This window comes from Podarcis cretensis, assembly GCF_951804945.1.
Source record: "Podarcis cretensis genome assembly, chromosome: 9".
Lineage (NCBI taxonomy): Eukaryota > Metazoa > Chordata > Lepidosauria > Squamata > Lacertidae > Podarcis > Podarcis cretensis.
The window spans coordinates 36,047,308-36,624,023 of NC_137178.1; the positions used below are offsets into that span (position 1 = coordinate 36,047,308).

At 42.5% G+C, this 576,716-nt stretch overlaps 10 protein-coding genes and 5 long non-coding RNA genes across 24 annotated transcripts in view; 7 read left to right on the forward strand and 8 right to left on the reverse strand.

The window, feature by feature from the left end:
* The first annotated feature begins 37,815 nt into the window (after positions 1-37,815).
* On the forward strand, positions 37,816-323,138 carry LOC307223524. The gene is made up of 2 exons (XR_013842124.1): positions 37,816-37,867; positions 320,218-323,138. It is a non-coding gene; the product is annotated as an uncharacterized lncRNA (long non-coding RNA).
* On the reverse strand, positions 74,107-127,450 carry SLC7A11 (solute carrier family 7 member 11). The gene is made up of 12 exons (XM_079989502.1): positions 126,644-127,450; positions 123,450-123,576; positions 119,525-119,640; positions 110,698-110,823; positions 107,581-107,680; positions 106,957-107,001; positions 83,076-83,199; positions 82,803-82,906; positions 81,881-81,977; positions 79,884-80,033; positions 78,076-78,253; positions 74,107-74,611 (listed from the first exon to the last, which is right to left on the reverse strand). The coding sequence occupies exons 1-12, from the start codon at positions 126,918-126,920 to the stop codon at positions 74,544-74,546; spliced, it is 1,512 nt and encodes a 503-aa protein (XP_079845628.1). The 5' UTR covers positions 126,921-127,450; the 3' UTR covers positions 74,107-74,543.
* LOC307223853 lies at positions 158,359-198,118 on the forward strand. Of its 2 annotated transcripts, XR_013842302.1 has the most exons (9): positions 158,359-158,520; positions 163,470-163,543; positions 164,050-164,247; positions 188,631-188,709; positions 191,557-191,731; positions 192,529-192,659; positions 194,465-194,570; positions 195,533-195,742; positions 197,930-198,118. It is a non-coding gene; the product is annotated as an uncharacterized lncRNA (long non-coding RNA). The 2 variants fall into 2 exon arrangements; XR_013842303.1 differs by lacking the exons at positions 163,470-163,543; positions 197,930-198,118 and having other exon boundaries at positions 195,533-196,358.
* Positions 293,502-308,352, forward strand: NOCT (nocturnin). Of its 3 annotated transcripts, none has more exons than XM_079990116.1 (3): positions 293,502-293,986; positions 305,978-306,247; positions 306,977-308,352. In XM_079990116.1, exons 1-3 carry the CDS (start codon positions 293,767-293,769, stop codon positions 307,810-307,812), a joined length of 1,326 nt encoding a protein of 441 aa, XP_079846242.1. In that variant the 5' UTR covers positions 293,502-293,766; the 3' UTR covers positions 307,813-308,352. The 3 variants fall into 3 exon arrangements, with proteins under 3 accessions (XP_079846242.1, XP_079846244.1, XP_079846243.1); XM_079990118.1 differs by lacking the exon at positions 293,502-293,986 and adding an exon at positions 294,096-294,218; XM_079990117.1 differs by lacking the exon at positions 293,502-293,986 and adding an exon at positions 302,664-302,843.
* ELF2 (E74 like ETS transcription factor 2) lies at positions 311,434-355,768 on the reverse strand. Of its 2 annotated transcripts, XM_079989498.1 has the most exons (9): positions 355,473-355,768; positions 338,268-338,499; positions 337,303-337,468; positions 319,469-319,582; positions 318,191-318,364; positions 317,349-317,438; positions 314,682-314,874; positions 313,874-314,212; positions 311,434-313,151 (listed from the first exon to the last, which is right to left on the reverse strand). In XM_079989498.1, exons 2-9 carry the CDS (start codon positions 338,340-338,342, stop codon positions 312,524-312,526), a joined length of 1,779 nt encoding a protein of 592 aa, XP_079845624.1. In that variant the 5' UTR covers positions 338,343-338,499; positions 355,473-355,768; the 3' UTR covers positions 311,434-312,523. The 2 variants fall into 2 exon arrangements, with proteins under 2 accessions (XP_079845624.1, XP_079845625.1); XM_079989499.1 differs by lacking the exons at positions 337,303-337,468; positions 338,268-338,499; positions 355,473-355,768 and adding an exon at positions 328,052-328,197.
* Positions 355,769-368,820: 13,052 nt separating this feature from the next.
* Positions 368,821-381,755, reverse strand: MGARP (mitochondria localized glutamic acid rich protein). Its single transcript, XM_079989405.1, has 4 exons — positions 381,343-381,755; positions 379,200-379,303; positions 375,495-375,600; positions 368,821-371,383 (listed from the first exon to the last, which is right to left on the reverse strand). The coding sequence occupies exons 1-4, from the start codon at positions 381,419-381,421 to the stop codon at positions 371,142-371,144; spliced, it is 531 nt and encodes a 176-aa protein (XP_079845531.1). The 5' UTR covers positions 381,422-381,755; the 3' UTR covers positions 368,821-371,141.
* Positions 379,215-381,020, forward strand: LOC307223450. Its single transcript, XR_013842091.1, has 2 exons — positions 379,215-379,329; positions 380,939-381,020. It is a non-coding gene; the product is annotated as an uncharacterized lncRNA (long non-coding RNA).
* A 3,092-nt stretch (positions 381,756-384,847) lies between the features above and the next one.
* On the reverse strand, positions 384,848-393,318 carry NDUFC1 (NADH:ubiquinone oxidoreductase subunit C1). Of its 2 annotated transcripts, none has more exons than XM_079989519.1 (5): positions 393,166-393,318; positions 390,076-390,313; positions 387,537-387,640; positions 386,619-386,703; positions 384,848-385,062 (listed from the first exon to the last, which is right to left on the reverse strand). In XM_079989519.1, the coding sequence occupies exons 1-4, from the start codon at positions 393,301-393,303 to the stop codon at positions 386,638-386,640; spliced, it is 546 nt and encodes a 181-aa protein (XP_079845645.1). In that variant the 5' UTR covers positions 393,304-393,318; the 3' UTR covers positions 384,848-385,062; positions 386,619-386,637. The 2 variants fall into 2 exon arrangements, with proteins under 2 accessions (XP_079845645.1, XP_079845646.1); XM_079989520.1 differs by having other exon boundaries at positions 390,076-390,170; positions 393,166-393,269.
* A 141-nt stretch (positions 393,319-393,459) lies between these two features.
* On the forward strand, positions 393,460-426,664 carry NAA15 (N-alpha-acetyltransferase 15, NatA auxiliary subunit). Its single transcript, XM_079989489.1, has 20 exons — positions 393,460-393,725; positions 401,853-401,937; positions 404,155-404,259; positions 404,752-404,909; positions 406,324-406,458; positions 406,955-407,108; positions 408,572-408,691; positions 410,988-411,083; positions 411,896-412,002; positions 413,391-413,463; positions 414,193-414,362; positions 415,553-415,705; positions 416,399-416,527; positions 417,331-417,544; positions 418,458-418,651; positions 419,699-419,807; positions 421,032-421,130; positions 422,578-422,721; positions 424,849-424,946; positions 425,247-426,664. Exons 1-20 carry the CDS (start codon positions 393,672-393,674, stop codon positions 425,445-425,447), a joined length of 2,598 nt encoding a protein of 865 aa, XP_079845615.1. The 5' UTR covers positions 393,460-393,671; the 3' UTR covers positions 425,448-426,664.
* A 2,253-nt stretch (positions 426,665-428,917) lies between these two features.
* RAB33B (RAB33B, member RAS oncogene family) lies at positions 428,918-434,785 on the forward strand. Its single transcript, XM_079989526.1, has 2 exons — positions 428,918-429,368; positions 430,868-434,785. Exons 1-2 carry the CDS (start codon positions 429,126-429,128, stop codon positions 431,306-431,308), a joined length of 684 nt encoding a protein of 227 aa, XP_079845652.1. The 5' UTR covers positions 428,918-429,125; the 3' UTR covers positions 431,309-434,785.
* Positions 434,786-435,380: 595 nt separating this feature from the next.
* LOC307223506 (uncharacterized protein) lies at positions 435,381-446,183 on the reverse strand. Of its 2 annotated transcripts, none has more exons than XM_079989514.1 (7): positions 446,050-446,183; positions 442,324-442,575; positions 440,112-440,171; positions 438,164-438,301; positions 437,443-437,589; positions 436,444-436,504; positions 435,381-435,671 (listed from the first exon to the last, which is right to left on the reverse strand). In XM_079989514.1, the coding sequence occupies exons 2-7, from the start codon at positions 442,486-442,488 to the stop codon at positions 435,568-435,570; spliced, it is 675 nt and encodes a 224-aa protein (XP_079845640.1). In that variant the 5' UTR covers positions 442,489-442,575; positions 446,050-446,183; the 3' UTR covers positions 435,381-435,567. The 2 variants fall into 2 exon arrangements, with proteins under 2 accessions (XP_079845640.1, XP_079845639.1); XM_079989513.1 differs by lacking the exon at positions 446,050-446,183 and adding an exon at positions 445,113-445,266.
* A 520-nt stretch (positions 446,184-446,703) lies between these two features.
* LOC307223516 lies at positions 446,704-449,705 on the reverse strand. Its single transcript, XR_013842115.1, has 2 exons — positions 449,566-449,705; positions 446,704-449,495 (listed from the first exon to the last, which is right to left on the reverse strand). It is a non-coding gene; the product is annotated as an uncharacterized lncRNA (long non-coding RNA).
* Positions 449,706-457,333: 7,628 nt separating this feature from the next.
* On the reverse strand, positions 457,334-473,613 carry SETD7 (SET domain containing 7, histone lysine methyltransferase). The gene is made up of 8 exons (XM_079989505.1): positions 473,293-473,613; positions 466,091-466,220; positions 464,485-464,686; positions 462,757-462,946; positions 461,858-461,939; positions 461,015-461,132; positions 460,033-460,190; positions 457,334-458,904 (listed from the first exon to the last, which is right to left on the reverse strand). The coding sequence occupies exons 1-8, from the start codon at positions 473,330-473,332 to the stop codon at positions 458,724-458,726; spliced, it is 1,101 nt and encodes a 366-aa protein (XP_079845631.1). The 5' UTR covers positions 473,333-473,613; the 3' UTR covers positions 457,334-458,723.
* An 89-nt stretch (positions 473,614-473,702) lies between these two features.
* Positions 473,703-514,610, forward strand: LOC307223517. Of its 2 annotated transcripts, none has more exons than XR_013842116.1 (5): positions 473,703-473,997; positions 506,007-506,135; positions 506,953-507,034; positions 511,617-511,667; positions 514,474-514,610. It is a non-coding gene; the product is annotated as an uncharacterized lncRNA (long non-coding RNA). The 2 variants fall into 2 exon arrangements; XR_013842117.1 differs by lacking the exon at positions 473,703-473,997 and adding an exon at positions 474,068-474,320.
* Positions 511,699-576,716, reverse strand: part of MAML3 (mastermind like transcriptional coactivator 3) — a 271,946-nt gene continuing 206,928 nt past the window's right edge. For all 3 annotated transcript variants that reach the window (XM_079989475.1, XM_079989476.1, XM_079989477.1), the window contains 3 exons: positions 522,028-522,264; positions 517,944-518,043; positions 511,699-515,881 (listed from right to left, as the gene is read on the reverse strand). In XM_079989475.1, the coding sequence (XP_079845601.1) occupies positions 514,890-515,881; positions 517,944-518,043; positions 522,028-522,264 (1,329 nt within the window). In that variant the 3' untranslated portion in view covers positions 511,699-514,889. The remainder of the gene's footprint in view (positions 515,882-517,943; positions 518,044-522,027; positions 522,265-576,716) is intronic.

Consider the following 576,716-nt stretch of genomic DNA (forward strand, 5'->3'; position numbering starts at 1 on the left):
TTGCGCTACATATTCACAAAGGATGCTGAATGCTGAATGGCGAATTATACTCCTCAATATTGGGCTACATAGCCTTAAGCCATCTTCTGGAATTCAATTGGAAAGAACAACAGAGCAAGCAGGAATGTTTGGGGTGAGCCCCAGTCCCTCAGTGATTCTGTGAGGAGAAGAAGAAGAAGAGTTTGGATTTGATATCCCGCCTTTCACTCCCTTTAAGGAGTCTCAAAGCGGCTAACATTCTCCTTTCCCTTCCTCCCCCACAACAAACACTCTGTGAGGTGAGTGAGGCTGAGAGACTTCAAAGAAGTGTGACTGGCCCAAGGTCACCCAGCAGCTGCATGTGGAGGAGCGGAGATGCGAACCCGGTTCCCCAGATTACGAGACTACCGCTCTTAACCACTACACCACACTGGCATTCATCATACTCATAGGAAGATGAGTGCCTTGTAGGTGCCTTGTAGCCATCCTTTGAAATTCACATTTCTCCAAAATTTGTGATGCAGTTCCCCAGCCATGTAATGTATACAGAAATCCATATACTGCAGTAAAATGCCCCTTAAAAAGCATACGTTAGTGAAAATAACATAAAAATGCATTATTTCAGGGGAAATTGCTTGACAAAAAATATGTGTGTGTTTGGCAAAATTGTGTACAAACTAGGAGAAAAATAAATTAAAATGCTGACTAATTTTCTTGACGCCATTCAAAAAAATTGCAGAATGATGTGCAAATGTGGACAACTGGATATAATAAGGGAAAAACAAGAAAGCGAGGAAACTGAAATTAACCATCCCTATTGGCTAAGGAGTGTACTCAGCACATACAAGCATCATTTGGGGGTCAAAGTTCACCCAAGTGTTTGTACTTGACTTTTCATGTGTTCACAATGAACACCTGAAGAGGGCTTTAATGTCCAAAGTATGATTTTGGTGGTTGACTAAAAAGACAAATGAATTGTCTTCATTAGGTAGACGTCCACATGAAGGGGCAGGGGAGATGGAGATGGAGAGTTGCTCTCCTTTGCAGTGTAGTTGGGAGGCAAGGTGAGGTCAGACTTTGGAGCATTAGAAGCAATGTCTGCTTCATCTTCCACTTTCATCCGTTGGACTGTTACACATTTTCTATCAAGCACAGAACAGAAACATTATTTTTTTTTAACAATGGGGCCACAAATAAAGTGGCACTAACAGCACTTGTTAGAATGAAAGCAATCATCAGGAATGAGATTGGGGAACGCAAAAACTGAAGCACCACTAAATCACAAGAAAGAACTGCAGTTAAGCAGAATTACTATCCCTATAAATCACCAGTCATTGTCATTAAGTATCATTTGTCTTAGATCAGTTCCCCAGGAGGCATCCTGATTAAGCTGATTTCCTGAGTAAGCACATCTCAGCTAAGTGCTGTGCACTACACAGTTTGGGGAATTGAATTAGCTTCACTATTTTAAGACATAACTATCAGTTATATGTGGTGACTGAGTGAGCATGGGATGTGGAGTAGAAAATGCAACCCAAAGGTTTGGGGGTAGAATGAGACAGAAGGTGAGAAACTGTTATTGCTTTTGAAAAAGTCTGTTCAGAGGAACATTTACACTAGTGATGGGGAACCTATGGTTCTCCAGATATTGCTGGGCTACAATTCCAGTCATCCCCAACCAGCATGCTCAAGGGTTAGAGATGATGTAGTCCAGGCATCCCCAGACTCGGCCCTCCATCTGTTTTGGGACTACAACTCCTATCATCCCTAGCTAACAGGACCAGTGGTCAGGGATGATGGGAATTGTAGTCCCAAAATATCTGGAGGGCCAAGTTTGGGGATGCCTGATTGTAGTCCAACAACAGCTAGAGATCCACAAATTCACAACCCTGATTTACATGAATTCATCATATTCTAGATTAGCCAGCAAAGAGGAACATGATGGTTCATTGGCTGTGTTGAAATTGTTGGGTGAGGAGAGACTAATGAGAGTTAACCACTAAGACTGCAACTCTCTGCACATGGAAATGAGTCCCATAGAACACAGTATGCCTTACTTCCAAGTAAATATGCTTTGGATTGCACAACATTTCTGATGGGCCTCAGCTAGGATATCTGTTCTTCTAAAATATTATATATATATATCACAGGATTCAGTACTTGTTCCTATATTAAACATCAGGTGCTTAATAGTTAAGAGAACAGTTTATCCACTTGTTATCTGTGCTGCTCAAAAATGGGCAGGTGGATTAATAGACCTTTTATATCATTCTTTAGTGATATTTTTAGGACGTTGTAACCTGCCTGGAAATTTTCTTGGAGATACAAAGCGGTATATAAATTACCTAAACAATGACTGAATATTGCGTAGCTCACACTTTTCCTAAAAATGCATTAGTGGAGAAATGAAAGGCTAAGTGGTAGTATATTATGAGATATCTATAGATATCTCCAGGTGCACAGAAGGAGAACTTACATTTAAAAAAATGTCAATTGAGCAAAATGAAAGATTTGCAGTAAGTATTTATAACCCTGCTGGGACCCAAACCTAGAAGACTCAAGTTGCAGCTGCAAATGCCTCATTCTAATGCAGCCCTGCCATAATATATGTGATCACTCCAAACTGTTTGGAAGATTGCAATCTCAGGCAGAATCCTGCAGCACACCAGCTGGAAGTTAACAAACAGAGCCTCCATTCAATCTTTCTCCCCTGCCAAATGAGTTTCTCCCCATCTGGGAGCAAAGCCAAAGCATGCTCTGATTTCATGAATTATACTACTAGCATTGGCTGCAATCCTATATTATTTTTATGACCCACACTGAAAATCGGTGAAAGCCACCACAAGTAAGAGCTGATTCATGTGATCGGCAAAAGTGCTGAGAGTTTTCTGTGTGATCTGTTGCTGCAGCTATCGCATGATATGTGGCAGCTTCTATGTCTGCCTGTGCCATCACTGATCATTCTTTCCCATTATATCTCAACCTCGCCTTATGAATTAGAGGATCAGCTTATAAGAATTCTCAAGCACTGCAGCTTATCATGTGAAAAGATGGAAGCCCTGCCATGTTAATGATCATTTGAATTTACTCTGGCAGTCTGGTTCTGTTTTTCAGTATCTCTGCAGTGCTGGGGCAGAAAGAGAGGTTTGAACTACACCAGCATACTGTTCAGGTAAATGGGCTGTGTCTGTGCTATAGGAAAGGGATTGTCTATACTGTGTTTGGCACAATTGTGAATTCTGCTTGCTTTCCCCTCCACACGTGTCCCAGAACAGACCTTTCATGTCACTCCTGCCTAAAGCTGCCTGGTGCAGGGATAGAGCAAGCATCCCATTGCATTCGTGTTGTAAACTCAAGGGGGCTTCTAGACTGTATTTTCAGGTGGGATTCAATCACATGCCTGCAAATTCAGGTTGCACAATTAAAGTTGGTCTGAAAGTGTTGTGCTACAAACCCACTCCTCCCCTCCCAAAAACCCCCAGCCTTTTTGTAATAAGAAATTTGGGGAAGGGATGTAGCTCCGTGGTAGAGCATCTGCCTTGTATGTATCTTGGGTTCAATTCCGACTAGCATCTCCAGGTGGTGTTGAGAGAGATCGCTGCCTGAAACCCTGGAGAGCTGCTGCCAGTCAGTGTAGACAATACTAAGCTAGCTGGACCAAAGTTCTGACTCAGGATAAAACAGCTTCCTATGTTGCTATATAAGCAAAGTGATGGGGAATTACCTGTGAAGGATGGGATAACACATGCAATGCTGTATAATCTCCCCACAGACAAATCAGAATGAATATTCAGTAAATATCCAATGTCATCTGCTACCCATTCCCTGCAAACTTTGTGGAAGCAAATGAGGATGAATGCTTTATAAAAAGGTCACCAGAAGCAACCTCAGGATTAAATGCTACACTGTGATATTATGGGCTGGACTTTAAGGTCTACTGCCATTGTGCATTTATTTATAGTACAGTCATACCTCGGGCTGCGAACGCTGAAGGTTGCACGTTTTTGGGTTGTGAACCACGCCAAACCCAGAAGTACCGGAATGGGTTACTTCCAAGTTTCTGCACTCGTGCATGTGCAGAAGCACAAAATGACATCATGCGCATACACAGAAGCGCCGAATTGCATCACGCGCAGACGCAGCGCTGTGGGTTACGAACATGTCTCCCGCATGGATCATGTTCGCAACCCGAGGTATGACTGTATTTATTTGTGGCCATTTCATCAACACAGGGAAAGCACAGGTTTAACAGCCTTCACTGTGCCATTATTTTCACAGAAGACAGTGGAGAAATGGTGCTTGTTAGAAGGTATAGAAAGCCAAATGCTGTGGGCAGTGATGGGTGCAGACCAGCTTGTTATAGGCTGGGAGTCAGCAGGCACAGATTTTTCTTGAAGTCAAGCAGGATAGTGTATATGTGGGTCCACACAAGCACATCATCTCTGGGATTCAGAAATCTGGTCACTGATGGTTATTCTTGGCCACATCAGGCTTCCAAGGCTGAGCCCACCCAAATCCCTCAACTGGATTTGGATGAGCTCAGCACTTCCACCTCTATTGATGCCCAAATGACCACTTGTCTGAGGTTAAAGGTTAACAATAAACATAAAGTGAACTGTTGATCAACACTGGCTGAGCCGAAAGCACCATTCTTTCGGTCTGGCAAGCAGGAACACTCGCTTGGCACCATCCTGTTTCCTTCAGACAATGATACAATATACTTCAGAAATGTAAATGTGTAGTGTCATAATGAAGAATCACATAGCTTTGGATGTGTCAAGGATTATGACAGCAATTTAAGCTTGAGTATCTCCTCAGAAAATTGCAGAATCCCAAATGCATGCCAAAACTCAACACTGGAAATGCATGCAATTTCTGTCTTTTGTGATGTTTCCCACAAAGAGATTTTCAGAGGGGTTAGCTACACTTGTCTGTTTCAGCAGAAACAGCCAGAGCTGAATGCACAACACATACCCAAAGCACATTTAAAGCACATTACTTCTCTTAAAGAATCCTAGCAAGTAAGAAAATAGGAAATAAACTAAATAAGATATATCCGGGATATATAATCTGTGTGACCACTAAAAGCACCCCCTTTTCTTTTAATCTCATCAAGTTCAATAAAGCTGCACACTTTCTTCCACAAGAGCATTTCCTAATATGTATCTGATTATCTGCACCTGTCTAAATCTGTCACTCATCTGTCCAAAGGCAAACCTTTAAGCTATGCAAACAAGTGCAAGGCAGATGTTCAATTTTAGTCTCCCTTTTGCTTTGTTTAGTTTTAATTCTCCAAATTCCAGCTCTAACAACTTATTACAGTGCAAAGAATTCTGTGTTTACTTGTTCGCTTGCAGGTTTACATTCAAATTACAAATTAATTTTGAGGGAGAAATTGTGTCTCCAGTTTAATACCTACATAAATATACAGTGAGATACCTATTTGCCCTCCCAACCTTCATAATTCTACACACAATCCAGACACTAGTTATGCTTTAGCATTCATGTATGCCTTTCCATTTATATTTAGGCAGACTAAAGAAATGTTTTCCAGATTTAGGCTTGCAATTACAAAATAGGTAGGAATATTTGTGTGTGTGTGTTAGCATACCCTCCAACATGTATCCGATGAAAATAGGGACCTCTTATTCAATAATAATAATAATAATTTTATTATTTATACTCCACTCATCTGACTGGATTTCCCCAGCCACTCTGTGTGGCTTCCAACACCTATAAAAACATAATAAAACACTAAACACTAAAAACTTCCCAATACAAGGCTACCTTCAGATGTCTTCTAAAGGTTGTCTAGCTACTTACAGTATCTCCTTTGCTCGGTGGTTGCATAACTCCATATCCTCCAACATTTCTCCAATGAAAATAGGGGCATCCTAAGGAGAAGTGGGACATTCCGGGATCAAATCAAAAACCGGGACAGCTTCTGTAAATCAGTGACTGTCCCTGGAAAATAGGGACACTTGGAGGGTCTGTGTTAGTGTTATAACCACCACACACACAAAAAGACCACAGGAAAAATAGCATCCTGATTGGATGCTGGAAAATTCATGTCTTATGCTACCATCAATTTGTATAGTAATTTTTGCATCCGTTCACTGCAAACCTCATTAAGTCATCCATGCTTTTATATTTTCACTTTCCCTTTCACAATATCTTCACTAGAGCAGTAAAGGGATTAAATTAGCTACTCTCTTGCCTTTAGAAGAGATATTCCACATGATTTCTTGAACTCTAAATAATACAATGGTTAAAGACTTAGGTTTTGGCTATCTGCCATGGACTGGCTTGATGCACAGGAGTGGTGGGAGGCACCAGTTGCGGAACCCCCAAGGGGAAAAGGCTCAGAGCCAGAGGATCGGTGGTGGGACGACAATGTGTGGTCAGAGGGAGAAGAGGGCGTAGACTCAGAGGAGGAGGTGTCAGAAGCGGAAGAGGCAACAGGGTTTAGTGAGCAGGAAGAGGCTGTGGCAGAGGGCAGTCCAGAATCAGAAGCAAAATAAGTCAGGGGGTATCCCCTGACAACTATGACCAGCTCACTTCCCTTCTGGTTTCCCATGACCAGTAGAGGTATGAAGAGGGTGGAGCAGAGACAGACATATCAACAGAGTCTCAAATTGCTTGTGAAAAACCTGGGTGAGGAAGAGGCTTAGGGAACTGTGGGAAGGCGGGGACCTTCAGTCCTCCCAACTGCCTCATTGGGGAAAGATCTACCAGGAAGAGTTGCTATGATCACTAGGCTTTTCCTCCTGGGCTGTTTGTTTCTTTGCAATAAAGGGTTAACTTCACTGACACCGTGTAAGTTATTACTGACCTGCCCCTGGCACCTGTCCCTGACATGACCATTATTTCAAGGAGCAAATCAATATACGTTATTGAAGCCAGTAATATTCCATTTCCTGGGAGCAGCCCAGATGCAGATCACATTCTTATGGAGAAGAGATCCTTTGTTAACTTTGCAAAACTGATACGATAGTGTTTGGGAGGTTGTGCATGTAGACAAAGTAAGACAACAGAGTAGTTAGAGGAGACATTGCTAGAGATACATTTTATGATAAAGACTCTCCTCCCTGAAAGAGAGGGGAGTGGTTGTGGGCGGGAGCCCGAGCACTGCCCAGCAGGGGGCATTTGCCCCCTGCCTCCAGCTCACCTGGCTGGCGCTCACGCCCCCCCCCCCTGTGGCCATCCAACCAGGTGCCACGGAGGGGGCGTGTTCAGCAGCCTTTTGCTGCATCGCCAGCCTTTCCCTGGCCTCATTCCTCGTCGTCCCGTTGCGAGTCAACTCATCAGGATCTCCTCTTCCGCGTGCCCAGCTGAGCAACCACGTGGAGCCTGTACTTTGAAGAGGACTTTTAAAAGGGAGGTTTTGCCGTGTTGTTGCTGTTGTCCAAGCTAACCCCTTGCCTGTACCTTGTTTTTCCCTACTGATTTCCCATCATTCTACCTTATTTTCTCATTTAGATTTCTAAAGCCTTTTCTCATTGTTTCCGTCTGCTGAGCTTATTTAGTTCCAGAAATTCTACGTTACCCTTTAAGACTTTACTTCTAGTGTTCTCTGCCTTCTGTCTGCCTAAAGTCCTCCTTTTGTTTTGGGTGCATGTTGCGGGGTTAGCGACTTTGTTTTTGCCACAGTGCAGTTTTCTTCACTGCCTGGTTACTTTCCTTTTATTTGTATTATTTTGCTGTCTTGCCTCAGCACACGTGCGCTTGCAGCTTCATCCGCATACCTACTATCCTCTTTGCCTCAACACATAGCATCGAGGCTAGCTCTGCTCCTTATTTTGCCATTGCTGCACCATTTATAGTTGTTAAAGTGGTTTGTCTGTGGTTGTGAAGAACGTTGCTAATCCTCTCCCAGTTTCTCCAGCTGCATTTCTGCCGCTCCTCCCCTTTTGCCTGCCGTCTCTGTGCGTTTAAACCCAGCCTCTCTTTGCCTTTTAAATAGTATTTTGTTGACGGGCTTTGCCAGGCAAAGCTGCTTCTGCCCCATGTGGTTTACTTAACTAAAAAATCATGTTGTTGCCCCATTTTGCTTCTTTATTGCTTTAACTGTAATCCTTCCCTTTTGTTTGTCCTTAAGACGGTCGCTGTGTGTATTCTGCTGGTGCCTGTGTGTTTGCTTTGAGTGTCTGCTGGCAGGAGGGTCGATCTTAACTCATCCTCCTCTACTGGTCTATTGTGTTTTGGAACACGTGGTTTCACCTCTCTGCCTTAACGGTCTTTATGCTGCGCTCCCCCCCCCCCTCTACCACTCCCCCCCCCTTCCACGCGTCCACAATTTCAGGGGGCGGCTGCTCCTTCCAAGCCTCCTTGCAGACTACTGTTATTGCCCCCATTTTCCTGCTTTATTGTGTTAGCTTTATTCCTCCCCTGTGCTCCGAGCTCCCCCCCTCTACCTCCCCCACCCGCTTGGTTTTAAAGTGGGTATTTTATTTCCGTGTCTGCCTGGGTGTTTCACTCGGTTAGTTTTAATCCAAAGTGTCCTTCCTCCCCCTCGGCTGGCCAGCCCTGTGCATTGAAAACAACAGACCCTGCTTTAGCAGTTTTAAATAGTATCGAGTAGAGAGAAGGGAGAGGTTTCTTTTAATTTTGGATTGTATATTTGGCAGGGCTTCCTCCTGCAGATCTATTTCCGCTCCTTTGAGTTATTTCAGTTAAGAAGCCCCTTTTCTGTTTTTTCTTTGCCTTTAGCTTCCTTGTGGCTTTGATTTTCCAATCAACCCCCCCCCCCCGCTTCTTCCTCGCTGGGGGTAAAGGGAGTTGGGGAATTTGATTTTGTCTTCCTCTCACGGTGCTGCTATAGAAACGCTGTTTGAAGCTCAGCAGCTAACGAGCGGTGCTTGGGGGCTTTGTTATTCAGCATACACAGTTGTAAGAGGGCCATTATTGCTGTGAGACATTTCATGCAGCTGCTTTCTTAGTGTTATCTTTTGTTCTAGCAGCCGAAGCACCGCTATTGTTGTCAGGTTGCCTGGCAACCGATCAACAGGCAGTTTCCTGTTGTCATGGCTAGGTGAAGCTAGCAGTTGGGGGGAAGCACTCAGCCATTGTTTATTGCTGATATGGCTAGTGAAATTTAGCAGCTTCAGTGGAAGTTTTGCCTCCTGTTTTCCTTGGGTTAACTACCATAGGGGAGAGGCTTCTCTTATTTGGCTGTGACCCACTTTACTTCTGCATTGATTACTCAGCATCCCAATCACATTGGGCCTGACTAATAGCATCATTTAAAATTGGCATCATTTAAATTATAGCATCACTAGTTGTTATAAATATCCACAGCAATAGTTAATTTTATCCAGTGAACATTATTATTTCAGCGTGGAAAGCGGTTTGTATCGGTAGCATATATTAGCATTACCAGTGGTATTCAATACTATTAGCACCATCGTCAATTGCTGAGTTTGGATATAAATATCGACAGTGATAATTAATTGATCGATAGTAATCAGCATTCAATCTTATTGGTACTTAGGTTAATTTGGAATTCATTGGACATCATTGGAGGCTATACTGACAAATTAACACATAATATACATATACTTAGATTGTAAGATACGTAAAATACATAGATGAATAATTTGTATAAAGATAATAAATTTTATATATATATATGTGTGTGTGTGTGTGTGTGTGTGTGTATATATATATATATAGAATAAGTGGAATGGCATCACATACCAAGATTAAATTGATTAATTAATTAAATAAATCTAAAGATAAATATATAAATAGACAAATAAAATTAAAATAAAAAATAATAATATTTATAATAAATAATTGACATATATTTCGGAACCCTCAGTTGCTTAGATCATCGTGACAATAATGCCAAGGTTGCAGGTTCGTTCCTGTATGGAACAACTGCATACTCCTGCATTGCAAGGGGTTGGACTAAATGACCCATGGGGCCTCACACAATTCTAGAGAGCCTGGATAGCTCAATTGGTTAGAGAATGGGGCTGATAATGCCAAGGTTGGTGGTTTGTTCCCTGTATGGAACAACTGCATATTCCTGCATTGCAAGGGGTCGGACAAAATGACCCTCGGGGTCCCACACAATTCTAGAGAGCCTGGATAGCTCAACTGGTCAAGCATAGTGCTGATAATGCCCTGTATGGGACCCCTGCATATTGAATGAGATATTATAATATGAAGTAGGAAGCATCTTTATATATATATATAGTAATAAATAACACACGCACGTCGCACATACTAATTGGATAAACAATTGAACATTTAACCAAATACTTGGAAAAATCATTATTTATTATAAGTAAATCAATCGTTAAGTAGTACATTCGTTTCAGAATCTATAACATGTGCCTATAACAACAGCTTGTAAACAGTTTCAGGTGTTTGTGGCAGTAACTTTAGCGCGCTATCCATGGCTCCTAAGAGGAAGTGCTCTGCGGCGGAATCAGCTCACACCTCAGGTTGCATGGGTGCCACATGGACGGGATAATAACCCCAAACCTACGTCACACTACCTAAATGCCTTTAGATCATTCATTGATGATTATGAGCAGCTTTTTTCCAATCAATCCCCTAACCCCATGCCCTCCATTGCTACCCCTGATATGATATCAGATACCCAGGTGGTCCCGGAGATCCCGCCTCTCACCCAGGTTGATGACCTTCCAGGTACCTCTGCCGACCTCTTCAACGATTCTCAGTTCTCAGGTGCAGGCCCAAGCTCTTGGACAGTAACTGCAGCAGTGCAAACTGGGTCTCGGGCTCACTCGGCATCATCTGGTCCTCAGAACTGCATTGGGTCCCCTTGCGAGGAGGCCGCCGGCCTGTGTCAATAACCCTGTTGTGTCCAGTTCTTCCAGTCCTTCGCCGAATAAGCAGCCCTGGGTCCAGCTTCCAGAATTGGGCACCTCGTCAGCCGGTGAGGAGGAACAGCAGCTGGAGGGGGAACTTCAGACAGCTGAGGGGGACAAACCGTCAGGCTAAAGATGCACCAAGAAGAAGCACGTGTGTAAGAAGAGCAAGTTGGAAACGGGCAACACGGAAGAAGAGTCAGAACAGCCTATGTGCCTTATGGGGAGCCGCCACCGTTAGCTATGATAAAAGTTCTGAAGGAAGGCTTCCAGGATCCCGCTAACACGCTGGGATCAATTTGAAAAGGGCATCTGGTCGGTGGCGGTCATCCCGTATGTTGAGAAGAAGCCATTAGATTCTCATCGCATGGGTAAGCCGGACTTAAGAACAGAGCCAAAGCGCAAGGTGTGTTGGAAATTCAATAAGGGGTCATGCCAAGGCAGTCTGGTAAGTATCCACACAAATGCGAGAGGTGTGCAGGGGTACACCCAGCCGCAGCGTGTTACAAAGAGAAGCAGCCCTTTCGGGGAGGTCGGGGGTTCCACCATTCTAGCTCCAGAGGAGCCCCCGCAGCAGGGAACAGATGATAGGGACCCTCCGGGTCTAGCATTTTCACTGATCCAGCTCCCTCCTCTCCGCAACCTCTTGTCTAGCTATCCAGACGGAAGCGCAGCATCCTTTTGTTGGAAGGGTTTTGTCAGAGGGTTTCAGAATACCAGTAACTGACTCTTTAATTGCAAAGGATTTCCCCTAACCAGATGTCAGTAAGGGAAAGGCTTGAGGTTGCAGAAAAAGAAAATAACTAAGGAAGTAGCCGCAGGGAGGGTGGCTGGTCCATTCGTACACCCCCCTATCCCAAACCTGCATATCTCGCCCCTTGGTATTATACCCAAAAAGACCCATGGTGAGTTTAGATTAATCCACAACCTTTCTTACCCTAAGGGTCTCGCTCTCAGATGTCTCGCTTCCGGTTGCTAGCAGCTGGAGCTCATGGGCTTCAGGTCAGGGATATTGGGGCTTTTGCCTAGCGTGCCACCCACCACGGATGACATTCTGCAATACCTTTACCATCTTGACGATTTGGGACGGGACCCCAAAACTTTAAAGATACACGTAGTCACCATCAGCTTCTTTGCTAAAGCCATGTTTTCCTCTGACCCGTGCAGTGACTTCCTGATCCGCAGAGCTATTGAGGTTTGGGGCAGGCTACAACCCCCCTAGAGCCGTAAGCCAATTTCTTACGGGCTGCTATCTCAGATACGCACAAAGCTTAGGTCAATCTGCTGGGCCAAGTTCGAGGCCCGCCTCTTTTCCGCAGCATATGCGATCGCCTTCTTTGGCGCCTTGAGGGTTGGCGAAGTGGTAGCCGAGGTTAACGCAAGTGGGAGGAAGTGCAGTTGACCGAAGCTAGCATGACTGTGCTCATACGTCAATCCAAAACGGACCAGGCAGGTAGGGGTTCCCTTGTAAAACTTACAGCTTCAGCGCAGCGGGGCCCATGCCCGGTCAAAGACACTAGATGGTACCTTTACCTCAGACTGCCCAGTCCTGGCCCGCTCCTGGTTCACGAGGATGGGTCACCTTTGTTGAGACACCAATTCACAAGGGCACTCCGCAAAGTTATTGATGCCTGTGGTTTATCTTCCCAGGATTATGCGGCACACTCATTCAGGATTGGCGCCGCCACAACAGCTGCACGCTTGGGCCTGCCAGCGGATAAGATTAAGGAAATGGGCCGGTGGAATCCGACGCTTATAAAGGTTACATTCGTTAGAATGCGCCCTGCTCCTTTACCTCTACTTATCCGTAATTATTTTTTCTTTTTCTTTTTCTTTTTCTTCTCTTTCCTTTATTCTCAGCCGTTCTCAGAAGTGTCTGGATTTGTGGCCATGGTATAGTCCATTGGCCCACGTACGGTCAGTTAGCTGTGGCCTCACCCCTAACCTCGGATTGCCACCTGGAGTGCGAGTTTCCTGGTTTTTGAGATGAGGCATTGCTTATGCCATTGCTGAGAGGGAGAGTTGCCGCGTTTGGCCCTCCTGACAGCCACCTGGAGTGCGAGTTTCCTGGTTTTCGAGATGAGGCATTGCTTATGCCATTGCTGAGAGGGAGAGTAGCCACGTTTGGCCCTCCTGACAGCCACCTGGAGTGCGAGTTTCCTGGTCTTCGTGATGAGGCATTGCTTATGCCATTGCTGAGAGGGAGAGTTGCCGCGTTTGGCCCTCCTGGAGTGCGAGTTTCCTGGTTTCCGTGACGAGGCATTGCTTATGCCATTGCTGAGAGGGAGAGTTGCCACGTTTGGCCCTCCTGACAGCCACCTGGAGTGCGAGTTTCCTGGTCTTCGTGACGAGGCATTGCTTATGCCATTGCTGAGAGGGAGAGTTGCCGTGTTTGGCCCTCCTGACAGCCACCTGGAGTGCGAGTTTCCTGGTTTTCGTGACGAGGCATTGCTTATGCCATTGCTGAGAGGGAGAGTTGCCACGTTTGGCCCTCCTGACACCCACCTGGAGTGCGAGTTTCCTGGTTTTCGTGATGAGGCATTGCTTATGCCATTGCTGAGAGGGAGAGTTGCCACGTTTGGCCCTCCTGACACCCACCTGGAGTGCGAGTTTCCTGGTTTTCATGACGAGGCATTGCTTATGCCATTGCTGAGAGGGAGAGTTGCCACGTTTGGCCCTCCTGGAGTGCGAGTTTCCTGGTTTCCGTGACGAGGCATTGCTTATGCCATTGCTGAGAGGGAGAGTTGCCACGTTTGGCCCTCCTGACAGCCACCTGGAGTGCGAGTTTCCTGGTCTTCGTGACGAGGCATTGCTTATGCCATTGCTGAGAGGGAGAGTTGCCGCGTTTGGCCCTCCTGGAGTGCGAGTTTCCTGGTTTCCGTGACGAGGCATTGCTTATGCCATTGCTGAGAGGGAGAGTTGCCACGTTTGGCCCTCCTGACAGCCACCTGGAGTGCGAGTTTCCTGGTCTTCATGACGAGGCATTGCTTATGCCATTGCTGAGAGGGAGAGTTGCCGTGTTTGGCCCTCCTGACAGCCACCTGGAGTGCGAGTTTCCTGGTTTTCGTGACGAGGCATTGCTTATGCCATTGCTGAGAGGGAGAGTTGCCACGTTTGGCCCTCCTGACACCCACCTGGAGTGCGAGTTTCCTGGTTTTCGTGATGAGGCATTGCTTATGCCATTGCTGAGAGGGAGAGTTGCCACGTTTGGCCCTCCTGACACCCACCTGGAGTGCGAGTTTCCTGGTTTTCATGACGAGGCATTGCTTATGCCATTGCTGAGAGGGAGAGTTGCCACGTTTGGCCCTCCTGGAGTGCGAGTTTCCTGGTTTCCGTGACGAGGCATTGCTTATGCCATTGCTGAGAGGGAGAGTTGCCACGTTTGGCCCTCCTGACAGCCACCTGGAGTGCGAGTTTCCTGGTTTTCGTGACGAGGCATTGCTTATGCCATTGCTGAGAGGGAGAGTTGCCACGTTTGGCCCTCCTGACACCCACCTGGAGTGCAAGTTTCCTGGTTTTCATGACGCGGCATTGCTTATGCCATTGCTGAGAGGGAGAGTTGCCACGTTTGGCCCTCCTGGAGTGCGAGTTTCCTGGTTTTCGTGACGAGGCATTGCTTATGCCATTGCTGAGAGGGAGAGTTGCCACGTTTGGCCTTCCTGGAGTGCGAGTTTCCTGGTTTTCGTGATGAGGCATTGCTTATGCCATTGCTGAGAGGGAGAGTTGCCGCGTTTGGCCCTCCTGACATTCTTATCCTTCAATTAGGGGGAAATGACCTTGTTAGCAGAAGAAGTGTGGACTTGTCGTGGCACATAAAGAGAGATTTGGATGAGGTGGCTGCCTTGTGTCCCAGAACAACGGTGTTCTGGTCCTCCTTCCTGAAGAGAATTGTGTGACGCAGTGTGCAGAACTGTATGGCCATTGAAAAACCCAGGAAACTCTTAAATCGTGCATTAGCCCGTTGGGTGCACTTTTGTATGGCCGAGTCATTTATCATGACCGTATCCGGATTGGCGACCAAGCTTTATACCGGAATGATGGTGTCCACCTATCGGATCTGGGGAACGACATTTGGTTAGCTAGTGTCAGCAAAAGCATCTGGGATTGGTTACAGCTTTGAAGGTATTGGCGGCGGGCTTTTCGGCTCGGGTGGCGGATATGCATTGGAATAATGTGTTGTGGTGTGTCGAAGTGCTAGGTGTGGCCATCGCCTATGCCTTCAATGTTTAGGGGTATTCCGTTAAAGGAATCTGGCGGTCGTGTATTCTGTCCGATGCCTGCTTGGCGGGAGGCCATGGCATGACCCTCGGTGACAGCAGGAGGTGAGCCTATAGTTGGATCAGCATCAACAGGCTCCACCTACTAGTGAATAAACCCACTTGTTTCGATCCAATGCCTAAGCCAATACCTTTTCATTGCTGTAATCAATAAAGTTGTGGCCTTTTCTAGCCCATTAACCTTATATCACGTGTCCTTGTGTCTTCATTTCACTTCGCGGGGTCGGGTCCTCGAACCACAACCAGTCTCCCTTCATTTCTTTCATTAATTCCTCACCAGAAGAGCATAGACTAACTTCTGTTCACTTTTCTTTTGCGGGGGGGGGGGAGGAAAGAGGAATGTCATTCTGAACTTTATCTTGATATTCTGAATTTTCCTTACTTAGATATCATGTCACTGACTCTTTCCAAGGTTTAAAGACGTTTCCAAGTCTGCTTTTCTAATCAAGCCTATATGTTTTGTATTTTTAAATATATATTTTCAACACCCTTCTCCATGCAGTAGAATCCCTATGAACTCTTCTCAGAATTATTATTTTTAAGTACATTGATAGTCCTGCACACTACACATCATTTAATGTAATGTGTAGTTTGACTCTACTTAAACCTGCTATTGACTCTATCAGTTGTGATGGGAAGCTTAATAAGAACAGGAAACAGCTGTATGGGGAAAGGATCGTTCAAGGAGTTTACTTAGCATAGGCTCTCTAAGTATCATTCCCTGCATAAAAGTAGTCGTGGAAAAAAGGGAGGGAGAAGACCATTGAGAAGCTAATTTAAAATGGTTAAGGAGTATATAGCTAATGGAAAATCTTAGGAAAGCGAAAGGAAATTGCACACCTGTGAAATTCTGTGTGCCATAATGAATTGCTTAAAGGAAATCTATAACAACAGACTTTAAAACTAGTTCTACCATTGAATAGGATGCCACATTTAAAATTGTATTGAAATGATACATTGTCTGGACCAATGTTTATTAAAATAAAAGAATCCTAGAAAGGGTAGACAAGTGCTTGTTTTGAATGGAAACAGTTTTGCAAGAACCTTTCTCAACATGGTGCTTGGAATTGATTCAGCTTCTAGTTACCAGCCATAGCCAGAGACAGGCCAGTCCATGCATGCACACCTTAGGCTGAACACATGGATGGGGGCATGGCCATTGACCAATAATTATAATTTCACTCTCCCCAGATGGAAGATAGAGATGGGGGATGAGTGTGTGTGGAAACTAACCTACTGAACAAATATAGAAGTTACTTCTGTTGCTCCAATCACTTTTGCTTCGGGCTCTGCCCACAACTAGCATGCAGTCCCCAGAAGGTTGTCCAAAAAGGAATGCAGCTCTCAGGTTGAAAAGGGTTCCCCATTCTTGGTGACATATACAGGCAGCTCCTGTTTGGAGATCCACATAGGGCCCTACAAATGCTTTCATGCTGGGGCCCATCCATCCCTTGGTCTGGCCCAACTTGTTGCAACAATATTTTAATCGATACCAGCCCAATGCAATTGGGACAGAACAATCAATAAGCACACAGAGATCTCCAACAAAGCTTTAAAAAACCCTTTCCATTATTTGTTTTGCTTCTCTCTGCTGCACAGTTTGATGCTTACTGCATGTTTCCCTCTCTGATCAGTTTGCAATTACTTCACACACTGGTGAAATGAAGAACCTTTCCATTCCCCACCCCCACCCCCAAGACTATGTTAACTAATGAATTGCAGTTCACCTTCTAAGGTGGGATTGCTGCTCGGTCTTTGGACTCACTGCATTTTGTATGTCACTTTTTAAAGTGCTCCTTTATCCTCCAGCAAAATGTTTGATTTATGACATGAGATACACTAGAACCTTCTAAGTTTTATTCCCAGATGCTTCATGAAAAATAAAGACAAAGCGAGCGTCTATATGAAATGACATGCAATGTCAACATGCTATTAGTTTAGACGAGAGATGTACTCTCATGTGATTAGAACAGTAAAGGGCTACAACAGACTTAAAGCTGATGGATAATTCACAGGGAAAAATGGGGTGGAGAGAGATACTCTTTGTTGTATAGTAATGCATCCTTTTACTTGATGCTGGGTAACATGCTATCCCAATTAAATATCTGGGTAATCTTCTGACTCCATCTTAGTTTCAATAACTGATTTATTGCAACTAACCAGACAGTGGTCAGAAAGCTCAAGAGTAATTTCAGTGATCAGCTGACAAGTTGAGATTGAAGTGCAATGGCAGACTAACATTTTACAGACAGAAGGATTGTATGTGGTGCCTTATGGACAGAAACATCCATGGAAAGTATGTTGCAGCTTTCATCTGACATAGGGCAAAATGTGATAGCATTTGTCATTTGTAACTTACAGTGAGATGAAACCCAAAATAAAAACAGATTACCTTTGACTGCCAACAACACATCTTAGGTTTCCATGAAAGGCTAATGTCACACCACTTCCCACAGCTGGGTCGTCACTTGTCGCTTTAAGGTGATACCCCACATCCTGCACATCAGTCAGTGCCAAGCAGCAGCATATAGATTCATTTTACCCTCTTGAGAGCTGACACAGACTTTGCAGCGCAGACTGATACACCATCCCCTTTCAAATTGATTGGAGTGAGGCTGCAACAAAGTACCTGGAAGGGCAAAAATTAGGACAAGAGAACAGCCCACACACAAGCAGGCTACTTCATTTAATTGCTACTCATACAAGTAAGCCTACAACTCTTGCTAAGTACCAATTTTTATTGTCAAGAAAATGGTGACTCACATCCTATTCTTTAAGGACTTGTTTAGCAATAGGCAGATTCAGAGAGTATCTGCAAGAAAGTTTTTTTTCTTTTTTAACCAGAGAAAAAGAGAATTGAATAAATATTTTAAATACCCACAGGTAGTTTACGAACACTGTGAGTTAATGACTGCTCAGAACACAGAAGATGGAGAGAAAAAGCTATAGGCAAAGCCTGCCCTTCACTGCTTGCAAAACTCCAATTCAAAAAAATAAAAAATATTCGCAGAATGCTCCAATTATTCTACTAGAAGTTGACTGTAAATTATATATAGCTCTGTTATTTTAACTGCTGAAATAGTTGCTCTTAAACTTTTCATTGACTATTGGTGAGTATAATTTGACAGGATGGTACTAATTGTGGAATGTTGTGTTTGTTTTTATTTAGTTATTTACACTTTTATGTCACCCTTCCTCCATGGAGCTCAGAGCCACGTGCTTTCATTTAATCTTTAATTGAATCCACTTTTATTTAATCTTTGCAACATACTTTTGAGGTTGGTCAGAGGGGGCAGGGTCATGTCTGAGTGGAAATTTGAAGTTAATCCTCAGTCCTAGTCCAATATTGACCACTCCATCACACTGACTCTTACACAGGAGTAAGGACCCTCCAGCCTGTGGGTCTAAAAGGGCCTGACACAGGTCCCAGTTCAGCCTATAATCACACCTGCACTGGGTGTTATATGTGACATCAGGTGTGAGGCAGGTAAGGACAGGGCTCCAAAGCTTAATGTGAACTCCCAATTGTTCCTTTGCAAGCAGGGCTCGCTGACAGTACTGATCAGTTGATTGGCACCAACAGTGAGCCCCAGCGGGGTCAGCTGCATTAAGGAGGTCCCCACTGGGACCTCCCTAAGCAGCTGAGGCGGCTTGCTGTCAGCACCAGTCAGGCATTGTTAGTGAGCCCCACTAAGATTTGTTGCCCTAGGGAGTTCCCCACTGAGATCTCCCTTGCTCAGCCAAAAGGGCTGTCTGTCAACAGTGATCAGCCACTTTCAGCTAGCCACTTTGAAGGTGTGCTTTCACTGACAATGCACTTTGTCCATTTGTAACTTGGATTCAAACTGTGCCTGCAAATAGTCATTTTTCCTCTACAGACAATAGCTTGAAATTCAAACTATGGTGTTTTTACATGCTGCTGTTCATCAGGTTGAATGACAGATTTCACCACATTGCTGAGAACCATTTTCTTTGGCAGTGTGCAATGAAACAGGAACATCTATGCCCTCCCTAAGTTTCAAATTCAGATTTCAAGTATTCACAACCTAGCAGCTTTCCTGGGTGAATTAAGCCTGGAAAGGGAAGCAGGAGGTACCTTAGGTAGGAATACCCACTCTGCAGCCAATGTGGGACTCTTCAGCAGCCAGAAGAACACTGGCTGATGGCTGGCTGTCACAGAGTAAGCCAGTCAATAAATCACGCAGTTCAAGCTGGAGTTAACTCTTCATTAGTGAAACATGATCTTCACTTGGCTGAGATTCATGTCTAATATGCACAGCTGCTAGTGCCCTGTAGGTACTACTCCATGGAAGTCCCTGCCTCTCCACAGCCATCTATGTCTCCTCCTCTCCAGGACTTTTTGCAAGCAATCTGAGACTGCCTACAAGCAGCCTGTCTTTGCTCCTCCTGTTTCATACCTCTCCTGGTTCTGGGAATCGGTGGGGAAGGGGAGCTTGTTGCAGTGGCAGGGGGAGACACCCATGACTCTTCATTAGCCTGACTAATCTCTTCCTCTTGGCCTCCCTCCTTCCATTCACCTTCTTCAGCTTCTGCCTCTGATTCTTGACTTCTCCCTGCAACAGAATCTAGCAACTCACTGAACACTGTTACCCCTTCAGTGTCTGACACCTCCTCTTCCCAGTCTTTTTCCTCTTCTCCCTGTGACCTGTCATTGCTGTTCCACCACCACTTCCCAGGCTCTGAACCTTCTTCTATTTGTGGTTGCCCAGCTGGTTCCTCCCATCTTTCCTCTGTGTCCAACCAATTCATGGCCCTTCTTTATTGGTTAGCTGTTAGCTAATCATCTATTACCATTTGATGCGTAGGGCCACTGACAACATCTGTCTTACCTCCCAATAGCCATGACAGAAGCAGGCATTTTCCTCATGCAATTAAATTCAGATGAGGGAAGATCTAGATATGTTAGTTATATATATGCATTGTGCCTCAGAGGACAACTATCCGAAGCAGGAAGCCTGCTGTACTTATGTAGGCATAATGAGTGAATTTTAGATCCTTGGTCTCCCTTATTGAGCATTGAAAAGAAGGCATGAATAGGGCCACAGTAGGCGTTTCAGTGCACTGCTCTGGTTTCTTAGTCGGCTTAGTCCTGCTGGCCACATGACCCAGAAAAACTGTCTGCGGACAAACGCCAGCTCCCTCGGCCTGTAAAGCGAGATGAGCACCGCAACCCCAGAGTCATCTGCGACTGGACTTAACTGTCAGGGGTCCTTTACCTTTTCCTTTTAGGGGTATTCAGCATGGTGCCCTTCAGGTCTACAACTTCCACCAGCCCTGGACATTGCTACCACGTTGGATTGCTTTGAAAGGAGTTTAATTTGGTGGATAAGACTAATAATGGGTGTTGGCCATATAAGACCTCCATTATCAGATGTGATATGTCTCTAAATACCAGTTACTGGGAAGCATGAGTGGGGAGAGCACTGTTTCAGTCATGTCCTGCTTGTGGGCTTCCCATTGGCATCTGGCTGGCCACTGAGAGAACAGGGTGCTAGATAAGATGAGCCTTTGATAAAGCAGGCGTCAACTCTCTTACTTCCTTATTGGCCCTGCTGGGTGTGGCTGATGGGAGCTGAAGGCTAACATCTGAAGGACACAGTGTTCTCTACTCCTGGGTTCGAGTACTCATAAGCAGATAGTGTACAGAGTCCTAATTTTTCTCATCCTCCCTAAGCTGCTGTTTGGAACCAGGGCAAACTCCTACTGCACTAGAATGGGATGGATAGGCCTCCTCAACAACTAGAAGCATTTTGAGCTAAAGCTAATCCTATATATTGCTGAACGCCAAGACCACATCAATAAATATTATTGAGTAAGGCATATTTTGCCCTTGGAGAGCTGCATAGGTGTACATTTGGACGTCCAAACTTGCAAATAGAAAATGAGCAAACACAATCTAAACAATGTGGATAATTCACATCAGAAACAGCCCTTAGCCAAAGTGGTTTTGCTCTAATTCAAATGCAGAGCTTTCAAAAAGAATTAAATCAGTGACACTTGATAGCCACGTCTGCCTACAGGGCAGACAGCCTGCTAAGGTGTGCACATGCATTATTCCCCTTTCAGATAGTTGGAGATTGGTTTATTTAAATGTATTTATTCTCAAACTTCTTTTGGCTAAATGAAAAAGATCCAGGCAAAAGTCAAGGGACTGTTCCCATCTGCTCTGAGCTGTCTGGCCTCAGCTCTTCTGGCCAAAATTAACACATTCCTGCCTGGCACTCGGCACTTGCTTGAGATTCCTCAGCCATCCTGCAGAGATTTCCATTCATCATTTAACTAATCTAAAGGGCACTGCAGCACATAATTGAAATGCTGCTTACCCTGTAGGCATTCAGCCGCCATTCTGTCTTTTTAATTCTCATCCAGGCTTTAGAAAACCCCAAAGAGTTTGGGTGGCTGATGCTTAAGGGTCAAACTAAACACAATGGCAGCAAACCTATTAGTGTACAGCCAGTTCTGCCCCAGTCATGTGGGATTCTAGATGCAAGTGGAAGAGCTGATTTGTAAAGCAAAACAGGCAAAAGGCAGTGGTACCCACCTTGCTATCCATCATTTCCTCCCTCCCTATCCACCAAGCAGCTACTTCCCAGATATGTTCATTCTCAGCAGGGTTTGGCTGAGGAGAAAAGGGCTAGGAGTGGAGGACAACATAGAATCATAGAATCATAGAAGAGTTGGAAGAGACCACAAGGGCCATCGAGTCCAACCCCCTGCCAAGCAGGAAACACCATCAGAGCACTCCTGACATATGGTTGTCAAGCCTCTGCTTAAAGACCTCCAAAGAAGGAGACTCCACCACACTCCTTGGCAGCAAATTCCACTGTCGAACAGCTCTTACTGTCAGGAAGTTCTTCCTAATGTTTAGGTGGAAACTTCTTTCTTGTAGTTTGGAACCATTGCTCCGTGTCCGCTTCTCTGGAGCAGCAGAAAACAACCTTTCTCCCTCCTCTATGTGACATCCTTTTATATATTTGAACATGGCTATCATATCACCCCTTAACCTCCTCTTCTCCAGGCTAAACATGCCCAGCTCCCTTAGCCGTTCCTCATAAGGCATTGTTTCCAGGCCCTTGACCATTTTGGTTGCCCTCCTCTGGACTCGTTCCAGTTTGTCAGTGTCCTTCTTGAACTGTGGTGCCCAGAACTGGACACAGTACTCCAGGTGAGGTCTGACCAGAACAGAATACAGTGGCACTATTACTTCCCTTGATCTAGATGCTATACTCCTATTGATGCAGCCCAACAAGAGCTATGTGAACATTTATCCTGGTTTCTTTGTTCTTGTTTACATTTCTCAATCAATTCATAAGAAAAAATGCATTTCCAAAGTATCAAAGAGGAGAGAAGGTTTGGTTAAATTCTCATGGACAGGGTGTAGGATTTTTTATGAACTTAAGTCATTTTTGAGGTGGCCAAGGGGTACTTGTGAGTCTTCTTTCTCTGCAAAACATCGCACCAATGTACTGCACTCTGCAGCCTTCCTGGGTGCCCACACTTTAAAGTCAGGGGGAGACATCATGAGGCAACTCTTCCCATGGGCCTTTTATCAGGAAATGCAGGCAGCCAAAGAAACTGCAGTGTGCTGAAGAAATGTTTACCAAAAGAAAAACTGCATGCACCACCCTTGGTGAGTGAGCGTGAAACCAACTGCCGACATTCTAAAATGCCCTGAGAATGTGGCAGAAAATCTGAGGTCTCATTTGCAGAAAAAAGCCTTTGAGAATTTGGGGGACAGATTTCAGCACAGTGCAAGGGAATAATAGACTGTTGACAGGTAAGCTAGGAGATTTGATACACACACCTATCCTTGCAGACCTTTAATGATAAAATCAATTATGTGATTTGGGTAGCTCTTTTTTTTAACATTTTTATATTGATTTTCCCTTTTAACATTTATCATCATCTATAAATTATAATTATTTTACAAATAGGGTTCTCAGAATCACAGAACTTCCCTCCACCCCTCCATGGTTTCCCCAGATATTCTTTTTAAACTGCATCGTATCATATTTTTCATATTTTCTTGAAACTCAATTTTTATCATAGTTCTTGCTTCACTGCCAGTGTTTTCAAAATCCTGCCAATGTTTTCAGTTGTTTACAGTGTTCTTTCAAGTAACTTAAAAAAAATTCCCATTCTTTGTTAAATTTATTGTCCTCTTGATCTGATTTTCCCAGTCATTTTCACCAATTTAGCATAGTCCATCATCTTTATTTGCCCTTCTTCTTTCATAGGTAGTTTGTCCTCCTTCCATCTTTGGGCAAGTAGCATCCACACAGCTGTTGTAGCACACATATATAGTCTCTTCTGATCCTTAGGTATTTCTGGACTTAAAATATCTAGTAAGAAACTTCAGAGTTTTTTTACAAAGGTAATTTAAACATATTTTTCAACTCATTGTAAATCATTTTCCAATATACCTCTTTTTTTTTTTTTTTTTTTGCATGTCCACCACAAGTGGTAAAATGTGCCTTCTTTCTCTTTACACTTCCAGCACGTATCCATAGCAGTTCTATACATTTTTGCTAGTTTAGTAAGAGTTAGATACCAGCGATACATCATTTTTATATAATTCTCTTTCAACATACAATATGCTGTAAATTTTAAATCTTCCCTCTATAATTTTTCCCATCATGCCCATTGTATCATTACTGTGATTTGGTTTATACACCTAGTTTGGGCTCCTAAAATAAATAAGAAAGAGCACAGAAGGTCCCCTCCTCCTTCTCCTCCCTGCAGCCTCCTATGCACTTCAAAAGCCTCTCCAGTGGGTTGGGGGTTCTCCATCCTGAACAATGTGGAATGCGACACAGCCCACCCCACATTGCCCAGGGAGGATAAACTCTCCAGTGAGGGATGCAGGTGCAGTAAACTTATCCAAACCACAGACTGTCATGGACTGTTTTAGCTCTAAAATACACATCTCTCACACATGCCATGTGCACCTGCTGAGAAAAACCTCAAGCATTTCACAATAAAGCAGCAGTCAGCTCTTTTGTGATCCTATTGCAAGCCAGAGAAAACATCACATCTGTTTGCCTTGATACTCTTGTCTGTCTGGAACTTCTGATTTGTCTAGTCTTGGGTGTCTGGCTTTAATAAATCTGTTCTAATACTCACCTAATGAAGGAAGTTATGTTCACAGACCCATTCTGCAATCTGCATGCATGCAGAGGGTATCTAGGAGCTGAACAGCACTAAGCTGAAGCATTCAGTTTGCATCACTTGAGGAGTTGTGAGCAAATTGCATAACATAACATGCAACACCTACAAATTCCAATAGCTAAGAAAGCTTTCAGATACCTAGGTGTTCTGATTACTCATAATTTAAATAAGTTATATCAGTTGAATTATAACAAAGTATGGAAAACAATAAACACAGATATGCAGCGCTGGGGGGGAATGAAACTTTCTATACTGGACTGACTGGCCACAACCAAAATGATTATTGTTCCAAAGTTGTTATTTTTATTCCAAACCCTACCAGTGTGGATCCCACCAGTCCACATGTCCAAATGGGAAATAAAAATCAATAAATTCATTTGCTAAACAGATAGAACACACATTAAAAAAATTCCCTCAGTACCCAACTGTTGGAAGATGGGGACTTCTATTATAATGTGTGTCAGCTTAGCAATATGACAGACCCAAAATGTCTGATAATGAAGTAATCCAATGGAATTAGCAGAGAATGTGGAAATAGACAATATCTTTATAAAAGTAATACCTCTTTTTAAAAATAAACTGCCATATTTTTCGCTCTATAAGATGCACCCAACCATAAGACGCACCTAGTTTTAGAGGAAGAGAACAAGAAAAAAAATATTCTCTCCCTCTCTGCGCAGCGACTTTTCAGCAAATGGTTGTCAAGCCTCTGCTTAAAGACCTCCAAAGAAGGAGACTCCACCACACTCCTTGGCAGCAAATTCCACTGTCGAACAGCTCTTACTGTCAGGAAGTTCTTCCTAATGTTTAGGTGGAATCTTCTTTCTTGTAGTTTGGAGCCATTGCTCCGTGTCCGCTTCTCTGGAGCAGCAGAAAACAACCTTTCTCCCTCCTCTATGTGACATCCTTTTATATATTTGAACATGGCTATCATATCACCCCTTAACCTCCTCTTCTCCAGGCTAAACATGCCCAGCTCTCTTAGCCGTTCCTCATAAGCCATCATTTCCAGGCCTTTGACCATTTTGGTTGCCCTCCTCTGGACACGTTCCAGTTTGTCTTGAACTGTGGTGCCCAGAACTGGACACAGTACTCCAGGTGAGGTCTGACCAGAGCCAAAGCGTCTGAAGACGCTTCGCACGGCTATCCCAGAAGTCAGAACAACAAGAGGGATCGCTGCTTTTGTCTCCTCAGTAAAGGTAAAGGTAAAGGTACCCCTGCCCGTACGGGCCAGTCTTGACAGACTCTGGGGTTGTGCACCCATCTCACTTAAGAGGCCAGGGGCCAGCGCTGTCCGGAGACACTTCCGGGTCACGTGGCCAGCGTGACATCGCTGCTCTGGCGAGCCAGAGCCGCACACGGAAACGCCGTTTACCTTCCCGCTGGCAAGCGGTCCCTATTTATCTACTTGCACCCGGAGGTGCTTTCGAACTGCTAGGTTGGCAGGTGCTGGGACCGAGCAGCGGGAGCGCACCCCGCCGCAGGGATTCGAACCGCCAACCTTTCGATCGGCAAGCCCTAGGCTCTGAGGCTTTAACCCACAGCGCCACCTGCGTCCACTCTCTGTCTCCTCAGAGAGAGAGTCAAAAACAAAAGCTATACACAACTGAAGTTTCCAGCAAACTGTGCTGGGATGTAAACAGACATGTGACACATAACAATCCCATGTCTGCTCCTTAAGGTGGAATGGAATTTTCCAACATTTTCATGGAATGTTAGAGGTCTTAAAGAGCTTGGCTGGTGATGATTTTAGCCATTTTTATTTCTCAGTTTGATTTGGATATGTACCAGAAGATCATATTGATTTCGAGTCTGAAAGTTTTAAAAATACCAGAGTGAATGCAAGAAAGAACCATTATTAAGGACCCTTTCTGCTCTTATTGCTTCCAGCCTCCAAAACATATTCTGATGTGCAATGTACAAATTCCTAATGTGATTGGTACTCATTATTATATAGGTGTCTATTCTACCAGAAAGAAATTGCAGGTTATGTATCTTACTCTGATAGACGCACCCAATATTCCTACAGGGAAGCATGTTCAACTGCACTCTGGTCCACAATGGCCCCAGTTAATGACATATGCCTGAAGAACTATGAGGAACCCTGGCCACAAATATTGCAGACATACTGTTTCAATAGAGCAGCATTTTCTCCAAGCATGTGTCTGGGTTTATCCACACTTCTACTTGTCCTGTATTTAGACCATAGGTCTAAGTGATTTTCCACTTGACCCACACTTTCTAGGCATGGGTCCATTCCTCTTGCTCTTCTTCTTTTCCAGGGAAACCGCACCCTTTAACTTTAAATCAGAACAAATATCAATCCATGGCAAACCCCATTGCCATTTGGTCTAATTGAGCACTAAAGAGCAGTTTTACCTGGAGGAGAAAGTATGGATAAGCCCTCAGCCAGATAATGCTCTAATATGGGTCAGCACAGTGCAGTGTTCTGCAACACATAGCTACTTGCAGTCTTATACATATCATTATGGCTCCTCCAGACAACTAATTTAGTGAGTGTTCATCTTGGTTTCCTTGCACAAAGCTTTCACAGAGGTTAGATTATATCCAATCTTTATTGAGCAAATGTTCTGAATTGTTTCCAGGACAGTTATAAGACAAAGATCATTCATCCTCCATTAATTCTGATTTGTTTGTGAAGTGTTTATACATCATTCACCACCCCACCCTTTTCAATACATTTTTCCATCACTTTTCAAACTGCAAAAGTTCTATTCTTTTTTAAAGCAGACTTGTGGCACTAGAGAAGCAAGCACTGTAATCCACAAACCTAAATTTTCAGTATGTTTGAATCCTTCCTGTAAAATAGTGACAGTTCGGAGGTACCCTCAATATTTATCCCAATTAAAATAATATTGTTTAGGTGGAATTGAAATGGCTGCAGATGTTGCTTCCGTGCATCTGCTGTGACATTTGAGACCCACCACCACCATTCTGTCCCTGAAGAATAGTTTTCCATGCAGGAATTTGGTCAGGTTCCAAGTGTACAATCAGAATCACATTTGCATGTACACAAAAACGTAAGTAGAGCCCTGCTGGATCTGATCAAAGTTCCATCTGGTCCAGCATTCTGCTCCCACAGTGGTCAAACAGAAGCCTACAGGGTGACCAAGTGAGACATTGGCTCTCCCACTAATGTTCCCTACTAGCTAATTTGCTGCCTCTCATCCTATTGTTAAGAATCAAAGCATTATTGAACCTTTTCAGGGTAGGTGGGATATAGCTACACATAGCCCTTTAATTAGCACCTTCAAGAGAAAACCTTGTATAGAATCAAAACTTGAAGTTTCTCATATTTTGAAGAGGTTACCTAATGCCCCTGCAACTCCAAACCCAAATGATGATGGACTGTTTGAAATGTTGCCACATGAAAGAAAGTGTAAGAGTAATATTCAATACCTTACTGTACCTTTCACTGCTTATTATTTAATTTGAACTTCTGAAACAGTCAGTATGTGGATAATTCATTAGCTTTACTGGTAAAATACTATGAGTGGTTCAGAAGCGATTTGCCTCTCCTTTCCTTTTAGTTCATGGGATGGCATTGCTGTGACTGAAAAAAACAAAGAAATGAAGGAAGCTCTGCTAGCAGGAAAATGTTTCTGACATGCATAGCAGCACCTCACTGCAAAACGTCACATTTTCAGCCATTTCACAAATTATATGTGAAAATGTGTTAAAATTAAGGACTTGAAGGGGATAAGAATACCTTTGTGTTTACTGTCTAGCTGTAATCTTTATTTTATCTTTAGATGAAAAAGCGGGGGGTGGAATGACAGCTCAGGAAAAGAAGAAAATGTTGGCAATAGGAAGCCCATGCTGCAGATAGTTACTATGGGAATATTGGAAGTTGCCTTTTCCATGTCAGACCATTGGCCCAACTAGCTCAATATTATCTATACCAGAAGGACAACATAGTGCCTTCCAGATGTTTCTGAACTCCAGCCGTCATCATCCCTGGCCATTGGCCATGCTGGCTGGCACTTATGGGAGTTTTAGTTCAATAATGTCTGGAGGGCGCCATGTTGACTTACCCTGGTCTACACTGATTGGCAATGGTTCTTCAGGCTTTCAGACATGGGGCTCTGCCAGTCGTACCTGGAGATTTCAGGGACTGAACCAAGGACTTTCTTCATGGAAAGCAAAAGCACTCCACCACTAAACTGTCACACTTCCCCAGTTCTCTGCCACAAAATGTAGTGGTGGCACAAACTTAAATGGTTTAAAAGAGCATTAGACAAATTCATGGAGGACAATGCTATTAATGGTTACTAGTCATGATGGCTATGTGCTGCCTCTGAGTACCAGCCAAGGAGGATGAGGAGAAGAAGAAGAATTGCCCTCATGTTGCGGTTTTGGGTCTCCCAGAGCCATCTAGTTAGCCACTGTGAGAAACAGGATGCAGGACCAGAGAGCTTTTTAGTTTCACCCAACAGGCCTCTTCTAACGTATCTGGCCACCATGATAACTGCTGACATATTACTATCAAGGCACATAAAAGGTAAAGGTAAAGGTACCCCTGCCCGTACGGGCCAGTCTTGACAGACTCTGGGGTTGTGCACCCATCTCACTTAAGAGGCCAGGGGCCAGCGCTGTCCGGAGACACTTCCGGGTCACATGGCCAGCGTGACATCGCTGCTCTGGCGAGCCAGAGCCGCACACGGAAACGCCGTTTACCTTCCCGCTGGTAAGCGGTCCCTATTTATCTACTTGCACCCGGAGGTGCTTTCGAACTGCTAGGTTGGCAGACGCTGGGACCGAGCAGCGGGAGCGCACCCCGCCGCAGGGATTCGAACCGCCGACCTTTCGATCGGCAAGCCCTAGGCGCTGAGGCTTTAACCCACAGCGCCACCTGCGTCCCTTTATCAAGGCACATGGACAGCCATTACTCCAACTGTTGACCGGATACCTCTCTGCAGGACCTTGCCAACCCTCTTTGTAGCATGACTCAGACTAAATAGATCTGCTTCACAACTTAGTGTTACTGTAGTCCATTGCATGGCTGAGGATGCCAAAGGTTGGCTGGTTCAGGGTTATTTTTATAATTAGCCAAGCAGGCTGTTTAGCAGGTCAAGCCTCTCATAAGCTGCCCCTGATCTCCCCAGGTATCAGGAATGATGTGACATATCCTACTTCTCTCTTCCTAATGTCTTCTACACATTCACAGCACTTGGGGGAAAAGGGGCAGTTCTCACCTCACACTGAGCCACCACTGTACAGGAATGCATTTATATATCAGTAAAACAGCACACAAAGGAATCCACTTCAATGCAAATTATATGTACATAGTCACATCAAGATTATTTTGCAGTGTTTTATCAATGTGCATTGATAAACACAGAGAGGGAGGAAGATACAAATGAATTGAAGAAGTAGAAACCCATGGCAAAGTACACTTCTTCCAATTCTGGAATTATTTTTAGAATTTCCTGTGAAGTACAAATGAAAGAAGCAGACAAAAGTTGAAGAAATGCTTCATTTTTAGGTGTTGTTAGTACTTATTTTCAATCTAGTGCAATTTAAGAACAAATTTCACCATTGATTTAAGAGATAATGTAAACAACACAATGATCAGTGTACCAACCCCATCACCAAAAGGGGAAAAAATGTGCCAGGAGCAGGGATTTGCCCAGTGAAATCAAGATGTGATTATTATTCTCTTTCACCTGTACTTTGTTCTGTGCCTTTGTTTTGGCAAGGAATGTAAACACAGGCCAAGACAAAGAAGTAGGAGTGTAGATCCACACTCATTGGCTTGTTGTTTTAAAAGTATAACCGATTGTGGAATGTGGTAATTAAGATAAATAATCTAACAATAGCACAGCTTGTGTGCTGGCCTTTGTAATTTCAGGAAACACTATTGTTGTCTTTAAAAGACCCTGTAATAACTGAACACACCTTCTGTAATAAATTGTTGTTGTTTCTGTACCGGTTTGTTACACCCTTCCTACAGAGAAGGCAACAGAGGCCAGCACAAACATCCATTCAAGATTCCAATCTATAGAATGGAGACATCCTGCGATGCTCTTGCTATACCATGAAGCAGCAATTATATAGTTGAATGCCACCCACATACTTTTATTTTATTTATAAGAATATTTATAAACTGCCCATACATTTTAAAAAAATCTACAATAAAAGCTTTAAAAGTATAAAATCACTTATACCCGCATCACAGCTAACTGAGTTACAGTTGGATATGTTATCTACTCTATGTTGTACATCTGTATTTTATAAATATTTCTAATAAAATATAGCTTTGATAAATAAGGAAGAAAAATTCACATCTTATAGTGATAGAGTGCATGTTTTGTATGCAAACAGCCCTAGGCTCCATCCCAGATTTTCCAGCTCTCTAGTGTTATTGCTTTAAGGTGTTTGTTTGTTTTTTCTTGCAATCAAGCAGTATATAAATGTGCTGAGAAGACCGAAGGAAAATGGTCATGTAGCTAAACTCTCAATGGGTGCAGTTAAAGTGAATTCTGTAACTTTAAAAAAATTCCTTCCAGTAGCACCTTAGAGACCAGCTAAGTTTGTTATTGGTATGAGCTTTCGTGTGGTATCTGAAGAAGTGGGCATGCACACAAAAGCTCATACCAATAACAAACTTAGTTGGTCTCTAAGGTGCTACTGGAAGGAATTTTTTTATTTTGTTTCGACTACGGTAGACCAACACAGCTACCTACCTGTAACCTGTCACTTTAGAACAACAAATCCACTAAAATAAAATAAAAAGGACTTTGTGTCGTTTGGAAAGTGTCAGGGAAATGCAGTGACAAGTGTTTGGTGGATGAATAACTAATGAGAAGCCATCTAAACACCCCGTAAGTAAATCAGGAAAAATGCAGAACAAATGCGCCATCATCCAGCTGCTCATTAGTGGTCAGATATAATCTAATGTCTGCATAAGTTTGGTGCAGGCAAATCAGCATGAATGTTCAATAATCAGGTCATCTGGAGGAGCCAAATAAGAGTGAGTTTTTGAGGCTGAAAAGCAGGGTACAAAGTGAAGGGGAGGGATTACAGTGAGAATAATGGGCAAAGACATAAACTATATCCAGCTGTTTAATTACTGCACTTCTTGCCCAGCCATAGTTCTACGAAAAGCCATGTTTGCTTTCTTTCCTGCCCTATCCAACTCTGTGGCAAGACTGCTCCCGATCAAAGACACACACACACACACAAATTGAATGGGGAAGTAGGGATTCTGTCTCACCTAGCAACAGTGTGCTCCTCCAGTATGGCATTAATGTTTCATACTCCACTATGCTAAAAGCTTACTGAATTGACACATGAGCCTTTGCTAACAGTTCAGCAGCAGTAAGCAGTTTATATATATTATATTGTGCCATTTCCATAACCTCTGTATTATATTAATGAATAAACATAAATAAGTCAGGCCAAGAGAAAGGAAATCGTAATCACATCAAACAAAATATAGATATGTCTCCATTATAAGAGAAGTTAAATTATTATTTGCACTTAACTGTCAGGGGTTACCTTTACCTTTAAGCTATAGAACAATTATGGGCTAAAACAGCAGAAAGTAAATGGAATATGGATTGAAATCAGGGATGTGGAACCTCAGACAAAGGCGGCCTTCCATGCTTCTATATCCTGCACCTAGAACTCTCCCTAGGACCCCCTCCCTCTGGCTGGCCTTTATGGAGAGAAGTGGCACACCACAAGTAATATGTTAGCTCTCCTACACACATGTTGGAAAGTTTGGTGAGTTGCCCCATTTCCTGTTTTTGCTTATCAGGAGGGGGAGGGAAATATATTTTTAATTACTATTTCTGTTGCCTGAGATTGACCAAGGCATATTCTGTATGAGATGTGTTGTGGTTGTGCTATCACCTTGTCCAAAATGCGTTCCAAGAGCAGTGATGGAACACCAAAGTGAAGCTTTCATTTCCCTATCATAGCCAATAAAAACTGCTGAAATCAGGAGTCAGTCTGTAGCCCTATGTGGTATGTTATTTTGGATGAGTTGCATGCTGAATGATGGAAGTGGTCCAATCAATGATGATGCTTTTGAATCTCTGTATCCTGACCAGTAGCTGCTGATGACACTTCAGGGGTCGGGCCTCTCCTACTGTTCTGCTCCTTGGATCAAACTCAGGTTAGGGAATGAGGAGTTGCTGTGAAGTGGCCAGTGGAGAGTTACTGGGCAGGAAAGGGAAGCTAGGTCGAATTGGCTAAGGATTAACTATTTCAGAAATAATATGTGAAAGGAAGTTCAGAGACAAGGGGATTCTGAAGTCTGGGTTAAAGGAAATTGAGGCATTGATGAGGGTTTCTGGAGAAATTAAGTAATCATAGCTGTCTGTGCAAACAGAGCTGCAGAGGTGACAATAAACGGTGAAGCAGACATAGGAAATGTAACATTTCCACGGCATTCCAGACAGAACAGCTGTTTTAATACTTGTCTCATAACGTAAGTAAGTTGAAGGCTGCTGCATTGACCTTGACTTGTCTTGGGAATGCATGTGAATATAGCACAGAAGCAAGCTGCCTATGTCCTGATGATGTTTAGTTTAAGAACTAACTTTTCACTTGGGAACAAATTGCATTTTGTAGTCGATTATGAATATTCATAGTAAGCTTAATTGGGGCACAATTCAACCAAACTTAAGCACTGTTAAGTTCCATATATTTCAGTGGCATTTGGTTAAAGTTGGCATTGAAGTAATATTTTGAAAAGTGTGATCTTACGTCACTCCTGCTGAAATGAAAAAACAAACAAACAAACCTAGGACTGGTGGAGGTATTCTGCAGGTTAAACCCATCACTTTAATTGTGTCTAGAAGATGCAGATATTGGAGCCCTGCCATAATGTGCTCTTCCAATTTCATTCCAATTAAGAAGTGCACCAGCTGACGTTTCTAGCCAGTCTGAAGCATCCAGTATTAAAAAGCAGTTCCACATAGAGTTTATTGCAATGATCTAACCTGCAGGTAATGAAGGGATAGAGGATATTTCCAAGATCTATATCTTTCAGAAACGACATGTCTTGGCACTAGTGAGAGACCATATTGACCCAATTCTGCACCCTAGGATTCCAAGTACAGTACAGTGTTGAATTAAATAATAATCTAGACCACTAATCCTGAGTGATAAGAGAGGGCTGAACCCCATCTATGGCATAGATTCTATACGAATTGTGTCACCCCACTACCTTTCAAAGTAGCTACTAAAGGAACCCAGGGTAGCAAACATCATAAAATTAAAATGATACAACTTTGAATAAAATGAAAGCATATTTAAATCATTTTTTAAAAAAACTAAAAATCACCTAAAACACCTACCGCATCTGAAAACATTTAAAAGCAATCACATGCCCTTGTGGACTGGCTGAATGCATAAAAGCGGTGGGAAGCACTGGCTGTGGAGCCGCCTAGGGAACCCCTTAGAAACATATTACTTCATTTAAGCAACATCTAACACCCAACCTTGCCAAGTGTGCTAGGCAGCATTTGTGTGCTTACAACATTAATGTATCAACCACCCAACACATCCAAACACCTAGAGTACGAAGGGATACATGCATGAAATATGGTACTCTGTGTTCCTGATCCATGGCTGGCCCTGCTATTGAGCAGTATGAGGTAGTCCACTTCACCCAACAGATTTTGGGGGTCCATGGGTGAGCAGCAAATGCGCAACTATTTATTAGTATATTTTATCACTACAGACATGAAGCACCATTTGGGTTTTTTTTCCCTTATGTCCAAAATGTTGTGGGGCATTTCTGTCCCATTGTGTACATGGATATCTGCTTCAACAGGGGAATGTTTGGAAAGCTGATCTAATACTTGAAAGTGTGAAGTGCATAAGGTTGTACAGGGCAAGCTATAGCTAAGAGGAATGCTCACCACCTGCAAGTAAATCATCAGCAGGCACCATTTCCTTCATATTTTACTATAAGGATCAATGGTCTTTTGAAATGAGCCCTCTCTGTTATTGATGTGAATGAAAGCTGTTGTCCTGGTGCACATTTTCCTCATGAGTAGTCTTTTAACAGCCAAAGTTTTCCTCAGTGTGACCTTGACAGAGCATAGTATTCATGCTCAGTCCGTCTACAACATCTCTGTACAAATTGCCCACAAAAATTGCCAATTAGCAGTAGCTGTTGCAGTCATTTTAATGCATGCTTTTGTGCACCAGCTACTGAAATGAGCCTCCCCAAATGCATTTCGTGTTGACCACAAAGAACAACCATTGCATACTAACACCCCTTAAATATGCAGAGCTGGGGGGACTGAAGAGGAGGGCAACAGACAACTCTGTTGCATTAGCCATGGAAAATCTACCAGACATTCCAGTCTGAAGCATAACAACACACGCAACACATTTCATATTAAACTAGTGTCAAACAAAAAGTATATTTTTCCATTGAAGAAATGTTGGTGTGAGGGGTGGGAATGGAAGCAGCTGAATCAGTATGCCATAGTTTGGGTGTTCTTGCAGAGGCAGATTTAGGAGAGCGCAACCAGTACAGTGGTTCTGGGAATGGAGCCTCAGGGTATCACAGGAGATGCTGCAAAAATGCCCATGAGAGGTGGGGGATGTGTTGGCATAGGGCAGGTATGCTGGCTCGCCCTCACAATTGAGGCATCCAGTGCTGCATGACATGCTCATATCACATGTGTGACATGCCACACAATGTGCTGACTTGTCGCGTGCATACTGTGCTGCTTGCGCACATGATGTGAGCATGTTGTATTATGTGCCCGAATCACGTGAGTATGTTGTGCAGCATTCATGCGCAGTGTGCACACGTTGCCATGGGACATTGAGGGGGCCCAGCCTCCTCCTTGAAAATTTCAGAGGGGCCCAAGGCCCCTCGAACCTCCCCTCGCACCAGATAGCGCCCCTAGCATGTGACAGAAGGACTTGAACATCCAGCATTTTCCAAGCAAGCACCACAAGTAGAATTAACAAAGAGCACAGAACAGACAAGAACAAGGAGATCCATCACTTCACCATCCCTCTCCCAAAGCCCTGTGGCTGGAGAACTTGGGTAAAGGCATCCCCACTGATTAGAAGCTAGTTCTGTTAGTCACAAACAAGCTGTCCTTCACCCCTTTCTTCACCTTGGCATTTTCCTTATATGATAAACTTGGGGGGAAATGTTTCAATTTTTTTCAGACACACTGTCTGCTGTATTATTATTTTTTTGCTTAGTATCCAGATCTCCAAAGCATCTTGAATTGCTTCAGAGGCTTTAGTCCTGGGCAGTTTGGAAAGATCCCACTTTGGCTCAGAGAAGCTCCAAAACGTTCCACTTCAATTCAGGCTTCATCTGAATCCACTGTACACCCCTAGCACATTAATATGATATTGTAACTCAATCAAACACATGCTTTTTAATTTTCTGGTTTGTCAACCCTCTGTTGATTGCATATTATACAGTTGTGCATTTCAAGTTTCACAGAATAGCAACAGCATGTATCCATCACGATCACAATGTCAGGCATGGCGGAGCACCTGGCGCCACAGCATTGCGAAAGCAAAGCAGTTGCAAATCTAGTTAATCCTTTGGATGGAATACCACCAAAAGTAACATGTAAGATGCAGATGAATTTATTTTTTAAAGGGGAAGGGGGGGCACTGAATGCCTAATACTTCTTACTGGAGAAAGCCAAGGATTATGCAGTACATAAGGACAACAACGGAGAGCGCAACTGTACAAACTTAAAATTGTGGAAGTCTTACTCAGTGTGATTCATAAGGAAATGGTAGGGGTGTCTGTCTCACCAAAATCAACAAACCTAATTGTCCATTGTATTATGGTTATTGTTGTGAAGTAATAAGGAATGTAGGGATGCGGGTGGCACTGTGGGTTAAACCACAGAGCCTAGGACTTGCCGATCAGAAGGTCGGCAGTTCGAATCCCCGCGACGGGGTGAGCTCCCATTGTTCAGTCCTGCTCCTACCAACCTAGCAGTTCGAAAGCACATCAAAGTGTAAGTAGATAAATAGGTACCACTCTGGCGGGAAGGTAAACGGTGTTTCCATGCGCTGCTCTGGTTTGCCAGAAGCAGCTTAGTCATGCTGGCCACATGACCCGGGAGCTGTATGCCGGCTCCCTCGGCCAATAAAGCGAGATGAGTGCCACAACCCCAGAGTCGGTCACGACTGAACCTAATGATCAGGGGTCCCTTTACCTTTTTAATAAGGAATGTACATGAAGAGTAAGAATTTCTGTGTCTCTGCCAACCAGCCACCATGCACTTAGCCTTCCAGCCATACACCATTGGCTCTCTTTAAAATCTCACACAACCAGGGCTTTTTTCAGCTGAAATTCACCAGAATTCAGTTCTGGCAACTCACAGGTGGGCATCATTGCCATGATAAGAGAGCAAGAGAGGTGTTCATGGTGAGTTCCAGCACCTCTTTTTCAAGAAAAATAGTACTGCCCACAACCCACTTTTAAAGTAGAGTACTAAACTATAGTCACTACCATATTAAACCCTTCTTGGTCATAAATACTATTACATGTTGTTCCACATCAACTAGATTGGCTAGACATTTTTATCACACCTGGAGGACAGAGTAAGTGGTCTTTGGTAGCAGAAAAGACCCCCGGAACACATCTGTAACTATTTTAAAGTTTGGTGGGAGTAGACACAGTACCGTATGCTACCTAGGTGCTATTAGATTAAAATTTGATCCCAGCATCTGATGAGTTGCATTACTTCATTAATACCATAATGAGGTAACTGCTTTGTCTTATTTTCAATCTGGTTCATGTTTCAGTGCTATAACCAGTGAAGGCTATAATGTGGTGCTGGTATTTTGTAAGATAGATTTCTTTGAACAGAGAGATAAAAAAATAAGCAAGTTAACACAAAATACAGTTCTAAATTCTGCTTGGATCAAAGTACATAAAGGTCATTCACCCAACGTGCCTGAGTTCTACGGCAGTCTTCCCCCCACTGCTTAGGTGTCTGCAAGCTGAAGAGAACAATCTTTGAATAGGGCAAGCACAACATCATCTCATGCAGTACTTCTTCGTAGTGTCACAAGAGGCAGCCAGGCAGGCAGCTTGAGAGAACAAACACTCAAGAAGATCTCAGATTTGGCAAGAAGACAATAACTGGAGAACAGTTGCAGTAACGTGTGTAGGAAGTGAGCCAAGAAGAAAGCTTGCAAATAAGAAGAGAAGGTTCCCAGGACAGTAAATACACACACACATTGTGAATTTGGAGGTGAGGAGATTGCTTTACAAATCTTTCTTCTTGGGCTGGTGCAAAGCTGTTTTCTTTTGTGTGGTTAAACTATGAAATTTGCTACCATAAGATGTGATGGATGCTTTAAAAAGGGATTAGACTAATTTGTGGAGGATAGAGCTGCGAATGGCTACTAGTTGTGATGGCTATGTGCTACTGCCAATGTAAAAGGCAGTATATTTCTGAATATCAGTTGCTAGGAATCAGAAGTAGAAGACGTAGAACTGCACCCAGGTCTTGCTTGTGGGCTTCCCATTGCTAGCTGGTTGGTCACTGTGAGAACAGAGTCTTGGACTAGACAGACCTTTGCTCTGATCCAGCAGGTGTGGGGTAGGTAAACATGTAGCTGGGATAAACGAGAGTTTGCAGGCATCACTATTCAGTGATTAATGTTACTTGCAAAGTCCTGTGCTGGGCAAGCATAGAAGATGATATGATCACATAATTCACACATTATAATTGCAGCTGGTGCATCAACAGCACTATGTCCTGTACACACTGGCGGAGGAAGAGGGGGGCAGGGAGCGCACCACCCCCAGCAATGTCATCCCGGTGGTGTTCCATCACGGCTGGCCCTCCTCCGCCTGCTCTGGGCCCCCTGCCCCTGCAGGCAGTGCACCCCACCCCCAGAACGCATGCCACGCCATGCCCCCAGGACATGTGCCAGCCCCACCCCCGTCTGCACTCTGCCACTGCCTGGGCAGGGATAATTTGGCCACTTTGATTTATATGTTGGTAACCTGTGTGGAACCCTTGGTCTACCTGGCAGCAAGTCAGTATGCCAAGTCCCCAGTCCAGGGTCAAGCCACAAGGCCAAAGGTCAAACTGAAGGACAGTCCCACTGAGATCCTGGAGAATCCAGGCTAAGATCTATTAACATGGACAGTTGAGCAGACACAACACAGCAGGTCTGCTTCCCTTTTGTACTTTGCATACTGATTGCAGCACCAGGGCTTGATGAGGCATGTGACCTTCACCTGCTCCAAACCTACTCCAGCTGAGGAATCACACCACTCTTCCCAGAGCTAGCAAGCCCCACCTGGCCAGTTAAGGAGCTGGACTGTAGGCCCTTGCCTGCCTCAGTCTCTTGGAGTACCTTGCCTGTTGTTCCCTATGCTTCAAAGCCCACCGTGTTTGTGGAGACAGGGGTCCCTCTGGCTCTGGTGGTGGGCTCTGCTACTCTGGTTCCTGTGCACCAACCCTCATCCCCTTGTCAACCTGTGAGTCCTTCCTATACCAACCTCCACTTACCCATCCCCATCTTGCCCTGGTGTGTCCCCTCACCGGGATCCTCTTTCTCCTTCCCATTGTCCTGCCAGTTCATGACATAACCTGACATCTGGACTATTGTAATGTGGTCTGTGTGGGACCTCCCTTGCAGTTGGTACAGAAGCTGAAACTGGTACAGCTTGTTACAGCCCAAGTGGTGTTCCTTATCAAGCACATATCACACCAGTGCTGAGGGATCTGCACTAGCCACTGAGCCAGTTTTAAGGTGTCACTAAGTTCTAAGTAACTCTGGACCAAACTACAGTGGTACCTCGGGTTACATATGCTTCAGGTTAGAGACGCTTCAGGTTACAGACTCCGCTAACCCAGAAATAGCACCTCGACTTAAGAACTTTGCTTCAGGATGAGAACAGAAATCGTGCTCCGGCGGCGCGGCAGCAGTGGGAGCCCCATTAGCTAAAGTGGCGCTTCAGGTTAAGAACAGTTTCAGGTTAAGAACGGACCTCCGGAACGAATTAAGTACTTAACCCGAGGTACTACTGTACTTGAAAGGCTGTCTTCCCCTCCAGTGCCCAGTTAGGGGGTTATGATCAGCAGATGAAACCCATTCACTTTTCCACAGCCCAATGATTATCAGCTTGTGGTGACATAGATGTGGCCTTTTCACTGGTGGCACCATTGCTGTGGATTAACCTCCCTGATAATATATGAGAGGCCCATTAGTACTGGCATACCGCTGGCTCCTGAAAGAACACCTGTCAAGTTTCCTTGAACAACTTCTGATCTTATTGTTTTAACTGTTTCCCAATTGTTTTAATTGCCATGCTTTTTAACTGGCTTGTTTTAGTGTATATTTTAATTAAGGATGTTTTCTACTCTGGTGGAATTTTTATTGTGTATTTTAATTATGTGTCAATTTTATGATGGATTTTATAGTTGTAAACTGCTTAGAAGCCACTTTGGCATATAAGCATTATATGAATTAGATAATAACACTTTAAGCCCACCCCCAGCAAAACGTGCAGCAGTGGTCCCTGTTAGAACATAATCCAGTACAGCTGAATTATTTCTAAACTAGAGTCTAGAAGTCAGGCTTCCCCATATGCATCTGGTTGGTCTCTGTGAGAATAGGATACTGGATTACATGGACCCCTGGCTGATCCAGCAGGCTCTTCTTAGGAGAATTCATCCAGTCTTTCTCTTCCCTGAAATACTCTGCTAATCAGGGCTAATCTCTCACCCAGGAGTGACAGTGCCTGGGTTAGACTTTCTAGGCCAACACATTACTGGGGCTGTCAGACATGTTTGCAACATCTTTCCTAAACTGCAAAGAGAAGGGTGGTAAATAGGATTTAAAACAGATGTAGCATAAACAAAAAGGTAAGAACAATTGTATCTGGCATTTTCCTATAGAGATGCAAAATTCAGAATCCCTAAGCCATCAGTGTTTAGACACAAAGGTGTTTACATCAAAATAGCCACCAGGCAGATTCTCACTACAACTACATAAGCCACACTTAGTTTATTTTAAAGAGCTGCTCAATGAGATAACATCATAAGAGATAAACATCTACAGGAGTTTTTGTGAAGATCCCAGGAGGGACAGCAGTCATACAATGTTAATGTAGTACTCTTTATTACAAAACATGCAGTGCAGAACAGGACATACCTTCTTAAGTGGCAGACACTGAAGAAAAAAAATCTTTCCAACTTTCACTTGTTTATTTGCTTGGTATAGAAATGGCACCTTTAAATTCTGCAAAATGTTAAAGGATGGTGTAACATGTGGCAGGGAAAGAGTCTGAAGAGGGGTACAAATGCTGCTGTTCCCCCCCCCCCCTATAAAGTTTGTTCTAAGGGATGAAATGAAGTACTCTTGAAATGCAGTGCCATTTAGATATGTATGGTAAAACAAAATACTTTGGTGGAGGGGAGGAAATCACAAAAAAATCTAGACAAAGAAATGTGGATGGTTATAGCAGTTTCAGACCAAGTGATATATAACAGCCTTAAAGACCAGGAGGGGAGATTTCAATTTAACATTGGGAGAAACTTCTTCATGGTAAGAACAGTTCAACAATGGAACCAACTATCCAAAGGTGTGCTAACAGTCTTCGTTGGCTATCTCCATCAGTGGTGGAACTTGGGGTCTCCAATTTCAGCGGCATCCTGTGCAATGCCAAAATTCAGCACCCATCCCTGCCTCTCACGCTCCATTCTAAATCACAGTTGTGGTGTTCCCTGTAGCACCACTGAGGCTCCACACCCAGTGCAACTAAACCAGCCATGCCCCCCCCCAAAAAAATCTGCCTCTGCCTTGGTGCAGAAGTAGATCAGCCATCTCTTGGAGATGCTGTAGCTCTGGATTGCCTCTACCAAGTGGACACTTGGATTAGATGAGCTGCAAGTCCCTGTTCACGTCCATGTTTCTATGATGCTACGATTTATTTGCAGCTGAGTTAGCAGAGAGAGGGTTCTCATCCCCAAGGCAGCATCTTTGATTAGCTGGATCGTGCTTTTCTGGTGTGAACAATGTCTACCTAATGAGCTATTGTTACATCCTAATCAGTGCTGGCACTAAATTTTGGCGCGTTTGGAAAAAGATGTCCTCAGTTGGCCCCTCCTTGAGTCAGACCAGCAGCCCTAAAGGAAAGGACAATGTGCTGTCACCCGCTGTCTTTCGTCCTGTCACTACTCACTTGCTTAGAGAGGATAGGTAGGCAGATAACAATAGCAAATGTGAAGCGCAGCAAGGCCAGGGAGGTCCATAGTGAGCCCCTTGTTGGTGGCTAGGCCTAGGCCGATGTCCAAGGAAACTGAGTCTTCTGTACCCGTTACTTGACTTACTCGGCTAGAGAACTGCTGTGTGAGATTCAAGTATGAATTTCAAAGGATGGCTATGTTTCAGTTCTTGGATTGTTTCAGAAGGTACAAACTTGGCAAGTTCACCTTTTAATAAAAATGGAATTTAATTTCTTTCCCACTCTCCCACCCCCAGCAACACCTGCTAACTTCACAAGCCACTAAACTAAGGAAGTATCCATTTTACATGACATTATCTCCTAAAAGCCCTGTAACTGCTTATTTGTCTCCCATCCTTCATAAATGATGTATTATAAGGTCTTTTGCCACATTTGAGATGGAAACACATTTTATAGGGCGAATCCTTCACACCTTCTGACTCCATTAGACCCTGCATTTGTTGGTCAAATGCAAGCAGATTTGTTCTTTTCCAACTGTGTGTTTGTGCACAGATTTGCCATTAACTCCTTCCTTTAGTCAGTACTATTTTTCTAGAAAAAGAGGTGCTGGAACTCACTATGAATGCACCCCTTGTTCTCTTTTAATGGCAATAGTGCTCACCTGAGAGGTCCTGGAACTCAGTTCCAGCTGAAAAAAAGCCCTGCCTTTAGTGAATATCATGCCACATGTCCAGCACATGACACAAAATTCATAGTGCTAGGGGGTTGTTCCATTTGTGGCGTGAGAGCCCACACACAAAGAATTTACTTCATTTCTATCTGGAAATCTGCTGGAGTGAAACAGCGTCTGCCTGAAAAGGTTTCCACAGCAGAAGGAGCACTTGAAATCATGTGTTAAAAGGAGAAAATAAGTTGTTAGTGTACTTTATCTTTCACCAAACATAAACAGGCTGTTTGACCCTGTGGGAGAGCCATGGAGATAGGAAATGCTATCTGAAAGAGGCCTATTTCAAGCCTACTTCCCACGACATGAATCTCCCTGCCACTGGATGTCCAGTGTCAGAAATGACTTGTGCTGTCCTGCTCTGTGGGAAATATGTGGGAAGACAATTTGCTTCCATGTACCTATATTTAGTATCAAGTTATAGATTCCATTCATGTCAGTTGGGCATAGGGATGCTTAACTTTCTGTTGATTATATTCCAAGAATATAATCTGCTGGAATGAAATAGTGTGGGTGTAATAGCTGCAGTGGCAAAAAGAAAACAAAGGAGGAAAAATCATCTCCTCCTATTTCTGATAACTTGCTTTGTTGCTGCTGCAACTGGTGGGGCACACTGTGCGCTTCTGTGCCACAAGAAGGGCAGAAATTGAGGCACCATTTGAATGCATTCACTATGCTCCTTTGAATGTAAATGCTGCGAACAACATTCATCCACCTGCTTCTTCCAGTTGTGACATCCCTGCAAGGAAAGAAAGGGTTTGCTGACATAGTCTGTGCTACAGTTGACAGACATTGTTGAATCCCATAGATAGATGATAGACAGACAGACAGACAGATAGACAGACAGATAGCTATAGATTAGATAGAGAACAATTTCTCAAAAACGCTGTATAAAGAGGAGGATCAAACTTAGAAGGCAATAGTAACTGGGTTATACCACAATTGCAAAAAGATGTTTCCTCACATCATCAAACAATATTTAAAACAATTTTAATCCAGAAAAAAACAAGTATCAAATGCCAGAAAAATCATTGGGTTAGGAACTTTGTCCGTCCAGTTTGGGTCAATGACTGACATTCCAAGCACCTGAAGTAGAACCTGCCTTTACATTATACAGTGTTGGGTAAGGCAGGTCAGTCCACTGAGCAGAGGTTCAGCTGTCCACAAAATGTTAGCAACAAAATAACTAGTTTCACGGGGGGGGGGTGGGCAGGAATATTTTTTAAGCCGAGAACATCCAGCAGTTAATTGCTCACATAAGAAGAATAAACTGGTGGTGGTGTAATTGATTTTTTATGGAAATAAACAGGTGGCAGATTTACTGTGGTTGTGGGATAGCAGGGGGGTGAAATGTTGCAGTCATATTAACCTGTTTAATTTAATACTTTTTATACTCTCTCTCTCTCTCTTTCTCTCTCTCTCTCTCTCTCTCTCTCTCACACACACACACACACACACACACTTTGTGTCACTAGCTTGGTGAACTGTGTGCCAAATCTAAATCACTACAATTGTATGTCAATGTGCTGAATGGGAATAAGGCCTTGTGCCAGGTTCTATCTAGTTGCCATGTTTATTAATTAAGCAGCAGGAAGTTTGAGAAACAAAGTTTGGGTCCAGCAAGAGAGGCACAGAGCATCATGTTAGATGCAGGAGGGAACTGGCATCCTTCCCTGCAAAGGCAGATTCTGTTCATGGAGCAGGTCTCAAAATCTCACAGCCCTGCTACTTACCAAGTACAGTAGTTTTGCATTATGCTCCCCCATAGTGGAGAAGCATTGCCACTGCAGTGAAAATAGTTTGGACTGCACTCTTCAACAGCCTGTCAGAGGTTTTAAAAGATAGGTAGCCTTCTAGCCATGAAACAGTAAGAATTTTACCTTATGTATGCAGTTCATTTGCCTCCAGCTGCTGGGAGGGGGGTGTATAATGTGAGATAGGGTGGCTAATTTAGCTGTTTTCATGCATTATTAGAGTGAAGTCGAAGGGCTGTAGGCTCATGCTTCTGGCCCCAGTGCCTATTTTGCTCTACTCCTCCCATCTCTTCCTTCAACTACTGAATCCCGCCCAGGACAAACTTCTTAAAACACAAACTTAGAGTTCATAGAATACAACAATAACCTCCAACAGTTGCCAATATTCCAGGGACTACATTGCATTGCTTGTCTTTAATGCCAGCTTAATGTCACTGTGTATAACTGTGAGTTGGCACAGCAGTTCATTCTACATCATTGCTTGTGGCCCATTCTATTCTAGCCATTTCTATGCTAGAACTTCTGAGCCATTTCCTTCTGAGCTATGTGTTTCAACCAAAAGCAAAAACCAGAAAGCCAGACTCCTCAGAGACACCATTGCCAGCTGTGCCCCACTCATTTCCTCTAGCAACACAATTGCTGGTCATTTATCTAAAATGGTATACAATGGTTTTGCTGCTTCCTTCTTCCAACTCTGTGGCCCTTCTCTCTTAATGACCCATTTTTCACATTTGTCTTTTGGTATGTTTCGGACAATTTGTTGATATGCCAACAAAGGTCCGTATAGTAAAAGCTATGGTTTTCCTAGTAGTGATGTATGGAAGTGAGACCTGGACCATAAAGAAGGCTGATCGCCGAAGAATTGATGCTTTTGAATTATGGGGCTGGAGGAGACTCTTGAGAGTCCCATGGACTGCAAGAAGATCAAACCTCTCCATTCTGAAGGAAATCAGCCCTGAGTGCTCACTGGAAGGAAAGATCGCGAAGCTGAGGCTCCACTACTTTGGCCACCTCATGAGAAGAGAAGACTCCCTGGAAAAGACCCTGATGTTGGGAAAGATGGAGGGCACAAGGAGAAGGGAACGACAGAGGACAAGATGGTTGGACAGTATTCTAGAAGCTACCAGCATGAGTTTGACCAAACTGCAGGAGGCAGTGGAAGACAGGAGTGCCTGGCGTGCTCTGGTCTATGGGGTCACAAAGAGTTGGACACGACTAAATAACTAAACAACAATGTTTCGGACCTTGGATCCTAAGTCAAACGGGAAGGAGTGATGAAAATCTGAAGACAGCACTAGTTTGGGACTCTTTTTTCGATTTTAAGAAAGGACTTTCCTGTAATAGTTCTTGTTCACCTGTGTCATATTGAGGAATATATATAATCTCTGTAATTTCAGTATGGTCTTCACACTTGTTATTTGTTGTATACAGCAGTGCCACTCAGCTGGTGTTAAGACTTCTGAAAGCAGAACAGAAAGGAAAGAATTTTTTGGCACACACATGAATCTCACCCCACACACTGAATCTGTTCCAGAAGGTTGAGGGACACCTCATAGCTGGTTTAAGGGGAGTGGAGACTGCAGAGGAAGGGAAAACTTCTGTAAATGGCTTCCCTTGCCATTCTACTGAAAGAAGCAGGATACAGTACAAACCTTAATTTCTGCTGTTTTCTTCTCAATGTCAGTGAGCTTCAACTCTCATTAACTGGAATCCCCATAATATATGTCATCCTATAAAGAAATCATTCTCCTGTATTTGCAATTCATAATATATCTTCCATTGGCCAAATGGAACAGTTCCTGAGTAGAGTTGTGGTGTCTTGATGCAATGTTGGCATTACAACAGGAATGAATTATTTAATCTCATTAGAACAAGTGTGCACGGACTTTAGTATATAAAACCTAGAAAGTCTACTATCCATTTATTACATTCCAACGAGGCAGGAAAACAGAAGGCTAACTGAGCCTCTCATGTCAACGCAGAAATAACTGTTTGGGTGGATTTGGTTTGGTCATGACTGTGATGTGTATATGCATATATTTAAAGAATTTATAACCCCACACACATTAGCCAAAAAGATTTCCAGATTGGCTTACACAGGATGTGTAGTAAGATAGTCCTTGCCCTTGGGATATCTCATGAAATAACTATCTCGTGCAATAGCTTTCTAAACAGGAGAGGTACTTTGTAAAGTCTATTAAGGTCGATGCCCTCTCAACTTTCTTGGCAAAGAACCTTGGGCGAGATTGTAGAAATCTTTGAGGTTACAGCTGTACCAATGATGCCACCTTGTGGTCAACAGTATCATAAAAATGTGGAACAGAGGAGATCAAAATGTCAGTATCTTTCATTTTAAAGAGAGAGAGAAAATGTGCAGATTTTGAACCAGACTTTAGCAGAAGACAAAGAAACACACAAAAATAAAAGGCAAACCATAAATATGTAGAAAACTTTAATATATATACTTTTCTTCTGAGAGTATGCAAAAACGTCAATTTAAAATGAGCTTGTGATTAGTCAAGATGCCATATTTATACTACTGACTGAAATAAAACTATTGTTCCTCTTATTGCAACAATAAAGTATTAAATATTTTTAAAGTTTTGTCTAAATAAATTGTCAACAGTCAATGTAGGACACAATCTCCTGGTGGACTTCAATTCCAGAAAGAACCCCTATTGGGAAATAAATAAATAAATGGAAATGCTTAGAAAAACTATTTGGGAAGGGGGAAAACAAAAAGGTGCTGCTGCTACCAACTGTGTGTGTGAACAAAAAAACCCCTGTAATATTCAACCTGATACTAAATATGCTTACTTGGAATTAAACCCAACTAAGTTCAGTGGGGCAGATGCCTGTGTTGCTGTGTATAAGGGGGCAGTTTCCATCTAACAAAATAATAAGCCAAATGCAAATACAAATACAGTCTTAAGTAACACATTACTAGGCAAATTTGTATAAACTGACATTCAAATTTTATTTGCTCTTTGTAAAATCATTAGAGTGGGCCTAGCTGTCTGATAGTCCCATCCTTGTTCTCTTTTTTCTTTTATACCATCTCAGCTGGGCACTATTTATTTTTGCCTATTCAACGACCTGTGCTTTTATGCCAAAAGCCATTTTTCCGTAATCAAAACCAGATTAATCCAAACTATCTCAAGGTGGTGCTTCATTCTGAGCGCGCCTCCTCCAAATCCTATAGTTAACTGACACTATACATGCTAACAGGGAAACAAGTGCAGTGCTATTTTTCTAGAAAAAGAGGTGCTGAAACTCACCATAAACACCTCCCTACCTGAGAGGTGAAGGAACTGAGTTCTGGTGAGTTCCAGCTGAAAAAAAGCCATGGGGGAAACAATTGTACAGATGACCTCACTCCATCTCTCCCCCAGTTGTACAAATTACCTATCCCACCCCCACCCCCCCAAAAAAAGTAATTCGAGGACAAATCCACCAAATATGGAGCAGTCACCTTTGGGTTGTGAATATTTCTAACATTTATCACAAACATTATTACACAATTTTTAAAAAACCAATCAGGAGTCACATGTAAACAAAGCAGCATTTTAGAGTTGTTTTCTATTTTCTATTTTGTCTATTTTCTATTTTTATTTTTTCAGAGAGACAGTCAGGGACTTTTGCAGACACTTGCAAGTTTCCTATAGAGGTCTGCTTGACCACTCTGTGGGGAAAGATATTGGACCAGCAAGGCCTTGGGTCTGATCCAGCAATGCTCTTATATATTTTTTGTTCTTATAATTTGTAACTTGAGAGAGAGAGAGAGAACATTTAGACTTCTTCGTTCTCTTTTCTTTATTACATTTATATACCAGCTTTTCTCCAAGGAGCTCAGTTTAGGCATTACGGATGAGGTGGCCCCAATAATCACTTGCACCACTGCCATATTCCCATGACATTGGCAAAGCCTGTCTAAAGTTTAACAGCACAGCACCAATTCCAAGTCGAAAGTGCATCTCATTCATTCACGCGGCAGTCATTCATCTTGTCCTTCGCCTATCCCTTTTCTGATCTTGTGTTGTTCTAGACATAACACAGTGGAAGTAGATTGGACTATATTTCATGCACATATATGACTGGCACTAAGGGACATTCCATCTGTTTTTTGCTCTCTCCTTCGCTTACTGATAAAAGAGGAAGGACAGATTGTTGATGAGCTCTTTGAAGCAAAGGCCTCTTTCCTACAATTAAAGTCTATAAATTATTCCTTTAGACAATATGCATGTATCTCTTGCATCAGTTCACAAGTATTTCTAGTAAGCTAGAATTAGCGATATACTATGCAATGTTAAAACACGGTTTAAAACACAGAGTTATAGCTGGATGCCTTTAAGAAAACAAAAACAACCTAAATGCATTGAATGAGAGCCTCTCAACGATTATATGTCCTTCCATTATATGGGTTTTAAATCTGTGTATACATCCCTTGTTGTGTCATTCAGATATATTTACCATATAAACTGTGTATGAGGAATGCTAAAGGTTAAATTGTTGCTGACAGAGCGATAAAGGAATAATAGAATGTGATCGATGTGCACAAGCCATAATGCTATAATGGAGGCCAGGGGCACAAGACGAGCACTGATACATCCACAGACACATAGATCACAAATATGTTTCTACTTATTTTCTGCAGTGCTTAATACCAATGGCATTCTGCTAGTCTTAGGCAAATGGCACAGAAGAGGACACATTTCTGGGGCATTGCCTGTAAATCTGAAATGAATGCAAAACTAGGATAAGGCTCAAAGTTGGCATTATGTATTTCTAGGTCATTGTGAGAGGGAGGTTCAGTACATGAACTTCAGATCCATCATTCTGACCCTTAGCATTCCTTGCTGCATCATAAAACATTTAAATTGTACTTTCCCCATCCAATTCTTGTGTTAGTGTAGCTGTCAGCAGAGGCAAAAACACAGAGGCAGCAGTCCTCTATGAAAGAGTCCACTATGAAAGATAAGACTCCTTATTCCTAGCACCTTGAATTCAAATATATTTTAGCAGCCTTCATGCGTGAATCTTATAGAAGAGGGATCATTATGCTGTGCTGTATTGTGCTGTGTTGTGATTGAATTATATATCGCCCTATACCCAGAGGTCTCAGGGCAGTTCACAAAAAATATCACAATATATAAAATAAAAATAAAAACAATAACCCAATCATACCCTCCAAAAAAGAGCCACATTTTAAAAGGGTATAGGATGTTGATCAGATCAACCAAATGCCTGGTTAAAAACGAACATTTTAGCCGGGTGCCTAAAGGTGTATAATGAAGGCGCCAGGCGAACTTCCCTGGGGAGAGCTTTCCACAGATGGGGAGCCACTGCGGAAAAGGCCCGTTCTCGTGTTGCCACCCTCTGGACCTCTCAAGGAGGGAGCACATGAAGGAGGGCCTCAGAAGATGATCTCAGGGTCTGAGATATTGCGGTTGTGAGCCATTTAAGGCTTTATAGGTCAAAACCAGCACTTTGAATTGAGCCTGGAAACTAATTGGTAGCCAGTGTAGTTGGACCAGGATCGATGTAATATGCTCAAACCGCCATGCTCCGGTGAGCAACCTGGCCACTGAATTCTGAACCACCTGAAATTTCTAAAGTGTCTTCAGAGGCAGCCCTACTTATAATGCATTGCAGTAACCTAACCTTGAGGTTACCGGTGCATAGACAATATTACTAGGAGTGGGGCCACCAGGCATCCATGCATTGGCATGAACCAGGAACCACACACATGTCTTTGAGCAGAGTTAGAAGTGTGCCTAATACCTGATGGAGGGATAGCAGTGTCTCCCCGCATCTCGGCCCAGTAAAGTCTCTTTCACACTGATAATGAAATTCACATAATTGTGTTTGTCAATCACTGTTCCATTTTTGCTCTTGGTGCTGCTTTGCTTTTTTCCTCTTTGGTATTCTGTGTCCATCTTCCTCGCTACCTTTAGGACACGCAGTACGGTGCTGCAATCAATAGGGACTACTTAGCAAGTAGTAGCACTGCAAGCCAGCTTTTGTGCTGTACCTCTACATATGCCTCATTCCTTCTTTCTTCTCATTTAAGCTGCTACAGAACAAACAGCACACATCTCTAGTCGATCTACCACTGGGGAATTATGAGACAGTCTGATCAGCCTTCTGTTATTTGCCTTTTGCAGAGAGGCGTTTTATCATATGTTTCTCTTCTTTAAGAAACAGCCACATTCAAAAGGCGAAGGGATATAGCATAATGGCTTGTGGTGTGTGAGCTGGCAGGTACTTTGTTCTAACTCCATGTCAGCTACACATCCTTTGGTCACTTCTAGATGACCTGAGTGCTCACTGGAAGGACAGATCCTGAAGCTGAGGCTCCAATCCTTTGGCCATCTCGTGAGAAGAGAAGACTCCCTGGAAAAGACCCTGATGTTGCGAAAGATGGAGGGCCCAAGGAGAAAGGGACGACAGAGGACGAGATGTTTGGACAGTGTTCTCGAAGCTACCAGCATGAGTTTGACCAAACTGCAGGAGGCAGTGGAAGACAGGAGTGCCTGGCATGCTCTGGTCCATGGGGTCACGAAGAGTCAGACATGACTAAACAACAACAAATGGCAATTGCTGTGTCCCAGAGGACTCCTGATTGACTACCTGTAAACAATCAGGGAGAGGGAGAGGGTTAATAGAGGAGTGTTCAGTCCTGATGCCCTACCTAGACTTGTACAATAGGGGATGCTTTTTTAAAAAATAATGGTCCTCCATCCCCAAGAGACCAGGGTGGAACCTACTTAACACACAGTGGTTTGCTGATTGAGTTCAAGCATGTGGAGGTTTGCAGCTAATAGGAAATAGGAGACAGAAACTGAGACTGGACCCTAGAGAGAGTGAGTGAGTAATCATATTTGGCTCTGGTCCTGCAGGGGGTTGTGGGAGAGTACAGTCCCATTTGCTCAAGATGAAAAAACATCCATACCTTTGAGTCAGTGTGGTGTAGTGGTTAAGAGTGGTAGACTCATAATCTGGTGAACCGGGTTTGCGTCTCCGCTCCTCCACATGCAGCTGCCTTGGGCTAGTCACACTTCTTTGAAGTCTCTCAGCCCCACTCACCTCACAGAGTGTTTGTTGTGGGGGAGGAAGGGAAAGGAGAATGTTAGTCTCTTTGAGACTCCTTTGGGTAGTGATAAAGCGGGATATCAAATCCAAACTCTTCTTCAGTATATGAAATATTGCATTTCATGTTTTTGGTGCAACAGATCAATCAACATATGTAGCTAAAATTTAAATCACTACCTAATCTTATGTATGCCTACTACTGCAATATGTAGACCAGGGTAGCCAACATGGCACCCTTCAGATGTAGTGGTGGCCAATGCCACTTGGGAATGGTAAGGTGGAAAGTTGGGAGGCCAACAGAAGGTGGAGTCAGAGGTGATGTCAGGCAGAGCCAGCAAATTCTAACTTTGTCTCCATCCTCCTCCCAGCTGAGTTCTACAAAAGCAAAGCAGAGACTAAGGAGGAAGAAACAGATGGTTAAGGCCAACCCCTAAACTAGTTGCAGTTAAGAAGAAAGGTGGAAGGGGGGTTGGCTGAGCAGAGACTGAGCTTAGTTGGACAGTACTTTGCCCGACTATACCAGCCTCCATTGTCATCAATAATTTTGAATGACAACTCCTATCATTCTGGCTGAGGCAGATGAGAGTTCTCGTCCCAAATGCCTGGAGGACATGATGTTGGAGATGGATAGAAATAACAACACTGACCTATTTTATAGGTCCATTATAAATAATTCTAAAATTTTTATATTATATTTTATAAACACACACCCCTGGAGCTTTTCAAGTGTTCTATGCAAACAGTGGCCATTATTAGTGTAGCTTTCAGGAACCTGGTAAAGTAGTCTTTGCTCATTGGGGGAGCACCTAATTAATTAAAGACCTTCAGAAGGCTGTGCCCTCAGTGTGTCATCTTCTGAATTGTACGGCCTGGTGGCAGTAACTCATTCTTGCTACCAGTGTCCCGGTGATGTTAGATTGCCAGACAGCCCTCAATGAGCAATGAATCATCCTTTCCTGTGAGCCCTCTGTCTCAAGTCATGTATCCCATGACAGACAGGTTGCCTGCAGGGGTGAGAAACATGAAACCAAGTTTGTAAGCCATCACTTTTGCAACCTTTGCAGGTGTACAGGAAAAAGGCATGGAGGCATGAAGAATCTAGATAAGGCTAGTCTTGTACTTTAGGAGCATCTGACAGGTAGAAAGTTAAATCTTTTAAGTTTCTGTTTACTGCTCCTGTCGTCAAAACAACAGAAAGGTAAACGGCTACAAGGATGTTTAAGGTCAGGTTATTAAGGCATTCGTTCTTCTATGGAATACATATTAAATGCATTTAGATGTATAGGGCAGGATTCACCTAACAAGTCCCACCAGTCAAAATCCTGCATGGGGACTTACGGTTGCATAATGGGGCTTTGCACCCTTTCTTCCCCACCCCACCAAAATTAACTCTGGGAGGTCAGGAGAACTCCCAGGACAGCACACAGGGGGAGGATGGGGAAATCATTTCATCTGCCAAGCTGAAATGCTTGCACACATCATAGCATAATATTGAATTCCACCTGCCAGGGAACTACCATCAGCTCAGAGGCAAGAGGTGGAAGGGCAGCTGTGTTACAGGGAGCCTCCAAAGATCTTGCGAAGTAGTTCTTCCTCTGGCGAGGAGGGAAGCCACACCTCCAGTGGGGAGGGGGTGCAAGAATCAGAAGATGCTAGGAAAAGCCTCAACACTGAGCCTGAGAAAAGGGGGGGGCAAGTCCCCCTTTGCCAGTGCCCCCTTTGCCAGTGCCCATTCTGCGCAGTAGTCTTCGGCACAGAGAGGGGAGGAGAAAGTTGGGGGTCACCCGGTTGTTATGCTGGGGAAGGTATAAGGACCACCCACTCCCAGATTCTGCTAGCGACTAAGCAGACATGGACTTGCGATGCTCTGCACTGTAAATAGTTTGTACAGATAATAAAGCCTAAAAAAGACAGGTTGGAGTCTTGCCTGTTTGCTCTCAAGAAACCATATCAACACCTGACACCACCCATTCATCTCAACGACTTTGATGCAGGCATGTTGCTTTTAAAGCCATGTCACTTTTTCTGGGAGAGGGGAGTGTATTGATCAATGCATAAGATTGTTCTGCTGATTAGTAATATCAAAAAAAAAAAACACATCAGTACATCATCATGAACTGGGAAGATGATGGGGAGGAGGAAGAGGATCCTGGCGAAGGATGTAGTCAGGACTGAGACACACCAGGGCAAGCAGGGGATGGAGAGAGAAGTACTCACAGGGTGACAGAGGATGGCAAGGGGATGGAGGTCAGTGCACAGGAACCAGACCAGCAGGATCCATCAGCAGAGCCAGAGGACCCCACCTCAACCCTGTCTCCACAAACACAGCAGGCTCTGAGGCATGGACAACAGCAGGTGGGGAGCTCTAGGAGGCTGAGGCAGACAGGGGCCCACAGCTCAGCTCCCTAGCTGGCCTGGTGGGACTCTCTAGCTCTGAGATGAGTTGTGTGATTCCTCACATGCCTCATCAAGCCCAGATGCTGCAATTAGTATGCAGAGTACAAAAGGGAAGCAGAGCTGTGGTGCGCTGTGTGCTCGCTCATCTGCCCATGTTGGTAGCTCCAGGACCTCTATGGGACAGGGCTTTGGGTTTGACTCTTGACTGTGTTCTGACTGCCGGACTTGGCTACTTGTATTGACCCTGGACTGTGTTTTCTGACCTTTGGACTTTGGACTTTGCTTATGTGGCTTGCCTCCAAACTTTGGACTTGACATAGTGACTTGATGCCAGGTAGGTCAGGGGTTCAGGATACAGGCTGAACATATTGTCCATTTATATGAACCAAGTCTATGGGCCCCGGCAGATGTCCCTTTTATTATGCATTCATGATGAATTATGGTCAGGTTGCTATTGGGACAGTTATATGTGATCTTGCTTTTAGCACTACTTGTACCTGCAAATGTTTGGGGGTAGTTGCACCTCTTCACTTTCAACCAGTGCATGTCCTGTGATTTCCTGCTGAAATGTCCCATTGTTTTATACCACAATTATTCTGGGGGGTTTTTATTACAAAAAGAAATCATATATAAAGTGCACATTTAAAACAGCAAAATTAACAAGAGAATAAAATATCCTGCCAATGGTGGTTCAGAGGAAACACAGCCCAGAATAACTAAGGAGATAGTACAAGAATACTTGGCTAGTTTAGATGTATTCAAGTCTCCAGGGCCAGATGAACTGCATCCAAGAGTATTAAAAGAACTGGCAGATGTGATCTCAGAACCACTGGCAGTCATCTTTGAGAATTCCTGGAGAACAGGCGAAGTCCCGGCAGACTGGAGGAGGGCAAATATTGTCCCTATTTTCAAAAAGGGGAAAAGAGAGGACCCAAATAATTACCGCCCAGTCAGTCTGACATCAATACCAGGGAAGATTCTGGAGCAGATCATTAAGCAAACAGTCTGTGAGCACCTAGAAAGGAATGCTGTGATCACCAATAGTCAGCATGGATTTCTGAAAAATAAGTCATGTCAGACTAACCTGATCTCATTTTTTGACAGAATTACAAGCCTGGTAGATGAAGGGAACGCAGTGGATGTAGCCTACCTTGATTTCAGCAAGGCATTTGACAAGGTGCCCCATGATATTCTTGTAAAGAAGCTGGTAAAATGCGGTCTTGACTATGCTACCACTCAGTGGATTTGTAACTGGCTGACTGACCGAACCCAAAGGGTGCTCATCAATGGTTCCTCTTCATCCTGGAGAAGAGTGACTAGTGGGGTGCCACAGGGTTCTGTCTTGGGCCCGGTCTTATTCAACATCTTTATCAACGACTTGGATGATGGACTCAAGGGCATCCTGATCAAATTTGCAGATGACACCAAACTGGGAGGGGTGGCTAACACCCCAGAGGATCACACTTCAAAACGACCTTGACAGATTAGAGAACTGGGCCAAAACAAACAAGATCAATTTTAACAGGGAGAAATGTAAAGTATTGCACTTGGGCAAAAAAAATGAGAGGCACAAATACAAGATGGGTGACACCTGGCTTGAGAGCAGTACATGTGAAAAGGATCTAGGAGTCTTGGTTGACCACAAACTTGACATGAGCTAACAGTGTGACGCGGCAGCTAAAAAAGCCAATGCAATTCTGGGCTGCATCAATAGGAGTATAGCATCTAGATCAAGGGAAGTAATAGTGCCACTGTATTCTGCTCTGGTCAGACCTCACCTGGAGTACTGTGTCCAGTTCTGGGCACCACAGTTCAAGGAGGACACTGACAAACTGGAACGTGTCCAGAGGAGGGCAACCAAAATGGTCAAAGGCCTGGAAACAATGCCTTATGAGGAACGGCTAAGGGAGCTGGGCATGTTTAGCCTGGAGAAGAGGAGGTTAAGGGGTGATATGATAGCCATGTTCAAATATATAAAAGGATGTCACATAGAGGAGGGAGAAAGGTTGTTTTCTGCTGCTCCAGAGAAGCGGACATGGAGCAATGGATCCAAACTACAAGAAAGAAGATTCCACCTAAACATTAGGAAGAACTTCCTGACAGTAAGAGCTGTTCAAGAGTGGAATTTGCTGCCAAGGAGTGTGGTGGAGTCTCCTTCTTTGGAGGTCTTTAAGCAGAGGCTTGACAACCATATGTCAGGAGTGCTCTGATGGTGTTTCCTGCTTGGCAGGGGGTTGGACTCGATGGCCCTTGTGGTCTCTTCCAACTCTAATGATTCTATGGCAGGCAGCAGTTGTGGAAGCTCAGGCTCGATGATCTGGGTCTGCGCTTCCAATTCTATGATTCTATGGCGGGCAGCAGTTGTGGAAGCTCAGGCTCGATCTGGGTCTGCGCTAAGAGACAGCCAAGGTGGTCACTGGTCTCTTCAGCAGCCTCAGCTTTTGTAGTTGGAGTCAATCAGGACCATGCCCTGCCAGGCCAAGTGGGGAAAGGCCTGCAAGGCAGGGAGCAGGTCTTCTGGGACTCGCAGCCACTATTTTGGGGTAAGTGATTCATAAATGAAATAAGTACAATAAAATAAATATAGGCCAATGGGTTAACCGTCTGTCAGAGTTTAACTTTAAAATTGTTGCAGGGGTCTGGCTGGAGGAAACAAAAGGCTAGGCATAACATTGTCTGAGTCAGTTATTGGTTAGGGTCAAGGAGCCTTGGGAAGAGAGTGTGGGGGAAGACCCAGGGGAGAAGACATACGGAAGGAAAAAGAAAGGAGTCAGAGGAAGCAACAGAAAGGCAGCAAGCAGTGGCTATCCAGAGGAAAAGAAGGCAGCAGAAGAAACACAAGAGAGCTGAAATTACCATGCAGAATCTGAGAATGCAAGTTCCAGGGAGAGAGAAAATTCTGAAGCAAGCATTCAACAAAACAAAAGCTGTGCCCATCAGCCTTGAGCAGCTGAGCTCAAGAAGCGCTGGTGTCTCCAGGGATCTGCGACTGATGGAGCCTCTTCTGTGCTGCATCTTCACCAGTGTGACCCTGACCAGAAGGAAAGCTTCAGGCTTAAACATCTGAGCAAGTTAGGATAAGGGAAACTGGCTAATAGTATAGGTTACAAAATTGACATATCTCAGGTAAAAGACATTTCCTTAATGTTTCAGCAACATCTTGAGCATATAGGAAGCAAGCACTGAACAAAATCTACTTTTAATATACAACCTGTTAAGTAATATGAATCTTATGTTGTACATAAATTTCAAATTATTAAATAATATTAGATTTGGTTCACTTTAAATAAATCTTCCTGTCTTTCTCAGGCCTGAAATCTCACAAGGGTACCTGTATTTAAAAAATAAATAAAATCAGAAATAGTTGGTAGTAGTGGACATTAAGGAATAAGCTAAGACAGTGCATTCATCACATAGGTAAAAAAGAGTAAAGGACCCCTAGATGGCGAAAGGCAAAGGGAATCCTACACAAAAGGGTGATAGGAGAAGTAGGAATCTTCCACAGGCCTAGGGTTGGCCCTCAACTATCTATGTGCAGCCTTTGCATATAGAAATGTACACATTCATGGTTCTCTTCCCATCATTGGGAGCCTTGCTTTTCCCACATTCTCCATTGTGTACAATGCACAGACAGCCCTCTGTGTATACAGTTATACACAGGCACCACACACACATTCAGCCTGCTCCTATTTCCATGCACATGTATTTGACTTGGACATGTCATGAGTGGAGCACTGGGCTATCAGTTCATAAGGGTGGCTGCTGAATACTCTCACTGTATTCTGCTCACAAAGGGTGCTCTGAGGTCTTAGCACACATAGCCCAGAGTAGATCATTAAGCCAGGTATATGGTTCATACTCCAGACCCCTTTGTCATGGAGCAATATCACATCAAAATGAATGAGATTGGTCACAAATGGTGTGCGCCATTCTACATTATAGTATTTGAAGTCCCAGTTCTGATTTTCAGCGCATAATTTTCTGGCTGAAAACACACAGAACAACTAAATAGGACATCTGTGTTACAGATAGATTTTTAAACCTTTGGGATACTTTTCTGTCCTCAAAGTACAGGTTTGAAGAACACATCAGAGAGAACATGCCGTTATAAAACTAGACAGAGAGATAAGCCACATGTAGTGACAGTAGGAGAGGTGATCTCTTACCAGAATGTCTAATAAAAAGGGAAAAATCAATTGAAAGAGGTGTACCAGACACATATTCCCAACATAGGAAGAAATTATAGATTTAAAGTGATTATCTCCATCAGCCTGTGCTCTGTGAGAAAGGTACAATTTTCAGGCACGGTGGCCTTCATGCTTCACTCTTCTCATTATTCCTGGAAGCAGTGCACTTGGTGGAGCAAGGTAATAGACCTTCATCATAGCTTTTAACCCCAAGAGCTCACCCTCAGCCTATGACAAAGTAGCAGACAGGTTAGCTTTTGCACTGTGACAAGTTTCCTCAGAAATGTAGCACATACAGTGGTACCTCTGGTTAAGAACTTAATTCGTTCTGGAGGTCTGTTCTTAACCTGAAACTGTTCTTAACCTGAGGTACCACTTTAGCTAATGGGGCCTCCCGCTGCCGCCGTGCCGCTACCACATGATTTCTATTCTTATCCTGAAGTAAAGTTCTTAACCCGAGATACTACTTCCGGGTTAGCGGAGTCTGTATCCGGAAGCGTTTGTAACTCGAAGCATTGGTAACCCAAGGTACCACTATATAATTGTTGGAGGTGGAGAGAAATACATTATGCCAAAGGCTAACATAGCACTGAAAGACCAAACTAGAGTTGAGGCAGGAGAGAATCATTGCTCAGGATTTACTTGACTTCTTACTCCAAAGCAGCCAGCTGGGCCTGCTAATTTTTTATGCTATTCCCACGTATACACACACACACACACACACACACACACACACTGAAGCTGATATTTGGGTATCATACCCTTGTTCTAATATGCCAACCTATAAGATTCTATATGGACCGTGTGTCTCTTCCCCCACCCTACCCTCAGCAAATAGGAACTATTCAGATACGGGAAATTATGCAGTTGGAAAGTGTTAACTCGTCTCCAGGCACTGCTTCTCCAGTCCCATAACCAACCCTATATGTTGCTTTGAAGTAGGAAAAAACAAGCATGAGAGAGACTGTTCACATTATCTCCCAGATGATGTTTAATTGAGCCTTAAGAATATGAGGCAGATGATCCTCTGCCTCAAATCTAACTTCAGCTCTGAACAGGGGCAGGCAAGCCCCTATTCTTAGCCTCAGGGTGTTAATTGCAAGATATTTTTTTAACCCACATAATAGCAGCTGTTATTGCAGTTCCAGGCATGGAGAGCTATCTTCCAATACAAACAGCAGTTTCAGGGGTGGGGCGATATTTTTATTGGATTCACAGAAGAGGAAAGTGTTAAACTGTTCCCACAACCCATCCCCTTAGGTCCTGATGTTGTTGTTATTGGGTGTGGGGGAGGCTGCTATTAACATTTTTTTAAAAAGTTTATTACATCCATGCAATCCACATCATACCTAGTTTACACCATCTGCAGTTCAGGATTGTTGTGATGGGTAATGTGTATGAAACTCTTTGAACGCACGCAATTCTGCTTTTGAGCAAAACAGCAGTTTCACAGGAAGTAGGGTATTTTCATTAGGAATGTGGTGGGAATTAGCATCCCCCCCCCATTCAACCAGTAAGTTAAACAGCCATCACTACTGCTCAGGACAATCACCAGCTCATCCTCCTCCCCGAGCTCAGCAGCGGTAGCACTGGTAGGGGAAAATAGGGACATTCCAGGATCAAATCAGAAGCTGGGAGCACTTTCATAATTCTGGGACTATCCCTGGAAAATTGGGACAATTGGAAGCTATGTCACTTTGGACAGGAATCAGCTGGGCTATGGAGTTCATGACTGGGCACTCCATAGCACAACCAATCCTACTGAGTCTTGCTATCACCACTGATCAGCTGATTGGCACTGACAGCAGTCCTTATTTGTTAAGGAACAATCAGGAGTTACCTTTAAAGCTCCCCATTGTTCCTTTATAGCTGCAAGTCTCCCTGCTCCACACCTGATCTCGCATATGATGTGTGGAGTAGGTGGGCGTAGTTTGGGGAGACAGCCTAATGCAGGGCCTGATTTGGTCCATGGGCCAGAAGTTCCCACCATTGTTTTAAAGCATCTTCCACACTTCTAGGTTGAGACATTTTTTCCTAGCCTGTGCATTCCTTTTAGTTTGCTAGAAAACTCGCCCTTAATTGAAATAGCATGATACATGAGCAATTAATGCTCTTAACCCCCAACAACCACCGAAAGGTCAATACAACATGACAACATAACTCCTGGTTTTAAAAACCAACATTAACCTTGACCCTGTGTGTGTTACTGCCTGCTGCTTAAAATTTATGGCAGCAAAATGAGGAGCAGTTCTTCTGCTGAATCAGCAAGATGTACTTGCAGTGTGGGCAGAAGAGTGCCTTGGCTATTTCTGAAGGAAGAGCATGTCATCTAAATTAATATAGTCGAATTGCCTCATAAGTCATCTCTACAGCTTCGTTGTGCAGTACTAGAGGGAAGACCAGAGTTCAATACAGTGCTCATTTTGCAGATGTAGTACCTATTCATCTAGCTTGGAGCTTCATATCATTTCATGCAGTCGAGCTATAATGAGAGTCAGATTAAGAGCCCTGCTTGAAGAGCACCCGAGGTAGGCCATTAAACCAGCCATAAAACTTGTGCAAACCCTTCCAGGAGCCTGCTTAATGCAGGTAGTGCCTTGGGCTGTAGAGAACCATGACAAACAAGCCCCAACCAGCCTTCCTAGGGAGAACGTCCAGAGTCCTGAACCTTTTACTAAAAGAAACATATTGGGCAATAAAATGAGTCATCTCCTCAGTAAACATCGCTGAGCTCCTAATTGGCATGGAAATCATTGTTCCAACCTTTATGCTTCAACTCTACCAAAAAAAGGGGGGGAGAAAGAAAGGCAGCATTCGCCCCCCAAAAGATGCTATCCAAGCATCTTGTCCACATTATTGTCTGCAACAAAAGAAACTAATCCCATAAATTTGGACCAGATGGTCCCAGGGACATCTCTTTTCATCCTGTCTCCACAGTGACATCCATCTCACAGCAAATGCTAGCAACTTTGCCTTTGAAGTACGTTCTAAAACTAACACAGCCAGTCTTGGAAAGCTCAGCTGAACCTGAGTTGGACTGGACCACACCAGCCTCTTCTCTAACTTTAAAGGCTCAGCAAGACAGCTAGACTAATGGCCTAGATATCACTCTGGGAACAAGAAGCAAAGAATACTTTGGCTCTATGCTCATTTCAATCAAGAGACAATGGCTTAGATCCTTAAATGTTAATTTAAGGAAGTTCACAGAAGGGAAATTTCCTGTCCCCTCCTCTCCCTCTGCAGCTACCTGTGCCTCACCTCCTAAATCCTATTTAAGGTCTACAGTTGTCCTGAACAGTGGCATACAAGGGATGGATGAATGTGTCACATTTGGTTTCTCCCTGTTTCTTATTTTCCGAGCCTTAGGTTCATTTCTCCACATTTCTGCTTCATTGTGTATGGGACTCTTGTAGTTTAAAAGGCTGAAAAATTGTCAGCCTTTTAGTGCAAATTTCTATTGATACAGTATGCAATTTCTATGCAATTTAGTTTGATGTGAACACATTTTTGCAAGCAATTTCCCCCAATAAGGTTCGCTTTCATTAATAGATGTATTTTAATCCACACTTTCCCATAACATGTCGGTAAAAATTATTTGGCTGGGGAAACCATGTCACAAAATCTGGAGACAAGCGGATTTTGAAGGTTAGCTTTTTCTGGTTTTCATATTGTATTGCAAAGTGCAAATCAGGTCAGTTCACATGAAAATCAGACTTCCTCTCCTATCCCTAACTGAGAGAGTGCAGAGTCACCCAAAATCAGGTGGAGGAATACCATCCGCAGCACGGAACCCCAGACAATGTCTCTGCACATTCAGAGTACCAGGAGAGAGTGGTCCATTAGGGTGAAAGGCATGCTACCCCACCCATCTCGGTCTCCTCTCAGCCAGCCCCCACCTGCTTGCCTTCTTACTTATAACTATTCCAGCATTGGCTGTCAGCTTCCTTCTCCTCAGTCCAGTGTGGCCCTTGCAGAACTCAGCAGGGAGGACAGTGGGGACAAAATTAGAATTAGTTGGCTCTGCCTGTCATTGGCTGTGGTTGCACAAGTCATTAGCTCTGGCACCGCCTACTTTGGTCTCTCAGCCTTATACCCCACCAGCCTTTACTGCAGAGCAGGAAGCTGCCTTACACTGATCCATCTAGCTCAATACTGCCTACACTGACTGGCAGTGGCAGCTCTCGAGAGCTCTCTCCCAGCCTTCATGGAGGTGCCAGGGATTGAATCTGGCACCTTCTGTGTGCAAAGCAGTTGCTCTAACCACTGAGCTGTGGCCCTTCCCCAGCAAAACTTATTTATTTGGTGACACCCAAAGTGGCCTGATAATTTCATAATGTGTGACTTACTATTTATTCTGAAGAAAAATGGTTAAGTTTCATTAGTCTGTCTATATGAAACCTAGAAATAAGGAGCCTAAGGTGCTATTCTTTGTGAATGAATATTTCTTCCACTGTAAGCTAAAAGTCTGTCTTTAAAAAAAAAAGCTTATGGCAGAGAACAGGAAAAGAAGCTATTTAACAAACAAATTAAAATGATACTGAGATTATCTGACATAAAGGACAAAAAAACAACAACCAAACCCCTGGAACCCATTCTCTGGATTTTTAAACATTATCAGCTAGTAAACATGGATATTTTGAAGCCTAAGAGGGAAATGAAGAAATATTACTAGGTTTCCTGACCCATATCAGGTGAACATGAATTGTTTGGAAAACCTATTAAATGTGGCACATAGTTATTTATAGCAAAACCAGCTCAAACAGAGTTGCAGTAATCAATTCTTACAATAACAGACTCATAAATCAAAAGAGCAGCAATGCCATGAAACAAATCAGGGCTACGTTTTGTTAATGAAGAGAATGGGGTTTCTACAAAATAGGATGTTAATGCAAAATCCATAATCGGGCTTTCCTCACACACCACTGCTACTGGAATGGGATCTATATGTCTCCTTAAAATGCAGCTCCCAAATGTGAAGCAATTATAATCGTCTCCACACTGAGATTTATTATTTTGAAAGTGTTGTCCATTGCTGCAGTGTGTTACTGCTTGCATTCCCAAAGAGATTGTGTGGGGTGTGGACACAACCGTCACTGCATGGATTCTGGTAAAATAAGCAAACATGGAATCTATCCTGATTGCTTTTATAACCTGGGTGATTAGATTTGTGTTAGTTTTCAGGATCAGACTTCCAAGCAAGCAAATACATGTAAATCACCCATAAAAGCAGGCTACACAAATGAGCCAGCTCTGTCCCCAGATAAGAAATCAGACCAAATCTATGCATAACGGACTGTGTGGATAATAAAGGTTGGTAACCTTTTTGGTCTTAACAATTGCAATTAACAGTCATAATTAACAATTTCTGGGGAAAATTTTGCTCAGGAATCAGAAAGCCTCTGCCAGCTATCTTTTTAAATCAATAATCTAGCAAGAAAAGGTTTTTAGGGCAGTTTTAGAATTACGTGCATTTTGAATGCATTTAGGTTGAAACATTTTCCATCTCTGCGTGGCATTTTCATCTACACCCTTCTCCATAGTGAAAAATGGACAAGAAGCATGAAAAAAAAAGTTACATGTCAAGTCTACTTCATATGAGCATACAGATGATGTGACCAGTATGCAAGAGATGCCATTGCAAAGTGCATAAAGGAATCCAAAATGGGCATTATTATTGGCAGTGGATGAGAACACAGATAAAATTCAGCCTCACTTACTTAAGAAAATACAAGTATGCTCCATGGGAAATTTTACATGTGGAAAACAATGTAAACTTCCTTAGTCATTGGAAACAGTTAATGGTTTCTGTGTAGCATAAGCATGTGTAGTAAACTGGGATAATAAGTAGCATGAAGGTCTACAAGATTTCACATAGTGATGCTGGCCCATTAGAAGTAGGATAACATTGACCAGAACCGACTAGGTTCCACCATTCTGTCTTAAAAAGCATTTCAACCTGAAAAGCATTTCTCCATCTTTCTCAAAAACAGTCTTTCCCCTCTCCTTTCCTTTCTTTTTATGTGTATCGTCTGCTCCGGTGAAGAGTTTTGATGAACTCAAAATCTTGCTAACTTCTTTGTGACCTTTTCCTTGGTACTGCAGGTCTAGTTTCACCCCAAGAGTTCAAGAACTCAAGTTCTACTAATTTTACCATTGGGTAGAATATCAGGCTACAGCCGCGGCATCTCAAAAACCACAGAAGGCGCTTAGGAGCAAATTCATTGATATTGGAGCTTTCACATGAAAGTTAGATGGTGCTGTTCACTGGCTGCCCTGCCATTATTCATTCCCTGCAGAGAGCAGCCTTCAGCCCAGAATTAGTGTACACAATGTTGTTTGTTGTACATTTACTTCACCAGAAAACCATTTTCTCTCTTCTACATAGTCTGCTCTCCTGGAGAAAGAAGTTTTATAGTACGTTGGAGGATTTTGTTTTATTTTTGAACGTGGGCAGTCCTGTTTCCAAAATATCCATATAATCTAGAAAAAGAGACACTTTAATGCAAAAACATATTTCAGCTTCCCTAATAACATTTCTCCTTTCCCTGCAGAAATTGTTTTTATTGATTCTGAATCTTTGTGAGCTTAGCATTCATAAAAGAGGCCAAACAGGTAGTCGGCAGGTACACAACTTAGGTACATAACATATTTAGTGCAGGTTGTACAAGGTAATAATAATTCCCAGGGTTGTCCCCCCACAGTGTGCCATAAGCCCTTTCTCATTCAATAGATATTGATCCAGTGATAGAGAATCTGAAATCATCCAAAGGCTGTTATGACAATGGCTCCCAGGCTGTCCTGAAGGCCCCTTCCCCCTTCCCCAATTGAAATAATGGCTGGGGGGGAACCATTCATAATTAAAAGGGCCTCTATTTGGTTTTATTAAATTTATATCCTTCCCTTCCTCACAAAGGAGCCCAAGGCAGCAAACACATCAGTAATAAAGCAATAATTAAAAACAACAATATCCAGAACAAAATAAAAACATACTAAAACCCTTTGAAAACAATTAAAAACAGTTAAAACAATTTTAAAGCATCTTCATGAAAACACTGTGTGTGATATGATATGTAAGCCCCATTCAGGTCTTCAGATGCAATTCACATACATAGGCAGAAAAACAGCAGAGTCCATCCTTCACACTACTTATATTGGTTGAACATCTGAACAGAGCCACCACACATACAGTTACTTGCATGTAGGGTTCTGCCCATGAAACACATGACCTATTTTGAGCATGGCTCTGTCCAACACATCAGCATTTCTATCAGCGACTGAGATGGGCAAGAGAAGCTTGACAATGGAACCAACTACCTAAAGGGGGATGAGCTCCCCCTCCTTAGACAGCCATCTGTTGGTGATGCTCTAGCTCTGGATTTTCGGCATCAAGCAGGGGAGGAGACTAGGCAGCCTGTCCAAATTTATGATTCTATGGCAGTGACAATCACTAAAAAGGTGGTGCCAGAATGCACAGTGCAGTCCTGGGAACCAGATAAAGGTAGCACTGAGCACAATTTTCCCACTGTGAAAAAGGAAAGGATTTCCCCTGTTTCATATGTAGGATGGGCTAAATTTTGCTAACCTCCTTCTCAAGGCAAAGAGCAGCTCTGGAGGAGTGATTTTCAACAGGACTCCTGCAGTGAAGGAAAGCGTGAAACTCCTAGTCCAGCAGTCTCCATAATTGTTGGCTTTCCCCAGTAGCTGTCATCTGCATTTTTAAAACTGTGGATGTGGAATACAAATGTGCATTTAGCGTCACATCTACTTGGGCTCACAGACGACAGGAAAGAGGGCGACTTTTTGCTCTCGGGCAATTACCCTTGCAAGGGCTTAGACCTGCCAAATTTCCAACAGAAGGTTCCTGTTTTGTAGGCAACTTAGAAAGCCATACAGCTAGACTCACCAAGAAATGGTGGCTCTATTGGACAAGTCAGGGTGTTGTCGAATGAAGTAGTTCCATTAGCACAGGGATTGTCATTTGCACAACAGAACTTCCTTTGCTCCTCTCTCTGTGCACCCCTGCACCTTCCCCACATCTTCTCCAGAGGGTTAGAGAAACCCTCAGAACAGATTTAGAGGGTGCAGGGGGGCGGGAAAAGTTCCAGCCAGAAGTCCTTGCAGAATGTTGGATATTTTTGCTAAAATATATTTGAGTTGAAGGTTGTACAGTTTGTAGTGTCCCTCCCCCTTTCCCTCCTCCATTCATTGGAACCATCATCTGAACTCTGAATGGGTATGAATGAGCAACAAATGGATATGTGACATTCAGAATGCTGGGCTCCTCCAGATGCCCTATTTACTAAGCATTCATCCTGATTTGCTTGCACAATGTTTATGGGGAGGTTAGATGATATCCAGTCTTTATTGAATAGCCTGTCATATTTGTTTGGTGAGGAGCTACACCACAATGAGTGCTCATCCTTATTTTCTTGCATGTCAAGGCCCCGAGCCTTCCCCCATTTGTTGAATAATGAAACACATGGACACTAGTATTTTAGGTTAATGGGCTAAAAAGGCCACAACTTTACTGGTTGCAGAATGTGAGTGGCATTGGCTTAGGCATAGGAATTGAACCAACTATATCTGATTCCTTCTGTGCCATGTAGGTAGTCTAGTAAGGGTCAACCACCAGCAGGGGGAGCCCTGTTGATGTACATCGGGGGTCGGCAACCTGTGGCCCATGGGCTGCAACTGGCCCACGGGGGCAGTTTAACCAGCCCACGAGACACCCCCGAATCGAGACACCTGCTTGGTGAGTCCCCGCATGCTGCGCTAAACCGGCGTGGCACGGAAACTCGCTTCCACGGTGCCAGAAATCACACATGCGCAGACACCGGAAATCACGCATGTGCAAACGATCCAGCCCACTGAGAAATCTGCACAGGACTTGACAGGCCCAGGCAGGTAAAACCTTGCCAACTTCAATGTACATCAACTGAGAGCACCTCCAGGGTCCCCAATGGGGTCATGGCATGGCCCTAGCCCATACCCAGGCTTTGGATAAGATCCACACCCCTGGATCCCTTTAACAGAATACCCTTAAAGAGGAGGGCCAGCTGATGACCGCAACCTCCCATCACTTACCCAACTGCAAAAAGTCTGCTTTTTTAAAGTGGATTCGTTATGCTTGGGAAACAGAACACTTTGATTGCAAAAACTTAAATTTCCCAATATGCATTAGTAACCCTTCTGCAAAATATTGACAAGGCACACTTATTCATAAATCTGGCATTCATTTCTGTACAAGAAATGAATGAAATAAATTGCCTCCATTTGTTCAGTTTTTAAAAATTTCTTATGAAATGAAACCCTGGTTTTCAGTTGAACACCCCCTGCCAAATTTAGGCTTCCTTGTAGAAAGACTTATAGGATTCTACACAGCTTCCTGGCAAGGCTCTTAATACAGGCCTGCAGCAGATTCATCTAAGGCCAAGGAAAAAAAGAGAGAGAAGAGTTTGTGTTGTGCTTATGGGGACAGTGCGCAGTAATTCACTATGCCTAAATACCACATAACAGTTCCTGGTGGCAACTGAATTTTAAAATATGAAGACTTTTTAATGGGCATTTTTATTTTTAGCAAAAATGCATTTCTGTATAACTTGTTTTAACTGTATACATGTATATACATATTTAACACATCAACAGTACAAGAGGAGCTCAATTAAAAGCTTTACAATTAGAAGATAAATATATTTCATTTTTTTTACATAATGTAAGTAGTGTACAACCAGAAACTGCTTTAGATGCATATATAGATTCTCACCCATCCTTGTCATACTTTTAGGGCTTTCCCACACTTTTTGGAGGTATGTAGAGCATTTGTTCAGGAATCTGGAATTGGCCTATCATGTTATTCTCTTCTGTACAATTAGAAGTAACAGCATCACCTTCAGCACTATCTCCAAATTCATACAAAAATCAAACAAATCACCCAAAAAAGACCAATTTCTGCTCCCATAACTCTTATTCCAGCCACTTTGTCAGGTGTGTGAGCGTTTGAATAGCTGCTGGATGTTTTGAGCAGGCATCACTGCTAGCCATCAAACAGCAATACAGTAAAACTTAATTGCATATTTATTACAGTTATATGTCCAGGAAATGGGTCTAATAAGGGTCAAAAAGAGTGCTTCATCCATCTGTGGATCAAGGAAATGATGCTATTCTACCCTTAGTTCAGGACAATTCCATGGCTATTTCATTACACTATTATATATTTACTTTAGACTGAAATTCATTTTGTTCCTGGTTTCCTACACCACATCAGAGCTGTCCCTGAGGGTTCCAGTCTTGCTTGCTTTTTAAAAGAGATGCCTGTACATGGTCCTATTTAAATTAAGATTCAAAGGGGGAAGGGAATGGGCTGAGATGGATTTCTCCAAAACTACAGGTGTATATCACCCATTTCCAATAGCAAACAGATCCAGGAGCACGTTAAAGGAACTGCAGAGCATCATGTTCGTAGGCCCTGTATGTGTCGCACACATTAACCATGCACTCCTGTTTGACAATGATTGCAGACCAACATGTTTCTGCTTGTAATGCAAAGTCCTTAATATCAAGACTACAACAGTTTAAAGATCTCCAAGTTACTCTTATTTAGCAGAGACCACTCAAAAGCAGCCTTCATGTGACAATTTAACCCATTGCTGTTAGCTTGCAGCATCCACCCCCACCTTCCAGTTCCTCGCGACATGCATCTTCTCCAACCCAGAACTGCTACACCAGCGATGTGGCTAATCTGCTTGGAGATTCTCTGCATGATGAGGAAATAGGAACAGGAACCCCACAGGATGTATCCAGTAATGAAAAGGCTTGTCAAGATTTCAAAGGAGAAATTGAAAAAGTGCAAACAAGGACAAGTCATCCGAACAGAAGCTCTCTGTTGTTAGAAAATATCTCTACTGCTTGAAGTACTATAGTGCCATTTTAAATTAGTGGATTAATCCTAGTTTGCTTTATTTCTCATAGGCACCAGCCCTATTCATATATTACTCGAGAGGGTGCTCATGCTTTGAAGCAAGAACTAAAATATGCTTCCAGGCACATCCTTGATGTTGCATCCCTGGGCTACTTCAACCTTCTAGTGTCTTCACATTGAATGTGGTTCACTCCAAAGATTGTCTGGGTGTTGAGTATGGCTGCATAAGTCTTTTGTTCATGTGAAGCTTCTGTGCATTAACAGCTACTTTTCATGACAACTGTGATGTGTGGATATCAAAGGATGGTTGATGCAGGAACCTTACATTGTGAGTAGCAGCACCACTCCTGCTTCAAGCTGTAAATGCTATGAGTAACATGTGAATAGGGGCAATATGTCTGCAAAACTTACATTCTCCTTACAGCATGTTTTCCAGCTACAGGACCAACCGGGAAATTTAGTCACTGCACTTCATTTTAGAAACACCGTATTTCATTGTGTTCAGTTTGCAACATTTATAAGCAGTTCTATTTTCACTACAGACTTTTTAGATTTGTTTGCTTGGTATATTGAAAAGAGAATGTTGAGTACTTTTCACTTATCTGCCTTTGCCTGAGAAGTTACCAATCAATACGCATCCACTGTTTTGATTTGAAATCATAATTAAGCTAGGCAAAATGTGCTGTTGCCAATAATCTACAGTGTATTTTGGATCTCATTATATAATATAAAGGAATGACAGCAGATAGTTTATTACCTGCTAAAATTTCATCTTTTTCCCCACTCCCTTCCAGCATCTCTCACTGGCTAAGCCAGTGACAGTGGGAAATTAAGGTGTTTTTTTAAACAACAACCTAAACGTCCCACTCCCAGTGTATCATTTTTAACTCAGAAATGAAAAGATGAAACTCATGCAAACATTTAATAGAGAACATTAACCGACTGTCAAGGAAATTCTTGACCACTGCCCAACTACTTCTTTAAAACTGAGGTGCCTATCTCAAATTCTCAATATTAAACAAAACAGTCTCCAGCAATATGTCTGTTTTTCTTCAGATGCATTGGATATAAATGTAAAAGGCAAGATCTTGATTAATTAAGATATTCAAGTTCCTCTTTAGAGATCAAGCATAATTTCTTCAAATAAAATTAGTTCCAAACTGGCTATTGTTACAAAACTGGTCAGCTTTCCCCATCGGACAGTGAATAAGTCTTGTTGAATTCAGTAGGATTTGCTTTTGAGTTCATGTGCCAAGTATTGCACTACAAATGCCTATTAATAATGGAATGTATATGTAGTAATTAATTATTCTGGCCAAAGTTTATCATTTTCTTCTTAGGTTTATGTGATCTTAATCAGCCTTTTTATATTAGCAGCAAGGCTTTGCACAGCTTTTTGTAAATAAAAGAAGATTCAGTTGCTGAATTCTTACCAATTCCTATTGGATTACACCTGTATAAACAAAGTCAGAGTATATTCTATTACTCACTGTTGGTGAAACACAAATGGAGTAATAGCAGATATTTGTAGCTTTGCTCCTGACCAACACCTGCTCACTGTATCAGGCAGCTTAAAATCAATAGGCAGATGGTAAATGGAGATGGATAGAACTTTACAGCATTCGTCCTTCCCGCACTTATTCATGTAAGCAAGTCTATCAGATTGAGCTCTAAGGTATTGTTATGAATCCCTCTTGCTGTACTGCTGCATGCTGGCATTTAATTAGGTCCGTACACATACTTGGGCTTTAACTAGATGTGGCTCTGCCACATGGTTGTAAAGCAGGGAGTGATGTAAAGCAGAGGAGTATCAAGTGGGTGAGGGGTGCCAAATCCTTGCCCTGCCTGCCACTTTAATCCCAACAACCCCACCAACTAGCCACATTTCTCCTGGCAAGGCCCTTGAGGCTGATAGTAAGTTCAGCTGAAAGAAACAGGCAGAGGAGACTGGGGTTAAATCTAGCAGTGGGTGGAGGAACTTCTCCCACCCACAGTGCTTCCCCTTTAGATCACCTCTTCCACACCCTGTGTTTTGGCTGTGGCACATCCCATATTGTAAGGTAGCCTTTGCCAACCCTCCAGGTGTTTCCGACTGCCAAATCCCATCAGCCCCATCCTTCATGGCTGTGCCAGATGGTGCTGATGAGAATTTCAGTAAGCCATCTGAATGGCACTGGGTTGTAAGACATGCGTGTGTTACCAATCTCCAGGACCCCAAATGTGAGGATTTGTTTTATGTGCAATGCTGTTTACTCTCTGGGCTTTGTACAGCTATACATTTCTTTGCAACCTACTCTTCTTGTTTTATCACACAGAGGGTACCTCATTAATATAGCTCCGTATTATTATGATTGTAAATATTCATGCAATGGAATTATTAATTAGAATAATAAGTCTCCTGTGTGCCTTTCTAAAAGTCACACTGTTACTTTACAAATTATTCACTCTGTACAGAATGTGCAATTGCACAATTAATGAAGAAGGCAATTTCTCTAAGGACACAGAGCTTGTGAGGGTGCCACTAATCCTATTAAAAAGTGATGTCTATAACAGTTTTTCTTAATGTTATGCTTCCAAATGCAAAAAAAAAACAAAAACAAGAAACTTTGGAATAGAAGAACTCAACTGAATACTGTCAGCATAAGTAACATCAGTTTGTATAGCTATTGCTTTCAAGTTAACCCTTGAGATTACTTATATGTGAAATAAATTGGAGAGGGAGGTTATTTTCTCTGAAACTAATGGCGAAGAAAGCATATTCTGTACTAGCTGGTCATTATAGGAACAATTGGTGCCTGTTTTTCTGATTTTCCTATTTCCTTCCTTTCATTTCCCTTGTATGTCAAATTTTTTGCCCTGGCAGGGGCATTATATGACCCATGAGAGCAGCAAAATACAATGTTGATGGGATAAAATCAGACCAAATCTTTATTGACAGCAGCAGGCAGGGCAAGTGTTGACATGGCATTGGGTACCAGGATCAGGTCAGCCCAGTGAAGGCTCTAACCTGATGGTGGGCGGGCGGGAAGCTCTCAAAGCGAACTGTCCCTGAGCTCCAGGGGAAGCAGCCTTATAAAGGCTTTCCCCTCCCCTCTTCAGCAAGGGCTCATGGGGCAGGTTTTTCCCATGAGCCTATCACACATAGAGGATACTGGGCAAAACCTTCCCCAGTAAGAGCAGAACACAGACACTGTAAAGAAATAATGTTTAAATAGGAAAAACTACTATGACACAAATAAACTAGAATGATTTCCCAACTATAGGGGCTTGAGGAGCAGCAGAAGTTTGAGAAACGGTGTCCTTTAAGTATACACACAAGCCAACTATTTAACTATAGTTCAAGTTAGGAATTATGTTAACAAAAGCAAGACTGTTTTTAATATCAGCAGAGTGGCTACCCAGATGCCAGTGGGAAGCCTACAGGCAGTGCATGATCACAACAGCACTCTCAATTTGTGTTTCACAGCAACTGGTATTAATAAATACATTGTCTCCAATACTGAAGGTAATATACAGACATATTGACTAGCAGTTATTGACAGCCTGATATTCCATGACTTTGTATAATCCCATTTTAAAGCCATCCATGTCAGTCACCATCACATCACGACAACTTTGGATTCCATATATGCTGTGTGAATAACTACTTCCTTCTTTCTCCTGTTGCCAGAAACCTATGGCTATAAGCAAGATTACCAATGCAGAATAGCAACTTACTTTGCAACAGAGGTTTTAGTGAGAGGTTAACCTCTACTCCAAACCAAAGGCAAACAACATATGATGTTCAAGATGAATATTTAAATATTAATATTTTTGCAATAGGAAGTTAGGAAATGTGAGTTTGGAGGAGCCTTTAGAAAAGTCCCCTATGCCCAGAGACTTTGCACCTGTCCATTGGGAGAGATAGGAAGCCCAGAACACTTGTTCTTTAAATGTCCCTTTTACGAAGAGGCACGCAGTAAGTTCATTGATCCCCTACTGGTGAGGCTCGCCGACCTCCCGCAAAAGCAAAAATTTGACCTTTTGCTGTTAGGCAAAGACCAGAAGAAGACCTAGATGGTCACCAGATTCTGTGTGCAAATCTGTAGACGCAGACCATCGCCCAACTCAAAATAGCCCGGCATAAAAATCCCCAAACCCGGTTCCATGAGTGACTCTGAGTCAACTCCCTGGGATAATTTATTGTTGCACAGTGTGTCTAAATTTATTGTTGTACATTGTTTTAATTGTCTGTTTTAACCATATTTGCACATCAGTTTCTAATACTGTGAGTGTCCTCTATTTCAGAGGCTTCTACTCTCCAGCCTCTTACAGTTGTTTTAACTGCGAGTCTTTTAGCTCTTACGCTCTTACAGTTGTTTTAACTGAATGTTTTTTATTTGTTTTTAGTTTTTATCTGTTTTAATTATCAGTTTTTTTATCCACTTAATATTCTATTCTCTGACTGCTGGTCTATGACTGTAATAAACTGATTAAAGAGTTTGGAGGAAGAATTTTCTTTGATTTCAGTTGATAACTTGGGACTAAAGTTTACAAGATATGGGGTGGGACCAAAGCTACACAAGAAAACACCAAGATTTGTGTGTGCAAAGTGAGTAGTGGGTTTGTGTGTGTGCTTCTTGTTCAAAGAAAAGTAAAACCATACAACATGTCACCAGCTACTCTTTAATTCTGCGCTGAGTTTCAAAAACAGTTGGCCATTTGGCTTTTGTCCATAGCAAACAGAATTCCAAAGCTGTCTGAGGCATACACCATTCATTACTTGGTTCTTAAGCTTCTGGGCATAATTCCCAAATTTCCAGACTGGAAATAACCAAAGTTTTGGTAGCTGTCATTTTTAAAAGAAACTGTTAAGACTGGGAAATAATCCATATGCCTAATGAAAGCATTTGTTCTTGAGATGCTTTATCACAAACACAGGGAAGATGCTAACCTCCCTTATGGTCCAACCCTATAAGCTTCTGTGCTTTTAAGTATGAGGCAGAAGGACAGCTGCATTGAAGCAACACAGGTTTTGCTGCTGGGCTTGTGGCATGAGATAGGGCATGGTGGGACTGAGGCTAGGATTGGAGACAATAAGCTCCATCTTCTTAAAGGCTTACCAGTCATCAATAAAGTGTTGCCAATAATTCAGCTGAATCAGCACAATCCAGTGTATCCAATATAATGTGTTTGTGCTGATTTGCAGCTGAGAAAGAGTACAGCACCCTGCCCAAGTGACCTCATGCTGCTGTGGCTGTGTCGGCACCATTCATTCAGAGAGTGCTTTTCTGTAAATACACTGCTAGGTTCATCTAAAGTAGGAGTAAGGAAAGTGGTGCCCTTCTGACAGGGCTGAACTCCAAATCCCACCCACCAAAGCAAACATGGTCAATGGTCAGGGATTATGAGAGCTGTAGCTCAACAACATATGGAAGGCATCACATTAGCTACCCCTGGTATAAAAGAACAGGAAGCCCATCCATATCAGCAAGAATTAAAAAGGTAAATAGAGTGTACATAGTTTTGAACTTGGTAGTGTTCTCAATGAAACAAAAACAGATATTAACAAGGGATGGAGTAATTTTGCACTCACATTTTTTTACTCCTTTCTTTCTTTAGATCCAATACACACAATACAGACATTATCTCTCTTGTTTTTTTAGCTGTCTTGAACATTTTTAAACAAATGTTCATTTACACTACAGTACAAATCATCAGTGTTAAAAACTGATCCCTTCCCTTGTATGATAAAGGGAATTTCAGATTACATTGACTCTATTCTCATAGGAGAGCATGCACTTTGTTCCACAAAGGTTCCATAGCTTCTCCTTTCAAGAATGTGGCCTGAGTCCACAGTACCAGATAACCACACATAAAAATATTGACACTATAAAACAGTTCCCTCCACAGTTCATTATTTCTCCATGTTGCCTAGGAAGGTGAACACACACACATTTCCTTGACTGATGAAGAAGCTGGTTGCTTGCCCTCTCTGCTACTTTCAGCTGCAGAAGATCATGATGTGGCATCCCCCTCTGATGGAACAACTTCCAAGATGATTTGCAATGTTAACGTTGTCTTGTCTATAAAGGACAAAAATAGAGGAGACTTTTTGAAAGGTTCTATGAAAGGCCATTTGTAAGATTAATCTTGCATGCAACAGAGGGTTGGATCTCTGGACTAACAGTGCAATCTTAACCATGTCTACTCAGAAGTTGAATCCTACTGAATTCAATAGGGTTTATTTCCAAAGAAATTGAGGTTAGGATTGCAGCCTAAATTAGATGAATTTAGGCTCCCATTGATTTGAATGGCACATTCGGATTAACTTGCTCCATTGATTTCAATGGGACCTAAAGTAAACTAACTTCAGTCCAGTTCTCACAGAGTGCTAAGCCAAACCTTAGTTTAGCATGAACATAAAAATTTGGAGGCTCCTGGAGAGCAGACTTAGGCCACTTTATTCGTCCTCCAGTACTACCGCAGCTGCTCTAGTAAAGGTAAAGGGTAAAGGGACTCCGACCATTAGGCCCAGTCGTGAATGACTCTGGGTTGTGGCGCTTATCTCACTTTACTGGCTAAGGGAGTCGGCGTACAGCTTCCGGGTCATGTGGCCAGCATGATTAAGCCGCTTCTGACAAACCAGAGCAGCACACGGAACCACCATTTACCTTCCCTCCGGAGCGGTACCTATTTATCTACTTGCACTTCGTGCTTTTGAACTGCTAGGTTGGCAGGAGCAGGGACCAAGCAACAGGAGCTCACCCTATCGCAGGGATTCAAACCGCCAACCTTCTGATCGGCAAGCCCAAGAGGCTCAGTGATTTAACTCACAGCACCACTACTATGAGCTAAACTATAGCTCACATGTTTTCCAGACCGAGGTTCACCAAGGTCTTTGGGTGCAACTCAGTGTAACATTATATTGTAACATTATATTAGCTTGTTAGAACACTGTTAAAGTGCAGTCAATCTTCCAGACACTGAGATAGAAAAGCATACAATTCATGTACAGTAGCTTAGACCCTCAAGGACATGAAGTCTAGACTGAGACACAAACTGAGCATCCATCCTGATATCCTTTGATAATCTCATCCAGTACCAAACTACATTTAACAAAGCATTGCATATTTAAGTAAACAATAACCATTATATTTCAATTAAAATTGATTACATAGTTTAACAACTACAGTGGTGTCTCGCAAGACGAAAAGAATCCGTTCTGCGATTCTCTTCGTCTAGCGGTTTTTTCGTCTTGCGAAGCAAGCCCATTGACGGCTTAGCGGATTAGCGCTATTAGTGGTTTAGCGGCTTTTAGCGGCTTTTAGCCGCTTATCCGCTTAGTGGATAAGCGGATAAGCGGCTTAGCGGCTTAGAAAAAGGGGGGGGAAGGGGGGGAAGTCGGAAAAACTCGCATGGCATTTCGTCTTGCGAAGCAAGCCCATAGGGAAATTCGTTTTGCGAAGCGCCTCCAAAACGGAAAACCCTTTCGTCTAGTGGGTTTTTCATCTTGCGAGGCATTCGTCTTGCGGGGCACCACTGTACAGTTCTCCAGGCATTAATCATACACGGTGAAATACACTAATATCTGTAAATATTATCTTAGCCAGGTTTGCAATGCATGTCTGTATCATTTACAGGTATTTGTATTTTCTCGTGCCAGAGAAAACAATAGGCTTCTTTTTAAGAGCTCAAAGAATCAGCTGCATTGCCACAGCAAGCAGAAATCAAGTCTCTCCAGTAACTGCCTGGAAGGGAATGTTTTCTTTTTGCTCGCATAAAATGGTTCAATACTGGCATCCTGTGGCCACAATGATTCATAAAAATATGATCCAAAAGCTTTGGAAATGTTGACTATCGAGTGAAAGATATTGCTTCCATTGCCTTATTCTCAGGCAGAGAAAAATAAACTGCTATAGACATCAGTTTTAATAGCAGGAAAGATTCCTACAGAATGTCATGTGCATTTTAATTTTATATTCCTTTTACTCATGGCACTGTTTTTAAGTGATCTAATTTTATCATGGTTAAGAAGACAGATCATTATTCTCAAATCTGCACTGTCGAGTCAAATTATTTCACAAATTCTAATGCTAATTTCACTGATAACTATTTTGCTGTGTTCTGCTGCTAAGCTACAAGTGGAATTACAGTGGTACCTCGGGTTACATACGCTTCAGGTTACATATGCTTCAGGTTACAGACTCCGCTAACCCAGAAATATTACCTCCGGTTAAGAACTTTGCTTCAGGATGAGAACAAAAATCTCGCAGCCGCCGCAGCGGGAGGCCCCATTAGCTAAAGTGGTGCTTCAGGTTAAGACCAGTTTCAGGTTAAGAACGGACCTCTGGAATGAATTAAGTACGTAACCAGGGGTACCACTGTATCTATCTTATAAGATTCTTGTTCTGCTTTTATGTAACTAGATAATTGAAAAAGATCCAGTACACCTTGAAGTAGTGCAGTAAATTGAGAAGTAGAAAAGTTCATTTTTCAAGTCAAGTCGTGAGAAGGCTGCCAGCTTCAGAAGAAACTCTGTTATACTAGCATATACACTTAAAACAAAAGCAAACTTTGTGTTTTCAGTATAGGGATGGCTAATTTGATTCTGGGTGAGAAAGAAAAACAGGCTAAGTGTGGATTTTTTACAGGTGAAAAGTGCCTTTGAGAAATGGTGGCTGACACTTGCCTTTTGCCTTGCTGGGAATCACAAGCAGGGAAAGTGCTACTGCATTCAGGTCTTTCTTGTGGGTTTCCCATAGGCATCAGGTTGGCCACTGTGAGAACAGGATGCTCCACTATGGGCCATTGGACTAATTCAGCAGGCTCTTCTTATGCTTAAGTAAAATTAATACTTATTTTTTGTGGTGCTATCTTTAGCACCTAGGTTTGGGTCATAAATCAGCCCTGAATTTGCACAAATTACTTGTGGTATTTAGTACTAATCATGGAAATATTGGCTGCTGTTGACATCTCCTAGTAGTTGATCAATACTGATCAGAGATTAATTGCATTTGCTTTACAGCTGAACAGCTCTCTTTAACATTGATCAAACACAACCAAAATTCAGATGTCAATACATGGGACAATGACAGAAACAAACTGGGTCAAAGTAGGCTATTGGGGGTGGGGGAATATGGTTCTCTCACTATATGTTCTTTTCCAAACAGATAGAGATAGTCCATGATAAGTGCCAGTAAGGTAAAATAAAAGTTCAGTATCATTTACTGCTTGACCAGAGAGCATGGCCCCATGGCTTTTGTTAGATATATCCTTACTTGGGGAATTTGAGGGGAGATTCAGTAATTTGAAACAGCTTTTGTTCAAAGAGTATTACTTCAAGTATTGAGTTCTATCGGTACAGAATAACTGCTTAATAAATTGGCATTTACATTAAAAATAATGAGGCAGATGCCTTACTGTGGCAATGAAACTAGTGGATACAATGCCTCCAAAAAAAATTAAAACTTGCAGTTTTCAGAGATACTGTAAGGTCTAACGCTGAATGTACAACAAAGGGAATGATTTCCTATTGGCGTTTACTCACCTAACAGCCGTCTAAACCACGTTGGCTTCTTGTCCCATATGATAAAGAGGTAGTAGGCAGGGACGCCAGTCAGTGTAATTGCAAAGCCAATGCCAGTATTGACAGGGTCAGCATAAAGTGATAGTGCAACCATGAAGAGGCAGGTGAAAGAAAACAGAGCAGGAATAAAGAGCGGCACCTGGAACACACACCAAAAGACGTTATTGCAATACCCTGACCTTGGCTATTGAATGACGCTGGTATTTAATGTTCCATGAAATATAAATCGGATAAGACACAGGGGCACACTGCAAGTCTCAGAGAAATACAGGTGTTCAGGACAGGCACTGCAAATACAAGTAGCTAAAGAGAGCATATTAAATGCACTTTTATGTAATAGGCATCCCAACAGCTGCTTAATTACCCACTCAGACAAACACTACATTGCTATGCACAGTCTTTAAATTGGAAGTCTTGTAAATGCATTTTCTAGTACCGAGTCCCTTTCTCAAGCTTCTATTGGAGTAGAAGGCAGGAGCAACTGCAGCAAAGATGGCGCCCTTTGTAATTGCTCATTAGAATCAATTTTACAATGAAGGAAGGTGCCTAGGTTACGGGCTGCCTTTTAAAACCATTAAGTACATATTGATTTTCTTTCCCAAGTACAATAAATAACCTGGCAAGAGACTGCCAAATTAAATATCATTTTGGACATGGGCATTGATGGCTGATAGCATTATGCAGCCATCATAAACTTGGGAAAATATGTGCTTCTGTCATCACAACTGATAACATAATCTGAGATGATTTTAAAAGCAAGAAAATGCTACAATATGAGTAACAGCTTCGGTTTCCAACAGCGATGCCTGTCACAACCACAAAAACCAATTAACAATAAAATCCGAGTAAACTGTCAAAAAATCCAAACCAAAATTTAATTGGGGCGGAGGGGGATAGCAAAAGCGAGGAACAACATAAAACTATCATCCATCAAATGCTCGGGGCAGTAAGGCAGTTTTAAGTTGGTGTTGGACTACAGGAGCTACCATTTGGCAAACTGAGGCAACTGCCTCAGGCAACGGATGTGGAAGGGTGGCAGACTGCAACTCCTACTGGCTTGTTGTTTGCCTCTGCTGGCCTGGCTGATGCAGCAACTGCCCAGCAAGGCTCTCTGACTCCACCTCCTCTGACTCTCATAGGAAGGACCAAGGCGATCTTTCCACAAAGCATTCTGGGTAGGGTGGCTGTGATATTACTAGTGCTGCCCCTGCAGTTTGCTGCAGCAGGGACAAATGATGTCTAGAATTAGAGGGGCAGTGGCAAAGGCAGTCTCACAGCCACACTTCCCAGAATGCTCCACTTTGAGGAAGCACCCTTTTGGACCTTCCTAGCGCAAGGCTGGGAGAGAGGAGGTGGGGCGCCTCGTTAGCGCTAGCAGTGCTGCTAGAGCAACAGGGAAATTAACGTTGCTGAGGAAATAAATGAGAGTGGGAGCAGCGCTGCTATTGCCATGAAAAGGAGGGGGAGTGAGGAACGCAGCAGCAGGTGTTGCAATCTTTGCACCCGCCCTGGTTAGTGCCAAATAAATATTTTTGTGAAGGAGTTGCTCAACAGTGGTACCACAGCTGACCTAGCCTTATTCCTAGTCGCCACCCACTGAAAAGACCCAGAAAAAGGCCTTAGAAATCGATCTCATAGAATGGGCAAGTTTGTATAGAAGTAAGTGTGTGACTACAAAATATATTTCCATTAAAATGCCCATGGGGAAGAGGAGGCACACATGGTATAAACATGGCATTTATGTAAAACAGTCATATTCCTGAGGTTACCTTGAAAGGACGAGGCATCTCAGGGCGCTTGTATCGGAGGTAAATCATCCCAGCAACTGCCAAGCCTATAAAAAGCCACCGGGCAAAACTGAGGAAGTTCAAGAGGCTGTAGAGATCACTGGAGAAGAGCATGATCATTGTTAGAGGGTGCTGCAAAATAAATTAAAAGGAGAAGTGTGCTTTATTGCCCAAACTGTTATTGCTGTATTTCCTTATATTAACATTGTGGTGCCCCCATAGCTCTTAGCACACTACATCAGGGGTGGGGAACTTCCAGCCCTTCTTGGCCTACTAGTGGTCCAATTTGACCCACAAAGCCTTTTTCCCAAAATCATGCCCACCTGCCTGTGGGAATATGGTCATTTGTCCATAAGAGCATGGGCAAAAGTTCATTATTGCAAGGATGATTTCATAGCAGAAAGCATTTCTTGGAGCATGATCAACGCGTGGAGAGCTCATGCCATCAAATGATTGGTCCACGTAACATAGCCTGATGGTCTACGTGGTCTAGTGCGATGGCCCTTATCTGCTGGCTGAGAACAAGTGGGATTCCTTGTATTTTGTATCTTTCTGACTTTACACAATAAAGGCTGTGCTCCAGCAGCTTCTAGAGAGAGCTGCGGCCAGACTTCTTCAACCGATCTTGGCGTGAGACTGATTATTTACGGATGGCGAGCGGGTTCTCGTCACCTGCCCATCAGCAAACCCAACTCATTATGCCAGCTGATGGATGGGAGGACAAAGTTAAATCCGGTGTTGGGTAGGTTACCAAAAAAATTGATTCAGTACAGTGGAAGCTTGGTTCTCAAACGCCTTGGTACTTGAACATTTCAGCTCCCAAACACTGAAAGCCCAGAAGTAAATGCTCCGGTTTTTGAACGTTTTTCGGAAGCCAAACGTCCAATGTGGCTGTCAGCTATTGTTTCCAGGGCGCCTGTGCCAATCGGAAGCTGCGCCTTGATTTTTGAATGTTTTGGAAGTCAAACGGACTTCCGGAATGGATTACATTTGAGAACCAAGATACCAATATATTTAAAAACAGTTAAAACAATTTACCTTAACAGGAATTGGGCGGGTACTGAAAAAAACATATCTCATATGTCAGTGGCTAAGGTAAAGAAGTGTGCCTTTAGCATTCGCTGAAAGCTATATAGTGATTTGTGGAGAGGGAATTCAACAACCTTGGGGCTGCCCCCGAGAATGCCCTTTCCTAGGCTACAAATTATGTGATTTAGAAAGCAGCATTGTTTCCATTGTTCCTGTTGTGAGGATGTTTCTGTGATAAAGATGACACAGATAATGGAAAATTCAGAATCACAACCATATGAATTGCACATGAATTGCATTGTAAAAATCCACATGTCATCTTACTTCAACAGGACCAGAGGAGATAAATATGTTTATTTGGGAATCGGTGTTATTGTTTCTAAAGAACTTGTATCCAAGCCAGCACACTAAGGAGTACAGCTTTGGATTCTCCAAAACAAAAATATGAAAAAAGCATAGAAATCAGAAAACAAACATTATTTTATAACCTGGAACCAGTGCCCTGAAGGCAGGTGGCAATACCAATCTATCTATTACTGTTTGCATTTTCTCTGCAAGATACCTGTAATGTGACTTCAGGGTCATACCAGACAGTACACTAGTGTGTAGCTTTTATGTAGAATTTTATTACTCTGCATCCCTATCTAGGAAGATTCATTCCATTGAGAGGAGCTTAGCTAATCACTCTCTTTCAACCTTTCAAATAAAACATAATGAGGTGTGATTTAGGCACCAGCCAGCGAGAGTTAAATGCAACTAACAGAGAGTCAAAAGGAGGAGTCTCTAGAATAGATCACCTCTGCAATTACTTTCCACCCCTCACATGCATCTAAAGTATGAGATAGAAATAAATAACTGAGATTCAATAAGTATTTAAATGGCATTTGAATCCTCCAGTGCAGATTCATGCCATGCAGCCTTGTACAGGGACATTTGTTTATAGGAATTACCAAAACAATGACAGCTGGTAAAGGAGTGTGCTTGCGAACATGAATCATGGACAGAATCTCAGGAAGGTGACCCTCGCGGGATGCGACGTAGAACATCCTGGTGGGAAAATAAATTTGGACAGCTTTTAAAGACACTCATTACCAAGATGAATGGAAGAAACTCACTAGAGGTGTAGAACACATTCAAATCCTCAGCAGTGCTGGGGGTTTTTTTACTATGCAAGACAAGCATCAGAAGTTCTGATGTAAAAGAAATTTAGAAGCCTGGGAAATCAGCATGAACATTTCTACCTTCAGTCAGTCTTCAAAAACAAGGGCCAGTTAGCATTGCTTCAGTTGAAGAAGAAGAAGAAGAGTTTGGATTTGATATCTCGCTTTATCACTACCTGAAGGAGTCTCAAAGCGGTTAACATTCTCCTTTCCCTTCCTCCCCCACAACAAACACTCTGTGAGGTGAGTGGGGCTGAGAGACTTCAGAGAAGTGCGACTGGCCCAAGGTCACCCAGCAGCTGCATGTGGAGGAGCGGAGACGCAAACCCGGTTCACCAGATTACAAGTCCACCACTCTTAACCACTACACCATACTGACTACTGAAAACTACAGTTTTCTTTTCTCTCCTTTGAGCTAAGCCACTATCACTGCAATATTACAGCAAATGGGGGGGGGGGGGTTCCAACAGAAATTGCTGTTTAAATTCCATTGAAATGAATGGGAAGTGTGCAGGATTATAGCTGTATTCTTGCCCTGCCTCTATTCATTTCACTGAATTGTATTCAGTGGTATTGAAGTAAAGGAGAGGAAAATTCACTGCAAATGAATGCCATTATTTAATGTTGATTTTCCCCCTTTGAAGTAATATTCCCAGTTTTTCATGCTAAATTCAAATTTTATGACTTTACCCTCACCCCACATTTGACTCACCTGGAAACAGCAAAGATCCCACCATTCATAGATCCGAAGCAAGAGAGTGCAACAAAAATTGGGACAGCCAAGGAAAAACTTCCCAGTAAACGTTCAGCAAAAGTCTGCCAAAAGAGAAGGAAAGACATATCAACTTAATTGGTAGAATTCCTCAATACCTTCTCCCATTCTTCAGCTTTAAGGAGTTCATCCAGTAAACTGTTTTCCATCATGATCAAGAAACTTATTCTGAAAATTTTACTCATTTGCATGATACATTCTACTATGACTTACCACTGCCACTGCTTGGGAAGCTAGCAGATCCTCGGGACTAATAGTTGTAAAATAGGCCACGTTGGTTAACACATAGCCAACTGTGACAATAACCATTGATGTGCAAATGGCAAGCGGCACATTTCTGAAAGACAGAAAGAAATTTACTGTTATCCATCTGCAGTCCAAAACTGAAGCAATCTGGTTGGCAAATATATTTGATGTATGTCACTGCACTTCCATTGTGACTGATGCTTTTATATACTGGAAAAATATTAAATACTTCAGGTCAAACAACATATTTCAAACACCGTAATATGAATAATCAGGACTGCATAAATTGCAAACAAGACACAAATTCTGCCTTGGCTTTATTCGTAAATACTATTATCTGCCTGCTGTTGCTTACTCTGTAGAAAAGACCATACTGTAAGGAATTCTAACTGGCCTAATTAGCCATGCCATTTTGTTAATATGCAAAGATATGGAAGTCAAAGTTTTTCCTCAATACCTTTTTCTCTACAGGTAGCATAAGATTTGTTTCTGAGTCAGTGGGACACAGATACTCGAAAGAATAATCCTCAAGCTGTAGCTTCACGTTTATTTATGAGATCAAAGGGACTGGACCTGGGAAGCCAGGAATCATATCTGAGCTCAGCTATGGGCCATTGGGTTGCCTTAGGCAAATCATTAGCAGCTTCAGTTCACCTTCTGAAAAATGTTAATACTTATCTCAAACAGTTGCCTCGATGATGAATGAGAGGATGGCTCTAAAGCACTTGACACATTTAAAGTGCTTTATATAGATTATTAATAACACTACTCTCTCCCGGCAACTCAGTTGTGAATATTACTGGTTGGATGTAAAGTACAACTCCAGTAAATTTCCAGCAAAAGATATGATTGGAAAAATCAGGCCCATGAGAAGTGTGTGTATAAGTGAGTAAGTGAGATCAATGTATTCTAGAAATTCCAAAACTGACAGTCACCACAGAATTAAATATAAACTATATAAGGGGAAAATCAAAGATTTGTTTGTAGTATTCAGCACAATCTCACAGGTGGACCTCATAAGATACCATGGATAGCACTGAACAGAAGTAGAAAGACACACAAACAAGATGGCTATGATATTTCACACCCAACAAGCAGGATGATCCTGAATGAACACAATATAAGCTTTTCTTTTCTTTTCTTTTCTTTTTTGAGGAGGCACAACAGTTCACTAGAATTCCAAAAGACAGAATTCAAAATGCCCTATGTTAATGGCTTTGTAAAGTCACGTTGCCATTTTGAGGACAGGCATTACAATACAAAAGGAAGGCATTACAATACAAAAGTCATGCAATAAAAGCTAATGATCTGTGCCCTCAACAACTAGTCTGCAAAATCTACTTGATCCATCCAGACTGGCGCTTCTCCCATCACCTCTCGAACCCATAAAACAAAGTTGCACAGGTGTGGGAGTGCTGTTTCTGCTCATCATTCACCCCTGCATCCCGCCTCAACTGAGTTGAGGCTGAGACATTCTGTGGGAGTGGAAGATGGCAACCACAGCAGCCTCCTGGCATGGCACTTCTTCCCTCTGTTTGTGCTTATGCCATGATAAAACCAATCTGCACACACTAGAATTGTCAGATTACACCAAGCATAGGCAAACTCGGCCCTCCAGATGTTTTGAGACTACAGCTTCCATCATCCCTAACTAACAGGACCAGTGGTCAGGGATGATGGGAATTGTAGTCTCAAAACATCTTGAGGGCCGAGTTTGCCTATGCCTGGATTATACCCTAGAAATTCTTCCTATGCTTTTAAAGCAGGGATGGGAAACATTTTTTGGTCAACCTTCCAGAGGCCACATACCAGTGCTGGTCAGGGCCACATGTATGCCATCTTGGGTTCCAAGATGGTGAGCCCTTGAGCAGCCTCCAAAGGAGTCCTTCAAATAACCCAGTCCCAAAGACATTTAAGGTAGGCATTATTACCCTGTCGGCAATCTCAAGCTCAGCCAGGCCACCTTTTCAGCTCCATATCTTGGACTCTCTGCTCACATTTACAGCACTTATCAACCTTTAGAGAAAAAGCTTGGCGAGACACCTCTAGTACACATCTTAACACCATCGTCTCTAAGAGTAAAAGTGGATTTATAAAGCAACTGGGGAGAAAGCACTCTCAGACCTGCATGTATTTGGCAGGCAGAGTCCAGGCTCATTATGCTGAGTAGCACTAACCCCTGCTGACAGACGGGTGGGGGTGGAGAGATAACGAGTCAGCAAGTGCCATTCATTACTCTCTGCTAAAAGACTGAGACTCTCTATGTCCCCAGAAGCCTTGAGCAGAATAAGAGGTTTCGTGACCTCTGAGGTATGAATGCTTTAATGTAAAAGTGGTACCTCGCCTGCCTTCTTTCACTCTCTCAATACGACCAAGTCCCTAAGGGGGTGCAATCCATTAGCATGTAACACCAGCCAGTGTTAGATGGTGGCGTACAGCAAAACAAAAACAAAAAACAAAAAAACTTTGACAAAAAGCAACTACTAATACTAATATGAAAGACCTGGTTTCCTGATTTCAGCAATGAGACGTTTTTATTTTCACCTTAAAAGTTATACTTCCCTTTCAATCACTGGGCAGTGCATTAGCCAACATCACAGCTCTGGTGCTAAAATACCATCTAGCACCTTTAAAAGACACCCTTTCTCTCACCAAGGTATTAAAATTGGCGAGGGTATGCTTTGTGTAATGACACAGTCATTTTAAACTAAAATTCCCAGCACCAATTACTGATTCATCAGTTAATTATTTGCTGTTAAATTCCTTTCCATGTCTCCAACAGCATTCATTGCAAGCAAGTAGCAAGTAGCCGTGTCTGTTATCTTCCACACACCCTGAACAGGTACATGGGCATACAACAGAACATTTTCTTGGGGTACAAACTAAAGTCCCCAAAAGGAAACACTGAAATAGAAAGCATTTAAAAGAAAAATTACAAATGCAAAATGTCTGGAGATGATGATGGAGGGAGGGAGAGGTATATATATACACACACATAAACATCATAGGATTAATAGGAATTCAGTCAATCTCACCATAGTGGGGGAATCAGAATTGTAAAGTAGGAAGGAACAATGAGGATCATCTATCCAACCCACTGAAATGCCCAACATGGGGCTTGAACCCATGACCCTGAATTTAAGAGTCTCATGCACTACCGACTGAGATCTCATTTAGGAAGACTGCAACCAGGTGTATGGACTGTCTGCTTAGTTTGACAGTTAGGTAATGCTGGCGGGCAATTGATGCTTCTTATGGGCCTTCAAACAGAACACTGTCTGCTGCAAAGCAGGAAGAAGAAGAAGAAGAAAGAGAGTTTGGATTTAATATCCCACTTTATCACTACCCGACAGTGGCGTAGCGTGGGGGGTGCAGGGAGGGAGGGTCGCACCGGGCGCAACATCTGGGGGTTAGGGTTAGGGGGCGCAAATCCATGGGTTAGGGGGCGCAAATCCACGGGTTAGGGGGTGCAAATTACTTGCCTTGCCCCGGGTGCTGACAACCCACGCTACGCCACTGCTACCTGAAGGAGTCTCAAAGTGGCTAACATTCTCCTTTCCCTTCCTCCCCCCACAACAAACACTCTGTGAGGTGAGTGGGGCTGAGAGACTTCAGAGAAGTGTGACTAGCCCAAGGTCACCCAGCAGCTGCATGTGGAGGAGTGGAGATGCAAACCCGGTTCACCAGATTACGAGACTACCGCTCTTAACCACTACACCACACTGGTTCTCTGTGACATGTGGCCACCCTATTGCTACCTTTCCGACAGCATTTAGCATACCCCAAGGGAAAGTCTTGCCTTTCCTTGTTAACATAAAGCAATGCCTCATAGCCATTAAGCAATGGGACTGTAGTTCCTGTTTTTAAATTAAGCAGGTTTGGGATGATTACCCAGTAAAAATTACTGAATCAATCTACCATGTCAAAATAAAAGAAATCCAAAATAAATTGGGACAGTATCAACTGAGCTTTGCAGTAATGGCCAGAAGTTAACGTCACAGCTGAGTAAACCTTAATCAGCAAGTGTCTTGTGCTCTTTCACATAGCTACAATGACAGCAAATGAAGTCAGAGCCATTATTCTGTACTTCCAGACCATTTACAACTTTAGTATGTCAAAAAAAATTACCACCAGAGGCATTTCAAGATGTTTCTGTATAATATTTTCCTACAGGAACTTACATAAAGGATCTCAAGTATCTTTATTTTAAAGAATGAGGCAAGCATTCCTATGCACTGTGTATGTATGTGCATGGAAAAAGAAAACAAAGCCTTCTCCTCCCCCCAAAATTTTGGGAAGAGCTGGTGGCAAAAAAAAAAAAAAATGTTCTTTGCCAGGCCAATAAGTATGATATAATCCCTTGCATAATATAATCCCCTTTCAATTTCCCTTGCAGAGATTTCAGGAAGCTTCATATGTGACACGCAGGACACTGGCACGTACCAGTGTCATGTGTCCATACAAAAATAAATTATGATGGGTAGACATAAATTATTATGGATAGTCAGTCACATTCTTTATATTTTCTTGAGCACTTCTGGGTAGTACTCAAAACCATCCTCAATCTGGTGTATACATGGCCTGTATGTATAAACTCGGAGCAGGGCCTTCTGTGTAGCTGCCCCTTTTCTGGGGAACAGCATGCCAGTTGCGATGTGGCAGCTGCCCACTATCTGCATTTCCAGAACCAATTGAGAATGTATGGAGATCTGGATGAAAACAGAGCATACACTGGCTCTCTTCAAAGCCTGCTGTTCTGCCCGCACACATAATTTCAATCCATCATTCTACACTGCTTATTTACAGAAAAAGTGAGATTGCTCTCTGTTAACCTAAACTCTTTCCTCCTGCATTCTTCAACTCAGAGCATGCATTATTATGAAAGAAGCTATTTCAGTAGCTTCCCACCCTTCTTCTTAAGTAGTGTCCTTCCCCTTCACCTTTTGCAACAGTGAATTATATGGAATATGATCACAAAGGACACAAGTGCCACCCTCCAGAATAATCTTGCACAAACAAGCTAGTTAGGAAGACAAGGACTGTGCTTTTTATTTTAAAGATATGTATTTACCAGTACTCCTGACCCTTATTGATGCATATTTGAAATGCTAATGCATGTATTTCCTGTAATTTTTATTACAGTGGCCTTAGGCTATAAGTGATGGTTACGTTGGTTATTATGAAAGTGTGAAAAGAAAAACATTTTGCTTTCCCTTCAGTCACTGTCAATACATTTCATTCCTAGAGTCAATTGGTTTTGAACGACAATGGATGTTTATGGCCTTGCAGCAGCTCATCCACTCTAAATTGAGGAAGCTGTGTAAAAAGCCGCTTCTCGCCCAACATGAACAAATACAGGGGAGAGGGAACAGGATTGCAGATTCTGTGCCAACTTCCAACTTCCATGAGTTCATTTGAATGTGTCAAGCTCAGGGGCAGAAAATGCCATCCTGCTCTCCATAGGCTCACTGAATGTGAACATGTCATATGAACAGATAGCAACACTCACAGGAGCCAACTCCTAGGGGCTGTGGGGGCCTTGCCCCCCAATACAATATTTGAGGAGGCTGGGGGGGGGCAAAGTTGATGGGCATTGCCATTCAAATGGTGTGCATGCATTGCATCATGTGATCGATTATGTGGGACGGGACTTACCTCCCCCCCAAAAAATTTTTATTCAAGTTGGTACCCCTGGCAACACTAGGACAGAAGAGGTGCAAATAAAACTTTGACCCCAAACCTCTATGGCAGGGATGGGGGAACCAGTACCCTACTCTATGGAGCAGTGGAGTAAGAAGTACATCACAGCAATCGTAGTAACTTGCATCTTGATAGTAAGATAGATCTTATTATCCATTATGTTCCTGGTTATACCTGGTCAGATCTGAGGAGGAGGCATTCCTGATCATATTACAGACTGGCAGGATGCCTTCTTATTGCATCTTGAATGTGGCCTCGGTAGTGGTACCCACTATCTGGAATAGCCTTCCATGTGCTGTTTGTGAGGCATAAACAGTCTCAGGTTTCAAATGCCTCTTCGTTCAGGCTTTCCCTGGCTCATAAGGTTCATCTCTCCTCTCCATTCTGATTTATTTCAATGTTTTGCTGATGGTTTTATTAAGAGATGTTCTGTTTTTGTTGATTTATTTCTTCATACTTTTGGTTGCAATACCAGCAACAACCAACATCATCGATGTTTAAAATGAGACTCCATGAAGGGGATGGGAGGAAGTCTCAAAATTCAGAGAATCTCTTTACACAGATATGTTTTTACTAGTTTGTGTTTTTTTTCAACTTTGTATTTGTAAAACCAATAAAAATGATATAAATAAAAAAAAACCTATCAACATGACCTTATTGTGTTTTATGTAAACCTCTTAGGGATTTTGCATATTGAGTGGTATACAAATATTATTAGTAAATAAATAAGACAAAGCAATTGAAGAATAAGAGGTGGAAATGGGACTAGAAATGCAATATTTTGTCTTTTCAACATACCAGAGGGCATTCCCATTGAAACACCATGACTAGGGACACAAGTATTTCTTTCAAATTATCCATACCCCATGGGCACAGACTTAAGTGCACTCAGTGATATTTTGCCTTCAGTGGCTTATGGTATGCACTGTGATGGAAAGCTGAAATAAATTCATATATAAAGGGGGACAATCTACATATAAAGGAGTAAGGGAATTTATTGTGGCAACTTTCCAAAATATTTTATTAAGGATGCATTAGAAATCCGTAACACTCAGACCATTAATCCAAACAGGATCAAGTGGTTCTAGCTTTTCTACACTGAACAGCCCCAAGACACATCTTCGAGCACAGATTTCCCAAGTCTTAAAAACAAATAAAAGTATGGTGGCACAATTACAAAAAGGATGAAGGAAGGAGTGAGAAATATTTTATTGCGCTAGATTCTCATGTGAATTTAGAATGATTAAATCTCCGAGCACCTGATTTATGAGCAAGAATTACAGTGCCCCCAGCCAAAATCATTTTAGTAGGGAGAGTGTTGGGGGTGAGAGAGAAAGCGAAGCTTACCGAAGTTTAATATCAAACTTACCGGCAGCATTATATGAACAGCGCTAGGCAATGAACTGGCATTCACTCTTGTGGACCTTAGAGGTAGAAATAAGGGCATTTGAACCAGGGAAAGAACAGATTGGGTCTCACAGCACTGGGAAGCTGAGCCAAGAGAGACTGTATGCCACACATCAATAACATCACAGCCAGGGGAAAGGGATGGGAAGCATAGCAAAGGGAGGATGATGGTATTTAGAAATAAACTAGCCTGTCAGATTTCAGTTTCCTGCCACTGTAATTATTGCAGCCTTTTGCCTGCAGATGAGCTTGTGACATAGACTGCTTTGCGGGTTGTGTTTATCGTGAAAATCTGCTTCAAATGTTTGTAGAGGACAAAACCCCAAACCTTTTCATTGCAATAGAAGAGGCTGGCTAGGCTGCTCAACCTGACAATTACTCTGATGGAGCTTCTGAAACTAGTAATGGGCATACAAAACATTTTGTTCAGATGTAGTACAGTGAGGAAAATGTTCCTAACAGTTCTCTCTCTCTTTAAAGCAGCCCTGTGTTTTAACAATAGATTTTGATGGCTCCAAAATACAATTCCTTGAGTTCATATAGGCAAAAACCAAAATAGAATCACCATTTTCCAGTTTGCTACATTACACTCCATCATCGCTGACAGAGCTGCCAAAAAAGATCACAAGGTGATTTTCTGCTGTATCCTGCCATGTGCATTGCAGTCCTTTACATGTCTACTCAATTAGAAGCCTCATTCATTTCAGTGAAACTCACAGTCAAGTGTACATAGGATTGCAGCATAATAGTCCAGCATGCACTGAAATAGTATCATTCAAAAATTAATGGAATATAACACAAGGATGCAAAACCCGCGACCTTCCCCATGTTGCTAGAATACAACTCCTACTACTGATCACTGGCCTTGCTAGCCAAGGCTAATGGGAGATGAAGTACAGCAGCATCTGCAGAGTCACAGGTTTGCCATTATTAACCAGTCAGGCTCATAGCCAAACTACATGTTGCATTTAGCATGTTTTTAAAAAAATTGTGCATAAGCTAATCCTTTTTATTTTGAAGAAAAGGCAGCTAAAGATGATCTAGCTTATCTGTGTGAAGAGAACAATGGAAGAGTTTTAAGAAGCAAGATGGAGAGGAAGATGGGAGGCAGAATCTGTGTGAACTGAAAATATAGGGGGCTCAGGCATTTCTCTTTGCAGAACTGATGTGGAACAGTGAGTTTACAGATGAGCAGGATGGAGAACAGGAGGACAACAATGGAGAGAATGGGGAGACAGTAATTTTTATTTGTAACATGAATATAGGGAACAGGAAGGCAGGGCTCCTATACCTTTAACAAGTGCATAGGAAAGGGCAATTTGATTCAGCAGGTGCAGACTTTCTCACTTGTGTGCCAAGCTACATCTGCCAAAAGGTTCATTTTCTATGCATCTATAGTTTAAAGTTCAAAGCACAAGTACTTAAATAAATAGGAAGGTCATCCTTTGCCCCTGAGCAGCCTACACTGGGACAGCTGCTTCAAGATCTACCAAATTAACACATTCATGAGAGCTATCAAATATGCCCATGATCAGTGCTTTCCCCCCCCCCAAAAAAAAAAAAATGTTTAGGGGTACTCTCATTTTGACTCAAGAAAATCACCATTTCATAGTTGAAATTGGGAAAAATAAATACAGTAAATGGACAAAAGTACAAAGATTCACAAAATGTTGAGGGGTATGCGTTCCCCTGCGTACCCCCAGAACAAAGCACTGCCCATGATTATAAAATATAAAGGATAGACTTTTACCACTGAATTCAATTCTATTTAAAAGCATTTTTTTAAAGGCTACAAAATGTCAATAGTATTTATTCCATGTATCTGGAAGGATGCATCATCTCTGCAGAAAGCAACATAATAATAAATAATAGTCTCCCAGAAAAGTCTTTATATCTATGACTCCTTCATTCCAAAGTAGGATTCTTCAGCGATCAGTCCTCCTCCTCCCCCCCCCGAATTCTTAATTCATATTCCTTCCTAACATAACTGTCCCAAAAGACCTAACATGATCATAAGCTTTCATCTAAAAGTGCTCTTAATTCAATTTAACAATTTATTCCAGAATTTCTGAACTTCCTTCATCTGAACTTCAGTGTTCTAAGTCTAGATCAATTCCCAACTAGAGATTCACAAACGATTGCACAGCTGAGTTCTCAGAATTACTAGGATTTTTTTTTTAAAAAAAAAAATTCTTCCAGGAGAGTTTCATAACAGCCAAGGTAAGAGCAATTTGTCTGCAATCGGCTCAGTATAGCTGACAGAGGAATTTAGCCTTCGCTGTTTCTGTGAGAGAGATCAGCATGGCCATGGGCTCTCAAGAGATAAAATATGAAGCCACCTGTCTTGCAATAGTTCAGTGCTGCTATATGAAACTCAACAAGCAACAAGTTCCCTTTTTAAAATGGGTATTCTAAAAATCCATACTATTCCCCCCCCCTTCAGTGCAAAATTTATAGCAGCAAGTCATCAGGCATTTCTGCTAGGGAAAATGAGGGATATGAAACACAAGAGCTTGTGTTGCATTTGACTGTTAGTGTGTGCATTTGACTGGTTCTTTGTGCAGTAATCATGCACTGGGAGTCAAGGAAGCAACCAGTTAGCTTAGGGGATGTTACTGGACTTCAGCAGCCTTAGCCAACATGGCTAACAGTCAAAGATGGTGGCAACTGTAGTTTGGCAACATCTGTAAAGCCACAGGTTCCTGGCCCAAGGTTCCTGGCCACCTACTAACAATGGAAAGGAGGTAAAACCAATCCCTGTCCTTGGGTAATATCCAATGTTAAACCATTGACTGCAACAAGTTCTCCACAATATTTCTGGGCAGCAATACTGCAGAACAGGATTTGCAGAAAAATCAGAAAAATTGGCTATGAGAAAGTTCTGTTAGCTAAATGTTGAACAAAGCTCTATTTTTAGTAGTCCTGTGTTGAATTTGAAGATTATCAAAGGGAAAATAAGCTATTCATTGTTAGTTTTTAAAATTAGTAATGATGCTTTTTGAAAGAGTGGCATCAAAGAAAGAAAACCAGCAAGTGTACATATCCCAGGCACTTGATAAGAGAGCCTCTGTAGTTTCCTGTTCTTCAGTTAAGCCCTTGAAGTGGGGAGCTAACCTTTCTCGTTGGTCTTTATCAGATCAGGTAGCATGGGCCACCAGGGTGACTGCTGAGGAATGGAGAAATGTTTCTATGAAATAAAAACACACACACTGCTCTCTTGGGCATTTCACAACAGCAGGTCAATATGAACTCCACACCCAATGAAATTCTTGGGGCAACAATACAGTAACTCCACACCTGCTGATATTCCCCAGCTGAGTCAGAAATACAGAAAACCTCTTTTGCAGGGGACTCAAATGCTCAAGAAACTGGAGAGCATTCAAGACATTTCACACATTTAAGCAGAAGTAAGACTAGCTCCAAAGTTTGCAATCACCAGGAAGATGCAGCCAATCACAACTTGAGGAATTGGTATGTATTGGGACAGGTCAAATCCACCGCTGCTGCAAAACAGGAATTCAGAATCTGGACCAATAAGTGAAGACAAAGAGCCACTGGCTTCAGTGAGTGGTCCTGTCAGCATTCTGGGATCTCATGACATTGCCTGCTGACATTGGCCTTGAATGTGAGGATACAATTCTTTCCTGGATTGCTGAAAGTCACAAGTATTGGTCAGACTCACCAAAAGGCGTGACGAGGAGTGTTTGCTTGCAAACAATAACTTGCCCATCAGGGGCAGAGGAAGGGGGGGTGCGGTAGGCGCTGGCCACCCCGGGTGTATCCACTGAGGTGGTGGTGACAAAATGCCAGGTAGCACTCACTGCGGGGCCTGAAGCGGCAGAGCTCTCCTGGGAGAGACGTGGTGGCTTGAGCAAGCGCAGGCTCCACGCTGCCCAAGCAGTCCACTCGCTGCCTCCTCCCCAGCTGTAGAGCAGCTGAGTGGGAGGAGGCAGGCAGACTCCGGAGCAGCCAGGCACCCGAGCAGCTTCTTCCGCCACTGTTGCCCATCTAGAAAGGGGCCATTTTTTCAATGTAAAACTTTGTGGATGTCCATGTGTTTGACTGTTACTTGGATTAATGAATGCTGCGTAACATGATCTTGTGTAACATGATCTTGCAGCCCTACTGTATACTATCAGCCTTTTTCCAAAACATTTTAATCTTGTAGGTACTTGTTATGACCAAAACAAATAGATCTTGACTGAAATGAATATTCATGCAGCCCAGAATTTTCATTAATCACTGACCGAAGATTGGCATGGTGACATCTGGACCCTTGGCAGGCATATCAACACATCCTTTGTCACAGATAAAGTGTAGAAAGGCAAACTATCTGCTAAAGAGAACCTGCACACCTGTAATTTTTGCATTAAAATACAGAGACAATTGCCGTTGAAGCTGGAAACAGGAGGTTAGAAAGTCATCTGATCTTAAAGTGCTTTGGGCTCTTTTCTCAGAAAAGCAATTCAAAAAAAAATCAGATAGGTTTTTCAAAAAGTACCCTCCAGTGACTGAGATTACTAAAGCCTTAAAGCTGTGGCTAGAAATAATCTCCATTTCCCATGATATGATATTACAGCAAATGACTCTCTTCACAGACAACAAAATCCAGAAATGGAAAGCTGAAATCAGGACAAGAGAAAAGGAAAACAACAGAAAGTGAAGGGGGAAACCTCTCTCTATCCCAAATATTATAGTCCCAACTACAATTACTGGCATACATCAGGTTTTCTCAAATTGTGACCCAATTTGAAACAGCCTGCCAGCCCATGCTGCATCAACCACCCAGGTGCCCACAAAATGCCTTCTTTTGCAGCCTCAGTCGGGTAGAAACAACTGATGGTTTCTCAAGCTTTTCTGAACTACCCTGTACGGTGAGGGGGCCATGCTCAACTCAGTGTGGCACAAGTTGTACAGGGCTCTTATAAACCATTTCTATAGCGCCCTTCACAAACGTATTGCCAAGACCCAGGGCAAAACAAGCAGGAGACAAGGTCACTAGTTCATGCAGACTGCAAGGATCAACTGTGCTTTGGACCCATATCTAATCCCTCTTTGGAACTGCCAAACAGATGTACCCTAAAGATTCTACACATTCTGGTCAAGCAGGCAAAGCAAAAACCTTTGACACCCCCTCCCACTATGCACACATACACACTACTACACACCCCACCCTATTTTTCTGTTTACTTGTTTTGTAATGCTAATTGCCCCCATCTAGCTTGCCCATCTGGTTTACGCAATCTGCTGTAATTACTGTTACTGCCATTGGCAGGAAGTTGTTGCCACTTCCATCTGTGCTTTATGTAGCATTAACTACCACTGGCTCCTTCTACTGCTGTTGCCCAAGTAGGACCCAAGGATTAAAACAAACAAACAAACAAACAAACAAACAAGTTCTTGATTAAAAAAAAATCAATAGTACAATGATCTTCTTTCTGTACATTTTGGTTAAAGCAACAGGGTTACATAGCAAAATGAAACACCTTCCTCATAGTTTCTCCATATTGTAAATGGAAATGAACGTAAGTACACAAATATTAAATACTATACCAGTCCTCCACAGCTCATGTTGTGCTAAGGCTGTGATCTTACACTGGTAGGGGTAAGCCCCACTAAATTTACTTCTGAGTAAACATATCTAGGATTGTGCTGTAAATGAAACTGTTTTGTAAGTTAAATTCAATTCAACAGTTCCATCACATGTTAGTCCCTATTTGTTTCATGCAGCCCCACCAAAGCAACAATCCTTCAGATACATTCTGTGGGTGCCAGCATGAGAACATGCATAGACTCTATGTATAGTATTGACAATGGGAATGGTATATAATCATGCAGGCAGAAATAATGGGTTAAAAATAAAAGACACTGCACTTTTATTCAACCATCTAAAAATCTTTTGTCAGAGCTGCCTCTAGGTCCCAGCTCACAGAGGACCAACGCTAGGCTGTCGTAATGTACAAAAGTCTTTATTGAAGTTCAATTTCCATTTCAAAGCCGCAGCGTTCAGCCCTACATCTTAAACCCTAGATCGGCGAAGTCCCGTCTGAGTCTCCTCCCCTCTGACACCAGTTTAAGATCCTAGCCCTGCTCCACCTTTTCCGCTGCTCTCTCCTCTTCTGGGTCCTCCTGCCCGCTGGGGCATTGCCCTTTCTGGACTCTTCCGACGCTGAGTCGCTTAGCTCCTCCCCCTGCCTCCTGCGGGCTTTAGGACCCGGTTCCCAATCCTCATTCTCTGCTGTCCCGTGCTCCTGTACATTTGAACTTGCCTCTCGCGCCAACCCAGTGACCTTTCTCCTAACCGTTACACTACTTTGGTCACTGCTTCCCTCTTCCGGGATACTGGCTGGATCTGACCTCCCCTCCGTTGTCCGACTTTCTGATGGAGGCGTGGTCAGCCCTGCCTCATCTTCTCTCCCTGGTGGGGAATGCACTGGCCCCGATCCTTGGGACTCTTCCCCCCCACTCTGCTCTGGTGGGGAAGCTGGTCCTGATTTCCAACTACTGCTCTGGGAGTCCCTGCTGCCCCCTTGCTCCTGGGGCGTTCCCCTTGGGAACCCCCTACCCCTGGCCACTGGCGCCCCCTTCTGTGAATCTTCCGATTCGCTGGAGAGGCTCATGGAATCCCTCGGTCCACTGTCCTCTTCTCCTACGCTCCCCTCGGATTCTTCCCCTTCGCTCTCCATCTCCTCTCTTCCCTGTGCCTCTGCTCCTGAGCCCCTGACATCTTTATGGACTGTTTAGTCCAAATGTTGCCTGTATTTTGGATCAGTTGGTCTACTCTAGATGTCAAAACAAAATAAAAAAAAATTTCCTTCCAGTAGCACCTTAAAGACCAACTAAGTTAGTTCTTGGTATGAGCTTTCGTGTGCATGCACACTTCTTCAGATACACATGCACACGAAAGCTCATACCAAGAACTAACTTAGTTGGTCTTTAAGGTGCTACTAGAAGGGAAAAAAAAATTATTTTGTTTTGACTATGGCAGACCAACACGGCTACCTATCTGTAACTACTCTAGATGTGTACATTAAATTACATTAAAGAATGTGAAATTCTGAAAAGTATTTTAAATTAACATTACTATAGTCACTTTTCAAACAAATTATCTCATCTCCTGTGGCCTTTTCAAAGGCCAGTTAAAGCTCAAATGCCAACTTGCAAAAAGAGTTTATTGGTAAATTATAAAATTCTAAAGATAAAGGACCGTAATGGAAATGCAAACAGATCATTAATATTGCTAGTGGTGGGCCACCAGCCAGATTTGCTGGTCAACAACATTCACTATGCTCCTTTTGGAAAGAAATGGGTTTTTTTTATTTCAGGAAATTAGTTTTATAAGACACACATTTGCTGAATTTCTATTTGCACAATTATACATGACTGTACTGTGATTAATAATGACCAGGTTATATAGGCAGAAAATGTACTTGCCAAGTTAATCTGCTTTGTTTATCATACTGGGCAGGTTCTCTTTCTGGGTTAATATATTACAAGTGCATGAAGAGCTGGCTGCTTCTGAAACTTCAGTCAAAGCCTCAATTTCTTATGGCTTAAAGAATATTAATATCTAATAAAAAGCAGAACTGTATTAAAACTATAGTCCTGTTTAGGCATTAAGAAGAAGGCAATATAAACACAGGAGAGGGTCAGCAGGGGCAGGCACATTAGCCCCAATTATGCAGGGTTCAAAAATACACAAGGAGCCTCCATGGATATAAAAGGTTTCCCATTTCAGACGGTGAAGCCAACGAGAACAGTGACAGGGGTAAAGCTCATATTCACTGCATTTAAAAGTTTGATTTGCCCTCTTCCTAATGCTTCAGGAGGACGTATGTGTGTGTGCATTGAATCCAGACTAAGTTAATCATATTTATGACACATTAAAATGAATGTGAAAATTTAGTTATACTGACTTAAGTCCCATCAATTTCAATCAGTGGAAATTAAGTGCTACTAGCTTAATAACCTATGCATATCCAGTCCTATGCATTCCGTTTTACCAGAGTTGGATTAGTCATCATGCTTGGTCTGATGTAGGTAAGATCCTCCGTTTAAACAGAATGCTCATCCCAACCCAGTCTTGGAAGACTACCACAGCTTATCCTGAACATGCAATGGACCCCACACTCCATATAGATGGACAGGGAGAAGAAAAGCTAAGATTTCATGCATCATAACTGCAACAGAGGCAAAACGGATGAATATTTTGTCCCTACAGGATGCCACATGACTACAGGCTAGGTTTGTGTGTGTATTCCAGCTTCCATTTGTTATGGAATGGTCCATGATAAAAGAGATCTATTTTTCACCCAACATTCTAGCAATTAAATTTTACTTATAGGACAGCTCCCTCCCCTACACCTGAGGGTAGCAGTCTAGCTTTGGAGGTACATGGCAGTCTATAAGTGACACACAGCTCTCTTGTTCAATATCTCACTGCCATTACTCCCCAGAATTTGACACCTGAGGCAGCTGCCTCACTCTGCCTAGTGGTATAGCCAGCTTTGTATGGGATAGGACATTTTCAGTGGTGGCACCTTGCCTGAGGAACATCCTACAAACAGAGATTCAAGTGGCCCTTCTAGAGTCCTTTAGATGGATAGCTAAGATATATTTGTTCCATCACTCTTTTATGGCCTTGTTAACTGTTTTATATTGGTTTCAATGTTCTTCAGTATTTTTTTGATGTTTTATTGTTCTAAGTTGTTTGGGGGGGCTCTTTTTGGAGCAAAAGTGTACTATAGAAATGTTTATAAAATAAATGCAATAAAATCTACACACATACAACAATATTGCACTTTCCAGTACAGTGCAAAAGAAATGGTGGTCTGGTTTGCACATAACACTAATCTATGGTTTATTAAGTCATGGCTTGGTGTTAAGAGTGAACCCAGCCCAGAGGTTTAGCTATGGGGCATGCTTACTGCTAACAAATCACAATCTGGAAACCAAGGAGTTCTATCCAGTGCAGCGCTAAGTTAAAGTAACTTTGACTGGGTTCACATGTTAACAACCAAGCTAAAGATAAAATAAAATAAGATTTGTAACCAAAGGTTTGTATTCAAACAACAAACACTGAGCCATATCCAGTATGTTCTGTCCATTAGTGCAAGACACCTTGTGCTAGCAGATGGCGCAGTTTAAAAGCTATGCATCAAAGGAATCCAGTGCAACAGTTGTGCGAGTGGAAGCTTGCTGTACAACAACAGATTGTGAAATCTGCTGTGCCACCATCTTTGGCCATGTGCTTGTGTATACTCTTACGCTGCACAATCTGGTGCACTGGTGCTTTTGTTTCCCTTGCAAAGCAATGTTCCGCCACTGCAACAAGTATACTGGTGTGTTTGTTGTTTGAATACAAACCTTTGGTTACAAACCTTATTTTATTTTATCTTTGGCTTGGTTGTTAACATGTGAACCCAGTCAAACCCCACCCCATATGTTCACCAAATTACAATGGCACAAAGCAAGAGCAGCTGGAAAACATAACCATATATTAGGACAACTTGTGATTTCTTAATCAAGCCATAGCTTAGTGGGAATCAGGCTATTTTTTTTACAGTCTAGATGTCTGACCTAAGGATTTGGAATAGTTCTATGTGTGCTGCACAGGTAATAGTCAACATCTAGTTAAGATTTATGTGTGAGTTACTTTTAAAATAAACAACCCAGCTAGTTACATTGACCCGGATATAAAAGCCTAAAAGTATTTCTAGACCATAAACCATATTGAATAAAAGTGAAAGGAAATACTGTCAGCCTTGCCCTTCAATTTTAAGGTACCTGGACACCTTTTAAATTTACATGAGCAAATGAGCTATAGAATAGCATTTGAGGGATTAATGTATGTCACTTTTGATTACCTCAAGATAAAATATTACAATATAATCCTACCATTTTTTACACCATTTACTTGGCATAGTGGCCTTAGAGGAATGAACAAATTGACTTTGAGCCAAATGTATTTTTTATGCATATGTGAAGCAGAACAACACACACACACACACACACACACACACACACAATTAAGCACAGGGTACTCAAACAATTCCTTAAAACAGGGCACTTTAGTCTCAATAAGAAGTTTAAAAAAACAAATATATATTTTGATGATAGCTCATGGGCAGCATGAATATTTAACACATTGTGCATGGAAATGCCCCTTACATTAAAGACACTAAGAGAAAAATATAGCTTGTTCCTTTCGTCTACCATTTACATATGTGATTTGAAAAGAAAAAATAATTTTGCTTATTAAGCAACAGCTTATAATTCATGTTAAATCCAGCTAAAGTTTCCTTCATATGCTCAATAGATAAGAGCAATATTTCCTTTTTGAAAAAATGATATTCCAAATGTTTGAATATATGGTTTCATCTATACCTGCTTAACTCCCTATTCAAATAATCAGGGCTCATAGTGTAATCCTATACATGTCTACTAAGAATTAAGTACCCTCAGATTCAATGGAGCTTTGATAGAGTTTGACTCTATAGAGAGGTACTTAACTTTGACGAAAATCTGAAAGGGGGATCCTGGTGCCCTCCAGCTGCTGCTGAACTTCCAATGCCCACAAGCCCCAACCAACATGGCTAAAGGTCAATGATTCCGGGACTTGCAGTCCAGCAACTTCTGGGATTCCACACTCCTAGACTAGATCATTGTGTTATTTCTTAGTTTGTGCATTCAGTGAAAAACAAAGAAAGTGAAAGGGTAGTATGGAAATGCACTCACTGAAAGATTCAATGAATGAGTTTTCCTCATGTGCAAAGTCTGAGCAATCAACGTTATCTGACACAGATAAGGAATTTTCCTCAAGTTGGTGATTGAGACTTTCTAGAAGTAATGTTTTGTTTTGTCTTGTCTCATCTGGACTCTTTAGCATGTGACTTGCATCACTTGTATGAGCCATCTAGGATAATTTGCACCGCAGGCACTTGTATGTAATGCATTTGTTTTCTTCTTGCGCCTTCCTGTGATCTTGCCTGTGGCAAGGGGAATGTTTAGTTTTTAAAGTTATGTGGTTTTGCTGCCAGCGCTACTTCCCACTATAGGTGAGTTGCCATCTCACTTTGACTCATCAGCTATAACTAAGTGAGGATACACACAGACCTTCATGTAGGAACCAATGCCTGAAGATGTAGTGAAACTACCTAACAAATTCCTCAGAAGCAGTCTCAGGAAATTGCAGAGAGGTGCAAACTTGAAGACAAGGAAAATTCACTTAAAGTTTGACCTGCATGCCATTAATTATGGTCTCCCTAATGTTCACAGTATCTATAAATATCCCCAAGCTACCAACAGTAGATAAACAGCTCGAAGCTGGATCCAAACCAGAAGATCCATTCTGCATTTCAAGGTTATCATTTATACAAGTGTGCCCCCAAATATGCATTCCTACAGGAGGAGGGCTAGCGATGTGTCATATCCACTGAAGAGAAGACCTGCAGAAGAAGCTCATGTCCACATTACTTTTAAAGCATGTTTATACCACCCCAGTTTAACAGCCATGGCCTTCCCCACAAAGAATTCTGCAAGATGTAGTTTACTCCCTCACAGAGTAACAATTTGCACCCTTAACAAACCACAATTTCCAGGATTATTTGGGGGAACCCATGTACTTTAAATGGGAGAAAAGGCAATATGTTAAATAAAGGAGTGCACAAAGCATATTGCTTCTCTCTTCTAGACCAGCCAGTCATGCATCACCCAAAAAGAGGATAAGAATTTGCACAAATTTCCCATATAGTCATCTATAAATATAGACACAAATTTTAAGGGAAATACAATACACCTCACCATAGTGTGGCAGACACTGGGTGATTTGTGTACCTGCTTGGAACGCAGGCCACAAGCTGCTAACTGTGGATGGGCTCCTGGGCTCCTGTTGTTATGGTTATTCATCTTTAAACTAGACTTGGACTGGACAGCCTTCAAAATAGAGAGTGCTGTCCTCCACAGTGCATGGCCACCCTACTGTCTTCTGCCAACCCCATTCTATTCCTTGGTACTTGAGAATGTTCCATGGCCGAGTGTGCATGTGTATCTAGAAATTAGGCACTATGGCAGAGTGCAGTTGATTCAAGGGCTCTAGATTTTGGCAAGTCAAAACATCCTGTGATGCTCTACCCCCCACTCAATGAAGTGATAACAAAGGGATCTCAGTATGAAATCATGCGAGATCATAGCACCCAAAATGGCTGCTGTGCTCTTGTGAGAGAAAACGGGATGGGACAGCCCTTTTTTTTCTGGGACACTTGTGGGGTATGCTCTCAGCCCTATATTCAAAAGAAGACTTCAAAACTTCACATCTCAAAATATGAATACACTTTCCAAAGGTGAACTGTTACCAGTTAGGCTCCAAAATAAATGATGTTTCTAAAACATTGAGCATCCAGCAGTTCCCATTCTGTCACTGTCCACCTTTCAAAAGAGCTCAGGGCATGTGAGCGAAGTTAGACCTATCAGGCTTGATATTTAAAGTATCGTGTGAGTTATTGATTTAACTAAGAATGATAGTACATCAGATTGCAGCATGCCAAAAAATTTAAAGGGCTGGAATTCACCAACATGTTGGAAGCACTGTGGCATTTGGGAAGCTGCTCACCTCTCATTTATCTATGTCGACATCACCTTCCTCAAGTCTGGAAATATCCTCAGTATTATGCTTCGTCTTTTCATTTCTCATTGACTCAAGATGTGTTGACTTTCAGCCATTAATTAATATAAATAGGAAGCAGACAGTGCATTAATTAAATATGACACTCAGATTATTTAAATCTGATATTAAAAACCCACAAAGATCATTCAGGCCATTCTGATATTCTGCTTTCCCAAAATGAGTGATTATATCAAGCCCTGGCAACTTGCTCCAAGTCTGCTGCATCTTGGCTCCAAAGGACAGAAGGAATAAATGAAGTGAGAAGAACACTGGAAAAGCCTAATAGACAAACTGACTAATCTCACACCCCAAGGTCATAGCAAAGCAATTCATTCTCTGTATTCCAACAGGCACTAGACATGATTTATCAATCTGAGAGTAGGCTTACAAACACTATACATCTCAATAATACATTCTTTGCACAGTGTAACTTTTTAAACAATGATTGATTACCTGGATGGACTCAAACTTATTTAACAAATGGAAACAGAACATTTGCAAACTTTCATGTTTAAACAAGGAATTGCTCTATGTACATTTTGCCATAAATTCTAGCAAGGATTTATGACAAAGGAATTTTTGAGAAACTGTTTCCGGCTTTAGCTTTGATAAATATTGAAGAATTTTTGCCCTTGGGTCTCTCCATTTTATTTATGTTTAGGCCCTTACTCTTTTATAGTGACAACACTGGAATTTTCACCTTAACGCTAAATAATTGCAGCACTTTCCTGAAATTTCATTTTTAAGGTTTCATGTCTCCCCTTAGTGTTACCTATTGTTTTAATTTTAAAATGCCCTAAAATGTGTACAAATAGATGTTTTTAAGCAGGTAGTTCATGTACTTCATTATGTGAATCAACAGCTTGCACCATTCATTACTGGATCATTGTTCTTCATTCACTTCATTCAATTATTTCATTATTGTATTCTTCATTAATTTATAATTAAAAGGCTGTAACTCAGTGGCAGAGCACATGCTTTGCATGAAAAAGGTCCCAGGTTCAGGCATCTCCAGGTAGGCTGAGAAAAACTCCTATCTAAAAATCCAGCAGAGCCGCACTGTCAGTCAGTGTTGAAAGTACTGAACTAGATGAACCGATAGTCTCACTCTGTATGTTCTGTAAGCAGCATCCTATGTTCCTATCCTGTGTAATTATCCTTTTTAGGGGTCATGGATTAGCCCAAGTCACATGAGAAACCAGGAAATAACAAACACCAATACACCCAAGTGGTATATTCCTTATGCAGCTTTCACAAATATCCTAAATCAAAGTGTAGTGATGTATTAAACCTCAAATACACCTGGATTTAATTTGTGAATTCCAAACTAGCCAATGTTTTCTACTCTTGTACAGCAAAATGTTTTGAAGAAATGAATGCCTAAAAGTTTACATTCCAGTTTATCCCATGCTTATTTTGGAGAGTTGACTGTAACAGACAAAATGACACAACAATCTACTACAAAGGTCAAAACAAAGTCAAATGTGATGAGTTATGCTATACTTTTTCCCATTAATGTCCCAGGAAATATATTTGCACCAATGTTTCCAGTTATGAACAGTGACTTCTAAGCTACAACGATGAGATCAGTTCCTAGAAATTTCCCTTAATAAGCAACAAAATTGGTATATAGTGCAATAGAGAAATCTCGTGATGGTTTCCACATCCCAATACTCCATATAACAAACTCAAAGGAACTGGTCCTTCCAATATGCTTGTTGCAGCGTAGGTAGGATGAAGGTCTAAAACATACATGAGGGAGGGGAATACAATATAATGCCATTGTCAATTAGGACAGCCTTGACAAGGTTAAGGTTTCCCAAAACACTAGTATTCTGATAAATGCAACACTGGTTATGGACAGCTGCCCAGTCATGAATTCCAAAGATGGACTTTTGCAACTCAGTATCTGCCACCCTCATCTCTTTTCATTGGATAAACAGAAAACACAACCTGTTTGTACGGGATTGTTTCAAGTGAAGCAAGCAAGGAAAAATTGAATATGGCAGGCTAAAGCAGTCGCAGATATAATTCTGCAAATGATTCCACATATCCCTGTACCAAATTACTGATTCAACATCTCCCCATGCCATGGAGATTTACTATTTTGAGGTGCAAATATCTGTGTTTGCCACATAGTTCTTTTCAGGCACTCTGTCACCCTAAATGTTGCAGAAGGTTAATTATCACTGTTTGAGCATGAACTGATTATAGGAATACCAGCTGCCAGTTATTCTACATGGTGAAGTGCACCTGGAAACATACAACTGTGACTGATTTTGAGGCAAACATTTACTTTGGCACGGCACGAGACAGAAGGATTCATTATATACTTCCTTGTTCCAGGCAGTAATTTGCATCTACAGCTCTTCACAAAATATTACAAATTACACATCTGGAAGAATTATAATCCTTTTTTATGGCAATAGCAACAGTTCCACAATGATGTTCTACAGAGAAGTCCTGTGTACAGTGTGAACTTCTGTGGGAGATTTAAATAAAACACCTACAGCAAAGCAAACAAGATAGTGATACAAAACTGCCTGTGGCTATGAGCCTCAAAACCTGCCTGTTCAAATAATTAAGCTCTGCATCTCCAGTTGTTCAGCATTAGAGGCCTCATCCAAAGATGAATGAAGCCAATAAAAAGACTAGCTCTGGTTTTTATTGGGTGTTGGTGCTGAGCTGTTCAATCATCAAGTGCCTTTCCTCCACTTGAGTCAGAGAAGCACTTCATTCCTCTGTGTTGCTGGAAAAATGCCTCAACTATTTGGGATGCAGATGTGCTGACAGAATCTTATACTGCATCTTCCCATTAGTGCATATAGAAACTAAATTTAAAGTACTAACCACTGCTTGATTTAATTGGTTCTGTGTCAGGACTCTAACGAAGCCAACACTTCTGATTTACTACAAAGGCTTCTGTTTGTATCACAAGTAGTAACTGGAGGGAGTCTGCTCATGGTTACTTCAATAATCCTGATTATTTTTTTTCAACATTCTAACTTCATATGGAGAATACTTCCCCGAATGCAGAATTAAACACATTGTCTTCCACTTTATTTTCCATTAATAGCATTCATCTGAATATTTTACAGTACCCCAATGGCTTTCTAACAAGAGAGAAGCAATGCATATGTGCAGCAACACTCTGTCAAATTCTAGCTAGTCTACATTTTTTCTAGGTATTATCCATTTTGGATGAAATAGCCAGATAAATGTGATAGCATGGGGCTCACATAGCACCTAATGCAGGTTGAGCACACTGATAGCACAATGATATAGCCTACCTACACAGAATGAAGGGCGACAGCATCACCCTTGCATCAAAGAGCTGCCAGCATATCAGGACAGCAGATAACTGTATATTCAGAAACATAACAAGGCCATATAGGGGGAAAATATGCAACCCTACACATCAGAGTTGGAGAACTTTTATTACCCTGAGACCCACATTTCCTCAAGGGTAAACTTCTGGGGCCAGAGTCACATTCACATAACATCCACACAAATCCATTTAGTAAAGGTAAAGGTAAAAGGCCCCTAGACAGTTAAGTCTAGTCAAAGGCAACTATGCATCCATTCAGTATAACCTCCATCCACAAACAGCAGTTACATGGAACACTTCCATGGATGTATTCCACATAAATTTAAATTGGGCCTTAGTGTGCTGAGATCACATTATGACTGAGCAACCTTATACACAGCAAATCAACATTTAAATATGCCGTGAAATCTGCATTCAAAGCCTTATCCTTTCCCAGTGACATGTCAGAGGCATCTATTCAATGTTTCCCATAGAAAATTGCTGACATGTTGTAAATGGGGAGAACTACTTTCTTTTTGTCTTCAGTATACAAGAAAAGATACACACCTACACAGGTCAGGTCGAATTAATAATTAGCAAAATTTCAAACAAAAGCATATTCAAACTGATATCATCATTGCAAGGAGAAAGCAACCTGACTGGCATGCAAGATTATCTGAAAGAGCATAGGTTTATTAATTTATTTTCTAGAGCAGTGGGACTTTTAAGATCAGTTTTTTAAAGAAAAGGAAGTGAGGGGAAGAACATACCTTTCTGGATTCTCTACTTCTTCAGTAACAAAATTGAGGTAAAACCTATAAAAGCAAAGATTAAATCAATTTTATTTACCAATATAGAATTTTTCACATGCAATATAATTGTTACTTAATACTCATAATAACTCTGTACAGCAGATTAGGCTTTTGATTAGGCTCAGAGTGCCCCAAAATCTCCCATAAAATTGTAAGTGGGCCGCACCGCAGGAAAAGTCAGTTAGGCTACAATCCTATATTCACTCATCCTGAAATAAGTCCCATTGAACTTAGTGGGAGGCCTATGTCAGGGAAGACACATACAAGAGTGCACTGTCAAGCTGCCTCATACAAAGTGCAAACACTAGTTCATTTAGATAGCCATTGTCTTCTGCATTGACCTGAGTATCTCTCCAGGATTTCAGACAGGAGTCTCTTGCAGTCCTACCTTGAGATGCCAGGGATTGAATTTGGGACCCTCTGCATACAAAGCATACGCTAGAGCACTTAACATCTATATCATAGACTCCTGCCATGCTCCAAGTTTTAAAAGGGCATCAGTTTGGCTGAGATTTACCTAATAGCATATTGAGCATACAGTGGTCAGGCATCCAGTGTAATCCAACCTGTCATACCACTTACCAGCCTGAGTAGGCATACATTCCTGAATAAAAAGCAAGAGGCAATCCTTTGACACTGGCTGCATTCCCCACAAATGCATCTTTAAAGTGCTGAGTTTCTCCTGAAAAGCAGATTAAAATATATATCAACAATTTACAAAGAGTGCAAATCACCAGCATAATCACCCATGAGATAAATCCATTTATTGTTTTTCTTAAAAAATCATTCTAATTCCAGCTTAGTAATCAGCCTCTCATACTTTAGACCAGAGGTTGTCAACCTGGTCCCTACCATCCACTAGTGGGAGTTTCAGGATTCTAGTTGGGCGGTAGGGGGTTCCACGGCACAAGCTGAATCCTCCTTCCATTGAGCACTGGGGGGCAGTAAGGAAATTTTACCATCAAGAAATATGCATTAGTGGACGGTAGGTATAGAAACTACCTCCATGCGCTGCTCTGGTTCGTCAGAAGCGGCTCAGTCATGCTGGCCACATGACCCAGAAGCTGCATGCCAGCTCCCTCGGCCAATAAAGCGAGATGAGCGCCAGAACCCTAGAGTCGGTCACGAATGGACCTAATGGTCAGGGGTCCCTTTACCTTTACCTTTTTACCCCTGCTTTAAGTTTAGACAAATGGGACATCAGAAGCATGTGAAGAGAGGCATCCTTCTGTTGGCTGGCTACAAATGAGCACCATCTGGCTACAAATGAACATCCACAGACTTCAACAAAGCTCTTGCAACTTTGCAATAAATGTCACAGATCAGGTAAGAGATAACATATACAAGAAGTAACAACTACTGAAACACTGGATACAAAAGTAGTGCCTTTGATAAACAAGGGCATAATCATTCAATCTAATGGCTATACTCTTGCAGGTGTTTCGCATACTACATGACACACAATAATTAGCAAAAGCCACATTATATTTAAGCAAACATCAGTACCATCAGAACCAACACCTAAGGGTAAACATATTAGAAATAGGCCCCAGGAGGTGGCTACAAACATATAACAGGCTGTATGTCCCACAGCTGTTTGGAATATTTACCCTTTCACCCTAATTCCCAGTGAAGACTGTTTTGAAAGCAGTTCTGCTAATTTTTAAGAACAGCTAACAAGAAAACCTACTGACAAAACAATTCCTTCCTCATGAGCACACGCAGTTATACTTACAGAACGCAGTTCCCCAACATTCTACTTCAGAAGGGGGGGGGGTGGAGTGGCAGAATTCCAAAAACAAACATATGTTTGCTTAAAGCTATATCCACCACAACGTATAACAGAAAATTGTCAGAAAATTTGCTACGGGCATTATTTGGACACTGCGAACACATCCTGTAATATTTTAGCAATTTTCTTCCAGCACAGTTAATTTGTTCTCCCTACTATTAATCTACAGTAGAACTGAGAGAGGCCTATTGCTCAATCAAGGCTCAGTTAGGAAATGAATATGTTGACAGTCCCTTCATTCTAGAAAGATCCAGTGGTGAGCCTGTGCGGGTGGGGTCAGTTTGGCAGGCTCTTCACTAAGAAGGCTGTCATGTGAAGTTCAGTGGTTCACCACAGGGAGTAGCCATGCACCAATTCCAGCAGCTCCTGGGGCTTTTCAGCTTCCCTTTTCCTCCTTCATATGCAAAGTAGGCAAACATGAAACTTCCATTTACATTTTGAAACAAACTGCAGTTTTCAATGATGTCCAAATATGGAAAATTGTGAGAAGTTTGTCATAACATAGTTTCAAATCATGGTTTGTTAATTTACTGCAGCCTATACAAACCATGGTTCTTGTATTTGGATGTAACAGGAAACTGCAGTTTGTTCCAATACAATAACAGTTATTCACATTATATCCATAAACATGTGGTATTAAAAACAGCTGGCACATTGATTATCTTATTAGATTCAAAGTAACCCTCAATTAAAAGAATTAGCCATCTGTTTAAACAGCATAGAGGAATAAGCTGAGAAAAGTTTTGAAAGTGAAAGCCAATCAGTGGGAATATAAACCTGAAGGAAGAAGCTGGAAAATTTTAAATCAAGAGTTTGGCTGTGTTTGGATGTAACTCATAACCACAGTTTAGCATTATGAAAATAACTCTACATGTGCCTTGGTTCACACAATCCTCCTCCTTTCCTCCTTTCTAATGGTCAAATGAAGGAAAGTGGAAACTTCTACCCTTCTTTTAGATTAACCACAGTTTAGCCTGTTGTGCAGTTAGTTGAAACAAGTCAGATTTAAAAGCTATTGTTTGAACTTGGCTTGTTTCATCTATCTATAGGCCACTAATCACCATTTGTCTGTGTTTGGATTGCACAAGAAGATGTATTTAAAACCTTTTAAAAGTCAGAGGTTTACACAGACACATCTCTCTATTCAGACAAACAACAGGAATGATGGCAGTTCAAGAAACACAGTCCAGAGAGGTAGAAGCATTTGAGGAAGACCTCAAGGGCTGAATTTGCCCCATGGGTTTGAAGTCCCCTTCAGCCCTGTTCCAAATTATACAGCAAGGAGCATTCAGTGGTGCATGCGCCCCCTCCAAGCCACCTGGTTGGGCGCTTACCCGTGGGCGTGGTGCGCCAGCCAGGTGAGTGGGTGGCAGGGGGCTAATGCCCCCTGCATGACGCAGGCATCGGATCCCGCCCACAACTTTTGCAATGGAATTTGATGAATGAAGAGCATTGTGGAAGAGTTTTGCTCACAGATTATGTATTGTCTTCTAAGTGTGTGTGTGTGTGTGCGTGCGTGCGTGTGTGCGTGCGTGCGTGCATGCATACACACAGAGAGCTAAATGGAATACAGTATAAAATAGTTGTTTGAATGTCCTATCGGAAGTTCCGTTCCAATGCATTTACCCTCCTAATAATTTTTTTCTTGAGAGGAGCAAATCATTGGCCCTTCATTTCAAACATTATGGATCCAGCCTCAATACGCTCTCATCAGCATGCTGCTGTAAATATAAGTTCTTCTCAGCATAGGTCCACTTCCAGTTATTTACATGACAGTATGGAGCTTAAGTTGAACAAGCAGAGACTAATTAAGAGATTTTGCTGGCCTCAGCACTATATGGGTAGGGACAAGGGTGGGAAGGGGGAGATAAAAGCACTTAAAATAGCATTTACTTTTCACTTCATACCTTTAATTAGCTGCATAACTCCAGGGACTATAATTATCAAAATTGCTACGAGCTTGCAAAAGGTTAGGAAAATCTGGATGCGGGCACTCCAGCTGACACTCATGCTATTCAGGACCATTACAATTGCTGGAAGGGGGGAAAGAAGAGAAAATAGTTAAAAGAAAGTGCTACTCATCCCTCCAAAAGCACCGTAAGCTTCATCAAGGGAAAGCTTTCCCCAGCATGCATTCTAGGCATTTGCAGAAGAAGTGGAGTTACCCTTATAAACATTTCCTTCATTAGTCTTCTTGCCACACACTTTTTTTCATCATCCCACTCTCCTCAACATGCCTTTGCTAAAGCACTCCTTTCCCCCCACCACCACTGCCGTTCTACCAGCCATAAATCTCTTTGCAAGCTTTCAATAGCAGATATTAAAGTTTCTTCCTTCCTGGCAGAACCATTCAGTGTTGATAATTGATGAACTGGTATAACTCAGCCTTTAAACTGAAAATTAATGTCACTTTCCCATTTCAGTTGTAATCTTTGGTTTGATTTAACTGCAGATTTGTATGGCATTGAAAACATTGAACAATGGAATAAAACAATCAGAGTGCCAAATCCTCGCAATTATGGGCCCTGCAAAACATTGCCCTTTGGGCTCAATGTTCACATTCATTTCTTCTCCTAAAGGTTCTGTGTGGTTTCCTCTAGAGAGATGCCTTGGGGAATGTGCATTCAGCAAGGTGGTTATAAGGAACCTTTCAGCTCTCTTGGGGAGCCTGAATTACTTCCATATTCTTAAGTATGAATAAGTACATGAGCAAAAGACTATTACCACTAAGTTACATCAGTTTTGTATCAGTTACAGATAGGTAGCCGTGTTGGTCTGCCATAGTCAAAACAAAATAAAAAAATTCCTTCCAGTAGCACCTTAAAGACCAACTAAGTTAGTTCTTGGTATGAGCTTTCGTGTGCATGCACACTTCTTCAGATACACTGAAACTGAAGTCACCAGACCCTTCTATATAGTGAGAAGGTGGGGAGGGGTATTACTCAGAAGGGTGGTGGGATTGAGTGATTGGCAGATAGCTGTGATGAGCCTGTTGACAACTCTTAACGACTGCAATAGGTCTTACAGGAAAAAGCAAGGGGTGAGAAGGTGAAAAATGGCTTTGTCATGTATAATGAGATAAGAATCCAATGTCTTTGTTCAGACCAGGTCTCTCCATGGTTTTAAGTTTGGTAATAAGTTGCAATTCAGCAGCTTCTCTTTCCAGTCTATTTCTGAAATTCCTTTGTAATAGAACAGCTACTTTGAGATCTTGTATAGAATGTCCTGGGAGATTGAAGTGTTCTCCTACTGGTTTCTCTGTCTTGTGATTCCTGATGTCAGATTTATGTCCGTTTATTCTTTGGTGTAAGGTTTGGCCTGTTTGGCCAATATAGAGAGCTGAAGGACACTGTTGGCATTTGATGGCATACACAATGTTAGACGATGAGCAATTAAATAGTCCCGAGATGGTATGTGTGATGTTGTTGGGGCCAGTAATGGTGTTGTCCGGGTGTATGTGGCAGCAAAGTTGGCATCTGGGTTTATTGCAGGCTCTGGTGCCAGTGTCCGTGTTAAGTCTGGTTGTAGTATTATTGTGGGTTAGGAGTTGTTTAAGATTGGGTGGCTGTCTGTAGGCAATGAAAGGTCTTCCTCCCAGAGCTTGAGAAAGAGAACTGTCATTGTCCAGGAGAGGTTGTAGATCTCTGATGATGCGTGTACAAGCTCTGGGAGGAAGACCTTTCATTGCCTACAGACAGCCACCTTTAAGGTCTTTAAGGTGCTACTGGAAGGAATTTTTTTATTCAGTTTTGTATCAGTTCAACTGTAATGACATTTTCCAAAGAACACTGGGAAATCTGGAAAGAATTCCCCAGAGTTTCTTGGGCAGAGGGAATGACTTAAAAAAAAATATGTTTCCATCTGATGAATTAATTTGTTTGTTTTCTTGCATCTGTATCCTGCCTTTCTTCCCTCTAGAACCTAAGGCAGAATTCCCTGTGGTTACCAGGTCGTCTCCCATCCAGGTACTGACCAGGTCCAGACATGCTTAGCTTTAGCAAGCAGGTGACCTCAAGTGCCTTCACATGTCTGAGACACACACACTTCTCCCTACCCTATTTGCATGGTGATGCAATTACTTGTAGTTGTTAATAATAATAATAATAATAATAATAATAATAATAATTACCACTTCACAGACCAGGACTCAAGGCATCTAAAACATTTTTTTAAAAAAATATATATAATTTTTTTTAACCTAAAACACACTGATTTCACCCACCAGGACATTTTGTCAAGCAACCTGCCCTATGCCTATTATATATGACGTCAGGGATGTCATATATGATGACTGAGCTGAAAGGTTGTTTGCAAACAGGGGCGATTTCTGCCCCCATTTCTGCTTCAGTCAGAATTCTCTAACATCCCTAGTAATTACACTCCTCCTCTGCCATAATGAGGATACCTGGTTGCACAGTAGCTACATTTTTACTTTCTCATAGTCTTCCAAAGTGATGCTAGGCTGAGGGTATTTGGGGAAATTAAAAGGGCAGCTAGATGCCTAGAGTAACCAATCAGGGAAAAAAGAATTCAGGGAGGCAGGGTAGATACCAGCATGGTCACTGCTAGGATGCTGGGGCCCTGGGAGCTGCCCAAGGATTCCAGGTGCAGATGTAGGGCAAGCAGGAATGAGCAGTGGCATCTGGCTAGCCACAAGAGAGCAAGAAAACACATTGAGCATGGACATCTGCATAGGGAAAGTCTATGCAAGCAGCCTGTCCTTGCTCAGTGCATGAATGGCAGGGCTGAGGAAACCATGCAATGTAGGAATAGGGCAAGTGGTGCAGTCCACCTTGTATTCAACTAACCAAACTTGGCCCTCCAGCTATTTTTGGACTACAACTCCCATCATCCCTAGCTAACAGGACCAGTGGTCAGGGATGATGGGAATTGTAGTCCCAAAACATCTGGAGGGCCAGGTTTGCCCATCACTGAACTAGAGTAATGTGTGAAGGGGCCTAGAGGAATCTGTTCTTCATGTATAAATATAAATATATTATATACATTGCAATGCTGCCATGACCAGCTATAAATATAAAGTAGGCAGTCAGATTAAGGAGCTTAAACCAAAGAAACAACAGCAACAAAATCTTAAAAAGACACCGGCCAATCTCCAATTTTTCCAAAACAGAAAAAGGATTACAGGGGGAGAATAACATGTTTAGAAGTTTGAACTGGGCCCAGAGAAGTGATTGTTTGGTTGTTACAAATGTGCATATAATTAAATGACTTAAGAAGAAGAAGAAGAGAAGAGTTTGGATTTGGTATCCCGCTTTATTACTACCCTAAGGAGTCTCAAAGCGGCTCACATTCTCCTTTCCCTTCCTCCCCCACAACAAACACTCTGTGAGGTGAGTGAGGCTGAGAGACTTCAGAGAAGTGTGACTGGCCCAAGGTCACCCAGCAGCTGCATGTGGAGGAGCGGAGACGCGAACCCGGTTCACCAGATTACGAGTCCACCGCTCTTAACCACTACACCACACTGGCTCTCAAAAGGGCAATTAATGGTCAGTCAGTAGCCAAAGAAAATATTGTTTATTTTCTTCTGTCCAGCTACTCATTCAGGATTAAGTGGAAGTCTGGGTTAACTGGAAAACCACCATCACATTTACTGCGCAGACTGATTCATGCAGAGTCATGGAGATTAGCAGACACAACAGAAGCCTTGTGTATCTGCCCTGGTTAGATCTATAAATCCAGACTACCCAAGATGGAGGCTGTGAACTTGCATACTAAAAATACTGAACTAGTGTAATGCTTCATATTGCCAGAATATTGATTCACAATTATCGTCACACGTACCAGAATTTTTTATAGGTGTACAGCATGTGGTGTTTCTTTACACAACTTGGCCACCAGCTTCCTCAACATGAAACAACAGAGTTCACAACCTCAGGATTAATTTAACCTTGTGTTTGTTATGTTGAACTATTCTTTAGATTCACAACTGAATACATCCTTGGTTACAATGCCACAAACTAAGGGTCCAAGTGGTTTGCAGCTTGTCCAATGGCTTTCCCCTGTAAAACCTTCTCTTTAGCATGAAATTGGAGTGAACGTCAATCTGGAGAAAACCCAATGAACATTTGCTCCGATTCAATAGTAAGCAGTGGGTTTTCCCGGGGGAAAGCGGGGGGGGGGGGTGTTTACAGAAATATAGATGATCCCTGAAAGAGGTGTGGGAATCCAATGATGATTTGGTGGGAGAGAAGCAGCAACTCAGTAATATGCTGAGGGGGAAAGACATTAAACTGTAATATCTGTTAGCAACACAGTTCTTTCAGGCTAATTGCACAATGATATATAGGCTGACAAGAAGCCATGGTGAAGTATATGAAAGGACTTTAAACACCGACTTGGTCTTTTAAAGGAAAGATCAGAATAAAGAGAGTTCAGCTTCTCTGCCTTGAACACAGTTATACAACTCAGGGATGAGTAATCCAAGCATCTTTGCTCCTATGAGCACTTAGTAGCAACATTTCAATACAGCGACCTGCCTTGAAGAAATACGTGCTTGATTTTCCGTTAGTTAATAGCCAGCAAGAACCTGAGTTATGCGGATGACAAAAGTTCACACAGCATCTTGTGGCCTCCTTTCTGAGCAGTCCAAGGAATGAATCATAAATCACTCTTCTTAAGTGAGTCATGCTTATTGCAATGAAAAAGCCAGCATCTGTTTGAGAACAGTTTATCAGTATTTATAGCAAGGCTTTATTGTAAGTTCTGCCATGTTCAAACTGGTCGTGAGGCTGCCAGCCTGTTTTGTGGCTGCTCTGTTGTGGCTTTGTAGTTAGTCATAAAAAGAGGGCAAAGGTGTCATTTAATATTACAGCACATGGGGTTTGCTTTTATAACTACATCAGTGTGTTCATCCACCTGCAAAGTTTGCACAATCTTCCTAAGTTTAATGTGGAGTGTGGGTGTGTATGTTAAACTAAAAAACCAAGGTAGGGGTACAAAGAATTACATAGAATATATTTATGGAAGTATGAAAAGTATGGAATGGATATGGAATCTCATATGTGTCAGCTTTGTATTTAAAGATATGTATGGGGGCACTGCCAAAAAAAAAAAAGAGCTACTTAACATTTATAAATATAGTGATTTTAATCTATTATAACAATATTTTCTATCACAAATATACAAATAAAAAAATGTAAACACATTTTGATATTTTTGTGAGCCAAAAACTGTATTGCATGATTCACAGAACTGCAAAATTGTAAAAAAATTATGTACTGATCTGCACATGAGTCAAGGAAGTGAAGATCAGGACAGAACAGTACAAATTGGAATTTACAAAAATTGAATTCATCAGGCATCCAAACAGAAGTACTGCTTGTAGAAGTGGTGGTAGGTGGAGGTGGAGGTGGTATCCAGACTATTCTAGACAGAATCTGACTTGTCCTAAAGGATCAGGATTGATGTCTTGTTGTGGGGGAAGGGTAGAGTCCGACTGATCCACCCCAAGCTGCTTCTGTGGCACATTCACCAATGGAAGATCATGCACCAATTGCAACTGCCTCTGGATAAGGACATTCTAGACACAGTAATTCATGTGCTGACAATCTGAACTACAACTCCCATCAACCTTGACTATTGGCCACAAGAGCTGAGGCTTATGAGAATTGTAGTCTGGCAACATCTGGAGAGCAGCAGCTTGGAAATCCTTGGTTTACCTTAGTGGGTCTCCTGTTTATTCTAATTCTCAAACCATTATCTTAGCTCAGCAAGTGATCCATAGCAAACTCCCAATCCCAGTTCATTAGAGGTAATGGTGCTGTTACCTCAAGGGACCCAGATAGTGCTTCTTCTTGCCTGTGTGCTCAAAGCAGGGCTGACATTCTACTGTATTTGGTGATCAGTATTTTATTCTCCAAGGGCAAATAGGCTTGCCCTGCAGGGTTTAGCATGCCTCATCCTGGAGTCATTCCAGTTCACCTTACTATAATTGCTTCTTCATGCACATCTTTCAGTGTCTCTCCTGACAGCAGCCTGCCTTGTTCTCAAAGCGCTTCCTAAAAGAGACTCCATTCTGAAGCAGCAACTCCTCCAGCTCACTCCCAGGCTCTCATTTGGTCTCCATGCCAACCACTTGCTGTTAACTCCTATCTCCCTCCTCAGGTGACATTATTTTAGGAGGACTCCACCCTTCTGCCATACTGATTCTTTCTTTTTAATTAAGGCACATACAGTAATCCTGGTTTATCTCAAAGATTGCCCCATTAAATTAATCGTGATGAAATCCCATTCCAAATTATACACACATTGTGGTCAAATTAAAAACACTAGGCAAGTGTTTACAATGGAATCCTTTCCTGCATCCAGCCACCAACGCTGTCCCAGGGGCAAATGCAGGATCAAACATCTGTTTTACTATTATCTTTCCATGAAATATTTTCCACATTAACCTCTAAAGCTCATAACTTTAATTCAATTACTTAGATACAGCCTTTAGGTTTTAACATAATTAAGAGAGAAATAAGGTGGTCAGGTATTGATTCTCTCTCCACGTTTTGGGTTGGTGGAAAAGCACACTCACAAATAACTTTGGGACCTGGAAGTTCAAGGACAATCCAACTGAAGAAAATGCAAAATGAGTGCATTTCCTTGTGTAACTAGAATTGTCTTGCATGACTTCACTCCTTCTTGATGCCTTTAATTTCCTTTCTAATGTGGGGTCTGGCTGCCTGTTTGTAATATCTGTTAATATAAGGGCCCAGCTTACTATTTCGGCATATTCTTAGTACAAAGAGTTCTGTAATAGATAGATAAACTATATGTGCAGCAGCTGGAAAACAGAAATTGAAGATTTGCCCTTTTGCTCACTTGTTAGGCAATGTCGCTTGCACAGGACGTAATTATATAATTTCCAAAAGATGTAATCTAGGGATCCAGATTTATTCACACTTAGTGTAGGTCAGTTGACATCAATGGAACATATATCAAGCCCTAACTTAAGTTCCATTGATTTTAATGGATCTGTTCAAAGCATAGCTTCCAGTTCTTTTCATTTCTCCTACAGATGTTGTTAATAAAATGTGGCCCAAGTTCATCCAATCTTGGGGCCAGTTGCCATTATATTAAGTCAATGCAATATTGCAGTCTTGTGGCAAAGGGATATGTGGAACAAGGGGATTTCTGAGATATATCCAGACTCAAGGTTTGACTTTCTATGTCAAACCCAAGAAGATTTAATTGTGCTCAACAGAGGATGGCCAGAGGTTGACTTTAAAGCAGTGTTGGCCAGCCTTAGGTCTCCAGCTGTTTTTGGACTACTACTCCCATCATCCCTAGCTAGAAAGACCAGTGGTCAGGGATGATGGGAATTGTAATCTAAAAACAGCTGGAGACCCAAGGTTGGGAAACACTGCTTTAGAGTACATGTGGAATCTATGTTGCGTAGTGGCTTCCGTAAAAAGACCAAAATCATCTTTATGCCAAGTAGCCATGCTCTCTTCATAACCTGAATACATTAATATTTCAGTCCTTACTGGATTCAGTTACAGTCACCTTTTTCATATTCAGTCTCACCCCTATATCAAGTCTCTGCATAATTGCTGGGGCTTGGGAAGAAGATAAATGTGTAAAAACTGGAGCAAATATTGAAGCACCTGTCAGCTGCCACATTGGTCAAGAAACAACTGATATTCAATAATATCAAAGGTCACAGACAGGACTTAGTATCCATAGCCCATAATTTGCACTGCTGACCTCCAAATACTGAACACTGACTAGGCTCATAATCAGAAGTTTAATACTCTACTGACAAAGGAAACTTCACCACCATGGGGCCTGGAATACTGTGTACCCCAGATGCACCTGTGACTACAAGGTGACCTACTCATTTCACTTTACACTAAATGGGAAGGTTAAGTGTGAGAGTGAAAAATATCACAAGTTTGTGTGACTGGCCCTTGAAAGTGTGTAAGCAAGTACTGCCCAGCATTGGCCTAGCTTTTCTCAATGAGTCTTCATCAGTCTGGACACACCAATCCATCTCAACTAGTTAAATAGCTGGTTCCTCCCAGTCTACAATAGTAGGCCATAAACTCTGCAGTGCTAAACAAGCCACAAAATTTCAGACTCTGCAGCTGAGCTAATGTTTGCCAACCACTAACATGTTTTGTTTTTCCAGGCAATCTAAAACAATCCAGGTGTCATGTGCCAAGTGTCCCACATCTTGGATCATAAAGAGTAGACATCATTTCCCTGTTGCCTGCACCATCATGACAGTGGGCCAGAAAGACAGAGCTATTCTATTTCAGCAAGAAGCTGTCTTAGGAGATTTAGGGATGAAAGCTCTGACAGATTCAGTAATTCCAGTTACAGATTTCACCTATCTAATAAGTATCATTGCCATATCTGGTCAGTTCTCTAGTCTGAATAAAAGATATCAGCCAGCTGCTGCTTTCTGCATTTGTACCTTACCTTGCCTACCCTGCTGGGTTATTTTTCACCCTTTACCATACCTCAGAAGAAAAGCCTTACCCAGCCACTGCAACTCAAACTCCTAGCAAGAGTGTTTGATTTCATATTGTCTCCCACTCTCAAATATAAACCCCTTGGTCATCATGAAGTATCTCTGAGAACAGTCTGTTTTAAGACTATTAAAACAATTCAGTTACAAATTCACATTTTTAATTTGTCTCGTATGAGTTGTATTAATTGAGTGCAGAATTTATTCTTGCTTTCTTCTGCTTCAGCCCATTTCTCCTAAAAACTGATACTTACTGATTCCCATAGCTGTAATCAGTTTAATAGCAAGGTCTGGGATTTCACACTGGATAAAAAATGGTTCCAACATGTAACGTCCAAATGCCAAGGAAATCACTGCTGTGGCAGCAGGGCTGCAATAGAGAAAGAAAGCGGGGAAAGGTTGGTCAGTTTACAGGTAGATATGGAGATTATTTACAGTATACATGCCTACATGACATGTCAGGCTGTGTCAAATATATTACACATGCCAAATTGCTGGTGAATTTTCATGAATGCAAACTGATGTGGAAATGTAGAGAACTGAACAACATTTAAAATATGTGAAGCTGAGAAAAACAGAAATTAATAGATTTGCCCAACCCTACTTCCAGAGTTTTAGGACATTGTCATTAAGGTATTCATCCTATGAAGGCTGGATAACATTTGCAATTATGAATTGCTTGTGTGAACAGTCTAGTCACGTGAACACTGTAACATCAGAAAATATAACTCACACAACTATTGTGACTACCCTTCTGCCAAGCAGAAAAACGTTTTTTGCACTCTTTTTAAAAATGATTTTTTATATATATATGAAATTCATTTAAACAGGAACAAGTTCTTTTGTTCTCCCTTTTGTGCTCTTGGTAGCTGCGATTCCTGTGCTTTTGGGACTTTTTCTTGGCTCATAATCTTGAGGTTTTCATAAGCGTCATTTCTACATTTTGTGATGGTTACAGTCACCAGGCCTTATTAAAATGAGGAACTATCCCTAAAGAAACTTACTTTGCACAAAAATCTACAAGCAGAGGAAACCGATTGCTATAAACAATTGCTGGAATTCAAATACGTAGAATTCAAATACATAGAACATATGCCAACACTATAGGGCATGGTGTTTCATAACCGTGGCTTGGTGTGATGTTAGAATTGGTTCCTGCTCTAAACCAATTCTGGTTTAGACCCTTTTCTTAAACAAAGCAAGAACAGATGTTGTGGAATCCAGCTCCCAAAATCCCTAGTCAACATCCCTAGCCAATGGTCAAGATAGCAGTTGTAGTCCAACATCTGTAGGGCGGCATATTGACTAACCCAGCTACATTCGGTGGAGGAAGTGTGTCGAGTGTCTTGAGAAACTAGAAACCATAGCTAGAAGTGTCTTTGCAAACTGATTTGGCTAGGTGGAAGCTGAGACAGGCAAGTGAGAGGTAATATTACAGTCCAAGGACAAATTCCAGCCAGGCAAAGGTACTCAAGAACTGTATGAAGAACAGGAGAATCAAGTCAATGGCCCATCTAGTCCAGCATTGTGTTGTCACAGTGGACACTCAGATGCTCATGGGAAACCTTCAAGCAGGGCTCATGAACATGCATGGCTCCCAGGACCTTGAAGGCAGAGGATAGGCATTGTGGCTAGTAGCCACTGGTGGCCTTATCGTCCAATAAGGGAACTGGGCAGCGGGGCTGTCTTAAGCATATCCGGTGCCATGGTGCAAAGATCCCTCCAGTGCCCCCCCCCCCGGCAACTCCAAAACAAGGGAGGGGGTGGTGGAAAATGTCCTCTGCCTCCCCCAACACCCCGATCCCCAGTGTGTTGGCAGCAATCAAGCAGGAAAACATGCTGGCGGACATGCTCTCTGGCATTGGGGCGCCCAGGAAGGCTGTGTGCTGCCTTTCGCTAAGAAGCAGGAGGAGAACAACGGCCGGGAGCAGGGCCGCCTTTAGCAGATGCAGAGGCTTGGGAGGGAAGCTGCGCACAGCTTCTGCGAGCATCACATCGCTCTCCTGCGGAGGCTTGGGAAGGAAGCTGCATGCCTGCCAGCCATATAGTTGGTGAGGCGCAGCTGGTGGGCATGCAGGTAAAGGGAAGGCTGCCGGCAAAGCCGCGCAGCTCCCCCACTCGCTAGGACACCCCTGAGAGGCCCGCGCCCTGGCGCAACAAACCACTAACACCAATGGGAAAGACGGCTCTGCTGGGCAGGGTCCTCAGGGTCAAAATGACACCTGGAGAGTTGCATTCAGGCTGAAAATGATTCCCCACTAAGGCTATTTTGAATGTAGAAGCGGAGAAAGAGTTAAGCACCTCAATCCCTGCCCACTTCTTTGCTCCAAATTCCAGGCTCACAAAACTGCTTTTCTTTATGAAAGCAAAGCCAGGATTGGGGCTCTCTTATATACGGTACATTGCATACTATGCTAAAGTACTTGACTCATCCTTTAAAAAAATAAATAGATGCCAAATTTATTGACACAACGCCAATCAATTTATAGCAGAAACTTAAAGCATTATTTTGGCAGGGGAGGCACTCTTGATAACTACAGATCTGGACAAGCATGTATCCCAGGATGCATGCCATATCGTGGCTTGAAAGGATCTTGCCTTTATTTGTTTTGTGTTGGGTGTGGATTAACACTTGCTAATCAATTCAGTGTGTTCCCAGGAGAGTGACGCACCTCAATTATATATCCCATTCAGAGTGACTGAGCACAATTGTTGTTAACCAAATCCTTTATTGCTACAGCTTGTTACGTAGGCATATGAAGCAATAAGAACAACTAAAATAAGCTACGTAAATACATGTGGCATGGGGCGGGAGAGGGAGAGGAAATGAGAACGCATATTTGTTTCACTTGTATGGATTATCTTTAGTAACACAAGCTCCTCAGATGCAGAATTAGAGTAACTACATCCACAAGCTAAACTGCCTACAGATAAACCTGTTAGCTCCCACAGGTGCTCAAACTGTATTTGTTGTGATATGAGAGCTATTTTAAACAGCATAGTAAACACTGAGCAATTCACATAACATAACAAGGCATTGTGCTTATTTACTAAGCCAACTGGCAGTGTAAATTGTAGGTTAACAATGTTGTAAATGGGCCACTAAGACTATAAAAATGGAATCTCTTGGGCTAGGGGGCGGGAGAACTTGTAGGTTGAAACCAGTTTAGCCAGCTCTACTTCTTTTTCACGCAGGGAATAAAGTGTTAGAGGAAGTACAATATTCTCAGATCACCCTGGGGCAACAGAACACAATTTCAGCCTCACATAGATTTTCACATTTTACTAAAAGACACCTACAAGTGAAGCTTTAAATTTGTTCGGGACCACTCCAGATCTTGCTCCTGAACACCCATCAGTCACCCTCTTCCTTGTCAACTTTTGGTGCATATTGTGGTCTAAAACACTGTGCCCACTCACAGAGTTCCCACAACCTGCCATGCCCAACCCACTGGAAATTCCAGTGATGCTCCCTTTTATAAGAGAAAGCAGGGCATTGATTTACAGCTTCTTTTCTACCAAAGACTCCAAGGCAGGGTTTAGAAATAATACTACATAGTCAATACTATATTGAAGTAGAACGGAGGCACGAAGCATACTGAAATGTTAGCCCTAGCCATATTTGCCACAAAGCCAGACTCTGCATGCATACAATTCCGTGTGCAATAGACACATGGGAGGGTTCTTTCATATTGTATAGCCCCATCTGACCAAATCTGAATCAAGCGCAGGTGTGCATGTCTCATGGATGCACCAGGGGAGTTGCTGGAAAATGATGATTACTACCTGCAAGTAAGTTTCATAAAAGCCAGCAGACACTGTGATTTATTGGGGGGAAATTACAAGGCTTGGATAGTTTTAAACCAACATTATGATGCAGCATGAGGTCTGGGTATTATTAATATTCTGCTTCAGCTTTTTAGAGCAAACAAAATTAAGCATTTTTTTATTTTAAAAAATATTGCTTTTTAGAGTTTCTTAATTTTTACAAATTAACAATTAGTGGTCCAACTATGTCACAAAGGAAAATCTTGGGAAGCAAGAACAGGAAGCACAAACTAAGGGACAGAACACAGCTGGACTATGTCCACGCGCATCATATTTTTAATTGATTTTTGACTTTCAAAAGCATACTGGGAGTACAAGACAACAAAACAAATGCAGACAGAATTGACTTACCGTATAATGAGCAGTTCCACCCACACTCTTACAAAAGCAGGTAGAGGGCCAAAAGCTTCCAGAATGTATGTATAATGCCCACCAGATTTCTTTATGCTTGTGCCCAGTTCAGCATAACAGAGCGCACCTGCAAAATTATAATTAATATTAAGGCATCATTTCTGAAAGATAGCCATGCTTATCTATAATGAATAGTCAGCCTCATACATTTTATTAGCATGCATGTAGCCCAATAGCATTTGCTTACATTTATGTTCCACGCCCCATGAAAACTACACAAGGCCTATTCATGCAAATGCTTCAGGAGATTATTTTTTTAAAAAAACTTATTTATTGACTTATCTTCTGACAATGGGTGGCATCCAACTAAGGCACAATCAGAGTAGATCCACTGAGATTCATGGACTTAAGTTCATTGGTTGGACTAGATGATCCACGGATCCCCTTCCAATTCTATGATTTTTTTTTATTTCAATGGGCCTTTTCTGGATATGACTAAACAGCACAATCCTAACCAAGTCTACACTGAAGTCCTGTTGAATTCAACAGGGCTTACTTCCAGATAAGTGCGGTTAGGATTGCCCAGTTTATTTTGAATCACAATCCAGCAACTTTCAGTGTGCAAACATCCCTTTCCAACCAGGACTAGAAGTCCTGCAGTTGGTTGTGTTACTTCATTCAATTAATTGTGGATGCCCTGAGCCTCTGCAGACAGTTGGTCATTATTAAAATTGTCTTGAAAAGGGGAAGACTTGTGATTAGGAGACAAAATACAGTCAACAATACAGGGGTACCTTGGGTTAAGTACTTAATTTGTTCCAGAGGTCTGTTCTTACCCTGAAGCACCACTTTAGCTAATGGGGCCTCCCACTGCAACCGCAGGATTTCTGTTCTCATCCTGAAGCGAAGTTCTTAACCCAAGGTACTATTTCTGGATTAGCGGAGTCTATAACCTGAAGTATATGTAACCTGAAGCGTATGTAACCCGAGGTAGCACTGTATTATATTAATTTGGGTGCTATTATTTTTTTGAAGAGACTTCCATTCATAACCCATGCAATCCATAATCAATATAAATCAGTTGTAAAATTGTCATCTTTCCTTTTACTGGAGATTTTTATCAATGGGTTGCATTAACATTATTTCATAATTTCACTGAATATTCTGATGGCTACTTTTGAGCATCTCAGTCTCTCTCTTTTTACATTTAAATGTATTTATTAAAGCATCACATCTAAGGGCCACCAGAGCATTTCAATAGACCTGATAAAGTCACTTGCATCTCAAATTTTACTTCTTTTCACTTCAATCTACATAACGGTTAGCAGACCAATTTTGTATATACAGATAGTGGAATTATTTAACATATGCCAATCAACTTAAGCTCCTTTTCTGAGGAAAAAGTCAGTGCTATCTGAAAGTTCTCCTCTAAAATTAACTTCAAAGAATTGCATTTAAGGGTTACACAGCTACCTGTGCTTTGTTTTTTTTTATTTAAGAATTCTGTAACTGGATCTCTTATTGCATATCCATGAGGAAGAAGAGTGGAAGATGAAACAGTATGAAGGCAGTGTCTATCAAATTGTTGTCAAAGCTGTGCAGAGAACACTAAGAGGACCTTTACTGGCCAAATACTTTTAAGAGAATTTAGCACAAAAATGTAAATTTATGCGTTACAAACGCAAGAAGAATGCATTTTATTTCTTCTGTTCCAATCACATCACTCCTGGACACTGATGCTCAATTAGAACGTAGCATAAACAGAAACAAAATCCTAATTAAAATAAAATTATTTTGAGGTTGACCCTTATGCTGGCCCTGTAAATTATTTTGGCCCAACAGCTATATGTTCTGATTCTGATCAAAATGTTTTGCAAGGGTGGATAAAGCCTTGTCTCTGATCTTTCAAGTGCACAGTAAGTTGACACAGGGCAACATTCACATATTCCACTTCTTGAGCAGAGATTTTTTTTTACTCCCCTCTCATTTGCCCACTGTTCCTAATACCAGAAAATAAGTCTGAGCTAATAGTAATACCTAAGGTCATGCGGGACTTCAGCTTCTTTGAGATTAACTTATTAAGGCAATCAAGAGGCCCATTCCTTGATAGATTTAGAGGTTCTGGATATGACCAGGCTATTTCTTCATCTATATAGATGATAAATGTTATAAATTCTTTTTAAAAATTGGAATATCATTTTTTTAAAAAAGTTTTAAAAACCTGGTATATACATTGGCCATTTAGTCTTAAACGGAGAGCTCCAGAATCTATTTTCACTCTGCAATCCTAAATATGTCTACTTCAAAGTAAGCTCCAGCAAGATCTCTGGTAAATAAGTATAGAATTTCAATTTTAATATCCATGCTCAAACTACAGATGCCATTATCAATATAATAGCTTTTCTAAACTTTAGCAGAATGTCTGGCTTTAAGATTAAGGGTTAGAAGTGAGGGGTTCCAAGTCATCATTCAAACGAGATTTTGATTTAATATTTTTTAAAGAAAAAAATCAAATTAGCTAGAGCAGTGGTTCCCAGCTGGTAGTCTGCACAACTGGCCCAAGGAGGTCCATGGCATTTTCACAGAACAAAAAAATATCAAAATTTTCAAAAGTAGGGGGTCCATGGCTTGGCTTTTGAAAAGTAGGTGGTCCACAGTACTTAGCTAATTAGGAATCACTGAGTTAGAGTGCTCCTGTTTTATTCCCTTCTTCCTGCCACCAGAGAGTTCAAAAGAAGTTTAGTTCATGCAAAAGTAGAATCTAACCAATGGGGAACTAGGTCAATCTAGGTGTACATTTCGCAGGTTTTCTTCCAACCAAGCGGTTCACCTCCCCCAGCTGCCAGCCCCTCTGTGAGTGTGCTGCTACCTGTTCTTCGAAGCTTAAACTGAAAACCAACACAAACAGCAAACTTTATGATGTGATAAAGGAGACCTCTCTGCAATTCCTTCAGGGAGTCGTAAGAAATACAATTTTGGTCTTAAAGTCCTGCTGTACCGAGTTTCGCATGGCAATCTTTGCAACTTACAGTGGTTGCCAAGCGGCAAAATAACCCCCAAAATACTGACGCAGTGTTAGTTCTGAGTCTCAAATCAGGCTTTTGATCTCCAGTATCAAACTTTTGTCTCTTTTGTGATTTTTTAAATCCACCTGCCACCCCCCAAGGATCAATTATAAACTTTCACAAACTTACCAAAGAGTGAAAGGATGCCACAGAAAGTCCAGAGAGTCAATGACATTCCCACGCTGCCTGTGTTCTGGAGGATTCCTTTGGGAGAGATGAAGATTCCTGCTCCAATGATAGTGCCAATTATAATAGAAATCCCTCTCAGTAAAGTTACTTTCTTCTTCAAAACCACTTTGTCTCCCTCGGCTGCCTTGGTCTTGCACTTGGAGGGCAACTTGCCGTTCGATTGCTCCTGCAGGTAGCTGCCATTACAAACTACCGGTCTGGGAGGCTTCCTAAACATGCTTCAGTGCTACCAGCACTCTCCAAGAATGAATGTTTTGTAAAACTCTCCAGCAGGCACTTTCGTTCCTCTCTCTGCCTTTGTCTAGCTAATTGCTTCTACACACAGAGAGAGAGAGAGACATTCACTGCCTGTAGCCTTTCAACCCACCTGTGCCAACAGGTATAAAATTCTTCGGGTGTCTTTTACTTTTCACTGCTATCTCAGTGCTACAGGAACACCTGCCCTTTCACACACAGCTACTACCTTGGTGCTGTTCTTTCACTGGAAGCCAGCTCAGCTTCCGCATGGTCTTGTATATAAGCTCCTGTCATACCAAGTTACTCTTGCTGAGTGATGATGATGCAAATTCTCCAGGTTTGCATCAGCCATAGGAGAGGGCTCTGCTTCTGGCATTACTCAGCACTTTTCCCCGTCACGGTAGCAGGATATTGCACAACTCACATGAGTCCCATTCAACAAAGGCAGGAGTCCTAAGTGATTTCTAGTAAGCAACTTACTATATCAGCACACGCCCAAATATTTAAAGAGACTCCTAATGAGAAGCAAATGCCTGTTTTCAAAATACAGAGCGGGGAAGAAACAGAGCAAAGATAATGTGGCAGTTTTTGTTTCTTTCCAAATACTTTTTTCCCCCCACCCCAGCTATCATATGGCAACATAGATTGTATGCATTCTTTAATATTTTTGGTTTGGACCTAATTCAATTGTATTTTGGTTTGGACCCAATTCAACATTTTGCATAAAGAGCATGTACATTCACATTCAAGAGCACATGCTGGCCTCTTTGGTTGCCCCATGTTGCCTAGCAACGCAGTCAGTTCCAGCGAGTTGTGTCTATGCTCCTATAATTCCATGATTTTAACATTAATTTTCTTCCTGGAATTAATCCCTCCCCCCGATCCTTCAATAATGAAAAGACTAAGTTGTTGTTGATCTCACACCAGTGGCTGTTGGCAATTATAGTCTCTTCTTGTAAGTATTGTCAGAGTGGAGACAGCATTCCTGAATGCAGTGGAAGCAAGATCCTTGTGCTCTCTCAAGCATATTTGTCCCAAGCATAATAACAGTCCTGTGGTCTGAGCTGCTAGAAAGGCAGAATTGAAGAGGGGCCATGGAGCACACAAAAGAAAAGCACAAAAGAAAATGAACACAGCTATGCTATCACGGTACTATGACTTGAGGGCAGGGTGACTCAGCACCCAGGCATCACATTTGATAACAGGACCCTGTACAGTGCATTTCTCACCAATGGTCAATGACATTTGGTTCCTGAACATTTGAAATGGCCTTAAGGATTGGTTGCAGATGTAAGTGGTTTGGCAAGGAGTTGGGCTGGATCCTTAGTCTAAGTGGATGGGGTTTGGGGGGCCCCACTCCAAAAAATCAGGGTATCCCGTTTAAGGGTTCGAGGGGTTGCATCTGTCCAGACACCCCAGAAGGGGCCATGGCACCCCAATGATGATCTTGGGGCAGTCACCCCAATTTGATGTACTTCATAGCATGGGCAGCTGCCCCCCATCAATAAAAAAAAATACAAATCAATACAAATCTGAGGTTCTCCCCCCGCCAGCAAAAATTTTAGCTATGTCCATGCTTCATAGGTGTGATCCTTAACCTTGGTTATCCCTGCCAATATAATCAGCCAGCAGATGGGACAGTTGATTCAGGATACACACCCAATATCTTCGCCAAAGTTCACTGACATCCATCATCAATAAAGTTGTGGCCTGCTTAAAATCCCAGTTGGTTGTCCTGTGGTTATTGCAACCGTATCACACCTTGACCCCACCACCCACAGCTGCACTGCACCTGGACCCACAAGAGTCATAAGACAGCCTAGCTTCTATTATGACTAGGGTTTGACAATAGGATTTTAGCCCACTGGTAGAAACGGGAAGACAATGGTTGAACTGTTTCTATAGTTTGCTTCAAAACTTTCCACATCTGATTTTATAAAAGTGCTTCCAGCTGTTAAAGTCACAGAGCATCTACTACTCCTAACACTGGGAAGAAGCAGTTTTTAAAAGTGCATATCTTAACTGTGGAGAAAGTAAAAGTGTGTGTGTTTGTATAGAGAGAGTACTTGGGCAGGTTCACATTACTGCCTTAGAATTCAGTGCAGTTGTTACCTATACTTAGCCTAGAAGTAGGAGGTGAGACTAAGTTTGGTTTTCTTGTACAGTATCTAGAAATTAGCTCAAGCCCAGACATGAATTACGATCACTTGATTTCCTGCGTCTTGTGTTGCATCATCTACAAAAAGTTTTATCTTTGATGCGATCACAAATAAGTCATTGTTTGTGAACTCTGTGAGTCATATAACCTCAAAGGTAGGGATGACTATTGCCCTGGTTTAAAGTGTTCCTTTAACATTTGCATTGATGTAATAAGTAATTCTGCATTCCAGTCTGCTTCTGAAGCAAGGAATTCATGGTTGCTAGCTGAAAAGTTAGCAGAAACAATTCCTAAAGCACCTAATCCATAAAGAAGAACAAACAGTTCCCCGCAAAATAATTGATCTCTGGCATATAAAAGTGTAACAGTCTAGCAAATTTAGCAAGCTTTACTCATGTGTGTGCAGGCATGCAATGGAGTGTTTCAAGGGAGACAGAGAAATGATGGGCTTTCCTTAGTGCTATAATCCTAAATGGGAAATGAAGCATTCATTACCATATGAAAGAGGTACAAACTTGTGGTCCTAGGACTGCTGGTGCTAATCATTCAAGAAAAGGAAGATATTGTGCCTACATAATAATCAAGCACAGTACTAAGCAGATATGCAGCTGCTTTGGAAGGGTCAGAGAGATCTAACAATGCAATAGAAAACAGAGTGAGGAACTATGCATGCCGGATTATGATGGGAGGGAAAGGGTTGTGAGCAAATGCATCACACTAATTCCTTACAGAGTTTGATCCTCCAATTGTATCAATTTTTCTTCCTCTGCTACCATTCTTGCTGGAAGAAGTCTTATTGAACCTCAGCTTTCACACTTCTTGACCTTTGTGATTAATAATGGACAAGCTGAGCTTCGCAGGAGCCACTGTCTTAAAAGTACCAGTGCCAGCACTATACCATTTGCATGTAGCCACATATAAGGGGATCCATAGGCACTATCACTTTGCATGTGGCCCTGCATTTGTAGTAAAATGCAAAAGGTATGAATTTGATCCTACGCTTTGGTGCTATTTCTGGTGTTGGAATAAGTGCACAAGTGGAAAAGTTTAAGGGAGTCTTTACCAAAAGGATGAAGCATTGAGGAAGAACATGAATGACATGGAAATTTTGACTTGGATTTTTTCCAATCTCTTCCAAACATGCGTGGGAAGTGATGGGAATGCTCTGAGCAAAAAAACTTTATCCATGTACAATCTAATGGAACAGAATGTACAATTAAATTGATTGTTAAGCTGTGGTGTTATGTTAGCTATGATGCAACTCTGCAGCTAAATTGCAACCAACAACCCACAATAGGAAGTACGAAGCCACCCTTTCTGTAAGATATTCCACAGCATCTGCCAGGACATTTCCAAATCAGCCTCAGCTACCAGAAATTGGCAATCCGACCTTTGAGAAGCTTTTTAAAAAAATAAAAAATAAGTGGGGTTCTTTTTATTTGTTTACATACAGTATTATGGTATTTGCCATTTCTTCTTTAAGGTGGTGTTAACTTTTTACAAAAAGAGAATCTAGGACTTAAGTCCTCTCTAGATGACAAACTCCATTCTAAATAAAGTTGGTTGTACCTAAGTTTCATTAACCTCAACAGTATGTGAGAATCTGTCTTTGGACTCAAGACTCTAGACAGTGTCCCAAGCCTGAAAGACAAGCACATAATATTTGTCCAGAAGACAAATTATGCTTTCCATCAGGGTGTGGGGAGGAAATCAACCTTCTGGCTGCCATGTTTCATATATTTTATTTGTTTGTTTCAGAGCATTTATACTGTGGGTATTAGTACAGTGGTACCTTGGCTTACAAACTTACTCTGTTCCAGAAGTCCATTCTTAAACCAAAGCGTGCTTGAACCAAGGTGTGCTTTCCCATAGCAGCGGGGGACTCAATTTACAAATGGAACACACTCAACAGGAAGCAAAACACCTATTTCTGGGTTTGCAGTGTTCTTAATCCAAGTTGTTCAAAAACTAAGCTGTTCTTAAACCAAGGTACCACTGTATATAGTTTCCCTGTTCACCACCACCAGAAGAATTTGTTGAACATAGTAAACTTAGGTTGTGTAAACATGACCATTTACTGTGCTTTCACCACTGGCTTTTGAATCAGTGTACACATGTTATCATGCACGACGTAGAGCCATCCTGTTGTTTCTTGAGAAATACTATTGCTTTGTGTACTTTCCCTCAAACCAGCTTCATTTCAAAAGGAAAACTGAGGCTACATTCACTTTGCCATTAAGCTGAAGTATGTAAATTTGAAACAAACACATCCAAGCGCATGCATGTGTCAACTGGTCATCTACTCATGAGACTGATGAATGATTAGGTCAAACCTTTTCTCAGGTTCATTAACTATATTATTGTCATATCAGAATGATAATGCCTATTTTCTTTATTTTCAACTGTTTCCTGTCTCCCTAGTTTCCTTTATTTTTTAACCAATTATATAAACTTGAAATGTAGTAAAAAAAATGTAAAATTTTATTTTTTTTTCGATATTCATAATCTGAGGCCCTAAACTGCAGTTTCCTTAGCTTCTGCATAAATGAAGCACTGGAGAGAGGGAATAATTTCAATATAATAGCAGCATCACATGCTTACACCCAGCTACATATGGCACATGGGAAGATGCAACTGGTAATCTTCTGCCATCCAATTTTAACACATTTGGATGAAAAGATATATTAAATCTTTTAAGGTGTTGACCTCTTTTTTTAAAAAAAAAACCTTCCTGAGAAATCTTCTAATTGGGAAACCATAATATACAAATAGCAATAATTACTGGGCAGGTGGAACTTGTTAGCTAGTTAGGCTAGACTAGACAAGCAAGATAGATGTGGTACTCCAAACGCTTATATATAATTGGCGTGCCTATATAAGATTTTACATCTGGGTTCCCAATTAGTGTGGCAAGGGACTTTGGTAAGATGCAAAGCAGCTCAAATGAGGATGCTATATGTTTTTGATAGAAACCTCTGAAACTGTTCTCAAATCAGGACCAAAACCTAGGGAAACTTGCCTTTTTGTACTTCAAAGTGCTTCTTTCTATTGCCAGTGTTATCTAAACAATGAGTCAAAACGCACATGTGCATACTGCACATAGAAGAAATGGCTGTCAAGAAGACTGGTGAAAATTGGGATGGACGTATTTTGGTGCCGCGCTCTTGTGGGAGTCAGCTGACTCGCTTGAGAGAGCGGCACCTCTGCAAGTGCCAGCTCATCCTCCTCCCTGAGCTCAGCAGCGGAGGGGCTGGAGGGGGGAAATGGGACATTCTGGGACCAAATCAAAAGCCAGGATGGCTTCTGTAATGCTGGGATGTCCTGGGTAAATTGGGGCACTTGAAGGTACAACCTTGTGAGGTAGGTTAGGCTGGGAGATCATGCCTGGATCAAGGTCAGCCAGTGAGTTCTGAACCTGCTGTGACACCCTAACCACTACACTACTGTTCCTCACAGTGGGCTTGTTGGGTACCCATTTTTGCTTCAGTGGTTCTTGTTTCATGCATTTCATAGCCACCAAAATTATCCCACCCAGAAAAACTCCACACATTTACCAAGTAAACCCATGCAATGCTAGTTCAAATAACTGATAATAGGCATAAAAAATGTTTTGCTTCACATTTACAAAATTTAAATAGATTCCCTTTCCAAAAAAAGGGGGGGAAACCTCAGGTAAAGTTTTTCATCATTTTTCTAGTACATGATAAATTTGGGGGACAAGGTAGATAGTGAATTCAGATTTAAATTTTCATGAGGAAAAAAAAGAGTCTATCTTTTATTTCTGCTGTTGTCTCAAATATAGCACAAAGCATATTTTCTCAAGGATAGAGAAAAATAACATTTGCATTCACTTTCTAGGCTACTTGGTTCACCTCAGAAAGACCTCTCTTATGAGTTGTTGGTAAGAGAAGCACCATTTCAAGGCCTAGTGTCACCATGAGACGGTCTCAAGCGGCCATCGCATAAAGTATCACAATTACTTTTTAGGAGTCGATTCACAGAACCAATATTTTTCTCATGATTTATTTAGGAGCTCTGTCCATGACAGGTGAAGGAGAGGGAGAGAGAAGAGCCCCAGGGAAACAAATCTACAGAAGTAGCTCTGTATATCAGCCACTGAATATAGAATAGAAATTCTCATTGCTTAGCCATTTAATATAAGAGGAGAAATACCTTGGAAAATATTATATAGAAATCAATTCCACATTGGTTGGGTCATACTTTTCTTTTTGTGAATGGAACAGGAATGTCAATGGAACAGGGTTTTCCCACCTCATCCTTTCTGCTGCAGTCTCCCACAAAAATATCCTCCTGGGGCCTTGTGACTGAATTTCCACATCCGGAAATAATGTGGGTGATTGAAGATGGAGTGGGGAGTCAGCAGATGTTGTCCCAACCCAAACATGAATGGAAGAGCAACGTAAGATCCAAACCAATATGTGAATATACGACCTATTATTTCAATGTGGCTTATGTTCACCTAAAATATACAATTTTAAAATCCTCTTATTCTCTTCTGCAAGAGGAAAATGATGAGCATGAGCAAATAGTTTTCCATTGCAACCACAAAGCATTTCCATTCCCACAGAAGAGAATGAAAAGCTTGTGCATGTGATAAGCTTTGTGTGTGCAGTCAAAGTCACAGGTTTAAGATCTTGATGTCAATGGCATTCTATATCACTGTCTTTTATACCAAGCTCAAGTAATGGATGATAAGACTGATAGTAAAATGAATCTTGGAGGAGGGCACAGCTGGTTTTACCACATATTCACTATATAAGGAAAAATAAACATGGGTAGCAGTTTCTGGCAATGCATTCAAATAATGAATGAAGCATTGAAAACTCTTTGGAAGAAAGTAACATCAGTCACTTGACTATAAGATCCCTGAACTGAGTCATATAATTCAAAACCTGTATCTTAGAAATGTCAAGATGTTTTTAAGAGGTTGTGATGACCAAGCTCATTTTGCTCTTCAGGTGAAAATGTGAGCATCTTTCTTGATGCTGGCATCTATGTGATTAGAAGATTATTATTAACAGCCTGCTGGCAAAAAAAACCCCAAATAGTTTTTACTTTCTTGTCCTGGTTCCTGTTTTATGTGACTCCAGGTAATTGAAATTCCTTCTGATGTGGGTGGTAAGTAAATAAGTCTAACTTGTTTTAAGATCTGGGAATGTGTGCTATATGATTTAGAGACTTTGGAAAAAAAGGAATATTGAATATCTTAAAATTGTTCATAGCTAATCATTAACCCTACTCACTTTAGGGGTAGAAGAAATGAAGTACTCTTCTCATTTGAATTCAAACCTACCTAATTGGCAGTTCCTGAATCAGTAAGGGAACCAAACGACAGCTGTCCTTCAAAATTTGCAGTTCTCTGAATTTGGGGGTGCAGTTTTATTTTCAGGAATAGTATATTAGGGAAATGTGTTCATAAAATGTTAATATGCGCTAGTAAAAATAGCACACAAAATGAATCATATCAAGTGAAGTTGCACACAAAAAGTATGTACACTATGAGAAATGTGCAATAAGATGCTGCCAAATTTTTGTGAGGACTTTCTAGAGTGCAAACTGATGCAGCAATGTGGTAAAACTAAAATGAAGCAGAGGTTGGATAGCCATCTGCCATGTATGATCTAGCTGAGATTCGTACATGGCAGGGAGTTGGACTAGATGATCCTTGGGATCCCTTCCAACATTACAATTCTATGATTCTATGACAAACCGAGAGAAACTGACATTGGAAGATTCACCTATCCCTATCATTGTACACTAAAGCTTCCATTTCTACTTTCCCCAGCTTTAAAAAATAATAATTTCAGCTTCATATTCTTTCAAAACAGCATCCTATCACTGAACATTTTTAAATATGTCTTTTCAAATTTAAATTTAGTGCCATTCCTTAAATGCAGGTCAACGTGAGCTGTTGAAGACGCAAAAGATAAAAGACTTAAATAGGACCTAAGAGAGAATATGAATGGTCCATTATAATTACTACATAATAATTGTTCTCAGGCTGAAGATATAGCCCAGGGTAAATGAGACCCAGGGGTCTACAAGGCTATTCCAGGAGAGTGTGTAATATTTATGTGTGCTAAATCTCCTTCTGCGGTGCCATTTGAAAACAATCTTTAACTTACCTCATTAATTAAAGCCTGCAAAAGGCACTCAATTATCAGAAGCAGGAGTGTTCAGCTAGGCCAGTAACATATTCAGCACATACACATAAAGTCCCTCACAACAGCCCCACCCAACACCCAAATGGTGTTTCATTTCAGCCATAATATGAACATATGAAGCGGCCTTATACTGAGTCACACAATTGGTCCTTGAGTTCAGTATTGTCTATACTGCTTTGCGGTGGCTCTCCAGGATTTCAGACAAAGTTTTCCCCTGCCTAGAAATCCTAGGAATTGAACCTAGGACCTTCTGCATGAAACACATGTGCTTTGTCCCTGAACTATGGCCCTTCCCCTTCTGTCAAGTATTTCCATGACTATAGTCTGCAGAGATCATCTGCCATACTGCACCTCGCCTCAATTTTCTTTCTTTAACTTATTCTCTGTGAAAATAAACTTCCCAAGCAGCTGTTACAACATCACACCTATTTCTTCATATTGGCCTTCTGAGGTGAAACAGAATCATGTGTTTAATGCAGGACATGGCTTGTGTTTCCTTTAATAATCACACAGAATGCGGAATTGCAGCTGTTGCAGCTTCCTCCTTTATAATCCTGTGGTGGTGGAAGAAACCACACAACTCCTGAAACTATCCATTTTATTTAAGTGTTAAAGGCAAAGAAGAATCGTCTTTAACTTGGCAATTCAAACAGAGAGCAATGGGAAAAGTCAACTGCAGCAATACTTGTGAAACATGAATGCCCAGGCCACTTCCAGCTTTTAAGGCCCATAGCTATAATTGAATGAAAATGATGACACAAAAGAGTGAGCAGTTTGTTTCTACAATGAGCTGATCTAAGAGGACATGCTCATCACTCTCTTGTACCATCAGGACCAATATATTTTATGGATATTTATGAACATTTAATACTCTTTAATATGACAAATCTTTATCAGTTTACAAAAACACAATGAGAGGAATTCAACCTAGTGCTGTGGCTATCGTTCCATCAGTGCAAACTTTTCAACTTTCCGGATGGAACAAGCCTCACCCCTGTCCCCTCACATGCTGCTCTGGGGGTTCTCCTGAACCCTCTCCAGAACCAATTTGCAGTGGGCATGAGGGGTGGGGAATCCAGTTGCACTGGTAAGACTCGATTATCCAAAACCCACCTGACATCTCTCCAAATCACGTCTCCTTTTTGCTTAAATCTGCAGCTCTAAGCTAAGAGGGTGTGTCTCATTTTGCTCCAATGAGCATAAAAACAGTGTGCAAAACTTCTCAGATGCTAAGAAACTAACAAGCATCTAAATTTGAGGCCTCTTTGAGCGTGAGGTCCAGGCCCTCCTGGATGCTGCTCTGATTGGCACTGGTCAGGGGCAGAGCAAGCAGGGACTGGCACAGGGACAGGTGGGGCAAGCAGCATGTGCACCCTCTGTGCCTTCTGTTCATGTTGGCATTCCTTATACAGGCACAAGGCCTGGACAGGGCATTAGTGGAACAGCGTGGTATTAACATATCTACATTCTCTTCATCTTTAATTTTGCCCGGGATAAAGCAACAACACATTGGCTACTGCATAACAATGCCATGGCTTTGCTACACAACTAGCAAAGTGAGCTACAGGCTTTCCTGTTCAAGAGCCAAAGTCTTTTTTTTCAGAAAGTGGGACTCGTGTACGTCAGCCTCTCTGAACTGGAAGTTGAGCTGGAACTAATATATCCCCCCATCATTTAGCACAGAATGACTCCCTTGCTAAGGTGCATTAACATAATCAGATTTCTCCCTTAACAACAGTTGTTTCAAGAGCAAGTTGCTACAAAGCCCAGCGATATAACTGATTAGCAAATTTACCAATACATATATCCTGCCTCCAAATGCATTTACACTATCAAATAAGACTGGCTGGTTATGAGGTGTTATAACTCAAAGAACCAGATAATTTTACTCTACTGTATGTGCCTTCATCTAGACACAATCTTGTTAGTCTAGCCAGTCAGAATTTAATTATAGGACAAAAGCTTGTAAAACTCCCTTGTGGTCATTCAGTCAGTCATATGTTTCAGATATTAATGTGCAATCCAGACGGAATTCCAATCTCAGAGCAAATGTAAGCCTTTGTTTGAAATTAACATCTGCCAGGCAATTGGGAAAGCACAAGATCAGCAAATTAGCAGCACTGAACCTTTCAAATGGGACTCTCTGACAAATAACTAAAAGCACAGGCAGACACATTTCATATGTCAGAACACTTCAAAATTGAGCTCATGATAGGACTTTGTTTTATGAATGGTTACAATTTGCAAAGAGAAAGCTACGCTGCACATCTTAAATTGTGGGGGTTCAGAAAAGGGAGAGATAATAGACTCAGACAAAATGTTTCACACAGAGATAGATGATATCAATTCACAACAAGGATGGCATCCAACTTTGACATGAAGAAAATGTATATTAATAAACTTTTGCTACATATTGGAAATCAAAAACAGAAGGCGCCACTTACCACAGAAGCATTCGGCAATGACCAGGACAACATAAATCTTAAAGACAGGATGCCATAGAAGTTTTCCCTGTCTGTTGGGGATTGGCAGGGAACCTCGAAGGCACCCTTTACTCTGGAAATCTGAGGGATAAGATACATATAATGTGTAGTTAAGTGTAACTTTGCCTAACATTTTAAAAATAGAAAGCCAACAGTCCTTTGAGCATGACAAGAAGCCAGCAAGACTTGGTCGCCTTCCCATTACTGGGGACATCAAGAACCATAAATCCTATGAGCAAGAGACAAAATGAGTGAGGCAAACTGTCACCACCATCTCTATGTGGCAGAACATCTTCTTGACAAACAGAAGTTTCCAGGTTCAATTCCTGGCATCTCCAGGTAGTTCTAAGAAAGACCACCGGAAACCCTGGAAAGACACCGCTACTGTAGACAATACTAAGCCATATGGATTGCCGGTCTTTCTCAACATAAAGCAGCTTGCTAAGTTCCTGTGGTGCTGTTTCACCTGCTGGAACTTGGCCCTTTCCTCTCATAGTTATGAATTTATTTATCAATAAAATCAGGGGTAGATGTCTAAATAAGTAAATGTTAAGACCTTTCGAAAAAGTGTAGTTTTACGCAGTGGCAAAAAAAAGGTAGTAGGGGAGAGAGAGGCAACAGCAGCAAGGTGAGGCAGGAAAGAAAGAAGTGGAGGAGACTCAGGCATCGCAATCTCTTGCACCAGCCCTGATGGTCTGAAAATTGGAAGCAGAGGTGAACAAAGTGTTACATTGTCAGATACCTCTATTTTGGGATAAGGGAAGTAATAGCAAGAGGAAAATGTTGGTGAGATGAAAGAAGGTGTGCATTTAGTTTCCCCCTCTTTCTTTCCCCTCAATCCATTCAAACTTTCCATGGATTGCTGCTTGCTTCAATTCACCTTTAAAGAACGGCTTTTTCTGGAGCAGAAAAAGGGTGTGCAGACATGGAGCTTTAAAGTGCAGACCATGCCTGGAAAATACAGAGGACAGGTAAGTGTGGATAAGGCCTTAGACTGTGAGCAGTTTGGGAAAAGAAAAAGAGACTGGTAAATTGCTGAAAGCTGCCCTGACCCCATGGGACAGAATGAGGTACAAATGTACACATCAATAAAATCTTGAACCACAGACCAGCAGGGAAAGCATTAAGCACCTCCAACCCACTGTCTGGTCTTCCTCTGAAGCGTAAAATAAAATGCCAGTGAATTATTACATGCAAATACACATCACAGTACAAGGATATGCCAGGTCTGCAGCCTAAATTGAACAGGTTGGTCACAATGACCCTTTTAGATCAGAGATCAAAGAAAATATGTTGACAAATGCTGCAGGTAGAAGAACATAACTCAGACGGACCTTTGGTGCAGCATGCATATAGAAGACCCAGGCTATTAGTCCCACCAGTGTGGATGCATTATTCCTGAGACATAGGCTTGCGTCATGTGGAAAGGATCTCCAAACTGCTAGTGGTACAGAGCCTTTTTTAGGGAAGTATGCATACTTACAGCTAAACACAAAAGTGCTAAACACAAAAGTGACAATAAAATTTGTCTATTGTCTCCTGTTTAGGAAATGCAAAGATGATTGTGTATAAACAAACCACTTCACATTGAGGACATAATTTCATTTGGCAATGCTGTATTTCCAACTCCTGGTTGCGACATATGGTGTCATATTGCATCAGCCCATCACATACGCCACCCTCAGGATCAAAGGCATGCAGCTGAGTGATGAAATTGAATCCTGACATCACAGCTTTATGATAGCTGACATGAGATGATGGCCTTACAGCGACCTTACTATGGGTGTCTTCTATAGGCTGCCAAGCCAGATCAAAGACTTGGATGATACCTCCCCAGGGTAGATTATAAAACATTCAAAAGTAGTCATGGGAGACTTCAACCATCCCGCTATCTGTTGGACCTCAAACTCTACCAAGAATGCAATGTCCGACAAATTCCTCCATTCCTTTCTGACAATTTTGTTTCCCAGAAGGTGGCAGAAGCAACAAGAGGATCATCTACCTTGGACCTGGTCCTCACCAATAGGGAGCAACTAACTAATAAGAATAAGAATAAGAATAAGAATAAGAATAAGAATAATTTATACCCTGCCCTCCCCAGCCAAGGCCAGGCTCAGGGAAAGTGAAAGTGATCATTTTCTCTTGGTCAGAAAACTACAAGAAACTGGCTGAGGATGTAATGTCTCTGTATCAAACACTTGCTGCTATATGTCCTTGTCATGTTGTAGGGAGAAACGTTTGTTGGTATCTTGGACCCAAGATCTCTATTAGCTTCATTAGCAGGAGAAGCAATTTAACCTGGTTACTCAAGTGTTCTGCCAGGCCTCATTAAAACTTCTGCATAGCTGGCATTATACACCGGTGAGGCTATCCTAAATATGTAAGGAAGTCTATCCCAATTGTTGGAGGGGATGCGTAGTCAAAGCTACATATTTCCATATGTGGTGGTGTTGTGACATCATCAAACCCTTCTGGGCTGCTGTCTTCAAACAAATAAGCTTGATATACAACAAAACAATTGAAATGTCCCCTGCACTAGCACCACTTGGGCTTAGGACTCTGTCTGCTCATGATTATCCAAAAGATGACCTCTTAGCCTTTCTATTGATTGTTGTCATATGGAGATAGCCAGATGTTGGAATACCGGTGATGAGCTGAACATTGATTCTTGGTATAACAGAGTATGGTCAATAGCATTGGCTGAGAAACTAACATGCCAGGTGAGAGTGGCAAAGGGCAAACACAATCCATATTCCTTTATAACGTATGGCAAATGTTTATTGAATACATAAATTGTTCGGACTGTGGCAGGAATCCACCCTGCATTCATGGGAAAATGTGGCATGATCTCTTAGAGTAATCAAATGAAACTTTAACACATGGCATGATAAAAGTCCAATTTTATCACCACAAATTATTTGTTGTTTACTAGATTCCGGTAGGTAGCCGTGCTGGTCTAACCAGTGGCGTAGCGTGGGTTGTCAGCACCCGGGGCAAGGCAAGTAATTTGCGCCCCCTAACCCATGGATTTGCGCCCCCTAACCCTAACCCCCAGATGTTGCACCCGGTGCAGCCGGGGCCCCCTGCACCCCCCACGCTACGCCACTGGGTCTAACGCAGTCGAAATAAATATAAAACTTAAAAAAATTGTCCAGCATGCACCTTAGAGACCAACTAAGTTTGTTCTGGGTATAAGCTTTCGTGTGCATGCAACTTAGTTGGTCTCTAAGGTGCTACTGGACAATTTTTAAAGTTTTATTGCTGTTTACTGTTATAACAACTGTTTTCTCAAAAATTATCTTCTGTACCATGAAAATAAATAAAATCAGTATTAAAAAATGTTCTGCCAGCAGCCATATAACAGCAACAAGCACCTAGGTTGGGGCTGTGATGTGGTTACACAGCTGTTGTAACCCAGGGGCTCTGCAGTGATGGTCTGCAAAGTAAACCCGCCATAAGGCCTGCCAGATTGCTGTCACCTCACAGCATTAACCATCATGGTAAGGAACAGGAGTAGTCATGTTGCAGTCCAAACAGATTTCACTACGTGCTGGGCCTAAAAAGCCAGTCAAATAAGCAGAGTGGTGATGCAGAACAAACTTCCTTCATTTTCTTCCTCCACCCTGGTCTGAGTTCATATTAAATTACATGATTAATTGAGAAAAAAGTGGAAAGGATTATGCCGGAGGCAGCTTGATTAAGGTGCTTACAACTTACACGTATTTGCACTGTAGTTCTACAGGGCAAAGCAGCTATGCAGAATTTTAAAATGGCAATTACTACCTGCCATAATGATTGCCCTGGCAACTTCATTCAGTATGTGTATTTTCATGGGCACCTATGCTTCCAAATGAAATGACTGAATCAAAATAAATGAATGAAACAAGCATGGATTGAAGACCAATTAGCAACACAAAAATCCAGCAGACCATTAAACCACTGCTTGATGAAAACCTTCAGGACTATTTCAGGACAGTGGTAGAAGTAAGAAAGAAGAAAACAAATCTTCAATGAATGATGCTTTTAAAAAAGAGCAAATAGGTATATCAAGCCCTTTCACACATCCAAATCCAGAATTTGTGGGTGGGGGAGAGATATGATAATATTACTGCTGAAGCAGAGGGGATATCCAAATTCTGTTGACAAAATGAAAGAGAATCCCTACTCAGCTGTACATTTCCTCTCTTTGTTGTCCTTCTGACTTTTCTTTTTTTAAAGACATCTCCACATATTCCTTCTGGGTCACAAAGGCATCTTAGAAGCAACAACAAAATATGGAGTTTCTCTGCTTAACAAGAATCACACAGCTAAACTTCAAACACAGCCAGATGGAGAGTCAAAAGGCTATTGTAGGATATTGATTATTTTTAAGCTCCATCTTTCTTGTGGGGATCAAGTGCCAGTATAGGTTCTGGCAGCTCTGGATCCTTAGGACTGGTTTACTGATTTGATACAACATCCCTATGGCGGCCGGCAGGGGAGGTATGGCTACCAGTTACAGGCTGGAGCAAGCTAGGTAAAGGTAAAGGTACCCCTGCCCGTACGGGCCAGTCTTGACAGACTCTGGGGTTGTGCGCCCATCTCACTCAAGAGGCCAGGGGCCAGCGCTGTCCGGAGACACTTCCGGGTCACGTGGCCAGCGTGACATCGCTGCTCTGGCGAGCCAGAGCCGCACACGGAAACGCCGTTTACCTTCCCGCCGGTAAGCGGTCCCTATTTATCTACTTGCACCCGGAGGTGCTTTCGAACTGCTAGGTTGGCAGGCGCTGGGACCGAGCAGCGGGAGCGCACCCCGCCGCAGGGATTCGAACCGCCGACCTTTCGATCGGCAAGTCCTAGGCGCTGAGGCTTTAACCCACAGCGCCACCTGTGTCCCATGTAGTTTAAGAAGCCTTTGCCTTTGATGGCGCTATAAACAGGAAGATCTTTGCAGATCCAAGCAAGCCTCTTCTAGACAAGTGTTGTCTGCAAAACAGAGCCAGAGTTCGTAACCACTTCCTTGGTGTTACTGAGGTGTTCTGCCTTGTTGTCATACTGAGCATATTTTAACTCCTTGTGCTTAAGCCCCACTCTAAAGTTAGACGTGCAAAGTGAAGGCTTATGGAAGCACATAGAGGAAACAAAACATGGGCTACATTATCATTCTTAGTCAAAGGCTCCATTTTCTTCCAGATTTGCAGTGAAGCTGGAAGGAATGATGGCATGATTATTCAACTCCACAATAGTGTCAAGAGGAGCATTTCAAAAAAATAATGTTACACACCTTCCCAATCTCCAAGTGGTGTGAGATTCCAGGGATACCAGAGTCTTTTTTGGACAGTGAGGCACAGTGGAGACTGTGGTGTCTTTATGACATATGGTTGATTTACACATATATACAACCTGTGCCTACTGGGAGGAGATTCTGAGAATCACATCCCAAGCAGCGCCAGCTTCCTCCAAAGGCAGCTGCACCCCTGCCCTGCAGCTTGCCTTTCCCAGAGAACAGGCACATGCCACTTTGATAATCAAAGCCCTGGTCTCTTGTAACACAGAGAGATGCCCACTCATCTGCATTCTCACACCTAGTTCTTTGATGCTTTGTTGTGCTAACCCCCCCCCCACCCAGCCTTTCACCTCAAAGGAAATTAAGCTGACTCCATTACCTTTGAGCCCATGTTGATTTCACAGGATTAAGGATGTCTGACACATGGTCCAGCACACAGGGTCTGACTTAATTAGCCATCACACATGCTAATTAAAAGGTTAACAGGGACTATCACACAACAACTTAAATACACATGAGTCTAGCTACTACCTCCAAAGAAATTAGCTTGGACACCCCCAAACCTTAATTCAATTCCAGCACCTATAAATCTATAACATCATGATCCAGACCATATGGATTCCCAGTAGCATACAGTAAAACTTTTCAGAATATATTAGAAGTTCCATTATCAAGAACACAACACGTGTATGAGATCTGGAAATCTACCTCTTTCCTTGATTGTTTAAAAGGAATTGTTAATGATGAAGTATTCACTATGCCATTCTTAACAATAGTACCAGCAGGTAGTCAGAAGCTAGTAATAGCAGGTAATAGGTTCAGTCTCCAGCGTCTCTAGTTACAGCTGGGAAAGAATCCTTGCTGGAAATTCTGCAGTCATTGTACACAGGCTAGAAGGGCCATTGGTCTCACCTGCAGAAGGAGCGTGCTCTGGGGGGGGGGGGGAGCCAGAGTCCAAGTTTACTCATGACAGGGTGAGCCACTTCTGCTGACTCAGTATTGGAAAAAGAATCCTGCGTCTAAGAGTGCTACTGCCTTCCACCATCTCCCAGTCTTAAATTAGCAAGTCTTAAGGGAGAATGAGCAGCAGTAGATATGGTTAATTTACATTTTCAAGCCTTTATATAAACCACCTCACATCAGCCAGTTAAAGAGCCTTGGGAATCCAGAGGGAAAAGATGAAGTCCTATCATAGATTTTTAAAACTGAAGAGGCCAATTTTAAGGAAAGACCATGCTAAGCAGTAATGTGCCCAAGGGAAATATAACAGAGGTGGTTTGGCTCACTCTCTTTCTTAATGACTTAAGAAAAGGACACTCGTATTCAAATTCAATGAGCACAATTTGCTTATTATCAACTAGTGAGCTTTATAAGCAAATCCCCATGGACCCTATGAATCACAAAAAGGAGGTAAAAATATGACTAGTAAAAAGTCTATATAAGCAAAATTCAAGAGAAAATATAAGTTATAAACTACTCTGGCAAGATGTTGAGACTCTTGCTTAGTGTATACTATAAATTGTGATGAACAACAGAACATAACAATTCTACAAATGGTATCATTTGAACCTAGACACCCAGGATTTTCTCTTCTTCTTCCTTAAAAGGCAAACCAATGTTTCTGAAGATCCTGTTTGGGAGATTATTACCAATAGAGGTGTGGCATCTCTTAGGATCCTTTGCATTTGTATCAACTAGCCCACAAGTTTTCCCATTTTTTCTCTACCACTGGGTGCTGATGAAAGCTTGGCCAAATGGATAATAGATATCCTAGACACCAAGGCCCCAGGGCAGAAATGAAATGGCTGAATCTACTGCAGATAATGGCAAGTGCACTATAGTATACAGCTCTGGTTCTGCAGGCAAGAGGATTCCACTGAGTCTCATGCTGATTCTCATATGTGTGCACTGCCGGTTTTTAATTTTACAAACTTAGGGAAGCCAATTAGCAACTTCTTACATTCTTACTCCTTTCTTTTACAGAGTACAGAAGCAAAGCAGTATATGAAGGTTCACATGCCATATTTCTTACTGAGAAGTCTTTAACTCATTTCTTTAAGCACCCATTTTCTTGCTAGTGTGTGACCTCATGTCACCGTGCCAGTAGTTTTCATAGCCCTAGGAAACTCCATTGTGCTCTAATATGGAATGTAGGTGTAATGCAGACAGCCGACGCCAGCAGCAATCTCAAAGCTAAATAATTATGCCAAGCCTTCTGAATTCACTCAATGGTTTACACAGCCATACTCTCTGCTGCATTCGAGAGAAAGAGACCAAAAGCCAGAACAAACATAGACACAGTTAAACCTATTAAAACCAGCGGCTTAAGGCCGTTGAATTTTATGTTGGATTATGGCCACAATATCGAGCAGCACGCATGGAGATAAAGAACCCAATCATAATATCAAAATTAGCAATACTGAAGGAAATTTTATTCTCCAAATGCAAAAGCACTCTTGTTCCACAAATAAGATTGGGTTACTTCCGGATGACCTATTTATTGAGCATTCATCGAGAATTTATTAGCATCAAGATAAAACAGTACCAGCTATCTATTTGAAGGCAGCTGAGATCATAGAATCACAGAATTGTTGAGTTGCTAGACCCTGGAATGTCTCAGAAGCGCCCACCTTCCCTATTCCCATCACAGCACTTTTACTCCCGTGCACATAGGCGCCATCTATGTGGGGCCATGGGGACCCACAGATTTTCAGTTAAGGGGCCGCCCCACCCCCAGTTCTACTTGGTGGCATGACTTGCGATGTACACAAGTTACATCGGCACACCCTGTGCCCACACTGTCACATGATGCAGAAATAAGGGGAGATTAACTTTAATTTAAATTTACAGGTAAAAACCAAGCTCAGCTTTTACAAGTGACTTGCACTTCTAATTAGAGGATTTTATCGGGGGGGGGGGGGGGGGGACTTAAGGCATGCACTACTAACAGACATGCCTGCACAGAATGATATGTTTTTGAATGATGAAAATTACATGTTGCTCAAAAGACTGTAAAAACCTATGTCTTCAGCAAAGAACAAAACATAATAATTAGGGTGTTTTTTTTATTATTAAATCATGTTCATCCTACCACTTCTACAGCCAAGGTGGCTTACAGGCAAATTCTAAAAAACTGACTAGATACTAAAACATTTACATTCACAGACTGCCATTCAAACACATGACTGTTCTGTGTTAAAGCAAGACGCATGACCACCCTCTCTTATGTATCAGAAATTGTATTACGTTTGATGGTCCTTATTGCCTGGCAAGTGTGTTTAGGACTGCAGTCCTAATAGGATTTATTATGGAATTTTAATAGTATTTCCACAAGATCTTTCAATGAGGTTTCCTAGAAATCTTAATATATAAATGGGGAATCGTTTAAAGTTTAACTTTAGGGTAGATAAAAGTTTGGGGTCACTTTCCATTGTCGCTTACGATTCTAGATAGCATGAAATTGCTAACAACCCACAGCTATGCAGAGTGGAAAAAGAACTCCCATCCTCAGAGCGATGGCATCATACGAGCCAGCAATCCTTAAAAGAAAATAAATTTGCTGTGAATGCCTGTCGGTGTTTTGCTTCCAGGAATTTACAGGATTTGGATTACAATATAATTGCCTCAACATGCTTTATTGACCTACTTTACAGCTTTCCTTAAGTGAGGCTAGAAGCATGGTGATCTCTTTTGTATGTTTTAACATTCACTCATCTTGGCAAGCTCACAACAAGAAAGAAAAGCATGAAAGTCACACAGTGAACATATTTTAAAAACCTTTTGATTTATTTCTCCAGGAGAGGAACACCGAAAAACTTATTACAGTAACAAGATGAAACTGGTGGGAAAGCTTTTATTTCTCCGCTTTGTAAAGTCTGCAAAATGCCAGTAGTTTAAAGTGCTCAAAATATTTGATTAGTAGAGTTTGGTTAAAGCTACGATGTAGTCATTAGACTTTGCAAAAAGCCTTTTTTAAAGCGTACATTTCATGATGGAATACGTTTCGGCATTCTGATCTCCAGATTAGAGTGAAACTTTGGAACCAAATCTCCCCACAATTTGTAACTTTTATTATGACCCATTTTGCACATCACAAAGTACAGTGGTACCTTGGGTTAAGTACTTAATTCATTCCGGAGGTCCGTACTTAACCTGAAACTGTTCTAGCACCACTTTAGCTAATGGGGACTCCTGCTGCTGCCAGGCCGCTGGAGCACAATTTCTGTTCTCATCCTGAAGCAAAGTTCTTAACCTGAAGCACTATTTCTGGGTTAGCGGAGTCTGTAACCTGAAGCGTATGTAACCTGAAGCATATGTAACCTGAGGTACCACTGTATTGGCTCACACTTTTGCAAAATGACAAGAATATAAAACGTACACAAATAAAAGATAGAAAAAGTGCCCAGACAAATCAGGACTGGTCCACACTTCTGCTTGTCCTGTGCCTAGAAAGCACATGTCTGAGTGGTTTTAGTTGAGATTCCTGCATTGTGGGGGGTTGGACTAGATAACCCACAGGGTCCCTCCCAACTCTACAATTCAATGATTCTGTGATTCCCCTTGCCCTGCTCTTTTCCCCAGGGAAAACCTGTTCTTTGGTGCTAAATTGGAGCAAACAACAATCTGGAGAAAACCTGAATTGCTGTTTGCTCCAATTGGGTGCTAAAGAGCAGTTTTCCATGGGGGGAAGCAGTGGGACAAGAGGTGTGGGATCCCAAATGCCTATGTAAAAGGTTAATTGCAAGAACTGTAGAACTCTGTGATGTCATATGCCAGTGGGAGTCACGGCTGTTGGTAGAGTTATGGCAGTTAGTAGAAGAGTCTTAACAGGAAAGCAGGTATGTTCTGTTGTGCTGTTGTCTGCCTCAGCGTCAGTATCAGTTAGTCTCTAATAGTTTAATCTATGTAACATGTTTTAGTATCACCTACCTGCATTGTATATTTAATCGGCAACTGCAAGTACGCTAAGTAAAAGTTATAATGTTATTTAAACTTTAAACTGAGAGTGTCTTGCGTGGTTTTTCTAGGTGAAAAAAAAAGAACTAAGTAAAGGGTCAAAAGGGTCAAACTAGTCAGTCTCCCGCATACTCTGCAGATGGGAACTAGAGTTTAATTTCCACAAGAGGAAGCGTGGTCAAGCCCTCAGATAGCTGCTCCTCTACACTTATTTGCCAACCAATGCCTGGTGTATAGAAGTGGTCAAATCTTTCTGTGAATAACAGGAATACAACATGAACTATATGTTCACATTTAATGATGAATTACCCTCCTCCCAGTGGATTAGATGATGAATTTCTGCAGTGATGTTACTTAAAAGCTTTCTTACATGCACAGATGGTGCATACCTGCCATACCTAGACTGGCTGCTGCTATCGCTCATGTTGAATACCACTCATGGGGTGTGGTGTACTAGTACTATACTAAGTACTAATGTACAACCCTTTGATGCAAACACATGAAAGTTGCATACGGTTTGCATCGCCTAACCTAAAAAAAAAAAAGATATTGTGGAGTTGGAAAAGGTTCAGAAAAGGGCAACCCAAATGGAAAGATCTGTTTATGTGGTTGCTACCTAGTGGCCAAAGGTAAAAAGTGTTTCTAGAGGGGAAAGTTGCAGCTGAGCATAATTGAGGCATAATTGTGTTCAGATCACAGAATCATAGCGTTGGAAGGGATCATCTAGTCCAGAGCTTTCCAAACTGTGTGTTGCGACATGTTAGTGTCTTGGCTGCAGTGTGTAGGTGTGCCGAGCTCCCAGCGCTCCTTCCAGGGCTGGAAGGGTTTAACCTCTGGTTTGCTAGTAAAACTGAATTACTGTTGCGAAATGATGCACATCTAAAAAGTGTGTCACCAACATGAAAAGTTTAGAAAGCTCTGATCTAGTCCAACTCCCTGCAATGTAGGGATATTTAGCTGTCCTTTATGGGGATCAAACCTGCAACCTTGGCATTATTAACACCACCCCCTAACCAATCGAGCTATCCAGGATTAGAAGCGCTGCCAAGATGGATGCCAGACTAAAAACTGCATAACAGAAGCTAAGAAATAAAACCAGTTATTGCCCATTTTACGGGTGTAGCTTGCATATATTATAAAAATAAGAGGGTGGAGAAACTACCCTGTGAGAGAAGGTTACAGCATTTGGGGCTTTTTTTAATATAAAAGGAAAAGTGAAGAAGAAGCTACATGACAGAAGGGTATAAAAGTATGTGTGACCTGGAGAAAGTGGATCGGGAGAAGTTTGTCTCTGACTCTCATAACATTAGAACTCGTAGACATCCAATGAATTTGAATGTTGGAAGATTTTGGACCGACAAAAGTGTTTCTTTACAGAGTGCATAGTGTGGCATTGATGACCACCATTCCGGATGGCTTTGAAGGAGGCTTATACAAATTAATGGAGGTTAAGGCTATCAGTGACTACTAGCCACAATGGCTATGGCCTGCCTCCACTGCAGGAAGCAGGATACTTCTGAATAACAGTTGCTAGAAACAGCAGGAGGGGATAGGAGAGTGTAAGAGGATAGCACATCATGATATGGCTAAGCATTCTGAGATATTAGTGCGGTAGAGAGGAAGAACGCAACACAGTCATGTGTAACATGTAGTTCCATTCACAAAGCATGCCTCAAGTCTAGGAGCTTGTAGCATACTGTTGCTCTAACTCAAATCTTGCCATCTGATTAGATAAGCCAACCAGTTTACAGTGTATTTGTCTGTGAATATATGCGTAAGGAAGATTTAAAAAAAAATAATACTGATCCCAAGGCAACAAGAACAGTAAATGTGCATTTCTGTTAATAGCATGGATGCAATTATTATGGTTTTTATCATTAAGCAAAGTGCTAAACCTCATACATATTCAACTTCTCTCTTTATAAATAAAAATTCCATGTACATTGACTTCAAGCACTCTGCATAATGAATGAAAGTTTCAAGAAGTCAGAAACCATACTGTTAATTAGGTAAATGTTATATTGAAAGATAGGAAGGATTGAGGATGTAATTGTCTTCCTGGTCTTCTTATAATTCAGCTTACAACCATTTTGCATGTGTGTATCAAATAATATATTTTTTTTAAGGTTTGGGGGTGTCACAGTAATATTTATCTTCATGTAGATGTGATTTTTATATCATGTAAATGAGCATTGACATGGTAGCTGTATGGATGCTCAAAGGACTCTTAACTCTCAGGACTCTTAACTAACCAGCTCCCAGGATTCTTTGGGGGAAGCCATGACTGTTTAAAGTGTCATCATAGTGCTTTAAATATATAATGCAGATGAGGAGAGAAGCAAAGAAAGAAGGAGCAAGACAAAAATTAAGATGGGAGAAGAAAGTAGGCAGGCAATGAAGACTTGGGGAAGTCTAGACTATTGGCCATGGAGCCAATGCAACACGGACTTGCTATGTCAGATACTGGAGATCTGCAAGATGTGCCTTCTACATAGCATGTCAACAAGGGCCCAAAGAGAGACCAGGACTTCTTGATTTGAACTGATCAGCCAGTTCCCCAATTGCATATTTCTAGCCCGCATTGAAATGCTGATTAATTTGGACCCCTTTCAGCCACAATACAAGGTCTAATACTGTGACTTCTGATAGTTGGGTACAATCATACAGCAATGTATGGGAATCTTTGAGCCATAAAGGGATTGCTAAAACAGCCACACATGTTATCTGTCTCAAAAAAAAAAACCTGCCTAAGAAAAATTGATGAAAGATCTTTAAAGCAGACTCCAGGGAAGTGTTATGGAAAGCAAAGCCATCAGAATCCTCAAATTATTATTCTGATCTTGATTCCAAGTGAACTGGCAGCAGCCTTAAAAGAAACGCATATAATCATTGGATATTTAAACCTCTATTAGACAAGAACAAATTTAAACATTCAGTGAAGCTTTCAGGGTGTTAGAAAAACCACATACTATTTGTCACACGTGAACCGTTTTCTAAAGAAAAGTTTGATTATTTTGTTATGTTTCTTTAGAATACACACACACACACCCCTCCTGTCTCTGCCTTTTTGCTCCTTCTACTACTAGATTTTCCTCATTTGAAATTCCAGCTCGAGTCAGAGCTATGACCCTGCTCAGCATCTCAAGGATTTGCCTCTAGCCATAATTATACTCACCTTTGCGCTCCCTGCACTTTGCCAAGCGACAACAGCTATAAAATTATCAAGGGGAGGGGAGGAAATCAACAGCATTTTTAAGGGTCACCAAAACAGGTTACAAGTTTGTCCATTGACATTTCCCTCCTGGAAAAGTCAGGGCAGGAGGTCAAAAACATGGCTGACTAACAAGACAGAAGTCAGGAAAAAGGTTATGTGAATAGTAGCATCAGCTGTTAATAATGCAACAGGGAAAAAAGCACATTTTTTGGACAAGCACTGGAAGGAAACCATACCAAGAAAAGTGGAAAGATGCAAGGGTCATCCAAGAAATTACTACGTAATGTTGCAAGAGAAATTACTGTACTGTAAAAGAGACGGGTCTGTTGGTTAAATATCAGACCAGGATTCGGTAGTTTCTCATACATATATACACATAGATATACATACAGATAGCATTATATTGTATATGAAGAAAACCAACCTTTTTAATGAATGTCCAAGATGTCAGTCTTACACTCAAAGAAGTCTGGCAGCTCATTGTAGTCAGGATTACCCTGGATCATGAGTAGATTTGCAGAACATGTTCCATAGGGCCAAGTTGTTACAGAGACATCTCAAGAAGATGTTCAGGGTTAGGGGGTTGGACTCGATGGCCCTTGTGGTCTCTTCCAACTCTATGATTCTAGGGTGCACATATAATAGAGCAAAAACATATCAGGGAAATGGTCCCAAGAGGATAAAGGTCAAAGAGGTAAGTCCAGACTCCAGAGCAACTGGCTGGTTCTAGGTGAAGCACTGAACAAGGCAAAGGATAAAGAAGTCAAACAGCTTCCAAGGTAACATAGCCAGAATCAGGGCTGGTAGCAGGATCCACAGGACCAGCAGATCCACTCTCCAAGGAATGCATCACCCGCTGCTGCTGCCTAGTGGCCAGAATATCTAACAGACAGAGGATATCTTTGCTCATTGCAACAAAATTTGGGGGGGGACAGGACTGCAAGTGGATCCAACTGCTGCTTATCGCATTTCTGCTGTATGCAAAGGAACTTTTCCATACTTTACACCAGGAGTGAAATAAGAAGCACAGTCCACTTGTGATTCCTTTCCTCCAGCCTGTTCCAATCAGAAACATACAGGGTCACAAACCAGCTTGCCAGAAGTGATGGGTTTTGTGTATGTGTGTTTGACCTTGGTGCTTAGAGTCAATGGGCACCAAACATAGCTGGGATAACAGGGCTGGATAAAAATATAGCCCAGATGCAATGAAGCATTACTGTTGGACCTTTGGGAATTATTGCTATTCTGTGCTTAAGGATATCATTTGGTGCAGGGTCATAAAGAGGCAGGAACATAATTAGAGCAGAATGACCAAAAATAGAGGTAAGCCTGTCCTGGAATTTATTTCCAAGAAGGCATATATAGGACTACATTGTTAGGGCTGGACTGCAAATCTCTTTAAATGCAATGTAAGGTTTATGATGTACCTGTGAATTGTAGTTTTGTAAGGATAGGGACTCAGGTGGCACTGTGGGTTAAACCGCAGAGCCTAGGGCTTGCCGATCAGAAGGTCAGCAGTTCGAATCCCCGCGGTGGGGTGAGTGCCTGTTGCTCGGTCCCTGCTCCTGCCAACCTAGCAGTTCGAAAGCACCTCAAAGTGCAAGTAGATAAATAGGTACCGTTTCCGTGCCCTGCTCTGGTTCGCCAGAAGTGGCTTAGTCATGCCAGCCACGTGACCTGGAAGCTGTACGCCGGCTCCCTCGGCCAATAAAGCGAGATGAGCGCCGCAACCCCAGAGTCGTCCGCAACTGGACCTAACGGTCAGGGGTCCCTTTACCTTTACCTAAGGATAGTAAAGTCAGAATTCTGTTTGTAAGCCCCAAAGCCTCATAAAACTACAGTTTCTAATTTCTTTTGGGGGCGATGATAATTAATGCAATATGAAGACAAGATCCATGTGGGTAAATGAGCTGCATGCCAAGGAGCTGCCATTGCCCATCGTTCCCTGATGTGTTCTATATCCACAGGCACAAACATCTCCCCCATCACACTGTGTGGTATTCACTTCAGCAGATCCCACTACACAAGCAAAAACATTTTTGCTGCATAAAGTGTAAATCTTCCTCCTCATCTTCATGAATAACAAAGAGTTATCTAGTGATTCTTAAACGGCTAACTCCTTTTTGCTGTTTCGTTTTCTAAATTTAGTAGCTGTTCACCAAAGCAATGAAATATTGCCGATGCCAAAGCTTAATATTCATGACTTGGGTATTTTGTTATGCTCTTCACCGTTTTTATGCAGTATGATGAATATTTTAAAATGCTGGAAATCAAATATTTATCTCAACATAAACAACAAACCAGCAACAAAAAGCACTAATTATTCCACGTTTCATTTATTCCTTCTGTGTTGTCTTTCATCCTAGTAGATGCCCATTTAAAAAAAAAAGTCTGTGAAGCTGTAAACTTCAAGCTGCATGACCCAAATGTGGCAGAGCTCAAAGGGGCTTTCGCAAGCACACATCTGTGTAAACTAATTTGAGCCATTGTTCTATGGAAGGGATAAAAGGAACAGGGTGATGGATGAATGGGAGAGAAGTCTGGTTCACATGGCAAAAATCCATAGGGCTCCACAGGAAGGGGCAGGGCAGGTCATGAATAACCTTGGTTCCCATTCAAATCCTCCTCACTATTAGCATTAAGCTTCCATCTGGACTGCAGTAAAATGGAACTGGCACCAGCAATTGCTAAACTCCCAGCATCATTAGGAGGGATTGAAGGCATATGGACAAGATAACCAATGGCTTTGCAGCTAGTGATGTTGCTCCATGCTCCTTCAGCCTGATCCCAAAATCATTCAAGTGAAAATTAACTTCCTCTCATCTGGCCGCCAGGAGAAAAAGAAATAGGAAGAAGCAAGGGAAGAGAGGGAAGAAGATGATTTCCTTGTGAGGAAATGGCTATATTGTTAATCAGAGCAATTTAGGTACAGGCTGAGGGGTTTAACTGAAATAAATGTTTTCTAGAGGGGGAGATTCACCTTAGAGTACAAATATGTGAGGCAGAAAAGAGACAAAACATGAAAGATGCAACAGAAGGACAGAGTTCCCTGACGGCTCCTTTTCCCAGTCTAGAAACGCCAAAGGGTTGAAGTATCAAAGCATTTACCTAGTAATTGTGTGTATTCTCCATGGGTGGCAGGAGCCAGGCCCTGAGCAAGGTCTGCATCAGACAACTGACAGATTGTCTCCACGAGAGAAGCAAATGATGGCCTTATCAGAGATGCTCAGGCACTGAACAAATTCAATCTCCCCTGCACTTCTCTTCAAGCTACACCTCCACCTACAGACATCCATCTTGAGTGTATGAGGCTGGTTGGAGGGAACAAAAGAACTCACAACAAAGGAGCCAAAGAGATGATGGGCCTTTTCTCCCCCTCAATATGTCAAAACACTTGAATTGTATCAGCAACCAATCCTAAGACTCAAGGGGGTGGGGGAATTCTTACTTGCAGAAGAAGCTGAACATAAATTAGAGCAAAGGCAGAAAAATATGTTAAATGTTACGGCAGAAAAAGTAGCTGTATGTGTGTCCGTCCAAATAGCCTGTGTCTAGTAAGGCAAGATATTTCCTACAGAAGTTCATGCTGCAGCAAATAAGTTAGTTTGAGATGCCTAAGGGCTCCGTTGCTTTATTTAGGCAGCCTTATTGTGTCTCTGTGTAAATATACACATTGTGTGTGTTCCCGCACACTGCCTATTGAATTTTTTATTCTTTCAGAAACTAAATGGAGCTTTTGTTATCATAACGATTACTTGGTTTCATAACATAAGCAATCTGGGTGATCAGAGAAAAGTTCTTCCTTTAGAAACAAAGGGATTTCTTTGTATCAGGAACAGGATATACCTAGCATGATTAGGACGGTGGATTGTGAAGTAACTGCTAATTTGCAGGGTGCATTTTTAGCCAAGCATTGCTATTTCCTTCTTCTTCTTCTCTGTAATTTTTAAAATTAGTTTTCCAATATACTCCCAATAATAGCGAAATTATAACAATGACCAATTAATTCCCAAATTATACAATTATCAAAATGCCAATCAACTTCCAATTAATACATCTTAGTTAAAGTGGCTCCCCACATGGTGGTTTGGGTGCATTTCCGATCTTGTATCACTGTGTTCCATAATCTTAATTAATATCAGTTACATTTCAGTTATAATAATAATAATCCCTTAGTCAACAACAACATAATTAATGATTTCCATTTGTGATGTTATAATATATAAATTTATAAAGCTTCAAGTGAGGAACTCAAACTATTATCGTTATTCTGCCATGTGTGTGAAAACTGTTATATCCATGGAGATTCCTCCTGTCCATATATGGTGTTGTCTCTTTCACTTCCCTGCTATTGTTTTTTCCCATAATAGCTTGGGGCGGAACTGAATCTTGAAGTTTCTCAGAAGTCTTATCTCTCCGTCCCTTGCATCTGTGTCTCGGAACAGGCGACAGTCTGTTAGAAACCATTCTGTCTCACTAGTAAAACATTTAGCAGAACTTCGTCATTTTCCCCTTAGCCTAGGAAAAGATAGGTAATTTTCAAACGCACTGATGATTTAACACTCCTTTCCAACTCCCAGAATCTCTGCAGCATTCTTATCACAGCCCCCAAATTTTTTTAATTCCAGCTAGAGATTTATGGCCCAATTAAACCTTATCTTAGATTACATTCCGTCAGTAGCACAAACAAATCTCAGTCTCTTTTTCCTTGTCTGTTGTATTTAAACGGAGGTGAGGGGAATTACTCTGTCTTTCCAACATAGTCATACTTGAGCTTCCCCTTCCCCCTCCTTTCTTCATTTCAGATCACAAGCAGTTTCCATTTTTGCTTGTTAGTATTACTCCAACATCCCTTCCTTACTTGTAAATTTTTTTTTTGTCTTGCATTCCAGAGAGGGGTTGCTGAACCATAAATATATAAATGAAACTTAAAATAAACAAACCATGGCCTTCCCTCTCCCCAACTGACTCCCACACTGAAGAAAATCTTATCTCAATTCCAATCTTTGATCCATGTAGCCGATATGTTCCACAGTATATTGTTGCAACCCTTTTCCAGCACGCGCCGGGATCTTAAAGCCAATTAAAGATCCAATTAAACGGAGAACCTTTGCTTCTTAATGATGGCGTAGGAGGGTTTTCACCATGCAAAGTGCTTTTCCACTCAGCGCCTACCTGCTTCCCACATTCCATGCCAGAGTGAGAGCCAGGTACCAAGACGAACTGCGAGTGAAGCCCTTTGCCCCGTTCCTTGGGGAATTTTTCATCCTTGTTTTTCATTCACCGGCGATCCCTCACTATCATGGGGGCTGCCTCTATTAATGCAGGCAGGACCGGAAGCCAAGCATTCATTTCTCCTGGTGGCCTTTATTTCTTAGGTGAAAGTGATCATACAAAATTGTTTGTGTAACTATAAGTTCTGGCCAAAAAGCTTCCAAGCATACCCATAGTAAGCAATGGTATTTCAGAAATAACCCCAAGAAATCCTCCTTAGTGCCAAATTCTTATGCCTTACTTCACAAATGCCACATTAATTCAAGTTAATAAAATAAGAAGAATTAATCAGATCAGACTAAAGGTCCATCTGTTCCAGCAACCTGTTCTTCCCATAGATGCCCATAGGAAGCCTGCATGAAGGAAGAAATTCTCCCAACCAAGCTTTATGAGGAGCAGTTGAAGAAGTTGGGTGTTTAGCCTGGTAAAGAGGAGACTGAGAGGAGAGAGGACAGACACCTTCAGATATCTAAAGGGCTGTCACATACAGGATGGAGCCCTGGGCTAGATAACCCTCAGTATCCCTTCCAACTCTACTGTGTGTTTTGTTGTTTTGTTATGTTGTATGTTGTGTTATGTTATGTTATGTTATGTTATGTTATGCTTTGTTGTTTTGTTTTGTTTTGTTTTGTTTTGTTTTGTTTTGTTTTGTTTTGTTTTGTTTTGTTTTTCCATTGCAAACTGATGAAGAAATGTGGATAGCTGAACTTTAGATGAGAAAAACGAGGAACAGAAAGAAACCAAAATTCACCCATCTCTCTAATCAACGGCTTTATGAAACTCCAACTAAACAATTGCTTCAAGATCACCCTTATCAACATTGTTAATTGGCACTCACACTTCCTCTAAAAGGAGCCAGATATGACTTCGCTTTACAGAAAAACACCTCCCACAACAGTGCTCTACTTCATGATAAAGTCCTGGGGGGGTAAGATTTACAGGAAGTTGACAAGCTTCATAAAGTGATCAGGCATGTTGGAGGACCCACAGCATGCCAAGTTGTTGCCACAAAACTGAACAGTCTTTGTTGGTTTCCGATAAATGAGCTTAGGTGAAGATTTCTTTAACTTGCCACATAATGCTTGAATAGGGACAAGCACAGCAGGATATAATACCCCACTTTTATTTATTTATTTAGCGCCAAGAAAGGCTCCCAGGGTGGCTTTACATACATTCACTTAAAACAAGGCAGTCCCTACCCTCTCAGGGCTTGCATTCTAAAAACATAATGATATCCTTTATCATTTCCTGCCTTCAGTTAAGGATATCACCTTCACTCAAACAATGTGCAAAGATAATTGCATTTCAAACATTTTAGCTCTGTTTGGTTTTAAATACCGTATTTTTCGCTCTATAAAACGCACCCGGCCATAAGACGCACCTAGTTTTAGAGGGGGAGAACAAGAAAAATAATATTCTCTCCCTCTCTGCGCAGAGCCCCTTCAGCGAAGTGGCAGGAGAAATGGAGCCCCTTCCATTTCTCCTCCCGCTTCGCTGAAGGGGCGCTGCGCATAGAGGGAAAGCTGTGCAGTGCCTCTCCAGCAAAGCGAAGCCAGGAGAGCAAGAGGGATCGGTGCGCACTGACCCCTCTTGCTCTCCTGGCTTCAGCGAAAGCAATGCGAAGCCCCTGGAGTGCAGCGGGAGCTCCCGCTGCGCTCTGGAGGCTTCCCGTTGCTTTCGCTGAAGCCATGGAGCCTGCATGCGCTCCATAAGATGCACACACATTTCCCCTTCCTTTTTAGGAGGGGAAAAGTGCATCTTATAGAGTGAAAAATACGGTATTTGATTATATGTGACAGTAAAGCAAGGATCAACACATTGTATTACTTTGTATTTTAACGTTTCCCTGAATTTTCATATTGTTTTCTGTACATTACAGTGGGGATGGGGAACCCGAGGCCCTCCAGATGTTGAACCGCATTGCCCAACCTTCTTGAGTGACCATTGACTATGCTTGGATGGAGCTGATGGGAGCTGGAGGACCACAGGTTTCTCATCACATCATTACAGGTTATACGTTTTTCCTCAGCACAGAGATTCCCAGGTGTGTTGGAAAACAATGGCCAGTTTAAAGATATCAGGATCCTCCCCACTCAAATTCCCAATGTGAATGACCCAGACTGTCTCTATTCTGTACAAGGAATTCAGGTGCATGCCAGAACTTAAGGTTTGCACAATTAGAGTGGATTGAAGTGCTCTCTTGCCCTAGTGCAACAAATCCAGTTTTTAAAAAATGACTTTTCGCAGTTAGGAAAGTGATGGGGAAATGCACTGGAAAAAGCATGGGATGAATGAAAAATTAATGGTAAAAAATGTAGATATCCCGCAAGCAAATCTGTATGGATGCAGGATAAATGCTCCTTGTTGTATAACCACCCTATAAACAAATCAGAATGAATGCTCAATAAAACCTAGGCATAGTCTAACCCCTGCAAAAACATTGTGCAAGGAAATCAGGATGTATTCTAAATTAACAAGTTTGCAGAAGCCCCTACAAATATTGGATGCCCCTCTTCTTGCCATATGAAATTCTCCCCACACCACTGGAAAGGAGCAATTGTTTTCCTGATCTGGTGCCCTTGGTTGTAAGAAGAAATAAACGTTCTGTGTAGTTTTTTCCCTAGAACAGCAATTACCGGAAAAGGAAAGAGGCAATAATCCCTTCCCTTAAAACCCTCCTTGCAACAACACTTTCTCACTTCCTGTTGCTGACACTGCTGTTTATTTACTGAAACTACTTGCATGCAGATGGGCAATATTAACAATAAGATCTAGTCCTGGAAAGATGCTCTAGAGGTGGCTTTCCATTTGACTGGGTGGTGAAATGGGAAGATCAGATGCAAAATTAGTTCACATGGCATTAATCATGGCATGAGCAGTCTCAAAGTGAAATAATGATTGACTTTATGATCATTTGTTTGAAATGGTACTCTGACTGCAACTTCTTTGTATGGCGTCGGAGGCTGTTCCTGAAGCTTCCCCTTAATCTGGGAAAATAGTGAGACCTTTGGGTATAGGGTGCTATAGAAATAAAATAAAATAAAATAAAATAAAATAAAATAAAATAAAATAAAATAAAATAGTTAGGTGGCAACATAGCACCTTTAGGTTTGGGCACCAAAACAGTATTTGCCACCCCAATGGCCACTATCAGGAAAGAGACAGGGAAATGAGACCCTGTTGGTTCTCCTTGACCTCTCAGTAGCTTTTGACACTATTGACCATGGTGTTCTTCTGGAGTAAGGCAAGAAGATGGGAGTTGGATATACCACATTACACTTTCCACTCCTACCTGCAAGGTCGCTGCCAGAAAAAAATGTTGGGAATTGTTGGAAACTGCTAGGAAATTGTTGATTGGCTTCATGGCTTTGGGGCTGGGGCATCCCACAAGGGTCTATTCTGCCTCCTACACTATTTAACATCCACATGAATCTGTTGGGAACTGTCACTCAAAGATCTGAATCATGGTGTCATCAGTACGTTGATGACACCAAGCTCTCTATCTCCACTGAATAGGAATCAAGGAACCTGTTGAATAGATGTCCGGAGGTAGTGATGGACTGAATAGGGGCCAATAAACTGAGGCTGAATCCTGATAAGATGGAAGTGGTGTGGGTGGGTTGCTTCTGTGTCCAGAAATTAGGTGTGCAGCCTGTTCTGGGAGGAGTGGCACTTCCCCTGAAGTAACAGGACTGGGATTACTCCTGCATTCCAACTTGTCACTGGAGTCTCAAGTGGCTTCTGTGGGTAAGTTGGTCAAAAGGGAATCCCCTGAAGCCATACTGAACACAAACAACCCATTCAGTGTTTTGGATCCTGGAATGTATGCAGGTTTCTAGTAAATTCACTTTAGGGAGATGTGAAATTAATTGCAATACCTTTCAATGGTTTAAAAACATCAGAAAAAAAATTAACCTCAGATCTAGCTACTTATATGGTTCACAGGTTTTATTAGAGCCAGCCAGGCTGTCCTGGCATCTGGCTCTTAATCAAGGTCATGCCCCACACATGCATAGAGACCACCTTCTTTCAAAGCTAATAAGACATTGTAAGCAACACATGAAAACACAGCACTGTGCCACTATCTGCTTTATGCAGCCATTTGTTGTCACCAACCCACAATGCACACCTCGGCAAAACCTATTTTGGCAAATGCAACAGTAGTATAACAGCAATAGAAAGTGATGGAAGAGGGGGCATTAGCTTTTAATTTAAAGTTTATGACACAGAAAATTTTAATTGCCGTTAAATGGACTATTAACATTTATCACCATAATTGTTCTGCAACCCATGACCCAAGACAGTGTCATGATATTAAGAGACTTGGACAAAAATTACCTGCTAAATGGGAGAGGAGACAATCATATATTTTATTTTATTTTTATTTTTTATTGAAGTCAGTTCCCCAGCTTTTGTCTATTAGTCATGCCAGCATCTGGTAGGCTGCACCTTTCTGTCCTTAAGTGGTGCTTGTATAAATGAGGTCCAGCAAAAGCAAAAAGTTTGGGGGCAGGAAAGGTGTCATTGTGGTAAAATTTTGAAATCACAGAATAACATGGAGCTGCTACCAGTACATTTCTTCCAGAGTGCATGAAGAAAAGGAGGTCTACTTTGCTAGATGTTTGAGGGTGGGTGGGATCCAATAGGCTCCAGGTCATCTTTGAACCAGATTTTCTCATTAGATCCATACCAGACTTAGCAAAACCTGCTCAGTGCCTTCCAAGTTTTCTTTCTGTCATGTGACAGCATACCAAGCCTCACTAAGTACAATCCCAAGGCATGGATTGACGACAATATGTAACTGAGTTAGACCATTAGAACCTGGCCTCAGCTTTGGCTAACAAGAGAAGGGAGGGGGTTCAGCTTCCTGTATGCATTCTGAGCTTTGCCAGAGTCTGCAGAGCTTTCTGCCAAGAAACAGATAGTTCTGGAATTCAGAACCAAACTGTCTTCTAGTCAAGTTTGAAACTAAATGCTCAAGGGTGCTCTACATTCTGGCACTAGAGTTAACTACAGTATAACAAATTGCAAAACATTGTGATCTCTCTTTCTCTCTCTCTCTGAATTCAGTATCTCTGTTTTGATTTATACTTATAACTGGAAATACCTTCAGTTCATTCAGGTGCTATAGTCCCTTGGAAGTTACTTCTCCTATAGTATGGATCAGGATTTGACAACTGGCAGACCAATCTCTAGATGTCTTGAACAGTAATTCCTTATTTTGTTACCTTCACGTGACACCTTAATTGACACATGCTCATAGTATCTCATCATCTGTTACAGATACTGGTTCTTTTGGCTGAGGTAACCCAGTCAGATAGGCGGAGTACAAATAATAAAATTGTTGTTGTTGTTGTTTTGCATCACTGGCCACAAACCATATGAAGGCAGGCTGGAAGCTGCAGAAACATTATGCCTTGGGCTGTGTTCAGGATGGCCACGTACACATAACCAAAAATAGAAGATAAATGAGGACACAGATTCGCATAACACTGGAATTAGGCAATATTTATGTAGAGATAGAATTCTAGAACCAATTACTATAGAACTTATTTAAATCTCACTGAAGGCAAGCAAATTAATTTGCCATTCAAATCAAAATTACCCCAAATAAAATAAATGCCTCAGTTACTTGGGACCACACTCCGAGATCACCCCACGTCCAGATGACCCAGTCATCCCTCTTTAGTTAATTTACTCTCCATTTATTTTCCACCTAGAACCCTGCTCAAAAACCAAGTCTCCTTTAATAAATCACCATTATTCTTCACTGCCCCCCACATGTATTAAATTTAATTAACTTTCTTAAAAATAAAGGCAACCACCTCCCAGCCAGCTTGCAACAGCAGACAAAAAGATATTTCTGAACAGCGCTGGAACTATCAGACTGTCCATTCTGGAAGACAATGCCTATATAGGCTTAATAGTGTTGACCAATATGGTGACTATACCTTATATACCCTATATCTTATATCTATACCCTATATCTTAGCCCTTAAGCACTTTACATTCCCAATGTTTTATGAATACCAAAAGCATGTACTTCAAGTCCTTGCAGCTATCAATCACGGAAGAAGCCCTAACACATTCAAACATCACATTACTGTAACTGAAAAAAAGAAAAATTACTACCTGTGTTCAATAAGCAGCATCCCCAGAGGATAAATATAACTTTGTAAAGAGCCAGGTAAAGAGGCTAGAATATCCCCTTTATCTGATTATTAGGTAGTACTGTAACTCCCCAAACCTTTCAAGTGATCCTAGATAGTTGTTACAGGTTAGCTGTCAAACATCATGCCATATATTCTTCATTGCTGGCTAGGAAACAGACATCTGGTTTCAAGGAAATACTTTTGACATGTTATCTAGAGGTTCACTCAAAATCAGTTAAGAATAGCACTTTCACAATCTATAGCATGCAAGTGATCATTATTCCTCCTCTTTTGTTTGATGTGATGATTAGGAAATTAATTATGAGTCAAGAGCTGCCTCATCAACAGTTAGCACTTGAGCAACTGGGGCCAAAGGCCTGGTGCTACCTGACATTAGTTGCTCAAGTACCTAGATAAGCAAAAAACAAAACACTTTTCTGGTATGAGGTTGCTGGCCTACTCTTTAAACCAGCTTCTCATGTGCCAAATCCTGTCAAAGCCATGTCATGAAATGTGACATTCTCTTCAGGTAGTCTCTTCCTACTTTTTTGTTTTTACCTTTTGCTGGTCAATAGGGGACAGACGTGCTTTGCCAAAGATTCTGAAAATACATGATTGCTTGTTTATTACCTTAGTCCATTGGGCTAAGGCAAGGGTAGGCAACCTAAGGCCCTTGGGCCAGATGCGGCCCAATCGCCTTCTCAATCTGGCCCGCAGACGGTCCAGGATTCAACATGTTTTTACATGAGTAGAATATGTCCTTTTATTTAAAATGCATCTCTGGGTTATTTGTGGGGCATAGGAATTCATTCTTCTTTTCTTTCTTTTTTTCAAAATATAGTCTGGCCCCCCACATGGTCTGAGGGACAGTGGACCGGCCCACAGCTGAAAAAGGTTGCTGACCCCTGGATGAAGGTATTTAGGGATATCTTGTGGAGTGGGTTCTAAGGACAAGCAGGACTTGACACTGTTTCTCTACACCTTCAGCCTGATATTTTGTTCATCCTGTTTTCCACTTCAACTACAATGTCATAAACCAGAATATCAAAGTTATCAGCACACATTAAGAACAAACTGATGATAAAAAATTACTAGATCTATACAATTCTTTTGTCAGAAAAAAAATTAAGACAATTCAGGGCCTCCTTGGAAGAGAAGGCTGTTATGTCAGTAATGCCCCCTGCCTTGAAATCAATACTGTACCTACTTCTTCCAGTCAGCCATGTTCTTCTATTAAAATCAACTTTAAAATTCAAAGTATAGAAAGTTCCTAAAGGAAAATTCCCCCATGAAATATTGATATAAACAACGAAAACAAAACTCTTTAACATTTTCATTATTAATATCCCTGCCATTTTTCTTTTTACAAATGGTGGATAATTGCCATGTATTTCATGTCTCTTTTATCAATCACTTCTCAGCAATCACTTTCAAACAGTAAATGCAATAGGTCTGAAAACCAATAGAAGAACAAGCCAGGAACCAAAAAGACATAGATCAGCAACTGGCAATCTTCCTGGCAGATCTATTGAGAGCACAGTCTTTTGTCCTTCCACGTTCCATAGAAATTAAAGAAGTTGAAACAGATTCACAAATTCACAGCTTTGGACAACAGAAGAGTAAGTATTACAATTTACGCAACTTTTTTGGTCCATCATGCCCTGGATCTGCACACCAGAGGCACAGATATTTCATGGGTCAATTCATCCAGTCAGCAGGCAGCTGCATCCGTAGTCTGTACCCCTCAGTAGGAAGTCCCCAGCCACTACAACCATCTTTCTCCTCCTGTAAGGGATGAATTGAGTCACCTGTAGTCTTTACGGGTCTTCCTTCCCATCTACTGTAGCCTGCTGCTGCCCTCTTGCGTGGAAATATATGGAAAGTAACTTCTTAGTCCTAGTGGTTGAGAGTGCCTTCTGGCTCTCCTGCTCCTTTCATTCACACAAACACTCATGTAATAGTTCTCATCTTCCCCCTGCTTTTGCCCTTGCTGTAGTTCCCCTTGTGTCCAAAAACTCCTCAACTTCTTTAACAAGGCTAAGTGTGCTGGCAAGGTCCGTATAGTTAAAGCCATGGTTTTCCCAGTAGTGATGTATGGAAGTGAGAGCTGGACCATAAAGAAGGCTGATCGCCAAAGAATTGATGCTTTTGAATTATGGTGCTGGAGGAGACTCTTGAGAGTCCCATGGACTGCAAGAAGATCAAAAACATCCATTCTTAAGGAAATCAGCCCTGAGTGGTCACTGGAAGGACAGATCATGAAGCTGAGGCTCCAATACTTTGGCCACCTCATGAGAAGAGAAGACTCCCTGGAAAAGACCCTGATGTTGGGAAAGATTGAGGGCACAAGGAGAAGGGGACGACAGAGGACAAGATGGTTGGACAGTGTTCTCGAAGCCACAAACATGAGTCTAACCAAACTGCGGCAGGCTGTGGAAGACAAGAGTGCCTGGCTTGCTCTGGCCCATGGGATCACGAAGAGTCGGACACGACTAAATAACTAAACAACAACAACAAGTGTGCTGGCACCTCTTACCATTTATTTCAGCAGAGCAGCCAGGTGCCCTTAAGGCAGGACTTTGAGTCAGAGGACCAGCACAATGATCAAGGGTGGTTTACCACATTTTTGAAAAAAACAAATCCAAAGTGGGGTTGGTCAGCCCATCTGAATAACTGGAGTAAGATACTCCCCCTTTCTGGTTGCAAATTAAGACTATTAACTCCAGAGCTGCAACACTTCTTATACTTGCTGCATCTATGATGGTTTCAGAAAATAATCAAAGTACATGCACTGCTAGTCACCACCAAATAAGCCGTTGCTCTCCATCTCCTTAGTTCTTGCCGCTGTGCCAAACCAAGGGTTGCTAAGTTTGGATTTTTGAGCGCGTGCCATGTGTGCCATTTGGTCATTTCTCCCCTGTCCCCAGAGACAGAAAGGGGGAAAGTGCATGCACACCTCTTTCAAATGCTCACTCTGCCCTTGAAGCTCCCTGTGTGACCTTGGAGCAGTCACTCTTTCTCTCAGCTGAACCTACCTCACAGGGTTGCTGGGAGGATAAATGTGAAGAAGAAGAAGAAGAAGAGTTTGGATTTGATATCCCACCTTTCACTCCCCTTCAGAAGTCTCAAAGCGGCTAACATTCTCCTTTCCCTTCCTCCCCCACAACAAACACTCTGTGAGGTGAGTGGGGCTGAGAGACTTCAGAGAAGTGTGACTGGCCCAAGGTCACCCAGCAGCTGCATGTGGAGGAGCGGAGATGCGAACTCGGTTCCCCAGATTACGTGTCTACCGCTCTTAACCACTACACCACACTGGCTCTCATGTGGAGAGAGAACTGTGGGTAGAACTTTGAGCTGTTTAGATGAAAGGCAATCTATAAATATAATAATGAAATCAATAAATATTCAGTGTCAAGAGTGAAAATTCAATGTGTGCAATTGATTAGTGATGATCTACTGATGGGTCCTGCATCAATTCCTGAGTGGAAGAGTTTTCTGCGTAGGATTTGCAATGTAAAAAGGCTCAGAGGTTCTTCCAGATGTCAAGATATTTTAGCCAATGATTCTGGAAAACCAGAACTGAACCAACTTTTTTGAAAGGCATTAATCTGCTGAGAACAAAAATCCCTTAATCTCAAACATACAGGGCCTATTGCATAAAACACACCCAACTTTAATGAGAGTATTATTAATGGGCTCTAGCTAGTTTAGATGGAAAGGGCATCACAGGCTCATACTTGATGTGGATTCTGAGATCTTGCCCAGACAGCACCAGGTATTACAAAATCAAGGCCAAGTACAACCACAAAATCATTCTAGCACCTTATATTAAAGCATCTTTAAGATTAAAGTATTCTTGAAAAAGACATAAACATAATGCAGATAATTTCCCTACTTTACAATTCTTTTTAAGAGAGAGAGAGAGGATAATAAACTAATTCTGGACTTTATTTTGGTTTGGGATTTTTCTCCCTTGTGGTTACAAGGAAACTGGAGAATTAAAATTCCTTAAATTTGAAGGAGTTAAAACAAAATGAGCATATTTTGTGGAATATAAAAAGAAAACGACAATGCTGGTGCTGATGACAACTCCTACATTTAGATCCCAACTTTCCCATAGGAAGTTGTCAACTTCCCCCTGCCAGCATCATCACAAAAACCCTGTGAGGTAAGTGAGATAGTCATTGGCCCAAGGTCACCCAATGAAGGTCATGGCTGAATGGGGATTTGAACCCGGATCTCCACATCCCTAGTGCAACACCACACCGTGCTGGCATTTCAAATCATATATACACTACTAAACATAACTGCAGAAAGAGTCCACAGGGATAGCAATCCAAGGCAGTCATCGTAAAAATGAAACGCTCCAGTCCCAACTGCATTGTTTTCATTATCACAGCTGCACAAACTATCCTTTTCCAGTCCTGTTGTTCACTCCTTGGTCAGCACAGCAAGCCAACCCATTCCTACCTACATTTGGGGGTGTTTAAGGGTGTCTCAAGCTGGGCTGCATGCATCCTCGCATTTTCCTTCTGAAGGGTCACCGCACTATCCCCTTCTGAGAGCTGGAGTGAAGAACTTTGCCTTAGATAAACATTTAGCTACATAAAAGGGTAGGAGCAAAACAGTACAGTAATAGGACTTGCTATTGACCCAGATTGAACAAATAATCTTGCCACGTTATCAGAATACATGCCGGGGGGGGGCCCTCTGGAGTGACTGTGGCAAAGTGACTGTATACAATCTATGTACAGGCCGAGGGTCCCAATGCCCTGCCACCACTCCCCGAGCAGACCTCACCCCTCTGAGTTATTTCAGTGGAGGGAAGGCCATGCTGCTGCATTTGAATCTACAATGAACTCAAAATATGTTTAATTACCACAATTGCACTTTCCAGGCCCATGGATCTATAAAAACTATAATTCTGGTCCTACCGGAACTATAGATTTATAAAATTTATTGATATACTATAGATTTTTATAGATCTTGGGTAGCGCATTGTGGATAATTAAACATGCCAGGCAGCCGCTGTAAATGAGAGCCAAGCTAGGCTCGCATTCACATCCAGTGCTGAAACAGCTCCAGAGACCCACCTGGAAGTGTGGTGAGTAGTGGCCCAGGAGGAGGGAGAAGAGTGAGGTGGCCACCATCAGTGGCGGAGCTTCATGCTCCGGCACCGGAGGGCGGAGAGCAGGTGAGGGTGGGGCTGGCGTGTGTCCCGGGGGCATGGTGCACTGTCTGCAGGGGTGTGGCACTCATCCTGGGGGCATAAGACGCCGTCTGCAGGGATGTGGCGCCCAGTGTGGGCAGGGAGGCAGCTGCGATGGCATCCCAACAGGATCGCGCCGCCGGGGGCGGTGCGCTCCCCCCGCACCCCTCTTCCTCAGCCAGTGGCCACCATCATGCATGGCAAGGAACAGGGCAGATCTCTTGCTCTGGTTGGGGGTGGAGGTTGGTGTAGGTATTGCTGCCCCTGCACGTGGCAGTGGGTAGGAGCTCTGGGGCACATTGACAGCATTGTTGTGAGCCCCCGAAGTCTGGCACTAGCCCTGCATGAAAGCCTCCCTTGTGCATTCTTTCCTGTCCTTCCTTCAGTTGGAAGAATCAACTGAGACAGCTGTTATGTGTGAATATGCATTTGGATTGGATGCATTATGTTTTACATAATCGTTATGTAGAACATATGCCTATCCCTGGTCTTCCACCTGTCTGGGCCGGTGCCTTAAATGGGCCGTAAAACCCAAAGCAAATTCCTTTCTCATTCCTCCCATTCTGGTATACACTTGGGGGGTAGTAATTTGTGTTTTAAGAAGCAAAGAAAACCGCTGTGCAACTCAGCATATCTAAGGCGGAGATGTAACAGGATGGGATAGAAAATCCAGCCAAATGGCAGAGACTTCAGCTTTCGAAAGAGGCAGCTGTGGATGAAAAGGTCAACTAGTTTCGTTGTTGAAGTCAACACAAATCTCCTGAACGCTGTTAACCTTAATGCATGTGAACCCAGCATCCCAGATTTAGAGTAATTGCTTTTATACTGATGCAGCATAATGGTGTCCAAATGACACCAAATCCAGCATTCCTTGCCACTAGAGCTATCACTATAAGCAAACATGGCATTTCAAAAATGCGCTTCTTTTCTAGAGCCTTAATAGACTTTGAGGTGCATTCCTACTGACTACAGCAACTTTTTACATAGAGCAGCTGTTTCAAACCAGTGGCCAACTTTAACTAGGACAATTCAGAAATCACTGAAACAACTTTGGAAGAAAGGAGGGGGGCGGGCTTATTTAATTGCAGTTTGTCCTAGATAAAACACCTGTGCATTACTAAAGAGCAATTGCACCAAACCTCTGTCCTCTGTGTATTTGCTGCTTGGTGCAGCTTACGATGGACCTACCTTTCTGAAACAAACCAGGACTGGAGTTGCCCCTCTGTGGATGGAAGTCTAGAATGGAAACACATTTCCACTTGGGCTATGCCTGGAAAGCTGGGGCCGAGCAGTTTTCCCCTTACCCCGCTCCTTTCCAGTGGAAAACCCACTCTTTAGCCATCAATCGGAACAAATGGCAATCCAGAGGAAACCTGAATTGCCATTTGTTTCCATTGGGCGCTATAGAGTGGTTTTCCCTGGGGGACGGGGAGCAGCAGAACAAGAGGAATTGTGGGTAAGACCTTAGTGTAAACTGCCTTGAATTTTATCATGGAAGAAAGACAGGATGTGCTATATACTAACAGTGTACTCATTTTCCAAGTCTTGATCCTTATGTAGCAAAAGTGACACCATCCACACTGCTGTTAGCGAGCTGAGGGAGGACATCCCAAGATTTGAAGTAGTACAGAAAAACTTTGGGGGCTACCTAATAGAAAGGGGCTCATAAATGGGTCAGTGAGGACTAAGCATACTCACTAGTTGAACCTAGGATAACTCAGTTGGTAGAGCATGAGAATCTTAATCTCAGGGTTGTGGGTTCAAGCCCCATGTTGGGCAAAAGATTCCTGCATTGTGGGGGCTGGACTAGATAATCCTTGTGGTCCCTTCCGACTCTGCAGTTCTATGACTAGGCACAGAAAACGAATTGACTGTTAGGGGTAGAAATGGAGAAGGGGTGTGTAATAGTATCCTGTTGAAAGGCTGGCTGGCTGGCGCTAAATAGCAGTACACACAGCAACGTTTTGCTATAAATATGGATAAATGTGCATGGCACAATTTGTTCTGGGGCTCAACTCCAGGTTGTCTTCAATTCCAGGAAACAATACTATATATAAAGGTGCTTTCAGGGCAGATGCAGAATGTATTTTCCCCTTCTTTATTAGTAAAAGCATTGCATGAGCCGCACATTAGGGTAAGGTTCTCCGACAAACCAGGGGAACATCTATTTTCTTCTGACACGTCACTGGCATTTGGGTATACACAGCAGTCATCTGTTTTGATGACAGCGTGTTTTTCATGCCGCTTTCTCTATCAACAGAACTTGCTCATCTGTAGTCTTTGTTTACTTACTTGTTTTATCTCCCACCATTTTTCAATGCAGGGGCTCAGGGCAGCATGCGTAAGGCCCTCCATGAGGTCTCGCATCGGGTCACTGACCCAACACAGGCTTGTTTAGCTTTGGCAAGGCTGCTGTGGCGTGTATCTTCCACAAGTCCTGAAGATGCTGCAATCTCCTCTTTACCTAGCATCCAGGACAAGTTGCAGAAATAAAAGCTGTAAAAATAATCAAACCAATCAAGCCCATACAACTAAGACACATTTGCAATAGATCCCTACCCCAATCTCAGCATAACCACTTAATTATTTGATCAGATATTTAAAAGGAATGGATTTCAAATTAACTGGATTTCTTTTTAAGCATCATGAAAGGAAAATATAAAAGCAGCTGAATCGCATTTCTACTTTCTGTTGCTGTTGTTTTTCTTCATGTTGAGACACAGAGGAGTAAGAGCGTGGAGAAACTTCCTGGATTGTAAATAGGTCCCCTAGGAATGTGGGGGGCAGATAAAGGTAAAGGGACCCCTGACCATTAGGTTCAGTCGTAGATAATTATGGAGTTGCTGCGCTCATCTCACTTTACTGGCCGAGGGAGCCGGCATTTGTCCGCAGACAGCATCCAGGTCATGTGGCCAGCATGACTAAGCCACTTCTGGCGAACCAGAGCAGCGCATGGAAATGCCGTTTACCTTCCTGCCGGAGTGGTACTTATTTATCTACTTGCACTTTGATGTGCTTTCGAACTGCTAGGTTGGCAGGAGCAGGGACTGAGCAACGGGAGCTCACCCCGTCGTGGGGATTAGAACCGCCGACCTTCTGATCGGCAAGCCCTAGGCCCTGTGGTTTAAAAATATGAGAAAGCTCACCAGGTCTTGTGCAATAGAACAGATCCCAGGGCATAAAGTCTGTATATAGAATCTGATGAGAGAGTACTGGGATTCTGAAATAGTGCGGATTTTAAAGGGGTGGATAATCAGTCATAGCAGCTCAAATAAAATACTAAAAGTAGCTTTAACAAATTGAGCCTTAAAGTAAAGGGGGGAGACAAATGTATTAAAATATTTCACACAAGGCCCCTCCAACACATTCTTTTTATTGTGCATTCATGATTATTTTTGCTCATTATGCTATTGGGGCAGTCACCTGCAATCCCAGTTTCAGTACCTTTCGCACCTGCAAGTGTTGGCATGGTCACACTGCTTCATTTCCAGTCAGTGCATATCCCACAACTTCCTGCTGAAATCCTGTAACTTTTGATATCATACATGTTCTGGATTATTTTTGTCCATTGCTGTTGCGCTATAGCCCCATATAAAACATTACAATTTGAAGCAGCATCATGCCATTTTAAATAATCACTGCTGACTTCAAAGAATCCTGGGAAGTGTGTTAAGGGGGCTAAGAGTAGATAGGATACCCCTATTCAACTCACAGAGATACAATTCCCAGTGTTCCCTGACTATTAAACCACTCTTTAAATAAGTCTCTAGCCCTCCTAGAAAGTTAGCAAGCAAAATGTGCAGATACCATTCTAATCAATTTCTGTGAAATAAATCAGGCCACCTGCTCCCACCTTTCAGTGTTTTTATCCAATGAATGAAGTCAGAGCTGTGGGTTGATTTGTTTGGACACAAAGCAATAGGAATATCTGGGGTGCTAAAGATCTGCTCTTTCCCCCTTCCCATTGGTGCACCTTTCCTCTTCCTGTCTTATTTTCTAGTCCTTGGATTCTCCATAGTTTGCTCTTCTTTTCCCCCTAACAACAAAAATTCTTGCAGTGGATTTGTCTGAGATTTTCTGCAAATACTACTGCACAATAGTCATGAGTGGGTGTTAAAGAATCTCCCCTCCAAAACACATATCGGAAAACTTTACAAAGAGACTTAAGCATGTCTTCTGCTGAACACCGGGCACTCATTAAGAATTCACTATACAGTTAATTTACAGTACAATTGTATGTATGTCTACTCAGAATTAAGTGTATATGTGTTTACTGAAGCAACCTAGGCTTTGGTTTATGGTTGGCATTGGGGGGAAACAGGGTTCTTGTGCCTTTCATTGCTGCATGGCAGGCAGAAAAGGTTAAACCTTTTCTAGAATAGAAATACAATGATGGTTAACAAAGTTATGGGGAAAGCTTCATTATGACTGTGATGTCTAATTTTGTGTCATGCCATGCCCCTCATGGCGGCCATGTTGTGTTATGCTATACCAGCCATTTTGTTACTGGCGGTAGTAGCACTCTCTCAAAATTCAAAATGCTCCACTAGTCCAAAAGGGTTGGCAACCCCTGGTCTAAACTATTAGAAATTACCTTGGTAACAACATTCTGGATAGAGCTAAAAGGGTTGAAGTGTGGCCAGGGAAGTCAAGGAGTAGACACCAATGCAAAAGGCCCAAATTGTGCTAGATAGCATTGTGCAAGTATAGCATCAAGGATCCAGAAATGTTAAGACTATGCTTCACCTCTTCACTGTTGAAATGGTCAAGGTTTCCTGTGCACTTTTAAGTGTGCTTAAAATTCAGATTTATTTCGTAATACATTTTAACCAGCAGTTCATTAAAATAAAAGGAGATGATCCATTTTTTTGTTCTTCTTCCTTTCATTTCTATGCCGCTTTATATTTTTTATGAAAAGAAATCTCAAGGCAATTTTCAGCCTATATTAAAGCATCAATAAAACATTTGAGAATAAAACATTACTCAAGAAAGTCAAATATAAAGTATACATTCAAAGCAACATAATAAACACGAAACTAAAATATTATCACAAAGATTTCAAAACAAAACCTTGCAAAGAAGGTCAACTACAGAATGCACATTTACGGCAGCAAAGTTAGCAACAACAAAAATTATCTCAAACGTTTCAAAAGAAAACATTACCAAAGGAAATCAAATATAAAATGCACATTTAAAACAGCATAATTAGTAAGAGAATAAAATACTATCACAACCATATACCTGAAATTCACATCAACAACAGAACCTCCTCTAGAAATACAGCAGTCCTGGATTTTTAAAGCAACAATGTGGAATGTACCCAAATATTTCTAGGTGTGGAAGAAGGTGTTTGAACACAGCACCCCAGCATCCCAAAGAAAATTGTTTTCTATGCAGAGATATGCATTCTTCAAATCCTTTCTACTACTCTTAGAACATATGCATGTGTTTGGCCCAAGCAATTTCCAGGTACTGCACACCTGTGATAAAATTTGAACCATTTATTAACATAAACATTATGCTCTGAAATAATCTGTGGCAAAAAACTCATAACTTATGCACTCATTTAGCATGCAAGCATCTATCTTAAGATGCCAGCAGCTTTGTTTTTATGTCTTGCTCATCAAAACAAAAAACAAAAGTGTAATGATAATTCTACAAAAACTAGAATACGCTGCCAGGTGGTGCTGAAGTAATATATCTCCATACTGCTAAATTCACCCATTTTACCACAACTGAAAAGTAAGACAGACACAACCTTTATGCCACGCATAACATATTAAATAATACCTTTTTGTGCCTTATGAGCATTAGAAAATAGGAATGTCTGCTGTGGTGCTAGCAAAAGGGCCAGCAGGTGGTGCTGTGCAGTGAGGCCTGTAGTTGCAAGCAGGAAAAGTTATGTTTTACCTTTCCCAAAGTTGTGTCTTGCCTGTTTGTTAATTCTAGATTTCTAATAGTACATTGGCCAATGCATCACAATTGTAGCCAGACTATTGAGTTTCTGAGAACTTTGCTTAAAATTGCATAGTATGCAGGCTGGTTCAACCACAGCGGTAAACTAGGCAGCTAGTGAGGGCAAAATGCCAGAGGCCCCTGCCTCAGCCCTCAGTTATGCCTTAACTTCCCGCTGCCATTTTGGAGAAGGTAGTTTTAGCAGCTCATTGCGGGGATGAGTTCCACCACATTCATTGTAACTTTACCATTCCCATCCAAGTAATCCAAGGGTCAGGCTTTAATTTTTCATTTTTGCATTGGAGATAACTTTGTAGTGTAAGTTGTGCCCAGAATCAGGATAATTAAGGAACGGTAAATGTGTGGGTTTATCGCCTTTTTTCAGGTGAAACAGGAGTTGTATACAACTGGTATCCAAAGGAATGCTCACTTGGGAATGCTCAGTAGGATTTTTGGCCTTTTTATTTAAATAGGCTCTGTGCCTTTATCACACATTACTTTACAAAGTTTCCTGAGTTTCATAAGTGGCTTGCCACGTGTCCTGAAGAAATGCTGACTGAGAAACACAAGCCAAAAGTCTGCTAGGAAACATGGAATTAATTGTCCTGTTCTTTGCATTCTGGCCTCTGTTAGGGATCACGTCCTAAAATTCAGAAGTCCAGATTATTTCATGTTTCGCAAAGCAGAGTGATAGTTACATTCCTGACATTAAAAATTAAAATAAGAAATTAAATAATATTCTAGTCAATACTTGATTATTTAACACTTACTTCCAAACTATCAGCAAGACAGGTTTCCAATTAGTGTGCATATCTAATACTGGTATTTAAAGTTAGGGTATGGAAAGGTTATTTCTAACATTGCATGCTATGAGATAACCTTTCCAATTCAAGAAGGTGGGTTTTTTATCTTCTTTTTTTAATGTTCCATTGAGAGTCAGCCAATTTTTTATTTTTTTTAAAAAAATCAAATCTGGAGAAGTCAGCAAGTCTGCATAGGAAGCATGTGAAAAGACTGGAGTAACAAAGTTTTAACAGGTCTGTCTCTGAGCCTGAACAATTTGTTCTCTCCAGGATATTTCTCTGTGGAAGTCCAGCTCATATTACGAGTGACAGAACACCCACAGAGCAAGTAATAAGCGTGCCTAAAATCAATCAAAAGCAATTATTTTACTGCAACTATATTTTCTATTGTATTTTCAAAAGATTACAGCATTTTATTAGATATGTTGTTGCTATAAAGTTGTTTTACACAGCACACTGGTTGCACGTACAAAATTGGCACTTTTGTTATTATTTTCTCCTTGATTCTCATTGCTTTGATATTTGAGTGTTACGCTTACTGTGAGTTAGCAGCAAGCTTGCGAGTAGAAGCTAGTTGACCCATTCCAAAAATCTGCATCGTGCCAGCTACTTTGAAACATTATTTTTGCTGCATTGTATACCTTCAAATTCTTATTTAACTTCAAGGTGGAGAAAAGGGAGAGCTGCCAATAGCTGCGACCCAATAGCGCCTTTCACATGATAATTGTGCAGGTCATGACCAGGAAGTGGGGCAACATGACTTGCTCCATCCCCACCAGCTGCACACCCCCCCCCCCCCATATATATCAATACAGAGATCTACGAACAAGGAAGCAGCAATGATGGTTTGGAAGACCCAGACTGGACCCCCGGTGGCAAGAGGAAACAAGCTGCAAGGCCACTCTGCTTTTTAAAGGCTCGCTCCCGTCTCCCTGGAGGAAGTGTCTGTAGAATCTTTCTGACAAATGAGAGCCAAAGTCTGTCGGTCAGGAATGTCATGTATCCCAGGTACCCTTTCTGCATTTGACTAGAACTATTGGGAGATATAGATTCAGGTAGGTTGGTCTGATGCAGTCAAAATAAAAAATTAAAAAAACAATGCAGCAAAAATAATGTTTCAAAAAGAGTGGCACCGTAGAGACCAACTAAGTTTGTTCTGGGTACAGTAATACCTCTGCGAATGTCTGCCTTGTCTAGCGTCCATTCCGGTGAATGTCTGCGGCAAACCCGGAAGTACCGAAACAGATTACTTCTGGGTTTGCCGCTCACACATGCGCAGAAGCACTAAATCACACTTCGCACATGTGCAGAAGCGCAAACTGCTCTGCGCGTGTGCACAAACGTGTCAGTTTGCCCTGCACCCTTTTTGGCAAAACGAGGTACGACTGTATAAGCTTTCACATGCATGCACACTTCTTCAGATACACTGAAACAGAACTCGCCAGACCCTTATATATAGTGGGAGGGTGGGGTGAGGTTTTTCCCAGAAGGGTAGTAGGAGATGGGTGATTGACTGAATGGGTATGATAAACCTGTTGGCAACTGTTAACCACCCCAATTAGTCCTACAGGAAAAATCAAGGGAAAGTATGCAGTGACCAAAAATAGCTTTAGCATGTGTAATGAGACAAGAATCCAATTTCTTTATTCAGACCAGGTCTCTCCATAGTTTTCAGTTTAGTAATAGGTTGTAATTCAGCAAGTGTATCTGAAGAAGTGAGCATCCACACTAAAGCTTATACCCAGAACAAACTTAGTTGGTCTCTAAGGTGCCGCTGGACTATTTTTAAATTTTTTTAATTGGGAGATATGCAAGAGCCTGGCTTGGAGGAATGGTGGGATGAGACCCAGGTCCTTCCTCACATGTCCTATCTTCCCTTTACCCAGGCTTTTGACACTTGACGTACAGGTGACTCGCATCTTGTGCTTATGTCACTTATGCGAGCACAGCTTTGTGTGGCTTGGGAAAATAAATAAATATATGGAGAGTGGAGAAAGCCCACTCTACAGTTATTTATTCCCCCCCACACACACACCTGTACAAACACCTGTGATCCCAGAGTCCTTGCACCAGCTTCCCCAAACCAGACAGGTAGCCCTCCACCTGGGAGAGGGGCCGGGTTCTAGCGGTTCCTGCCTTTACACATTTTTGTGTTTACACGTGGACCTCTGGAACCTAACCCTCATGTAAGATGCAAATTACCTGCATTTATTGTTAGGGCCCACCTATATTTTGCTCAGTTTATTTTGCTCTGTTCCATTTGGAAGAGTTTTAGGCATCATTATTTTTATAACAGATACTGTATGTAAGTGTTGTAATCCATCCTGGGACCTTATGGTGAACCTCGGGTAAGAAATCTTATAAGTTTAATATCTCTGGGTACTGTCTCCTACCTTTTAGATGCCCTTCATGTTAAGCAAGACGTAATTCAGTTACTGAGCATACTCTACATCACTTGTCCTCTACCATAACTTTAGCTAACAACTTAAAAAAAAAAAGATAGTTCAAAAAGAAAATATCTTGGGGATTTCAGAGTCAATCTCTCTTTTGCCCATTCTGTTAAGTATTTTCATTTTCTGGCCGACTTTACCTGCTGTGAAAAAGACAGGCTTCCTGTGTTTTCTAACCATGCATATAAAGCTCTAAGGATTTTAGACACTTTTTAATATATTTTTTATCAAATATACCTGCACTGTTCCATTTTTTTATGTAACGCTTCAAGAAAAAAAGCATTTACAAGCTAGATTTGAAACTCAAATCCCTTTTCACCTCATTGACTTAAATTTAGGATGAACGAAAAAGATATTTTCTTCTTACAGCTGCCAAAAGGGGGTCAAAAGTTAAAGCAAGCAGAAACCCCCACCCCACAATATCATTTCTATGGGATCAGTGGTAAAGGCTTTTCCAAGGACAGGAGAAGCTCTAGTTAATGCCTCCATAGAGCTTTTAAGAGATTATTCTGGCATATTGGAGTATGATCCCATCGAGTTAAGAAAAGCTGGGAAACAAATATAAAAATTCAGAATGTGGAAGTTACCTTTAGACAGATTCCTCAGTTATATAGCCATTTGCAATATAAGCAGAGCTACAGGTGCACCAATATTTTTTGCCAAATATGGAACTCATCTACCTCATTGGATTTCAGCTGGCTGCTAGAGAATTGCAATTTGGTGATATCTCCACCTAAAGTTGAATTACACGCCCCACAGTGGAAACACTCCACTCAAGGAGGGCACATGAAGAGGATGCAACAGCCATGCACTGTGGCCAGGGTCCTTCTCATGCCACTCTCAGAATCCAGCTTCATGAAGCTGTGCTAGGCTGGCTTGGGGAGAGTGACATGAGGAGCATGCCCCAGCTGCGCACCCCCTGTGCTACACCACTGCCTATGCATGTTTAGTCAGCATAAGTCTGTGTTCAGTGAGCATAGGATTGGAACCGTTATACTGCTTTGGGATAAAGAGATAGGGTTTGTTTGTGTAATATTTACCATCTGGCTTTGCATGTCCTGCTTACAAAGTGTTTACTGCTCCGTCAATTTTGCACATTTAAGGTCGATTTTCATCTCTTTCTTTTCTTTACTCTCCTGCCTCCCCCCTCTGCAAATCTTTTAAACTTGCTACACAGATCTCTGCATGTAGCCTTTGGCTTTATTCATACTGTGAGAACTTTTGTTCGTGATAATTAGTCACTCATTGTGCTCACTGCCAGCTGTTCTTCTGCCTGTTGTGTCTGTTTTCCTAAACTTCAAAGAGACCTTTGAATTTTTTCAATAAAAAATGCATGTTTTTAAAGCAAAGAAGAACCTTCCTCAGCTTTAACACACACTTTGGGTCATGAGATGTAGCTTGGAGGCAGGTCGAACTGTCCTAAAGTTTTGTTGTGTGTTGTGGGGCAAAAACCACAGTGAAGTTTGGATGAATGACTATCAACTCCCTTCTCTGTTTGAGCATAATATTTAAAATGGGTTTTCCAGCTGTTAGGAACAACTTGAAAAGAATGAAGTCTCATCTATGGCTTATCCCCACCTGAGAGAAAATGATAATACTAACAGAATTCTCTCCTCATCCCATCACAAAAGTTGCGACTAGACTTTCCCTTCCAATTTTTACTGCTTTCGTCATTCCTTATTGTCCATTTTCTCTATCTTCAAATCATTGTTTCACTTTGTTTCTACACCTTGGCCTCAGATAGTAAACCTGTCACTAATCTCAGCTACACACACACACACACACACACACACACACACACACACACACTTTCCATGCTATAATTCTGCTGCTGGAGAGTAAGGGACTCATTCCATGCCTTGGTGGGTTACAATAGCCAGATTTGTTATCACAGTAGACAGCCATATGCTTCTGTTCCTTTAATTTGTAGTTTTTAATTAGAAGACTTATTTTCTTCTAGGTTGCAGCTTTCTCCTTGACTCCTAGATATCTGACAATGTTAACAGAAATAAGATCACAGTTCCATTCTGGTAACCTCACCTCTCAAATTTCAGTGGTATAATAACCTAAATTATATTTTATGTCACTCTTCATAATAGTCTGTCTCCTTTACTGCGCATTCCAACTTGCCTCCAAGACAACAGCAAGTATCACTGCTGGTGTGATTTAAAATCTTGGATGAATACAAGTTCTGGAAAATAAAAGTGTGACAAATGCCTCTATAAACACTGGACATAAATGCTGGAGCTTTATTTTCCAGTTTCTGTTGTGGACAATTACATGTATCTCCACACCGTGAAAACTAGGCACTCTTAGGAAATGAATTATTTTAAGGCCTGAAGAAATTGTGATGCGATTTTTTAAGGGATGTCAAAGTAATAGAAAAGATTTTTTTAATGGATGGGTAAATGGAAGAACTAGATACAAATTGCATCAGCCTAAAAGATAACTAAAGTCTGTAATAATTAATATCAGTGTGGTCTGACGGACAGGTTGGTTTACATAGGTTGCCTTCCCCTAAGTAGACATATGTCTACTTTCAACATGTTCATGAGCATGTTGGCATCTGTCTGTCTCAGGAGACAATAAAGGAGTTCGCCTTCGGGTAGATTTTCAGAAATACATAGATACAACCCACAATAAGTTCCGGGATAGCAGTGGCGTAGCGTGGGGGGTGCAGGGGGTGCCGGCCGCACCGGGCGCAACATCTGGGGGTTTGGGTTAGGGATAGGGTTGGGGGCGCAAATCCAGGGTTAGGGGGCGCAAATTACTTGCCTTGCCCCGGGTGCTGACAACCCACGCTACGCCACTGCGGGATAGTTACCACACTTGAAAAACTCATAACCTCAGGAATTCTGTATTATTTTGCTCATTTATTTATTTAGATCCCAGTCTTCCCCAAGGAGCAAATGGAAGCTGGTTCTCTTACCCCTCCATTTTATCATCACAATAACCCTGTGAGACATGTTAGGCAGAGAGCCAGCGTCACTTGTACAGTAAAATGCCTCTTTAAAGCAGCTGTTCAGTCAGCTTGGCGCAGATAGTGAATGTAAATTATGAACTATTTTACATAGTAGCAGCAGCAGTGGTAGAATGATTAATACACTATTTATTTGTCTGTTTAACTTGAGCTCCCCTTGAAAACTCATGGTAGACAACAGTTTCAGGTGCTCCTGCACATAACCAGAATCCTATCAACCATTTGAAACCTTCAGTTTCCCCATCATAATTTTTCTAACAGCAACTAATTATTATACCTTTGAAGCATCAGAAAGTTGCTCATTTATGGTCTTGTCTAGTTTATTGGGGAAGAGGCAAAGAATCTGGCTGTTCTTGTTGAGATAGTACACAAAGCCCATGAAAGGCCTGGTTTCACCACCAACCCAGTCCTCTTCACCAGACTCAATTGTGGCAACAGCAATAATAGTGTATTGAATGTGTTTTCCCTGAGTTTCTCCCATGATTTGCTGAGTGTTGTGGCAAGTGGAAGAAAGTCTGTACATTGGATTTGCTTTGCTTATCCCCACCACCACTACCAGAGGCAGCTTAAGTTTACTATTAAGAAGAGTTTGGATTTGATATCCCGCTTTATCACTACCCTAAGGAGTCTCAAAGCGGCTAACAATCTCCTTTCCCTTCCTCCCCCACAACAAACACTCTGTGAGGTGAGTGGGGCTGAGAGACTTCAGAGAAGTGTGACTAGCCCAAGGTCACCCAGCAGCTGCATGTGGAGGAGTGGGGAAGCGAACCTGGTTCATCAGATTACGAGTCCACCACTCTTAACCACTACACCTTCTCACCTTCTGCTCAGGTGGGGAGAAAAGGTCTATGTTTTCATTTCAGGCTGTGTAGCATAGGTAGGGAAGGAAGGTGAGATCAACCAGTGCTGGACCTAAGATTTGGGGTTCCCTTGGAGAAAGGGAAGAAAGGACAGAAAATAAACGGATTTTTAGGCATTCTGAAAACAACCTCTACTGTCTACTATATTCCTGTTTACAAAGTCCTTCCTAAGTTAAACTGCTAGAACAGCAAACTGGGCCACTTTCAAAAGGTGTTATTTATCTACAAATTCTAACTTATACAGCAATAGACAGCCTTCCATTCTGGATAAAAAGAGTCCCAGAAATTCCTCTCTCTGAGCTCTGTAAAGGCAGCAAAGCAATACATAATGAATGTTCCTCAATAACTCCTCAACCACATGGGCACAGTCTTGCTTCATAGTATTTCATCAGTTCCTAAAACAAGCCTGAATACCTTGAGCAACTCAGTAGTGGGCACTTTAAAATCTTACTATCCCATCTCTTATTCCATAAATCAAACTTGGTGGATGGAGAGAATGTACCACAATGACCAATTCAAAGTCTGTCTGCCTCAGATGAAACAGTTGCTGCAGCATGGAAGGAACCCTATAATCAGATTTTTGTTAGTATTTCTTTCCAGGAGTGCTGAGACTTGTCAGCAAAAAAATGCTGAGAAAATGCTAACGTACAGCATTTTGTGGTCAATTTTGGTGTTCTCATTTGATTTAGCTTTTGCTATCTCCATACCTTGCACTTCTTGTAAGTTATGAGCCAAGTAGAAAAGAGTGCAACCTTGAAAGTATACTTGCTACAGCTTTTAAGAAGTTTTTAATAATAATAATAATAATAATCCTGGGCAGGCCGGGTATTCCTGTTATATACCTGCTGGGATTGACAAGGCATCTGACCCTCACCTGAATCTCATAGCTCTCTTGACGAGTGCTTTGGTCTGCCCACCAGATTGTTACAATTCCATTCTCAAGTAATCAATTTTAATCTAGAATTTAAATTCTCAAAACTTTCTTATTTGTTAATTTGAGCAAATAAACTACTGCTCTCACTTCATTACAAACACAGATATAATAATAATAATAATAATAATAATAATAATAATAATAATAATAATTTATTATTTATATCCCGCCCATCTGGCTGGGCCTTCCCAGCCACTCTGGGCGGCTTCCATAAAAACCAAAAATACAGTAAAATCACACGTTAAAAACTTCCCTGAACAGGGCTGCCTTAAGATGTCTTCTGAATGTCAGGTGGTTGTTTATCGCTTTGACATCTGCTGGAAGGGCGTTCCACAGGGTGGGCGCCACTACCGAGAAGGCCCTCTGCCTGGTTCCCTGTAGCTTTGCTTCTCGCAATGAGGGAACCGCCAGAAGGCCCTCGGCGCTGGACCTCAGCGTCCGGGCCGAATGATGGGGGTGGAGACGCTCCTTCAGGTATACTGGACCGAGGCCGTTTAGGGCTTTAAAGGTCAGCACCAACACTTTGAATTGTGCTCGGAAACATACTGGGAGCCAATGTAGGTCTTTCAAGACCGGTGTTATATGGTCTCGGCGGCGGCTCCCAGTCACCAGTCTAGCTGCCGCATTCTGGATTAGTTGTAGTTTCCGAGTCACCTTCAAAGGTAGCCCCACTTAGAGTGCATTGCAGTAGTCCAAGCGGGAGATAACCAGAGCATGCACCACTCTGGCGAGACAGTCCGCAGGCAGATAGGGTCTCAGCCTACGTACCAGATGGAGCTGGTAAACAGCTGCCCTGGACACAGATTTGACCTGTGCCTCCATGGACAGCTGTGAGTCCAAAATGACTCCCAGGCTGCGCACCTGGTCCTTCAGGGGCACAGTTACCCCATTCAGGACCAGGGAATCCTCCACACCTGCCCGCCTCCTGTCCCCCAGAAACAGTACTTCTGTCTTGTCAGGATTCAACCTCAATCTGTTAGCCGCCATCCATCCTCCAGCCGCCTCCAGACACTCACACAGGACCTTCACTGCCCTCACTGGTTCTGATTTAAAAGAGAGGTAGAGCTGGGTATCATCTGCATACTGATGCATGCACACGAAAGCTCATACCAAGAACTAACTTAGTTGGTCTTTAAGGTGCTACCGGAAGGAATTTTTTTATTTTGTTTTCATTACAAACAGTATTTCTACCTGCAACACACTTGAGCAAATCTGCTCCTCTTCCTCTCACAGATATTTTGTTGCGATTTGCAACTGTAGCTGCCTCTGATTAGTTATCATTTAACTCTTGGGGAAAATAATTAGCACATCATGTGCATGGAAGTTGCTGAACCAATTAACCAACGAGAAGGATTACTGTTAATAGCATCAGTTTTCCTATAACTTGATATTGCTGGATAGTTTTGATGAACTGCAAAAGCATTTTTAGTTTGCTTTCTGTTGCCACCCTGGAACTTTTCTGTATTAGTGCCACTTTGTTTTGTTCAATTCCTTGAAGATGAAGGAAAACAACTTTTCTACTTGTATATATTGATAATATAATTTTGGTTACTGAGGACAAACAAGATTGTACAAAAACAAGATTGGGTGCAGGCCTGGCCAGGACATAGGCATCCTGACTGTGGCAAAGATGACCTGTGTGCTTGCTTGCTTGATTAACAGCTGTTGGGAACTTCAAGGTCCCTGCTCTCCCTTCTTATGGTCTTTGTACTGGACTTGGAGACTCCAATAGAGAGCATTCCATGTCAAGAAGGAGGGCAGGTGGGCACCCTATCAAATAACAGGGGAGGAGCTACACGGAGGAGGGCCTTTTCACTGGTGGTGCCTATTGTATGCCTCGCTCTTCGCAGACCTGCTCTCTTTTGGCCTGTATTTTTGAACTTTATAATTTAGGAAGACTTTGGAAGACTTTGGAAGAACTGGCTGACATGTCTTATCAGTCACTGATGTATGAGCGGATTTTATTTACTGCTATTCTGGGCTTCTGGTGCATTAGGGTTTACACCAGCATAATAGAGTTGGCCAGGATGCCAGAAAGGATACAATTTACGAGCTTTCTCCATTATCTGCACAGCAGGGGGCGTTCAGTAAACAGTGCAAAGCCCTGAAGCATTCCCTGCTGTAGGGATCGCTGTTTGGTAGTACCCAATTGGTTAGCTGTCAGATTCTAGAGAGCCCTATTGGTGGCTCTTAGGTAATTCACAAAATACAGAGTCCATTCATAAATCACAGTGTTCATTCATAAAGCAGTAACACAAATCTCCATTGCTACATATTGGGTGTATATTTCAGCAGTTGAACTTACAGATTTATGGCCATGCTGTAGTGTAGTGCTTATGCGACTGAGAATAAAAAGTGGCTGGGCTCATTGTCTCGGGCTCTGGGTGGGAAGAGGTGACAAAACTGATTTTCAATAAGTGCCTCTCCCTTTATTCACATAGCAAGTCCTTGAGTCTGTACTCTGAATAGTGATACCAGGGACCTAGAAGGTGCAGGGCTTGTCAGTCCAACCCCTGCAGTCTCATCAGGGCTGACCTTAAGGCAATTGGAGCAATTTGGCCAAATTGGGCCCCGTGTGCCGCTCCGAAGGGAGCCCCTGCACCAGGGCAGTCTAGATAGATTTTATTTATATCTATAAGATTTTGCAGACTTTGGCCGTGAACGGGCCCTACCAAAAAAAATAGTAATCAAGTTGCGCCCCACTGCTTCAAATTGGGCCTCACTTGCTAGCCCTGAGTCTCATAGTTGCTTGGCCTGAGTTACCCTGCCCTTGCATGAAGTCTTGGGTTTACAATTTTGGGAGAGGGAAGACTGTGGCACTGAGGAGTGGGCAGATCAGGGATCCAATCTAGTCCAGTCTTTAGTTCTCACAGTGGCCAACCAGATGCCTCTGGGAAGCCCGTAAGGAGGGCTTGGGGGCAATAGCACTCCTCTACTTGTGTTCCCAGCAGCTTGTATTCAGAGGCATACTACTTCTGATGGGATGTATGGGGTAGTGCCTCTGGTAGGGACACTTTGCACTCCTTCTGGGGCAGTTTGTCCACCTTTGGCCGCCACCCTGGACTCAGTTCTCACTTGTGGCTCCTAGAAGCTTTCAGCAGGTGACAGCAGCCACACTCTGGCTTCAGCTGGTTGGCTAAAATAGGTGAGGATAGCCAGTGTCTCAAGCCCTTGATGCTTTAGGGACTTCCCTGTATGTGAAGACCGGCTCTGGTAGATTGAGCAGATGAGACCAATAATGGGTCCAACTTTCAAGAAAGCAGTTGCCGCATGTGCTGTGAAAGAAGTGAAGGGCAGATGGGGCTCATCAGTCTGGAAAGGTAGCCCATCTAGGAGAAGGAAAATTGATCCTAAACCTCCACCACCTTGTGGGGCATCTTCAGGAAAGGAAAAGGCTAAGGAGTAAACCCTACAAATCCAGAGGGGAGCCTTCTTCCAGCAACTCCTGTAGCCAAGCTGCTGTCAAACATATTGCTCTGCTGTCCTTTGGACCACATCAGCAAGGCCAAGAGTGGGGTCTTGTTGTCTGGGCAACCCAGGACCTCCATACACACTGCCCAGTCTTGCACTCCAAGGAGGTCACTTTGGTGCTGCTAACACAGCAGTTCGACTTCACCCCCGGAGGCGCACTCCATTGTCTCTTAAGATGGATGGATGCCAACAACTACTTCTGACTCTGGGGATAATATAATATTTTGTCTGTTCTGAATTTTCCAGATTTTGTACACCTCTACCATATTCCCCATTACCTTTTTTTCCTAAACTAAATGGCCCAGAACATTGGAACCTTTCCTTATACAGGTATTTCTCCAGCCCCTTGTTCTATTTACCTTCACTTTTCTGCATCCTTTCCAGCACTACAATATCCCCTTTGAGGTGAGGTAACCAGAAATTTACACAGGAGTCCAAGTGTGGCCATACCACAGACTTGTCTAAAGGCATTACGATATTGGCAGGTTTATTTTCAGTCCCTTTCCCAATGATCCCCAACGTGGAATTCACCTTTTTCACTGCTAGTTTCAAGCTGCCTCCTATAAATATGCAAAGAAAACAGCAGCTGCTTTCAGGGATCATATCTTCTTTCTCACCAAAACAGTGAAAGATTCTAAAGTATAAATAATGCATGGTCCGTGAAGCTCTGAGAATAAATTTTGTCTTCTGCTTTGCTTTCCTTCAAGGTATGACAATTTAGGAAAGAGTTTGGACAGAAACCCTCTCTACTTCTGTTGATATAAACATGCTCGGCATCTCAAACCCCCTGCCACAGATCCTTAAGTTCAACCGACAGGAGCTGGAAAAGCATTTTCCAGGAGACAGACGCCACCCCGTATAAACGTCTCCCCATAAAGATAGAATCGCACAAACACTGGCAACAATGGAGAAGGCTCAAACCAAATTCACACAGAGACAAAACCATAAGCAGATCCAAAATTAATCGAACTTGATCTAATCAGTGGCTTGTTGGAGAATACGAGTTGTTTCTCTGTTTTTACAGAATTCAGATTACAAACTCCAGAGATGAGGGGAGGAAAGAGATGCCCCTTGTCTTAGCAGCCTTTCAGCAAACAGAGCTGGTAGCTATTTTGAGTCCTTTGTGAATAAATACATACTGGCAATCTGAGCAGAATTCATGACACCTTTAAAGCAATGTGTTTTATTTCTTAAAGGCCTAAAGGAACTTTCATTTTGGTCAATGTATGAAGCATACAAGTGCAAGAGTTTTACATAAGAGCCCATTGGATCTGGCCAAAAGCCCACCTAGTCCAGCATCCTGTTCTCACAGGGGCCAACCAGATGTCTGTGGGAAGCCTGCAAGGCAGACATGAGCACAAGACAACAGTTTCCCCACTTGTGATTCCCAACAACAGGCATTCACGGGGACACTGCTTCTGAAAGGGGAGGTAGAACATAGTGGTGTAGCATGGAGGTGAGGGGGGCCCATGGCCCCAGGCACAAAATTCTGAGGCGACACAACCCAGCACCCCCACAACAGGCTCTCTCACTGAAGTTGCTTGGCTGCTGCCTTCCAGAGCTGTGGGGAGGTGAGCCTCACCAGATCTGGGCCTTCGAGGCTGTAGCGACAGCTCCTTCTCCTCACAGCCAGCAAAGGAATGCCTGCCCCTGGGCAGAACTCCTGCTGGCCAGAGCCCAGACGCTTCCTGGCCTGTGTCAATCCTTCTCTGTGGCCTCCCTCCTGGTGTGTGTTCTTGGGAAGGCACCCCAGAGTGGGACTGCAGAAAGAAGAGCAGACCACTTCTCCAGGACCCTCTGGCACCCGCCCTCGAACTGTGCAGCCAAGGAGAGATGGCCACAGAAGGGCTGCACTCAGCGCCTCAGCCTGCTCTCTGCTGCCCTCCTCCTAGACTGCATCTGTGGCTCCAGTGCCACCGGGACTCCACCAAGCCTGCCAAGGAGCTCCAGCCACTGTCCCATCAGGAGCTTGCCAAGCTGAGAGGCTGAATGCAGGAGCCAGCAGGCAAACTCCATGAGAACCAGCTGTAGCAGGGGTGCAGTGAGAAAAGCCTGTCCTACATGACATCCTCAATGAGGTTAGGGTTCGCAATCCTTTCCTTGCCCGGGCGCTGGCAATGCATGCTATGACACTGATAGAACATAGCCATTGTGGATAGTAGCAATTGATAGCCTTATCATTCATGCATTTGTGTAATCATTTTTTAAAAGCAAGAAGGGTAGCTAAATCTCACTGACTGGGCCAGCTCACACAATTGTTTAGGTTTCATGAACTGGAAACCCCAAAGGAATTGCTAGATATAAATAAATGGAGCCAGAAAAACTTTTTGACCCTTACCTTTCCCAACAATATGGTACAAGCCTCTAAATCAGGCGTCAGCAAACTTTTTCAGCAGGGGGCCAGTCCACGATCCCTCAGACCTTGTGGGGGGCTGGATTATATTGGGGGGGGGATGAATGAATTTCTATGCCCCACAAATAACCCAGAGATGTATTTTAAATAAAAGCACACATTCTACTCATGTAAAAACATGCTGGTTCCCGGACCATCCGTGGGCCGGATTTAGAAGGCCATTGGGCCAGATCTGGGCTCCGGGCCTTAGTTTGCCTACCCATGGTCTAAATAACCTAAATAGCTTCCCTCTGCTCTTTGGTGTGAAAATTGGGCTCGAATCAACACCCAATGCCAGCATGCTTCACTATTTGCAGGTAATGCTATGTTCTAAATTTCTCTGGATAAACATTGAAGATTCACACACTAATAGCACCATCTTAAAACCAGTGATGTGCAAGTGATTCCCACCAGTTTATCCTAGGTTTGCCTGTATGCCTGATTTGAACATGTTTTGGAATTTTCATATTGCAAAATTATATTTGAGTCCTGTCCTTTAGCACAGAGCTGGAAATGTGAAAAGCAGTAGCTGAAAAATATAATGTATTTACATCACACTGGATGTACACTGGAGCAATGTAGAATGTGCCAATATGATTTTTTCTGCCAATATGTGCAACACCATTCATATACAGCATGTGATTCCCCCATATCTGCCAAGAGAATGAATATGCAACCATTTTGTGTTCTGTGGATGGGTATTGTGTGATTTATGAAGAATATCCTGGAAGGCTGAAATGCTCCCCCGTTGGATAAAGCCAGCACTAGTAAAATATAAATTGCAGCTATCTGTTTCAGTGCCGCTTCATTACAGTAATTTGTTACCACCCGTGAGCATGGACAGCTTTTACAATTACCAAATTAAGAAAGCAAGATAAACAAAACAACACAGTTTCTGATGCATTATTGAAATGGTGCTCAAAATACATTCCTTCCTTATCTTTGCAGGAGAGAAAGCCTAGAAACAAAACAAAACAAAATGTTAACTGGTTCTTAAGGACTGAATACTATTTGTGAGCAGCACAGGGTGAGAATAATGAACAAATATGTGTTTTGCTTATTCCTCAGATTTTGAGGGAATATTTTTTGCTGTTGACTGAAGAGTGACGAGGGGGAAAACAACAACAAAATATTGAGTTTCTTTGGCTTGGTACCCTATACACATTATTGATCTTGCATCATAGCGTGCATACAACAATGTTTGCTTCAGTAACTGCTGGCCACAACAAAAATAAAAGGTTGAAAAAGTAGAGAGAAAAGTTTCCAAAAGTTAAAAAGTAATAATGTTTTGTTTCATCTCTACCCTTTGTGTCAAAATTGAAAAGTATTCTCTTGTAGCAAAATTATCAGGCAAAATCTTGTGCTTCTTCAAAAGGTTAGAATGGCAAGATACGCAAAGGTATGTTTGCCATCCAAAATACAGAAATGGAAAAGGAAAGAATTTGTAGACCAGCCTTTTCTAACCAAGTGCCCTCCAGACAGGGCTGCTGGGAGTTTGTAGTCCCAAAAATCTGGAGGGCACCAGGTTGACAGAGGCTACAGAACTCTTTTTCTGAGTCTATGAATGGCACATGAAGCTTATCCAGTTTCTAAAGAGAAATGCAGTGGACTTTCTTCAGGATGGTTTGAACCAAAATTGAGACGAGCTTAAACTCCTCCCTTCATAAAGAGCTGATCCATTTTTTATTTTTGCAGAAACCCTTTAGGGTATTTTCCATGCACTCTCTGTTTACACTGCATTCAGTTTAAGAATAAACTTGTTTTATAACTTCTTGGGTTTGGATCAATCTTTTAACCACTATGCGTAGGGCACTCTTGTTTCTCAGATCCTTCTGTTTTTATAACTCAAAGGAACCCTAATTAAAGAGGGAGGGAAGCAAGCTAGCATGATTACCTTTGAAACAAGCTTTTGCAATGCAGAAGGAGAGAAAGGAAGAGACAACCTTTAATCCTAGGCAAAGGAAACAAAGAGGATAATTTCTCAGAGGATGGGGGGACTGTTATGGGTCCAGGAAGGAAACAGAGGAATTGTAATGCTGGCTAAGGGAGCAGGACCAAGGAGGACCTGACAGAGGAGGTGGCTAATGATAGAACCACTTTCAGAATGCAAGACAGTCTTTGAGCTAGGGAAACAGGAAGAAGCCCTTCCTGTTTCCAGAACCCTAAAACTTTCTTGCAATGCTGCTACATCAGAGGGAGAAATGGCGGTAAGGAGGAGGGGAAACATTGGAGCTCCCCTCTTCTGCTGGTCTGCAAGTCCCCCTCGGCTAAGTGCGTGTGTGTGTGTGTGTGTGTGTGTGTTTCTGCCTGCTTGCCTGCCTGCCTGCCTGCCTGTGAGAGAGATATGCCACACCAGCTGCTGGCATGCAGCCCTCAGAGGGGTGGCCATCTCTCAATGTGGCCCCCAGGCTTTAAAAAAGGGGGGAGCTGCCCCTGCTCTAAGCTTTAGAGACCAGTGATGCATCAGCAGAAAACGTAAGCCAGATAAACCTGCTCATGTAAGCTGTCAAGCAATGTAAACAGTAGAATGCTGGAGGAGTGAACTTGCTCAACAGCTCATCATCTATTAAAAGAAAAATCACAAGTTTTTTGTGTGTATGTTGGCCATTGGCACATTGTCAGAAACAATTCATAGATATGTTCACAAGTCAGATTTCAAGGCAATAAAGCAATGAAGAAGGCAAGAGGGACAGGGTAACCTGGTGCCATGGAAACCTGTGGCTGACTAAGATCAGATGCTCCTCCTATGGTTGCACACAGGGCTTGCAGTTTTAGCCTGTTGAACAAATAAGGTTGAAGAAATGCTTACCAGACCTTGCAACACTTCGAGAGCCAAATTGGATGTTACAAGAGGCATTGAACTGCTGCTGCTGCTATTTATTCCCTTGCTCTTATTTCACTGCAGCAGCTGATACAAGCAATGAATGACATGCCACCATTGTGCTGTGCATCTTCCTCTCCCTGCCTGCACCCTCCGAGGATACAGCATGGGGTCAGGGAGGAGAGGAGTGTGTGGTGACATGCTGTTTGTATTTGACTTAAAAACAAGAGGGAGCAAAGAGTAGGGAATGGAGGATACATTTGGTTTCACTTCTCATTTAAAGGCAAATCTACCTAATTCGCACTTTCTGAACCAATACAGTGGTACCTCAGGTTAAGTACTTAATTCGTTCCGGAGGTCTGTACTTAACCCGAAACTGTTCTTAACCTGAAGCACCACTTTAGCTAATGGGGCCTCCTGCTGCTGCCGCGCCACCAAAGCCTGATTTCTGTTCTTATCCTGAAGGAAAGTTCTTAACCTGAAGCACTATTTCTGGGTTAGCGGAGTCTGTAACCTGAAGCGTATGTAACCTGACGTACCACTGTACAAAAACCAAAACGCAACCATCCTTTGAGATTTGCATTTATCTCAATTTTGCCATGCAGTTCCCAGCCAAGTAACAGGTGCAAAAATGCATACATGAGGGTAAAGTGTCCATAAACATGCATATATTAGTGAAAATAACATACAATGGTGCATTTTTTAAGGGAGATCACTTTGCAAAAATAAGTATATTAGGAAACATTGTATATGAATGTGTATATTAGGAGAAATTCCCAGTAAAATGCTGGTGATTTTCATGAGGAGGAGGAGAAAAATCACAAAGTGTGGAAATGTGGAGAACTGCACTTAAAGATGGGAAGAATGAGAAACTGAGAGAAACCAAATCTGACACATTTCACTCATCCCTAGCAAAGAGAGAGTTCTGAATCTCTCCTTTGATGTTCCTCTGTCTTCCAAATGGTGTGGAGTTAAAGAGGAAGAACTTTGGATGAGGGAGTACTAGAGACTTGGATTTTCTTTATACTATGTGCTTTATTTGCAAACATGCAGGGATAACATACGTGGAGGCAAAGAGCCATGCTGCAAAGTAGCATATCCACAATTCCACATTGGACCCCTGCAGGTGAAAAGATCACGACACTGGGGATATAGTACCTGAACATTTCAGAACACTGTGTAAATGAATATAGTAGCCAACATACAAATGCCTTTTTAACAGAAGCAGGTAGGTAATATTTATCATAACTACAACAGGTATAGTCGATTATTAATTCATTTCCTATGAGGCTAAATCAATATTCAAAAGCTAAAGTTAAGACTCCACATTAATTTTGCAGGAAGATAAATGATTGCTCAGGTTAATCATATCAACCCCCGTTTCACCAGCTGCCACAGATTAATAGTTTTAAAAAATTAAAGCACAAATGGCTTTGTCACCTTCATTGGTGAAAAATGACTTACTCAGTCTAAAATTATATTCTAATGGGTTTAAATAAAAAAAGAGCAAATGTTACCTTTCAAATGAGACCTGAGACCTCAATTTTGACAAAATAAAAGAGATAGTGCAAATTCAGGGGCCAGCTACATTTTTAAGACCACAACAATAAAAAAATAAAATAGAATAAATGACCAAATTGGACTTGAAAATGACTATACATTTCTACGGATTTTAATTTTCTTCATTTGAATATAAATGTAGCCAGGATTATTTACATGTGGCCTTCTCATGCTTGACCAAGAGTTTTGTGGAAATACTAAATGAAAGAGAATTCTGAAATTAATTTGTCTGAGGCAGGGCTGTCCATATGTTATCAGACTCCAGCACCCACCAGCCACAGCCAGCATAGCCAATGGTCAGGCGGGTTGAAAGTTGTGGTTCAGCAACATCTGAAGTCCCACAGGTTCCCCACCCCTGGTTTAAGGGAATACAGGAATATACAGCTATAGCTCATCATGGGTATTTACCACTGAACTTCCACTTTGATGATGATTATAAAATCTTTATCATCTTCCTCCTTCTAGCAGTGTGTGTGTTAAGGAACTGTTCCCATTTCGTAGAAGGGTAAATGATAGTTTACCATTTCCATTGTAAAGACATTGAGGATGAGAGAAAATGCCACACCCAAAGGCCACTCTGTAGATTCATGACGCAGGTGAGGACAATAATCTGCTCCTTTGGATGAACTGTTCTTTAAAACATGCCAAAGCCTGTCTGGGTATAAACTCAAAGCTTAAACTACCTAGATGTTGTTTCTCCATTTTTCACCTGTTTAGCTACCTCAGAGACCCATGTACACATTCTCAGTATGATTCATTGCCAGAAATAACACTTCATCTTTTCAGAGGTTCAGATGCCACAATCTGATACACCCACTTATCTGGAAGTCAGCCCATTGAACCAAATGGAACTTACTTCTGACATCTTTATTTTGCAAAGTTCAGCTGTCCCTACACTTATCAGAGTTCAGTTGCCACCTGACTTTATCTATGAATAAGAACCCAGGTGAGGCCAATTTTGAACTGAAAAATGTTTAGGGGGTGCAAGGGTTAAGATGCCTTCCCAGACTGTGTTGAGAGAGAGAGAGAGAGAGAGAGAGAGAGAGAGTAGCATCACAAAATGTCTAAAGTTTGTCCCTAAGCTTGACTTTTCAGGGTGGTGAAAGTTCAGTTGGGGCCCTTATAATGGCCAAATACTGCTATGAGGCTTTAGTTTACTTTTGTTGTTGTTTTTATAATTGGTATCATGACACAGGCAGGGGATGGGGAAGAAACACAGCCATGGTTCAAAATTCGTACTTCTCTGAATTTTGCAATGCAGTTCCATAGCCAAGAGTTGTGTACAGAATTCCAAGTACTAGAGTAAAGTGTACACAAAAATGCATATATTCATAAAAGTAGCATACACAATTGCTTTATATAAGGTGAAATTGCTTTGCAAAGATGTGCATATTATGATAAATTTGCTCTAAAATGCTGATGAGGACTTTATTTAAAAAATCACAAACTGATGAGGAAGTGTGGAGAACTGAGGGGAAATGAAGAACTGAGAGAAACAAAAATTGGCAGATTCACCCATCCCTAAACTTGGAAAACCTCAGATAAGGCAGAAAGGAATGAATGGCAAGAATAAGCTCCTCAGACAGGAAATCTAGTCACTTCACTAGGGATAGAACAATATTCTAGGCTTCACAAACAAATATTCATGTTATTCCTGATTCAGCAGTGAGCTGATGCACCAGCTCCAATCCCCACCCACCCCCATTCCCGCTGTTCCATTTGGAACTGATTTTCATCAAGTTATCACATCAAGCAGTGATAGAAATATTCATGATATCCTGAAGTGGCATATTACATTAAAATATTTCAAAGTGACTGGCCTGGTTGAGCATCAATAAGAGGAAAACGTATTGACGAAGGCCTACAACTAATGCTGCCTTTTATAAATATCCTGCCAGACAAATAATGGCTCTCAATGGATTCTGATATGATGTACAGTTTTAAAGTAAATGCTATATTGCCAAGAGGCTCAAAGGAAACTGCCACCACAGTACAGTGGGCTGACTAATAGGATTTTAGTTTATCTTCCCTACCACAGAGATTCAGCAAAAGACTCAATGCCCCCAAGTTGAATGTAGATTGATCCATCAGATTCACTGAGATGCCAAAACCTCCAGGTAAAATGCTACAGGTAAACAGATGAGGAAAGTTTGCTGGTGATTCTCTTAGACAAAAGAGCCACACAGAAAAATGCCTTAAAACCCTGGTTGTGCTGAGACTTGGAAATACATTTCCATGAAGCCTAAATGGAACCACTGAAATGGTAGATTTGCCTTTTTTTCCTCCTGATTATTCACTGCCAAATGTAAAACACTCATTTCATCCTCTTAATAGTGACTCAGTATAACATTGTAAAGGCTGTCTCAATTGGTTCCAAATTGTACAGTCTATTTCTTTTCAGATTCTTACAGTATGTTCAGAATTTAAATAGACAGTCACACAAAGATGGATTTCTTCCTGTCAAAACCCTGTGGTTTTTGAACTTATGAACACACTGTTATTCTGAGGTAAGTTTCTAGTCTAGCCCCAAAAGCTGTTCTTGGTGCAGGATAAAGGGGCTCAAATCACACACTGTGAGGTAAAATAATTTGTCACCTGGTGATACTCAGGACATCTGAAAAGGCTCATGAGACCTGAGTGACACTTGCATAGGAAGAGACCATATAATTTATCCTGCCCATCCTGTGTCTTCAGCCAGACATTACTGGAGCAGGAATGGAAATTAGTTCCTATGCCAGTAATGTATAAATTGAGCTTCTATCTTCAGTCAAGGAAAGGAGGGGAAGAATGACTGCCTCTACATTACACTCTGATGTCAAATTGTGTCATGCAAAAGAACATTACATCATATTGCTTCTGAGTCCATAAATAGCCAAGTCCAACACCATTCTGAGTTTGAATTTATTGTATACTTCTACAGATGTGCATTATACAATGACATTATATAGGATTCAGCAAATTCTGGTCTTTGACACTTAAGAGGTATTTTAAGGACCACCTCTATTTTTGTGACTGTAATCTTCATAATCATGAGTTTCTACATTGCTTTTAATGTTACATTTTTAGGACCTTAGGGTGAAAGGCAGGTGAAGAAGAAGATATTCAAAAACAGCTAGTGTTGACTACTGAGGAGTTCCCATGGGGCCAGCTAACCATAAGACTCCAGATCCAAATGTGTGACAACAAACCTACTCTCCATGATAAGATGTTGCATTACTCCTCCTTTGGGAGAGCAATAGAGTTGGGCTCCAAAACTCATATAAATTAAATAGAAATGGAAGCACAATTGCTATATTCCTGCCCTTCGAAGCTGAAAGCAGGACTATGATTAAATAATTGAACTGTCTCACCTTGTGCAGTCATGTTAAATTCCAACAGCCGGGAACAATTAATCTTTATATTGGTCTTTCCTGCCCTGCCATATGCATTCTTGTGCTCAAACAGTTTAAAAAATATTTTGTCTTTGTAGATGAGTGTGTGAGAGAGAGAAATCATGGAAAAACTGAAACCAAGTAGATATGAGAAACCCGCAAAAAAGATAAGAGCACAACAACAACAACACTGGCCATTTATAAGCCAGGATTTCCAGTGCTGTAGGGACTTTAAAACTCATTTAGCTGAACACATGTGGAAGCCCCTTCTAGATCTTTGCACGCACTTTTAACTTCAGCATGTTCAGGTAAACACCTAAAGAGGGCTTGTGATGAAAACTGGCTCAGGAAACAGTCAGTGCATCACAGGGGCATTATCTTCCCTTTTGTCTTTAGCCCCATTGTTACTCTTCTTGACCTTATGAAATAGGCCTCAAAGCAACATTAAGCAAGGTAAATGACATGTTAAGGGCATTACACTGTAATTTATGGTAGAATGGAAACACTGCAGTGTGTGATAAATGCAGGAAGAAGCAGAAACCAACTATGTCTTCTTACATCCTGAGAGTAGAGCTGTGCCCATTGGCCCAACCCTGCCATCGCATCCGCTACTGGCTCAGCCCCTCTTCCATCCATGCATGGGAGGGAAAGTCTGTAAAAGGAACCCTGTGTGACACATATGGGCATGATCTGACTTCCAAATCATGGGGAGAGCCTTTTGTGCATGACAAGATTCCCTTCACACCCATGCTCAGAAATGGAGACAAAACGCTTAAGACCCAACCGCCGTGTGTTCAGCCTGTCCAGTTACTCATTTGTCTGAGCACCTGGTATTAGCATCACTGCATATACCGAAGCCAAAAAGAGAAATCATGCCCTTTCCTGTTTTTAATGATTTCTAAATAAAACAGTTCCGAACATAGACATTTCCAGCACGATCATTAATTAAGCATGGACAGAGGCGACACATCAGAATTCACAGCTTGTCTTGATCTCACCATCACATGCAAACAGACTGATCCTCATTAAGACTTATTTGTACTGTAAATATACTTTTAAATTATGCCCGAAGTTGGAAAGTACAGGCACCTCCATCTGGTCTAGAGTGCCTTGTGTGTAACATCACATCAGAAATATCTAGCATCTCTTCATCCTATGGATATAGTTATCTTAGGTGCAGCTGTACTATTCATGATGATGTTCCCAAGAACAGACACAGTTGCTTATAGCCTAGTATATCATTTCAACATTTGTGGTTTAGACTAGATACTAGCATGCCTATGGGCCAATCTCTTATGACAATGTGGACATCAGCATGGAATGCTAAAACCTGGGGTCAAACCATGGGCTCAGTCATTAGATTGCCACATGGCCCTTGCCTGTTCCTCTATCTGAAGATGTTTTCTGCTTGGGGGCAGTCTGGTCCGAGTCTGGTTTAAAGATACGGAAGCATAAAAAGGAGAGCAAGGGCTTTGAAGTTGCCCATCAACAATTAGCAGGACCTGGTCAACAGAGTTAGCAGGCACACAAACCACCTGATGGCTTCCTCACTACTGTGAGATACATTGTGTTTTTATTTAAACTACAGCAATTATTTCTAGTTTTTGTCCATGCCTATAAAATAACACCTGCACAGGTGTCCCCTGTTTTTTGGTGATGCAAATCCTCATTCTCAGCAATGCATAACTGCCCCCCCCCTATCCTGGCTCAATTGAACAGCCACTGAAGGAGCAGCTGCCCCAATGCTTGCTTTCCTCTTCCCATCCACTGACCATCTTTGTTTTGGGTCTACCAGATTATGAACCTACCAGAAGGGGCTGTTTTATCTTTTTAACCTATGTGTATATCCTTTTGAAAACGTTAGATGCTGTATCAGTGTTAAATTATTATTCTCAAAGTTAGGTTTCAGCCTCCATTTTCTGCCTTGAAGTGGCATTTGGAAGGGTGGCCGGATTAATCTCACACGCATGTTGGAACATGATCCCACCTGTTTGGCAAATGCTTTGAAACTGAGAAACATGGGACCTTGCAAAGCCAAAGAGGGAAGTTGTTAAAATATAAAAACAAACAGCTGATTAGCTTCGCAGCAAGGGAAATTGGAGGGGTACCACTGAGCCTGGCATGAGAAAAAACAGAAGTTTCATAATTCTCTAGAGCCTTGTCCTGCTTCTCTGACATGTCTTGAAATATAGCTCAGCTGCAGTCATCACAACTGAACTGGGAGCATAATTCACAGCTATTTTAGCCTTTTTAAACATGTTGTTGAGAGCAGTCCAACAGCCTGAATTGCACAGAATGAAAGGAAAGGAAGAAGAATATGACAGGAAACCCAGCCTCAAAAGCAGAGGGTTGGAATGACCGTCAATACCAAAAGAGGTGTATTGATGGACCTCCTAGAGGATTCTAATTATTTTATATTAAACCCAATGAATCATCATACTTCAGGCCTGGCCAATGTAACGAAACCTTTTCATTCTCTTTGTCCTCACCAATAGTCTGCCTCTGAAGGAGCGGGGGAGGGGATGCTCAGCTCATTTTTCTGTATTCCTGTTACAGAGTTACTTGAAGGAAGGACCTACTCACAGTGCAATGCTGCCCCCTGGAGTTAAAAGGACGACAGTTTGTTTCCCCAAAACAGTACAGCTCAGAACTGCCACCAAATTCAATGCAAGTTTTGAGTTGATTCTTCAAACAGAGTCACCTCCTTTATTTCTGATGGTACCATAAAGTACTAATGTTCATTATGAAACCATCCCTTAAAAGAAGTGTTGGACAGCTTTATAGAAATCCATTAAAAAACAAAAGTAGTCTCATATTCCTTCCATATAAATGATTCCTTTGAAATCATTATAAGAAAGCTCACTTGAAAAGAATTCTTGAAACACTGAGTTCAAGACAACAGTTTATTTTCTTATGGATCATGCTTTGATTTCAAGACAGTGAAGAGATGGGATGGGGACCAAATTTGGTTGGTTCAACAATTTAATACAAGCCTAGGGCTTGCCGATCGGAAGGTTGGTGGTTAGAATCTCCAAAACGAGGTGAGCTCCCATTGCTTGATCCCAGCTCCTGCCAACCTAGCAGTTTGAAAGCACACCAGTGCAAGTAGATAAATTGGTACCGCTGTGGCAGGAAGGTAAACGGCGTTTACGTGCGCTGCTCTAGTTTCACCAGAAGCGGCTTAATCATGCTGGCCACATGACCCGGAAAAACTGTCTGTGGACAAACGTCGGCTCCCTTGGCCAGTAAAGCGAGGTGAGTGTCGCAACCCCAGAGTCGTTCGTGACTCGACTTAACTGTCAGGGGTCCTTTACCTTTACCCTTTTTTTACCTATTTTGCACTTCCTTAACCTTTACACGAGCAAAAACACAGGTATGCTGCAATAGTCACCCTTCTCTGAATTTTGTAATGCAGTTCTCTAGTCAAGGAATTCATACAAAAATGTGTATATTAGGTGAAAGTGCACACACACTGTATTTCAGTGGAAATAACATACAAAAATCTATTGTATTAGTGGACATCACCTGCAAATATACATATATTGGGAGGAATATGCATGAAAAATGCATACAAATTTTCGTGCTGACTTTTCATGCTGACAATGGCAATGTGATGGGGAAGGAGGGTCAAAGCCACTTACCACTGGTGCCGGCACCAAGAGAAGATAAAGAGGAGCAGCCACCAGTGCAGCCACTGTGTTCAGCTCTGCCTTGGCTCCTCCCATTGTCCTGACATCACATGGATGACATCAGAATGTTGCAATGTTGTTTGATGTTGGTTCCTTTACCCCCCCCCCCCCCGCCCGCCCCATCACCCTCACAAGCTGGTGCCTCTGAACTGAGAGAAACTGAAAGCAACAGATTCATCCATCCTTAGAACAGACTGTACTTAAATTAATGATGTGGAATTACACAACATAAGTGTTTCTTTTTTAAGGACAGATATTGGAATCTAAGCTATAATTGGAAAAGAGAAGTTGATGAAGTGAAAGCACAGAGCAGGGAAGCTTCTTTCTTCAAGTGCATGGGTTCCAACACTATCTCAGCACCAGGGTTCACTCATAATAAAGTTGCTTCTTTTAAAACACCTGTTTCATAATTATCTTTAGAATGAACATCACTACAAAAAAGGGGGTGGAAACTGCTAGGTATGGTTTGCCTTGCTGTTGTCTCAAATTATTTGTTGTTATTTCTTTACCAAACTTGTGTACAGCTTTATATTTCAAGATATCTCTAAACAATTTACAACTCAACAAAAATAAACATATGTTACAAGAAGATGCAACTTCTACATTCATTACAACTGCTACTGATAATAGTATTAAAAATATGCATTTAAAGTAGGATAAGTATCCATAAGTAAAATAAAAACCAAAAGCAAATCCTTAAAATCAAACCTCAGGATACAGCATCAGACGGCACATAAACATTACAAAACAAAAAGTGTCCTCATATGTAATAATACAATCACTCGGCAATCATACTCTTCAAACATCCACTACATCACGCTAGTCACTCATTTCCTACTTCAATAAAACACTTGAACTTTCAACAACCAATACTTATATACCAGCCCAACAGCAGGCAAAAAGTCAGAAACAAACAAGCCTAACAATCATTTCCACCCCATCTCTAACCTGGGGCAGTACGGACAACCTCAGCCCATCTCTCACCTAAGGAGATTAAACCCTTCTCCACCCTTCTCAATAATAACAAACACAGGCTACTGCTTGAGGAAATAAACTTGAGATATGAATTTTCTGACCCATTTGTGTCTGGCAAATAAATTAGCAAATGTGAGCTGCTCAAGAGTCTCTTCATACATTACATTTTTAAGAAAAGACTCTTGTTTGTCTTGCTGGTTCACACCAAGGGTCCATCTAATTCAATTCCCTTTAAGGGAAAGCCTGTAGCTTGGTGGTAGAGCACATGATTTGCATACAAAAGTTGTAAAATTAAATGTTTGGCAACTTCAGAAGTGAAGATCCCCTGCCTGAAGCCTTGCAGAGCTGCTGCCAGTTTGTGTAGAGAATACTGAGCTAGGTCAGGGTGGTTCAACTTTTCATAGCAAGTGGGCCACAAAGTACTTTGACAAGGAACCTGCAGGCCACACACTATCATGTTGTGCTTGGCGGGAGGAGTGAGGCCAAAAACTGACTCACTCGCCCACCCGCCCACCCCTTGCACTGCCTTTACAAAGTCAGATAAGGTCCAGGGCTTTAGGAAGGAGACATGAGGCTCAGATAGGGTCCTAGAGCCTTCCCACCTCCTTCCCAAAGAATGGGGAACACTAACTAGGCTTTGGGAAGAAGGCTAGAGGACTCTACTCCCCTGCCAAAGCCCTCACAGCTTCTTAAAGCCCAGTACCTTGCTTTCCTGGCTTTGGGAATGCAATGCGAGGGCTGTGGGGCACAGTGTCCTCAAATGTTGCCAAGGGACACAAAAAAAGGTCTCAAGGCTGCGGGCTGCACCACCCTGAGGTAGATAGAGTAGTATATAAGGCATCTTGGGGACCTTATTCTTGCCATCACCAGAAGGAGCATAGCTGGCTGTACTTCTCCACTCACTTTACTTTCTGTGAGTCCACCACAAACCTCTGTGGTAGCAGAGGCCAGCAGAGTTCAGGGGACAGGCACCTCCACCATATCCTAACAGCAAAGATCAGGGGGATTAGGATCACTTTCTTAGTTTCCTGAGCCCAATTCTAGACAAATCACCCACCATTAGCCATTACATATAGAGTGGTCCATAATCCTTTCATATTCACTGAAGGTGATAGGCTTGTGTGCAGGAGTGTATGAGCCAAAAGGTGATACAGATGGAAGTTTCTAGCAATTTTTCAACCAGCTCTGGTTTGGATTATGTTAAAGGAATGCCATGAGACATTTCCATCAGCTTTGGACATGTAATCAACTCTTCCAACCCTACAAGTCTATGATTCCTTGAAACTAGTCCTTTAAGCACAAAATGGAGGGCATGATGCCTACATGCACCCTGTGGCCCAATTCTAATTTTGTTTTTGCAAAGTTGGGGCCACTGTGGCATGTTCCAGCCCCACATCACTGCAGGAAGTTAACATTAGTAAAGAAGAACCACACTGGCAGGATGGCATGGGTTGTGGACCAATGAAGAAAGGCGGCATGTGAATTGGGCCTTTAAACAACATTGCTCAGGCTTTCATCACATGAACTATATGACACATATGTGTATCTGAAGAAGTGTGCATGCACATGAAAGCTCATACCAAGAACTGACTTAGTTGGTCTTTAAGGTGCTACTGGAAGGAATTTTTTTGTTTTGTATATGACACAAATCAGAAATACCATTCTGTGCATTCCTATAACAATGGCTGTTTTACATGAATGATGTGTCATGCAAAAAAAAATTAGCTTCGGTATAAATGTATGTTACCCATGTATATCTGAGTGTATATCTGCACACAGATCTCTTCAGCAGAACAAATGAATTTGACTGTGTTAGACATGGAAGCCTTTTAAGAAGGGTGATTCATACTGAAGTGGGAGCACTATTATCCCCACTGCAATTTTAAAATTTTTTGCTTAGCCAGTCCAGCTGTTAAAATCTAACACTTAAATCTCTCGCTCTTTTGCTCCCAACACACCTCCCATACCTTTTCTGTTAGTTATATGACCTTTAATAGAAATATGGTACAGTTAAGATTTGCCAGTTGCGGCCCCACAAATCACTTACAAAAAAGAACTTAGTAAATCACAGTGAGCATACTGGAGCTAGGTTTCAGTTCAAGTCTCTGTTAAATCTGGGCCTGGACCCCACTGACAATGACAACTGAAGCAGAAACACAGCAGAATTTTAATTATTATTAATAATATTAAAGTCCATTTTTCTAGGCTGTCTCCAGATGATGTAATTTTATTGCCAACACATCTGCTCACTTGACTAGAGGATTTTAGAATGTTCTCTAGCACTGTGATAATGCTTCTTCCTTGACTCTCTCTCTCTCTCTGTGTGTGTGTGTAGAGAGATATTGAGAAACCTTCGATGTATTTCTGTCCAGAATGTAGCCTACTGTGCAGAGGTCCATGCTTCACCCACTTTCGTCTCTGGTATGTGCCCCCAGTAGATTCCCCACAAGGGAATGCAGCCATTGCAATGAAAAGAGTTTCCTACAGCTGAGGTAGAGAATATGATCTCGTCCCCATACAAAATGGCCTTTGCTTTGCCATTTTGTCATTCTCTGTTAACAACAAGAAATTTCACATTCTTCTCATCCTGACAAGCACCAAATGTACTTCCACAGGGCAATTTATTATGGACTCAATGCAGCATCTACAGTACACAATGTCAACCTCATCAAAATACCATCCCATGTTCCCTGCATGTTCCTAGGCAAGTCCTAGGCTCTGTGGTTTAACCCACAGCGCCACCTGTGTCCCTAAGAGGCAATATGTAGTCATCCCATGTTCCCTGCTTCCCCGTTTGATCCTGGTTTACCATTTCCAGGTTGTTGCTTTCATTTACTAGATTTCCCATGAGAACAGTAAATGCAGAAATCACATGTGAAGGCATTCTGATTAACACAATGTTGTGTGGATGCTGCAAAAAAATTACATGCAAGAGCAGCAATGAGTCCACAGTAAACTGCCACATAAAAGCAGCCCAGGTTGGCATAGTTCAGACAAGGGGGGGGGGGATAGAAACTAATCCTAGGATATCTTAACGTGATGCAAATTTGCATTTTATTGTAAGGCGCTGGGAATGTCATAATTAGTAAGTGACCAACAAGGTTTATGGAGTTTGTGAAATATTAAAGCAGTCAGAATCTAATATCAGAGAGCTGTTTCAGTGTTCCCAAAGTAAAAGCTTGTTGCTACTCTGTTATCCCAAGAGTATCAATATGCCACAAACACCAGACTCTGCTAATGCAGCACTTTGAGCCAGACCAGCTTGGCAGAGATTGCTATAATGCTGCATTCATCCTCCTGGGATGGAAACAACACACAATCTCCATTGCCACACTAAGCTCTCACCATGGATCTGATGTCAGAGAATGAGATAAAACTAAATGGCAAGTGGTATAAGTTCATTTCATCTACCTTGCTTCCCAAGAGGAAATTGTAGAAACGTTTTTGCACCTGTGCCTTTGAGTGCTTTTTGAAATACAGCTTTCAGGGACTTAAGTAACAGGGAATCCATTCTCTATTCCAAAAAACATACTGTTATGAGTTTGTTGGTGCTAGATCATTATAATCTCTAGATAGAGCAAATGTTAGGATTTAATTAAGGTTTGGGGTGCTAAGCAATGTGCTAGACACTTCTAATACCCTGGAATCAGCAAGTGGTAATAGCTAATTAAGTCAGACTAGCTTTCTTTGTGAGGTCATAGCCTGGGAGGTGGGCCATTAAGACAACAAAGGATCAAGGGGTCTCAGTGTGAGACAGCAAATGGTTGGGGCCCCTTCCTCAACAGATGAAGCCAGAGTTTAGAGTAGAGTTAGAAGCAATGTGCATTAGAAGCTTAGAGGAGCATTAGAAGATATATGATTGTAGAAGCAAAGCAACAGGCAGGACACAGTGTTTGATGTCAGATGGACTCGAAGGCTTCTCCTACAGGAGAACAAAGACCCTCTTGGGGTGATTATGCTGTAAACACCTACATCGTAGACTCTGGATGCATATATGTGTAAGCCACTGGAAAACCAGTGTTCAAAATGGCTGCAACTCTGTCTGCCATTGGGCTTTATCAATATAAAAGTATGTACACTGAACTCCCATTGAACTTAATGGAGAATAAGAACTGTGCCATTAATTTCACTTTCTCTGGTTTACAGCAATTTGTTGATTTCAATAGTACATCCTTCTGGGCAGGCATACTAAGGAATACAGCCTCTTGTAAGTACTGACTTACAGCCCTGTTGATATAACTGGATACAGTGGCGTAGCGTGGGTTGTCAGCGCCCGGGGCAAGGCAAGTAATTTGCGCCCCTAACCCCTAATCTGCCGCCGCTGCCAGCTTCTTCTTGCTGCTGCCTGGGCTGGTCGGGTGTGGTTCTCTCCTGCACTCAGCGCTGCGCTGGGCGGCCGCTGCACTGTCCCTCCCCCAGATAGTCCCTCCCTCGCTCTCTCTCCGCTCCACACTGCAACGCACGCCTGGCACCCTCCCCCTCCACAGTGGGCGGCGACCCGGCAGCTCGGATCGGATTCGCACAGCCAGCACTGCAGTGAGAGAGAGTGAGTGAGCCAGGTAGGGGCAGAGAGCTGCGAGTGCGAGCACGCCCCCCCAAATGTTGCGCCCGGTGCGGCTGCCCCCCCTGCACCCCCCACGCTACGCCACTGATTGGATATCAAACATGTCAGCTGATATTAGATCAAACTCTAAATATGCAGCAGACAGCATATGTTCCCTAGATATGGAGACAATTCTATGAGGAAAGGTTGCAAGAGCTGGGTGTGTTTGTCTTGGAGAAGAGACTCTTAAGAGGCAATATGTAAAGGTAAAGGTAAAGGTACCCCTGCCTGTCAGGGCCAGTCGTGACCGACTCTAGGGTTGCGTGCTCATCTCGCTCAAGAGGCCGGGAGCCAGCGCTGTCCAAAGACACTTCCGGGTCACGTGGCCAGCGTGACGAAGCTGCATCTGGCGAGCCAGCACCAGTGCTGCACACGGAAACGCTGTTTACCTTCCCGCTAGAAAGCGGTCCCTGTTTATCTACTTGCACTTAGGGGTGCTTTCGAACTGCTAGGTGGGCAGGAGCTGGGACCGAACGACGGGAGCTCACCCCATCGCGGGGATTCGAACCGCCGACCTTCTGATCGGCAAGTCCTAGGCTCTGTGGTTTAACCCACAGCGCCACCTGCGTCCCTAAGAGGCAATATGTAGTCATCTTCAAATATCTAAAGGGCCCTCACACCCGGGATGGAGCAAATTTATTTTCTGTTGTTCCAAATGGTAGGACCTGAAACAACAGGTTCAAAGTACAAGAAAAGGGATTTCAGATGAGCGTTAGGAATAATTTCCAGGCAGTATGTTTAGTTTGATAGTGAAGAAGACAAACCTTAGAAGGTGTTAGACTCTCCTTCTTTATAGGTTTTTAAAGCTGGGTGGACATGTATCAGGGATGGTGAAGTAGTAGACAACTTGCATTGGCAAAGAATTGGACTAGATTATGAGGTCTTAACCTAACTTTATGATTCTTTGTCACTGCAAAGCACATAGCATGTGATGGGGAAAGCTATGTTAGAGCAAACGAACAGCCATGAACAGACCACAGGCTGTTATACAACAATAGGCTTCAACGTTTCGAAACAAAATCTTTTATAACAGAACAATTGTAGTTTGTTGGTTTCAATCAATAAATGACTCAAATGGGAAATGGTTTATCCAGTGACCTATTATTTCCTTCCTACCCCAGCAGACGTGACATCTTGGCCTCAGGGCCATTTGCAAACTAAAAGTTACGTTTAGAGAAACATCTATTTACTTGTGGGGGTTACTTAATCCCCCCCCTTTATTTCCATTAGAAGCAGCAACAGCATTTGACACCCACAAGGACCCTTCTCAGCACAGCAGTATAGATCACGCCACAGAAATACAGGAAGGACAAATTATCCCTGATAGCATTGTGTCTCTGTTGACCAGCTCAAGGCTTAAAGGCAACTGGCAATTAGATTAAAAGCTACAGATCTCTTAACGGCAGAGGGGAACGTCTGCATTTATTTTTAATAGAAAGCAACAAAGGCAACAAGTATTGCAGGTATACATCAACACTGAATTGACATATAGGGCTTCTTCTTCTTTTTCAGCTGATGAATGCTTTGTAGGAACTGCTATATATATTTTGGGGTTAGGCTGGAGTTGTAGCCTAGGTTGTCAGCTGCTTGTAGAAATTAAAGAAACTAACAACTACAGAGAAAGTTGAAAAAAGTTATGAGCAGCTTCATGAGGCAGATTGCTACACACACACACACACACACACACACACACACACACACACACCATGTGCAGGGTGCAATATATGATGTGTGTTGCCCACGTGCAGATAAAGCTGGCAGATGGTGAAGTTGTAAACCTAACCTACAACAATTGACTTATAAGAGAAATCTAGTGACTAATTTTAATGGGGGAGGGAGAGAAGAGCTATTTCAGAGTAAGTGTTTTTGTTTCCCCTGCCCCAGGAATGTTTAAGTTGCTATGTCAAAATATTGATGATGAAATTGTAGAGCCAAAATCAAATACCCTTTTGATGAATTGTGTACACTAGATTACAAGAAAATATTCATTCTCCCCACACACACACACACAAACACACACACACGCAGCAAAGACGACTCTCCCTTTCTCTGTCTTTGTATTTCACTCTCTCACTCCCTCAGCTGTGTGATTCTTAGGACTGGGAGATCCACTTCCGCACAAAATGTCCCAGATCCTAGAATCTATAGTCTGGAGCTTGGTCCTGTTCAGGTGCTTTGACCTTTTTTTAAGAGCTTCGAAGGTCCAAAAGACCCAGCTCTAGAGAGAGGTCAGATCTCTCTCCTCTGCCCCCTTCCCACACTTTCTCAGCTGAGATAGAGAGGAGGGGAAATGGTAGCTCAATAGAGCTTATGAAAGCAAAGTGCTCTACCTAAGTTCCCGACTCCCTGCAATGTAGACCTCTACACATAATTTGAGCCTTTATGGTAGATAGGAACTCTTATCTAGCAAGAATTATTATTTTTTTGTAGGTTTTTCCATCTTTAATTGAACAGTGGTATAAAGCAGCTAATACTATGGTGTATTTAAGCTAGTTTTTCTATGTCAAAATGTGTGATATGAAAAGTTAATTGCATATTGCTCTTCTTGTTCATGCAAATCCTATTTTATCTATTCTCCCCACAGAAAATCAGTATGGTAGTAATTTCTCCCCCCCCCCCCCGAACATATCACAAACTAAGCACATTTCTATTAGCATAAGGCATTCAAAGAGGGGGGCATGCTTTTCTATGTATGAAGAGTATGCAAAAGTCCACAATCTGTCAAATAATCCACTCGTTCACAGAGCATTGCCCTTATAGTTATAATAGACTTTCTATTTTTAAAATGGGTAATGGTGCAGGGAATGGATATCTGAATCTTGAAATGATCTCTTGGACTAGTAATCTCTTTCAAAAATCCAGCATAAAGCAAGTGAAGCCAGCAACCTCTTGCCTGGGTTTCTTCCCCACCCCCACCTCTCTTCTCTCTATTTGCCCCGTATTTTAAAAGCTAAGAGCAAAGGGGCATTTACAGAATGTTTTATTTAGTATTATATGCCAGGAAGCCTAAATGTAAAGTCTGCTAACGATGTAAGTCTTGTTTGATTTTATCTATTACACTGTACATTGGCTTCTTCTTTCCCAGTGCTTAAATTCAACACTTGCACCCGCTCTTTACCTAGTGGCACCTAAACTGTTGTGCGAGGAGCAGAGACATTTCAGTGTTTTACTGGAAGCTATTAATTACACACACAATGTGGAAGATTCATGGCAAAACTGAGACCGATACAATATAAAATAAGCGAACACTTAGTATTTTTTCAGTGTAGCACACAAGAAGACTGGCTTGACTGAGCACAGTCTTGGTGGGTCTGCCTTTGAAAAGCAGCTGGTGTTAAATGTGGTGTTAAACCACAGTGATTTCTAGAATTTGCTTTTCAAAGCAGGACGCACCAGCTTTGTGCCATTAGCATCGGCCTCCAAGTTCAAATTAGTTTCCAACACAATTCAGTGTGGTGTTTATTGCACCCCAAGCCATAACTGATTTGAGAATATTTGAGGTACCTTCCACACAATCCTGATCACCTACTGCATTTCTCACTGAAGGCCTTGGTTTGTTTTAAACTGCTTTTTTGTATTAATATGCATAACCATTTGAACCATGGCATGTGCAGGTACCTTGCTATATGTTTGTGTATGTGCGCATGAAGTCAAGTCTCTATTTATCCTTCATCCTACAATACATTTTAACTTGTAGATATATCAAGACATCACAACAGGTAAGCTAGACTGAGAAAGAATAATTTGGCCAAAACTAACTAGTGAGTTTTAAAGCTACAAGAAAGTCACAGCCTAATATTCTAGTGACTGCAGCCCACTAAGAACGCAGTTTAGTAGCTTGTCTGTAAATAGTCTCAGTTCAAGCATCTGATGGATTGGGCTACAGCCTACTTATTCTTTCAAATAAAATCTTCTCTAAAGATCATGATCTTGTCAGTGCAAAAGAATAAAAGGCTTCTTTCTGTTTATTTTATTTATAACATTGCTGATGCTTCTGCAAAGTAGACGACAGATGCGTTCAGGTGCTTCTAATTCTATCCATGGAGGGGGCGCAAGGCCACATATACCAGTCTAACCCCCAACCTTCTTACACTGAGTGGAAAGAACTGAAGAGAGATGTAAGTGTGTTCAGCTGAATGCGCTTACAGGCCCCCCTGTTCATGCAGGAATAATTAATATATGGTGTAAGTAAGGTAAAAAGAGGGAAAGGACCCCTGGACAGTTAAGTCCAGTCAAAGGCGACTATGGGGTTGTGGCACTCGTCTCTCTTTCTGGCCGAGACAGCTGGTGTTTGTCCACAGCTTTCTGGGTCATGTGGCACACGATACCTGGAACTGTATAAGATCAGAGACAGTGGCAAAGCTGCATGCTCTGGCACCAGGGGCAGAGCGCAGGTGGGGCCGTGGCTACTGTGTGTCCCTGGGGGCATGACATGCATCCCAGGGGAATGGCATGTCACCCGTGGGGGTGTGGTTTGCTTCCTGGGTGCATGGCATGCCACCCGCAGGCAGGGGCGTGCTGCCTGCAGGGGCGTGGCGCCCAGCACAGTGGAGGGGTGCACGGTGCGTGTCCGGGGGGCAGTCGTGATGGTACCCCCCTCCCCGATGGTGACAGGGGTGGTGCACTCCCCCTTCCCCCGCTTTCCTCCTGGATTGCCAGTAGTACTTGTGAAAAGGATCTTGGTAGATCACAAGCTTAACACAAGTCAACAGTGTTAAAGTTAACAGCAGTTTTTTTAAAAAAAGCTAACGCTATTCTAGGTTGCATCAACAGAAGTATAGTCTCCTGATCAAGGAAAGTAATAGTACCACTCTGTTCTGCCTTGGTCAGACCACAGCTGGAGTACTGTGTCTAGTTCTGGAGACAATTTAAGAAAGATATATACACGCTGGAATGTGTCCAGAGGAAGGCGACCAAAATGATCAAGGGTCTGGAAACCAAGGCTTGTGAGGAATGGTTGAGCTGGTGTCTAGCCTGATAAAGAGGAGGCTGAGAGGAGATATGATAGCTATCTTCTAATATCTAAAGGGCTGTCACGTGGAAGAAAGAACAAGCTTGTTTTCTCCTGTTCCAGAAGCTAGGACCTGAGCCAATAGCTTCAAGTTACAAGAAAAGATTCCAACTAAACATCAGGAAGAACTTTCTGACACTAAGAGCTGTTCAAGAGTGTAACAGACTCTCATGAGAGGTGGAAGACTCTCCTTCCTTGGTGGTTGGGTGGCCATCTGTCATGCGTGATCTAGTTGAGATTCCAGCATTGCAGGGGGTTGGACCAAATGGCCCTCAGGATGTCTTCCAACTCTACAGTTCCATTATTCTAACCAGTGGTGTGTTGTTATTTTATTCAGGAAGTGTTGCAGCATTATTCTCACAAATTTACTTGAGTATTTACTGCTTGTATAGGTTGGATTCAGAGAAATGTTATAGAAACCATCCTAATGATCTGCAAAATGTCCCGTTTTGAGTGGGAACTGCCCTTTTTAGGAAATGTGGCAAAGCCATCTGTTCCTTTACTGAGTTTGTTTTCAGCCTTATTTTGTGATAAAGCAATAAACTGCACTAATCACAGAAACAGGCTGTTCAGTTGAAAAAGCAGAGGGTGCCAAAACCCGCAGAATTGTAGCCTTCCTATATATTGAAATTGGAAGCTTAGCCTCCAATTTTATGGGATAATGTTCTTGAATGTATCCATTTGGATCAAGTCCAGCTCCTATAGAAGGAATATGACAGATTGTGTCTGTCTGACAGCCAAGTCAAATTGTATTTTCAGTGTGAAATGACCAAAAACAAAACTGCATACATCTATGCACTTCGTAGAAGTGCCATATGGAGGTTTATATAAAGGCAATGCTGGTTGTAAGAGCTTCCTATAATAACTGGACATGGTCTGCATCACAAACAACTGGAGCCAGGAAATCTCAATCTGATATTTCACTGCAGGGTAAGATGGCTAAGTCATGTCACCATTTCTCAAAATGAGATTCAGCTGAATTAGTAGACCCATTTAAAATATACCTATTTATGTTTCACACCATCATTTGTTGTTCATTGCTGCATTCTTTTGCAATCCAAGTGTATGGAATATTAAAAGTGGCTAGTCTAGAAGGAAATCGTTGTAACACAATACATTACACAACAGATTACTAAACATTAAGTGAACAAATGTCATGCTTTTGGTAACCAACTTTTCTTAAATAAAATCAGGCTGTGTGTCTGTGCATTGCATTCCTGCTCCTCCAACACAGCATGAAGCAAATGGAATGGCTTCTATGAGAGAGAGAGAGAGAGAGAGAGAGAGAGAGAGAGAGAGAGGCAGGCATATTATCAAACACTAAGGCCTTGACAGAGTGGCTGCAGCAACCCAGTCAGATGGCCAGCATATAAATAATAAGATGATGATAATAATAATCTATAGTCACACTAAAATATCCTTTGAGAATATACCTTTGCAGTATACACAATTTTTACACTCTCCCTACCTATTTTCCCTCTCTTAATTTAAGACACCTTATACAGCCGTACCTTGGTTTTCGAACAGCTTAGTTCTTGAATGTTTTAGCTCATGTATGCCGCAAACCCAGAAGTGACTGTTCTTGTTTACGAACTATTTTTGGAAGCCGAACATCCTATGAGGCTGCAGGAATTTCCTGCAGCCAATCAGAAGCCACACTTTGTTTCCAAACATTTTGGAAGTCGAACGGACTTCCGGAACGGATTCCATTCAACTTCCAAGGTATGACTGTATCCCACTTTGTGTCCCACATTTCTGCTCCCCACCCCCCAAAAAAGTCAGTCATTCATAACTAAATGAAGTCTTAAGACTTCATTCACTGATCAACACAAAAGCTGGTGAACAACCAACTTATCTCATAGACCTCATATTTCCCTCTCTTTTAAAATTCAGAACAAATACACACCTCCTAATGGGAAATTACTTATAGTTTGAGAAGAAAATGAACAGGTTCATATTGTTTTATTTGAAGAGTTTTACATCTTCCTTTGAAACTATAACCACCATTCACCACTGTGTGGTTGCACTCAGATACCATGTTAAACCATAGGTGGCTGTGTCAAGGGTTGGCCTAGACAAGCTTCAGTTGTGTAACTCCCTTTCCCTCCATTTCTGGTACAGCTGCAAGGAAGAATTTGGAAGCTTTCATTTCCATTTTTTATTAACAAGAATTTGTTGTGTTCTCAAAATCTAACATACTGTGGTTACTCTAAGCTGTAGTTTGTTTGAAACAAGCCAACTGCAAGCCATGAGTAATGAAACTGACTGGTTTCAACAAACCATAGTTAAGATTAACTACAGTTTAGTGTTCCGACATAATAAACTGTAGTTAATTGAAATTGAAAGAGAAAGCTTCTGATCTCCTTATGCTAATACCAGAAGAAGAGATGGGAGGGGAGGTGTATGAATCAGAGACTTGCCTAAAGCTCATTCCTGACACAGTAAGCCAGTATATACTAAAATATGAATATAGCCTAGGTCTGATTTTCCTGTCCACCTGAAGCATTGCTTTTTTCCTAATTCTTCTGAAAGATACATGAAAGTCTACATTCATTCAAATATAGAACTGTCTTGGTTTCAGAGTTTGTGGTTCATCGGAAACAACCCACAGTGGACTCTTTGAATCAGAGTTTATTTCCTGTTTTATTTAAAATAAACCAGCATTATTTGTTTCCATTCAATTCAAACTGGATAAGTCCCTGAGGCAAAGGCGAATTACTTTCATCATACCAACGTCCAACTCATGCTACAAAAAATGCAATATTTCGGCAGGGTCTGTTCTCATGAGAAAATGCTGAAAGCTATATTTATCTCTAACTAATCCATTTTCTATCTCTGCTCTAAGACTGAGGAATTAAAGAAGGCTGCAGCTGCTGTTCTTATCACATTAATTACTGCAAATTGGCTGCAGTCTAAAAAAAAAAGCTTGCAGAGAATAGAACTGCAGCAGCTTCTGTCTCATCTGTTTTATTGCTATTGAAATTTAAAACTCGCCTTTCTAAACAAAACACCCACTCAAGGCGGCTTACAATATCTTATAATATAACAACCCACTACACAATATAATCAAGCAATAAACAAACAGTGAGAAAACAAGTTTCAAACCATCAGAAACAGAACAGAGAAATAGAGGGAAAAGTTTTTTAAAAATGCTTGCTGAAAATGAAACAGTTTGAAATGCTGCCAATGAGAGTCCAAGTGAAGCCTTCCATGTTTTGATCAGTAATACTTGATTTCCAAAGTAGTGTGCCTAAAGGGTGCATACACATTCATTTTTTGCAGCCATAGCTGTCTGAAGGGTACAATATATACAAAATACATACATCACTCAATGGAGTCATGTTTGTAGAAATCACAATGTTTCCAGCTTCAAAGTTCCTGCAAAGTGCCCTCATTCATTTTCAAATACCCAGGGTAAGGGTAAAGGTAAAGGAATCCTGGATGGTTAAGTCCAGTCAAAGGTGACTATGGGGTTGTGGCGCTCATCTTGCTTTCCAGCCAAGGGAGCCGGTGTTTGTCCACAGAGACCTTTCCAGGTCATGTGGCTAAACAGCTTCTGGTGCAAAGGAACACCATGATGGAAACCAGAGCGCACGGAAATGCCATTTACCTTCCCGCCACAGAGGTACCTATTTATCTACTTGCACTGGCGTGCTTTCAAACTGCTAGGTTGGCAGGAGCTGGGACAGAGCAATCGGAGCTCACCCTGTTGTGGGGATTTGAACTGCCGACCTTCTGATCGGCAAGCCCAAGGGGCTCAGTGGTTTAGACCACAGCGCCACCTGCATCCCATTATACCCAGGGTATTTAACTCTGGGGCTAATAGGGCAGAAGGCAAAGAGACCAACAGCAAGTGGCGCTAGAGCCAAAGACAGGCAGAGCTCAACACTTCCTGTTTTGTCCGCTTCCTCCTTCCTACTGTGTTCAACAAGGGCAACACTGACAAGGAAGAGGCAAAGGACAACCAGTGACACCTCTGGGACTGGTTACAGAAAAGCAGGCAGGTGGACACTTGCTGAGGGCAGACATGAGGCTGGTGGGGCAGTTGCCCTATCGGACCAGCCTCCATGAAAGAATTTCTGCTTGGGCCCAGAACTCCCCTTCTTATCTCTCCAAATGCACCCACACTGTCCTCAAATATGCTGTGGCAACTTGGGGCAAAACCCAGGACAGTTTTAGGGGGCCATGGGGGGTCCACTGCATAACAAAAATGCTTGCTTTGATGGAATGAGTTAGTTGGATACCACCCATTGTAACCATCAGAAGCAAGAAAGCAACAGTTGGCACCAGCAAAGGACAGCACTGAAAGTTATAAGGATTTTGCGACTCCCCTGGGTTTCAGACAGACGTCTCCCCTTGCCCTACCTGGAGATGCCAGGGACTGAACTTTGGGCTCTCGGCAAGCAAGACAGCCACTCTATCACTGGTTCTTGCCATCTGCTACCTGGCTTCCTAGACAGGTAAGAGTAAGCTCTCCCAGTTGTCCTATTTTTCTCTCTTCATTGCCATTAGGGAAATTGAAACCTTTTATTCTTTTGCTTGCATATGACATTATAACTAAGTTTTAAAAGCCTTCTCTTTAATTATATCAGAATGGTAAGACTTGATCCTGAGCATTCATTTACTAAATAAATAGTAGGTGCGCCTATTTCTTCACACCAGATGTGTTTTCTTTATCAAAAATGTTGTACCCTAAAAGTCTGATCCAGAGACTCCACCAAGTCTCAAAAAAATGGATCAATATAAAAAATGTGAAGATGTTAGCCTTGGGCTTCCATTTCATGTAACATTGGGATGATCTGTATGCTGTTCAGAGACAGAAGAGGTCATGCCTGGTGCCATTCGACATTGCTGGAGGATATGTGTCATATTGTCCTGACTTTATTTCTGGCAAATGTGACTCCTTGGGATAAAGAGTAGACACTACTAGCACTAATATAATAAAGTTGAATCCCACTATTTTCTTTGTTTCAGCTGTTTAAATGTACTGTTTTTGAAGAAGTTATTAAATCATACATCACCTCTGTACATTATGGTCTCTAGGATTATCTATTATTTCACTTGGTCTGTATGTCTAATGTCAGACCAATCAATTATTCCATAATGTTGGTAAAATAAATATGATTCTGCCACAGTTTATTCTTCCACAGTTTAATTCTGGGCAACAGTAGGAGGAAATCTCACAAAGATCTGCCATTTTGCCAATAAACAAAGGAGATGACATACTGACTGTTCCCCACCCCCTATACTGCCATTTATGCATAATCTGAATGTAGGATGGGACTGGTTGCATCTTGTACTATTTCAGGAATTTGCCTTCATCTTGGAGGGGAGGGAAGAAAGGAAGTAGAGAAGTAACATGCATATTTTCATTACTTAGTAACATAGGAGACAACAGAACACAGCTATTTCTTATTCCCTCCAGATGAAGAGGTAAAATGTGTTGATAGAACCCACAAATCTTATGAAATTTCAAATGAAGCCAGCTGCTATGAAAAGAGCATACAAATAATGAGCATAGCCACCTGAGGCAAACCTGGGCATCTCACCTTTAAGGAGGTGTGGCATTTGAGCTAGCATAAGCTTTTGAACTAGTTGGCTTATACCTGTAAAATGGAGTCCCTCAAAGAAAAGTTAAAATGAGAGGCAGAGAGAGATAAAGTTAGCTACAGTAGTTCTGCCTAGAAGCTAAATAGTATGTTTGGACTGCAATCACCTTGTAAATGATAAAACTGGTTTTTAGATATCTAATACTAAGAATTGTATTTGGCGTTTTATTCAAAGGCTATTTCATTGAGGTTGCAATTGATAAGCCTTCCATTGTTTTTATTACTGTCCTGTTGCTTTGGGACTTGTTACCAGCGTCCCCATGGAGGTGTGATATTTTAGTAAATTGGTTCCAACTTTTCTATTATGGGCCCAGAGTTGTGACAAGCCCCACTGATGTTGCACTGTTGTTTAATTAGCAGATGGAATTAGCTAAACAACAACTGAGTCCCAATATGGGTAAAGGGGGGGGGTGTATGTTACAAACCACTAAAATGGCTATGAAGAGAAAGAAGACTGTGTGGAGATATGAACCCACCAAAACTAATTAAAGCAGTTAAAATGAGTAGTTGGGTCACTCATGTGTAATTTTCACAATTACTTTCCTGCATAGCTGCAATGGAGGCTTAGTGTCCTGAACCCCTGGCCTACATGGCAGCAAGTCAGTTTGTCAAGTCCAAAGTCCAAGTCTTTCAGTGCAACTGTTGAACTATGAATCTGAATTCTCCTCTATTTTTTCTAATAGACCCTAGGAAATCTTCCTGCCTAGTTGCTAAAAATAAGCTGCTGTAGCAAACCTGGTTTATGAATGGAATTGCTTATCTAAATATAGCATCCTGTCCTCTAGAAAGCTAGGGCTCATTATCATACCAGTAGATAATATGGCAAAAGCAGTCTTCTCTGTGACCCTTATTTGCTCTGAGCTAAGGGACTGCTCAGGTGTCATCAAAGCGGAGAGAAATATCTATCAGCGTCAATCATTCCGAGACCTCCTCAACTTTCCCACTCAGGCATCTTAGCTCTAAACGGATTGGTCTTCTCCCTCTGGAGTCCAGATGGTATGATATATAGCAACTTTCTCAGCAAAGGCCTTAATTCTCCAGCTTAAGTCTCAATACATTCATGTGTTCTATTCTAAGGCCAGAATTGCAAAGCCAGAAACTAGGAAGCTATCATGGGACTAGTGTGCAGTCTGGTTCCCATGGTCTGTCAAATTAAAGGTTTGGGTATTTCTGTAAGCTAGGGCAAAAGCTATAAAGTGGAAGCTAGGGATCCTGCTGTACCCCTAGTCTGTTCGGTAATGAACTGAGGTACATGCAAGATGTACTTGATTTATCACCAAAAATATATATTGGAAAGGCAAGCTAACATAATGCTGCCTATCTGAAGTGGGAGAAATTCTCTGCTTTAACTTCACTCAGAAAAACAAAAAGAAAAGCAGGGATATGAGCAGGATTTACACATTATAGCAGTCTCTGCTGCTCCAGGCAGGAGCCTGTGGGACATATGCTGCTTGGGTGGGAACCACTGGTATGCTGTAGGTCAGGCAGCTGAGAATCAGGACCACGGAGAGCTCCCCGCAGAGAGAACTTCTGGATCAGGTCAAAGAGCAGACTCACCTGGGAAAGAGCCGTAATTTAGCAGTAAAGCCTCTGCCTTTGTTCAATGCCTGCCATCTCCAGGTAGGGCTGGGAGAGAACCCTGCCTGAAACCCTGAAGTCCTGCTGCCAGTCAGTGTAGATAATACTGCACTAGTTCAGGGGAGAAGTCATCCAACTGCAAGGACACGAGCATAGCTACCTCCTCCAAAACAAGAGATGGAGACCTCACTGTTTGCTGGGGCTTCTCCCCTTCCAAAACCTCTGCTGGGGTTACTGTTCAGGGGCCAAATCAGCTGTGCCCAAGGGGCAAAGTCAGAATCATTCCCCTTCTTTCTATAGCCACTTCTTTGCATAGCCACTCACATGAACATTTCTCAGATAAAGAGGGCCATAATCACATCTGACCCAGATGTACCCATGCTCACTGCCCTGTCTGGAAAAGATTCAACTCTACATGGGGGGTGCTCCTCTGCATGTTCAGTAATCCTACTTTTCTTGGGTTCCCAAGCATGTGGAGAAGAATTCCTCCAGAGTGCATCTCTGCATATGGGATTTTGAATCCCTGTACAATCAATGGGAAGGCACTACCCTGAAAAGTGGCAGCAGGACCTCCAGTAAAAACTATTTAGACCAACAAATCCAATGGATCCTAAAACCCTAAAACATTAGGGAGGTTCTCACACACATACCTATGTTGAAAAAATGCATGATGAGGTTATAGGCCTGCATGGGCTAGCCCAGGGGTCAGCAACCCGCGGCTCCGGAGCCGCATGTGGCTCTTTTACACCTTTGCCGGGGCGAATACTAGCGAGGGGAGGAGGCGCATTGTGTGTCCCGACACTCCCCACTGCTTTAAATGTCGCAATGGTTTTGCGGCTCCCATGTTTTTTTTCCCTTTGGTCCAAGTGGCTCTTTTTGTCTTAAAGGTTGCAGACCCCTGGGCTAGCCCCACATCCAATGCTGCACTCCATCCCCAACGCACACCCATTCATTCAGAATACATCCAAAGTGGGAAGGGCTCTACACATGAACATCAGTATTCCCATAGATCTCTTCCAAATGAGAGGTGATCCTCCAAGTGTGTACTAATGTGCTGGCATAGAATCCTTTCTGTTGTGTTTCAGATATGTAAGTGGGATCATGGCCATGGCATGTGTCAGTGACCGGAGACAGGACTAGCCCACGTTGGTCCCCCCCCATGCATTCTTTCAACATTGAGGGGTTGGTTCACATGATCAGTCCTAGCATAATTTTACAAACTAATGCCAAATGTCAGTGGTTGAATCAGTGAATCTAGGGAAGCACTGAAGAGCTGTCTATCAATGTCTGACCACTACAGAACCAGAAACCTGCCTCTTTGGGTCCAGGTGGAAATGCCTCAATTAGAACAGAAGGTCTGGGAAATGTGAGAGGCATCTCCTTATTCTCTAGCATTTCAAGAAACTGTAAGCCCACTGCCAAGCACTTCAGCTGTTTTGAATCCCTAAATCAGGAATGGGCAACCATGGGCAGTGCTGGTTGGGGCTGGTGGGAGTTGGAGTCCAGCAACATCTGGAGGGCTACAGGTTCCCCATCCCTGCCCAAAATAAAACCTTCTGGGACCAGATCAGTTCTAGTCCTAGACACTCTAGGATATGCTCCTAGCAAACCAGTGCACTCAAAGAAAGCCTTAGCCTGCTTCTCCAGTTTTGGTCCCCATCATCCACTGCATTCCAATTTTAGCAAATCTGCCACTTCTCATCCAAAGGCATCCTTGTCATTATTTCCTCTATAGCATGTCTTTGCATGTGTTCCAGGCCTTCAAGTAAATGTGCAGTGGCAGTGGATTTAGAAAGGCTATTTACCGTAATTATATGCACACTCTTCTCTATGCATAGGAGGCCAGCTTGCAATGCCTTGGAAAGCTGCTGTTTAGTGAAGCAGTAAATGTTGGCTTGTATCAAAATGTATTTCATTGCATTTTCTCTCTCTCTCATGGGACAGAATCATAGAGTTGGAAGGGACCCCAACCCCCTGCAAGGCAGAAATCTCAACTAAAGCATTCTTGACCGATGGCCATCCAAACTCTGCTTAAAATCCTCCAATAGCAGCTCAGGGAAGGGGGTGATTTTAAGGTGGGAAATGGTGGGGGGGAGTGTCAAATACCCCGTTCCACAGCCCTGATCCAATTTGGGGTAGGACAATGGAATTATTATTGTAATTCCTGATAATGAATCACCCATGTCGCTTCAAGTTGCACCCTTAAATTTTGCACTTTTATTGCATAGGAAGAGCAAGAGGCAGCTTTACAGGCCTAAGAAAACCACAACCATGAACCCTTAAAAGACTTCACTGTGAATATCTGTGAGATTATTTTACAAGCCTGCACCTGAAGACAGATACAATCTGTTCCCATCACTATGCCTACCTGACATGCAGGTTGTTAAAAGAGTTTTGCAGTGCGGCACACCATCTGGCGTCCAGGCACAAGGGAGCTAGCAATTCAGAAGAGGCACTGTACGCTTGCTACTTTGTCGAGTTTTCAGTATGTACCCTGCTCTTCTCCTGTCTCCTCTTTTGTACCTCTGCTTCTGTTGCACAGATGCGCAGGAAGGAACAAGAGCCAAAAGGGAGAGGGGTAAAGTTAGAACTTTCCATTTGCATCCTTTAAAAAGGCACCGAAGCCTCCCATCTAATCAAGACAAAATTTTCATATAGCAATTAAAATATGGCTCATCTTCAAGGGGGAGGGGGGAGGTTGAAATAATTAGCAGACTAAAGCAAACAGCAGGATTGGTGTTTTGTTTTTAATTCCCCTAAAGAGAACAAACCTCAAAGTCCTCCTGCAGGAAAGAAAATTCCATCAAAGCTAAAAGGCGGAAAATGGAGCAGACACTTCACATTTGAAATTATTTCAGTTGGATTCTGCATGAAAAAAATGCTCAGGTGCTTGTCTGTTTAGACATGTTCTTTCAAGTTGTCTGCATGGCTGGAATCACATTAGGGCAGAAATGAGCACTTTACATATTCTTTAATCTATTACTGTCAGGTTAGAAACAGAATATTGCATTAACATGCAAAAGGAAGCCCTCCAACATGGCAGGGAAAAGCAACATTTCTAGAGAAAGCGCTGAATGAAGAAGAAGAGAGGGTTTGTATAGGTAATGATGGGTCATAAAAGCCTAAATAAATAAATAAAAAGAGTTCACATGGTTATAATCCAATTTGCCTTGATTATACTATTGATATTACATCCATTTTCATGTCAGCTGTTCCAAATAGATTGCAGAAGGCCACTATTTCATTCTGTTCTGCTTCCTCCCATTCTCTGCTTTTCATTGCATAGCACAGTTGCCCTGAATGATTGCAGCCATGGAAGTCCTATCAACCAACAAATCCAAAGGATTGCTATAGCTCTATCATTTCAGTTACACTATTCAGAACTGCCATTTGCTTAAAGTGTGTAGAAAGAAACAGAATAAAAATCATCAACTATTAATTTATGAGTTCCCAAACCAGAAAAATTCACAAGCACAGCAAAGTTTTCCAACCAGTTCCTCTCCATTTCAGACATTCTCTGGAAAAAAACAACTTTCAGATTTTGGTAAATTCCCTTAATTTTGAAAGCACTGCAGTTTGTGGATTCTACAGGAGGAGCTGCTGAAAATGAACTTGGTTGAAACCTCTGGCCAGATCAAAGTTCATACTTTCTGTCAATGACTGACAGGCAAATAACTTGATGTTTCAGCTCCTTGTCTTTTGTCTAGCCTCTGGCATGTTTGCTATGATATGTTATCATAAGGGAATCCACCTCTTTGTTTTTATGTTTTCCCTAAGTAGGAAGTTTTTATAAAGCTTCAATCACCAGATAGCCTTAATTTGTACACTATTAACTTTCCATTTTGTTTAGACAATGAAAACTTGACCTGCCACCTTGGAATCTATTCAAAACAGTGACACTATTGTGTTATATAAAGTACAGCCTTGTTGAACAGAAAAAGGATCAAAAGTAACAGAACAGATATTCTAGGGTACTTACAGAATGTTGCTATTCTGGGGTGCAATTCAGTCCCATACTGCCAAATTCAGGCTTCACAATTAAACTCGATTTGGAACTCTTACACAACAAACCCACTTCTCAAAAACCTCAGATTTTAATATATATTTTTTATTTTGCAGAAAAGAACATGACAGAAAAATGCATTGGAAAGTGTGGGGTAACATTTGCTTGAAACAAATCAGAATGCGTGCTCAATAAATAGCTAATTCATTTAACCTTCCCACAAATGAATCAGAATGAATATTTAATAAACAGGTTGTCTGAAAACAATCAGGGACTTCATTCTGCCATTCATTTTTTCCTTGTGTCCTTTCTAAGAACTAGGGGAAACAGAGCTCTCTCTGTTTTCATCACCACTCAGTGCACAAGCTCAGCTAAATCTATTTTTCTATATGGATACCACTGTTTGCTTATTTATTTTAAAATGTGTATGCCCTACAGGACTGTAATTAAGGGACCCAGATATGTTTTTAACTAAAGGACAAGCCAATCACTGCAGCTGCACTCTGTTTCAGCAGATTAACTACTTGATAGTCCTTGCATGTCCTCCAGTCAGTCTGCGTAGGAAAGATTGAGGGGAGTGGGCAGTACAGGACAGTTCATCTTCTGTCTTTGTGTTTATTACCTCATTGCACAGTGGCACAGCTGACCCTCAGCGCATCATAACTATGGATCACATGTCATTCAGGCGGGAAGAAAAGGGTGGGGGGAGAGGGAGAACAAATTATTTCTTTAAATCAATCTGATATGGGCAAGGAAAACGAACTGCCAGGACATTTTCATGATAGCTGCTGGTGATGAGTTTATTTTTGCCCCCTTCACTAGACGGCAGGTGTAAATACAAGCATTTCTTTTATATAAATATCAGAGGGCATACGTGGCCAGCTCACAGCAAAAGTGTTATTCAAACGGCGCCAGAAGCGAAAGCATCTCTGTTGCGCAGTCATTGTGAAGCTATGAGCAAAAGAGATGAACCTTAGTGACCAAAATAATACACAGCAGCGAGTAAGAAGGAGAATAATGCTTTCCTCTACCAACCTGACAAGGCACAATTCACACCTTGCTGGGGCCTTAATGAGCTGAGGTCCTTCTGGGCACAAAAGCCAAGGTGGTGCTTCCAAACAAGAGTTGTTTTCTATAGCAGGTATTAAAATAATTGAGCAAATAAGCCTTATGAAATAGATAGGAAGGTGTCAGGACTGGGCCACAAGCAGCAGTCTGAGGCAAGCCTGCAGGAACCTGAGCCCTGATGGGGGCAAAGTCAGGATCAGAAGGCAAACCAGGAGGCAGGAGGCAGGGCCCAACTCAAATTGCTAGCTCTGAACTTTAAAGCCTTATATGGCTCAAGACCCCCGTACCCAAAGGACCACTTTTCCTCAGATACACCTGCCCAGACCCTGAGATCATCACCTGAGGCACTTCTCTGTGTGTCTGCTCCAGAGGAGGTCCTGAGGGTGGTGGTGAGAGAATAGGCCTTTTCTGTAGTAGCTCCTTGTCTACTGAGTCATCATTTTGGCACCAGGAAAGGAAATTTTTGTTTTCCTGGGCATTTGGACAGCATCTACTATTGGATTGGATCCCAAGCAGCTCTCACAGCCAGTGCAGGCCAGCAACTGGCCTGATCTGAACTCAATCTGCCTGCCTCCATTCTGCCACCACAAGTGGCCAGGCTGCAAATGAGGCAGTAGCTCCACAAAGCCACAGGGGCTTCAGATACAGGTTTGGATTGTAGCCTTAGTGAGGATTAAAGGGGCACCGATGCTCATCTGCTGCATGGGTGTTTTCTAGACAGGAAAAAAATGTGGTTAAATCTACAGTGAGTGCACTGGTTAAAGCAAACTCCACCAGCCTGGTAACCTTCTTTGGACCACAAGTCCCATCAGCCACAATCAGCATAATGGGAGTTGTGGTCCAAAATATCTAGAGATCAGCAGGTTAGCACAGGGTGGATCAGAGCACACTCTTAGAAGAGTGGATGTTATGTTTCAGCATATCTCCTCTGCACTGTCCCCGTCCAATAGGCATCACATTCAGGTTCCACAAGAAAATATCACTAATAAATACAGCAAATTTCCTGAAAAATAATTCACCTCAAGGGTGGGCCCTGAGGTTGAAGAAGGCTGCCTTATTGCATATCTCCTCTCTGGTTCTTTATAAGCATCATCATAACTTAGTCTGGAACTTATCCCTAGATTGATCTTCTGCTCTCTTCTTAATACTGCTTCCTATAGAGCTCATTTTCTGTTGAATATATCTCCAGGTTCAAACTGACACCGCTCAGGGTTAATCCCTTAAAGTCCTAGAAGCTGCTGCTGGTCCATAAGTGCCATTCCTGAAGCCTGTTCATCTAGATCTTGTGCAGATAAAAGAAAAGAATTATCCACACAGCGCACAGTTAAACTGCGGAACTCCATCTCACAGGAGCCAGCGATGGCCTTTAAGAGAGGATTGAACAAATTTATGGAGGATAAGACTGTCAATGACTACTAGCTGCAATGGCTATGCTCTGCTTCCATGGTCAGAGGCAGTAATGCTTCTCAAAAACAGTTGCTAGAAACTGGTGGGGAGAGTGTTCTTGAGGGCTTCCCACAGGCATCTGAGTAGTCCCTGTGAGGACAGGATGCTGCACTAGATGGGCCATTGGTGTGATCCAGCAGGCTCGTACGTTCTTATGCCCAAGCAATTCCTGAACCTGCTTTTGCTATTTCCTCTCTCCCTTCCCATTATGATTATTCCAGTAACATGCTAGCAAAAAAAATTTGTTCAGATGGAAAGGTCTAGGAGAGCCTTTTAGAAGTGAAATGATGCCTATGGTTCAAAATGAACAGTAATGTCACTAGTCATTATAGGAAAGTTGCATTACAATCAGATGGAGCTCCAAAGTAGTCTCCCTATGCCAGCCCATTTATTATCAGACTGGATTGCTTGTTTTGGGGTTCACTGGAGAGCCAACCATGGGAAGCAATCCTCCAAATGTTTCCTAGCTGAAGAATTCAATTACAACTGAGGAATAAAGTTAAACAAATGCTATTATCAAGTCTTTACCCTCCTGGCTCCAGCAAGTTAAGCCGCCATGTAAGATTTCAAATGACACTATTCAAGTTGTATGATGGGAAGTTGCAAGTGACCTTGAGCTTGCAATAATTCTTCCACACGCTGTTGGCTGTATCAAACCAAGCGGCACTCCTCCACTGCCAGAGCACTCAGATATTTTAATATATAGCCAAGTACATTGGAAGACAATTTGAGCAAAGTCGCCTGACAGGAAGCCAGTCACACATAGCAATTAAACTATATCATTAGACTCCAAATGGTGCTGCTGAGGTATATTTTAAAGAGAGAGAGAAAGCAAGGCTGGGTTTATTTTCACCATATATAAATCATGTGTGGGGCTTTTGTGCCAATTCTAAATGAAACAAGCATATTGCAAATGCTGTAAATCCTTCAAGAAGCTCTAGAACTATCATAATAAACCACAAGACCCAAATATATTTGTTTTGTGACACCGCCATTACCCCACAAAAACATTATTGAGGATCCTGTTAACACCAGTCCTGCTTACTGTATAATGTGTTTTATGCAGCCAAGCTCAAGCTCTAATAAGAACAAAGGATTTCATTTTAGCATAGAAATATAAAGGTTGGTATCTGAAGCTTGCCAGATGTCTCAACATATTATCCAGAATTGTCCATAGGGCCTGTTCTAAACATACCTGTTCTACACATTAATTGTGTAACCATATTAAAACTATTAAAAAACCCAATAATGTGAAAAAGCTGGTTTCTAGATAGTACCCATATTCCATATCTGTCCCAATTAAAGCGAGACTGTGGTGCCCCAAATTGTGTGTTTTGGGGTGCCTTGTTTTCACAAGGGTCACATGACTCGTGTGGGGCCCCACCATATTGCTGCAACATATTGGAGGGTCTGCTTACCTAGATGGCAATCCTCCTCCTCACATAGTAGAAGAATGAGGCCTGTTCCCTCCCCACCTTCATCAGGGGACAAGAGCAAAGTGCATTCTTCTTTACAGATTCAAGTGTATATGGAGTAAGTTCAGCTCTAATTCAAAAACAACTTACACGAATTTAAACAGTGATAAGAGAAGTGGGCAAAATGATTCAAACGTATCTTGCACTTAACTGCAGGAAATGGCAACCTCATGAACTATAAAATGTTGTATAACTGCAGATTACTAATTTTCACCACTGCTGATCAGCTAATTGAACAGGATGACCATATATTAGAGTAGTATATCATGCCTGTATCATTTGTCTTGGTTGCTTCGGTGTCCTTGTTTATAACTCCATCACTGCAGCAGCTGGCCCAAAGAAAATTCTTCATTTAACAATATGATTGCAGGAGCCCCTGAAGAAGGTTCTGTGTCCTTCACCATCAAAGCCAGCATTTCTTTTCAATGTTCTTCCTATCATTTATTCCTTCAGCAACTTCATTTGTCTCCAGCAAGCTTTGGCACTCATTTTTCTCACTTTAACTCATAATTTTTCGCAACTCCCACTTGACAGATTTCCATTGCACCATATGAAACTCTAGAAAGTAATTTTAGGCTACTTAGTACTACAGTCACATGGCAGTAAATAAAAGCCGCTTTGGAGGAAGTGCTCTCCACCCGCAAGTGTGTAAACTTTGAAGTCTCTTCAAATTTAGGATTATCACCTGTGCTAGCCTGAAAGTCCTCCTTTCTGTATAATTGAACAATCCCTTCTTCCACATTCCCCATAATGTCTGTAATTTATAAAGGCAATCAGAATATTACGGTTCAGCTCATTTATATGATCAATTGGCAGGAGTTGAAGTTCATTGCAAAACTATTTACTGTCAGAACAAAATTAATTAAGGTAAGAAATGTTGATGGCACACTTCTGTCTGGGTAAATAGCAAATTAACGATACTGCAAAGGAATGCACCGCTCATGGGAAGCCATAATTTACACAGAAAAGTAGGGCCTCCTAAACTTGTGTTCATAAATAAGGGAGACAATCTCTTCTATGCCAGTGGCACTGAGAGAAAAAGATGCAGAGGTGCCACAGACAAGTTCCATGGGGCAGACAGAAACCTGCCCACAAACCAATCTAGCCTATAGGAGCAGCAGTTTTATGGTGTCACCACCCCCTGTTACATCAGAGATACGAAATATAGTTCTGAATAGCATACATTTAGTGTCTCTCTTGGGCACATAAGATACTCAGGCCTGGAGCATGCTATGGGTCTACATGGAGCCAACCCTCCCATTTGGGAGAGTGAGGTAGATGCTTTGCACAGCAGATTTGGGTGATGGAAAGGTGTTGGAGGATTCTATGTGTAACATGACCTGATCTGCACCCTTTGTTAGCTTAAGTAAAACTGTTTCATGGCCATAGAATTCAGGTGTCCATCTGTATGTGATGTGAGGGGTTGCCATCTTGTCCTTGAGCAGGTCCTGTGCACAGCCACAGTCTATGCCAGCAGCCTCTTTGCTGAACAAATTGTCACAGTCTGATTCATGGGTGATCAAAGTCCCGGCAGGGGACGTCAGGAACGGGGGTGAGATGGTGGGGTGGGAGCAGGAACAGGGGTCCAGAAGCCAGGAGTCAGGAAGCCAAGAGTCTGAGCGTCAGAGAGCCAGGAGTCAAGAAGCCAAGGGTCTGAGGGTCAGGAAGTCAAGGGTCTGAGGATCAAGAAGCAAGGAGTCACGAAGTCAGGGGTCCAAGGATCAAGAAGCAAGGAGTCACAAAGTCAGGGGTCCAAGGATCAAGAAGCAGGGAGTCAAGAAGCTGAGGTTCAAGGATCAGGAAACAAGAAGCCAAACGCAGCAAGGCAGGAAGCGTGTTGCTGTGGCAAAGAGCCAAAGGGAGATGCTGACCTTATATCCCTTCCCAGCTCTTGCCACCAGGTGCTGTGAGTTACCAATCGGCCCCACCTGTGAGGCTGCGCCTTGCCTCTTCAGAACAAACTTAGGAAGGCCCCAGTCCTGCAAAGTCCTATTGGTCACATGGCCTGGCTCCTGCACAAATACTTTTCTGTGTATAAGACTATGTTTTTTTCTTTTAAAATCATGCTAAAAAGTGGGGGCCGTGTTATACATGGGTAGTGCATAGGGTGAATGTTTGATTGGTTGCTGCCGCAGCTGTCAGCAACTATTGTGCATGTTATTGGTTGTTGCATCAATGGTTGGTGTTGATTAGCTGACACTCCAGCAGTTGGGCGGGCAATTTGCAGCTTCTGCCAGCGATGGGACAGATGGGATGTGGATATCGCAACGCATGTGGGTAAGCAGTTTTTGGCAATCCCCCCATAAGCTCAACAACCCTGGGCAATGCTCTGCAAAAAAAAAGCTCAACAACTTTGTGCCACCTCCCCCAATTTTCTTAAATTTCAGTCCCCAAAGATCAGGGTAGTCTTATACATGGGGGTATCCTACAGACGGAAAAGTACAGTACTCAGATATTTTATTGCATGTGGTCCAGCCCAGCATATTGGAAGAGCCCCAGCTGCTGGCACCTTTGCACAAGTGAACTTTTCAGCACAGAATGGAGTTGACTAAAATCCATCTGCTCTGCTATTTTGCAATGAAGCTGTGTTGGGGCTAATCAGAGACTGATAGACAATGTGTAAGAATGAAGTTAGGCAAGAGTCAAACATGGTCAGCAAGATGTTCCCCAGACAAATCCAAGAGGCTATGTAGGGTCCAATTTTCTAATATATAAAGTGGTGCTGTCTGTCATCTGTCAGACCGAGGCAGTTACTTATTCTGAAGCTCAAAAGCAATCACTTCTCTTTTTTTCGTGCTGAGGAGAAGCCTGGCTGTCTTAGCCAAAGATGGCAGTCATCCTTCCACTCCTCCTTGATTCCAGAAAGACAGGAAGTCTTTATACTGATCACAGTTTTTGTCATGAGCCACGTAGCAGAGAGCCAATCAAAAATCAAGGCACCATTCTCACTTCACCAACCACACAATGCTGAAATAGATGGAGGAGAGCTGATTAGAAACAAGAACAGCAGCATAAATTGTTCAAAGACACTCAGCCCTCCCCCCCCACACACACACAACTGTTTTGCAGTTTCAGGTTTCAACACAGTACGAGATGAAAAGAAACCCTAAATTTCAACAACCCGAATGTATGTTATGGAAAAATAAATGACCGTTATTAACTCACTGCTTCCAGGAAAACACTTCATTTACAAAACATATTTGACAGCTCAAGTTTGTTTGCAATGCAGAACTGTCCCCCGAAAGCCCATGTGTCCCTATGAACCTCAATTACTTCTTTGATTTTGGTTCTTCCACAGAGACCCCCTAAAAGGGAAGTGATGAATGAGGTCCTGTCAGGCTTCAGTCCCTTGGTGGCCTTGAATCCATCCTGTTATCTGTTACACTGCCAACCATGACAGTGATGAACGCAAGGCAGGCAGCTGACGACACCCCTATTCATTACCCAAAAAGAGAGGAGAAAGAATTAAGCCTGCCAGACTTCAATGCTTCAGTCAGATCTATAGAGTAGCCCGTTGGAGGGCTTGATTAAAGAGGAGCCGTAAAAGCCTATTTATACAATTGAGGGACAAAATACAAGATATTCAGAAATTCTTGGACCTATAAAGTTAGTTCAGGAAGAAACTATATTTTCCAACAATAGAAATATCCACGTTGGTTTTTAAAAAAATAAAAATAAATAAATAAGAAAGGTAGCTGTGTTAGTCTGCTGCAAACAGAAGCACTGTGTGTCTCTATACCTGCAACACTTCATACTTCCCATGAAGTAGACTATGAAATTTTGTGCCATAATAAATTTGTTACTCTTCAAGTTGCCAATAAAAGCTTCTTGGTTTTATGGTATATTTTTAATAAATCCCAAAGGAGGATACAGTAATGGCCACCTGAGTTTCATGGGCAATAATCTTCCTTTTTGTGGAGTTAGTCTGTCAACATTGCTAAGACTAAACATTTCATTTGCTTTGCTCAGTTGGAAGTATACAATCCATGCTACTAAGGACTCATTTTCCCCACCCCAAAGTAATGGGCCTGACTAGAGAAAATTGGTTAGTACAGAGCTAAGTCAACCTGGGAAAATCTTTTGGGGATACGGGGAAACCACATCATTTTTTTATGTAGGGAATGAGGCAATGGAACAATTTGTGGTGATCAAGCAAGAACATTATAGTTATAATAAAGCTTCTTTCTGTTTTTCAAGAGGAACTATCAACACTTTATAGAAACACATGGAAGAGAAGAAGAAGAAGAGAAGAGTTTGGATTTGATATCCCGCCTTTCACTCCCCTTCAGGAGTCTCAAAGCGGCTAACATTCTCCTTTCCCTTCCTCCCCCACAACAAACACTCTGTGAGGTGAGTGGGGCTGAGAGACTTCACAGAAGTGTGACTGGCCCAAGGTCACCCAGCAGCTGCATGTGGAGGAGCGGAGACGCAAACCCAGTTCCCCAGATTACGAGACTACCGCTCTTAACCACTACACCACACTGGCTCTCTACTACATGGGCCATTTTTTTAATCCAGTTAACAAATGGAATGGTAAAATTCCATAGCCCAACAAGCACCTAAAAAAATAGGCCTTCCTGTTTAGCACCTGCCTTCCAGCTCTGCTTCCAGGCTCCTCTCTATTAAAGAAAAGAAATAATGTGTGGGGAAAACAGAGCAGAAAATGAACAATTTGCAACAGGGTCTCTCTTTTCATTAGTATACTCACTCCCTTATCATTCCCAGATTTTTGCAACAGATAGAAAGCACTCAGTGTGTGCATAACCCTACCTATCTCCATATAATCACTGTTAGTTTTGAATTATATCATAGGTTGGCAAATGTTACAGTTGTCCCTCCCACCATCCCATTCTTATGCTTGTTAGTGCATTGGATTGCATACAATATAGACAATGATCGATGTGTGTGCATCCTGAAATAGCAATTATACTGAAATCTTGATGCCTTCCTTTTTATAAATAAAAATTTATAAAGGACGGTCAACAAAGATATAGCCAAACTATTTGGTTGCTCTTGCTCTGCTTTGATGCATTCTGCTTCTTTTGGCATCTTCTTAAACGTTACCTTTTTTTGCTCTTCAGGAAGAAATGAGTCATAAGAACTTGTGGCTTATTGATTGCTTAAAAAAATACTTTGGCATTAAGTTTATGGTACTTGGTAAACCACAGAGCCTAGGACTTGCCGATCAGAAGGTCGGCGGTTCGAATCCCCGCAACGGGGTGAGCTCCCGTTGCTCGGTCCCAGCTCCTGCCAACCTAGCAGTTCGAAAGCATATCAAGTGCAAGTAGATAAATAGGTACCGCTCCAGCGGGAAGGTAAACGGCGATTCTGTGCACTGCTCTGGTTCTCCAGAAGTGGCTTAGTCATGCCAGCTCCCTCGGCCGATAAAGCGAGATGAGCGCCGCAACCCCAGAGTCGGTCACGACTGGGCCCAATGGTCAGGGGTCCCTTTACCTTTACTTTGATTTCCACTGCTCACATTTATTCTGTTCAAGTCTTGTTTCCTAAACCAAATAACCATGAGAATTCTTGAACCTGTGTTCTTATATTTCTGCATTTTTCTTGAATAATTAGTAGTAATTACAGATGGAACAATCTGTCGATTTTGGTTCTTTCGGTTTCTCAATTTTCCAATCTGAAAATCAGTTCCCCAGCTTTCTGCAGCAATCTGTGATATATATATATACATACATATATATATCTTTGTCGATATTTATCAACATTTTTGTGTGAATTTTCATAATAAATACATTTTTGTATGCGGTTTTGACTAATGTACACATTTTGTAAGCAATTTCCCTTATTAAAATGCATTTTTGTATGTTATTTTAACTGATACATGCATTTCCCTGCACACTTTTCCATACTAAATGGATTCTTGTAAACATTGGTTCGAGAACTGCATTGCAGAATTCACAGAAGTACAAATTTTGAAGGATGGTTGTGTTTCTGTTCTCATATTGTTTCAGAAAGTGCAAATTTGATTAACTCAGTTTTAAATACAAACTTAATCAAATTTCTTACCCCATCTCCTATGGCAGTTCATTAGAATTGAATTCAGCTTTAAGATTCACTACTAGGGAAGAGCAAGATTTAATATAAAGAATGGAAGGAAGTTGATTTCTTTCCTGATTATTTCAATATGCTGCAGGTTACAGGACACTTTAAGTCTGAGATCCCCAATATAATTCTGCTTATATACAATGATATATAATCATGCACTCCTACCCACTGATAGACACACATCAAGAAAAAGAGAGGTTTTCCAAAAGTATCAGGTGAGTAGCATCAATTTGGAAATAATGTTATACATGTACAAAGCAGAGGCTATTTTCTGAGGTGGCACCTTTGCTCTGGATTATTCCCCTCTGAAAGTTTGAATGACAACAACATTACAATTACTTAGTATGAAGTCAATACATTTTTACTTGCCCAGTTATTTTTATTCATTTTTATTCATTTAACAACAATTTGTATATCACTCCAAGCAGTTTACAAAGGTTAGTTTTGCTGTTTCTGCCCTTGTTATACTTTTATTACCTCAAATGCTGTGTAATGTTGATCTCATGTTTATTATCTTTGTTGTTGTTGTTGTTGTTGTTGTTGTTAACCAGCCTAGAATCAATTAGAATGAAGGGCAGGCTTGTATTTTTATAAATAAATAAAGGGGAAATTTATGGATATACAGCATAAATAAATTCATAGATATACAGCATAAATCGGAAGGAACATTAACGGAATATAAATTTTGCAAGTTCTTTATCCAATAATTGTGAAGAGGGATATATAAAAGCTTTGCTGGATACAGTGCCAATATACTGTACAGTATAATCAATTAATCCTGGTCAAGGAACACTAGAGAAGAATTTGAGTTTATAGCTCAGCTGTGAATGACTGATTCCTCCATCATCTTCTGAACAATCAAAAATGGGTTTTTCGTTTTTAAAGGACAACTTCCTGCTCTGTGCTTCTTATAGCTTTTGAGGTCTGACTAATCTGGGCTCATTTCCATTCCTTTTTCACCACTATCTATAAATTTTCTGTATCTGCAACCTTTGGGTAAACTAGTAGACAAGAATGAACCATCAGTGTTACTGCTGGAGCAAAAGACTTGCATCAATCCAGCTATTAGAACTCCCTTCTTTGAGCTAATCAAAAGTGCAGTAGTATCTGAAACTCCAAGGGACTCACTCCAGAGTTGGCAGACCTTCTCAAGAAATGACTCTGATCAATGGTCCAAACTAATCAAAAAAAGGTGGAACGTTTCACAGCCTGCAGCTCAATTACAAGGATGATTCACTCTGGAGGGCAAGAGACCTTAAAATGGAAATAATCCAAGCAAAGAAAAAGAAAAAGGAAGAAGAAATCAACTCATACAGCAAAGAACTTTCTTCCTGAAGCAGGCAGGAGAGAGGCAGTTCTCACTTTTACTTGTTAGAAATATTTCAAGCACTCGTATTGATTAGCTATATGTGTCAGTGTTTAAAGCATGCCATTGATACCATGCTGCATCTGTTTCTGTGAAAGGATAAAGCAATACATTAAATAGCATCTAAAGACTAAACCAAGGGACGCAGGTGGCGCTGTGGGTTAAAGCCTCAGCGCCTAGGGCTTGCTGATCGAAAGGTCAGCGGTTCGAATCCCTGCGGCGGGGTGCGCTCCCGCTGCTCGGTCCCAGCGCCTGCCAACCTAGCAGTTCGAAAGCACCTCCGGGTGCAAGTAGATAAATAGGGACCGCTTACCAGCGGGAAGGTAAACGGCGTTTCCGTGTGCGGCTCTGGCTCGCCAGAGCAGCGATGTCACGCTGGCCACGTGACCCGGAAGTGTCTCCGGACAGTGCTGGCCCCTGGCCTCTTAAGTGAGATGGGCGCACAACCCCAGAGTCTGTCAAGACTGGCCCGTACGGGCAGGGGTACCTTTACCTTTACCTTAAAGACTAAACCAGTAACTATGACTGAATAAATGCACGAGAACCAAACCCTGCTGGCTGTATTTCTTAAAGTTCACTAGCCTTCTCTAACTTTGAAAAGTTCACCCTACAAGGCTGAAGGTACTGTGTCATAAGCCCCCATTCTTATTAAACTTCCTGGACTTCAGAAAGTGACCTTTTTAATCACAAGAAAGTTAGAGGGCTGTGTGCGTGTGTCAAAGATAGAATAAAATCCTACAGCAGCACCCTACTTTCTGAATCTCTTCCATTTCATTCAGTTTCTTTGTATGTTAGGATGTGTCTTCAAACCCAACTCTTTACTTGCTCTGACTGCAGTTTAAGCACACATGAGAGGTCTGTCGTAGGCTAACCATCAGGGCCCTGCTGAGGGAGAATCTTTCTGAAAATGAAAGACAAGCAGGCGAAAAAAGGAGAAAAGTGGGGGGGAAACCCAAGCTGGAACAAAGCATTTTGTTTAAGCTGAAGTCCAAAGGACTTTTCTTTCCCTGTCTAGTTTTTGCTATGGGTAACTTTTATCATACGGAACAGATATTTCTGGGACCCCTTGGAAGTTTCAAATATATGATTGATGGCCAGTCAAAAGAAACATTCAGAAAGCAATAAGCTGCAAGAGAAAGAGAAAGAAAGAAAGAAAAAGGGAGGGATGTGGCAAGCCTGCCTGAGGAATGCCTAACAGTGCCTTTCAAATTTCTTTCATCACATCACTTTTTCAGACTGTAAGCACTGCAGGGTGAGAACAAGCAGGGACTTTGTGGAATATCTGGAGCCACCACTATGTAATCCATACTGCCTATAATAGCAACCTGAGGATAAAAGATTTAAAGGAAGAGTAACACAAGAGCTGGCTCGGCAAAAGGAGAGCGAGAGAGAGAGAGAGAGAGAGGAGCAATATCTGTGTTAACCCATTGGGAGGGTCCTGGAAATCTCTTTGATGAAAGATTGAGAGTGCTTTGAGTAAAATAAAATAAAATAATACTGAAGCTGAAACCTATAAATGTGCTTAGGCTGAAGCTGGCCAGGTCACTTGTTTCTTATTTCTATTTTTCTTTTTCTCTGCCTTCCTTCTCATTTATTTATTTACATTATTTGCACATGTGTTATGTACTGAGTTGAATAGGATCCAAAATGCAGCAGACTGATTGGTCCTAGAACAATAGGATTCAGAATGCAGCAGTCTTATTGGTCCTAGAACAATAGGATCCAGAATGCAGCAGTCTGATTGGTCCTAAAACAATAGGATCCAGAATGCAGCAGTCTGATTGGTCCGCAGGAGCCACCCAATCCAACTCTGGGTGGAAGTGAATCCACAACCTGATTGGCGTACAGGAGAATCCCAGAATTAGCCAATCACTTGGGGCCCATTGTGTAAATAATGTATATGAAGCAGACATTATGGGGGAACATCCACTCCTCACTACTCTGAGCTGAATAAAGAGCATGAAATCCACACTCGACTCTGAGTATTTTTCACATGCTAACCAAATCCATAGACTTCAAATATTTCTCTAAGATGAAACATCATATTCAAGCGGGGGGGTGGGGACCTAACTGTTATTCCGACCACCACAAGGTCAAAAAGACTGCCGTAGAAGTCCTGGGTCCTTCAGGGTTGGTTTGCTCTTAATACACAGCTTGGAGACCACGTACAGGCAACTCCCAATTTACACAGGAGTTATGTTCCAAGGCAGCAGACGTATATTTGAAATACCATTGAAAAAGCCTGAAAACACCCTGTTCTGCCCTGGCCCATTCAGCCCCTTTTTGTGATGTTTTCAGGTCACTTCTGGGTTCTGCGCAGTCACACACATATCAGACACGCCTAAAACAGTCGCTGCCTGTAGGTCTCTACATGGGTTTGTATAAATGACATTCCCATGCAGAGTCTGAAAAGAAACAATATTTGGTCAACTTGTGAACAATTCTGACTGACAAAAATTATTGTGGATGTTGAGGGGGACAGCTCCCCGCCTCAGATATGGAAATATGCAATATGGAGTATGCCACATTGTCATTAACATGATCTTGTAATCTGGGGGTCTAGACCAGGGGTGAGGAACCTGTGACCCTCCAAATGTTAATGGACTGCCAACTCCCTTAAGCCCGAGCCAGCAGGGGTTATATGATTTGTAGTCCAAGAACATCTGGAGGGCCACATACCCCATCCCTTCGTCTAGACAAAATTCCACAGCCGACAGACAAATCTTGCTTTTTTGATCATAATTTGTATTAGTTTTCAATTACAATCCAATAATGACCTCATTATAGCAATACCAATTTATAATACAATTATTAATAACAATCATTCAAATACCAAATTATACAATTTAGATAAGGTGGACCCCTCTTGCTAGAATTGATGGCTTGGTTATTTGCTTTTTTTCTGCGTTCCAAAATCTTATTAATTTCTATTACATTCAGGTCATCATCATAATCCCTTATACAACAACTGCAATATTAATAACGTATATTCATGTTGACACATTAAATGATTTATAAAACTACAAGTGAAGAAGTCAAACTATATCCTTGTTCTTCCTATGTGTGGCATTTATTTTGTACGTGATGCCTCTTCCTGTCCTTGTAAGATGTTATGTCTTTCTTTCCCCCAGTTGTTGCTGTTATCCATCATGCCTTGGGTGAAGCTGATATCCCATTGCTTTTCCAGAAATATCTACATTGCTCCGTTCCATGCTTTGTTGTTTTGCAGCTTTAACAACAGCTACCATAATCTCTCTGTCCCAATAAATAACCCTTCTAATGTCCAGTCACAGAATGCCAGTTAATGTCAGATTTTAGCCTGGATGCACTATTAAATTGAATAAATAATCATAATAAGAAAATAATATATTCAAAACTTCAAAACAGACTGTATGCAGAAGTATACTAAATATAAATAGCTCATCCAGCCTCGAGAAGGCTAAAATCTGACATTAGCACTGAACATATCACTTAAATCTATATTTTGATTTATGAATCCGGCACCATATTCTAAGCTTTCTTATATGAAGCACATTCTGCTATGTTCAGAGCTTCTATAGCATTTGCTTGAAGTGAGTGTGTTAGCTCACACTGATGGGCTTCTATGAACCGTAAACAGACATCTAAAAGTGTTTTGAATTAGCAGAAAAGAGAGGTTAATATATATCATTATATAAAAATTAAAAAGTATAAGAAGTTAATATCTCCCCATCCCACTGTGCAACTGAACAGACAATTATGTGCATTTAATAAAGATGGGCACACCCAATTTGGCCCAGAATGCAGTATATAGATCAGCCACAGACCATTTATTATATATGTGTCAATTTAGACGTAGCTTACAGCTGCCATTTTTTAAACACCCAGCGAAACTCTTTGAATTCAAGTCACTTGCAGTCACTGCATGTAGCTGTGTCACTCCTGGCACATATCCCCATGCCCTGCAGACCATGACATCATTGCCACATGCAAAGAGGAACAGAAGTTGCCTTCAGAAATTGGCAAAAGCTTCAGGAAGTAATGGAAGATGTTAAGATTTAGTTAGCCAGTGTGGGAACTGAAAGCTGAACTACATGAGTCTTTGGTGTGATCCAGCAGGGCTTTTTTCATATTCTTATATACTATACTGCTCATGCTTCCTGCAGAATATGGAAATCAACCTAAGGAAAGCCACAATTGTCTAGTATTGATGTATGGCAGACATCACCAAGCCATTCCACATAGAGAGACATATCTGCAGTGGAGTCCTTCCTTTCCTTAGATGATAAAGGTAAAGGTACCCCTGCCCGTACGGGCCAGTCTTGACAGACTCTGGGGTTGTGCGCCCATCTCACTTAAGAGGCCAGGGGCCAGCGCTGTCCCGAGACACTTCCGGGTCACGTGGCCAGCGTGACATCGCTGCTCTGGCCAGAGCCAGAGCCGCACACGGAAACGCCGTTTACCTTCCCGCTGGTAAGCGGTCCCTATTTATCTACTTGCACCCGGAGGTGCTTTCGAACTGCTAGGTTGGCAGGCACTGGGACCGAGCAGCAGGAGCGCACCCCGCCGCAGGGATTCGAACCGCCGACCTTTCGATCGGCAAGCCCTAGGCGCTGAGGCTTTAACCCACAGCGCCACCTGCGTCCCACCTTAGATGATGTTCTGGGCCAAAATTGTCTCTGTCCTTCAGCCTAGGCAATGACAGAACTAAACAAAAGTCTGCTACTGCTTCTTTTCTTTTCTTTTTAATACTGTTCCCTATGTGCTGAGAACAAAACTCAAGTAGTATAAGTTTTTAAAAAAAAAAAATAACTCAAGAGACTTTGATATTATGGAAACTCATGTTGTTCTCTGCTGGAAGATAAAGGACACATGATGTCTCCCTACACTGTATCTCAAATGGAAGGGTCACTTCCATTACCTCACGTGCCTCTAGTTTACATTTTTCAATTAGAAGATAATCAGTCAGCTATTATGCCTAAAGATTGTTGAAATGACCTTTTGACTGCATTTGTTGCATGTTGGATCCTCAGGGATGGCTTGAATGAAAGTATGACAGGCGAATTGTCTGAGTTAGCCCAGTGATAAATAAGAACAATTATCACACTTATTATCTGATAATTTATGATATTCCATTAATCCATCACAAAACACCTTTCTGATAAGAGCCTCAAGCCCGACTTCCCTTTTGTATCCTATCTTTGTGTCATCTATTGGCGCTAACAGAACATAAAAGAACCATTTACTCAACATAAAATTAGGGGTTGTTTTTCCCCCCTGCTGCATATGTGATCATTTCAATCATGGCAGATGAATTACCACTATTATATAAAAACAACAAATTAGTTTTCCTAACTAATTTTGTTTAGAAGGATAAAAAACAGATGCTATTGTCTGGTTAAATATCTCAGCCATCCAGAAAAAAATGATGGCAGCCTATTTGTGTGGGTTTTTTCCAGAGAAGCGAGTATTTTCTCAGACTTCAAAAATCCTAATTATAAGTTGCATTGTGCAGGAGTGAACACCCTCTATTATCCTACTCTTTAGATATGAATATTCAAAATGCCTACAACCTAATAGAGAAAGAAGCAACAAATTGCGGCTTCATATTCATAAGGACTTTATTATGGACTCATACCATAAACAAAAAGTGCTGCCTGCCCTTTTTCCAGCACTCAACCAGCTTGCATCTGCAACATGCTATTTAAAAGCCCAAAGCAGTTCTTCACATACAATGAATAATTGGTTTTTTAAACATTCACTCCCACAAGATATGGTGTTGACCACTCACTAAATTAGCTTTAAAAAGAGATTGAGACAGATCCCTGGAGGATAGATCTACCAATGGCTATTAGATTATATGCAACCTTCAGGATCTCTGAAGTTGCTGGGAAGAGGGCTGTTGCCTTTATGCCAGTTGGCCAATGTGGGAATCAATATGCTGAGACAGATGGACTGGTCGTCTGATCTAGCAGGGCTTTTCTTCTGCTCTGAAAGGAATGTGGGAGAAGGAAAACAGAAATGTTCAGAACAGAGAAAGACAGAGTAATGGAAGGACAGTTGATGGAGGCAGGGATTGGAAGAAGATGGAAATGGGCTGAGAGATTAAGGGAGGGCAGAAAATAGAGAGACCAGGCAAGGAGAGTGAGGGGAAGCTATGAAATCCTGCAAACTCCATCTACTCATGCAGTAGCCACACCCACTATTGGCATGTGACCCCTGACAGATTACCCCAGAGGGAATAAATGGCCTTCAATAAATGAAAAAACAAGTCCATGTGCCCAGTCTACATCTAGGGAAGACTATTCTATGTAAACTGCTATATTATATATAAACGACTTAGAGGCTGTGGTTTATGGATGATAAATCCTGTTAAATAAATAATTAAGGACAAAGGAAACCCTTGAAAGCTGCAAGACAATTATTCAATGTAGCTCCTACTACTTTCAGCCCTGGGATCCTATCCGCGCTCTCTGTCCTGAATGTGACCCAATTACTGTGCTTGTAGGACATAGGAGGAGACCAGCAACGAATGCAGCAACAATACACAGTAACATTTAGGGAAGTTTTGAATGTGTGATGTTTTATTCTGTTTTTAATCTGTTGGCAGCTGCAATGGGTGGGGTATAAATTTAATAATAATAATAATAATAATAATAATAATAATAATAATAATAATAATTTTCCCATGCATAGTTTATCATGGAGGGAAGGCAGAATTTTTTAAGTGACTGTACCAATTTGGAGGGTGCCTGAAGTTTCTTCCTAAGTTTCCTGCAAACCTCAGCCCGGCTAATACTAAACATTTTAACTTCCTACCCTTCCAGCATTGAATTGCAGCACCTGTTCTGGTTATATTTGTAGAAGTCCTCAAAATGCAAACCATCTATCTTGGGAGAAATGTTTCCCCTTAATAGGGAAAACGCTATCTAGAGTTTGGTGTGCTCCCCATAACTCCAGTTCCAATGAGCACATCCCTTGAAGAAATTTGTAATGGCATCATGCACAGAGTCACTACTAAACAACAGCTCCTATTGCCCAATTACAGTGCTGTGGCTCATTGTTATGCAGGTCTATTCCTACACAGGAGGGCCACTGCCTATTCAGAATGCAAAAGGTTAGATGTATCTAGCCAATCAGGCAATTTGAATGAGTGAATATCCCTAAGTGCTTTGCTGGAAATAATCTGAAGCGTTTCCGTGAAAATTCATTACCATGAGTCCCGTAATAAGACTGTAATCATTATAGCAAAAGAAATTCCAGAGAAGGCTAGCCTTGCCACATTTTGCAGTTCCCACAAGAGTAGCAGCACATTTGGAGGTGCTACATAAATAACAATTACACAAATGCTTATTGATAACCATGCATGCTTTTTTGGTCATGAACTACTAGCAAAATTTGCATACATGTACCGCTCCCCAGATAGAACCGGATAATTTATGTTGGGCTGGTTATAATCTCAAGTGTGAGAAGTACTTCCCATTTGTGGTGCTCTAGTCCTAGTGACCTCCCCAGGGCGATGGCATCAGAACAAAATGCCTACCAAGTGCTTCCCAGAATGCAAATAAGTTTGGAATTACAACATCTTTCTGTCTCTATTTTCAGTTGCCAGGCCCAGCACCCAGCAGGGTGGGGCCAATGCAGAGCTGTCGTTGTGGCTGGTGCAACTCAACTGCTAGTTAGTGGCTGCACCAAGAGATCCAGTGTGGTATAGTGATCTGAGTGACCTGGAAGACTAGGATTCAACTTCCCACGTGGCCATGGAGCCCACTGGGTGATCTTGGAAGAAGAAGAAAAGTTTGGATTTGATATCCCGCCTTTCACTCCCCTTCAGGAGTCTCAAAGTGGCTAACATTCTCCTTTCCCGTCCTCCCCCACAACAAGCACTCTGTGAGGTGAGTGGGGCTGAGAGACTTCACAGAAGTGTGACTAGCTCAAGGTCACCCAGCAGCTGCATGTGGAGGAGCGGAGACGCAAACCCGGTTCCCCAGATTACGAGACTACCGCTCTTAACCACTACACCACACTGGCTCTCACAATGGGCCAGTCACTACCTCACAGGGCTGTTGTGGGGATTAATTGCAGAGGAGGAGAACCATGCACGCCACCTTGAGTGCCTTGGGGAAAAGGCTAAATACAATAAGTGCTCAGTGCATGTGTAATAGCCAGAACCATCCTGTTGGAATGCAGTAGTTTGCCACTGGAGCAGCTACTGCAGGCAATTTCCCCAGATTCTCCTCCAAGCCTGAATCCAGACCCGCTGGTCTTCATCTTCCCTCCTCCCTCTCTGCCATCTTCTTTGCATCTTTTAAAAGACTGCTGCAGAGGGAATCAAAGTGGCACTCTCCAGACGTTATTGGACTGCAATTCCCATCAGTCCCCAACTAGCATGTCTAATAACCAGGCATGATGAGAACTGCAGTCCAAGAACTTCTGGAAAGCATTACATTGGCTATCCCTGGAGTATTACAGCCTCTCTTCATCACAAATGTCTCCTAATATGAAAGAAGACAAAGTCCCTACAAGAGAGGAATGGAAAACTAAACTGATAGACTATGCTGAAATGGCAAAACTGACCGGAAAGCTCAGGAACCAATAAGACAAAAACTTCGAGAAAGAATGTAAAAAAAAAAAAAAAAAAAAAGATTTATTTAGGAGACCACTGTAAGCAGATGAAAACATTATCAGGGCTTTAATAACACTTGTAATGTAACAATCACTATGGACAATATGGGGAGATACAAAATATTTAATATGAAATAATATGCAGTTGAAAATGTTGACAATAAGACCCATGGACGGGATGGTGGGAAGCCTGGAGATTCAGAGAAATCTCTAAATATGGATATGTAATTGGTATTTTTATAACGTGGTCTGATGGGAGTTGGAGTCCTACAACATCTGGATGGCCACAGGTTGCCCACCCCTGGCACACAGGGTGATTGATATTATACATATTCACCCATGGAGAGATTAGAATATTGAAATGCTGCACATCTATCTTCAGAACTTAACTTAGGCCATAGGCGAGCAAGCTTTCTCAACCACTAATGCTGAGGGAATAAAGTAAGTAAAGCATAAAAGCATTATACATATTTCTTGGACAACTAAGAAAACCCTCAACAAAATTGGCCACAAACTGTCAGCTAACAATATGAATATGTTCAGTGATGCGCAGTGTAGAAAATAATGTTCATTACACAAGTCTAATATTGTGTTGTAAGTTAACTCTGTCTTAAAGGGTTTGCTGAAATTGGGGGGGAATGGAGAAAAGGGTAGAAAGTTCATAAAAGACAATATAATCAAAGCAAGAAAATTAGAAACGTTAGGAGGTGTATACAAAATTAGAGAATTAGAAGGTAATGCTTAAGGTAGAATGTGACACAGACTAATATATAACATCATAAGTGTTTGTCAGAAGCTGGGCAGAGAGGCTTTGACCTAAACAGCCATGGAGGCTGAAAGTGGCAGCTACTGTACATTAAACTAATGGTATTCAGGTTGAGATAACTACTAAGTCATATAGCCTTGAGCTGGGAGCACGCTCTCATGGTTTAGGAAATGTGAAATGAAAGAAGCAGGGAACCAAAGTCAATGAAAAGAATGGTAACAGGCTGAGGCAATAATCCAGGGGTGGGTAAGTTCAGGTCAAATGTGGCCCTTCAAGATTCTCAATCTGGCCCTTGGGACTTATAGTGTACATAGCACTTAGTAGCATTGTTGCATGGGCAAAGTGCTTCACATACATTATCTTGTTACAATCTCTTTCAGACTGACCCATAGTTCTGCCCTTATTTTTTGGATGAGGCTGAGAAAGAATAGCTTGCTTAAAGCCACCTAGCAAGTTCATGACAGAGCAGTCAAGCCATGGGCTTCCTGATTCATAGCTCAGCCTCTGAGCTGCCACGCTTCATCAGCTGCTTATTAAGGCTGGGTTCATGTGATATCCACAATTATCACATTAATTCCCTAACTCAGATGGGGCTCTGAAAGCTCAGAGCTTCAGTTCCAGGCCCAATGTCTTTGCAACAGCTTGCTGACGTGTGTATCGCTAGCTCAGAGCTTTCCAAACTGTGTGTCAGCTGCACTGTGTAGGTGTATCGTGCGATCGCTCCCTGCTCTCTTCCCAGGGCTGGAAAGGGGTTAGTTTAACATCTGGTTTGCTAGTAAAACTGAATTACTGTGTCACGAAATGATGCATGTCTAAAAAGTGTGTCACCAACATGAAAAGTTTGGAAAGCTCTGCTCTAGCTGTTCACTGGCTCCCTGTGTTTTGACTGCAGGCTGCCTTTAACCAGGCATCTCATGCTGGACCACCATCAGACTGTGATTGGTGAAGTGTCCTTGTTAACTTTCAGCTGCTCTACCTGTGTCATCGCAGAGCTGCTATACACATGATGTTCTTCCTGCAGAGATGTACATAAATGAGAAAGCGGAAAGGGAAACCCATGAACCCGCATCAATTGTGTAACTGTGTGATCATGCATACTGGTGCCATGTGGGACACACGTACAGATTCTTCACATTAATAGCTACATGTTCTTTGCTGCCCTTTACAGTTTAATCCAGCTGGTTTAATACAAAAGCATCTGGGTTTGGTTCTCTGTACCTTGTACTTGCTGCAGGCAAAGTGGTTCCAAGGGCTGCCAATTCAGAACAGTATCCCTTTACTCTCTCTATATAGACTGATAACTGAGGCACAGCATTAAAAAAAGTCTGCTCTAACTACAGATCCATCACAGCCAATATCATTAACAACGAACTCTCTGCAGCATATTTGCAGCGCACAAAAGAAATCATGATTAAAACATTTCAAATTTCAGCAAGAGAAAAGCAACGTTCCCCCCCCCTCCCCACACAGCACTCTCTTTTTACCAGTGAGTTGTTCCTGCCCATCAGAATTCTGTAAAATCCCAAATGAACAGTAAACATGTACCTCAACATTGTATAATCACCCAGCATATGTCACAGAAAGTGAAGTTCCAGCTTCAATTAGCCATTTGCTTTCAGTTATTTTAATCTTGCAGGGAAGGAGATGGTATGCATTAGTGGCACTTGTGAGACAGCTAACGTATACTGATCTTCTAGCAGACACAGGAATGACTTGTACCTATACTGGGGAAGCATTGTTCTCAAACCCTCCGTAAATAATACAACACAGTTTTTCCTGTTACAACCTGACTTGAAAACATCCCTGCTTCTTTGTTACCGAAGAAGTAATCATGTCCTGCAATTACCGTAAGCAAGATCACACAGCCCCTACACTAAACATATCTGAAGATACACTCTGCTCTCTGATTGTACATGATCAGCTCTTTCCAATCCATTTAGAAGCCCATTCCAAATAACCACTAAAACAGCTGTTGAGAATAAGGCAAAATGGCCTATCATAAAAGAACGACATCCTGTGTTTATGGCCGCAGTTGTATTAACCTACATGTATTAAGAGAACAATGCATTGCTTTTCTATCAGTTACTGCATTTTGTTTCCTTGCCTGGGAAAAATAGATTAAAAACTAAAATCAGTAGACTGAGGAGGCACTTTTTATTTTGCCCCGCAAAAGATCTGTACATACTTCAAAGTCACTGCTTTCATGTTTATCAGTCCTTCTGACCTAAACTAAACAAATATTCTGAATATCAGCAAATCGAGCCACACACACACAGCATGTTAAGCAATGTGGTTTTTCACTGTCTCTTTCCCCATTCTCACATCTTTTCTGTTAAGGGAGATCAAACACGCAGGGAAAGATGGCTGAAAAGTGCTACACAGGGGCAGCTGTTGCATTTGACACTTACCATACAGTTCAACAGCCTAAAAGTGATTAGTGCAACATCTGAATCACTTGCAAAATCTGAAGGCAAAATGATGGCGTGAATCAAACACTAGGAGCGGTGCAAACCTTCACAAATCAGCAAATTCAGACTAGAATTCATTCAGAAAGGCAACAGAGTAGAGAGGGTCAATTGCACTTAGGAACACAAGAAGCTGCCTTATTCCAGATCAGACCATTGGTCCAGCTAGCTCAGTCTTGTCTACATTGACTGCTAGTAGCCCTCCAGGATTATGAACAGGTGACATTCCCAGTCCTACTTAGAGATGCCAGATATTGATGCTACCACCCTTGCCACTTACAAAGGCATTTTGTCAGCCTTTGCTGTCTCTAAAGTAAGACGGGTAAGTGTAAACTCTGCAATAAGTTTTGAATATTAACTGGATTAAGAATTGTTTGATCTGGCACAGACAAAAGCTGAAAACCCCACAGTTTTGCCCATTAAGAGAATGGTCCTAATCCTGAATATTTAAAAGGTGTTGCAAAGGAATTTAGGTTTAACTGCTTCCCTCTGGAAAACGTCTTTTTCCCCATTCTGACATATTAATGTAAACACAGCATGTAATCATGGTCTTAGCCTTACCGGCTTAGCGGGACATTTGATATAATCTGTATCATTTTCTTTGTGATGTGATCTAGTTCCAGCACCAAAGGCTGCAACTAGAGCACCACATGGTATGGAATTGATTCACTTTGGTACTGCAAATTGTGATGAGGTGAAGGCAGGAAATTTATCCTGTCTCATCATGACAATCTTGAGATTGAATCTTAGGGTTTTCCTCAGATGTGGAAACAGTGACATCCGTCATTCTTAGTCCAACGCCGCCTGTCAGAAAACAGACAAAAAGAAAATGTGAACTGGGCTCCAAAGCAGCATAAAAGGGAGGATAGACTGCTGGTCAATAAACTCAGAATATTACTTGCTAACCTACAAAAAAAGATTAATATCAAAGCTGTGCAAGATTAAGAAGCACCCAGGAACAGCGGTGATCACCAACTTTGTTTCATTATGACTCTATTCTGTGGCTTTGACTCTGGGCACATTGTCCTAGAAGCCCATCTGAGGAGCTGTGGGGCTCATCTGGCATTAGGGTGCTAAATGGGGATGCAGCAGTCATTTATCACTGGGTGAATGAAATGACTTATCAAGTCATCTGTAATAGCTGCTGTCCATCACTTTTGTGGATACAGGACTAAAGTGGTACTTCAAGGAAGCATTCAGCTGCCATAAAAAGTTTAGTAAGATTTTTTTTTTTCCAAAAAAAAAAAAAGTTTGTAAAATGGCACAGGGAAAGGAATTGCATTTCTTTTTGGTATTCAAACCATGAAGGCCAGATTTGGTAGAAAGTCAGGGGTGATTTTTTTTTTTTAAGGTTAAAATCAATGAATTGATGAATAATGCTATTATAGGGCTGATGCAAGGTATGTGAACATTTGAAATGTATTTGCTGTCGATGTCGATGTATTGTCTGATACATGTCCACAACACTCAAAAAAAATCACATTCTATGCAACACATGAAGAGGACATTCTCACTGGGAGCAGAGCCGGAAAATAATCATTTCACACTATGGGATGTTGACAAATTCCACTAGAAATGGAAATGGGTATGGAAACTGCCACACTTTGCATGTTTGCCTGAGGTCAGGAACAGAAACCATGCTACTGTGGCTTTTTAAGTCCTAGAAGGTTACATAATTGCATTATTTTTTGACATTTCCCCTCCATTAAAATGCTTTAAAGTTAATGATGTAGCAAATTACATTAGCTCCTGCCACTGCAAAGAGTGAGATGAGTAACATAGGCTTTAGCAGGAGCTGAACTGTAGCACAATGGAAACAGCACTGAATGTGACAAATGCAGAACAGGATAGAAATAGCTGCCTCCTTACATCCCTATTCACAATACAGAATATTGTGATTTGAGCACTGTGAGAATATAATACCTACTCCTCAACAGAAATGCTGCATTGTGGGAGTAATGATATCAGGATGCCCCAGAGAAATGTGCAAGATCTGCACATAATTTCTTGGCTGAAATAATATCATCAGGGTCGCTTCTGTGCTTTGAACCTCAGCACCGTTTTCTCACCATGATTCAACTGCCTAAAGCCAGGCATTCTGTGCTTTGTTCATGTGAAAGGACAATAAACACTGGGAACATTAGTGATGACAGCAAATGAGGTTATTCCACAGCCTACGAAAAGATAACTAGTCATCTGAATTGAATTTCGGCTGGAGCCTAAGAGGCCAAATTTAATCATCACCACCACCCAAATTATCACACAAGTCAAATATACTCCCTTTTTGTTTATGGAGGGGGGAACATTTTGTTTCATTCAAGCAGATGGCCCTAAGGCCGTTAACCAGCTGGCTGAAATCTAAATACCTTTGCAGAGACAAAAAGCTAGCAACATGATTGATTATCTTCTTATTGTGCTTGAAGTGGCACTTCTTGGCCAACCAGCACACAGAAGCTACTATGCAATTATCACACAGCACGATGATTCCTAGGACCAAGAAACAGAAACTGAAGGCTTTTCTACATTATTGCTTTAAAAGAGTCTTTTTGGCATGTTCTGCGAGCCATGTGTGTAGCGTTTCCGTGCGCTCTGGTTTCCATCACATTGTTCCATTGCACCAGAAGTGGTTTAGTCATGCTGGGCACATGACCCGGAAGGCTGCCTGGGGACAAACACTGGCTCCCTCGGCCTGAAAGCGAAAGGAGTGCCACAACCCCATAGTCACCTTTGACTGAACTTAACTGTCCAGGGGTCCTTTACCTTTTTACCTATGGCATACTACCTGCAATTGTTCAAGTTGGTGTTGCCACAGCCCACTCTCCCTGGCAGACACATTTCCTTCAAAAAGAGCACGGGTGGGTTGGGCCTTTGGGTATGAGTGTGGATCTACCCTACCAACTGCAAATTTGTGCCCTTTTCACAGCCTTTGCCACCTTCTTGTCATTCCCTTCCACTGGTCTTCCCCTCTGCTCTCTTTGTTTTATTAGTCAAAGAACTAATCGAGTCAACAAGGTTACACTGTAAAATAATTACAGAAGGAATTCTAGAGCAATAGACTAAACACTTCATTGTGCTAAGATGCGATTGACTGAGTAGATAATGGAGCTGTACCGAACAGAACTTGTGTCTAAAGGGCAAGCCAACCCCATCTATCTGTGCGGTTCAATTCTACAAGTTGAAATGTTCGCTGTTAATTAAAAGTATCCATTTGGGTATTACATCTGGAACCACAACACCAGAGGGCAGGTTTAAGGATTTCAATTACTGTACAGTCTTTTATACAAGCAGGAAATTGGAGACAGTTCTTTGTCACAGGTTAAAGACTGTGGCGGCAATTTGTTTGAAAAGTGGATCCTTGTGAGACTACATAGAGGCATAAACCCAGTTCTGTTAATATATCTGCTTTTCAAAAATGGAAATTAAAATGAAAAGGGGAAAAAACTGGCACTCTCCCAACTGCAGAGATATCCAAGTCACTAGAAGATGCAGGTGTGTAAATGAGCATGTTCACTGAGCATTTTTATCCCACTTTTATCCCACTTTTCCTCAAAGGAACTCTACAGATACAGATAAGCTCTTCCCTCTCCCCCTATGATCTCATAATAATTGTGTAAGGGAACCTAGACTGAGAGGCACTGCCTATATTTATCCAGAGAGCTAAGTAGTGATCTGAACCAGGATCTCATCAGTTCCAATCTAACACCCCATCAAGGCCAAGGAAGGCCTTTGAGAGCACATGATGTGCATCCATGGCACCACATGCACAGTCCCTGCCTCCACCTCAGCTATGAAAGAGGTTCCCCTATTCAGAGATTCTGGTTCTCCATTATGGACTCTTTTTACAACAGAGAGTAAATCATACTGTCAGTTCATACCCCATTACAGCTCACTGTGCAACAAAGCAGTCAGCTGACATGGTCGGGGAATTGCCAATGCCATAGCAGATGAAAATCAATCTGGTCCCTTGCCACATCAATCAAATGGCTGCTCCATGGCTGTGGCCTTCTGTAACACAAATTGAGCTTGCTGTATTGCATAGACTGAGGCTACTTCCACACTGGTCATCTATGGAGAAACAACATCGTTTTTTCCAGGGCACCGACATGGCTCTACTCAAAAGATCTTCCTCCCATGTTTTTCCCTGTTCAGCTTCTGTTCTGCTTTTTCAGAATTCAGGAAATGTATTCCTTTTCAACACAAGGGAGCAACTTTCTGATTTCCCTAGGTATATGTGCTCCACTGCACAAGCTGCTCCATAGTTTTCCTGGCTCAGTATGGACTGAAAAAGTTGCTCTAGTTGTTTTCTTCTCTGTGGTCTGCTATCTAGGAATCAGTTTAATCTCTTTAACTGCTTCCTTTCCAAAGGGTATTGAATTTACATCTGTTTTTCATGACTAGGAATACAGCAAAAAAAAAGAGGGACCCTTTATTATCTCATTCACATCACACATTTAAAGCACTATGATACCATTTTAAACAGTCATGGTTTCCCCACCACCACCAAGAATTATGGGAGCTGTATTTTGTTAAGGGTTCTGAGAATTGTTAGGAGACGCCAATTCTCCTCAGAAGACTACAATTGTGAGAGTTCCCTGGGATGTTGGATTGACTGTTAAACCACCCTATCAATGGCAGTTATGGGAGGGGAATAGGGGCCTCCTAACAATTCTCAGAACTCTTAACAAACTAATGTATTTTTGTATGTTATTCTCCCTTATACATGCAGTTTTATGCATGCTTTACCTTTTTGTATGCATTACGTGGCTGGAGAATGGCACTGCGAAATTCTGGGAAGTGCGAATTTCAAAGGATGGCTGTGTATTGGTTCATGCATTGTTTTTGAAAGTGAAAATTTTAAAAGTTCCTCTTTAAACACAAACTGAACGGAACTTATTCCTGATCATCAACTTGCGATTTTATGTCCAGAAACTTAGAAAGCCTGTGCTGGCATCTTAGTAGCCTCAGGTCAGGGCACTTAGAAAAAAGGTGACAGTTTCTGTAGCTCTTTCTAAGGTCCGGTAATAACGTTCGCCTTTTGAAGATACCTACAAGCAACTTATTGTAGAGCTGGAAAGGTTAAGCAACTGGCCACGCGGGAAACCGAGCTACTTAAGTTTATTCACATATTTGAATGGGTTATTCCCTGCAAAAGATCTTCCATCTCATGACCTACCTTGTGACTTCCCTCAATCCCGTTCAAGAAAGGGCAATAGCCTGTAACAGCATGAAATAGACTGAATTCTGTGCTTCAGCACTTGACCTTGGATTCGTGAGCAGAGTAAAATAAGCAGAATGGAAATGTGGAAGCAGCCGAGTCTCGTTAATAGCATCTCACCCGCCGCTATATATTGTGCCTTCATCACTGTGAAACAGGATCAGGATATTTAATTGTATTCCCTTAGACAGAAACAATACAGATAGAGAGATCCATAATGGAATGAAACACATTTAAATGAGATTTGGTATATCATCATCTTTCTTTCATAAATCCACAGTAGAATGGGTGGAAAATCTGACTTAAGAAAAAACAGGGTGTCAGAGCTGCCCAAGGTCCCAGCTCACAAAGGACCAACGCCAGTTCTTGCTATATACAAAAGTCTTTATTAAGGTTCAGTTTCCATTTCAAAGCCGCGGCATGCAGCTCTACGTCCCAACCCTAGACCGCTGAAGCTCCATCTGAATCTCCTCCCCCTCGACACCAGTTCAAGACCCTAGCCTTGCTCCACCTCCTCCTCTGCTCCTTTCTCCTCTGGGTCCTTCTGCCCGCTGGGGTGTCGCCCTTTCTGGACTCTTCTGATGCTGATTCCCCGGATTCTTCCCCCTGCTTCCGGCGTGCTTTAGGACCTGGCTCCCAATCCGACCTCCCTGCTGTCCCGCGCTCCTGTACATTTGAACTTGGCGCGCGCGCCCAGCCGGCAACCTTCCTCCTGACCGTTACACTGCTCCTGTCACTGCTTCCCCCTTCGGGGGGGCTAGCTGGATCTGACTTCCCCTCCGTTCCCTCACTCAGTGATAGGGGCGTGGTCAGCCCTGCCTCATCTTCTCTCCCCACTGGAGGGGAAGCCGGCCCTGACATATGGGACTCCTCCCCCCCCGCTACACCCTGGTGGGGAAGCTGGTCCCGATCTCCAGCTGCTGCTTTGGGAGTCGCCGCTGGCCCCTTGCTTCTGGTGCGTCCTTCCCGGGACCCCCCTTGCCCTGGCCATCGGTGCCCCTTTCTGGGAATCTTCTGAATCACTGGAGAAGCTCATGGAATCTCTCGGCCCACTGTCATACTCTCCTACGCTGCCCTCGGATTGTTCCCCTTCGCTCTCCACTTCCTCTCTCCCCTGTGCCTCTGCTCCTGAACCCCTGACATCCATCCCCCCCTCGAAGCCCCCCTTCCCCCCCTCCCCCTCTTCAGATGTGGGTTCCGGGTGCTCCAGTGTTGTGGGGGTGAGTGCGGGATACAGTTCTTCCCCTCTGGTGTGCAGCTGGCCGGCTGGGTCCGGCCAGTCCGGAATGGGCTCGTCAACGTCGATCTCCTCTGCTTCCATCTCTCTGCAGCTGTGCTCGAACCCAGGATCCTCCCCCAACACGTCCATGTCCGTCTCCCCCCCAGTCGCCTCGGGGGATGCTGCTTGCCAAGGCCCCTTCAGCAGTTCCCTGCTCCACCCCACCTCAGGTTGATCGTCCCACCAATAAGAGCGGTTTGTAACAGACCCCGAGAGTGATCCCTCCGGGGAGCGTGTGTCGGGTGCTGGTTCCTCATCTGATGAGAACCCCTGGAACATGCTGGCTGAAAGTGTGGGTGTGAAAAGATATTCGTCGAAATAATCTGCCGGCATAGGTCTGTGCGGGAAGAGTGCATGGAACTCGTCTTTGAGGTAGTGCTCCTCCACCGCGTAGTACGGTACCCAGCTGTTGGTGCTGGCCGGGGTACCTTCCCTGGCGAGGAGATATTCAACCCCCTCTTCCCCCCACCTCAAGTCCAAAATCTCCGTGACCTCGTTGAGTGGCCCTGCTCTTGGTGACACCCCCCCACGTTGGCGATTTGCGGGGTGGGTCTGGTGCGTTCCCTGGTGCCTGGAACCTGTGGGGTTCCTTGTAGGGTGTGAGCACTGATCTATGAAAGACCGGGTGCATTCTGGAGCCCTCCGGGAGTGTCAACCAGAAGGCTACCGGATTGATTTGTGCCTCGACTTGGTAAGGCCCTAGCTGTTTGTGTCTGAGCTTCTTCTTAGCTAACGTCCTGGCCGGCACTGCCTGGGCTGCTAACCAGACCCAGTCTCCCACCTGGATGTCTTCCCCGACTCTCCTGTGCCTATCTGCCTGCACCTTGTATGCTTGCTTTGCTAGTTCTAAATTCCTTCGGAGCTGCTCGTGGACCTCCCGCAATTCCTCTGCCCAAGCCTCTGCTCCCTGTGTGTCCCCCTCCCCCACTTTCTCTAATCCCGGGAAGGTTCTGGGATGCCGTCCATTGTTGGCGAAGAACGGTGTCACCCCCGTGGACACGTGCTTCGTGTTGTTGTAGGCAAACTCGGCCAGCGGTAGGTAGTCCACCCAGGTGTTGATTCGCGTAGCATCTCAGGTACTGCTGCATGATGGCGTTGACCCTCTCCGCTTGTCCGTTGGTCTGCGGGTGTCGTGCCGACGCTAAGTTGATCTTGACGTTCAGGATGTCCAGCAGCTTCTGCCAGAAGCTCGAGATGAATTGGCGACCCCGGTCAGACAGGATGGACCGTGGTAAACCGTGAACCTTGAACACGTGGTCTATGAACAGCTTGGCAGTCTGTTCCGCTGTGGCCACCTTCGCGCAAGGAATGAAGTGCGCCATCTTGGTGAACAGGTCTACGACCACGAGTACCGCTGTTTTGCCTCATGAGCTGGGCAGATCTGTGACAAAGTCCAGGGCTACTTTCTCCCACGGTTCGAGCGGCGTCTGTAGCGGTTCCAGCAGTCCCGCCGGCGGCCTGTGTACTGGTTTGGCCCTTTGGCATGTGTCACACCTGGTGACGTAATCTGCGACTTCTGCCCTCATCTTGGGCCACCAAAAGTCTCTGGCTACTAATTCCGCCGTCTTGTCCTTGCCGAAATGCCCGGCGCTGGGCGCGTCGTGTAACTGCTGCAGCACATTCGCGCGGAGGTCGTCTCCCGGCACGTAGAGGGCCCCTTTGCGGATGAGCAGTCCGTCGCGTATCTGGAACTCGTCGCCCTTCGCAGTGCCTCTTCGTACCTCCTCCATCTTGGATTGTGCGAACGAATCCACCTGCAGCGCGCGACGTACCGCGTCCAGGTCCATGATAGCTGAAGCGCACGCCCACACCTTTGGTGCGAAAATGTGCTTGGCCGCCACCGGTGCCGCTTCTTCGAGATACTGCGGCTTCCTGGATAGCGCATCCGCCATGACGTTGCTGTCTCCCGGGATGTATTCTATCCTGAAGTCGAAATCCGCAAAGAACTCCTCACAGCGGATGTGTCTCTGGTTCAGGAACCGCGCCGTGCGCCAGTACTCCAGGTTCTTATGGTCCGTGCGGACCTGCACCGTGTGTTTGGCTCCGATTAGGAAGTGCCGCCACGCTTTGAAGGCTGCATGAATGGCCAGCAACTCCCTGTCCCAGATGGTGTAGTTCTGTTCCGACTTGCTGAGTTTTCTGGAGTAGAATGCGCACGGCCTCCAGTCCCCTTGCGGATCTTGCTGCAACAGGACCGCCCCCACCGCTCTGTCCGAGGCGTCCGTCTCAACCCTCATTGGTTTGCTGGGGTTGACGTGTAGCAGCTGTTCTTCAGACGCGAAGAGACGCTTGAGTCTCTGAAAGGACTGCTCCGCCTGGTCCGTCCAGGTGAACTTCTTCTTCTTGGAGCTGAGGGTGTCCGTGATGGCTGCCGTCTCCATCGCGAACCCCTTGATGAACTTGCGATAAAAGTTGGCGAAGCCGACGAACTTCTGGACCTCCTTCCGATTGCGCGGGCTCTTCCAGTCCACACCGATCGGACCTTGGTGCTGTCCATGGCGAGTTCCTTGTCGGACAGCTTGTAGCCCAGGAAATCCACCTCCGTCACGTCGAACTGGCATTTCTCCAGTTTGGCGTAAAGTCTGTGCTCCCGTAGTCTCTGCAGGACTTCCTTGACGTCTCTCTCGTGAGCCTCCTGCGATTCCGAGAAGATCAGGATGTCGTCTAGGAAGCAGGCGCACTTCTTGTAGAGGAGTCCCGCTAACACGTGGTGCATGAAGGCTTGGAAACAATGGGAGCCATTTTGCAGACCAAATGGCATAACTCTGTATTCATAGGTGCCCAAAGGCGTAAACATGGCTGTCTTCCACTCATCGCCCTCCCGCACACGTATGAGGTTGTACGCTCCTCGAAGATCCAGCTTGGTGAAGATGCGTCCCTTCCTCACCGTCGCGAGTAGGTCATCGATCTTGGGCATGGGGAATGCCGTGGGCTTCGTCCTCGAATTTATGACCCTGTAATCAACTACAAGCCTCTTTTGGGGCTTGTCTTTTTTCTTCACGAAAAACACGGGACTGCCCCCCACTGCTTTGGATTCTTGGATGAATCCCCGCTTCAAGTTGTGATCTATGAACTCCCTGAGTTCTTGCAGTTCGTCTTCAGACATGGAATACAGTTTCCCAGTCGGCAGCGTTGCCCCCGGCAGGAGGTCAATCTTGCAGTCGTAGGGCCTGTGGGGAGGCAGCTTGTCCGCTTCCTTTTCGCAGAAGACCTCTAAAAACGCCTTGTACTTGTGGGGTACCGCTTGCAGCATGCCTAAGTGTAGCTGTGGGTCTTCCTCCTGCCCCTCATCCTCCTGGCTAGTCAGGATGCAGTGTTCTGCGCAGTAGGAGGAGCAGAAGGTCAATTGACGCTGGTACCATGCTAAAGCCGGGCTGTGCCTGTGCAGCCAACTCATGCCCAATACTATGGGCGTGTCTGACAGGTGGGTGACATTGAAGCTGATGACTTCCCGGTGATTTCCAATGCGCATCACCATTGGCGGCGTTTGCTGTACCACCTGTCCTCCCAGCAAGTCTCTTCCATCGACCGTGACGACTTTCAGGGGCATCGTGGCTGGCAGGAGCGCTATGCTATGTTGCTTGATGAAATCCACTGCTATAAAGTCTGCATTACTACCAGAGTCAATGGTAATGGGCACTTCCATAATGAGTCCATTGGGTAGCTGGAGCGATGCAGTGAGTTGCACCACCGGTTTGGGCGGGAGTGGGTCTGTGGGCTGTAAAATCTCTGGGGACTGCTTCACTGACTCGCCTGGCTGGGCCCCAGTGCCTCTGCCTCCAGCCAGGCTTCGTCGTTTCCCTGTAGCTGTTGCTCCTGCTGAACTGTTCCCTTTACTGTTGCTGAGGCTGCAGTGTGCTTTTGGAGCCTCTGGGGGCACTCCTTGGCCATGTGCTGTGCACTGTCGCAGATGTAACACTTCCTGCTCCCTCTAGGAGGCTTCACCTTTACTGCTCCTGGTGTTTGGGCTCTGGTTGCTGTCTGAGCCCTGGCACCACCTATCTCCATCGGCTCTTCTCCCCCTCCCAGTGGAGGCGTGGACTGGGCGCGCTCTGTCTCTCTGGGTAGGAAAGGAGTTGATCTGGCTGGTGTGCGTCCCAAACGTCCGTCATCCTTGCACCAAGGGCATTCTTCCAGACGCACCCCTATCGCCAGCGCTCTTTGGACGACTTCCGTGGTGCTGTTGGGTCTCTCCCCCCTCGCAATTTCATCCTTCACAGCCCCATTCAGCCCCTCCCAGAACAGGTCTCGGACGGCAGCTGAGTCTTTCTCCCAGCCCAGCGCATTTACCAACGCAAAAAAGCGGGAGTGATATTGTCTCACAGTGGCTTTCCCCTGCTTCAAACCATGCATTTCCCTCCTGGCCACATCCACATCAACCGTTGATTTAAAACAAGCGTCCATAGCCTTGATAAAAGCTGTAGAATCTTTGAGGGCGGGGTCATTTTCGTGCCATAAATTGCGCAGCCACGATTTTGCTTCCCCATGCAGATGAGTTATTATGAACCCCACTTTCTCCTCTTCATCTCTAAAGTCTTTCCGAAGCAAATTGAGCGCGAAAACTATGTCTGCCCTGAAGTTAGGATACTGCTGCAGGTTCCCGTCGAAATGGGATACGATGCTGCCCCCCCTCTTTCCGAGGCCAATCCCCCCCGGCTTGGGACCTGGCAGCCCCTCCTTGCTCAAAAGTTCCCATCTGGTTTGCAGATCCTTGCAGAACGCTACTGCTTCCTCCTCTCTCTTTCTGGATGCTGCTACTTCCATGGAAAGCCTCGTGACTGCTTCTTGCAGGGCTGTCACTTTCTCCTCTGTAGCCATCCTTGCCGATCTTCGTGAGCTCGCAAAACACCAAGTTTTGCCCCTCGCTGCACCAACTCACGCTGCGAAGGTTTTATGGAGATGGAGCTTACTGTCAGAGCTGCCCAAGGTCCCAGCTCACAAAGGACCAACGCCAGTTCTTGCTATATACAAAAGTCTTTATTAAGGTTCAGTTTCCATTTCAAAGCCGCGGCGTGCAGCTCTACGTCCCAACCCTAGACCGCTGAAGCTCCATCTGAATCTCCTTCCCCTCGACACCAGTTCAAGACCCTAGCCTTGCTCCACCTCCTCCTCTGCTCCTTTCTCCTCTGGGTCCTTCTGCCCGCTGGGGTGTCGCCCTTTCTGGACTCTTCTGATGCTGATTCCCCGGATTCTTCCCCCTGCTTCCGGCGTGCTTTAGGACCTGGCTCCCAATCCGACCTCCCTGCTGTCCCGCGCTCCTGTACATTTGAACTTGGCGCGCGCGCCCAGCCGGCAACCTTCCTCCTGACCGTTACACTGCTCCTGTCACTGCTTCCCCCTTCGGGAGGGCTAGCTGGATCTGACTTCCCCTCCGTTCCCTCACTCAGTGATAGGGGCGTGGTCAGCCCTGCCTCATCTTCTCTCCCCACTGGAGGGGAAGCCGGCCCTGACACATGGGACTCCTCCCCCCCCCCCCCCGCTACACCCTGGTGGGGAAGCTGGTCCCGATCTCCAGCTGCTGCTTTGGGAGTCGCCGCTGGCCCCTTGCTTCTGGTGCGTCCTTCCCGGGACCCCCCTTGCCCTGGCCATCGCTGCCCCCTTCTGGGAATCTTCCGAATCGCTGGAGAAGCTCATGGAATCTCTCGGCCCACTGTCATACTCTCCTACGCTGCCCTCGGATTGTTCCCCTTCGCTCTCCGCTTCCTCTCTCCCCTGTGCCTCTGCTCCTGAACCCCTGACACAGGGATAATTTAGAATTCTGCTCTATCTATAAATATAAAATATTTGTCCAGAAAATGCCCATTTAGTGCCAAGGGCCTTCTGGCGGTTCCCTCATTTCGAGAAGCAAAGCTACAGGGAACCAGGCAGAGGGCCTTCTCGGTAGTGGCGCCCGCCCTGTGGAATGCCCTTCCAGCAGATGTCAAAGCGATAAACAACTACCTGACATTCAGAAGACATCTTAAGGCAGCCCTGTTCAAGGAAGTTTTTAACGTGTGATATTTCACTGTATTTTTGGTTTCTATGGAAGCCACCCAGAGTGGCTGGGGAGGCCCAGCCAGATGGGTGGGGTATAAATATATTATTATTATTATTATTATTATTATTATTATTATTATTATTATTATTCAAATAATTAGTTTACTGAACTTGCATGCAGTATTCTGAAGGTTTGGGGGTATCTATTTTACTTTAATGGTATTGTTTATTGGGTGCCAGGTAGAAAACAGGATTCCTACACCTTTTATAGTTCTGTAAAGACAGGAATTGCAGCCTCTGCAGCATATCATGCTAAGTAAACCGGCTGAGATTCCCTCTTCCACACAACTATTAAAGGTACAAAATCCCTGTCCTGTCTTGCATTTCCCTTGCTCACATTGGGTATGAAAAGGAGGTAAATACTGGGGCTTATGAAAAAGCAACCTAGAAGTCACTTCACACGTGTACACCTAAAAACAAACTTTAGAAACACCTGTGTCATATAAGTAGCCAATTGCTTGAAGCTCCCCATAAGGTTTTGCATATGGTAACAAATCCTGTTGTTTTTACTGGATCGTGTCAACTAAATCTGACATAAAACCAATGGAATAGCAACATGCAACACGGCAGCAGGATTTTATTCAACTAAGTTTCATTCAGAGTAGAGCCCCTGAAATTAATGAACGTGGCTACATTCAATCCATTAATTTCAATGGGTTTGTTCTAAGTAAAACATAGCAAAAGACCACCCCATGTTTGGTGTCACCACCAACTGACATGATTGGGCAAATGTCAACACTTGTATACCCTAGAGGGCCCATTAAAAATAAAGGTAAAGGACCCCTGACAGTTAATTCCAGTCGCGAACAACTCTGGGGTTGCGGCGCTCATCTCGCTTTACTGGCCGAGGGAGCCGACATTTGTCCACAGACAGTTTTTCCAGGCCATGACTAAGCTGCTTCTGGCAAAACCAGAGCAGTGCATGAAAACACCGTTTACCTTCCCGCTGGAGCGGTACCTATTTATCTACTTGCACTTTGACGTGCTTTCGAACTGCTAGGTTGGCAGGAGCAGGGACCGAGCAACGGGAGCTCACCCTGTCGTGGGGATTCGAACTGCCGACCTTCTGATTGGCAAGCCCTAGGCTCAGTGGTTTAGACCACAGCACCACCCACACCCCAGAGGGCCCATTACTGAGCATCATTTTTTAATTAAAAAAAACCCCATCATTTTCTTTGTTAATGGCTCTGTGCTCCAAAAATAAGTGATGTGCAAGGACATAAGGCCTTGAGGCATTCTAGGGAAAGAAAGCAGTGACTGCAGCTGCCTCTCCCGCTGCTTCTCTCTGCAGAAACCATCTGCACATTACTGCCAGTCTTTGCTTCCTCTCACTTTGCTGCCGCCACCATAAGAAATATAAGATAAGCCCATGTAGTCTGGCATTCTGTTCTCACCATGGCCAGACAAATGCCTATGGGAAGCCTCTAGTGAATGCAGCACCGTTCTCTCTACTTGTGGTTCCCATCAGCTAGGATTCAGAGGCCTGCTGTCTCTGACAATGGACATATCATGGACTGGCTGGACGCAGAGGAGTGGTGGGAAGCACTGGCCAGGAGCCTCCAGGGAAAGAAGCCAGGGGATTGGTGGTGGGATGCCGATGCGTAGTCAGAAGCAGAAGAGGTGGCAGAGTTTAATAAACAGGAAGATGCTGCAGCAGAGCACAGTACAGACTGCAAGGCAGAAGCAGATGACAGGAAGTCTTCCCTTCCTGCTGCAACCAGCTCTCGTCCCCGCTGGTCTCCTAGAACACACCAAGAAATGAAAGGGGCAGAGAAGAAGGTGGCTGTGCCCAGGCACAGCCTGAAACTGCATTGGAAAGACCTCAGAGAGGAGGCGTCCAATTGGGCACTGGGAAGGCGGAAACTTTCAGTCCTCACAACTGCTTCATCAGGGCAAGACCTCCTAGGAAGAGTTGCTGAGACCACTAGGCCCAAGCTGTGGATTGTTTCCCTAAATCTGCCCTTGGCTGATTTATTGTTTTGTTGTTGGTCTACACCTGACTCCAGCCTTGACCTTCTGTTGTGTGGGCAGGACGGTCCCTCCCCTTACCTGGCCAATCCCCTGGCAACGCCTCCCCAGGCGGGATTGGGCGATTGGCTGAGGTAGGCGGAGACCTCCAAGTATCCAGCCTGGGGAGTATGAAGCCAGCCCGAACTATCAGGAGCCGCACTGGGATCTGGGGGCTGCCTGTGACCATGCAAAAGGCGCCCCCATTTGATGTGGGAGCATCATTGTTGCTGGCCTACACATGATTCCAGCCTTGACAGCAGGCAGAACATTGCCATCGTGGCTATTGATAGCCTTATCCTTCATGAATTTGCCTAATCCTCTTTTAAAGCCATCCAAACTGGTGGCTGTCACTGTCGGAAAATGCCCTGGGGTATCGGCAGCCCCTCCCCCCATTCCTCTGGTGAATGTGGTTCTGGAAAAAGCAACTGCCTTCTTTTTCAGACACCCCAGTGACACAAATCATGATGATTTGTGCACACTAATCTCCTGGCATCATACAGCAATAAGCAGGAGGCTCTGTAGTTCTATTCTACATTTTATTTACAGATTATATACAGAGAAAGCATAATGACTAGCGTTCTCTTCAGCTCCGAGAACAGATAGGCACTGTAAAAGCAAAAGTACAGTTACAAAGAACATATGCAGCAGGAAGAGATAAGAATGTTTCTTCCTGTTCTCACACTCCTGTCATGTGAATTATACCAATCACAGAATGAAGCCTTGGTGGACTGATTTACTAACAGTCACTACATATTGTGGTAGCAGCTCCTTGCCTGTCTGCAGAGGGATCCACCATGGTCGGTCCTGCCCAGAGTGCCTCAAACCTGACACCAGTCCTGTAAGAATGATGGCTTTGGAAATAATGTGTTTCTGCTGCATCCATTTGCCTAATAAACATGCTGGCCTTGGAAACATATCATTAGGAGGGGCGTAAATCCTTCAGCACAGTACTGTACTTATGAGATAAAACAATTGCACAGACATAATTTTCTTCCCTCTTGCTCCAGAGCAGCCAAAGACATCACCTGTTGAATCCCTTTTGACAAGTAATCATTAACAACATTTGACTATGGGGCCAAAAGGTGGGATTACACATATCTAGAGGAGAAATAGCCTTCAGCTTCCTGCTCTTCAAACTTCCATCACAAACTCCAATTCCATTATACAGAACGGTTTGTCTCTGCAGAGAACGGGGGAAAGTAATGAAATTGTTTACCAGAACATCCTGTATAGTTTGGGAACAAATTGTGTGTCAGATTCAGAAAGGTGCTAAGGCATCCATCAGTTGCAATATCAGGTAGCAGCAAAGATGGTGTCACACAAAAACTGTAAGGCCTGCAGCAACGTGGGGAGGGGGTGTTATTCCACAGAGCACAGTATCGCCAATTATATTGGAAAGGGTCAATAAAATATGGGCTGGGAATGTATAAAAAAGGGAATAAATTAGAAGCAATAATTCAGCTCTAAGGATTCCTCCAGGCTGAAAGAAATATACAGAATACATACTAGGCTCAAGAGAAACCTGGAGTCAGTATTATACGATGAAGCAAAATGAAAGTACATAGCAGGGGGAAGAGCATAAAAGTGTGGCATTTCATTTCAAAATGAGAAGGTTAGGTGAGGATGTAGAAAGTCAACACTATTTTATTAAAGGTGTGCACTCTGAAGTAGACGGGTGTTGCCCTCTGAATTTAAATTAATGCACAACTTTTAAATAACTACCTCAGGGCAGAGTTTTAGTCCTGGATATTTGCCATGCAAACTGGAAATGGTGAGATACCAGGCAGTTCTGCCAAGCAGATTTCAAATGCTGGTGAGTTATGGATATATTGGACAAAGGATGGGATACCCTTCCATCTCACTGGTTCACCATTAGACTCGGTGACTAATACCCTGATCCTAAGCACATTTAGATCTATTTTATACTTTCAGTGGGTTTGTGGCACACTCAGAGAGCTTATGATATATGGGCAGTAAGTATATCTACTGTATCATCTATCTATCATCATCTATCTCTTTGTGTGTATGGAAGTACCATCTTTTTCCATGTATAACACGCCCCCGTGTATAAGATGACCCCTAATTCTCGGGACTCCAATTTAAGAAAAAGAGGGGAAATGGCCCAGAGTTGTTGAGCTGTTTTTTTTTGGGGGGGATCTTCTTCCTGTTGTTTGGGGTTTGGATTTTTAAAATATTTTTAAATTTCCATTTTTTTATTATCTCTACCTTTAACAAATAGGCCTCTAACACGTGGGCACTTTGATACATTAAAAGAACAAGCCAAATAAATCCAACTGCTCTCCCCAAAAAATGAGAGGAATAAAACATGAAAATAGTCCCAGTACCAAATTAATATCCCTCAGCAAATAAGAAGTGTATTGACTCTGCACTGTGGCTTAAAATTCAACAGCCTTGGATACGAGGAACTTTGCAGGAGGTATAAAGGAAGGCAAAGGGCAATCCAGGAATTAATCTTTCCCTTTATTAAAAAAAACACAGTGACTTATATAAATGTAATCAAAACATAATTTGATAATCCAAAGAACTGCAAGTTACTTCCGGAATGAATATGAAATACACAGCATGTGCCAAACGCTCTTCATTCATTTCTGGTAGGTTTAATTTATAAAATGTCCTTCGTGTGAAGAACTGTAACCTGTATGCAAAGTTGCTACTGGTGTAAAATCACAGTAAGGGCAGCTGGTCCCTGGAGCAAACATCATACAGTGAGCTCCTTTTACCATCATCCCATAGAAAGAGTGGAGCATTCTGAATGCCCATCCCTCTAAAGGCCCCATCAGATGCCGTTTTTATTACATATGCACCATGAATTGTACTCAGGATGCTATCAGGGTGGTCACACGCATTTGCACTTTCAATACTGTTTGCAACTGCAAAGGTTTTGAGGCAGCCCCACTGCTCCATTTCCAAACAGCACATATTCTGTAAGCAGGGCTTTTTTTTTCAACAGGAGCTCACCAGAGTTCAACTCCGGCACCTCTCAGGTGGGCACCATTGCCATTCTAAGAGGACAAGGAAGAAATTCACGGTGAACTCTGGTACCTCTTTTTCTAGAAAAATAGCATTGCCTGTAACTGTAATGTTTTGGCTTATTTTTGCCCTGCTTTTGTTTCACTGTATCCCCTCTGGATTGCAATAACGTAGTAGCACTGTGGGGAACATAACAGAACACTCTAAAGCAGAACAAATCCACTATTACTGAATCAAGAATACGATGCAGGATACCTCTATGTTTCTCTAATGCTTACTATACAGCCAGTCTGAACTCACTGAGCTTTCTTCCATTGCAGCTGTCGTAGGTGAAAGCCACACACAGGTCTGAGAAAGAGAAGCCAGATACACTGACAGATTTCCAGCCACATGTTACAAAAGAATCATCTCTTATCTCTATTACTGTCATCTATTCTCTCACTCTCTCTCTCTCTTTCTTTCTCTCTCTGTCTCTCTCTCTGGTGTTATTATCAGGGGAACAACATGTCAGAAAGAAGAGGAAACTTCTCTTTCAGCGATGCTACTTCTAAAAACCCTTCTGTATTCTACAGACAAATCATAAGACAGAATCCGGTGTTTATTTTCTCATGCAAGTACTCACAAACAGGAGCAGCCTTTAGAGCACCCTTTCACTGACCTCAGCACTATGGAGCAGGATAGCACAGTGAATGTGCATTTCAAACAACTCATTTTCAGTTTTTGGTGTGAAGAAGGATGTCATATAGCCAGAACTCCACGGTTTCAGCTTGTGCTTTTTAATCCCTTGTGCCACCTCTTCTGGAACTCACTATTGACATCATATGGATATTTGAATCTGTGCACATGAGACGCTTAAGGGTTTCGCTTCTTTGAATGGAAATTTAACATAGGCAGCAGACAAGACAGAAATGAACAACCTCCATTATTGCATGTGAAGTTTTCTTATTGAAAGGATTAGAAAGAAAGATAGAAATGCAACATCCTAGTCAGAAGGATGTATTATGAAATCATTAGTGCATGTGGGATTTATAGTCAAGGTCTTTCTCAGAGATCTCAAAGCAACAAGCACCTTCAGAGACAAAAACAAAAATCTGTGCAAGAGTTTTGCAAAAGCATTTAGTGCCATCTAGTGGCCTTTCTTTATAAAGCCTTGAAAAGAAACTTGGAAATAACTTGTAGATTTACAGACCTTGTTAACAGCCACTGGAAGTGTACCACAAGTGTATTTTAGCTATTATGCAATACAGTTGCATTCACAAGCAAGCAGCCCTTCCGTGACAGCGGCTCAATATCTCATCTCCATGCAGTAGGTGGGAGATTGCTTTGCTATGGAGAAAACCCTTCCTAGCTTGTTATCCTGTTGAAGAGCTTTTTACTAGAGGAGCCTTCAAAGAGCAAAAGGGAGGATGCATTGCTGATGAGGATGAACTTGGTGCTCTTTACAACTTTTTAACATGTCTAGATGTGCAGCACTCCTACACAGAGCAGACTGCATTAAAAACCGAGTATTCTCCATTTTCTCTTGTATATCCAGAGACCAGCTCTGCTTGCTATGATGTTGAGCTTTTTTTGGGAAAAGCCGGAAGTTGTTCAGCTTTTTTTTTACAAATAAGCTAAAAAAGCAATTTTTCGATTGACTTATCTAAGATTCAGAGGTATGGCAGCCCAATACATCTTTTAATCTTATTTTAATCGATTTCCAATATATTATAAATATAACACAGAAATCCTACCCTCTGCTCCTGCCCCAGATGATCAGTTTATCAAGTCTTGTTTGTGAGTGGATGCCAGTCATCAGCACATTCAATGGGAAATCTTATGAAAGGGTACCATATTTCAATAAAGTCATCCACATCACACGTGCTGTACAAAGCATGTACCCTTTTTTCAGTTTTTCAGATAAATAAATTATCCAGGAATTGTGTCACCATCATGTGATGTGCAGATGGTCAAGTTCTTTCAAATTTTGCTCTATGAGTAGCCATGCCACTGCCAGAAGAAAAGTAGTAAGTTGCTTGTATTGTACATTGTACAATATTATCAATAAATTTTGATTGCTTGGTATATGTTGATTTGTAATATGATGGTGGTGGTGGTGATGATAATTATAATGATAATACTAATACTAATACTAATACTAATAATTCATTATTTCTACCCCACACATCTGGCTGGGTTTCCCCAGCTACTCTGGGCAGCTTCCAGCAAAAAATTGAAATACAATAATTCATCAGATATTAAAAGCTTCCCTAAACAGGGCTGCCTTCAGATGTCTTCTAAAAGTCAGGTTGTTGTTTATTTCTTTGACATCTGGTTGGAGGGCATTCCACAGGACGGGTGCCACTACCGAGAAGGCTTATTTCCACAAAGACTCTCTCCCAGAATGACTGCACATGTTCACATAGTGGAGATAAAGTTGGAACTAATTTGGATGCTACAAATATAGTCAAAGGTTGTTGCTTGGTCTGAAGATACTTCACAATACAGCTACTAACACCTAAAGAGATCTAGATAGCTAGTCAGAGATAAAAAGTTGGCAGGGACAGTGCTTTTTTCTTTAAAAAAATGTTTAGGGGTACTCTCATTTTCCCACTCATATTGAAATACTGCTCCTCAATCATGCCAAACTTAGATTCACAAAATCTTTAGGGGTATGAGTACCCCCTGAAAAAAGCACTGGGCAGGGATATTTACAATTCTCTCCAGTTCCAGATTGTCCCATTCTTGTTGTTCCCAGGTATTCCATAGCTGGGTTTCAAAATTAGGGCTTTGACAGTGCTGACTCTTGCTTTTGACTGCTTAACTAAGGAGAGGCAGACACTGTAGTAGAGCTTCCTGGTTTTTATGATAGGCACTTCAAATTCCAGTGTAGAATTATCTAGTCAATAGCCCCTTCTAGCAGGGCTGACGCCATGCATTGCTAGCAAAGTCCTCCTCCTTCATATTTCATAATTAGACAGGTTTACCAAGACAGATCTTTTTTTATTATCCCATAAAGAAGACAACTTAAGCTCAGAAGCTGTTAAGCTTCCGGTGGAAGATGAGAATATACACGAAAGCCTGAACGTTGGGGGAAGGGCAAAAGCATGAAAAAGTAAATCAGAGATATATTCAGGCAACCACAAATCCACTTGCCTGTTCACTAGGGACGACTGCTCCGAGCAAGACACCTTGGCACCACAGATCCCTACTCCACAAGTCTTATTTCCACTATATTTTCTAAGGAGGTAAGGACCAGCAGAGGTCCCTTCCAAGCAGCAGTAAAGACTGCTGCTGTTTTTTATTTTCTCCGTATCCCACACACAAAAGCTCTTTTCCCAAGCCAGAGGATGCTGGCAGGGAGACTGGCAGCAATCACAAATAATGGCTGGCTAGTAAGCCAAGTCAACATGTGTTACACCCTAGGTGTATTCTGGAGCTTCCTTAACCATGCAGAACTGTTTCTGCATTAATTACCCACTTTGCCATTTTCTGAGCAAACTATGCATATTTTTTTACCAAAAGTGAGCCCCACTGCATTCAGTTGGAATCACTCCCCGGTAACAGGGTATGGAACTGCAGCTTTAAAAACCCTTTCTTCATCCGTCAGTGCATCCAAATTAGTGAATCCAGCATTTTATTTATTTATTTTTGGCTGGTTGGTTGGCTGGCTGTTGTTATTCATTGCTATTTATTAATTGCCTTCCACGTAGGTGTCTCCAGGCGATGCTCACAGTATAATAAAGGCAGTTTAAAACAGAAGAGAAAAATAACAGCGGATTAATTGAAAAACAATAAAAGGAGATACCCGTGGCACAGACCTTTCCCAGCTGGGAAAGCTTTTCGGAGCAAAGAAAAAGTATTCATTTGTTCCCAGAAAGTGCAGGTACCGGGTGCCTGCCCTATCTCAGCAGGAATGCTGTTCCACAGAACAGGGGCAGTCACACTAAATGTCCTGCTCCAGTTTTCTGTGGAGCAGCCTTCTGATCTTTCTCTCTAGCCTCTCTGCTATACGTGGTAACCTTTACATGTATGCGTGCATGCATATGCAAACTTTCTCCAGCCACAAACAATGTATATTGTGGCAGAGCATTTCAAATGCTGCAAAAAATAAATAAATGCACATGTCCCATAATTAAAGGGAAGATTGAATTTCTCCTCTTTCCAGTACACACCAGGCCTCATACAGGACATCAGTGGCTAGCTATTCTTTCTTTAAAAAGTCATTGACTTCTTTGTCTCTCATAAATGTAACTATTTTCCATGAGGAATACAGAGAATTAATTAGTAGTTAATTACCAGAGACTCCTTCTACTTCCATTATTTAATTACACACCCAGTTCTGAACAGTAAAATTCCCCACCGCCACCGCCAATCTTCTTTACAGTATCGCTTTTATCTACCTCTTAGAAAGAGGGGAAAACTCTGTCACTTGCAACCAAAGTCTAGATTCTGATATTGGTGTTTACCTCATTAAAAAATAAATAAAAGCACACACATAGTTTGCCCGCAAAGCTAAATTATAATTTATCTTTGAAAGCTGCAGAAAACGGTAACTTAAAAAAAAAAATAATCAGCCTGCAATACAGCTGTTTTTATGAGAAGTAAATTGAAGCCAAGCAGTTACCATTTAGTTTCCTCTCTTACTGTTTTTCTTCATTATTATTTTTTAAATTCCTTGATAGCACTGGGTTATTAGCCCCTATACAGTAAACAGGGGCTTGAAAATTCCGACAAAACAAACCACACTGATGGCCCTTCATCCCTCGCTGAGATTGCCCTCTGAGTGAACATTTGGCATTTCATGATACAGTCCCATGCGCTTTCGCAACTCAATCAAGTGTGCTGCTAAACTGTCACAGTGGTCCTTGACACCAAGAAAATAAAATTTAGGCAAGAGCAGCAAACCTGAGTTGCATTTTAATAGCTTTTGCCATTTGCATTTCCTCTTTCCTTTCTCCACATTATGGTTTTTAAAGCACTACAATCTTGACCAGTCATTAAAAAGACAAATCACTCCCCTGAATATTGGAATTTTGTTTGTTTTTTTAAATATAAAAATGTAGTTATCTGGATAATTGTTGCTGAAATATCACATCCCGGAACCCATTTATTTCCCATCAAATCACTGAACCCTGTTGAGGGAGGGAGGGAGGGAGGGAGGGAGGGAGGGAGAATCCATGTTTAGTTGGGGTCTAGTATTTTATTTTATTTCTTCCCTCCTTGAGGAAGACATAAAAAGAACAACAAGAAGATATAAAAAGTCAACAAGATAAATTATGATAGAAAGAAATGCAACACAAAACAACAGGCACTTAAGGTCTGAAGGAGGATTCTATTTGCGCCAGCAACATGCAGTTCTCAAAGTTATTTAAAGCTGACAGACCCCCCACCCACAGGAACTACAGTCTCAGAGTCTTTTCCCTCTGGAAAAGCTGTTTTCAGAAGCCCCAATTAACCTTGATTGAATTCTGCCTTAGCAATATCAGGAATTTTAATTGACTGGGAAAGTGATCATAAATCTCTGCTCAAAATACAGCTTGGCCATTAGCAAATCCCCTGTTGGCAAAGCTACGTGTCACAGAGAAGGACTTAGTTATTCTGAAGGTAAGGTCTTTTTTCCTCTTTCGTTTCAGATCACAAAAACAAACATTCAGATTTATTTTTCAAAAAAGTTCTCGGTGGAGAGGAGAGGCTATTCCATGAAGGGTTATTGTCCCCTAGTGTTATGTGACCCTGTGGCAAACACCCAATGATTGACTCAGTATTACTTCTTTGTGCTCAGGTATGATCCTCCTACGGACGCGGGTGGTGCTGTCGGTAAAACCTCAGCACCTAGGACTTGTCGATCGCATGGTCGGTGGTTCGAATCCCCGTGACAGGGTGAGCACCCGTCATTCGGTCCCAGCGCCTGCCAACCTAGCAGTTCGAAAGCACCCCCGGGTGCAAGTAGATAAATAGGGACCGCTTACCAGCGGGAAGGTAAACGGCGTTCTGTGTGCTGCGCTGGCTCGCCAGATGCAGCTTGTCACGCTGGCCACGTGACCCAGAAGTGTCTGCGGACAGCGCTGGCTCCTGGCCTATAGAGTGAGATGAGCACACAACCCTAGAGTCTGGCAAGACTGGCCCGTACGGGCAGGGGTACCTTTACCTTTACCTATGATCCTCCTATGGAAACTTTGCTGAGACAAAGGACAGGATGGTGTCCCTCTCTGCATTCTATGTAGGAAGGCCAACTGGACAGGTAATTAAATCACTGGTGGGGATTCAACATCTTTCGGCACATCTAAGGGCAGCAGATTGGCTTAGGAAGTCCAGGTGTCGTGGTCTGGCTGGATGCAGAGCAGTGATGGAAGGCACTAGCTGGTGAACCCCAAGGGAACCCTCGGGGGAAGAAGGCTCAGAGCCAGGGAACTGGTAAATGGTGATGAGTGGTCAGAGGAGAGGGAGCAGACTGGAAGGAGGAAGCGTTGGAAGCTGGAGAGGCAACAGGGTTTAGGGAGCAGAAAGAAGCTGCAGGAGAGAGCAGTCCTGAATAAGAGGCTGGAGAGGAGGGGGGCCAGGAGACAGAGACGAGGCTGGCTGCTGAAGCGTCCAAGGAGTCTCCCCCTCCTGCTGTGACCAGCCTCACCCCCACCCCCACCCCGCCAGTCTCCCAGAACATTCAGAGAAATTAAAAGAGCGATGGAGAGATTGGTTGTGTGCAGACACAGTCTCCAATTGCTATGGGGAAGGAAACCTGTAAAGGAGGGGACTTGGCAGCTAGGGGAAGGGTGGGGATGTTCAGTCCTCAAAGCTTCCTCCTTGGGCAACTGGGAAGAGTTGCTGAGATCACTAGGCCTACACTGTTTTGGTTTCTTTGAATAAAGAGTTAGCTTCACTGACTCTGTGTTTTTTGTTTTTGTTTTTTATTTTAATGTATTTTTATTAAAGATTTTCTTGGTTTACAAAAGTATGTGCAATCTCTCTCTCTCTCTCTCTTTTTCCTTAAACTACATTTTTTACAGATCAGTTTCACTTGTTGAGACATTAGGAAGAAAAGGGGGTTAGAGGTAGAGGGGGAGAGGTGAATGGGGTGGGGAGGCGATATTTCTATTTTACTTAATATATGTGGGGGGTTGTGTCAGCATCACTGGTGCAGGCTCTCTGCTATTCACTTGTGTTTCTTTGGTGGTGAGAGAGGTTGGGGTTGGCCTTGTTTGTTTGTGATTGGCTGTGGTGATCTTTGTTTTCATGTGTGAGTAGGGTGGGTGGGTGTTTTGGATCAGGTTAGCCATATTGATTTGCATACTGTTGGTGGATTTTTGTCATTGTCTTCTCTGTGGTTGCTGTTTTCTTAATCACTGACCTACACATGACTCTAGCACACCCAGTTCTGTTCTCCAACTCCTCACTGTTGCTGCCTGACTCCCATAATCTCCGACCTGAGCTGCCTAGCACCGCTAATCAGTGGCGTAGCGTGGGGGTGCAGGGGGGGCCGGCCGCACCGGGCGCAACATCTGGGGGGGCGCTCGCACTCACAGCTCTCTGCCCCTACCTGGCTCACTCACAGTTAGGGGGCGCAAATTACTTGCCTTGCCCCGGGTGCTGACAACCCATGCTACGCCACTGCCGCTAATCAAAAACACACCATGTGTTGCACATCACATTTGAACCAAAAATTCTGGGCGGCTTATCTCTATATATGGGCATGGGTGGATCCTTCCCCAGTCACTGTCTGTGTGCAATGTGCAACATGGGCATTCTGAACTCAGGGGAACTATACCTAAGTACCAGGTGAGTGTTTGGACTTTCCACCATGTTCCTGACTAGAATGGTATGCATCACCCACCCGGGAAGTATGGCAGATGAAGCTGATGGACTATATGGAATTGGCGGAAATGACTGGCAGAATCCGAGACGAGGGAGAAGAGTCGGTGGAAGAAGATTGGAAAAAATTTAAAGATTATTTACAGAAATCTTGTAAAATTAATGAGCTTTAGAAAAATGGTGGAATGAAGTTATATGGCTTTGGCAGAAATGTTATAAGGAACTAGGTACAGATAGATTGTTAATGTATTAAAGGGAAAAAAATAAGGTTAGAATATGTTAAAATTAATTACAGGACAGAAAACAGAGGAAGATGGAAAGGAATTGCTGAAACAGTTAATTGGAGTGGAATACAAAAAGGGAGGCGTGAGGAAGTCAATGAAACAAGAGAATGAAAGCTAAGATTGAAAATATTGGAAGTGTTTTTAATTGTTTTTGTTTTGTTTTGTTAATTCAATGTTTTACGTAGTGTTTTTGTTTTTGTATTGTATTATATTGATTTGTTTTAATTTTCTTTCTTTCTTTTTGTAATCTTTAAACTCTTAATAAATATTATTTTTTAAAAAAAATAGAATGGTATGCATCATTCACAACCCCTGTTTTGCTTTTCTACCATTTGAAAGCTATGTTTTTATTTTAAATTTATTTTATTTTTAATTCACCTCGTGAGCACCAGGGTTTTAAGGCAGCTGGTCAATGACTCAATTCCACCTGGATTTCAATGGGATTTAGGCACGTAATTCCTTGGGAACTGAAATTCCCAGCCTTAATTATTTTCTGTAAGAATAAGGCTTTAGATTGCACAGTGTTACAACCGGTGAATTGACAGCCGTTCTCTTTGCATACGGCATGTCTGCAGCTGTAGTAGGGTGTCCATTTTACCTAGAGCAGTCCTCTACATATAGGAATCCTTTATTTGAAGAATTCAGCGGGTACACAGATCACCTGGTCACAGTCTTCCCCTGGATATGAGATGTACCGCATTTCTATTTAAATTAAGACAGTATTTTCCAACTAGGCATCAGTTCATCTAAATTGGCATATGCCATATTGATGCAGATTTGTATTTCCTGTTGTCCTCTTTTTTTTGGTGATGCATCTCGAGCTTTCGGCAATGTGGAACCGGCCATCTTACACACTGTGGAAACACAGAAAAACCCATCTAGTCCAACATTTTGTTCTCACAGTGGCCAACCAAAGAGAAGTGCACAAATAGGACCTGAATGCAGCAACACTCTCCTCATCTGCAGTTCCCAGCACTCAAAGGCATACTGTCTCCAACAGTAGGGGCAGAACATAGCCATTGTGGCTCATAATCAGATAGCTTTATCCTCCATGAAGTTGTCCAATCTTATCTTAAAGCCATCCAAGTTGGTGGCCATCTTGTGGGAGCAAACTGCATAGTTTAACTATGTGTTGTGGGAAGAAGCACATTCTTTTTGTCTCTTCTCAATCTATGTTTTTTTAAATGATTTTCTGTTTCATTATTACTAACATTCTCAGAAGTCAAAGCTACAATATTCAGGGTTAGCCCCAGGTGTTAGTGACCAAGAGGCCATCAATGGACCATATACACACACACACACACACACACACACACACACACACACACACACCCCACACACCAATGGATCCTGCTCCCCTGCTGCTACCACTAACTGCAAGAGGGTGGCCTGGCATTCTCGCTCTCTCCTGTCTCCACCCCAGAATCACCATCAAGTTTTCATTATCAAGTTATCCGGCATCCAGCATCCAATTGAAATTGATAGTAGCAATTTTTACAAAGCTGCAACTGAGAAGCCAGAGTTTTGCACAGAGTAGCAATGTCTTTATGTCAAGGGCGTATCTCATGTGGCCTAATATACCACAGTTGGAAGTGAAGCTTTAACAGCTTACATCAGAGGTGGCTATATAAAACAGGCCATTAGAGTGAAAAGTTTCATGTATTTTGGAAAATGATCAAATGAATTACATTCCCTGCCATGCACATATTCCACGCTGACAGTTTGGAAAGTGCCTGTAGGTAGAAAAGGGAGAGTGACATTCATGACGGGCAGTTTGCTGTTCTGCTGAGCGCTGGGGCCCAGAGCTCTTTGCAATTTTGCTACGTATTGATTTTAAGGGATTCTTCCTCCTTCCATTGTGCCTAATGTCTGTGCCTATTGGCAAGGAAATCTGCCTTTTCTCTCCGATTTGGAAGTAATTCCAGTGAAATTGATGGCTCTCATCTCTGTGAAAGTCTGCTTAAGGTCTAAGTGTAAATAAACTATAATATAAGTCTTTCGGTTTAACTGGGCTGAGGATCAGGCTGTACATCATAATTATTCTGAAGCATTAGCAGATGCACAAAAGCCATATGTAATCCCATTTTCATTCATTATTTCAGCGGGACTTAAGTGTATGTACATAGATGTATTACAGCCTGTGTGTATATATGTTTTCTTCCTGTGGCATGTCCAATTGATTTTTATGAGCTCTTACACCTAGCGTTTTTCTTTCTTTTTAATGTCGCCCCCTCTTTGACAACACAAACACCTCAATCCATAGCACTTTTTTATTATTGAATTACCTCACAAGCTCAGAAAATCCATTCACAGAATTGTATTAACAACGTATTTCTTCTCATTTCATTACATCTCCGGAGTAAGGCACATGGAATTGTATTCCCCACATCATGGCCTGGATTCAAATACAAGAAGTAGTCCAGATTTATAATGGGCTGTGAAGCATAGTGAAAACTGAAGACCCCTTGAGGGGAACATGAAGTGTGCTGAAGACCCCTTGAGGGGAACATGAAGACATCCAGCACACAGCCTCTTCCTAATAATGCTTAGCTTTGTGTACTGTTTACAGTGGTGAGATTTTTATCCAAGAAAACAATGCATGTATTGTGGGAAGGTGAAAACGGGACACAAGGATATTCTACCAGCTGTCAGCTTACCAACAGACAAATTCTCATAACTGTTGATGTTGACACAGTTTCACATTTTCAGTGTAGCACAGGTTAAGCCAGTCTTACTCAATGACCCAGTTCACAGGTAACACTGAGCCAAACAATGCCTTAGCATGATGGAGCAAAGAGTTGTTTTTCGAGGCCGAAGATTGTGGTGACTGCACAGCCACCTCAGTTGTGGTGCAGGAGCTTGACTTATACAACTCCACGCACAAAGGTAAACCTCAGCAATGCTAACGTCCGTTCAAATTCAGGTCATATCTACCCCATACAATTAAAGCACTATGAACCTCTATAAAAACTGTCATGACTTCCTGCAAACAAACAAAAAATCCTGGGTATTGTAGCTTGTTACAGGTGCTGTGAGTTGTTAGGAGACCCCTATTCCCCTCACAGAGCTACACTTTAACAGTGAAACGGTCACACTTTATTCCGCCTTGAGTGTTTCCTAATAAAAATGCAGTTTTCGTTTCCATCATGCCTCAGCTTTAATTTATACCTAGCTCAGGGAATAAGTTTCTTTGCTGCCAGTTTATTTTATATGTTGCCACATATAGATAATTCCTGAATTCTAAGTTGTTCTAGCCAGGGAGTGATGAAGGTTAAATTACCGCAGACTCAGGCATGTTGCCCCACTCTCATCTTCACTGAGGGAGCTTGTCACACTGCTTGTCACACTTTTTTAAAAAAGCAACAGGTGTCACCCTTGTGCAAATAAGTTACTTGCATTTCTGATGGAGGGAAATGGTGGCTGTATGTTAGTAGTGCTCAAAATATGCTAATTTTGATGAAGTTCTCCATCACTGTACCAACTAAGGAGCTCTCAGTATATATGCTGCTTGTTCATTACCTTGGAAATGGTCAACAGTAAGATATTCAGTCCATTCTTATCTAGCTCCCAGTGGAAATCAACCAAGAAATGCAGTGCTAATTCAATCATGACCCACTTCAGGAAGATAAATCAATGTCTGCCTCACTACTGACTTAAGCCAAATTATAACCCTTCTATTTTGAACCTCTTATTTACCATTATCAAGTATGTCACGCCATTAGGCAAGCTTTTTTTCTGCTTTAAATAGCAATATTTCGGTTTAAGTGCTTTCCCTAGAAATGTGCACAGATGTTGGAATACAGAGGTTACTAAAAGTTATTTTGGTTTTTTTAAAGAAAAAACTATGCACCTGTGGTTTAAAAACACCAACAGTTGAAAGAAGAAGATGAAACTAATTTATCACTTGATGCAAAGCACAGTTGTGCTGAGAGGCCAAAACCACACCAGGATTGATTACAAATAAGATGACATTCCTGCCTCCCTTCCATCCTTACTTCAGTACATTAAAAATAAAATCTCATTCATTTTAGATCCTGCTGTAATGTAGAGGACAAATTATACCTCGGAGCCCGAGGGGCACAGTAAACATAATGTCCCTTCTCAGCCAACAAATGAGTTTTGTCTCACATAATATAGTTTCATAAACAAGATAAGAGAACAGAAAAGGAGACGAAGAACCTGATTGCTATTAAGAAATTATTTCCATGAAGGACATGCTCACAATTTCAGTCAGTCTTTATTACAGGTATCATAAGGGAGAACAGCAGCAGTGTAGGACTTACATTCACCTGCTGAAGGTGAGAAAGACCCCAGGGGGAGTGTTTAATCCTAAATGATACCACTCTATAAATGGTACCACTCTATCAGAATTTTGTTTCCAGGAGAGAAAAGGGGCCTTTTAATTTTCAGACATCTAATATTTTTGTCCTACGGCTGTCCCAGTGTGCCATTAAAAGGAATCAATACTTTCATAGCACACAATCAAACAGACACTGTTCAAAACTGTAGGGTTAACTTTGAATTGCCTTCCTTCACTTATTCGCCCTTCCTGCCTAGAAATAGGATGTAGCACATGCACCCTCTGGTGGGCAATGAGGCTTTTTGATCTAGCGCGTGCCCAGGATCGCTAGCTAGCATGAAGAAAAGAGAACAGTTCTATCATAGAGTAGGTACAAGGAGTCTTTTTCATACAAATCACACACACACAGTTGTCTTTCTCCCCTCTTATGTCCTTGTACATTTTAAACACTTTTCACCCCTTGATAGTTTTCAAAAATTATGCAACCAAGAGCCGCTGTTTGCTTTATTTCTTTTAGTCCCCTTCATTTTTATTTTATTTAATCCCATCTTTCCTCCAAGGGGTGCAAGAAATCATACATATTTCCTCTCCTCTGTATCCCATTTGGCGCCTCGCAGCAAGTTTGCAAGGTAACTTCTAGGCTGAGAGAGAGCAGCTACATACACCCGTTCATAGCACAGAAAGGTAGCTTTTCTCAGCCTCTAATATTTAATGTTTGTCTTCAATATGCTGCATTCAAGCCACATGCAGGCAGTGGCACATGTCTTCATGGTGCCTGGGGCAGGGCGGGGACATGAGTTCCCCCAGAAAGTGGTTCGTTTCTTTTAACAGTTCCGAAGTGACTGAAATGATTCAGCCATAAGTTCTCATGCCCTGCTCTTCCTCTGGTTCCTTCATCCAACCACTTTCCTAACAGAAAAAGCAAGCAGATTTTTCATTGAGCCTCATGGCACTTGGGGTGGGGGGTGGAATGGATGAAGGTGCCATGGAGGAAGCAATATAACTACTGTTCCATCTTTGGCTTGGCTGTTCCATCTTTGAGGAGCTGCTGAAGAAGATCTCCAGGATTGTAACTGGGCAACCCTAGATAGGTTCAGCAATAGATTGCTAGAAGGCATTGCATCAGAATGACTGTACAGGTGCCAGCTTGCCGCTCTGATTCACCTTGCTGAATATTTTGATCTCAGGTACTTCTGAGATCTGCATCCAAGGCCCTTTCCCTCTTAACACAGTGAAGCAAGAAGCCAATGCAGTACATCCAGGTGCCTCAAAAAGGGAAGTTTAGAAGACAAAACTAGTTTCCATTATATTTATTTGATAGACAGAACTGAAGAGAGGTGCTACTCCTTGGCATGCAATGCTAAATGGAAGCAAAAACTACAATTTAGGGGGCAACTGTAATGACCATACACCTCTTCGTGTATAACAGATAACACAAATGAGAAAACTGTTTGCTTTCAAGGGTCACAGAAAACTATCTACCATTTATGTTAAGAGCAATTAAAAATGTCTCTGAGCCATGAAATAAATGTTTATTGCTTTGGCTATGAGGTAAGAAACAAAAACAAAAGCTAATGTGCAATTTCTTTTGAAAGACATTCTATTTGCGGGTTCCTTGCTCCAAGAGAGAATCCTGGGCTCAGCACACTGCTTTGAATTTTGCTCACATTCTCACTTTAATTAAACAGTCCATAGAAATGCCTCACTGCGAGAGGAGGAGGAGGAGCAGATCAAAATCAAGAAAAAGAGAGATGGAAATTGTGTCAATATTTTACACGTAGTTAGGCGGCTTTGTTTTAGTCTCTGCCTCTAGAGGAAAAAAGATTAAAATACAATCAATCCCACCACCTGCACACAGCAGACAGGGGAAGGAGATAACCGGCGCTGATGTTTTGAAATCCAGCAGCCTATACCTGTCTAATCCAAGATTGCCAAGGGGTTGGGGACAAAAGAAAGCTCGCTTGCTTTATTCTTTTGCTTCTCAGTGGCCTTCAAAAGGTTTCAATTTACCAAAGCAAAAAACTAACATCTCTCACAAGCTGGAGGGGGGAAAGACGGCCTTCTTGGGAAGTAATTTTAAATAGGTTTGGGGGGGTTGAAAGAAGGTGGAAATGGTTGCAAAGAGTAAAGCATTTTTCTCTCCCCCGCCCCCCGCCCCCCCCCCCCCCCCGTAATTAGAAACACCACTGTCATCAGCATGCACATTTTATGTATAGACAGTGACATCTAGTGAGAAAAACTTGAATGTTTGGTTGGATATATGAGTTCAGAGAATGAACTAAGCAGCAGCAGAGAAGGAGAATGGATGTTTTGAAATGAGAGCTTGGGTTCTAAGCATTACTTTTCATTTTTTAAGTTTTTAAAAATCAAAAAACTCTATTCAGTAATAACTAGGTGCAATCCAGCAGATCTTTGTTTACTCTGTAAAACAAAACCCCAGCAGAAACGAGTTGGCCTGGATCCCAAGATCTGTGCCACTAGCGCAGACACATGTTCCTTGACCAACAGCCTTCCATACTGCCCGGCAAACCACAGTTCTAAACTGAGGAGAGTACCAAAAAGCCATTTGTGATCTGTCATATGGTCTTGTAATTCAAAGGAAGAAAGGGGTGGGGGTAGTCTAATGTCTTTGCATGCCAGCTACTGAATTCAATGTCTCATTAAATTTGCACATTATTTTAAAAGACTCACAAAAGAGCACAATTCACCTCTTAGACAGCATCATGCTCTGTTGTCCCAGCACTGAGAGTTGAGCCACAGCCACAATTTTAAAAAAAGTAATTCCATATAATTTTACTCTTTTTACCCCAGGCAGTTGGGGATGTTGAACTAGACTTGTCAGTTCTTCCCCATGTACCAAACTTCACCTCACCACTTCCTCAATAAATTTTAAAAACTGGGTGGAACTACAATGTGACAAGTCATGATCCTGACCATGGCCAGGATCCAAATAGCTACTTTAGGCACACTTAATGGCTTGGCTATGCCTGACAGCTCTTGCTATGTTTTAATTGGGTTGTTTTCTTTTCTTTAAAGTGTACATTCCCATGCCTTATCACATACCAGCTTCAAGTTCAGCAGTGGTTCACTGAGCAGCACAATGTTCTGCTGTTTAGGAAACTTGAACCCAAAGCGTCCTTGAGCTGAACAATTTTCTTTAGATTGCAGATGATGTGCTGAACCATCCACTAGTTCTGCAGATTGGCTAAATCCACCAAAATGATAACAACATGGATAACATCCCATATGGACCACTCCAATGTGTTGTATGTGGAGCTACCCCAGAAGATGGTTCAGAAATTATATTCTGGTTGGTCACTGGTCTGCTCTGGTTTCCAGTTGGATTCCAGGCTCAATTCAAGCTGCTCATTTTAACTTTTAAAGCTCTAAACAGCATGAGACTGGGATATCTCCAAGACTACCTCTTCCAACATGAAACAACACTAAGACCCCCATCTGGTAAGGCAGGTAATGAGCCAGGATAAAGCCTTTTCTGTTGTGATCCCTATCTTTGGATGCCCATGAAAGCTTAAATCCTGACTTAGTATAGGTCTATTTAGTTCTGCCTATGTCTATACAGTGGTACCTTGGTTCTCAAACTTAATCCGTTCCGGAAGTCCATTCCAAAACCAAAGGCACACTTTCCCAGAGAAAGTAATGCAAAACGGATTAATCCATTCCAGACTTTTAAAAACAAACCCTAAAACAGCAATTTAACATGAATTTTACTATCTAATGAGACCATTGATCCATAAAATGAAAGCAATAATCAATGTACTGTACTATAAAATAAATAAGAGAGTATTGTAGATGATAAAAATTAAAATTAAAGTCTGTTTGATTTCCGAAATGTTCGAAAACCAAGGCGCAGCTTCTGATTGGTGCAGGCGACCTGGAAACAATAGCTGACAGCCACAACGGACATTCGGCTTCTGAAAAGCGTTCGAAAATTGGAACACTTACTTCCGGGTTTTCGGCATTTAGAAACCAAGGCATTTGAGTACCAAGGCGTTTGAGAACCAAGGTACCACTGTACTGACTACAGGAATCAAATAAATGCAGTCTTTCCAGAGAGGGCCCAAATGATTAAACCAGTATTGTAGGCAGAAGGACATATATAAGCTGCAGATGGGAAAGAGAATTATGTGGGACTCTTAGGGGTGGGATATAGTTGGGTGGTGAACAGATGTCCCTGTATCTCTCTGGAGCAAGAGTACCCAATGTGCTTCCCTCCAAATTTTGTTGGACTACAACTCTTATCGGCCCTGACCATTGGCCATGCTGAATGATGCTGATGGGAACTGTAGTCCAACAACCACATTGACTACCCCTGCACTAGATTGAAGAGGTGGCAGCAACCACTGCTGGTTCCACCAGTCCAGGTCATGAATACTAATGATCAACAAACGAGTCAAACTGCCTGTGAACAATGTACAGCTAAGTGACAGAGTCAACCAACCAGAAAACACTGGATTTTTTTTCTCCACTGTAATCATTACCTTTACTGAAAATAACTCTGGGTGTTCCTTTGCAACAAATGAGTGAAGTGCATGTTCCGGCAGTCTCAGGTTTTTTAAAGAGCACCAGAATTCATTCTCTAGTACTCTTTTCTGAATATTTCCTGCCTAATCATTTGTTTTTCGTTGGCACAGCAGTTCACTTGCAGACAGGCTAAGAAGTGGGCAGTTGACACGTTCCAGTGTCTGCAAAGGGGGAGAAGCTGGGGTTTGCAGTTCTTCCCAAGCCTCAGTAATGCAAGGCTTGGGGATGAGTGAACGTTACTACCCCCCCCCCCGGCAGATGCCACTTCCCCCTACGAAAGACCTATGTACAAATTGTTAAAGTCTCTACACGCAGGATGACAGCAGCTCAATTCTTCAAGAGCCACAAGGTCTTTGCAATGCAAGGGGAAGGAATCTGCAGCCTTCAGATATTGTTGGACTACAACTCCTATCATCCATGCTTGCCTTCCTGGGTTTTAAGCAATTACATAGATGTATCTGCAGTTTTTAGGTTCTTATACTAAGGAAGATGGACAGAAGTGTCTCCAGGGAGTCACTTATCGGCAGGAAATTTGTGAGCATTGCTCTGGGGGACGTAGGGCTGCTGAGCTATAGTGTTGGATTTGGAGCTGGAGAAGGGGAAGAATAGTAGGGCTCTGCTCCACTTTGCCCTAGTGCCCAGGTCTGGAGTCCAACAACATATTGAGGGCCACCAGTTTCCCATGCCTGCAGAAAATATTTAACTTCTCCAGTGCAACGTGTGAGAGTTCATGCCTGCCTAGAAGTCATATGCTAACTAGGGTTTTACTATCCAAGGCCCGCTCCAGTCTCTGCTGGTTAAGACGGCTCCTCCTGCCTGGTGGTGAAATATGATTGGCTAATGCTTCTGATAAACCATGATAAGCATGTTCACCTTGACTGCACAGAATGTTGCTCCTTGCATCGTTTTCTCAGGCTCTTCATCTGCCTATCAGAGATTTCTAAGCAAAACAAGAACCCTGTACACCTGAGTTCCATCAAGTCCCAGCCTGCTGAAATCTGAGTGCAAGGGCAAGATAACCAGTCATTATCAGATAAAGCCAGCTGACTTTTTTCTCTGGTTGCTGCATCCTCCACCTATGCCATGCCTTTCAGGAATAAAGGTGCTTTAATTCCACTGGAAGCACAATAAGCATGGAGGCCAAACCCTAAGAGATCATAGAATTGCTCCTGGGACCTTATGCTTAAGAGTAGGTGGTGGTGGTGGTGATAATTTATTTCTCCAGCGGTGATGTCAGGTTTGAGGAGGTCCTGGCCAAGGTGCCTTCTACAAGGCACTGGGATGCTCCTGCCTCTCTCCTTCCACCCTTCACAGACAGATAAAAATATTTCAGGGGGAGGGAGGTGTAAGTACAAGTGTGTAAAGTCTCTGAGAACAGGATGGCAGCAACTCAATTCTATAACAGCTATGGGGTCTTTGTGATGCACAGGGGGAAGGTAGCAACATTTTAGAGGGATGAGGGTCTCTTTCAATATAAAAGCTCCCATTAAGACACATCACCTGTCAGCAGTTGAGGGGGGTAGTCAAGTTTTAAGAGATCTTGCCTCAGAGCACCTGACATGGACAGCTCTGCTCACAGAACTCCGATAAGAAGTCTTCCTATTTAAATGCAGTCATAGGGAACTGCAAATTTGATCAGGTTGTAGAAGATGTGCACTTAGCCTTTTCCTCATGGGCCGCAGCCACCGTAACAGCATCCAGCATTACAGGCCTCCATACACCCCACGTCATGTTTTGCCCTGAAGAGGCTCCTGACAAATTGACAACTTTGAAAAACTGGTCTGAAAATTCTCTCTACACGCCACTGACAGACTAGAGGGAAAGGCCACGGGACAGGGGATTTGGAGAATAAACACAGAAACAAGGTATAGAGAAAAGTCCAGATTCAGTCCCAGCTGGGGAGCCGATACCTTAAAAGTCAATACAGGCAAAATGCGACATTTTCACACCATAATACTCAAAGGGCTTGGTTTCTGGCCTTTACACTTCCATGGAGGATTTCCCTTTCATCTGGACAGAAAAACAAATGGATTTCTGCTTAAGGCAGAATGAAATCCCAAGATATCAAAGATATACAGAGAGAAAAGGCAGAATTTTCCTCTGCTGTGCTGAATCTGGGACCCAATTTCCGCAGCTGTGGATCTGGAGAGATGAAAAGAATGAAAGACTAGGAGGCGGGGGGGGGGCCCTTGGGGTTGTTAATGGAAATATTTTACTTCTTTCTCATCTTCAAACAGATGCATGCAAGAGATGAAGTCCAGAAATCTCTCCTATCTGGAGAAGCAAAGGGTTTTAATTAGGGCTCCCATTATCAGTGGAGTCAGTGAAAAAGTGACCGAAAAGCAGAATCACAATTGGTGCCTGGATAAGGAATAAAAGCATGTTACTCTGATGCACTAAGTACTGCTGAAGACAAACTTGGATTGGATTTACTAAGGAAGCTCATGAATCCCTTTGAGAAGCACTGATTATGTTGCACACATATTATTTCTTTCATTCATCCCCTGTGTGTACAGTGGTACCTCGGGTTACAGACGCTTCAGGTTACAGACTCCGCTAACCCAGAAATAGTACCTCGGGTTAAGAACTTTGCTTCAGGATGAGAACAGAAATCGTGTGGTGGCAGCGGTAGGCCCCCTTAGCTAAAGTGGTACCTTAGGTTAAGAACAGTTTCAGGTTAAGAACGGACCTCCAGAACGAATTAAGTTCTTAACCCAAGGTACCACTGTATTTGTGTTTGTTTGTGTGTATGTGTGGTGATATCCATACTCAGAGTAGCCCCAACAGAAATAAATAGGCTACCTTAAGTTCATTTCTCTAATTCCTCTGAAAAGAGTAGCCATGGGTTACATTCCAAAGGGTTATGGTTCCAGCATCACTCTGCCCCCTTCCCCATCACCTCAGCACATTCCACTGAGGGCATCTCACCCAAAGTTCTTCCAAAACTTGGAACTGACATTGCAAATATCCACCTTTAAAATGTGTTCCAGTACATATTCTGGGGGGTGGGGTATACTTATTACAATATGTATTTAAATCATAAATCTGTACGTTCTGACTAAATGGCACCTGGCCAAATTTGTCCACTGCTGCAGGTGCTGCTTCACAGTGACCACTCCAGCAAGCCCAGGTAACTGACCAATATGCCCCCCCCCTTCATGTTAATTGCCATTTGGAAAAGGTGTGCATAATTGTAGCCTTAGTGGTTCAGATGTTGCTTCCTCTGTGTGGGAATGCTTCATACAGAAGGATGTCAGTCATCTGAAACAGCCCATAGAATTGTCACTTTTCTATAATGGAGAGCATGGTACTTTTGGGTCAGTTTATTATATAATTCTAGATAGCATGCAAAGTTGTGAATTATATCCAACCTCCCTCTTATGATGGTTCTGTTTATAACATTTTGAAGGATGAAGGTGATGGACTCTATGGAACTGGTCGAAATGACTGGCAGAATCCGAGACCAAGGAGAAGAGATGGTGGAAGAAGATTGGAAGAAATTTAAAGTTTATCTACAGAAACATTGTAAAATTAAGGGATGTTGGAATGAAGTAATGTGGTTTTAGCAGAAATGATATAAAGGATTAAGTAAAAATGGATTGTTAATTGGTGAAAGAACAGAATGTAAAATTATAGTATATTAAGATAAATCATTAGGATAAAAATAAAGATGGAAAGGATTTGCTGAAATATCTAATTGAATTAGAATACAAAAAAGGGAGGTGTGAGGAGGTCAAGGAAATAAGCAAAGGAAAGAAAGTTATGTAAAGGATTGATTTGTTGTTGTTTTTTAATTATCTGCATCTTTTTTCGTGTGTTTTTTTCTTTATTCTTGTATTGTTCTTTATTTTTTCTTTTTGTAACCTTTAAAATCTCAATAAAAATCTATTGAAAAAATAATAATAACATTTTGAAGGGTCAGTAAAGTTACTTGAATGGCTATGGTGACAGTGCTATCGAGCACATTATAGTTTCTCCTTCATTATTCACTTTTGTGAACACTTTTGAAGAGTTAGAATGAACAGAAAGCGACCACCGCTTTCCAATATCAGTGACAGTATGTCCTCTAATATAATGCATGCCTACAAATGAATCTGCAAGAGTGAGTGGGGAAATGCAGGGTGTAAAAAGACAGGAATGGTCTTACAGGTTGAACAGCAATATGAAAACAAGTGGGGTTCAGAAAAGGACAGAGTAACATTGTTCAATTCCCATTCTACAATTCTATATCATCCCTGACCACTGACTAGCTAAGGATGGTGGGAGCTGTGATCTAAAAAAAAATGGAAACCCAGGTTTGGGAAACACTACTTTAGAATGAAATATTAAGGGTACGATCAGCATTAACAGAGAAAGACAAAGACAACATTTAGCTGCTTATAAAGTGAGGTGGAGAAATTGCCTTGCAATAAAAATGAGCTTCTCCACCCCACCCCACGAACCCTGCAAAAAATAAACTTGCATGGCAAGCCCATTAAATTAGGCGTTTGGCTGTCCTAGTGGAAGCAGATGGATTTTGCACAAGAGGCAGAGGTGATGAGGAACAGCTGATCATCATAAACCTAAGACAGAGACAGGAAACTTATGACCTTACAGATTTTGTTGTAATACAACTCATGTAATATTTGACCATTTGCTATGCCACTCAGAGGGCTGGTGGTTCTCCATCCCTGACTTAACAAAGGAATCGTGAATAAGAGCCCAGAACAGGATAAAAGAAGTACAAGCTCCAACCTGTGTGCCTTTACAACTGCTATAGCCACCAATCAAATGAGGTAATACTGCCAGAGGAATAAAAGGCTGGTTGTTTATGAGGCTTGGCATGGAGTGAATAATAGGCTTACTACAAAGCAAGAATGGAAAACACCGAGTGGCCAACACAGATTATCTGGGAAGCAACAACAGAGGAGCAGTGCCAGCTTATTAAAGATATCCTAAGAAATGAAACTGGCTCCGGGGGGGAATAGGTCACAAGAATATTTCCTAATGTTAAAAGAGACAATCTATGCAAAGCATTCAAATAATTACTTCCTTTACACCAGCTAGGCACGTATGCAGCTGTCTTTCTGTAAGAGCAAACGGAACATCTCAAGATGTTCTAAACAGGCTATACTTATCAAATCAGGAAGGGATCTTTGTTCAAGATTGAGCAGGAAGGTCTGAAGGGGGAATGTTTGTGTGCCAGGTGAACGTGCTTAGCATCCTCCATGTGAATGAGGTTTTCTGACTGCACAGAAGAGGAGGCTTCCCCAACCTGGTGCCCTCCAGATGTTTTGGACTACAATGTTGATCATTCGTGACCGTGTGGTTATGCTGGCTGGCACTGATGGAAGTTGTAGTCCAAAATACCTGGAGGGAACCAGATTGGGGAAGGAACACCTAGACGATTCAGCTGAATGTGTGAAGACTCTTCTTCAGAACTTCCTGGTTAACGTGCAAAGGTTTGTGGCTGGCAAGAGCACCAACTTATTGGAAAGAATTCATAGGAAGGAGGAGTCAAACACTGCTGGCTTCTCAGCAGGGAAGATGGAGGAGCCCTTGCATTCCCTCCCTTTGCTATAAGCCTGGAGGTGGAGAGCTTCCAGCCTGCAGGCCAAATTTGGCCTCCCCCATTGGCCAGCTAAGGATGCAGGTGGCGCTGTGGGTTAAAGCCTCAGCGCCTAGGACTTGCCGATCGAAAGGTTGGCGATTCGAATCCCTGCGGCGGGGTGCGCTCCCGCTGCTCGGTCCCAGCGCCTGCCAACCTAGCATTTCGAAAGCACCTCCGGGTGCAAGTAGATAAATAGGGACCGCTTACCAGCGGGAAGGTAAACGGCGTTTCCGTGTGCGGCTCTGGCTCGCCAGAGCAGCGATGTCACGCTGGCCACGTGACCCGGAAGTGTCTCCGGACAGCGCTGGCCCCTGGCCTCTTAAGTGAGATGGGCGCACAACCCCAGAGTCTGTCAAGACTGGCCCGTACGGGCAGGGGTACCTTTACCTTTACTTTACCTATTGGCCAGCTAGGCTGTTTTCCCCAAATCATACTCACCTGCCCTACACCTGTCATATGACAGGCGGAGACCCGCCTCACACAGTCAATCCCTGCAGGAAGCAGGACCAAACTCCCAACACATCAGCTGATGTGCTGGAAGTTCAACCCTGCTTGGTCATCATCTTTACAACTCCCACAGGCAGACACTGATAGATAGGTGGGGCCAGTCATGTGATGGGAGATGATAGACAGGCAGGTCGTCCTGCCCACCTGTCAAAGTTGGCTTGCGAGGCGGGGAGAGATCAAGATCTGGTTCTGCAGCGCAAAACATTTCCCTATAGCCTGATGCCACTGCAACTAAGCCTAAGAAAAATGTGCCTGAACTGAAAGCCACTTAATGGAGAATTTCCTAGGACAATTAGCACTATCTTACATCAGTGTGGAGGGAAGAGATCCAAAAGCCTGGTATGTGACAACTGCATTAAGAGCTGGAAGTTGTCAGAAGTCGTTGGCAGTTACAGCAGAAACAATGCAAATTACATGACAAATTAAGGCTGCAATCCGAAACAAGCTTGCTTGAAAGTAAATCCCAGTGAAATCACTGGAATGAACTTTTGAGTAAAGATGATCAAAACCAAGGTATCAAAACTTAAAATGTAAAAATGGAAACAACTTACAGTGTATAACAGCTGCAACAGACTGTTTAAATAACACACACTCACACAATGTATATAGCGAGTGACCTTTTCTCATTATTTCCATCCATACATTCTCATATATAGTCAAACCTTGGTTCCTGAACAGCTCAATTTTTAAACATTTTGGCTCTTGAACACCGAAAATGCTCTGGTTTTCAAACATTTTTCGGAACACAAACTTCCGATGCGGCTTCCGCTTGAGTGCAAGAAGCTCTTGCAACCAATCGGAAGCCACGCCTCAGTTGTCAAAGGTTTTGGAAGTCAAATGGGCTTCCGGAACAGATTACGTTCAACAGCCGATGTTTGACTGTATATATTGAATATAAATACACTGTCCTGAACAGGTGTGAAACAAAGCAATAAAGGCAAACAGAAGTTTCCTGAAGAAAATATGTGTGTGCTGATCTCTTTCAAGCCACTTCTTCAACAAATGCATGTAAATACTTTGCCAATTCCTTTGGAACCAGGCAAAGCAAGGTCTGTTTTCCTGGGAATTTGGGGAGCACCAGAGATAGGATAGTGTTGTTGAATATATTTTAAATATATGTATTTATTGTTGTTTTGTTGTTGTTGTTGTTGTTGTTATCATCATCATCAGTATTTTAAGGTAAAGGTAAAGGGACCCCTGACCATTAGGTCCAGTCATGACCGACTCTGGGGTTGCGGAGCTCATCTCACTTTATTGGCTGAGGGAGCCGGCGTACAGCTTCCGGGTCATGCGGCCAGCATGACTAAGCCGCTTCTGGCGAACCAGAGCAGTGCACGGAAACGCCGTTTACCTTCCCGCCAGAGTGGTACCTATTTATCTACTTGCACTTTGACGTGCTTTCGAACTGCTAGGTTGGCAGGAGCTGGGACCGAGCAACGGGAGCTCACCCCATTACAGGGATTTGAACTGCCGACCTTCCGATCAGCAAGTCCTAGGCTCTGTGGTTTAACCCACAGTGCCACCTGCGTCCCCATCAGTATTTTACTTGGTTGTAAATTGCTTTGGGCTTTTTTCAGTGGAAGCAAAATATAAATTCAATAAACCTAAACCAAACCAAAACTTTGCAACAACCTTTACGCTGACCTTTGACACTATTAGAAACAGCCAAGCCAAGGCCAATGGGAGAGGACCTTAGCATGAGACACAACATCCATCTTTCCCTTCCAAGCAGCTCACCAACTCAGTTGCCATCTTTGGCAGGGAGTTAATAACAGTATGTAATGGCAACATAACATATTATGGTGCTTTCTATGTGCTTCACATGTATTAATTAGTAGCATCCTTATAACAATTCCATAAGACAAGTCAATGTTACTAGGTTTGTTAAATGTATACAATGCTTCCTGCTTCAAGAAGCCCTAAAGCCATTCGCAACCAGAGTAAAAGCAAAATATAGAAATCTCATAAGTGTGTCAAAGACAAACAAAAAAGTCCATCCCCATCATAACCACGCTACTCAACCTAACACGAACGCCAAAGCATCCTATCACTGATGCTGTCCAAATACCCAGGGAAAAAAGTGCATTTGTCTCGAAGTTAGTGCCAGGCAGGCCTCCCCAAGGAGAGCATTTCAAACACAGGAGCTACGACAAAAAAGGCTTGTTGTCTCCCCATATTGCTCAACCCAAGGCTGAGAGAGAGAGAGAGAGAGTGGTTTGCCTAAGGCTCCCTGTGAATTCATGGCAGAGGTAAGATCTGAACTGGAGGCTTCCCCATTCATTTACTCGGCCTCTTAACTACTACTTTATACCAATCCACTAACAAATACCGCACATACATGCAGATGTAAAATATAATGTCACATGCATGTGGGATGTGGAGCACATTTATCACACCAGCGTGCCAAAACAATCTCACTTACAGCAGTCCCGAAATACCTCTTTTAATCTGCAAAGGCCACCCTCCCTCTCTGAACAACAATTCCATTTACAATTTAGCTCCTTGTTTCCCAGCATTATTCCTACTTGAAAACACTCATCTACAAGATGATTAATCAAAATCACATGGTGGGATTAGAAGGATTTATTAAAAATAAATAGGAAGCGTGATCTCAATTTCCTAATTTTCCATGTTCTGTGTATAGATGACTCATTTTCTCAGCATCCCTCGGAGCCTGGTTACACTTGTTTGTTTTTGCATATGCAGTATCTGAATAGCAAGGTTTGGGAGGGAGAATTCCCATTCTTTGTTCCTTCCTGGAACTAAATTGGCATCAACGCCCAACAGATGAGTCATCGAGAGCTAGAGGCCTCAACTATTGCACCAGATTAATGGAGCTGTCCATTCCTGTACATTCAGTGGGATTTACAATTCTCACATGAGTGTAAATGCTAGGTTGGACACCAACTGAATCTGAGCCAGGTTCTCCCTTTTCACACATAATTTCACACAGTAAATGCAGCCCTTTAAGTACTGAGTTTGCATAACAAGTGTGAGCAGCAGCAGCAGGCAGTGGGGTGGGGTGGAAGCACTTAGCATTTGCCCCATGCCACCCTCCTGGTAAGCAGCAGTGACTCATCTGCTGGAAGGTCTTCACTGCACCACACTGTCAGCTTCTAAATATGCATCTATTTTAGAGTTGCCACCTCATTTTCTGGACAGAAGTGTGGAACTTGGAACTTGGCATAACACGTGCAGTTTTTCCTGGCCTGAAGGTGGGAGTTTTCAGGGCCTTTTCCGTGGTGGTTCCATCTTTGTGAGGTGTATCTGTCTCCCTCGTTATTGACTTTCAGGAGAAATTTGAAAGCATTCTTGCTTAACCAGGCATTTAGATACTGACAGATACAGGCCGAGACAACTGTAACATTAATAACTGTAAAAGTACGTGATTGCTTTTTAGATGGTTGTCAATAGTTTTTTTGCTACCCTGAAGACAAATTTAGATTTAGATAAATAAATAATTCTACAAGTCAAACTGTGAGGCAGTTTACAGTCAAAGACTCTTATCAGGGTGGGAAGTGACAATTTAAAATCCCATTCCTTCCCCCCTTTTATAGGTATCTGTAAGGGCTGAGCAGAAACAAGAGAAGGAAGGGGTTTTGTGAAAGATGTATTTCAGCAATATTTTAGGGGGCTCTGTAAACTGGGATAAACATGTTTGTGTTCAAGCAAACAGGAAGAACAAAAAAAAGCAGCAGTAAGAGCCGCAATGAACTCTGACCCTAGATCTCCAGTGTTACATGTACTGAAAGTAGCCAGAGACCAAAGGCAGAAAGTCCTTTGACCCTGCCCTTCCATGACCATCCTGAGCAACCTTTTAAAAAAGTTGAAAAGTTAGCTCCTCCCCATTATAACATTAAATACACAGAGACCTTCCTTTTCAAAGCAACCCAGATGTCATATTTATTATTTTATTCTTCCCATGCAACCATTGCATGTGGATCTTAGCTAAGCCTTTGCGTAAGAAACAGGACGTGCTAAGCGAGCAAGCGCCCTCCCGATTCCTCCCCATTGTATGGCAGAGAGGCAGTGCAGTGTAGTGGTTAGACGTTACAGTGCCTCGCTGGGACTTGGGAGGCCAAGGTACAATTCCACGCCTCTTAGGCCCTAACCTATCTCTTAGGGCTGTTAGGATCAAGCCAACATCCTGTTCTCACAGTGGCCAACCAGATGCCTGTGGGAAACTTCTCAATAGGGCCACCAAATCTCCATAGTTAGATTTGAGATCCAAAAGATATTTCGGGACGTCTTTAAAAATTTCCACTCTTGACTGTTGTATTTCCAAGGTCTTCTGGTAGTGCCAACCCAAAATTCTGTCTCTCTCTTCTTTAGTTCGGAGGGTGATCAAACAGTCTCTTATTCTATTCTTCTCTTTTTTCCCTCCTCTTCCAAGTCTGAAGGCTCTCACAATTCTGAACTCCTCTTGCTCCAAGTCCAAGTCCCAAAAAGCAGCAAATTCCTGCGTAAGAAAGTCTATCAATGAATGGAGTGGTGTCTACAAATATGGATAAGGCACAGAGACAGGTAATTACCAAAGATGGTAGACTACCAAAAACCTTCTTTGACATGACTGAAAATATGGATATCTGGAGAGTGAAAATATGGATATCTGGAGAGTGAAGAATCCTCTGGGAAGAGAGGGAACTTTCTTCTCTTAGGCTAAAATGACATGGACAAGAATTGACCAAATATGGGTAACTAGAGGACTGGCTCCGAAGACCAGCAAAGTCGAGATTTACCCCAAAACTTGTTCTTACCATAATGCTGTGAAGATGGAATTGAAATTGACGCCAATTGGTTCTTTTAGATGGAGGATGAATGATACTCTATTTAGGAATGAAGAAGTGACCAAGAAGGCCCAAAAAACCTTGAGAGATTATTTTGAGATAAATATGAATACTACAGTGGAAAAAAGAGTAATCTGGGATGCAAGTAAAGCGGTTATGAGAGGATTTTTGATACAACAGAATGCAATTAAGAAGAGAACCCAAAATGGAAAAAAAGATAAAATCCTGGAGAAAACAAAGGAAGGAGAGAAGAAACTGAGAGCAAAACCAAAGTCACAGGAGATCCTGAAAGAGATAAAGTTATACCAAGTACAATATATGAAAATGATGAATCAGGAAATAGAATGGAAGATTAAACAGATGAGACAAAAGACATTTGAATCGGCAAATAAGTGTGGAAAATTGTTGGCTTGGCAAATGAAAAAAAGACAAAAACTTAATACTATTACGAATTTGGAAGTGGAAGGAAAGAATGTACAGAACCCAGTGGAGATCAGGAAGTGCTTCCAGAGGTACTTTAAACAACTTTATACACAGGAGAAGCAGAAAGAAATGGACATTGATCGATTTTTGAAAATAAATGGACTACAGAAAATCTCTCAGGAAAATAATTTAATGTTGAACTATAAAATAACGGATCAGGAGGTGGAAGGGGGCATCCAGAATATGCAATTAGGTAAATCTCCAGAACCAGATGGTTTGACTTCAAGATACTACAGATCTTTGAAAGGATGGTTAATACAACCATTGAAGGAAGTCTGCAATGAAATATTGGAAGGGAGAAAGGCACCAGAGTCGTGGAAGGAAGCTTTTATTACACTTATACCAAAAACAGAGACTGAAAAGACACAGCTTAAGAACTACCACCCCATATCGCTGCTTAATGTGGATTATAAAATTTTTGCAGACATTTTGACTAAAAGATTAAAAAAGGTGTTAGTAGAAGAAATTCATAAAGACCAAGCGGGCTTTCTCCCGGGCAGACATTTGTCTGACAACATGAGGAATATAATTAATATTCTAGAAAAATTACAAGTGAATATGAATACCAAGGCAGTTTTGATATTTGTGGATGTGGAGAAAGCTTTCGATAATATTTCTTGGAATTTTATTAAGAAGAATTTACAGGGGATGGGGGTAGGTCAAGGCTTTGAAAATGGTATAGGTGCAATTTATCTAGAACAAAAGGCAAAATTAATTGTGAACAATGTAGTGACAGAAGAGTTTAAGATTGAGAAAGGAACACGACAAGGCTGCCCAATCTCTCCATTGCTTTTCATATCGGTCCTGGAGGTATTGTTAAATATGATTAGAAAGGACCAAGAGGTTAAAGGTATACAAGTGGGAGCTAAACAGTACAAACTGAAAGCATTTGCTGATGACTTAGTATTTTACAGGAGCCAGAATCTAGTACCAAAAGGGTACTGGAACTGATTCAAGAATTTGGACAGGTAGCAGACTTCAAGTTGAATAAAATGAAAACTAAGGTCTTAGAGAAAAATTTAACTGTGAATGAGAGAGAGAAGTTCCAGGAGGAGACAGGATTAACATTGGTCAAGAAAGTGAAATATTTAGGGGTTAACATGACTGCCAAGAATGTGAACCTGTTTAAGGATAATTATGAAAAATGTTGGATTGAAGTGGAAAAGGACTTAGAAATATGGTCAAATTTGATGCTATCATTGCTAGGTCGAATTGCTGCGATAAAAATGAATGTATTGCCAAGGATGTTGTTCTTGTTTCAAACATTGCAAATTATAGACAAGATGGATTGCTTCAAGAAGTGGCAGAGAGATATTTCCAGATTTGTCTGGCAGGGCAAGAAGCCTCGAATAAAATTTAAGATATTAACTGATGCTAAAGAAAGAGGTGGATTTGCCCTGCCAGACTTTAAACTTTACTATGAATCAGCTGCTTTTTGCTGGCTGAAAGAATGGCTGCTTCTTGAAAACACTGATGTGCTGGATTTAGAAGGTTTTAACAATGTATTTGGTTGGCATGCATATTTGAGGTATGATAAGGTAAAAGCACATAAAGCGTTTAAAAACCATATTGCTAGAAAAGCACTGTTTAATGTTTGGATAAGATATAAGGACTTGTTAGAAAATAAAACCCCAAGATGGTTGTCACCAATGGAAGCAAAGGCCCAGAAAAAAACTCAATATGGAGGCCAAATGGCCGAAATATTGGGAAATCTTGGAACAAGATGGAGACAGAGTAAAACTGCAGAGCTTTGAAAAATTAAAAAACAAAGTGCGAGATTGGCTCCATTATTACGAAATAATGGAGGCATATAATTTGGACAAAAAAGTTGGCTTCCAGGTGGAAAAATCAAAAATGGAAACAGAATTGTTAGATCCCAAAATTAAGAATTTGTCAAGAATGTATAACTTGCTGTTGAAATGGAACACTCAGGATGAAACGGTGAAATCTGCTATGATTAAATGGGCACAAGATGTTGGACATAACATTATGATGGCTGACTGGGAACAGTTATGGACCACAGGTATGAAATTTACGGTATGTAATGCCCTAAGAGAAAACTTAATGAAAATGATTTATAGGTGGTACATGACACCAGTCAAGCTTGCAAAAATTTACCATTTGCTCGAAAATAAATGTTGGAAATGTAATGAGATTGAAGGTACATTCTTTCACCTTTGGTGGACATGCCCAAGGATTAAGACATTCTGGGAGATGATTTATAATGAAAAAGGTATTCAAATATACCTTCCTGAAGAAACCAGAGGCCTTTCTCCTGGGCATGGTCAGCCAATTGGTGCCAAAGAAGGACAGAACTTTCTTTATGTATGCAACAGCAGCAGCAAGAATATTCATCGTGAAGTATTGGAAGACACAAGATTTACCCACCCGGGAAGAATGGCAGATGAAGTTGATGGACTATATGGAACTGGCGGAAATGACTGGCAGAATCCGAGACCAGGGAGAAGAGTCGGTGGAAAAAGACTGGGAAAAGTTTAAAGATTATTTACAGAAATATTGTAAAATTAATGAATGTTAGAAAATGATGGAATGAAGTTATATGGCTTTAGCAGAAATGTTATAAGGAATTAGGTACAGATTGTAAATGTATTAAAGGGAAAAAATAAGGTTAGAATATGTTAAGATAAATTACAGGACAGAAAACAGAGGAAGATGGAAAGGAATTGCTGAAACAGTTAATTGAAGTGGAATACAAAAAGGGAGGTGTGAGGAGGTCGCTGAAACAAGTGAATGAAAGTTATGATATCGAAATTATTGGATGTGTTTTTAATTGTTTTTGTTTTGTTTGGTTGATTTAATGTTTTAGGGTTTGGGTTGTGGGGTGTTTTTGTTTTGTTTTTGTATTGTATTGTTTAATTCTTTTTCTTTTCTTTTGTAATCTTTAAACGGCTAATAAATATTATTTTTTTAAAAAAGACAAGCAGGACGCCGCGCCGGCTGGGACTTTTAAGCCGGAGGACCCCACAGGGCTCTTCTTCGGCCTAGTCTTGTAACCTGCTCTGACAAGCGCTGCCCCCCCCCCCCCCGCCCAGGAAAGCGGGGGAGCGAGGCGTGAAAAGAACCAGGAGACAAGGGCGGGGGCATCGCTGCGACGAGGCCGCCCCTGTTCCAGCCGCAGCAACGCAGTTGACTCGGAGGCGGCTCCCGCCAACGCCCCCTGCCCCCGCTCGCGAAGTGACGTCCGTGGTGACGTCAGCAAAGAGAAACCGCTTGCTGGGAACCCTGGCGCGGCGGGCGAGGGAGGGAGAGACGCACAACTGGGGCATACCATGCAGTGCGCGGGGGGAGCTCGTACAGTCAACTCAGCCCGGCCTAGGCTCCAGAGTCCCTCTGCCGGCGTTTCTTACACCGGCTTCCACAAGCGTCGACCTCGTCTCTTGAAGTGAACACGGGAGGAAGAGCTACGCTTCTGCGGGCAGGAGGCTTGAGCTTCCCGCGCTCTCTCCCCCCCTCTTTTGCGCTTTGGAGCTGCCCGTTGCGTCAGTGCCGGCTGAAGGCGTGAGCCTTGCCTTGTGCCGGCTTGAGTTCCCGTCTGCGGCAGTGAGCGGCGTCCGCGTGCTTGTGCTGAGGAGGCTGGTGTGAGCTGCCGCCCTGCTGGGATTCCCCTGCTGCTCCTCGTTCCCCGAGGGGGTGTGTGAGTGCTCGTGCGCGCCTGTTCCTCCGTCTCCGTAAGGCTGCGCGGCAGCTCCGCTTGAGCTTGTGACCTCATTCTCTCCAGGGGGCTCGTTTCCCCGGTTCTCTGGTTGTCCTCGCCCGGTTCCCCGAGGGCAGCGTTATTATGTATCAGAGCCCCGCTCGGTCCCTGTGCTCGGCCCTCTCCAACCTCTGCTGCGCGCCTTGCTCCGCCACCACCTCGACGCTGCTGCTCCGGTCTCCGGCTCCAGTTAAGAGAGCCCTCTCCCCGCCTGCCATCCTTGCATCTTCCGCCGCCGTCACCGCCGCCCCGCACTACGGCTGCTCTGCGGCTGTAAGCTCGGGGGCTGCGAATTCCCAAGCAGGTGAGTGCCTGGAACCCTCGGGGGCGCCGAACGTTCCATGGATGGAACGCTGGGTTTCGGACGTTCTCATAAAGATGCGGGGTGGGGGCTGATCGGTCGAGAGGTGGTTGCTAAAGGGGTACAGGTAGTCTAACGGGTTCGTCTCCTGCGTAGTGGGGGCGTGTGGGCCATTACCTCTAAGTGGCATCATCGTTTGTCTGTATCTTATTAATCCTTACAGTAGCCTTGTGAGGTAGGTCGCAGTTCCGTTTTACCCATGGATAGCTTGAAGTGAGTTTTCCAAACCAGATCTGTGGAGCCCACGGTCTACCACGCTTTCCACTATGCTAAGCTCTGGGGTGGTTTCTTAAAATAAAAAAGGATTATCCAGAGTACATTTTGCTCTGCTTTTGTCTTGGTTGAAGGCTGGACACATGCTAGATAGAAGGCTTCTGATTTATTTTAAAAGTATATTATTAATGAAGAGCCAACGGTCAGCCTTGTTTATTAAGTAAATGAACTCAAGACAGCCTTAAACTGGCAGCTGATTCATTAAAAGCTGCTTCTTCCAGAAAGTCAGTGAATGGGATCTTATGCCAGGCATATATTACATACCCTGTAGGCAGCACTCTCAGTTTTACCACCTTGTTGAGATAAGTTTTCGCATCCTTGATTAATTCTCCAAGTTACCTCTACTCTGAGAAAAGCATGTGCTGCTTGGGGATTTCAAGGAGTGCTTTTTGCATATTTCCCCTCTAACTATGCCAGAGTTCCTATTAATCATTATTTGTGCCCAGGGAAAAGCAGTATGCCGTATCCTGCTCTTTATCTCCTTCCCCGCAGAAAATATTTTTGTTTCATTTTCAAAAAGATGCTGAGGAAATATACGGTGCCATACCTGAGTGTAGGTGCACATCTGGGTTGTAAAATGTAATGTGATGCTTCGGAGAACATTTTCAAGACGTGTTCCCCTCTGCTGTAGTTTGCCAGGTCATTTGTGCACAGTGTGTCGTCACCCTTTCCATGTGCACAATGATTAATGGTTTTAAGGAACTGAAATTCGTCTTGACTTGAAAGCCACTGCTCACTACGGGTTGTTAAAAGTATTTGATAAAAATGCAGAGATGGAACAGGATCAGAAAAGGTCAACCAAAATGTTTGAGGGGGTGGAGCAACTTCCCCTATGGTGAAAGTTTACAGCGCCTGTGGCTCTTCAGTTTAGAGATAAGGCGAGTAAGAAGAGGCATGATGAAGGTGTATCAAATTACACATGAGGGGGCAGAGAAAGTGGACAGAGGAATTTTACTCTCTCATAGATAACACTAGAACATCCAATGCAGCTGAATGTTGGAAGATTCAGGACAGACAGCAGAAAGTACTTCTCACAGCACATAGTTAAAACTATGAAACTCCTTCCCACAGGAGGCAATGATGGCCTGCCAGCTTGTATGGATTTTTTTAAAGGACTAGACAAATTCATGGAGGATAAAGCCATGTTCTACCTGCACTTCCAGAGGCAGTGTGCTGGAAACCACAGAAGGGGAGAGTGCTGTTGCACTTAAATCCTGTTGGTGGACTTCCCATAAGCATCTAGTTGGCCACTGACTAGATAGGCCAATGGCCTGATCCTGCAGGCTCTTCTAATGTTCTTATGTGTCTTGGCATCATGTCCTGCTTGTGAATTTCCTTCCTAGAGGTGTCTGGTTTTTCTACTAGATTTAAGATGGGCCTTTGGTTTGACTCAGCAGGACTGCTCTTAGGTTCTTATTGGCATTCTTGGTATTTAAATTGAGGAGTGAGAGCAGGAGCATTCCACAATTGCACTATATAAATTACGATGAACCGAGACTGCTTGAAAATCTGCTTCACAACAAGTATCTACCTTTCACTTCCCTTACTACTGTTTCTTAGCTCATCAGCCTATCAGATGGTCTACATGAAAGCTGAGCAAGAAATAGTTTGTCTGATAGTAATAGTAATCTGCCTACAGGGACAGTCCAATGTACATTAGGATATCTTGGATGGGGCAAAGTGTACGCAAGCACAGGAGATGCTCCTGTTTCCATCACCGCAGCTGTTGTTGGCCTACAATTCATCTAGCTCAGCATTCCCTATTTTGGACCAGTGGCGGAGCTTCATGCTCCAGCACCGGGGGGCAGATAGCAGGCGGTGGCGGGACTGGTGTGCGTCCTGGGGGCGGGGCACACTGTAGGGGCGTGGCTCATGTCCTGCGGGCGGGGTGCCCCACCCGTAAGGGTTTGGCACCCAGTGTGGGCGGGGGGGGGCAGCCGCGATGGCACCCCGTCGGGATTGTGCTGCCGAGGGCGGTGGGCTCCCCCCGCACTCCTCTTCCTCTGCCAGTGTTTTGGACTACAGTTTCCATCATCCCCAGTTGGTCAGGGATGATGGTAGTTGGAGTTCAACAATATCTGGAGGCCACCAGGTTGGGAAACCCTAGCCTTGAACTCTGAAAAATCTCATAACCATCAATGGAACCTTTTTAAAAGGCTTTCGATGCAGTCCTCTGCATGCGTGTCTGCACAGAAATAAGCCCTATTAAGTTCATTGTGGATCAGTGTGTATACGATTGCAGCCTCCATTTGCAATTCAGAAGATTCCCCCACCTTTTAGTGCTAACTAATGCCAGCTAGGTGGCGCTGTGGGTTAAAGCCTCAGCGCCTAGGGCTTGCCGATCGAAAGGTCGGCGGTTCGAATCCCTGCAGCGGGGTGCGCTCCCGCTGCTCGGTCCCAGCGCCTGCCAACCTAGCAGTTCGAAAGCACCTCCGGGTGCAAGTAGATAAATAGGGACCGCTTACCAGCGGGAAGGTAAACGGCGTTTCCGTGTGCGGCTCTGGCTCTGGCCAGAGCAGCGATGTCACGCTGGCCACGTGACCCGGAAGTGTCTCCGGACAGCGCTGGCCCCTGGCCTCTTAAGTGAGATGGGCGCACAACCCCAGAGTCTGTCAAGACTGGCCTGTACGGGCAGGGGTACCTTTACCTTTTACCTTTAATGCCAGCTAAGCCAGTAACATTCAACCTAAGCAGAAAGATCTTGGGTTCTCTTTAACCTGCTTGGGTCTAGGTGTTGGTAAGCTTCTTAGGGTACCTCAATCATTCACTGAGAATGCATCTAATATAGGAAGATCATTGCTGAATTCAGCCAAAGGCCCATCTGATCCTGTATGCTGGTTCTAGCATTGGCCAGCCAGATGCCAATGGGAAGCTTTCAAGTAGGACTCAAGGGCAACAGCATTCTTTCAACTTGTGATCCTCAGAAAGTTGTGTTCTGTGTACAGTAAGCCCACAACTTACGCAGGGATTATGTTCCAGGGATCGCCCCTGCAGCCAGAATCGCATATAGTCAAAACCCATTGGGTTCAATGGCGGGTGGGATTGCCAGAATCATTTCCCCCAGAATCCTGCCCCTTTCTGTTTTTTATTTTTCCTTTGCCACACAAACGAAGGTGAATGCACACAAGTTAAATGGGTGTCGGTTGTGGGCTTACTGTACCTCCATCGAGAAGTTACTCAGGGTCACCCTCGAGAATTTAGGGACCCTTTTGGCAAAGAGCATAACATCTGCTTGTGGGCTGTCACTTCAGTCCGTTGCTGAAATGTGGGTCTTTGTAATGTTAAAATGGACCCACATTTTGGCCACTAACATTCTCAGAAAAAGAGGAGTGCCCTGAATCCATGTATGCAGTTTTTCATCATTTTTATCGAAGTCTGCCTCTTTTGTAACTTAGGTTTGGAAAGTTTCTTAGTTGTTGTCCCCCCTCCCCCGAAGTTGAGTCATACTTGAGAAAACCTAGCTATTTGGAGCTAAGGCTTCTTTTCATTTTCTCACCCACATTGCTGGCAAGGAAGGTTTTTTCCCCTGATGAATTTGCCACTTTTTCTCACAAATGATGTAAGAGAAGAGGGTTGAAAAATCTGCAGTAAAGCTGCAATCATAGTGCCATTTACGTAACTGCAGAGGAGTCCTGCCTATATCCATTTGAACTACCTTAGTTTGAGAACTGTGGATCAGCCTATGTTTCTTATCTTCCTTCCTTATTTCCCTCTGTTATAAATCCTCAGATCACTATGGCCATGGCCATATCTCAGTGATAAGGTACATGTTCTGCAAGCAGAAGATCACAGGTTCAGTCTTTAGCATACCAAGTTTTTAAAGTATCTGGCAGTGATGAGAAAGGTGGTCTGCCTGAGATGCTGTGATCTCTGTAGACAATGCTGGAATCAATGGTCCAAATGAATAGCCTGACCTTGTACAAGAGGATGTTGTCTGGTCCTCGGACTAACCAAGAGGTGTTTTAGAGATACGTCAACATCCTAACATTTCCCTACATTTATTATCTTCACGCTCAAAACCCATGAAGCCCTTTGAAATCTGCAGAGGTTTTGTGATTTGGTTTCGTGGAACATGAGTTGCTCATTGTGAAAGCATGTGAGGGGGAGAGGATGAGACAAAAGTGCAATACAGCATTTCAATTTCAGACAGGAAGCAATGGATTTGCTTTTTGTTTCTTAAAAACACACACGGGAGTGGTATGTGACGAAAATGTACTTGGAACAGACTCACTGAAATCAGTTAGCCACGATGAACTCATGTCCATTTTTTAATTGGGTCTACTCTTGAGTATGACTTAAGGAATGCTCTTAGGTTTAAGATACTGCATCCAGCCAAATTGTTGTAAGGCTGGGATCCAATTGGGCCCAGTAAGATCCACAAAACAGAGAGAGTCCTGATTGGTTCCAGGGTTTTAAATCAGGCATAGGCAAACTCGGCCCTCCGGATGTTTTGGGACTACAACTCCCATCATCCCTGACCACTGGTAATGTTAGCTAGGGATTATGGGAGTTGTAATGTAATGGTAATGTTAGCTAGGGATTATGGGAGTTGTAGCTAGGGATTATGGGACGCGGGTGGCGCTGTGGGTAAAAGCCTCAGCGCCTAGGGCTTGCCGATTGAAAGGTCGGCGGTTCGAATCCCCGCGGCGGGGTGCGCTCCCGCTGCTCGGTCCCAGCGCCTGCCAACCTAGCAGTTCGAAAGTACCCCGGGTGCAAGTAGATAAATAGGGACCGCTTACCAGCGGGAAGGTAAACGGCGTTTCCGTGTACGGCTCTGGCTCGCCAGAGCAGCAATGTCACGCTGGCCACGTGACCCGGAAGTGTCTCCGGACAGCGCTGGCCCCTGGCCTCTTGAGTGAGATGGGCGCACAACCCCAGAGTCTGTCAAGACTGGCCCGTACGGGCAGGGGTACCTTTACCTTTACTAGTCCCAAAACATCTGGAGGGCTGAGTTTGCCTATGCCTGTTTTAGAGAATCTCCTTATGGTCCAATGTTCATTAGGAGGGCAAGCCCATCCTTGGGACATTCTGTCACCCCCTGGCAATCCATGATGCTTGGGACCAGCATGTTCAGGTTTAGTGTTGCACCCTTATCCGGAAATGCTGTTGAACTGATTGCAACTTGAGGTTTGTGTGTGTGTTTATATACATAGCATATTATAGGTATGACTTAGGTTGCCAGCCTAGGCCCACTTACTAGGGGCTCAGCTGTATTTACTTACGAGCAACCATGCTTTTAGGATTGCAGTGTTAAACACAATGTGTCAAGTGGCCGGTGTGGGCGCAGGAGTGCTGGGTCGATCTGTCGAGGTTGGCATTCTGTGCGAAATCTACTGTCGTTACATCAGCATTATTGATTGACTTGCTGTAGCTGATATAGCCATGATTACACAACTTGCCTGGCCAATTCTTTTGCCTCAAGGTTAGATAGAAGTAGCTCGGTTGTGGATTTTTTCATTTCCTAGGTTCCCCTCATAACTGTGGCTACCCAGATCTCGAGTTGTAACAAAGCAAGTGGTAATAATAATGTCAAAACGAAGAGCAGATAGCAAGCTATGTGGAATCTACTCCTATCAGGGCAACTTGCATGTTCTTAGGAAGATCGCTGTGCTTTGCTTACTGAGGGAAGCTGCTGCTGCAGCCGTGCTGTGTTGCAATGCAGCAGCATTTCCCAAGCAGTTTATTTCCAGGGGAGAAGCCATGTTAGCCCCCTTAAAGGCTGGCAAGCTTTTGTGGACTTCAGTCCAATTTCTCCACCAGATGCTCAAACTTTGCCCTACGTTACAGGTATATATGGTTTGGGGAGGAGGGAAATACAAACAGCAATGTCAAGAGAAAAACAAAATGCACAGAAGTACAGGTGGTGATAATTTTTTAATTAATGGTGATTTGCAGTACAGTGGTTAACTCAAGCACCCCTGGCGTTGGTTAGCTAATTTGCACACACAATTTCCTACAAATCCTTTGCCCCAGTCCAGTCTACAAGTGATTCCACAGACCCTCTTAAAGTAGTAATTAAGCAGTTAGACATTGGAGTCTTCCTTTAAAGTTCATTTGACCCAGGAAGGCAACTCATAGGTCGCATGAAGATTGTCCTAGGAGGTTGAAACGCCCCTCCCCCACACACACCCCTGGCTTTTGAATATTGCCATTTCTTATGTCAGATTTGTGTCCATTTGTATGATTGAGCTGAGCACCATGATTTGCAGAAAAGGGATTGGATTCTGGTTGCAGGTTGTGTGGCTACACCAAATGGGAGAAAAACACCCCCAAGATATTGCAGCAACTCAGGGTGATTCAGCATGATTCTGTTACCTGCAGTAACAAAAGCAAAATCTTGGTCTGAGGAGGGGAGGAATGACAGTTGTGCTACTGTGTGCAATCCTGTGTGTGTTGTTGCTCCAAAGATCCTCTTTGGACTGTTGCTGCCAGAAAATGTGTATATTAACTACGGACTCTGCACAAAGGGAAGGAGGCAGGCAAAAGATAATGAGGGAGAAGCACAGATGAGAATGTCCAGGCAACACGCACAAGATGTTTCAGAACTACAGTATTGGTTGTTTTTTCTGTTGTCATTTGCTTTGCAATGTACAGTGGTACCTCGGGTTACATATGCTTCAGGTTACAGACTCCGCTAACCCAGAAATAGTACCTCGGGTTAATAACTTTGCTTCAGGATAAGAACAGAAATCGGGCTCCAGCAGCACGGCAGCAGCAGGAGGCCCCATTAGCTAAAGTGGTGCTTCAGGTTAAGAACAGTTTCAGGTTAAGAACGGACCTCCGGAACGAATTAAGTACTTAACACGAGGTACCACTGTACTTCGGGAACAACCCATTCCAGGCACCCAGGGTAGTAAGTAGTTTATACCTTTCTGGGTTACTCCAGCAATGCAAACAAGCTGGGATAGTACTATGCACATACTGTCTCTTTACTGATTGAATATTTTATATACTGCCTGTCTTGAAAGCTTCTCCAGGCAGCATTGCAGTAGCAATATAAACTGCAGTATAAAACATTACAGCACAAATGCAATAAAATTAAAATCCAAGTGCAATCAGTAGACCAAATAAATCAGAACTTGTAACGACTGGCATTGGGAACCAACAAGGCCAAGTTAAATAAAGAGACCCTAACTGGAGATAATACCTGCTGTATGGAATGCTATGTATAGTCTTGGCTTCTAGGGAACTCCAATAGGTCCTCAAAGTTCCTTCATTACTTTCCCTGATCAGAAAAAAGCAGCCCGCCATTTAGGTCACTTGTCTTCAGCTCTTGAGTTGGGACCCACAAGGGGCTTCTCCACTTTCCCAGAGTGGGTCACTGCTATGTTTTGGGTCATTTTGTGGCGGGTGTATAAAAATAGAAGTGAAGGAGCTTTGTAACTTTGGGGAAGGACTGGTAGCTCAGCAGTGGACTATCTGCTTTGCGTGCAGAAGGTTCTGGGTTCAATCTCTTGCAGGTAGGACTTCTGCCAGTCAGTGCAGGTAATTCTGAGCTAGATGGACCAATGATCTGACTGAAAGGCAGCTTCCTGTGTAGGACTGGAAGGAAGGAAGATGGAGAAATGCAGAGGAGAGAGAAGGCCACACACACACACACACACACACTGCCAAAGTAGGTCAAAGCCAGGGCAAAAGTGCCATCTCATATTTGAAAAGTTGAAGACATTAAAATGCTGGGACTCTGTACCGACTTTCCTGGGGCCCCTTGAACTGAGTGGGGCTTGCTTCTGAGTAGATGTGTCTGGAGTTGTGCTGTGAACCAGCAATTCCCTCTCCAGAGTGCACATTCCAAGCCTAGGTGTGTTGCTAAAGTTTTAACATGTTCTCATTAGTCTATAAAGCACCATCTCATGCAAGAGCCAGTGAACTTTCTGGAATTTAGTTGAAAGGGCAATAATGATAGAAAATCTGCTTACTCACTAAAGGCATGCTAGAAAGTGGTTGCGTAAGGGAACTGCTAAGGCGTTAACGGGCAGGAGTGCTTGTCTTGTTATATAAATCAGGGGCATCTCAGTTGCACGGTGCAAACAGCAAGCAGGAGCTGTGCATTTCCTGTCAAGGAGGCCAGTGTGAAGTGCAGCCTGTCTGTTTTTTTCTCTTCACAGGCGACACTTTTCAATCTCCTGGTGGATTATTGAGTGGGCGAGGGAACGAAAATAGCGTTCACCCCCCCCAAAAAAAAACAACCAACCACTTTGCATTGACACAAGAGCTGAATGCAGCTAAGCTACCACGGGGTAGCCTCCTTTGGTCTCATGACCAGCGCTTCAGCATGCAGCGGCGTTGACTTGCCGTGCAAGAGCAGATTTTCAAAATCTCGTCTTTTCTAGAATTGCTAGGGGTTAATTGTGACAATGGAAGTTCCATCGGACGCAATTTTGTAAGGGGCCACTAGGTGTCGCCAGAGGGCAAGGTTAACAGAAAGAGAGACTGCTCACATGACGTCAGAGGCTGGCTGTTCTGTGCGACATTCACCATTAGAGTTGTTTATTCCGCACGTTGATGCATTCTTCCGGCTTTTCAGGTGTGTATGCAAGATTAACGGCCTCGTTCAATATTGTGTTTTCATTAGAGATGTATTGCAAAGCCTAGTGCTTGAGACTAACAGAACTCTAGAAACCCTCGAAGTGTTTACGAGTTTGTGTGGATGTTCGTTTGCATTTCTACTTCACATAGTTTTAACCTTTGTCTAGCAACTGTTGGGACAGGAATAGAGTAACAAAGGAATCAGCTTGGTCATGTCTTCGGAAATATGGTTATAAATCGGCAGCGAGATTTGCCTTTCCTATTCGAAGGGTGCTGTGATTGCGATTTGAGGCCCCTATGACTTAGCGTGATTTTAATTCAAGGCTGTGCTGTTAATATGCAAGAAGAAAATTCCAAAATTGCTTGCATCTTTTGATATTATGGGGGGAAGTCAAGCGGCAACCCTGTGCTCACTTACCAGGGAGTAAGTCCCATAGAACTCAGCAGAGCAATCTTACACACTTATTCTCAGAATTGAAATGATGTTGCTGAGAAATCAAGTAAACGAAACTAACTTGTTTTCAGATAACAAATTTAAAATGCATTGCTAGTATGCAGTGTTAGTATGCTGTAGTGCTTTTTGTGCAGTAACTCCGATCGCTTGGTTCACACTTCCGGCCCCCCCTTAACTAAACTTGTCTTTGAAAGTCAGAGCTCTTAACCTTCCTGCACAGCCTTAATTGGTAAAAAAACGTCCTGTTAGGCAAATTTCTTTTCTTCCAGAGGCATCCTTTCCTCTTTCCCTCTCCCTCCCCTTTTCCTTAGTGGGTAACAATGAAAGGCAGTAGTAGTCACAGCTTTTGTCTCTCTGTTTGCGAAATATCAATGATGCAGCAATGGTCAGCACAGGACATTCGTGACCGATTTGGCCTTCCTGTGGTGGTGGGAAGTCAAGTCCGGCATTGCGAAACCTGGCAAGCACAGGCGATTACGTAAGGAACCAGACAGTTTACTGAGAAGTGCCTGCTCTTCTATGTTTGTTTTGCCACACTTTGGGGTCGCTTGCTATTTCTAGCATAAGCAGTTGCATTATGCAGTCTGGCAGAAAAACCCAGCAATGCAATAAAGTCATTTTTGGATTTGAGTAAAAAGAACACAGAGAAGGAGAGAGAGAGAAGAGGAAACTAGCAGTTTCTTGTGACTTGGGCAGATTGTGAGATATAAAGTTTAAAACCCCTAAAATTGTGAGCTGAGGTTTACAAGTTTTAAAGAGGGGGGAACGGCACACATTTAGCTTGGTGAGGGGAGTGGGGCACTCCTTTATCTGTTCTTGACCTTGTTGTAAAGTTAATACGCTCTTCGTGGCTTTTTAACAATGAGATCTACCCTTGAGGGAAGCATTAAGAATCACCTGCTCAAGTTACTCTGGAAAATGAAGGCATGCCAGGACTGGGAGAAAAATATATCTTACATGAAGGTTTCCATGTCTGTAGCTAGTGTCTTAATAACTGCTAGACGGTGTATATGCAGGCAGTTGCAAGTAGAAGGTGTTATTCATTATTTGTTATTTTGCCCCTTATATGCTGACCCAAGGAGTTGCTTTCTAAAACCTTTGTTTGAGGCCCCTATGACTTAGCGTGATTTTAATTCAAGGCTGTGCTGTTAATATGCAAGAAGAAAATTCCAAAATTGCTTGCATCTTTTGATATTATGGGGGGAAGTCAAGCGGCAACCCTGTGCTCACTTACCAGGGAGTAAGTCCCATAGAACTCAGCAGAGCAATCTTATGATTACTGAGTGACTCCAACATGTTAGTGACTCATAAAAGTGGCCGTTTTTGTGTTGGCAGCAAGGAAGATTAGGAGGAAGGAATAGGAGAAAATAGCCGTGAACTGTAAGTGGGATTGAGAAATCTAAATCTGAAATACACGGTGTGGTGGTGGAATCTCTCTGGTTACAGTACCACTAGAAATTGATGCTTCTATTTGATTTAGTAGATGCCTTGCTTTATATCTTGCATTTGAAATTGTTTGTGTTTCTGTGCTTTCGTTATGGCCTTCGGCTAGCACAATAAACTTACTGAACTGAACTTAATATCTGCCTCTGCCGCTCTGCAACACCTGTTCTGGATTTCTTTGTTTTGGTGTGCCTTAAAAACCCCAATACATCGCATCTCTAGTTACGTAAAAGAGTGGGAAGCCTTTTGAATCAGGGTGTGTTTGTGAAGCAACCCAACGGGATTAACATTATGCTTATATAAAAGCTTGCCTGAATTTTATTTTCCGTTTGATGTGTTAAACTTTGAACTACATAGTAACCACAGAAATAACTTGTGGTGTAAAAGTAGAAGCAGTTTCAGAGCCAGTGACGTAGCGTGGGGGGTGCAGGGGGGGCCGGCCGCACCAGGCGCAACATCTGGGGGGGCGCGCTGGGGGCGTGCTAAAATCCACGGGTTAGGGGGCGCAAATTACTTGCCTTGACCCGGGTGCTGACAACCCGCACTACGCCACTGTTCAGAGCTACTCATAATTGGGCTTCAGAAACCTTGAACAAAGAAAAAAATTGGGGGGGGCAGCATCCCTAGGTAGTCACAAAAGCCCTGTTCAGTTGCTCTCTGCTCCCCACCCCAAATAATAATTTTATTATTTATACCCTCTCCATCTGGCCCAGTTGCCCATTGTAGGAGGTGGGGAACTGGGATGAGCCCCTTGGCTCTGGCCCTCCTGCATGCCCCCTTGTCATTCCTGCAAAAAAACAAAAACCACCCCATTTTGGGGCCCGTCTGCAGCAGCGGGGGTGGAGTCAGGGTTCTCAATCATCTACAGGAGAAGAGAGGGGCTGTGCCAATGGATTTGTCCTTGCTCTCCCCATCACATGATGGGAACTGTGGGGCAAGGGGAGCAGCTGGGCCAAGGATTTTCTGCCTGTTTTATCCTTTCAACAACACTGAGATGTAGATTAAGCTAAAAGATGGGGACAGGTCCAAGGCCACCCAGTGAGCTTCATGGTGGCATGGAGATATGAACCTTCTGGTCCTGTACTGGTTCTTGGGTCACATATATTGCATTGTGGAGGGAAGTGCAGTGGTGAATTAATTTGCTTTGATTTATGTGCAGAAAACCTTGCTCTGTGTTAGCTAATCAGGGATGGGCGTTTATTGATCAATTTGCCTCTTCTTTGCTTCGTTTTCAGTTTATTCCATGGGCAACAGTACCAGCAGGCTATATAGTGCTCTTGCAAAGACTCTGAGTACTGGTGCTGTCTCCAAACACCAGGAATACTTGGAACAAACGGATCCTGACTTCTTGGATCCCATTGATCCCAAGGATCTGCTTGAAGAATGCCAGATGGTTCTTCAGAAACGTCCTGCCCGGTTCCAGAGGGACTTTGTGAACCTGAGGACCAGCTTTTCCAGAAGCCACCGACCTATTAGGGTCATGCAGTGGAACATCCTTGCACAAGGTATAAACCCTGATTCTTGAGTCATTGTAGAGTCCAAATGTGGTTGTGGTTGGGAAAATACAGACAGAAGACAGTTGATCGCTCTCCTAGAGTATAATGGGCAAAAATCGAGGTGATCCATGCAGAGAAAACATGGAAAATCTGGTGTATTGACCTTGGACTGTGGCATCTAAACAGCATCAGCTTATATAATGTTTTTGAAACTTGAAAAACTATGGGCAGCGTCTGCTGAGGAAGGGTTCAAAAGGGCAGGGTTTCTATCTCTATACATAATCATGGGGAGAACTGGGGGCATCAAAAGTAGCTCTGTAAAATGAGCAGCATGTAAGTTTACTTACCTTGCATCATTTGCAAGCTACAGAACTCTGACCCATTTTATTTTTAAAAAATAAGTATGTGGTAGACACAGCCTTGGGTGTGGGTGGGTGGGTGTGTATTTGCTCTGTTTTTGTAAGGTCCCTTGAATGATTTCGTGGCAGAAAGAAAACAGGAGGTTGAAAACCTTTAGGAGTACTGGGTATTTTAGAAGCTTGAGTTGCTCTTTAGACACACATCTCATCACATGCTTAAACTGCTTCTAGTCTCTTAGCTGGCTAGTAAAAAATAATTTCCAACTTTTGTGGGCTTACATTGCAACGCTTTTCTAACTAATGGAATAGGCTACTTGTTTTCCCATAAGTGTGTTTTGGAAGGGAAAATAATGCTATGGATTTATTGTTTTCCTTCCAGCTCTTGGAGAAGGCAAGGACAGCTTTATTCAGTGCCCGATGGAAGCCCTGAGGTGGGAAGAAAGGAAATGCCTCATTCTAGAAGAGATCCTGGCATATCAGCCAGACATCTTGTGCCTACAGGAAGTGGACCACTACTTTGACACCTTCCAGCCTCTGCTCAGCCGACTGGGCTACCAATGTACTTTCTTCCCTAAACCGTGGTCTCCATGTTTAGACGTGGAATGTAACAACGGGCCAGACGGCTGTGCCTTATTCTTCCTCAAGGACAGGTTCACTCTCGTCAACAGCACCAACATCAGGCTGACCGCCATGAAGCTGAAAACCAACCAAGTCGCCATTGCTCAGGTTCTGAAATGTAACGAAACCGGCAAACTGTTCTGCACTGCTGTTACTCACCTGAAAGCTCGCAATGGCTGGGAAAGATTTAGGTCTGCGCAAGGGGCCGATCTTCTGGAGAACCTGAAGAGGATCACCCGGGAGGCAGAGGTCCCTCTCATCGTCTGTGGCGATTTCAACGCGGAGCCCACCGAAGAGGTGTACAAGGAATTCTCAAATTCTAGCCTGAACCTAAACAGCGCTTACAAGCTGCTGAGTGCAGACGGACTGTCAGAACCTCCCTATACGACGTGGAAGATCCGACCCTCTGGAGAGTGCAGGCACACCCTCGATTACATCTGGTACTCACAACATGCCTTAAACGTGAATGCTGCTCTCAGTCTCCTGACTGAGGAGCAAATTGGACCCAACAGGCTACCGTCTTTCACTTACCCCTCAGACCACCTGTCTTTAGTATGTGACTTCACATTTAATGAAGATCCCGACAGGCTTTTATAAATAGGTGCAAGTAGCTGGATGTGTGGGTGTGTGGTTGGTTTTTTTATATTTAAAAAGATGTACTGTGTTTATGCAGTGGCCTTTTAAAATGGGCTTCTGATGACTTCAGGGAGGTGGTTATTTATGAACGGAGAACTAATGGTTTTATTTTCAACTCTCGTCGAAAGACACTTTTGTCATTAAACACCTTGCTGTGATATTAGAAGAAAAAACAAACAAACCAACAAAAAACATGGCTACTTAAATTTGAGGCATGCTTTATGTTTTCACCGTCCCCTGGTTTGGAGGACTGATTCTGTAACAAATGCAGATCTTTATTTGAAGACCTTTGCTAGAGCAGTTGCCCTCATTGTAGCATGGTTATTCTGTATTTGAAACAAGTGGGCCAAAAGGGTATCACACACGATAGGGTGTTTTTTCAATATTGCAATTAAAGATGTGCTGAATGACCAAACTTTGGTAGTGTAGGACCTGTTACATTTTGAACATGTAAAGGACTATAGCACTGGTGTTAGCTAATTAAAATATTCCTGAACTTGCCCTGGATTATGTCTCATTCCTGAGTAAATTGAGGCAAGACTGGTCAACCTTAGAAGCGCTATTGAGCTTGCAACCTTTGCTGTGTTGAAGCTGCCCTATTCAGGGGAGAAAGTGCCAATTTCCTCTCTGCTTCACAGTGAAGTTGTTTGGGAAGAAGTTTATTTGCAGAACATTATGGGCAGCAATAATTCCCTAGGCTAACACAGTCCCAACCAGAATTGAGAGACCTCAATCTGCTCTTAGTCCCCATGTCATGTTGAACTCAGGAGAATCTGCCTTATACTTAATATGCTTAGGAATGTGCTGTCAACCCACAATCACCAAAGCTGGCAAAGCCACAATAGCAGCTGTAAACCTTAATCCCTTTTGAAACCCTGAAGGTCTTATGGGAGGGAATGCGAACAGAGACAAAGCTGTTTCCTCTTAATGCCAGGTTACCAAGTGGGAAGACAGCCCTCAAAAGTAGGTAGGAAATGAGAAGTCTTCTCTTCTCCATGCATGAAGGACTGTGGCTCGTCTGCCCAACCTAAGGTCTTTTCCCACCCATGTTCAATGCCAGGTTCCCCTTTTTCCTCCTTTCAGGTGCCTGTCTCTTACTTTCCCCTCATTCTCTTGAACAACTTCCTTTTCGTACTCCGTCTGTGACCCAAGTAACTTTGTCAACGTTGCATAGCAACCCTTCGAATTAGTGCAGGAGTCGGAATGGCGACCAGAGGCCCTGTGACACAGATGGGCAGTTGAGCCAATTACAGCTGAAGATTTTGGACTGCGTCCAGGGGTGGCTTTGCCTGTGTGGAAAGTACTTTTACTGTTGCAAGGCAGGAAACAGATTTTGTTTGGGGATCCTGGCTACCAACTTAAGACCCCAATTTTGAGCCAGCAGGTCCCTTTCCACCAAGGTAAAATCACCTTTGGATTGTGTTGTTAACAAACCACCACAGCTAACACAAAATCTTTAGCCCATTACACTGTCAGTAGTAACAACTTCGGGGCTTACATCTTGACTTCCAAGTAATTTCATGGAATCCATAGTGCTAACATGGAGTATTGAAGACACTGGAAAGACCATACATGTTTAAGAGGTACTTTTAAAATAAGATATACATCTAATAAGCAGGTTTGATGCTGCCTAACATCTGCGTAAGGCTGTTAGCCAGAAAAGAAAGGGTCTTGGCCTGTGTGCATTTGATTTTAAAACAGGAAATTAAAATCTATTTGGGATTTTGCTGAACTGACTCTAGCAATGGTGTCAAAGAATTGTTATGATGTGTATTCTCTTTGCCCAACAGTAAAAAAACCCAAGACATAAACTGCATAGTGAACAGTGAGTTACTTACAAAAAGGGGGCAACCCTTCGAGGGAGACTCCATTAGTAAAAATACTGCCCTAATGTATTGCTTAGTTTCATGGGAAGAGAATTCTCCACTTAGTTCAAGTTTGTCTGTGTAGTTCTGAACCATGGATTGTTGAATGTCTTCAATTAAATTTGCAAAAGCCAAGAAAACTAAATTATTTTCCCTGTTAAAGGTAGGATTGTCCAGGCCTACTAAACTGCTGAAAAGCCACTAAAGTATTGTTAATATCCCCTGCTGGCAGACTTACAAGCGGGCTGGGAAGAAAACAAGGAAACTCAGGCTCCCAGTCTTAAAAGTGGCCAGTTTGACTGGAAACAGGGAAGGAACCAAATTACAGGCGAGTGGGCTCTGCCTTTCGCTCTGCTGTAGCTTGCTGAAATAGTCACTATTAACTCTGCAATTCGCCCCCTTCCCTCACTTACATTGGGAATGGCACCAGTGCTTGTAGAAAACCTTGCACCAAAGTTGATGCAGTGCAAGGTGGGTTTCGTACATACATCCACAAAAAGTTGCAAAATATTGTTAGATTGGCTTTTTGTTTTCTCATATAGCACTCCCAGCATAGATACATATCCCTTATGCCAGAAGGGCAGCTGCTGGATTCAGCACATTTGGAAAGGGAGATGGCAAGTAGCATTTTCAGTGAGACTTAGTACAGGCATGTCCAACAAGTAGGGTGTGATCTACGATCCAGTATAAAAACTGGCAGTGATCTACCACCCAGGGATGGGTGCAGGGTGGGCGGGCGATGCAGTTCCTGATTTCTCCCCCTTCCCCCCTACACGCCCCCCCCCCAGTCAAAGAGAGCCACTCAAGACGATCCTGATGCCGATCCGGTCTTCTCCCCCTGCCTTCCTCCACCCCTGTGCAGGCGATGCTGTTGCTGGTCCTGATCCCACCTTCCCCTGTCAGAGACCCGGCTCCTCCTACCCCACCTCCCCAGCACATCTCTCTCCCCCCTCAAACTGGCTGGGCTGCAGAGCTCTTTCATGCCTGCTTTGGAGCCCTTGTCTTTCTGGCTACTGAGCGTGCTGTGCTCCGGCTGCCTTGGGCCCGCGATCAACCCAGATCAAGCCCGTGATTGACTGATCGATCAGGGTTGATGGGTTGGACATGTCTGCTATAGTACATAGGTACTTTCAACAAAAATACATTGCACTCCCAAAATGATTTCCCTTCACAGGTTGTAACGAATGCTGCTTGTGTGGTCAAGTGTTGCTGGAAAAACACAGAAGAATGGGAAACACCAGAAACCTCCTCAAATGGTCCTTGGTATCTTGAAATAGTTGTCTCTTATGTTTAAAATTTATTAAAATTATTCTGCAGCAGTTTTCCACTGATGCCTCCTACTCACGTTATGAACTGGGTATTACGGCTGTACTGATTCTGTTCCAGTCTGCCTCCAAACCACCCAATTTTCTTCCCTCCTTTCACACTTACCAGTAAATGTTTTGGGCTCACTGCTCCCTCCACCACCACCACATAATCCCTACTAATATGAAACCAAGCCAGTAAACACACAGGCCAAAATTCACATCTCAGAAGCAAGACTGTGAAACCTGTTATCTCTTGCTACATTTTTCATAGCACAATAAGCTAAGCTACTCCACTGCTTGACACTTCTTCAAATTATGAATTTATAGTTTCAGATTAATGGAAGAATGAAACTGCTGTACTGTGTTATCTGCATGAACACCAGAGACTTTTTAAAAAAGAGAGACTAAACTTAAATTTCATGTTTGTATTTCAGTAAAACCTACTTGAATACACTTTGAAACAAGAGTACAACAAAATAGAATATACTTTAAATGTTGAATATACAAACTATTATAGTTCATTCTGAACACTGGTACTTCCCTCTAACTTTAACTAAAAAAAATGTACAGGCTCTTTTAACTACCTGACAAGAGTTCATGCCAAGCGTGACCTTTCAAGTGACAGAGTAGAAGCTGAAATTGAAATGTATGCACAGATGTCGAGGCTAAGTGGGTGACCCAGGCCTGCGGCAGCAAAAGGCCACCACAATCCTATGGCCACTTTGTCCACAATTAAGAAACTGACAGACTTAACTACCATACAAAATATGTTACATGTAATCCTATAACAATACTGTGCTAGGTATAAGATCTTTAAAAAATTGTTTTAATAAAAAATGCTTTACACAAACAAGCCATTAGCTTATTTCAAGAAAGAGAACTGAAAATCAGTCTAAGGCTTTCGTTTTAAATCTGCTTAAGCTGTATGATACAAAAATCCCTCTAGATCTTCGTCTTCTTTTAGAAGCTTTTTAATCCTCTCCTTTAATTCACATTCTAAAATACCTAGTAGCAGAGTTATTCACATAGCACCAGTTGAATTCTGTGAAGACACAGTAATAATTGCTGGTATGCACATTAGAATGCATCAGATTTGTCATGTAACAGTGAGACTCTTTCCCGCCGCCCTTCCCAGAGACATAAACCAGGAACCCTTCACAGAACCAGCTTAGTGTTCCATGCCTTAGTGTAACTTGATAATGCAGTGAGCCTCGAGCCCCACTCGACCCCAGAATTTTTCCTTATCAGCTTAGCAGTTTCCCACTTTGCAAGAGGCAATTGTGTCAGCGTGAGGATGTGGTTCCATTCCCACTGAAACATGGGACATCAATTCATTTCCAGTAAGTTTCAAACGTATGCATAACTATTAACAATTTTTAAAATCAGTTTGTTTTGTTTTGTTAACTTCTTGATTGTGTCCATTTCCCTGCCTCCCTAAATATGTCAGTTTACTTAATTCCACAATGGTCTATGTAATTCATGTCCATAGCTGCCTTTTCTTCATTTCTCGCATGTTACCATCCCCTCCGTTTTCACAGTTACAGGGAGGGCAATAGCCGATGGCGTACTGACCACAACCACATGCGTAACCGTCTTGGTTCCATCTGCAGGCTTTTCTTCCTGAACAAGCTGCAGCGTTTTAACCTCCCGCTCCTGCTTCAAAGCCATTGCTTCAGATTTGACCTCTGGACCTTTTATGACTGCGCTAATAACTCTGGGAGAGGTATGGCTACCTGCCTGCTGGGCCGGCATAGATAGTCTCATTACGGGTGTCCCATGGGCTATAGACACAGGAGTAAGTGCTCTCACGGCTAGTGGCGTTCCAACTATGTTAATGCTTCCTGTCCCGGGCAAACCAGTTTTTGTTTGCAACTGGCACTGCGCGAGCTGCGTAGCAGGGATGGTAATTATTTTCGTAGGCTGCATTGTGATTTTCTCTCCATTTTCAGCAGATGCTGGCATCACTGTAGGGATTGTCTGGATTACGACCTTTGGGGTTGCTGCTGTGGTTGGGCTTGTGCTGGTAATCAACGGTGACCCTGCATTTACTGACTGCACTGCAACAGTCGATATTTTCTGTCCCAGAGAGGTCATTACGACAGGCACTTGCATGGCCACACGAACAGTTCTGTCAAATAGATGAGGACAAAACATTGCATTAAGATCAAGCAAGCCGCATGGACAAATCTGCTAAATAAACTACTTGCCACAAATCTAGGCCTGTTTGCCTATATACAGTGGTACCTTGGGTTAAGTTCTTAATTAGTTCTGGAGATCCATTCTTAACCTGAAACTGTTCTTAACCTGAAGCACCACTTTAGCTAATGGGGCCTCCTGCTGCCGCTGTGCCGCCGCTGCACGATTTCTGTTCTCATCCTGAAGCAAAGTTCTTAACCTGAAGCACTATTTCTGGGTTAGCGGAGTCTGTAACCTGAAGCATATGTAACCTGAAGCATATGTAACCTAAGGTACCACTGTACAAAGAAAAATGTTGTTATACCTATAAATAAGAATTGAAAACTGAAGACTTCCCCAGGCCAAATTTCATGCTTAAAATGTGAGGGCTGCTTGTTTCTACTCATTCTACTGCTTGAGATTCACAAGAGAAATACCAAAAAGGTTTGTTTTAAACTGTAGGACTAGACTAGATTAACAGTTCAACTTTAACAGATCCCGTTTCAAACTCCTGTGTTTGAGTAATCTGTATTATGGATGTTGTACTGAGAACATCTGTCTGTCTATATTCAAACTGAGAATGTTTCCAGAAAGACAGGTACAATGTCATTCAATGACACTGTACTAATTCCTCAAGCTTTGGCCTCACCAACAGGCAAATCATGCAGCACTAACCTGGGAGCGGTTGTTGCTGGAACGGTGGTTGTGGAACAAGATGTCATTTCATGCCCAGGTGAGGAGATATTCACCACTCTGGTAATGGGCTTCTCTGCTCTTGTGCAGTTCAACTGAGAAGCGTTTTTTCCTGCACGAGCAGAGGCTGCTGCTTTTAAGAGGCTTTCTGCAGAAAGTGACACTCGCTCCAATGACTTCTCATCGGTGGCGATTGATAAATCTTCACTGCCACATTCACTTTTGTCATCAATAACCACAATGTTTTTGGGCATTTCCTTGAACTGATATACAAGTCTTTGTCCTTCAACTTTTGCCAGAATTCCTCTTTGATAGTAGTATCTGAAGGGGGTGGGGAAAGTACAAGAAAGGTTTATATGACGTTCATATGAAACACCTTTTAAGTTTATAACCATCAAGAAACCCTTGTTGGGATGACCAGAGTCTTGTTTTCCCCATCATAAATTACCTATCTTTTTGTAATCAGCTTTGAGGTGGGGATTGTTAAAAAAAACCCTATCAAGCAGTATATATATTTAATAAATAAATAAATACTCCTACATATGGGATTATAAAGAGCATGCAAGGTAAAAAACAGGACATTGTTTTAATAATTAAATGCTGTTGCCACAAATAATAAAAAACTAGAAACAAACTGGCTTAAAAAGTAAAATGCCATTTTATCAAATAAAATTCTCAAAAAAAAAAAGGCTGAAGCAAAGTTTCAAGTCAGATATAACACAGTGATTTGTTTAAAACAAAAAAACTTCAACATTCTTCATCCCCCCACCCCCATTTTCTTTCTTTTTACCTCAGAGCCCTTCCCATTGTTTCGTAGTTCATATCAGGCTTGTTTTTGTGTTTTCCCCATAGTTTGGAGACTGCTTTAGAATCTACAAGCTTAAATATGCCCTTCTCCCGCTGAGTCCACTTGATATATCGAGGACAAGTATTTTTGTCCTGAAGAAGGTCTAGAAGGAATTCCCACAAGTAGGTTGTATTTCCTATGATAAAAATATAAGTAACAGGCAATTAATCTCTTTAAAGATCTCTAAAACTGAAGAAGAGCATTATATTCTTACACAACTAGCTATTACATTGGCCTATGGTATGTGAGCACTTGTTTCTGAAACTTGTAGAATGGGTTCAGCCCATATGTAAGGGAGACAGCTGTGGAAGCACAATTAAACTAAATTCTGGTAGAAAAGAAAGCAAAGAGTGGGGCTGGTTGCCAAAAATATCTACATGATGCTAAATCAAGTTCTTTGCAGACACTAATGCCTCTTCCCTCCTGTCTGTGGTTTTTGGTACTGGAACTTCTGAGCTTCTGGGCATTTATTTTTTCAATGGGTCTCAAACAAACTCTGTTCCTTCCCCAATAGCCAATCCTAACGATCTTATCAGGAGTTTTTGGTCATAATGAAGCAGGATTACTGGCAATGGTGTGCTCGTCAAGAACAAACTAATCTGGCTCAGCTCTGAAATGTTTCTTAAAGGATTTTTATTAGGAAGCCTGAAGAATATAGTTTATTTTAAAAACTTTGTGAGTGTATTAGAAATCACCAGTATATCTTTTTTCTGAAATCAATATATAATTCAATCTTCTTCTAATCTAATTTTTTTTAATCTTGTTTTACATCTTCCAACTTTAACTAAGACTCCTAAGCAGCAAGAAGTTGTCAAGGAAAGATGAATATTAAGATAACCAACAACCACCTTGCAATTCTAGACACTTCTACATACTTACTAGGAAAAATATTTAAAACAACTATACACTTGAATTTTACATAAATTTCTCTTTTAAGTCCCTAAAATATCAGAATTCAGAGTTCCTGTGTAGCTACCGATTATTTTGTGGAAGAGTGTCCCTGTTGAGATACCAGTGCTCACACTTTGTACTTTCCAGAAACAATTGAGAACATTTTTGTTCAGACAAGTTTTTCTAGCTGGAAGCAAGTTTCTGCCTTGCATATTAAGTCTGTATTGTTTTTAAATCTAGTTAGTTAGTTGTTTGTGTTTATGGTATAGTTGTAAATCACTTTGAGATGCATGTAAATAAGAACATCATCTTTTTACTGGAAGTTCAGTAGGGGGCAATCTACCACTAGAGTCCATCTCTGAATACACAGGAGTTCTGCTTCCATGAGCTGAACATACTGTGCAAGGTCACCTCAAATAAATTGAGGGCACACACACATATTATATACTTTTACACACAACTAGGGAGATGGTAGGAAAATGTGATTTCAGAACCACTTTGGTTCAGCTAACAAAGAGAAGTTGTTGTTGAATTTCTGAATGTTCATTCTGGTCCACACTCACTCTTACTCCCTCATACCTCTCCAGCATGAAGAGGATATTCAAAACATGACAAAATTAACTTCATCTGGGCATTGAGAATCACCAAGTAGCAACTCAAGCAACCTTACAGAGGAAAATAATCAGGCATTAGCTAAAGTGAGCAATGACAAGTCATCAAGTGAGATTAACACACCATCACACGTCAACATTAATATCGCCTGATAAAATGTTATTCCATCCCTAAAAAGCTTTTTAAAAACAACCACACCACCTTTGGCCGGTGGCAAGAAAGCTGTAGCCACCCATATGTCACTGAACTCCAATTCTTGGGGTTTGGGGCGGGGTTACTATTGATACTAAATTTTTGTATCTTTATTTTAGCTCTCATGATTTATGTGGAAATTGTTCGATTTGGTTGTGTACTTTTCAATGTTTTACTTATTGTTTGACCTAATGGTCAGGGGTCCCTTTACCTTTACCTACTTATTGTTTATGACTGCTTTTGTTATGTTTGCAATTATGTAATTTTTAAATGCCTCGAGAGTGGCTTTAACTTTGGGAAGGCAGCATACAAATAAAATGACTGATTGAGATAACTCTCATCAGTCCCAGCCAGCGTGGTCAATGCTCAAAGATGATGGGGTGACTGGACCACAAGTCCTCCCACTTGCACAGCGTCAGGCTTCTGGAATATCACTCTGCCACAACAGAATGGTATCTTATAAGAATTGTAGCCCTGTGCCTTGCATATCTGAAGAAACTCTCCCAAACTTAAGACAGGACTACCTCAGTCACCTGCTGAGAAGTTTTAAGCCACATATTTTCCCTAGGCACAGCTATTCAACCCACTATGACTGAACAGGAACACAAATACTCTGCATGTCTCTGGCTGCAGTGGCAAATCTGAAGTGAGCAGCACACCTTCCAGCATGTTTGAATGAGTGTATGTCCAATTCTTACTTTCAGAAGGTACCTAGTGCACCAGAAATCTAGCAGCAAATAAACAGTTTCAAGAGCTTGCATGAGACACATCAACACATTTACATTCAAAAGAAAGGTTGTGACCATTCTTAATAGAGCATTAAGGTATTGTTGCTATGTAATCATAAACAATGAAAATATTAATACACAAATAATATAAACAATATAAAATGTTTTTAAAAAATAACTGAATTACCTTTGCCTTCTCTTGGCTTCTTCTTTATACTCAGGTCTGGAGACGCGCTGGAAATGGCTGGTGGCACTTGGGTTTTTGGCTTACGGCCAGCTGCAAAAACAGTTGGAAAGACTGAAATATGCATGGAGAAATGTTTCACAGCTTGAGTCCTCTCACAGCTTAGGTTTTCATTCAAATCTACCGTATTTTTCGCTCTATAACACGCACCAGACCATAACACACACATAGTTTTTAGAGGAGGAAAACAAGAAAAAAAATATTCTAAACGAAATAGTGGATATATGATTTTTGTGGTTCCTGCTGTGGCCACAGACATGTGATCTGACAGTGAGTTTGAAGTAGCTCAATGCAAAAATCCTGAGGATCCATGTGGATCCATGCTCTGTAACCACGGAGGAGGGAAGGAATGGGAACCATGGATCCTCTGCTCACGACTGCAGCAGATCCCCCCTGCCACCCGCAGGCATTCGCTCCATAACACGCACAGACATTTACCCTTACTTTCTAGGAGGAAAAAAGTGAGTGTTATGGTGCAAAAAATACGGTAAATAATGGGCCATTATCTGGCACTACACTGAGATGCTGGCAACATGTCTCACATATCACAATTTTATCTGATGTTGAGTTAAGCAGAATCTCCATCACACTTGCATGTTCTAAAAGAATTCCAACAATTAAACTAACATGATAATCATTCCTCTTGTGTAAATGAAATATGACAATAGTCCATGCAGGAACATAAATGTTATTTCTATGGTATAAACCCCCTTCCACAAAATTTCTAAGACTTTTATAGATCTGTTGCGAGGCTGGATGAGATCAATTACGTACTACATATGTACCTTTCTTTTTCTTCATTGGCTCATGGATCTCTGGAGATGTTGGAATAGGAGATGTATCCATTGGTTCAGACTCCTCAGTTGATACCTCCACTACTGTTTCTGTAATGACATCTGGCCTCATAGCAGCATGAATGAACTCTGGAGTTGACACACAAGGTGGGACAAAAACTTCCACTAAAGAAAGCAAATAAATAAATAAGATTAGGCTTTGGCTTGAATCCAACAAAGAAACTGCCTTATCATTTGAAGAACAAAAACAAACTAGTTTCCCACATGTATCACAATACAGGATAAGATATAATACAGTAAGTAACAGAACTGGAGGGGTTTTTTTCTTTTCTTTTTAGGTATTACCAAACACTTGCTTCCCAGAAATGTTCATTTATAAATTCAACTTTCGAAATGACTGAACCCTGTACTTTTCTACATTGTTTCCATTATACTTTGCATTTGATTTGTAAATTGAGAAAAAGCAAGTAGTTGATTTTCTTTTCAGAATGAAACCCAGTTCATGATTACATGGGTCAGGTCTCGGTCTCAAATAACCATTGTAAAGTACAATTCTTTAATAAGTCATTTCCCATCTTTTTTGAGTTTTGTCATGTGAATATGAAATTATAGATCCACAGAAAATGTTGCAGTATGACAGGCCAGAGGACAATTATAATATTTCCAATGTCCAAATTCAATTTAAACCTGCCTGTTCAAAATCTCTTCAGTAAATGAAAGAAACCCAAAACACCTGAAAACATGCTATTCCACCACCACCATCAACCTCAACAGGTTTTATGGACCGATTGATTAGTCTGGGGGGGGGGGAGACAATTTTAATGCCCTGTCATTCTGTGGAACCAAATTAAATTTACAAATAATCATCATAATAAAACCATGAGTACCAGTTAGCCGTACAGTACAAATCACTAAGATAGTTTGGAAGTGACCTACATGACTTTCCTTCCCAGGTCACTTAGTATTGGAAAGTACTGTACCTGGATCAGGCTCAGAGTGGTGGCTGCTTCAAACAGATTTAAGTAATTATTTATATAGAGAAGCACTTTTGTGTAGGGATTGCACAACACTGCTGCCAATACATGCAATATGTAACTTGCAGACCAGTCCTTAAGAGTATTAAAAGCTAATGAATATATCCTTCAGGGGAGCAGACAGCTCTTGGCCCTGAAAGAAGCATACTCGCAAATTAAACCTCAGGTACAGTTAATGCAAATTAAGCCACCGTTTCAAAGAGGGCAAAAGATTGATTTGTTATCATTGACATACCTGGAGTTCTAGCATCTCTTAAGCAGGTTGGAGATTCCATATGAAGCAAGGCCTCTGCTGCTTCAATTGTCTTATCCGAACAGTGTACATTGCTGCCATGTACAGATGCTTCCACTGTGCAAAAAACAACAACAATCCATCACACAAGTAGATTTGGTTCATTGCTTTTTCTTTTCTGGCCTTAAGATTTGTTGAAACCTTACAGTCCTATCAATAGGAGCTTGGACACAAGTTACAATTGTGCCTTTCAATCTGGCTAGTAAACCATCTGCATTAAGACTGAATACCTTTGCATTCTCACCAATTCACTTGTGTGTTCGTTCAATTACGGTATTGATAGTCAAAATATTAACAAGAAAGCAGTGCTTTGTGAAAGTTAGCCCATAATGGTGAGGAAAGATAAGAATCTGTCCCACTGCCTCAAAAAGGTTTCCAACCCCGGAGTCTTCAATCAGCTGGCATCACTATTAGTTACAGCTTCATCTAACATCAACTCCAGAGAAAGCTTTTTTTCTTTTCTGTGCAGCCAATTATTAACCCCTATAAGCCACTTATACAGGGGGTCACCAACATTTGAGGACCCTGGACCCATTTGAAAATCTGAAAAATTATCATGACACACAACTACAAAATGGTTCATAGTGTGATTGCCACCAACTTGGGTGGCTTTAAAAGAGGATTAGACAATGTCATGAAGGATGGGGCTGTCAATGGCTATGAGACATAGTGATAGTTCTGATCCAGCACAGCTTTTCTTATGTTCACCTCCTTCCCTTCCTCTGGATGCCTCTTGGCCCTTGTGTGGCTCAGAGGCATTCTAGGGCAAGGAAGGGAAGAGGCTTGAGTGGCTGGAGGTCTGGGCTAGTCCAAAGGAGACTGTGGGCTCTCCTTCCTTGGATGCTTTTAAGCAGAGGTTTGATGGCCATCTGTCATGGATGCTTTAGCTGAGATTCCAGCATTGCGGGGATTTGGACTAGATGACCCTTGGGGTCCCTTCCAACTCTGCAATTCTATGGTTCTTTGCTTCTAAGTGCAAAAGAAGCAGGGGGTGAGAACACCGCTACATTGCTATTTTGCATACTAGTTCTACTTCCCAGCAAAGTCTGGTAAAGTATTATTATTATTATTATTATTATTATTATTATTATTATTTATTTGTTGTTGTTGTTGTTGTTGTTGTTGTTGCTAAATCTGTATCCCACCTTCCCACTAGCTGGTCCTCCAGGATTGTGCTTCATACATTATATGTTTCTTATTTTTTTCCATAAAGGGCAAGAAAAGAATGATTGTTGACATGAGTTTGGTATTTCTCATTCAAATTGATATTGCAACCTTATAAATTCCACAATAAAAGAAGTCTTAAAGTGATTGCATAGATGTATGTAATAGGATCTTGCCCAGAAAACACAAGAGGGGGAAATGCTAGATTTTTAAGTAGTGATTATGATTTTATAAAAAGGCATTTTCTCTTTTCCTCATGAAGATTTTATAAACCAGCAATACGTAGCCACCTGTTGAGTATCATCCACACATATTAAGGTATACACACACACACACTCTCTCTCTCCAGTTGCTTTTTCCATTTATGGAAATCTACTCAAAGCTAAACCATTCCAGCTCTGCTGCCAGCGTCTAATCTATCTTTAGAATAACTACAGTCACCTATCTGCAGTGCCAGTAAGCTAATGAGGATTCAAACCACGGTTTCTTCACTGGAAGTTCCTGAAGGCTATCCAGTTACTTCTATATTCAAAATTAAATTAGGGAAGAGGAAGAACATTTTTTTAAAATGCTTCAGTCACCAAGACGCAATTCACACATATGGGTGGCTGCTTGACATTGCAAAAAATAGCAACAACCTTTTTTTCAAAAGAGCTCACCACATGACCCAGCAGCCACTAATAAGGAAAACTGGCTGTGTGAATCAGGCCGTAGCACTACCAACAGGAAAGGCTTGGAAAAACACATAACAATAATAAGGGGTTTTTTTTGGGGGGGGGGATGGGGACCAGGAATACATGTCTAAGCCATCAGATAAATGCCACAGCCTGACTGTGGCACCTGAAAACGTAACTCCAGCACAGCTATTAAGCTTTCTGGTAGCAAGGGACATGGCACTGCTTGAGTCCCCATCTTTAAAACCGGATGCTTGCAAAGGTTATAAAGTATTTTTGTAAGTACCAGAGTAATTACTAATGAATTACCCTGTGCATCCAGAGCTAATTAGCAAGAAATGGGAAAGCAAAAGATCTCTCAAGTACAGTGCCCTTAGTCCCAGACAAAGACATCCATTAGCCTGTACACTGAAATGCTTCATACAACCTGCCATTTCTGCTGTAGAGTTTGGGAATGAGATACGGCTTTAGGCACATGCTATGGGTTACTTCTCAGATACTGCACTAAGAAAGAGATTCACCTTCAGATTGCTTTTAGTCTTTCTCTAAGCTGCAGCTATTACTAAATGTAAGACAGCGTACAAAGGAATTGTAAATTAACTGTAAAATATGTGGAAATCAACCTTGAAGTTAATTGCCATCAAATTTAGCACATGCACAATTCCATTCCCTCCCGCTCCTTTCTAAAGCATCTTCAAGAAGAGAGAACAGGAAGACTTAACATTATAAAACATTCAAAACTAAACAATAGGACAAATTCTCCAATATGCACATCCTCAAACTATACTGACCCAGGCAGTTTGAAGCACTGGCAAACAATTTGTGTAAAAATTGAAAATCAGGTGTAGTACACCCAACCACAATAAAAACAGACAAACTGCACCAACAAAGCCAAATTCTGCACACAATCTGGAAACTTGCAGAAATTTATCTGCAGAATCTAACAGAGAGTGAGAAGGGTGACAACACAGACTGGAAGTCGTGGAAAGGGAACATAACACCTTTGTGCTCTTTCTCTTAAAACGGGAGAACTACTCAAAAGCCTATTTCTGGGGTCTAATACTTAAGCAGAATTTCATGGGTATAAGCAAGACAAAAAACACTGGCAAGTTGGGGGGGGACTTAACTGATGAGCATATCTTCTCCTGACAGCCACCAGCAGCAGCAATTTCCCCCACTCTCCCATCACACCCTCAACAGAAAAAAGTACTGCATCTCTTGGCATGCTTTAGAACAGAAAAATAGTGCCCCTTCCATCAGAGCTCTGGGAAGCAGCAAGTTTCGGACCACTCCCCAAATTGTCCAAAATGACCTACCCATTTTGCTCACTAGGTAGCATTAGGCAAGAACACAAAACCTGAACAATGAACTTCCTTGTTTACAGCTCAGGCTCTCAGCTACTATCTGACCCTCACTCTTATAGATTACACCTTAAAGCAAGGGAGGAGAACCTGTGGCCCTCCATATATTGTTACCAACTCCCAGAATGAGTATTGTAGTCCACCAACAATTGGAGAACCAAAAGTGCTCCACCTTCCTATTAAAAGTTCCCCAGCAATGAGGTAATTATGAACTACTGTACTTATGAAAAGCTAGTGAATACCTCACCTGGCAAGAACATGTTTTATAGAATTAGTAACAGAGTATCACAACTGAAGCAGGCATAGAAGAGCTGTGAGAATATAGACTTGTTTTCTGAAAACAAAGCCTAAGCCCTAAGCTGACCCTTCCTGTAGAGAACTTGTTCAGATAATGTTGTTTTATTTTTACTTTTTTTTTAAAAAAGGGGCGTTATTCAGAAGGCATCTCCAAAGTCCCAAAAACTTTTTTAAAAAAATTAAGTTGACAACTTGCTCTTAGCTTCAACTCAAGTTAAATGTCTTTAAGAAATTATTTTTCCAAATCAGTGCAATGTTTCAAATCTCCAATACTTGTTATTTTAGTTTATTTTAGTTGATTTAGTTGAATGAAGCTCCAGGACTTCATTCAAACATGGAATAAACCACAACTGTTAAGAACAACCTGGTGAGCCGCCATCACCCAGCTTCTCAGTGGTGTCCTTCCTCCTCCTCCAACTGTCACTGGAAGAGATTCTGAAGGACCATTTTGCCCAGAGGGGAGTAAAGAAGCAGCAGTTACAGCTTATTCTAATCTAAACAAACAGTTGTTGTTCCCGTTTTATTGTAACTTTTGTTTAAAAATTGATGCTTGTTTGTGTAATGCTCTTATGTAAACTGCTTTGAAAGACGTACCTGAAAAGTGGTATGTAACTACCATAAATAAATAAAAATCCTACAAAATGCAGTTTTTTGTGCAATTAAATTGCTCGATAGGCCGGGGTCTACTGCTCATCCACCCACCACACCCTGCCTTTGGATCACTCCTGGTACAGTCATTAATCATTCTTGCTGCCAGCCAGTAGTATTATACTGTAGTAGTATTATACTCTCCAGTGATAATGTACAAAACACACATCTGCACAGCATCACTGTGATATAATCAAACTGATGTCCATAAATATTCCAAGTGTTCCACCGGTGCCACATACGTCCAGATATGGTGGTAATATTTTTTCATATTTATCTAGAAACATGGAAAGTACTAAAAGCTGGACAAAAACATGAAAGAACTGTGGAACATTTGAAGAGGAAAAGCAAGGAGGGAGATGCACAGATATTGTTTGCCCAGCTGGACCTGCAGGTGTTATTTCTGACATGATACAAGTATTCAATAGAAAAGCATAGACCTGTAGTTCCTGTCTTATGATAGCTTTTCCACATATAGCAAAAATACTCAAGATTTTTTTAAAAAATCTACAGCTTTATCTTAAAATTGAGTATGAGCTTATTCTATTAAACTTTTCAGTATTCATAGCATTTTTACTCTTGATTTTGATATCTCAGAGAGTATGCAGCAGTATCACTTTGTTACACTGGCATTCATATCTTCTTGCCATGCCAAAGCAACCTTACTTAGTAGAAATTCATTATCATGGATGGAATTCAACTAAGTTTTACTCATGAAGCTCATTAATTTCTATGAGTATCATTCAAGGAAATATTAGTTGAAACATTCCCCAGGGTTACATTCAATGGGAAATACATCTTCTAAATCCACAGCAATTACATAAATCCCCAAATAATCATGGCATCACATCAACTATGGACAATATGTATAGATAATGTATATAGCAGTAATGTGGATTTTCAAGGGGTGTGTGTGAATTTTCTTATCCAAATTAGGGTCATTTGCATTGCACTGGAAAATTTTCTGCTGCAGGGCTAGGAAACCAGGCCTCTACCAGGGTTTCCCATTAGACCTGCAAGGGCATTTCAGCAAAGCCACACCTGCTGTACAGAAGGCACCAGTTACTAGCAAAGGCAGTGCAACAATTATGTCTACAAATGTTCAACCAACTCCTCTTCCTTCTCCCAACCATAACTTGTCAGGTTGGTAAGTATAAAGAGCAGCAACTTCTTCATGACACTTAGCCCCATGCTTCAGCTCCATGGATATTGCATTAGGAACTGGGAGACTTGTTCAAATCCTGCTCCCCAGTAGATGGCACCATTCCCTATTCTGAGCTTTATCATCTGTCCAAAGACAATGTTTCTGTACAATTCACAATTTATCTGCATAGGCTCTTGTTACAGTAGTAACTATTTTGCAATAGGAGGGACTGGAGGCAGGAAGTGACATGGTGGTAACTGAAAACATAAACGGGCATGTGAAGATTGAAGAAACTCTGCTCTATGGGGTGGCTCATGGTCAAGGGTGCTGCATTAGGAAGTAGGTAACACTAGTTCAATTTCTGCTCCTGGGTGAAGCTATAGTCCAAGTCCCTCACTTGAGCTCCAAACCTGTGAACATGTACTCCCAAGTTATAGGTAACCAGCAGACACACCAGATCAAACTGATCGATTCAGTAAGCAGTGGAATTAGAGCCCACATCGGAAAAAAAGACACAGCACAAATTCTATACAAATCATTCAACAGCCATATACTTGCTAGGTGGCACAAGAGCATTTGAGTGCAGGCTTGTCCAATTCTTGGCTTTTCCAGGAGCTTGGATTCTGCTATTAAACTACTGCCAGTGTGGTTCTTAACACAAATTTAGTGTGTTCTGGTGTATTTGGGGATAGGCAGCACATAGGTCAGTAATATCTAGTCCATATTACATCATACACCAGGTGCATTTTAAGCTGTGAACGAACTTTAGTGAAATAAAATCTCTTCACTAATATTTATGGACAGAATTTCAACTTCCTAAGAGCCACACATGTTTATAAAGCAGGTAGAACACAATATCTTCAACTGACTGCTTTAGAAAGCCATATTAATAAGTTCTAGAGCCCTGAAGCCACTATTTGGCTGATTATTTCAAATATAGAAAATAAAACCCTACCCCACTCCTGGGTCTTTGTTCCCTAGCTTGCTTCCCAACCCCCATCCATAGGCAAGTATCCCTGTACCACTCTATGCAAAGATTCCACCCCCAGGCTACCTTTCTTCAAGAGTTCTCATTCCCTCTATTCCCTGCCTCCTCCTCCTCTCTCTCCACCTCCCTCCCTCCCTCTCTCACTTTCCTTCGAAGAGATTGCAGCTCTTTCATTATAACAGCACACAACTCCTTTATATCTAGATCTAGCATAAGATTTCTCCAGTCCAAGTTACCAGTCATTTCCATTGTGGAAGCTACATCATTCTGTACACTGAATTTTCCCCGTTAGTGTTCAAAATATTTATAAATGTTCTGTAACATCATAGTAGAAATAGCTTATCTGCGGCAAAAAGCAAAGTGAAACAGCAGGCAAGTAACTATATAACTCTCTGTAGTAGCAACTGGGTATGCAGCATGAGGATACACTTGGAAACCAAACCAGGGGGAGGGCATTGAAAAGACCACATCTACCTTTGATTAAAAAAATAAAAGTTTACATGTACAGTACCCTCATGCTACAAAGGAACCATAGAAGCAAACAGCAGTGCACAGACATAAACCCCCAGCCAGCCAGAACAGAAAACTACTTCTACTGAACACCAATGTTGTTGGTGTCCTCAACACTAGTATGCACATGAAAAAGGAGACGAGCATATCCACACTGCCTCACAGAAAGAGTCTCCTGACTAAATAAGAGACACAAAAAGTAGCTGAAGAAGGCAAAGAAAAAAAATTGGCCTGTACATGCTTCGAATTCACCTAAACTTCACTCTTTTTAATCTCATTCCAATGAAATGGATCCATAAAACAATATAGCTAAAAAAGTATTAATAACCACAGCTTTGAGGTTATTTGGAAGACCATGGTGTTCGAATAATAAATTTTTATGTTGGGATAATAAAACCTTTACACCCAACATTGAAATTATGACTGATATCTTTATGACACTCCAAATGAAGTTTACCATTAATGTAAAAACGTTTACACTTGTCCTTCGCACAACAGTATGAAATTTTGTGGTGTTATTGCTACAAGCTCAATTAAAACTTGTGCGAAAAGCAGTGGTTAGTGGAAATGCAGTCACAAAAGCTACTTCGGGGTGGTGCTGAAGCTCTGTATCATCAACGACGGGTAATTAATTAAGAGGCAAGAACGTTCTGGTCCTAGATGTGCAAAAAAATCCCCGTTACCTGTTATCAGATCCAGGAAGAGCAGTGCTTCCTGCGCAGGACATTTATGAACGCTGTAAACCCCACTGCGACTCTCCTCTGCTCCTCCTCCCCCCCTCCGCGCTCACACCAGCCCCGCCCTCGCTTCCGTATTTACAATCCTTCCTCTTCCCTCCAATTCCGTGCTCGCATTGTCAGAGCCAGAAAGCGCTGCCACTCAACCTCTCCCTCGCTGCTACTGGCTTGAAGGAGCCTAGCCCCGCCCATTAAAGACGGTAGCATTCTGATTTCGAACATTCTTGACAGTTGATTGGCCGGCCAGGCTCGTCACTCCCTCCCCCCCACCCCGCGCACAGGGGCTCCTGAGGGAGCTCGGCGCTTCCGCTATGGTGGTTGGGGGGGGGGAGAAAATGAGCTAAATATCCTCGCTGGAGGCGGCACATGCCGTTCGCCCCGGGAACAGCAGCAGTACTGATGCCCCCGTCTCCCCCCCGGGCCCGGCTGCTCCCACACCCTTCCCAGCGCAAAGCAAAGTTTAGAGGGCAAGAAGCGCCTCCCCAAAAAATGAGGACCTTGAGCCCGTCGTGGCTCCTGCACCCGCCAGAGGCACCTCGGCGCAAGGGAACAATTGTTGGGGACCAGGAAGGAAAGGCGCTGCAAGGGGAGCCGCCTCTCCCTGCTCGGGAAGCGCGGCGTGGCTTGCTGCTTGGCGGGAGGACAAGCGCAACTACAGCCACACGCTCTTCCTGGTCCCGGGCTGCAAAAAGCGCGGCGGCGGCGCCGCAACAGCAGCGGCCAAAGCACGCCGCCCGCAACCGCTGCCCGCTCGCCCCGGGGTCAGGTTGCTAACGCGCCCAGCACGCCAAGGTGATCACTTCCTGGATTCGCCCTCCTCCTCCATTACTCCGGCGCCAGTGCCGCCCCCGGGAAGAGCGAGCGAGCGAGCGGCGTGCGCGCCTCCCTCCGCATCACCCGCCCTTCGCTTCTCTCTCTCTCTCTCTCCCCCCTCCGCCCAGCGCCTCCCTTCTCTTCTACCAAGCACCCCGCTCCCGCCCCGCCATTTCGCGGCGCCGCTTACCGGCGCGGATGAGCAGGTCGAGCTGGTTCGTGGGCCCCTCATGCAGGGAAGTCGCCATGTTTATGCCGCTGGAGCGAGCGGCGGCGGCGGCGGCTTCGCATTGACCCGCAGGGGCTCCCTGGCGCTCGGCCGCGCGCGCGCGCGGGCCCCCGCGGCTAGTCGGCGCGCGCCTGCGTGCGCGATCCCGCCCGCCCCGAACGCGTTAAGAGCCGAGCCAACCCGACGGGCGCCTCGGCCGGATCTATCTCCGCGCGCTCGTTCCCGCGCCCGGCCAGCCAGCCACGCAAAAGGTTCCGCTCGGCTTCCTTCCTTCCCTCCCTCCCTCCCCCCGCGCGTGTAGCGGCAACAACGGCGGCGGCGAAGCAGCAGCAGCGGCGCTTCCTCCTCAAGCGGGGCGCACACGATCCTTCCGCCGCCAGCCTCGCAGACAGGAAGTGCCGGGCGGGCGGGCGCTCGCTCGCTCGCTCGCCCTCCTCCCCTCCTCTGCTCTCCCATTCTACAGCAGGGACAGGAGTCGGTCGCCGCAGTCACGATCGGAAGGATCCCACTTCAGTCGGTCCAGCTGGAGGAAGGCAAAATCTCTCTCCTCTTCCGTTATCTTCCATGCAACTAGGTGGCAGGGATGCCAACAGAAAGGAGGTGCCCGCGGCTCAAGGCAATCGACGCCGCCTCCAGAGCCGCTTTTCCTTCTGCCGCTTCTTCGCCAGCCTCCCGCGCGTCCCCCTCCGGGATGAACGACGCTTCGATCTCTTTCTCCAAGGCGCCGTGTGAGGAATGGAGATAGCGCCCCATAGATGTTCTCTCCGGTGAGAAGAGCAGCCTTGCATTGGTTCCTGCGGAGTCCCGAAAAGGCCGCCTTAAAAGGAGTTCTGAAATTAGAGGACAAAGGCACCCGAAGTCTTTTGGACAACCCGACCGGATTTGCTTGAAATGCATTCGGTCTGTCAACGGAGCAACTGCTCCCCTGATCTCAACCACATTGTGTAGTTTATTCATAAGCAGAGCTGCCAAAGAGGAGGAATGTCATTTCCGCACCCCCTTCCATTTCAGAGGCCTTGCATAAGTTGTCACACTGCCCTTGATGAATCCCACCTTGTCCATTAGGATGCAAGTAGTTGTCTTGCAAATGGCAAACTTCTCTGTGATCCAGTTTTAACCAGTAATGTGCAGGCAGAAATGGAAGTGATTGGTTATCCCACAATTTCTTTAAACTATGTTCTTATAAGCATGTACTGTACTATAAACGATGTGCCATAAGCATATCACAACCAAATTAGAGGGCAAACTATTATAACTAATAGACATTCAATAAAGTCAGGGTGAATAACAAGCTGACATTACAAAAACCACTTCTCAAAATTTGGCAACAAGTAGAACTTGAGCAGATGATAGCTGCGATCCAAATCACATTTATCTGAAAGATACTGAAATCAGTATGACATTTCAGAGGAAATAGGCTATAAGGTTATATACACACTGCTGTTATCAGTACTGCTGCCTGTTTCTATTTATTAGGATTAAATCAGGGGTAAAAAGGTAAAGGTACCCCTGACTGTTAGGTCCAGTCGCAGACTCGGGGGTTGTGCGCTCATCTTGCTCTATAGGTCGAGGGAGCCGCCGTTTGTCCGCAGACAGGATGCAATACCCACAGATCTATACCAACAAAAACTGAGAAGATGCTACATTCCCTTATGGTCCCAATCCCATTTGGTTCTACACTTTTAAGTGTTCAGTAACAGGCAGAAGGATTGTTGCAGTTAAACAGCACAAATTTGGTGCTAATGTGGCTTGGTAGAGCTGAGGCCAGAATTGAACTCCAGCTTCCTGAAAATTTTTCAGTCATCAAGATAGAATCCAGTGTCTTTATTTCTTTATTGTTTGCAGCCCTGGACCCATCTGAGAGAAACGGCAGGATATAGATTTAATAAATAATAAACTAATTCAGTTGCATTAGCACACTCAGATGTGCTATTCACTCATAAAGCTAAGCCAAACTATGGCTTAGTGAGAACATGTGCTCTTCCATGGAGGAAGGAGCAGTTACTTTGTCCTCCCTGGTCCTTGTAACTTAGCACAGAATGACAACTAACCTAGGTTTGGGTTAGTGTGTTGTCAAACCCAGGTTTTGTAACTAAGAAACCTTGGCTACAGCTCCTGATTAAGGAGACAGGTTAACCACTAGTCTGACTTTGAAGAACACTTTAAGCCAAAACTTGGTTTGCCATGGTACAGAAACAAGAAGAGGCAGGGAGAACTGATGCAGCAGTGAGCTCTCCAAGGATCTAGGGTACAAACATATTTTTGTAATGCTATTTTAAAAATCTTGACTGTGAAGAAACAAAATTAGCATGAAGAGCAAAACTTCCAGATTAAAGGGTTTAAATCACATATTTCACCAGCAGTCCAAAAATTAACTTGAAAGATTCTTTAGAGTAGAATCCTGATAGATAAACATAATACAGTAAACTGTCCACTACTACAAGGTTTGATTTGATGTTGCAAATGGCAACCAGTTATTTACATCTGCCATAAAATCATTGTTATTTTTAAACAGGAAGTTGAAAAATCCAGAGGAAGATATTTGAAATTTGTGTTTATGTAAGTGGCAAACAAATTAAAGTCTGAAGTAGTTATAAGATTAGCTTTCCATAATAGTGGTATAAGTAGTAATCTGAAAAAGAAAGAAGTTTCTTTTACAATATACAAGTTAACACTTTTTACTAAAAGGGATTAAGGGCTTTTCTAGAGCTATACCACCCCTGATTTAAAAATGCATTATTCATTTATGTATAATATTACCAAAAAGCTATACATACCAACACTGTTCTGGATCAATTTTATTCCCCCATCATGAGGTAACTAAAGGAGGTGCTGTTGCTTTAGATCTCCATTATTCATGCAGGTCTTCTACCTCCCTGTGGCAATAATATTCATTTAAAAAGGTAAAAGTTTGTTTATGCCACAGGGAGGATTTCTGATGCAATGTGAAAAACACAGGAGAAGAATGCCATCCCAAAAATAAGTCACCACTCCCATATCATTGTTCTGAAAATATCAAATTGACACAAATTCTGGCACAATTAATGAGAAAGCAGAGAGTTGCATTCCATAGGAACTCCTTCCCAAATAAGAAGCCAAACGCTAGAATATCCTTACTTAAGACATTTTCCAAGAAGCTGCAAACTACATTTACTTCACTTTAGGAAGAAAGTTTCCCTATTCAGATAACAGCAATAACTACTATTCCACCACCACTTTCTTCCAGTGGAAGCATTTCATGAGCTGAGTTCAGCTCACATGATCACTGGATCTCAGCCACTGAATTCTTTAAGAGAAATATGTACGTCCTCTTATTAGTGATGACGACAAAGGAATTTAAAATAGCAGTTTGCCCTCAGCACAAAATACTAATAGAATTGGAATTTATATTTATTATGCAACAACTCAAGCATCAAGTGTGCTCATTTACACTCAAACCAACAAATGTTCCAATAATAAGTTCCATGTTCAAATTAAATTAACCAGATAACAGAAGTTAAAAACATGCTTGACTACTTGTCCTGAACTTGCGACTTTCTTTGCTAGGACTTATAAATAAAAGAGGGAGTCAGAGGAGAGGACAGGAACAATTATATCAATGGCAAAAAAGTAAAGGGCCTAAGTTTTGTATGTCAGAAAAATATTTGCCTTCTGAGCCTCTAAATAAGCTCTAGGTAAAGGTAAAGGTAAAGGTACCCCTGCCCGTACGGGCCAGCCTTGACAGACTCTGGGGTTGTGCGCCCATCTCACTTAAGAGGCCAGGGGCCAGCGCTGTCCGGAGACACTTCCGGGTCACGTGGCCAGCGTGACATCGCTGCTCTGGCCAGAGCCAGAGCCAGAGCCAGAGCCGCACACGGAAACGCCGTTTACCTTCCCGCTGGTAAGCGGTCCCTATTTATCTACTTGCACCCGGAGGTGCTTTCGAACTGCTAGGTTGGCAGGCGCTGGGACCGAGCAGCGGGAGCGCACCCCGCCGCAGGGATTCGAACCGCCGACCTTTCGATCGGCAAGTCCTAGGCGCTGAGGCTTTAACCCACAGCGCCACCTGTGTCCACTCACAATTATTTCATATTATCCAGGAAAGCTTTGAATGCAAAAGAATAAATCAAGACAAATCATAATCAGAAATGAAATAGTAAAAAACCAGTGGTGGAACACTTCAGTTTCACAGGAAAGTTAATAACTACCGTAATTTTTAAGGAGACCATACTGGAGTAAAACAGCAGCATGAATCTGGTTAATTGCAATTCATCATGAAGTTCATTGCTGAATCGGGACAATGGATTTTTATCACACTAAAAGTGTTAATTGGCATATTATTGTCAGAATGTCTGTGTCAATGTATTATCAATGCTACATGCCAATTTTCACCATCTGCTTTCTGCATTTCATTTCCCTCTGTCCTCAATGTTTACAATCCCCTGCATCCAAACCATACCTGTAACTCACAAAAGCGCTTCATTCTTCCCTGATTAAGATTTCCACGAAAGCTTCAACTCATCTTTTAGTCTTAAGGTGCCAGCCTGTTTGTGAACATGATTCTCAGTTCTATGTAAGCCCACAGCTTCAAGTAGGCAGGTATGTTTCGCTGCATCAAGCCATTACTTTGATTATGTTCAGTATTCAAAAAGGAAAACACTAATATAATTTTTAAAGATTGTTTCTCAAACCTTAAAAGCAGATTGTGTTTTAATGCCTCACAATTTTTTTACTGTCCATGTTCTAATATGAACATGTCTTTTGGGCGTGTGCTACAGAATAATCCTTTATTGCCCCCAGTGGCACAGTCGATCAGCACATCTGGCTCTTAACCAGAAGGTTGGTAGTTCAAGCCCACCTAGGTAGGGATGGCTGTGGACAGGATTCCTGCACTACAGGGGATTGGAATAGATGACGACCCTTGGGATCCCTTCCAACTCCATTATTCTACAATTCTATACAATAAAACAGTATGTTCAAATACATTTTTAACTTTTGGAAGAACTTTTATAAACCCACTTAAGGTTCAAACATAATTATTTTTAGAAAGCCTACTATAGAAAAAAAAGAAATCCCAAGTATACCATCTGTACACACCCAGTGGAATGCATTCCTTTAAAAAAGAGCCACCCACTCCATGCCAAATCACAAACTACTTTTGATATTTCCCTCTCAGTTGCAATACAGCATGCAGAAGTGCTGCTTGAGAAGCTCAAAGGCTCTCTTGGGTGTGCAGTTCTTTAAACGTTGGCCACAGTTATGTCAGAACCTATAACCTTGCTTCATGCAGAAGAAATCTACTCTGAGAAATTGCTGACACCATTTGACCTAAGTGAAGCACAATAGTAGCTGCTATAGATAGAAGGAAGTATTTTCCTTCAAGCGTGTTTTTCAGGATTCTTACTAGCTTACCTCAAAGCAGGAACTAAAGTGATGGAACTTTAGGGATGGGAAGAGAGAGATTTTAAAGGCCAACCCTGCTGTATCAGACCAAAGACCTATCTAGTCTAGCATCCTGTTTCCCACACTAGCCAACCAGATACCTATGGGAAGGAGACAAGTGCCACAGCCCTTTCCCACGGCTGTTCCCTAATAACTAGTATTCAAAAGTGTGCTGCCTCTGTCTTCCAGTCCAAGGGCACAATCTAGAGTTGTGCATGGCTAGTTCAGATAGCCATTTTTCTCTCTACCTCATTTCTAGCAGCATCCTCTCCATACCATATCACAAGCTCCTCTTTATGTCTCGAGAATTTTTGAAATAAGTATGGCATGTTGCATGATGGGATGAGGAGAGTGTTGGCTGGGACCAGGCTTGCTGGCAGGGGTGGATTTAGGGCTGTGTGAGTGGTGTGCACACACCGGCAGCTGAGCCAAGGGGACGCCAGCTCAAATCCTGGTAAGCAAGGCGCTGGACTTTGGGAAGGAGGTGTGAGGCTGTGACTCGATCCTTCTTCTCAAAGCTGGGTGCCTCTTTACCTGCCTTTGTGAGTGGGATTTTGGCCTTGCACAAGACACCATAATACCCAAAGTCCGCCACTGTTGCTGGATATCTTGAGTAAAATACAATTCTCACCTAACTGTGGAATCTGGAGTATGCTATTTTGGTGAAGATCTACAAGCAATGCTTCTGAATGCCAGATGCTGGAAACCACAGGAGGCAAGAGTGCTCTTCTGCTTGTTTCCTGCTTGCTGGTTTCCCACAGGCATCTGGTTGGCCACTGTGAGAACTGAATGCTGGACCAGATGGGCTATTGGCCTGATCCAGCAAGCAATTCTCGTGTTTTTATTCCATCAAGAGACCATAACTGATCACACGATTAAGTGAAAGGAATTAAACCGATAAAAATCCAAATCTTACTAATGGCAATACATTTCCAAGCTAAGCTCAAGGTATTACTGTTAGTTTACAAATCCCTAAACAACCTAGATCCAAGTTACCTGAAAGAGCACCTTGTACCTTACACACCACTCAGATTACAGAAGTCACTTGGAGAATCCTTCCTGACTGTTCCAGTTATCACAAATTAACCTAAACATTTCATTTCTACAAAAAGTTTTAGCATAGTGGCATCAGTACTATAAAACACTGTTCTAATTGAAATCAGACAGGTACCTATATTCTTAACATTTCATTACACCTGCATTTCTTTGGTTAAGCACTTATAAATAATTTGATTCAGTGTTGGTCATTCGTTTTGTATTTTATGATGTTATAAGAATTTTATTGTACATTGTTACACAATTTTTTAAATGCTGGCCATTTATAAATTCACTCATGAATAAATAAATGCAGATTTATTTACTCATTGTACTAAGTCAAAATAGATTTATAAGCCAGCCATACTTTCTATGAGTACACTAGTCTTTTAGCACATTTAAAACAGAAGCATAATATAGAAATAAAGCCACAAATGCCACTGGAACTTTCGTCTCCATAAAGTATATTTACAGTGCTAAAAATCTATCAGAGAGCAACGAAGATTAAAAATATCTTGTTAGAATTTAGTTTATAGTCCTAATAAATTCACTGCCTTGCTTTTAACCAATACATTGAGTTATTAATTTAAGTCTTGCTTACACATTGAAAAGCATAAATGAAGGTGTATTGAGGATACCAAAGGAAACAGCTTTTTAGCACTTACTTTATAAAAGTGCAAATCTCCACTCATAGTTAAGAGTTCATATTTGACATTTTCATTTCGTCTCATAGTTAAGAGTTCATATTTGACATTTTCATTTCGTCTCATAGTTAAGAGTTCATATTTGACATTTTCATTTCGTGTCATAAGGTAATGTGAAGTAGTTCCTACCATAGTAACACCAACTAGTTTTCCACTTCCCCTTCCCTTGCCCTCCTCCAAAAGCAGGTTGAACCATACTGACACTGATTAAATGAGAACTGTTGGCTAGATAGCCATTGTTTTCATTATTAAAAGGGAAACCTCATAATCTTACCCTAAAAGACAAGCTATCTACTGGACTGGTATACAAGCTGTAAAGAAAAGCATATCCTAAGCTTATTCAGATTTTATGCAGGAAAGATAAGTTAGCACATTTGTGCAATATGCAGAGCAACAAGCCTAAAGACAGGATATTTTCTACTAAATGTATTATTATTGAATTATTTCAAAGGTATAGTTCCTGAATCAGATTTGGAAATGGCAGTTGATCTACTAATTGCAGCAGAAATGGTAACTGACAAAGGAGGAAGAGTATAGCACTGCCAAACTCAGATTGCTTTGAAAAAGCTGGAACCCCATCACACTAATGAATCTTACATATTCCATTTTTGCTATGTTTGGGAATGATACCCTGTATCCATATAATTTACTTGCACTGTAAAATGATATAATAATGATGTTACTGGGTTGAGCATATATATATATATATATATATATATATATATATATATATATAATTTATTATTTGTACCCGGCCCATCTGGCTGGGTCTCCCCAGCCACTCTGGGCAGCTTCCATAAAAACCAAAAATACACTAAAATATCACAGATTAAAAACTTCCCTGAACAGGGCTGCCTTAAGATGTCTTCTGAATGTCAGGTAGTTATTTATTGCTTTGACATCTGATGGGAGGGCGTTCCACAGGGCAGGCGCCACGACCGAGAAGGCCCTCTGCCTGGTTCCCTGTAGCTTTGCTTCTCGCAATGAGGGAACCGCCAGAAGGCCCTCGGCGCTGGACCTCAGCGTCCGGGCAGAACGATGGGGGTGGAGACGCTCCTTCAGGTATACTGGGCCGAGGCCGTTTAGGGCTTTAAAGGTCAACACCAGCACTTTGAATTGTGCTCGGAAACGTACTGGGAGCCAATGTAGGTCTTTCAAGACCGGTGTTATGTGGTCTCGGCGGCCGCCCCCAGTCACCAGTCTAGCTGCCGCATTCTGGATTAGTTGTAGTTTCCGAGTCACCTTCAAAGGTAGCCCCACATAGAGTGCATTGCAGTAGTCCAAGCGGGAGATAACTAGAGCATGCACCACTCTGGCGAGACAGTCCGCAGGCAGGTAGGGTCTCAGCCTGCGTACCAGGTAGAGTTGGTAGACAGCTGCCCTGGATACAGAATTGACCTGCGCCTCCATGGACAGCTGTGAGTCCAAAATGACTCCCAGGCTGCGCACCTGGTCCTTCAGGGGCACAGTTACCCTATTCAGGACCAGGGAGTCCTCCACACCAGCCCGCCCCCTGCCCCCCAAAAACAGTACTTCTGTCTTGTCAGGATTCAACCTCAATCCATTATCCGCCATCCATCCTCCAACCGCCTCCAGGCACTCACACAGGACCTTCACCGCCTTCACTGGTTCTGATTTGAGAGGTAGAGCTGGGTATCATCTGCATATTGATGGACACCCAGTCCAAACCCCCTGATGATCTCTCCCAGCGGCTTCATATAGATGTTAAAAAGCATGGGGGAGAGGACGGAACCTTGAGGCACCCCACAAGTGAGGGCCCAGGGGTCTGAACACTCATCCCCCACCACCACTTTCTGAACACGGCCCAGGAGGAAGGAGCGAAACCACTGTATAACAGTGCCCCCAGCTCCCAGCCCCTCTATATATATATTCCCCTTCAACAGACCTGCCTCCTCCCCATCTCCTTTTCATTAGCTGTTCCCATTAAATGGAAGGGGGAATCATCATGTGCAATTAAAACAGTAGTGATGCATACCAGCTGATTAATGTTTGCATCCTTGGGGGGGGGGGGGAGTAAGAAAAGAGGTTTACCTGTTTTCACAGTTTCTGTCTCGATTTCCTGTTCTTCTGCAACATCTTGAAGAAGGTAAGTTTCATCATCATAAACAAAGATCTGTGCAGCATATCCTTGTTCAACTCTGGCACTTGGTACTGGCTCTACAATCACTGCTGGATATTCAGAGACTGGCTCATTCTCCTGTAGAGCACAGTAAGAGAGTGTGTTGCCATCCTAATCCAAATAATCCCTTCCATTTTCCCTTTAGTGACTTGATGTCTTTCATAGAATATTAAATAAAAAGTATGTATTTAAAGGATTACAAATAAATTTAGGTATATCTGTAGGCAGAATGGGGTGGAGAGAGGGATACAATGTAGAGACAGATACAATGTATCAACCACTAAAACAAAGCTCATCAGAAACACACCATGAGCCACAGTATGCAAACATTGTTGCATTTAATTAACAAGCAGCCTATCATTTCCATGAACTTTGGCACTTACCAAGATATATTATTACAGGAATAACTAGAAATGACATTAAGGGTTTATTCCAAAGTTGCACAATTTAAAGTCCTATCAGTTTCAATGTGATAAACATGTAGCTCAGATCTGGGCCTTTCATCACTGCTCATTCCTTTACCTTGCCCACGTATTTGAATGTTTTTAACAGATGTGTGTAATTACCAACTTATCTTGGAAGCAAGGTAGGCAAGTTCTTGTTTTTCAAAAACTGCAGTAATTCTCATAGCCCGCATATGGCTTCAGAGACTGTTCTAAATACCAAGTTATTTTAATGAATCTAGCACTTACATTCAAATAAATGCTCTGAGGCACATTCCCCCAAGTCAAAACCTGTAATCTATTTGACACAACAGTTCTCTTTTCTCTCTGAGCATGAACTAGGGCATGATCCTCTCCCATTACATGTTTCATTTGTATCCACAATTAGCATTTACAAAGATCACATGAAGAAAAGCTGTACATCATTTTCTGACCTGGCCTTGAATTTGTACTCCATTGCTGTCAAACTCAAGACCTGAGCCTCCACTGTCAACTGCTGCTGATGTCATGGTGCATTCCCTGGGAAGATTCGAAGGCTAGTAGCAAGATATGTAAATCTTCTCAATGATGTTAACTGGTAACACAGAAAGCTTGAGATACAGGAACTTCGTAAACCGAGTAGAATCTTTGCAAAATCAAAGTTCTTCCCTTCTGGTGCCACAAATCCTGAAAGAGGGAGCATAAAAAACATTGGTATATGCAACTATTTTGAATGCTACTGCTTATAGAAATGTGTTAAAATTGTACATGAAAATAGGGCATCGGTTGACACTAATATGATCAAATAATACAGCTGTCATTTGTAAAATGTAGCCTTCCCTATTCTGGTGGCCTCTATATGTTTTGGACAAGAAGTCCCATCAGCCACAGCCAGCATGGCCAAAGGTCAGGGATGATGGGAGTTGAACCTGGAGGGCACATGGCTGAGGAAGCCTGCCTCTGTTTGCCATCACATGACAGTTCCAAAGTTTATACTTATGTGGAGAACTCATTCCCTTGCAATAAGTTTAACTATACAAGAATTACTTCAATTTTCAGCTACCCTTGTTTAGCTTACGTTTTTCATGCTTTGTTATTATTTCAGGAGCTGCATTTTCATAAATTGTTGCTTTTATTAAACTCATACAGTAGCTGTGACCTGACCTGCAGACTTTTCAATAAATAAATGCCAAATTATTCATATCCTGTGCACATGAAACCAAGCAATCTTATCTAGCTACTGCTTGGTGTAGAGCGCTGAGCTGGATCTACTACTGATATACTTCATAAGGTTTCCCCTATATTCTTACATATTTTTAAAATACTTGAATACCAACCACACTGTCTTCAATGAAATTCTAATTACAAAGATTGTCATTTACAAAAGGGAAGGATAAAGGACTCCCAACACAAATCCCTGCCACCCCCATTGCAACTGCGTCAGCAGCAAAGAAAGGCTGTCTCCTCTGTATTAAAAAGGAACAGGGAAAGCAAACCTGGGCTCAGAAAGAGCAGGTGAAATAGGAATTTATTCTGAACCCAATTCTCCTCACCTACTTGCTTCAGGAACAGAAGCTAGTTGTCTCTTGCTGCTGAAGCAATTAAAGGTGATGGCCAAGACGCTCCCACTGAAGCCTGTTAGCACATCTTTCCCACTGTTGTCCAATCTGACAGTTTACTGTGTTGACTACAGGAGAAGCATGCTGTGCAAGACAATTTCCTGTCACAGCAGGCCCAGGGCTAGTGTCTGTGCACTACCCTTTACTGCCAGGCATATTCCTTGGCAGCATGCATGAAGTTGAACTGTGGTACCTCAGGTTAAGAACTTAATTCATTCCGGAGGTCTGTTCTTAACCTGAAACTGTTCTTAACCTGAAGTACCACTTTAGTTAATAGAGCCTCCCGCTGCCACCGCGCTGCTGGCACACAATTTCTGTTCTAATCCAGAAGCAAAGTTCTTAACCCAAGGTACTATTTCTGGGTTAGCAGAGTCTGTAACCTGAAGCGTCTGTAACTGAGGTACCACTGTATATGTACACTCCTTGCTTAAGGGAATTCAGGGTTATGAAACATACTACAATGAGTAAAGACTATCACCTATCCTATGATCAGTTTGTTTACACATCCCAAAATGTTTTCTGGTTTACGAACACAAGCAATCTTGTGGAATAAAGTAGCTCCTCTGTGATACATTTTAGAGGGTATGTATGAGAAGACACATAGTTTGAGAAGCACTGGACTACCTGATGTGGTGGACTGGCATTTCCCCCAACCCCAATATGCCAGGGACTAGTACCATATTTGGTCCCTGAAGTGTCCCATCCAGCCAGGGCGGCAGCGGAGTTGTTGTGGACCGGCAACCAATGCCACGTGAACCATCACTGGTCCATGGACCACCACTTTGAGTAGCAATGGCATAGCCTATTGCCTTGCACAAGTAATCTTGCACAATTCTTTGGTTACAAAACTTTTTGGAAAAAGCACCTTGGGCTCACTACAAATCAGAATGTTGAGATCTTAACTTCAATATTTTTAAAGAGATCTTAAACTGAAAACCAAAAGCACTTAAGGAGAGCGGCTAAAAGGAGCCTGCTAAGAGCTGGAAAGGGTGAATTTGGTGTGTATCGCCCCTCAATAGACCAGAAACAAAAGCGTAACACCTTGCAAGGTTGTTGTCCTGCTTTTATTTTGAGATTAGAATGGTACACAAGGAAAGTGACAAGTTGCAAGCATCAGCAGTTATATGAGAAGTCAAAGGCATTGCTAGGCAAAAGCTAAGACACTGAACCAACAAGCTCCCTACAGCTTCCTTTTAAATGAAGGAATGCCCGCTGCACATCATTTATCGTGGCAAGCAAATGGGCATTCCTCCTCATGGGCTGACTAGCTGAGGTTTGTGCACACTGATGTCCCTATGTTCTAAGTGACAGAGATGAGGACGGTGCCAGCTTGGCATCATATTTACCCCCAGCTCCCTTCCTTGAAGGAAGAAGCACTGGAGGGTGCTCCTCAGCAGCAGAAGCTAAGGAGGTGCATGTCCCAGTGGTAACAGGAGAGACTTCTGAGAGTTTCCATGAGCAACTCTCAAAGGGCAGCTCTCAACTCCCTAACCAGCTGGGACCCTCTGCTGGATCAGATGTCTCTTGGGATTCAGAATCCATGACCACCGCCCTACTGGGACCCACTCCAGCATCCTCTAGCTTTCACTCCTCAAGCTCCTCCCACTCTTCAGGGTCAGACCACACTCTCCATCATACCTCCACAAACTCCTGACAAACTCACGACAGTTGGGTACTTCTGGAAGCAATGAAGGGGTTACTGATAAAGAACTCAAATGACCAAACATTTAGCATCAAATTTCAATGGCAATTTCCTGCATAAGTTTGAATCCTAAGTACAGTGCAGAATTGTGTATGTAAAACTCTGAACAGAAAACTGCCCAGAATTAAACAATAGTGGGATTGACTGAATCTTGCATTTTGTGACAGCCTCTGAGTCACTGCTTTCAAAAAGGTGTGGGGAATGATTTCTGTTTTCCTCTGACGTCACTGTTTACGATCTCCATCCAGAAAATCTCACAGAGGTGTGTGTGTGTGTGTCTGTGTGTGTGTGTGTGTGCGCGCGCACACACACACACACACACACACACACACCCTACCTGTAACTCAAGATAAAACTTCATAAAGTCAGTGCTTTTTTTCTAAAAGAAAATGTTTAGGGGTACTCTCATTTTGACTCAAGAAAATCCCCATTTTATAGTTCAAATTTGGAAAAATAAATACAGTAAATGGACAAAAGTCCAAAGATTTACAAAATGTTTAGGGGTATGCGTACCCCTGCGTCGTCATCCCCCCCCCCCCCGCAGAAAAAGCACTGCATAAAGTACATATGAAGTCCACAAAAGTCTTTAAGTTTCTACAAGGCTTTGTTGTCTTGTTTTGTTTGAATAAACCACAATTTAAACTAATTGCAGGTCTATGTAGCAAGTGGTGGTTAGTTTAAACCTGGAAGCTGATAGTTTTGATCTCTTCCTCTGACACATGCTGGAAGGTAGTGGGAGTACAACTTAAGTAGCTTTGTTCACATCAGCAAGTACCTTCTATGCCAACTTTTAAACACCTGCTGAAAACTTTTCTATTTTGCCAGGAATAGCCTAGTCAGGCAATTAAGGGTACAGTACATCCCCAAAAATGGTCTACTGATGCTTGTTGTTTATTTCTTTTTGCTTTTAATTTGCTTTTAACTTTTTATGATGTTAATGTTCAATTTTGTTTTTATAGTGTTGTAAACTGCTGTGATATATTTTTACAATACTCCAGTATATAAATATTTTTATAAATAAATAATAACACAATTTTTCCCTCTACTAAAAACATAGTAAGATGGAAGGAAAAAAGAGAGATAAAATTCACACATTTCCTGATATTCCAATAGCTTTCTCACTCTTGAAAAATACATACTACTTTAAAATAGATCAAATTTCCAAACCAGCAACAAGCACAGGGGATACATCAAAAAACCAGATTACTTGCCATCTCAGCAACAGAAGTTGACAAAATGCCACACACACAAAAACCAGCAGAGAATTTGTTCTCAACAGTTTTGCCATTTGGGTACATATCTTCTTATTCAGGTGCCTAAAGATGACCTATTCTCTGGGAAGTATGTTTGAAGTCAAGAGAGAGATGCTTACAGCTAGCACATGTTCACATTACTGTTTTTTCCACATGCATCTTTTAATGTAAGTCACTTTCCATTACTTTGAAAGAGAAACAACTAAAATAACATAAATCTGATAGTATATGTTATAATATGTTATAATAATACAGTGCATTCAAACTGCTAGTTTTTGAAGCTGCATTCACACATTCACCACAATTTAGATCAATCCTGTAGTTTATTAACAAATAATGTTGTTTGATATGTTTTATCTCAAACCAGCTTTAATCCAGCTAGAAAACTGAATGAGAAGCAAGCAGTAATGTAAAATACTCTAGCAGCCATAGCTATCAACGTTTCCTTTTTTTTAAAGGGAAATTCCCTTATTCCGAATTGGATTCCTCACAAGAAAAGGGAAAAGTTGACAGCTATGCTAGCAGCTGTCACACATGCACAGGTGACAGCTTAATGTGAGTTCTGAGAGAGTTGCGACAGCTAGGGAACCCAAAACATCATCCATGTTGGGTGAAAACATATCTGCCCCATCTCTGATGTCACCACCACCACCATGCAAATGTGGCCTGAAATGTAGTGTGAGGGAAATTACCTCACTGTGTTCTAAGCTGCTAATGTGAACATACAGTAATGTATTTTGAGGTATACTTTTGGCCCCAGTTTGAGTGTCAATTACTCAGTTTGGGGGCAGCACAAAATGTAGGATTGGCAGCACAAAACTAGCACAAAACCTTGGCATCAGTTTGGAGGGGACCCAAAATTTTGGGGTCACATCTTAATGAAGCTCGAGTTATCTACAGCCTGACTGGAGTTGTAAGGCCAGAAAGACTGAAGCAACAAAGGATGATTCTTTGAAGGCATGCTTAATTTTTAATGGACTGCTTAATAGTTTGCATGGATAATTAGCTGAGGAGATAGTTATGGCTACACTTTATTTGTGCAAAATCTGCTCCTAAAGAGGAAATAGCAATTTTAAAAACATGTGCTTCCAAACACTACTCAGAAAGAAACTTGGAGAAGGTGGCTTCTATGCTGGAATCTTAGCATGTGATATGCACAGAGTAAGCCCCATTGAACTCAGACTGACTTTTTTTTTTAGTATACTTGAATACGATCAGACTATCAGTAGGCAGGTAAAGATTTGAATACAAGAGCCTATGGGATTCCTTAGCCTGAGAGACAACTTCACATACTGCTGGAAAAACATGCGGTGTTCCTTTTTCTTCCTCTACAGTTAGTCTGAGTCTTAGCAAGGAATGATCCCTGCAGCTGGGACTCAGAGTGGTTATTAACCCATATCCTGGATTCTTCGGAAGTGTGACTGAGCGATCAAATTTTGTCAATATATCGTACAAGACAAGATGTTTTCCTCTCCCCCTTTCCTGAGCAATACCCTCAAAGGGAAAAGAACTGAAGTTATCAAGCTCCGTACTGTTTACACTACACAAGATCTGTTGAAGCAGAAGAGATACAAATCAGATGCCTTTTATGGCTTCTGGTTGCCCCAAGTGATGCAAAGCCCAAGGTGAGTCCCTCAAGGTCAGACACAACTGTTCTCTCAGTAAGTGTAATTAGCATTTGAAGACTAAATCCCTTTTTGTAACTTACATAAGCTTCAGTTCGCATAAGCCATTAAATTCCACTAAGAAATCAAGCACTCTATAGGGGAAATAGAGTAAAAGTAATATTAACGTTTGCTTGGAAATACAGGCAACTTTCCGTTTATGCATGGGTTGCGTTTAGAGGCACCATGCACATCAGCGGGACGCACACAAGCGCCCTTGCTGTGCAGAAAATGACACACATGTCAGCAGTCACACAAATACTGAATGTGCACAAATAAGGAATTGCCTGTATATAAAAACTAGGCACAGATCAAAAACTCCTGCCAGACTCCAAGGCTGTTCCCATGGAAAAATTACAACCCGGAAGTCATCACAGGAAAAGCTACTCCCTCCAAAGACATACTATCACTATGGCCACCTCTGAGTTATCTGGTTTAAATTTCATACTATGTACCCTCCTCCACCTGACCCACTATGCACTGCTTCCAGACATTGATTCTGAACATAAAAACACCTAGGTGTTCAGTGACTAAAATATAGTGTTAGATGTCAGCCTGTTGATGGTGCATCATTCCAACACTGCAAATTATCTCACCCAATAGTTTCATATGGATGTCAAACAAAATCAGAACCAACACCAATCCACTTGGGACTGAGCAACAAAATGTCTAGAGGGCTGAGGTAGGATCCCTAGTAACCACATTCTGCATTTAACAGACACAAAAGATTTGAACCACTGGAGAAAAAGACTCATTACCCCATTTAAGAACTGAAGTCATTGCAAAACAGCATAATTAGCAGCATCTGCAACACCAAAAGCTGCTGAGCATTTGACTACTATCAACACTCCTGCATTGCCTCAAGATGAAGATACTCTCCTACTGCAATCATATACTCCCAGCGCTTCTCCAGGAAAAGGGAAGCTAGATGCAGACAAGTCTAAAGGTAGTTAAATCATCACTGCATACTTATATATTTATTATTTTACTTCCTGTGTTTATGAGATGCCTTGTAAATTAAATTATCTAGGCCAGTGGTTCCAAATTGGTGGTCCATGTAACCCACCTAGGGGATCTGTGGCACCATTTATATAACAAAAACTACCATAGAAATTTCAAAAATTTCAAAAATATGGGGTCCATGGCTTGGCTTTTTAAAAACAGGGCATCCACAGTACTTAGCTATTTGGGAACCACTGATCTAGACAATATTCATAATAACAATAAACAGTTAAACTGTACTGCTTGAGACACAAACCTGCAGAAAAACCAAATACAAATAATGGTGACTTCTTGAGAAAGTGACAAACCACTACCTTCTTAAGGACTAATAGATCACTATCCTGCTCTCTAGGGAGACATTACACAATCTATTGGTTGTTCCTAACTGACTTTAATATCCATGAGAGTCAAGGTATGTGGGGTGGCCTTCACAGTATCAGGCAACCAGTACCCTTAACAGAATTGTTGTGTTCAAGTCACAGCATAGAACTAAGAAAGGACAGAGATAATCACTGGCTCACCTTTTGGTAGAGAACATTATTGGCATAGAAGACCCTTCACTAACCAGAAGAAACCCGCTGGATGTATTCAGGGGATATAATTGTGGCCAAAAAGGAAGGTTTCATTGCTGACATCACTCAACTCATGGGCCTGCTAACAGACTCCACTGCATGCTTCATCAGATTCAGCCAGTCTTTCAACAGCACTGCTCAGGAAGTTTAATTTTACACTACTCCTCACTAAACCAAACGACCAAGTTGACCCAAGTGGATCAGTCTCCAATGGTGGACCATCTCCATAAGTCCCCCATCAATCTGAAGATGTGGAAGCCTGTTTTACACAGGAAAACAGTAATCACCAGAACCAATCATGACAATGTGTTGCTATCAATATATGCATAATATTTTAGGTTTAACTTTTCATCTGCATTGGTAGAGGAAGATACTAAAAACAAGACAGGGATGAGAAAAATTAGAACACACATTTTTCCTTATGGTCCAACTGTGTGAGGCAGTGAGGACAAAGAACACTCAAATATTTTTTCTTTCAGAATGAAAGTATAGCTATTTTCAGAGGGGTAGCTTTGTTACTGTGCTAAAGCAAAAGAATAACGAAGACATGAGCTTCTGTAGGAGAGCCATTTTTTCATCATTACTGATGATTTAGAGTAAAACTTCAAAGAGTCTTGTGGTACTCTAAAGACTAACAAACGTGTGGATTAAAGTCCACTTCATCAGATGCATGTTATACCAGCTTGGAAGGTACATAGCTGTAGGGGGTGGGGAATAACGTATTTACATAAATGCATTATGTGGATGTTCCATTTCTGTTTTTCTCTTTGGAAAAAAGAGGGGTTTTTTTTTTCCATTTCTGCTCAACAGTCCTGAGCCAAAAAGAATGTGACCTTCCTTTTTGTTTACCACAGTAATGAGTGTGTCTATTTGCTACCACCATGCTCAACAGGACTTACTCTCATGTAAATGTGCAGAGATTACAGGCCAAGCAGGGCTTGTTGCTGAATAAATATACATAGGCTTGGGACTGTTAGGAGGCATCCTTGTGCAGGTCTATTTCAAACACTGGGTATCTTTGTAACCAAGTGTTCAAATAAAACAAACGTTTTATACATGCAAAATTTAAAGGATTTTATATCCCTTTGAAACCACTGGGATTTAAAGGGGCTAAAGTGGATTGCACTGTACCACCATAAATACTCCATAAATACAACAAACCAGGTATTTCAAAGTAGTATTTTACATGGCAACTACTATATACATTATGAACAATGAATTTCATATCCTTGAGATAAGAAACAGAGGATTTGATACTACCACATAGAAATTTTTTTCTACAAAAAAATAACAAATTTGTTCACCCATTCAAAATCTCCAGAAATTTCACATCTCTGACAAAGAAAATGTAAATGAAATAACAAAGAGTAAATTAAAATTAAGTCCATAGTCTATATACCCATCATTATGACTTCTCCCCAAGAATGACCTGCTGACAAATTGGCTACAATTATCATGCAAAAAAGCAAAGAAAATGAAATTGAGGTTTATATAAAACCCATAGAAATAAAATTGCCTCCCCTTGCTTTAGATTCATTTTCCCCAAAAGACAGTTAAGTACAGTAGCTTGTTTTTTGAAGACAGTGGAACTTTAGATAGATAGATAGATAGATTAGATAGATTCTTTATTGTCATTACACAAGTGCAACATTGCACAGTGCAACGAAATTGGATGTCATCCCTTAAAAAAACAACAAAAGCAAAACAGCAACAACAACCAAACAAACCACATTCCAGCCACACCCACACCCACACCCATCAAACTCCCAGGTCACACTATCGAGTTACAGCATTCAAAAAGGCCACAGCTCTTGGATAGAAACTATTTTTCAGTCTATTTGTCCTTGACTTGATGTTTCTATATCTCCTGCCAGAAGGCAGTAGTGCAAACAGACTGTATCCCGGGTGAGATGCATCCTGCAGGATGTTGTTTGCTTTCCTAAGACAACGGGAACCGTACAGTTCTTCCAAAGATGGGAGAGGATGACCAATAATCCTTTGGGCTGTGGTTATGACCTTCTGGAGCACCTTCTTCTCCCTAGCTGTACAACTGGAGAACCAAGCACAAATACAGTATGTGAGAATGCTCTCTATGGAGCCTCGGTAGAAGGACACCAGCAGTTTCTCACTCAGATTGTTCTTCTTTAAAAGTCTGAGGAAATAAATTCTCTGCTGAGCCTTCTTCACCAGAGCAGTGGTATTTGCGCTCCAAGTCATGCCCTGATCGATAGTCACTCCCAAAAACCTGAATTCCGCCACCCTCTCCACCCGTTCCCCGTTGATATACAAGGGCTGAATGACCGCCTTTTTTGTCCTGTAATCCATCACCAATTCCTTGGTCTTAGCTGTATTAAGAGCCAGATTGTTCTCTCCACACCAAACACAGAGCCGCTCCACCTCGTCCCGATAGGCGGACTCATCCCCTCCTGAAATGAGCCCCACCACCGTAGTGTCATCAGCAAACTTGATGATTTTGTTGCTGGAATAGATGGCTGTACAGTCATACGTATAGAGAGTAAAGAGCAGGGGACTCAACACACAACCCTGTGGTGAGCCGGTGTTAAGGCTAAGGGCTTTGGACATATGTGACCCTACTCTAACCCTCTGAGAACGTTCTGACAAAAAATCCAAAACCCAGAGACAGGTGGAGTTGGAGAGTCCAATCGCCTCTAGCTTGGACACCAGTCTATGGGGGAGGATAGTGTTAAAAGCAGAGCTAAAATCCACAAACAGCAGCCTCACATAACTCCCCGGCTGCTCCAGATGGGACAGAGCAGCATGGAGAGTGGTGGTGATAGCGTCTTCTGTGGATCTATTTGCCCTGTATGCAAACTGGTAGTTGTCAAAAATTGGTGGAAGACAGGAAATAATGTGACGGCGTACCAGTTTCTCAAAGCACTTCATGATGATTGGAGTCAGTGCAACTGGTCTGTAGTCATTCAAACTACTGATTGTGGGTTTTTTAGGCAGAGGAACAATAGTTGACGACTTCAGGCAGGGTGGGACAATAGACTGGTGTAAGGACTTGTTGAAGATCTTAGTAAAGACCCTCGCCAGCTGATCCGCACAGCCCTTCAACACCTTTCCAGTGATGCCATCAGGTCCAGCAGCCTTCCTCGGATTCACCATCCTCAATACCTGTCTCACCTCGTGCTCCTCTACAGTGAATGAGGGGCCCCTATGGGCTGGTGGCTGTAATACCGACGTCTCAGGTGGCTCCCTCTCGAAGCGAGCAAAGAAGAGGTTAAGCTCCTCCGCCAGCAAAGGGTCACCGTCGACAGCACCAAGGTTAGGTTTATAGTTGGTAATATGCTGAATCCCCTGCCACATCTGTCTTGTGTTGTTGCTCCTTAAATTATCCTCAATCCTCTGTCTATAATCCAGTTTCGCCCGTCGAATACCCCTCTTCAAGTTTGCTCTTGCCACACTGTAAAGCTGCACCTCGCCCGACCTGAAAGCCCTGTTTCTTTCCCGCAACAGGCATTGGACCTCTCTATTCATCCAGGGTTTCTGATTGGGGTAAAACCGGATGGATTTATTTACTGTGACAGTGTCTGTGCAGTGATTGATATAGCACAGAACTGCCGCCGTGTGCTCCTCCAGGTCTGAACGATCGAAAATATCCCAATTGGTTCTCTCAAAACAGTCCTGCAGCTGGTGAATAGCACCTTCAGGCCAGATTTTAACAGTCCTTGATATTGTGGGAGCCCGTTTCCTGAGTGGGATATATGCTGGTACCAGGAACAGAGACATATGGTCGGACTGGCCCAAATGTGGCAACTGTAAAGCCCTATAGCCGTGATTTACATTCGAATAAACTTTATCCAGTGTCTTGTCCCCTCTTGTGGGACATTTCACATGCTGATAGAGCGTTGGGAGCACTGTTTTAAGTTCAACATGGTTGAAGTCTCCCGCAATGATGTGCACAGCTTCAGGATACTTGTCTTGCTGGCTGCTGATAAGGCTCTGCAGGCATCCCAAAGCCAAGTTGGCATTAGCATCTGGTGGCACGTACACACCAGTTAGCATAACAGCTGTGAACTCCCTAGGGAGATAGGCTGGTCTACATTTAACAGCTACAAATTCCAAATCTGGTGAACAGTGACTGCCCACAGTCTTAGAATTTTTAGACCAGCACTTGTTCACATATACACACAGCCCCCCTCCTTTGGTTTTTCCGAAGTCCATGCTTCGGTCATGACGATGTACCGCACAGCCTTCCAACTGAATAGCTATGTCTGGTATGGACGGTTGAAGCCATGTTTCAATGACAAATAAAACGCAGCAATCTTTTACAAGGCTGTTCTTTGCTGCCTGCAGCCTCAATTCATCCATTTTGTTGGCAAGAGATCTCACATTAGCAAGAAATATGCTAGGGAGTGGTGGTTTAGATGGACTCCTCTGCAATCTTACCAGGACGCCGGCCCGACAACCCCTCCTTTGCCTCCTGTCTCTACGCCGCCTTCGCCTCCTCCCTGGAGGCATAGTAATCCATGGAGAGCCCGGTGGCCTGGCTACTCCCACAGGAACGGTATCTGGGCGAAAATAATCAGCTCTTACAGCTTGTTCACACTGTAACCCGACCTTCAGAAGTTCCTGCCTGCTGTAAATCTTTCTTGCCCGGCCAGACATACTCAGAACAAGTAAAAATAAACAAAAACAAAACGCTGAAAAACAAAGGGAGAGCACTAAGCCACAGCGTCTGTGCGCACCGCCATCTTGGCTGACAGTTGATGACAGTTGATAGATGATAGATCTAAATAATCAGCTCTTACAGCTTGTACACACTGTAACCCGACCTTCAGAAGTTCCTGCCTGCTGTAAATCTTTCTTGCCCGACCAGACATACTCAGAACAAGTAAAAATAATAAAAAACAAAACAAAACGCTGAAAAACAAGGGAGAGTACTAAGCCGCAGCGTCTATGCGCGCCGCCATCTTGACACCTTGACAAATAAAATTGCCTCCCCTTGCTTTAGATTCATTTTCCCCAAAAGACAGTTAAGTACAGTAGCTTGTTTTTTGAAGACAGTGGAACTTTAGCTCTTTTGTTAAGTCGAATCATTATTAGCTATATACCGGTACCTTATCTTTGGTAAAAACTTGAAGCAGCATGTACCCTGCACGCACAAGGTCAAACTTAACCACACAGAAACTTTAAAGACACACACAGAGAAAGAGAGTGTGTGTACTGCCTGTTGACTATAGATATTTGGATTTGGTTTTATATAAAAAAATTAAGGCCCACTGCAGTCTTCTGTTTTTCATTTCTAAATGCAGGGTATTCAAATTAATAGCTATTGTTTTCATTCCTACAGATGACTGGTGGTTCAGGAATCAAAGGCAGCTTGTACCAGTGGCACCTGTACTGTTGCCTTTTTGTTGTTGTTTAGTTTTTAACAAATATAAGAGTTATCAGACTCTTGTACCACCAACAGCTGCAGAGCAGAGATAATTTCAGCAGTGCAGCATCTCTCATCCCTGCAAGTTACATCTGCTGAAATCTCCCCCTTCTACACAGCTGTTAAAGTTGCAGGAGCCCTGCTATTCTCATTTGCCCCTGATCATCCTAGAGAAAAAGAAAGACATATGCAATAAATAATGTAAACTGGGTCTCATATTACAGGTTGGGATTAAAGGTCGGTCTTGAGTATGCTATGACTGAAGAATACTGCCACAATGACATACCAATGTAATAAAGATGTATTTCAAGACAATTGCAAAACTGTATGGATATAACACAAGGAGAATTGCATTTCAGTGTCAGACACTGATGATTACTTTAATATTCAGAAAATTGTACAGTATCTATAGACACACTGCTTGATTTTTTTTATTTAAAAAGAACCCTCCAAGAGGTTCACAAAAAAACATTAAATTTGTTTGCAAAAAAAGTTACAAACAAGTATACAAAACATTCAAAAGATTAATTAAAATCAACAATGGCTAAATAGATAAAATGTGTATATTTTCCACATGTCTGATTAGGCTTCCCTAAACAAATATGTTTTAAGCAGGTGCCAAAAAGAGTATAACAAAGGCACCTGATGTCCATAAGCAAAGAGTTCCAAATGTAGGTGCGGCCACACTAAAATATCCAAGTGTGGAACAGGTATTGCATGGCACCTTTAACATTGTCAGTTCTGCAGATCATAGTGGTTCAGTGAGCATATATAGAGTAAGGCAATCCTAATAGTAACACCTTGAACTTAGCAACAGGTAACCAGCACAGATTTATATGCTGTCAGAGTCTCACTCCTGTCCACAACAATGCTGTAGCACTTTGCACTAACTGCAGATCAAGCACAAGGGAAACTCCAATAGCCTGCATTGTAGTAATCCAATCCAATCCAACTACTGTGGTCAAGCTCTCCCAGAGTCCAGCTGCACCAGTTGCAACTGGTAAAGGGTGTTTCTAACCACGGAGGCTACCTATGCCTCCAGTGACAAAACTGGATCCAGAAACACCCCCAAACCGTATCTGCTCCCTCAGGAGGAGTACAAGCCTGTCAAGGGCAGTCAAGTGTCCAATTTCTCAGCCACAGGAGCCACTCAACCAATACCTCTGCCTTGCTAGGATTCAAGCTCTATTTATTTCCCCTCATCCTTCCCACCACTGCATCCAGGCACCAGTCCAGGGCCCACACAGCCTTTCTTGATTCAGGTGTTATAGAGAAACAGAGATTAGTATTATCAACATACGGATGGTACCTTGGCCAAAAACTCCAAAGACCACTTGCAGCAGGTTCATGCAGACATTAAGCAGTGCTGGAGACAGAATAGTGTCCTGTAGCACCTCATAGTGTAACTTTCAAGTGATTGAAAAGCACTGTCCCAGTACAGCACTCTGTAATACAGTGTCGCCGCCAACCTCCCCACCCCCCAGTTCCCATGCCACAGAGCCAGTCTAGCAGGGTAACCATGGCCAATGGTATCAAAAGCCACAGAGATCAGGAAGCAGAAGAAAGATAGAACTCTTGTCCTACTCTCTGTTAAAGGTCATCCTATGTACATGCACACACCTACTACCAGTTGTGGTTGGGATGAAAAAGTTATCATTTTAGCTGGTATCTACGGAAGCAAGAGTGGGGCTACGGAAGCAAACTTGCATGGGTGGGGGTGGGGAATGGGTAGCATAACAGATGCAACCCTTACACTAAGCTGCATTCAAGCTGCACAAAAGTCAGTGGTTTCTATGAACTTTTCTCTCCAACCCCGTCTAAACAAGTAAGCTTCCTCGCAGTTCAAGGACACATTCCAATCAAGTAAAGCAATTGGGGAGGTTGAATAGCAGGGCCAGTCAGAGGCATGACCTAGGGAGAGTCCCAAGGACTGGAGAGAGATGGCTCCCCCAGACAGAAGGGTCCCACTCCTGTACCAAAGCTGGGCTGCATTCAAGTTCCATTGATTTCAATAAGAATTATACCATGACTAAATGCTTTTGTTGGGACCCAAGTGTAAGTCTGGATCCAACACTCAATTTATGGTTCATTTCTGCTCAAGGTATACAGATAATGTGCATAATGGTTTGTTTTAACTAATAATAATATTTTTTTAAAAAAACAGCATATACTGATACAAACACAAGAGCAACAAAAAAAGATGCAAACAAGTGAATCACATGAACAAAGACAAGAAAACTGGACTTAAAGTTTGTTTTAAAATTGTTCTAATTGCTTGATAAATCAGCCTCAGCAATACAATTTTATACACATGCTGACACATGATTTTACAGAATATCCTTAAGTGACAGATGCATTTTCTTCCATCCAAATATTCCAGTAGCACTTGAAAAATTAAAGTAGAGATCAATGTCATTGATCTCTATTGTCAACACCACAATTACAACTGTCATGAAATTTAACACTATTTGTATGCCTATATGCTATAGCTGATACTGTACATCTCTTGCACAGCCTGCATGCTAAACTACTAATAATTACTTTGAAATTCAAGTCTCTTGTCATCTTACATCTATTTCAAAATAATTCTTTCAATCCTTTAAAATATAATTTAAATGTACAAGAAGGAGGTCCACTTTCATTATGATTTCTTCGTCTCAATCCTTTACAATTTACTTCAGCAACATGTGGATATGAGCAAGTACTTCCACGAAACAAGCCCCACAAAATAATGACAGCTGAAAAGAGTTGCAACTATATGAGGTGCAAATCTCCCACCTCCTTCCAGAAACTAAGGACTACCGGTTCCTTTTAGTTACCAGTAGTACTAGGTCGTTTAGAAGAAGTGAGATTTCCCTCTCAGGTCTCATGACCACCACCAACAACAAAGGCAAGCCATCGCTTCATCGAACTACTCGACTAATAAAGCACCTCTATCAAACAGCTAAGAGAACATGTCAGGACATATTTACAACAGCTCCTCCCTTAAAATACCGTCACGTGCAGAGGCCAGTGCTCCACATCCGTTCTTCGTAGACGTGGAAAATATTTGTAAGCCACGCGGGTACAAGGTTGTTTTTGTTTTGTTTAACGGGGGGGGGGGGCAATCTATCTTTCACAGCCACGAAGGAAAGCGCTCTGATAACAGAAGCAGCCTTAACCGACGCTCCACCAAGGATGTGCATATGCAAGTCTTATCCGGGAAAGGGAGGCAACCTCGACACCAGAAACTGAAAGTAAAGGCTTGCGGGGGAGGGCGGAGAGGCCAGCAGAGCCATCCCAACTGACAGGGGACGCGCGGATGGAGCTGCCTCCCTTCCAGGCAGCGGCGGCGGCGGCGGCAGCGATGGCCTCGCTTACCCCACACATCCCTTCCCTTCCTAGAACCATCAACAAAGCCGAGCTAGCACGGATGGCGGGGGGTGGGGGGAGGTGGGGGTGGGGTGGGGAGGGGACGACTTTCTAGTACTGTACAGTGTTTTTCAGATACCCTTTTGAGCTTTGTAGGCAATTCCTTCCGATGTCTCCCCCCAGCACCACCACGACTCATGTATCCCGCAAATATTCAAATGGATTTTTTTTTTTGGGGGGGTGAGGGGAGAGAAGATGACACTGTTTCTGCACTCCAGCCCCAGACAGACCCAAAAAACCAAAAACCTGACAGACCAGCTTTCCCTCGGCTTAATCGCACATCCCTCAGAGGATTTCCCTTCCCCGTTGCCATTCCCCTCCACTTGCACGCAGCATACACAATTGCACAATCGCTCGGCGAGGAAAGGGAGGGGTCCCGCAAGGACTCCGAGGGGACTTTCCAGGGCCAGTCTATGCCCAGCCTCCCTCCCCTGACCCGGGAAGACTTCCATTTACACACACACACACTTATATAAGCCGATGGAGGGATGGCACTGACAAGAGCAGGGTCTCCCCCTCCCCCCGCCCCCCGCAACTGAAGGGGGTCCCTTCGGGGATTTTCCAGCCTGCGCCCGGCGTCCCTTTGCCCGCCTTGCGCTGTTCGTGCTTCCAGGTCACAAACGTGAAGAGGGGAAAAGACACGGGTGCGAGGACAAGAAACCAGTTATCTCCCCTCCCCCCCCAACCAAAAAGACTCCGGTCTTCCCGATCAGGTCGACCCTAATGATGGGGCGGGGGGGCCGAGAGAGACCTCCGTCCCTCGACTTCCCATCTACGGGCCCATCCGCTCTTCAAGCGGGGCGGGCGAAGCCAGGGGTCTGTGCCCCTCAGCCGCCACCGAGGCCGGGTTTCAGCCCCGGAGCTCCCGCTGCCATTTCTCCGCGGGCCGAAAGAGCTCCGCAACGTCGCCTCCGACGGACAGGAGCGCGTCGGGGGCCGAGGAAGAGCCGAGTGACCCCCGGGACTCAGCCCTTCGCTTTCCTACCGCCGCCTCCCCCCCCCCCCCCGCCCAGCCAGTGCTTCCCTCCCGCCTTACCTTGTTTATGTGTCAAAGGGAAACGTCACGTCGCCGCCGCTCTCCCCTCTCTCAGGCCGAAACAGCGGCGGGAGGAAAACAGCCGGCAGCAGCAGCAGCAGCGGCGGCAGCAACAGCCAGGAGAAAACCAGCTCGCGAGGAGGCGGAGGGAGAGAGGGAGAGACGGAGAGGGAGGGCAGCTCGCTCGAAGCAGCAGCAGCAGCAGCAGCCGCCCAACGCCGGGGGAGGAGACACGAGGAGCGGGAGGAGGGACGGAGGGAGGGATCTGCGCCCGAGAGATACAGCCTCGGCTGCCCGCCCTCCTCCTCCTCCTGCCCGGCGCAGCGCGCGAGGGCGGCCCTCGGCCTCCCCTTCTGCACATGCTCGCGCACCTCGCGCCCGCCCCGTGGCCTGGCTGGCGGCGACCGCCGCTCCTGTATGCACTGTTGTTCTTTTCGCCCAGCAGCAGCAAACTGGCCCGGCTGGGTAGGCTTTTATGATCCTTCTCTCTGTCTCGCACAAACTGACTGACTGACTAGCTTGCTGCATCCTGAGGAAATGCAGGTTCCATCTAGGGTGGCCCCCTGTGTGCCCCGTCTAAAATTGCCCAACTGCCCCCCACCCACAAGGCAGCCTTAAGGGAGAAGATAGCTCTGAGGAACCCGTTTGTTTGCAGGGAGTGGGATTTAGCGCAGGCATGCTTGGGATTCTTATTTATTGAATTTATATACCGCCTTTCATCCAAAGATGCCAGGGCGGTTTACTGCAATGAGAACACAAAATAACAATAACCAATACGTCTCATTAAACTTGTATGGGAATTAGGTCTGAGTGGGCAGGTTTAGGATCCTACTGCATAGCTGAAATCCATGGGAAACCTCAGGCCTAGGGTCTGGATGCAGTCCTCCAGGACTTCATATTTGTCTAGTTCTGGAGACTTTCTGCAGGAAGCACCCCGCCCTCAGAGCTTGATCCCTGCCCTCCTTGAGTGCTTTTGCTTGGATGGAATGTGTCCTTAAGTTGTAATGGGTGTATAGAAATATCTGCCTTTTACATGGCTGGGCTGTGAGACCTACTGTTCAAATGTAAGAGTCGCATATGTTGGCTCCACCATCTCTTGTCTCTGGCCCTACCCATAAGTAGGCATCTGATTCCCAGAAAGTTACCCACAAGACCATGCTTTACCCACCCTCAGGGTAAAAAAAGGCTCTGGTTATATGCTGTTACTTGGAAGTAGCACCTTTGGTCCCAGCAGAACACATTTTGTATAAACATGAATAGGCTTTGGCTGCACAGCTGTGTAGAGAATTTGGACTTTGGGCAGGTACTAGAGGCATTTAACTGTTGCTACTTTCCCTTCGTTTTAATCATAAGTGCTTCATCTGTTTGAGGTCAATATGCTAGTCATCCATTAAGCAGAGGACCTACTCCCAACTGTGTTGGCCATCCACCTGTGGAATGATGTCAAATCCTCGCTGGCATCAGCCTGCAGAAAGTCCCCAAATGGGAGGGGTTGGGCAGGGAAGGGCTGAGACAGCCCTGGATCCCAAACTAGCCCCACTATCATCTCCTGATGGCATCAGGCTTGGTGATTTGCCTGTCCCAGCTGGCATGAGCTGTATATTGCAGATGTCCTGACACACTTTAAAGTCCCGCAATTCCCTAATTGGGGTTTGAATTGCAGTCAGCCCTATGCGGTAACCATTTCCATTGTCTACTGAGGACTGTCTCATACAATTCTACACCTGCCTGTTCAGGAATTTAAAAAGAGGCATACTCCTAAGTAAGGGGGTATATCAGAAAATAAGTCTTGTTGAACTCAGTGGCACATAAGAAGATCACACATCAGTAAAAGTATTTTTATTTATCTATAAAAAGAAGCTTGTTTGAAAAATGATGAGTGGCCCATTGTGACTGAGAGATTGGGTGGCCAAGTGAAAGAGGATGGGACTCTTGCACGTTCAATAGTTATACAGAAGAGGAAGCTTCAATTGATGAAGTTTGTTACTCAAGCTAAATTTGCTGAAATCCCCTCTTCTGCACAGCTGTTAAAGGGGCAGGAGCCCTGTCTTTAAAGCTCTTAAAGGGGCAGGAGCCCTCTCTCCAGATTGTATCGCATTACAAGATTCAGATCCCAGATGCCGCACTGCAAGTTGCAGCCTTGCTTAGTGCCTAGGCACCTTGAAAGGCGTTTATATGTTCAGGTGCTGTTCCAGGGCGATGACCTTGAAGCTCTGACTACGAGTTCAGTTTCTTCCTGTGCCCTTGCCATCTGCTTTCTGATCTACCCACATCCTATCTACAGAACAATATTTCATCAGTCTCTTTGTTTAAGGATTAGGCCAACTGATAAGGTGTCAAGGACATTGACCTTAAACCAGGAAATCTGCAGAGAATTGGAATCTTTCAGAGATTTGAGTGTCATCTCTGTGTGCAAAATCCTTTTTAAATAGTCTCGTAGGAGGTTTGATGTAGTTAGACGCAGCCTTTCCAAACCTTGTGTCCCCAGATGTTGTTGGACTACAAGACCCATCATCCCTTACCTGGTCCTGATAGGCACGATGGACGTTGTAGTCCAACAACACCTGGGCACCTAAAGATGAGAAAGGCTGTATAGTGTGTTGAACTAGGACCAGGGAGACCTCACTTTATGTAAAAACTATCTCTCAGCCTACAGCACCTCACAAAATTGTTGTGAAGATAAAACAAATGGGCCAAACTATGCCATTCCTGCTACATATCAAACAGCTGCCATCTCTGTTATCTGTTTGATAATATCTGTTACCCTGTTGAAGGCCTTTCTTTTCTAGCAAGACCTTTAAGTAGAGATTTCTTTCCCAGTCTGTATTTGTGTTGGACTTGTTTTTAATTCGCTTTCATTATTGATGTTTTCATTATTAAATTGCTTTGAGGTGTTTTATGGGGAGCAGTTCATAAATACTAGAAATAATAATGATGATTATAACACACTGCCTTAAACTCCTTGGAGGAAAGATGGGATATATATTTAGTAAATAATTAAGTTCCCATTGCAGTTGGGATTACTGTTTCCGCCCCCCCCCCGAAATAGTACCTAAACTCAAGACAGTCATTTCCCCCCACTACCTCTCTCCTATGCTTCTTACAGCAGGTTGATTTGCAGACAATGGTACTTATCTTTATAGCAGGAAAAGCATTATTTGCTGGAACTGGAGATATAGTTGATTTTAGACAGACAACATCCTGATCATCACATAGTTATATAGTAGACTTCTCTCAGTCTGGTTGACTCTGATTATGCAAGACTTCCTAAATCCCAGCCTCAGGCGTGAAATCAAAGGCCCTTTGTTACATTTTCCACACCTGACTTTCTCTGTCATGTCATCAACACACCTCTTTGCTTGCCAGAGTCCAGATGACAAGCTGAGGGTTACAGATGTTCTGTGTATCAGTTACTAACCTGGTGGGAATTATTGCCAGGGTGATCACTTCCAAAAGAAGGCTCTTGTGCCTTTAATGGTTGTGCAGAGTTCATAGAAAATTTTGGCAAAGGCAACTTGTCTTGCAAGGTCGAAAAGCTACACTAGCTGCAGTCCCTTGTCTGTACAGCTGTTAAAAGAGACAGGAACCCTTTTCTGTTTTGCTTCCAGTCTATCCTCAGAGGGGGAGAGATTCACTTCTTTTCATCATGTTATCCCTGTTTTCCCTCATTCTTCAGTATGAGATTCATTGTTGATGTACAGGTAATCCTAAAACTTCCTAATTCAGATTATTTTGGCAATTCTCAGGAGGAATTGGCAGGGAAAGAGCTGCATAGTTATGTGATGCTGCTATATAAAGTGTCTTTCATTTAATTGGGAACATGCAACCTTTTGTTAGTTTTTAGCCTTATTTGTTTAAGGTGAAAGGAAAAGAAAACTGAACAAGGAAGAGCTGAGCTGTGTTTCATGGGGTATGTATGTTAGGATAGGGATGGGGAATCTGTGGTTGTCCAGATTATTGTGGACCCTAATTCCCATCATCGCTAACTATTGGTCATGCTAACTAGGGCAGATGGGAGCTGGAGTACAAGGAGATATCTGGATATGGACTTCCACAAACAATACATGTTGTGATGTGGGTTATGAGTTTGTTTTAAATATGCAGAACTTGTCTATGAACAAAATGATCCAAGCACCAAGGAATAATGAGCTGTTCATCATAACAGTTCTACAAAGATTTTTTCTTATTTGTAAACTATAGGAATTCAACACTGCTCACGCTAATGAAATTCCTTGTCACAAAATGTGCAAAGAACAATGGGAGTTTCAAACACTGAGTGGAAAAGTTTACAACTGTGGTGATTTGTGCCTGGGGGAACATCAGAACACTTCTTATCCAGGTGTTGGATTATTATCTGAATCATAAATGGGTTTTTGAAGGTAAAGTTGCCCCTGTTTGGACTCTTGCCCAATAAAACAGAACAAAATTATGACCAACCAGTTACGCTGCAAATCATTCCAGTTCACTGTTCGGAAGAACTGTGCTTCCTTTAAAATATATTTAATAAAGCCACTATTTTCCATTGAAAGAAAAGTACATTAAGTGATCCCGTATATGTTGTTCTTTAATGTTAGATCTGTTGCTAGTTGTATGTTTGTTTGTTTTAGTTCAAGAGCTTCCAGCGACCTTACAGATTTTGACTTAGTGCCCTCTTCTGTTTGACACATGTCACTACACTCAAAGCAACTGGCTGCCAGTTAGTCACCAAGCCAATTTTAAGTTTCTGCTACTTGCATACAAAACTCTAGATAAAAGGCACAATGATCAGCTAACAGAATCCAGTTCAGATTATTGGTTTGCGATAATACAGAGGGAGGATTTTTTTCTGGTGGCAAGGGATGTAGCTCATTGGTAGAATATCTGCCTGCATGCAGAAAGTCTCTGTTTCAATCCTTGGCACTCCCAGAAAAGACTGGAAGAGAATCCTGGCTGAGCTGATTCAGTATAAGGCAGCTGTATATGCTCCTTTACTGGTTTGGAATGTCCCCCCTGCTGAAATAGGAAAAGCCCCATCATTGTTGCCATTCTTCCAGCTTCTGAAGTTACTCCTGTTTAAATAAGCATTCCCCGAGGTAAGCTTCTGCTTTTATTTTAACGGTATGCTTTTTTATTTATTGTTTTATTGTATGTTTTAATTAAGAATGTTTTAATGCCCAGTGGATTTGTGTTTTAATTATGTAATAATTTTACAGTTGTAAACCGCTGAGGAAGCCATTTTGACACATAAATGGTATATAAATTATTAAAAAATAGTGCACTTGGTCAATCGTCTTAAACATTGCAACAGAATGCTTCAGAAACGTCTGTACTGGGTCCCAAGGTTGAACTCTGAAGGCATCTGAGGCTACTACCTTGCTGAAATGAAGCAGGTCTGAATCTAGTTGGTGTTTGGATGGGAGATTTCCTGGGAACCACATGAATGTCACCTTAGGTCCCATACAGAAGAAAAGTGGGTGAGACAGAAAACTAAGGGAATAAATAAAGCAAGTAGGAAGAAATGTGTATGCTGTGTTATAGGGGGAAAGAGGTATAAAAAACCATATAACTAGAAACCAGAAATGGAAATTTTGACTCTTTTGAGTGCTCTACAGCAGTGTTTCCCAACCTTGGGCCTCCAGCTGTTTTTGGACTACAACTCCCATCATCCCTAGCTAGCAAGACCAGTGGTCAGGGATGATGGGAATTGTAGTTCAAAAACAGCTGGAGGCCCAAGGTTGGAAAACACTGCTCTACAGCATCAACACCATAAAGCCCTTCAGTTCCTAGACTGCACCTTCACACACACAGCATACCTTTGAAGTACATTTGAAGCACATTCTTTCCCTCAAAGAATTCTGGGTACCATGGTTTGCTATGAATTGCTGGGAATTGTAAGTCTGTGAATCCACTGTAGTGCCCACAATTCTTTGAGGATGTGTTACAGATCACACAGCCTGGTTTCCTCTCTTCCTGTCCTCTTCACTCCCTGGTCTGTATGTTCCTGCCTCCCCATGCTCCTTGCTCTTCACAGCCCTTTCTGCTCTTAGGCCTTGTGTAAGTTTCCCCTTCCCAAGTATAACCATTCAACCAATGAGCGGAGGGTGAATTTGCAGAGGTGTGGAATCCAATCTGTTGGGTAAATATATCAACCTAATTTGAAGTGATCTCGCTCCTTTAGTTGTGTATGTATGTTTTTAAAAGAGTGTTTCTTTAGTAGAAAACTACCTTCTTAATGCCAATACAGTGGTACCTCTAGATACGAACGGGATCCGTTCCGGAGCCCCATTCGCATCTAGAAGCAAATGTAACTAGCGATGGCACGTCTGCGTGCACGCGCGCCGCTTTTCGCGCTTCTGCGCATGCGTGTAACATCATTTTGAGTGTATGCGCAAGCGGCGAAACCTGGAAGTAATGCGCTCCGTTACTTCTGGGTTGCCACAGAGCGCAACTCGAACGCAGTCAACTCAAAGCATATTCAACCCAAGGTATGACTGTACATGGTACCTCTGGTTACATACGCTTCAGGTTACAGACTCCGCTAACCCAGAAATAGTACGTCTGGTTAAGAATTTCGCTCCAGGATGAGAACAGAAATCGTGCTCCGGCGACGCGGCAGCAGCAGGAGGCCCCATTAGCTAAAGTGGTGCTTCAGGTTAAGAACAGTTTCAGGTTAAGAACAGACCTCCGGAACGAATTAAGTACTTAACCCAAGGTACCACTGTACTAGTGGGACGCAGGTGGCGCTGTGGGTTAAAGCCTCAGCGCCTAGGACTTGCTGATCGAAAGGTCGGCGGTTCGAATCCCTGCGGCGGGGTGCGCTCCCGCTGCTCGGTCCCAGCGCCTGCCAACCTAGCAGTTCGAAAGCACCTCCGGGTGCAAATAGATAAATAGGGACCACTTACCAGCGGGAAGGTAAACGGCGTTTCCGTGTGCGGCTCTGGCTCGCCAGAGCAGCGATGTCACACTGGCCACGTGACCCGGAAGTGTCTCCGGACAGCGCTGGCCCCTGGCCTCTTAAGTGAGATGGGCGCACAACCCCAGAGTCTGTCAAGACTGGCCCGTACGGGCAGAGGTACCTTTACCTTTACCTTTACCACTGTACAGGCTTTACTTCAAGCTAGTTCAGATTCTGGGGAAAAAATAAGATTTGAGATATCTCTCTTCAGCACATTCTGAACCTTAACAATGTGTTCATGGTCCTGAATAAGGCCATAATCCCAATGGCAGTTAATGAAAAAAAGGCTAACTCCGTCCGAAAGGTGAAACTATATGGATGTTAACAACTTGATGCAAACTGACAATAGTACGTAGTTCTGAAATGAAGTAATAATCTACACAAATCATGTTTGCCACTAATGCCAAGGTCAGTATACTCCTCTACTGGAATTTTTATCAGCGATTTCCAAAAGAAATTAACGCTTCATTTAATATATGAATTGTTAAATTGTTCACTGATGAATCTTTGTGATTATTACAAGGATACAAAATTCTACTGCCTACTTAAAGCTGTTATTCATGGAAATCACAGTACCTTTGCTTTGTGATACAACCACACAGATCCAAGGCATAGAGGCACCTCCAGTCCATCAGGAAACCACCCTTCATATTCATGAATAGCATTTTAAAGATCCCAGATGCACTACTGGATTGTACAAAACAGGGATCTGAAGCACAAATTCTTTCAGACCATCTCCAAAAATCATGACATGACAGATGCGAACACAACATCGGAATAACATTAAGTGTGTTGGCCAACATGCACTGTCAAACTAATAAAGAATGCTCAAAACCAGGAGAATGAGATATGTCAGCAAAACACTGATGAAGACGACAGTGGGCTAGCTGCAGTATGATCACCTTATTCTGTTCTGAGTTAGTAACAGGTTATCTACAGGATATTACATTTGAAAGCAAAAGGAAATAGTACATTGCCATGAATGTGCCCTAAGGGAGGTACTGTAATCTTTCCAAGAGTGTATTCCTTGTAGACTGAACATTATATATTCCTTTTAAAGCCCAGCTATGTTTTGATAAATGGCTCTGTTATAGGTAACCAGAGCAAAAACTGTCATTCTCAGCACCTTTACTTAAAAATCAATTATGTTAAAGCCAATAGGACTTAACTGCAGAGATCTTTTCTGCATTCAAGAAAACACTTGGTCAGAATAATCTTGCCTCTATTGAGAGATCTGCTTTTACTGTCTTATATTGGAACAAGGCATGTAGTTGTATCAGGAAGGAAAAGATAATTTCCCAGTAAATTATAATGTGCCATCCTATTCACAAGAAATATTTGTAATTACAGTGGTACCTCAGGTTACATATGCTTCAGGTTACAGACTGATGGCATCACCATCACAGACTCTGCTAACCCAGAAATATTACCTCAGGTTAAGAACTTTGCTTCAGGATGAGAACAGAAATTGTGCTCCGGCGGCAGCAGGAGGCCCCATTAGCTAAAGTGGTGCTTCAAGTTAAGTACAGTTTCAGGTTAAGAACGGATCCAGAACGAATTAAGTACTTAACCTGAGGTACCACTATACTGTTGTGAGGTCATAATAGAGGCATGTTCAGCATCAGCCCATAGGCCCCTCCCTGCTTATTTGCAATCCTTTGTAGGAATTCCAAATGACTATTTGTGGTGGTCCTTTCCAGTCTTTGCAGGCCCATGTTAAGCCCAATCAATAGTGGGAGTGAAGACAGAAAAATGCCCATATTGTGTTCCTCTTCTCCCTGGATCCAGAGTAGTATGGTGAATCCAGAGTAGTATGGTGAACAAGCATCCATTTTTCAAGCCTGTTACAGCCAATCAATCACTGCTTACTCAAGGCCAAACTAGGCAAGATATAGAACACAGGGATGGTCTCTCACCTTTTTTTTGTTTGTTTGTTTATTTTTATTAAAATGCAGTCACTGAATAGGGGCTTGGACACACAGCAACAAGGATCTGGGTAGAATGATAGGACAAATGCCATGGCTGAGAAGTAGAACCAGTTTGTGTACATATTACTGTACTGAAATGCAGCAAGGTTGTTCCTTATCTCAATTGGGATCAAAGCTGTTTTGGGGGAAATGGCATCCAAACACAGTATTCCATAAGAAACAAGAGGATAGATGTGGATTGTGGCTAATGGGCGCATACCACTTTCAAAACTAGCAGTAGGAGCACACTGGATGGAATAAATGGGAGTGTGTACACATCCTTTACTTTCTTCATAAAAAAATTAATTCTTTGTACTGTCTTTCTCTTCTTATGCTACCTCCTCTGCTTTCTCTTATTGTCTCATTCCAACACTGACATTGGGCTCAAATGCCGAGGCAAATAATGGGTGGTGGAGCCTAACCAGGCTGTAATGCCAGGCTGCATCTCAAGCACACTTACTGGGGAGTAAGCCACATTGCGTTCAGTGGGACTTCCTTTTGATTAAAATATTATTAGTATTGCATTGCATTATAAACATAATATGTAGGACTGTATAGTGTCTCCCCTGCTCATATAATGGGATAGAGCAAAAATATGTAAAAAAGAGAGGGCTGTGAGCCTTCTTGCAAGTTCTAAAGATTCCAGTTGCGCCATGGCTCATGACCTGTCAAATCACTCTGGATCATGAACCAGTTGAAGCATGAAATGGGAGGTGGAGAGACAAGCAACTGTTGGAAGAGGGTCAATGAATGGCAAGAGAAAACAGACTTTTTCAGCAGAGCAACCCTGCAACAGGGTTTTAGATGCAGTGGCCAGACTACAACAAAATAATGTCTGAAGGAAAGAGTCCTCTTTTCACACCACCCCTAGTCACTCTCAGATATGTTCCAGCTACTAACTTGGTTATATGTCTTTCATTCTGACTCAGTTACAGCATACTGCTATAAATGTTTGCTCAAAAGTAATTTCCAAGTCCATAGTTATTCCCATGCACTGGGTGGCTTACCCAGACTTGCCTCCCACCAGCATGAAAAGGGTATTTGGGGGGACAGGCCATTGAAAATTCTTATGAAGAACAGCATGGGAATAATAAATATTTATTTTTTATGCTTATGTTAGAAATAGGTTGTTGCATTTACGTGAGGAAGAACTTGTTCCCCAGAAACATGTACAATGAACTATTTACACTGCCTAAGTCTCTTGAACTGTGTTAAGAAAACAAAGTAATCTCTGTGAATGAGACTTGTTTAGTTCTCTATGAACTTCATCTTTCATTTAATGAACTATTCTATTAGCTAACCCAGCCATCAAGACATTGTTCGCTCTAATGCAGAATGTCACATTCAAATACTTCTGAAGATACTTCTTTCTAAAAAACTATGGAGCTAAAAGAATAGCAGGTGGCTAGCATAACACAACTTGGAATTTGCCTGGAGCTGTGGACCAGCATGATCAAAAGCTGGAGTCCACTGCAATTTAATTCATCTCTTAAATTGTGCATGTTAAATCAGTGGTACTGAGTAACGCACAGTAATTTTAACATATAAGCACACAAGCTGTTGCATTGCCATTGTCAAGTATGACATTTAGGGTCTTGCTTGTATTTAAAAGACTATTTTCAAGTTTGAACTTTCTGCATAGTTTACATTATTTTAATAAAGTCATACTCAAGGGAATAATATTTCCATATGTTGCCAGGGGTGGAAAGCTGTGACTAGTGGCATCCAATGTCTAAAGTTATTCAAGATCAGCACCAACAGAGCCCTCCATGTCTACTTAGAAGTGTGACTGAATTAAATTAAGCTTACTCACAGGTAGGGGTGTATGGGGTTTTAGGGGAGGGGTAGTACCTCTGGTGAGGGACATGTCATGCTCCTTCTGGGGTGGTTTCTCCAGCTTTGGTCCCTACCCTGCACTCAGCTCTCACCTGTGGCTCCTAGAAGCTGTCAGCATGTGACAGTAGCCACAGCCCAAGAAATGGCTTTGACTGGCCAGTTAAACCAGGTGAGAGTAGCCAATGGATCTCAAACACTCAGTGAGTTAGGAACTTCCTATGCATGCAAAGACAGGTTCCAGCAGATTGAGCGGATGAGACCAATAGTAGGTCCAATGGTCAAGTAGGGTTTCTGCATGTGCTGTGAGGGAAGTGAAGAGCAGATGGGGCTCATCAACTTGGGAAGGTAGCCCATCTAAGAGAAGGAAAGCTCTGATCCAAAACCTCTGCTGCCTTGTGGGACATCTTCAGGAGAAGAAAAAGGCTAAGGAGTAAACCCTACAAGAAGCCAGAGTGGAGTCCCGAACATGGTTGGATGACATCTTGTATGTCTCCTTCCGGCAACTCCTGCAGTCAAGCTGGTTCCGAACATATTGCTCTGCTTTCCTTTGGATCGCATCAGTGAGGCCTGAGGAGCTGGATCCTGACAACCCATTACCTTCAAGATGTTGAGGGATTCCAACTCCCATCAGCCCCAGCCAGTATGTCTAAATATCACCGCAGTCCAACATAATCTGGACAGTTCCGTTGCACTCTGCTTGTGGATTTCCCATGGGCATCTGGTTGACTACTTTGAGAAGAGGATGCTGGACTAGATCCAACAGGCTCTTACATTCTTAATAGAGAGCCACAGGTTCTTGACTTCATCTTTAAAACTCCTATAAACCATGTTGGATTTTATTATAAACAAGTCCCCCTGCAAATACACACACAGACACAAATTCTCAGGTCAAGATTTCCAACGTAACTCTTAATCTACAGGTTTCAGTATCTATTCAGTTAAGATCTGCAGAAGAGCCTCTTCTCTGGGTGCCCCCACCTTCAAAAGTGAGGTGTGTAGCAACTGGAGATACCTTATTTGTTAAGCAAGGGAGGTCCCTACTTTGGAGGGTTGTCTTGTGGATTTTTAAATTGTGAGAATTGATTTGGGAACTGTGAAGTTCAAAAGTGGCATATCAATAATTAGAGAAGGAAGGGTTGGTATGGGACAGTTGGAGCACATGTGTACAAGACGTCTGTAGTTTTATTTCCTTATGACAAAGAGCTGTAATATTTATCTTCAGTAGATTGTTAGTTAACTTTAACATCCATGGCACATGTTTATTTAAAATGCCACAGTTATGACTAAAACTAAAACCCACTGAATGCTCTGACAAATGGTATTTTAAAACTAATAGCAGGACCTTTGTACTGTCAACAGTTGTGTTGCAAAGCATAGCTGCTCTGCCTGCATTTGCCATTGAGCCCTACTCTGCAAATAATCTGAAGAAAGTAGAAGTGCCAAAGTCTAAAATACATAGTAACTAATTTATGTTTGGGATTAGCAAAAGACATTTGTCCATTACAGTTAAGTCTGAGTGGGGATAAAAGTTCAGTCTGCGAAATCCTTTTAAATATCTCAATTAAAGACATGAATCTTCGAGTAAATGGCAATATCAATGCATGCATTTTTCTTTTACTATATTAATGGAAGCGAATTATTAATGCTCCATGAACATTTAAATGTGAATTAAAAGGAAAAAGGAAGAGCAAACAATTAACAAAGGCATATGGGCTGCTTATCAGTCATTACCAAAATGAAATAAGATAACCTTAATTCTCAAGGCAAATGTAGCATGAAAGAAACAATAGCATCTCTGGTGCATTAGACTAACTTAAGAAGGATGCATGTTAAACACATTTAAATTAAGTGTTGCTCTAGAATTCTGAACTGGTTGCTTTTTCTCTGCCTTTGTGTGCCATCCTCCATATGCAATGGAATCCTAGAAAACTGCCTGCTTATATTAAATAGAATGTACCATGGCAGGCTCTAAGGTTTTGTTGTCATCTCCACATACCCCATACACATTACACACAGACAAACATTGAAAACTGGACTTAATACGAAACTTTGACTAGTTTCTGGACCAAATTCACTAACACTGTTCAGCTCAACAAATCGGGACCACAAATCACAGCTCAAGGTTGGCTTGTGAATCTCGGGGTACTTTCGTTGCAGTTTGCTGTTAGTCAAACTTGATAATAGCTTCAATTATAAAAACTCAACTATTATAAAAAAAACTTTCTGAGTGGCAGGATGTCACATGGTGTCACATGAGTCCAACAGATGCTCAGTTCTGACAACCTCTGATGCTAGACTTGGGTCAGAACCATGTTTGTAGCAGAGGTATCTGCAATTTCTATACTATTCAACAGGCAAGCCAATTTCAAACTGAAAGCGGTTAGCCTATTAAAGCTGTGTGGAAGACTGCAATAGATACTGCAAAGTTTCCTCGGGTACCCATATGCATACATTTACAGAACTGCACCCTTTCACTGTGTGACACCATACTAAATATTATCCTGTTACAAAAATAGTTCATTTTTAGCAGATACTGGTATCTGTAGAAACATAATAAACATAAACATAATTCAAGGAAGCACTACAGGTTTCACAAGAATGCAAACAAAAATTGTAAAACAAAATCCTTTATTAAGAGGTAGGCAAGACACGGATTTCAGCATTCTGTTTCCCTGTATCATTATTCCATGTGAAAATGATCGTAATTAGGAATTCAAATCTTCAATTCTGTTAATACAAAATATTTCAGTGCGATACTACATTACGACTATGCTTACTAATTGTTGTTCCAACTATATGTGTGGGGAAAGGTGCTTCCCCCTCAAAAGTTGAAGTGATGTAAGGAAAATTTGAGAACCCCTTTATTTTGCAGCTGAAATAAAGCAGCTATATTTCTATCTGATCTCCTAATGTTCTTAAATGAATTTAGCAGTTCCATTTGGAGATACAATAATGGAAATCACCTATGTTAAAAAACAAAATTAACTTAAGTTTATTGTGCCAACTTGAGTACTTTTACACATTAAAACTGGAATTTCTCCAACTTTGCTTGTGGTTTTCATTTGTATTGCTTATATTTAATTGTACTGCATCTCATTATATCAGTGTTTTTATCCCATTCTCTTCAGCATCAGAAATAGCAGTGTGTGCACATTATGCACACAGAGCTATTTCAGGGAAGCCAAATTGGCATTCTCATGAAGCCAGGGGAAAGCCGCAATACAGTAGCAGACAATTATTTCCATCTATAAGGTCTGGAGTTCAGTTGGCTTGCCCCGTTCACAGCATTTCAAGCTTCAGGGCTGTGGAAAACTTGACATCCCAGTTAGTTATTGATAAACAAAACTAAGCTAGCTAGATAAATATAATGCAGTTATTTACATAAAACGGATATTGCAAGAATGTAAAATGTCCCAAACAGACTTGGAAGTTTGGTTGGGAATTTCTACCGCAGGAAGGTTGTGGGGTTTTTTTTAATAAAAAATTGTAATTTATGTATTGCATTTATATCCCACCCTTTTCTCCAAGGCGCTCTAGGTGGCATACATGGTTCTCCCCCTCCCCATTTAATCCCCCCAACAACAACCCTGTGAAGTAGGTTAGGCTGAGACACAGTAGCTGGCCCAAGGTCACCCAGTGTGCTTCATAGCCAAGTGGGGATTTAAATCCTTCTCCTCTAAGCTCCACCCATTCTAATTCTTTCTGCGGTCTCCCAAGCCAATTTCCATACCCTTCCAGAGTACCCCTAAAAACTTCCAAAACAGATTTTGGGAAGGTACAGAATGCTTTGGGTCTTTGCAAAAATCACCTCCCCACCCCCAAGTGACTTGTCCAAATAAGGCTTGCTTCTATAAATCATTTAAGATCAGGTCTTTTTAACTGCAACATAACCAGCAGTGACAAAAGTGAACTCACGTTACAAATTACTTAATGATGGATACAAATCAGATGACTAAGGGATGTGTTGGTACTATAGAGCCCTTCCTAATAAAGGCCTATGTTTTATTCATCTAGTTTTTACCAGTTTAATGCTGAAGGCATTATCTGTGATTAAGAGAATGCTGAATAGTGTCAGGTTCCACTGTCCACTACATAAGACAAAGAGTTGCAAGGAAATATATTTCCATGACCAGCAATGAAACAGAGCCTAGAATGCGTTCATGTTACTCACTTCCTGGATCGCAGCCATCAAAATTATTTTGGAATGGTCTTATTTGGTCATTGTTTTTAGGGCTAATCAGAAATCACATTCTCATTCTTTGCATAATGAAGTCTGAAAAGCACTCAAAATTATAGGTGGTATTCTCTGCTTGTCTCTACTCAGAGTAGAAACATTGATGTTAATGGACATGTTTAACTTGGGTTCATTCATTTCAAAGTATCTACCCTGAGTGAGAGAAGCATTGCATACAACCCTCCAAATAATGGATGGTTTTGGAAACACGCCAAAAATAATAATAATGTTGTTTTTTAAAAAAAAAAAATTCAGAAAGGCAATGGATTTGGCAGCAGAAGAAAACCACACAAGATTTTGTAATAGTAAATATATTTCTAATGGGCCAAAATGCCTCTCTACACATCTTACAGCTTGTGCATTTAGGAGAGAAAGAGCACACTGAACTGCACTCAATTCTATTTATAACACACTCTCTAGGCATGTTCAGCTATTTCTTCTGGACAAAATCAGGAGCCTTCTACCACAAATGGGAAATTAGGGCTCCTTCTTCCAGAAATATTTTGCAACAAACTACCTAAAATAAGTTGTATGAATTAAACTTGGAAACTGCAGCTGAAATCATATCTCATTTATATTAAAATTCAATTAAGGTTTTAAAATACAAGTTTATTCTGTGTGGAATACTATGTTAACGCGAGCAAAGCAGTGCTTCCTGTGATACAAGGTAAAATGCCTACAGATTTCCATTTGTAATGTTAACCTTGCGTTTGGGCTGCCTCTGAGCTGGAAGGAGCATCCTGCTCTTCTTGCACACCAGAGGATGCCTCTTCAACAGGCGATTCGTCTTCTCTCTGTGCTTCTGCAGATTCAGTGTGCTTTTCATTTTGCACTTCCGATTCACCAGTAGTTACTGCTGCAGTCTCTTCTTCAACTGCATCCTTTACTTCCTCACTTGCATCAGTAGTTTCGTTTGCTTCTGTTTCATCGTTTTCTAAGGCTTCATTTAACATAACAGAGAAATCATGAAGCACAAACATGCAATGTGAAACAGGTTAGCCTGTTACCTTGTTAATATGTGGAAAGAATATATAGCATGAAGCAAAGGATTACTATGAAGTACATAACAACAAAACAAACAGAAACATGCTACGATAACAGAGAATTATAAATGTACAGCAGTTAAAGACTGCAGCCATCGGGAGGGAAATGGCAAGGATGCCATTGAAAAGAGGCTCAGTTCATGTTCATATTATATGTTTAATATATGAATGATATTATTAAAGCCAACCTTAATAGGCTGCTATGTTTAGAAGCTGCTGTGGAGCATAGCATCATGCTATAGAGCTGCAAATTAAGAAACAGCAAAAACAAATCTGCTCAGGGCACAGGTCAAACTATACTATCAGCTGGATGAAAGAGCAGTTTGTGTATGCAGGAACAGTATTGTCATACTTGAAGTCCTGAAATGCAATGAATTCTCTGTCCTTTTCACCTAGAGGAAACGGCTCTGCACATTCCTTCTACTGAAGTAGATCGCGAGCCAACCACTTTGAGGGTTTTTGTTTTTTTACAAGCAAGCAGTATAGAAATAAGAAATAAATTGTAGGTTTGATGTGAATGTTTAAACTGCTGCAAACGTCAAAAATACCAAAATGCAGGAATAAGACCAAAATGCAGGAATAAGACAAGTGCTATTTGTGAGCCCAGCTTTCCCCCGTTCATGAATTGCGATTCCATTATTATCCGTCTTTTTGCAATAAATGCTGAAGTCCACTGAAACAGAAATGCACACCCCAGCCTAGAAACCCGAGGACATGTTTTCAAACAGGGATTGTAACATTCTAGGTAAGAAGGCATGGAAATGAAGATGTGAACAGGCACCAGCAGCACACAGATGAGAACAGTGACCCACAAGCTTTGTTAGCTGACAGACAGCAGCCCAACTGGCAAACAAAGCTGAGGAGAAATTAACAATGACATGCAAAGATAGGTATGTGAACAAAGGGAGAGAGACACTGTCAGGTTTAATAATGATTGGCTACAAAGAACATAATTAATTATTTGATGTGATCAAAACATCCAAATATTATCTAAGTTTGTACTGAGAAGTAGGTGTTTCGTTTAACTTTGATAGTAACATGAATAGGGACAATTATTTTAAGTTTTTTGTTTATGTCACATCATTCTCTTATGTATTGGTACAGCAGTGTGTCTTTAAGACTTGAATAAACTGACTTTTAAACAGATCCAGCTCCTCTTTTTCCTGCTAAAACAAAGACCATATTACCCAACTGTGTCCCTCTATGGGATATAACAAATTTCTAGAAAACTAACCTGTTCACACAAAACACAGATTGACAAGCAATGTAAGTGTTCAGGACCCTTTATTGGACAGTCAATTACAAGTGTATTAATTCAAAACAGCCAGTGTCTTAAGAGTGCCAAGTTATCTTCTATAGGATGTATTTAAGTTGTGTTTTATCTTGGCCTTGAAAAGATATAATTATTGGGGAGTATTCTCACAAAAATGGAGTTCTATAAGAGATGGTTTTCTCAAGTTTGGCTGCGTGGTATACAACGATGGACTGTCCTTAAAAAAATTAATTCCTCGGTTTTGGAAAGATTTCCTTTGTATTTTATTCTGAAAGTGTAAAAGCAGAGGAACAATTAGAAAGATTTAAATACAACCTTTCTAGTGAAAGAAAGATTAATACAGCAAAGGAGATCAGAAACAAGATTAAGAAAAGGAAACAGAAATTGGAACAAGAAATTGCATGAACACACTCAGAAAATTGCAAAAACTGGAACGTTAGCATACACTATAAACACCATTTTGGAATTTTGCAGGTTATTTCTATTAACATTTCCCTATTCAGTTCAATGTCAAAGAGCTGGTTCATGACAAAAAATCATGGGCTTGCCTGTGATTGCACACCTAACAGGAAGCTTCGGCATGCAGTATTTTTTCTGTGGTACCCATGTTTGTCACATACATTTTACAATTTTGAGTGTACACTTAACACATTATAGGTGTACAGCTGAAAATATATTACGTGTGAAGTAGCCTAAAGTCTTCTGCTGAGAGGTTAGAGGTTTTGTCTTTTTTTTTAGTAAAGTATAGAACAAGTTATGGATTTTCCAAATCATAGGTGAATTTGAAAGGCATCGCAATATTTAAAAACTTGAGGGAAATATAATACTTGCTTTTCTGAATGTTTCATTTGTTAAGATAATTTAAGCATACAATTTAGATGGAGGTAAGGTCATTTATGAAAGGCAATAAAGGGCCAGGGAAGGAGGAATATCAAATGCCCTGCACTCTTCTCATGACAAGGCACATGAAAAGAAAGCAGAAAGACAAGAAGAGAGAAAAATAGCATGTAACATATGAATTAATGATTTTCAAAACCCAAACGTATTATTCAATATAAATGTTTAAAAAGGGGGCGGGAGAAAAACCAGGTCAGGTAAATGCAATTTGATTGCATTCATTGCGTCTAGGTAGGGAAAAGAAAAGCAGCTACATGTGTTGGGTGAGATCCAACAGTGCACATTTTTCAGAGAACAGAAGCAGTTGGGGGAACAGGTACTCCCTGGAGGGTTTTAGGGGACCCTTCAGAAAAGATTTGAGGTTCACAGGGGGCTGGAGAGAAGAGGAAAGGAAAAAGAAGCGTGCTCATGTAACATTGGATAGTGCCCAGGTAATCTGAGGATGCGTTCAGTGGCTGAGCTGATAGCTATTTGTAATGTCTAGCCCTGTAACTGCAATCTTAGGCAGCAATCCTTTGCGTACTTCCCTGGGAATAAGTCTCACTATACACACAAAAAACTTATTTCTGAATAAATATGCACAGTAGCAAACTGTTTAGAATTTAACTGTGTTGGAAGTACTATTGCATTAACTTACTAGGCAATCCTATACATGCCTACTTAAAAATACATCCTATGTAGAGCTTACTCTCAGGAAACTGGGTATAGGGTCACAGCCTTCTAAACATTCCTTCATCCCTAAGATGAAACAGCTTCCATCAAAGAAACAGATCCTAACTCACTGACTATTCAGTGAGATTAATTAATAGAATTTCACATTTCTATATACTTGGCAGCACTATCTTAATGATCCTTCAGTATGAACTGTATGAGTGAAAACATGTTGGTTCATTCCTGAGTTAAGCCACAGTTCAAACTGAGTTCCCTCTATATACCTTCTTAGTTATTTCATACTGAAATATTTTCATTTATTTAAAATATTAAGCAAATTATAGACATAAAAATGGTCATTTCAGGAAGCAATTTGGCAGTGCTCATTTAGTTATAATAAGCAGTACTAGAGAACAATTCCCTGGGTTTTGTGAATAGAATTTTCCCCATCAATGACTTAGCTGAGCACTATATTCAGAGTTTTCTGAAATTCCTGAGCCATCAAGCTGCTGACTGACTGGAATTATGATCTCAAACAAAACCACTTTTGTAATTTTAGTTATATGAGTTCTGTAATTAGTTAACTTTCACTAAACGTTCAACCTTCAGCGCTTTATATTTTTTCTCTGTGAAGCTTAATGAAATCTTTAAAAAAAACAAAAACCAATCCCAGACTATGTGTTACATGAACTGAATCACTTTCAGGAATGTCTTTGCATTTTAGTTGCAACAAAATGATCAAATGTATCTGAGCAAACTAACAATCATGGGTGTAGCCAAGTGGGGCAGCTGCCCCCCCCCAATCATGTAAATCAATAAAAATACTTAACTAACTCAAGTTCTTGGGCCCCCAACATAAAGTCTGCCCCCCTAACATAAATCCTGGCTTGGCCCATGGTAACAGTAGCAATGTATGCATATGTAGCATATAAACCTTGCAACCAATAATATTCTAGGACCTAGGAGCCATTAAATTAGAACCATTGTAGTCCTGTCAAAAATAATTAAATTAAACAGAACTCTGATACATAGCCATGTAAAGTCTAACATAAAGTTCAACAGATTAGCAGCTTCTAAATTTCCACCCCCCTACTCCTGTCTTTGCTGTTTTAAAAAAACAAAACAAAATGCCCTTAAGACAATTAACATTGAAGTATCATTTGTAAATGCATAAATTCTCAACTTACACTGAGGAGGCCACGGTTTTGGTTTCCATTCTGCTACAGTTCTTTGCTGCATATCAGTGATACGTTCGTTGTACCTGGATTTGTCAGAAGTAACTGTTCTGTAGGCCTAAAAATAATAATTGCACTTATTTCCATATGCCAAGACTGTGTTCTTTGCTTTTCCTATTAATTTTTATAGTTAGCAAAAATAATACATATCATCAAAGGGAAAAATGAACCAAATCCCACATAATCTGTAGCTCCACCCACTTCCATTTAGGGAATGCTTGTAGTGTCAGAACATGGGATACAAAAAAACAAACCAATAATCCATACAAAACTGTCCACATAAAGTTCAGGCTGGAAAAAAAACAATTGTGACATAATTGACCAAGGGACAAGTGGGAGAAATGACTAAATAGCATTCCAGATTATAATGTGGAGGTGGACTTTCTTTGTACTTATAAATATAATAAAGTTGCACCAATCAATGAAGAATGTGTCTTTCTTATATTCCATGTAAGACTCCCAGCTTTTACTAACTCTTCCATAAATGCAATAAATGCAAAACAAAAACACTGTGCTACAAATAATCCACCATGTCACCTTTGAGATCTTTCTAGTGCGTACTCCAAGGCTAGTTTCTAAAGGGCCTCTTAGGCACATGGAAACACTGTTGTGCGTATATTTAGTTTTGGCATGAATGGGCAGTCTCCAAATAACTCATACTCTAATTTGCTGCTCTCTACTAGATAAAGTGTCCTCTTTTTTTTTTACTAGTTGGCTTCTTGTACTGCATTAAAGTCACTTTCCAAGGTCTCCCAAATTCCAGGATTTGCTTTTCAGCCAACATGATATTGGGGGGGGGGGGGGGAGGGGTTGAGTAAAATGTATAAAGATCGCAGTGAGTATTTTTATATATAGGCTAGCCTTTTTAATGAAGAGGGTCAGATTAAACATTAACGATCAAACGTAAATGCTTATAGCCAAAAGCCACTGCAAACCAGGAATAAAATAAGAACAAACACAGATCATAAAGATTAATAAAACATATAAACTCTGTACCAAAATACAGTATATGAATATATGTATAGAAAAACAGGAATGTTAATAAATTTCCTTTAATAGGTTAAAATGAGAGATAAAAATATATAAATTAAACTGTAACACCCTATTCTAGCTTTATAAAAATTATATCGAAGTATTTAAGCTTTGATTAAAACCCTCTTCAGAATATTAAAATCAGATGAAATGATCTATTAATTAGAGTCAGATTCAAAGTTCTATTAAGAGCGACAACACATTGACCTGGCTTGCACATCACGCTAAGCCAAGCCATGGCTTAGCAAAAATGTATAAGCTCTCAGGCAGCAGCTGCTTGTTTTGCTGCTGTACTCAGCTAAGGATGGTTTTGTATGTTACCGTATATGAACCTGGGGCCTCTTGGGCACCTGGGGCGGCGCGCCCAGGAGCGGGGTGAACCGCGCATGGGGGTGGGATGGGGGGCACAGTGCCCATAGGCAGGGATGGGATGGGCAGCACCCATAGGGACAGGACGGGGCGCGTGGCACCCATAGAGAAGGGACTGGGCATGTGGCGGCCATAGGAACGGGGGGTGCCGCGGGGCCTCAGCTGGGGGGGAGGCAGTGGGCAGACGGCGTGGAGTCTGCGGGCGCCAGAGACGCATAGCTTGGGTGCGCTGCAGACCCCACGGTGAGTGCCGCCTGCCATTTTGTCACCCCCCCCTTCAGTGGCGACACGTGAGGTGCACTTACCGCACCCCCTGGCTACACCCCTGAACCTGGGCTCATGAGTTAGCTTTGCTGGACAAACCATGAACTAGTGGACAATCCTTGCTTTCAGTTCATGGTTAATCTAGAGACAGCTAACCCATGGGCCTGAGCTCATACTAAACTGAGTCCAACTCCTCTTGTCTCTGAGTTTTATTGGTGTAACTCAGAAGATAAGCCATTTTTGGCTTACAACAAGTGCAGCACAACAGCAGAATGACGGGCGAGGATCTCCTCTCCGAAAGTTTGCACATTTGCACTAAGCCATGGTTACTACATTAAAGGTAAGGTTAAGGCAATGTAAGACTGTTGTTTGTATTTTATTTTCTGTTTGCTTAAACAGGTAGAAATGCTATAGTATAACCTTACAAAAAGTTTTATGGCATATCTTCTACTATTTATTTAGCCAATGTTTGCGATAACATTTTGACGACTAGTGTTATTTTTGTAATAAAACTTATGATAGCAATAAACAATAGTTAAACAAGCACTGCTTTTCAAACATATATTACTTAGAATTAAGCTCTATTGATATCATTTCCAAGTTCTGAAAATCAAAGCCGAAATGTGTAGCAACTAATGAATATTAGACAAAGAAAACTGAATGCTCGATTCAGCTGGTTAATCTCATAGGTACTAGTTAGAAGAGATGAATAACATATTTAGTGTGTGTGTGTGTGTGTGTGTGTGTGTGTGTGTAAATATTAAAATATTGCATTCCTGAGTGGTGGGAAATAGTACAATGCTCATTTCCTTTGGTTGGAAGAATGTTTTGGTGTCCATTTACTACATTTACATATTGAGAAGGTAGAACATGTAGGATCAGTCAGTAGGAACAATCAGTGTAAGCATCAAACTATACATGACAATGAGTTCATGCAGCCTTTTCTCCATGATTTCCATGATTTTTTATGTTGGTTCATTTTGTTACACAATCCATAGCTATGGATGATACAATCTTAAGTTAAATAGCTGCATGGGACTGGGGAACATAACTATCCCCAGCATCAACACACATACTTGAGACTGCAGGCTCTTTGAATTCATCATATTGATCAAACAAACTTTACAATTATTATTATTTCTAATGCCCATCTTTGACACGAAGACTATACTAGAACTGCCACTGACACTTGCTTCCAATTTCCAAGAAAACTTTTATTGGAAAACTATCCTAAAACTCATCTATTGCTGTGTATAATCACCTTGACATTTAGGATATGTCTAATATTAACTTTAAGTTGTCATCATTGAAGTAAAAAGGATTTACTTCTAGTAAATGTGCATAGCCTTGGCCTGTAGTTCTAGTATTTTCTTTCTGGGTAAATCTAGTTTTGCAGTCTGCTTTGACAGGAAAATGTGCATTAATATTACTGCATTATAGCAATAAGCAGAAGCAAGTCACCCAACCCCAGTAAAGACTCCAGCTTTAGTGGTTTATCATCAAAAAGTTATTTTGGAATGGAGCACTCTCACAATCATTACTTATTTTTCCCCTTAAAATTTAGACATAAATTTAGTCCATAAAATAAGAGGTGAGCGACTAGTTGCCTCTCCCCATCTGTTGTTGAACTCCAGTTCCCATCAATTCCAGCCATCATGATCAGTGATCAGGTATGATGGGAGTTATAGTTCAGCAATATCTGGAAGGCTGTAAATTCCCACCTCTGCCGTAAAATGTTGGATTAAACACTTGACTTTTGCAACACAACCCAATGCACGTCTACCCAAATCCCATTAGTTCAATGGGGATTATTTCTAGGTAAGCAGGTATGTATAGGATTTTGGTCTCAAAGTCAGCAGCTTGCTACCAGAAAACATTGTAAGCAAAGTTCCAACTTAAATTTTGGTTTGACTACATTATCATTTCTCTATCCTGTTGAGAAGATTGAGAGTTTTTGGACAGTGTAAACAGATGTGTAAAGGAAGCACTCACTAAAAAACCTCCTGCTGCAGCAGCACCAGCAACGAGCAGATAATAAATAAAGTTCTCCCCAGAAGATCCAGGAACGCTTCCAGATGACATCTGGCGGAAAGGTGCTTCAAAAACGAAAGCTATAATATTAGTGATAATACTAAAAACACAAAACAAAACAGTAAACTCAACATGCTGTAATTGAGATAATCTAGAGATCTTTTTAAAGAAATGTATCAGCTACAAATCTCATAATGTAAAATAAAGACAGGATCAATAGTTCTTTCGATCATACAAATCCACTGTTGCACTTAGCATTTTCATAAGTTATTGGTTATAGATCAAACCGACCTATTAACAGGAGAAGCAGTTGTTAACGCTGTCCAGAGCCTTTCCTAATCCTACCTGGAGACACTGAGGTCTTCAGCATGCAAAACATGTACTCTACCACTGAGCTAGTCTTTCCCCATAAGAACAACATGATGCCCTTTCACATGAGAAGGTGAATCCCAGGAAAAGATTCTGCACCTGATGCATGGCACAGAGTAACCAGGTAATACAAAGTGGAAATATAATTTTAAGACATTCTTAATGTGGACTTGAATATGCTGACCAGAATGAAGTTTAAGCCAGGTGTTCATTTGTTTTTTGAATGGGGCATGATAAATCAGTTGGTTAGAGCACGGTGCTGAGAACACCAAGGTTTGCAGGTTTGATCCCCGTATGGGATAGCTGCATATTCCTGTGCCGCAGAGGGTTGAACTAGATGATCCTTAGGTTCTCTTCCAACTCTACAATTCTATGATTACGCAAATGTTTTAAAAAGGATAGACATGGATTTTTCTCCCTTGCTCCAAAGAGTTTCTCTAGTCTAACCATCATGTCTTGAAATTAATAATGTAAGATACCTGATGGCCTCATCACACAGTCCCTACCGCAATGCCCCATATAAGCACTCCTGTAGCGTTTTTTCAATCAATAAATGGTGCAGATGTAAACTACATTGTTTTGGGAGAATTGTGGCATCTTCTTTCAAGACAGAACTTCTGCTACTGCATTCCTACATTACACAAGTCACACTATTATATAACTAGGAAAAATGCACAGTCATGTGGAATATGGCCATACACTCCTATTTGATGTCAGTAATGGGGCTACAACCTTCCCCTATCCCACTGCCCAGGCCGTTTCTTAACATGTGTATAGCATTTTAAGTATATGCTTGTCAAACCTAATAACAAACAAACAATGGAAGCACCAATCTGACTCTTGCCAATTTACAAAACTTTCAGGGAAGAAATCATACTGCTTGGACAAAATATCCTCAAACACAGTCATCTGTCCCACTGACACTCTCGGTATTAAAGAGCAGTGTGGCTAACTCACCTGCAGCACCGTTAATCCGAATCCATCCCTTGAGGGCAAAACAGACTACTAGACCTAGATATGGGCTAGTATAACCAGTGTACAGTGCTTAACTAGCAGGATCCATCTTTCTAACCTAGAAAGGCCCCGATCGATCCTCGCGGATAAGAACGTACACTGTGCAGATAGAGGACGGATTATTTTATGAGCAGAATCAGCAAGTTCTCGCCAGTCTGTGCTACCTCAGCCACATTCACATGCCCAGTAAGAAGGGAAATCACCAGCCCTTTATTAATTTTTTTCGGACTCTCCCTCCCCAACACCCTGCGCCGTTTTCTCTCCCTTTAGCCTGAATTTCTGTCAGCTGCTTGCACACTGGCCAGGGGTGGGGGGAGTGATTCTGGTTGTCATCTTTTCCCCTCCGGTAAACAGTCCCACCCTGTTCTCCACTAGTCAAAATAACTTCGGAGGGGAAACTGCTCCGCCGCCGCCGCCGCCAGGAAGAGCCTCCTGGGTCTCGCCGGCGCCGAGGGGCTGGGCGAACGCGAAGCGGCTCTCCTGCGCGCCAGGAGCCGCGTCCTCTCGGCTCCCCTCCATTGCCTCAGCGCCGTGACCTTCGCGTCTCCTTTCCCAGGCAGCCGACGCCAACACCGGCGCCCTCAACCTCTGCGCGCCCTCCTCGCCCAGCAGAGCCACGCGGCTCCTCACCAGCCCCCGCTCCTCGCCTCGGCGTGCTTCTGGGGGGCTTTTTCGACGGCGCAGCCGCGCGCGCGACCCCTCCCTCCCCCCCTAAACTCACCGTGTCCGCGGACGAAGGGGGCAGCCCCTTGCGTGAGGCGGCGGACCAGAGGGCGCCACGCGAAGCTGCAGAGGTGCATGGTGGTGGTGGTGGCGGCAGCAGCGCAGAGTGGGCTGCCGCGCAAGGGTTCGCCTCTTCGCCTGGAGAGCTTCTCCCGTTCGGACAAGAGTGACAGGAGGAGACGCGGGAGAGACTGGGAAGAGCGAGGCGGCGACGAAAGGCGAGACTTCGGCCAATCCAAGCGCCGCGGCTCCGCCCTGCCTGCCTGCGTGCGTGCGTGCGTGCGCTCAGCTTGCCCTGCGGCTCTCTTCAAAGCGGTAGCCTTTTCGTGCTGGCCTGGCCCCCAGGGCCGTGGGGACCTGCGAGGGGGCGGGAGTCTTCCCCGCTGCCCCCTCACCTTCAGCGGAACAGCCTCGACTAGGACGACGAGAAGGGCCTGCAGAACTGGGGAAGTGGGAGGTGCTGGAATGTGTCTGCAGCAGGAGGCTTTTGCCCAACGGAACGCACACATGCGTGCAAACCGCGCCCCAGGACGCCAGTGGCTTGACAGTATTTGCAGAATTGGAGCTTAGCTGTGTTTTGTATGTAACCTGGGGGGCATTTAAGACGGATGGGTAAGTGCGGGTTCCCACGCCCACCCCCAAACTGGCTGGAAAATGGGGCTCTTTCTGCCTGAACAAAGGTGCAGCCCCAGAATTCCTTCCCCTTATTACAAGGAAGTAGCTGCAGGCGCTCACACACCAATATTGGCACCTCAATAAACTGGCAAGACAGGCCAGTGCTGTTTAGCTAGGATCATGGTAATATAGGTTAATTTGAGGCAGGACCCAGCTCTAACCCATTTGCAAAGCTGAGTGTTGTAATGTAAAGGATTAATAAACAGTAGTGTCTCCAAGCACCATGTTTTCATCACCCCAAATGAGCAATTTGAGCTGCACCCCCATCTTGGCATTACAAGGGTGGGCCAGGCTAATATAGCACTTTTCTTGTCACTAAAAGTAGGGGGAAGCTTGCAACCTTGCTGCAAAGTCCTCTGTGTGACCAGAGTACCTCTGTTCTGTTTTAAAATGACAATGGCTTATAAAAGAATTTCATAGTAAATGAGATTCTTTGTCTTAGGGTCATGGATTCAAGCCCTGGGGTTGGGCAAAATATCCCTGCATTGTAGTGGGTTGGATTATTTAATACTATGAAACGCCCCTTATGTGCTTGGCCTTAAGTTCCAAGCCAACTTCCCCAGGTACACGTCTGCCTGCAGCAGCTTTCCAGGACCCCTTCCCCCACTGAAATTAGGCTTGAATGTACAGTAGTACCTCGGGTTACATACACTTCAGGTTACATACGCTTCAGCTTACAGACTCTGCTAACCCAGAAATAGTGCTTCAGGTTAAGAACTTTGCTTCAGGATGAGAACAGAAATCGTGCTCCGGCAGTGCAGCGGCAGCAGGAGGCCCCATTAGCTAAAGTGGTGCTTCAGGTTAAGAACAGTTTCAGGTTAAGTATGGACCTCCGGAACGAATTAAGTACTTAACCAGAGGTACCACTGTACCGTATTTTTCACTCCATAAGGCGCACCTACTTTTTTTTGGGGGGGGGGGAGGGAATTCAAGTAAAAAAATATGCGGCTCTTGGGGGCTTTTGTGGGAGGTGGGGGGAGTGAGAGAGCCTCGCTCTGTCCCTTCCCCCACCTCCCGCAAAGGCCAGGGATAGCCGCGCAAAGCCTCCCCAGGACAGCGGGATGAAGGCTCCCCGCTGCCCTGCGGAGGCTTCGCAGGCTACCCCAGAGCTGCTCAGGAGCTTGTCGGGGCTGACAGGGGAAGCCCAGGTTCCCCCCCCCCCGCCAGCCCCAGGGACCACACATTCGCTCCATAAGACACACAGACATTTCCCCTTAGATTTTAAGAGGAAGAAAGTGTGTCTTATGCAGCAAAAAATACGGTATTCTGTTGTTGCCAGTCAGTAGAATGGTGACAGTAGAACCCACAACCATTTATCCAGTTTCCAAATGAGCTATAAAAGAAACACATTTCACATAATGACATTTTTTATTTAGTTGGCTTTCGTTCCCTCCACTTCTTCAGAGGCTAGTTGTTTTGTCTATGTTTTTAGTGGTTCTTATTTTTATCTAAGTGGCCTCAGGTCCCATCAGGGGGAAAATGTGGAGTATAAATAAATAATTTTATTATTTATAATAATTCTCTTACTTTAATATACGAAAGCATCTCTTATTTATGATTTTTTTCACACTCAAAAATATAGAATTTGAACAGACATACTACAAGAAGTAGGAAATGGGATGAGAACAAAAAACATTGCAAAAAATTCTGCTAAATGTCTGTAAAATAACATGTGCCTATAAACCTTATAGGAAACCTTCAAATGAATCAAAATAGATTCTTAAAAGTATTGAGTGCTTGCATTCAGTTGCCATCCTATGTATGGTAATCTGGGCCTCAGTTAACTCAGCAGGATTTAATTTTGCCATAAGATTGTTTTGCATAGCTTCTACAGGATGGTATGACATGTACAAGAAGCCACACACAATGCTGCAGATTAATGAATATAAAGGAAGTTACAACTGAATAATGTGACTAAGGCTGCAATCTTATGGTCTCTGGGGAGGTTCTGGTGGACACAGAATGCTGTGGATCCCCGTCTGCTAGAACTGACATGCCTTCAGAACAGAGTGAGTGGGAAAGTATTCCTACCCTAGAGCTGGAATACTTATTTTCTCTCCCCTTGGGATCAATGGGAAGCAAAATATTTTTTAAAATAACCTAACAAAGGACAAATAAAGAAAAGGAAGCCTTGCAGTCTTTGGAAATATAATAGTGTGACACAGCCAATTATCTTCAGCTTGAAAAGAAGAGGCGCAGAAAAGTGCTGTAGGTGAACCAACCTTGAAATATAACTTAATTCAAGAATCCACTCTAATTCTAGAAACAACTCTTGAGAATATGAAAGAGTAGTGTGGATTATCTAAGGGATAATGAATCATCCACTTGCTGTGAAAGTATTACACGTTGAGGAAATATTTAGGAATACCCTCATAAGATTGTTATACAGAGGAGTCTCATTGCGGTTGACAAGAAATGAACAGGGAAACTTAAATAATGCAAAGCTGAAGAGTTGAACCAAATTCCAGTATATCCCATATATTCTCCTTATGCTGCACTGTTACTCCAAGTAAACAGTGCAGTTTATTACTGCACTGTTACTCCAAGTAAACAATGTAAACACAGCAGCAGCATCTTCTCATATGATCTGCAATTAAACCATAGCTACAGTGGCAGTAGCCTCAAAGTTTTGATAGTAAATAAATAATAATTAGAGTTGCTGTTAATGAACAAAAATGCTGAGAAGAACTACAAATGCTAATATGCACAAGTGAACTCAGTAAATCATGTTGCAATCCTACACACCTGTGAGACAAAGTCCTACTGAGTTCAACATACAAGACTGCACTGTCATACATTATTTTTCTATACAAAATAGGGTCAGAAACTTTTTCTGATGGAATATATTTTATTTATAGCCTTTAGAAGCAACCATGTGAAGCATAGAGATTTCAACCACCTTCCATGCTTTCTTTGCTTTATTTCAGGAAAATTAGAATTAGTTTGGAGTTAATCCAACAACCAATGGGTTATCTACTAACACAAAAATATCCTTGTAGACTATGCATTGGCTGTAACAGTTTCTATGGAGACCATCTTCAACCTAGAAAAGAGAGGAGGTAATTAAGCCATAGTATGTACAGGTGCAGTCTTTACATGGCCCACAGGGTATTTTCAAAGTCAGGAAACATGACAGTCTAACGGATTTTGATGCAAAATTAACAATGGGGAAAGTGATTGCCTAACCCTGCCTGAGTACTCTTTGTACTCTTGGTCTGTCTCTTTTGTCACAGAAAACTAATAACTAAGTGCCTAATGTGACTAAGTGACTGATGATAGTTAGTCAGATAAACAGTATTTTAATCAATAATTAGTCTGTTAAATAATCACAAGCTGCTAAAGTAGAATGTGATTACTCCAGTTTAAAAGCCAGGAACATACTAATAGGGAAACAATGGACAAAATACCAGGATTAATGAGTTTGCTATAGAAACAGTGTAATGCTGAACTGAGCAGCATGCTATGCCTCCATCCATTCCATGCTGTCAGCAGAGTACTGCACAGGGACTGTGCTATGTGAATGTCCAGTAGGCAATCTTTAATGAAAATAGCAGTGTGTTTGAGAATTTGCAGAATGCAAACCGTATCACAAAATCAATCATTTGCATCTCCCAAAGGTGCAGCAATCATCATAGTTGTCCTGCTTTCTGCTCTTTAGTGGGAGATGACAGAAAACAAGGCCAAGAATACATATTTACACATCTATAATTAGCAGCTGCATGGCTGCTGATAATACAATGAAGAAGAGACTCACTTTCTGTCTTCTCCTACTGTCCTGTTATTTAAAACAATGGGGAACAGGAGCTCTGAGCAACAATTGAGAATATAATGTAGCCTACATTTGGATATAATGATACGCAATTACTTTTTATTGTAAGAATGAGCCCAGGTGAGCCTCAGGCTCATGTGTTCTCCCACAGGCACAGTTGGCAAAATCTAGCTTCAACTTATAATTTTGACTAATCATAGGTTAGAAAATCCTGAAACATGGTTAATTGAATCAAGCCAGGTTCATACCCCATGGTTTAAAACTGGTCTGCTTCAACTAACCACAATTTGCCATGGTTTAGACATATCGCTAAGCTGTGATTAACCAAAATCAGAAGTGAAAGCTTCCAAACTCCTCCATCTCACATGACAAAGAAGGGTGAAAGGAAGAGTAGAGGAGCCTGAGGCTTCCCTAGGCTCATTTTCATAATTATAAACCATTAGCATGGTTTACCATTATGTTGGAATGCAGTCATTATATTTTACTGTAAGGACAAAGTCTTGGATGTGGAACTGAAGAGTGCAGGGCAGATGGGGAAGTCAGCCATTAGTTGGCACCATAAGAAGTAACTTGGACAGATCACTTAACTTAAAAACAGCAACACAATAAGCAGACCAAGGCACTTATTTTGAAATATAGCAGAAATGTAATACTTTTAAAGAAACGAGTCAACTAGGACATTAAAAAACTGAAGAAAACAGCAATAGAGTATTAATGACAAAACTGCAACATTTGTGATCTCTGCTGTTCATTACAGGCAACAATCTTACAAGTTGGATTATTATATAAACAAGAAAAAAGTGAGGTTTATAGCTTTATTCAGATCTCACCATAATTTTAGCACCTCCATTATGAACCTCTCTCTGCTTTTCGCCTTTCATATTCTGCTTGATGTTCATTATGCTGCTTTAGGAGCTAAAAAATAAATACACATGGTTTAAGAGCATGAGACACGCAGAGTCAAAATGATTATTTTAGGGTGGACAGGCATTAAGTGATCAGTGTTAAGGGCTGATCTGAAACCATTTGATTAATTATACATTCAAAATTAAATATTTATTATTGCAGGGGTAGGCAACCTTTTTCAGCTGGAAGAATACATTCCTTTGTGGGGAACCTTCTGGAGGCTGAGTGGGTGTAAATTTTAGTTTCCAATTTGTAAAGCTGTAGCAAGAACAGTTTACTCATTCTTATACTTTGAAATGCTGCTAAATAATGCATTTCCACTCATATAAACACTTAGTGGTCTAATTTGCACATCATAAAGCTAAACCACACTTTATTAAACTATGGCTTATGATTACTGTGCAAACCTTGCCCAGATTTATCTATAGTTTGCCAAGAAAACAAGATCTGAAGACATGATTTATTGGTTTATAACACTCATCTTGTTTTAATTATGGCTTGAGATTTCAGCACTATGGTTTGCCTGGCCACTCACCAAACAAGAATAGCTGGAAAACAAACCAAACTTTAGAAGAAAAAAGTAATGGTTTGACTGATCATTCATGGAACAACTTGTGGTTAACTTGTGATTTGTTAAACAAACAATGACTTGGCATATGTGCAAACCAAGCCAATCAACAATGTGCCTTGAATGTGGAACTGTAATTTTTCAAATGATTAGTAATTAGTGGACCCAAACTAAGCATAACGTATTATCACATTTCCTTTATTGACAAAAGTAACTGACTAAGGAAGAGTTACTTTGAAAACACTGCTAATCACATCCACAGTGTAATTCTTACCAGCACCCATATTGCTACTGAGGCACCAAAAGTCAGGCCTACTTTAACCCAGTTCGGTCTGCTTATATCATCAGGCTGTGCCCTGAACGCAGAACGAGATGGTTCTGAAATAAAGGAGTTTAGAAACATATTAGTTCTGAGACAAAATTTTGGAGGAGAGAGCAAGCGGTTTACTTATGAAAAGGGGCTTTCACTGAATTCTGTTGGAATAATTCTTCAGTCAGTCATCGATCACCTTGACTTATAAGAACAGTGGCAGAAACTGTACAAATTGGAAATGTTCATTCCATATGATGAACTGACATAGCAGTTACTATATGAATTAATATTTGTAAAGAATAGCACAGCAATGTGGTAACATTTTGTGTTAAAGGAAAGAATACATAACAGGGTTTTTAGAATGGATTTTGTCTAACGGGGATGGAGCAGATAATAGGAAAGGGTTCTTTTAGCAATATCAGGGCAAACGAAAGAGACAGTATTAAGCGCTGATATTTTAATATTCAGTATTTCAGGAGACAACTCTAGTTGTTCCCTAATGTCTCTGTTTCGGTCAATATAGACCAAGTCACTGTTCTTTTTGACTCCTTCGTTGTGGCTTGCTTGCAAAAATTATTTTTTGTTCTAACCTAGGCTATGTTTTCAAAACCAATCTACTGCTATTCTTACAGTTTCAGTACAATGGTACCTCGGGTTACATACGCTTCAGGTTACATACGCTTCAGGTTACAGACTCTGTTAACTCAAAAATAGTACCTCGGGTTAAGAATGATGAGAACAGAAATCCTGCTCTGGCGGCGCGGCAGCAGCAGGAAGCCCCATTAGCTAAAGTGGTGCTTCAGGTTAAGAACAGTTTCAGGTTAAGAACAGACCTCTGGAACGAATTAAGTACTTAACCCGAGGTACCACTGTATTATGCTACGTTGTTCCCACTTAATTCACCCAAACCATGAAAATATTTTTTTAAAAGCTTTAAGTTCTTTTATAGACAAAGCACCAATACGTGCTTTGTTTCAGTCACTTCTTATCTCCACACAAATCATAATCTAAAGGAAAACATGGCAAGGAAGAAGAAACATCCATGGAGAGGATTAGGGAAGATGAGAGTAAAAACGGTCCATGGTATTTGGGAGCAGGTGCAGGGAAGATGTGACTAAGATAGTTTATTGTATTTTTTAATGGCTGTCTAATTATCAGGGGGGAGAGGTAAAGAACCGAGTTCATTTTGATATTAATAAATAGCACAGGCAAATGCAACACACAAGAACTGCTTTTTAGCATCAGACCATGTAGCCCAGCCTTCTCCAACCTGGTGGTTTCCAGCTGTTTTGGACAACACTCCCAACAGCCTCTGCTACTGCTGTATCATTAGTTACTTCAGGGACCAGCAGATTTCAGACAGGTCAGATATACTTTCTTTGTTTACTGGAACCCAAATACATACCAAATACAGCCAGAAACAAATGATGTATCTATAGAGTTACAAAAGGGTGCCACTTGAGCACAGTCCGAGATTAGGAATTTGTTTTCAGTAAGAGAACTAAACTGAGCTAAGAGTCCTTTCACACAGAAGTCTGCTTCTGGTTAGCCGCCTTAATTTTAGCCACCTAGTTTAGATGCAAAAAGTGTTTTGCTGTTGCTATTTTTAAGACAGTTGACAGGTAGAAAGCCTTGTCAAATACTGCAGGTCACCCAGACATCTACCAGTAGATCCCAATCTACCTTCTACCCATTCTGCCCTATGCCAACTCTCTAGGACCACAGTTCCCAGCGTGGGGCACATGCCCCACAGGGAGGCAATTTGATTTTTAAGGGGGGCAATTCGAGAATGAGTTATTATCAGTTAATGGCCTTTTAGGCTTCCTCCACGTGAATAGGTGTTCACTTTTTCAATGTGAAGAATTATATTGTTGGGGGGGGGGAGGGAATCAGGATTTTAGAGATGCCTAGATGAGGCATGGCTATAAAAAAAAAGGTTGGGAACCACTGCTCTAGGATCTCTGGCATACATCTTTTTCAGTCCTACTCTTCGAAAGAGACTCTAGGGAGTCAGAAAAAAAAGAATAGGAGTAAATAAAACAACACGTGCACTGGACCAGCTACTAAAGAAATAACATACAAGCTTCTTACAGGGAGCTTGTAAGAAACGGAAAATTGGGCAGGGTGTGAAAGTTTACGTAAGGAAAGGGGTAACTGATGTCCATTCAGCTCATCCACAGCAACCCTTCTTCCCGCACAGCGATATCGCCGATGTTGCAAGGCAATGCTCTAGCCCGCCACTATGGGGCGCCACTAGCAGCTTGAGCACGAAAGGCCCAGGCCATCCAAACTCACAGCAAAGAATGGAGAGTGGGAAACAGTTGGGGCAGGAAAAACCAGCAGACCCTGAAGGTTACACGTAGGAGATTCGGATGAAGCGTTCCCACGTTCATTCAACGAGGGTGCTACTGAGGAAGGGCAGGTGGGGAAATAGCTCATTCCTCTGACCCGCCCAGGTTAGGAAAAGAGAGGGAGGTCCACTAGGGCCCCCGTGACTCACCTCGGATTGGGTTTCCTGATAACCGCAAAAACCTCCGCGCAACCTGCAAGGGCGCCGCCATGTTGTTTTGCTTCCTCCTCCTCCACGTAGGTTCCCTGAGCGACAGTGTGAACACGCCAATCAAACAGCGCCAGGGGCGGGGCTTCTTAACTGATCCGGAAGGAGAGGACTCAGGCAGGGAGGGCGCCCCCTCCTGGTCACATGGCCGTAGGTAGTGGCTGCTTCGGAACGCTCTCCCCTATAAACATACAGTATTAAGCCAGACGCTGGCTCAGCAGCTACGAAACTGCCTTTACATCAATCAGTCATGAGAGTTGTGAGGAGATAGTAGAGCATAAAAAAAAACTCCGTGGTTTTGTGTTTCCGTGACTTTAGAACACACACTGCGGAAGCAGCATGCTCACGTTAGAATTTTCATAAATAAAAGTAGATATTATTCTGCCTTTATCATGGCATTTCTTATGTAGGATATTGTAATTAACAGCAGGAAGGCTGTACCAATCGGCCACTTGTGAGAATTTCGACAGAAGCAAAATTGTACAATAGGTTATGAACTTTAATAGGTGATTGTTTCAGAACAAGTGATGTAGACTATGCAGACAAGTAGTCCATATCTCAAATATACAATACTTCCACTGAAACCCGCTAAAGATGAATGTTTCTGTCAGAAGTTTTGGAAAGTACTGCAACTGACATGAGGGTACTCAACAGCCCACTTTCAGTATTACTGTCTTAGATCTTACTGTTGTGCTTCATACCTTAAGAGTATAACCCATACAGGTCTACTTAGAAGTGTTATGTTCCATTGAGTTCATTGGGACTTACTCTCAGGTAAGCATGTACAGGATTGCAGTCTGAGACAGTCCAATTGCCTGGAGTGCTATTGCTATTTATGCTGTATTATGCACACTTGCCTGGCAATAAACCCCCATTGAACTCAGTGGGAACTCTGACTGAACATGCACAGGGTTGCGCTGCAAGGCTACATGCCATTATATGCACATTTATCCTTGGAAAAAGCCCCACAATAGCACTTACACTGAATAACATTGGCCACACTTAATTTCTAATTAAACAGCAAAGACGGAAAAGCCATTTGTCAGCGTTACATGCAAAGTTTCATGTCTATGAAAAGGCGGTTCCTTGCAATCTGAAAATTGTCTGTCATCCTCAGACCAATTTACTGTTTCTTAATAATTGTAATAATGTGCCAAAGGCTAATGAGGCATTGCCATTGTTGCAGGAAGGCAATATCACAAACTGGTTCTTCCAGTGCATTGAGTTTAACATTGCAAGAGGTCCATCAAGCGTGTGTAGGTGTGGAAACAGAACTTGGCTCTTGCAGGGATGACAAAAGAGGAAGTAAGCAGAAGGAAAAGAAGTGTACAGCAATACATAATTAAGTTATGGAATTCACTGCCACAGGATGTGAAGATGGCTTCAAAAGGGGATTAAACATCAAACGGCTTTTAACATTGACAGCTACACAAAATCTTCAAGTCTTTATACTGTTAAGTTGTGGGTTGACATAGCAGACGACACAGCGATTTCTCCAAGTAGCTCTTTATTTTGTAAGCTGGAATCGAACTGACTGCAAACAGCTCAGCCGGCCTGCTTTTATAGGCAGCCGGCTGTCAACATTGTAGCAACAACAGCCCAGCATTTCCCGCCTAAAATAACTGACGTGGACCTGAGTGAAAACTATCTACAGACCTGAGTGAAAACTATATACAGTATCCCCCTGCTGGCCCAGGGTGAAACTTCACTACATAACATATACCTCTAAGGGTCTACAGCTATGGACCTTCCTTGTATTTAGCAACTTGGGGCAACTTTTCTCCAGGATGCAGAGCTCATTACTATATTTTCAAAAAATATAAGAGGAGGAGGAATCTCCAGATGTTGCTGAACTACAATACCCATTACCTCTGACCACTGAACATACTAGTGGGCGGAGTTGGAGTCCGGTAACATCTGAAGGGCCACTGATACCTCATCCTTGATTATAATGTCTTAAATAATATTCTAGAAGTGTTTACAGTAGAAGTACAGTTCCTTGTGTTCAAAGCTTTTGATGTACCATAAGTTTTCAGGACTTCCCAGAAGCATCTGGGCTGGCTACTGGTGGAAACAGGGCAGTGGACTCTATGGGACTTTGTTCTCCTTGTGTTAAGCATAATTTAATCCTAACATTAAGCTTGCCATTGTGGTTTTCATTTGTGTAGCATATCCTGGATGAACATGAAAATTGGCACTTAGTGCAGAAACAAATATAATTATATATAGATCGTGAATGATATTTATTTCATAGAACCATAGAACCATAGAGTTGTAGAAACGGAAGGGATCCCGAGGGTCATCTAGTCCAACTCAGGAATCTCAATCATAGTGTGATGATGTCAACAACATTACAACCCTTGTGACTATTTTAATTTTAATGGGCTGATACACAAAGCCAAGTTACAAGGCACAGCTTTTTGGATACAATATTTCCAAACCACTTCCAAAAGTACTTAAAGTCAACACAAACAAAATAAATGTACAGTATAGTGGTTTATAAGAATAAATGTAGAGTATTTTTGTTTATAAAGAAACCCCCTTGGGTTACAACCACCACCATGTAAATTAAATGTAAACGTAAAACCACCATGTAAATGTAAAACCACCACCAAAGTAAAACAAGTGATAAAAGTTTAGATGACTATACAATTACTGCCACTGTGGATTTTTCGACTAATACTATGCCAGCAGGTATTCGGATTTCTGTAGTGGTGCCCAGAAATCTGCCTCGCGCCACTCTAGAGACCATTCCCTTCGCCCCTGTTGAACAATTCACTACTACCCATGTCTATGGAGAAGCTCATGGGGGACGTACTCTGACAGTAAGTCCTGCCGAGTTCTCAGCTAAGTGGCTGCAGGACACCAGCCCCGGGCTGCTGCGCTCCTGCGCTCACCTACCTGCTGAGCTGCACGCGACTGGCAAGCTTAGTAAGCATCCCGCTCACGCGCCCGCACCCCCCCCCCCCAGCCCGCGCAGGCGCACTCCTCCAACAGTTCCCAGCGGGAGAGTGCTCTCATTTCTCAACTTACCTTGTAGGGGCTATTAAGCCTACATAGAGAAAAGAGGGCGAAGACGTGAGGCAGAGGAGGTGGTGGCGGCGGACGGGGTCGTGGCGCATGCGCGCGGGGCTCGGTGACCCGGCTGGGGAAGCCCTCGGCGGCGGCCATTTTGGCGGCGCCTCCTCTCTCCGGCCTGTTCAGTTAACCACGTGAACCGCCCGCCGCCTCGGGCTCGCTGCGGGGCCAGGGGTAAAGTGGGCGCGGGCACGGCGGCTGCGGAGGCCGCTTGGGGAGGAAGCGCCAGGAGGAGGAGGAGGAGGAGCAGCAGCAGCAGCAACAGGCGACGGCGGTGCTGCTGCTGGTGGTGGTAGCCGCGGCGGCCTGGCGGGCAGTCCCTCCCGGGAGGTGGCGGCGGCGGCGGCGGCGGAAGCAGCGGCAGCAGCGCTCAAGCCTCGGCAGGAGGAGGGAGCTGGTTCACCGGCCCGGTAGCAGCAAGAAGGGCGGCGGCGGTGGTGGCGGCAGCAGCGGCGGAGACGATGCCGTCCGTGAGCCTCCCGCCGAAGGAGAACGCGCTGTTCAAGCGCATCTTGGTGAGTCGAGGTGGGGGGGGACAAGCGGAGAAAGGCCGCCCGGCTCCTTCCCTCACGGGCTTGGGAGGCGGCGGCGGCGCCTCGCTCGCTGCCCCTCGGAAGTGGGCCCCGGCGGCGTTGCCCCAGGCCGCCTGCCTGCCCGCCTCTGGCTCGGCCCCCTTGCAAGAGGCCGGGCCCCGGTGCCCCCCGCGCCGGGCGCCGCTGACAGGTGCCCCCTGGAGCTCGAGGGGTTCCTCGTTCCAGAGCCGCCCGTGGAACGCGCCGGGCATCCCCCGCTCCAGGCGCGGCCGGGAAGAGATTCTTGTCTGGCGGGGGCTGGGGGGCGGGGGTCTCGTGCGCCAGCAGGGTGTCCTAAAAATAGCATTGGCGACCGTGGTGGGTGGGGGAAGAAAGGCGCGCGGCTGGGAAGGGGCTTTTATCCAGCGGATTTGCGGGGAAGCTGGAAAGGCAGCGTTTATCATTTAAGTTGGGGAGAGTTTCTCCAACTTGGGACGCGCGCTAAGGTTTTGTTCTGCCCTTGCCCTCCTGAGCGCGCGGTGCTTCTGCAAAGTGATCCGCGCAGCGTCTCTCGGCGATCGACTTCAGATTCCCGGGGAACTGCACGCTCCTTTAAGAGGGTTGAGAATAGACCGGTGACGAACAGGGAGGGAGCAGCAGCTCGTGCGCGCTGTGTAGTTCATGCCTGCTAATGTAGAATAGGCTTAGGGGACTCAGTTGTGCCACACGCCACTGAAAATAATCCTGTGTGTTTGTGTACTTTAAAAAGTGCAGCGTTAGAATGTACATGCAACGAAGTAGTGGTAGGCAGAAACAATCCTACTAAGGGCTACTTTGAAGTAAGTCTCATTGTATTCATTTAAGGATACATAGGATGCTAAGCCAAGTTGTCATAATAATGTAGTCCATACTACAATTCTAAAATAAAATAAAGCTGATTTGTATAGTTCTTTTAGTCTGTTTAATCCTTTTATTAAATCAGTAAGTAAAGGGGGGGGGAATACCTCCACCAATCTTTTACAGATCAGTTACTTTACAGTGCAATACTAATGTCTGTTCAGATATAAATTCTATTAAATTCATCGGGGCTTACTCCCAGGCAGGTGAGATTAGGATTCTACTCTTAATTGAAACAACTGGTGAAGTGGGCAACTGAAAACATTGTTTATTAAGAAACTGTAGTTAAGGGTGCCTTACATTTTATCTATTAAAACTTAGAAGCAAATGGATTTCTTTCTTGAGAATGTTAATCAATGTGCTGGTTGGTTATCTGGTATGCTTTGCATTCATAAATTATTTGATTGTCTATTAATAATACCCTTACAAACGTGTTTCTGTGGAACAATCTGTGCTCAAGAAACAACTTAGGAAAAAGAAATATTGAATTGTTCCCAAGTAGTTATAAGGCCTTGGTATTAAAATGATAATTGTAAATAATACTAGGTGCAATCTAGCCATTGATTAAAGTGTTTTAAGTCCCATTGACTAGGGCAGAATACAGTTGAACATGTGCTAGATTGTGTCCAGAGTATTGTAGTGTTCAAATTCTGTGGTTGCTGAGCCTGCGGACTTGCATGAGTAGCACACTATAGCCTCACTGAAAGAAATTGGGGTACAATTATATTATGGACAACATGAAAACTGATAAGGAAAAGGATTGTGTTATCTATGTGATCTCATAAGTTATGCAGGTGAAAATTAAGCACCTGCTTAATTTCAGTAATGAGGTCAAGTACTCCTGAAGTGTAGAACCTAGACATTACCATGACTAACATGGGGCTTTGAGCCATAGTAAAGCATGGAGTGATTATTGCTTCATTGTTGCAATTGGACGCATGCTTTTGGAACAACCAGTTCAGCATAAGATGAGGAATTTAATTCAATGTTCCTTGCTTGCCCCAGCTTGCTTGTGTACATTTTAACAATGTTATGCAAATGAACAGGTCTGTAAAATGCTTTTATCAAGCACATTTAAGGGACTCACCCAGATTAGTTGTTATCCTCAGAAAGTGCTAAACTTGTCTAGTTTCTTATGCTGAGGTTTTCAGATGCATGGCAAATCAAATAAATGCAGCTATGCAGCTACATCTTTAGAACAGTTGCTACCATTCCAGTTTACAGCCAGCTAATGCCAGTTGCTTTTTCCCATCTAGATTACTGAACCTGTAGCTTTGCTTTCTAGGACTTTCTTTTATCAGTGCAATGTGTAGTTAACAACTGAGATGAAAATGCATGTGTGCTCAGCTTCAAGAAACTGATGTTAGCCAATCCAAGTGGTCTGCTAGAAAGTGGAGCATGCTGTGCGTGTGGGATGTGTGGCATAGTATGCTTACCCCACCTCCAAATCTTTGGCATACCTAAATATGATCAGCACACACCCCATAGCATGTATGCTTGGTATGTGTAATCTTTTCCACTTCATATTTTCATAAGGTAAGCACTGCATATTTCACATGCATGCATGCTATTGCTATGAGTAGGCATTAAAGCAAAGGTAAAGTGGTCTAGCAGGGCCCACTGCAGATTACTAATGAAGGTTTAAATGGGTTTTGAAAAGTATGCAGGCTATTTACAAAATAAAAAGGGCCGTGTTAGCTTTGGAAATTTTATACATGTCCCCATTTGCATGTCACAGTAAGCCATAGTTAGAAATAAACTATGACTTACTGTAAATGTGCAGTTACAGATAGGTAGCCGTGTTGGTCTGCCATAGTCAAAACAAAATAAAAGAAAAAAATTCCTTCCAGTAGCACCTTAAAGACCAACTAAGTTAATTGTAAATGTGCACTGTAAATGTGCAGTGTGTTTAAACAAGTTTCTTAAATTGCACCTGCCCAACTCTGCCTTTTGCCAGTTGGGGGGGAAGGAAGGCATAGCACTACTTTAGTTTCTGTTTCTCAAAACACTCCATGAGAAGAAGCCATGGTTTGAGGAGAAATAAACCACAAGCTCTTGTTTGCACATAAACCTAAAACAGAGCTGTGGTTTATTGCCTTTCAGCTCAGCAAAGGGAGGAGTGAGGCATATGCCAATGGCTCATTCACAGTAAACCAAAGTTTGTTTCAGACTGTGGCTTACCATGATGTGTGAACCAGACCAATGGTAGAAACATAAGGCAGGTGGGTGACCTTTAATAGGAAAGGCAAATATCCCCCTAGTGTCCTCATAATTTTCTTTTGGTAGGCATATTTTCAATTTTTTAAATCTTAAATGAAAACTCTGGTATTTGGGGTCTCTCTAAACTTACCTGCTTGAATGGTGATAAGTTAACTAGATACTAACTATTCATTTCCCATAGATAAGTAAGGATTAAATAGGAATTTCACCTTTGGGTCATCTGTAGTTTAAGAAGCCTTATTGCTTTTAGAGCTCTGTATCATACCATTTATGTATCATTAATTAAACCAAGCCTCAAATCTCAGTTATAATTCCTTGCCATCAGATATCACTTCTAAAGTAGCATATCACCAGTTAGCATCCTCTGGAGAATTTCCAGTGTAAGAAGAGACTGTGTGGACATTGGTAGGGTTGCCTTACACATTCAGAAGCTGAAGAGGCTGTTCTTCAGCTTAGGTAAAGGTAAAGGTACCCCTGCCCGTACGGGCCAGTCTTGACAGACTCTGGGGTTGTGCGCCCATCTCACTTAAGAGGCCAGGGGCCAGCGCTGTCCGGAGACACTTCCGGGTCACGTGGCCAGCGTGACATCGCTGCTCTGGCGAGCCAGAGCCGCACACGGAAACGCCGTTTACCTTCCCGCTGGTAAGCGGTCCCTATTTATCTACTTGCACCCGGAGGTGCTTTCGAACTGCTAGGTTGGCAGGCGCTAGGACCGAGCAGCGGGAGCGCACCCCGCCGCAGGGATTCGAACCGCCGACCTTTCGATCGGCAAGCCCTAGGCGCTGAGGCTTTAACCCACAGCGCCACCTGCGTTCTTCAGCTTACAAACTGATTAATAATCTTTAGCAACTTCAGTCTGCCTCCCTAGAGGAGATGGAAGACTCCTGCTTTCTTTCTGCTCTGTTTCCACAAACCATAGCTGAGATTAGCTTTGGTTAAGAGATAAACTAAACTGTGGTTAGTCTAAAGCAGAAGCTTCTAATATCCTTGAAGCTGTTCTGAAGAAAGGGTGGTGGATATGATTTTAAGGCTTCATTGTTAAACTGAACTGTGATTTAGCATTGCATGTGAACCTGGCCAATGAAAACTTATTGTGATTGGAAAACTTTGGAAAGAATGATTGAGACATTTGGCCTTCAGAATACAGTATCTCTCTTTTCAGTTTTTCTCTAAAAACTTTGTCATCAAGATACAAAACTACAACAAATAAACTCCTGCATAGCTTTCCACTGATTTTGCATAAATCCTTTATCGGTGTCACTGTGGATGCATGATTATATGCCTACTGCAAGAAACGTATTGTGTGTCACTATAGATCATGAATTTGCCAATAGGTTCATAGTTAGCATTCTCTATAACTGATCATCTGCATTAACATTTCATTTTTATTACAGATAGGTAGCCGTGTTGGTCTGCCATAGTCAAAACAAAATAAAAAAATTCCTTCCAGTAGCACCTTAAAGACCGACTAAGTTAGTTCGTGGTATGAGCTTTCGTGTGCATGCACACTTCTTCAGATTTCATTTTTATTGCAAGGAATTATATCTGTACTCTATTACTTGTTTATCCCGTACCCCTTACGCCAGTAGTCTTCGGTTTTTCAGACCCAACATGCAACATATGTTCTGCTTCTCATTTTTCTGATAGATGTCCATCTTTCTCTTGGATTTTCTCCTTCTCTATTCTTTTCTTGTTCTCCCCACTTCTCCATGCTCCCTGTTCTCTTCTTTCTCCTTCCGAGATAATAGCATGCAAAACAAAAAAGGGAGTAGTGCTGCAACTGGTACAACCCACTTCAACTTGGATGTAACCAAATCCTCAAGCCACCAGTTGGTAGATTAATGCTTTAAATAAGTTTAGATTAGCTAGAATCAAACTTGTAAGCAACCAGTATAGTGAGCCTATGCACTGTGGAAATTTGCACTAATTACTAAGTAAACTTCAAATGTCTTGTTTTCAAATATTGCCTGTAGCATCCTTCCTTTCATAATAGCACTGATAACTTAAACAATTTAGCAGAAATAAGCTACAGTCACTTGGTCACTGCATGAAAAAGTGTAGAATTTAAAACATGCTTCCCAGTGCATATATGTAAAAGGGAGTGTGGCACAGTGGTGTGTGATGTAGTAGTTAGAGTGTAAAACTATGACACTACCTTGAGCTCCTTGGAGGAAAGGTGAAATATGGTAAAAATGCCATAATTAAATAAATTAAAGTGTTTACTCGCATTCAGAGGTAACAATAACCATAGGGAGAATCAGCACTATTTGTATATTTAGTAGTTTATTTGCAGAATGGTTTTGAACCCTGGAGTTAGAAGTAAAATGCCCTACATAATATATATATATATATATATATGAGCTAGCCATAGACTATGCTGCATAAACCTGGTTGTGCAACATTGTGCTAGTACATTAAATGCCTGGTGGTCTGAATGACTTTTGGAGTTAATTATTGAATTGAAGGGCTATTTATAAATATGGAGAGCAAATTAAGTTGATGACCACAGTTATCACTAGCCCAAATAAAGGTGACTGTTCCCTTCTCCATGTTCATATTGCTCCTTGGTATATCAATGTGGTTGTTATCTTGTGTAGACATTTGGAAACATGGGGCTGTTTTTCCAGCTCAGCATGACACTTTAGGACACACCCTGGAGAGTCACTGATAGAATCTGTAGGATAGCTCCCTACTCAACAGAGTAATGAAGCATCTTAACTAGATTCAAGTTATTGCTGTTTTGGCAAAGCAAGATCAGTCATAGGCAAGACATTAAATGTTTATGGATATAATTATTATATAGGTCAAACTTCAATAGGAGTGAAAGTACATGGAATTCAGCCACAGAGTATCTGTATATGCAACCTAAACTGCAGGTTTGGCTTCAGCTGCAGCATCAGTTCACTATTGCATTGATAATAGCCCAGATGACTTGAGCTGCTACAGCCAGAAGTTCTTAATAAGGATGCAGAGAGGTGGTTCAAAGGGAACCTCTTGGGAAAGTGACCTTCTGAATTCTGATTGTGTAAACAAGTTTATAGCTAAGCTACAGGAGCAGCTAATGGGCTGTTCTTAATTTAGCAATGTGAAGAATAAATGACTTCCCCCAGCAATAAATTCCTTATTAATGACAGCTTATTAGAGAGATGATACTCCATGGGGTGTCATTTCTTTTTATTTTTCTGCCCTTATATCTAAAAAGACAAAATTGAGTATGGGAGTAAAATCACAACACACCATTTCCCAAATTTCAAAGACAACTTGTGATGGAAGAAACCTACTGTGCCAAACTGTTGAGCATTGAGCACTGTAGATCTTTTATACATTAATTCTAATTAGGTTTTATAATACATAGACAATAATGTTCCTTTTGGGCTGAAGAACTATTGATAGTGCCACAGATGGACTTCGATTGATTCAGAAAATGTGGAGCTTCAGAATGATTTTGAAATTACTTATGGGTCTCTTAATCTAGTCAGAAATGAATGTTAACGAACATACTTTCCCAAGCATGTGTATGTAGAATAACCTAAGTTCTTTAGTAGCATCCTCCCCAAGAGTAAATTAGTTTTGAGGGTTGTTGTTTAAAAAAAAGAAAGTTGGTTCTTAAGATAAGTTAGTTAACATTCAATATGGCTGCATACTACTTAGCATGCAGCCTTTATGGCTGTTTTATCACTCTTATGTGGACAGTTTTATTTTTACTGTGAAACTTATACAATTGGGATGAGCCATAACTCAGGGCCTGTGCTTTGCCATATATAAGTCCCAGTTTTCCCCATGCCATCTCCAGAGACTGGCTGAGTTCACACTTTAAACCATAATTTGATGTGATGTGAATTTCAGGCTCACTTGCTTCTACCCTACCCTCCTGTTATATAGCTGGGAGGATAAGCTCAGACGCTTCATTTCTGCAGAAATGCTGTTTGTCATTCCACCTGAACTGACAAACTGTTGTTAATAGTAACAATGCTTTGTCTGAAACACACTAACTTCAAACTCTGATTTTCTGTGATGTACATGAAGTTAGGATTCTGGCAGTGACTCATTCCCGCCCCCGCCCCCCATTCCCAGGTTTCTGATTTGGACTTTGAATGGTGAACACTAATGCTCTAGAAGATACTTTGCTTATTTTGATTCTCCTTAGTTTTTAGAAAAATGAAATCTTCAATCACATTCTGCGATGAAAGCAAAACTTGTGATGTAACTGTCAAGAACTGTTCGACAGTGGAATTTGCTGCCAAGGAGTGTGCTGGAGTCTCCTTCTTTGGAGGTCTTTAAGCAGAGGCTTGACAACCATATGTCAGGAGTGCTCTGATGGTGTTTCCTGCTTGGCAGGGGGTTGGACTCGATGGCCCTTGTGGTCTCTTCCAACTCTTATGATTCTATGATTCTATGAACTTTATGATATACTACCTGTGTAATAAATCATTGGGCTTTTAACAGTGAATTGCAATGGGGCAAGTCATTTTCAGGAATAGACTAGGAATAACTTTCTTCTTACTAATATCTATTTATCATTTTGCTGAAGTGTTTGGAAGAATCATGTTCTTTACTCCTGAAATTTGTTTCTCCCAACCTTTAATTGTATACAGAACACAATAAGAGCAGAAATACTTGTGCTAGAAACTGTTAGCACATGCGACTAAAGGGATCCCTCATGTTTAAAGTTGCCACCCACGTATCCCTTCAAAACTAAGTTATATCCAACAAAATATTTGCATGAGTGAACAATTTTAGCTCACACAAAGCCACTTCCCTCCCTCTGCTGTCCCTGTGAACATCCCCAAATCTGGTTTTCTCAACCCACTCCCCAAGAGCAAATTGGCTGGATGTAGAGGTGCACAGGGGATGGAGGGGAAGTTCTGCTGCATGAGCAAAAATTGCTCTGCTCATGCAATGACTTGGTTGGATTCATTCTTGCTTGATATGGTTAAGGGTTTATGAGTGTAGCTTATTTCTATCACATTTGTTACAGTTGCTTTGGATTTTTTTTTTTTTTTGTCTTTACAGAGGTGTTATGAACATAAACAGTACAGAAATGGTTTGAAATTTTGCAAACAAATTCTTTCCAATCCAAAGTTTGCAGAACATGGAGGTGAGTCTTCAGACTTCTACATAAACAAGTACTGGTTCTGAACATATTAAGTTTTAAAATTGGCTTATATTTATAGTTTGCCTCATCCTTATGGTTTGGATTGGGTAGCAATATATGTCTACAATTCAATTTGAATTATGAAATTGAATTTTTAAAAAACTTCAGCCTCATTCCAGTCATGAAAACAAAGCCTAAATCGAAAGACCTTTTGAAAAATGGCCAAAATGTATACAAAGGTCTGTAATTGAAGGGCAATTATTCTCCTGTGTATCCACATTCATGATATGTTGGAACATTTCTTAGACTTGTAAACTGCTAAGAAAAACTGAAAGTGGTAGTAGATGTGATGGTGACAGAACTGCCTTGAAACAGCATTTGGCACTGAAATACAGAAAGTGGAGTGGGTGATTGCATATGGAGAAGAGACAGGCCCTGAACCCTTCTTCAGTCTTGCCTACATCCCCACAATCCCTTCTCCCTGGCTGCTATTCTAACCAAACTCATTTCTGTTTTCAAGGCTTGTGGGGTTGGGGAGGGTGACTTTGGGAAGAGGCGGTATGCTAAGGTAGAACATCCCACTTTCTTAGCTTAGAGGAACATAGGAAGCTGCCTTATACTGAGTCAGAGACCATTATTCCATTATGCTCAGTATTGTCAACACTGACTGGTAGTGGCTGTCCAGTAGTTTGGGCAGGGGTTTGAGCCTGGATAGCTCAGTTGGTTAGACCATGGTGCTGATAACACTCAAGGTTGCAGGTTCGATCCCTGTATGGACCAGCTGCATATTTCTGCATTGCAGGGGGTTGGACTAGATGATCCTCAGGGTCCCTTCCAACTCTACAGTTCTATGATTCTGTGACTTTCTCATAACTGAAGATTCCAGGGATTGAACCTGAGGCCTTCTGCATGCAACAGGTCATGGTGTACCACTGTGCTTAAAGCCCTTCTGGCTTAAGATTGCCCCACGCAATCTTTGTATGTGTTTGAACACACACAAAGCCAGGAGGGAGGCAGAAGAAACAAAAAGAATGCAGAAATTCTCAGTGCCAGCTTGGAATGTTTATTGTAGCGCAACGAGGTTTGGAATAAGTTCCTTCTTCAGGAGTTATCTTAAACTTATTGAATCAGCTTATACAGATGCTGTTGCCTATCTGGCACTACCTGAAAGATGAGTCCTCTCCCCCACTCCCCACACCTAATGTCAATTCCATGATACAAATTGACCCTTTGCCCCAAGTTGTTATTAGCTGCAGAGAAGAAAATGGGCACTAACTAATTAAGCACAGCAGGTTTAGGGATGGAGGGAATTGTATTGGGAATCTATGCCGAGGAGCACTAACTTTATTTATTAACTGAATTTACCATCTCATGAAATAAGTTCTCTTGGTGGCTCACAAAACAGAAACAACAATTAAAATGCAGTATAGAACAATACAAGCAATTAAAAATTAAAAGCACAATTAAAATACAGATTTAAAAACCTGTGGGTGATATCCAGAGTCGCACAAATAGACTCTGATCAGGTATAGGATTTCTCCTTTTTCTATTATCCACTGTTTTCCCAACATCTGCTCTAGATAGTCTCCCAACCTTTCAAAGTGACTTTGGGGTGTGTGGTTCTGCCTGCAGATGGACACTTTGTTGTTTTCATCCTAAAAAGATTGGACCGTAAATAATCTTATCCCATTCTTCTCTTCAGCACAAAACATGCCCCATCCCATATCCCACTGCTTTTAATATCAATCAATCAATCTTTATTACGGTCCAGAGACCCAACAAATACTGCTTTTAATAGAAGAAAGGTATGGCACGACATCCAGTCACAGATCTCTTGCGGAGAGATAAATTGCTCCTGAGATCCTGCACATTTGAAACAATTAAGATCCACTGAAACCTGCCAGTCATAGCACATACAGTTACCCTTCTGGGAATCTACTACAAATAAATGTTCAATCAGTAAGGAATTATTTGTTTGAACAAAAATTAAGGGCATCTTCCAACAGAAAAGGGATTTGCTCTTAAAGATGCAGAAGCACTTCTGTGTAATAGGCATATCCCTGCTTTCAGATTTATAGAAATGCTGCTTGGAATTTAAAACAAAATCTACTGATAGAAGTCTCTGCTACCAGTTTCTCTGTTCATAAAACTTCAAAATATGTATTACTATTACTATGGCTTGGCACAGCTGGTAATGATTTTTTTTCTTTTTCTTTTTAGAAACCCTGGCTATGAAAGGACTAACGCTAAACTGCCTAGGTAAAAAAGAAGAGGCATATGAATTGGTGCGAAGGGGGCTACGAAATGACTTGAAGAGTCATGTCTGTATCCTTTTCAATGTGCACATTAGATTGGCAAACAAAGAAAATGATAAGCAATAAAAAATAAACAGAAAACATTCTATATAAACTAGAACATAAAATGTAGTCTCTCCCTTCGTATTATGTACCTTCTAAAAGGCATTTCTTGAAACTTTTTGAACAGTTATATTACAGCCTTTGGAGCAACCATCCTAGCTTTTAGTCCGTAATGTACCTTACTAATTCTATTTACAGACCAGATTCAAGTGAGTGCCTGAGCAGCAGAATCTTAGAAATATTTGGGCCGCATAATTGTGTATTTAAGGGCTGACTTCTAATACTCCGAGGATCCTTACACATATTTCATTGTAAGTGTTATGCTAGTTTGTATTGGTATACTAGTTACAGGTTTCTCTAGCTGAGGGGGGGAAAGCATTTACAGACTTGGAAATAGTTGAATGAGTTGTTTCTCATTTTCAATTGTTGCAAAATGGATTACCTTAACTGAGGTTTCCAGGTTGGCATGTGTATGGCCTCCTCCAACGATCAGACAAGAAATATGATGAAGCCATCAAATGTTATAGAAATGCACTGAAATGGGATAAGGACAATCTCCAAATTTTGAGGGACCTTTCTCTGCTACAAATTCAAATGAGGGATCTTGAAGGCTACAGGGTAAGTCAAGAACAAGCCTCAGGAAGGTTTTTCAAGCGCAGTAACTCTAAATAGTTCTTAAACTATGAAAAGTATGAGCGAGCAAAACCTTTTTGCCTTGCTTTCTACCATAATAATTTGGTAGGGATTTTGTTATTGTTTAATCGTTTAGTCGTGTCTGACTCTTTGTGACCCCATGGACCAGAGCATGTGCTAGGGATTTAGTTGAGTACAAAATGATTTCACATATAGTGCTTTCTTAAGTGATTAGAATAATGCACATTTCTGCTTGCTGACTTGTCAAAGAACTAGGCTCAGATTATCAAAGACAGAGTCATAAAATTTAGAGTTGGAAGGGATACTTAGAGTCATTCCATGCAATGCAGGAATGTCAGCTACAGCATCCATGACAGATGGCCATCTAACTTCTGCTTAAAAAACATCCAAAGTAGGAGAGTCTACCACCTCTTGTGGGAGTCTGTTCCACTGTCAGAAAGTTCTTCCTGATGTTTAGTTGGAATCTCCTTTCTTGTAACTTGAATCCATTGCTTCATGTCCTGCCCTCCTGAGCAGGAGAAAACAAGCTTGCTCCATCTTCCATGTGGCAGCCCTTTAGATATTTGAAGATGGCTATCACATTTCCCCTCAGTCTTCTCTTACCCAGGCTAAACATATCCAACTTTCTCAACCATTCCTCATAAGGCTTGGTTTCTAGACCCTTGATCATCTTTGTTGCCCTCCTCTGCACACGTTCCAGTTTCTCAATATCCTTCTGAAATTGTGTCAGCCAGAACTGGACACAGTACTCCAGCTGTGGTCTGGCCAAGGCAGAATAGAGTAATAATACTATTACGTCTCTTGATCTGGAAGATCAAGATAGTTACACTGGTTCTGCAGAAAGAATTGTCCACCTTTTCCTTTTATAATGCAATCCTAAAATAGTGATGGCCTTTTTTTGTCTGGATTGTTTGATTTCTAAAATGGTTTCTGAGTTACATTTCTGTGTCGTAATTCAACAGCTGTTCTTCCCAGTGTCTTTCTTCTTAGAAGCCTGAGATGTTAGTAAAGTTGTCAGGTATTAGTATTTTGTGCAAGTTGTTATTAACTCATCTCATTGCTTAGTTCCACACAGATTTAGTCATTATGATCCTTAGCTGTGTTGATGCCATAGTTGATAGTGCTCAGGATTTACTACAAAAATTATACTAGTTCTATCATCAGCACCATTCAGGTTTCTTTAAAAACACAGTCTGGAATAGTCACATTGATCAAACTGTTTTTCAGAGATTCTGTACGAAATGTATATGAAGGTTTTTATATGTTGAAACCTTAAATTTTGAACTCTTGTCATTGATTTCTTGATTAATACTGTTGATTTAGTTATGAATCCAGAAGACTGGAATGTGAAAGCTACTATTTTATTACATTTATGCAGGAAACTAGGTATCAGTTACTTCAACTTAGACCTGCACAGCGAGCATCATGGATTGGCTATGCGATTGCTTATCATCTTTTGGAAGACTATGAAATGGCAGCAAAGATTTTGGAGGAATTTAGGAAGACTCAACAGGTATCATGAAAAAAAAACCAACCAAGTTTGTATATAACTAAAATAATCAGAATCGAAATGGAAAAATAAAATATAATATTTTGTGTGTCTTAAGGACTAGGTAAAAACATTTACCTATCAGATTCTCCCTATGGAGCTGATGGTTGATGTAATCTATCATCCAAAAGTAGAAAACATGCATGGATTGAGTATTCCCATCCTTCCATAAGTGATCGTTTCTTTCAGAACTACCAATGCCAACCATGTGCTTGGCTGGTACATGTGCTATCTTGATTCAGCAAAGGACAATGTTTGGGAGATTGAAGAGCCACATACAGGTGGCATTACCAGTTCAAAATCTCCCTCTTCTTTTCTGTACGTATATGGGTCACATCTGACAATCCAGATGGTCAGCCCTTTTTCCTCATACAGGTCACCTTGATCAGTTCATGTGTGGTTTTGGTTGCAATGCTAACATTAAAAGGATGAATACTGAAGTGTTTTCTTACCTATGCAGACATCTCCTGATAAAGTAGACTACGAGTATAGTGAGCTACTCTTGTATCAAAATCAAGTCCTCCGGGAAGCAGGACTATATAAGGAAGCTTTGGACCATCTTAGTACCTATGAAAAGCAAATCTGTGACAAATTAGCAGTTGAAGAAACTAAAGGTAAATGAGCCAATAGGATTCTCTTGTTCCTAAGGCTGTTCTCAAGGAGAAATAGTAAATGAATAAGAAATAAGTTGCCTTACAATTACTACATAATTGGCAAGTTCAAAGTGTACTATATATTAATTTGGGAGTGCTATGTATTTTTCTACATGTTAAATTAATAATAGAGTTGATTCTTTTAAAGGCTGTCAACAATCTGGTAAGTGGGTGTGACTTTGTATTGTAACCAGGAAGCAAGAAAAATTGGAGGCAAGCTGGCCTTAAGTCTTGAACTTAATTGAATATATTATACAGTGGTACCTTGGGTTAAGTAGTGGGAGGGACAGGGGTGAAGAGAGAACAGAAATGCTTGCACTGTTGGAATGATTTGCTAGCTCTGTGTTGAATATCTTCCGTAGAATTCTTGATGAAAGAGCTGAGTCCCAACAGCAAAGGGCAGATGTTCTCATACAAGTGCACTTCTCACAGATAACATACACAAACAATAGCTATATTTTGCAGCAGAGGCCATCCTGCAGATAACCATCTTATCAGGAGATCCATTCCACATGCTATAGGCATTGGGACTTTCAGTGTGGCATTGCCTGCTTTTTGGAACTCTCCTATTTGCATATCAGACAGGCGTCTTATCTGTTTATTTTCTGGTGCCTGCTAAAGACATTGCTCTTCCAACAAGCTTTCTAAAATCTTTATCCCAGCTGGTACCTGTCCTGAATGTGAATTGATTTTCCATATGTGGTGGTGATTTAAACTTTATAATTTTTTAATGTTTTGCTTTAAACTGGTTTTATATATGTATTGTGTCAATTTATTGTAATTGCTTTGAGATGCCCCAATGGAAATGATTCATAAATGAAATTTAATAATAATTGGCTTAAACCTTAGCAGGACTATATTATATATTGTTGCTGTTACTTTCATCTCCTCCAGTCCTCAAAAGTACAGAATTCAGCATCTTCATATTCCTTGGTTGTATTTTTATTTCTTTTTAAAGCGTATTTCAGGCCTTTCTTGCTTTGAATAAAAATTTGGAACATATTGGTAGTCTGTGTGCCCTTCACACAAAAGTATATTAGGTTATATTGGTGCAAAATATGATAGCAAATCTTGGGGGCATGCAGGGGGTGAGGGGGAAAAGGTCTGTTCTGTTTGGACACTCAGAAGTCTGTTAGATATTACCCAGCAACTTTGTGAAGACTCTCTTTTTTTTGTTAGCGACAACTGTTGTATCTTAACAATGCATAAGATCTGTAGTAGCTTCAGACAAGTAAATCCCTTGCCTGTGGCAGTATATAGGCTTTGCTTGATAGAAAAGGGCTCTACACAAGTAGGAAATGTATCATGTTGAAGGTTAGCTCCATGATACTTAGAAATACATTGTTTCATTGGCACAATATATAAAAATATGTATATATTAAATACCCTCTCACGATTGATTTATAACTCTGCATTTTTAACAGGCGAACTTCTGTTACAACTCTGCAGGCTGGAAGAAGCCACTGAGATATATAGAGGATTGCAAGAAAGAAATCCTGAAAACTGGGCTTATTACAAAGGTTTAGAAAAGGCACTCAAACCAGGTAACAATGTAGCCTGCACCAAGTTAGGTGCGAACCTGTAAATAACAAAGCCCTTATTTGATTTTTATATGTGATAGGAGCATATATTTTGTCATAATCCTCAGTTACTTTTCACAGCAAGCTGAATTGCGGTGAATTTACTTTCCTTTTGGAAGAAAACGTGTGTATGATGGCTGAGAAGTGCTCTATGTGTAAGCGTACACACAAATTAGTGATGGGAGAGGAATTCATTTTATGTAGGCTATGCTTCAAGAATTGCAGTGTATTTTGAATTTCAGTAAAAGTGAGTTAATGTACATTTCTTTCTTTATCCATTTATGTCTCACTTTTCTAAGAAGTTCATAGTAGTATAAAACTGAGGTCAACACAACTTTTTCAACATTGCATATTTGAGTTCTTCAGGTGTGATCAGGTTGGTTCTTGTCTACATCGATGATGAGGGGGAACACTTGGAACAATTCAGTCTATGCACTATGTGCTGATTGTAGTCATAGAATTGTAGAGTTGGAATGGACTATGAGGGTCATCCAGTCCAACCCCCTGCAAGGCAGGAATCTTTTGCCCAGCGCGGGGCTAGAACCCATGACCATGAGATTAAGAGTCTCATGTTTTACCAACTGAGCTATCCCAGACTCAAAATCCAACGCTGCTTTTTAAGCTCATAGATTTGTCATTCTTTGGAAGGGGGTATTTATATGCTGGTGTGTTTCGAATTTAAGATCTTTTTCTAAAATTTGCAGTAGTGGAGATAGTGGAGGGCAGAGTTACTGGAGCGGATGGTGAACAAGGCAGTTCTGCACTTGCTCTCCGTCTTGCCCACCCTCCAATCTTGGTAATCAGGAAGGTTTACCTGCTTTACCCTCAAGCTGAATGCCAGCTCAGTCAAGACGAGGAGTCAGTTGTTACTGGCCCCCTTGTGCAAGAATAGATCAATCACGCTTGTGCCACTGAAACCTGGTTGGATGAAGTGGGGTGTAAATTACTTTTCCCAGATATATTCTCTAGGTTTCAAGACACCAGTGTACACTTGAGGGACAGCAAGGTTGTTTGATCCTTAATGATTTGCTCCCCTGCTCAGGTACCCTATTGAGCAGGTAGCCAGGATAAAGTTTCTGCAGCTGGTGCTGGGAACTCGAAACATGGCCACTACCAAACACTCTTCCTGCTTCAGCTCTGAGTGTAGTATAAAGGACCCCAAGGCTGATTATTTTCAGAGACTTTAGCATTCACACTGAAGATACATCATTAGGAGGTAGCTCAGGATTTGATGGCCTCCATGACAACTTTGGGCCTCTTTCAATTGTTTTTGGACCAGCACACATGGCAAGACACATACTGGACTGGTTTTCTTCATTGGACTGGGAAAGGGTGATCTGTGGGGTAAGGCCTACCTTTTGTCTGGATCCCTGCCCATGTCAGAATGGAGCTGTCCATGTGGGCCTTGGAAGTTGTGAATACCTTATTGAGGGATGCAGTTGTCTCTACTGCCCTTAAAGCGGGACTTGTTGAGAAGCCTAATTTAGATCTTTTGGCCTGAGAGATTATTGTATTCTTCAGCAAGACGGCAAAGCAAGTGGTGATGGGAAAACTCCAGTCACTGTTGGAAGATCCTGTTCAGATCATTTCCAGTAAAACTTCAGGCCTGATTTTGGAACAGAAGCAGCCTTTTCCCATTGGAAATATAGGGAGAGTGTGTGATCCTATCAGTTCTTCTGTAACTCTTAAGCATCTTTCAATACCTTGGGGGAGGGGGTTCCATGCCTGCGGATGGACGCTGTTTGTGTCAAGGGACGTTATTCCTGAGAATAAGGTGGCACTGGTAATGTACTGTTGATGTACCATTTGTGTCAGAGGAATAACTTGAAGGCAGCACAATCCGCAATCCTTGCATGATGGCATGCAAGCCAAAAATTATTTTGGTTTCTTCTTTTCAGTATGCCATCTGTCACTTGTACAATATGTAGTAATGGCTGCCAACTTGGACTGCTTTAAAAGGGGGGTTAAGACAAATTCATGTGAGAATTCCCCCCCCCCAATAATACAGTCATGCAGTGTAGGAACCTGTTTTTTAAATATAGGGAAATTGCAAGAGCGGTTTACAATCCGGCATGTGAAACCTGTGTAAATGGGGGGGGGGGGGGAAATGCTACTACTCAAGCACCAGGAGTATGAAAAGGGACACTCTGGATTTTGTCCATAGAAGTTACCCAAGTGAATGTAGTTTCAGTTACGTTTGGAATCATGAAAATTATTGGCCACCTTAAATACCAAATGACATGGTTTTTTTTTCTTCTAGCCAACATGTTAGAACGGTTCAAGATCTACGAAGAAGCCTGGACTAAGTACCCAAGGGGACTAGTTCCAAGAAGACTGCCACTGAACTTTTTGTCCGGTGAGTTTCATTTTGGCAATTAGGAGAATGAGTTACAATATTAGAGTGCCTCCTTTTCTTGCTGCATCACCTTGTTATTAGCCACCTAGAAATTGCATCAAAATTTTGCTTTCTTTTAGCCAGCTTTAAACATTAGAAAGCATAGTTCCTAATTCCTGATTACTTTTCATATCCTGTCTCTATACTGCAGCTTTTCCCAACCTGTTGCCCTTTAGCTGTGTTGGATTCTCAACTCCCATTAGCCTGAGCCAGCACTGCCATAAGTCAGGGTGATTTGATCATTTAATTTCTATACCACTTCATATATTAAAAATATCTCTTAAGCGGTGTACAAAAAAAGAAGCAACAACATATAACCCAAACAAAATATTACAAAAATACACAGTTACAAAATGTTTACATATAAAAATGTTACATTAATACAGAGTTACCAATATTTAGAAATCAATGCCAGCTCATTTTCCTTCTTACACACCGTCTTTCTCGGCCTCTGGGTTCTCACCCAGGGTCTAGCATGATAGGAGTTGTAGTCCAAAACTTCTGGAGCATACCAGATTGGAGAAGACTGATCTGTTGTTAGAGTCCCAGGTGCTTCAATCGGGGCATTGTTGAAGTGATTGGCAGAGTTGTGTTCCGGTTCTCCACCCCATAGAAATGTAGAGACAAAGAGGGAAGCCCATGCACTGCAGGAGATATTAAACTTCACCTTAATTTAGCCTAAGAAAGGGAGTGATTAATGTAGCACTTCATTTGACTTAAACTTTTTTTATTTGCCAGCATACAAAGTAACATTTGTGACATTTTTCTTGTAGGTGAAAAATTTACGGAATGTTTGGATAAATTTCTGAGGATGAATTTCAGCAAAGGCTGCCCACCGGTCTTCAATACTTTGAGATCACTATACAAAGATAAAGAAAAGGTCATTATAACATCTGTGTGCTTTGCTTTTTAATGTTCTCTTAGAAAAGTCCATCAGACACTAAGCGTGCATCATTATGTTTTCTTATGCTGAACAGGCCTATCTGGAACCTAAAAACTTCTGTAGAGATCCACAATAATGTCCTTTATGAATGTTAATTTTCATAGAACCAGGTTAAGGATGTAAATTTGTTGGGGATGGAAAGACTCTGGGTAAAGCAAGAACAGATACAACAATTTCGTTCCAGGATCCCTACAATATTCATGGGCCAAAATCTCTTTACTGCCAGTGTGTTTTCAGCTTCCCCAGAGGGCCCTGAATGCATTCCCAGTCTGGGATGTAATCAAGCAGTATATGTGTGCATCTGAAATATGAGTACTTGTGAACTGACTGAGCCCCTATGTATAAAGGTAAAGGTAAAGGTACCCCTGCCCGTACGGGCCAGTCTTGCCAGACTCTGGGGTTGTGCGCCCATCTCACTCAAGAGGCCAGGGGCCAGCGCTGTCCGGAGACACTTCCGGGTCACGTGGCCAGCGTGACGAAGCTGCTCTGGCAAGCCAGAGCTGCACACGGAAACGCCGTTTACCTTCCCGCTAGAAAGCGGTCCCTATTTATCTACTTGCACCCGAGGGTGCTTTTGAACTGCTAGGTTGGCAGGCGCTGGGACCGAGCAGCGGGAGCGCACCCCGCCGCGGGGATTCGAACCGCCGACCTTTCGATCGGCAAGCCCTAGGCGCTGAGGCTTTTACCCACAGCGCCACCCGCGTCCCTGCTGTTAACCTATTGGCTGCAATTAAACCGTGAAGTATTTTCTAGAAATAGGTTCAAGATCTGGAAGCTCCTTTGTCAAATATGGGGCCCTAGTTGTTAGCCTAGTGGCAAAAGAACGATTTAGAAGGATTTAGTCCACTTTGTGGGATGTTTGGCTGCGGCCTAGCCCATCACTTCTTGAGTAGGAAGTAAAGCAACCCTCCTGTAAAAGTAGTTACTGACCAGACTCTTATGTGGACAGAACACTTCATTCTTCCAATTCTGATTTATACTTCTACAGTCATACCTCAAGTTGAAGTAACTTCGGGATAAGTATTTTCGGGATGCGCGCTGCGGTGACCCGGAAGTAACAAAGTGTGTTACTTCTGGGTTTCGCCGCTTGCGCATGCGCAGACGGTCAAAATGACGTCATGCGCAGAAGCGGCGACCCGTGCGGACGCGGGTTGCTTTCGCTTCTGGATGCGAACAGGGCTCCGGAATGGATTCCGTTCGCATCCAGAGGTACCACTGTATTTATGAAGTAGGACTTTATGGAGATGGGTTTGACTCTGAATTTGCAGTCTGCTGAATTAAACTACTTATAGGTACTTTATTTAATTGTTGTCTTGTGTCTATAGGTGGCAATCATAGAAGAGCTAGTGGTAGGTTATGAAACCTCTCTGAAAAGCTGCAGATTATTTAACCCAAATGGTGAGTGCCACATGTTATATTATTATTCTGTAGCTAGGAATAAGCTCCTCAAGAAAGCAGTTGGGGTGGAGAATAGGCATCAAACAATCCATGTAGCCTGGTTTGCACCTGCACCTGCACCTCCCATACCTGTTCCTGCCCATAGTTTCCTCTATCACAGGCTTATCTAGTCTTAGGATCATTTGAACTCAGGGTGTGCCATAGCCGACAGCCTTGCATCATATGGGTAGAGCCATGTTTGGGCAGCCAAGCTCATTCTGCTCCATGCTTAGATGGCAGTGGCTTAAGTGAAGGGTTGTATCACTCACATATACTCACATTTAGCACCCTTTCTCCATGCTGCCGTGATGCAGCTGAGCTGTGGAGCTGCACCTGGTGACTTGGGCCTGCCCTTCATTCCTATGTTAGAGCTGCAGCTTCAACACAGAGTCCTCAGCCCAGCTCACATTAAGATGTGAAGTGTACTTTATAGAATACCTGGGTACTTTGTAGAACACCTCTAGTTAAGTTATATAACCTGATATATAAAGGGGAAAATGAGAGTATGAGCATGAAATGGAATAGTTTAAACCATCTGTATCTTAATAAGCTTCACAGACCAGCCCACCCCCTTTCTATATAATAGCTTCTCAGCAGCCAGTAGCAAATAGCATGCCATTGGGTTTTTCCTTGTGCAGCTTACTATAAAATGGAAAGGGAAAAAAACCCTGTGAAATTTCCTCCAAATAGATGACGGTAAAGAAGAACCTCCAACGACTTTACTTTGGGTCCAGTACTACTTGGCACAACACTATGACAAAATTGGGCAGCCATCCATAGCTCTGGAATATATAAATGCTGCAATAGAAAGCACACCCACCTTGATAGAACTCTTCCTTGTGAAAGCTAAAATCTATAAGGTAACTCTTTTTATTATTGCAGTAGGCTTTTGCCATGTAGCACTACCCTTCTTGATTCTTTTTCTTCCTTGTATTTGGAGAATGAACAGATGATTTGGCTGTCGGTCAGGGCTCATAAGAGCATAAAGAGCCCTGCTGGATCAGCCCCAAAGCCTCTCTAGTCCAGCTTTTTGTTTCCCAACCTGATGCCTCTGGGAAGCCCACAAGCTGGATATTTGGGCAAAATTCCTCTCCTGATACTGTTTCTCAGCACTTGAAAATCAGGGGCATGTTACCTCTGCTCCTGGAGGTAGTATATAATCATCATAGCAGTGTCTGGCACAGAACTTCAGTATCTGGGTTGCTGTTTTTTTCTTTTTTAAAAATCCAATCTCTGCTACCATCCGCACAGCTGCTGCTAGCACCAGTTGTTCTACTCATCATGGTTGTAGAGGAGAACTTGGAAATGTGCCTGACAGGGATTGCAAGTCAGAAGAGAACTTGGCTGCTCTTTGTTATAGAGTGGGACTTCAGTGTATCATACAGCATGCTATCTTTCTATTACTCTTTTGCTCTATTGGCCAATGATACCTGGTCTCCTGGTACTTAAGCCATGCATTCAGATACCAATTTTAGAGGATCTGGATGCATTTCCCAAAAAAGAAAAAAAAGAAGGATAACTGGTTACTAAATAAGAAAGGATGGCTTAGATGATCTAGACCAGAGTTCCCCAAACTTGGGTCTCCAGTTGTTGTTGACTACAATTCCCATCATCCCTGACCACTGGTCCTGCTAGCTAGGGATGGTGGGAGTTGTAGTCCAAAAATAGCTGGAGACCAAAGTTTGGGAAGCCCTGATCTCAACCAAGGGTAGCCAGTGTGGTGCCCTCCACATATTTTAGAATACAACTGCTATCGGATGATAATGGTTGTGCATGATAATGGTTGAAGTCCAGAGCATCTGGAGGACACCATGTTGGCTAACCCTGATTTAAGTTATAATCCTCTGCACCCTAGAGCATTTTGACCTTTGTTTCAGAGTAAACATAATTGTATTGTTAGGGTTGGGAATTGTTTTTGGCCTGTTTTAATGAGGAGCAGTACCGAGTATATTACTTGCACCTTTCTTACTTTTATCTTTGCATTGAGTTGAACCTGGCAAACTGCAGTTTACTGCATTTATCCAGCTTACTTTTGTCTTGTCTTTTCAAGCATGCTGGAAACATAAAAGAAGCTGCAAGATGGATGGATGAGGCTCAAGCTCTGGACACAGCGGACAGGTTTATTAACTCCAAATGTGCAAAGTACATGTTGAAAGCCAACTTGATAAAAGAAGCAGAAGAAATGTGTTCCAAATTTACAAGGGTTTGTTTGGCTTACTGTACTTTTTATCTTACTGTGCTCTTTGTAGGCCATTGCTTTGAACAGCCCTGCATATTCAGTTATTAAAAAGAGTTTTAGGGGTTACTTGGATGCCAAAGCATGGGATAAAAGCATGTAAGTAAATCAGTATCTGAATTGGGGGTAACTAGCCCCTCCAGGTGGTTCAGACTGCAACTCCCATCAGCCCAAGTTATCATGGCCAACAGTCAAGGCTGATGGGAGTTGTAGTTCACAGCATCCAGAGGTCACCACAGTTGACTATTCCTGGCCTGAAGGAAATTGTTATTGTCATTAAAGTAAAGCATTTCAGTTTCTAAATGAGGTTTTCCCTTTTATTAACGTTGACTTTCCTACCTGTCCCCCAGTCACAGCAACAAAGCAAATCAGCGTGTACTAGAATGCCCCTTTTGACCTTCTTGCACATTCAAATTTTTGAAATTCACATTTGGACACAGTATTGATGTGTTGTTTCTTGTCTGTTGCACTTGTCTGCAATGTTGGCCATACTATGTAAGCATGTTTTTCTTGCTGTAAGAAAGACTAAAACGTTTTTTAGAAATACCTTTCAGAGTCAAAATATTGCATATCCTTTTTAGTTAACTATATATTTATAAGCTGAACATTTGTAGCAGCTTGCCTTGTATTTATTTATTTTTTCTAATTTTTCCTTTCTAGGAAGGGACTTCAGCAGTGGAAAACCTGAATGAAATGCAGTGCATGTGGTTCCAGACAGAATGTGCCCAAGCTTATAAAGCAATGAATAAATTTGGAGAAGCACTTAAAAAATGCCATGAAATTGAGAGAGTATGTACCTGATGACCAATTTAATATTTCTTAGTGGTCCGTTCTCGGGAATCAAGTCTGACGAATCTCTTAAGTGTATTGTTCTGAACCTCAAGAGTATCTAAACATGGGCTGTGCTTTATCTCTCATTATACTGCTTAAGGCCATAATTTATAATGCATTCAATTCAGACATAACACCAAAACATAGTTTGATGATGGAGAAGAATCTGTGGGACCGTACGTTCCATTTCCCTATTCCCCTGTCACATTCAGGTTTCCTTCCCCATGTTTTTGGTTTCGCTAACCCTAGCTTACCATGAAATTTGAATTAGCAAAGTACGGTTACCACAGTTTGCAGACCCACTTCAAACCTTCTTTGGAATCAAAGATCATTTAGATAGCATGAAAAACTACAGAAAAGAGGAGGAGAGCACGTGAGCCTATAGGAAATAGCCCTCATTTGCCAAACTGTTTTTTGGAATTGCCTCTGATTTAACACTAGTTTTTGAAATAAGTTCCAATGTAAGACTGCTGTATGCAGTGCTTGCATAATGCCATATCTAATTTGGCCTTCAGAGTCGCAGAGGTTCGGTCCTGGCTTGCTATGAGAGAGCCTTTTGAACTAGAGATACCAGGGACTGAATCATGACTTTCTGTCCGGGTTGTGCATGATTTATCACTGAATTATGGCCTCTTTATGCTAAATTTTGGGTTCTGCTCAATTGTGTTATCAGTGCTTCTGTTTATGGTTCTGAAGTTTAGTTTTGGAACTTTTCTCATTGTACTTCCCCATGCTTACTAAATACCATGATATTTTGTTAGCATTTTGTAGAAATCACAGATGACCAATTTGACTTCCACACATACTGTATGAGGAAAATCACGCTTCGATCATATGTGGACTTGTTGAAGCTAGAAGATGTACTTCGACAGCACCCATTTTATTTTAAGGCAGCAAGAATTGCCATAGAAATATACTTGAAGCTTCATGATAACCCTCTGACAGATGAGAACAAAGAGCATGAGGCTGACACAGGTAGAAGTTGCTTCTAGTATTTTATGGCTTATTTCTCACGCAATGTTAAACCGCACTTTAAAATAAACTATGGTTTAACACACTCAAGCTCCTTGCTCCTTCCCTGCTCCTCACTGTGCCATGTGGGAAAGGAAACAAGCCAGAATCTGGCTGGTCATAATGCTTGTGGTTTGTTTGGAGGAACAAAGATTGGTCTTTGCTCATGGTTTGTTGGAGAGAAACAAACCATGAGAACAAGTTTGCACATCACAAAGCAGTCTTGTTTCCCAGCTTGTTTCCTCCACAGAGCAGCATAGCCAGGAGCAAATGAGGAGTAAAGGGCTTTTGCAAGTTGAACCATAGTTTATTCTAAACTATGCTTTTTGTGTATAGTGAGCCATATTGTCCTTTTGTGTCATTTCCATTGCCATGAGACACAAAATTGGTGGGGGGAGTTGTGATGCTGTAAAAGGTGCATGCTGTGCTGTGCTGTGCTGTGCTATGCTTGCTTGTTTTTTTGTATTTTTTTTAATTAAAAAAACCAGGTCAAAATTTTAAATATATAGCTTACATTTTAAGGAGTTGCAGTGTTATATATTGGCCATCTAATAACTTTTTAAAAACATCCTAACTATATATTCACGTGGACTTCATGTTCTGAAAATGTACAAATTAAGGGTTCTGCATATTCTCTTGATCTTCTGGGTTAAGTTACAAAACGTATATTGTGGCAATCCAAGTAGTTCTGGGTGAGGCTGCATTATAGATAAGCCACTATGCCTTTTCTAACGGAAGTCATTCAGGTTTGGGCCATGATTTGGAATTTGAGAAGACTTAGAAAATGATATTAATAACCTGAGCTGCAAGAATCTAGGGTTTGTTATTTTTAAGGAATCGTTCTATTCATAATCAACAAAGTATTTTTTCTGTATAGCAAATATGTCAGATAAGGAGCTAAAGAAGCTACGTAATAAGCAGAGGAGGGCTCAGAAAAAGGCTCAGTTGGAGGAGGAGAAAAAGAACGCTGAAAAAGAGAAGCAGCAACGAAACCAGAAAAAGAAGAAAGATGACGACGATGAAGAAATTGGAGGACCAAAGGAAGAGCTTATTCCTGAAAAACTAGCAAAGGTATTGAAACTTGGGAATGTAAATTGTGTTTGAGCAACCATTTACACAGAACTATTTGAAGAGACTCCCACACAAAAGCATATCACTCTAAAAGTGACTCTTGCATGCTGACTCAATCACAAGTAGCAGCTTCTGTCAGGGCATTTTCACAGTTGTTTTGTTGCACTGAAGAATGAAACCAGAAACAGCTGAATCATTTGTGCTTCTTCAAGTGCTTTGAATATGAACTGCTTCTTGGGGCAGATGAGACTCTCTATTTTTTAAATACAGCATTATTTCTTTCTTTTTCAAAAAAAGCAGTTTGTATTTGAAGTACTGGAGGAAGTGCTTTGACAAAACCCAAATCACTTTATTCAGGCCCTTCAACTGCATTAGGGAGTTCCCAAAGGGAACTGATGTTGGGACTTTGGCTGTGCATGGTGCGCTCCAAGCAGCAGGACTTGAAAGCATCTTGCAAAGGGTATTGCAGGCAGCAGCTGTCAGCTGATTGGTGTTGTCCGTAAACCCCTTTTTGGCTCAGCTTCAACTTTACCTGCCTCATATATAGCATCATGTAAGTGGGCATGCCTCTGTGAAGATGAGTTTGAGGGCCAAATGTTGTGGTTTATCAGCATTTGAATTGGGTCCATATAAGAACACATACACCTGTTTTATCTGGGATGTATGAATGAAGGCCTTATATATTGTAAGGAACCCAGTAAAGAGATAATGCACATTTGCTCCATCTGTGTAGCCCAGGCCTTAGTGACAGGAATATCTAGTACCAGGAGGCCAGATTTTGCTTAAAACCACAAGATTTGTGTGCAATGCTTTACTTTTGCCTGTAGAAATGAATAGCAGCCACTTACAAGGGATATGGACTGTATTTGTGGCCAGGAGTAAATCTGCTCCTTGCCTCTGCTGACATTGGGCACTAGGAATGAAAGAGTTCTAGTTTCTTCATTGGTGTTTGTCAGGAAAAGCAGTGTATCTGTCTGACAAGTGTTCTTCTGAAAAGTCCTCTTGCAACTTTTCCCTGTTTTGTCACCCAAAAAAATGTATGTTTAGGTTGAAGCTCCTTTGGAGGAAGCTATTAAGTTTTTAACTCCGTTGAAGAACTTGGTGAAAAACAAAATAGAAACCCATCTTTTTGCCTTTGAAATTTACTTCAGGAAAGGTAAGTGGAAGGTAGAATGAAGTGGAAATACACCAGTGTACAAAAGCAAGACTCATGCAGATGTTAGAAGGAGCAGGAGTCAGTCTTCCTGTTTTCTTCCATACCAGACTGGGCCTTCAGATGGAGTGTTCAGACACCTTCCCCACTTGGGTATCAGTTGAAATGAGTTGCCATTATTTTCTTAGGAGTTCTTTTTATAAACAAAGAATCCTCTTGTAAGTGAGTTGAGAACCCTGCACAAAAGGAAACCATGTTTCAGAAGATTACAGATGTTTTCTCTTGCAGAATTGTTTTATGCATTGTTTGCGATTGCCAAGAGCTTGAGGACTCCGTTGGCCCTAAGGTGGTCTATATCAACAAATTTTGATTGTCAGAACTGACAGTCTGGAAGAAATGTTGACGTCCGGTATTTAGATTACATTTTGAAAAAATCTAACTCTCTCACTGCTTGGCATTTGGTATGCAAGCTAAAAGGCATTGCTGCCTCTTGTAGTATGTCAGGTTTATGAGAAAAAAATAGTAATCTTTATAAAACCAATAACTTTCCAGTATTAGCCATATAAATAAAAAAAGAATATCCTAAACATACCGTAGCATAGTTAAAATATTTCACGAAGCTAAGTCTTGATCCAAAGGCCCTGTACACATGGGGACGCCCAGCCAGATGGGCAGGGTATAAATAATAATAATTAATAATAATAATAATAGAACATTTCCCCCCCTACATAGCTTTCCAGTCCAGCAGCTTCTCACAGTCGCTAAACAAATGCCTTTGGGAAGACTCCAAGCAGGATCTAAGTGCAACAGCACTATCTGCATTATCAGACACTGCTTATAATGGTCCCCAAACTTCTAGGAGAAGCCTTTAGAAGGCAGGAGTGCTGTGCTAGAAAATCTTCAGCTCACTAGCAGAAATGTTTTCCATTTGCACGAGAGGCTCTTTAGGTCCAAGCCAGAACTAACTGCATTTAAGTTGAATAAAACTTGTTATATTGGTATATAGGTTGCATGACCATGGCATACCCCTCTGCTGAAAATGTAGAACCTATAAGCATAATGACCTTCATCTCATTTATTCTAATCATTATAATTTCAAATGTAATTATCTTGATCATAACATCTAAAGTATAATGAGGCTTTCTGTTGTATTTATTTTCTGAGTATAATTCCCTAGTACATTAGAACATCTTGTAATGTGGTGCCAATTTATTTTGTCTCCTGCAGAAAAATTCCTCCTTATGCTGCAGTCTGTGAAGAGAGCATTTGCTATTGACCCTAGTCATCCATGGCTCCATGAGTGTATGATTCACCTCTTCAGCAGTGGTATGAACCTAGCAATCATAATTCCAGACGCTATTATAGTCAGTCATACCCTATACCTGATAAGGACTATGAGCAGTTTACTCAAATACAAACAGCAAAATTCATTACATTTTCTTATTTGTTTTGATATTTCTTTAAAAGGAGTGCATGGATCTGTCCAGTTTCTCTCTCTCCTCCCTCAGTTTATCTTTAAGTTACTGCATAATACTTGCAAGTTTAAAATGCCTGGTTCAGTATGCTACCTTTTATCATTATGGGCCTCTTCAGAGAAGGGAGGAAATTGCACAATACTAGGGTGTTGTTGTTTTTTTAGAATCAATATGTTGACGAAATACATGAGCAGTAAAGAAAAGAATGGCTGGGATTGGGGTGGGGCAGTGTTCTTGGAGATAGACAAAATGCAGGAAAGCTCTGCCCACAACTCTGTTTGGTTTCTCATTGTAAAGCAGGGCTTATCTACTTCCAAGTAATTATCAAATTTCACCCTGGAGAACCAAAACTTGTCAGAATAAACAGCACTGAACTAGACAGACCATTTCTGTCACTCAGTATAAAGTACAGTGGTACCTTGGTTTAAGAACAGCTTAGTTTATGAACAACTTGGATTAAGAACGCTGCAAACCCAGAAGTAGGTGTTTTGGTTTGCGAACTTTGCCTTGGAAGCAGAACATGTTTCGCTTCCTGTTTAGTGTGTTCCATTTGTAAATTGAGTCCCCCGCTGCTATGGAAAAGCACACCTTGGTTTAAGAACCTTTGTTTTAAGAACGGACTTCTGGAACGGATTAAGTTTCCGAGCACAATTCAAAGTGTTGGTTCTGACCTTTAAATCCCTAAAGGTCTCAGTATACCTGAAGGAGCATCTCCACCCCCATCGTTCAGCCCGGACACTGAGATCCAGCACCGAGGGCCTTCTGGCAGTTCCCTCATTGCGAGAAGTGAGGTTACAGGGAACCAAACAGAGGGCCTTCTCGGTAGTGGCGCCTGCCATGTGGAACGCCCGCCCTTCAGATGTGAAGGAAATAAGCAGTTAGCTTCTTTTTAAAAGACATCTGAAGGCAGCCCTGTTTAGGGAAATTTTTAATATTTAATGCTGTATTGTTTTTAACACTTGATTGGAAGCCGCCCAGAGTGGCTGGGGAAACTCAGCCAGATGGGTGGGGTATAAATAATTTATTATTATTATTATTATTATTATTATTATTATTAGTTCATAAACCAAGGTACCACTGTGGTTCATGAGTTTAAATGATTGATTTTTTAAAAAATAAAATAAAGCAAGCATATTGAATTAAATGTCTCCTATTCTGCTATAAATTCAAAACTACTATTCATTTAACTCTGACAGGCCATCTTGGGGCTTTAATAGAAGAAGCAACTACAATCTTTAATAAGTGTATTAAAGCGTAACGTATTCTGCAGCAGTTAACTGTGTTTTCTAACATTACAGTTTCTGAAAGCAAAGATCTACCAGAAACAGTTAGAACAGTGTTGAATCAAGAAATGAATCGGCTTTTTGGTGCAACTAATCCAAAGAACTTCAATGAAACTTTCCTTAAACAGAACTATGATTCACTACCACACAGATTATCTGGTATGTAATTTGTTGCATATTCCAAGTTTATCTTGGCTGCCTAGTAATGTACCACTAGGTAATGTGGGTTAAAGCCTCAGCGCCTAGGGCTTGCCGATCGAAAGGTCGGCGGTTCGAATCCCTGCGGTGGGGTGCGCTCCCGCTGCTCGGTCCCAGCGCCTGCCAACCTAGCAGTTCGAAAGCACCTCCGGGTGCAAGTAGATAAATAGGGACCGCTTACCAGCGGGAAGGTAAACGCCGTTTCCGTGTGCGGCTCTGGCTCGCCAGAGCAGCGATGTCACGCTGGCCACGTGACCCGGAAGTGTCTCCGGACAGCGCTGGCCCCTGGCCTCTTAAGTGAGATGGGCGCACAACCCCAGAGTCTGTCAAGACTGGCCCGTACGGGCAGGGGTACCTTTACCTTTACCTTTAATGTACCACTCTTGGTCCTACACGTGAGATCTTGTCTACCATACCAATTGCATTCATGCCAGTTTATGGCAAGACGGCTTTCATCAATCCAGAAACATTAGAATGTATTTCTTTCAAAAGTCAAGAGTCAGGATACTAGAGACAAGGTACATGTTCAGTTTTATGTGAGGGATCAAATGTTTGAATGCTCTCTCATATTAAAATAAACATCCCTGTGCAAATTTTTCTTCCAACTCTATGATTCTATGATTCTATAAGGAGTGTGGTGGAGTCTCCTTCTTTGGAGGTCTTTAAGCAGAGGCTTGACAACCATATGTCAGGAGTGCTCTGATGGTGTTTCCTGCTTGGCAGGGGGTTGGACTCGATGGCCCTTGTGGTCTCTTCCAACTCTATGATTCTATGAAATTTTTTCTTTTTAATCAAGTTTAGTCACTTGAAACCCAGTATTACACTGCTGCTTATTTCCATCTTAGAACTGTGATGTCTTGACTGTTCCATTGCATAACAGATATACAGACTCATAATATTATAATTCTAGTGTTTCAGATTTTTTGAACTAATTCTTCGTAGTGAGGTAGCTGAGCAAAGGAGGTGGCATAAACAAATGACTTTCACAGTTGCTGTCACAGGCTCAGCAAAAGTAGCACAAAGACGAGCTAGACCTTAAAGTAATGCAATTAAAATCCTACCTTTAGCAGTTAAGCATAACTAGTTAATGAGAGGAGTGTTTTGTAGTAGGCAGTTATCAAAGTAATGGGATATTGGTATTATGATACTAGTTTTACTAAGATAAGTTATATAGTCTTACCCAGTAGCAGGTTGATGATTCTTTCATAACATATGTAAAGGAGGCTTTGAAAGCATTGTACATGGTGGATTCTTAGACTGTGTAATGGTAACAGTTTACCATTTTTTTAAAAGGCTGCCTGAATCTTTTCTATTACTTGACATTAAGCCCCGGGTAGCAATCTGTGTTTGATGTTATTGCAGTTAGTCCCATTTATAAATTTTCCAAACAACAAGAAGGCAAAATTAGCAACTTTGTTTTTGTTTCTTTGATTAGGTTATCTCTTACTGTCAAGTAAGAAATTGCAGTTAAAATGTAACCTTTCTAGGTTGTGATCTCTCAGTGCTGCATGCACATTTCCATATTTACAAATAGAGGCTTGGATCCTGAATTTCGCTAAACAGACAAATCCAGTTGGCAGAAGTGGACCGCAGCCCATGGAGTCCCTTGTGCTACGAAGACTTTGTGCAAAGTTAGGACGTAGGAAGCTGTCATATACTATTGGTCCATCTAAGCAGTTGCTCTGCCATTGAGTTAAAACCCTTCACCTTCGGGATCCTCCAGAACTTCTGCCGCTTCAGTCAGTGGGAGCTCCTGCTCAGTTGAAAGCCATTCCATTCATAGAACACTTCAGAGACAAGTCATAGGGTTTATAGAGCAAAGTGGAGGGAGAGTTAGTAAGCACTTCATTTCCCATTCCATACACCAGACCAGGGTATAAGATTCCTATCTTGATCCTAAACTCATTGGCTTTGCTGCAATTACCCACATGCTTGGGCCTTATTCTACCCAAAGGGCACATCAAGTTTACAAAATGGAAATGTCCACTTGCAAAAAACAGATTGGCTGCATCTGAAAGTAACTTTAAGAGATCACAGCCTTTTTGTTTCAGTTTTATGATTAACTGAATGACTTCCCCTCTCTCCTAGCTGCCAAAATGGTGTATTATTTGGATTCTACTAGCCAGAAAAGAGCTGTGGAGCTGGCAACTTGCCTTGATGAATCCCTCACAAACAGAAATCTTCAGGTAAATATGTCTGATATACAGAATGATTTATTATCTTAGCATCAGATTTTCCAAATGATACAACAAACCCTTGGTTAAAAGAGCTCTGCAGTTAGTGGAACTTGTAATATTTAATAAAATCTCTAGGGAGCGGAAAAAGCATCCTTTTCATAGTATTCTAATGTAAGGTAAGAAACATGTAAATATTAAACATTCAAGCAAGAAAATAATCTTTTAAAATAATGAAAACAGAACTAGCAGTAATGTGAATTGATACACAGGATCTGTTAAAAGGATTAACACTGTGTTTTCACATTTTAGACTTGTATCGAGGTATTGGAAGCATTGAATGATGGTAGCCTTGGAGACTGTAAAGAAGCAGCTGAAATGTACAGAGCAAATTGTCATAAGCTTTTCCCTTATGCTTTGGCTTTTATGCCCCCTGGATATGAAGAGGATATGAAGATCACAATTAATGGAGATATATCTGCAGAAACTGAAGAACTGGCCAATGAAATATGAACTTTTTTAAAGGAGTGGAATGATTTTGGACCGTATCTGGTGTATAATATTTTTGTCACGCACCTGCTGAATTGTTCTAACCTACACAGAATGGAAGGAGTAAAAATGGTTGCCTTCAAAGTTTTACTTTTTTTATCCTGCTGACGAGTATATAATATAAAGTAACGTATTACTGGATATAGGTGGCTCAGTTAAAAGAAAAACTAAGCACTGCTAAAATTGAAAAGTATCCTTTATCTACATACCCCATTTTAAACTAATTTATATGGAATCTGAAGGCTTAACACCCATTGGAGCAGGTGTGTGGCAGAAATATTACTTTAAATTTGTCTTGTTGAGATGACTATCTCAGACAGCAAAAATGCTGTTTTAGCACTGGATCCTTTTCACTGAGCACAAAGAGTTGTTGGGGCTTTAACATCTGACTGATTTTGATACAGAGATGATTCTACCCTTTGGAAGTATGCAATGTGAATCACTATTTGCAGACAAACCTGCAATACATATATAATGCTGTTGTAGAGAATGGGACTTAAAATATGAAGCAAAATAACGAAACATAAGGTGTTCAATTAGCTTGTTGTGTCTCCGAAATTCACTGCACGTGATCAGTTTGGTGTTCTTGCACCACAGTTTTTAAATGAAGGAACCAGTTAGAACATACTTTGTTTTTATTAAAATTTGAAAAGAAATCAACACTGCTGTTCAGGAGATGAGCATGATGACAGCATCATTTGGCTGTACATGTTAAAACTGTAATGCAAGAACCAAATGAAATTATGCACTGTGATGTGGCACCAACTCATTAAAAAGACAGCATGTATTTTTCACGTACAGTGAAAATATAAATGAACATAACTATGGCTTGAAAATTCAAAGAGGGGAACTCCTGACTTCCAATTTGTGACTGATCGAGAGACTAATTGTTTAAAACCTCAGCAGGCCTTGTTCATGTTATGCAGAAAAAAGTGCTGCAGTTTAGATACCTCTGGAACTTTTCCACAGTGTCACAGGTTTGTAATACTTGAAGCCCTACATTTCTAAGAATATATTTCTTGCTCAGTTGTTTCAGGCAAGCCCATGACTTTGTAACTTTTAACGGGCCCGAGATTTTTTTTCAATAACAGACAAGCTTCTTATTCCTGCAGTTACAGATGTAATTTCCTTTGTCAAACATAAGGTACCAAATATAATGCAATAAAATGTTTTGAAAAAGAGCTGTGTGGCTATAGAATTTGCAAACTGCTGTCAGAAGAGATGTAGTGCAAGACCAGTGTAACATGAATTACTTACAATAGCTTTTTGTTAGTGTTGGTGAAATCCCACAATGCATAATGCAGCAGTGCTTGGAGACACTATTTCCCCTTCCTGCCCCTCTTCTCCAATAAAGCTAACCCACAATGGCTGCTGTTGTGAACAGTAATTTGCAACTTGGCAGTAATGGTTCCGTTCCTAGAGTTAATAGTAAATATCTCTGCAAAATACAACATCTTTATGAAGACTACAAATTTAAATGAGAACTTTTATAAGCTATGAAGTTTGGGATAAGAAATCTAAGGCACAGTGTAGAAAATGGTAAAAATAATTTGTAGTATGAGAAACTTGACAGTTGACACTTCATGGTTTTCACTGCTGTACATCTCTTTAGAGAGATCATTACTCTTTCTGTGATAAGAAAAAATGTTAAAGGAAAGTATTGACTTGTCATTCATCTAGAGCCTTGCCCTTTTGGCATATATACATCTCTGAACAAAAGAAGTTTGTCATAACTTTGTGTTAACTGTACTACAATATTTTCATGGACTAATATTTCCAAGAAAATAATTTTGCTGTCTGCTACTGAGACACTCTGCTACGTTACATTCAAACCAAGAGCTGAATATCACACCTAGTCTGCAAATATTCAGTGTTACCTATCTGGAAACCTTAGTATCCTATGTGCTTGTTTTTCTTCCCCTTAACTTAGCCACTTTATTATCCTGCAACCCTTCAGGAAATACTTGCTGTAGTCATGATATTCCATGGAAACTACTCTAGAATTAGCCCTATTGTCTTTCAGGATGCCACATTATTTCTAAAGTGCTCTGCTAAGAGATGGGCTTGGGTTAATAATTTACACCTTTGTTTTTCCTCTTCCAGTGATAGTTGGTCAACTAAAACTCTCTTAAGTGCTGAGATCTTACAACATAGATCACTCATTTGTGGCTTTTGTTTTTAGCAAGGATAGCATGTTTCATTATAGTTACAACTGTGTGATCTTGCAGTGACATAAATTTTGGAGGTAGGTATATAGTGGGTATCATATACACATAAAAAGTCACAGTAATCTGGTCATTACTATTTAAGCAGCACGCATGCACACCTTTTGTAGTGGGTCATTAAAAAATTATCAGTGTAACCTATAGGAAGGCAAAACCAAGGCAGCCCAGAGGCATAATAATCATGCTGGTCTACTTGGAAACACATTTCACTGATTTTGGTGGTACTTGCTCTGTTGTAAGCAAGTATAGGGTTGTGTTAGGTTTTTTAAAATATATTGTCCACTTAAGCAGGCAGAGGAGCTGAGCAAGGGGTGGTGCTCCATTGCACTTTGACCCCCTGAGAAGCAAAATTAATTATGCAAAACAAGTGAAGATGGACAAAGTTGCTGGGTTTTTAGAAAAAGGAATATGAGGAGCTTGGAGGAGGGTTTCTGCTGAAAAGCACTGGCTCCAGCAGGAAAATAGAGAACAATATGTAAATAGAAGCTACTGCTCAAAGGCTCATGTATTGCCCAGGATAGCTGATCTTTGCCATGAGCTGGAACTACAGGTAAAAAATAAGACACTGTTCCTGCATCTTTTATAACTCTGTAGAAGGGCGATTCAGCAGGTTGACCTGAAGTTTCCTTTTTGGCAGCTTCCTACCAGTACCGAAATTCACTCTCCTATCTACCCAGCTGTTTAAAGGCGCAAGAGCGTGGTCTACTTTTTCACCCTTTTCCATCAGTTGTGGGAGCAACAGATCTTTGCTAGGAAGAGCCCTGTTGGTCCAGTGCCCAGCCGGAAGCTGATGTTCATGGCTTTCCCCACAGCTAATGCCAGAGGCGCTGCAAGTTTTAAAGCTTGGTCTGGGGGGGAATTGGCTTTTCTGGGAACTTTCTGCCCATCAGTCTCGCCGGGTGACTCCCGCTTGTATATCTGGGGACGAGAGAAAGAGACAGCCAGGGGTGGGAAGCGCTCTTGTACTGAGGAGACTGGCACGAGCTTAGCGCTGACCAACAATGACAGCCAGATGGCCGCTGCCGCCCCCAACCCGCCATTTAAAGCCGCGTCCATAACATCCCACTTCTCGCGAGCTTTCGTGTTCCCGTCGTCCCTGTTTCCCCCCCGCTGAGGCGACCGGAAACGCCCCTTTCCACGGCCTCGCCTATCAGGCCCGGCCTATGCCGCGAAAGGGGCGGAGCTGTTCCTCCTACGTGGCTTAACACGCGTGAAGCGGCAGCCGCCGCCCTTAGGTGCGGAAGCGAAGCGGTTTGTCAGGGAGGGGGGAAATGGGCACGCGCGAGCGAGCGACGGGGGCGCGCGGGCCTTTTTCTCCTCCCTGCCGCGACGCGAATCCCTCCGCCAGGTTGGGCCGGAGCGACTAAGCCGCGAGGGACTCGGCGCAGCGGAAGGCGCCTTCGCGGGCCCGGAGGATATGGCGGCGGCCGAGGTGGAGTCGTCGCTGGAGCTGAGCCTGTCGAGCAGCTACGCGGGGCCGGGGACGTTGCCCCCCGCGCGCTCCCGCATCTTCAAGATCATCGTCATCGGGGACTCGAACGTGGGCAAAACGTGCCTCACTTTCCGCTTTTGCGCGGGCCGCTTCCCGGAGCGCACCGAGGCCACCATCGGGGTGGATTTCCGAGAACGCGCCGTCGAGATCGACGGGGAGCGCATCAAGGTGCGGAAAACCGAGGTCGCCTCCTCGGGCTGCTTTTTCCCTGCCAGGCTCAGGGGCTGTTCTGCCGGCTGCCTTGCAGCTGGCGCGTGGTAGATGCAAAGTGCAGGTGTGTGCAGAAAAGGCAGGTCCTTTGCCTCGGCAAGCGACGTCTGCTGAGATTTCCTCTGCTGCAATACTGTTATAGCTGCAGGTGGCGAAAGATTCCTGCACTGCCGCGGGTTGGACTACATGACCCTCGTGGTTCCTTCCACGAGGGTCATCTTATACCAGGCCACCTGGCAGAACAGAAGTGGGCAACTCCAGTCCTGTTGCTCATCCATGCTGTGTGGAGCTGACACACGGTCATTTGTTATACTTGTATCTCAGCTGCTTCCCCTGAATCAAGATTTGTGTTTGCAACAACCTGAGTAAGGTAACTTGAGGAAGCCCCTGGTGAGCTTCATCGCTGAGCCCTATAGTTGCACCTGTAAACATTCTGTTAGTTGCACCTCTGAGCCCCTTGGTCTAACTAACTGTTGTTCATGTGCTGAGTGCTGAACATGTATTAACATCACACAGTTTTGAAGATGTGCTCATATTTAGTCAAACCTGTGGCCTATTGCATCTCCTTATCCTAGTGTTTAAATAAGCTCACAAAAGTTTGCAGACACACAACGCTAGTTTGTTACGGCCTTGCAGAATTCTCCATCCCACCTCTAGCAACATGTGGTTTCTATGCTGGGTGCAGAGAGGTAGAGCTTCCATGCAACCAGCTGCATGGAATTCCTGGTTACCAGCTAGTGCTTACCGTATTTTTTGCTCTATAAGACTCACTTTTTGCCTCCTAAAAAGTAAGGGAAAATGTGTGTGTGTCTTATGGAGCGAATGCAGGCTGCACAGCTATCCCAGAAGCCAGAACAGCAAGAGGGATTGCTGCTTTCACTGTGCACCGATCCCTCTTGCTGTTCTGGCTTCTGAGATTCAGAATATTTTTTTCCTTGTTTTCCTCCTCCAAAAACTAGGTGTGTCTTATGGTCTGGGGCATCTTATAGAGCGAAAAATACGGTAAATGGAAAGTTGTGTCATCCTTATACATGTACAGTATGTTAAGCAATGACACCTCTGCTTTTTAATTGAAATGTAAGCATGCTGATTTTTAAATCACATAGATCCTAATTAAACTTAATTCTCCTCTCACAATGTGAATTTCTTGGCAAGCTCTTAATTCCTGCAATACCTTCATCTACAGTAAAAGACACACAATTACTAATATTTAGTATAACTGTTTTTGAAAAGCTGATGTATAAAAAGGTGTTTGCAGGAAGCTTCACAGCAAAAGTTTTCATTTATGTTTTGTTGCCGTTGCTGAGATATAAAACCACTGACCTCAAACACCCTCATGAACAGAAATCATAGCAATATAAAAGTACTGTTGAGTTAAAGTTGAAATTATGTCTTTCCACCAGCATGAGTGAAATCATTTTTTTTTCTTGTTTCTCTCCCCTTCTCGGTACATCTAGATTCAGCTCTGGGATACAGCAGGGCAGGAGCGATTCAGGAAGAGCATGGTACAGCACTATTACAGGAATGTACATGCAGTCGTTTTTGTATATGATATGACAAATATTGCCAGTTTCCATAGTTTGCCACTGTGGATCGAGGAATGCAAACAACACTTGCTCACCAATGATATACCCCGGATTTTGGTTGGAAATAAATGTGATCTGAGAAGTGCAATTCAGGTCCCTACGGACATGGCTCAGAAATTTGCTGACACTCACAGCATGCCACTGTTTGAAACATCTGCTAAAAACCCTAATGACAATGATCATGTGGAAGCCATATTTATGACCCTGGCTCATAAGCTCAAGAGTCACAAGCCACTCATGCTTAGTCAGCTACCCGATAACACAATTCACTTAGAACCTGCAGTAAAACCCGCCATGCCATGTTGGTGTTAGCTCACACTATTTTTGTAGTCATCACTTTGGTCTGTTTGCCAGTGCTTTGAGAGTATGGTGTTGGTAATGTTCCAGTTTAGTAGAAATTACATTGAATCTGCTGGGCACTTTATTGTATGTCCTCACATCTGGATGTGTGCCACTGTTATCTCTGCACTTTGTTAACTGTGTCGTCTAAATTACTGAAGATTTATGGAAGTTAGATTTGTGAAGCTTGACTCTGGTCCCATTGAAGTAGCTTAGTTCTGAGATCTTTTCTCCACTAAAATAGAAATGTGTAGGTTAGGTCAAATCACTGATGCCTTTAGCATTCAATTTGAGCAGATCTCGGTTCTATAGAAACCCAAAGAGTAGTATGACTTGATAATTTTAAGTGAATTACTTTTAGATAATGTTGTAAATTGATTTGTGAATTGTACTTCTATCATATGTCTTAATCATGCAATGGAATGAAGACTCGACTTGAGCACAAGTGTTAAGTCACCTCTTGCCTTCATCTCATTACTTTACCTAAATTCTAGGTTAGTTAATTATGAAAGCAAGTGAAGCTCTCCGGAGTTTACTTTCTGTGTAAAGTTATGTTTGATGGCCCTCATAGTTTTGTATTCTTCTTTATATGTGAGACAGAAATGACATTGGAAAAATATCCAGGGTTATCTTTTGCACAATAAAATGAAATCATGTGAATCTCATGGAACATTGGAAATTGCATTGAAAACTGAAGCTGTAGTGGATTGTTTATTTCTGATGTAACCACAAGAGATCAGAAAGTATCCACTCAATTGTGGCATTGCTCTGGAGGCGAAGCCATCAATAGGAACGCCAGATCTTGTAGTTCAGATTCTCCCTAAATACTGTAACTTTTTAAAAAGCTCTAACAAAATTCTAAAAATGTATCATTTATATTCATAACATTATGATGTAACTTAAGGTGTATTGTCTGACTTTCATTATTAGCAGTGGTTATAACCTACACAACATACAAAATGCCAAAATGTGAGAGTTGATTGGGGTATTTTTACTACCCCAATGGAATACTATGAAGCAAATGGCCAAGGTAAAAGTCTTAGGAATGCATGGTTTATCCTACTAAAAACAAACAGTGAAATCAAATGTAGACTGTAAATAATATAGGGAAAATCATATGCTATTCTGTGTGGTTGACTCACTATGTTTTGCTTTTGAAATAGCATACAGTAGGAGCAACTGAACTTCAGAATCTACAATTTGTAAAAAAAAAATAACTACTTGTGTGCCTTAGCTATGAACATATGGAAGGGGCGGTCTATATCATCTCATAGTATCAAAAATAAATACATAAAATATGAATGAAAGTGGCTGTTTTCCATAAGTAGTATTTGCAGCTTGTTTTTAGTAACAGTTAAGAGGTATCTTCAAATCTATTTGCAGCACAGAGTGTCTAACTATAAAGTGTTTAGAGATGAACTTACAAGATTTCTTGCTTGATGATTTTGCGTAGACATTTCTGCTATAATAACTGCCCTCCACCTCTGGGCAGCTCAAGCTAAAGGTGTAAGGGATAGGTGGGCTTTCCTGTGTTCATTGTGTAACATGCACTACTGGCACAAGCGCCCGATTCAGCCTTCCAGTACTGAGTAATTGGCAAGTGGAGAAATCCTGGTGCCTATCTTCATCACCTTGCACAAATATAGCTCCAGCCTTGTATATCTATTGTTGCTAATTAGGACCATCACCCATTAAAGAAAGGAATTTGAGCTTTTATTGACTAATAAAATATTAAAGCTACAAATATTGAGGAAGGGATAAAACAGTTCTGTAGAAAATGGCATACGTTATTTGTGTGAATGACAGATAATGGGGGTTGATTTTAATTACATTTAATCTTTGTACTCTTGCTCTTCCCTCCACTTGGAAAGCTCAAGTCGCTAACAGTAATGTGTTATTAGAATCCTGTTAGCAGTGGCTGCCACCTGGTGTTTTTTAAGTATTAAAAACAAATATTTTACAAATCAATCAGTGTTAATCAACTAGGACAGCAGGAGACAACATGGTGCCCTCTAGATGTTGTGGATTACAACTGCCATCATTCCCAGTCAGCTTGACGAGTGAACAGGGATGGTGGTACTTGTAGTCCAAAACATCTGGAGGCTACCACAATGGCTGTTTCGGAAGTAAGCATTACAAACCTTAGTATAAGTGAACCTTGTGTAGGAGTTAATCTTAACTCTGTTGTTCAGTACCATATTGTAACCTTTTTGATCCTCATTCTTTATTTATTTCACATGTGTCCTACATTTCACATTTTGTGGTAGCTTACGTATAACTTTTGGTTACATAAAAAGGGAAAGCAATGAAATTCAAGATACCGTTACATATTATTCTAAGAGAATGGAGTATCAGTATTATAGGCTAACACTTAAAGAACAATTGACTTAATATTCCAAATCCAATTTGCTTATATCTACTGTGTGCTGCTTATTAAATGTCTTACTAAGTTTTAACCTTTACTGTAATGTTATTGAAGGCAGACATATTAGTACAATTACTGTAATTGTAATTGCCAAATACTAGGTGCTATTCTGTTGTACATTAGCATAGTGAAGTATAAAACACTAGCTTTTATGTTTAGGAAAATCTATTGATTGCACCTTAATCAGTAAAATGCAAGGAACACAATCCACTTGCATTGTGGGCCAAATGTGTGAGAGGATTGTGTCCAAGTTTATATAGAATTATTATTATTTTGCTTATAACCAGAAGTGACAGGGTTTTTCTTGTTTAGTTTTTCTACAACACTTGAAAAAGGGAAGTTCTTTTTACTCTGTTTTGTGTCTTTACTTTTGGTTTATGCACTTTCTAGAAACCATTTATTTAATACGAAGACTCTTCAGTGATTTTTAATGAAAAAATGTTCATAAATGTATATTTCTAAAATATTTCTCAAATATAGTTTACACTCCTCTTTAGAGGACTCACCTGTTTACTTCATTTTCTTAACCCATTTAAGTAAAAGATAGCTTTTAATGCAAATGTAATTATAATGTGTGCATTAAATCATATCCTAAAGAAAGTAAAAAATAAAAACCAGGGTTTTATAATCAGAAGGAAGAAGGTGTTGAAGAATAAATCATGTGGACACAACATATAGGACAACATCCCTGTATTGCTCCCAGGATAGGTCTGGTAACTAATGTTGGATTGAACCCATAAATACTGATAAAATGGTTATTTTGAAACTGTTTAAACTGCTATAGTATAGTATAGAATTGTTCTATCTTATTATTGCAAAATAACATTGAGCATTGTCATCTTATCAGCACCGGTTACGTTGATAGTATCTTAAACAGAGTGTTGTCAATCCAAAATGCTTCCCCATTTAATAATGCTTTACCTACAAAATGTCAGTTGTTCTTTCTAAAATCAAAAGGAAAGATTTATTTAAATTACCACAAGTATGTGCCACTGTCTTAAACTAATAAATGCTAGCAAGTAAAATTCTGCTTTTGTCTCATTTTTCCCCACTGTAATTGCCTGTCAGTTAGAAACATTCACATTGTTATGAGTGTTGTGAAGCTTCCATGTCCTGAAAGATTCTTGCTTGCCTCAGGCAGCTACACCTATGGCTATTTAAAAAGTGTTTTATTTCTGGAGTTATATGTGTATTTGTCTTTAAAAAATGAATCTGTGGAAGAGAACCAATGGGCAAGATGGGATATGTTCAAATTGATTTCTTTAGTTTAGGCCAGATGGAGCATATGATATGAAAGCTGATGCCTCTTTAATGAAATACTAATTCCATACAAAACACAATCCATAAATTCTAACAGGGGGCATTGGTGAAATCATTGGAGTAGAGTGCATTGGCTAATATTCACAGTATTTAGCTGCCCACTCTTTGCTTTCTGTGCTAGCAGTGAAACCAGTTATCACACGGAATCTTATGGTTTCTGCACACCATTCTCATTTGAACAAGCAAATTTGCATTTGGAAGACTCATTTGCCCATGACAATTTTTCTGGTTCAAAGGATGCTTGCTATTATTGAAGATTCTATTACACAGCAGGAGTCAAATAAACACCATGGGGCTAAATTAAAATTTATGAAAATAGAATTAAGTTTATTAACTGTACAGAAAATAGGTCACCAGTCTTGAAATTCTGAGGATCTCTTCAGAGTGGTCAGTCATTTCTTAACTTTTAAGAATTGTACAAACGTCTCAGTAACGTTCTTAAGTTATAAAGAGCTTTTTAAAAAACTTATTCTCCTAGAATTTATATTTAAGTCATCCTGATATACGGAGGTGGTTTGGGCATATCATCATCAGCTTCCATAACTAAATCTGAAAGTTTTACAGGAGAATTAAAAATTGTATCCACTTGACCTAGAATAGAAAACACACAGTGAGCATATGTAGCTGCAGAAAGCAAACTTTGCCTTGATTACATGTGCTAGTTACATGCAGACTAGACTATTGTAATACACTGGTTGTACATGGGGCTGCCTTTGAAAATGGTTTAGAAACTTCCACTGCTGCAGAAGGCAGCTGCCCAGATTCTTGCAGGGATCAGGCATTGGGAACACCTAATACCCATATTTTACCAATTGCATTATCTGCCAATTCATTTCTGTGCCCCATTTAAAGGACTGGTTTTGACACTTAACCTAGCCCTAGACAATGTAGGGCTTTATTTGAAGGACAGCCTACACTCTCAGAAATCTGCCCAGGACGGAACATTGGCTTCAGAGGCCTGGCCTTGGTCCACCATCAGTATCTTATTGTGGGCACCAATGAGACATATTTTTCTGTCTTCCTCCCAAGGAATATTACCAGGGCTTTATTTTTTAATTTTTTCTGTTCTACCCCACTATTGATTAAAAGAGCTATGTTGGGTTTTACAGTTCAAAATTAATAAGAACAAATTAAACTAAAACCAGCAGTAAAGTAATGTGCTGGATTTTATTTTTAACCACTACTGCCTAGTTTTTGTAATTGTAGTTAGATTGCTTTTATGGAAATGGCTTTTAATTATTATGATGATTTTAAATAATATTTATATAGCCCAAATGTCTTCCTTACATATTCATTATTTGACTTACATATTTAGTAAATCCGAAATTAATTTTCAAGTAAAACAGTGAGAACACCTACATACCAGATGGAATGCAAACTAATTCCGCAATTTGTAGCTGGTCTTCATTAGATTCTAGCCGTTCCTAAGAATGAAAGCATGAGATTGCTAAATAGGTTCACCTGAGAATAGCACTGATCTTAGAATGTGCAGTCTTCGAGACAAAAACGGTTTCATTTTGGAATTTGGCTACCAAAAGTAATTGCAATGGTATAATAATGAACAAGACTAAAAATAAAAAGTTCTGCAGTTCAAGAAAAAGAAGCTATTCGTCGTATAATGCCCAAGACAGTTTACCGTATTTTCCTTTACAAAAGTATTTCTTAATTTTTTTGCAGCTACCATCATCATAATTAAGATATTTATTTCAAACCATTTACATTTAATAAACCTGATAACAAGCTGAACAAACATATCTAAGAGATGCATAAATATGGCACTTATCAAACAATGAGAGGTCATCCTTAGAAGTGGTAAATGCTACATAATTGACAAATCTTAAACACAAGCGGTGGCATTCACTCAGGGTACACTGACTGAAATTAATGGAACTTATTTAGTCAAGTTCATTAATTTCAAAGGATCTACTCTGAATTAAACTTAGCTGAATACCACCCATAGAACTGTGAACCTAGTAAAAAACATTTCATGCACAGACCTGTCAAGAAAAACATGCAGAAGGGGCAGTTATATACAATTTATACCCCACTCCTTAGGAAGTGCACAGAAGCTTATATAAGGATGGCAGTTATTTACCATCAAGCACTGATGAGGTTCATAGTTGTTTAGTGTATACAGTGCTATAATATGAGGTGTCCACAAATCATTTTTTTCCAAATGACAATTCAAAAAATTAGTTTTGTGTGCATTTTGGGCTTAACTAGTTGAAGAGGGGTGGGTTAAGGAAATACGGCAACGTCATATCAAACTGTCCAAAAATGTTTTTACAGAATCCCAAAAGGCTTTCCTTCCCAGTACAAGACAAGTAAACCCACCATTTTTAATGGCAATGTTGCTACTTACAAGTCCAGTGACACTGTCATAGCATGAACAACGTGGAAGACTTCGGCAACTCAAATAAGCAATAATCAGCACAATAAAAGCACTGAAAAGCGATGCAATCAGTAGTGTGATGTTGGCTCCTTCTACAAGTTTACCAAGCACAAATGCCTGCAACACAGAAAATGAGCACACACACCCTTTATCCAACCTTAGAAGTGGTGTGGGTATCGTTTTTAAAACACCTGGACATTCTCTTTTTTATATTTTAATTATTTTACATGAAAAGGAATGACAAGTGAAAAACAACAATAAATAGTAATTGATAAATAGTTGAGGAACCACGTATATGATTTATACATATATACAAACTGATGGTGTCAATTAATATCCTCAAATTGGGTGGATAAAATGAAAGTAATATATATAAGGCAGACCAAACCCTGATCTGCCCCCAGTGCCTGTGCCAGTAGGAGGCATCCTTTACTATGGAACTCCCAACAATACCTGCCATAAAAGGCATTTCAGGACCAAGAAGGGAGCAGAGTTGAGCCATCCAATGATTTTGCCTCTGCTGTGCCAGCCTGGACCTTGTTCAGTAAAGAAACACACAGAGATTTTCCTGCACCATCTTCTGCCCTAACTGATGTGAGTGACAGACCTTTGGGTGTGCTAGTTACTCTGTCGCTCCTAAACTGTGTGCAATGTATTCAAAAGGGCAGAAACTGGATAGTTTGATACTTACAACGGCTGGGTGATGATAAGAGGACACATTGTCAAACTCTTCATATTTTTCACCATACTCTAATGTTATAGACGTATAGATGATTACAAGTAGAGTGACGAAGCAGGAAAATACAGAAGCAATTATCATTGCATTCACCTGTACAAAAGGTATGGGGATAGAGAAGACCAGAGTTAAATTTGGGCTTCAAGTCAAAGGATGAAAAATAGTTCCACATATGCCTCTTATGCAATCTTTGTACACTACAGTAATTTATTTTCCAGAGTGTCTTTGAGGGAACATGCATTCACAATACAATTTCCGAAATGTGGGTATGAATCAGTGAAAATCAAACCTTTGCTTTCCCAATTACTGTAAATGGAAATCAACATACTTATATTTATATTTCATCTTGTGTTTTTAGGGAGTGTGTGAAGGTGTCTGATGTTTTAAGCCTATTCCCACACATGCCTTTCTTGGAAGCAAGATCAATTTAAATGTATGGGACTTTCTTAGAAGCAATAAAGCTGCCAGAAAGAATACATTTGAACAAAAAGTACTGAGCAAAGATATCTGTGGATTTGGGCAATCAACAGAAGGGATGTTACCAAGGCAGCCAAGAAACCAAATAGGTAGAAACCATTCAGATTTTCTAGGAAAGCAGCATAGTGGATCAAAATAAGTTAAGTGGGGAATGTTGTGCTGCATTCATTAGAAAGAGATTGGCTGACCCAGCTGCTGGTCTGGTCTGTTCCACTTCTGAGTGAGCAAAGGACCCCTCCAGGAATCACACAAAATCACACAATTTGACATTACCATCCAGTCTAGATTTGAGAAGGTGATGGTGACCAGTTGCAGCAGAAAAAAGATGGTCAGCTGCTGTGTTTTCCCAGCAGGTTTTAGGCTTAACTAAGACCCATTTCTACTTCAGCCATTACAATCATCACCCAAGGTCAGTTAATGCTCAAAGTATGGATGATGTGCATGAATCTTTTAAACATCCATGTCTGGGAACTCCAATTATGGGTGTTTAAAAACATGCCCAAAAACTACCATTGTGCTTGCTATGTAAAGGGGATTGAAGGCCAAAGGTGGAAAAGGTGGTTAGGAATTTTATTCCCTCCCCTTTAACATAAATAATAATTTTACATATGTATAGATAAAATTTGTGCCGTGTTTTCTAAAACATGTATATTCTTACCTTTCAACTGTAATGTGTTACTACAATCCAGCCATTTGGAGCAACACAGAGAGAATGATTGATGAATTTAGAGACAGACTGAAGAAATTTTGAACTGCTGTTGAAGTGGTCCTCCTTGAGACCTTTAATCTGTTGTGGTTTTTAAACTCTAAACCCCAAAATCGTACATGTATGATCACTTTAATTGTAGCCTATGATGTATATCTCCAAACACTTCAGGGCAGAGATTAAAGTTTGTTGTTGCTTTTTGTTGGCCTCCATCTGTCTCGAGGGACAATGGAGTGTGCCTTCGGGGGTGAAGTCAAACCACTGTGCAGCACCAAAGTGACCTCCCAGGGGTGCAAGCCTGGGCAGTGTGTATGGGGGTCCTGGGCTACCCATATGATAAGAACCTCCATCTCAGCCTTGTTGATGTGGTCCCAAATGAAAGTAGAGCAATATGTTTGGCACCAACGTGGCTGCAAGAGTTGCTGGAAGGAGGCATACAAGGTGCCATCCAACCATCTTAGGGACTCCACTCCAGATTTTTGTAGAGTTTACTCTTTAGCCTTTTCTTTTCCCAAATATACCCTGCAAAGCAGCAGACATTTAGGATCAGAGTTTTCCTTCTCCTAGATGGGCTACTTTCCCATGTTGATGAGCCCCATCTGCCCCACAGACATGAAGTAAAAGTTATGTAAATAAAAGGTGTATGTATTTATTACTTATAGAAAGTCGGCTGTATGATTTGTCCCCATCCACTTTAAACAAAATACAATAGAAACATACCAAAACAGGATTCTTTCTCATTGAAGAAAACAAAGCCATAATTCCAGGAATAGCCATAAACTACAAAACAAAAGGTAAAGGGGATTAAGTTGGGGGGCAATGCCCAACTTTAGCATATAAAAAGAAGTGAAAAAACATTAACTTCAGGAAGATGAAAACAAACTACAGGTTTTATTTTATAGTTTTAACTGATTTTTACTTTTTTGTTACATCCCCGTAAACCACTTAGATATGATTGTAGTTAAGCAGTGTATAAATATACGGTAAATACACTGGTTGGCAAGTGGTTTCTAAGACACCAGCTCCCGATCAACAACCAGCAGATCTATGAAGCACAAAGGCTGAACGTGGTTTATTCCATAGTAAGTAAACATCTTTCCTTTAGGCACGATTTCAGAGAAGGTCATTTTGACACCAGAGAGGGAACGTAATTGTTCAGCTGGCTGTTAAACGTGGGCTGGAGATTCTTGGTCAATTTCACCAGATGCTTTTTCTTATATAGGTGAAAATGTGATTGACACATGAGGATAGTAAAGTAATCGACAGCTATCAGATCACTAGCCCGCCATGCTACAAGGGCAAGGAGTTGGGTATGTGAAACACACAAAGGAGGCATATTAGATGTGCACCTTTCAAAGTGTAAATCATACTTTCACCCATTGCATTTCTAACATTAGCTTGGGACCCAAGAAAAGAAAAAGTAAAAAAAATATTACAGCAAAGTGATTGTACCATAGTAAAATGCTGCCACTAAATTATTTGAAGTCACTACTAACAATCCCAGCTTCTTCTTGCTTGTAGCATCACCACCACAGCTCCCATGTACCACCCTAAAATAGTGTTTGTAATTACTACAATCAGCTAGTATAATCTGAACAGTTCAGCTTCTGCAATGCAATTTTCTCCCGGAAATCATTCACTTTTCTCAGTCCTGTTCTCCCCTCCTGAGGTAAAGTAGAGGTCCTACAAGTATCATCCACTCTCCCAATTAGCCCCACCCACTCAAAACACCAGCTTCACCTATGGGTGCCCCCTCCTTTCAACTTCACTAGCTAAATGAAATCTCCATGTTCAAAAGCAAAATATTTCTGAATATCAAATGTGGAAAACAAACATGTCCCCCTCGTAAGTTCCTGCAGGCAAAAATGTAAGACAGTGCCGTCTTGTTATCAGCCCCACAATTATGGAATTTCTTCTAACTCACAATTTGAGTTTTCAGCCCCAGGTGAAGAATCACTTATTTGCCCAGGCTTTTGGAGGCATCTACTACACTGTTGATTTGGATTTCTATTGGTTTTAATGTAACCTGCTTAGGGTTTGCCTTGGCATTTAAGAACAGGTGGGAAATAGTTTAAATATATAAACAGAAAAAACTTCCCATTGGCATTTGACTGGCCACAGCTGGAAATGGAGCACTGGAGAAGATGGAGATAAGCAACTAGCCTAAGACCACAAGCCATATGAAGTGCAAACACCATAAATCATTTCCCCCTTCCAGTTATTTTATCTCCAAAAAACATTAAATTCTCCTATGTTTCCCAGGAGAAAGAAAAGTCCTCATTCTTCTCTCACCCAGACCAGTCCAGAGCATTCCTTCTGTGAGCCCGATCTTCAGCTCCCCCACTTCCAAATTGAGGAGATGCAAGTCAGATATCAAAGGCAGCTGCAGTCACACTTGCCCTCTAGGCCAGGCTTCCTCAACCTCAGCCCTCCCATGATCCTTAGCTAGCAGGACCAGTGGTCGGGGATGATGGGAATTGTAGTCTCAAAACATCTGGAGGGCTGAGGTTGAGGAAGCCTGCTCTAGGCTCTTACCACAAAACAACTAGGCCAGCACTCAGGGACGGCCCAAGGTGTTTCAGCACCTGAGACCAAATGCTCTGCTGTCACCCCTGCAATGGGGGAGGGACTCTTTAAGGGCATATTCTCAGCAACAGGGGTCTCCCAGCGGCTGGGCAAAGCCCCACGACACTGTCCAGCAGAGGGGGGAGGAGAGATCTGCTGGCTTGTGGAATATAGAACCACAAATTACCTAGAACAGTGAACAAATTCCCTGTATCATACTAAATTGTACAACCCTCCCTGCTGTACTTCCGAAATCTACTAAATACTTTTTTTATTGCAGCAAGCATTTCAATTGAAATTTGATTTTATAACTTTATACATTGTTAATAAAAAGGGTGTGTAGGGGGATAGAGTTTATATAGCTTACCACTCCAGCCCAGATGGGTATCCTAGATTTGCTCAGTGCTGAGTCCCTTCTGAAAGCACCATCAATTAATCCACCGATGATACAAACTGTAGCACAAGCTATCTGGAGGAGCCCCAACAGAACCATACTTTTCTGATTGAAGATGAAATATCTGTAGCGATCCATTTCAGCTAATCCACCAGTTGCCACGTCTGTTCAAATTGGGAAGAAGCACGGAGGTTGTTCAAGAGAAGGCTGCCCTTGTGGGTTTTCCTGAACAGAAGATGCAAGAAAACTCATAAGCACTTCAACAAGCATCATCTGACAAATTGTTCACATGCCTTTCCATTAATAGTATGGACAATCTTCCAATATCCAGACGCATTAAGCTTTGGATTCTCTGCATATGGAGAGAGCTGGACATCTTTATCCAGTAAATATGTAATTAGAAAACATAAACAAAAACTTAAATGGGCTGGGATGATGGCATTTTTTAAAAAAACAAAGACATATTTATATCTTTAGGAGATCCCTATATTTGATATCAATATAGAAAACATGGAACTTTCAGGTTTAAAATATACTGATGCAAAACTCAAATAGTTCATTTGTACCCATGTTTCCAAATAACAAAAGACAAAAGCAAACAAAATTCCAAATAATACAGATTTCTTATCTTCACACTTCCATTATATGCAATAGATATCACCAGAAAAATACATTAGAGTTTTAAAAAATGAGAGAATCTGCAGATACAAGACTGTCAAGAAGAAATAGTTCTGTGCTTGCTGTGTGTTTGAGCCTTCCACCACAGTTTTGCTCTAGAGAATGGCTGGAAACAGATTTGCAGCTGAAAGGTCAGAGAGCACTGTGAGTTGGCTGAAGAATATTGAAGTACAGACTCTCTTGGGAGATTTGGTGTAAGATAATGGATAATGCTATGAAAGAGCACCTGTTTGCCTTCATTTCTGCTTTGCTTTTAGCTTGTAAATAAGCTAAATATTATGAGGACACCCTCCAGAGCTCTCCTGTTCCAACAAACCCAGACACTGTAGCCATATCCCTGATACTTTTTTGTGGGATAACCAATCTCATATAACCGACATACTTAAGTCTAATTAATGCATGGAGGGCTTAGCTCACCTTAGAAGCGACTAGGTAATCAAACTTTTGTTTCCCTGCAGTCTACTTGAGAAGCTCACCATGTGAAGAGATTGCACTGGTCCTGCTCAACCGCATGGCTCTTACAGGACACTCATATTCACATATTAACAGTTTAGGAACTTTCACCACTGCAACTAAGCCAGGTTTTACTGCCTGTGCAACCTTTTCTGAATGCTGTATAGAAAAGCACATGAATCTGACCTTTGGAGAGTTTGTAAGTAAACCATTTTAACTTACCAAACATGTGGTAGTTTTCTTTGCTAGGAGAAGAGGGGCGTTTTAGAACTCCCAATCACCTATGTTAAAGGTTTAACAGCCTATATTTCCATGTTTTACTTAGTGGCATATTTTGTTATTTTAAATCTGCTGAGGTTCTCTCACCGAAGAGTATTTGCCCTAAACTTTATCTTGGCATCCAGGAATTCTCCGTTCACATATCTATTTTTTCCTTGCACCAACACTTCTCACCACGCAGCAGTGGTGCAGTGAGATAAAGTCTTGTCCCAAGGGCACCACTGCCACTCTGGGAAGTGCAGTGCCATTATCAATTTTGAGGAATAGTCTTTGATCTAAGGAAAGCAAAGCAGCTGTACTTCTCTTCCTGCTCCTGCCCCATACAAGTGAGCTACTGGCAATGGAAATATCTCTGTTAGTCTGTTGCAGGAAACACAAGAGCCTTCTGGCACCTTGAGTATTACCTAATTGACCAAGAAGTCCAATTTCCCCACATGTGGCTTGAATTGAAATAATGGGCTATTATTCTCCTTCAAGTGTCAATTAAAGCAAACATTATATATAGCACAACTAACTTGTCATAAGGAGTGCTTTGTATCTAACCATTTTATGTATGTTTCCAGCATTAATCTTGTCATAGTGTGTATTTTTTGCCATTTCATTTCCCATTTTAACCTGTCTTACAGTTTACCCTCCTCCACCATACCATACACGTATATAAAAATTATACCTATTCCTGCCAATTTAGGAGAACGTGCATCTGATGAAGTGGACTCAGGTCTGCAAAAGCTTGGACCATAATATATCCATTAGTCTCCAAGTTGCCACAAGACTTGTTTTGGCACTGGGATGTGAAACTTGCCACGAGAAAGGGCAGCTCCACACTCAAAGGATGAATTGTGTGTTGCATAATAGGAGACACTGTTATTGCTGATCTCTCTTGCAGAAAGTCCCCACCACCACCATCGAAAGCTAAGTTTGTGAATAATCCTTCTTTTTTTTGTTTTTAAAGTGTTTAGATATTTCAGAATCTACAGCTGCAGAATTATTTGTTATGGAACGTGGGAAGTGAAATAATCTAAGAAAGTTCTGTGTGTGATTGCAAAAGGAGGGGGAAAGTCAGTGGACTTTATACACTTCATGCAGGAGAAGCAGGTGAGAAGAGGGAAGGAGCACTTCAATTTCAGGTGCACAGGAAGGGCAATTTATCAAAGCGGAATTCAGCTCGTTTGCTCTCTTTGGAAAGTACCTGGCTGCCTAACCTCAGCTCGCTCGCTCGCTCCCTCCCTCGGGCAATGAAGAGGAAGTTGGAGAAAGAGGAGACTTGAGCAGTTTGCACCTCAGGGCAACCACAGAGGAAGGAAAGCAAAACATACGCAATCCCAGAGTAGAAGAGAAAGGCACTTACTTACCTCAGCCAGCTTTACCTCTTCCTCTTTATGAGAGACCCCTAGACAGGTGCGCTGGGGTGGGGATGAGTCACCCAGGGGCTGGCTCTGCCTTGAAAGCCCCATGCAGTTCTCACTGCAGCCTGCCCCACCCCTCTGTTGTTTCAACCAGCCCAACCCTCTGCAGGTGACAACCTTCCTTGTTGCCTCCCCGCTGCATGCTTTAACTCCTCATGTGCCGCCCTGTGGAAGTACTGGCTCCTCAAACAACCTAGGTTGATGGAGGGCACTTGGGAAGTTCCCCAAAGATGGCTTTTAACCGCTGTGTGTGTGTGTGTGTGTGTGTGTGTTGTGTTAAGCAGGGCTTACCCTGCTGGATAGTAAATTCTTATATTCTTACAATTTTGTGTCAGTTTATATAGACCTAGGTTACCATAGCCACACCCTTTTGCTTCATATTTCAGCCTCATCTCTAACTACTGAAGATAAATGAAAGTGAAATGGGATGGATAAATAATAATAATAACAACAACAACAACAACAACAACAACAACAACAACAACAACAACAACAATTTATTAATACCCCACCCATCTGGCTGGGTTTCCCCAGCCACTCTGGGCAGCTTCCAACAAAATATTAAAATACTGTAATGCATCAAACATTAAAAGCTTCCCTAAACAGGGCTGCCTTCAGATGTCTTCTAAAAGTCTAGTAGTTATTGTTCTCTTTGACATCTAGTGGGAGGGTGTTCCACAGGGCGGGCGCTACTACCGTGAAGGCCCTCTGCCTGGTTCCCTGTAATTTGACTTCTCGCAGTGAGGGAACCACCAGAAGGCCCTCTGCACTGGACCTCAGTGTCCGGGTAGAATGATGGGGGTGGAGATGCTCCTTCAGATATACTGGATGGTCCATATAAGTATAATTGGTAAAGAGAGAAGAGCCTGTTTATCTCTGTTACCTGAGAGATTTCTTCAGTAAACAGTTACGTTACTCATGTGCATGCCTTATGGGTCAAGATGAACCAGGAGAGAGGTTTGCTTAACTGTTTCTGTCTCAGTCAATTTGTCTGTTCAGAATCAACCAGAAATAACCAAGTGCTATTTTGCATGGATTTAAATGAAAGGGTGGGCTGGGGGGAGGGGAGGAGAGAGATTATAATGGCCGCTCACCCTTCTCAGGTGGGTGGCGGTTGCAGACCTTTGCCCCACCCACCATCCCCAGCAGCAGAAGCCCACTTGTGGCTGGCTATTAAGGAATGCTCTGGCCACCAGAAAGTCAAGATAAAATGGGCCAATTAGAGGCCCTGCTAGAGAGGCAAAATAACACAATTGTGTACTTCTGCCCTTATGGCCAAACACAGGGGGAAAAAACCTACAAAACCCACCCCAAAAGAGCAAAAAGCAACCATGCTGGCCCAGTAAGAAGATCTCCAAAATCCATGAGTCAAAAAAGAGCAGCTGCTTGAACCATACCAAATCTGCCTTATTTGCAACTAAGTGACTTCACATCAATGGCAATGTTTGTTCTGGTGCATTGAATAAGGATGCTAGTTTAGTATTTAAATATTAAAGACTACTTTTAAAGGAGAAAAAATGGTTCAGAGGCAAATAGCTTCATTCATGTAATGCTTTATTTTCATAACGCAGTTTAAAGCAAGTACATTTTTTGCACCAGAAACATTATCCCTACTTCCTTGTACATGCATTCATCATATTCATAAAAAACCTCATTCATAACACAGAAAGTGCAACTTTCATTCATGTAAACTTTTCTTTACAGTTATCCATAGTTTTAGAAGTCATTTGTAAAATCTATGGATGTCAATAAGGCTCATCGTTCTAGTAACTTATTTTATGTCATCAAGTACTCAGTACGGCATACATGTTAAAATAGTACGGAATTGCCTGTCAATTGTATGCAGGTCTCTTATCACACCACAAAATGTGGTCTCATCTGAGGAGTAAAGAGCTACCACACCAGGCCACACAGAAACATCTGGATCCATAGTTTCAAATAAACCAGGAGCGTTTCTTTTTGCAAGAAGCTTAAAGTGAGTAGCAGCTATTTTGAAAACAACATTTAGTTATAATACAATACAAAAATTTCACACATCATACAGGAATATAGAGAGAATAATTTTTGAAACACATTTCATAAAGCAAAACAGATCCTAATTGAAAACTGTGAGAAGGCAGTCCTCTTTTGCAGGACTGTAGAAATTAATGTTCTATTGCAGGTGTGGATCCATCTTGGAAAATGCATATTTCAATATGACAGCTATGCCAAAATGGCAGCTCTCTCATTTCTGTATATAAATATCTATATATCATATATGGGAATTTGTGTAGCTGAGGTCAATATATTAGTATGGAAACTTTAAATGCACAACAATAAACAGAAGTGGATCTACATATTGTTCTGTAATGTATACTATTTCAATATAAACAAGCTACACACTAGCAGAGTTTATATGCACCACTAAGCTGTAATTTGTTTAGCTTAATTGTACTTTGTACCTCTAAACACACCCCAGTCAATAAACCTGAATATGAAATCATGGTTTAGCAAATCTCATCTTCTGCTGACTGATTTTACATGACATCAAAACCCACTATCCTGGTTTAATTATGGTTTGTTTTGGCACATAACCCCACACACTTGCCTTGCCACAAAAGCACAAGGCAAGGTCAGCACCAGCAGCCAACTTCTCATCAGCAAGACACAGCCGGATCTGTTGAACAAACCATGGTTAAAATAGACAATGGCTTAACATTATGTGCAAAAACAACCTAAGTTACTGTTGGCTTCAGTTTACTAAAATGGAAATTTAAAGATTGACAGAGGACAGAGTAATCCAAACCCCCAATCTGTCCTTGCACCTAGCCCTGCCCCACCAGCCTCTACCAGTGGGGGACATTTGCCATAGACAGTAAGGAGTGCTCTGGTGTGCCTGCCCAAGTGGTTGGCAGGCAGTAACTACCTCGAGTATTATTGCTGCTGATAATAGACAGAACTCCCCCAAATGGGATGTCTCTGGAAGGGCTGGGCCAGCATAGCACCTGCTGGCTCTGGTGTGGACCCTGCTGCCTTCATATGATGGTGACAGGCCCAGTCCAGGTATCTTCAGCGCAACAACATGGGAGCAAAAGGGCATTTTTCTCTTTCCTCCCTCCCCACCATAACTTTTGTCTCAGTCAGTTCAAGTGCTGTTAAAGGCGGCATTGGTTGCACTGCTGCATCAAGCCCTGTCATTGCTGACTAGCGGGGCAGGATCGCACCCTAAATCATTTAAAGCTGTAACTGGTTGGCAGGTGGGTGTGGTTTTTGAAAATGGCCTCACAGGACAAACCTGGCCTGTTGGCATGAACTTTCCTACCCCTGCTGTAACAGAACTAAGCAAGCAAAGGCACTGAAGCACTTAAAAGTTCAATTCTAGTTATGACATACTGTACAGCAATACGGCAGGTGCTCTTTTAATATATACATTGAAGAGTTCAAGAATTCTACATTCTGAAATGTTCGCCAGGTGTTAGGCTTGTGTTTACCAAGAGAGAAAACAATATCAAATTCAGTCATTTCCTTTGCAGTTTTCATATTTCAGTCTGGATTGCTTGCAATAGGTTTTCATAGTGCGTTTTTTTCCCTGGCAAGCAGAGTTCAACAGCTTGAGACATGCGCCTAGTTTCTAAAAATTGTGACTTCAGCCCGATAATAGGTTCAAAAAATCATCCCTATTCACTAGCAGAGGGAACACGCAGGCTGCAGCTATGTCCTTGCCTCCAAATAAGGCCATCTCAGTAGCAGGTCAGCATGCAGCAATTAAAACATCCTCCCAAATGGAAGAATTTGGGAATAAATATTTGGATAAATAGTGCTGCCTCATCCACAAAATGACTTGCAGATTATAAAACAAACTGTACTGCAAACTGAAACCTTGTTGGTACTAAAGTTATGTGAATGCCTTATCAATGTCCATACTTTTTCCATAAGAATTTTCTTTCTACTGACAACTGTAACACCAATTGCATCTTACAAGTGCATGGGATCTTCTTAGAGCATCACACGTATCCCTTCTGATGACTTCAATAATAGTGTGTTACAGCTATAGGACAGCTGCATTGGCATTCACTGTACATATAGCAAAATGTTTAAACCGTTTGCTACTAATGTCCCTCAGCTAAAGAACTCTTCCTGCTGAATTTGCCTGCTCCTTCATCACCTATGCAAGTTGCTCCACAAGCAAAGGCTGTGCATTCTTGCTACCTGAACACCATTGTCCACAGTAGTTATTACCTGAACATGTACAACGCAATCTACATTCCAAGTAGCTGAAATAACTCCTCTTTGTGGAAGTCCTCAAATTCTGCAAGTTCTTTGGCACAACAAACTGGAAGGACCAACATGCTAAGTTCAGCACCAATTTGCTCCTTTGCAGCTAAGCAAACCCTTTTGTCTAGATAAAAAATTGTTAAACTGAACTATTGTGGATTTTTTTTAGGCGAGTGTGGCGTTGACTCTCATGAGAGTTTGCCACAATTGACTGCTGCTCATTAACTTTCTTTTGTGTCCAAGTTCCTTCAACTTGTTCCTTCCAGCATACCGTTTTACTTCAATGCATATTTGTGCTCCAGACTTCTTTGAAGAATTTCCCCACTCCACCACGATTTTTGCAAGTTTTGCCAATAAATGTCTCAAGATGGCACATCAGCATTTTCAAATTCTGAGCTATAATATAACCCAAATTATAAGATGTATTATTACCATTATTTGTAAGGAAGCACAAACTGCCATCATTTGGATCCTGACATAGGATATACAATCATAATATATGGGAATCTACTACTGAAGTGTTAGCAAAAATATCTAAATCACCCCATAACTTTGACATTAAAAACTCACTTTTATGGGAAGAATGAACATACATTTTAACAACAACAAGAATCTATAGTCTGGTGTCTGCACAGCATTTGAATACCCATAGAACACTGGGAAACTGTAACAAAACTGTCATTCAACATTTAACCCTATGGCAGCTAACATTGCTAATATTCCAGAGAAATCTCCTGTTCATATACAGGGAGTACAAAGTCGAAAATCCCTTTAAAACTAAGTTCTGAAACTTATATACTTCTGTTTCCTGCAGAAAGATTGCATTGAATTTGTACAGAAAAATTTCAAATTCCAAGCCATATGACTGACTTCCAGCAAGACATATCTCAAGAGAACAAACTAAAATAATATAATACCACCAAGGAAATATACAATGGCCTATTACAAGCTTCCCCAAATGTTTTCCACTATAATGGCTGTGCTGGCTGAGGCAGATTTATTTTTTTAACAAAATTTATACACCACTTACCCAAATAAAATTTCTAAGCGATTTATGAAGAGCAATTAAAAAGTAACTATTAGAAAGAAACATTAGAAACAAATTGAAATTAATGGAAGTTTTATTCCAAAACAACTAAAAGGCACCAAGCTGAGAAGGCTGGCTTATTAAAATGAGCAATTACCTTTTTAATAGTCATAATCATACAAATTACAAACACTGGAAAAGTTAAAGATTTTATCTAAGTTACTGTGTATAATAGTGATTATCACTACCCACATATTCTATACTTGATCCCAGTTTTCCAAATAGCTTGCAAAAGAAATGGGAATCATTTTAGGGTTCTCATAATTATTCAGTAATGACTTTTTATTGGATCCTGTTTCTGAGGCATGGTAAATCCTCACCTTCTTACTCCTAATGTGGTCTATCTAAGTCTTCATCACACTTGAGTCCCCAGATTTTTGGTCTACAGCTTCCATATCACTGACCATTGGCTAAGCTGCCTGGGTATGATGGGAGCTGTTGCCCAATAGCATCCAAGGACTGATGGTTGAAGAACTCTGGTCTGTATAAGTTGTTCCTTATGACAATTTCCAGAATAAACTAATTTGGTGTCTTTTGCATTATGTTCCTTGGAGGATTATGTAATCAACAAGTATATTAAACACCAGTAATAAAATATGTTAAAACTGCTCACAAATGAACCTCATGAACCTCAAAATCAAAAGCCAATATACCTTCTCATATGCAATACTAAAACTTTTGGATCAAAACAGAAGAAAAGACTAGGAGGTTTGCAAGTCTGCCATCTTAGAATCCATGCATTTTCCAAAATGGCTGCATACCTGAAGCCGGCTGTAACACTGTCTACAATCCTGCAGAAGTTGACCTTTTTATTTGCCTTCTCTTTGCCTTTTGGCACCCCAACAAATATTATTTCACTTATTGTTGACATTGGATGTTAAATAATAGGAAGCAGAGTTTATAAGAGTCAGGGGTGTTCATATACTTTATTAACATTTGATGATAAAAATGCAAAAGCTTTATATATGTTCCTTATCACCCTGATGCCTCCTTTATTGTAAGATAAATTCTGCTTAAATTTAAATGTATTTTAAAATGTTCCATCTGCTTGTTTAAACTTCTACACTGTGCTTTCTAAAAAATAAAGTTACTAGTCTAAGTCTTCACTGCCATAAAAATAATGTGCATACAGCTATGATATATATACTTGTACAGTTAAAAAACAACACAAAAAACAAACCCAACTTCCTGCACATGATTTTATGGCTTGGATATTTCATTGCTTTTAAACTGATAATATCACAGCCCACCCACACCTCCGCATAGCAGTTTTTAAAATTACTGTATGCTCATTTTGGTTTTTGATTAAAAAGCTTGGGACCGAGTGACCGGAGACGAAGTTGGCAAAACATGGACTTTGTACCTAGCTATACGTGCAATAAAAATATAAGAATGTTGTCGCACTGCAGTTTGATTGGTTACAGCCAGGGGCCACTGCAAACCACAGCACAATAGCCATTGCAGCTGCATCGGAGGGTGAGAGGAAGGGAAGCAGAGGTGGAAGCAGGCCAACCAGCAGATGGGCTAGCAGGTGGCAAGGCTAGGGGGGCAGCAAACAGGCTTCTTTCTCACACTTCCCACAGCAGACTGGAAGAAGTGAAGGGGACAAAGAAGTGCCTTTCTTTCCTCCCCGCTGCCAGCCAATGGAGGGAGGTTGTTGAGGGAAGTGAGTGAGTGGTCCAGGTGAGTTGGGGTGTTTTGGCAAGTTGTGATTTGGGGAAGGTCTAGGGGGAAGCAGTGGGTGGCTTTGGTGAGAAGCATAGGAGCCAACTCAATTATTTACTGCACACTGCCATTGAAATGGTGTCCGTGCACCATGTCATGTGATTGATTACGTGGGGCAGAAGAAGAAGAGGAGTTTGGATATGATATCCCGCTTTATCACTACCCGAAGGAGTCTCAAAGTGGCTAACATTCTCCTTTCCCTTCCTCCCCCACAACAAACACTCTGTGAGGTGAGTGGGGCTGAGAGACTTCAGAGAAGTGTGACTAGCCCAAGGTCACCCAGCAGCTGCATGTGGAGGAGCGGAGACGCGAACCCGGTTCCCCAGATTATGAGTCTATCGCACTTAACCACTATACCACACTGGCAGGGCTTACGTGGGCCTCCCAATATTTTATTCACGTTGACACCCCTGGCGAGGGGGTTTGATGGGGATGTAGGTGGGTTTGGTGAACAAAGCAAGCTTGGCCGCAGTCCCTAGCTGTCTACGTAAGAACGTAAACATAGAGTTGCTGGATCAGACCAAAGGTATAACTAACCCAGCATCCTGTTCTCATAGTGGCCAATCAGATGCCTTTGAGATCACATACATGGGAGGAAGCATGTTGCCTCTGACAGGTCAGGCAGAACACAGCCATTGTGACTAGCAGCCATTGATAGCCTTATCCTTCATGAATTTGTCTAACCCCCTTTTAATGCCATAGAAGTTAATGGCCACCTCTACATCTTGTGCGAGGCAATTCCATAGTTTAACTATATGCTCTGTAAAGAAGTCCTGTCTGTATTGAATCTTCAAAGTTCCAGCTTCATTGGATGGCCCCTGGTTCTAGGATTACAAGAAAGAAAAACTCCCTATCCACTTTCTCTAAGCCATGCATAATCTAATACACCTCTGCTTTGCTCTTCCCCGTTATTGGCCTGTTCTCTAAACTAAAAAAAGCCCCAAAAGGGTGTAATCTTTCCTTACAGGGGAGGTTCTCTTTTTCGAAACATCTTCCACCTCTACAGTGTTCCTTTTGAGGCAACACAGCCAGAAATGTACACGGTATTTCAAGTGTGTTCACACCACAAATATGTAGAACAGCATTATGATATTAGCCGTTTTATTCTAACTCCTTTCTCTTATTATCCCTACCATGGAACTCACTTTCCCCCCACAGCTGCTGTCCACTGGATCACTACTGTTACTGAGCTATCTGCTTTGACCCCAAAGTCTTGTTCCTGGTTAGTTCACTGCCAGTTCAGAATGCTTCTAAACTAGATTAAGTTCAGAAACCTCTGTGTCAGGAGACAAAAGCAGAAGATAACCATGGTTATTGGGAAGCAAAGATGATGTTTCCATCTTGCAGCCGTTAAAAAAAATGATTATTGGTGCTTGCTACAGAACTTTTTATGGGTATAACAAAATATTCTGTACTCTAAGATCCTAAAATAGACACATACTATTCCATTAGGAGCAGTAGGAACTATCTTCTGAATGCAGTAGATGGTGTGCATAGAAATTTCTTGGTAGAAGTCACAGGAGATACCAAGTCACAGTCTGTAAAGCAAAGGGTAGAGTTCACTCAAGTGCTCTCTTCCCCCAATCAATATGTGAAAAATAATTTAAAAACCTTTAGCAGCTGCTACCCTCAAGCACACATAAGAACATAAGTTATCAAGTGACTGTGAGAAAAATGACCATGTTTAACTTCGTTCATGTGAAGCATCACAACGTTTAGATTACCGGTAATTCTATGCCCACTCACTTTGAACTGACTTTCCTCAACATGCAGGTAGCTCCCTGTACATATTACATACACAATTTCTGATCACTTGCAGGAGAAAAGTCTGCAGGCAAGAAGATGATTGTGTTCTATATTGAAACCCAGTAAGTTGCCTTGGACTTGGTTTTCCAAACCTAGTTCTAGCATATTTTCTCAGTTTTACTTCTGTAGGCTAACTTAAAGGTAAAGGTAAAGGTACCCCTGCCCGTAGGGGCCAGTCATGTCCGACTCTGGGGTTGTGTGCCCATCTCACTTAAGAGGCCGGGGGCCAGCGCTGTCCGCAGACACTTCCGGGTCACGTGACCAGTGTGACACACGGAAACGCCATTTACCTTCCCGCTAGTAAGCGGTCCCTATTTATCTACTTTCACCCGGGGGTGCTTTCGAACTACTAGGTTGGCAGGCGCTGGGACCGAAAGACAGGAGCGCACCCCGCCGCAGGGATTCGAACTGCTGACCTGATGATTGGCAAGTCCTAGGCGCTGAGGTTTTACCCACAGCACCACCCGCGTCCCTCGTAGGCTAACTTCCCACCCCCTAATTCATAAAGTTGATAGAATATGATGCACTTACAAGACAGTAGTTGATATTTCTCTCCCTCTGTTTTAAAAAAGTGAAGAACATGATTCATTGCAGGAGTCTAACAGATGCCCCTCCCAATCCACAACCCTGGACATTCTGTGCTACCTTTTTGCAATTTGGTGCATTCACAAAAACAGTCCACCCAGAAACAAATACACACACATGCACTTTGCTGGCTACATTTTTCTCCTGTGCAGCAGCAGCAGCAGCCTCACCATTGTGATTGGCAAAGGCACAAGGCAGGATTCTTTGAGGGCAGGAGGTCTGAAAAATGATAAACTAGCCACCTCCCCCCTGCTCCTTGCTCCATTTACTGCAAAACACAAACAATGAAGATAAAAATGGCTGCTACCATTTTCTTCAACAGTTATTGTAAGTACAAGTCAGTATATGTGGAAGAATCTATTTTTTTGTGATTGGATATTGACAAATACCATCAAACTTTACACCTCCAACAAACACAACTATAGTCTAGTTTGGCCACTGTTAAGAGAACACAATGCTGGATGAGACAGCAAAGCAATTCTTATTAGAAAGTCACCACAACTACAGGAAGATCAGCAAAACAAACAACTTCAGTGTGTCCTGTTTTGGAAAAGTATTGTGCCAATTCCAATACAACAGAGTGAGAATCCAAGCCACATGAAGCGCCAGAGAGTAAACACTTGTCTTGCTCTTCAGATTCAAATAATTATTTTTGTCCTTTCGTTTGTCCTTTCTCTAAGTGCTATTATTGCCAATATTGTCAAACCATGTGTTTTGTGGGGTGGGTTTTCTCTAGAAGTAACATTAATAAATTCGTCATTTTTCTGAATGCAAAGTCAGACTGCACACAAACCACAGAAAGGGCAAGACCTCTCCGAATAGGATTCTCATATGTATGCATCAATGTATGACTAAGCCTTGCATTAAGACAAAAGGTTAAAGCTAGCGGAGAAGGAAGCTCAACAACAGTTGTCAAGTATCCGAAAGGCTGCCATAAAGCAGAAAAATAACAATTTCACACAAAAACATGTGGGGTTCAACTTGCCGCAGAGCAGTTTCAGCTTGACTTATCAGCCAATATTTCCTATTTCTCAAAACAGGCAATGGAGCTGGCAAGACAGCTGCAGAATTTACTTCCCTATACGGGTTTTTAAATGCAATGATGAGTATTAGTCAAATGTGGTTTATGTCTACAGAGTCACATTGCTTCAACAAGTATCAGCAGAGTTTTCCAAGGTACTGTAACTCTTTTCACAACTTTGTTGCTGCTTTTTAAAATGAAACTTGAACCAAATGGAGCTTTCCAGAATTATCCCCATCCCTCACCTTAAGAGACCATGCAGATTCTTTAGCAGAGCTTTCAACAAACTGGTAACCTCAGATGTTGTTGGACCACAACTCCGTTCAGCCCCAGCCAGTTTGGCTAATGGTCAGAAATGATGGGAGTTACATTCAAAACCATCTGAAGAACACAGGGCTGGGAAAGGCTGTTCTAGCTCAATATTCACATCTCCTAGAAAGGAACTCTCTCTTTACCAGTAAGAAAGTGCTCGGCTTAAGTGTTAGCACTTCGCATGAACAGCAAACTGCTTCTGAAGAAGAATTAAAATAAAAATCACAAGCAATACCAAAAATCATGAAGTGAAAATTAGCCGGAACATATCCCTATCTAAATAGACCACAGAGTGCATTGTAGTCATGCAGAGTTCAGGAGCACATAACAGAAAACATTTCTTCACTACTAGAATAGTAAATCAGTAAGAATATCCAGTAGGAATCTTTCTAGCATTTCTGCATCTTAACAGACAGCATATGCACTGTGCTCCTAAGCATGTTTATTCAGAAACAAGTGAGCTCAATGGGGCTCTCTCAAAGTAGTATTTCAAAAGAAACTCCATGCAGGCAAACTCAGGAAGGATATTACAAGTAGACCACGCCTCCTATCAGATGGAGTAATTTCACTGAAACAATACCCAAATAGTGGTCTATCAACTTGAATAGTATTTATCTACTAACAGCAATTAGTGTTGTGCTTAAGTGCTTGTGCATTTGCAAAACAGACTTTTCCTCTTCTGTTTGCACCAATTTGTAGAAGCAGCATTATAACATTTCAGCCTTTTTTCAGTTCACTTCTATAAGTGAGGATCAGTTCAGCCTCAAAAAGCCCAGCTGAGCCAATCAAACCTCATCTGTGTCAGCTATTTGCTATAATTGAGGGAGCTAAAAAATACATTCTATAGAGTAAAAAGCTGGGAGTGCCACCAAAGCTTCCATCCACTGCTCTTTTGCTATGAAATCACATAAACTGCTTTTGATTTACTCATTTAGAAAACAAATCTAAAAAACAGTCAAACTTAGTAAATTGCCCAAAACATTTTGGAGGAAACCATCCTTGTTTAGTTTGGTAAGGAAAAACTTACTAGACCCTCTGAGAAAGGTTTCTACCAATGTGCAATTTTACTATTTTATTTTATACATTTCATTGCAATTTTGAGGCTTGCCTTTTCTTCTCTTGTATTTGGTGCTTCCCGTTCTTTTCCCCTCTCTCTATAAGCGGATAGTCAAAACAAAATTAAAAAATTCCTTCCAGTAGCACCTTAAAGACCAACTAAGTTAGTTCTTGGTATGAGCTTTCGTGTGCATGCACACTTCTTCAGATTTTTTTATATTTTTTAAAAAATTCTTTTAATTATTTTTTTTTAAATTTTTTTTAATTTTTTAATTTTTTTATTTTGTTTTGACTATGGCAGACCAACACAGCTACCTATCTGTAACTGGATCTATAAGCGGATGTTCAGTGTGCAGATAACGAACATACACAAGGAAATTTTCCCATAGGAGAAACTAAAAGTGTAATCCAATATATGTCTACTCAAAAGTAAGCTGCACTGAGTACAACAAGGCTTACTCCCAGATAAATAGCCACAAGACTGCAGCCTGAGAGCCATTTCCCCCCAAAGGAGTATGTGCACATTTTTCTAGTTACAAGCATTTTTAAGCAAGTGATCCACTAACACTGCAGATACTGATAAATCTGCTTTAAAAGGTAAGTGTCAGTATTGCAGCTGACCTGCAGGGCCTTGGAAGCTCTTTTCTTTCATTATAATATTGTGTCACCGATCACAGTTAAATGCTAGTTAAGAAATATAAAATGTATTTATTTTCTAATTTCCAAAAAGCTATTTGACATGACATGTTCTACAGCAGAAATTGGGGTTTTTGCTATTAACCTTTAAATTACTCATTTTCTTCCAGTTCTTTGTTTACCTATGTATCAAAATAAATCTACCCTGATGGATTCCCACCCAACCATTTAGAGACAGGAAAGGGGGTGAAAAAGAAAAGGAAAAAAGTTTAGCAAGCAAAAAAACCTCATGGTACAACCTTGATTCACTTATTTTTATGCTGATTATAATCATCCACATATCTTTATAAATTACTCTTTCACATTTCAACTTTATATTTTAAAAAGTCATCTAGAAATCACCCAGGTGCGAACATCATAATTAAAATCATACTAGCTCTGGTTTTCATAGGCACATTTCTTAAAACAGTTTGTCCGCAGAGCCATAAAAACCCACATTGCTGTTTAAACCTCTGTGCAGTCTCCTAAAAGTGTTTGTCTTTTAGCGAAACGACAGTGTTAAGAGAGAGGGAATCTACAAAGGACAGCCTTCTGTGCACCAAAGATAGAAATTGTTCTAAAGCAATATTCTCAAAGGTTTTTTGAGAGCAAAAATTATGCTCCTTTTCTAGAATATTAAAAACAGCACAATTCTATTACCATCACAAAATGGCATGTGTACAAAATGCTGCTGCACAATAACTACTAGGTATTTTTTGGGGAGGGAGGGAGGACTCCAAACACCCTATCCCCCCCCTTCCTAGAATTTGGCAACTTTGCATATGATACAGAATGGTTGCCAAATAATCACACTGCTTTGTATGGCATATTGAATAGTTTTTTACAACACTAGCTAAGTTTTTAAAAATTGCTTGAACTTAAAGGTTAAAACTTGTTATTAGGGAAAATAAACCCTCTCTGGCACGGAGTGAAGGGTTGCAGGACAGCCATAGAGAAACCCTGGCTGTCCTGGTTTTCAGTATCAGTATCAAGGGTAGTGCATAGATCCATTGTGAGGAGGGAAACTGTACGTTTGTCACTTCTTCTGAGTAGCCTGGAAGGCTTTCAGTTCAACCTGATACCAGCCTGGAGCTTCCGGCCCATTTTGTCCAATGGGATTGTGGTCGTATCCATAAGCCACTGTTAATTCTTCATCCTTCTCAACAGCCCTAATAGTGCGGATACATTTAATCAACCCAAAACGAGGATGAACAAACCTAGAAAGGAAGGAAGCATACACAGTCAGAAAAAGGAAACTCAGCAAGCCCAAACGATGTATTCATTTTCTTGAAAGCTTTACATATGTCCTGTGTGTTTTTTAGATAAAGGTGACGCAGCACTACCAGAGAACACTATAGGAGTGTCGCTGACCACTTTTTTTTCTGCAGCAAAATATTCATATCGTAAAACCTTCGTTGGCATCCCATACAACATCCAAAACAAATCAATAGAGAATTGCCACTTCCCCAGTGGCACAAAACATTTGCTAAAAGAAAGGAGGCAGAGCAGTCTATCGTCACATCTCTTGGTCTCCAGGGAGATCAGACGTCTGCAGTGTATTTCAACGACAAAAAACCAAATAGAGATATTTAGCCAGCAGCAAAATATTGTTAAATAGCAACAACAAAAGTTTTGGAAAAAGTTACAGTTAAGCAGTCCGTCCACTGTGGATAACACAGGAGAGTGGATGGGACTAAGAACAGAGGGCAGCGGAAACAGCTCTCTTGACTCATAGTAGGGCCACCGCTGAACACAGAGGCAAAACTATGAAGATACACCTCAGCATCTTCTTCAACGAAAGATCCTGCCACCTACCTCCGAGCAAAATGTTTGTGGCTCATGCAGGATTTTCCACTTAGATAAGGGGTGCCTAACCTTTTCTGGACAGAGGGTTGTATTCACCTATTATCAACCCTCGGGAGTCACATGTTAACGTGGGCACGAACAAAGCACACAACTGGGCACAGTTAATGAGTCTGCCTTCCAAAAGGGTCTCCCAACAGCAATTCTACACCGTTTAAAATAATTTATCTTCATTCATTAAATTTGGTTAAAAACCATTTAATTAAAAAAAATGGTAGGTTTTTTTAGGAGGAGGGCCCCAAAAAATCTTCAGGAGCGGGTGGTCAGGGCTAGCCACCCCTGACTCAGAGCATGATGGATAAGTGCCATTTTCCAGGAATGCTTCCCTTGCTTTCAACTGTATTTTTCATCAGTTTTCCCCACCCACTTGATATAGTGCTGTGGTTGCAGTGATCCTTTGATATCATCTGCTATCGCATTGGCAGATACCGTTCTGACACCTGAAAAGCAGCACCTTCATAAAGCACAAGTTTAATACTTACGAGTCATAGACACTATTTGGTGTGAAAGAATGATTTGCCTTGTGCCCCAGTGAGGCACAGTATTTAGCTGCGTGGTTATAGGGTTCTGGTACATCTATGACTGTTTCGTCATCAAGGGATATTGTGTTTCCATTCAGAGCCCAGTCCCTGCCATCCACCTAAAACAGACATTGTTGCAGTGTCAACTTTGTGTTTTTGTCAGACTGAAGATACAATGCAGATTTTTCTTGTGTTATATGCTTTAAAGGAGAGAGACCAGTGGTATTCAATCACGCTTGCAAGTACAGTCATACCTCAGGTTAAAGGTTAAGTCTTTTCAGGTTGCACCCCACGGCAACCCGGAAGTACCAGAAAGCGTTACTTCTGGGTTTCGCCACTTGCACAGATGCGCAAAATGACATCATGTGCATGCGCAGAAGCTGTGAATTGTGACCTGTGTGTGCGCAAACGCAGGTTGCGTTCCTTTCAGGTTGCGAATGGGCCTCTGGAACGGATCCCATTCGCAACCAGAGGTACCACTGTACTCTATTAGGAAACAAATTTAAGAGAAGGAAAACATGCCACTCCAATAGTCCTGACCATAGTAAGTTTCCTTAACTTCTTGCCCTTTCTGCTTCATTACCTCTGCACAATAAAAATCAGTTTTACAGCAGACTTGTGGCATACCTACTGAAATCTGTAATCGAGTAAACAAAATCATCCTTAATTTTCTAAGGCTTGCTGGACTGATATTAAAGAAACTGAGAAGCAAGATACACTTTTAACAAGACAATTCTCTGTAGGGAACCTTTGGATGTTCAAATACTTGTCAGATCCCATAATGACTACAGGATCCTTGACCATGCATTATATGACACTTTTTTTACCTAATCCTGATGAATACTGAAGCATTTTTGAAATAACAAGGTGAACAAGCAACAAAAATGTTTCCAAAAAGGAAGTGTTTCAGAAGTAGCAATGAAAAGTTCTCACTTCACTTTACCTCCTGGTGTGTAATTCGTACGCCATTGTAAAAGGACATAACTGTGCCAGCCTCAGCAGATACTTTAGTAAATAACCCTTCTCCTGCGCTGGAAATGAGAGATGCATCTACATATACCCTGATGAAAGGAAAGAGTAAAAAGAAGGTACAGTGTCATTATTACTACTCTGTAATACACTAATATTTTTAGAAAACTATTTTATTAGTTTATGTAAATTTAAGATTATGTAAATTTAAGATCATTAATTTTGGGCCATGGGAAGAAATACTAGCACAGGTGTCAAATGTGACAAAGCCTCTGTGTTTAGAAAAAAGGAAAAGTGTATCAGCGCTTTGTCCAACAAAATGCAGAGTCCCATCAAGTTTCTGTCCCTGCCAAATCCTGATTATGTATATTGAGGATCATCTTCTGAACAGCCAAAGAAAAGTATTGCAATGTTTTTTTGGGCGGGGGGTGGGTGGAGAAACAGTTATTTGTAGCCACAGAGATATATTAAACAAAGAAATACTTTAGTACAGTATCACAGTTTTTCACTACTGTACTTAAAAATTCATTTAAAAATCACTTTTAGAAGAAATATAAAAGTTTCCTCCTAATAGTTACAGATTTTTCATACCAATTCATGTTTTTAGGAAAACATTTCAATTCAATTAAGCTCATGCAAGATAACCATCAAATTAATGAGCTAATATGATGTCATTTGCACACAAGTAGTTCTGTTTGCAATTCAAAGGAATAAAGTGTTGCTGAATGCTGTCTTAAAATGCAAAGCAGAACAACTAAATTGTTTCTTTGCAAATATTTAAGAAAGGGGGCAAAATGATACACATAAATTATTCTACCTCTCCGATTCATAAGGATCAGGAAGAAGTGCATTTGTAGAAATGCAAGATGAAGTAGATTTATCAAAACTGTATACTGGGCCTAAAAACAAAGCAAAACAAAACAAAAAAAGGACACAAATTAACGGACAATCAAGATGAAGATGCAGGTCTCTCTCTTATTAAAGTGTTATGCATTCAACACACCATAAGGAAATTAAGTTTTTAAAACAAGACAGCAAAGATATTGTATTTAGGTCTGTCTACTATATAATAAAACAGTGCTCTGCATAATTTTTTTTCACCATTTTCATTTCTCCTCAAAACTGCAAGCAGTATTCAGTCACCTTTGTAACAAATATGAGTTCAGGTTTATACATGCTAGAAATAATGTTTCCCAACAGTGCTTTAACATTATATTTCCCCCCTGAATATGTAAAACCAAGTTTAAAATGTATGCACCCCACATCAACGATGTGTGGTCAGTGCATATTATCACCAACACTTTTCCTTAACAAAATCAAAAGCAGCAGCAATTGATATAGACCTGGGACCCAATTTCATTACCTTTTACCAAAGGAAGTGGAAAGTAAAATGTGTCTCAACTGATATATGGTATTTATACTTTGCATACCAGGTCCAAATTCAAAATGTAATGTGAAGCAACCCTAAACTACCATCCCTTATATTTCTTCTGGCTCGGAGTGTACAACCCGCTCCAATCCATTTTGTCAACACACCATGGCAGCTCTAATTTTAGTAATTCTATCTTGCAGAGTGGAGGGCATTGGCACAAGAACAAAATTGGAGCAATGTGAAAAAAGAAAAAACTGAAAGCATTGTTTGCTCAAAGTTATCTTCAAAATGGTGTGTGGAAGCCATGCTACACAACACCATTTTGCACATCAAGGAGAACTTACTGCCTGGCAGCACTTCAAATTGTGGCTTCCCCTCTTCTACGGATACAAGAGTTGCCAGCTTTGCTTCCAACATTTCACCATCTATGAAGTGTCCATAATAGGCCATCTTCCCATCAGGGTACACATAGGCTATCTTCTCGCCAGTCATCTCTCCCTCTTCATTAACTTCTCCAACCAGATGTCCACCATCCTGAATGAGAAGCATTAATATTGGTACAATAAATGCTGCACCTTTTTAAGAGGGAAATGTTTATGTGTGCACACACATTTTTGAAACCTTTCAATAGCAACACAGATATTGCACTGCATCCAACTAACTTTTTCTCAGAGAAGACCCATTGAAATTAATGGACCAAAGCTAATCATGTCAATGAGTCTACTCTGGGTATAATTTAGATGGATACCACCCAAAAGTAACAACTGTGCTAATCAAAATACATCTATAATATTTTTGTTTCATAGGTACCAGCTGCAGCTTAGGTTCTTTAAACCTCACTTCCTGCTGCCTCTTATCTTTTGCTACCCTGTACAGATCTCAGTGAGTTGTGTTTATTCCAGCAATCCAGTTCTGCTATAACAAAGCCCTGTATAAATCCAGGGTATTTCTACAAAAAAGGGGGGTGAGGACTCTTCCAAACAAATTGCAGCCAAATTAACCATAAACCAAGTAAAATAACTGAACAGTATTCTTTAGCTCTTCAATCCATAAACATATAGATGGATAAATAAACAACTCACAGAGGAAATGTGTTTTTTTTGGGTTTTGTGAACCAAAGATAAAAATTTTAAGGCCTTGTTAGAGATCCATTAGAGATTCATCTCTAAGATTTTGACAGCCTGTTCACTATTTTATTGAAAAGCACAGAACAGACACTTCTCTGAACAGGTTCTTTGCATCTCTAGTCATGCCTAGTAAGTTATATATATATTTTTAACTTCCCAAGATTATCCAGTTAAATGCTGATATTTATAAACACACATTTTACACAGAAGTCACCTTGACCTCCCTCCTTTGGGGGGCTGGGGGCTGGGGAGGACAGCAAAAATATAGATGTTTAAAAGCACACTGAATCCTTTTTTCTGGCTTCCGAGTTCAGAACATTTTGTTACAGCAGACTGATGTCTAAAGCATGTACATAGTTACTATTCAGTATTTATTTAGGCAAAGTGTCACTAGCTTGAGTGGCCTGAATAGAGCTATTCATTTGTGAAAGCCAGAAGCAACCCTGCTATAATGGTTCTAAATTAAAGACAATAGAGAACTATGTTCAGCAAAGTATTTATGAAGAAAAGCACCCCTCTTAGAATGGAAAGTAAAACCCACAAAGTCCCCCACAGGTTTGACTTAAATCTTTAAAAAGATGCACATGGCTGAGAAAGGCACATGGTGTGTTTTACTCTCATGTACACAGTTTGCACACAGCAGCAACTTGTGGAAGGCAAATGTATCTTACCATGCTGCATCTGCATCCAAATTATGAGAAGCCACAACCACCACAAATGTGAAAAGGATTGCTAGGATTCCGGCAGGCTGACAAATCACAACCCTTTGCTCTCCTTTGCAGGTGGAAGTTATGCAGCCCAGCTGCCTCTCTCAGCAACACAACAGGATTTGTCTTCCCCATGTGTCAGATATCACTTCATCCCCTACTTGGCTGCCATACCTCCCCATTTAGGTTTATAACTCATTTCCCACCTTGCATATTTGAAAAAGTCCAACGTACTTACAGGGTAGTATATCCAACAAATCCCACATCGAATATTATCTTTGTATTGCCCTTTGAATATCAGTCGCCCATCAGCATCATATTCCTGGGCTGGCCCATTTAGTTCTCCATCTACGTAAGTGCCATGAAGAGCCCCTCCATCTTCATATGTATATACACCCTGGCCTTGCAGAGCATCATCCACATAATAGCCTTCTAATGTGCTGGTAACGAGAAAAGGGTAGGGCACAGGGATCAAGAGTATCTAGGTTATTTTGCGAAATGTTCTCAAAGTAAAAATGTCTCATTACCTTAAGGACACTCTCCCCACAATGCAGAACTGCTTGGGCTTCAACATCAGCCTCAGCCACTTTGCCTTCTGTACCATCATCTCAGGTAAGTGAGCAACCGGACCTTCTTGCTAGTGGCCCAGTGACTCTAGCATTCTGTACCTGCAGAGGTCTGTCAGGCTCCCTCTCTGGTTCATTTTCATCACAAGTTGAAAACATTTCTTTTCTGGGCAGCCTTTAACATCTCGAGTTTTACTGTCGCTGGCTTTATATACTTGCAGATCACTGCTCATAATCTCTTTATGGAAGTGTTTAAAATGTGTGTTGCTTTTTAATTTGATTTTTAAAAAATGTTTTACTGGAGGCTAAACCCCTGCTTGCTCTGCTTACCAACCCACCTGCCATTCCCCCCACATTAACACTTTAGCGCTTCCCCCTTCCCACCCCATGCAACTATTAAGCTTGATTTTCCCTCTCCCCAACCCCCTTTCTGATACCACTTCTCTCTTCTAGAGTGCAATCCCACTTTGTCCCCCTGTTTTCACCTTCACCTCCATGCTTATGCCTCCCCCACCTTTTGTGCAAGCTCCCTTGCACACAACCCCCCCCCCGATAACCTCATATTATACATCTCCCATAGATTGTATTGCTAACTGCCCTTTTTAGCTTCTGCCCAATTATGAAGTCACTATCCCCTGCATTCTTCAGACTCTTTCATGTCAGTTTTCATGTTCAACCCCATTCCGATGCCACCTGCTTCCTCCTTTCTTGCACCCCCATTTTCACCATCACTCCCTTTCTACCTCCATCGCCTCCTTACTTTTCTGAACTGTCCCTTGCACACGGATTACCCCCATTTCCAGACTTCATCCTCTCTCCTGTTTACAGTCTCCCTTGTGTGCACGCCCCATGCTATTACTGTATGTTTAAGGTGACTAGAACCTTAAGAGCAAGCCTGTCAGTTATCTTGCTCAGTTAGAGAAGGTTACATCCGTTGATGGATGCTGTACATATAATTACTATACTGGACATGGAGCTTTGTGTTGAAGACAACACATGGTACCAGGAGTGAAATACATTGCGGGAAGGTACTATGGAATGTTTCAGGGCTCTAATGAGGCAGCTGAGGAATGGAAGAGGGAGAAGTTTTCAGTGTCTCTCCCTTCTTGCTCTACTCAAACAGCATTAGCAGAGTGAACTGCAAGGGTAAGGTATGGTAGGAGACGTATTAACTTTGTCTTATTTTCACAATCATAGTCTGGGGGGGGGGGAACAAAGTTATAAAAATATTTGAAGTATTAAGCAAACAAAAAAAGCTATACCCAAAGGAATGCCTACCTTCCATCAAAGAAGAAGAACTTTCCACGGCCATTCTTCTCTCCATGCACAAAGTTCCCCTCAAATCTGTCTGTGGAGGAGTATGTGACCGTACAGAACCCGTGCGGCATCCCATCATCATCGAGTGCACCTAATAAAAATTGAAAAGAGGCCAGTGAGACCAAGATAATGATACTGCAAGAGTTCATTCAGATGTACCTTCATGTTGATTGGACGTGGGGTTTTCTGCTTTAGCACAAGCTCCGACTCCTAACTCAGCCTCTGTTCCTCTACTGCTGCACAATCCTGGCTCAGACATCAGCATGGATTACTGCCTTTACCCTCCATGCTTTGGCCAAACTACTCACTTTTAAGAAACCTTGTTTTCAGATAGCCAGCATATTTATTAACTTAATTGTTTCTTTGTCCTTCCCCTTCTTAACTTAAAACACTATTCTGGATGTGGGGGCTGAAGAACAGTTGTGCAATTGCCCTAAGAACTAGCCAGCCAGTGTTCTGCGTAGCTGGGAAGCTTCAAGAACTTATTCACACACCGACACACCAAGTACAGTACAATAGAACCATGTCAAATTCACAAAACAAAATACATGAAGAGTGTACATATACAGAAACATAATGCAGTATAAAAATAAATAAGATCAGAGTGCTACAAAGTAGTATAATGCAAAATTCCAAACACCACAATGCATACACAATCATTTGTCCAAGTTCACTCACCTCCATTTCACATAAAATTCACTACCTCAAACATTACCATCTATACAAAAACCACTCATACCCAACAATATCACAACTCACATACAAAGGGTCACTGCCAAGCATATATATAAAATACACTCCTAATGTCTGAAGCACTCATGAACTCATGCCCCACTCCCATGGGACAATCTAATTCTCTTCTCCCATCTCTCACCTGAGAAGGGTCCAGATCTATACCAGAGCAGGTTTTCACCCTGAAGGGTACAGAATCATAACACATGTCTTCTGTTTTTATTTTATATTTGTTGTATCATTGAAAACAAACAAATAAATATTTAAAGAATAACAGGTGTGGTACTGCACAACCTCAACATCTGATAAAGAACCATCAGCACTGGTAGCATCACCCTCACACTCAAGGTGCCCCTTAACGTCACCATCACCTCATAGAACCATAGAATTCTAGAGCTGGAAGGGACCCTGAGGATCATCTAGTCCAACGCTCTGCAATGCAACTGTCCCATATGGGGATCGAATCTGCAATCTTGGCATTATCAGCACCATGCTCTAACCCACTGAGCTAAGCCACTAGTCCCCAAATTGTTGCAGCCAGCCAGATGCTAGGCTCTCTCCCTCTGCACCAGCAACTTGGCCTGGTTATATGTGATGAGTCAACTCCCATCATTATTTAGCGTCAGCTATAACTCAAAGTCATGCCTGACATAGTTTCCTTGAGTACAGGAAATTCCATAGCCTGTATGGGCCATGCCACCAGTCTGCAGCAGAAGGAAGGGATGTAGGGCTACTCTGTCGCCCTGGTGAGGGGCCAAATCCATCGCATCTCCCTTCTCTCATCTGGCAACAGCTGTTTCGTGAAGCTGCAGCAGGAGACTCCATCAGTTCTGCTTAGAGACCAGCTGTCATCCTTTGCACTAGCAAATGCACTACAGTGAGGAGAACTACAGCTAGTTTTGCTAAGGAGCTGCTGCAGTGTTTATTAGTTGTCCTTCCCCAGTGCACAGCCTGGTCATACAAAACCAGAAACCCTAACCCCAACCTGCAGCACCACAAAACTTGGGATACATGTGAGGAATGTGTTTTGATCCACATGTATCCTATATGCTTCTCATACTTGAGACAACTGTTCGCTCATGAAATGGTTAACGTTCTTGAGGAGAAGAAATAAGAACCAATCAAGCTTCAAGCATTTTTACATGCGTTCAAATATCTGTCTTCACAGTTTGTGACAGACAGCAAAAGCACAGGCTGTTTTAGAAGACTCTTACAGGGACTCCAGTACTGGTACTTGGCTGATCTGTAGGAATGGGTCGCACAAGCCATCCAAGAAAGCATAAATTGTGTAACTGTCAGTCCTCAGGCAAAGCTCACTTGTAACTTTATATCAGTCTGCAGTGGCTGAACCGAACTTGACATTTGTTCCACACAGTCTCGTTCAGACCACTGAATTATTTTTTTCCATTTTGCTTTTTAGCAGGCTTGGAGTCAGCCTCTTAGGCTGTGTACACATTATCGTTTACTCTGGAACCACTGTGATCTCACCACTGGTGTCTGAACCCATGTGCAGATGGCCACAATCTGTCTCCATCCTATAGTTTATTGAGAAATACTGCTATATGCTTTATTAATACTGCAGATAAGCTGGTGTGTACATCTGAGAAGGAAGATTGCACAGCAAAAGTGGCCATGGCATGGGAGCAAGAAGGGAGAGAGATTGAGAGGGAGGAAAGGAGTGATTGAAAACTTTTAAGTTAATGGGTATATAGCCTTAGTTAAGGAGCAAATTCGAAACCTTGATCAGATTTTGCTTAAAGCCTCTGGAACTCAAGATCATAACAGATACAAGATAGTAACAAGCTGGGTGGATGAGAACAAAGGGGCCTGCAGGCAATCAAATGACACTTCCATGTCAAGGTGTAGAGACTGACGCAAGCTGCACTGATAAACTAAGGATGAGTGAGCCCAAACAGCCATGACTGTCATTCTGCTGTTTTAATCTCATCTCTGCAAATAATGATACTCACTGTTGAACTATACACACACCAGAATGTATTTCCTACCCGAGAAGGAAATAACTGAATTCTGTGTTTGCAGCAAGAGGAAAGTGTGGTGAGTTGAACATTCAGAAACAACATTATTATTTTTCTTATTACAGCCAATGAAAGTCAGTAAATTATGTTTATTCTCAAAACACGCACACGCACACACACTTCTAAAGTCTTCTGCAGTAGCAGAAGGAGCAGAGTGCTTAGGACACACTTTGTAATTAATTACACTAGTGTAACTTCCTAAAACCTGTTGCACACCAGCACTACTGCAATGCCATACCACCACCAAAGGCAGATATACTGCTGTTCATGTTGAAGGCTGGGGCTCTACAATAGCTCAAAATGGTTTTGAATCATTAGTAATTAAGAAGCTCACTTACACATATAAATACTTATATAAATTCTCACAAATGGAAGCTTCCCTTTCCCAGCTTAAAACTGCAGCTGCAAAAAAAGAGAGTTTTGCGAGGTGAAATGATGGAGTAGGGTGGGTGGAATGGCAATCTTTAAGAGTTGGATAGGGTCACAGAAAAACAAAATTCACTCTGATATGGGCAACTTAGGGCCACTTGGTTTCTGAACTAAAAAACAACAACTGATTTTAAGAGTCTTGGTGATGTCACAAAGGCATCATTTCCCATGACCTGCATAATTATTTTATTTTGGCCCACTATTTAGATTTTTTAAAAATGAACAGAGGTTGCATAAGTGTCTATTATACCACTGGGGGGGGGGGGAGCCTGAATCCAGCTTGAATAAGCCAACACTGCATTGACTTGCAGACAGAGATTTTGTGTATGGGGTAGGGGGATGCACAGGCATGCACACATTTGAAATAATTTCTTCTTCTGCCCCACCTGTTGTAAGGCCAGTATCAGGTTTCTTACCAGGACACTTTCAATACACCCAACTGCCCATCAACCCTTCCACATTTCCAACTCTGCTGTCACTTCTGCAATTTTGTTGCACTTCTGAATCAAATCCTGTTGACTAATAAAGCTCTCCTGGCAAGAATAGAAGACAAGGAGGAGCTGCCAGGGTCCAAACCAAATGGAAATGTTAAGGATTCCCAAATTAGTCAATGATCCCAAGGTTCAGATCTACACTACAGAAAGAATGCTCAAAACATATATATATTATGACATATATTATATGTAAGTTGTTGAAGCAAGCTACATATTACTATAATACTTGAAATTACAAAATTCCTGTTAGGGAGAAATCCTGTTAGGGATGACATTTCTCCTGTTAGGGAGAAATGTCATCATACTAATACAAGTATTGTCCTAATAGGGCTTTAGGGATTTTTCTAATGGGTCAGTATGGTTACCTTTACTTTCTGTATTCATGTGTAAGTGCTTGAAACACAAATAATTAAATATTTACAAAAGACAACATCTTTCCACAGCTCCAATCACTATGTTTTTAGATCACCAGCACTCAATACAGTATCCCACAATTTCTATCCTAAAGTTTGCCACAAGGATCTGGAGTGGAAATAGAATTTCAAATTGGTAATTTTATAAATCAAAATTGAGTTTCAGCTTCAGTGCTGCTCATTTTGCTTTCTGGCCCCTATTTCTTCTACCAAATCCCTCCTATAGGCAGAACCTCTGCCTTAGCTTGCACAGATGACTGTAACCCCAGTACAATTGTTCAAGCAGCTCTGTTCTGCTTTTATTTGTTAGAGAACAATAGAGCTCATTTTCACAGCATTTATTTTTTTCATAGGAAAAAAAATGCTTCAAAATACAGCTGCAGTCCCACCCACAAACCGTGCACAGGCAACCCCCGCATAGGTTTCAATGGAATTTACACATAACTAGGGGCAGAATTCAATAATGAATTGAGTTACTCCTTGGAATTTAAGTGATCATTTAAATGTAGTCAACATAGGAATTAAGTCAGCGGCAGCCAAGCATACTTCACACTGGACTAAAGAGAAAATCTCTGGCCGCCAACACCATTATAATTTCCAAATTTAATAGTGCCAGGTTTACAACATAGCTGCTCACTTGCACGCCAAGAGTGAAGCAATCCATACAATACACTGCATTGATTCTACATGCCACACTAGAACTACGTGGATCCTTTCAGGACCAAAATCTATGGACATAACACAATATAGCATCTAGATCAAGGGAAGTAATAGTGCCACTGTATTCTGCTCTGGTCAGACCTCACCTGGAGTACTGTGTCCAGTTCTGGGCACCACAGTTCAAGAAGGACACTGACAAACTGGAACGTGTCCAGAGGAGGGCAACCTGGTCAAAGGCCTGGAAACGATGCCTTATGAAGAATGGCTAAGGGAGCTGGGCATGTTTAGCCTGGAGAAGAGGAGGTTAAGGGGTGATATGATAGCCATGTTCAAATATATAAAAGGATGTCACATAGAGGAGGGAGAAAGGTTGTTTTCTGCTGCTCCAGAGAAGCGGACACGGAGCAATGGATCCAAACTACAAGAAAGAAGATTCCACCTAAACATTAGGAAGAACTTCCTGACAGTAAGAGCTGTTCGACAGTGGAATTTGCTGCCAAGGAGTGTGGTGGAGTCTCCTTCTTTGGAGGTCTTTAAGCAGAGGCTTGACAACCATATGTCAGGAGTGCTCTAATGGTGTTTCCTGCTTGGCAGGGACTCGATGGCCCTTGTGGTCTCTTCCAACTCTATGATTCTATGATTCTACAATACTATTTCCAGGAGTAGTGTTCAAAGACGAATATCCAAAGTTGAAAAACTATGCCACTGTCCAGAAAGATTAAAGGGAAAAAACCCCGAACATCTATCTACCCTTTCTAACAATTTCCAAGTGATACACATTTTAATATTTTCCATAGATGTGGATCTATAATATTATTGAATGGCCAAAAAGCAGGAAATTAAGAAACCAGGGCACTAAAGCTAGTCAAGCTTTGCCATTTTAGCCATGCATCTTTTCACATTTCATAAAGCCCCAGATCAATAAATCAAGCAATGATAGCATCATGAAAAGGCTCAACTTCATTAAGCCTTTGTGGTTGCTGAAAACATTTTTGACAATGCAAATTGTAATTACATTGCTAGAATGCATTATAGGTGGGCCTGACTTTGAAAGACAGTTTCAGCTGGTGCAGAAAATGTTGCTAGATTATTAATAGGAACCAAACATATATAACGTTGGTTCTGGCATGACTGCACTGGCTTCTGGGCTGAATTCAAGGCTCAGGACCTTGCAGAACATCTCTACCCATATGAGTCTGTCTGGAGGCCTTCCTGGAAGTGTCCCCTTGCAGGAGTACAGAAGCTGTTAGAGGGTCTTCTCAGTAGTGACTCCCCTATTTATGCAATGCTATCCCTAGGAAGGCTCACTTGGAACTAAGATATTATCAGAGGCAGGCAAAAACTATTATTTACTCCCAGGCATTTTATTGTTGATGTTTTCTCATCTCCTGCAGGGGTGGGGTTGTTTTTCACCCAGTTTGTTGTTTTTAATATTATAGTGGTACAAGTGGCTGAATATCTTAACTTTTTTGATACTTATGTGTCTTTAGAGTAGTCTTGGGTTTTATTGCATGTACTTTTCTGTATCCTTTTGATGCAAGTGGCCTTAAGACCCTTGTGGTGAAACACAATTAATGAATAATTTAATTATTATCCTTAGAACAGAGAAAGATTGTGCAAGCATTCACATATTTTCAACACTCGGTCAAATTGTGGAAAGACCCCCACCGGCCCCTCAACCACACATTTGCCTAGGAGTGGGGAACCTGTAGCCTTCCAAATGTTGAACTACAACTCCCATCATTCCTGTGGGCTGCTGCTTAGGGGAGCTGTTGTCCCACAACATCTGGAAGACCACAGGTCTCCTCCCCATCTCAGAATAAAGAGTCCCAGTGATACTAATAAAACTTGGTAACAACATGAAGACCTGACATGCTCTCTCCGCACCTATCACGCATCTCCTGGAGGAAGAGGAAGAGCACAAGCGCTTGCAGACCGGGATGGGGCAGCTATTTCTGTCTGAGCTTATTTGGCAGGGCAGCTCGCTCCGCGCTTCTTCGCGCGACTGGCTTCCCTCAAAGCTGCAGTCGAGGCCGAGCCACGCGCCTCCGGCCAACTTCCAAGCTCCGGGCTCGCGGCAGCCTGCCTCGCGCGCTTGCTCTCCTCCTCCTCCTCCCGAGGTCTCCCCGCTCCCTCGTGTCCCCCGAAGGAGAACAGGAACCAGCCCGCCAAACCACCGCAACAAAAGCGGGAGAAAGAAGGCGGCGAGAAAGGCACCATATTTGCCCCCACGAAAGGCGGCGGCGGCGGCGGAAAGGGCTCCTCGGAACCGTCACGACGCGGAGATGCGCGAAGCCCCGGCGCAAAAAGGCGCCTCGGAGACCCCCGTCCCTGCTCTCCCTCGCCCCCGCCCCAAGACGCTGTGCCCGCCTCCCCTCAGGCCTAAGGGACGCAGTTACCCTCGACGGTCTCTTCCAGCGTCTCCTCGTCACTGTCCATGGCTCAGCGCGGAGAGACAACTTCCTTGGCTCGGCTGGCCCTGCTCGGGAGCGCGCCCGCCGCGCTCTGGTCTGCGTCCCGGCGCTCGCTCGCTCGGTCGGAGAGCCCACGAAGGCGAGCGAGGGGCCGCCACCCCGCAGCAGAGTGCCTGCGTCGCCGCCCGCTTGCTCGTCTCCCCACGCTCGGCGCTCGGCGCTTTGTTATAGAGCAGCTGATCCGCTGACATCACCCGGGGCTGGGGCTGCTCCCTGACTGACAGCTCCCCGCGCAGCCCCAAAAGCAGGGCCCGCCGCCGCTGCCGGCGCAGCAGCAGGGGGAACAGGCGAGGCGGGCGCACGACGCAGCCGGCCCTCCGCGGCAGCGCGCGCAACCAAACGCTCGCGGAGCACGAGGGTCCAGCCTCGTCGCCGCTGCTTAGAGTCTCCCTGGTATCCACGCGCGGGAAGGAAGCTCGGGGCGGGAAAGAAGGGCTTCACTAAGGACTAGGTTGCGCCACGCAGCGCAGCGGGAGGGCGGCGGGCGCGGAAAGGCGCGCGCACACTCCTGCTGCCGCGGCCCGCCAAGAGAAGCCAGCAGAAACACGCCGGAGAGGAGCCGGAAGGAAGCGCCTCGTGGGCCGAGGCGCCCATTCTTAGAGCCGCTTTCCTGGGACTAAGCCCCATGGGGTAAGCACTCAGTGGTGCTGTCTTCTGAGTATTTTATTTTATCAAATTTGCATACCGCCTTTCATCAGTTGGTCTCAGGGCGGTTCACAACATAAAAACGCCACATGGTAAAGTACATGATAAAAAAGCACAAACACACACAACCCCCCCCCCCCGCAACTTGTCTAGGATTGCACGGTAACTGGCGAAGCAAACGAGCCAATTTGGAGGTATATAAATCAATAGCCACGTAGATTCAGCCTCGAAGTGACAAAGAAGTAATAAACTGGAGGCCGGTTTTCATAGGGTGCTTCTGAATGGAGCCTTGTATCGCAAGCATAAAGGTCAGATCTGCACATTCATTATACTATACTATATAAGGCTGTTCATTATATTGTATAAACTGATGGAAGTACCTTTATGGTGTACCAGTGTCACTGTGTCTGTCACTCTCTCTCTCTGTGTGTGTATAAACACACACACACACATATATAAACACAAGCTAGGATATAGACATACCAAGAAACAAAATAATATTGAATGCAATTTGAAGAGTGTTTGCATTTCCCCCTTCTTGGAGGTCTTCAAGCACAGGCCAGACTAGGTGTCCTCTAAAAAAATAACTGGCCAACTACATGAGAAGCTTCTGGCTTTTCACGTTGTTTCTGGCTGGGAGCAAAAGGTCTTTAAAGATGTCTTTCTAGGTCATTCCAGCTCTCCTCCTAGCACAGTACTTTGTCTCTTATTGTGGCAAACATTTGATGTTACAGAGGAAATGTATAGCCATTGGATCAATGTGTACAGCAAAATCAGTTCATATCTACTTAGAATAAATCCAACTGTGCTCTAGTTAAGTGTGTATAAGATCGTTATCTCAAAGGTTACTTTTCCATTCTCCAGCACTTTAAACCTGAGGTTTTGCACACTTGAACCCAATGCTCTAGTCTAGTCATTGCCCATTGGGTAAGGAGAAGCAATTTGATAGGAAACTGAGGTTTGGACCAAAGTCATCAACCAAACAAAAGCATGGTTATCAGAGTTTTAAACAATGCACAACAAAATATGTTCATGAACCACCACCACCCCATTCCCCTTCTATACTGTTGCAAATAGTTTCTCTTTTTTAACTGAAGTATACTCATTCATCTATGTTTAGTTACACTTTATCCAGCAGCCAATATATGACACATGCTTTAAGGAGAATCCCTCTCCTGTGCCAGTTAGAAATATTACTTCACTTTCCCTTAAGTGGTGCTTTTCCTGGTAGACCTAGTTCCCATCAAAAATAAAACTGAGCAGCAAAGTTGAAGAAGAGCTTAAGCTTCCTAGCTTTATCTGTCCCTGTACAATGCACCATTGTACCATTGTTGTCAACTACCACAGGATAGGAAGGGCACTTCAGTTCCTAAAAGCAGATATACGTATTCATTACCTACCTTGTTTCTGTGAATTAACATGAGCCACATAAAGGCTGCTGAGAAACACCTCTGTGGCTTACAGCAGGTTTATACATCTTCTTGATAATCATCCTTTCCCACACTTTTCAGTGCTTTTCCTCTTCACTTTCCAAATTGCAAAAAGTCTCATTCTTTTTAAAAGCTACTTTGTTGCACTCAGACTGGGGTGGGGAACCTCCAACCCACAGGCTGGTTTGGGCCTTACATGGGTCCCAGTTTGTCCCACAAGCCCATTTCCTGCAAACTACCCATACTTTTTCCATACCTAAAGTCATTTATGATGTATGGTGTGGACACAACTGGCATGCAACCAACCCCAGCAGAAAGCAGAGTAGAAGTCACTGCCTGTCAGCTAATGAGCAGTGACTTTGCGACTGCTGGATCAGCTGAGCAACCAAGTTCCCCATGGGAAACTCAATTGCACAGCTGATCCTTGCAGGAAAACAGCTTTGCCTGCCCTTGGGCTCAGCACTTCCTAAGCTGCTGTTCCCAAGTGTCCAAAAGCCAGTTGGGCCTTTCACAGGTGGGTGGGACAACCCACTTGTCAGTCATCAGCTGGGTTGTCCACCCACCTGTCAAAGGTGCCTTGGGGCGTGGGGTGAGGACAGGTGAGGCCAAAAGGTGCCCCATCTCTGCTCTGGGGCAGCAGGCCATTTTAATTCACTTTAGTTATGCAAACCTACATTTATGGTATGTGCTTGAATCCCTTCCATAAAGTAGTGACAGTCTGGAGACTGCCTGTGTGGCAGCGGCTCAATGCAGAGATTTATTATGTCCATTGGTCCTACTGTGTGCAGAGAGTTTTCTTGCCAACTTTGTGCAGAACTGCACAGTAGACTTTCCACATGGGGAATTTCCCAATTTGGATGATTTATCAGTACCCTAATCATTGCTTTTCTGCTTTAGGCTAGAAGTGAAAAAGAAGCTCTAATTGCAGATTTCTAAGACCCTGTAGCCAAATGGGCAGTTGCATTCCTCCCAGCTTCAGAGAAGGGGGGTGATTTGCAATGAGACCATTGTGTGTGGGAAAAGAGTTAAATACCCCCTCACTGTACTGTGGATAATGATTGCCCAAGCTGCAGGGAGGGGGGCGGGGTGGGAGAAAGATATACAGGCAATACATTTTGGGAAGGGAAGGGTAGAAGTAATAGAGTTTACTAGTCCTAGAAAGGAGAGATTATAGAGAAGGAAATGGCTAGAGCACAATAGTGGTTGAGCAATTTATACAGATGATGGATTATCTACACCTGGGAAAATTACACAGCTGTTCCATTAGGTTTTTCAAAAAAAGCTATGGAGAAGATTGGAAGCAGGATGGGGAAGAAAAGGGAGACATTTTGTTTATTAACTCTCTTCATGTAAGCATAACTACTTCCTCTACAGATATTATACTCATGGGTTAGAGGGCTTTCTCTGCTGATTGCAACTTTGCCAACTCCTGGTTAGAATCCTAAATCTCTGGGCCAGATAGTCTTCATTTCCAGCACACTCTGGAGCAGCTGCCTCTCTGGGATGGGTAAGTGATTCTTTTAGAGGTTGAGGCTGTGGAAAGTAGGTTAGAGCATGGTGCTGATAATGCCAGGGTTGCAGGTTTGATCCCCATTTGGGACAGCTACATATTCCTGCTTTGCAGGGGGTTGGACTAGATGATCCTCAGGGCCCCTTCCATCTCTACAATTACATAATTCTATGAAAGGGAGAACAAAATTTATTTTGGCTTCTCTTCCAGGCATATTCCTCCCTCTAGGTCTAAGCTCCAGTACAGAGGTTTCAAGAGCAGCACAGAGATGTTTGCAAAAGAGCTTTCAAACAGGCTTACCCTAAGCTTTGGCTGTGTGCGCACCTGTTACCCTCAGGAGAAGTGGTCACACAGCCAGTGCTGAATAAAACCCTACCCCGGCTATCAGCTAACATCACCCCCCATGACATTGGCTGAGTGGCATGTGGGTGTGGGGTTTTTTTTAAGGCATTACAGACCTGTCCAACCAAGATTGTTTCACAGGCTGATGGTGTCCAACCCCTGCAGTACAGAATACATCTACTGTGAAGATTATATGGGTGAAATGGGAAAAGGCAAGAGATTTAGAAATGAGGTGAAGTGTAGGACATAGAGGAGAGGCGAGTCAGAAGGCAAAAGAGAGATGGGCAAACTTCTCCCACCATAACAATGAGTTGGCATGTGCTATTTCTTCATAATACTATGGAGAAATGGCACCTGCCAATGCAGTGAATTTGGAGAGAAAAGGAACATGGGAGATAACTGGTACAGATGAATAGAGAGTGGTGGCAGATTCAGTGTGCCGAAAGCACAGTTTAAGCTCCCACCCTAGCAGCAGACTGTGAGACTTCCCAGGAGCTCACCAGAGCCCATTTATTAGGCCTCTTTTATTCTCATGCTCTATGTCTGGAGAGAAAGTCATAATAGAAAAGCATCCCTATAAACAATGGCAGCAATGGGTTAGGACCTTTATATACGCCTCTTCTCTTCCCTTACTTTTCATACTTTGCCAATGCTAAGTTACCTTAAACCTTTAAACAGTTTTAAAAGAGAATGTGTAGCCACCCTGGAAAAGTGGTGATGGCACAGACATTGTCCTAGGCCACCTTTCCCAAAATGAGAATGAGGAGGCAGAGAGGGAGGTGGAGGTTTGCTGCCATTGTGTTAGCAGTAGCATAACATTGAAACTAAAGGGTGGGGAGAGCTGGGGTGTAAGGAAACCAAGTGGAGTCCAGGAAATGCTAAATTGCTGCCCTACTTTAGAGAAACTATTGCATCAGTTTCTCTAACAGGTGGGCTAGTGTTGCCTACATTGAAATAGTACCTGTTGTTTGTGCTCCTGTATCCACAACCTGAGCCTTCTGTTGCAGTTTCCATCTTTAAAGAATGTGGCCATTATCTCAGTTCCTCACAAGTACTTTTAAAAGCCAAACCAATTAATTTTGAAGTCCTGGCATAAAGTCCCAGTTGCTGGGACCCCATTCCTTTTGAAATTAATTAAACTCCTCTTTTAGCAGCTGCAGATCATTTCTAATTCTGCTTCTTCTTTTTGATCAGCCCCTGTTTGTAATAATCCAGTCTATCTCGCAGTCTTTTGTCTAAATAACCTCACACTTCAGAGAAAAATCTAGATCCTAATCTGGGCTTTGAGCAGCTATGCTCAGCTGCTCAACGGGGGGCATCTGGCAAATTGATGAGTGTGGCTCAGCCACTTCAGTGTGTCATCCATCAAACATTCCTGGAAAAACTGTGAGCAGCTACAATGGCTGTTTACGGACAGAGAGTCACTTCTGAGAGATGAACTCTCATTGCTGCTTGGGGAGTTAATAAGCCTCCAACATTCCTATCACACTGATCAACTGCTCACTTTGGGGAGTGGACAGGTCCTTCCATGATGGAAGTTTAGGGGGAAGGTAAGGAAGGTGGTTAGGGAAGTTTCCATATAGCTCAGTGGTAGAGCATCTGCCTTTAATGCAGAAGGCCCCAGGTTCAATCCACAGCAGTATCTCCAGGTAGGGTTGCAAAGAACTCCCTTCTTGAAACCCTGGAGTACCATTGCTACCAGTCAGTGTAGACAATACTGAGATAGTTTCCTTTTAGGGACGCAGGTGGCGCTGTGGGTTAAAGCCTCAGCGCCTAGGACTTGCTGATCGAAAGGTCGGCGGTTCGAATCCCTGCGGCGGGGCGCGCTCCCGCTGCTCGGTCCCAGCGCCTGCCAACCTAGCAGTTCGAAAGCACCTCCGGGTGCAAGTAGATAAATAGGGACCGCTTACCAGCGGGAAGGTAAACGGCGTTTCCGTGTGCGACTCTGGCTCGCCAGAGCAGCGATGTCACGCTGGCCACGTGACCCGGAAGTGTCTCCGGACAGCGCTGGCCCCTGGCCTCTTAAGTGAGATGGGCGCACAACCGCAGAGTCTGTCAAGACTGGCCCGTATGGGCAGGGGTACCTTTACCTTTTTTTACCTTTTTATCTCTGTTCCTCTTAGTGCTCAGGAAGATTCACAACCTTCAATCGCATTTCGGGGTAAGGTAAAGGTAAAGGGACCCCTGACCATTAGGTCCAGTCGTGGCGGACTCTGGGGTTGCGGCGCTCATCTCGCTTTATTGGCTGAGGCAGCCGGCGCACAGCTTCCGGGTCATGTGGCCAGCATGACTAAGCCGCTTCTGGCGAACTAGAGCAGCGCACGGAAATGCCGTTTACCTTCCCGCCGAAGTGGTACCTATTTATCTACTTGCACTTCGACATGTTTTCGAACTGCTAGGTTGGCAGGAGCAGGGACCGAGCAACGGGAGCTCACCCCATCATGGGGATTTGAACTGCTGACCTTCTGATCAGCAAGTCCTAAGCTCTGTGGTTTAACCCACAGCGCCACCCGCACCATTTCAGGGTAAAGAGAACCACAAAAACCCTCTAAGAGATTCGGGTTGCAATCCTGTACCCTCTTACTGGGAAAAAGCCCCACTGAACCCCACTGAGTAGACATGTCCACGATTGCACTGTCAGTTACATTTGACTCTTGGTGCAACACTCACCCTGGTGTGGCCAGATGTAACAAAGGACTGGATTATCCAACCATTAATTCCTATGGTAATAAACCAACTGTACTTTGCCAACTCTTTAGTATTGCAGAAGCCTTTCTTTCCTCCCTGTTGGCTCCCCATAGGCATCTGACGGGGCATTGTGAGGACAGGATACTGGACTGGACTGGATGAGTCTGGTCTGATCCAGCAGGGCTCTTCTTATGTTCAGATCTGGCAGACTAAGCTTGTCCTGCAGACATGACTTTTTAGACATTTTTTTTCTTTCACAAATGGATTCATTGATTCAGAGTGTCTTTCTCAAAATCCCATTGAGTACAATCCTAGTCTCATGACAATATATTTGATCTAAGTTAGTTTCAGATGTGCCTTTTGGTCCAAAGTTAGCCAGTGTGCTTCTTGGCCAAACATGGTTTTGGATTTGAACCATGTCCATGTCTGTACAGTCCTTTCAGTGTATTTCTTGACCTTCTGTGCTAATTAGAACTATGATAGACCCACAGTGAAGTTAAATGTTGCATGTTCCTCCAAGAGGACTCATAAAATCAAGTGAATTTAATAAAATCTTTAAAAGGGAAATTATGAAATAAGAAAGCATTTGATTTAACAGAATAGTTAAACCACTTGCAGGTTAACACAAATGGAAGAAGCATGGGAATTCCAAGTTAAGGCATGTTTGCACCATATAAACAGTAAACATGTTCTACACTATATATTTTTTGTATATTGTGCTACTCTACAACTCGTATGCATGTTGCTATTTATTGTATTGATTATTATATTTCATTGATACTGCCCTGGTTTGTATGCCACAATGAACCAAAGTTCTTTAATACAAGAATCATAGAATTGTAGAGCAGGAAGGGACTCCAACCCCCTGAAATGCAGGAATCTCAATTAAAGCATCCAAACATAGATCTATAAAGACAAAATATATTTGATATGTGAGCATAACATTTGAGAGCATATTGCCTGAAAATAATTCTTTCGGTTGAACAACATGCTTGGGCATATTGAGGGGGATGCTACTTTGATGTGAAAGCTGTTTGACTTCAGGTTGTTGGGGGGGGGGCAAAGTTCACAAACGGTGTTTGTGTATTTAGAAAGAAATCAGCATGGGAGCATCAAGCTTGAAAGTATCCTACAGAAAGGAAGGTTGGCACTGTGTACAGTACTAGGAGTGCCAGGACAGTCTTCTCTTGTTAGGGTTATAGGACTTATTTCAGGGTGCAAAACCCACAAAACATTGGGGGCGGTTTTCAGAAATGCTTTGAGTCTCCATGAATCCAAAGAATAACCACTGCCAACTGTGTGTGATAACTAGATGTTTTAACATATGCTGATCCAAGCCATGTGGCATAGAATGAGGAGAAGGGGAGTGTAAGTTCTGAGGAGGCTGATTTGATTGTAGATCTCATGATTTGCTAGGCTTGTGACTAAAATGGAAGGAATTATAAACAACTACAGTGGTACCTCGGTTTAAGAACAGTCCGGTTTAAGAATGATTTGGTTTACAAACTCCACAAAACCAAAATAGTGTCTTGGTTTGAGAACTTTACCTCGGTCTAAGAATGGAATCCAAATGGTGGAAGGGCACCAGCGGCGGGAGGCCTCATTAGGGAAAGCGTGCCTTGGTTGAAGAACGGTTTTGGTTTAAGAACAGACTTCCAGAAAGGATTAAGTTCGTAAACCAAGGTACCACTGTATTGCAAACAATAGAACATCTCAATAAATACTATCAGCTTTACAGGAAGCATGAAAGAGTTGAAGTTTCTTACTGGAACTATAAAGAGGAATTAAAAGTATGTGCCATGGAATTGTACTATGAGACCTAAGGAAAGAAATACCTAAGTACATAAGTCGTTTGGGAACTGAGCTATGCAAAAGAAGAGCTGGGAAAGCTGTTTATTGGCCAGGAATTTGTGCTAAACAAGATACAGTCATGTACCAGATGTCATAACTTCAGGGATAAGAAAATCAATTATGTACAAAGCAATGTTCTGTAAAAAGGAAGAGATGAAATAATAGCAGGAACCATTTCTTGATCGGGTGCAAGGAGCAGAAGCAGTTCTGGACATTGTTTATTCTAACTAGACACATTTTGTTTGAAGAAATTGTGTAGTGTGAAATAAGTTTTTGCGTAATTGGGATATGTGGTTTAATAAGCAGCTAGGCTGCTTCTTAAAAAGAGGCAAACGGCATTCAGACAAACTGAAGGACAGTTAGATATAATGGTAAGATTACGTTTGTGCCCTGGACAGTGTTGTAAATAATGCATTAATTCCTTATTACAGGCAACAACTACACAGTTTTGAGCAGTCATTTTGTGATGATCCTCCATTAAACCCTAGTATACCATAGCAGGAAATATAAACAGAACCTTGACTGTATTTTACAAGGACCATAATCATTCTGGGCAAATCCTAGTCACCACAGTTATAATGGGGTGGGGTGGGCGGTGGCTCAGCAACTTCTCAGTTATACTTTTGGGGGAGAGGGCATATTGGTGTCTAATTATGGGGACAGAAAATACTCTTATCCCTAAAGAATTATAGGGAGGGGGGCAGCATCCCCTTAGTTTTTCTGTCTTTTTCTTTATAAATCTCCCCAACTTCAACTTCCTATTGCTATTTTTCTTTCCCTCTCTCTTTTCCTGTTCTCTTTTGGTTGCAAAAAGGTTCGGGGGCGCAGAGGAGGGGTCATGCACAGGTAGCTTCCACAGTTGGGGAGGGGAGAGCTGAGAATACACCCTGGTTCTGGGGAACACCTGCAGAGAATGGAATTCTTAGAGCAGCAGATCTTTTGAATAATAAAAGTTGCACATTCACTAAAGTGTGTCCCACACTTGGGTCTCTTGTGGCATCACTTTTTAAAGTTTTCAGCTGTAAACACTATGATTTCCTTTCCCCAATCCTTAAACAATGATGTATAATGGCTCCACCTAGTGGCAGCAACTACAGAATAGCTTCCCATATCACTTGAGCCATTCTTGCCATGAGGATGCCTTAACTGCTCTTTAAGCAGTCTCATTTAAGGGATGTGTTATGTACTGAGTTGAATAGGATCCAAACTGCAGCAGTCTGATTGGTCCTAGAACAATAGGATTCAGAATGCAGCAGTCTGATTGGTCCTAGAACAATGCAGCAGCATGATTGGTTGGCAGGAACCACCCAATCATGCTCCAGATAGAAGTGAACCCACAACCTGATTGGCTTACAGTAGAATTCCGGAATTAGCCAATCATGTGCAGCCCATTGTGTAAATAATGTATATAAAGCAGATACTTTGAGGGGACTTTCATTCATTCCTCCTCACCACTATGAGCTTCCACTTCTACGTCTGCAGCCATCCGGGTACTACGCAGGCTGTTTGCAACCCACGGGCTCCCTGACACTCTCATCTCAGACAACGGGACCACATTTATGTCAGGAGAATTCCAAACCTTCACAGCGCAGAATGCCATCCGCCACATCTGTTCGGCGCCATTCCACCCTGCCACCAATGGCCAAGCAGAACACATGGTGCGGACCGCCGCATGACGCAAGGGGATTGGGAGTACCGCCTTGCCACATTCCTTCTAGCACAGCACAGCACCCCCAGCTCAATGACTGGCCGGAGCCCCGCTGAACTACTAATGGGTCGGCGCCTTGCAATCAGATTGGACCGCCTTCACCCCGATAGAGCTCAGGATGAGGTAGTGGTGGGGGAAGGCAGGAACCTCCGGACCTTTGAGGCCCAGGACCCAGTGTACGCAAAAGATTTTGGGGCAGGCCCAGCATGGGTACCCGCCACAGTCACCAGGGTCACCGGCCCCGTGTCGTACGAGGTGCTAACTGATGGGAGGCAATGCTGGCACCGCCACTGCGACCAGATACGGCAATGATTCCCGGGAGAAAACCAGGAGGAGGACAGGTCAGAGGAGTCTCAAGGGAACAGTGGGGCAGTGAGGCCCATAGAGCAGGAGGGGCCAGCAGGAGAGGCAGAATCAGTAAATACAGAGAGGACCCGCGAGGCCGAAAGGACACCGGAACCAGAACCACGACTGAACGAGCCGGTTGCGCCAGACCAAACGGCCCCATCACAGCCAGCATTCTTGGAACATGAGCCAGAACCTGAACCCTGGACCAGGGAACACTCAACGCACACGTAGGCCACTGGCGTACCTTGAGGACTATGAATGCGACCTCCCGGGCAGGACTGGAACTTAGAGGGGAGGGGTGTTATGTACACTTGAGCCATTCTTGCCATGAGGATGCCTTAACTGCTCTTTAAGCAGTCTCATTTAAGGGATGTGTTATGTACAGAGTTGAATAGGATCCAAACTGCAGCAGTCTGATTGGTCCTAGAACAGTAGTATATTTCAGGATGCTTCATGTTGCACAATTTACTTTATACAAATCAGCCTCCATTTAGAATAAAAACCCAGCTCACTCAAAATAATTCAGGCGTGATCAAATGTTTCGTGGCTTGGTTTGGTTTTTTACCAGGAGGACAATGATAAACAGCTGAGACAAATTTATGTACTAACTTTAAATTTATATCCCACCAACCTTCCATCACAGAACCCACATAACAGAAAAGTGATTGGAAGAATGTTGAAAGGCAGAGGAATGTGATGGGATTTTGGATGGAATTAGAGTGAGTGACTGTGGAGATTCATAGTTGAAGAGTGGCCAGAGAATGAGAATGAGATGTGAGGTTGTTGGCATTTATCGAGAGGCAATGGAGTGCACCTCTAGGGGTGAAAAATGGCTGCATTTTCAGCACTGAAGTGACCTCCCCAGGGTGCTGTCCTGGGCAGTGTGTCTGGGGGTCCTGGGCTGCCCTGACAACAAGACCCCCCCCTTCTTAGCCCTGCTGATGTGGTAGGAAGGAAATCAGAGCAATATGTTTGGCATCAGCTTGGCTGTAGGGGTTGCTGGAAGGAGGCATACAGGGCACAATCCAATCATCTTAGGGACTCCACTCTGGATTTCTGTACAGTTTACTCCTTAGTCTTCTCTTGGAAGTTCCCCCGCGAGGCAGTGGAAGTTTAGGATCAGAGTGTTCCTTCTCTTAGGTAGGCTACCACCCCAAATTGACAAGCCCCATCTGCCCTTCTCTTCCCTCTACAGCACGTGCAGGAACCCACTGTTGGTTTGCCGGTTCAATCCGCCATAGTGTGTCTTCGCTCACCGAGGTTACCCTCACTTGGTTTAGCTGGCAAGCCTTTTCCTGGGGTGTGGCCGCTGTTGTATGCTGACATCTTCTAGGAGCCACAGGCGAGAGCCAAGTGCAGGAGAGGGAATGAAAACATAATGGCTAGGGGGCATATCTGGAATTTTGAGGAACTCCTGTGGGTTCCAGTCACAAAACAGCTGCTGTTAGGGTGTGGAATTACACAATATGGGTGCTGTGGGGAGCATGGGAAAATGGCTGCCACAATTGAAAGAGCAGAACAAGAGACAGGACCACAAAATGGTGGGGGTATCTCTCCCCCCCCCCCCGCATCAGCTGCCCATCAGTGGGGGAAAGGCACCTACATTAGTCACTGCCACACTCACTGAGAAAAGATCTTTGTACCTCTCCACTATTCAGAACAGATGGGAGGCTGGGTGTCCAGTCGTGGCATGAAGTGAACAGTGGGTAGGTGTAAGGGTATGTGATTAAGAGGCTGAGCTGAACCAGTGCAAACAGGAACTGAGCAGGAAGGGCTAATAGTCTCCTGTCCACTGAAATTTTAGGGGATGTTTACTGAGACCTTTAGCAGGTGTTACAGGAGCTGCAGGAGGGCACACTGAGACCCACACATGTCACATTAGTGAACTCTGCATTAGGACAGTAGAACTCTTTATTTTAGTAATCAAAATAAATTGATTACTTGTTCTGAGTGTTACATTCCCTAAATAAATGTATGTTTATGTTTTAACTGTGTTCTGGTATGGGTAGCTGCTAGGGCCAGTATATCTCACCTCCCATGTCTTGTGTGGATGTACTAACGCAAGCATGTAGAGGGAGAGTCCTACTGCTCTCTGGAGCTCAGTAGGTGGCGGCAGCAATACATTGAGAAGTTTTTTCCTTAGCGGCGCAGTTTCTGTCTCTTTGCAAGATCTGAAAGGCCTTCCTTTTCTTGTCAACAATGCATTCAGTCTCACTGTCATTCTCATCAAACCAGTCCTGGTGTTTCTTTTAGGACTGCTCAGTCATGGATACAGCTGCCAAGCTGCCAAGCTGCTCAACTGCTTCGTTCCTTGAGTCAGAACGACTGACTCTCTATCCACTGCCCAAGTGCTGGTTAATGACAAGGGACTTCCAGATTTCACGGTCCTGCCCCCATTACCATTTGCCGATTGCCAGGGGACTTTTTGGGGTTTGGGATGGGTTTTTGGAAGACGCCTGTGTGTGAGTTTGTTTTATGTGTGTAGATCAGTACACGCTGACCAACACACTGTCTTCACAGAAAGGCTCTCTTCCAATGGCATGAGTATCCCAGCAACTGGTAGATTCTTATCTGCTGCAGCCTTCATCCGCCTTCACAGCCGTTGTAACATGTCACTTGTTATCTTCCGCCTGTTCTGCCATTGAAGACTTCTTAGATCATTCCTTGTCTATCTCCTCGCTGTAGCGGCAGGACCCGATTTCTGCGGAGCTTCCTCCCTCAGATGTAGAGGGAATCCGCCATTGCCGATGGCGCCGCCTCCGGAAGTCTATCTCCTCCCCTTTGACCTTACCACCTTGGGTGACCCTGCTGGGAGTCCGAGACTCCCAACGGCTTTGCTCACAAGGGTCATAGGAACGTACAAGCCCACTCACAATGATGAGGTGGTGATCCAGCAAATGAGATCCTGATAACAAGGAGTGCCTGGCACAATATTATTGAAATAGTCTCAATGCTGTAGCATGTGGCACTTTTGAGGGTTAGAAAAATGAAAACAAAAGCAAGAGCCGAATAGTATTGGGCTAACCTGATTTTTTAAATCAGGGGAGTTGAATGGGAGGCAGTGGAAATACCGTATTTTTCGCCCTATAGGATGCACTTTTCCCCCCTCCAAAAATGAAGGGGAAATGTGTGTGTGTCCTATGGGGCGAATGCAGGCTTTTTCTGAAGCCTGGAGAGCGAGAGGGGTTGGTGCGCACCGACCCCTCTTGCTCTCCAGGCTTCAGGAAGCTATCCGGAAGCCTTGGGAGCCTGCGGGAGTTCCCACCGGGCTCCCAAGGCTTGCGGACAGCAGCCTGCAGCTCGAAACCCGGGGAGCGCAGCGGAGCGCGCCCCAGGCTTCGGGCAGATATCCACAAGCCTGGGGAGACCGTCGGGAAGTCGCGCCGGTCTCCCCAGGCTTGCGGATAGCAGTCTGTTCTGGGGGCTGGGGTCGGGGGAAGCTCGGGCTTCCCCCGCCCCAGCCCCGCGCCTGGGGGGAGGGGAAATAATTTTTTCCCCTTTATTTCCTCCCAAAAAAACTAGGTGCGCCCTATGGGCTGGTGCGCCCTATGGGGCGAAAAATACGGTACATTTTACAGGCCACAGTTAACATGGATAGCAGGGAACAGCTCAGGGACTTCCTGTCAGAGGCTGATAATCTCACCTTAACTATTTACAGAGCTCCACATGAGGTAGATGATGCACTGCTAATGACAGAAAAAGTTTCACGTGCCTAAAAATAAATGCCCCACGAGGGTGTAACATGCTTCATTCTTGTCTTTGAATCTGCATGAACAAAACACACAGAGAAACTTTTGGAATGGGGCTACAGGGAAGTATTTCTGAAGTCTGAATATCTTTTCCCTTTCATGCTCTGACAATTATATCCCTCCAGAAACTCGTTCTTCACACATCAGGGAAAGAAATGAATTTAGTTCATAAGGGGGCACAGCCAATTAAGGTAGAACATCTAGGGTAGGTTCACTGTGATTAATTATAATGTGTAAAGACATAAAATTATGCAAGTCCTGCACTCTTGATTTTTATGCTGTGCCATGCTACAATGAAAGACTGGCGAAGATGCTTGAAAATTAATACAGAGCAAAATGAAGCAGTAATGGTGTATCAAAGTGAATTTAAGGGCATATATCACTGATAGTGCATAATATCCACCCTCTATGTGCTCCTCAGCTGTGGGTTGTACCATTGGGCTATAGAAGTAGCTTATTTATTTTCAATTTGAGGACAGGTTCCAACTTTTGTGTCTTCTTTGGGCCTGGCAGCTGTCTGTCATATTTAGAAGTCATTTCCCAATACAGCTTTTGCTTTCCTTATGCTCATATTATAGTAGAGAGAGAAAAAGATCTATATTCCATCATATAATATTTGTTCCTCTGCAAAGCCAGGCTAGAGGCATTCTGGTTGTATTTCAAACAAACCTCTTCGTTCTTAGAACTTGCTAATGGGAGGAAAAGCCCTACCCACCAGCTACGACCATCAATGCCTAAAAAAATATGATAGCATGTGGATCATTTCAAAGGCTGTGTTGCTGAACTCTAGGAAAAGTGTATGTGTCAAATAAACGTTTGGGAGAATTCAAAATGCATATACTGCTTGATGGTAACCAAACTTCTAAGCAGTTTACAAGAAATATTGCAATTATCTATCAATTTAAAAAATAGGTAAAAACCAATAATTAAAAACATTTCAAAACAATCAAAATCAGCAGTAAACTAAAAGGAGATTAAAACACATCAACATTTACATGTCTGGATAGACTTACCTAAGAAAAAGAAAGAAAGAAAAAGTGAAAGTGCCTGCCTGGTGTCAACAGGAAAGCAGTTGCAAACTGTAATTCATGCCACACCAAAATAAAGATTTCTTGCAAATGTGGGGTGATTATTGTGTGGTACCTAAACAAGTGCCAGTTCCACAGATTGAAGCAGCTGAGTGAGCACATATGAAATAAGGTGATCTTGCAAGTAAACTGGTCCCAAACTGTTAAACGCTTTATATACTGATAGTTACACCTTGAACTTGGCCTGGTAACAAATTGGCAACTGGTGCAGATCTCTGAGTGGACATATAATATGCTGACAGTGCCTCACTTTAGGCAGTAACCTTGCTGCAGTATTCTCCACTAGTTACAGTTCCCATATAGAGTGCATTCCATTAATTCAGTCTCGAAGTCGCCAATGCCTGAACTACTGTGCTCAAGCTCTCCCAGTCTGGGAGCGGTCATAGCTGTTGTACCAGGTATAGCTAGATTACCACTTGGCAGCCTTCATTCTAGAATTGCTTTACGGTTCTCTGGCCTTTACAGAAATAATGGTGCGAAATTGTCTCAGGAAAGATATGTGCAGATTTCATGGTTATTTGGACACATTTGGAAGCAAAACTAAAGTTCTAGTTAAGCCAAAATCTGGTTTTTAAAATTTATTTAGAAAGCCTACAATTTGATCCTGTGCATTTTTCTCTGAAGTAACTTCCGCTGAGTTCAGTAGGACTGAGTTCCATCAGATCTCCATGTCTATAGAGGGAGCAGCAGACCTGTCCATACAGTGGTATCTTGGTTTACAACCATAATCCGTTCCGGAGGTCCGGTTGTAAACCAAAACAGGTTGTAACCCAAGGCGCACTTTCAGCAATGGGGCCTCAAAAACAAAAAAAGGGGGTTGTAATCCCCCCCAAAATGGGTTGTAATCCAAAAAAAGGGACACACACTTCTGGGTTTGACATGGTTGTAATCCAAAATGGTTGCAAACCAAGGTACCACTGTAATGCCTTCTGGTAGATGTAGATCACTCATGTAGGGTAATTAATAAAAGAATTAGCTGGATTTCAAGATCCAAAGCAAAGGCCTAAACATGCTCTCTAGCAAGAAAGAGACCCCAGCTGAATTTAAAATCACAGAATCATGCAGCACAATGAAGCGTGGGAATTAAACCTTTTAAATATCCCATTATTCCACTTACAGTGCTTCCCCCTCTCTGCCCCTGTTTTAATGAACAGACCACACTGTTAGTAAATTTATATGCTTTACTTACAAAACTCCGAAGTTTACATTCATGTGTTATTCCATGCAGCAACAAGAAGAACACAGGTAGAACGTATTGGGTTTATAAAATACTGTGAAATAGCTCTAAGCACGTGGTCAGAGCTTATAGAGAGCAAGCTGGGGCATGTCCTATCTCAGTGAATTCACATGGTGAAAGAGAATGAACAAAGAAGGAAACTTAACTTCCTACCTTCCAGGTGAAGGGCATGACCTAGCTAGGAATACAATTCTATGATCTTAACCCTTAATGCATTTAACTAGCCCTATGCTTGTTAGTTATATATGCCTGCAATTTATCACAAATTAGAATATTGGGGGAAATGTGGAAAAGATAGTGCATGCATGTTTCTTAAATCTAGTGCTTCTTTTCTAGAAAAAGAGGTACCAGAACTCATGACAAATGCCTCCATTGTTCTCTTATAATGGCAATGGTGCCCACCTGAGAGGTGCTGGAACTGAGTTCCAGTGAGTTCTGGCTGGGAAAAAAGTCCTGTTTAAAACAATTTTAAAATTTGCACTAGAATGCCTTTTCCATTAAGTGTTTTGTGAATATTTCAATATTTCCTATCATCAGCCAAAAGGCATGATAATAAAATAGTGGTGCCAGGAAATGTAACAGTGAAGGTGCACTGGAAGAAGCACAGAGAAAACATAGGAGGGCCACTAGCTGATGACAATGTCATGTAGATGCCCCATAGGAAATGGGTGAACAAAGTGTCCCTTCACACAGAGTAAGAACATATAGGATTTCAACTAAAGGCCATAAACCAAAGACATTTAGTGTGGGTAAGCCCTGCTGAACTAAGCTGGTCTTGCTTAAAAGGAAATGGTTGGTGGAGAAGGACAGAGGAAAACAGCCTGCAAATTCCACTAGAGGGCCTAGCAGATACATGCACTTCTAAATTGCCTTTTGCTTCGCCACTGTTTGCTCTTAAATAGCATGGGAGTAGGAAGCAAAGGGAAATAGCTTATTGTAATTCAAAATTATTGCTGACCTTTCATATGTTATTGTAAATACTTGGTTTTTTAAAAAAATCTTTAGGAAAAAAGGAAAAAAGAACCCAACTGAATGAAATATATAAATTATATATTGAAGCCAATAATGTTTTGCCAGACAAACAGAGCGGCAGGAAGACAAAATAATAATCACAGTCAGAACAGACCCTCTCATCAGACAGAGTGAGACAACCATTTCAGGCATCAGGTGTTGGGGGGCAGAGGTGGCAGCCCCCCATCCCCAACCACCCTCTATTTCTCCTCAGCCATTTCCTTCTGCAGGGGGACAGGGATCTTTGTCCCACAAGGTCTGCCCTGTGCCCACCTGAACTAGCTTGCTGCCCTCGGAAGTAATGGGGGATGCCACCTTGTTGTTGTGCTGAAGTGAAATTCAGCTGTCAGTCATGTCAACTCCTGTACATGGAATTTGGAGGGCACCATCTTGTCCTTCACCCCAGACAAGGAAATGGATCCGTTGGCTTTGCCCACTGTATAATTAAAATAATAATTTTAAAGAGAAAGGAACGAAATTAGCATTAATGAGCAGTCTTTCTAAGAAAAAATAACTCTGGAGAGGGTACTAGGACAGTTCTTTATTATGAAAGATGTGCAGCTTAAAGTTTTCAATTACGTTTGAGGGAACTGAATGGAGAGAAGCTCTGTTTCTGAAGCTGAGTTTGTATTGGAAATGGGATGGACTAGATTCTTTAATTTTGTTGTCAATATATAACTGAACATGCACACTATTCAGCGTAGTTGCAATAATACGGAAGAAATAAATATTGGGAAACATGACCAGTTCCAGTATAGTTGGTATATAAAACATATCTATGACCATAGCTAAAATAAAGGAAATAAATTGAATAAACTATATATTAAAAAAGATTTCCCATGTATCAAGGTTTAGACTGTAAGCTCCTCGGAACAGGGACCTTGTCTTCTTGCACTCTATAAAGCACCATGCATGCAGGTAGTAGAGAAAAGCAGGAATTTATTTCTTACTAAAAGTGTCCAAGCTCTGGGAACAGCTTCTGGAACACTGATAGAACAAACAAGGTTGGACAGAAGGAAGTTGGACTTATTCCACTGTGAAATGGTGTGAACAAGGCAGAAGCGCCAGCTTTGGATAACGATTGGGGGGGGGGGCATTGTCATGTGACACACGATGCCATGCGTATCACATGCCTGTGATGTCATACGTGTGTGACAGCACACACGTGATGCATGTCGTGCGTGCATCATTGGGAGGAGACTGAGCACCTAGCCCAGCACCTTGCAGCACCAATGGCCGTGGCTCCTCCTCTCTCACGCTCAGGAGGAGCCTGCCACTGATGCCGTACCACGTCTGGCTTGGTGAGCCCCCTGCTAAACAATATTGAGGGGCTGGAAGAAACCTCAGCCCATAGGAGTTGGCGCGTATGCAACAAGGGGAGATTTGAAGGTGGGGAGGAGAATGGTAGGCAGGAAGAAGAAGGCTTAACCTTTTTTCTGCCCAGCACTTTACCACTGAAACTGGGTTCCAGATGTTTGCATTATAAAGCGGCTGAGAGGGAGAAGCAAAACCAGTAGTCCATAAATAGTTTTTGCTTGTTTGTTTGTTATATGTAGGTATTTCTTCAGTTTCCAGGATGGCTTACAATTCACAGGTGGGAGCTTGTGGCCCTCGGGATGTTGTTGGACTCCCAATTCCCATCAGTCACAGCCACCATAACCAAAGGTCAGAGATGATGGGAGTTGAAATCCTGCAACATTGGATGGCAGAAGGGCCCTACCTCCACCCCTGCTTTAGCTAAATGGATGGCCAAGGGCATCCTGACTTTATATTCCAGGCAAAGTTGACTAAAGATCTTGATTAGAATTTTTTTTTTTTAAAAAATAATATTTATTACTTTTAAAACTTACAAAAAAGAAAGAGAAGAAAAAAGACAAAAATAAAAAAGAAAGGGAAAAAACAATACAATACAATACAATATATAAACAATACAAAACACAACATTGACACATTGACCTAAACAAAACAAAACAAAAACAATTTAAAAACATACATCATACCATTTCAGTACTCTATCTTTCATACCCTTGTTTCATCGACCTCCTCTCACCTCCCTTTTTGTATTCCACTTCTATTAATTGTTACAGCAATTCCTTTCCATCTTTCTCTGTTTTCTGTCATATAAATATCTTAACTTATTTTTACCCTTATTTTCCATTAATACTATAATGCTTATTTATGCTTAACTCCTTATAACATTTCTACTAAAGCCATAAGATTTCATTCCAACATTTTTCTAACACTCAGTAATTTTACAATATTTCTATTTCTAAAAATAAACTTTAAACTTTTTCCAATCTTCTTCCACCATCTCTTCTCCCTGGTCTCGGATACTGCCAGTCATTTGTCAATTCCATATAGTCCATCAACCTGGTGATCTTCTGTCCGAGGCTCTTAACTCTTTTCCAAGTCCCTTCTGCAGGTCTTCTTCATATTTATACATGCACTTTACTTTGTCTTCTACTGATCTTGTTCTTATTTTCCTTCCTTTGATACTGAAGAGCAGATCTTGGGGAAGCTCCAACCTAGCAATGCTTTTATTCCTTCTCGACAGGTCAACCAAATCTCCATGGTTAAATCTAAAATCCATAAGGTATTTCAGGACATGTTTCAAAATTCCTCCAAATCTAAAGCCCCCCACACCTCCAATCTCCTCACGACCCAAGTCCAAATCCCAAAAGTCAGTAAATCCCTGCATGAAGGGATCTATCCAACTTTCCTTCTCCAGTCCAGGCAGGGCTCCGATCCTCAAAATCTGACTTTTTCTATATTCAATCATAAAAGGCCTCAACTTATAGTCCTCAATTTGCCTCTGTAAGGCTGGGGCTCCCACTTGTATTACTTTAGGTTCAACAACAGCAACTTTCTCCTTCGCCTTCTCGACAATTTGCCCTGTCAAAGTAGATTCCTGTATCAGATCCTGAATAATTTCTGTATTGATGTTCACTTTTTGTCCCAAATTAGTCACTTTTTGTCCCAAGTTAGTCACTTTTTGTCCCAAGTTATCAATTTTAGTAGTCATAACATCTGTCTTCTTGTGGAGTTGTTCCAACGAGTGACTTATCTTGCATAATGCAATCACTAAAGCTTCTTCTGTCGACATTCTCAAATAGTCCAAGGTCAATCCCTGATTCTCACAGTCTCTTATCTTGCAGCTGGTTCCCCCAGCTCAGCTCTTATAACAGTTTCAAAGGCTCCCTCTAGAAGGAAACAGTTTCTATTTGTGTCAATCCTTTTAAGCACAGTTCAAACAGTAAATATAGTTTCAATTTTCAGTTACTTTTCCTCCTTTTTAAACGCAGAAGAGGACAATGGAAACAATATATTTCTCTTATTTAGCTAACTGTCAAGATACATTCTATTCACAGCCAATGAACTTCAAAACGTCGATCTTACTGGCAGCCCCTTTCCAGGTTCAGAGCGGTGGTGATTTAATTTTCATCACTCTCTCCTGCAGGCTTGCGCAATCCAAAATTTCCCCCCTCTTCTCCTGCTTCCAAGGGGGGTTTAATAGTTTTAATCGATGGAAGTTTAATCCTTTGCGGAAGACTTTCCAAGACCTTAGCTTGCAGCGTCTTTGCTTCAATCTATTTACAAAAAGGAAGGTTTAAAACCTTCCCGTTTCGGTGCCAAATTAAGACATTTATAGATCCAATTTTCCGTTCTACTCACGGGTAGTTGTTTAAAATCGAATTGTCCACAGGAAAAAGTCAGCGCTCTCCGGCAACAGCAATGCGGCTTCACTCCGTGAAAGAAGCAATCAATTCGAAGCACCGCACCACTCACCCCACGTCGCTCCGGAGCCCCGAAACCGGGTCTCCCCGCGAGTAGGGGAGGCGCAAAAGGTGCCAGCCAAATCCCAGGTTCACAGGCTTCTCCCACCTGTGATTTTTAGTGGGTCTCCGCCTTCGCCGTGGCGGCCAGACCCTGTTTCCACAGAGTACATTCCTCCCGATCAGAGGAATTCAGCCATTGCCAGAGGCGCTAACCCAGAAGTCTCCGATCTTGATTAGAATTTTAAGGTATGAGAACTAATGTTGAGAGTTGGGAAATCAATAGCTTAAATTGTACCTGATCCCCACAAGTAGGGAGAGTGCTGTTCAGATCATGCCCTGCTTTCCTCCCTGATTGCAGGCTTCCCATAGTCAACTTGCTTGGCCAGTGTGAAAAAAGGATGCTGGACCTTTGGTTTGACTTAGCAGGGCTCTTTTTATGATGTTCTTATATACTCAGTTTCAGCTTTCCTATGAAACATATGGGTAATAACACTACAGGCCTGGTGTAAAGATTATTGAGATAACGTACCTGAAGCAATTAATGCACTTCTTATTCCTGAGCATACTCCTTTTGCAATGCAATATTGTACATTTTTACTCAGAAATAGCCCCCCCCCCCCGATATTCCAAGGTGAGAGAGAACATAGGATTGCAGCCTCGGAGATCTTTCTTGATTATCCAGTACATTTCACATTAAATGCATAGTTGCATGGAATCCGAACATTTATCATTGCCGAAGTAGTTCTCTTTTAGAGGTAGTGCCTCCTTCTAGCATCAAAACTGCAATTAATCCTCTGTCATTTGGAAAATGAGATTCATTGCTGCTACATGTGCTGTGAATATGGCTGCAGGAGCATTGCAGACATCTAACGGATGGTGCCTGGGAGATCACCTGCAGTGAGCAACAGAACTCATCTATGCCAATGACATCTTGTGAATTTTAAAAAACGCACATCCCAGCTGTGATACTACAGCACATTGGACTATACAGCCAGTGCCTGTTTTTAAACAGCTATGATTCCAGCTATTATGTCCTAGGAGTTGCCTCACCACTTCAGGGAACTATGTGAAGTGTGGATGGGTTCCCATGAGGCAAGAACTTTTATTGAACTATATAACTGGGAAACGGGCAAAGCAAATGCTTATATACATTCCTGAAAGAGCCAGTGTGGTGTAGTGGTTAAGAGCGGTAGTCTCGTAATCCTGGGGAACCGGGTTCGCGTCTCTGCTCCTCCACATGCAGCTGCTGGGTGACCTTGGGCCAGTCACACTTCTTTGAAGTCTCTCAGCCCCACTCACCTCACAGAGTGTTTGTTGTGGGGGAGGAAGGGAAAGGAGAATGTTAGCCGCTTTGAGACTCCTTAAAGGGAGTGAAAGGCGGGATATCAAATCCAAACTCTTCTTCTTCTTCTTCTGAAAGCCTGGGCCACTCCCACTCCCAACGTGATTGGCTGTCTAAACTTCCAAGCTGCAAATCATGACTCAGAGTTCCAGGGCCAATGGCAGAGGCCCAAATCCTGAAATGTTCTCTGATTGGACACCATGTATCAAATACAGGAGCTCAGAATCCTTAGTCCAGACTCAAGCTCAGGCAAATACAGATCACTGAATACATAGTACCATGATTCAATGATACTGTAGAATTATAGCAATTGTGGAGGTGGAAGGGACCATGAGGATCATCTAGTTCAATTCCCTGCAATGCAGGAATCTTTTGCCCAACATGGGGCTTGAACCCATAACCCTGAGTCAGTTGGTCTTTTCCCCCAATGCTTTTGCTGTCGGTTTGCCCTGTCCCATGCAAAGATACCACTTGGACTCTCATCCAACTTCACTTATAAATATAAAAGATAGAGGATGGGGAGATTTGCAAATACAGTGGTAGCTCGGGTTACAGACATTTCAGATTACAGGTGCTTCAGGTTACAGACTCCGCTAACCCAGAAATGGTACCTTGGGTTAAGAACTTTGCTTCAGGATGAGAACAGAAATCGTGCGGCGGCAGAGCAGCGGCAGTGGGAGGCCCCATTAGCTAAAGTGGTACCTCAGGTTAAGAACAGTTTCAGGTTAAGAATAGACCTCCAGAACGAATTAAGTTCTTAACCTGAGGTACCACTGTGGCAGCATGATTCTCTCCTGGAGCAAAGCTGTTTGCTCACTCCAAAGAGTGATATATTATACAACTTAATGATGGTTCAAATTTTTCAGGTTTAACAACATGCATATGATAATGTGTTTTAAAGATTTTATCAATACAAAAATTGGTTCTATACAATAGTAAAACAACAACAACAGGAAGAGTGGGTTTTTCCATGGTTGTACCCTGATTATCAGGCAGCAGTAGTTGAGTATTTGTCATTTTTCCAGTGCTGTTTAAGACCTCAATGTGCTACACTGCCAAGTGGGTTTGTTGCGCAAGAGCACCAAATCAGCTTTAATTGCATGATCTCAAATTGCCAGTATGCAATTGAATTCCACCCACAAAATAGTGACAGTCTAGAAGAACCCAACATCTGTGATTTTTTTCCTGATAATCTGGGAAAGAACTTGCAGAAAAGTGATATGTAAAGGCATGGTTGTCTTAAGCATATGCAACGTCGGGGTGCAAAGATCCACCCGGCACCCCCCCCCCCAGTTGCCCAGTCCTAGGCATGAAGGAGGGCGGAGCCAGCCGGCCGCCTCAGCATCTTGCTGGCTCGGTCACCCCCAAACTCACAGTGCAGAGCCGCCTGTAGCAAAATAGCCCACCGCGGCGCTCCGACTGACGGGTGGGCTCTTCCCCGGACTCAACTCTCGGGCCCCAGACTCTTGGCCTGGCGCCCCTGAGAGCCTGCTGCCTGGGTGCCCCACACCCCTAGTGCCTATGGGTAAGACGGCCGCCTTGTGTAAAGGTGGACTTCCTTTTCTTTAGCTTGTGGAGTTATTTTTTAAAAAAGAGGAGAAAACAGGGGAAAGAGTTTGCAGGGGTGGCACTCATTGAAAAACTGGCGGCTTCTTCTCCTCCTCCTCCTCCTCCTCCTCCTCCTCCTTTCAACTTATACACCGCCCTATACCCGAAGGTCTCAGGGTGGTTCACAACAAGACCACAACATATAAAATCAAACCAAAAGCAGTAACCCAATAACCCCCACCCCCCAAAAACCATATTCTAAAAGCAGAATACTTACATCCTTTCTGATTTTTTAAATTATTGTTAGCATGCATATTGCTTTCTCTCAGTTGTGGAGAGGCAGGCAGGCTTGTTGGCTGCATCTTTGAAATGAAACAAGTTCAGAACCTTGTTTCTCACCTCAGAAGACAAAGTATCCATTTGCTTAGCTTCAGTGTGTGAAAACACAGGTCAAAATGTCTCATTGTTTAACTGCAAAGTGGTACACATGTCAATCTTCAGAAGGCAAAAGGCCTAGAAGATCTGCTTCTTTGAAACAGGAAAGGTGGCAACAACGTGGTGGACAAATCTTTCTATAGGATTAATAATATGCGCACACCAAGAGGAGCAATTGCCATTGTGATGTTGTTTTCCTTGCTTGTGCTTACATCAGCAAGGCATTGCAATAGGCAAATGACTCATCAGAGAAGTGAGAAATAGGTTGCTAGGCAACCCAGCAGCCTGGATGGGAGGCCGGCTCCTATGTCATGAAACTGACATGTCATGAAACTGACATGCTTGATGGTTCTCTAGATTTTAAAAATACAATAATTTTATGAGGCAGCAAAGGCTGGAAGGATAAGCATCCCTCACAGAGATGGAAGATGTCTGAGGACAGTGGGAGATACTGTACAAAGGAAGATTTGTGTAGAAGGGATGTGTACTGATTAGAGAACAGAGTGGTTAACTAGAGAAGAAATATGACAGGACAGAAAAAGGGAAGCAATGCACAATGGAAAGATGTAAATGAAATTAAAAGATTGGTGAAAATCCTAGGATTAATGGTTTAAAATTGGTAATAAGAAGGCTGTGCATTGTGCTGAGGAAAAATCTACTCTGAGTTCACAGGCTGGAAAGAAAATATTAAGAGAAAACATTAACAAGTACTATTCAAACTATAGGAAGTCACTTATTTGTTAGTTTTTAAGTACCTTTGAGTATAGGAGATGTGTTTCTGTGACTGTCCCTCATGATCCCTTCCAACTCTCTTCTTCTTTGGCGATCACTTGTAGCCGAATAAGATTATCTTCTATGAACACAGTCTTAATAGTGAGTGCGTAACTGACTGGAGGCCAATTCTGGATCCATGCGTCCTTCCTCAGTGGGGACACAGGTTTCTGGATGGGAATTGGCTATGGTGAGAGTTGCCAAATGTACTTTCCTCTTAGCTCGTTTCTCTCTTTCGTCCTGAGTTCAAGCGTCTTCATAGTCCATGACACCTTTGATAAAGGCTGTTCCCCAATTGGAGCATTCATAGGCCAGTGTTTCCCAGTTGTTGGTGTTTATGCTACATTTTTTCCAACTCTATGATTCTATGAACAACACACTTCTATATAATACTTATTTACTGACACTCATTATGAGGGCAGAACAATCACCCAAATGTATTGTTATATCAGCATGGTTTTCATCATAATTCTATAACGCTGGAGGTCTTGGCAGTGATGTTTGGTCTTCTCTTGTGCCAGTCAGTTGTACTGACCAACAGTCTGATTTTATCAGGCAGCTTCCTATGTTCCTAGTTGTTCACCATGGAGAAGCAGAACCCATTGACTAGTGTATCTTGGCAGAGACAAGAAGGAACCTGAGTGTGTCATAACATCGTCCTTAAAATATTTGCATATTTAAATAGAGGAGATAAGTAGACTAGCTGACCCAGAAGTCGATGTTAAGCATCTCCCTCAGCAAAATATTTCTAAAACATGTGAGTACATAGAACATACAATGAGTAACCTTAAAAATGAAGGCACTCCACTCTTTCCTCCATCAGTTTTCTCCTTTCCCTTTGGACGTTTTCTTTATTCCAGCTGCTGCAACAAACTTACACAGATAACTCTTTCTGGAAGTTGTCCTACATTTGAGGGTCTTTGGAAGTAAGGTTCTTAAGGCAGACTACAGAAATTACCTTATCCAAAGCTCCACACTTCTTTTTTATGTTATAGAGGCAAACCCTTCCAGCTTTCTCAGAATAACACCCTCAAAAGCGATTACTTGATTCAACAGAGTTTATATTTAAATCTCTTTTGGCTGTACTTGCCCAGCCCAGCCATCTGTTCTCTTGTTGCAAGAGTTTAGCACCCTGCTGTGATTTGCCTCCTCAGTGAGGTCAGCAAAGAGTTACTATAGCTTGGCTGGGATGGAGGAGAAAGAAAGCATGCCAGTGGGCAGAGCCAAAAAACAATGAACGGTAGAGTAAGTGAATGCTATGAAATTCCTGATTTTAGCATATCCCTGAGCAAATTATTGTTGGCACCGAAAGGTGGCATCAGTAATACAGTGGAACCTCTACTTACAGCCATAATCTGTTCCTGAGGTCCGGTCATAACTAGAAACGTACATAAGTAGAGGCGCACTTTCCATAGAAAGTAATGGAAAAGTGAATTGATCTGTTCTAGACGATGAAAAACACCCCCTAAAACAGGAATTTAACACGGATTTTACTGTCTAACGAGACCATAGATCCATAAAATGAAGGCAATAATCAATGTACTGTACTATAAAATAAATAAGACAGTATTGTAGATGAAAAAATAAGCTTCCCCCCCCCTTACGTGCACTGAGGGTGGGTGGGCTTACCTGGCTACAAGCTGGGGATGTGGCAAGGGTCAGTGAAGAGCTGATTCACTTCGGCCAGGGTCACTTTTTTTCTTGCCAGCCAGGTTCTTCTCTGGATTTCCTCAGGTTAGTTCCTCGGCGGGGTTTGGGACTGCAGTGTGCCCTGGTGTGCCTCTTGCAGGCGGCACCTCTTCCACAGCTTTGAGGGTGGGATGGGGGCCCTCTCCCTGGCAGTGGAGGCCCCAGCGCTGCCCCTCAGCCAGCCGGCCGAGCTCTGGGATGCTGGCAAGGCCTCGGTTCGTATCTAGAGGGAAGTTCATAAGTTGAAGCAGCTACTGAAGGTCGTAACTGGAATCGTACATGAGTAGAGCCATACGTAAGTAGAGGTTCCACTGTACTCCATTCTTCTGAGAGGTCCAAGCATCTTTCCTTACAGTAGCATAGTTGTTTATTGCGTGGGACACAGGTGAGCAGCTGAGACTCCAGTCCTCTCTCTCTGGCCCTTGGGACTCTTCTCCAGGCTATGCTTCCTCCAGAAGCAATACCTCCTTTCCATAGGCCAAGCCCTTCACTGGCTGTGCTCCACTCCCTCCTCAAACACTTTCAACTGGCTTGAGTGTGTCCTTAAATTGTGATAACACCTCTTTCTTGCCTGGATGAGAGGCAGCAGGGTGTGTGAGAGTGTAAGTGTGACTGTAGAAACCTCTAATTTTTGCATGGTTGGAATGCAAACTGCTGGGTGAAAGGAAAAAGTCACCTCACCCGCTTTTTGTCTCTGGGCCTGCTCATCTCTTTCATGCAGATCCTGGAAAGCCACCCATGAGGGAATGTGGACCTCAGGCTGAAAAAGGTTCCACAGCCCTTGTGCAGGTTCTAGATGTCTTCCATCAGGACAGTGCTTTTGTTTTTGGGATATTGCATGGTCCTGCCACTAACTGCACATTTGTTGCTGGGAAAATGCCATTCCTATACCCACATGTGTTCTTTGTTATGTTTTTTTTTAAGGAGCACAGCCATGCAATGGGCTTGAGTTGCTGCTGGGGGAAATTCCACAGAACCAGAAACAATCTCTTTCAGTTACAACCATTCTGTAATGTAGTGTTTTTTTTTAAGTAGCATGATTAGCTTTCTCTTTACTCAAAATGACATCTGTGCAAAGAGGACAGCTTCCCTTTTAGTAGGAGAGCTAATTACTCTAATTATGCACATTTAAAGCACATGACTTCCCCAAAGAATCCTGGGAACTGTAGCATGTTAACGATGGTGGGAATTGTAGCTCAGTGAGGGGGAAACTACAGTTCCCAGCGTTCTTTGAGGGGACAGTCACGTGCCTTAAATGTGCATTGAATGTGCTTGAAATGGAGGGTATGGATCTCCCCAGTGTTGCAGAGCCTAGGAGCTGATATACTGTCGCTGAAAGTCTTACCTAGAGACAGCTTTGCCTATTAGGGCTCATATATATTTCATTGCATAGCTCTCATATTAGGTTTTGGGAGCACTTTAAGAATGTCTGATCATTTGTTCAACTTTTTCCTTAGGCACATTGTTAGGTTGGGAAGAAAATGTTTGTGTACAGATGTAGTATTTATTAGTTCAAAAACCAAAAGAGTGCTGGGAGAAAAATCAAATGGGTGATGGGAGAAGAGATAATAATATGAAAATCTGCCTCCTTGGAATGCACTGGCACTATTTAACAAAAGGGAGACTTTCCAAGAGCAGTTATAACTTCTCTGTCCGCTGTGCAAAAAGAATGTGGCTTATACATCTGGGTGAGGTGACTTTGTTTTTCAATAGTGGGACACTTTGGTTGTGTTACTGGAAACAGGCAGGTTGCTTTTATTGCTTAGTTTATGGAGGAGATCACAGCACATTCCCAAAACTGTGTGTTAAGATAGGTCTTATCCCAAGCATGCTTACTAGGGAGTAAACCGGATGGAAGTTTTCTCAGTACAACTGCTTACTTGAATGTCTAACCTGACCAAAGCTCACTAAACAAACGAGAAGAATCGTACCTGCACATTTTGCCCCATATTTCAGGTTATACAAAGGCTAGAAATGTACATCCAGGATAGCCTGGACGATTTTCATTTATTTTGGATTAATAAGTGCTCTATGCAGAAAAGGTCACAAAAAGAAGGTTCAACATCTTCGGGGGGGATAACTTGTTACACTTGATGGGTACCTGTGATAACTCTAAGGTTTCCTTGCAACTGCTGTTCAGCAGGTATACTGTAGCGGTTGGTATACTGAGCTGTGAACTGAGAAGTTCCTATTTTGATTATTGCCTTACTCCTCAATTCAGTTGGCAAGCCACTTTCCAATCCACAATATGATTGTACTGGCCCACCATAAAGGGAGGCTGTTAGCATTACTTGAAGTACGTCAAACACTCTAAAGTGCAGTATAAATGCTAAGCATCGCCACTATCAGCATCTAGTTACCTTGGGTTAATGGTCTGAGGAGAAATTTGATTCAGTGTACATTTAAAGGTGATTCTATCAAATTCTCAGTTTACAAAGCAATATGCAAACTGAAGCACAGCTATCATTTGAAATTTGCACCCATCTGAGTTTTGCAATGCAGTTCTCCAACCAAACAATGTTTACAAAAATGCATATGTTAAGGGGAAAGTGTGCATAAAAATGAAGATGTTAGTGCACATAACATTAAAAAATGCTCTTTAGTAGCCAAAATTGCATAGCAAAAATGTATATGCTAGTTTAAACTATGTACAAAATTTGCATACTAGGAGAAATTTACTTTGCTGCAGAATTTTCATGATGGTTTCATATATCACAGAGTGCTACAAAATGTGGAAGACTGAATTTAAGATTGAAAAATGAGAAATTGAGAGAACCGAAATTGACAGATACTTCCATCATTCTCTTGGGTCTGCTGCTGGCCCCAATGTGGTGAAACACTCTTGTCACAAGAGTCTAGGGCCCTGCAGGATTTGACATCTTTCTGCAGGGCCTGCAAGATGGAGCTGTTCTGCCTGGCCTTCGGCTTAGACTCATCTGAAGAAGTATGCATGCACACGAAAGCTCTTACCAGTAAAAAACTTAGTTGGTCTCTATATGGGATTTGGTATATAAATTTTCCCTTGGCTTTTTTGCTGGCCCATGTAGGACCAGCATGGATAGCTGGCTCAGGTGAATATCTGATGTTTCCTCCCTGGTCTTGATTTATGGGCTACTACTAAAATGAGGCTGCATTTTAAGCTGTATTTTAAGCCATATTTTAATTAACTTTGTTTGTTGTTGTTGGTTTTCTCCCCCCCATTACGTTTTATTGTAATTCATATTTGGTGTTAGCCGTGCTGAGCCTGGCCCAGGCCAGGGAGGGTGGGGTATAAATATTTATTTATTTATTTATTTATTTGCCAACAGTGTCGTGAGTGACCCTATGTTGGGGGTAATTTAAATGGCAGACTTACAGCTGCCTATTCCAGAGTAGTAGTGCTGCCACTACTACTAGCAGGTAATTTGCTAGACAGCCACTTCCAGGGTGCATGGGAGACTCCGAGGTGGTTCTGATTCTAAGTACTTTTAACATACTACCAGCTGCCTGGAAATGTCCAAAACTTCCCAAGCACTATCCAGAAAATAGCTCTGTCATTAGAGCATGAGACTCTTGATCTCAGGGTCGTGGGTTTGAGCCCCACCTTGGGCAAAAAGATTCCTGAATAGCAGGACTACATGGCCCTTGGGCTCCCTTCCAACTCTTCAATTCTATGATTCCATTTTGTACTTCATTCTTGAAGGTATCATGCATACTGATGGGGCTGGCTATCATTTATCTAATAGTAAAGAAAATGTTTCATGTTCAGCTTGATTTCATTAACTTAGCTGTTGGTCTGGTCTCTGTCAATTTTAAGCAAACTTTGTTCAAGCAATTTAAATGAAATAATTGAAAATCAATCTCACATAGAGATGTGCCATTGTGTGAATCTGGATTCCTCTGGTTGTTTCGCCATGTTTGTTTTAATAATACAACATCTTTTGGGCAAACACCTTAAATAATTGTGTGGGGGTTTTCTTTAGGCAAATCAGGAAAACCCTGTCTTCCTCAAACTTTCTGTACTATACTAAACTTGTCAGAACAGTATTTGAAGCCTCCATCGCTGGTTCAGCTGGTTCCAATGACTTTATTGTGGCACATTCAGTTGGAGGATCATAGGCTTTTAAATGTGTTTGAGACTACTCATGGCCCATGATCTGCTTATTTGGCTGCTCCCACAAGACACATAGCTACAAAGCACCTATAATATCCTTCCCCACTCAGCATATGTGCTGGGAATGAGCAGTTGGGCAATGTGACCTCTGGAACACCTAGCAATAGACACTATAGTAGGACGGTGCAGCAAGACAAGCTGCTAGCCTACCAGAACCATCTGCGTGCATTACAAGAAGGGATTAAACCAAGCAGAAAAAGCTGGGAGAAGAAAGAAACGAATCACAGCAGTAGGTGGATTTTCAGCAAGTGAGCTCAGCTAAGGAAATGGGCTTTTAAAAAATACATTCTGAACAAAAGCCCCAGGGGAGCTGGAAGGACCAGTGAATGACCATGGACCATCTCTTCCCCACCCCCCAGATGCCATGACCATTGATGGCTGTCATCAGGTAGAAACTGTTGGTTTGCAGCAGTGAGTAGGCATTTAATATGTCCCCTGATTTCTGGTGTTTCCCCTCCTAAAACTGTCCATTTACAAGGGTGTAGAGTCATTGCCCCATCTGTGTTTTCTTCTGTTGCATGTTAACACCTTACCATGTGGCGACAGCTGCCATGTGGAGCAATGAGAAGTGGCATTTGCATCGGAGCTGTAATATTTCCACCAGCCCAAAGAATTATTATTCATTCAGTTTAGACTTGTCAGGCAGTAGAGGCGGGAGTGTACATTTTAGGGTGCTGCCATGGAACTGAGGAGATGACATGATAGCTCAATTGAACAATAGTAGCTTGCCTGTAGAAGGCTGCTGGGATCCTAAAGAGCTGCTCTCAGATTAATGGCAGTGGGTAGATGGACCAATGCCTGACTCTATATAAGGCAACTTCCTGCAGCCAGGGGCGAATTCCTTTTGCCTATTGGTTCATAGCTGTCATCAAACCTTTCCTCATGTGAAGGCCTATTGAGGGTGAAAGTCTCCACCTGCTTGTTTGTAACTAATTATCAGTATCCAGAACCGGTACACCAAACTTTGGGACCTTTCAAAGTCCACTGCTTTTCTCAGTGCAGAACTTTAATTTTCTTTTAGCACAGAGGGCATGTGAACCTGGTCATCCCCTGGCCTTCACTTTATTTATAGCTCCCTCACAGGAAGGCTAAGAATGAAGTACATGACCAGGCCACCAACTGTCTGTGGGTCTCCAGAACGTCCACTAAGGTCATTAAAATGCAAAACATAACTCAGGCTGCTTCTCTGTAACTTCCATGCTTGCAAATAAAGCTATTATTATAGCCAGAATTTGTTCAGTCACTTTTTACAGGGCATCTTCATGATGTCAGGAGTAATACATCTTTACCCATTCTCCCATTTCTGCTTGTTTTTCAGAGATCAGGTTTTAAAACAAAACACAGTGGAACAACGGCACAATATTTCCATGTGTGAATGACCCATCACAAAGCTGTGAGCCTGACCATAGGCAGAAGCCATCTTCTGGAGGTGCTCTCACTTTCAAAGGTTAGTCTGATGCAAATGGTGAGAGGGCATTTTTGGTTGTGGCCCCCTGTCTATAGAACATCTTCCCCAGAAAAGTACAGCTGGTGCTCATGGCTGTGTATTTGAAGAGCCAGGCAAAAAGACTTTATTTGCTCAGTCCTATCCAATATCTCTTGAATTAGTTTGTAATGTTCTGTTGTGTTCTGCTGTTTTAATCATATTTACTGAATGGGTGCAGTGGTTTTAGTGTTTTATTTTGGTTGCCTTCATTATTGTGAACAGCCCTGGTAAAAGTGAAGGAAGGGCAGATTATAAATTTCTGAAAGAATAAATATGTGCCCAGCTTGCTTTCCTTAATACTTCTCCTGTAGACAAAACTAATCAGCATTTTACCTTGTCTTCCAAATGGCTTTGTGCATAGCTGGGTTTTTCCAACCAAAGTAGTCATAACATTTTTTTTTTAAATCTTCTTTTAAATAGCTGTCTCTGTATTTTTTTATTTAAATAGGCCCATGGAGAACAATTTTAATTTTGTTCAGTATATATTCCTTGGCTACTTTCTGTTATATGTTTTAACCTGAACTGTTTCAAAGATTGTTTTTGGATTGCTGTAAAGATAAGTTCTTATTGTTTGTTGCTGTAAGTTGTCTACTGGATCTATCGGCAGCAAAAGTGGGTGAAAACAACTGAATGAAAATAATGAATTGATCTGTTTAAGGTAAATGACAAAGAACACACACAACTAAGTTTAAATAAATAGATTGCGGATGACTTCCTTTCCCCCTTTTTCTTTTAATGGCTTTACTTATTCTTTCCCTCATCTAAACTGTTTTCTCAGAAATAGCTGCAAATCTGGGTCTCCTGTATATGTTTTAATGTCATAAATACCTCTCTGAATATCCAGAATCCATGAAGGAAAGGTAAAGAATAACACAAGCTCATATTGAAGACTCCAGACTAATGTTTGAAAGATTTGCATTGAATGGGCTGATCCAGTGCGTTTTTTCTGGGGGAACACAGGGGTATGCATACCCCTAAACATTTTGTGAATCTAAGTTTGACTTCATTGAGGGCCAGTATTTCAATATGAGTAGGAAAATGAGAGTATCCCTAAACACTCTTTTAGAAAAAAGGCACTGAGCTGATCATGAAAAGTGTTGAGATCAAAAGATGTGAAGGGATATTATAATGCCTTTTGGAGACTATTAACTTTTTCAATAGAAGCCTAATGAGAGAGAGAGAGAGAGAGATGAACTAAGGCAGGTAGCCGTGTTGGTCTGACTCAGTCAAAATAAATTAAAAATTAAAAATTGTCCAGTAGCACCTTACAGACCAACTAAGTTTGTTCTGGGTATGAGCTTTGTGTGCATTCACACTTCTTCAGATACACTGAAACAGACGTCACCAGACCCTTATATATAGTGGGAGGGTGGGGTGGGGTTTTTCTCAGAAGGGTAGTAGGAGATAGGTGATTGACTCAATGGGTATGGTAAACCTGTTGAAGACTGTTAATGACTGCAATTAGTCCTACAGGAAAAATCAAGGGATAGTATGCAGATGACCAAAATGGCAACAGTCGTTCAGCAGTAGAGCAGACTGCCTTGGCAGGTGGGTGGTAGACAGCCATCTACCAGTCAGGGATGATATAGCTGCATTGTGCGTTGTACAGGGGGTTGGACTATATACCGGTAACTTGTAAGATCCCTCACAATTCATGGTTTCAGTATTATTGCCACTGAATCTTTCTCTCTAGTGCAGGCATAGGCAAACTTGGCCCTCCAGATGTTTTGGGACTACAACTCCCATCATCCCTAGCTAACAGGACCAGTGGCCAGGGATGATGGTAGCTGTAGCCCCAAAACATCTGGAGCAGTGGTTATCAACCTGTGGGTCCCCAGATGTTGTTGGACTACAACTACCATCATCCCTGAGCTCTGGCCTTGCTAGCTAGGGGTGATGGGAGTTGTAGTTCAACAGCATCTGGGGACCCACAGGTTGAGAAAGGCTGATCTGGAGGACTGAGTTTGCCTATGCCTGCTCTAGTGTGTTGTACTCAGTTGGGTGAGGCCTCCTGCTTCTCCTGGTGGTCTCCTAGGCTGAGTGCTAATCTATCTGGTTAAAGCTCTAGAATTGGCGTTTGCCGGAAGGCAGAACTGGCAACGTAAGGTTAGACTCATTACAAAATAGCTTTTTACATCAGTCATGTGCAACCTGTACTCCAGAGAACTCTGAAGTTCCTCAGGAGCTGATCAGGAGTCCCTCAGCAAGATACAGTGGTGCCTCGCAAGACGAAATTAATCCGTTCCGTGAGGCTCTTTGTATAGCGGTTTTTTCGTCTTGCAAAGCAAGCCCATTGACAGCTTAGCGGATTAGCGCTATTAGCGGTTTAGCGGCTTTTAGCGGATCAGCTGATAAGCGGCTTAGGGCTTAGGAAAAGGGGGGAAAAAGGGAAAAAATCCCGCAGGAACTCGCAAGACATTTTCGTCTTGCGAAGCAAGCCCATAGGGAAATTCGTTTTGCGAAGCGACTCCAAAATGGAAAACCCTTTCGTCTAGCGGGTTTTCCGTCTTGCGAGGCGTTCGTCTTGCGGGGCACCACTGTATTAATTAATGGTAGGCAATGTCTTTCTGAAAGTCAGCTTGCCAACATATGCAAGAAGGGAAATCTAACACTATCAGATGAAAGGAAAACTATTTATGAAACACAATTCTCAAGTGACTTTTTTCTGTAGTTGCCATATTTATTTTGCCTGCTTGTGAGACATGCAATCCTTTTCTCCCCCTTTCATGACTAACTTTTAGGTCAATTGTTTTTTTATTTGAATTGGATCGTTTTTATATTCTTGATAGGTGCTGCTTGGATTGCAAATTGTTGGTTAGTCAAAACAAACTTTGTAAACTGATCTAAAGATTATTCCTATGTGTAAATAAATTATTTGCGTCTCTTGGGCATCAGATCAATGAGCTATGTGGATCAAATTACAAGCAGGCAAATTTCTTCACTAGCTTTCCCTTGCAATGCAAAATGTACAACATTCCTGAGGTTTTTTGTCTTGTTTTTTTAAAAAACGTTCATCCATGCAGCAAGAGGCTATTTGAAATGCATATATGTTTTAAGATAGCATAAATACATTTCACTGGCTTCTGAAATGTATATGGTACAGAATAATAAATAAATAAATAAATAAATAATCCAGAAACCAAGGAGACAAAATATAGAATATTTTGATTACTTTATGCTACATGTACAAGGCATTTGCATTGACTAATATCTTCCAATTTGGCTAATATTTCTGGATTAGTGATCATTCTTTTGAATGTTCAGTGGCGTTTAAAGCACTGGATCCCTGGGTTATTTGAAATCTCAGGAAGAAAATTTAGGGAGTAAGGCAGTGACCATACTTTTCTTGACAGTGAGTCATAGAATTGTAGTGTTGGAAGGGAACTCCAAGGGCCATCTAGTCCAACCCCCCGCTATGCAGGAATCACAGATAAAGAATCACACACAGCCAGCCAGCCAGCCATACGTCAACTTCTTGGTTATTGTGTGGAAAATTTCATAAATGTACCTCTTCAAAAGTTTCTCCAAATGTCAATTAGTTTATAATTAGCTGAAAATGTCAAAATGCTTTATGTAATAATGGGCAATTCTCATTGCTTTGAACTGAGCAGACACTAGATATTCCACTCAAGCTTTTTGGGCTACATTTATGAAACTCCCCCATTTAAATGTCATTTCCCTTCAACGTTAAGCTGATTATCAGCTGGTCAAACAGCACCAGCCATGTAGTTGCTTGGAATGAGAGAACTAATATCTTTGTTAGAAAAAAATGGGAAGGAGAACAAAAGCAGGCCTGTGAAGTTAATCACATGTCAATAAATGTTCAATACAAAAATCGAGGCCTGATTTTGTGAACTATTGAGCAGTCTGAACTCCCATTGAACTTGCAGACTGTAAAAATCCATCAAGCTAGATTAATAAAATGAAACTATCTATACCACACACCGTTGGCTAATTTTGCTGTTGCACTGCTGTCTGCTTTAAGATTTGTGGTTTTTAAATATATATATAGCAAGTTCTGCAAATATTTTTATGTCTCAGTCAGATCAGCCTTTCCTAGAGATTTCTGTGTGAAATAAAACTGTGTAAGGAAGAAGCAGAAATAGTGATAACACTGTACTTCTGCGCTTTCAAGTAAAAGTATGGAGCACTTCAGCAGTTGTTGGACTACAAATCCCATAATCCTTTACCATTAGCCATGCTGTCTGGGGCTCATGGGAATTGTAGTGCAACAACAGCTGGAGGGCACTATGCTGGCTATCTCTGACGGAAGACTTGATTTATTATAGGAAGACACTTGTTATGAACTCCTTACATTGTGAAGTAACTGTCACTGCTGTTAATATTTGAGCAAGCTTACTTATGTTATTAGGGGTGTGGGTGGTGCTGTGGGTTAAACCACAGAGCCTAGGACTTGCCGATCAGAAGGTTGGCGGTTCGAATCCCCGTGACGGGGTGAGCTCCCGTTGCTCAGTCCCTGCTCCTGCCAACCTAGCAGCTCGAAAGTGCAAGTAGATAAATAGGTTCCGCTCCGGCGGGAAGGTAAACAGTGTTTCCGTGTGCTGCTCTGGCTCGCCAGAAGCGGCTTAGTCATGCTGGCTCCCTCGGCCAATAAAGTGAGATGAGCGCTGCAACCCCAGAGTCGGTCACGACTGGACCTAATGGTCAGGGGTCCCTTTACTTTTACCTTATGTTATTGACTTCTTACCACATCAGGTTAAATGCTTCAAAAATGGAAGCCAAGCTGTGAGTTTGTACGAGGCTATGATCAAAAGTGATTCTATGGAACATATTCAAATACATTCCCATCTAGGGACTGCACCTTCTTTCCCCTTCTTAGCCGGCATGGGATGAAGTCTTGTTTGAAAGCTCCACCACATCTCTCTCTCTCTTCATGGGAAGCAGCCCTCTACGGAGTCAGACCATTGGTTCAGCTAGTAGTTCTCCAGGGCTTCAGACAGCACTCTCTTCCAGTTCCACCTGGAGATGCTGGGGATTGAAACTATGACCTTCTGCATACAAACCACAACCTCTGCCAATCAGGTGCTTCCCTAAGGTGTAAAGCTTATGCAAGGAAGCAGCTCTGGGAAAAGAACAGGGACAAACCAGTTGCAATAAAAAGCAATGCTGTTGCTGCATGGCATCAGCCTGATCGGTCACCCCATATAAATTGGGGTGCCTATAAACAAGCAATTACCTGTGTGTGTTTTGAGAAGGGTACAGGCTCAGTGAAGGATAGTACCATGGGCCTTCTCTTTAAGTCTGAATTGGGTCTTACAGAGTGTGTGTGTTTTGCAAGCAAAAGATCCTAGCTTCATTCCCTGGTTTTACCAGGCAGGAAAGACTCATGCAACTGTCAGCATAAACAACAGCATGCTAGATGGACAGATGATCTGCATTGGTATAAAGCCGTTTCTTGTTTATTCTATGTTTTTTGTACAGGAACAACGTCACCACCTTTTTGCGTCCCTCAAACTGAGTCAACCAAATCAGGTAAGAGAGAAACTCCTAAAAATTAAACTGATTCAGATAACAATCTTTTATTATTATTTTCTTTAAAATTGGTATGTTATTAGTTCCTTTCTACATTTTTTCCAGAGCTCTGTACAGTTCTTAAAAGGAAATAAGCAATGTTCAATGTACAAAGTAAAAAACAGTAAACTAGAAAAATCTGGATAAAATGGAGCAAGTTGCTGGCAAGGATACAGTACAAATTAGTAATTAGACATCTGAAGTGCAATACCACTGCAGTGAGGATGAGTTAAAGAATGAAATAAAAATACTCTATTTTAAACAAACATTATATATATATTTATATTTATATAGTATTTATTTATATGTATATATTTTACAGATTAGACCCAGTGATATCTGCAGGATTGTAAAAACATATTTACAAATAATTCTTTTTTTAACATTTCATATACATCAGCACCATAGTAAAAAAAACAAAACAAAACCCAAGATATTAAAGTTTGACTTTTTATTACTTGGTCCCAGTTCAAAATATTTGGAGAAAGCTTTTCAAAGATAATGGATTTTGAGGCCTCATCAAACACTAGTTCCTGTACTTTTCTGATTAAGATGAATGTTAAATTTCATTACTCATTAGATTTTGTGCGGTTCAAAACTCCAACTTCTTAGTCTTCTTGTTGTCACCCTTTCCAGCAAAGAGTGACACTGCCCCAGAGGAGTGATGAAGACAGATACTTGGTTCCTATCTTATGCTTTTGCATGCCTATTCAGGTTTAAAAGGAGGTGGTTGTATCTCTCACCTCTTCAGCTGATTTCTGTAACCCACAGAAAACCGTTTTCTTGGTCTTCCAGTCCTCAGCACTAGCTGATATAATGATACCTAATTATGCTCAGAGTATTTGTGGACTAAAATCTTCTTGGAATCCTCAGGCCACAATTCTCCACTGGTGCTAAGATGAATCCTGACTTGGCACATTGTGCACTGAGAACATGGCAAACCACTTCTCTGTTAGCAAGCTTTGCCACATGCCAAGTCCACTGATGTGCAAGCTCATTGGTCAACCTTCATGTTAGCACAAGCAGGAAGTTGCATGAAGTGGTTCTTTTAGCTCACGACATCCAACTTTCAAAGGTGTCAACAATATGTCTCCCACTAATTCCCATGAGTTAGATGATGAGACAGTATGTGGGAGTTTCAAAATCATGTCACAAACCAGATAAAATAAATGAGGGCCTAAGTACACCTTATATGTAAATATGTGTAATTGAATCGTGATTCTCCCCCTTCCCCATTTTCCAGGAAAGTTAGCTTCTGGAGGTGGTGGTTTTAAGTGAAGTGTGGGTTGTGATTGAACCCTTCTCTGCTTGCTTCTTCTCCACTTTAAAACCATCCCTCCGAGCTGCTTCTGTCCTACGGCGTTCCAAATGTATGTTTGCTCTTGCTCTTGCTCCTACTCTTCACCCCATCCCACCCTCTATTTTAAATAATAATAATAATTTATTACATATACCCCACCCATCTGGCCGGGCCTCCCCAGCCACTCTGGGCGGCTCCCAACAGAATATTAAAAACATGGTAACACATTGAAAACTTCCCTAAACAGGGCTGCCTTCAGGTGTCTTCTAAAAGTCAGATAGTTGTTTATTTCCTTGACATCTGATGGGAGGCCATCTGATGGGAGGCCATTCCACTACCAAAACTGGAGTATGCTAAAGAACATGGGGCAAACGGTGGCTGAGGAAAGGGTCAAGTATTCCATCTCTCTGCTGTTTCTCCACTAAAAAAAAATGCTCCCTCTGAATTTGGATTTCCCAGGGATAGGGGAAATACGGAATGCACCACTGGAGTTTGGTTACACATTTGCATGTAATGTATAATCAGGCCCGAAAAAGTGACGTGTATTTAATACCAAGCCTGTATCTAAAACACAGGCAAATGGTATCATATTCAACTCCCACCAACATAAATGACTCCACTTTTTTGCAGGTCAGTTCCAGCCACACAAAACTGTGGCTTAGACAGTTCCATTTGAAGAGTGATCTTTGCAATGTTGTAACTTTATGTACAACTACTTCCAGCAATTACCTGAATGGAAGACCCTTCCTTTCTTATTCTGTCACCAACTAGTTTAGGCATCATAAAGAGCTTGGTGTTATCATGTTCATAGTAGGAAGGTTGACAAAGAGGACCAGCCGTTAGAGAACGTTAAGCATAAACTTGCTTCCAACCTGTCAAAAGACATGTTGACATTGCTCCTAAATAATTTCTATGTAAGACCACCAAGAGAATTACTAGCCCCTCTCCCTTAACTCCCAAAGACATCTGCCTGTGCAACCCAACCCCTCACAGGTAACACCTATTCATCTTGAATTTTCAGGAAAAGAACAAGCTGGACACCACTGTTTGCAAGTTCTTAATACATATAACCTCTCCCTTTTTAATGCCTGCTTTCTTTTGCGTCTGTGTCTTTGGTAGCTGCTATCTCAGTGAGCAATATAAGTACTGCAGCCTTCGTGTGTCCTACAGCTCTGTATTTCCCCCCATCCTTAAAAAGTGACTAAAGAGTCACTTGGTTATAGAGGAAACAGGAAACACAGGAATGGCAAACTATGTAGATGGGGACTTTCTCTGCACCCAAAGGAGACTTGATAGCACATTGAATGGACCCTTTCATCTGCGGCCATGTCTAGTCATAACCATAACCAAGCAGCCTCTGCTTGACTCCTGATCAAATCAGACACATAACTACATGAAGAAACTTGTCATTTGCTTAAACCCAGAGTTTAGCACCTGTACTGATCCCGGCCTCTCTTTCTCTTTCAGGTGCCGCTTCCTTTGTCTCGGCGCCTGTCTCTGCAATGTCCTGACACTGCAGCAGTTCCAGTAGAACCGTGGTGGAAAGTTTATTGTTATGGGGCAGCCAGTGCTTGGCATGTGGAGACTACCAATCTTCTTCCATAGCCCATGGGCATCAAGTAGCAATTTTTGGAGCCCCCTACCTCTCTCTTTGTCTTATTCCCACCTGCAGCAGGTGGACTATGGGGTGGAGACTGCTGTGAGGACACCAGCAAGGCCTTCTGTTCAATGCTTTACATTCCATCCATGCCTTCCACAATCAGCCATAGATCAGCTTGCTTTGCACAGCTTTAAAAACAAAACAAAGAAACAAGGATGGGCAACATCCTGCTTTCCTTTTTTCTGACCCCACAAAGGTTTGTAACTATACATATCCCCATGTGCTACGGATTTCCAAACAGCTCATCAAGTTCTTGCATCCACTCATCTCCTGGCCCACCTTTAATGATGGAATCTACAAGGTCTGTGCTGTCTGCTATACTTGGAAAGGAACCACCAGCTCCTTCATTGCTGTAACTATAAGATATGTCCTGAGTGGGATTCCTCTCATAGATCTGACCTTGGCTGCTCTGAGCAAAGCTACCCCCTGGTATCTGTTGTGCAGGGGACTGGTTAAAACCAGCCATGGTGGGAACTGCTTGGCTTATTGTAGGCATAACCATTGGTCTAGCTTGGTTGTTGGTTCCTTGTTGTCCAGGGAGTGGTTGCAACATTTGCCTTCCCATCGCTGGATTCAGGGTCCGTACTGTTCCACTTGTGTCCATGACAGACTGACTAATGCCTTGTGGGAAGTGTTGCTTAGGCAACCTTGGCTGAGCAGATTGCATCGGGTAAGCTGCACCATTATTGAAAGGTCCAATTTCACCACTAGTCCTTCCAGGGATACCTTGCAAGCCTCGTGCCTGCCAGTTCTGTGCTCCTTGTGGGACAGGCCCCATCATGTTTTGAAGTCTGGGAGCTTGTGGTCTGGGTAGAACCTGGCCCACAGGTCCTTTCATCTGCTGGTGTTGTTGAGATATGGCAGAGTTCACCAACATGTTTGGACCAAAGCTACCGACCATGCCAACCCCTTGTGTCGAGGTGGGCTGCCTCGGCCCCTGGCTTGGGTTGTGTGCCAGGCTCATGCTACTTTGGTTTGGGTGCTGCAACATTTGGCTCATTCCTGTGTTCATATTGTACATTCCTGGCTGGCCGGCTGCTGGGCTGCTGTAGGGAGCCATCCCCATCTCGGATTGGCCAGCTGCAGCAGACATTGCGCCAGTGTTTTGTGAGGCTCCCATGGTCATCATGCTGGTGTTCTGGGACATCATTCGGGAAGTCCTCATGCTCTGAAGTGCTGCCTGGTTTCTCACTGCCGCTATATCCTGTGGGGAACCTGAAGCAGAAGAAGGAAAAATATTAAAAAGTGAGCTTTGGCAATAATATTTTATTGGACGTTTGGGCGCAAAGGGATCTGGGCCCCTAGGAGGTGGCTCCTATGCTAGGCACTGGGGAACAAAGCAGGAGATGGCTATTGTGCTCATATGCTTCCTGTGAGCTTCCCATAAGCCTTTGGTTGACTGCTGTGGAAATCAGGATGCTGGACTAGGAAGGCCTTTTGGTCTGATCCAGGAAGGCTCTTCTTGAGTTGTCTTGCAATGCTAGTATTATCTCCAGATATGGGTCTGATTGCAGTTAGCACCCAACCTGGCAGTGAAACTTCAATGCCCTACACAGTTACCAAGGAGTAATTCCCACTGAAGCCAATGGGAAGTACATCTGAGTAGACATGTAAAGGATTGTGCTGTCAATGGTAGTGCAAAGAGGTGTCAGTGAGGTCCATAATAATGCAAGCATTAGTTAGAAATCTATTTAGCCATTTAGAATTGCAAACAAACAAACAAACAATAGCCTGACCATTAGTTATCTGAGCCACTCTTTCAAATATTTCCATTATCTTTCAAAACTAAAGCCATGAAAATAGAAATGTCAGGCGCAGAGAGGCTAATCAATTTTTTTATAGCTTAGGAGGCATAAGTGAATGGATTTTCTATAGTGTTGTTACTGATTATGTCTATGGAAAGAAGAAAAATTTAGAACAGAGACGGTGTATTAACAAATCAATACTGTAAGCACATTTTGCTCCACCTTTGGACCAATGACGGGAAGCCAGAAAATCCTTTACCTGTTAAATTCTACACCCTGGCAGATACACCCAAACTAGGTGTCTTCCTGTTGAGGAGGGATGTAGAGGGAGGAGTGGATGGAAAGGATTATTGATTTCTGGAAAGCAAATATGCTCCAGTGTTTATCATCTTTATTTAAAAATAATTAGAGGAATTTTGATTATGCCAAGAGTTCATTGTGGCACTAGCTCAATACAATGCTGAGTACACACTGCTGACAAGAGCATAGCTCTCACCTCAGTAAAAAGATACATGAAATCACTGTGAAAGAATAATATTTCTGTGAAGCGTTACCTGACTGTTAAAAAAACCCAGGAACCAAGTATATCTCAGTGTCTTCCTTTCTTTCATTGACAATATGAAGCACATCCCCCAGCTTAATATAATACAAAATAACAAATCACCATTTTAACCACCAGGAGAGTGTTTTATTTTACAGACCATGTATTTAGATTTCTCTCTTAAGGCTACACCAAGAAAAAAAAGTACCAATGAAACTCACAAAATATGAAAAAAGTCCTCCTCTCCATCTCCCCCCCCCCATCCTCAACACAATATTTATGTGTTTTGAGCAGACAGGGCTCTTCACTGGACAACATTCTAAGATTAAATTTAAAAGATGAAAACAATGTGGATTCAACTGTTTGTAGCTCCTTAAGATTATCTTTATCAATAGAATTTTGTGTACACAGGATGAAAACCCCATGAAAATTAATGGGATGCTCAACACATGGAGGTTTGAGAGGGGAAGCACAGGGCCAGCAAGCATAAGGCCACAAGAAAAGCCAACTGGATCAGGCCAATGACCCATGTAGTCCAGCACAGCGCCCAACCAGATGCCTGTGGAAACCCACAAGCAGGATCAAAGCACCAGAGCACTCTCCTTGCCTGTGGCTTCCAGCAATACTTATTGTATTCAGAAGCATTACCGCCTACAACCATGGGGCAGAACATAGCCATTGTTGCTAGCAGCCATTAATAGCTTCCTCCTCCATGAATTTGCCTAAATTCTCTTTCAAAGTCATCTAAGTTGGTGGTTATCAATGCATCACAGCTTTACATATCAACGGGACAGACTCTGACGAATAGAGGATGTGATGCCCTTACGTAGAGTTTCAGCCTCTGACAATCTCCTCTTGGGTTGCCTGCTCTTGCCTGCCACGTTAATAACTCTGTGTCAATTAGCAGTACAGTAAATAGAATGCCAGTGCTCATATCAAGCTATGCGTTAGCAGGCAGCTTGTGCTCCCTGAATGCCTGTTGGCCTCTCACCTTGGAACTGATTGACCTGCTGCACAGGGTAGGGGTTCCTCTGCTGTTGCTGGAGGTGCTGCCGAGGCAGATGCGACTGCTGTTGCTGCTGCTGCAAATGCTAGAGAGAGGAGCAAGAAGAAGAAAAAGAGGTTGGTGAGCCTGCTGCCCGGCTGATTGTTGCCACAGCAGTCAGCAAGGCAAGCAGCGGAACTGGCGCTTTTCCAGCAAGGTGTTCTTGAACGACAAGTGCTGCGTCGAAGTGGCAGGCAAAGTGAGCAGCGGCCCCGCGCAGATCAAGAGCCCTCCGCACGCAGCATTGCTCAGACTCCAGGCATCGACTGCCTCTCCACAGCAGCTCTCTGCTCTTCACTTGCTGAGAACTTTTCGTACTTCTGCAAGACTCAGGAAAGGAGAGGAGAAGAGAGGAGGGAATGCTCCTAGCTGAGAATCGTGAACCAAACTCTGGGACCATCTAGTATTTCTGGATCTAAGTTAGTTAAGCCTGCGGGGCTGGTTCTTATAAGCTGGGGCAGCCCAGTTGCTGCTGCCCTGGAAGTTCCAACAATGGAGGAACAGAAGAGCCATGTAGGGATCTGGGATGGTGTGGGGAGAAGAATGCAACCATCAAAACAACCGTGAGTATGGTTTACACTTTCTCCTTTGGCTTCTTTTCATGGAGGTTCAGTAAGTTAAGAATGGGAGGACCAGGTGAGGTAAATCACACCGTCCATTCATCTTCTAGTCCTGGGGTGGGGAACCTCTGACCCTCCAGATGATGCTGGTCTTCAACCCCCATCAGCCCTGACCACTGGTGAAGCTGGCAGAGGCTCATGGGAGCTGGACTGCAAGAACTTCCAGAAGGACACAGGTTCCCCCACCCAGCTGGGATATGTGGCTCTGTCCATTTCATCTCACCCAGTTCTTCCATTCCTAGCTTACTGAACCATCGTGAGAAGAAGCCGTGGGGGAAAGCGGAAGCTATACCAATCCCATTGCAACCTCTCCTCCTCTGTGAATATGTTCCATTAGACTTCTCTCAATAAGATGGGCAGGTTCAAGCACTGTCACATCCTTATTTAATGAATAAGAATGATTACATGGTGGGGGCAGGGGAGATAGGAAGGATGCTACCCTGAGTGCTGGAAAGAAGACCTCCTCTCTGCTGCAAGGCCCATTTCCACCTGGCCTAGGGGTGGGGGCCCAGACTCCCCTTTAACAGCTAGAAGAGGCTCCTGGGACACTGCTGGAGCCACTCTTGGGTGGGGGCAACTGACTAAAATGTTTTAAACGATTGTTCTAATTTTGGTTCCTCTGTTTCCTTTTTGTCAGGTTGGTATTGGTTAAATGTTTAGTTGGTGGTTATTTAAATTTGGGTATAACTGTAAACTGTTTGTTATTATTGGTGCTGTTGTTATTATTGGTTTCTATTGATTTACTGGTTTGTTTGTTGCTTGTATAGGATATTTTGTTTTTTAATGTTTGATGTTTTGTTGTGTTTTTATAAATGTTGTAAGCTGCCCAGAGTGGCTGGGGAAACCCAGTCAGACGGGTGGGATATAAATTTTTTAAAAATTAATTTATTATTATCTTGCAAGAAACAAACATGCTGGATTCAAGACTCAATCCCTGCAGACCATCGACTAAAAGTCAGAACTACTGGAATGATCCAAATCTTGGCCCAAGCAGCAGCAAAGGCTGACAGAACTGCTGCTGCAGCCACAGCTCATATCTGCCAGGGCAAGCAAATCACCGTGCTAGTCTGGAACTGATGCCATAAAGTAGCGGCATTGAAGGTGGCTCAGGTTCAAGTGGATCCTGGGCCATCCCCACAACACCTCATTTTGGGGCTTTCTCTGAGCTTCTGCCAGTGGAGATTCTACTTCTGCCTGTCCTTCAGTGGCCAAAACAGAGAGTTGAACAGCAGTGGAGCGATGCAGGCATCACTCCATGGCCAGAAACCTGGGAGGAAGGACAAAAGCAGGGGGTTGGATTGCAGCCTAAGTGCCAGCAGCTGAATGTATGGATTTATTCATTCATTCCTCACTTCCTTAATAGGTTGTGCACTCTCCTGCTGTACAACAGCGGCTTAGGAGTACAGATAGAAGCAGATTTTGTTGCTGTTGCTTGATTACAAAAAAAATGCAGGCAGTGCAGCAGTGACTAGCTCTCAAATCCTTGCTGTGAGGCTGTTCTCCACCTATTACTGTGAATGAGGTATCAGGCTACTGAAAAATCATTCACAGTGCCTAAAGATGCACTTGTGGCATACTTCAGGGATTTGTGTGGAAACCAGGCCCTGATGCGCACTTGATAATACGCCTGAGCTCAGCAGGTATATAGAGTGGCTTCTTAACAAATGCTGCCTTACTTGTGCAGGGAGTTACACCAGTCACCACTGCACCCGGCACATGAAACATGAAACATCACTTTGCAGTTCTGTGGGATTTTACTAACTAGACATATGGCAATTTGATCAGTTAATTAATTAAACGTAGCGCAGAAGATCCCCCAGAACTGCAAGACCAATGTTTGATGTATTAGCATGCAGTAAACAGAAACAGATGAAAAGCAAATGCTTTTCCACAGGCTTCTTTTTCACTAAGATGCTTTCACTTAATACAAACTTGAGTGGAAAAAGGATCCCATTCCCCCCCAAAACACTTGTTGATTCTGGGAGGCTTTTTTCACCTTCACCTAGCCAATAGCACAGTTTGCTTACATCTGTGATCAGGATTTGTTTTTATTTAAGTTTAGGAGAGTGGCTTGGTTGCTGCTGTTTCTTAATTTCTCTGTGCATGGTGCTTAGGGTGTTCTAACAATGGGCGGATGGAGAAGCACAGGACACATTTTGGTGCTTGAAGCGGAACAGCAAATGCCTCCCTCAGCCAAGATGCAGAATACTCAAGGCTGGCTAAGTAATTTTGGCACCCGAGGCAGAAAAATCCCCCCAAGCACCTCTCCCTGGGAGTAAAAGTGCAATAATTATAAATCAACGACTAACCATTTGTGTTCTTTTATGACATCCCAAATCAGCTGCCAGAGGCAGCTGCTTCACTCTCCTTAATGGTAGGGCTGACACATGGGAATCGGCACACCAGCATTAAAAAATGAATTGGGAGAACACAGGAATGATACAGGCTAGAAAGAATACTGGTGTGGTTCTTCCTTTCTCTTAGATCCAATGAGATCCTAACTTTTACTTTGTGGAGACATGTCATAGATGAAGTGACAACCATGCTGTTCCCATAAGCGAAGAATGATCTCCCATGATTGAATCAAACACCTTATAGAAACAGCAGAAAATTATTTTCTAGGTAGCCATAAAATAAGGAAGAGGAATGGAGATTCCTTAGAGGCATACATTCCGTTTTTCTCTGCAACATGCCATTAAAGGACCAAAGCAATTGCCTTCTGTCCCAATTACACCAGTAATTAGCATTATCGTTTATATTGCACCTTAAAGTGTTTAGCAATCCTTATCTTGTTTATCCTCACAATAGCCTTGTGATGGAGATGGAGAGAAAATGGAGAGAGCAAACTAAGAATCAAATGACTCTTCCAGAGCTGCCAGAGAGAGAACGAATCAGTGGTCCACAGAGGGAAGTGAGTTCTTCTCTATATCTGCCTCTCTAAGCCTGTTGCCCTGCAGATGTTTTGGAATAGAAGGGCTGTAGCTGATGGGAGTTGTAGTTCAAAACATCTGGATGACACCATGTAAGAAAAGGCTGGAGCTCAGAGCAATACGCAAGTTATTGCACTATTGTGGCAGTCAGTCCCTTGCCTCATAATTGACACATGCATGACAAATGAAAGCCTAGATTACGGAAGCTGCAAGGTGCTTGTATGAACCTTATGGATTGCACTGTTTGGTTACAATTGTTGTTGGAAAGACCCAGTTGTGTCTCTGTTCCAGGTCTGGGAATGGTCACTTAAGGCAGGCATAGGCAAACTTGGCCTTCTAGATGTTTTGGGACTACAATTCCCATCATCCCTGACCACTGGTCCTGTTAGCTAGGGATCATGGGAGTTGTAGCCCCAAAACATCTGGAGGGCCGAATTTGCCTATGCCTGACTTAAGGTATGGAGCAAAAGGGTGCAGTACCTGTTCTGCCAAGATCTGCTGCTGTTGCCGCTGCTCTCGTAGAAACTGCTGCTTCTGCTGTTCCATCATGTGGAGCTGGGCCCTTTGCTCAATCAGCATCTGCTTCATAAGGGCAGCCTGAGGCTGTCCACCCAAGAAACTGGCATTGACCGAACTTGTGCCCACGTTACTGGATCCTGGTGGCACCGAGGACTGCATGGGACCTGTGGACCGAGACAGTCCCACTGCGTGCTGGTCCTGGACAAGGAAAGAAACAAAAGCCATGTGAGGAATCATTGGGTATGTGATTAGGCTTATCTTCATTTATTCTCAGTATTTATATCCCACCCCTCCATCACATGCAATGGAACATCAAGGTGCCTTACAAACATCACAATTTAGAAACAAAGCAAGATTTTAAAGGGGGGGGGGAGACAACCAGCTGATTATTTGTTTATTTTGCAAAGACACAGATCATTACCAATCAGACGCACCAGAATTAATTAAAATTTCCACGTAGCATCTAAAGGCCACCAGGGAGGGAACCAACTGAGTTTCTAGAGACGAGGGCTTCCAGAGTCTGGGTACGACTACAGAGTAGGCCTTCTCCCACAAATGCCAGCATGGAACAAGGCCTTCTTTAATGAGCTGAAGAAAAGTCCAGCAGGATCGTTGGGGGGAGGTATCCCAGTCCCAAACCATTCATGGTTTTAAAGGTAATAACCTGAATTTTGACTCTGAGTCAGAAACGGGCCAGGAACCAGTCAGTGAAGCTACTAGAAGAATTGAATCGCACAACCCAACAAATCAGCCCCAGTGGAAGCGTTTTGCACCAGCTAAAGTTTCTCAGCACAGTATGTGGGGTGCTGCAAATTGCAGGAGAAGGTCTCCGCGCCTGTCTAGATGTTACACTTGCTGCAGGGATTGGCATCCCTATGGTGAGTTTTCCACCACCTGCTGTATTGTTTAGAACAAGTCACCACATGAATATTGTGAGTTTTTCTGCTTTTGAACTATATCAGTGGTGTTTCCTGGCAGGAGGGAGAGACTTGTGGTATGATGTCCAACCCACATAGTAAGCTGTTTTCAGTGAGGGTTTGGGAAAACAGTCAAGAGGTTGACGATTGCTATGGCAAAGGCAGGAATGGGTGAATCTGTCAATTTTTACTTTCTCTTACTTTCTCTTTTTTCTAGAGTTCAGGCCTGCACATTTCTGCATCAGTTTATTTAATGACTGATTGATTTTAAATTCACCAGCATTTTAGTACAAATTTATTCTCATATACACACTTCTGCCAAGCCATTTCCCCGAATACAATGCATTTTTGGATGGCATTTCATGAATATATGCATTTTCATGTACACTTCCCTGCAATACACACATTCTTTTACATATTATTTGGTTGGAGAGCAGCATCAGAGAATTCAGGCAAGTGTGAATTCTGAAAGATAGCTGCATTTCATTCTGTATATTGTTTCAGGAAGTGTGAATTAGGGAATTTCACATTAAAAGCACCAATCGACCTTCATTTCTCCTCCATTCCTCAGTGACTGCAAATATGTATAGAGCAGTTTGCAGTTTACAGAGAAATAAAGTTCAAGGAGAGGCATGGTCCAAAAGTAAAGGAGGTGGGAAAGGAGGAGGGAAGTGGATGATCAAGAAACTGTTGGGTGCAGAAGCCTAAATCCAGTTTTACTCTCTCTCTCTCTCTCTCTTTTGCAAGCATTGGGTGCACAGAATGCCACTTTATTGTATTCCTTCTGACACTGTATGGTATGCAATCAGATCAAGTCTAACAGTAACCCTGGCAGGTTATTAACTCATATCTGAGGAAGTATATAAGAGGTAAAAGATATATGAGGAATGGTAGAGAGAGCTGGGGACAAAACCCAGGACCCCTCAAGCCAAGCTCAGTCATTCAAAGCAACGTGAGTTACGGATTCAGCAAAAAGCAAGGAACAAAAGTAGTAATTAGGACTTACATTTTCTTGCTGGTGAGGCAACTGAACAGGGTCAGGTGGCCCCAGTTCCTCTGCACGATGCTAACCCATGTAACCTCATTATAACTTCCAGGCAAAGTGAGGTGGATGAAAAGAGATTCAGCACCTGGAGTCCAATGCCAGGGAGCTAGGTTTGAGTGCAGGGCACCACCATGATACTTTTCAGGTTAAAGAGGAGGTAGTAACATCCTTTCATTGCTGCTCGTTGCCCATTAACATGCTTTTATACCCCCATGCGCCCGCACAATCAGGATGATCAAGAGGAGACCAGTTGAAAGTGGGCTATTTTAAAACTTTAATCTGAGTAGGACTGAATGTAAGAGGAGAGCAAGGCGGTGCAAATTATACTGCAAATTAAAGGACATGTTCTTGTGAATACCGCCCCCCCCACCCTGCACACCACGTTCCTGCCTGTTTGCCTGCGACGCTGCTGGTCCCTTTGCAGGGCTTGGCCAGAGGACTTAAGAGAGGAGGCCCGGAAAGGATCTCATTAGCAGTTCCGTCAACACAGCGCTGATCGCCTTTCTCTTCCCAGTGTAACCAATGGCGATTTTTATGCAGGAGAGATGCACCAGTAACACCCCAGGGAGGTTAGAACTTAATTATGAGCAGCCCTGGAGAGGGAAATTTAGACAGATGGATATGCATTTTTTTGGGAGGGGGGGAACCAACCACTTTCTGTTACTTCCCATCCTCTCCGTTTTTGCCCTGCAAGATCCAAGTGAAAACTTGAGAACCAACTGTTGCAGCTATTAAGGCCCTGAGCAGCCGTGAAATCTACCAAAGCTTAGATTGGACATCTTACATGCTGCACGGGATGTCAGGCTACATCTAACCTCTCCTCCTAAATCCATCCACGTCCTAACACACCAGGCAGACTTGGGGTGAGGCGGCAGGTGTGTGAGAATCACTTAGCTGCAGTTCCTCCTGAACACCAGCAGGTGGCGTCCCAAGCCTGGTCCTCCACAGCTCTGTCAACCTGGGTTGGTGACTGATTGCTGCCCTGGGCTCTTGCTCTCCTCTCCCTCTCCCTCTTTCTCCCTCCTCCTTCCCCACCCTCCCCCATGCTTGCAGATGGCTTAATCATGACTACTGTTCCCTCCTCCTCCTCTCCCCACCCCCCTCAGTACTTCTGAGATAATGCTGCTAACGCAGAGCTAGGCAGTCAAGTGTTACAGCACAGAGCAGGTAGCCTGGCAACTGAGAGTATAATACCGAACAGATGGTGTTCGTACACATGATGGACATCACACACGACAGCCTGAGACAATCCAGGAATTCCCTGGTGGTTTGAGGCCCTCTTTATGGAAAGAGCGGGGGGGGGGGGGCACACAAAACAAAACACAAGCCTGTTGGCTGCTTTGGGGATATTTCCTACCCTCTCCCACCCAACCTGACACTGAACCACTAAACTGATTTCTTGTTACTCCTGTTTTGCTAACAGCACTAAAGGGACAGCAGTCTGGTAGTGTGCGAGGGGGACGGACGGAGGGTTAAGCTTCGCGTAGCCTGAATTAATCAGGCATTACGCTGGGCCTGAGCGAGGACAGGGTTGCTTGACAAAGGAGCCACCCTTGCTTCTGCTCACAGCCGGCGCGCTCTCCTCGGTGAAGAGACTGTCTGGGTCAGGGACGTCCCTGCGGCTGGAAGCTATGCAGGAGGTACAACAGGTAGACTCCTGTGAAACACACAAAGGGGCATTTGTAGGCTGTGCCCAGGTGGGAGCCCAGGTTATGCATTTACAGTGTTCTGGGTATGAAGAAAGAGCAGCCACACGGGAACACCTGGGAGATGGGAAGAAAAGGAGCGCCAGCCTCAAATCCTGCCCCTCATCCTCTTTTTCCAAAACAAAGAAACAAACATCTCTCCCTCTCCCACTGGTGAGAGCTGCAGGCACACACTGCAGTGCACTGCTCAGCCTCCAAATTCAATGCAATGCTGAGGGGGCTCCTGGCACTTCTTCCAGGGAGCATGCTGCTCTTTACTAATGAGCTCAGGAAGCGGAGACATACCCAGGCTGTCAAATTTCCAAACACTGAACAATGCATAATCTGTGTCTGTGACGGGGCTGGGGAGAGAGAGCGCAGCAGAAGCTCCAGGAAGAGAGAGGGCGTTTTTTCTTTCTTTCTTCCTCCGAGGAGCAAGGTGGAAGGAAAGGAAGGGCTGCAAAATGCCATCACAATAGGTTTCTCAGAGAAAGCAAAGCCACCCATACAAACGTCCCCTCGAGAAAGGTGAGCCAGAGTCTGACTGAATAAACAGTGGAATTATTTAACCTTTCAGAGTGCTCTGTTGTCGTCGTCTCACCGTTCCCCCTTTCCCCCAGCGCTATTCCCCAGACCTGCCCCTCCACTGCAGACAATGATTTATCGGTGAGGAAATAGGATTTCCAGTGCTAAGGTCAGAGCTGGCCGTCAGACGTTACCTTGCTCTCACTGCAAGAAAAACCTTGGGCAAGCTTCCAGAGTTCCTGCAAAGCCAGCCTAGGGATCAGCCATAGTGATACGTGGCAGCACTGTACACCTCAACGTATCTCAAAGAATACCTTGTCCTGCAGGGGACTCTCAGATTTCATTGCCTTTAATAACCTGCTTGTAGCTGCTATACTTCTGGAGAAGAATGGAAGGGCCTCTCCAGACTGGCGTGTGTTTGTTTTTGCAGCTGTATTCTGATCATATATAACCACCCAGGTAACTTCATGAACACAAATAATAATGAATGCTCAGTAAAAAGGATGTCCCTAAACCACATAGGCACACTTCTAAATCAGGAGTCATCAGGGGACCCCAGCAGTCTCCTGATCAGAGTTCTCCACTGTCTTAGGTGTCAAATGAAGTGGTGGATGTCAGAGGTCTGAGTTCAAATCCCAGATTTGCTGTGCTCATGCACATGCGCAAATGCCTACATTGCAGATTCATGTAATCTGCGCACAAAGAAACAACAAGCCAACTATCAGACCAAACACAGAATCGCATGGCTTTTGCAGTTACCTTTTGTGCCCTGTTGAACGGTGAAGAGTGGAAGACAAGTAGGGAGAGGGAGGAGGGGGAAGCAAGGGACAGTATCAGAACAGATCAGACTGGGCTGCGCACAGCAACAGCCACGACATCTCATTTCTGTGCTCACACATAATTTTTATCATAATAAATTTTAGCTGGAACATTTGCTCCTCTTCAAAGCAGTACAGGCTGAGCTGTGCAAATTGCCATCTCATGTGACGCTTGCAAAGATGTTTCCAGTGCAGAAGCTGTGTTGTGTGCTGCAGGCTAAGCCAAATTCAGCTCAGCGTTGACCTGTGGGTAAACTCAAGAGTATAGACAAGCCCTCCATTGCATTGCATCACAGATTTACTCTGCAGAATCCAGTAAAGGGAAGGCACACTCCTGAACAGAGGCCTTTACAATCTCCAGATGGGAGCCACATCGCACAATGTTCTGGGTGTAAGTAGGTGGCAGCTTTCAAGAGAGGAATGCTTAGGGCTCAACTTACAGTTTGACAGCCAAGCAATGCCCAGCTGCCTAGGAAAGGGCAAACCATAAAGCACACAGTTATAAAACAGGCACCTGGCTTACTAAGGCTCCTGGAAGCATCCTTGCACATTGCCTTGTAGTGGTTGCATGAAGGTTGGCATGGAAATAGTTTCAGTAAATATAAATAAAATCAGATTCTGAGTCGCTCTGACCTTGGTCACGATAACAGTCACAAAGGTCCTACAAATATTTGTTGGACTGCTTTCTCCCACATTGGTCTCCCTGCAACTATAGAGATGGCCTTCCCACCACAGAAAGGCCTGCCTGGTCTTCATGTTCCTATTATGTTTATTTAAGACATTCATCTACCACTTAATCGTCAGCATTTCCAAGAAGTGTACATAAAATAAACTACACAGAATCAAACAATAAAAATAATCACAAAACCAAACAGAAGCCCCTTAGACTTGAACTGAAAATGCCTGCTGGAATAAGGAAGTCTTTGTCTTTTTTCAGCTGCGAGGAAGTTCCACAGGTTTGGGCCCACAGAACTGAATGACTGACTTCTGGCAGTTGCAAGCCTTGCCTCCGAGCCATTGGGGGATCATCAACAGAGGCTCCCCTAAGGATCTGGGTGATCAGGCAGAGATATAAGAGATCCCTTGGTTTCTAATATATCCTTCAGCTAGATGACAGACAAAAACATTCTGGTTTCCCCAGACCTGGGAACTGTTAATGTTCGCATTCAAAACAATACTGACTTCGCTGTCTGTTGCAATGTTGTTGGTTTGCATGCTTCAGTTTATCATTTTCTGCATTTTAATTTCACTTTTATTGTTTCTCACTATTTTGTTTTCTCCACTCTGGGAACATAAACATATGCTGAAGGTGTAGAATGAAAATTATGCAAATAAATACACCCCCACCCCCTCTTCATGTTGCATCTGGTAGAAATCCAGTAGGATGTGTTCAGAAGATGCTTGGAAGTACACCTCACAGTTTAACGAGCAAATGAAGAAAAAGTGCTCTGAAAGGGAACCCAAATCTATGTTCCCCAGTCTTAAGTAATTCTAGTTGTTGCCCAGGAGTAATAGTGACAGTTAGGGAGTAATATGGATACCTAGAAAAGCACAGCTGCTAGAGACACTCAAACTGTCAGAGCATGCAAAGAATATTAAGGGAGGAAGCCCACCAAAGATCAAAGAGAGGTCTTGAAAAAGCAGAAACCTGCCTTGTAAGCTCTTTGCTGTCATGAACGGGGAGAGTTCGCATCACCCATGCTGGCATCTTTACAAAAGGTTATAAACTGAGACTATTTAAACGCTAGAGGGAACACGCTCAGAGTCTCCTTTTGAAACCAGCTCAGGTGTCAGGGATGGAGCTGTCTCGTGACAGGTTGTTTTGCCTTGTCTTGAAAATTAATTTCTGCTCTTAGCTGTGGCGGCTCCAGCATTGCACTTCCCTGAGCTCCTTTTCACCTTCTCCTCAGTTTCAAAGGGGGGAGAATTTAATCTTTTTCAACGTAGCGTCTGAGCATCCCCACACTGCAGAATTCATGTGTGTGCCTTATAAATCTCAGCAGTGCCCTGAGATGGAGAGCAAATGTATGTGAAGCAGAAGGAAGGGATGTGGAAGGGGGGGGGGTTAGAGAGAGAGTGAAGAATCAGGGAAGAGGAGAAGAAATGGCAGCTGACTTACAACCTTTCTGCACAGCCAGATAAAGCTGCACCTGGTTTTGTGGGTGGGAGACTTTCTGCTGGCTCAGAGAGGAGACAGATAGCAGTAGCAGGGCTGTTGCTGGGGGAGGGGGAGCGGAGAGGTATCAGCCTCCCATGTCTCCTTCTGCTACAGCTGGAAAACAGCAGCCTGTTGGAGGAGCCAGGAAGTTTGGCCGGTCATCCCTGCACATGAAGAGCAAGAACTTCCCCACATCTTTAGCTGCTGCTGGTGGTTGCTTTTGCAGGTGGGGGGGGGGGGCGGGAAGAGCCTATTTATGTGAATGCCACTGTTGTTGATGGGCCAGCCCAGCCCAGTGAAGGAGTGTGGTGAGGGCACCCTCTCTGGGCGATTAGTTGTGGGCAAGTTGGTGGGGGGAGAGATATGAGAGTTAACCCGGCTTCCCAGGGGGAGCCCTAAGGGACTGCATTTGCAGTGAGAGGATGAATGCAGCACATGAATGCATATTCAGTGTGACTGGCAGGTTCTTCCTGATTTTTGCTATTGTTTTGTTTGATTTGTTGCTCCGTTGTATCCTTTGTTTGTGTTGATATGCATAACCATGTCTACTCAGAAATAAGTCATAGAACTGAAGTGTGGTAAGGGACCTCCAAGGGCCATCTAGCTCAACCCCCTTGCAATGCAGGAATCACAGCTAAGGAATCCCACACAGACAGTCATCCTTACTCTGCTTAAAAGCCTTCAATGAAGTCCAGGCACTGTAAATGAGTGTTTAAGCTAGCTTTCCTCAACCTGGTGCACATCTGTGCTGACAGGAGTTGCCGTCCTAAACGGCTGGAAAGTTCCAAGCTGAGAAAGGCTGCATTGATGGACAAGTGCTGCTGTCCACTCACAGTGGCTCCAGGTTCTGTCCTCTCATGGGCATTTGGGTTTTACTTTGCGCCTCCTTCCTCCCATTGCCAAACAAGGTGAAACTGAGAAGAGGAATGACTCCTATGGAATGCAGTGGGCTTGCTCCCAGGTAAGGAGAGTTAGAATTGCAAACAGACTGATTACTACATTTATACTTTGCCTTTTCATCCAAGGGGCTCAAGGGGGCATCTGTGGTTCGATTACCCCCTACTTTATCCTCACAACAAAGGAGGTGGAAAGGAAAACTTCATGCCTTTCCCCTGCTTTTAAAAGAAATGGTTTTGCTCACAGTAGACCCACTGAAATTAATGAACCTTTCTAAGTCAAATCCATTAATTTCTGTAGGTCTGTTCCACGTAAGGCTCAGTTAAATACCACCTACTGGTATTTAGCATAGAAGCTAAGAGACCACACTCTGAACAAGAAACTCATTTTGCTGCTTGCAGCTTAAGAATAGGGGATATCATAAACAACTGACTTATGCTGTGAATTCACTAGGTGGTCTTAAGCAAGCCCGTCTCAGCCTCGTGCCTGTCTCCCATCTGCCACACGAGAAAAAAAATCCTATTGATGTACCATATAGTGTTGTAACAAAGATAATGTATGTGACGCGCAGTGAACTTTGAAACATACCATATAAATGGTACATCCTTGCTTTGTGTAGAGAATCCTTGGAGCTCTCCTTGCTGCTGCAGAGATCAATGACACTTCAGAGTAGGTTTTAATCTGAACTTCATATTTTTAAATGTGCCCTCCCCTTCCCTGGTGCTTCTGTTTCCTTCTTGCGCCGGGGTTTTAAAACAACTGACTGGCTGCCCTCAAAAGAGCAGGGGAACTGTGAGGGATGTGTCACCTGCACAGTGGAGCAAAGCAGCTGTTCCAGATTCCAGGCGGCCTGATTTGGTCAAACACAGCCTGCTAATGATCTCTTAGCTGCTTTATGAATTGAGCCCTTATACCCACGCGCCTGCTCTCTCCCTTTCTCTGTGCTGCCTTCTCTTTCCTTGCTTCAGGGAGGGGGGGGGGAGAGGGAAGCATCAGCTGTCTCTGGCAGAGCTTGCCTGCAAAGGCTTTCTCCTGCCACCCCAAATTCCCCACCCACTCCCCTCTTGCTGGCCCAATGAAGCCATCAAGCTAAAGATTGCATAACTGATGAACAGGCCTATCTTGTGTTATACTGGGAGATGGGCCAACTGCCTCCATTTATAGACAAAAGTGCCATCAGTCAGCCAAATGAAACCCTTTGCGGCAGCCACTACGAAGGAGGAAGAAAAAGAGATGGGGGAGCCAGATCGGGGGACGTGCTGTGTTGTGACGTCACCAGAAGCTTCCTTCCACCACTCCCACCAGTCTCCCCAGTTCACAAATGCCTTCCACAGAAGAAACCTGAAACCAGACTAAACATAGTTCGCAAAGCCACTCTTCTCGAACGACTTCTTCTTCTGCCTGCCCCTCAATTCCCCCCTCCCCCTCCCTGTGCCTTGAACTTCACTTAAGTCACACAGTCCTCTATCATATTATATCATCAATCAAGCTAATGCTAATCAGATCAATAAGAATATATTCTCTCCAGTGCTTTCCTTTCCTTGCTCGTAGAACTCTAAAGATTTAAAATAAATCAATCCGGCCAATGCTAGACCAAGAAAAAGTAATGCTTAAAACACCCACCCACACCCTGCAGCAAGCTTAAATACCAGCACAATGCACACTTCGTACAGGATTAACTTATGGCTGATTCACACCTGCATGTTCATCAACTATTGTGTCATCATCGGCTGACAAGTCAGATTGGAAGATGTGAGCTCCTGTTTAAAATGATTCGTATTCCCCAGTACATATGAACATACATGTCTACTGTAGCATTATTAAACATGGTGAGCATGCATATACGAACTTGCCCAAAGTCATGTCCTGATATAGGAATGTGTTTTTATTTTTTAAACAAACCTTAGAAGAAGACAATCATGTTGTGGACTGGGTGAACTCCCATAAATGGATTTGGTATTTACATAACATTTCCAGTAAGCAGTTGGACTGAGGTCTGGCAAACAGTTAGTACTGGATGGGCAAAGAGGAACGCTGGCAACTATACCAGGAACAGCCTGGTTGTTAAAAAGCAAGTGGGCAAGATGGGCATTTGCTGCTTTTACTGATGCTCACCCTAGTTTCTGGTCTGTGAAACCATTAGCATTCCTGCCTGGCCTTGCAAACCCCGCTCAGAGTTAAAACTAATCCTAAGCATAGCATTACCAACTGCTCGACTATTGCAAGATGCTGCCTTTAGCTGTGTACAGGCAATGGCTATTCTGAGACCAGGAGAAAGCACTGTGGAGCTGCCACTGCCTGCACTGCACACAATCACTTTCTGCAAGTTTTGGTAGTGCTTCAAAATGCACTTTGCAATATGCTATACTCTGGGTCTCAGAAATGTGACAACAATTGCTGCCTTGGACAATATGTATGTATGTATTGGGAAAGCTTCATACCATGCTCTTTCACCCAAAGACTCTTGCCGTAACTAAAAGAACAATTAAAAAAAACAATTCAAACAACAAGTTAAAACAGGATAGCATTAAGTAAATTAAAAAACAGTGACACATCATGCTTATAAGCCATGAAATCAATGCAATATAACAGGGCTGTGCAAATAAAAATGCATTACCTGGTGCTGAGAAAACATTAAAGTTGGTTCCAGGCGAGCTGCTCTGGGGACATTCCAGAAATTGGGCACCATCACAGAAAAAGCCTTATGTACCTTTCGGTCTGAGTGTTGAAGGCAGCAATTGCATAGTGGCCATGGAAAATCTCCATTTTCAAGTTGGGAGCAGTTTCAAAGGTGTTTTGTTTGTTAAAATATATATTTTAGTACCTGAAAGGACATGTGCTTATTCACATCAAGGCGCGTGTGCACACACACACACACACACACACAATTTAAAATCCCTTAGAAACTTGATTACTTCAGAAATCAAGTCAAGTAAATGCCGCCATTCCATTCATCTGCATGAAACTAGGAAATGTAGCTCTGTGGAGAAATGAGGAATGAGGAGTAAACAGGCATCTCCATCCCATCCCTCTGAAGCAAAGCTTCTCCTTTCCTCCAGTTCGTTTGGGTAGTGGTCAAGTTACAACTGCTGGATCAGGACTGGGCCGCCCTGGTGGGAGGAAGGAGACTCCCATTGCTCCATAGAAATAATTATCTATACTCCACCCAAGGACTGAGACAGCTACTGGAGCACAGGAACCAAGGATTATCATGTGCTAAGAGGCTGCTGATTCCAAATGACTGGAGTTTTCGAAAACAAGGTGTTTGGTGCTGATCTGTTCTTGATGACCAAAATGATGGTGAGGTACAGAAATGTATAACTTCTCCACTGCTTTAGACAGGAAAAAAGAATATGGTGATGGGTGCCCAGTGAGAGGCCGCCAGTTTATGCACCCAACAGAATTAAGTGGTAAAGTTCTTTTTTCACTTGTATCACTTCAAATTGAAGGTATAGAATCATAGAATTGTAGAGTTGGAAGAGACCCTGAGAATCATCTAGTCCAAGCCCCTGCAATGCAGGAATATACAGCTGCCCCATACGGGGATCAAACCTGCAACCTTGGTGATATCAGCACCACGCTCTAGCCAACTGAGCTATCCAGGCCCGTCGGGGACTATTTCACCATCCTGTGATAAAATCTTCCATGATATTTGCCTCTTCATTATTCATACTTGCCAATTGGCTTGTTTCATTAAACAGGATCTTGCCCTGCCACTACATACTTTTTAAGAAACCATGGACCATAAACCCAATACTGCAGTAAGGGAGATATTGGAATAAGAATGACCCGCTCTAGCCCTGTATACTATATGCAGCTACAAATGAGCACAAATCTGTTATGATGTTATTACTATAACAGAAGGAATAGTTTCCAATGTATGTGTTTAAGCAAAATATTCCTAATATTTCCACATTCTGCACTACTAAAAAACCATCTGCTCCAACTGTGCTTCTGCTTTCTCCCGAAAACATCCCTACTAATTGGTTTCTAATGTTGGCACCCATTTCTTGCTGCAGGGACCCATAAAACAGGCTCCTCTCTGGTTGTTGTTCCATTCACTCAGCGTAGTGAATTATAATTCCTTTCTTGCCTTCTTTAATAAAAAGGGGAGACCAAATTCAGGGACAGTGGATTCACTACTTTGCAGTGCTGAGAGCACTGCTCAGTGTCAGTCGCTTCATCTATTTGCTCTGTCTTTCAGTGCAAGGGAAGAGCTTTAAATCTGCCATGCTCTCATTCTCTGGGCCCCTTGTTACCATGGTCTTGCCATGCAGCATCTCAGGGAACACAATTCTTCTGCCATTTGACATGGGACCACTGCATGCAGCCCATTTGTTTGCTTTAACCTCCCTTTCCCTATGGATACTTTTATATTCATCTTGTGCTCGAATCCTGCTGGACTAGGATGCTGGACTAGGTGGGCCATTGGCCTGATCTAATGGGGTCCTCTTTAAGTTCTTACGTTCTGTTCAGAACTGCTGCTGCACATATTGGATATGTACCAACAGTTACATAAGTGCAAAATAGTATAAGCATCTGTTTATATTGGCAGCACATCCCACCAACATCAGATGCCAGCACAAATGGTTAGGGTCTTACGAGCTCGGTCTCAACAAGTGCAGTCTCTACAGCAGGGGTCAGCAACCTTTTCCAGTCATGAGCCGGTCCACCATCCCTCAGACCATGTGGACTATATCTTTTTGGGGGGGAATGAACGAATTCCTATGCCCCACAAATAACCCAGAGATGCATTTTAAATAAAAGCACACACTCTACTCATGTAAAAACACCAGGCAGTCCCCACAAATAACCCAGAGACGCATTTTAAATAAAAGGACACATTCTACTCATGTAAAACACGCTGATTCCCAGACCGTCCGTGGGACAGATTGAGAAGGCGGTTGGGCCGCATCCGGCCCATGGGCCTTAGGTTGCCTACCCCTTCTTTACAGGGTAAAACTGACCAGAGTCAGGCTGAGATTACACATACATGCTCATCCCATGACAACTTCCTTAAAAAGCAAGGTTTGGTAGCGCCCCCCCTCCAGTGGGCTCTGTCTAACAGCAATGGGTATCTCCAGCAGGTTTACCTGGTGATAGTGGTTGTCGTAGTGGGAAGCCATTTTAATTTTACACAATGCCCCGGAGCAGTGCTGCATCTGAGGCATATGTGTGTAATTAAAATGGCAGGTCCTTGCAGACCCAGTGACCCACAAATGGGACTTAGGCCCAGCATGTGGTAGGTACTGCCAGGGTGCTGGTGTGCTTGTAGCTGGGTGCTGATGCCATTCCTGAATTCACTTGCACATGTATGGGTGAAAGAGCCACCACAGATCAAAACTCCGCACAGAGCTTTCATGTCAGCTGACGCCATATAAAAAAAATACACTTTTCAATGGAAGGCTGCTGGCATATCTGGCTGTGAGTCATTAAGTGAGGAGTCACTAAGAGCATGATCCAGCCAAAGATAAGTATATTAAGGTTTCATTGATTTCAGTGGGAGAGATTTAGGCACATGCTTAAGTTTCCCATTGAAAATCAATGTGGGGCTTAAAACCTTGGCTGGATTGCACCCCCCAGGGACAAGAGATCCAGTTATCTACATGCATGTGTGAATCAGCCCTTAGACAGCACTTTCTCACTGTAATGAACTAATGCAAGAGGGGAAACCCACAGGTTCCAACTAGCATCTCTGAGCCTGTTTACATAGATTAACTTTATGGTGGATTGATTTAAATCACCAAAAAAAAAAAAAAAAAAAAAGGCTGATTTAAGTTTCCAGCTCTGTAGTAACTATTTGCAATTAAATACTTTTCTTTAGTGCCTAGCAGCATAATCCAAATCTTGGACCTGCAGTTCACATGCCTTTGGCAGTACAGGATTTCTACCTGTTTGGGGTATCAACTGAAAACTTAATTATTTCTATTTTGCTTTATTTCATATTTCTACTAAGTTCTACTAAGAGTATGGACCCACTGAAATTAGTGGACATGGCTAAGTTTTGGTCAATTTCAATGGGCCTACTCTGAGTAAAACTTAGTGCAATGCCATTCAGAATCTATTCAGGCCTGGGGGCACACTGGGAAATGTAATAAACTGTTATGGACACCTCAAAATACCCGTTTTACAGAATAAAATCTGTAAAAATATCTACCCCCCCAAAAAAAACCTAGAGAAGAAAAGCAGCAAAAAAGCAAACAACAACAAAAACCCTCAATCTTTTATTATTAAATATTGGGACGGGTGCAGTGCTATGGGCTGAATCCAGAGAACACTGTAAACCGAACTCCGCTCATGCAACGCAGATTTCCCTTCTCACTGCTGCCTCTTGCCCTTCCCTAAAAAGCAGCTCCTAAGTGTCAGAGGACCCCTCCATAATGTTGTAGAGGCTGCACCAAGAAAGGCAAATTGGCAGGAATTGCAGAGGGTGGGGGGCTTGAGCAGGATCATGCAAAGGATGATCTGGGCATGCATCCAGGAGCTTTCAGAAGCAAGGACTGCAGGGTAACAGGTCAGAACAGATTTCTCTATGACAAGGAAAATAAATGTCTGATCTATTTGTCTATTGCACCAGGGGCTTTAACTCATTTTTTAAAAAAATAGAGCAGTGATAGGCATTTTGCCCCCAAGGGTCATTTGAGGGGTTGGGTGGACAGTCAGGGACCAGGGACTATGGCTGACAGTGAGCATATCCTAAGACTCACACACATCTATTTCTCTCCTTCTCTTTATAAAATCTCCCTCAATTTCCTCCCTCACCATCCTCAGATTATCTTGCCCCAAACAAACCATGAGCTGTAAACAAGATTTGCCCTTGGCTTACCACCTGTGATTTGTTTGAGGGAGACGAACCATGAGCCTCGGTTTGCATGTAACACTAAGGCTAACCATGGTTAGCTCCAGGAAGCATGGCAGCAGCAGGAATGGAGGGTGGGCAGCAAAGTGGCTGCAATTTTCATTCTATGTACCTGCAGGCTAGCTTGCTCATGCATTGCTAGGGTTTGGTTTTTCTGCTCCTCTCCCTGGAGATCCTAGGGATTCGACCTGGGACCTTCTGCATGCAAAGCATGTAGTCTACCAAAGCGGCAGGGAGCTTTTATTGCACACACACACGGTGGAAAAGCCCTGGACTTTACAGCAGAGCAGCAGAATGAAAAACCCAGCAATGCCTACTTCAAAAAACAAAACAAAACCCAGAACATTGTGGAGAGCAGAGATCGCCAGCCCTGGAGAGTTGACAAATAAAAGAGGAGGATGGGAATAAACTGAAGGCAGTCAAAAGGTTTTAAAAACAAACTCATTAGGAAACAGACAGTAGGAGGGCAAAGGTACAATTAGAAAAAAAAAATAAAGCTCTGGAAACAGAAGTTCACAGTATTTTCAGCAAGTAGCACACAAGTCTGAACTAGGGCAAAGTTCAAGTAAGACATGACTGAGCTTCTTGGTTGGAGATTTGTATTAGTGATGCTCCTGCCACAGCTAACAAGACTTTTGCTTTCCATGGGACCTGACCCAGGGAAACGATCATCACCCACCACCCCATGGAATTCACTGGGCGTTTGACAGCATTCAGTAGTTTGCATTAACATGACATTTGTTCCAGAGCATGGATGAAATATTTAAGGGCTTGCCATAGTCCAGTTGTACGAATATTGCCATGAACACTCATTTATTGTTCACTGATGACACGAAAGCTCATACCAACAACAAACTTAGCTGGTCTCTAAGGCTCTACTGGAAGGATTTTTTTTATTTTGTTTTGACAACCAGAGTGTTTTAGATACTTAAATATACATCTCTGATTTATGGATTTCAACCCTGGGGAACTGTTACCTTAATCTAAGGTAAAGGTAAAGGTACCCCTGCCTGTACGGGCCAGTCTTGACAGACTCTGGGGTTGTGCGCCCATCTCACTTAAGAGGCCAGGGGCCAGCGCTGTCCGGAGACACTTCCGGGTCACGTGGCCAGCGTGACATCGCTGCTCTGGCCAGAGCCAGAGCCAGAGCCGCACATGGAAACGCCGTTTACCTTCCCGCTGGTAAGCGGTCCCTATTTATCTACTTGCACCCGGAGGTGCTTTCGAACTGCTAGGTTGGCAGGCGCTGGGACCGAGCAGCGGGAGCGCACCCCGCCGCAGGGATTCGAACCGCCGACCTTTCGATCGGCAAGCCCTAGGCGCTGAGGCTTTAACCCACAGCGCCACCTGCGTCCCTTTACCTTAATCTAGTTTGTCCTAAAAAGTTCACTCTTGGTGTTAAATTACAAGACACAAACAGTTTCCTAGTCTTTCATAAACTAGGCTGAAAGGGGCCACATATATATGGATTCTGCGGTGATGACATCACAGAATGTAAAATACTGCATCTGATGTGGAAAACATTTTAGCCCCCTCTCTTTCAAGAGACATCTAATCACCATGGATGCAGAGAAAAAGGGGCATTTTTCTTTCTGTTGTAACAAACAGAGCAAATCTGAATAAGGATAGCTTCCGGGGTGGGGCCTAATTATGGGGCTGCCTACGACTTATCTGATTCCCCAGCCCACCTGACTGCTCTTGTGCCAGTGCTGATGTGGAAAGTATCAGGAACCCCTTGGAACAAACTATGAATTAAACATGCAGAAGCTTACTATAATAAAATCCTGCCTCGATCATGCTACACTGAGCTGCAGTAGCAGAGAGGTCGTCTCAAGTGTGAATACTTCCCCTATGCCAGAAAACCTGCACATGAACATCTATCATATGACAGAGATGGGCTTTAGCTTAGCCTCATTTCTGATGTGCTTCCTTGCCATGCACAGGAAGTTTTGTCCTGGCTCCCACTCGTGAACATGGCACTCAGCTCAGTTATTGCCAAAGGCTTTAGTCCAAAAGTCACTACAATGCTCAACCATAGATCAGGCTACAGAAAACACAGTTCAGAAGTTTGTAGCAGAGTTCTAAGGTACATGGCTAAGCATAAGCTAAGATGCTGTCCCAACATGTGACACGCCCCCTGAGCTCCCCTTCCAAAAGCAGGTGGTAGTGGGGCATTTGCACAGTTGTCATCCCTAACCATGTAACTGGGCAAGCAAGGCACTCCTGCAAGTAGGCTGGGTCTGCTCACACTGGCACAGTCATCGCCATGTCCTTGCCAGTGGAGGTGGAGACGACATGGCTGGTGAAGTGCATGATCCCCGGGATGGAGAGAGCTTCACTGATGGGAAGCGGCACTGGAGTAATTTCAGGTGGCTCCGCCACTGCATTAGGGGCATCCAGTGACACTGAGGCAGGACTGTATCCAGACAACCCTGGGCTCAGCATCCAGATCAGTGCCCACTAGATCTCAGGTTCCAACTCCATCCTCTCATCCCACTCGTCCTCCCCCCTCAGACCAGCCCTGCCCGGAAGTCTCCATGGGGGACTCCATGACAATATTTCAATGTGAAGGCATTCGAGCATGCCATGTCTCAGGGGTCTGAGGTGGTACAGTCTGAGAAAAGCTGTACCAGATTTTTAGGGAAGAGCAGAAGCTCCGTGGTACAACATCTGCTTTGGATGCAAGAAGGTACTGTGTTCACACTCCAGGTAGGACTGGCTGGGAGAAAATCCTGTCTGAATGTTGGAGAGCCACTGCCAGCCAGTGCAGACAGTACTGAGCCAGATGGAACAATGGTTTGACTCAGTACCGCATAAAGAGGTTCCCACGATCCTATTTCTACAAGTTCTTATTTGATGAGGCTGTCTAGATAGATGTCTGCAAGAGCCCCTTACCCCACTAGCCACCTTTCCTATGTCACTGTCTCTTCCTTGCCTTAATGCAAATCTCATACTGCAGATACCAGCCTCACCATGGATTTTTGTCAACAGGCTGAGTGATACTCAGAATGCATTTATGCATAAGGCAATATATCCCTGTTATTCACAGATGAAACTCCAGTGAGTGGTTATATTATGTACCTTTTGAAATATGGCATTTCAAGGCAAAAGTCCTTTTTAAAATAAAATAAAAATCTACATGTACCACTCTAAACATCTTTGTATCTAAGCTCTGTGTTCCTTTGCAGAAAATGTCAACAACAATAACAAGAGAGGAGGCTTTAAGTCAATATGAAGGGGGATATGTAGCTGAGAAGAAGTCTCTTTGAATGTGCAAGCATGGATCCTTGCTATTCATGGAGTTGTTTACCATGGTTTAATTTCAAATATTAAAGCTGGTCACACACAGAAATCAGAATTGTGTAGCATAACAAGTAACTAGTCCTCCTTGCAGATCATCTTCAGAGAAACACTATTAATGATAGCAAGAAATATTTTATTCCAGGTAGCTGTCAAGGAAAGAGAGAATCTGCCCATCTGTGAAATCTGGGCAGCCATCGTCATGTCAGTGGAAGAGAAAAGACTTGACAAAGAGGGCACATTTTTGTGGAGCAATTTGCATGAATAAAATTCGCCATTTTACATGCAGTTCACAAACCAGCAGCAGCAGCGTTAATTGGCAGAGTTGCCACTCACTTGTGGCACTTACTTTGAGCTCTCACTAACATGAATGACTAATATTGAAGAGGCTTCAGATGTTCTGGAATTATTTTAAAAGGGCTTGGGTTCCCCCACCTCCTTCCATATCATTTCATTATCTTTACACCTTAAATGGCCTTCCATGAAAAATGGAAAGCCTCAGAAGAGTTCAGGTTAACACTATTAGTAGAATAGAAAGCAGGAATGCTTTCGTTAATACAGGGAGAAAATGGATAGCTCTGCAATGACAGCCAATATGATTGTGCCCTGCAGTGCCAATTGGGTGCCAAAACCTACTTTGATAATATAACAATGAATTGCATGCAGACAAGTACACTTTTACAATCCCTGTTACCAATATGACGTTGGTCTTTGCGTGTATCTCAGTTGCTGACACATTTGATCGACTCTGGCTGTCTCCTTCCTGGAATGTATTAGAAGCCCTTTTAACTTAACTTTACTTAACTTTAACTTAACATAGGAAAGATTCCATATCCATCATTCTTCACCCGCAGAGAAAATCACACGTCTTCCATATTACTTCTCCTTAAAACACTCAGGCTACAGCTGTTGTTCTTCCTCTGGAGGGCCATTTGGCTAATCTTTTGGAAATGCCATGGGTTCTCCTCACGTCAAACTTTGGAATGGGAATACAGTTGAAGTAATTTAACTAGATCTTTGTTTCTGCATTTGTGCAAGAGCTACAACTCACCCCATCCTGGATTCACTTATTGCTAGCTATTTTTTGTTACCTTTTTACTTTCCCTTCCTCCAAAGAGCTCCAGGTAGTACATATGGTTCTTCCCAGTGCTCCCCCCCCACAAGAAAAAACATGTTTAGGGGTACTCTCATTTTCCTACTCATATTGAAATACTGCCCCTCAATGAGGTCAACCTTAGATTCACAAAATGTTTAGGGGTATGAGTCCCCCCCAGAAGAAAAGCACTGGTTCTCCCCACTGCCACATTTCATCCTCATAACAAATCCGTGGGGAAGGTTAGGCTGAGAGACAGAGACTGGTTCAAGGCCGCTCACCAGGCTTCATGGCTGAGGGGATTGAAAACTGGGTCTCCCCAGTCTTAGTCAGACATTTGAATACCCATAATTAAAGGAGTATGCATGCTTTAATACATGCCATGAGAGAAAGACAATTTCTATATCCATGGGGCCTCCTTTATCGTTATTATTTTTGTTACTGTCATTGTCACCATCATTGTCACCAAACAGCAGTTGTTGCGAGTAGTCAGCTTTATTAAGTCGGTGTAATCTAAGAGTAAATTTCTGAGATATAGAGCAAATACGCTCAGGCATACTGTTACATATAAATATCTACATTTATATATTGCATGCAAAATCCGTAAAAGTCATAGGGTTTAAAATGAGATATCTCTATTTCTTAAAACTCAAAATGGGTTGCTTTTTGGAAAGGCCGCTAGGGACTAGATAAAATTGTACTTGGGGCCACACCCACCCAGTGGGCCTCCGGTTGCCCATGTACAATAATATTCAGTTGCTTGTATGCCAAATTTCTAAATAAGCCGTCTCCAGAGGCAACTTATTGAAAGCACATTGCACAGCTTGCAGAATGCACATTGATGGCATATTGGGAGCCACACCTAAGCAAAGCATGAGCAATATTAAAACTATATTTGCATTATAGTTGTACCATAGCTTTAACATATATCAGTATTTAAAAGGCGGGTAGGTGGGGGGACTTTTTTAAAACCAACCACCCTTTGGAGTGGTGCTTTTCAAAAAGCTGCTGGTCCATGTCAAATGGCAAACCACTTTTGAAACTGTGGTGACTTGCCTATGGATGTACATACAGTGGACCAGCCACGTATGTGAGGGTTTGGTTCTGGGGGTCCGGCCAGCAAAAGTAAAATGGCCCCAAAGTCAGGAACCCCTGGAACTGCTCCCTGCTGCAAGGCAGAGCACTGCTTAACAGGGGCTTCCCAGAGCTCAGTAAGTGAGGCACTGGGCTTGGGAAAGGAGACATGAGGGCTCTGGCAGTGTCCTAGAGCCTTGACAGCTCCTTCCCAAAGCAAGAAAAAACCACTAGGTGTCTGAGAGAGAGAGAGAGAGAGAGAGAGAGAGGAAGAAATAAATAAATGGAGAGCAGAGAATGGTGGATTCCCCCTGCTCTCCATTAATTTATTTATTTCCCATCCACTCACGCCAAGGTTGTGATCATATAAGGAAAGCAAGTGCAAGTTGCAGGCCTACAGTACAGTTTGACCAATATTTGATTTCTCTCCATTACATATGAGGACATGATCCCAGGGACACCCTGCTCCCCAAAATGTGGGCTATTACCAGGATCATCACCCTCTGAACTGACACTAGGAATCAAAATAATGTTGGATGTTAAGAATTCAGCTGTAGTGAAGAGAGATTACTTTCTCTATCAAAATAAACAAAATTTCCTGATGAATACCACTTTTATTTAAAAAAAGGGAAAGAATGATTTGTACTGTATAAAAATGAACAAAAAGAAGTCATGTTGATGCTGTCCTTGTTTACTTGTACTGTTACACTAAGAGGGTATATTTAGCTACAGTGCGCTTTGCAGGCCTGCATCTTGCAGCTCAACAACTCTGGAGTCAAAGCTAAAGATATCACGGCATGCTCTGAAATTTATGACCGGCTGTAAAGAGTGGTGCTGTAGTGGTCAGAAGGCTGGAGCAGGCTCCCTTTCAAAGGAAAGAGGAGGCCAGGCTGAACTCTCCACTGTTCTGAGCTTGTGGCAGGCAAGGGGCACTTGACCAATCAAAAAATAGTAATTGTGGAGGAGCTGCTCTGTTGCTAAAAGGCCTTGAAGTGAGATGTAGACAACCACAAACACCAACCCACCCAAGGGATGAACTTCAAAGACTGAAGACAAAGCTCTATTCTGTAAGGTCTCTGACGCGTTTGAGGGCAGGTTTCCTTGACTTGGTGCAGTCTAGCTGCTTTGGACTACAATTTCCATCAACCTTAGCCAGCAGGCTAAGGTCAGGCATGTTAGGGGTATCCAAAAACATCTGCAGGGCACTAAGTTAGCAAAAGCTGCCATAGGGCAAGGCAAGAGTGGGACATTGGTAAGCACTGCCAGCTGAGCTGTCTTCGTTTAGCCTTAGGTGTCATTCCTTCCATTGTGGCATTTATTTTCTCCATTTTCCCAATTCCAACATGAGGCAGCCCTCTTCAGAACACATTATCATACGCCCTTGAACACTCTGAAGCCAAAATCTGGGATGCCACCTTCCCAGATGCCATCTTCATGGCAGTGGTCTCAACGGGGGTGGGAGGCCCTGGGTGCCATGTCTGAGGGGGGGTGACAAGAAGGCACCCCACGGGGGCTCATTGCGCCACCTCCATTTGCAGCTGCAGATGCGAGCAGAGGATCCCGGTGCCGGCAGCAAACTATGTACAGCCCTTGTGTGGCATGGCACACATGCACTGTATGTAACAATGCTGCACATGCGCTGTACATAGTGGTTTGCCGCCGGTGCCGCTTGAGCGCTGTACAGACGGCGGTGAGATCCCTCTGTTGCCACTACAGCCACATGTAGAGGATCCTCCGTAAGCTGCTGTAGCCATGAGCAGAGGATCCCAGCACCATCCGTATGGCGCTGGCAAACCGCTATGTACGGTGCATGTGTGCCTTCGCTATGTACGGTGAATGCGTCATACGTAGCAATGCCACACATGTGCCCTACGTAGCAACACCCCGCCCCGGGTGTCACAACGCCTTTGTTTGCCCCTGCTTCCTGGTGGTGGTTGTTGTTGTTTTGCGAGAGCACGGCTGCTAGTTTGGTTGATGTGATTTTACACCATGGTCCTACACCCCCAAGCACTTTTTCTGGGCACTGTGCCCAAAAGCACATGTTTTGAAGCACTGTGTGAGATCGTGGCTCCGAAAAAGCACTTTTTTGGGGGGCGGGGAATCAGACCATGAAATTGCATGAAATCACGGCAACCAAGATGTCCACCATTCTCTAGTGATAAAAAAATGGGATGTCCCAGTTTTTCCAGGACACTTGCTGGGTATGCTTTGGGGCATGGGTCACATTCCTCATAAGCAACCAGGAAGAAGCAAAAGAAGGCAAAAACATTAATCAGGAGCTGTGGCAGCTGCTCAGTGCAGGAAAGGAGGAATGAAGGAAGCTTTCCCTCTCTTTCATGTGAAGTTGGAACTCCAATTTTCTCCTCTTGAAAAAAAATGATAAGGCTATGGGAGGCTTCTACAAATATAGGAAGGGACACATTGCGCCACAGACCTCCCTGACTTACTGCAATGACAGGGGAGAGATATTTTGAATTTCTGCAATATCACTGTGGTGGTTGGAGCTGCACCAGGATCACGAAAACAGAGCAAAATGAATAGCTATTAGATTTGGTCAGTAGGCTTGTGTCTTAATCCTGCTGCAAAAACTGCTTCAAACATTACATTTTTTTTTAACGAATAGATGCCAAACATTTCACATAAACCTGTGACATGCGCATGCTGCTAATACATGCATCCAATGTACAGGCTTCTTGAAGGAAACACCCTGCTGAAAGAATGTGCATATAGTGGGAAATGTGTTTGCTGTGCTATATAATGTGCGAAGTGATTCCTATAGTGCATGGCCATCAATTTAAGGATCAATACCCAAGAGCAGACCACAACTTATTAATAGAAACATTACCTAAGATTACTAATAATAAAACCACATAAAATGTAATGTCCATTGATTTGCTTGGTGTGGTACAGCAGGGCCCCAAACTTAGGTTCAACTTACTTACATGATCACAGCCTTGTGCACTTTGTCAGAAAATAAATAAATAAATAATGAGAAAGAGGGTAGGAGAGGGTTTTTTTTAAGGAGGAGGGGGAGCGGAAATCACCAGAAGGGGCCTGCTGTCACAAGAGCCTCCAGAGCTCTCCCCACAACCCTCCCAGAGTCTGTAAAGCAAGGTATATAGCTTTAAGAGTTCTTTCTGTGCTGTGTTTTCCTGCCACAGAAAGTTTTTAAGCCCCCTGCCTTGCTTACTGGGCTCCGGAAGGCCTTGTGAGGCTCTCGAGATCTCCCTCACTGAGAATGCTGGTGTTAGACAAGTAGGGATGGTCACACAAGGTGGGGAGAAGGGGGTGGTTCTAGGGGTCTTCCTGACTTTGCCTTTGCGCATGGACCCCCAGAATGTTAGCCTCTGCCTATAGTACTGAAAGTTAAAAAAACACACATTTGAGCGAACCCTACTTCAGTAACACTTTACATTGCAGGATCTCCAGGTTTCAAAATATTCAGAACAGGCTTCTTCAGAATGGGACTCTCCTTAGTCTTTACGCATGTCCAGTTCAGCAATCTAAACATTTATTATTATCACACCTCAAGTTTTCTATTAAATAAACCAAAAACGCAGCCTCTACCCATAGGCTTATAATCTAAAAGGCACAATAAAAAGGGGGAAGTGAATATGGGGTGAAGGGAGGTAAATCCAGACACTAATAAGTGCATGTTTGCATGTTTACTCAGAAGTGAGTCTTAATATTTTCAACAGGGATCACACCTAGGAAAGCATGCCTAGAATTGCAACCTAAGAAGCAATGCCCATTGAACTTAAAGGGATTACTGCTAACATGCATAAGATTCCTCAATAATTCTTCATAAAATGGGGTTTTAATAACTTCTTTGTTTATAGGAACCTGCACAATCATTTACACAAGCTGCCCTGGAAAGCCTAATAATAATAATAATAATAATAATTTATTATTTATACCCTGCCCATCTGGCTGGGCCTCCCCAGCCACTCTGGGCGGCTTCCATGGAAAGCAAAAATGACCTAAGCAAAATGACCAATTGTAGCAAAGAGCAATGTAGTTTCAAGACTGCCCATCAGTAACAGATGCTAGCCCTCCATGTCTTTTTCAGTCTTTTTTCAGCTTTTGCACACTACACTAACTTTTTCACTGAGACCATGCAAGTACAGTATGTTCAGAATTCTGATTTGCTGTTATTAGCTTCCTACCACCAGAGATTATAACTGTATATCCTACAATGACCTGCAGGTTTGCCCTTGCAAGCCAAGCTTCTCTTCTGCTCATTTTGGCAGCATCGAAGGTCACAGAATGTCCCTTATTTTGTGGTTCACTAAGGGCAGACTTGAGGGTTTAGGGATATTTTATGCTTTGTTTTGCTTCTTAATAAAATAAACTTCAAATATTTATTCTCCCTTCTTCAAAGAGAGTACAGGATGTTCAGTTAATAGCGGCTTAAGGCATGCGAAGGCTTTCTGGTTGCACATTACCAAGGAAATCTAAACTGAAATTCTGTTAGAATAGAGATTCCAAATCTCCATGATTTTACTTGGTGAAACCTTGCACAGAGATCTATAAAGGTGTGTGTCTAAAGCTGAGGCTTCACATTATGACAGTTGTAGAGCTGGGTGGTATCAGAAGAAACTAACAGGAAACAAAGTCAACAATGCCTAATAATAAAATCATCTTCAACCTAGATAGATAACTTGGAGAAGATAACTTGGAAAAGAATAGCAACAATATTTAGCATGCATACAACTCTTTTGAGTTCTTAAAGTACACAATGACAGAAATCCTTGGCAGTTTCCCCAACCTGATGCCCTCCAGATGTTTTGACACCAAAGCCAATCAGGCCCTGGACAACACGTCCAATGATTATGAATGATGGGAACTGTAGTGCAGGGAGGGGAATCTCAGGTCCTTGATGTGGCCATCCAGACCTCTCTGTCCAGACCCCTTGAGACTCTCCCCAGAGCACACCCAGTCCCCAACCACACGGAACTTGCTTTGTACCCTCCTTGAGTGCTTTTTGCCTGGATGGAATATGTCCTTGCACTATGAAAATGCTTCTTGCTTGCCCAGATGGAAAAGATGGATGTGTCAGTATGTGTAGAAACAAGCCTATGGTACAAAGGTAAAATAAACATTCACTGCTCTATTCGCTTTTGCTTCTGGCCCTGCCCACCACTGGCATGTGGCCCCTGAAAAGCTGCCTAAAAGAGAATGAAGCCCTGAGCCTGAAGATCATTCTACACCTAACACCATCTGGAGGGTGCCATGTTGGGAATATCTGGTGCAGTAATAGCATTCCAAGGCCAGCGTTATTCTCCCCATAATGCAGATGGTCAGGTGGAGAGACTTGATTTTTCTGAGGCAGCGCAATAAGTCAGTTACTGATGAGATTTGAACTTCTGGCTTTGTTCTGTACAATGTAACAGTACCATGACATACAGCCTAAAAAGAGCCTTGGTCAGGGATAGCAGTGCAGCAAACAGAAGTGCAAGATATTCAGCAAAAAAATGTGTTTCTATCCCACCTGAAAGACCTATATGGGGAAGAGCTGTAGCTCAGTGGTGGAGAATCTTCTCTGCATGCAGAAGGTTGCAGGTTCAATCCTCAACATCTCCAGGTAGGACCAGTGGCAGAGGAACTGTCTCTGGCCCCTGGGGCAGGACGCTGCGGGGTGGGGCGAACTGCTCGGTGGCGCACACACGACAGCCCATACGGTCGTCGTGCGAGCGGCAGCCCGTACGAACACCACACAATCAGCGCTCATACTAACTGTGTGCACACCCTTGGCTGCTCTACAGCTTGGGGGGCAGAGGGCCATCTTGTTACCCCCCAAGTGGTGCACGGGGCAGACCGCCCCCTCCACCCTCTCTCCGTACGCCCCTGGGTACGGAGAGACCTCTCCCTGAAAACCTGGAGAGCTGCTGCCAGTCAGTGTAAGCAAAATTGAGTCAGATGAACCAGGGATCTGATTCAGTATAAGGCAGTTTCCTCTTTCCACAAAAGAGAAAACCAGGTCATTTTCCTAGGAAGCTTGGAAATGTGGTATTCTGGCTTCACAATGACCAGAAAATCTGCATATTTTTGATTCTGAGGCAGCCTTTGTTTACTTTCAGAGTTCATGCATGGCAAAGCAACTGAGCAGCAGAAAGGGATCTTGCATGGCTGTTGGGAGCTGACAGCTGTATGTTTGCTCTCTGACAATCTGTTTCTCTTTCATCAGGTGTAATTTGAGTGCTACACACCAACGGGCACATTCAGCTCCTTTCAGTACAGATGGCTTTGCGGTGCCACACTGTAGTTCATTCACTGCCACAAGATTGAAGAAGCACAATTCACCCTCTGCTGCCCGAACACAGATGACTGTATCCTCTTTCAAACTGAGCTGTGAACTCTGGGTGATGTTACAGACTTCCATCTGGCTGCAATTGGACTCTGGGGCTCTTATAGCACCCCCCCCCAAAAAAAATCCCAGCATGTATTTTATGTTTACAACTGAGAAATTTTCAGAAATTTTGGACGGCACCCTCTCCCAAGCATTGGAAAGCCACACAGATAATTCACTGGGTACGGGAAGCTTTGTGAAGGTATTTCATTCTTAATCATACCCTCCCCATTTCTCTGGCTACTTGGAAGTAATCGCTTATAGGTACAAACAAAGAAGGATTTCATCAATGCATCTCTTCTTTCCCCCACTCATCACCAGGTTTTTAATCAAGTTAAGATGCAATTGATCCATTCTTCCACCATCCATCCCCTCAGAAAATGTTCTCTCCTCCCCACCAAAATTATTAAAATAATCAATTCGCACACAGAACTGGTCATTAAAATTCAGCTTTGAAACAGTGCCAGGTCCTTCACTCAGCCTTCTGCAGCACCAAGGATTCAGGCAGGACGAAGGTGGTTTGCCACCCAATCCAGGAGCCTAAACTGACAGCAGTAGCAGCTGTAGCCATTGCCTCCAGTGGCTTCATAAGCTGCATGTACTGACTGTTGCAGGAGAGATGTTGAGGGTGGGAATGTGAAATAGGGGAATGGGTGTTACAGTTTGGAAATGGGAAGCTGTGCTTAGGGCAGCCCAATCAGCTTGTGAACAAATTAATAAACAGCCTATAGATTTCATAACTAGGTTGCCAACCCTCCTGGGTGAAGCCACCATGGGGGGGGGGAATCCTTTTACCTGCTTATTTGACCAGAAAACGACTGGTCAAAGCTGATCTTGTTACATGGAAAGGAGCAGTTACTGAATGTGTGAGCCAATTTGGTCCACATGTAATTTTTTTTGTACATGTAGGAACTAAGTAAAATGTGTGAGAGCAAAAGGGTAATGAGCTGCTTTTTCCATCCCTCTCCTTTCCCAATGCCCAGAGCCTTCCTTTTGGGACTGGATTCCATCTTCCTTTTATGTTATGTCAGGTCCGGCCCTTCCATTAGGCAGATAGAGACAGCTGCCTCGGGCAGCCGATGCTTGGGGTCAGGGAGCAGCAGCAAGGTACTGAAAGCAAAGCTGGATATGCCTTGCATCCTGCTCTGCACCCCGGGCTGGTTAAAGTACACCAGCTAATGGTCACACCTTGCAGGCATGATTCTTTTGGAATTCACAGAGGCCAGCCCTGCAGTACTGAGCAAGCTGATGAAACAGTTTAGCATTTGGTGTTAATGAAAAAAGAAAAAACTGAACTTGGTATTTACAAAGCTGGGAGCATCTCTGACCTGGACATTATGAAACTGAAGGCCCACTCATTTCATTAGCCATGTTTGTTCTCACCCTTAACCATTGGTTATAATGTTTTAGTACTTTAAATAAATATGAGTGTGTCAGATGGCAAATCCTTCAGTGCTGTCAGGCCAAGGATACTGAAGAGCTCCGCAGACAAAACGATGGCACACACAAAAAGTAACAGCATTTATTTACAGAGAAAATTGCATGCTGTTTTGATTGCATCCTTGCTTGTAGGGGGACTTGCTCCCTTTCTCCCCCCCCCCCCGTGAATGGGTAGAAGATGCATTATTTTAGGAAATTGATTTAAAGAGAATTGGATGAATGGCCTTGATAATAGTATTAACTGGTAGCAAACAACCACCAATAACTGTATCAGTTGTACAGTATTAAAATTCGTCATAAAATTAACCCTACCATTTAAAAAAAAAAATCTCCATATTTATTCTCCCCCACCCCAAATTTCCTACCCAGTGCTATTTTTGGCCTTCTCACGCCTTTCTCATCGCTATGGCTGTTCCTACAAGCAGGATGGTGGGAGGTGAATGTTCAGGGTGACAGGGCATGCAGTTCTTCCATCTGTTTTGGACACCAGTTGTTACTAGAGCCTATTTATAGTTTCCTTTGCCTCCTCCGGCTGCTTATAATTTGGGTAGGCAGAAGCAGGCAGTGTCCATCCTGTTCTCATTCGATCATTTGACCTATTCAGATCCCCCCTACAGATCTTTATCTGCACTGCTGTGATTCTTCTTCTACCCATTTCTATCTACATAAATTGGGTTGGAGATCAAAACTCAAAAACTACCAAAATATTGAGGCATTCCTGTCTCTCTCTGTCTAACTCCTCCTCCTCCTCTGCAGAGCATCAAATTTGTGTTCCGGAACAGGTCATCTACTGACAAGTGACTTTTCTTGGGCTACTTTTCAATAAGCTGGAAAGGTTACCTTCAAATTCAGTCAGAGCAACCCATGCTTCACATCATGATAGAACATAATGACGAATCATTGAATCATTAAATAAGCACCCACCCAAACCCCTATTTTATACATACATATAAATCAGTTTCCCAAAAGCAGAATTATCTGGATACGGGTGGATCAGATGACATCTAAATAAGCAACAGCATAAATAATCAACAGCATGGAATGATACGCTGAAAAATAATTGGCTCCTTGTTTACAGTGTCCCAAATCTGGCTTTATAAAAGAATTTCAAATGGACAACTTTGAGATCAAGATTTGAAAGAAAAATAATTGAGCTTAGCAGCCACTGGAAAAGGTGCTTATATTTCAAGCAGCAATGTTGAGGGAGTTTACCAAAAATGTCAAAAGTGTTCTCCCCCCTCCCCCTTTTTTTTTAAAAAGAGATGAAGTAGGGTTTGAGAGGCACATTTTGTGAATGTGGTTTAAAGTGGAGAGGCACATTCCATCTATGATTTTGCCTCCTTTTAAAAATGGCTGCGGAGAGGCTTATATATGCTGGGCACTCAATTCTTAAAAGGAAAAGACTCATTAACTTATATTAAAAGGCCTCTTTAGTTAATAAAGAAACAGCAAATAAGTGGCTGTCCTTATTCTCTGTATCCCCAGCGCAAAGATGTTTAATCTTTTTCGGTAATTGTTGTGGGGAGGGAGACTTCTCAGCTGGACCCCATCTTCCCTATGCACACTGTTCAAATCTCAGGTACTTGAAGCTACTGGAGGTCACTGTTTTCATTATTTTTCATTTAGAAATGTATGTCCTACCTTTCTTTGTATAGATAAAAGGTGGCTATCAATAAAATGAAACATGAGAAACATTGTAAGCCGTAAATGAGGCTGCGACAGCCCAAATAAAGAGTAATAAAAAGTAGGGTAACCACAATCAGGTGTCCTGAAACATCTGCCTTATGCACCTTGCTACAGGCTGGTTTTAACCAATGCATTTTTATCGCTTGATGACTACAACATCTCACCATCACTTGCATGCAGTAATACATCACATGTGCACTTCCATATCATCTCAAACACAATGCTTTCTCAGTGGGTGCTGAACAAATGAATGGTGTATGTGTGAACCAACAAAAGAAGAGTGTAGGTAGACTCAACAGTAAGTATATTTTCAAACCTTACTATTGCAGCAAAAAAACCCTTTCTTACATATTGTATTCACCTGCCTCATAGAATGAAACTTTCTTAGGATTCCCCTTCAGTCTTTCCTGCCATGCATGTTTTTGACACTAGACATATAAAAAAATCTGCTAGGACTACATTCAGCTATGCCAGAACATAGGCCTGGAACTAGATGTGTTCTCCCACCAAGGATTCCCAAGCTCATTTACTAGTGGTGGAACTAGAGTAGTTCTCTCCAATGTGGAGCACTCCAGACAGTGCTTGAAACTCCCATTGTTCTAGGCACATTTTGTGACAGTTTCTGAGCTCTGGGCACAGTACTGCGCCTAAGATTTCAGATTAAAACTGCAGAGTAGAAGGAAAGGAGGATCTTTTTCTGCCTCCCCACTTCCAGCTACTTTTTGAAGACTGGAGAAGAGGCCCTCTTAAGAATAATATTCTTAAGGGGTGGGCAGGGGACCATGTAAAACATTAACATAATATTCTAGCTGCAGTTCATTCATTTTCAGCTTTGTTATTAAAAAATAGTGCCTAGACATTCCGTTGTTGCGCCCATAACCTAGGTTTAAGGTGCCATTTAGGTCCTAGCTTTAATATTTCAGTTTCTAACACTGACTCCAGATACTCTGAACCACAACTCTCATCACCCCCAGCCAGCAGGGCCAATGGTCAAGGATGATGGGAGCCATACTCCAAAACATCTGGAAGGAGCAGATTGGGGAAGGTTGAGCTAGAGGATGGGAAAGCTGGAGCAGCTTGTCAAGTGCAGCATGTTCAGAAGACCAGGCTCCTAGTTTGTTAAAAAATCCAATCTGCCCAAATCCAGAAACTTCATACTGCTTGCTAATTATAGGGGATGGATTTGCACAAGCCTGTACCATGCTGTGTTTAAAGAAGACTTTGAGGCCCAAGCATACACAGACCAAAGGAACCCACTACGCTAAATCCCAAGAGGTTCCCAATTAAAATCTCAAAGTCCCTGACAGATATATGGCAGCCAGCATGGGGACCCCAGTGGATACTGGCAGCAGCGGAGCAGGAGGGGCTGGGCAATGGCAGCGAGTGGGAAGAAAGAGAAAGAAGCAGAAGTTGTGTAGGCCACCCATGACAAAACTGTGCTTAAAATATAATATGAGGGAGGTCTCTAAGCCTTAACCTTAGCATTGTGTGGGTCCATGGCGTAAGGCAAACTAAAATACACACTGCCCTTTGCTGACATGCAAATGCTTTCCTTGAGAATATGGTTATTGCCAGACAGATGCTGAGCTTCTTTGGTCTCATCCTATTGCTCAGTTCTCTAAATTAGTATGACTCCTGCCTATGGAGTCAAGCCTTAATTGTTGCCAAACATTCAGAGACAAGAAAGGTGCCTATGGTTCATCGTTCATACAAATATTGTTGCTGAGTTGTGAATTGTGAGGCCCATCATCAAACTCCACAAAAGACACGTGGCAGTTTCTTCCAGTGCAGGCTGTTTGTTTAAACTTCCAATTTCCATACTCAAAGCTCAAGGGTGAGAGAACATAATTTAAATATAGTCACAATTAGAGTTGGAGATAATAGATTTCCCATTGCGATACCCTTCATTGTGTTTCTGCTTGAACTGGCTTTGCAAAAGTTGTGCTAATAATAATAATAGTAACAACAACAACAAACAACAGCAGCAGCAACAGCAGCAGCTTTCATTGAAATTTATAACCTACTCTCATTTTACTTCCTTCCATAATTACTATATTTCAGAAGGAAAACAGCAACCCAATACAGAGAATCCTTAATTTGTTTCATTCACATATGAAAACTATTGTTGACCCCCTGCCACCTGCAAGTTTCCTGGCTAATGGATAGACACAGAGTCCTTTCAAGCAGCAATGAGGAGGACCCTGTGGACTTCAACTCCCATCATCCCCAGCCAGTATGACCAGTGGTGGGAGTTTGATGGGAAGTGTAGTCCAGCAACATCTATAGGACTAAATATTCACCACCCCAACTTAAAGTACATTAAATAGACTGGGTAGGGGGGAAAGCACCAAAAAAAGAATAACTTTCCACACTGCAAAGATAATAAAGGTTATAGGTGGAATTCAAAGCAGCACTAAGTGGGTTGGGCATGTGGGCAGCTAGGTCTGCTCATGAAACAAGATTTTATCCAACTCTCTTCCCTCTGTGCTCCCCCAAACCTGCTCTGGGTTTCCTCCCAACTCTCCAGAGCAGGTTTAGGGGGTGCAGGTGAAGTGTGGGAAGAGGGGAGGAGTCCCATTGCATGAGTGGACCTTGTTCTGTGCACGCAACAAAGTAGCTGGATTCTACTCAAGAAATAATGAAATGCTCAAGTATTCAAGTATTTATATACTTTTTAATTCATTTGCTGCTATTAATTGTAAAACCTGAACGGCTCAGTCTTATGGGCTGCCGCACCAAAAACAAGAAGGCCACTCAGTGTCCCAACAACTTATCTGCAACCATTGACACTGGCAAGAAATCTGGACAGGTTACTGCTACCCAGATGGCAACTGGTATATCACCAGATGTAGAACAAGAGGGTTGTGCAAAGCACAATGATGTTGAGAGGAGCATGGTGAGGGGTGGGGAAGAAATAGAAATGGCTCATGCCTTATTCTAAAGTCATTCCATCCTGTAAAGCAGTACCAGCCAATATTTTTGATATATAGTAGCAGATTGTGAAGGAATCGCAAGCACAGTAGGACAGGTCTGGACCACATACTCCACAGAGGACACTGCTGAAGCCACATCAGCACAAACCAGCTCCCCCCAATATGGTGCCTTCCAGATATTTTGGACTGTAACCAGTGGCAGAGGAAGGAGGTGCAGCCCGCCCCAGGTGCCATCACTGGGTGTGTGTGGGTGTGTGTGTGACAAAATGGGTTGTGTTTCTTTGTGGGTTTTTTTTAAAGGGCTTACAAAACCTTTCAAGAGTGTCGTGGTGGCTTAGGTGCCTGCAGGTTCCGCGCTGCCTGAAATGGCAGCATGGGACTTGTGTCTGCCTCCTGCCTCTCCCTCAGCCACCCTACAGCTGAGGTGGAGGCAGTAGAGAGGCTCCAAGCATCGGAGAGGCTTGTCTCGCCCTCATGGGTGGCTCGCCCCGCCCCCACGGGCACAGATTGCCCCGCCCCTAGCTGCAGGACATGCCCCCGCACCAGGCATCTGAGCAGCTAGCTACATCACTGACTAAAACTTCAATGAGTCCCCATCAGCATTGCCAATGGTTAGGGAGAATGGGAGATGGGGGGCACCAAGTTGGTGTAGTCTATCAGTCAGTCTTAGAGGTACTACAGTTGCACATTTCTTCAAGATTGAGGTGCTACTGCTATAGGCCTTGGACACCTAAAGTCAGAGCCGCAATCAACAGAGCATTGTGAAATCAACTATTTGTGGCTTAAAAAAATAAACCCAAACCCTTGGAAACTTGCAACTATTCCCTTGCAAGGGACAAAAAAAAAAGTGTCTTAACTTGTACTCAATTAAAATGTAAGAGGAGAAAAATACATGTTTTGTTTTGTATGCTGTATTATTTAAGGTTTAATAAGATAAAAGGGGAAGTAAGACTTCAACACAGGGGACGCAGGTGGCGCTGTGGGTTAAAGCCTCAGCGCCTAGGACTTGCCGATTGAAAGGTCGGCGGTTCGAATCCCTGCGGCGGGGTGCGCTCCCGCTGCTCGGTCCCAGCGCCTGCCAACCTAGCAGTTCGAAAGCACCTCCGGGTGCAAGTAGATGAATAGGGACCGCTTACCAGCGGGAAGGTAAACGGCGTTTCCGTGTGCGGCTCTGGCTCGCCAGAGCAGCGATGTCACGCTGGCCACGTGACCCGGAAGTGTCTCCGGACAGCGCTGGCCCCTGGCCTCTTAAGTGAGATGGGCGCACAACCCCAGAGTCTGTCAAGACTGGCCCGTATGGGCAGGGGTACCTTTACCTTTACCTTTAAGACTTCAACATGGGAACTCCTTAAGATATACTTGCATACATTCCATATTCTTCCCCTCCTCTCTGTCCTGTTTGGCAGTGAAGTTGTTTTCCCCGTGGTTTTGAACAGCCACTGTGAAACTGACAAAGACCTTCACAATGGTTTTAACAAAAAATGGCAAGAAGATGAATAAGTCTTCAGTGGAAAATGTCAGAGGATATGACACATGGATAAGTAAAACCTCTACCTCTCTGCCCCCACCCCCCAATCATTGTGTTTCTTGGAAATGCTCTTTAACTTTTTGCACTGCACTTTACCTTTTTTTTAATTAATTGATTGTTTTGTGTTTTTAACAGTTTGGAAGAGAAGAGGGGAACTATATTAAAGGCACTTATTTTGACAATCAGATTGCTTGCCTTTTGTAACGTAATGTCAATAGCAAATGAATTTTCACATATGTCAGAAATTAATTGATGTATTACAGTGGTACCTCGGGTTACAGACACTTCAGGTTACAGACGCTTCAGGTTACAGACTCCGTTAACCAAGAAATAGTACCTCGGGTTAAGAACTTTGCTTCAGGATGAGAACAGAAATTGTGCTCCAGCGGTGCAGCGGCAGCGGGAGGCCCCATTAGCTAAAGTGGTACCTCAGGTTAAGAACAGTTTCAGGTGAAGAACGGACCTCCAGAACGATTTAAGTTCTTAACCCGAGGTACCACTGTAATAGGGAAAGGACAATGAAAAACGGAAGCAAAATAAGGAGATTTAGAATTTTAAACCAGGCTATTTTATCTCTGCTAAGATGAGAAGGAACACTGATCAATTCACTAGAGAGTATTAAAAAATTACTATTTTAGTAAAGGAGGAAAGTACGGTATTTTATATTTCACAATTCAGCTTGAAGACACACATTGTCATCTGTATACCGGTAGGTCAAAAAGGAGCATACAGGTAACTAAGATATTTGCAGGTTACCTTGATCTGATGAGTATTTTTTCCCCAGTAAACTGTGAATTTATACTAAACCCTGCAAAACTATTGCTAAGTGGAATACATGATCCAGGATAATCGAAATATGATTACACCCACCATAGACAGAAATAGGAAACAATTTTTTTGGCACCTCTACTAACAGGGATTGGCATCTTCTGCAGACAGGGGTTTGGCATGCAGCGGGCTGAGGTACCAATCTGGTAATATTTTTAAGAAGATTCTCCCATGTTCAAACATTGAAATGAATAATTTCCCCAAATGGTAGAGTGTTGCTGTGAACTCAGCTGGACTCACAAACCTTTCTCCCATGCAAATATGGAACTTTAAATTGCTTTTTAAAAAGTTCTCAAGATCACTGTAAATGTCAGAAAGTACATGCCAGTAATTCCTGGAACTCAGTCAACCCACTGACCTGTTTAAGCAAGGAAAAGATGTGATAGGTATCAAGGCAAGAGCAAAGTGTTATCTCTGTATGGAATCTGGGATGTGTGTGATGGGTCTCATTCCTTCTGAATATTAAGAGCACACACTGGTTGCAGAAGTGCAATGTACCCTAACAGTTAGGAACATAGGAGTAGAGGAAGCTGCCGTATGCAGAGTCAGACCAGTGGTCTATCTAATTCAGTACTGGCTACACTGACTGGCAGCGGTTATTGAGGCAACGTATTTTAATTTTTATTATGAAAAGTACCCGTATTTTTCGCTCTATAAACACGCTCCCAACCATAACACGCACATAGATTTTAGAGGAGGAAAACAAGAAAAAAATATATTCTAAACGAAACAGTGGGTGTATGATTTTTGTGGTTCATGCTGTGGCCACAGACATGTGATCTGACGGTGAGTTTGGGGTAGCCCAATGCAAAAATCCTGAGGATCCATGTGGATCCGTGCTTTGTAACCACGTTTTTGCACCACTGAGGCCCCAGGCAACAGTGGGTGCGTGATTTTTTTGGTGCAAGCTGTAGCCATGGACATGCTATGTGATCTGATGGTGAATTTGGGGTGACCCAGTGCAAAAATCCTGAGGATCCGTGTGGATCCGTGCTTTGTAACCATGTTTTAAGTGGGGAGGGAAGGAAAAGCACTCAAGGGACAAGGAACACGTGTGGGGTGGGTGGAGAAGGATGCTGTTAATAATGCAGAAGAGGGATATAAGAGGAGAAGGCTCTTATAAGAGGAGTGGGGAGGAGAGAGAGACAGAGAGCCTGCTTGTGAAAAACTTTGCTACTATTTAGCGAGTGGGGAGGAGAGAGAGACAGAGAGCCTGCTTGAAAAATATTTGCTGTTATTTAGCAAGTGGGGAGGAGAGAGGGACAGAGAGCCTGCTTGCTTTAAAGGAGCCAACCGGATTCCTCTCCTCTCCTGCTTTGCTCCTTTAAAGCAAGCAGGCTCTCTGTCTCTCTCTCCTCCCCACTCAGTGGCTCTTCTCCTGCTTTGCTGTTTCAAAGCAAGCCACGGAGGAGGGAAGGAAGGGGGACCATGGATCCTCTGCTCACGACTGCAGCAGATCCCCCCTGCCACCCGTAGGCATTCCCTCCATAACACGCACAGACATTTCCTCTTACTTTCTAGGAGGAAAAAAGTGAGTGTTATGGTGCAAAAAATACGGTACTTTAAAAACTGCTGTTGGCAAGTACTATCTTAAAAGAGGCATCGGCCCAGTCTCTCTCCTACAAAGGGAATGCCTCTTATCTTCTAAGGCAACCATATAAAAGAAAGAGCCTGCTTTTTTGCTTCAAGACAAGCATTTTAACTCAATATATCTTGGCCTGCAATATGTACTCATGAGCACATTTTCCTCATATGTAAATATAACCAATTAATAAATCAACTAGCTAAAACCCCACAAGATTAATTGATTAAGATTTCTCTAATTGGGTGGCAGTTCAAATTATTCTTATTCTTATTATTGGGTGGAACCCAACTGATATCCTTGAACGAACAGGGAGGCTTTTGAACCCAGCTTCTGCTAAAGGAAGAAGGGAGAACATTTTCACTGGTTCATCCTCCCTGCAGCCCAACAATGCTTTTCTGAACGATCCTCAACTCTCTGGAACCTGTTTTTTGGTGTGCCCTGCGGTGGGGGGGGGAGGGCAAATCAGCAAAGATCACTGTCCCTCCTCTTCCGTTAGCAGAAGCATCCCCGCTGGATCAAAAGCTCGTTTGTGAGTTCAAAGGCACTAAATTGGATCCCACCCATTATTATGGTTAGCAACAACGTTATGTAACAACACTAAAGGCATTTTATAGGGTAATACAAACAACAGAATAACACAGTAACAATGCCCAGGGATCTTAAATTTATCAGATGTGCATTTTGGGGTAGGTGTAACAGGAGGGAAAGGGGGGTCACAGAGAGGAAGAGGAAAACAAGAATGAGAAAGGAAGGGATAACAAGGAGCTAGTGTCAGCTCCTGTATATGCACTTTTAAGTTGGTGATAAAAACTAAGGGGTTATGGAAGTGGTGGAGAACCTCCGGCTCTCCACAGCCAACTCTCATTAGCCCCACCCAGAATGGCCAATGGTCAGGACTGAGTCTAATAACATCTGGAGGGCCACAAGTTCCCAATAATTGACTTATGCAGGGCAAATTATCCCCCCAACCCCAAAAATGTTTTAAATATTTTGTTCGGAACCTCCCAGAGTGGAGGGGGCAACCACAACCACAACCACCACCACCACCACAATTCTGTAAGTTTAACACTCTCTACTGGTATAACCAGTAAATTGCCACCTACCCCAAAATAGTAACAGTCAGGCTGATGACAGGTAACTCCTGGCCCCCTGACCAGATGTCTGTATGTATGCTTTCCCATTTCATCCTAACATGCAGAGTGACTCCTTAGGAGGCTTTGCATTATTTATACAGTAGGTTGTTTTCAGTCTAAACAGCATATCAAGGGGACTAGCGACTGTATCCCTTCTTTTCCACTTGGGTAGAGGAAACTACATCATCTCTTCCTCGTGGGAATTAATTTGCATTAATTCCCACATGTAAACCTTCCTAGTAGCTGGAAATGGAAAGACACAATATATGATTTCTGCTCAGCCCCAATAAGGAAATATGCAGTTGCTATGCAGAGGGAACAGAAAATGCTTTGCCAGAAACAGCCGCTATCCATCTGCGTACCTAACCTTAAAAATGGGCCACCTCTCTTTCTTCCCCAGAATCAGGCTTGTAATCTTTCCCTAGATGCATATATGTTCTGAACCACCACAGTGCACACTATCCCCTTCCCCTGCTTTCCCTGATCATGCAAACGTATGCCTGTCCCCTAAAATATGCCGTTTGGAAAGGTGCTGGGTGAGATTCCTCTGTTAGAAATCACAAGCCACCACCCTCAGAGAACTCCCATTCCCAGGGTTTTCTGCAAAGAGGGAATGCTTGTTAAACCAGTTGAAATCAGTAGTGTGAATATATCCCCCCCCCCCTTTGAAAATTTCTGGCAGATTGTTTTTAGCAGTGCTTTTCCAATTTCCACTGTCTAAAGCTGTCCAATAAAAGACGTTGCAAGAGTTGCTGGCAGCATTCCAAGCCATCCTGACAGGTCACAAGACACACAGAGTGAGAATTAGGATTGGGCCCTTCAGACCTCTCAGAGGCAGCTGCCCACAGCATTCAGCATTTGCCAGGAGGTTGAGCAGAGGCTCTTACTACCTCCTTCTCTGCCAGTGCAATTTACTTCCACTTACTAAGAATACTTCATCCCTTGACCTTTAACAAATTCCATTGGTGAGCTAGGCTCGTGACTTCCTTTGAATGAAATCATGCTCAAGTCTGAGTCCAAAGCTGTGACAGAAGGAAGTCAAGCTGAGGGTGTTAGTGAAGACGAATCAATATTCCTATCATTGTTCTCTTGTTCGCCTACCTACCCATGATAAGTTAGAAACAATCAGCAACTGGCATCTTCAAATTGCTGCCTTGGTGTGTTCTTATATATTGATCCATGTGTTTTAGGCCAAAATGTATTCATCTCTATTCTTCTTATCTTAATTACCTATAACTCTCTGTCTACAGTGCTTTCAGAGCTTGACAGTTCTTTCATGAAGCACACATGACTTTCAGTGTTCACTCTGTGACAGCAGAACAACTTTGTTCTCTCATTGACTAATACAGATTTCAGTTCACTGTTGAATTCACTGTCCTCTCTTCCCACAGACTTTAGCTGCCCTCTTTTGTGATAACAATGCCTTAGTTTTGCTGGTGGCTGGTCTCTACCACAAAGCAATAGAAAGAGCAAAACTCTCCTTGCTATGAGCAGCACACAGTGTGATTCAGAGCACTGGAAACAAATGCAGAATAATGCAAGATTAATAGAGAAGCTGCAAACTTCTCAACTTGCTCTGGATTAATGAGGCATATCAGTGTGGTCACCTCTAACTGTTTATTGAGCATTTGCCCTGATTTGTTTGTGCAAAGTTCACGGGGAGGTTAGAAAACACCAGTAGGTATTTACAGAGCATTCATTTTGATTTGTTTGCAGGGAAGTTGTAAGACGTGTCAAGTAAGTGCTTATCCCATACTTTCCAGTACTTTCCCACATCCCTATCCCTAACACAAAATGTCCAGTTTTGGTGGGGGGGAAGTGGGTTTGTTGTGCAAGAGCACCAAATAAAATTTAGCCACACTACCTGAATCTGTTGGTATGAAATTTCAGTGAATTTCACTAAAAATAGTGACACAGATGCCCTTTGCAAAATGTTCTCAAGCTTGACCATAGTCCTTTTCAGAGCTGAATACCCCATGGAAGTTGAAAAAACAAAACAAAAAACAAAGTCTCAACACATCTAAGTATTAATTCTGTTGAATTCTAGTGGTAGAATCTGACAAAGTCATACCCAGTGGTAGACCTACTGAAATCAATAAGCACAACTTAGTTGGATACTGCCCTAACAGTTAACAAGCAGTGCAGTGGCAACATTTAGTGCCCAGCGTTATCAGTAAAGGCAGCAGAATGATGGGTCTGGAGAGTCCTCCCACAGGTTGTCTTGAAAAGGTCATTCAGTCTATTCCATTGGATTAAGGCAGGCCTGATTAAATCAAGACCATCCTTGATAGATGCCTGCCCAAATTATTTTGGAAAGCTCCATTCACTTTCCCTCTACTTTGTTTTCTGGTTCACAATCCCAAGAAGAAGATGCTGTAGGGGCAGAATATTGGGTGCCTTGCAGCTCTACCCTCAACGTGCATTTTAGCAAACTGCTTTGCAAGCTGTGGTTTTCCCAGAGTTGCAAGTACTGTACTTCATCTAGGCTTGGCAGAATAGGGCAGTTGGCAAAAATGCTGCCAGTATCCACAAAATTCCATGTGTTTGCGCTGAATGGGCATGCCACAGGGTTCAACAACCTCTTATTCCCCTCCCAGATCACAATGCAAGAACACCAACATGAAATTTGTCTTTAGCGGATAGAGGACGAGCATGGTGGAATGTGACTTACACCCAGGACCGAAGCTGCATTAGGCACTTTTCCAGTTTTCCTCTGACCTAAACTATATGGACACAGTCCAAGGAACAACAGCAATCTCAATATATGTTCTTATCATGTTCATTCACACACTTGTGCCCTTTGGATAATGACCTTTTTCAGCCACCAAGGAACGCCTATAGTATACTACTTGTTCATCATTATTGCTTTGGCATCTCAAGGGCCAAATCTGGCCTTTGAGTTATTAGGATCTGCTGGCTTTAGAGTGAACAGATGCAAAGGAAGGCAGGGGTTCTGTCCTTTTACAACAGCTGCACAGAAGAGGGAATTTCAGCAAGTAGATTATCTTTCCCAGAAGAGGAAATTTCAGCAAGTAGATTATCTTTCAGTGGTACCTACTGAAATCTGCTCTTTCCCACAACTATTAAAGGTAGAGGCATGGCCTAGGGTTGCTCAACCACATGCCTGCTTAGCATTATCTGATTCTGCTTGTCTCTCCTTCACCCATGACACCTTCTGCAGCAGAGTGAAGGAGGGAATGGAGACGGAACGTGGGGCATGGCATCTCCACAGCATCTGCCTAATCCGAGACAACAGAAGGAAGAACAGAGTTATTGCTAAGCATCCTAAGTTTTTCATTCCATAATAGTGCATAATGAGTGCAGATGAATTGCTCTGTGGTACCTCTAAAGATCATACCAGGCCAGACCCATAAAGGAAGAAATGGGGGGAGAGAACTGGTCTGCCACCTATAACTGGTTCAATATTCCCAGACTTAAAATATGCAAGATGATCCACATCTTGCGCCACATGAACTGCAATATTTCTGATCTTTAATTTCGTTGAATAACAAGCGAATCTTAAAACATTTGGAATCAGCCAGCACACACATAACAATGGCGATGCTTCTGCCAACACAGCACCTGCAGAAGCCCACCCAGTACATCTACCTTTCATTGCCTGTGAACATAAGGGAGAAATGACAGCTTGAAGCAAGGAGATGTTGTGAAGAACCTACATGACCCTTCAAATAAATCTCTGGATTCCTGTTTGATCCAATCAATTCTGCTCTCCCAGTGTCAGCTAGTAACGGACATATCTGTCAATACCACAAGTACTGCAGTCACAGGGGCATGCTGCCTTCACAGCTGGAAACTGAGCTCAACGACTGCTTAGAGTTAAGTAAAGGATAACCCTGGATTATGCATTTCACATGGTTAGGGTTAAACTAGGGTCAAGAGCTGGATTAATACCACTATGGTTTTCCAGAAGAGGCTCAGAGCTCAGTCATGTTGCCATAACTGATCTTTGTCAGCACCATTTACTACAGCATTTCCCCTCAACCTGCTATAAAAAAGAGGCGCATCTTAGTTAACAATTTTAATTGGCTCCATTTTGTCAGAGGCTTGTTGCAAACTCATCTGAGTATTATTCTTGCTCGCATTTGAAAGCGTGATAAAGTGGCATTTGAGTAATATGCTTCTTACAGGAGAACGGCCATCATGCTGGATGACATCCATTGGTGCCCTTTGCACTGCTGGAGAATGGTATCTGAACAGAAGCTAGACAATGAAACAGTTGGGTAATCAAAAAAGTCTTTCCCTTTCAGCTGATACTTAGAAGGTTTCACTTTGCTGCTTCACTTTCCTTGCAAAATCTGCTAGAGTAATTACCGTACTTTTCGTCCCATAGGACGCTCCGTCCCATAGGATGCACCTAGGTTTTTTTTTGGGGGGGGGGAAATAAAGGAAAAAATTTTTAGGGGAAACCAAACCAGGTCGGGGAACAGCGGTATGGCGGCGCTCCGCCTCCCCGCTGTCCCCCGAGCTTGTGGGGCTGGCCGATGTCTGCCCGAAGCGCGTGGCGCTCGGCTTCAGCGCGCCAAGCGCTCCGTGCAGCAGGCTGCTATTTGCAGCCTAGGGAGCTCTGCGGGAACTCCCGCAGGGCTCCCCAGGCTGCGGATGTCTGCCCGGCACGCAAGGCGCTCTGCTTCAGGGCGCCCTGCGCACCGGGCGGCAGGCTGCTATCCGCAGCCTAGGGAGCCCTGCGGGAACTCCCACAGGCTCCCCAGGCTTGCTGATAGCTTCCTGAAGCCTGGAGAGCAAGATGGGTCGGTGCGCACCGACCCCTCTCACTCTCCAAGCTTCAGCGAAAGCCTGTATTCGCCCCATAGGACGCACACAGATTTCCCCTTCATTTTTGGAGGGGGAAAAGTGCGTCCTATAGGGCGAAAAATACGGTAATGCTCAGATGGGACTATGGATGCCCTGGGTTAAAATAAAAAAAAAAATATTGTGCCAACGAAAGCTGAATTCTGTGACATTTATAAATTATGCAAAGTAAGAAAATTTGCATGTATCTGTTTGATTTGCGTCATTTAATCTGGCCTGCCACTCATTTGAATGAACAAAGGGTTATTCACGTCACCAGAACTACCTCCTGACCACCTTGGCTAGGGAATCTCACCTTGGCTAGGCCCTGAGATTTTATTATAGGCATTGCAAATTTAAATCTAGCTCTGCAGCCAGGAGCTTGCATCCTCCACAATGAATGGGTTACTTTGAAAATTGCGGTTATACTCCAAAATCTTAACTGAATTGGTTAGGAATAAAGCATTTCCCATCCTCCCATACAATGGAATGAGTCTCATGGTTGCAATCCTAATTTGGAGGGTTCATGCAAACCACCACAAATTATATCTTAATCAAACCAGGAAGTAAGTCATTAAAACAAGCACTCACAGGGTGGGGGATAGTCAAAGCACAAAGTTTGGAGAATTAGAAAAATCATGCCTGAACAATCTGTTAGGACACTCCCAGACTGCCATTATTTTTGGGGCAGGGTGGGGAGGGGCATGGCAGGGTGTCAACCACATACCAACAAATTCAGATTGGGAGATTAAAGTTCATTTGGAGCTCTTGGGCAATAAACGCATTCTGTGCCCCCAATTGCACTTTTTGCCATAAAGCAAGTGAAGGGGGAATGCACTGGGAGGTGTGGAGTAAAATTTACTTGACACAACAACACTTAACACCCCCCCCTACAAATAAATCAGAATGAATGTTTAATAAATAGCTGATATCTTCAAATCTCCCTGCAAACAAAACAGGATGAATGTTCAGAAGACAGGTTGCCTACAAGCAAGCTTAGTTTTAAAAGTGTTTAGAAAAGTTTATTAACTTTTTAAAAAATACTCAGAAGTATGCAGAATAATCTACAACTGGATTTTTGCAGAGACATCTTTTAAATAATAATAATAATAATAATAATAATAATAATAATAATAATAGCACAAATGAACACCAGTAACAATCCTAAGAAAACCCAAAATGTAACACCAGATATCTTCAATCTCTTTTCTCTGCTCCCTAATGCACTACTCCATCACCTCTTCTATATTCTTATAAAGAAGTCAGCCACTTACTGGTTTGCTGCTATTCTCCACCCAAGTTGCTGAGGGATTGTACCAACAAGGGGGACAAGGTATCAACCAGAGCTCTCCATGGTGTCAATCTCTGCTCAAAACAAAGGATCTCTCTTGCTACCTCCCTGAGCAAGCATTAGAGTGTGAAGGACACTCCACTGGTTCCATCTGGGAATTGCAAACTTCGCCTCAGTTGTTCTGCTAGTATTTGGAACTCCTTACACAGAGTTGGAAGCATAAAGTTTGATACTTTTCTAAAAATAAAGAAATCTTACAACTATATTTCAAAAGCGAACTTCTTATTATCCCTGGAGATGGGAAGTAAACAAGTGGCAAAAAAAAACCCCTTGGGGTCAGATTGGATCACTCTATAAACATGCTGACCCAGTGTGCTGCAGCTTCAAACAAGGTAAATTCCATGTTAGGGATCATTAGAAAGGAACTGACAAAGAACTGCCAGCATCACAATGTCTTAAAAAAAATATGTGGTGCAACCATGCTTGAACCCTGTGCACATTTCTGGTTGTCTCAACTCTAAAAGGCCATGGTATGGGGAAAGACAATATGGAGAACTTTTTATTCCCCTCTCATAATATTATAACTTGGGGATGTCTAATAAAACTGAACAGTGAGCGATTCAGGAGGGCAAGGGGGGAACTATCTGCTTTCTCCATGCATAATTTTATAACCCACCCCTGATTTATATCCTGGGGTCAACAGAACTTAGCCAGCCTGGGAAGCCAGCCAAAACATGTGCTCAACTCCTGCCCACTCCTGCAGAGGGAAGGGGCAGGGTCCTCTGGCATTCTGCTGAGCTCAAGGCCCATTGTTACTGGGGTGGGCATGGCAGAGGGTAAACCCCTGACCACCTCCACAGGAAAGCAGAGGCATGGGAGCCCATCCCTCAACCATTCAGAAATCATCAAGAAGTTTCTTAAGTTTCCAATGCTGCATTCAGACATGGGTGTATATTTGAAGGGAAAAATGGTGCAAGCAGATTTGCACACTATCTGAGACAGAGGGAGAGGAGCTTGTGCAAAGAATTAATGCAGCTGCAATTGCATTGCTTTTTTTCTGGTGGGACGCTGGGATATGCATACCCCTAAACATTTTGTGAATCTAAGTTTGGCCTCATTGGGGTGCAGTATTTCAATATGAGTAGGAAAATGAGAGTACCCCTAAACATTTCTTAAGAAAAAAATGTATGTGTGTATGCATGTATGTATGTATGTAAAAAAGCAAATGCTTCCACCTCATTAAAATGTATGAACTTCTCTGTGCTGAATTCCTGCACTGTTCCAGTAAAACCTCATTTGTTGCGTTAAAAAGGAAGGAAGCAATACAAGCATGCGCACAGACACAGGCCTTAAATATAAATAGGTTTCAATATGTTGAACAGTCACAATGGATTTAGAATCACTATGGTAGGCAGATGGGTCAGTTTTCTACTTTCTGCCCACTCTCTCAGTACAGGGTGAATTCATTGCTGGTTTGGATCTTTGTGCATGGACCTTGATGTACAGGCCGGAAATGCCAAACTCATGGGCTTCATTCACCATTTTGTACCAACTTGAAGTCTTTTTGAAAATGTTCCCATGGGTACAAACAAATAGGGACATTTTATCTGAATGAATCTGCTTGCCCAAAGCAAGATGGATCGCCACCAAATAAAGACAGGCAGGGGTTATTTCATGAGAAGAAGGGTGTGAAAAGAGGTCGTACTGAACTTTTACAATTCCTATCCTAGCTCTTTCTCCTCAAGCGTTTCCCCTCAGATTGCTTTTTACCAAAATGGGATCTGCTGGCGTGTGTGTGTGTAAAAGCTCAGGGGAAGGTTGGGGGTGGGATACTAGTACAGGCATTAAGGTAAAGGTAAAGGACCCCTGGATGGTTAAGTCCAGTCAAAGGCAACTATGGGGTTGAAGCACTCACCTCGCTTTCAGGCTGAGGGAGCCGGTGTTTGTCCACAGACAGCTTTCTGGGTCATGTGGCCAGCATGACTAAACTGCTTCTGGCGCAATGGGACACCGTGACAGAAACCAGAGCGCAAGGAAACAGTTTACCTTCCCATCGCGGTGGTACCTATTTATCGCATCCCTAGTACAGGAAGTATTGCCCTTCTTGTCCACCACTTCCCCCCTTTAAAGCACCCCTGGCTCATATTCCCTTAACACCAGTTCTGCATGACCTATGTTCTAACATGGGTTATGGTTGAAACTCTTATACACTGATACATTGCAGAGATGTGAAGTCTTTGGCTTGGACCCTCAGTTGATCCTTCACTCACTCACTCACTCACTCACTCACTCAAAGATGGGTCAGTTTTCTACTTTCTGCCCTCTCTCTCCTACAACTGCCCACCACTCAATATTTCCCATACCATTCCCAAGGGCCACCCAGTTTCCAGGAGCAGATTTTGGGGTAGGGTGGGGTAACATGAGTCCGCAAAGGGAGGAGGCAGCGGCAGGAAAGGCATCTCCCATGAAAGTGTCCCACTCACTGAAAGAAAGGCTGGACCCAAGCCATTGTTTTTAATGCAAGAACTTGTGCAGTCCTGCACAGAAGTGAATTCCAGGCTATCCTAGCTTCCACCGAAGCATTATCTTAAACTATTCATGTTTTGCACAACTATTCAGAAGTGCTAGAGTAATGCCAATGTGTTCCCCGAAAGTCTAGAAGCAGCCATTCTGAGAAAGTTTGTGTGTGTGTGTGTGTGTGTGTGTGTAAAAATATCACCCACCGCCTTCACTGGCCACTGCAAAAGGAAAGTAAAGAGGAGTTTTGCTCTTACTGGCTGGTGACTCGTAGCCTGATGCTGCTTTGGTTGGAATCCTGTTATTTTATTATCACCATATTTACAACTACCCAGGAAAAGTGCTATCACAGCTTTGTGGCTTTCACAAGCAGCTGTCCTACTGTGCCCCTGCAGCCAGCAAGCCAACGCCAACCCTAAGTGCTAGGCTTTTTACAGCAATTCCACATCTAACCTGAGAGATATGGAGCATGTTGAGTCATGCATTGAGCTAAAGAGATATTAGCTAATTGAAACGGTACCACCTGAGCTCTGAGTGGTAGCCATTACAATTGCTCTCGGCTCTCCCCTCTCCTTTCTCCCTCATCTGTCTGTTCCATCTTCGGCTCTTTTTTTTTTGTTGCTCTCGGCTCCTCCCAAATCCATATATTTTGCCTCTTTTCACGCCAAAAAAGCACTGTCTGGTTTCTAACAGTTCCTGAACGATTAAAGTCGAACCAACAACAAAGCAAAGGTGTCATAAAGACCTATTATTTGTGCCTTGCGTGGTGCTCTTTCCTTCGGTTCACAGCCCCACCTCTATGCAGGTATCTCCCCCTCTCCTTCCTCACAGCGGAATAAGGGGGCTAATGACCTCCACCAGCTGAGCTACCTGAAGTGGTGCACAGCCAGAAAGGGTTATTTCTCTCTCTATCTCTCTCTCTTTCTCTCTCTCTCTCCCCTCCCCACCCTCTGCCTAAGAAGCAGTTTTCTCTCACAGAGCAATTACCACGAATGATTTATGTGACCAGTCAAGAAGGCCTGGCAAGGTTCTTATTTCATCTATGAAAGAAAGAAAGGAAGGAAGAAGAAGGGAGGAAAAAGGAACTCTGCTGGAATTTTATCAGGGAGCTCAGATTAAATTGACAGCTGCCTTTGGTTTTGTTCTTGGAAGACCTTCTCTTTTGGAGGTATGCAGTCTGTTTGGAAATGGGAAAAGAACAAGGAGTTTACTTCTTTTAAAATGAAAACACCCCTTTCCAAAAGAGAGAGAGAAATCTATCCTTCTTCCTTGACTTTTTTTTCCACACACGTTTTAAGGGGAGCTGTTTTTTAAAAAGCCGACAACTGAGAACGATCCTGGAGCCCATCAGCCCGAAAGAACATTTTCTTTCACTCGACTGGAGCCACCAAGGCAACAGCTTTGACTCTCTGGTACCAGTAGTGTCGGTTAAGGGCCGGGGGAAGAAGAATGATGCAGCCTCTGTCTGGGCGAGAGAACAATCCCTGAATTCAGTTTGAAAACGCAACTTCAGACCACCACACAAGGAGAGAGGCAGACAGACTCCGCCACAGAGACAAACAGGAGCAGGAACGCAGAGAGACAGATAGGCTGAACACACACAGCCTCGCTTTGAGGCACTCAAAACCCTGCCTACAGAGATACACAAAGGCAGAAACGGCTAGGCAGAAATCCAAACACAGAGAGGGATAGAGAGAAGTCAGCGTTGTTGTACTAGCCCAAAATGTGCCAACAGGCTTCTCACACACACACAGTCAAAACGTACTTCCAACCTTCCTTACACACACACACACACACACACACGGAAAAGGAATCCAAAGCACCATTTATACAGCCAGACACTACAGGTGCTATGCCACCTTTGAGACTTCTTCTGCACTGGGAGCAGGTTTATGCCCTCTAATTTTGATTTTCTTTGGCAACATATGGGGGGTTACAGAATTTCCCAGATTGATCCTACTAGAAATTTATAAATCACTACTGAAGAAAAATATAATGCCACTGCTATTCGCCCACCATTAGTGGTCTTTAATTATGCAGCCGTGGCGTAAGCAAGTACCCATTTTTAAAGGATTTGTCTTTTTACTCAGAACTAGGTGTGTGTGTGTAAGGGGGTGTCATTCAGTTTGCATTTTCATATGAACCTACTTAATTTGCACTTCCTCAACCGATAGGGCAAATGAAACACAAATTACCCTTCAATACACAAACTTCTCCAAAGTTTTCCAACCAAGAAGTGTGCTTAAAAAAATAAGCACATATTAGTGAAAACAATATACAAAGCTACAATATACAAAGGTACCTCAGGTTAAGTACTTAATTCGTTCCGGAGGTCCGTTCTTAACCTGAAACTGTTCTTCACCTGAAGCACCACTTTAGCTAATGGGGCCTCCCGCTGCCGCTACCACGCGATTTCTGTTCTCATCCTGAAGCAAAGTTCTTAACCCGAGGTAATATTTCTGGGTTAGTGGAGTCTGTAACCTGAAGCATATGTAACCTGAAGCGTATGTAACCCGAGGTACCACTGTAATGACAATCCTTGAACAAATGCATATATTAGGCATTCTGTACAAAAAATGTATATATTGGGAGAAATTCATATGCATTTCAATGGAAGTTTCTTTCAGAAAAAGACCCCCAGATTGATGTAGCAAATGGGGCAAACTGAACTTAAGATGAGTAACTGAGAGAAACCTCAAGTGACAGGTTTGTGCATCCCTGCTAAAAACTCAGAGGTTATCTATTTTAGAAGGGCAGCAATGCTTTGGAAGGGAAGAAGTTCCTTATCTAGTAGACAGTTAGGTTTAGCTAAAGTTAATACCTCTTTGTGTGTTAGATGGAGAGGACCATCAGAACGGTGTAGAAGCAGTGGCGGTGCTTACTTCTCACTCTTCCCCACTACTCAATTTTTTTTTTTAAAAAAAAAAACCTTTTATGGTACAACATGTCCCCCATATACTGCTTCCAATTGTGCAGGCACAGCATAGCCATAATGGTTCCCAGGCTGTCTCTCATCTAGACACGGATCAGGCCTGCTTAGAAAATACGTTATGTACAAACACAATTGCATTTCAAGGAGCCAATTAGAATGGTGGTTCCTTGTTGTAGAGTACTGTCCAAATTATTCTATGAATTCTGAATTCATCCAGAATTCAGAACCACTTCATAATCACTTAAAATAGAAACTGTATTGTGTATTATTGCAATAAGCTATGTGAGTAGGTGATGATCTCCAGCCGCCCCCACAAAAAAAGGTTACAGATAAGGAATGGTAGCTATGGGATAATGCCTTGTCGAAGGTCTATACAGTATAGCTAAGAAAGGTTCATATTCACAACTAATTCAGTAGATCACACTGACTGCCATCAAAGCAGAATTATGATCTCTCTCTCATAATGCCAACAGACCAGGGTAATCAAATCACGAACCTCCCAGGACCACAGGTACTAAACCTTAACGGGAAGGTTAATTCGTTCCACAATCAACAGCATGTATGACAACAAAATGCTCTATACAGTCATAGCTTCTTGCTGTTGGTCTTCAAGGCTTGGAAAGTATAAATTCCTTAATGCTGGTATCCATATTTAGCAGCTAGCACTGTGTTTTAAGGCAATAGCTGGGGAAAGAAAACCCAACAGGTCAGACACTTGCAATATTTTCAATACTGGAAATATTAGTAATCATTTATGAATCATACTTTTCCTATTCATTGTTCTTATGAAAAGGTTCAAGTATTCTTGTTTTATTGAAGTTGACAGTGGCAGCCACCTACTAAGTCCATGGTTCAACAGCCAAATAAAACAGGACCCTAACCCAGATTTTAGGAAAACAGGTAACAGCAATGAGCAAAATGTTAGAAACAGATTGTTATTAAATGGATGGTTAGAACAACTCTCATCCTTTGGGAGGGGGCTGTGTTACATTTGTGATCCCCTTCCCCCCTTTCTAATCCTTAAAAAGGAGCCAAGATGTAAGGCCCAGAAAGTGTGAGTCATACAGCAGGAAAATCAGTTGGGGGAGGAGGAGGAGATCTAGATAAAAATAGAGAGACATGTTGATTGCATTGTTACTGCTTCAATTAAACTCAGACGCACCAGCTTGATGAGTCATCAGCAATGACAAGGGGGCACTGAAAACAAGAGACTGAAACATATAACCAGTTGCCAACCCCATTAAATCTAGAGACAGAGGGGGAAGCCAGCAGTAAACTCCCAAGTCAGTAGGCTACAGTCAGATGAGAAAAAGTCAGAGTTCTGATGTGATCCCAGAGCCCATGTTTTCAAACAAGGGAAAACAAAGGGGGTGGGGAGAGCAAAGGGTAAGGATGGGACTGAAAGACCTACTGCCTTTCTTTAAGAACAAACATTTTGAGAACCATTGATAAATCACCGATAATGCTTAACACACCAAATGGAATTCAAGGGAATCTAATCATAACCTGTTAAAGAGGTGAAAAGGACAATTAATGAAATCAATGGAGGTTGTGAGTGCACAGCTGGCTTCAGTGTAATGCACCTCTAAGGCCTGAAGGAGAAAGTCCAAGCACAAAGAACAGTTTGCAAGAAATTGGGGTATGAACTACAAATCTGTATTTGGAATTATATACAGTGCAAAGGCCCATGGATTTTTATATTCTTAAAAAGGCAAAAAGTAGCAAGCGAGGAAGTGCAGTTTAAACATCCAGGCAAATATTCCAAAGAATACATTTTGCTGGCACATAACTAAGCATGAAAAACGGAGGCTCAGGTAAGTCTTACCCACAGCAAAATTTGCCAGGTCTCCAAATTCACCAGAGAGTAAAGAAAACCCCGAGGAAGGCAGCATAATCTGCAACCAGAAGAACAGATTGAGGCTGCACTGCAGTCCACAAGATTGGTTCTCTTGATATATGGTAGCAGCTTTGTAACAAGATTTAACATAAATGAAAACCTATTTTGTAGGGTACCGCATCTTGAGTCTCAAAGCCCTCCAGCCAGCCCACAAAAGCAAACAGCAGAAACCAAAGGATGCTCAGGGTTTAGACCAGCAGAAGAGTAAATAGGTTATTGGACACAATGACTCATAAACAACAACAAACACGAGTGGTGTAGAATTCGGGAGAAAATCATATTACAAGCAGACTATGGAGTCTGCTCATTCCATCAAAACCATTGTACAATGCCTGCCAGATGGAGAAACACTGACTGGAATAATGTATGTTTCAAGCCCCCTATAGATATACTAGCAGCACAGAGACTTCTACAATTGCAGCAGCATATATTTCAGCTCAGGAATAATTTCTGAATAGGTGTGGCTGGACCTATTAATCATTTCCTGGGGACAGTTGGAGACATTACATAGAGGAGGGGCTGTAGCTTAATGGCAGAGCCCACCCTTGATGTGAAAGAAGGTCACAGGATCAAACCTTGGCATTTTCTGAGGGGAAGTACCACTTTCCGTTGAAAGATTTTGGAAAGCTGCCAGCTAATACTGAGATGGACCAATAGTGACCCGCTTATAAGGCGACTTCCTGTGAAGCAAGGCTCTGGTTGTGAGTGTATACTAGTGAGTACAAATGTACATAATTTGAGTTGTGAAGCTGCACTCACCACATCTGGTTCAAAAGCACATTTTTTCTTTCCAGGGCTGATCTTGGAGGAAAACAGTTCTGCAAGTTTGCAGCAGAAGTGGGCTGTGCACAGTATTGTTTGGATGCAACCAGTGTAGTCACAGGAAACACCTCCTCTCCTCTCTAGAGAAGGTTTTCAACCATGTTAAGATTGTGTTCTGGTTGGTTTTTTATATGAAGGGCTAATACACAGCACTGCCCCAGAGGAGGAAAGCAAGAAAAGACTGCTTCTCTTCCTCCTTGTTCTTGTCACCACTGCTCACTTGTTTGGAGACAGCAGCAACATAAAGGGGAAACAGTAGGGCTAGGGGGCTCTCAGTAAGGGGCCCCTGCGCAGGACAATGCCTGAAACCAGAATTAGCAGCAATGCAGTTTAAGTGTTTCATATAAATATAAAGCAAGAAGAACAATTTATGAGATGTATGAATGCTTAAAGATAAAGGGACCCCTGACCATTAGGTCCAGTCATGGCTGACTCTGGGGTTGCGGCGCTCATCTCGCTTTATTGGCCAAGGGAGCCGGCGTACAGCTTCCAGGTCATGTGGCCAGCATGACTAAGCCGCTTCTGGCGAACCAGAGCAGCACACAGAAACGCCGTTTACCTTCCCGCTGGAGTGGTACCTATTTATCTACTTGCACTTTGACATGTTTTCAAACTGCTAGGTTGGCAGGAGCAGGGACCGAGCAACGGGAGCTCACCCCGTCGTGGGGATTTGAACCGCCGACCTTCTGATCGGCAAGTCCTAGGCTCTGTGGTTTAACCCAGAGAAGCAACCTAAAAGGATGTTTAGCCAGGAATTATAAAGGTCACGCCTTGCCATTTAAACCAGGGATGGGGAACTTGTGGCCCTTCGGGTGTTGTTGAACTACAATTCCCAGCATCCCTGGACCGTTGGCTATCAGGTTAGAATTGATGGGGCCTGGATACTGACAACATCTGCAGGGCCACAGTTTTCCCCCTCTTGATTTTAACTTTGCTTGCAGGCGTACCAAGATAGCACTCCTTTAGTGGGTGAAATTCTGTACAACCCTTGGGACACAGTAATCATTACCTTAGATTTGAAGTTGTTAGGAAAGGAAAAAGACTTGGCAAAGGATGAGAGCAAATGAACTTTGAAAGTCCTCAGACTCACTGTTTGCACATACACGGTTCTGTATCCAAGGTTCACAGTCTTTCTGGTAGCTATTCAACAAAACATTTACTCTGCCAGTTGGGACTGCATTCATTAAACCTATGTTTAGTTTGTAAGTATCAGAGCAGGCTGTTCAAATAAATAACCTACCAAATTGTTTCCCTTCCCCCTTTTAATGCTATCTTTTGCTATTTATGATGATGTGAGACTCATTCACACTGCAAGGGTGGGAAGATGCTGTGCCACCTGTCAGGAAGAATATTTGGGAAGAGGTCCATATCCTTTGGCCCACTGCATGAGGATCATGCCATATATGGTATAGCGAGGTAATTTAAGTTATTTTGCAGCATTTGCTATGATTCCCAGCCACAATACATTTAAAGCAGTATAGTGTGGCACATCCTCTTACCTGTGGTGGGAACATAGATCCAGGCACTCATTAAAGAGCCTGTTTCCTTAGAGCAGGGAGGACTAGCAATTTGCCAGTGTACAACAGTACAAAGATCTGTACAGCAGCAAGTTTGCAGCAACAATGACTTATCTCCTAAAAACCCAAGCCAAACAGTGAATACAAAACTGATTCATAGTACAGTGGTGCCTCGCAAGACGAAATTAATCCGTTCCGTGAGTCTCTTCGTCTTGCGGTTTTTTCGTCTTGCGAAGCACGGCTATTAGCGGCTTAGCGGATTAGCGGTTTAGCGGCTTAGAAAAGGGGGGGAGGGGAAAAACTCGCAAGAACTCGCAAGACGAAACGTCTTGCGAAGCAAGCCCATAGGGAAATTCGTCTTGCGAAGCACCTCAAAAGACGGAAAACTCTTTTGTCTAGCGAGTTTTTCACCTTGCGAGGCATTCGTCTTGCGGGGCACCACTGTATGTAAGTATCTTAGCAACAAGCCAGGTAAAATGCCTTTGGACCCAACTCTCTGTAAGAAGGTGTGATTTCCCTGCTCATTCTGTGTGACTTTAGGACATATGGTTTCGAGTGCAAGCCCACTCAACATTAATTAAGATATTGGGTCCATCATGTTCAAGAGTAAAGAGCTGCCCACTCTGCTTAGCAAAAAAACCCCCCACAGTTTATGATGCCACAATCTAGGGCAAGGAGTGAGAGAGAAATAGCCTATCATAGCAAATGAAAGTTGCAGGACATCCCTACACAGATATATGTGTTTTACCTAAACGTCAAGTACAGTATAGTTTCTCATGGTATGCTCAGCTTGCTTATGGATCCTGAATAACAGGGCCTACTTGCCACTAGTACCTATTTGGGACATTATACTCTACAAATCCAGGTTCAGACATAATGGATTATGATTATAAATGAGCTTCAGAGCTCTCTCCATGCTCCATGGGCTAATTTGCTCCCTCGGATCATGGTTTCCATAAACCCTTGCTTCCGTCCAGAACTGAACCATGGTTTCCAATTTAAAATTTGGAGA

Bases quoted from the DNA above. Each gene is read 5' to 3' on its own strand.
- NOCT (XM_079990116.1), top strand. From the start codon at position 293,767: ATGTATCAGAGCCCCGCTCGGTCCCTGTGCTCGGCCCTCTCCAACCTC. The intron at 293,987-305,977 runs GTGAGTGCCTGG...CTTCGTTTTCAG, and splicing joins GGCTGCGAATTCCCAAGCAG to TTTATTCCATGGGCAACAGT. The intron at 306,248-306,976 runs GTATAAACCCTG...TTTTCCTTCCAG, and splicing joins GTGGAACATCCTTGCACAAG to CTCTTGGAGAAGGCAAGGAC.
- SETD7 (XM_079989505.1), bottom strand. From the start codon at position 473,332: ATGGACAGTGACGAGGAGACGCTGGAAGAGACCGTCGAGG. The intron at 461,940-462,756 runs GTAAGTTCTCCT...CTTTGTTTTTAG, and splicing joins ATTTGAAGTGCTGCCAGGCA to GCCCAGTATACAGTTTTGAT. The intron at 461,133-461,857 runs GTAGAATAATTT...TCCTTTCATCAG, and splicing joins GATCCTTATGAATCGGAGAG to GGTATATGTAGATGCATCTC.
- ELF2 (XM_079989498.1), bottom strand. From the start codon at position 338,342: ATGACATCAGCAGCAGTTGACAGTGGAGGCTCAGGTCTTGAGTTTGAC. The intron at 337,469-338,267 runs GTCAGAAAATGA...TGTGCTCTACAG, and splicing joins GAGTACAAATTCAAGGCCAG to GAGAATGAGCCAGTCTCTGA. The intron at 318,365-319,468 runs GTATGTCAATGA...TGCTTTCTTTAG, and splicing joins AAGAGATGCTAGAACTCCAG to TGGAAGTTTTTGTCCCACCT.
- SLC7A11 (XM_079989502.1), bottom strand. From the start codon at position 126,920: ATGTTTAGGAAGCCTCCCAGACCGGTAGTTTGTAATGGCAGCTACCTG. The intron at 78,254-79,883 runs GTAACCTCAGGA...TGTGTGTTCCAG, and splicing joins AGATGCCTCGTCCTTTCAAG to GTGCCGCTCTTTATTCCTGC. The intron at 74,612-78,075 runs GTGAGTAAACGC...TGTCCTTTATAG, and splicing joins GTGGTTTAGACGGCTGTTAG to ACAAGACAACGTTAACATTG.
- NAA15 (XM_079989489.1), top strand. From the start codon at position 393,672: ATGCCGTCCGTGAGCCTCCCGCCGAAGGAGAACGCGCTGTTCAAGCGC. The intron at 406,459-406,954 runs GTATCATGAAAA...TTACCTATGCAG, and splicing joins AATTTAGGAAGACTCAACAG to ACATCTCCTGATAAAGTAGA. The intron at 407,109-408,571 runs GTAAATGAGCCA...CATTTTTAACAG, and splicing joins AGCAGTTGAAGAAACTAAAG to GCGAACTTCTGTTACAACTC.
- NDUFC1 (XM_079989519.1), bottom strand. From the start codon at position 393,303: ATGGCCGCCGCCGAGGGCTTCCCCAGCCGGGTCACCGAGCCCCGCGCG. The intron at 390,314-393,165 runs GTAAGTTGAGAA...GTATGTTTATAG, and splicing joins GGCTTAATAGCCCCTACAAG to GGGAGAGCGTTCCGAAGCAG. The intron at 386,704-387,536 runs GTAAGAATTACA...TTTATTTTTTAG, and splicing joins CAGTAGCAATATGGGTGCTG to CTCCTAAAGCAGCATAATGA.
- MGARP (XM_079989405.1), bottom strand. From the start codon at position 381,421: ATGCACCTCTGCAGCTTCGCGTGGCGCCCTCTGGTCCGCCGCCTCACG. The intron at 379,304-381,342 runs GTGAGTTTAGGG...TCGTTTTTGAAG, and splicing joins CCCCTTCGTCCGCGGACACG to CACCTTTCCGCCAGATGTCA. The intron at 375,601-379,199 runs GTGAGTGCTTCC...TATTATTTTTAG, and splicing joins CTGCAGCAGGAGGTTTTTTA to GCCTACAGAACAGTTACTTC.
- RAB33B (XM_079989526.1), top strand. From the start codon at position 429,126: ATGGCGGCGGCCGAGGTGGAGTCGTCGCTGGAGCTGAGCCTGTCGAGC. The intron at 429,369-430,867 runs GTGCGGAAAACC...CGGTACATCTAG, and splicing joins TCGACGGGGAGCGCATCAAG to ATTCAGCTCTGGGATACAGC.
- LOC307223506 (XM_079989514.1), bottom strand. From the start codon at position 442,488: ATGGATCGCTACAGATATTTCATCTTCAATCAGAAAAGTATGGTTCTG. The intron at 438,302-440,111 runs GTATGTTTCTAT...CCTTTTGTACAG, and splicing joins TGAGAAAGAATCCTGTTTTG to GTGAATGCAATGATAATTGC. The intron at 437,590-438,163 runs GTAAGTATCAAA...TCTGTGTTGCAG, and splicing joins CTTATCATCACCCAGCCGTT to GCATTTGTGCTTGGTAAACT.